This window comes from Macrotis lagotis, chromosome 8 (genome assembly GCF_037893015.1).
Source record: "Macrotis lagotis isolate mMagLag1 chromosome 8, bilby.v1.9.chrom.fasta, whole genome shotgun sequence".
Taxonomy (NCBI): Eukaryota; Metazoa; Chordata; class Mammalia; order Peramelemorphia; family Peramelidae; genus Macrotis; species Macrotis lagotis.
Window position 1 is genome coordinate 193,597,633 of NC_133665.1, and position 516,159 is coordinate 194,113,791.

A 516,159-nucleotide genomic window follows, 5' to 3' on the forward strand; every position below is an offset into this window, starting at 1 on the left:
CATCTCTCGAGATGACCTCACCTTCTTTGGGACAGTTCTCTTGGTCAGGAAGCTTTTCTTGACATTGAGTCCAAATGTGGAAACTGGGTCACCAACAACCAAATCCAGGAGGCTAGATAGGGTTTGATCAGGGCAAATCCTGCTGGGGTCCCTTTGTTGACTTAAAAGAAGGGACAGGGGTGGCTAGGTGGCACAGTGGATAGAGCACCGGCCCTGGAGTCAGGAGGACCTGAGTTCAAATCCAGCCTCAGACACTTAATAATTACCTAGCTGTGTGGCCTTGGGCAAGTCACTTAACCCCATTGCCTTGCAAAAACAAAACAAAAAAAAAGAAGGGACAAAGGAAGTAGCTGCAGGCAAGGGAACAGTAGCCCTTGTACAACTAGAACTTTTATTTAGTTTTTAGTTAAAGATTTTATTTATTTTGAGTTTTACAATTTCCCCCCAATCTTACCTCCTCCCCCCCACAGGAAGCAATCTGTCAATCTTTCCATTGTTTCCATGGTATACATTGATCGGAATTGACTGTGATGAGAGAGAAATCATATCCTGAGGGAAGAAACAGAAAGTATAAGAGATAACAAGATCAGACAATAAGATATCAGGTTTTTTTCCTAAATTAAAGGTAATAATCCTTGGTCTTTGCTCAAACTCCCCAGTTCTTTCTCTGGATACAGATGGTATTCTCCACTGCAGACAGCCCCAAATTGTCCCTGATTGTTGCACTGAAGGAATGAGCAAGTCCATCAGGGTTGATCATCGCCCCCATGTTGCTGTTAGGGTAAATAGTGTTCTGGTTCTGCTCATCTCACTGAGCCTCAGTTCATGCAAATCCCTCCAGGCTTCCCTGAATTCCTGTCCCTCCTATAACCCTAAACAAATTGCGACCCCTCTTCTGGTCCAGAAGAAATGAGCTTAAAGCGGGGAGGGCCTGAGAGTTTGCCTCCTCACCTGGACCAAATAGTTTTGTGGTCCAGGATCACATAACTTAATCCTTCCCACACACACCCCCAGAATGAGAGGGAGAAAGAGGAAGAGAAAGAAAGGAAGCAAAAAGGGGAGAGGGGGGAGGGAGAAGGGGGATGGAAGGAAAGGAAGGGCAAGGGGGGGGGGAGATAGAAAAGAGGAGGGAAGGAAGAGGCCAGCGAGAAAGAAGGGAAAAGGAGGGGAAGGAAAAGGAAAAGAAAGGGGAAGAGAATAGGAAAGGAGAGGAGAAGTAAAAGGGAGGGGTAAAGGGAGAAGGGGAGAAAGGAAGAGGGAGAAGGTAAAGGGAGAAGGAGAGAAGAGGAGGAGAATAGGGAGGGGAGAGTAAAAGGGAGAAGGGGAGAAAGGAAAGGGGAAGGAAGATTGTTGTGACCCTTCTTGATTCTTGAAGAGAATCAATGACATCATGAGGGTGAAATCTTGATTTGTGAGTGAAATGAATTTACGTGAGGCAGAGATGTGCAAAGTCATCAACCTCAAAGACTCTCTCCTCCAGGGTCATCAGGGTCCAGTGTCCAGTGACCCACAAATGTCAAGATAAATGGTCATGGCTCAGGAGCCAGTGGGAGACTTGGCATTTTTAGACTAAAGTCTTTCCCAGGTTACAGTCTGTGGCAACACCCATTCAATGATTAAGGGCTAGGTAAGAACAGAGACAAAAGATGACCCAGTTTGCCATCACAAAAGAATTAGTCTGGGAGAGGAAGACCCTCCGAATTTCTGCTTAAACACACTCTTAGCCATCAAAACCCAGACAGTGAATAAGACAGGCTTGGACTAGGGCCTGTTGTGGACCATTTAATGATAACAGGAGGGATCTGGGTTTAGGAGCTCCATTTGAATCACAATGGACTTTTTCAAAGCCTGTTTTCTCAGAGCTATATTTCAAGGAATCACACATGAAAACTGCAACAGAGTTAATTGACTGTTTGAAAAAATGATAAAATAAATATAGAGAACATGGGAAGGGGTAGCAAATCTAGCCCCCAAGCCCCAAGATATCTTACAAACTATAAGCAATCAAAAATATAAGAAACTAAAATTTACATTCCTTTAAACAGAGCACCCACATATAAGGGTATGCCTCCCCATGTGGACCCAGGTGAGGTGAAGGAAAGAGGAGGGGGAGGAGAAGGAAATCTTGACTTTCAAGTGAATTGGATTTAAGTGAGGCAGAATTGAACAGAGTTGTTGGCCTCACTCTCTCCTCCAGGGTCATCCGAGTCCCATGACAGGACAAAAGTCAAGACAACTGGAGATGATCCAAAAAGTGGAGGGGAGCAGGAGAGAGAGGACAGGGAGGAAGGGGATCCTCATCTAGAGACCAGGTGGCCAGGCTAGGAGTGACTTGAACATCATTAGTGCCATCCTGGCCTGCCATGAACAATGATGGGACCAGGAAAAGGCCCTTCTGAGTGGTCACAGACCAAGAGGGTTATCTCTCTTTCTGCAGACCTAGAGCAAATCCTTGGCTCCAAAGGAAAAGCCAATTTCCCTGTAGGAAGCCTTCATTCTGTACGTGCTTTCCCACCAAGACAAGGTATGCAATGGGGAGTGTGCAGAAGACCTGGGCTTGTTGGCTGATGACCCCAAAGCAGCCATTTAATCTCAGGATCCTCGCCCATGAATGGGGAGGTAGGACTTATTATTATTATCCTCATTTTGACAAGGGGAGGAAACTGAGGCAAGTAGCACTTAAGTGACTTGCCCAGGGTCACCCAGCTGGTAAGTATCTGAGGCTGAATTTGAAGTCAGGCCTTCTGGACTCTAGGTCCAGCTGTCACTGGTCTAGTGCTTTCTGGCAGTTCCTTGTATTCCCCACCCCCCACCACCCTGTGTTGTTCTACTAGGAGGGTCTTAACTAGGTCAGGGATTCTCTGTCTCAGGGCCCCAGTCTTGGGCAGTCACATTCCAAGGGGTAGGTAGGACTAGAGAAGAGAACAGAGTGGGTTTCAAATCTCTTGTCAGGTAGAAGCTGGCATCCTGTGAAGCACCAGGCCCACCCAGATTTCCTCAGAGCTGATGGAATGTGGATCTCTCTATGCTTTAGGACTGGGAAAAGAAGGAAGAAGAGGAAAATTCCATTCACTCAATATCAGTGGAAGCTCTTACCCTGTACCAGGCTCTATGGTAGGGGCTGGAGCTGGGGGGAGGAAACAAAAAGCAGCTGTTTCTGTCCTTCCTCCCCAAGCTGGCATCATCCTGCCCAATGAGCTGGAGAACCAGAAAGAAGGAAGGGGTGGGGGAGCAGGCAAGTGGAACTGGGGAAACAAAAGGTTTGAAAATAGGAAAGATAGGTCTGGGAGGGGGCTACCTGGCAGAGCAAAGGAGGCTGGGACTCAGGCCAGGAGAGCTGCCCCCCTCTGCCCCTGGGCTAGGAGGGTCCCAGGCCTCACCAGCCTCCAGGCTGAGAAGATCATAGGTTCCAAAGAACCCATTCAAATGCCAACCTTGCTTAACCAAAGTAAATTAATAAATCATTTAGACTCTTTAAGCTAGTTTGATTTATGAAAGCCACACCAATGAAATATTTTACCTATAAACTTTGATCCTGTAAACTTCTAGAAAGACATGGGATTTTAATGGCAGATCACTGCCGTGATTCCCAAAAGGACTTTAGAGAGAGTTTTTCTCTAATGCCATCTTCTGACCTGGGCTGCCTCCGGACCTCAGGCTCTGCCAGGCCTGAAGCCTTAGCCTTGGCTCAGTCTGTAGCTGCTGCCCATGACCCAGGTTGCTGAGCCCAGAGAGGCTGCCTGCCAACTCAAGCTACCCATGAAGCCTTTGGCCAGGATGCCTAAAGAGCTGTGAATTCAAAAGCGTAGACTTGCTGCCGCCTGGTCCTGTCCCTCTGCCCTGCTTTTTTCCTACAGTGATGGTGGCAGGGAATGAGGAGAGGACCTGCAGTGATGTCACTTTGATGTCCCCAGAGTCCTAAAGACAAGGTGATGTAATGGATCCATGGAGCCAGGAAAACCAGTTGGAGTCCTGCCTCAGAGCCCCCCGCAAGGGGCTTCCTGAGGCCTCAAGCTCAGAACTGGCTTCAGCTTTAGTGGCTTCCTTCTTCCCTGACCCAGAGGGGAAAGAACAGCTCCCATTTCTGTAGAACCTGAAAGGCTTCCTCTCCATAACTCTGAATGGTGCAGGGGAAAAGTATTGTTAGCCTTGTTTTACAGTTGAGGGAACTGAGGCCCAGAGAGGGATGTCCATGCCCTCAGTGTCAGAGAAAGGATTGGAACCCAAGGCTTCCTCCTCCAGCTTTCAATTCATGTGCTACCCTTCTATGAACATTCATTTGTTATTGATATTCTCTGTTTGAGGTCCATATCCAGGGACCCTTCATGAGAAGCTGCCCATGGGGAAAGGACTCCCCACAGAGGAGGAGAGCTTCCTGAGGTTCCTCCCTACAGGGGCATTGCCAGGTTGCTGACATCAAGTCTTAGAGCAGCCCAGGCCCTCCTCAGAGGGATCTAGGATCTTAACAGGAAATTGAATTAGAGGTTCATGGAGGAGGCTGGGCAATGGGTCAGCAGCCACTGGGCCAGCATTGGAAGTGCTATCAAGATCTATATCTAGCCAATGAGCCAGCCCAGTGATCAAAGACATGTGTAAGACTCAGTGTATCAGTGGCTAACATATATAGCACAAGTATGTATAAATAGTATGCACATAGAGTTTCCAGGCATACATGTGTGTATGCATGTAAGTATGTTGACCCCATGGCCAGGCACTGTATGGTGCCGTGTTTGGCTGAGAGTTCATCTCAGCCCCCTAGTCTGGGATGACCTCATGGAGTTCCAGTTTCCTTCCTATTCAATGAGGGATTCGTATCTGGAGGAGGAGAGCAGGTTCCTTAGGAGGTCTCCATGGAGGGAATTTCTGGGAGGACAGACAACAATGACAAGGGTTAGACAGGCTTTAATTTGCACCCAGGAAGGTGCAAATTACCCCCTAGAATCTTATCAGGGGTCTATTTGTAAGAGGGAGGGGCTGATCCCCAATTCATGGAATGAATCCCCGCACCTTGTGAGGCAAAGAGCAGGGACCTTTTGGGGAGACTCTTGATTGAAAACTGTCCTTAGACTATGGGCACTTCCCTTTCTAACACAACACCAAAATAACTGACTTAAGGTTTACAAAGGTTTATAAAGCAGTGGTCTTACCACTGGATACAGGGGATCCTGGAGGAGAGAATGAGGCTGATGACTTGTGCAGCTCTGACTCCCTTAAATCCAATGTCTTCTTTGAGAAGGAAAGACCAACTCCACCACCAAGAGCAATTATGAGATCATATCTGTTCCCTTTCCCATTCTCCTCTTCTTTCCCCATCTTTCCCCCTTTCCTTTGCTCTCCCATTCTTCCCCATCTTCTCTCCTCCCTCCCTCTCCTCACTATTCTCCCTCTCTCTCCCCCCCCCCAGGGTCAGTTCTTAGGGTTGAACTTAGTCTATAAGAGCCCAGAGTCTTGAGAGCCCCCAGTCCACCAGTTAGTTACACAGCTTACCTAATAATTAATACATTCTAAGTTTAGAATTGGCCTGTTCTCCCAGCATATTGTCATTAAAATATCCAAAGAGGGATGTTAATTCCAATGGAAGATTAACTGGGTCACAATTTCCTTGCATTGGGCAGCCAGATGGAGTTGCCAAAAGACAGAGCTTCCGTTCCAACCTCTTTCCATGGAGACACCATCGTCATCCTGCCCCCTCATCCTTTCTCCCCCACCCACACAGCTTGCCCAATCTTTCAGTCTCTGCTGACTCTAAGTGAGATTTCTTTTTTGAATCATGGCATTTTAGAGTTGGAAGGGAGCATGAAAGTCCAAAGAATTGGCTAAACCCTTCATCGAACAAGTGAAGAAACCAGGAGGCCATGGACATGAAGCTGGAATTAGGAATGCCTTGGAGGACTGTCTAGGGAGGAGGGCAGGAGCCCCATTGTCTGTGGGCAGCTACCAAGGGAAGCAGGCAAAATCTGAGAAGTGGACTGAGAGGGAGTCCCATCTTGGTGACCCTGTGAAGATCATTCACCTCTTTGGCCTCCTGTGGTCATTCACAATATTCAGGGCTATGCCAAGAGTTGTCTAGGGTTTCCTCTGGTGACTGGAGGGTCCTTGGATCTGATGACTCTTTGGGATGAATTCTGTCCACTTTTAGGCAGTGCTAGTTCTGTGTTGCACCTCTTCACATCCAATGGGCTTACTAGGTAGACTCTAAGACTCATACCCCTTCCTTTACATCTTTCACTCTGGACACAAATCTATAGCACCATTGCAAGGGCTGTCCTACAGCCATCTAACTATCACCATCCCTCTAACCCCCCAGAATAAAGCTCCCTTTCCTCTACCACCTCTCCTTCTTAGTTCTCTGAGTGCAGTGACTGGCTCTTTTTTTTTTTATTTCTCTCATCCCCAGGCCTTGGCCCAAAGAGTAATCTATAGAAGATGCTTTATAAATATTAGCTTTTAATATCATTATTATTTAGCTATCCCAGGGGAGGGCAGGTAGGATTCAAAGACATCCTATAAGAATAAATTCATGAGGAACAAATTTGTATTCAAGAAATAAGTTTCATAAGAATAAGAGGAAGGAGGTATGTGACTCAGACAGATAGAAGGGAGGGGTCAGTAGGAGTTGGGAGGGTGGTTGGGCATTCCCCAAAGTTCCCACTTCATCTCTACCTGCATGAAGAGAGACAGAATTTCTAGAGGAAGGAGGTGACATCACACTCCGGGGTGACCCTCTCCTACCTGGAGGGTGGTGTTCATTTTGGGGAAGGCCCCATGAATTGGAGAGAATCCATGGGAGGGCAATGAGAAGGATAGACTGCTTCACATTGATGTCATAAGATGATGGGTTGAAAGAATTAGGAACTTGTATCCTAAGGAAGAAAAGATTCATGAAAAGTTTCCAAACTATTTAAAAGTCTGTCATGGGGCAGAGAGATTTCCCTTGCTGAGCTTGGCTTCAGAGGGCAGAACCAGGTACCATGGAGGGGAATCTTAAAGAAGCTGATGTAAGCTTGAAATCAGGACCAAGTCCAAACCCTGAGAGCTGGCCCCTAGTGTAATGGGTGGTTCTGGGAGGTTCAGGAGATCTCCTCCCTAGACAACTTCAGTCAGTCCTTAGTCAATTAGTCAAGTATTGTGGAGTGGGGAGGGAGAAATCTAATACAAGCAAAAAGAACGGGGACCCTGACTTCTAGGACCTTCCATTCTACATGGCAGACCACAAGACATAAAAGAGCACTGAATGAGGGATAGGGAGGATCCTGGGACCACAGAGGCCCCATTGGACTGAAATTCTGCTTCTACTTTTGAATTCTCCTAGAAAGTCTCCAGAGATATCTTCTGAATACCTCCAGGACAGACTTTTGAAGCACTAAGGTTTCCTTATGCGAAGACCTTCCTGGGAGCATCTCCCTTCCAGCTCAGCTCCATAGGTGGCTATATGAGAAGCCCAGAAAACGGTTTGTCCTGCCTCCATAGTCTGAGGACCCTGACTCTCCTATTCTGCCCTTAGGAGCTTTGAGCTTTTCCATTTCTCCTGTAAAATGGAACTATTTCCCCAAAGCAACCTGAGAGCAAAAAAAAAAAAAAATGGAAGCTTTTTTTATCCACTCTTTCCCCATATGGGAATTTCTTCCAGATTTAAGTCTAAAGTCAGCAAGTCTGGGGGGGAGAGGGGGATGGGTAGAGTAGAACTCTAGGTGACAAGGAGCCCTGTCAGAGTTCATCTTCTCAAATCCAGCTGCTGCCCAGAATTATTGTCAAGAGACATCACTGATAGAGTGGACTAGTAGGCCAGATCCAAGGTTCGGAGGAGCTGTGACGCCACCAAGAAATACAAAGACTGCCTTCAGAGAGGTTCTGAGGACTGATAGGACTGGCAGTGAGCTAGAGAGGACCCTGGGAGTGGAGATCACATTCCCCAAATGCCAGGAATGATTAGTTAAAGAATTTGAGGAAGTAGTTGAGAAGAACAAAAGAATCCTAGTTTGAGAGATAGAGACCTTGAAAGATGGCCTGTTTGGTCACTGATTCCTTCCACACAGCCACTGGCTAGAGACCTGGTCCTTCTTTAGACACCTTGGGGGAGACAAAGATGAGTGAGTGGCCTCTGGGTCTGCAGTGAGGACTAACACTCTCACATTACCAGAGACTTGGACTTGTCTGGGTTTCCCAAATCTTTTGTATTTGCCTCCCAAAGCCTAGGAGATCAACCAAATGACACATTGAGAATTCCTTTTGGAAGAGGCAGAAGCTCACAGCTTTGGGGCTCATTTCCAGGAAATTTCTGTTTTCTTAGCAAGAGGAGAGATAGACAGAAACTTTGCTTCTTCTCTCCCCAGCAGACTTGTCATCTCTAGCACCCCCAGAACTCAAATAAGTGACTTAATGGAAATTCAACATTATCTCCCACACACACTTCTCCTTTACCTAAGACACAAATCACCCATTTCCAAAAGTACCAGCTCCCTTTCAGAGCCCCTAAGACTTCATTACTGGCACTGTTGAGCTTTCTGAATTTAGGCTGGCCCAGACCTCTAAAGGAATGCCCTTCAAGGGACTCTCCCAGGCAGCCCAGAGAGGGAGAGGCCTGCTCCATGGGCAGCCCAGCCCCAGCACAGAGAGAGGCTCAGGGCCAGGGCAGGCCAAATCCCATCCCCTCTGACCTTCTGTCTCTTCATGCTCAGGGCTGCCCCTGGTCAACTTTCTTCAGACCTACACCTTTCAAATCACAGGACCCTCCAGAAACCTTCTAAGCTTTTAGAGTTGGTTAAAGATAAATATAGACATTCTTTCTCTCCTTCTAAGAGGCCTGGCTCCTCAGCCAAGAAGCAGCGACATATGTCTTACATTAGAAAACCTTATCAGTCTCTGAGCACGGCTTCCCATTTCCTGTTCATACCCTTCTTCTGACATACTGTGATGCTGAATTACAGTCAGAGAGAGTGTTCTATTTTTAAAAATAACTTGCGTTCCCACCAATTCTCTCTGCAGAACTTTTTTTTACATAAGACCGGAAGAGAATTTGGAGAGATCAAGCTGGGGTTTGAAGTGAAGGTACAGGAATTGAGTTTTTCTTTAAGGTCCCTTCCATCCATGACAGTTTTTAAAGTTAATTTACAGCATAGGTGTCTGATAGATGGGTCACTCTGCTCTGTGGTCAGACTGCTAAGTTTGTCCATGGGGGCAGGGAGAGGAGGAGGAGGAGGAAACTCCTTGGGAGTATTTCTGCTGCCCAGAGAAACAGGTCAGAGAAATTACTAGAGATGCCACTTTTCTAGGCCTCAAAATCATAGCCTTGGAGCTACCAAGGGCCTCAGAGATCAGTGAGTCCAGCTTCCTCCTTTTACAGAAAAGGAAACTGAGGCCAGGGAAAGGATTGGTCCAAGGTTAGGATTGGAACCTGGATCCTCTTGACTTCAAAGCTGGGGACTCCATGGTCCCTCATTGGTTGACCAAGACTTTACTTACCCTGCACCTTTCTCATTTCATCTTCACATCAACCCTTTCATGGGGTGGTTTTTGTTCCTGTTTTAGAGATGAGGAATCATTGTAGGCTTAGAGCTGCAGAGCAAGCTCCCAAGGGGGTGGGGGTGGGTGTAGAAAGGCAGGTCTTCCGGATCCCCACCTAGCACCCTCTCCCTGTCCCTGTTCTCCTGGACTGAATTGGAAGGTGACCTTCACCATCTTGTCAGGGGAAGGGGCCCACCCAAAGGATTTCTTTGGGAGGAGGGGTAAACCTGTTTTGGAATGAGCTCATTTCTATTTTTCAAAGGAAGATCAGACAGCTTACAGAAAAGCCTCGTTTTCCCCACTAGAGGCTCTCACCCAGCACAGAGAGCCAGCCTGGGCCAGGGAGCCTTTCCTGCTTGGGGCATAGAGGACCTGGACTTTTGCAGATGGCAAAACCCAAGATGATTTTTCTGCTTTACTTTGGGCCACTCCTTTGCTACCAGTCTCTGGGTGTGACTGTTTGAGAAAAGATAATATGCATGGGGATGCATACTTTCTTTAACATTTATTGAGCATCTACAGTATACCAGATGCTGGAGGTTCAAAGATAAATACCAAGCAGCCCCCCCCCACCCCGCCATAAATTATATTGGGTGGCAATGCGAGATGTCCAGGGATCCAGATAAGAAAACACCAGTAACCTGAGGAGGAGAACAGAAGTCATGAGGACCCAGGAGCCTGGGTCCACAGAGAAGCTTCCATTGAACTGAGGGGTTCTTAAGGTGGCCTCTAATGAAGTCATTTGTAGACTTCAGCATGAAAAATCTCTGCCTTTGTCCTGTCCTTTCCCCTCACTAATCCTGGGAAGAGCCCCTGCAGATGCCATCACTAACTGTTCCCCCCCCCCCCCTTTCTCCATCCTTTCTCAAGGCTTAGTCCTTCTGGGGCCATCTCTAAGGGGATCCCTCAGGTTGCAAAATCTCCTGTTGGAAGTTCAGCTCTCAAAACCCCCACCTTCTAAAGGACCCCTCCTACTGCCTGGTGGGTCCTTTTATTGCCCAGAGGCTGCTTCTCCAGGCCTTCAGATTGAGATCCAAACAGTTTTCCTGGCTGGAGACCCCAGGGCCCCTCCAGGAAGGGTTTTTTTCCATCTTTCTGAGTTGACTCCAAGGGTGTTTGTGAGGCCCTAGGAGGGGGGTGCCCCCTTGCCTCATCTGGCTGCTTCCCAACTTCACTCTATAGCTGCCTGCTTCATGCCAGTCTCTGTTGGTGATTTCTGTGGCTGGCCATGGACAAACTTTGAGGAAGAACAAGGACACAGATACCTTCCATTGTGCAAACCTGAGAGAGCAAAGGTCAGATCTGAAGTTCCTGGAAGCTCTCTAGGTTTCCGGGCTGCTTACCCCAGGTCACTGTGTGAAGGAGAGCCCTGGCCTTGGCCAGATTCAAGAACAAGATATGCACTAGGTGCTCGGTAGCCCTCATCACCAACTTGCTTCTAAGAGAGCCTTCCATTGGGTGTGAACCCAGCAAGCATCAGAAGGAAGAGTTTGGCCAAGAGAGACATCCCTGACTTGGGTTTGAATTAAAGCTTGCCTCAGATAATGGACCTTGGACCCTTACCTCCAGACCCCCTCAGATAATGGACCTTGGAGCCCTGCCTCCAGACCCCCATGAAGGATCTGACCCAGGAGATGGTGTTTTCATGTCCCAGCTCTCACAGTCTCCTAAGGAAGTTTAACCCATCACCTGATTCACAGAAAGGAAAGGGAGGGTAGGGGAAAGAAGGCAGCCTGGCTCAGAGACCTCTCCCCCCACCAAAGCAAAGCTTCTCTTATCTACTGACTCCCTGGGATCCTTTACTGGCTGTAATCTCCACACTTTTGAAGAGAGGAATTTCAGTCAGTCTCCCATGGAGAATTCACTGGAATCTCTCTTCTCCTCCTTCCCCATCCCCCACAGGGGTTTGCTTTATTTCTCAGGTCTTCCTGCCTCCCCCTCTCTTTGCCTTGGATCTGGCCCTTCACAAAAATCCTTGCAAGGGCTGGAAAGCCAGGCTTTCAGAGGAGCTACTATTATTTCTATCTTGAGGCTCATTTCCCTAATTAACAAGGGACCTAAAGGGAAGGGGAATCTAGAGGGTGAGGGGCTAGGGATCAAGAAAGATGGTAGTTTGGTCAGCCTGGCAGAGCACTTAGATTCATATCTCTGATTCACCATCTAGGTGGACCCTGGGTCTCAATTTCCTCATCTGTAAAATAAAGGGTTCATTAATGTCCTGGCTTTCCCACATCCTCTCTAATACTGATCATTTTCCTTTAATGTTGGAACTCATTCAACAATTCCAGAGAGAAATTTGAAACTCTGCCCAAATAGCTATAAAACTGTACATACCCTTGGACTCAGAAATACCACTAGCAGGTCTGTATCCCAAAGAGATCACAAAAAATGGGGAAAGTCTCACATGTTCAAAAACATTTATAGCAGCTCTTCTCTCAGTGGCAAAGAATCAGAAGTTGAGGGGATGTGCCCATTATTTTGGGGGATGGCTATGGTATATGAATATTGTGGAGTATCCCAGTTCTAGAAGAAATCATGAGTAGCTGGACTTCAGAGAAGCTTGGAAAGCTTTACACACACTGATGCAGAGTGAAGTGAGCAGAACCCCTATCAATGTCAACAGTGTGCAGTGATCCACCATGGTGGACACAGTTCCTGTTGCCGGTTCAGAGATCAAGACCAATCCTGAGAGACCCCCATGGACAATGCCATCCAATCCCCATGGAGTCTGAATGCAGAGCAAAGCCGACTATGTTCACTTTTTAGTTTTTGCAAGGCAATGGGGTTAAGTGGCTTTCCCAAGGCCACACAGCTAGGTAATTATTAAGTGTCTGAGGCCAGATTTGAACTCAGGTACTTCTGACTCCACCTAGCCACCCCTATGTTAAACCTTTTGTGTTGTTTTCTTTTGCTGCTTTCCCCCCTTTGTTCTGGTTCTTCTTTCACAAGATGACTAATATGGAAATATGTTAAACCCAATTTTACATGCACAATCCATATCACATTGTTTGATGCCCTGGGAGAGGAGAGGGAAGAGAAGGAAGGGAGGGAGGAAAATGTGGAACCCCAAAGTTTGCAAAAGGTTGAATGCTGAAAACTATCTTTACATGGAATTGGTAAATAAAATAAAATAAAGGATTCAGATTCAGTGATCCCTAATATCCCTATTAGGCCTGGGGACTATGATCCAAAGCTGACCATTGGGCTGACTCTGCTATGAAGTTTCTCCTGGGGAGAAACTTCACACCTGGGGAGGATACTTAATAATAGCTTGGATTTCCATTGTGTTTCAGGGTTTGAGGAGCTCTTTACAAATATAATCTCATCTGATTCTCCCAACAGCTCTAAGGAGGTAGGTGTGATTATAATTCCTGTTTTATAGTTAAGGAAACTGAGGCAAGCAGAGGTGAAATGACTAGCTCAGGGTCTCATAGCTATTAAGTCTGTGTGAGGTTGGATTTGAACTCAGGTCTTCCTGATTCCAGGCTTGCATTCTGTGTTGTGTGGCACCCCCCAGCTGCTGACCAGGAGCTCTGGGACACTCCATATCTGGAGTTGGATCCATAAAGCCATTGGACCCATACATCTGTCCCATTAATAATCCCTTAAAAAGGCTTAACAAGGGCATCCCTCATACTGTCCCCATTTTCACGGCAATTTAATTTTCACATAGCAATGCTATGAGGGACATGTACAGGGAAGGTCACACCCATCCTACAGATGAGGAGCCAGGTCGTAAGCAGTATTGTGCCAGGTCAGGACAACAGAGCAAATAAGCGTCTAGAGTCCATATCTCCTGGCAAGCTAGACCACCTTAGGCCTCCTGGTAAATTCTTTGTTTATGATTTAGATTCCTAGGATCCTTGAGACTGTAGGAATGATTGGTGAAGAGATCCAGAGCCCTTTGCTCTGGAAAGGTGTGTGAGGAGCCTACTATCCCTCTGCCTGCTGTAGGGGTAGTTTGACCCAAGGAACACAGTCCCTGACCCAGAGTCAGGAGGACTAATACATAGCCATGTATAAAATGGTACAGCAATAGCAGTCATCTGATGCACCGGATCGAATATGAATGTCAGCTCAGGAGGTGGCCTGGATCATGAGGTGATCAGCTCCTTTTGTCTTCTCTGGATGCTCAGCTATCAGCATTCCTTCCTAATGAAAGGTCTCTGGGTAATGGACTCCAGGTTTGGTGGTTTCAAAGTGCTGCTTGCTTCCTGCAGCCTATCTCCAGCCTATCTTGAAAAGCAAGCACAGTTTAGATCTCTGCTCCTTCCCCCCTTGAGGTGGCTGGGGTCTCAAGGTTATCTGCATGGCCTGAATTGACCACCTGGAGGGATGACAAAAGGCTTGTAAATCTGAAAGCATTACCCAAAGCCAGACTGGTGCAGGGCTGCTTCCTCCAGTCCCACTCTGGTACTTCTTAAACATGAAATCTTGGCCAAGTCATTTCCCCCTCACTGGCTGTCTGGAGTCTCCTCTGGATCATAAGAGAGTTGGGTTGGCTGACCTCAGAAGGCCCTCATCTCATGAATCTCACAGTTCATGGACACTTCCTGAGCTTCTGTTTCTTCATATCCATTCTTCATTATCCTTCATAAACAAGGACAGGGGGGCAGCTAGGTGGTGCAGTGGATAGAGCACCAGCCCTGGAGTCAGGAGGACCTGAGTTCAAATCCGACCTCAGACACTTCATAATGACTGTGTGGCCTTGGGCAAGTCGCTTAACCCCATTTGCCTTGCAAAAACCTAAAAAAAACAACAAACAAACAAGGACAGGGATACTCTGGGGACCAACCTTGAAATGTTCACATCAGTCCCATACACAGTAGGTGCTTAATAAATGTTGATTGCTTGATAGATTCCAGGGTTGCCCAGAGGCCTAGCAAGCTTAAGGGCATTCAGGAGCTTGGCAAACCTTTAAGCAGCAGTGACATACCAGTGCTGGGGTGTAGCAGATCCCTCTTGGAGGAGAAGGGTCTTCCCAAAAAGGGCCTTAGGGAGAAGACTTAGAATGATCTATCCTAAGAGGAGGAAATTGGGAAATGCATCATCAAGACTGAGTTGGGAGGACTTTGTCCTAATCTCTGGCCCAGCCTCAACCTCCTTCTCTGACTTTGCCACCCCAGGCTGCCTGAGCCACATTGAGTCCTCTCTTGAGCTCTGGTTCCTCCATCTGTAGAATGGGCTCATGAGAGTGTGAGCTGGGGGATGGGGGATGGGGAGGGGGCCCCAGCAGGAAGCGGCTTCCCCTTCACAGTGAAGAGCAGCTGGAGGAGGTGGTTCTCTACTTGTGGTTAGGTAGCTCAGCCTGGCTCCCAGAAGGCCCTGCTGCCTGTGCCCTGGGGACCATGCCCCTTGACTTTTTTGGTCATGGCCCCACCCCACGCCCCAGTCTTCTTTCCTCCTGACTTTTATCTGAGACTAAAAACAACGAAAACAGAGAATCCTGGGCATGTGGGGTGGGGCAGAACCCTGGGCATGTTGAGGGACACCTCATCCAATCCTTAGCAGAACAGACTCCCTCTATTTGTCTCTAAGAGGCCTTCCCTTACAGACCTCCAAGGAGGGAGCTCCATTCCAGGAAGTTCTGGTATCAAGCCAGAAGGTGCTTCTTGGGGACTCTCTCCATGGCTCCCAACTCTGCCCCAAGGGGTCAAACAGAGTGAATGTCCTCTCTCCAAGGACAGCCACATGACCTCCTTGAGAGAGATCTTACAGGACTTTGGGGACTTTCAAATGGGACTTTGAAAAGGAACCAGTTGGGCTGGCTACTGTTGGGAGGAGTAGGCAGACTTCTTAGGTGCACCTAATGGTAGATTGCTTGTCTTCACTGGGGACACCCAAGAGTGCCCAGAGCAAGAGTCAGAGACAAGGGGACCTGAACAGCAGGTTCTTTCCCTCAAACCTAGAGCAGTTTTTGACTCCCCAAAACCTGGTTAGCCCCACTATCATCCCCCAAGGAGCCTGAGATTGGCACTTCTAATGGGGTCCAAGAAGGGAAGGGGAGGGTATGAGTTGATGTAGCCAGGAGGACTCTGACCAGGGAAGCAAGAAGAATTCCTGCAGGAGGTTGCTCCCAGGATTGGACCCCAAGTTCTCACTAAGACTTCAGGGTCTGAGTGCCTGCAGGGTCTGAGGTGTCACATTGAAGGGTCCTCCTGCCCAGTCTTCCTGGCTTCTTCTCCCAGGTCAGGAGCAGAAGACCACCATAAGCCAGGACCCTGATTATTGGGGGAGACTCTTTTAGTAGAAAAGCCTAGGAAGAAAGAGGGGGCCAAGCAAAGCCAGGCCTACTCCATAGCAATGGCCATCATTTTAACTATACTTCCACCAAACCTAGAGATTAGTATCCACATCCCCTTTTTACTGATGAGGTTGCCCACAGTCATAAGAAAACCACTGAGTTGGCTGGGAGCCCAGGTGGCCCTGGCTTTATGCCCAACACCTGCTCTACGCCTCTAATGTCACATGCATACCACACTCTCTCCATGGGAGACAGCTCAGCCTCCACCTCTACCCTCCTCACCAGCTATGCCTTTCACAATTGTCTCTTTCTTGTCATCCCATCTCTTCTTCCCAGGCCTCTAGAAGATAGAAATGCAAGGAGATGCCATCATGATGGCACTGAAGCTCATTTTGAGCTCTGAGATATCAATCAAGACCTACCAGGAGCTGGGGCCCACATCCACAATCATATACTCAGGAAATCTGATCATGTCCAAGGCCAAGTGGCACTGCCTACTCTAATCTCCCACCAGTCAGGATCTCAGAGACTGGAAGATGAACCAACATGGGGCCTTTCTCAGGGCACCTTAACTCACCTCACCTCAGATCCTGCCCATGTGGCCATGAAAGGTCCAGGACTATGCAATCTTCTAATAATCAGCCCTGGGACTAGGAAATGACCAAAAAAGCTAGAGATGCCCACCAGGTGATGGATGTTGCTGTGGGAGACCACAAGGCAGAGCACGAATCTCCCTTCAGAGCCCTCCTTGATGAAGGGGTGAGGTCCAAGTTGTCCAAGTGGCTCTCTACCTTCTATCAAGCATCTCTGTTTTTGGAGGCCTTTGATGGTCTTTGGAGGGTTCTAGAGCTGAAACTGGCTCACTTCCCCATTTGGTGTTCCAGACATAGTGAATACTCTGCCCCCATATGACCTGGAGTCCCAGAGAGGCCATCTTTGTGCAGGGATTCTCAGGTCAACAGAGACCTTGGCTGGTCAGCAAAGCACTGAAGGATAGGTTCCTGAGGCCAGAAAACCCTTGCACCAAAGAGTCTTGCTCTCTTTCAGGTGGTAATGTGAGGAGTATCTGAATTTGTGTGTGTGTGTGTGTGTGTGTGTGTGTGTGTGTTTGTGTATGTGTGTGTGTGTGTGGTGTGAGTATATGAGCATATGTATGGGAACATGTATGTATGTGGATATGTGTTGTATGAGTTTGTGTGGGTGTTTTATGGGAGTGTTTGTTGTATGGTGTGTGTGTGAACAGTATGGGAATGTGTGTGATGTGTGAGTGTGTGACTGGTATTGGGAATGTGTGCAGTGTGCATGGTGAATGTCGGAGTACGTGTGTATGTGTGTGTGTGTGTATGTGTGTGAATGTGTGCCCAAGGGGAGGTGGGTGCTGAGCACCCATCACAGCCAATCTAGTGGGGCCAGCTAGCCCTCTGCCTCGTTCTCTTGTTGGCCTCTAGAGTTTTCCTGTCCCAGGCAGCCAACCATGAAGGTGGCCTCTGCCCCCAGGACCTTCCCAGAAATCCCTATCTCTTATCGACCAGTGTCCCATCGACTGCCTGCAGCAGCTGCCCTGTCCCGGGCAATAGGGACCCAGCCCAAAGGACTCAATGGATTTTAGTTTCTTGGCCCTGGCAGCTCAGAGGTTAGAGAAAGGGAATTCCTCTTGTGTGCAAACTGACTTTTTTTCCTTGTGTGATCTGCTTTCTAAATAGGCAGGAGAGGGGGTTTTAGTACCAACATTAGGAGAATGCTCTTTGCCTGGTCTTGGGAGTGCAGCACCCATCACCCATTCCTGTAGAATGGAGAGGAAGGGGAGGAGTGGACTCCATGCTAGGACAATTCTTAGCCTGTTGGATGGATGGTGCTTTGTGTGCCTAGAAAGAGGTTTCCATTGAGGGTTCCAGGGATCTTCCTCCTCAGGCAAGGTTGCTGCTTTCCTTTCTCAGGGGTGGGCTCTGAAGATGTGCAGATGAAACCAAGTTGGAAGAGAGAGCAATAGTCTAGAAGCCTGATCATTGGCATAAATCCAATAAGATGATATTGGCTGATAATAATAATATTTGTCCTTCATTCTCAAAGAGGACCATGATGTCAGGGAGGTGATGCCATGACAAGCACATGAGTTGGATTTGATGGGAGGGGGGAGAATTACTGAGCTAAGTCACCAGCCTCATTTCCCCCCCTCTGGAGCCATCAGGGTCCAAAGACTGGATATGAATCAGAATGACTAGAGATGGCAGTCAGGATAAAGTGTCTTGCCCAAGGTCACACAGCTATAGTAAATGTCAAATGTTTGAGACTGGATTTGAACTTGGGTCCTTACTCCAAGGCCAGTGCTTTACCTACTGTGCAACCTAATTGATTTTGATAGATGATTTGAACAGGGGCTAAATGGAAAGGCTTGCATTTGAGTTGAAAAAAAATTACCTTCACCTGTACAAGAAGGAAGAGGTGTTTTATCTGAAAAAGATCCGGAGGTCTCTTAGTGAGTAGACAGCAAACAATCTGAGATAGCAACTGTGTGACCTTGGGTGTGATTTCTTGGAGCAAGAAGGTACCCCTGGGCCTCCATGGCTGGAGGAGGGTATTTCTCTCTGGGTGCTACATTTTGGAAAGGACATTGATAAGCTGATTTATAGAGAAAGGCACCAGGATGATGAAGGGCCAAAAGTTCATGTCTTGTGAGAATCAGATAATGGAGCTAGGAGAAGGGTGGAGGCCTAAATGGCTCCTCTTCAAGTATGAGGAAGGTTGTCACATGAAAGAGATTGTCCTGATTGGCTTGTGCCCAGAAGGCAGAAGAAGGACACCAACAGGTCAGTGAAGGCTTTGTGGAAAGAAGGACTCCTAACCCTGGGAGCCTTTCCCAGGTGCTGGAGAACCAGCCCCCCACCCCATCTTGGAGGTCTTCAAGCCAAAGCTAGAGGACCACTTGCCTGCTCTGCAGTAAAGGAGACAGGTTAGAGTAAGCAGCCCCCAAGACCCCCTTTGGCTCCTGAAACTGGGATTCTGGGACCCTCTGAACAGGGATCCATTTCTGAGGGTACTCAACACACTGTGAATTGTGACAGTCCATTAAGAACTGGTCACCTCTCGGGAGTTTGGCAAGCAAATTTAACTTTGAGAAGGAAAGGGGCTTGGGAAATGGTCCCATGACTTAAAATCATAGGGTGTCATTAAAGCTCCTGAGGCCCAGTTCCCCTGTTTTGCAAGAGGTCTGGGCACCAGCCCAAAGATCCTGGAGCTAGTTAGGGAAGATAGAGGCGCCACTGTCAGGGAATCATGCTTCAAGTCCTCCCTAGAAGCTCCCAACCTCTGTGACTGACCATGCAGTCCCAAGCATTTGTAAAAGGAGAGACCTCTTCTAGGTCCCCTTAGCTCTGGATTTACCCACTGGCCAAGGACCACCCATCTGAGCGCCACACAGCCTGGTAGTGCCTAGAACAGCTTAGGTTCCAGGATGCCCTTGGATGTCCTCCTGGTGAGGCCCAGGAGAGCTAGCACACTGCCTCTTTCCTGAGGCTGCTCCAGGTTCATGAATGCCTGGAGCCTGGCCGGGGCGGGGGGGTCCTCCAGGGTCTCTCCCAGAGTGCCCAGGCAGGGCTTGCCTCAGTGGGCTGAGAGCTGGGTAAGCTCTTCTATCTCTTCCTTTTTCCCTGGCTCCGCAAAGGGCAGAGGCCTCTTCATTCTGGTGGCCACTCACCATAGTGATGACTTCCTGCTGTGGCCCGAGCAGCTTCCCCCACTACAACCGAGAGAAGGGAGCCTGAGAGTCAGGCCCTGAGCCCAGGGGGAACTCTGAAACCTCATGGGTCAGTCCTGGCCTGGAGGCCCCCTGGAGACCAGCTCAGTGGCCCAGCTGAGGACCCATACACTAAGTCTTCCAGTTTTCAGCTCCGGATCTGCCAGGTTGGGGGGGGGGAGCACATACCCAGCCCCCCCCCCCCATCTCTCCACACCTCAGGATCCTTTTAAGCTCTCCCTCAGAGGCCCTTCTCCAGACCTCATCCTCTGGTCCTACCCACTCTGCCATCCACCCGGTAGGTGAAGTCTCCAGCTGTCCTGAAGTCCTCAGGGCCACAGCTGTGAGGCTTCTGGGGAGTCTTGGGGAAGCACCCTGGCTGCTTTCATCATTTTAAGTGGGCACAGCCTGGGCCTTTCCTGAATTCACTGGCAAGAGTACCACTGGCAGGGCCCCCCCACATCTGCCTTAGGAAAAGGGGATATTTCCTGTAATGTTTCCCCAGGTGGAGTTTTCTTGGCAAGGATCCCAGAGTGGTTTGCCATTTCTTTTACAGATGAGGAAACTGAGGCAACCAGGGTTAAGTGGCTTACCCAGCTAGTAAAGGTCTGAGGTTAAATTTGAACTCGGCTTCCACATTCCAGGCCTGTAGCTCTATGCAGTGTGGCGCCACCCAGTGCTCTCTGTAACCTTAACAAGAGCTATGGGCAAGGGCAGGGGCAGGGGCAGAGCGACCCAGGAGCTGAGGGGCTTCTGTGCCTTGCTCCTGACAGACAAGCTGAGTTGGGCATCTCATGGGTCCTGACCCATGTCCAGCTGACTGCCCACCCCCTAACGTTGCTCTTCCACCACTGAGATTCCTGTGTACCCCGAGTTCACCCATTTCTGTGACAGCCTCCTCCCTGTCCACCTTACTGTCCTGTGGTTCTCCCATCCTCCTCCTCCTCATCATCACCATCAGGTCTCCCTCACTCCAGACTAGGGCACTGAGCCCCGACGTGAGTGGCCTGTCATTTGTCTCCCAAGCCCCCTCACCAGATCGAAGCCAGGCATGCCTTAAGGTCCAGGGTCCCTGACTTCAGCTTTGTCAAAGCTCTCTACCCCGTCAAAGCTTGGACCCATTTCAGGACCTTGTCCAAAGGTTTGGTAAGAAGCCTGGAGAATGCACCCTCTGACCACCCTTGCCCATCTGATGTTCCCTAGGCTGGTCCTTGGCAAGTTGGTTGATGTTCAGCCCTGCCTGCTGAACCCAAACTCACCTGGAAGCAGGGGCCTTCCAGGGTCTGTACTGTGCTGGCAAAGTCTCTGAGAGCCAGACCACCTCCTTCCCAGTGACCCCAGAGGAGACTCTAAAATGCCACCTTCCTGAGCCAACCTTTGGTGACTCCCCCATTGCTCATGGGATAGAGTCCAGACTCCTCTACCCACCTGGCATTCCCTCCTGCCCCAATCTCCCTGCTCTCTCTTCCCAGGATGATCTGTAAATCCTTGCCCCTCTGATCCTTCTCCAATGGCCAGACTGAGCTGGCATGGGAGTTTCCCATTCCCATGACTTTGCTCTCATCCTTCTCCTTAGTTTTATGCAGAACTCACTTTACTTTACTTGGATCTTATCTCGACTGATGAATACTGTTCCCCAAAGATTCTGCCCTGGGTGCTCCTCATGGTCAACTCTGCAGGCCTTTACTCAGGCCTCTCTGACCGGGCAGAGCACCTCTCCTCTAGGATTCTCTGCCCTCTCCTGGGTTTGATGACACTGCTCTCTCCAGGATCCTTCCTCATATACCTTTCCCTGACTGTGAGTGTCTCCCAGGGCTCCCTGCTGGCAGGCAACATGAATTAGGCACTTACTGTGAACCAAGAGGCAGTGAGGTGGTGCCACGGTGTACAGAGCACTAACCTTGAGTCATCACTTAACCTGGTTTGCCTCAGTTTCCTCATCTGTAAGATGAGCTGGAGAAGGAAATGACAAACCACTCCAGTGTCCACCAAGAATACCCCTAAATGGAGTCCCGAAGAGTCGGACACAGCTAAAAATGACTAAATGTACCTTGGGCTGGGGAAAACCCCATGAAACAAGGCTGATTGGGCATGGGGAGGCTTCACCCTCAGGAAGAGTTCATTCTAAAGGGAAAAAGAACATGGAAATAGCTAGGTCTGTGCAAACACGGTCTCTGAAGGCAATCCCAAACAGGAAGACACTGGCAGCTTGGAGGCCAAGGGACAGGCCTCCTTGATCTGAAAGTAGTGGAGGGGGGCCTAGAGGGCAGTCAGGGCAAAGGTGCCAAGATCAGGATGGGAATCACAAGAGGTCACATTGTGAAAGGCTCCTGATACCCAACATTGACTTTCTGGCTGAACCCAGAGGTTGCCTCCCAAGATGGCAGGGACATGGATCCAAGCCTCAGGAAATGGTGTGAGGTGGTTGCTCTAGCCAGACTTGGTCCCCTGGCCCTAAGAACGGGTCTTTTGTTTTCCATGGCTCTCTAGGGCTCTCCCTGTTCCCATGCCTACCTCCTTCTGGGATGGCTGGTTCAGATTCCCATCTGCAGATCTTATTACCTCTCCATCAATGTTGGCACTTGTTGCTTGTCTGGTCTATCCGGTACCCCCAGACTATCCGATAAGGCACAAGGGTAGAGGGCCTGCTGCTTATTTTAGCAAACCACCCTCTGCTGGAGGAACCAGAGAAGTCCCCTATTTCTCTCTTCCCCTACCCCTACATTTGCAAGTGGGAATGATCTCAGCTGAGAACCTTGCCTCTTCTTTCCCTGGAAGACTTGAGGCCCTTCACATGGAGCTCTCTAGCTTCTTTCCTCCTTATCTCCCATCTCCAGAATGCTTGCTGTCCTTTCCTCCTCCTTCATCCCCTGGTTCACAACTCTGCACCTTGCTGACTGAGCAAGCCAGCATCCCATTCTATCCCATCTCCTCTGAGATATTGTCCCCTCTGTCATCTCTGCCTCTCCTTGTTTCCTGCCTATATGTCTCCTATTCCTCCCAAACTGCCAGGACACCACAGGGCTTGTGGATGCTTTTGTACCTGTGAGCACTCTGTGAGAATGGTAGGTCTGCTAACGCTAAGCCCATTTTACAGGGAAGGCAACTTGAGCTCAGAGAAAAGAATCAAGTGGGCCCTGGTTAAAGAGCTAGGAAGTAGTTGTTGTGGTCGTTTGTCCTTCTTGAAGAAGACCATCTTCTCCAGGGTCATCTGGATCCACTGACCAGATAGGGATCAGGACACCCAGAAATGGTAAATGGAAAAACCAGGATTGGAATCCAAGTCTTTCCCAGTCCAGGGCCCAATCAATCCCCTGTGAGGGGTGGTTTCCTGCAGACATTACTTGGGGTTTAGGTTTACATCTTCTGTGAGTCCTGCTGGAGGTCCCTGGGGAGCTTTATTCAATGAGCAATTTAGTTGGCTTCCTTGACCCTTGGCTCTCCCACAGACATTCCAGGCTCATCTATAGATCTGGTCTCTGGGAGATATAAATGAGAGAGACTTTGACATGAGCTCCTTGTGTCTTCAGATCTGGTGCTTTGTACACTGAGCACTTATTAAGCACCTTGTAAGAACCGCATGTTATACATTCTACTAGACAAATCCAATTTACACTTGAATCAAAAGACATCACCTGGACCATCTTACCATTCCAATTTCCAAGTCCTGTGGCAACAGGCAGGGGACAAAGCAGCAGGTGTGGATACACCTAGAACTGTAGTCACAACCCTGCATAAAGGCGGCCTAGGCCATAGGGTCATCTCCTCACTGGAAGCAGCACTGGGATTCGGCAGCTCCGTGGATGTCTGGGCAACCTTTTAAGGACTGTACTGCTCACCTCCTGATGTGAGGAAGGGGCTAGAAAAGGGCTTATCCAACCCTGGCCCCATTATCTTGGCAGGTCCAAATCACACCCTGTGGTCAAAACACACGCAAATCTACCAAAACTTCTTCAAAGAAGATTCCATTTACCATCCATGAATGGAACATGCTCACACTCATAGTCAAGACAAGATCCAATGGACCTAAAAGATGAACAGTTTTTGTTGTGAGAGAACTCAGCAGGTATCCTATCCAAAAAGTAGCCCTGAGTGAACAAGGCTGGTAAATGAAGGCCAGCTTCCTGAAGTCAGAGTGGCTACAGTGAAGGGGAGTGCCACCAAGCTGGCTGTATTTTGCAATCAAAACTAATCTAGTCAACAAACTTGAATGCCTACGGAAAGGGGAGCACAACAGGGTCAGGACAATGAGATTGCCACTTGCAAGAAAACACCACTCTAACATCTTCAGTGCTTATACTCCCACCATGACAAACCCTATGAAATCAAAGAAAAATTTTATGAAGACCTGGAGAACAAGCTTATAATTCTGAATGATTTTTTTTTTAGGTTTTTTGCAAGGCAAATGGGGTTAAGTGGCTTGCCCAAGGCTACACAGATAGGTAATTATTAAGTGTCTGAGACCAGATTTGAACCCAGCTACTCCTGACTCCAGGACCGGTGCTTTATCCACTGCGCCACCTAGCCACCCCCTGAATGACAGCAATGTTAGAGTTGGCTCAGATTACCAGACCTGGCAGAGAGTCCTTGGGAGGAATGCAGTTGGAAATAGCAGCAGCAACGGTCACTTTCTACTGAAGATGTGTGCATCTCATGACCTCCTCATCACTAACTCTGCCTTCCATTTACCTAAAGGCAATAAAATCTCCAGATGCACCCTCATAACAAACACTGGCATCTAATAGACATTGTGATTGTAAGGAGAAGAGACAGACAGGATATGAGGGTGATAAAGGCAATGTGTGGTGCAGAGTGCTGGACTGATCACAAACTTATCCTCTCTAAGCTAAATATTCACATTCAACCAAAGCAGCAGCCCTAAGGGATAGTGACTACCAGAAGAATTAATATCTCTCTCTGAGCAGGAACAGCTGGAGGGAAGGTTGAGCCAACACACAATTGTCAACAGTGCAGCAACGGAGTGGGCAGCTTTCAGAGATCTGTTGTAGAGAACTACATTTGCTCATTTGCACCAGAACACTCACAAACATCAAAACTGATTTGATGTAAATAATGGGGAAATACAAAAGCTGCTAAATGAAAAAATGAGAACTCCACAGGGTTTACCAGCAGGAGAGTCCATTCATTTCTAAGAAAGCAGAATTTAATTCCATTAAAAGGAAAGTCACATGACACTTAGAGAGATTCCAGATTCTTGGTAGATGAAATTCAGTTTCATGTGGATAGTAATGCTCCAAAGGATCTGCCCTGAGGATATTTATGGGCCAAAGACATATTTATGGTGCATCTCAAGTATTCAGTGCTGATGAAGCCTCATTGATTAGTGATAGGGACAAGATATATATAGCACATACAAGCAGATTACTTGTTAACACTGCATTAGGACCTAGAGATCTGAGGACAAAAATGAGACAGGTCCTGATCTCAAGCCAAGTCTTTGCTAGAGATTCTTTCCACATATGCCCGGAACCCCAGGATTACCCCCCCCAACCAAGTAATTTGCACTGGAGTCCATCATTTCCTCAATAAACATATGTTAGTTGTCTGCTGTGCTCAGTGTGGACTGAACTCTCTTACGGTCATACTGGGGGCTCCTTGGAGGAGGGGCTATCTCATTTGTTCTGTTTGAATTCTCAGCTTGGAGCCCAGCACTTGATTCACAGTCCTAAACAAATATTCATTCATTTATTCACAGGACTAGGTAAGGAGCTTCCTTAGAAAATGCCATGGTACCTGGAAAGTTGGTAGCAAGCTAGAACTTAGAGTCAATGGTATATTCAGAGAGGCCTGCCAGCATGATGGCAGAAGAGCTACTGGGGACAGCACCCCAGAGTTAAAATCTCTTCACAGTGTTTGGAAAGTGAGAAAAGATAATTATACTTTTTTTCTTCTTATAAGATGCCATTCTGCCCTGCTAATACCATCCATTCTATTGCATCAAGCTTAAGTCATTAGGACCCATTGAAATACAATAAGGAGGGAGGGTCAGGGTAGGCTAGAGAGGGGGCTCTGGACACAAGAATATATGACCAACTCTTCATAGACCTTCCCCTTAGATCAACAAAAAAAGGCACTGCCCACCACAAATGGGTAGAGAAGTGGAAACAGCTTTCTGAGAATCACAAAGAGTATAGCCAGATGTCCACCCAATGATTGATGGAATATATCATCTGGCCAGCCTGGGGTTTATAGTTGAATAGCATCAGGTTAGTGGCCAAGAGTGACCCCTTGTGGATTAAATTAGCATTATCATCTCCATTTTGCCAAAATGGAAATGTTGAGCAGTAAAATGACATAGCTCTTAAGAGGAGGCAGGTCTGACTCCGCTTGTTGTGCTTCATCTTACCCTTCACCATCCTTCCCCCATCTGACTCAGAAATAGTAGGGCTATGGTGACCTTGGAAGTAATAGAAGATTAGAGTTTAAGTTTGGGCTAAACTGAGAGATATGTCTTGAACACGACAGACACTGGTTTCCTGGGATGGGGGGGAGGTCACTGGAAATCTGAAAGGAGCAGGAGATGGAACAGGTATTCACTGGGGCCATGGATTTCAATACTGAAGCCAAAATTAGAGCCTGGGTTTGAACCCCAATTGGCTAAAGTTTTATTTAGTTTTGTCACTTGGGCATGTATAGTCATAGAAAAGAGCTCCCCTCCAAGGTCAGGTCTTCCATCCCCCATCTCCCAATACACACCTTCGCCAGATTGCGTGGGCTATACCTGACATCCCACTCTTCTCTCACCCTCCAGTGCTCTGGGTTGAGTTCTCTGGCGACCTGGAGCCTTTGTTTGACCTCTGATGTTTAGTGCATATTTTACTTCCTTCCTTGGAATGGTGACACTGATGCTCAGATGCATTGAGCAAGCAAAGGGGAAGGCTGTTTCAGAGGCTAGTTTGGTGCCAGGGAGAGTCTTCTGCTCAGGCATTATCACTGTTAGGGTGCTGGGCAAGAGGAAGACCCACATTTCTGATCTTATTCTTTGTTCAAGAGAGAAGTCCTTTCACTTCCAGATGATTTGGGATCCCTGAGAATGGAGGTCTGGGAATAATTGAGTACTGAGAAAGAAGGAAGGACTGCACACACTGATGCTGTGTTGTAGTGAGGTTTATTCAAGATCAGGTCAGCCTCTCAAAAAATCCATAAAGCAGTAGGACCAAGCGGAGAACCACACACACACACACACACACACACAGAGTATGTGTATAGATAAAAAAGTGCTGTTCTATGTGCATGTTATTATATACATATAATCATAAAGTCATGAATAGGTCATATATGTTATAGTTATACTTTTTGTGGCAGCAAAAACCTATAAAGTCAGTCCTTGGCACTTGCAAAATGATTGAATCAACTGTGGTGTTGAATGTGGCATAATGTTGGACCCCGAGTCAGGGAGAACAGAACTCAAATCTGGCTAGCTGTGCAGCCCTGGGCAAGTCACTTAACCTTCGTCTACCTCAGCTTCCTCATCTACAAAATGAAATATTCATTGTATCTGCCTCTCAGAGTTGTTATGAGGACCAAAGTAAATAAGACAAAATGCTATAGGAATGCTAGGTAGCTTTTGTAGTAACAGTAGCAGCAACAATAGTAGTAGTAGTAGTTGTAGCAATAGCAGTGCTGGTGGTGGTGGTGGTAGTAGTAGTGATAGCATTAGTGCTAGTAGTAGTAATAATAGTAATAGTAGTAGTAGCAGTAGTGGTAGTGGTAGTAGTAGTTGTTGTCATTATAGTTTCATCCCACTATAGGAAACAATATGAAAAATTCAGAGAGGGGGGCTGGAGCCAATATGGTGGCATGAAGGCAGCATTTTCCAGGAACTCCTTCCCCCCAAACTCCAAAAAAACAAAAGGATGACTCTAGCCAAAATTTAGATGGGCAGAACCCAGACTGATACATTTTCCCAGTCCAAAATAACTTAGAAGTTCTGGGGGAAAGGTGTGTTTCACCAGGGCAAGGGTTGGGAAAAAGCCACAGACACAGCCCAGCCCAGAGATCACCAGCAACAGCTTGAAGGGGCAGGAGGAGAACTTTGCTCCACCAGAATGAGTGTGGAGTGAGGAGCATTGGCAGCAGAAACTGCAGCAAGAATCTGGAGAAAGCAGCCTGCACCCCCAGAAAAGGTTAAGGGAAGTCTGCAAAGATTTCTTTGCTCTCCTTGGGGTAGGACTCTGCTGTTTGCCTACACTCAGATAGATACAGGTTGCAGTTTGGGCTTCCATACTAAGATAGCAGGATCCTCCTTATAACCCCAGGGCAGAGAGAAGTAGGGGGGGGGGGCATCTACATATCAAAGCACAGGCAAGAGAGCATAAGACCTTGGAGGAATAGAGGTCCCAGTGGGCCCCCCCCAACAAAAATCCCAAAGTCTTGGAAGTGCTGTCTTGGGCAGAAGAAATTAGTAAACAACAGAAAAGAAGAATCTGACCATAGAGAATTACTTTAGTTCCATGGAAGATCAAAACACATACTCAGATGATGACAAAATTGAAGCTTCCATGTCCAAAACCTCCAAGAGAAATAGAAAATGGGTTCCGACTATGGATGAGCTCAAAAAAGACTTTGAAAAGCAATTAAGGGAGGTGGAGGAAAAATTGGGAGGAGAAATGGGAGCAATGCAGAAAAATCATGAAAACCAAATCAACAGCTTGGTGAAAGAAATACAAAAAATACTGAAGAAAATAATGTATTAAAAACCAGTTTAGGCCTAATGGGAAAAAAAGCAAAACAAAAGGCAAATGAGGAGAAGAGTGCCTTAAAAAGTAGAATTGGCCAGCTGGAAAAAGGAGATAAAAAAGCTCTCTTTCAAATGCAGAATGGAACTAAAGGAAGCTGATGACTTTGCAAGAAATCAGGAAGAAATAAAACTCTTCCCAAAAAAAAGCCAAAAATTAGAAAAAAAATGTGAAATATCTCATTGGAAAAACAACTGCTCTTGAAAACAGATCCAAAAGAAATAATTTAAAAATTATTGGGCTATCTGAAGGCCACGACCAGGAGAAGAGCTTAGACTTCGTTTTTCAACAAATAATACAACAAAACTTGCCCTGAGATCCTAGAAGCAGAGGGTAAAGTAGAAATTGAGAGAATTCACTGGTCACCTCCTGAAAGAGATTCCAAAAGAAAAACTTCCAGGAATATTATAGCCAAATCCCCAAACTCTCAAAGAGAAAATTCTAAAAGCTTCCAGAAACAAACAATTCAACTACTGAAGCTCCATAGTCAGGATTACACAGGATCTGGCAGCATCTACATTAAGGGCACATAGGGATTAGAATATGATATTCTGGAAGGCAAAAGATCTTGGTTTACAGCTGAGAATCAACTACCCAGCAAAAGTGAACATCCTCTTTCAGGGGAAAAGATGGACTTTCAATGAAACAGGGACTTTCAAGCTTTCCTATTGAAACAACCAGAGCTGAACAGAAAGTTTGATCTCCAAGTTCAGGACTCTGGTGAAGCATAGAGGGGGTGGAAGAGAAGGAATAACTATGAGGAACTTGATGATATTGAATTGTTTGTATTCCTACATGGGAAAAAGGTATTGATAACTCATATGAACTTTGTCATTTATAAGATCTGTTAGAAGGAACATATATAGACAGGACATAGGAAGGAGCAGAATATAATGTATTAAATATAGTGAAAAGATGAAGTCAGTGGATAATAAAGGAAAGTACTGGGAGGAAGGGAAAGGACATGAAGAAGAAGAAGCTAAGAAATTTCACATAAGAGTTAAGAAAAAGCTTTTTCAATGGAGTGGAAAGGGAGAAGGCAAGGGGGAATGAGTGAGCCTTCATTCTCATCGGAAATCGCTCAGAGAGGAAATAACATACACACTTTATAGGGTGAGGAAATCTATCCTACCCTAGAGAAAAATAAGAAGAAAGGGATGGAATAAGGAGGAATGGGGGTAGGGAAGAGGGGAATAGGTGATAGAAGAGAGGGAAGATCAAGGGAGAGGGTACTCAGATTCAACACAATTTTGGACAGGGCCAGGATGAAAGGAGAGAGAGAATAGAATAAATGAGAGTGGGGAGGAATAGAGTGGAGGTACAGCTAGTAATAGCAACTGAGGGAAAAATATTGAAGTAACTTCTCTGGTGGACTTATGTAAAGAAAACAACTCACCCCAGAGACAGAACCATTGGAATCTGAACACAGACTGAAGTACAATTTTTTTTCTCTCTCTCTATTCTTGAGGTTTCCCATCTTTGTGGAGGGGAGGGGGTTTATTTTTATTGTTATGTTTACTCTTATGACACATTCAATTTACATCAGTGTATGGCATGGAAACAATGTAGAGACTGTCAGACAACCTTGGGCGGGGGGAAGGGAAAATTGTAGAATTCAGAGCCTTGCAAAAAATGATGGGTAGGGGCGGCTAGGTGGCGCAGTGGATAAGGCACCGGCCCTGGAGTCAGGAGTACCTGAGTTCAAATCCGACCTCAGACACTTAATAATTACTTAGCTGTGTGGCCTTGGGCAAGCCACTTAACCCCCATTGTCTAGCAAAAAAAAAAAATGATTACTATTGTATATATTTGTATTGTATATATATATATATATAGTCTATATATATATATTGTATATATAAAAATATTACTATTGTATATATTTGGAAAACAAATAAAATGTTAAAATGAGAAATTCAGATAAATGGGAAAAAGTTTGTCCGTGAACTGATTCAAGGGTCCAATCAAAGTTGGAGTGACTGAAGGGGAAAATAGGCAAATATCCCTCGGGAGAGCTGTAAAATGGGCCAGCCAGTCTGGATTTCAATGGAGAATGCTAGGAGAGGAGTCACTGAGCTAAGCTTCCCCTTTACAGCTGGGATACAACAACTGGGCAGATGCCTCCAGCAAGGATCCAGTATGCCCCAAAGCTCTTATGGCAGGACTCTTTGGGGGAGGAGAGAACAAGAAACAAAGTGGACATCTATGGATTAGGAAATGACTGAAAAAAAATCATAGTATCTGAATGTGAATATGTCACAGTAAGAAATAATGAACCAGAGGATTCAGAGAAACATGGGAAGATTTATATCAACTGATGCAGTGTTAAAAGAAGTAGAACCAGAAAAAAGAGTAAGTATGGTCATTGCTATCAGTCCTTTGGACAGGGATCTCTAAGTTTCTGACTTTCTTTCAGTAATGAAAAGAAGACTTACGCTGCTGCAACTACTACAACTACAGGGGCAGAGTGCCATTTACATTTGTTGTGCTTTGTCCCCATGGAGGCAAGGTTGAAATGGCTGTGATGTACCTAAAATGTATCAATAAAGCAAAAATATTTGGGAGAATGATTAGGGCACATGTGATTTCCCTGAGAAAAACATCAGCTGAATTTCACAGACAACTGGCTTCATCAGACCACATTTTACAGCCAAACACTATAGAGAAGTTTCGTTAAGATCAGATTTCCCAGTCTTTTGACCAAGTGCCAAAGGAACACCACCTTGAAGGCTCCAACCCTACATACCAGTGACATCTATACAAGGCTCTAAGGATGGAGATGACTTTGTTCAGTATGTCTTTAATAATCCTCTGTTTAGTTAGAACAAGGTTTTCATTAAACACCTACTATGTACTAGCTATGATAAGGAGAGACAGTATGGTGGAACCTCTTCCAGGCCAGGCAGTCCTAGGCAGGTCATTTAACATCTGTGAGCCTCAAGTCATTCTGTAAGACTTCTCTCTGTGGTCATAGCTGGTTTGAGAGGGAGGAGGAACCTTCCTGCTGATGAAATTACTGGCCTTTGGCCTAGTTACCTACTGGCAGGACTAATAAGACAATATATAACACGGGTCTTGTCTCTCAGAATGTCTGAAGCCTCGAGGAAACAAGAGAAGGACTGCAGACCAGGTTCTCTAAATGGTTGGATTTGGAGATCAAAACACACTGTGAAATGGTTTCCCCTACTGGTAGAAGGGATAAGTAGATAAAAATTCAGAGGAGACAAGTCCTCTAGGAGCTTTCCAGAAAAGTCAGCACCCCAGATCCCTCACTGGCAGCAGAAGGGATAGAGAAAGCTGCCCAGATGTACAGAGGTACAGGGAGATACTTTAAAGGAGACAAAGATAGAGCATCAGCCCTGGAGTCAGGAGGATCTGAGTTCAAATCCGGCCTCAGATACTTAATAATTACCTGACTGTGTGACCTTGGGCAAGTCATTTGACCCCATTGCCATGCAAAAACCCCAAATCAAAAAACAAAAGAAGACAGATGCTGAAAAGGAGGGTATCTAAAATGTGAAGGGCTTCTACTTCACTGAGACCTGAGGTTCTTCAGCTTAACAGAGTGAAGAGAGCACTGGATCTTCAGTAATGTTGATGCTACATGGTGTTGGACAAGTCACTCATCCTCCCTGGGCCTCAGTTTCCTCATCTATAAAATGAGGGATTGGAATCAATGGTCTCTGGGGTCCCTTCAGCTCTAAATCTGTGATCTGATAATTCTGAAAATTTTATGGGTTAGAAGGGACATTTCTTCCTGAATCCAAATTTCCATAGACTCCCTAGGGAGCAAAGACAGAAAGTAAAGTAAAGGCCTTTAAGAATCAGTGAAGATAATTCTGATGCCTGGATCTGGGAATGAGAAAGGGACTTGGTTCTATTAGAGAACTTTAAATTTCATCTTGTTTCTCTGAGAAGTCTGAGAACCAGTGGTTTGCAGGTTCTAGATTACCCTTCACCAAATGTGTCCCAGATGACGGGGACAGGAGTACCCCAAGGGCTTTGAAAATAGAAGCAAGATTCTGATGACTCTATTACAAAGAGATGCTTTCCTTTATAGACTGGGAAACTCAACAGGAAAAGTCAAAGGGGTCCACCTGGCAATGAATTTTTCAAACTTGCCATTCCAAACCCTTCCCCTTAAAAACTGGATTCATGTGAGGAAAAAGAATTCCCACCCCCCAAAGGAAGTCATTCTAAGACTCTGGGGAAAGACAGAACAGGAAATGTTTGCAGAGATAAAGGAAGCCTGCATAAGCAAAGAAAACAAGGAATGTCATCTTAAGAATGCCAAGGGGCTGGAGAAATAGCAATGGAAGGGCAAAGGAAAAAGGGGGCCCAAGCTCTGGGCTGGCCCCTGAGAAGTCCCTCAAGCTGTCAGAGGCATCTAGGGCCTAAACCTGAAAGAAGGGGCCCTGAGTGTGCTTCAAAGGCAAGCAGGAAATCTCTATGCAGTGACTGCAGCCAGACTGGACACTGCCCCATAGGCCAGGGAAGCAGTTTTCCCAGCTCAGGTCATTGGCCTGAAAGAAAAAAAAATCAATTGTTTAGTTAGTCCAAGAAATATTAGAAAATGTGTATTTTGGTGTTTCCATTATGTCCATTTAAGGAAGCAGAGAAAGAGGAAATAGCCAAGAAAAGGAGAGGAGTATATGGGAGGGAGAGAAGAAGAGACAAAGAGAGAGAGAGATACAGGGTTCTCGAGATAGCCTTAAGAGGGAGAGAGAACTCTTTCTAATGTGCCCCCATCACTGTGCTCCATATTACCAGTGGGTATCAGTTATACCTCCTTCCTCCAAGCATCTATCTCTTCCAACAGTACATAAGAACTCAGGGAAAATGGGTTTAAGTTCAGAGAGCTGATGTGGCACAAGGAAAGTCATAGTTCCTGATTGTTGAAGTCTTTTCTTCCCTTTCAGAAAATGCTCAAGGAGCCCCCTCAGGCTGGTGCAGCAGCATCTTTACAAGTCCAGGATGGGGGTAATTGCAGCAAAACCTCAATTCTTGATTGTGACCACATGAGGGTCTAAGTGGATCCCCAGGACATCCACAATAACTCAGTCTTGGGTTGCCCTCAAAAAGATGTGATGTCTAGAAGGAGGGGGGTGTCAATTGTAGATAGCTGAAGGGACCATCATGCTCAACCCCCTCATTTTACAGGCAAGGAAATCAAGTGCAGAGAGTTAAAGGAACTTGTCCAGGATCATATGGCTAGGAGAATCTGAAAGGGATTTGAACTCAGATCTTCCTGAAGCCTAATTCAATATTCAATGCATTCCTAATGCCCTCTCACATACAACCAAGTTAATCAGGGGGGTTTGCATTTGGTAGAACCAGACCCAAAGCCCCCCCAGGGTGGGTTGTCAGTGTGCTGGGGGGCAGCTCAGCTGAAGGGAGGAAAGCCTGGTCCTCTGGAAGATGGAGGAGACAGCATATGGAGCCTCAGGAATGGGGAGATGAGAGTTCTAAGAGGGACGTGAGATCTGACTGGAGGAAAACCCCTCAATATTTAAGCGGGAAAGGTTTGTAAGGTTTTCTAATAACAGAAACCTTCAAACAGGAGGCAGTTGGGTGGTGCCGTAGAGCATAGAGTGCTGGGTCTGGAGTCAGGAAGACCTGAGTTCAAATCTATGCTCACACATTAGCAATGTGACCCTAAGCAAGTCATTTCATATTCATTTGCATTAATCCATGGGAGAAGAAAATGGCAAACCACTCCAGTATCTCTATCAAGTACACCTCATGGTCCACGGGATCACAGAGAGTCGGACATGACTGAATTAACTGTTCTGAGTGTCACAATCACCTGGGATTTTCCTAAAACCAGCCAAGAGAAAAATGTGCTCTTCTCCTGCGTCATGCCCAGAAGGTGCCTCGTCGAGGCAGATAGCCAATTAGAAGCTTCTCCAGTCCAGGGCTCATTGCTTTCTTTATGCTACACATAGGCCTGGGGCCTGGCAAAGAGAAGATGTTTCATCATCGTGTGAGGATAGCTCGCTTCCCTTTGGGTGCTCCTCAGCCTCCTGGGAGCGATACCACGTGTCTGCTCTGTGTCAGGCCTGCCCCACACTCTTCACTGGGCCACCAGGGTGCCAGGAATGCCTCTGAATCTGTCCTGCAGGCTTGTGATGATTGAGTGTCCTTAACACTGTTTTTCTCAATGACAGTAGCTTGGGGAAGTAGAATGAATTTCTTGACCTGTGAATCACAACATTCTCCATGGCAACTGACTCAGTTCTTTGCTCCAAATCTTTCATTTCTCAATTTAGAAGAGAGAAAAGATGGCCAAAAATAACAAAAATAACTGTTAAAATTTCATTTTAGCAGGGTTAAGTAAAATGACTCCTTACCTGCTTGAGGACACCTGAAGGCCCTTTCTCAGAACTAAGTTCTTAAACACAAAAAACAAACTAGGTGGGATTCCAAAGAAAATGAATTCTATTGTCAGAGAATTATCAGAATATTTTTTTAAAAAGTCATACATAGACTCCAAGTAAAAACTCCTGGCTTAAGAAATTGGGTTAGAATAGGAGTCCCCCCTTTCCAGAGACCTCAGAAAGACTTGGCCAGGGTTCTTGGGGGGATTTTAGTGAAGTAGGAGAGAAGAGTCAATTTTATGTGCATCCCCTCAGCTCCTCCTGTGAGTCAGACACCAAGCAGGTCCTGAGGTTACCAAGACAAAACCCATAACGGTTCCGGTTCCTCGGGGGGAGGAACAACAAGTCCTGTTCAGAGGAAGTCGAAGGTCATGAAGGTGAGGGGGGCAGGGTGTGCTCTAAAGGGCTGGGAGGGGCATTTGGGGCTGCCCACTTCCTGTGGGAAAAGGAGAGAGTCCAGGCTGCAGAGGTGTAGAAGGAGAAGTCCGAGACTCAGCTCCAATTTAATGCCCGAGAGGGAGAGCCAGATGGACAGAGACTTCGTATCTGCCCAGGCCTGAACGATGAGAGTCTAAAGCACAATGGGCCACCAGGCTGGCAGAGCTGCAAGCAGGGGTCTGCCTTTGGGGTGTATGTGTGCCCCCATTTACCCTTTCATGTTGAACTCATGGAATTGTAAATTTGGAGCTGGAGGAGACTTCAGAGGGCATCAAATGGAGCTCTATTTTTTTTACAGCAGAGGAAACTGAGGCCCAGTTTAGGTGAGGGGAATTGTTCAGACAACGAGAGAGGCTTGACCAATTCCTCCACCTCTTTCTTGCTGGACCTGCTGAAGCTCTTCTACCTTCATCACTAGCATGACTTTGGGAGCTTTGGAGTCCTGATATCTGATGTCCTTGGGGGCCACCTCCTCCACTCCCCACCTCCATCAGCCAAGACTCCATTCTGGGTGATGGGCTGCCACTGCACTGCCCATCTGGGCCATCCCTGCTGGCCGGCATGGTCTAGCCCAGGGCCATCCATAATGCAGGCCGTGCAGTGAAATTTGATGTGGTCTGCCTATGGGCTTACTGAATGCTTCAGTAAATGAAGCTGAGCTAATGCAGAGCTCTCACTAAAATAGCAAATCAGAATACATTGTCTATGTTTCAACAAAAACTTGGCTAGGTGGTGCAGTGGATAGAGCACAGGCCCTGGAGTCAGGAGGATCTGAGTTCAAATCCGGTCTCAGTCACTTAATAATTACCTAGCTGTGTGGCCTTGGGCAAGCCACTTTAACCCCACTGCCTTAAAAAAAAATTTTAAAAGATTAAGGTTGGATGGTCCTGGTCTAGCTAACTTCCATTCCTAAATGGTTGTCTCTGGTAAAAGTGCCTGGTTAGTGACTGAATTACTGGCTCATGTAGCTGCTTTTTAACATCAGATACCATTTCTACTCTGAAGAACAACAGACCAAGACATTATTCAGATTTGGGGATTTGGCAGACATATTCTCAAAAATGACCAAAGGGAGCCTATCACTTCGAGGAGAACAACTGATGGTGTTCATTGCCAAAAATCAAAACTGGACTTCTAAGCGAAATGTGGAATTCTGAAAAAACTTGTATCCACTAGAAGAGATTGATGTTGCCTTTAAAATACAAGACAGGAGGCCTTTGTGCTTGTCCCCTCCACTGCCTCCATGGCAGGGGGCGCCTATGCTCAACAGCCCCAGGATCCCAGCCAGCAGGCACTGGGGAGCAGCCTGAGAACTAGCAGCGCCAGGACCACACACTGCAGGCGCCGGAAGGCCATCTACAGCAGCAGCGGCCTGGACAGGTAAAAGAGCCCTTAGAAATCAATTTAGTTCTCCATCCCCAGGGTTTGATTGGTGATGAAGAAGTCTATGTCAAAGTGGTATAAGAAAGTTAAATGCCCACCAACCTATCCAGATGTTGTCCGGGAAATAGAACTAAAAAATGCCAAAGGTTTGTCAGATGAAAGTGTTAATTTGCTAAAGGTGAACCTGGAAAAATTAACCAAAGAACGTTGTGGAGAGGTGATGATATTTGAACTGGCAGACACCGTACAGTCATTTCTCAGTGCACATAAGAAACCACCCTTAAGTCTTTCTGAAGAAAAGCTAAAAAAATCATCAAGAGTTGCAGGAAAGATAGGCCCAAGAGGAGCAGCAACAGCTGGTAGAAGCAAAGCAAAAAAGAGGAGCAAGCACAACAGGAAATCCTTCATGACATTCAGAGGAGGAAAGAAGAGGAAAAAAAAGGGAAAAAATGGCAAAGCAGAAACACATGGAAACTGACAATTTATTCTTTTTTTAATTTTTAAAAGGTTTTTTGCAAGGCAAATGGGGTTTTAAGTGGCTTGCCCAAAGTCTCACAGCTAGGTAATTATTAATGTCTGAGGTTGGATTTGAACTCAGGTTCTCCTGACTCCAGGACTGGTGTTCTATCCACTGCACCACCTAGCTGCCCCCTCAGAAATTGGCAATTTAGCAAACCAAGATCATAACTTCAGGAAAGACCCAACTGGATACAGACCATCTGTCAATACAAATAAAGGTGCTTTAGACCACGTAGGCCAGGTTAAACAACGTGTAAATTCCATAGGGAGATCAAAGTATGCACCTAGTAATTCTGGTGTGGAGGATGTACATTGATTCATAGTGAACTTTTTTGAGAAACATTCAGGGGCTGATAGGTAGGTTATATAATTTATCATTTCGAGGGTTTCCTTATAATTTATTCTCCACTCTGTTCAGTGATGTGTAAAAGTAAATTACTGGTGTCATCAGTTTTTTTTTATGGTTTCTTTTTTTTTATAAGGCAATGAGGTTAAGTGACATGCCCAAGGTCACACAGCTAAGTAATTATTAAGTGTCTGAGACTAGATTTGGGCTCAGGTCCTCCTGACCCCAGGGCTGGTGCTCTATCCACTGTGCCACCTATGTGCCCCTGTCATCGGTTTTTAGTATTCAAATGTAACCTATAACATAGTATTATAATTAAGGAAAATTCTACCTTGTAAATAATATTTTTAAACCTACACTGACTCATTCCTATTAGAAAACTTTATTAAAGGCCACACTTTGAAGTGTCCTGATTGTTTCTAATTCCAGTTTAGCCTACCTTTTAAATACTGAAATAGTGTAGAAGAAATTTTTCTAAAGTTCTTTCTTGGTCTGAATGATCAGTATACATTTCACAAAATATACTTTTTCTTTTCTGACCTCCTGAACAACCAACCTATATTTAGGGAATTTTACAGGATATATACAAGTAGCTCTTCATTCACAAGGGCCCCTTTTATAAAAATGACTGTCCCAGAAAAAAAAAGATTGACTTTTTTGTTAAGACACCCAAAACTCTTCTTCCTACTTTCTTTCTGGATAGCTTCAATAGCCTGGTTCAAGGAAAAGGAACAAAAAGTCTGTGTTCCATCTGGAGCTGCATTTTGATGAGGATAGTTCCTGGCTTCCTAGAACACAGAAGGAGTTTTACTAAAGAAATGGAGTTATAAAAATCAAGTGTAGTTGTATGATTTGCTATCAGGGAAATGTGTGCTCCTCAAGGAGTTTCCTCCCTTGAGAATTCCCTGTACTGGAGCTGTCCAACTAGGAAGAGATGCTGCCCACAAAATGTAATTGGAAAATGTTTAACAAAGCAAAGAAAAATACAGCCCGACATAGGTAATGTTAATTTGAGGTTTTCTAAGTCACTTTGTAGCTCAGCGGAGCTCAGTTTCTAGTTATTTGTTCCCTAACCCTATCAGTGGACTTGTCAGAATCTTAAAGAGATGGAAGCCTCACTCCTTCATGTTAGAGATGGGGAAACTGAAGCTGGAGAGGTTGAATGACTTTCCCAAGATCACGTGACCTGAATTGTTTTCCTACCAGTGACACTGTAGGCAACTTCAGGAATGCTCAAGTACAATCTGCCTTGGAAGGGAGTACCGAAGAAATGCCCAGGAATGTTGTAGAATACTACAAAACTGGTTGATCAGACTTGCGGAGAAAGAGCATGCATGCAGTGATCCCTCACTGGTGCTTGTCTCATCCTATTTCCTTTGCGTATTTACAGTCTCCTCAACTAAATTGTAATTCACTTCTGAAAGAGAGGTATCCATCCAAGTGTTTACCCAACCAAGTGGTTACCCCAGTGTCTTAAATGTAGATGTTTAGTATTTGTTGAATAGAATTTTTGTTTTTGTTTTTGCAAGGCATGGGGTTAAGTGGCTTGCCCAAGGCCACACAGCTAGGTCATTATTAAGTGTCTGAGGTCAGATTTGAACTCAGGTACTCCTGACTCCAGGGCCGGTGCTCTATCCACTGCACCACCTTGCCACCCCTTGAATAGAATTTTTCAAAAGGGGAGGGAACTCTCTCTCTCTCTTTCTCATTGAAGACTCATGTATGACACAAGATAGCAATTAAAAATTATTTGCACTTTCTTGGTTAACTAGTAGGAAATACTAGGAAATATATTATATGTCTAGTCCTTTTCTTATTTTACTCTTTATCTTTTTCCTTGCATTCCTAGATTTCTCTGCTTTACACAAATGAAATGTCTTTTATTTCCCACTCTTTCACCCAAACAGGATGAGCTCATCTGTTTTTGTAAGCTCCTTGTATCTTGAGTCCAGGGGTGGGGAAGAAAATCTGTAGTCTTTTGGTCTTTTTGAATATTCATCTAAAAAAATCCAAACTACAAGAGAATTTAAATTCTTTAAAAATAGAAATTATGTCATTCTTTTTATTTGTGCCTCTAGTACCTGGCATATATGGACACTTGGGAAATCCTGGTGAATTAAAAAAATCAATATGATTTTTTAAAAATCAATGAAGTATTAATTAAGCAGACACTGTGTGGTAGGCATGATGTCAGCCTCTGGAGATACACATACAGAGAATGAGCAAAACAGTGCCTGAGTTTGGATTTTTGGTAAAATGGTTTGGATTTTTCTAGGATTTTATGGAACAACTTTATTTTCCTTTACTACTAAAGCAAGGATTGTAATAGTTGTATAAAATATATCTTGTGGGGCAGCTAGATGGCCCAGTAGATAGAGCACTGGCCTTGCAGTCAGGATGACCTGAATTCAGATTTGCTCCCCAGACACTTAATAATTACTTAACTGTGTGACCTTGGGTAAGTCACAGCCCTATTGTCTTGCAAAAATAAAATAAACAAATAAAGTGTATTTTGTGCAAAAAATGAAAAAAATAAAGTGCAAGACAGACCAAAGGATAAAAGTGGGATGAAGGAGGTAAAGTTCATTGAAATGGTTTAGGATCCCCCTATAATAACCATTAAGAAAAGACCATTTGGGTTTTGGTGTCCTAGCAAAGAGGTACATACATAATTACCAGGAAACAGCATGACAACACTCTGTAAGGGGTCAAGGAGCCTTGGCATCAGGTATTGCGCCAAGGCCTAGGAGAGGTAGTCCCTGTCCTCAGAGAATTTATAATCTTTCTTAACAATTCTTCACTACCACAAGAAGTATGACAATACATATTCTGAAGTATATGGGGAGTTCCTTGGTATATAAACCCTGTAATGGAATCTCTAGGTCAAAGGATAAGGACAATTTATGCTGACTATTGCCATTTTTGTCATTTTTTCTAATTTTCAGGATGTGAGGTGGGGCCTCTGGGTTATTTTGATTTCCATTTCTCTTTTAAATTGGAACATGCTTTCTTATGTGTAGCTAGTGAACAAAATGTCCATTATTTTATAGGCTTGGAGTTAGGAAGACCTGAGTTCAAATCTGACATCAGACTCTTAATAGCTGAGTGACCCTGGAAAGTCTCTTCATCTCCATCTGCTTCAGTTTTCTTATATGTAAAAAAGAGGTGGTAATAATAATAATAATAAATACCTCCTAAGGTTGTTATGAGAGATCAAATAGTATATAATTGTTATATATCACATATATGTCACAGCACTATTTAAATATTAGCTATTATTATTACTGTGTGGTTTTTTTGAGAACTCTTTGCTCATACCCTTTGATCATTTATCAGTTGGGAAATAGCTCTCAGTCATATCTGCTGTTGTTGCCGAATTGTTTCAGTAGTAGCTGACTCTCTGTGATCCTATTTGGGGTTTGCTTGGCAAAGATCCTGGCCTGGTTTGGCTATTTCCTTCTCCAGCTTGTTCTACAGGTGAGGAAACTGAGGCAGACAGGGTTAAGTGACTTGCTCAGGGTTAAACCATTAGTAAGTATTTGGGGCTACATTTGAACATAAGACTTCCTGACTTCAGGTCCAGAACCATCTTATTCACCATTAGTCATTAACATGGACCTGCTAGCACACACATAAGTATGTGCTAATTCTTTATCAGAGAAATCTGATACAAAGATTTTTTTTCTCTATTCAACTACTTCCTTTCTAATTCTGGGTACATTAATGTTGTATGTGCAGAACTTGTTCTGTTTCATATAATCAAAGTCTATTTTGTCTCTTGTTTGATTAAGAGTTCTTTTTTTTTTTTGCAAGGCAATGGGGCTAAATGGCTTGCCCAAGGCCACACAGCTAGGTAATTATTAAGTGTCTGAGACTGGATTTGAACTCAGGTCCTCCTGACTCCAGGGCCGGTGCTCTATCCACTGCACCACCTAGCCACCCCGATTAAGAGTTCATCTTATAAAAAAATAAGAACTCAAATAAGAATTCATCCACTCAAAGCTGTGAGAAGTATAGAATCTGTTTCTCTTCTATTTTTTTATAGTTTATAGTACAATCTTAAATATTAAAATTTCCTATAGAATATATTGCGAAGTGTGATGCGAGATGTTGACTTAAGTCTAATTTGTGGGGTTTCCATTCTAATGGGAGGAGACAACACAGAAAAGGAAGCAGAAAACGAAGGGAAGGGAAATGACAGACCCACAGCCTGGCAGCCTGGTTCAAAAAAGTCTGGAGTGCAGTGTAGAAAGGAAGAAGACTGTAATTAGTGCCCTCCTTAAATGGATATTCTTTTTTTTTTTTAGGTTTTTGCAAGGCAAATGGGGTTAAGTGGCTTGCCCAAGGCCACACAGCTAGGTAATTATTATGTGTCTGAGGTCGGATTTGAACTCAGGTCCTCCTGACTCCAGGGCCAGTGCTCTATCCACTGCGCCACCTAGCCAGCCCTTAAATGGATATTCTGAGGAAAAAATCCAATATCCCCTTTCTCACTACAGATAAGTGTGGGGATATCTTCATCCAGAGCAACAAATCTCAACAAGCTGAATTTAGAAGCAGATGTGAGGATCCAAATGTCTTCCTTTAAGTCAAGCATTAGAGAACTTTGCAAAACTGTAAAAACAATGCCATTTTTTTCACTATATTTTTTTGTTTTGGAAAATCTAATTATCATTCACAAAATATACTATTTTTATTATTATGTAATAGATATATTATTATTTAAAACAAATGAATAATTTTTCAAATGAGTTTTTTATAGCTTTCACTTTATTTTTAGAATTTTTTTTCACATTACTAACAAAAGTCATGTTGTAAAAGTAAACAACTCCTCTCCCCACAAAGAAAGAAAAACCTCAAGAAAAATGAAGTGAGGGAAAAAAAGAAGTGTGCTTCAGTCTGTATTCAGATACCATCAGCTCTGTCTTTGGGATGGATAGCATTCTTTATCGTAATTCCATCAGAGAAATTGCGTCATTATTTTTCCCCACAGCTGCTATTGCTAGCTGTAGTTCTCTCTTTCCTATTCTGCCCACTCCCATTTATTGTGTTCTCTCTCTCCCCTTTCACCCTGTCCCTCCTTAAAAGTGTATTGTGGGGGGTGATTAGGTGGCACATCGGATAGAACACCAGCCCTGGAGTCAGGAGTACCTGAGATCAAATCGGGCCTCAGACAATAATTACCTAGCAATGTGGCCTTGGGCAAGTCACTTAACCCCATTGCCTTGCAAAAAAAAACCCACTAAAAAAGTGTATTGTGTGTGACTACCTTCACCCATGATCTTTCCTCTCTTCTACCCCTTACACCCCCCCTTCCCTCCCTGTGTCCCTTTTCTCCCATCCCTTTCCTCTCCTATTTTCCTCTAGGGTAAGATAGATTTCTATATCCAATTGAGTGTGTGTGTGTGTGTGTGTGTGTGTGTGTGTGTGTGTGTGTGTGTATTATAAAATGATGAATTTTAAGTTTTAATAAGGTAAATATTGATGGTTATATTTCACATAAATAAATGTTCTTTAAAGTCCTCCACAATTTTTAACAGAGTACAGGGGTCCTGAAGTCAAAAAGCTTGAGAACCACTAAAAGCAAGGATCATCGAGTTGGCTGATAGCTTACACTATGCTATACATTTTCCAAAGCAGGAAATGAGAAAAAAAAAATAGGGGTGTGTGTTGTGGGCGGGGGGACTTCAAGAATTTCCTTGCTTCCAAACTTTAGGAAGTAATTAAAACAAGACTTTTGGTACCAAATTCAGGCCAGAATTGCCCATCATAGTATGTATTTTTCCTTTTCTATAGAATAATTTAGAATTATTCCCAAAGGGCTATAAAACCACATCTACTGTTTGACCTAGCAAGGCCACTGCTGTTTACCAAGAGGTGAAAAACAAAAGGGAAAAGGACCCATATGCACCAAGGATTTTGCTGAGAGTTCTTTTCTGTGGCAAGGAATTGGAAATTGAGGGGATGTTAATCAGTTGAGGAATGACTGAATGAATTATGATGGCCTGCTATTCTGCTATAATAAATGATGAGCAGGATGGTCTCAAAAAGACTTGGAAAAACTTACATGAGCTGATACAAAGTGAAATGTAGTGTGTACATTTTGTATTGCCTTTTTTTAACCCTCCCTTGGTCTTGTCCTTCAAATCCTAAGACTAATCCACCCCTTCCAATATATTGTCAAAAGACATTATGGTTCTAAAGGGCTTCTTAAAAGTTTCTTCCCCAACCCCCATTAAACTATTTCCATTATGTCATGCAGCACCTTTGAGTTGTACCCGTAAATTTACCTTTCTAGATTTCTCTGACCTCTTGTATTTCTATTCCAAACTTCCTACTCAGGTCTGGTCTTTTCTTCAAAAATTCTTCAAACTAGGGGGCAGCTAGGAGTCGCAATGAATAGAGTGCCGGCCCTGGAGTCAGGAGGACCTGAGTTCAAATGTGAACCCAGATAACATAATAATTACGTAGCTGTGAGAGCTTGGGGAAAGTCATTTAACCCATTGCCTTGTAAAAAAAAGAATTCTTCAAAGTCTTCTACTGTGTCAAATATCTATTTTTCCCCATATAGGATTATACCATAGTATTTTATTCTTGGCTTTAAGCCCATATGACCTAGCTTTTCTCAGTAACGCGATCACCCAAGACAACTGAAAAATTTATAATGAAGAATACAATCCATCCCCAGCAAAAGAGCTCAGAGTTGTCAGCAAGTGGGCAGAGTTCAAGAGTAGGATGAAGGCTACCTACAATAAACAGTAATCCGGGAGAGCTGGGAGAGATGGAGATTACTGATCACTGCAAAATCACATCAATGGGTCAGAAGTATGAAAATCATGTTTTATGGTCTCTGAAATTCTACTGCTAGAGGTTCCCCTACCAATTCAGATCGGCATCTTCTCTGAAATCTGGAGCTTCAACGCATGCCCCAGGACACCAAGATGTTAAATGACTTGCCTAAGGTTACTCAACCAGGCTGTGTCAGTGTCAGGACTAGCTCTTCTAGACTCCAGACCTGGTTCTCAGGTAGATTTTTTCAAAATCTAATTGGATTTCTTTTTTACTCGGGATGCAGGCAGGTTTTGGACCTTTGATTTTTATTAGAGAGAGAACTCTTGAGGTGAAAACACTCTCCTAGGATCGAGATCAGCATCCTGTTGGGCACTGAGAACTTGTCTGCATTCTCACTTATGCATGAACTATATTATGTATCAGACAGATGGAAAAATTTGAACCCATGTCGGTCGGAATCAAAGGACTGTTTTCTAAACTCAAAACCAACCACATTACTCACTTGGATCCTAGGGAGATTTTTTTAAAAAGTGAGAAATCCATGATTTCTACTTAGTATCAACATTTCAAACAATTTATGATTTAATTCATGTTCCACCTTTTCCCTCCCCACCTCACCTCCATCTTCCAGGATTGTCCATGATACTTGTAGCCAATTGCTGCCATGGAGACTAAAGCAGAAAACGAAGACAGATTTAGAACTAGAAGATGTGGTAGAGATAATTTACTCTATTCTCAATTTGCAGATGTTAAAACTGAGGCAACTGGGTGTTCCTGGAAGATCCTGGAAGTCCAGGAAGACCTGAGTTCAAGTCTGGTTTCAGATATTTATTAATTAGCTGTGTCACCTGGACAGATAACTGAACCACTGCCTCCGTTTCCTTGTCTATGAAATGGGGATATAATGGAATAATCCTCCTAGGGTTTTTGTAAGGATGAAATGAGTAATATTTGCAAAGCACTTAGCAAATCTTTAAGCGCTATATAATGCTGGTTATTATTAGAATTATGATTGAAATTAGCAAGATAGAATAGGTAGAAAGGAAGTTTCTTTTTTCTTTTCTTTTTTTCTTTTTTGGAAAGGAAGTTTCTTGAAGCCATCAATTCCTAATTCAGTGCCATTATGTCATGCTGCCCCCTTGAGTCCAAGAGATCAAAAATGGTTGGGCAGAAAAATGACAGATTATTGGGCAAGGTTCTTGATGAACTAATGATCACAAACTCTCAGAATGTGACAGGTCCTCATGGTCATCTGAATAAGACTGCCCCCGACATCATACCTCATTTCTCCTCTCCCTCTCCTCCTCTTCCTCCTCCTCTTCTACCTTCTTTTCCTTCTCTCAATTAACATTTCAATAAAGCTGATAAACTGTAGGGAGTGCAGTCATATAGCAGTTATAGCATATTCAGAAGCAAACTTGGCGGGAGATGTGTTAGACAGCAACTGCTTTAGATGTGAGTTGATTCTGCAGAGAGAGAAAAAGTGATTTGGGGGGACATATGACCCCAGTACAGGAGGCTTCTGAGGAAATAGCCCTAATGTCAAAGGTATTTTATGTCAAATGATACTGGGACTTTAATTACTGGGCCAATCAAGAATATAAGGGAAATACTAACTGTGGACTAAGTGTGGAGAAAACACACTAGAACAGAGGTTGGAGCTGCTTGAATTAGAGAAAGATCCCACTACCCCTAAGAGGATCCCTTAGAGCCAGGAGGAAGATGGAGCTAGCCAGGCCCTGAGGGATCCAACTATCAGCACAAATGAGATTTGGCATAAAGACTTCCAGAGTTTATAAAAGAGAACTCAGTACTAGGGGTCATTAGATGAAAAGAAATGCTGGGTTTTATGATACCCCAGATCTACTACTGCAGTGCTTGGCTGGTTACTCTTAGGATCCTGGTACCCAAAGGGTAATCATCTCTCTCAATCCACAGCTTGAAGAGTCCAAGTCCAAGTGACAATGAACCATGAGATTGTAATAAAACAAAGGCCATTCACTTGAAAGGAAAACAAGGGAAAGAACAAAGAACAAAAGTGAGCAATAAGTCCTCCATCACCATTTCTCCCCTACCTCTTAGCCTCCAGTTCTCAGAAGATGCTAGTTTGGGATCCTTCCCTGAATGACTCTGTGATATGGACAGTAGTCAAGGGTGTTAGCAGCTTGCCCATTCCATGAAGGATGAAGCCTCAGCCCCATCTTGTTCCATAAATATTGAAGAGAAATGATTGCTTCCTCTGGGGAGGAAGAAATGTGGTTTCTTCTAACAGGAAATCTAGAACTGACTGAAAGGAAATGACTCAGGCTTGACCCTTTCATTGACTTCTTTCCTCTCCCCAGCTCTGCCATCTGATCTCCTCCCTGCCATTTAGTCCACCCAAATTTGGGTTAAAATGGGCACTGGGAAAGTGCTAACCTAATGCAAAGGCTTCTGGGAGATGTGGTCCCACAACCACTAAGAGTCCATTGCATAACTCTTATTATATCATTCCAGGTCTTTCCCCCAAAGAAGACCCCAGCTCCCAATTCCACTAGCCATCTAATAGAGTCCCCACTAACAGTGAGATCTGTTGCTTAAATTTTTGCCCATATGATGAGAACAAGGTGGGACCTCAAAAGTTTTTTTAACTTTACATTTTATTTTATCATTTAAGAGGTTCAACAGCTTTTTATGTTTATTTGTAACCACGGTTCTTTTGTAAGCTGATTCATTCATCCACTGGGAAACAAATGGCACTCCTATAAATCTGGGTGAGTTGTTGGTGATCTCTTGGTCTTCATTCTGACCTTGCTTTAGCTACAGGCACCTTTTTTGTCACTGACTCTGACCCTCTAACAAAAAGTGACCTTGCTAAATCAGAGGGTGGGCATGATTTTATAGACCTTTCAGCATAGTTCCAAATTTTTCTACAGAATGGTTGAATCAGTTTACAACTCCACCAATGGTGCACTGATATCACATTCTCCCTATTTCCCCTGGTCACCATATCTGCTGAGCAGAAAACATATCTGTCTCTTTTTGTACATCATCCTGTTGGGCATGACCTTCCGACTCCATGAGGGGAAATCAACCAATGCCAAGGAATTTCCCCCTCCACAGAGTATTACAGGGCATATCCCATTCATTCTCCATGATCAAGAATTACTGATTAGCCTTATGAAGATTTTAGTCATTTTATTAATAGGCTCAGTACATTATTAATAAAAGGATGGGCATTTGAATGTTTCTCTCAGACCAAAAAGAGTCATGGTAGAAGACTCACAGTTTACATATTCTTCAAAGAGCAGGTATTTCATGAGGGGCTGCGAGTGACATCATGTCACTCTTGGGACTTGAGAAACCATCTCTTTCCTCAGACCACCCCCAAACTGGGGCTATCTAAAGAAAAAGATCTATTTCTATTCAAGCTTGAGGAGAACACAATAAATTACTTGTAAGGCCAGGTAGGCTCTCCAAGAGTGAAGAGAATTAATTCAGTCTCATTATCAGTAATATCCCTCAAGAGACTGAATTTAAATCAGGACTTTGAAAGGGGGGAAACTCTGAATTTCATGGAAGACAACAGTGACTTAAACTTAAACTAACTTAAAAGAATATAATAAATCCAACCCATTATTTTCCAAACTATTCTTATCTTTAATCTTTTATCTTTATTTATCAATCAATCAATCTATCTATATATGAAACTGGAATTCAGACATTATTTTAAAGTTGCTGGAGGGGAATATCGGGAAAGTTCTGCTTTATACTGCCATCTTAGCTCTGAATCTGACTAGATGTCTGTGTGTGTGTGTGTGTGTGTGTGTGTGTGTGTGTGTGTGTGTGTGTGTGTTTTAATGTCTTTATTTGGTATTTTATTTTTTCCCCAATTACAATAAAAACAATTTTTAACATTTGATTTTAAAACTTTGAGATCAAAATTCTCTCCCTCCCTTCCTCCCAACCCACCCCCCTCCATTGAGAAAGCAAGCAATTTGATGTAGGTTATAAATGTGTAGTCATGCAAAGCATTTCCATAATATTCATATTATGAATGAAAACAAGAATACCTCTCCCCTCAAAAAAAAACTTCAAGAAAAATAAAGTAAAAGAAATGCTCCAATATGCATTCTGAATACTATCAGCTCTTTCTCTAAGGATGTCCTTCAGAGTTGTCTTGGGTGATTGTACTACTGAGAAAAGCTAAATCATTCACAGCTGATTATTTTATAATACTGCTGTTAGTATGCATTAGCTCATGTAAGTCCTTCCAAGTCTTTCTGAGACCATCCTGCTCATCATTTCTTATAGCATAACAGCATTCCATCATGATCACATAATTTGTTCAGCCATTCCCCAGCTGATTGGCATCCCCTCAATTTCTAATTCCTTGACATCAGAAAAGAGCTGTCAGAAATATCCTTGTACATATAGGTGCTTTTTCCTTTTGTTTTCCTTCTCTTTTGGGATACAGACCTAGTTGTGGCTTAGCTAGGTCAAAGGATAGGCATGGTTTTATAGCCCTTTGGGCATAATTCCAAATTATTCTACAGAATGGTTGAATCAGTTCACAACTCTACCAACAGTGCATTAATGACTCATTTTCCCTACTTCTCCAACATTTGTCATTTTCCTTTTCTGTTCTATTTATCAATCTGCAAGATATAATGTAATACCTCAGAAGTATTTTAATTTTCATTATTCCAATATATATTTAGTTAGAACAATTTTTTAAATATGGTCATAGATAGCATTGATAACCTCATCTTAAAACTGCTCATTTATCAATTGAGGAATGGCTCTTGTTTTTTTTTATAAATTTGACTCAATTCTCTATGTTTGAGAAATGAGACCTTTATTAGAGAAGCTTGCTTCAAATTTTCTTCATAATTGCTATTGTACAATACTATAATATTTTCCTTCATTCTATTACCCTTCTCCCTCATTTATTCTATTCTCTCTCCTCTTTCATTCTGTCCTTCCTCAAAAGTGTTTTACTTTGACTACTCCCTCCTCCAATCTGCCCTCCCTTCTGTCACTATCACTTCCTATCCCCTTCCCCTCCTACTTTCCTTTAGGTTAAGACAGATTTATATACTCAATTGAGTGCATATATGAATGGCCTCTTTAAGCCAAATCTGAAGAGAGTAAAGTTCATTCACTTCCCCTCACTCCCCCCACCACTCTACTATAAAAGCTTTATCTTTCCTTTTATATGAGATAATTACTCCATTTTACCTTTCCCTTTCCCTTTCTCCCAGTATATTCCTCTCTCACGCCTTAATTTTTTTAACCCTTCATGCTGAACTCACACCTGTGCCCTCTCTTTCTACATATATGTTCCCTCTAATTATTCTGATGAGAAACTTCATATGAGTTATCAGTGACATCTTCTAAGATAGGAATATATATATATATATAGTTCAGCATCATCAAGTCCTTTATGATATTCCTTTCCTTTTTACCTTTTTCTATTCCACTCAATTTTCATATTTTTTTTTAGATTTTGGCAAGGCAAATGGGGTTAAGTGGCTTGCCCAAGGCCACACAGCTAGATAATTATTAAGTGTCTGAGACCGGATTTGAACCCAGGTACTCCTGACTCCAGGGCTGGTGCTTTATCCACTGCACCACCTAGCTGCCCCCAATTTTCATATTTAAAGATCAAATTTTCTTTTCAGCTCTAGTCTTTTCATCATGAAAGTTTGAAAGTCATCTATTCCTCTAAAAAAGTATACTCAGTTTTGCTGGATGATTGATTCTTGGTTGTAATCCAAATTCTTTCGCCTTCTGGAATATCAGATTCCAAATCCTTTAATATATAAGCTGTTAAATTTTGTGTTATCCTAACTGTGGCTCCACAATACTTGGATTGTTTCTTTCTGGCTGCTTGCAATATTTTCTCCTTGACCTAGGAGTTCTAGAATTTGGTTTTAGTAATTCTGTGAGTTTTCATTTTAGAATCTTTTCCAGGATATAATTGGTGGATTCTCTCAATTTTTTTTTCTTTTCTTTTCTTTTTGTTTTTTTGCAAGGCAATTGGGTTAAGTGACTTGTCCAAAGCCACAAAACTAAGAAATTATGAAGTATAAGAGGATAAATTTGAACTCAGGTCTTCCTCACTCCAGGGCCCGTGCTCTATCCACAGATCCACCAAGGTGCCCCAATAATTTCTTGAAAGATAATGTCTAGGCTCTCTTTTTGATCATGGTTTTTAGGTAGTTCAGAGTTTTATCTCTCCTGGATCAATTTTCCAGGGCAGTAGTTTTTCCATTGTCTTGTATTTTCTCATTCTTTTGGTTTTGTTCTATGTTTCTTGATTTCTCATAAAGTCATTAGCTTCCATTTTCTCAATTCAGATTTTTAAGGAATTATTTTCTTTAGTGAGCTTTTTTTTTTTTAGGTTTTTACAAGGCAATAGGGTTAGGTGGCTTACCCAAGGCCACACAACTAGGCAATTATTAAGTGTCTGAGACTGGATTTGAACTCAGGTACACCTGACTCCAGGGTTGGTGCTCTATCCACTGCGCCACCTAGCCACCCCAGTGAGCTTTGTTACCTCCTTTCCCCTTTTGTCTAATTCTTTTAAATGCATTCTCCTCAATTGGCTTTTTGGACCTCTTTTCATATTTAGTGTAATTTGGTTTTTAAAGTTTTATTTTCCTCAGTATTGGGGTGTGTGTGTGTGTGTGTGTGTGTGTGTGTGTGTGTGTGTGTGTGTGTGTCCTTTATCAAGCTATAGATATTTTTCATGATTTTCTTGCATCACTCTCATTTCTTTTCCCATTTTTTCTCTCTACCTCTCTTACTTGATTTTCAAAATCCTTTTTGTCCTCTTGAATGGCCTGAGATCAAGTCATATTTTCTTTGGATGCAGGTCCTTTGACATTGCTATCTTCTTTTGAATGTGTATTTTGAATTTCCTTTTCACCATAGTAACTTTCTATGGTCAGATTTTCTTTTTCTATTTGTTCATTTTCCCAGTCTAAATTTTGATTTTAATTCCTTCTCAAAGTAGGGATCTGCTTTCAGATTGGAAGGTACACTGTCCCAAGCTTCTGGGAATTTTGCACAGAGATACTTCTGGGGATCTATAAGTTTTCAATTCTTTCAAGGTAATATTAGCTAAGGAGAGGTATTTACTACTCCCCTGGTCTATGCTCTGCTCTATGAACAATTACCTTTCTTCTGCCCTGAAACTAAGAGGAGAATCCCCTCTCCACTGTGACCCAAGCTCTGATGTGCTTCTGCTTCTTCTTGCCCTGAAAATGCTAACCAGGGTTATGGCCAGGTTCTGCATATGGGCAAAACAACAAAGTTCTGCCTCAGTGCTAGCAAAGAAACTCCTGTGATCTTCTGTTGACTTATTGTTGGACCCCCTTACTGTCAGTGGGCTGAGTGCTATGAAAGACAATGCAGCTGCTGCCCACTGTTTATTCAATGGCTCCCAAGACTGGTTCACCTGGTTTGCTGGGGCTGAGATCATGCTGGCTTGGCATGGGCTGGACTGTTGGCTATTCTCAGCTCAATGCAACAGATCTTTCCTGCTGACCTTCTAAGTTGTCTTGGGTGTCTGTGGCTCAGAGGTCTGCTGCCACTGATTCAGTCACTCCCAGGTCTGGGGCCAGGGTTGGCTGGCACTACCTACTGTAGAATGCTCCTCTTTCACCTTGGTAACAACCAATCTTTCCTGCTCACTTTCCAAATCATCTTGGACTGGAAAATTGTTTCACTCTGTTGTTTTGTGGGTTCTGCTGTTCTGCAGTTTGCCTAGCATCATTATTTACAGTTTTTTTGGAGGGGTTTGGGGGAAAGCTCAGGGGGAGTCCTTTCCTTACTTTGCCATGTGGCTCTACCCCAGATGTGTCTTAGAAAAAAATCTAGATGTGTGCACTCATCCACTTTTGAAAGTGGAGAACAAGGAATATTAACATCTATTCACTGAAATAAATAGTAAATTATACTCTTTGAATGGTCAAAGAATGTAAAGGAGGAAGGATTTGACTCCTCTTCAGCCTCCTCACTTGTTGATGAAGCCTGAGAAAGTAAAGAGTTAATAACAAAGGTAGTGAGTGGCTAGGGTGTTAAGAGGTGCTAAGGCTGGGTGATCACTTTTCAAAGTGTGCACACTTTCCCTTGGATAAGCAGACAGGCCTTTGAAAGGGATAGAAAGAGCTGAACTCTGAGAGCATCTGGAGTTTGACAAGAGTCCAGGATTCCTCAGGATTCCTTTTGTGCCTCATCTCCTTTTTTCTTTTTCTTCTATTTTTTATGACAAAAAGTTTTATCTGCAGACAGATCAAACAGCTTGTGCAAGGGCAGAGTGGTTCTTTCTCCTTCTTTTCCGGTGGGAAGTAGCCTTGTAGCCTTGAAAGGGACCTATTAACCCAAGATGACTAACTGCCCGGGAAAGGATGCTCATAGTATCCAGGGCAGTAGCACACAGGACTTGATGGAAAAGATCATTCGGACTCAAATTTATGAGTCTAAGAACTGGAAGGAGGACTGTTCTGGGCTCACAGTTGACCTTGTCATGGACAAAGCCCTAAAACTGAGGGGTGTGGGGGGTGTCCATGCAGATCCAACCAGAGGAAGACATCATAGCTGAATTCATTAAAGATGAAGATCTCAGGTGTGTCGGTCCATTGGGAGCCACCGCCATGGACTGTTACGAGCGTCTGGAACCTCTAGGCCATGATTACTGGACAGTTCAGAGCCAAAATCTGGATGGAGACTTGGAACTGATGCACGTGGATGGGTTTGTCTATGAACCACTACAGATACAGCATCCTGCTGGGCTTCCAGAAGCCACTGGGGCTGGGAGGAGCTGGAGGATGGGAAATCCAAGGAGGAGAAGGGGACCACAACCTGCTGGGGAGGAGTCCCTCCCTGGATCCCTGCAGGGCAGGCTTCAGGGACCTGGAGGAGCCCAGACGCCAGCTAAAGCCTTCTACAGGCTACAACAAGGAGATCACCATCCTGCAACAGAGGGAGACACTGTGGCAAGATCCCAAGGCACCACCCGGGGGATCCCCAGCACCAAGAGGATTCCCCAGCAAGAAGCAGGTCCCCAGCTTGGAGCCACAATCTGATCAAAGCCGCCCAGCCATCCCTGGAGCCAAAGACACATAAGCTATTCAAAGACCCCTGAAACATCAAAGAAAAGCCATATGAGTCTTGCCATTAAAAGGAGTAATGGAATCAAATAGAAGTCAGGCTTGCAAAGGTGCCTTCAAGCATCTTTGGCAGTTCTTTCCTGCCTTGATTTCTTTTTTCGTTCTTTTTTCTTTCTTTTTTTTTTGCAAGGCAATGGGGTTAAGTGACTTATTCAAGATCACACAGCTAGGTAATTGTGTGAACTGGATTTGAACTCAGGTCCTCCTGAGGTGCTCTATCCATTGCCCAGCCTAGCTTACCCCACCCCTACCCCAGTTTTCAATGCTTTTTCTCAAACTGAAAAACAGAATAGCTTTACTTAAGATTTTTGTGATTGTGGAGACTGACTTTGAATTCTTCCCCATTTGTCTAGTGGGAAGAATGGAATGTTTCAACTTAAAGTCCTCTGTTACTCCTTTTGTGCCTCATTTCATTTTAAAAAATTATTTAAGATTTGCAGGCTTTAAACCATGATCCAAGGAGCAGCTAGGTGGTGCAGTGGATAGAGCAGTGGCCCTGGAATCAGGAGGACCTGAGTGCAAATGGGACCTCAAACACTTCATAATTACCTAGCTGTGTGGCCTTGGGCAAGTCACTTAACCCCATTGTCTTGCAAAAACCTAAATAAAATAAAATAAAATGAACCATGATCCACTGTAGGTTTCAGTGTCACAACCCCTTGGTTCAGCAACTTTGTTGTTATCGTACTGCTTGACTCTTTTGAGACAACAGGTCAACCTCTTCTTGCTGGGCACAAATTGAGTTTGAATTCTGGCTGGGAAACTGATTTTTTGGCAGAAATTTGGTAGAAAAATTTGCCTCTATTTCCTCAACTCCATAAGATTGGGGAGGTTGTACTTGATATAGCATCTCTAGGGTCCTTTCTATTTTAACTTCCTCTGTATGATACAAAGTCTTGTCGTTCAGCAATCCAAATTTTGACTTTTGATTCCTCCAGGCTAGCATTTCACATGATGTGTTCTGCACATAAATTAAATAAAGTGACACTATACAATCTTATATTCCTTTCTCAATCTTAAACCAAGAAGTTGTTCCATATTGGGTTCCTATTTGCTTCTTGACCATTAAAATACAGGTTCCTTGGGAGACAAAGAAGATGATCTGGTCCTTCCATCTCTTTGAGGACTTAACTATATTTTGTTGTGATCCACACAGGATTTTGGTGAGGTCAATGAAGCCCAAGTGGATTATTTTTCTGGAATTTCCTTGCTTTTTCCATAATCCAGGCAATGTTAGCAATTTGGTCTTTTATTCCACTGATGCTTCAAAAATCAGTCTGCCCTTCTGGTAATTCTTGGGTGACATATTGCTGGTCTAGTTTGTGGAATCTTAAACACAACCTTGCTAGTGTGGGAAATGAATACCATGTCAAGAAATGAGCATGCCTTGCTATTGCCCTTCTCTAGGCCTGGGACACAAACTGAGCTTTTCCGATGCAATGACCACTGTTGAGCTTTCTAAATTTTCTGGTAACTGAGTGCAGCACTTTAACAGTAGCTTCTCTTAGGTTTTATAGTTTTCAGTAATCCAATCTTACCATTTCAGCAGCAGGATGAGGGCTTTGGGCAGAGATGACAAGATCACCAAAGACTTCAAGGCTTGCCAGAATAGTAAAAGAATGGCATGCAACTGTAGTGCTAAAGTTCATTCTTTCAATTCTGTTTCATAGAGTGCATTAGCACCTGTCCTATGCAGGGTTCCACACAGGAAGGAGTCATTTTTCCATCCTCAGGGTGCTCAACCCTCTAGTTGGACACACTCCTGTGTCCAAGAATTACAAAGTACTTGGTCTAGTCCCAGGGTGGGAGCAAGTCAGTTGTTCTGGGTACACAGGATGAACCTCCAGAGTGGACCACTTGTGTTACACATGTACAACCAGTGATGTTTCTACAGCCAAGGCAAGAGCAGAAATTTCATTTGGTGTCCTCTGGGTGGGGGAGGGGGAAAGGAAAGGAATGATTATTCCGATAGGAAGACATTGCACTCTGTATCTCCTCTTCCCATTGAGTCTATGTGTATATCTTGGAAAGAGATGCCCAAGTTTATATGCTATTCTTTTTTTTTTTAGATTTTTTTTCAAGGCAATAGGCTTAAGTGGCTTGCCCAAGGCCACATGGCTAGGTAATTATTAACTATCTGAGGTCGAATTTGAACCCAGGTACTCCTGACTCCAAGGCTGGTGCTCTATTCACTGCACCACCTAGCCACCCCTTATATGCTATTCTTACTATGCTTTTTTGAAAAATATTTTTTCCCAAACTACATGCAACAGAAGTTTTCAACAATCATTTTTTGAATTTTACATCTTTTCTCCCTGCTCCCCTGACAGAAAGCAATCTAATATCTACTTGATTATCTGTGCTACATAGATCCATATTAATCATATTGTGAAAGAAGAATCAAAATAGAAGAAAAATTAGAAAAAATGACATAATATATAAGGTGACTTTTAAAAATTGAAGTTGCTTTACTGGGTTTTAATAAAGGTCTTTGCTAAGAGCCAATTGTATATAAGTAACCTGAAAGGTTCTGTATCTGGAGAGCAGACAGTTATTTTTTTAAGGTTTTTTTTAAATAAAGTAATGGAGTTAAGTGATTTGCCCAAGGTCACACAGCTAGGTAATTATGAAATGTCTGAGGTCGGCTCTGAACTCAGGTTCTCCTGACTCCAGGGCCGGTGCTCTAGCCACTGGGCCACCTAGCTGCCCTGAGAGGACAACTTTAAGAAAGCCCCTGGCTAATCATAGATCCATAGCATGTTTCTTGAGAAGCTACCAAGTATAGGTTTGACAAGTAAACTTAACATGTTCAAATCTTCCTCTCTTCCTAACTTCCCTATTACTCTCCATGGCCTAACCTCCCAGGAACCCAGGTCCATAGCCCAGATGTCATCCCTAATTCCTTAATTGTTCCATTCCCACTCCTTCTCCAGGCCCAAATTTAATCAGTGGACAAGTCCTTTGGTTTCTTTTGTCATCAAATCCATTGTATTCAAACCCCTTCTCTCCTTTGACATCATTACCCTGTGATGCAGACCCTCTTGGACTACAGGAGGAGTTGGTCTCCCTGGCTTAAATCTTTCCACATTCCAATCCATTATCCAGGAAGTTGCAAACTAATCATCTTAAAATGCAAATCGGACCCACACCACTCCTATTCAATAAACTCAGGGGGGGTCAAATCTTGCACCAGAGCTTGGGGTTTCCTTTGCCAGTAATGAAAAACAATGATCAGAAGTATGCTTGACTAGGATTCTCTCTTTCTCAGGAAAGCAGAGTGACCTCCAGGCCCAATTTTCTGCTTCCTTTCCTGGTGGTAGGAATGAAAGTCTCCTTGGAAAAGGGAGAAGGGAGGAGGGAGCAAGAAGTTCCTTTTAAGCCAGACAGCAATTCCCCCATTCTGTAGCCAGGGTGGTGAGTATGGCATCGTGGCACACTTGAGTCCTCCATACAACTATTACCGAAACAGTGACCAACCATGTGTCCACAGCACCTATGATGAACTGACTCCTAACAGATAGACTCCCTTTGATTTGGAGTGTGGAAAGACAAACATTTTTGGACATGGGATTTACTTTTTCCTTAACTATGATCACTGTTACAAAGATTTGTTGCTGGGGTTTATTTTTAATTGGGTGACTATCAAGTTGAAACAAAAAAGAAAAAGAAAAAAGAAGGGAGATCTTTAGACCATTTAAAAGTTATATAATTTTTTTCAGTTAATGAAATTTTTATCTTCTCTTCTTCCCACTTCCTCCCTCCCACACTAAAACATTTTTTAAATATACACAGATGGGGAGGGCAGCTAGGTGGTACAGTGAACCCTGTAGTCAGGAGGACCTGAGTTCAAATATGACCTCAGACAATGCCTTAGCTGTGTGACCTTGTACAAGTCACTTAACCCCATTACTTTGCCAAAAACAAACAAAAAATACATAGATGGATTGTTGTTATTCATTCTTCAATCTCAAGGCCAAGACAGCAGGGAAGTGATACCTTGATAAGCAAATGAATTGGATTGGGGGGGGGGGGGTATGCTAACAATCTCACTTTCTCCTCTTCAGTCGTCTGGGCTCAGTGGCCAGATAGGAATCGGAATGATTGGATGTGAGGGTTAAATGGCTTGCCCAAGGTCATACAACTGGTGTTAAGTGTCTGAGGCTGAATTTTAAAACTGGTACTCCTGACTCCAGGGTACAGAATGGGTACAGGGTCCAGATGGGTTCAGAGGGAGACTCAGAAGGAAGCAGAGACAGGAAGGATAGTTTGGAAAGTAACAGCTTGAATTATATTACTTATAAGTGATAGGGAATAGAAATCTATGGCTTCACATACAATTTTTTTTCTATTATATATTTATGTGGAAAAAATTCAGAATTTAAAAACATTTAACAGAGAAGAGAGGCCTGATCAGTCACCCCAAGCCCAAGGTCAATGCTTCCTTGGGGACCTAGACTGCAAACCTGTGTTTGAGGAGTGACCCAGAGCCACAGGAAGATTAGGCTTCCAAAGACTTCTCATTCAGTCTGTGTACCTGCTCTGGAGCTCAAAGAAGAGGAAGACAGGGCATTGGTCCACCAAAGTCAGAGAACGCCAGCACAAGTAACAGAGAGGAGGAGAAAAAGAAAATGGGAAATTGAGGTAGACATATAGCAACCCACAAAAACCATTTGCAGAGGCCCAGAGTGAGGCAAACATTTCCACCCACAAGAGAGTGAACAGGGGTGATGGGGGGTGATGGGGTGGTTGAAAGGCCTGGCCCTAGAATCATCTATGACTTAGTGGAATTTTCACCTTCTAAAACAGTTTCATCAGGAAACCAACTGGTTGCTTTTCTTCTGGAACTTTATTTTTTAAAACATAACTTCTTCCATGGAATTATAAAGTGTCTGTGTGTGTGTAACAGAGACAAAGAGACAGAGGCAAAGTTGGTGGGGGGAGGGGAGTGGAAGGGAGGGAGAAGAGGGGGAATTTGACAAATTCTCTTCAACATATGTGAGAAAGAAAGAAAATACTGTCCACAGAAGAAAAACTATTTCAAGGTCAAGGGTGCGGAATGTGATTGCCCCAGGAGAGGCTGTGTCCAAGTCCCAAACCCGCCTTCCCTAGGATGGGGAATGATGTCAGTGCTGGAAGTCAAGTCCTGGAAGCTCCAGGGGTGGCCAAGGCTGCTGGCAGCTGGTCAAAATCAACTCAGCCCCCCCCACCTCCCACTGGGTTTCCCATCCTCTAGCCCATGGTGGCTTGTCCCCCCCAGAGACTGTGGTAGGTCCCTGGATGAGGACCAGTCTTTAGCATCCATGTCAAAGACCCTATGCATAGGTCTTCTGGTTCCTAAAAGAACTAGATGGACTAGATGCCTCCCATGTTTTAATTCAAAGAGGGAAAATGAAGGAGAAAAAGCCACAGGGAAGGAGACTCAGATTGAGTGGGTGAGAACTTCAGTGGGTCTGTGTCTTAGAGTGGGGAGGGGGCTCCCTTCTGGAAAAGCCCTTTCGGTCACAGACCACTTGGGAGCTTTGGGAACACCACTTTCTCCGGATGAGTTTGCTAAAGGTCATTGGTGCCAAAGTTGATGAAATATTTGAAATCTTGGCGGGCTTGTGCCACCAGGGTCAACAGCTTGTCCTTTCTTCCCATCTTTCTGGGCAGCATCTGAACTCAGCCCCGGCTCTTCACTCCTGAAGGCACCTCCCAGCTCAAGGCCTTGGCTCGGTGCCTCTTCCTCTTCTGCCCAGAAATCCCCAGAGCTGGGTCTGTCTTGATAAAAGTCCTCAGCATCTGTCAGGTAGTGCGCATGGTGAATGCTTATGGTTTGGAGACTGAATCAAAAGCATCGAGAGTCAGGAAGCACTTAGGGTTTACCTGCTGATTGAGAAAGAATGGCATGCTTTTCTCGGAGGGACCCCCTCACAGCTCTCAGACTGGTCAATATGACCAGAAAGGAGAATGATCCGTGTTGGAAGGGATGTGGCAAATCTGGGACACTATGAACTACCTTTCTGGAGAGCCATTTGCAATTTCGCCTAAAGGGCAACAAAAATGTACCTCCCCTTTGATCCAGCAATACCACTGCTGGGTCTGTACCCTGAAGGGATGGGGGAAAGGGTAAAAACATCCCTTGTACAAGCATAGTCTAGCAGCCCTGTTTGTGCTGGCAAAGAATTGGAAATCGAGTGAATGTCCTTCAATTGGGGAATGGCTGAGCAAACTGGCACGTGCATGTGATGGAACACTGTTCCACTAGACACCGGGAGGGCACGGCGCGGGCACCGCCTGGAGGGGCTGGCTCATCCCCTCGGGGCAGCAAGAGGCACAGCCTGGCACGGGCTGCAGCGGGGGCCCCGGGTGTCCGGGAGGGCCGTGGGGCCGGGCAGGCCGGGCACTGCCGCCTTCGGCGCTTCCCAGCCTCGTGTGCAGGGACACCGCCCGCTCTCCGGGGGCCGGGCACCTGTGCCACACGCGGGCGGGGGCACGCGGCATGGACGCGGCGCTCCGGCCCGTCCGCGGTCTACGCCGCCCGCGGCCCAGATCATAAAGCCCTTCTGCAGGAGGTCGCGGTCCTCAGTGTCCCAATGAACGGCCTGGGGGCTGCTCGGACGGGGGGCTGGGGGGCGGCCCCTGCCCCCGGGCAGCCCCCGCCTGGCCGCCCGGGCCACTCGGCGCCCCGCGGCGCCCACAGCCTTCCCGGGCGGCCGCCCCGCGGGGACACACGCCCGCTCCCCGGAGGTCCGCAGCGGCGCGGCCCGGGCACGCCGGCGCGGGAGCGCGCGCGTGGCAGCAGGCCCCGCCTCCCCGGGCCGCGCAGGCGCAGCCCCCGCCCCGCCCCCCCCGGAGCGCAGGCGCAGGCGCAGCCCCTGCCCCTTCGGAGCGCAGGCGCAGGGCAGCCCCCGCCCCGCCCCCCCCCCCCGGAGCGCAGGCGCAGGCGGAGCCCCCGCCCCGCCCCCCCGGAGCGCAGCCCCCGCCCCGCCCCCCCGGAGCGCAGGCGCAGCCCCCGCCCCGCCCCCCCCCCGAGCGCAGGCGCACGCGCAGCCCCCCGCCCCGCCCCGCCCGGAGCGCAGGCGCAGGCGCAGCCCCCGCCCCGCCCCCCCCGAGCGCAGGCGCACGCGCAGCCCCCCGCCCCCCCCGGAGCGCAGGCGCACGCGCAGCCCTCGCCCCGCCCCCCCCCCGGAGCGCAGGCGCAGGCGCAGCCCCCGCCCCGCCCCCCCGGAGCGCAGGCGCACGCGCAGCCCCCGCCCCCCCCGAGCGCAGGCGCACGCGCAGCCCTCGCCCCGCCCCCCCAGCGCAGGCGCACGCGCAGCCCTCGCCCCGCCCCCCCCAGCGCAGGGCGGGGCCGGGCCGCAGCGCCGGGGCGGAGCCGCGCAGAGGCCTGGTCCGGGCCCGGGCGCGTCGCCGGCGCCGCCAGCCTCCTGCGGCCCCTCGGGGGCGGCGCCTGCGGGCCGTGACCCGGGCCGCGCGGCACTGCCCGCCGCCAGCCTGCGGCCCGGCCGGGCTCCCGTCCGCGCGGACCCGGCCTCCCCCTGACGTGGCCGCGGCCCGGCCTCGGAGCGCCCGCCGGAGCCGGGAGGCAGGCCGGGCCGCCGCGCCCCGCGCCCCGCCCCGCGGCCCGCCCCGGCCCCGCCGCGCCCGGCCCGGCCCCCGCGTCGTCGGCGGCCGCCTTGTTGCGTGGCCGCGGGGCCCTGGGCCGGGCCGGGCGCGGGGGCCCCCTCCGCCGCCCTCCCCGCCGCCCCGGCCGCCGCGCGCCCCGGAGCCGCGCCCCGAGGCCGGGCCCCGCCCGCCCATGGCCCGCCGCCGCGGCGCCTCGCCGGCCCATGGAGCCGTGACCGAGCCGGCCTCGGCCTAGTGCCCGCGGCCCGGCCGCCGCCGCCATGGAGGCCCCGAGCGGGGCCGAGGCGCCGCCCGTGACCCTCGTCATCAAGACGCCCAACCAGCGCTACGGGGACCAGACGGTGCGCTGCCCGGCGCGCTGGAGCGTGGGCCGCCTCAAGGCGCACCTGGCCCAGGCCTACCCGGGCCAGCCGGTGAGCGGCGGGGCGGGCCGGGGCGGGGCGGGCCGGGGCCCCGGGGCCCCGGGGGCCGGGCCGGGGCCGGGAGAGCGCCCCCCGAGGCTGCGCCCCCGGCTTCTGCGCTTGGACTTGCCCCTTTTCTGCGCGCCTGACCTCTGACCTCACAGTTGCCCCCCAAAGCTGCTGCCCCTGAGTCAGCGCCCCGCCCCCCGCGGCCGGCCCTGCCTCCCCGCCCCGCTCCAGCCCCGTCCCGCCTCCCCCGTGGAGGCCGGTGCCCGGGCCTCCCTCCGGGGCCCTTCCAGACCCGGCCTGGCAGAGGGGGACGCTCAGGTGCGGATCTCGGCCCCCCACCCTCCCGGCGGGAGGAGGGGGCCTTGAACTTGCTCAGTGTGGGGCTGGGAGGCGAGTCCTGTAACCCGGAGGTGGCCCCGGTCTCCTGCCAGGAGCTGTGCCCTCCGGGGCTGCACGGGCAGGTTGGGGGACCCGAGGGCCTTCTGGGGAGCTTGGCCGTTTCTGGTTTGGACGGTGGATGGAATTCTGAGGGCCTTGCCGACACCGAGGGGTCACTCCGCCACTCCTGGGTGACCCGTGTGGGGTTTTCTGGAGTGTTTGGTCATTTCCTTCTCCAGCTGGCTTTACAGAGGAGAATACTGAGGCAAACCATTTAGGTGACTTGGCCAGGTCACAGTCCCAGAGGGCAGACTTGAACTCAGGTCTTCCTGACCCCAGGCCTGCTAACTGCCCACTGAATGACTGAACTAGCTGTGGAACACCTTGGGAGGATTTGGGGACTCTGCTGCTCCCTATATTTTGGACCCCCCCCAGCCTGAGCTCTTCCTGAGTTTTATTTTAGAGATCTCCCAGCAGCTTCCCTCCTGTGGCACCCTACATATTGCTGTCTGTCCCGAGCATTCGTGACTGGAACACACAGATGTGGCTTTCTTCTATTTGCCCTTCCGGTTTCAGCAGGGATCTCATCCCTTTTGGGCTCACACCCAGCTTGTGGTGACCCGTTCTTCCTCTTCCAATCATCTCGAGTTCAGTTCCCCCAGCATTTCCTGAACCCTCCAGTAAGGAATGTGGGAGCACAAAGACCCAAGTGAAGTAGCCTTGGCTCTGGAGGAGCTTCAGATCTGCCAGAAGCCCGAGAGAGCGCCATATCTGTAGACGAGGCTGTGCCCTTGGGTGCCACTCAGTTATTGCAGGGTGGGGGATCTGGATCTCCAGAAGATCATGACCTTGAACTGGGACTGAAGAAAGGGAGGAATGGGCAGAGGTGGAGGTGAGAAGGGAGGAGGTGCTAAGGTCAAGGCAGCAGGAGGGAACAGGAAGGTAGCCAGGTTGGATGAAACAGCTCTTTGTGAGTGGAATTCTGACTGGACCATTCTGGAAAGCCAGGGGATCCAGACAACGGGAGACCTTTGTCAAAAAGCCAGACCCCAAAGGCAACAAGGAGCCACCAGAGCCTCTTGAGCAGAGGAGCGGCATGGCCAGACCCATGGAACGTTGGTCTGGCCTCCGTGTGCAGGCTGCACAGAGGAGAATGTAGAAACTCTGGCAGAGCTCCAGGCTACTGGGGACGAGGGTTTGAAGGCGGCTAAGGGGCTCTGAATGGGGAGAAGGGGAAGGATGTCAGAGAGGTGGAGGAGGTAGGCTTGGCTATTGAGGGGAGGAATCTCAGATGTTTTGGGATTTGTGAACAAGGAGAGATGGCAATGCCCTCAATAAGAATAACATTGCTTGAGGAAGCAAAGTAAGAATTCCAGTTTGGAAATATGAATTTGAGATGTCCAGTAGGCCTATGGAAGGAGGGGCAGGAATGAGGCCAGGCTTGGAGAAGTGGAGGAAAAATTGGTGTTGAATCAAAAAGACCTTTTCTGTTGGAGCCAAGTCCTAACTCGGACAAAGGAGATAGAAAGTGTAGTGAGAGAATGGGCCAGATTGAGCTGGGACAAAGAACAGAAGGGAGAGCTGATGAGACAGAAGAATAGAAGACAGTGCTCATTGACCCCTCAGAGAGGGACACTGACACCCAGATAGCAGGGCAAGATCAGGGCCAGCTTAGTGGGGAGACTGGAGTAAGCCCCCCAGAACGTGACTGAGCTTGGGCTGGGGGATAGCCTGGGTCAAGGGAAAGTGGGTTTTATCTTTAAAAGGATAGTGGAGACATGGGGCATGTTTGTAGGGAGGCTGGAAGGCACCAATAGACAAGGGAAGACAAGATGGCAAGGAAAGGGGCAGGGGAAGACAGGAGAGAATGAGATCGAGGGTCTAAATAGAGGGTAATGAGCATCTGAATAACACTTTAAGATTCACAAAATACTTAAAAATAGCTTCCTGACCTCCCCATTGAACAGATGAGGAAACTGAGGCAGGCCAAGTGGCTTGCCTCACTCAGGAGTCAGGGTCACTCCTTGAGGAAGTATCTGAGGTGGAGTTCACCATGGCGAGAAGGGTCGCCTCTCTTCCTCAGAGATGGGAGCCCATTAAAGAAGGGGGTCCAGGGTCGGGGCTTGGGTACCCTCTGGAGGCACGCCCTGCAGATCTCCAGGGGATCGCTCACAGCAGCCTTGGGACCTGCTTGCTCTCATTTCCTGCCTGTCTGCCTACACACTAGGCTCCCAGGTAATGGGCGGGTATCCCCTCCCTGCTCCTCAGCTGGCTCCTGTGTGTCCTGTGTCTCCGCTGGACAGGAAGCCCCCTGAGGGCAGGGGCCATCTTTCTGATTTGTATTCCCAGTGCTTAGCCCAGGCCCGGTTCCTAGGAGGTGCTCAGTAACTTTTGTCTGGCTGTGACTAAACTACGGAGCAGTGGAAGGACAGCAGAGGTTGCTGAGGGATGGTGGCAAGGGGACGTTGGGGAGTGGAAGGGAGGTGCAAACCCTGAGCCTCTCCTCCTGACTTAAGCTGAGTATCTTGAGCTTTCAGAAGAGATCCAGGAGGAAGGGGCAGAATTTGCTAATGGGTGGTGAGTTGGAGTCTCCAGAGGGAGGGGATGATAGGGCGGACCCAAGTGTGCATAGGAATGATAAGAGAAGGTTGTTTCAGCGTGCCAGGGTAGCATGGGTCCAAGGAATCTAGTTGGCAAACCCCAGATGAAGGGTGGCATTCTGAGCAGGTTGCCATCTTGGGATGAGTCCACCATTGAATTTGAGACGATAGAGTCGAGAGTCCTCCTGCTTGCTGCCCGCTTCTGGAGGACATAGGCAAAGCCGTGGCCCCCACCAGCTGAAGGAGCTGGAAGGATGTGCCAGCTGTCACCGCTTGGGAAGTTTTCCCATTCCAAGAGTAGGTTGGAAGTTGTGAAGGGACAAATTGGGGCTGTGCCAGCGGGCTGCAGAGTTCCTCCCTCAACGGGGGGTGGGGTTCAGAGGAAGAAAACAGCCCTTCCGAATCTGGTGCACAATTTATAAAAATTATTTCTTATGAGTCTCTTTCCCTTAATCCTAATTCCTCCTACCAAAATGACTGATGTGTAAATATATTTAGCAGAATATGTAAAATACTAACTTGGTGGGAAATTTTGTAACGGGGAGATATGCATGGACTAAAGGGTGAAAATAAATGCATAAATGTAAAAAAGCAGAGGGTGAGAGGGGCCCAGAGGCCTCCTCACTAGAGGAGGACCTTCCCAACCAAGATAAATTAGTAGCAGCAAACTGAAATGGGAACCAAATTTGGGCATTTTAAGACTCAGAAAAAAAAATCTAAATCAATGGAATTTTAAAAGATGAAATAGGAACTTTCCCTCCCTAGTGCTTGTGATTCAGCATTGCAATGAGAAATGTCATTCTTATCTCCAGGAGAGAGGGTGGTTGTCTGCCTGTGGTTCATCTGAGATCTCTCTTGAGCCTCTGCACATCTGGGAAGCCAGATAATCTCTGACCAACTAGGGAACAACCTGCTAATCTTATGTGCTCTGCCTGCTCAGCCCTGGGCCTCACTCCACCAGCCCTGGGCCAACCAAAGCAGGTCTCTAGTTCCTAACCCCAAAGGGGTCTGTTTGCCTCTGGCTCATGCCTTCCCCCTTGAGTTTTACTTTGAGAAAATAGCAGCATTTTATAAAATCAAGGTTTGACCTGGCTTGTGTTTCCTCAGGTCTGACCATTGAATATTACGGGACAGCCTTTACTTCCAAATCACATAAAAATGCTTAAGCCTGAAGGAATTTCTAGGAACCCAGTATAGGATGGAAAACCCTCCGAGCATCTTGCCTGGGGAAGTGAAGACGCTTTGGAGAGGGAACCTTCATCCTGGACCTCCAGGGGCCAGAGCCTGGACCTTCCTGAGCTGGCCCTGGGGACATGGGCAATCTCCTTACACATACTCTTCTGTTCTGGGCTTCTGGCTTTCAGTATACTGTTCCTCCAACTCAAGGATTGGGAGCTCTGACGGGTCTATGAATCGTCTCCTTCCCCTCCTCTCGCCTCCTCCCACAGTCCCTTCTGCTGTGGGGTGTAGATCTGCTGGCTCTCCAAGACAGGGTCTGCTTGCAGGCCATTGCCTCATCTGGGTCTGGGTATTCCCAGGCCTAGGGCACAGTAGACATTTGTTGAGACTTTTCCCCTTCCTCTCTTTTGTAGAAGAGGACAACAACAGCCTCTTTAAGTTCTGATGTGTGTGGTGAGGAGGTCCAGGAACTCCCATGAAGAAATCCCTTCCCCAGCTGCAGACCAGCTATTTGTAATTAAAAGTCGTGTTGCCTGGACCAGTCACCAGGCCATGCCAGTGTCAGGGGCAGAACCTGAACCCAGACCCTCCCGACCCTGACCGACGCTCTCTCCCAATCCCCTCTGCTTTTTGTTGCTTTCAAGGTTAGACTGGCCCAGTCCGGATCCGGTGTTAGAAGGAACCTCCAGTGCAGGCTTGACTCTAGGTTACCTCAGTGTCTTGTGTGTGAGGGTCTCTAGGGCTTGTTTTTAGGAACCGTCACCTAGCCTCATTTGGCGAAGTGGACAACTTTTTTTGAGTCCTTATCCGTGTTGTCAAACCCTCCTAGCTGTTGGTCACCTTCTGAGCATCTCTCTTTATGGCTTCCTTCCAGTGGATGGCCCAGGGCAAGCAGAGATCCATCACCAGAAAACTCCAGAAGCCCTTCCTGAAGCTCTCCAGATTATCCACAAAATGATAGCAGGAGAGATTTTATTCAAAGCTTAGTGAATCTCATGATTCTTTGTCTGCAGCATCTGACATAACCTGTTCTACTCATAAACCTTTCTGCTGCTGAAATTCCCATTTTATTATGTTAATTTTTTAATGTTTGAAGGAGAGAACTGAGATGAGTAAGCAAATAGAAGTGAACCTCTGGAACATTAATATGTTTACAATTGGTTTTGGTACTATTACCTCTGAAATGTCATTACCATTTGCTCCTTGGTGATTTTTTCCAGCTCATTTCAAATTTATTTATTTTTTTTGCAAGGCATTTGGGGTTAAGAGACTTGCCCAAGGCCACACAGCTAGGTAATTATTAAGTGTCTGAGGCTCTATTCACTGCACCACCTAGCCACCCTTCATTTCAAATTTATATACCCCCTTTTGTCAAGAATGTATGAGGGGGCGGCTGGGGTCAGGAGGACCTGAGTTCAAATGTGGCCTCAGACACTTAATTATTAAGTGTCTGTGTGGCCTTGGCCAAGCCACTTAACCCCATTTGCCTTGCAAAAACCTAAAAAAAAAAAAAGAATGTATGAGACCTTAGTCTCATGGCTGAGAGAGAGTGTTGGTGAAAGGTAGACTGTGGCAATGCCATTTCCAATATCTTATTGGCGTCATTAACTGATGATCAAATGAAAACTATCAAAGTTGTGCTTCGGGCATCACAGAGATTTGCTTTCTGATATTAATGAAGAAAAGAACCTGGGCATGTCCACCGAGGGATTTGACAAGGGGGCACTGCTTCAGGTGCCTTCACATTTTCGCATTTAGGTTAGAGCATTCTTTTGATAATGATGGTCGGAATTCAGTATTTCAGCTGGCACGTGTGGGACTGAAATCATCTGCGGCTCAGATCCATTTGTCCAGGCAACTTGGTGGCCTCAAATCCAGCCTCAGATGTGGTAGATGGGTGACCCTGTACAAATGGGGATCATAATAGTACCCCCCCTCACCTGGTACCAGGAGGCCCTATGGAAATGCTGGCTCCTTTTGTCGTTGTTCTGATTGTCCTTAGTGACTGTTAGACTTGAAATGGCAAAAGAATGAAATTGGATAAGCAGGCCCCTCACACCGTGGCCTTGGATACTGTCTCTTTCCCTGTCCCCCATCTCAATATTTTACCCTGATCTGGGGCACTTCCTGCCCTGGTGGGCATGTGGGGGGGAGGGGGCAGGCTTAGGCCCACATCTGCCAATTTTCTAATACTGCCAGAGCAAGGAAATTTTTGTTGCTCGTGAACCTAGGAATGTGATTGCCAGCTGTCTAGTTAGAAAAGGCTGAACTCTTCTCTTTTTCCCCTCTCACAGGCTCCAAAGGATCAAAGACTGGTGTACTCGGGCAGACTGCTTCCTGACCATCTGCAGCTGAAAGATATTCTCAGAAAAGTGAGTATGACCTTCTACCTCAGTTTGATCAAAGGGCCTTGATCTAAATGGGAATATTCAATTTCTAACTTGTAGTTCCTCATTTTTGAAGAACCTGCAGTTTCTCCTTTAGAATAATGTGATAGGGAAAAAGAGCCTCCTTAAAGACAGAAGAAGGAGCCCCTCCCCGATCAGGTCTGCCTTTGACAATTGTAAAATGGGATGTGTGTGTGTGTGTGTGTGTGTGTGTGTTTGAGAGGGTAAGAAAGGATCCTCTTTTCCCTAGAGTGGTCCTTCTGACTGGCATGAGGCTGTGGGCATGATTTTTCTACTGGGAGCATATTTGCATTTTCCTGTCCAAACTACCTCATCTGATTTCGCCATGACCACTGAAAGATGCTGAGGCTGCTTGTGAGGCTGAAGCGAGGCAGAACTTGAAGTCAGAGCTCATTAGTCATTACCTCAATCAGACCACGGAGGAACCCTGTGTTCCTCTGTGCTTTGAGGGAATACTTTGTCCTATATGTAACTCTAGATTTGAGACTCCTAAGTATTTTTGGTTTGGAGGGCCTCTGTGTGACCCCTGGGATCTTTGATCTAAAAGCATCCTTCCCAGTGGAAGGCCAGTGACCTTGTCCCCATCCATTCCTGTATCCCAGGACGAGGGCCCAGTCAGGAGCTCCCGTGGCTGCTCACAGCCTGTGGTAGGGATTCTGAGGAAGGAGTCCAGCCTCTCAGCTGTCTGCTGCTTCCACGTGCACCAGAGACAGGCTCCAGGGCCAGCATGCTTCCCTGCCCCTGGTTTGGGACAGGCTTGGATTCCCGAAAATGACTGTCCCCGGAGAGGCTTGGGCCTTGGCAAGACCTCCTGTCCTTGTGGTGGTCAGATGCCCTGCCCTCTTCCTGCCATTCTTTGTGACTTTTGGCAGTCACTGTTTCTCCACTGCCTCTTTTCCTTCCCATTTTTCCTCCCATTTGCTTTTCTCTCCTTTGTTTTTGTGGTTTCTCTTGTTTTATTGCTTCCTCTGTTAGTCTGAGTAGCTATACTGGTAGTGTCTGTGGAGTTAGACATTAGAGGGTTGGCAGGGCCTTGGAACCCCCTCCCTCCTTACCCCAGTTATTGAGGAGGAAGATGAGGTCCACTCAGTCAGGCCTGTGATGTGACTGACCCCCAACCTCAGACTCCAAGGGTAGTGAGTATTTTTTCCCACCTCACCCAGATTCTTCTGCCATCCAGACTGATCGTTTTGTAGATTTTTTTTCCCCTGTCCAAGTGAGGGGAATATGGGGGACTTGGAATAAATAAAGCCCTGTGTTCAAGTCATAGTTTTATACCAATCCTCATGGCTTTCTTGTTAAGGTTCATGGCAGCCTGTCTCTAGTGACCTCCTAACAAATAAAGTTCAGGCAAGTTCATTTCAGACTGAAATCATTTGAACCACTTTCCTTGTTGCAGTGTCCATGTATAGCTTGTGTAATGGAATGGGCCCATCCTCCAGAGTGACAGTCGGGACATCAGCTTTGATGTGGGGGGCCTGGGAGGTTTCTAGTGGTGGGTCTTGTGGTGGACTGGTGAAGCCCCGGGCCTGTTGTGGGGGCCTCCAGGTTCAGAGGGGCTGGGCCTGAGAAGGCAGTGAGCACAGCTTGACTCCCCCCACTGCTCTTTGGATGACAGGCTTCTGAGGATTGCTTGGTGATCTCCACTTTTATTTCATTTTAGCAAGATGAATATCACATGGTCCATCTAGTCTGTGCTTCTCGATCTCCTCCCGGTACTCCACAGCCCAGCAGCCGGAGAGGCAGTGAGGAAGCATTGACCTCCATCAGCAGTTATGTGAGTGTTTGAGCTGCCGGGGGGCAGGGGACATGGCGGTGGGCAACCCTTCCCAGCACAGCCACTCCTGCAGGAAGCCTTCCCCTCCCTGGTTGGGCAGGCGTGTTCATCCCCCTGAAATTCCTTTGTATTTACTGCCTGCTTGTCTCTGGACTTTCTCTTTTCCTTCAGGAGAGCAATAGCACCTTGAGGACAGGGCCCTCCCTGATCCAGGGATCCCCCACAGTGGTGGGGGAGGGGGGCTGACTGATGTGGACGCCACAAGGTGAAAGAGCAGAGAAGTGATGCTTTTGAAGTGTCCTCATTGGAATGGGAGAATGTGCCTGTTTCATGACAGGTTTTGAATTTGAGGCACTTATTTATTAATATTTCATTTATATGCTGATTGGGGGGACTTTGTAATGGTCACCTGCCTTGTCCTCAGAAGGGCACTGTGTTGGCCTGATGTTGGGTGGCCTTGGCCCTGATGCCTTGGGCTGCTGAGCTTTGCCAGGAAGCAACACGATGTGTCCTCATTGGGACATGGGCTGTAGTGGTTCCAGTCTCTGGTTTTGTGATACCAATGGGGTTTCAGATCAGCTCAGAATGTGGAATGAAATTCCTAAACTAAAATCGATTTTAATTTGCTTTTATTAAAACCAAATTTACACATGGACATTTTTGGAGTGGGATTGGGGTCACAAAATCTGGCAGAACAGAAGTAGGACATTGATTGTTCCCTCAGAGCTTCTCTCTTGGGACCCTGGGCCGCTGTTTGCCTTAGTCCCAGAGGCAGTCCTCCTGTACCTCTGAACAGGCCAACCTCTTTCAATGAAGTTCCATCTCCTTGGCTCCTCCAGAACATGGAGGGGCTTTAAAGGGGCTGACCTGGAGTGAATTCCGTGCCTAGGTCCCAATAGCTTGAGGCAGCCTCTGTGCAGAGCTCTCCAGGGAGAGACTCCTTATGGTGGCTTCGCTTGCCTGGCACTCATTCCTTCCCTCATCAGGTCCACCACTCTCCACTGCCAGGATCAGTCTGCCCTCCGGGGCAGGTCTGCCTTGCCCTGGCTTCTTCCTGAAGGATGAGGACGAGGGGTTCCTTGAACGCATTGGCTAACTCATTTGGGGCCCACTCTGTGTGGCTGGCATCTTCTCCTGAGTTCTTAGCTTTGCCTCAGGGTCTTCCCAGGCGTTCTCTGTCTTTTTTTTCTTGGCCAGACTTCCTTCTGTCCCTTGAATACCTTTAGGGCTTTGCTGATTCTCCTAACCCTGGGAAGAGACTTGTCCATCTCAGCTTTTTGTAAGCCAGGCCCTTGGATTGCTGTCCTCAAGAGCCAGGAGGATGCAGCTGGGGGGCTGGGGGTGGCCTGGATTCCTGGCTTGATAATGTCCAACCAGTCCCTTCACCCCAGGGCTTTAGCTCCTGCTCTGAAAAGTGTAATTGTTGAATTAGGTCATCTCTTGAGCACCCCAGAGTTCTGTTGAGCCCCTGCAGTCCCCCTGGCAACTGGCCTGAAGGGAGGAGGCCGTGCCTGGAGAAACCAGAGCTTGGTGAGCCAGCAGCTGATGAGATTGCCGGAGAGGCTGCAGTCCCCCACCCTTTCCCCTGCATCTTGTTTTCTCTTTTTGGTTGGTGACTCTCTTCATTCACGAAGCAGGTTGCCTTCCTTCCCTTCCCCTGCCCTGAAACCCTGGTCCTGACCCAGGAGGAGTGTATTCCAAGAGCCGGCAGTCTCATGGACCATCTGATCTAGGAAACTGAGGCCTGAGGATGGGAAGTGACTTGTCCAGGATCACGCAGGTAGTTAGGATCCAAGGGTTTCTGCTGTGCTTGGCTGCCTTAAGCTTCCCTTCTCTCTGGTCCTGGTGCTGGGCTGCCCCCTGACACTGGACTGGGACGATCAGGACGGGCATGCTCGTGGGGACTCTGCCTCCTGCTGCTCCCCAAGGAAAGTCTTCCTAGACTCTGAGGAGTCATGGAGTTCTCCTGATAACCTTTTTTTTTTTTTTGTTTTTGTTTTTGCAAGGCAATGGGTTTAAATGACTTGCCCAAGGTCACACAACTTATTAAGTGTCTGAGCCAGATTTGAACTCAGGTTCTCCTGATTCCAAGGCTGGTGCTCTGCCCACTGCACCACCTAGCTGTCCCCTCTTGATGCCCTTCGATACGATTTCTGTCCGTATTTTTCCTAGCTTAGAATGGCTTTCTGTTGGTGACGTGAGTGCTGAAAACTGGTCAAAGACCAGCTCCTTCCATTTCCCTGCAATGGAGGTGCCCCCTAAGCAGCTCTGATGGGTGTGGTTCTCATCCAAGAGCTTTCTTCCACAGACTGAGGAACTGTCCTATTTGGGCACCTCGTCCTCCTCCTCTCTGAACAGCAGGCTTCATCGTGACTAGAAAAGGCTGAGACTGGGCCTTCAAAGAGACAGAGCTGCCCATCACCCCCTAGGCTCCCAGCGCACAGGACATCTGGACATTGAGAGAACAGGGAAGCAGGGGGACGTGATGGTATCCAAGACCTAACTTTGCCATGGTCCCAGGCATGCCCTCCGTTTTCAGTAGATGCCCATCCATCGGGCAGTGGCCGAGTGTACATCATGACCTTTCCCTGTGCTTTAATGATAAGACTTAGAGGAACTGAGGCACAATGGAGTCGGCAGCAGTTGGCAGGGAGGGCCTTATTCCCTGGAGAAACACTCCCCATAGGGAAGTGCCATAGATGTCCTGCCCAGGGGCTCTGCTCACCCCCCACCATCATCCTGTGCCACCACAGTTTGTCCTGCCTTATGTTGTTCGCTCAGTGGGCAAAATGAAAAGTGGCTGGCACAGTTATCAGCTCTTCAGTTATCCCTGAGGCTAGTTAGGCAGACAGCCACTTGTGCCAGGAGCTGTGCCAAACCCCTGCCCCTGCCCAGTTTGACCCCATTTTCCTGCCTGGGCCCAGGCCCAGGGACAGACCTTACTGAACTGATTACAGATTGTTCTGAGGGAGACCCTCACATGGGAGGTGAGTTACATGCATGTGCGCACACACACGTCCCATTCTAGGGGAGGCAGGGACAGCTCGCACCTGCCGTGGCTATCTGCTATTCTGCTTCTGCTCACTTGCCTCTGCCTCAGTTCATCCCAGTCTTCCCGGGTTTCTCTGAAACAACCCCCTTCCTCATCTAGCCTTTCATCTAGCGTGCTGATGGACCCCTGGTATTGGGAATCTACAGATGTAACCCTTCGCATTGCTGGGAAACAAACTGACTTGAAAACATTCAATTGTCTTTTAAGAGTTCAGATGATTCGGGAACATCCACACCATCTTCAAGTCAGGAGTCTCTGACTCCCACAGCCAGTTCTAGCTCTGAAGGCCTGAGGTACCGGAACCCTCCCCAAGCACCAGCCAACCCTGCGCAAAGCCTTCAGGTCCCATACGTGATGCAAGGGTGAGTAATTGGGGAGCTGCTCGTGGACAAGCTGGCCAGGCTTGGGGTGGTGGGGGAGGGTACACTCTTGAGGTTTGGTCTGAGTGTCTTGGGGGCCTCCCATTGCTCACTTTTGACAGATGAGGTTGCCAGAGTTGGGCTGGAGTCAGTTCATCCTGAGCTCAAATCAGACCTTAGATCCTGGGCAAGTTGTCACCCTGATGAGGGCAAAGTGAGATGATGCTTGTAAAGCACTTTGAAACCTCCTGTGGGCTGTCTGGTCGGGCCCTTCAGCTTCAGAGGGCACAGAGCTCGAGAGGCCGTGCCCCAGGTCCCCGAGCTTGTGACTCTCTGCCATTCTGCTTCTGCTCACTTCCCTCTGCATCATTCATCCACATGGCCCAAGGCTCTTCCGTCACGTTCATATACTTTCTTGTGTTCCGCCACTCCCAAATTTACAGGCATCCTCATAGTTTCCAGTTCTTTGCTGAAACAAATAGAAGCTCAAAATCGTTTTGTATGGAACAGGATTTCCCTCTGTTTGCTATCTAGTGGCAGGATTTTGAGTTCCCAGGGTTTGTACAATCAATGACGTTTTGGGCAGCTTGCTCTCTGGAACGTAGGAGCCACTTCCCAGCTCCACCAGCTCCGTCTCGGTGGGCCTGTTTTCCCACAGCCCCCTCCAGCATTTGTCATTTTCTTTGGGTCCTCTTAGCCAGTTTGAGGGATATGCGGTAGTAGTACCTTGAGAGTTGCTTTAATTTGCATTTCTGTAATTATTGGTGATTTGAGGCTTTTTTTTAATGTCGCTTAGAGAGTTTGGAAGCTATCTCTTTTGACCATTTTTTGGAGGAATCTTGGCTGCGCCTGGTTGACCTGCTACTAAAACATCCGCCTCTGTTTCCTGGGGCCTGTGTCTCCTACCTGGGCACAGAAGGAACCCAGGAAGCATTGTAAGGGTGCTGCTACCAGAAATGGAACGTGTTAGGGCCCTAGCTGAGGCTTTGCTTGCCTCTCTCCACTGAGGCAGAAGCCGATCTGGGAAGGAAATAGCTTTGAAAAAGTCATCCAAGAACATAATTTGTCCTCATTCTGGAAAGCAGCCCCTGAGGAGGAGGGAAACAAGCCAGCCATCCCTGCCAAGACAAGAAAGAGAGAGAGGAGGTGGGTAGAATATGGCAGGGGGAGGCAGGGGCCCTCCATCACCTCAACTCCTACATCTCCTTGACTTGCTATAGAGAAGGTCCAGAAATGGGACCTCTAAAGCCTTGGAAATCCTAGAGTCTTCTGAGCACTGCTTCCAGCCTGTACCCTGTACCCATTGTCTGGGGGGTTGGGGGTGGGGGTGGAGAAACCATCCTGGAGAAGGGGCCAACCCTCACTAACATCTGCTCCAGGGAAGGGCACCATACCCCTAATCACTGGACCTCTTACCTGCCTAGCCCTACTAGCCATCATTCTCCAAGATACCATCTGGAATCACAACTCCTGAAGACCTAGAAAAAAAACTTTCTGAACCAAAGTCAAATGGCTGAGCATCTGAAATGGACACCTAGCCTCTGCTTTACTGCTCCCTGCTGAGCACCAGGGGCTTTTTCACTTTCTTTTATTTTCAGTTCCATCCTTACAAAGGTAGTTTTCAATGTTCATTCTTTTGCAAATTTAGGCGTGCTTTTCTAGCCCTCTCCTTTCCCTCCGCCCTCCCCATGGCAGTGAATAATCTGGGATAAGTTGTATGTATACAATTGTGTTTAGCATGTTTTCATATTAGTCATATCGTGAAAGAGAAATTAGAACTAAGGCGGGGGGGGTACCATGAGAGACAACATGAAAGAAGTTTTTAAAAGTCACTGTAGTCTGCCTGTCTCTGCATTCAGACTCCACAGGGTTTTTTCTGAGGTTTTGGCAGCATTTTCCATCAGTAGGCCCAGCGGAGCAGGGGCTCTGGAGAAGGCAACCAACCTGCACTACACTTGTGTCCTGAAGGCTTAGCACAGTGCTTTCTTCCATGGCTTGAATGGTTCCTGAAGGCTTTTTGACACCAGAATCTCATCTGGGCCTCACAACCACAATAGGAAGCAACTATGTGTTGTTTATGTTCCTTAAAGGGTATTCGATCAACACAATCCCTGAGAAACACATTGAGACTTGAATGGTTTCCTCATGGCTGATACTTGGTTGAAACACTGCTGCCGTCAATGTAATATGATGGGGAACCACAAGGGCCTAGTACCTGAGGCCTTGGGGTGGGGGTGGGGCAGATGGCTTGGGTCTGCAGTCATGGTGAGGCTTGAAACCAGCACTGGCCCACAAGGTCATCCCAACCCTTTGGCACTGCCTTCAACTTCCATGTTTTTATTGCTGTCTTTGTGGGGGATTTTAAAGCACCAAAATTTCCCCCAGTATCTCTCCCCTTGTGTTGCCAGAGAGTCATCCCTATAGTAAAGGAAAAAGAGAAAATAAAGGGTAATACTGAAGAGTAAAAGTCTGAAAATGTGCAACTTGCCCCTCCCTTGGGCCCTTACCTCACTGCAAATGGGTGAAGAAGGCTTTGCTCTCATGTCCCTTTTTTGGAGCCTCAGTATTTTGGTGACGTTGGCTGGCAGTGGTTTGTGGTGGGCCTTCCTGTTTCCATTCACTGTAGTCTTTATGTAGATTGTTTCCTCAGCTCTGCATCAGACCACCGACATCTTTGTTGGCTTTTTTGTAGAACTCCTTAGGTTTTGTTTTTTAGGTTTTTGCAAGGCAAATGGGGTTAAGTGGCTTGCCCAAGGCCACACAGCTAGGAAATTATTAAGTGTCTGAGACCGGATTTGAACCCAGGTCCTCCTGACTCCAGGGCTGGTGCTTTATCCACTGCACCACCTAGCCGCCCCTCTTTAGTTTTTGTTACCCTATTTATTTGCATTTACATGCATAGTTTTCAACATTCATCCTTTGGCGTGCTCCTGAGTTTCACATGATTCTGCCTCCCTCTCCTCCTTCCCCCTTCCCCTGGCAGTGAGCAGTCTGATATAGGTGGGATGTGTACAGTCATGTCAAATATGGTTTCATGTTAGACAAGGCACTGTCATTTCTGACAGCATCGTCCCATCCCCCACCATTCATAGCCTGCCGTTTGTTTAACCATCACCCAGTCAGGAACATTTCTGAGCCTTTCCTGCTGGTCCTCCTTCATTCTAGTGCCTTTGTTCTGATGTGTATCACATATTGCTGTATGGCTTGGAGTCTTCTCCATTGGACTGAGCTTCTGGAGAACAGGAACTGGAGTGGTTTTTGTTGTTGCTATTGTTGGCCTCTCTTTGTGTCCCTAGCACCTAAGCATTGGCCCTCGTTTGGTTGACAGAGCTGCCCATGTGGACATGTTAGTCTCTTTAGTTGTATTATTCTAGATTTCTTTGCAGAGTCATTTTTTTTCTTTTTTTAGGTTTTTTTACAAGGCAAATGGGGTTAAGTGGTTTTCCCAAGGCCACACAGCTAAGGTTATTATTAAGTGTCTGAGACCGGATTTGAGCCCAGCACCTAAAAAAACCAAACAGTGAAGACACCAACACCAGAAGGGGAGACTGTTAGGAATGGAGGCCAAAGAGGCCTTCTCAGGGGCGGCTAGATGGCGAAGTGGATAAAGCACCGGCCTGGAGTCAGGAGTACCTGAGTTCGAATCCAGCCTCAGACACTTAATAATTACCTAGCTGTGTGGCCTTGGACAAGCCACTTAACCCCGTTTGCCTTACAAAAAAAAAAACCCTAAAAACAAAGAGGCCTCCTCAGGCCAAGAGAGCACAGTATATGTCTGCAGTAATGGCAATGGCAAAAGAGCAAGGACAGGCACCACTTCAAGGACCAAAATGAGCAGGAAAAGCAGCTCCTTAAAGAGGGCATCTCCCTATGCCTTCCAGCAGATGGGGGTCGACTTTATTGGGTTTGGTGAATGTATTGGCAGGTTTGGCCATGTACAGACAAAAGATGTCAATGTGGCTTTACTTCTTAAAAAAAGACAACTGAAGGGGCAGCTAGGTTGCACAGTGGATAGACCACCGGCCCTGGAGTCAGGAGGATCTGAGTTCAAATCCAGTCTTGCACGATTAATACTTACCTAGCTGTGTGGCCTTGGGCAAGCCACTTAACCCCATTTGCCTTGCAAAAACCTAAAAAAAAATTATGCATACTGTGCAGTTTTGAGTGCCTGAGATTGTTCCCAGGGTCTCTATCCTCCCCTTTTGTGGAGGTGGGGGGCTGTGGAGAGGGAATTTTAGCACAGATAACTTCATGTCTTCTTAAGTCTTTGTTAGCATATTGAGTAGGGTGATGGGAGAGCAGGGAAGATGTAGGAACAAAGGGCCCTACTAGCATCCAGGTGACAAGCATTCTAGATTTAGAGTAGCATTCTACTTATTTTTGAGAAAGATTGGAAGAGAAAAGCCATCTTCCTGCCTTGATGGACTACAATGACAGTGATGGACATTAATCCTCAAGCTTCATAACTCTATTTTTAAGAAACTGGATTACTGAACTCAAATGATGGTGGTGACTCAGACACAGACACAGCTGCTTTTTGGGCTGCGTTGTGTCAGTGTAGCTCAAATGTTATGGGGCTCACTCACTATATTTGGAGATATTGAGGAAAATGATTTGAGAACACTTTTTAAGATAATAGCATCTCTGTGCTCAAAAACTGAGATTATTTTCTCTCTTCTTTATTTTAGAAACGTTGGGAATCAGGTTCCTGGGCAAGCTCTTGCAGCTGGATTCCCCTTCTACCCTGCTTTCAGCCCCCTGCAGATGCTCTGGTGGCAGCAGATGTATGCTCGGCAGTATTACATGCAGTAGTAAGTTCTTGTCACTTAATCAATGTTCCTTGTCTTTGCCTGATTTGCTTTGAGCTCTGTGCAAAAATGTAGTTAGACATTCTGATTATCTTGCCCAGTCAGAAGCTCAATGTCAGTCCTCTCGATTATAATCAGCGGGCTCTGGCCCGATACTTTGAGTTGGGTTTTGTGACTTGAGTAACCCCAAGTGTAATAAGCCCTTGGCTGATCCTTACTTTAAAGCAGAAGTGGGGAACCTTTTTTCTGTCAGGGGCCATTTGGATATTTATAATATCATTTGTGGGCTCTCTTTGGTCAGACATTTAATTCACTCCTAAAAAGCCACTTAGATGTTTTGGATTTCAAGTCCTTCCTGTGTTTGCCTTGGCAGTGCCAGACCAGTACAGCCCATGGACTGGAGATTCCCTAGCCTTGCTCTCAAGTATGAGGTCCGAGATTGACCTCTCCTAGTTACTGTATCCAAGGAATGTGTGAAGAAATGGGAGGTTGTAAGCCTAGGACAATCAAGAAACTCTCCCAAACATGTGTAAACTGATGGAAGAAAGTGTGGGAAAGAGTTCCATGGATAAATGCCCTAGACTTAAGGAAAGGTAGCTCAAGGAACCCAAACCCCTTTGTTGTTGTTTCAGTCTTGTCTGACTCTCCATGACCCCAATTCTAGACTTTTCTTGGCAAAGGTACTGGAATGATTTGCCATTTCCTTCTTCAACTCATTTTACAGATGAGGAAACTGAGTCAAACAGGGTTACATGACTTGCCCAGGGTTACACAGCTAGTGAGTGTCTTGAGGCTAGATTTGAGCTTATGAAGATTCCAAGTCTAGTGCTCTATCCACTGCCACCTGGCTACCCTGAAGGAACCCCTAGGACCTGGGATAGGTTAGCCTTCAGTTATCTCTAGAAGATTGTTTGTGGCCTGGACTAGGCCCTTCTGGCCACACTGGGGGATGGTTAAGGAGAGGCTGTGTATGTCTTCCCACCCTCCCTCGCCCTTGTTTCAGTAGGAGGTAAGTGTCTTGAGGGCTGGGACACTTGGGGGTTTTTTGTGTGTTTGTCCCTGGTGACCTGCACTTTTTTTGGTTTGTCCAATGATTTGATTGATGTTTGGGAGCTTAGTGAGAGGATCTCCCTCTAGCAGTGCCTTTCACCCCATGGTCTATTGCCTGGGGCCTGACAGGTTAAGTAATTTGCCAGATTTGACTGATGGGATGAAGCTGAGACCAGATCTGCCCAAACCCAGACCTGGCTTTCCCTCTGGGTTGTCCCAGCTTCCTCTTATGTATAACGTAGATGCTTAATAAATGCTTTCTTGAATTGGATTGGGTGGGGAGGGGGGTATTTGTAGTTTTTGGTTTTTAACTTTTAGAAAGGAATAGTTACTTAAGAGGTATCATGAACAAACATCCAAGACCACCTAGTGTGGCATAATTCCCCCCCCCCTTCTGTTCCCCAAAGCCTCAGTTCTGTCGAATTTCAGGTCCAGTTCCTTCTCTCTCCCTTTGGGACCAGAGAGTCCACTTTGAGCATGGGCCTGTCCTGAGGTCTGGTGGAAACACCTGGCCCAGGGCATCATGGCTCAGACTCTGGGCTGAGTTCCTCACCTCTCCACCTAGAACTGAGGATTAATGAAACAGAACCAAACCCCATGGCCTGGGCCTTGGAACCACAAGGCCTAAAGAGAATGGAAAGGTCTTTTCTGTCCACTGTGAGCTCACTGCAAAGAGGGAGCTGGTGCCTTCTTGAGGTAGAATTAAGAAGTGCCCATGATGCAGAGGCCAACCCAGAATGCCTCCTTCCAGAAGTAGGTCTGTGGTGCCTCCATCTTAAATGATCTGCACATGGGCTAAAGTTTGTTACGTCTTTATGCCCCACTAGAAAAATGCTGTGTTGAACATGACCCTTGGCCTAATAAGCAGTGTTCTTTAACTTTTCCAAGACCACACGGTACCGGATCTCAAAGCAGTCATCCTAGTATGGTTACAGACAGAAATCAGTTACTCCCAAATATAGAGTTATGCATATTCCACAAACAGAAATATCACAAAGTTTACCAAAGATTTTTGCTGGCTTAGTACTCAACAGGTGTCTGATTTGGAGCTCAAATGGCCCTTCTCAACCCCAAATGCAAAGCAAAGGCAGAGAAAGTTGGCTTCCTCTCTTGGACAACAACTGGTCTTCTTAGAGCCTTCCAGATCACATGATGCTCTTCCTGTAGGGATGTAGGACTTGGGACTAACTGGGCCCACTGGCATCCCCTCTCTCAGAGGGGTTCTAAGGTGAAGAATCCTTCCTGATTACTTCCATGTATAAGGCCATCCAACTGGGGTTTGGGCAATATCATCAAGTCTATAAGGAAAACACATTGGGGGGAAAAAAATCCCAAGCAGAGAATCCAAGATTCCCTCTTAATATGAAGGGCAAAATTTTATTATAGCTATAGCTGGTATGATCAATCTGCGCCCCAATGCCAGACAAGCAAACCAGCTGCATTTTTAACCCTTCCCCAGGTTCTTTGGGACTCTTGTTTCAGTCTCCTGCCATTTGATTTCTTCATTGTTAAGGGTTCTGGGTACTTAAGTTTCATTTAACTTCTTAGAGTCGAATTAGCTTTTATAATAGAATGTTTACTTCAAAAGTTAAACAGGAACAAATATGCAACATCTCTAACAAGGTAGAAAGGAAGATAACCAGCCCTACTCATTTATACTACCTTGGTCTCCGAGGGCCAAGAAGGGAGGCCTGGGAGTAGATTGATAGTTCAGTTCTCATATAGCTTCAGTTTGATCCCATATAGTCTTAGGTTTCAAGTCCATAGCTTCCTCCTGGGCTTGCATCCAAAGACCCTGACTTTCCCACTGGACTGATTGCCCTCTCCTTCCTAGAATCTTAAACTCTAAGGTCCCCATGGGCTCAAGCGCTTGGGCTGCTGGATGGTTAGCAGAAGAAATTCTTTTGAGGGCACACATTTTATTGCTTTTAATAAGTAGAGAGGTTATGAGATCATAGGATTGATAGCTAGAATCATCTGGGCCAGTCCCCTGTTGACCAACTTCTCAAACATGAACTGCTTTCCTTTCTTGGCCTACCACCTTGATTTTCCTAACAAAGGGCTTTCATTCTGGTATCCATGGTGGCTGTTGAGTCTCCTATTCCCTGATAGGCAAGTATTTTCCAAGGTTATATCCTTGCCATTTGTCCTCTCTACACACTCTCAAAGGGAGATGGAAGAGTGTCTATCAAGAGCTCATTGAGGAGGGGAGGGTACAAACAGAAAAGGAAAAATCATCCCTGCTTTCATGGTGCTCTTGTCAGTGCTGCCCTCCTTTCGTGACCCATTTCCTTCTCCCTGGCGCCCCCTGTAACTGCTTCGCTGCCAAATCCTGTAATTCCTGTCTACATCATGTCTGGCCCTTGCCACCCTCTTCCTGAATTCCCACTTTCCCCACCACCAGGATCTGGGAAGTGGGGTTTGGACCCTGCTCTGGCTGAATCATAGGCTGACTCTCCACCGCAGCAGGGATGTCAAACCCAATTAAAAATGGGTGCCACTAGGCCTTACATAAAGATTGCAGCCACAATGGAGTCATTTTCTTTTTTTTCTTTTATTAAAGATTTTATTTGAGTTTTACAGTTTCCCACCCCCAATCTTATTCCCCCCCCCCCACGGAAAGCAATCTGTCAGTCTTTACTTTGTTTCCATGTTGTATACATTGATCCAAATTGAGTGTGATGAGAGAGAGAAATCATATCCTTAAGGCAGAAACAAAGTCTAAGAGATAGCAAGATCAGACAATAAGATAGCAGTTTTTTGCTAAATTAAAGGGAATAGTCCTTGAACTTTGTTCAAATTCCACGGCTCTTTATCTGGATACAGATGGTATTCTCGCAATGGAGTCGTTTTCAGTCCTGTCTCACACTTGGTGACCCCATCGGGATTTTCTTGGCAGATACTGAAGCAGTTTGCCCTTTCCTTCTCCACCTCATTTTACAGAGGAGGAAACTGAGGACAACAGGAGTGAAGTGACTTGCCCAGGGTCACGCAGCTAGTAAGTGTCTAAGGCTATTTGAACTCAGGTCTTCCTGTCACCATCCACTGCCCGGTACATGTTTATAGACTTCTGTTTGTTTTGTTAAGTGTTTCCCAATTACATTTTAGTCTGGTTTGGGCCCCTCCCTAGGCCACAGATTGGTCAGCTCATTGAATTGCTTCCAAGCCTTCATCAGCTCTCTCTGAGAGAGCCCAAGGAAGTTCAGCATGATGTTTCCCTTGTCCACCTTGTGCCAGGCCAGGTTTTCTACTGGGCAGTTCTACCCTATGTCCCCATGGGTGTTTGATCCTCAGGAGAACCCTGATGGAACAGGGCAGAGAAGGGGCCACAGTCTTGAGCTCAGTGCACATACCTTCTTCCTCCTTGCATCTGAGCAGGGACCTCCTTCAGCTATGTCCCTGAGGAGCTGCCCAGCAATGGCAGAAGAAAACTGCTGCCACCTGGGCAAGGGCTCCTTATGAGGACAAGATCTGTAACTTTCAGGTGTTCCCGTTTCTTCTTTCGGGAGTCAAGTAGAACAAGTCTAGGCCATCGGAGGCAGCCATCCTTTCCCACAAGTCTTGATTGGTTTTTAAATTTACGTTCATTTATTTATGATTCCAACTATGTGCAAAGACTGTTTCAACATTCATTTTTTGTAATATTTTGAGTTTCACATCTTTCTCCCTTTTCCTTTTCTTCCCCTACCCTTGACAGTATCAAATATAACCTCATATATTCTCTCTCTATATATATAGACACATATAATATGTAAAACTATATTAAATATATTTCCATATTCATCATGTTGCGAAAGACAAGTGAGAACAAAAAGGAACCAAAAACCACGAGAGGGGAAAAAATATAAAATAAATTTAAAAATGTAAAATCTTCTGTTTTGGTCTGTATTCAGACCCCATAGTGGTTTCATTCTCTGAAGTGGATGTTTTCCATCACCAGTCTTTGATGATTTTGCTGCTGAGGAGAACAGTTGATCATCACACCATGTTGTGTGTACAGTATTCTCTTGGTTCTGCTCATCTTGCTCAGTCTCACTCAAGTCTTAAATTCCAAATTATTTGACCAGCCAGATGGAGAAATCCTTTCCTTATTTTACAACCTTCTCCAACCCCAGTACCTCAAAAGAAAGAAACTCTGAACCAGCTATAGTTAGAGAGCTAAACTGAAAAGATAAGAAGGCAGGACTACCACCCCTCCACTCACAAGGTAAAACTTTCCTCCTCCCCTCAGACCCCCAAGAACTTCACTGATAGAAACTTTCAACTCTGTCCTGACCCTTCACTCAGTGTATGGACCCACTGCAGGAAGGAAGGCTTGGGACCTAGAGCCGGCCCTAGGAATCCTTCATGGTAGCAACTCTGCTCAAACCCCCAGACTCTGTAAGAATCAAAACTATGACTATGCCCAGCTCCACAATGGAAAGGAGGCTTGGGAGGATGGATGGAACTTGGGCAGAGTTGCACAGAGATGTCAGAGCTGTCAAAACTGGAACCCTAGCTGTGACTACAGTTACTCAGAAGAGTGACCCAGTTCAGCTGCACTCCACACCACCCAGTGGGGAAAGGCTGGGACAGCCAGCAGCCTGGCCTTCCTGGCTTGTGTGTGTGTAGCAATGCAAGGTTGGGGGTTGCATGAGGGAAAGGCCCTTCAGGCCGTAAACGTTTATTAAGTGATGACTGGGTGCCAGCTACTGTGCCAGGGGTTATGGAGAATGGCAACAACATGGTCCCTGATTTGCAAGGAAGGAGTTGCCAGTCTAATAGGGGAGACAATATTCTGTCACTTTAAGTGGTTAAGAATTCAACCACTAAAGACCAAAGATGATTATCTTCAATTTTTAAAAAGTCGTCTTATGTATCACATAACTTTGCTAACTCTGATATCTTCTTTCTTCCTTAAGAATATGTTTTTTCCAACACATTCAGTTTTGATCTATGCATCTCATGGAAACAAATATGAAGACTATCAGATTGCCTTCTTTTGGGGAGAGGAGGGGGGGAAATTGTAAAATTCAAAACCTTGCAAAAAATGATTGGTAGAAACTACTGTTGTATATAATGGGAAAACAAAATATTTATGTAAAAATGTAAAAAAATTGAAAACATTAAAAAAATTCACCTGCTAATATAGCTGTGAAAGCTATGATCCACTTACTTTTCTCATCCGTTATGTGATTTTTTAATAATCAGATCATGCACCCATTTTGGATTCTTGGAGGTATGTGGAATAAACCTAGATTCTGCTAGGGGGCTTTCCACTTTTCTCAGCATTTTTTATCAAATTTAGAATTCTTTACTTAGGTAATTTGTTTTCAGATTTATCAAATTGAGTTACTGTGATCAGTTATTGTTGATTCTTCTTTGTTTAATCTTTTCTACTTTTAAACTCCTACCAAATAGTATTGATGATTTATAATTTAGTTTGTGGTCTAGCCTTCACTCTTACCCAATTTGTCATTTTGTTTCTTCAATTTTCTCATTAATATGTTTAGCTTGAGTTTGATAACCCTAAATATGTAAATTTGTTTTTGAAGCCTTGTCATTGTAATTATATGGCATGGCTCAGCTCTGAGCACTGAACATTCTTCCATTTAAGTTGTTCATTTCTTTTAAGGAGCATTTAGTCATTGTGTCTGGATGCCCTAATATCATTTATGCTTGGTAGATGGTAGATATTTTATGGGTTTTGTAAACAGATATTCTCTTAGTGACCAGATCAGTTGGCCTTTTCTCTACTCTCCTCTCTACTCTCCTCCTTGACCATCTTCTGGATGCTCTCTCCCTTCTTGGGTACTCTGTGTGACATGGCAGCTCTGATTATCCTCTGCTTTTTCTTAGTTTCTTTAATGAACTCACACATCCAACTTCCATAACTTGGATGCCCAGTTCATCTTTTATAATACATTATTACTCTGCTATGCCAGTCCTCATTGAGAATAGATCTGGTCAGGTCACTCCTCTGCTTGGGAATCCTTGAGTAATCTTAAGGATGTCACTAATTGTCTTGGATCTTGATCCTGTCTTTCAGAGCCCTCTTTCATCTGGGAGTGTGTGTCTCCTCTGCCAGGAAGTCTTTCCTTAAAACCCAATTTACTTGTCCTTTCTTCTGGGGAAACCTTCACTGATGGCCTCCCACTCACACTGTAGATTGTGGTCATCTTCCTCTTGGAAGAACACCTTTTTGCTGTTCTCTTATGTTGATAATGTAAATTTAGAACTAGGCTTCATCTCAATTGTAGAACCCCATCAGGGTCTGGCACAGTTCTCTGTGAAAATGAGAGTGACTCAATGTAGAATCTCATTGAATTTCTTGGTCTTACTGGTATTACCAGTGGAATTTTCCTGCCTGATCAGTTTGAGCTTGAGAGTGGGGGGGGGGGAGGACGACAACATTTTATTCATGTTATTATTATTACTTCTCACAATTCACATTAATTAGCATTATTATTCATAGGTTTCTTCCCTGTGAAATGTATATAGACTCCTTAGGTGAAGGAATCAAACAAATTATAACTTTTCTTTTTAATTATCTTTTTAAAATTTATTTTAGTCAAGCTGCTGTTTCAGCCCAGGCAACATCCAATACTGATCCATCCCGACCTGCTGGTGCCCAGGCTCCCAATCCGGCCAATGTCCCTGCACATGAAGCCCCGCCTGCTCCAAATGCAGGGGTCCAGGAAAACCGAGCCTTGAATCCGAACATGCAGATGAATGCACAGGGAGGCCCTGTGGTCAATGAAGAGGACTTGAATCGAGACTGGCTAGACTGGATGTACACATTTTCTAGAGCTGCTATCCTCCTTAGTATTGTGTACTTCTATTCTTCCTTCAGCCGGTTTGTCATGGTGATGGGAGCCATGCTGCTGGTCTATCTGTGAGTAGAATTCATTTCCGTGTCTGTGTGTGTGTGTGTGTGTGTGTGTGTGTGTGTGTGTGTGTGTGTGTGTTGTGAGTGAGCTCTGCCTGGGGCTTCCTTGACTGGCAGGAGCAGGCTGTCTCCTGTCCTCCAGAGTGCTTTTAGGAGATGCTCTATTCTTCTCAACTGCTGGGTGCCCAAGGCCCGGAGATTCTTGAGTGAGCTCCAGGAGAAGTTTACCTTTTGTACATGGTGTGTTCAGTAAGAAGTCTTCCAGGTAGATCTGAGTCTTTCTGGGCAAACTGACCTTTCAGTGGTTTCTGAAGTTTCACTGATATCAAGAAGATTCCTGGGCCGTTGGGCAAAACTTGTGTGCTTTCACAAAAAAACTAGTTAGTAGTTCCAAATATGAACGAATGTTAGTTTCTCCACTGGAAGAATCCCTGGGGCGGGATGTTGCCCTGATTTCTAGATAACTCCAGGAGATTGTTTGGCTTTCTTGTTTCACTTGGGAATAGACAATATTATCCACTGTTAGATAGTCCAGCCATTTTTGATTTTTAATCCTTTTTCTCCTCATTGCTTGAATAGACACCAAGCTGGATGGCTTCCCTTTAGACCAGAAGGAGGGCAGCTTCAGGCCCCCAATAACGCTGAAGTGAACCACGATGGCCAGAATGGGAATAATCCAGACCTTGAAGAAATGGTATGTTGGCCCACAAGCTCGTTAGGTGCCTTATAGTTATTTCTTTCTCCATTCTATCTTGCATTTGGAGTAACCTCAGGATAGAAGATAATTTGATTTCTTCCTCCTAATTTCATGACCTAAAGTTAGACAGCAGGTTGAGCACGTAGTGATGAAACTGGATGTACTTCGTGGATGGGTCCCTTTGAGGTCCCAGCCTTCCCCATTTGAGTCCTGAGCATAGACTCTTCTTTGCTTCGGGATGTGCAGTCACCTGGGGTCATGGTTGTAGCCTTTACTTCCCAGGGAACAGAGGTTCAGCTCACACTCTTCCATCTTCCCTCCTGGGTCACAGGGAAAACTGAGCAGGGCATAGAGTCCTTCACCAATATGGTTTCTTTTGGTTTGAAAGGAGCATCTGATGGATGATGGGCTTGACGATGAGAGTGAAGAGGATACTGGGGAGGATGCTAGTGCTGGGCCCCAGCCTGGCCTTATGGCTTCAGCCTGGTCTTTTATCACCACCTTCTTTACTTCACTCATCCCGGAAGGGCCTCCCCAGGTTGCCAATTAGACCTGACCACCTGTGCCAGCTGAGAAAAGGACTCTACTGAGAAGTGGGATTGACTGGAGGGAAGTGTTTTAAATAACAGTGCAATTTCAAAAAAATTTATAACTTTCTTTTGATCATGTTGTAAAAAGGTGGTTTTTTTTTTCAGCTTCTCATGCACATGAATATTTTCAGCACAAATGAGTTACAAAATGTGCTTTTTTAAACATCCTTTGAGGAGGAGCACAGTGTGACAATGTTGGTCTTCCATGTTTTATTCATTTCAATTATGGATATTATAGCAAGAAAAAAATTGTCGTTAGTGCATATTATTCCTTTAAAGAGCTGTTTAAAGTATAAATGTCTCCAGCAAGAAGCCATGGGCCCTTGAGCAATGCGAAATTTGTGGAAACAAGCCCATTTTCTGTGAATGACCCTAAAAGTTAAAAAAAAAGATTTTTCTATTTAGAATTTTTCCAAAGAATGCCCATGACACACAGTGTGCTAGCAGTCTCTTTTCTTCTGTCATATAGCAATAAGCCTTCCAAATGCTTGTTGAAAGTTACCATTTTTTAAACACATTTTCTGATGCCAGAATCAATTATGGAGATTTTCTTTTGTAGAATATACCCTTATTAATTGGAACTAATCCTTTTAAAAGAAATAACAAGCAGCTCTTCAAGGGAATTAACAGTGACGTTTGATTCAGTACGAATGTTTGTTATATACAGTACTTTTTATAAAATGAGATGTACTGGAAATCAATCCCTGTAATTAGTTTTTTTAATAAAAGGTCAATTCTAGTAAACTGTTTGTGGAATATTTATTTAATCGTTTTCAGTAGCTTGCTGCTATTCTTCAACCCTTATGTTATTCAGCATAATGGTCTAAGTGATGAGTGGGATAACTGATGGCTCAGATTCAGGGAGTGATGGTGAGGGGACCAATTGAATGCCGTACTGGAGAAAGCCATTTCTTCTCTATGGAGAAGCATTTTTGCCATACTCAAAAGTCCTGCTTAGTGGAGATAAGGATTTGGAGTTGAAGGTGCCATAGGTGAGTCAGTCTCCCATTCTTCGTGGTAGTGCTGGTTATAAGCTGTTCTTGTGTTGTCCTAATTTCCTCTTTTCAGGTCTTTGAGTTAACCTTTCATTCTTATGATAATCCACATTTACAATCATAAAATCTGATTGTTTCAGAGGGAGGGCCTCCTGATAACTGCAATTTGCTGATTTTAGTTTGTAGTTTAATTCCCTAATAACTTCCACATACGTGCTTCTATAAGGTCATGGTCTGATGCTTCATTGAGGTGGTCCGGGGTACTCAGAGGTTACCCAAGCATATGGCATGCTCCGGCAGGTCTGCCAGCTTGGGAAGGGTTCCTGAACAGATGCAGCAACAGGCAAGTCTGTTGGGATAGGGCTTACCTAGCGAACTGCGGAAAGGTTCATCCCCAGGAGAGCATCACTTATGGCAACCTACCAAACAAGTGCCACTAGTGTTCTGTAGTGACAATGGTGAAGTGGTAGAAACACGTGCAGGAGAAGGAAGGAAACAAGTATTTCTTAAGGGCTTATTGTGCCAGATACTCAGCTGGGCCTTGTGGGTAGAATTAAAAGCAAAAAAGAAAGAGTCTCTGCCCTCAAGGAAGCTGCAGTCTGAGGAGGGGGAAGACAGTTGTAAAAAAGGGCAGAAGTTTGAAGGTGCCCAGAAGGTCCGGAATGCAGCCTAGAGGAGAATGAAGGCCGACTGACCTGGACCCCTCCACAAAGTGGAAGCGCCAGAAGGACCTCGTCGGTGAGGAAGGTGTGCCAGCTTAACTGAGAGACGTTTCAAGGTGAGGTTGTTTCCAGGGTATAGAGGCCCCAGGAACTGAGGCAGAAGTTCTAGGGTCATGTCCTCTATGGGTGAACTTGGGTTCATTCCGCCTCCTCTTAACTTCAGTTGTCCTTGGATGACTGATAACGAGAGCAGCTCAGAGATGAAGTCCTACCATTCAAGAAGCAAGAAAAATCCTTAAGGTTTGTCTCTGGAGATGATTTTACTGTTAGGACTGTGGTTGAAGTTGAAGAACTGTGTGATGGAGTGCCATATTGGACTGCAATGAATTATGAATGATGCCATGAAAAGGATACTGGCATCCCAGACCTTTGGTTCTTCCTGTCATGATTCCTTGATTTGGACATGGAGGTCATGAGAGGAGGCAACCTAGTAAGGAAGAGATTTGACTGACTCAATTTTGTTAGCAAATGTCTATTAAAAACAGGAGACTTGGGCCTGATGCTTTGGCAGGAAAGCACAAGGATCCCTGGCAGCCTTGTGGCGGACCAAATATTGACTCTTTCTGGAAGAGAAGAATCTGAACGATATCCTGGTTGTAACAGACCATCTACACAGGCAGAATCCCTTCATCCTACTGAAAGGCTGAGGTAGTCTGATCACATGGGTTGTTGCTGATTTTGTTTAGTTGTTTTTCAGTTATGTTTGATTCTTTGTGACCTTTTTGGGGTTTTCTTGTTAAAGGTACTGGAGTGGTATTTTCCATCTTGTTTTACAAATAAGGAAACTGAGGCACACAGGGTTAATTGATTTGCCCAGGGTCACACAGTGAGACCAGATCTGAAATCAGGTCTTCTTGATTCCAGGGCCAGCACTGCCTATATCCATTGTGCTGCCTAGCTGCCCTACCAAATGGGATTTTTCCTGGATATTGAGCTGTAGAGACCTTGAGAACAGACTACTGCAGAGGACAGGGTGTCTTGAGCCTTTCAACTTCACACTGCCAAGAATCCTGAAAAACCCATGGCCTGGATCAGCATGTAGCACTTGTAGTCATTGAATCTGTGAAAACACAGGCTCAGTTCCACGCCTGCTAATGTTTGGGTCCCTTTGATGAAGACAGAGAAAGCTCAAATCAGCATGTCTTCTCAGTGGAGAGAGCGTCCAATGAAGGCCTGGCCACAGCTTTTGCTCCTGTCAGAAACAAGGGGTGCTGTACTGATCATTTTTATGTTCACACCTTCAGTAAGGTGACAGTTCTGCTAAGGAATCATGGAGTACCTGGAAGACATGAGAGTGGGCTGATGGAAAGCCATGGCTCAACCAATACACAAACATCTCCCTTCTCTCCTTCCTACCCCAACTCGGAAAGAAAAACATAGGCAAATAACACTGAAGTCCAGCTGTCTTCTGCCCTCTGAGACCCTCCCCTCTCTGGCAGGAAGTGGGTAGCAGATTTCATCATGAGTCCTCTGGAATCAGCTGGTGATCAAACCAGTTTTAAGTCTTGATTCCCTTAGAATCATCTTTTTACCATATTGTTGCTTTGTAAAAATTGTTTTCCTACTTCTGCTCGCTTAACTGCATCAGTTAATAAAATTCCAGATTTTTCTGAAACAATCTCCATCATTTCTTACAGTACAATAGTATTCTACTATATTCCGATACCATTAACTTGTCCAGCTATTCCCCAATTATAGGGCACCCCCTCAGATTGCCACTTCAAAAAGAGCAATAATATTTCCATACATCTTTTTTTTGGGGGGGGGGTTTGTTTTACATGGAGCTAATACTGCCATAAGTTGCCCTTCTCTTCTTCCCCTCTTATTTTCCTGTTGAGTGAAATGCATTTCTCCATCAACTCGATCTTCCCTCCTTTGACCATGTCAGATGAGAGTGGGGTTCAAGTGTCAGCTGCTTCTCCTGTCCCCTCCTCACTGTATAAATATCTAATCGAATAGCCACGGGTGATAGTGACAGGTGGACACACCAAAGATGGATCAGCCATGTAAAGCACTTGGCAAACCCTCATACTGACCATCAACACCAAGGAAACAGGGTTTTGATTGGCCAGTAGAGCAGCATCCATAGTGGAACTGTGGATTCCAGCAAATGGAGAAATTCTAAAGCTGAGGATAAGTTCACTTGACCTGACCTAAAAAGTCTATTTTCCAGGAACGTACTCATAAATGATGAGGTTGATGCACATGCTGCCAGAACTATCTCAGTTTTTTGGAGAGACAACTGAAGGTCTATGATATTGGTGAAGCCTAGAGCAGCGCCGTGCCAGGAAACAATCATTTCCAAATGAATTGTCTTAGGAAGATTGTGAGAATCACCTGGTCAGACAAGGCTCTGGACCCTGAGGTCATTCCAACATTCCTGTGGGGAGCACAAGTCTGATGTCTGATTCCGTTGTGTGAATACCCAGTGGATTTGGGTCTAAAAATGATTTTATGGAGAATTTGTCCGAGGCAGGTGTTCCTGTGGAGGTCAGAAGCACTACCAATGCACTCTGAAAGTCGGGTGGAAACCCTGACCCGGGACCACCCAGCATCCACTCCAAATGTTCATTTGTGCCTGATGTGGGGGAGACCCCCAAATCCTCCAGGACAAAGGGCAAACAACAACAGGGGAACACTGATGATGATAGGAGATGATTTCCCTAAACCTTCCTTTCCCTTCCCCTTACAGTATATTCCTATTTTCTTGTAAGATCATTAATACATGATGCTGATGAGCTAACTTTTTTTAGTTGTGCAGTAGGCACTGTCTGAAGCATGTTTGTGGTTTAGCTGCAAATCATATTGAACTCTTCATGACTCCATTCTGGCTTTTCTTGGCAAAGATACTGGAGTGTTTTGTTTTCATTTTACAGAAAAGGAAACCGAGGCTAAGCACATTATATTATCTAAATTAATCCTTACAGAATTCATGAAGGCAGGTGCTGCTGTTATCCCCCAGAGGTGAAGTGGCTTGCCCAGGGTCATATAGCTAGAAAGTGACTGAGACCAGATATGAACTTCCCAACTCCAAGCCCACCACTCTCTGCTCAGCGGTGCTTTCTGACTTCACCTAGAATGTGAATGTTCCCAGAAAACAGTTTTCCTTGGTCCTAAACCTCCTGATTCCCCCCCAGAGGACATCCTTTTTTTTTTTTTTTTTTGCAAGGCAACGGGGTTCAGTGGCTTGCCCAAGGCCACACAGCTAGGTAATTATTAAGTGTTTGAGGTCAGATTTGAACTCAGGTATTCCTGATTCCAGGGCTGGTGCTCTTATCCACTGCACCACCTAGCCGGCCCTGAGGACACCCTTCTTCCCAGCACTGATGGCAGCGGCTGTGCCCAGGACACTGTTCCCCATGGCCACCCTTCCAAGTTCTCTCCCTTTATCAGCAGTGACCTCTGCTTGGAGCTTAATGCTCTTCATGTCCAAACCTGGGAGCTATTTACCAGACCCCTCCCCTCATCAGGTTGCTCCCCTTTTTTCCTTAATTAGTTTAATAGATTTACAGGTTTTCTTTCCTCCTGACCTTTGCCCTTGGCCTAGAGTACGTGGACATAAGGAATGATACTCATCCATGAGCTACTCCTTCACCTACCCTCAGACACAAGTCCACAACCTCCATGGTCAGGAATTCTTAATTCCCCTAACAAATTGAACATTTTTTTTTGACTTTTTCTCCTTTTCTGCCTTCCCTTACATAAGCCTGTTCATCCACAGCATGACTGCTAATCTCTTCACCCCTCACTTCTCTTCTCATTTTGTTTCTTTGGTGAACCATTATTTAACTTTACACTCTCCCCTTATCTTGAATCCCTGGCCCCTTAAATTGTTGATTATATCCACCCAGGTCCCAGCTTTATTCACTCCCACTATTGATCGTCTTTGAGCCAATAGATTCATGTGCTTTGAAGGAAGGTGGAGACCATCACCCAGCTGTTTTGATAGAGTCCACAATGAATTCATGTTACCCGGCTGCTAGGCAATACTACTGCACCCCTTTATCAACTTGCTCCCATTCTTCCCAGCAGCTCCTCCAAGCCTTCTCCCTCCTCAAACCTCTCATAGTTTACCCTCCCCCAACCCTCTCCGCTGAGCATCTGGCTCCTATTTTACAGAGCAAGTTGAGGCCATTTGCTGTGGGTTCCCCCCCTTCCCCTCTTACCTCTTATTACTCAGACCCTTCTGTTTTACTTCACCCTGTCTCACCCGATGAGGTGGTCTTACTTCTGACCAATGCCAACCCCTCCACCTACTTGATCCCATTCCTTCATTCTTTTCCCGATTGCCCCCTCAAGTCCTCACTCACATTTTCAATCTGACACTTCCCTACTGTCTCCCCAACCTAGAACAACCCTCACCTGACCCTTCCATCCCCACAAACATCCTATATCTCTTTTGTTCTTTATACTTAACCTTTCCCAAACGAGTGGTTACCATAAAGGCCTCCATATTCTCTCTTGTCTTTCTCTTCTCAACCCCTTACAGTCTGGCTTCTGACCTTATCCTCCATCCATCAGAACTGCCCTCTCCCAGCTTACTGATGACCTTCTCACTGCCACATCCAAAGGACTCCATCCTCCTCCTTCACCTCTCTGTAACCTTTGGTCCTGTGATCCCTTCCCCGACTTTGTTCTGTTCCCCCCCAAACACCCCTCTCTAGCTCACACCCACCAATTATGGTTTTCCTAGAAGGTTCTGTCCTGAGTCGTCTCGACCTCCCCTTTTCTCCTCTTGGCAATCTCCCTCAGCTCCCCTGTAATTGGTGACCCATGTCTGTGCTTTTCCTGCCTTGAGCTCTTTTTGTTGCAGAGATGCCTCTTCAATGGCTTTTTAATTTTTTTTATTTATTTAAGGCAATGGAGTTAAGTGACTTGTCCAAGGTCACTCATTTAGGCAATCCTGTATCTGAAGTCAGATTGCTATCTTGAACTGGTTGTCCAGTAAACAATTCAAACTGACCGAAGCAGAGCTCATTCTCTTTCCCTCTTCCTTCTTTAAGACCAAACTGTTGTCAAGGGCAGTGATCTCCCCTTTGAGTATTTGTCCACCCTGCAGGCCCTCAGCCTCACAGTTGAATAGCTGCTACCCAAGTCTCCTCCCCACTCTAAGGTTACATCCTCCTTTTAGCCACTAAAGTGATTTTTTCAAAACACAGATCTGACTGTCTCCCTCTACTCAAGCAACTCCAGTGGGTGCCCCTGTCAGCCCTGCACACCCTGCTGGGCCTCATTCCCTCCTCCTTCCCCAGGGACACTGGCCTGTTCCACAAACAAGACTGGAGCTCTTGGATCCACTCATGCAGACCATACCTGGACCACTCTCTGCGCCCCCCACACTCCTGGTTTTAAGTGACAGCCAACATTTTAGTTTGTATAGGAACACTTTCTCTGAATTCACACTTGCCCTCTGTTTAGGACTCTCTGTAGTTAGCTAGCTTTGTACATATTTGTTTGTATATGATCTCCCCCTTTAGATTGTAAGCTCTGGGAGGGCAGAGGTAATGGTGCATCTCTGACACAGTACAGAGCTTGGCAGATAGTAGGTGTCTAATAAATGTTTATTGATAGATTGAATCACTGGCAGGCCTTATTAGTCTCAGTCTCCCTTAGAAACCCCTGAAGACTGATCCTAGGTAGCATTTCCCCATATTTTAAATATAAAGTTTATCCTTATTGAATCTCTTATGATTTTAATTTGTATTTACTTTTTCATGATAGTTTTACCCCTTGTGGTTGAACTTCAGAGTTCCTACATAGCTCTGGTCTTTCATCAGGAAAGCTGGGAAGGCCTGTGTTATACTCCATTTTGTTGGGCAAGTTATTATGGGTCATAATCCCTATGTTTCCCCTTCTGCAATAGAAATCCAAGTTCTCTGCTCCTTTACAGTAGTGCCTACTAAATGGCTCCTGAAGACTTGAATCTTTTCTTTCTGGTTGCCGGCAGCAACCTTTAACCTGAAAGTTCTAGATTTTGACTGTGTTGTTTCTGGAGTTTTCATTTTCTAGTTCTTTTGGGAGATGGCTGTCAGATTCTATTTCCTTTTTGCCCTCTGGTTCTAAGAAATCTGGGCAGGTTTTTTTTTTTTTTTTTTAAGATTACTTGCAATAGGTTGTCTAGTCTCTTTTTATGGACATGGAATTCAGGTAGTCCCATGAGTCTTAAATAGATGTTCTTCAGGTTAGTTATTTTTCCAACTTTACTATAGATAGTGCAACTACTGTAGGCTGGGCACATTGTTAGAATGCCAAAAATACACTTGCCAAAAAAAAGTCTTTTATGGAAAAATCTATTTTTTAGATTATTTTTACTACGAAATATCTTTTTATTTTTTTCAGTCTTGACTTTATTTTAGTATTATTTGTTGCCTCATATAATCGTTTTCTGCTGGGCTCATTCTAACTTACTGTTTTTTGTTGCTTGGGCAACAAGCTGTTCATTCTCTTTCCAGTTCTTTCTTCTATAGCTCTATTCCTTTTCCAGTTTTTTCCTTGCATTCCTGTTTTAACTTGTTTAACTTAAAAAAAATTAAAACTCTTTTATCTTCATCTTTTCTCGGACTCCAATAGAATTTTTGCCCAAGCTGTGTTTTTCTCTGAGGCTTTGCTTGTGGATCTTCTGGGTTTGTGCCCCGACTGGTGTCCCTGCCACTGTAATCTCTCTTCATGGTATGTTTTTTTCCTTGTTTGTCAGCCTACACCCTGATTTTGGACTCAGTATCAGCACTTGTGGAGGTTAGGTCTGGGGCTAGGAGTCTGCTGCTTTCTCACGGTGTTGTGTATTGGGTTATTCAGGCTGGGGACCCATCAGCTTTCAGTGCTCCCAAAGTGGTTTTATCCAGGGTGGTGTCTGATTGCCAGCCCACAGTCTGAGGACCAGTGTTTTGGTCAGAGCACCAATAAACTGGTGTTGGACTCAAGTCAGCTGGGGGTCTCTGTTGGTTTGGAGCTCCCCTTTGGTCTGAGATAGAAGTTGTCCCTGAGGTCTGAGCCAGATGGCTGCTCCTGGCTTCTGAGCTTCCTCCTTTAGGGGTGCAGGGCCTCTCCGCTCAGAGTGCCACTCCCCTTTAATGGTCCCCTTCTCAGTCCTCCCTGGATCTCTCACCTGCCTGCTGGTTGTCACACTTCTCTATCACAGTGTCCCACTGTGGACTCCTGGGCCACTGGAGTGTTTCTGACCTAAACCTGTCCCCAGTGTCCACAGACATCCCCACCCATCTCCCTATGCTGACCTGGGCTAGACCAATGACTCCCTGTGGCCTTTTCTGGATTTCCCCATCAGGCTCCGGTCTGGTGCATTTTCTAGATCTGTTTGGAGAAGTTTGTGGAGTGGAGCTCACTGCCTTCTTTCCTACCACTCTGCCATACTTCTCTGCCCCCCCCCCCCAATTATGATTAACTTAACCAGAAAAACGGAGTATAATTCTATGGGGGGGGGGGGGGATGGATCTTAAATGAAATCAAGGACTTCCAGGCTTTCCTGATGAAAAGACCAGAGCAGCCTAGAAACTCTGCAGTGCAAAGACAGGAGTGAAGAAAAACATGAAAAGATGAACATGAGTCAGAAATCACAAGCATCTGAACAGGGAGTCTAATATGGACAGATGATCCATGTGTCCCCTTGGAACCCTCTCATCATCTGGAGAGCATCATGAGACAGGGTCTGGGAGGGGTTCTGTTAGGGGTTCTCTTATGACTTAAGAGAAGATGGAGAGAGAAGGAAAGAAATACACTGGGGGATGGGGAACACAAGAGGCTCACTATACATGGGGGGAGGTGGCTAACCCTTGAACTTCATTCATCTAAAACCAGGATGGAAAAATCAAATCCAAACACAGAATCAGTCCGGAAAGGCATTCCCTTCCCCAATAAGAAGGGAAAAGAGGGAAATAGAGGGAGAGTAGACCATGGGAGGGATTGGTCCTAAGTCAAACTAATGATGTACAAAAATATTTTCAACTCTTTTTGAGGTGGCAAAGAATAGGGAGAGGATGCACTTCAATTAGGGAATGGATAGACAAGCAATGGTATCTGACTGTGATGGAATACTATGGTGCAGTAAGAAATGAGGAGCATCATAGTTTGAGAAAAACTGGGGAAGACTTTGGTAAGCAGAATCCTGAGAACATTTGGGGGAAGGGAATAAGCATTCATGAAGCTCCCACTGTGCTGGGATGTGCCAAGTGCTTTACAAATACCTCATTTGATCCTTTAAAAACAACTTTGAAAGAATTAGCCAATCTGATCAATACTAAATCCCCAGAGTTCCAGAGGACTCCTGATGGGTTCTGCTGTCCACCTGATAGAGGGCAGATGGAAGCATGGAGTTTTTGGACATGACCAGTGTAGAAAGTGGTTTTGTTTGATGATGACCTTGTTTTTCTTTCATTCTTAATGAAAAGGTGGGGGAGGAGGGTGGTTGGGGTGGGTGGGAGAGAAAGCAGATTTGTGAGTGACTGAAAAAATAAAATCATTTTTTAAGAGTTCCTCTTGTGTAAACTATTGGTTGGTTCTTGTCCTTCATTATTGAAGAAGACCAAAATGACATCACTGTTAGAGATGACTTAACAATGTGTCTGACTGATCAGACCAATATGAGCTCGGGATGCTTTGGCACAGGTGGGGTGCACACAGTCCTTGTGAACACCTGGTGTGGGCTGCACTCTAAACTGAGGGATGTCACGTTTCCTTTGAGCTGTTTCCATTCTGCCTTCCTTATAGAGTACAGGCCCCTCACTGATGAGGGTACACCATGCTGGGTGGTCCTGTGCTAGCATCTCCCATGTTGTACAATCAATTCTAAAGTTCTTAAGAGACCTTCAGTATGTCTCAGTATTGGGGTGGCTAGGTGGTACAGTGGTACAGCACCAGCCCTGGAGTCAGGAGGACCTGATTTCAAATCTGACCTCAGACACTTAATAATGACCTAGCTGTGTGGCCTTGGGCAAGCCACTTAACCCCATTTGCCTTGCAAAAATCTAAAAAAAAATGGAATCTCAGTATTGCTTCTTCTGACCCCTTTGTGAGTTCTTACTTTGTGTGAGTTCTCCATAAATTAGGCTTTTTTTGGCAAGTGTATGTCTGGCATTCTAACAATGTGCCCATTCCATTATAGTTGCATTCTCTGTGGTAATATTGGGATGCTCGGTAGTTTAGCCGAGAAAAGACCTCAGTGCCTGGGATGATTTGCCAGGTGAGCTTCAGAACAAGTTTCAGTCTAATACCTCTTCTCTCCCATACTTTCTTTTGGAGCCTCCCATATATTGAGCTAGCTCTGCCAAGGTAAGTGAACATTTCCACAGTACTCTAATGGTTCCCCATATGGATGGTGTGGTGCTGGCTGATGGATCATCTGGGTTTTCTTGGTGTTAATTGTTAGAACTAAAAGAACACAAGTTGCAAAAAATCAATTCAGACTTGTATCTCAGCTTCAGAGGCTGCACTGAGCACATCATCTTCTGCAAACAGATCCTGCATTAATACTGCCTCCACTTTGGTCTTGGTTGGTGGCCTTTTCAAGATGAAGAATTTGCCATCAGTGTGGCAGGTGATCTTGAGACCATGTTTATCCTCAGTGAAGGCATTTGATGACATGGCTGAAAATATCATGCTAAAAAGTATGGGAGCAAGGACACATCCTTGTTTTGCTTCATGGGTGATCAGGAAATCTTGAGAGCATTGTCCACTATCCGGAACCCAAGCAAGCATACCATCATATGACATGTATGAACTGCAGATAATGAAATGTTGACCTAATTTTTCATAGACCCTCCCAAGTGATGATATCAGAGGCCTTGGACAGACCTCTGTTCAGTTCCTGGCATTTTTCCTGGAGTTTTCTGACAGCAAACAACATATTAACTGTTCACTGTTCCCCGAACCTTCTGAAGATACCCTGGCTCTCAGGGAGGTGACCATCTTCGAGGTGAAAGATCAGCCTATTTATTGAGGACTCTGGCAAGAATTTTACTAGCAATGACTAAAAGAGAAATGCCCCTGTGATTACGCAGGACATTCTACTTCCTTTTTAGAGATAAATGATGGAGGCATCCTTGAATTCTTGGGGGAGTAACCTCTTTTTGCTGTATAACCTGGAAAATTTCAATCAGGGTTCAACTAGGGACTGATTGACTTCAACTTGAGGTAAATGATCAATGGCTTCTGCATTGATTGATGATGGGCTGTTAAGAACACTGGAAGTGTTCAGCCAGTCTCTCTAGGATCACGTCCCTGTTGCTCATTGGTGTGGCCCTATCAGTACTGAGTAGTTGAGAGGCACCATATGTCTTTGGCATTTGGTTTAGCTGGATTTCATCTGCCTTCTTACTGAGCTGAGCGTCCTGCGTCTCTCGAAGCTTTGCTTTACTTTTGATGGAATGAAAGGCTGCCTTCTTAGAAATGAGTCAACTGTCCTGCTGGTCAACCCTGGGAGTTCTCTTTTCACTAAGCACTTCTGTATTTCCCCACGTTTTGCCAAACCCGTCCCGGTGTTTGTGAGTGCTCGCCCGGATGAGCCACTGTAGGCTGCCCACCAGATCTCTGAAAGGCGCCCACTCCTGAGCTCCACCATGGCCCACTGTGCGTTGGCTCAGCTTCCCCTCCGAGCTAGCAGCAGACTGGACCTGCCCCGAGAGCCGCTCCTCGGCCGATTCGGTCGGAGGTGAGCCTTTAGCTTGGAGAGGGAGAGTGGCCTTCGCCCCTCCTATCCTGGCCGTCCCCTCTGCAGTCGGCCCCATCGGCGGCGTGCCGTCCCAGAAGCTTTACAGCGCAGGTAACGGGGGGCGATGGGGGCAGAGGCCTCGGCGGCCCTCGGGCAGTGGCCCGGCCCCTGGGGGGCGAGGGCGAGGGGGCTGGGCCCGGGGCTCTGCCGCACTCCGGCGGACTCACGTAAGTGCGGGAGGGCCGAGGGCCTGCAGCAGGGCGGGCGGGCCGAGGGCAAGGCGGCCGGGCCGGGGCCTGACAGTGGCCAAGGTCAAGGCGCCGGCCGAGTTGGAATCCGGCCCCAGGCACCTCGGGATGGCGCCAGACCTAAGGGGAACGTTGGGGGGCGGGCGGCGCCGAGGGCGGAGCGTGGGGGCGGCTCAGTGTCCCCCCAGCCCCGCGCGTGAGGGGCGCCCCGGCTGGGGGGGCGGGGGCGGGGCCTTTGCTGAACCCGAAACTGGGAGAAGCCGGAGAAGCTGGGGGGCGGCCAGGAGGCGGGGCTGAGGCCCTCTTCTAGAGGCTTCGCTCGGCCCGAGGCCACGTCACGCGGAGGGCGGGGCCGGGCGGAAGTGTGGCGGAGGGGCGGCCCCCCGGGCGGAAGTGTGGCGGGGGGGCGGCCCCTCGGGCGGAAGTGTGGCGGAGGGGCGGGCCCCCGGGCGGAAGTGTGGCGGAGGGGCGGGCCCCCGGGCGGAAGTGTGGCGGGGGGGGAAGTGTCCGCAGGGGGCGGGTCCATCCGGGGGCGGGTCCATCCGGGGCGGGCCCCCGGGCGGAAGTGCCTCGGCGGGCGGGCGGGCGGCCGCAGTCGGGCGGCGATGCGGCGGCTGCAGCTGGTGCTGGGCCACCTGTCCGGCCGGCCCGAGGCGGCGGGGCCCCGGGGGGCGGCCTGGGCCCCCGAGGCCGCCCCGTGCGCGGGCCCCGCGGCCGCGGCCGACGACGACGTGGTGGTGGTGCACGGGCGGCGCACGGCCATCGGCAGGGCGGGCCGCGGCGGCTTCAAGGTAGGCCGGGCCGGGTCTCCCCCGGGCCGCCCCGGGCGCCCCCCGCCCCGGCCGGGCCTGACCCCCTCCTCGCCCCGCAGGACACGACTCCGGACGAGCTGCTGGCCGCCGTGCTGGCCGCCGTGCTGCGGGACGTGGGGCTGCCCCCCGGCGCGCTGGGCGACATCTGCGTGGGTGAGTGGGGGGCCGCGGGCGGGGCCGGGGCGGGGGGCGCCCCGCAGCGCCTGAGCCGCCCCTCCGCCCGCAGGGAACGTGCTGCAGCCCGGGGCCGGCGCCGTCATGGCCAGGATCGCCCAGTTCCTCAGGTAAGGGGGCGCCCGCCCCGCGCCCGGCCTCCGCCCGGCCGCTGCCCTTTGCCCCCGGCCTCCGCCCGGCTCAGAGCCGCGGCCAGCTGCCTTCTGCCCGGGTCCGGGGCTTCTTGGCCAACAGCTCCGGCCTCCGCCAGCCTTTGTGCCCCCGGCCCGGGCCGAGAGCTGGGGGGCATCCCGGGGGCCCCCTGTACTGATGGAGAAGGCAGCCCGGAGAAGCTAGGAGCCGGGACTTGAACCCGGCACCCCGCCTTCTGCGCACGCGCAGCCCTCCCTGGGGGCCCCGGACCGGCTGTGCAGGCCGGCCAGGGCTCGGGCCGGCTGCCCAGGGCTCGGGCCGGCTGCCCAGGGCTCGGGCCGGCTGCCCAGGGCTCGGGCGGCCCGAGGACTCCACCGATAAGGGGGTCCTGACGGACTAAAGGAAAACGGGGAGGTCTGCAGACAGGGATGAGGAGTGCTGCCAGGGAGAGTGACCAGGGCAGGGACGTGAAGGGCCATCTTAGAGGGCCTGTGAGCAGGCCAGAATCACTGGCTGTGGAACTACAAGAGGGATGTGATGAAGCTTGGAGAACCACACGGGATCTGGTATCCGGCCTGGAGTTTGCCCAGTCAAGGGGTGATGCGCTCAGACCTGTGTTTTAGGAAAACCACTTGGGTGGCTGAGAGGAGAACGGACTGTAGCAGGAGGGGAACCCCAAGGCAGACGGACCACCCCCAGCTATTGCCCTGGGCCGGGGCAAGGCCATGAAGGTCTGGACTGGGTGGGGGCAGGTCGGAGGTGTGATGGAGAGGGATAGGTTAGCAGGTGGAGTCAGCAGGATCACAGCTTGGCTACTGGAAAGTGAGAGGTAATGGGAGCCCCAGGGGTCCAGGAGCATGGCCTTACCCTTTACTAATGGGAGGAAGGGGACAGGGCAGCGGTTTGGGAAAAAGAAAATAGGTTTCATACTAGTCACGCTGAATTTAAGATGTCTACTGGACTTTGAGACAGTTCAAAGGAAGTTGGAGATAAAAGACTTGAGGTCAACAGAGCATTTAGGAACATAGGTAGATTTGAAGCTCATCAGCTTAGAAAAGTTAATTAAATCTGGGACTTGAATGAGATCAAGGATCACCAATAGAGAAGAGGACCCTGGGTGGAGGAGATTGTCCTTCCTCCTGTGCTATAGGAGATACCAGAATCTACCACCCACCAAGCAAGAATCTTTCCCCTGGTTTCTAATTTACTTATCAAAGGAAAAAGCTTCGAACATGATGAATGGGATCATTTCTATGTGAGGGATATAGTTCAGGCTTTTCATCTGTCTTAGGAGCCTCATTTTGCTTTTTTTTTTCTGTAACCTCCTAAATCCTGTGATAGAAGGGGCTTGGAGTATAGACAGAAGGGAAAAGAAAAACTGCTGCTCTTAGGATCAGGGAATTCTTTTGGGAATTGACTTAACATTAATTGCAGAACATTTCATGGGGTGTAGGCATAGCAAATTTTGAAGCAGATTTGGAATGGATTTAAGGAGATATGACCTAGTCTAAGTAAGAGTTGATAATGAAGGCAAATAAATTGGTTTGCTTAGTTAAGGCAGAGGAGGAAAGAATCAGCAGCATAGAAACTTTTGGCTTTTGTATAGAAATGGGTTTTCATCTTTATTATCAATCAACATATGTGTTTAAGAAATTAAAAAGGGGGCAGCTAGATGGTACAGTGGATAAAGCACCGGCCTTGGAGTCACCTAGCTGTGTGGACTTGGGCAAGCCACTTAACCCCATTTGCCTTGCAAAAAAAAAACTTGAAAAAAATTAAAAAGAATTTTTTCCTAATTGATAATTTTCAACATTCATTTTTGTAAAGATTTCTCCATTTTTCCCTCTCTGTAAGATAGCATGTAACCTGGTAAAGGTAATACATATAACAATTATTTTACATCTATCTCCAGGTTAGTCATGCTTTGAAAGAAGAGTCGGAATGGGAAAAAAATTGCTAGAAAGAAAAGACAAATTTAAAAAAGCGAAAATAATCTGCTTTGATCTTCATTTAGACTCCACTGTTCTTTCTCAGAATGTGGATGACATTTTCCATTACAAGTCTTTTGGAATTGTCTTTGATCTCTATTGTTAAGGAGAGCTAAGTCTATCAGAGTTAATAATAATTGGACATTGTTGCAGTTTTTTAATTACATGTAAAAATGGTTTTTAGTATTCATTTTTTTATAGATTTTTGAGTTTCACATTTTTCTCCTTCCTTTTGTTTCCTTTCCCTCCCCTTGAAGTCAAGGAATCTGATACAGATTATACATGTATTATCATGCTAAACATATGTCCATATTACTCATGCTATGAAAGAAGAATCAGACCAAAAGGACCCCAAAACCCCCCAAATCATGAGAAGAATAAAAACATAAAATGAAGTGAACATAGTCTACTTTGGTCTGCATTCAGACTCCAGCTCTGCAGAGGTTTCCACTTTGATGGAAGAAATTGAAGAAGCTTTCTGACGAGGTTTATGAAGATGAATGCTAAGAGTGCAAAAACTGGATTGAAGCTTAACCTTTAAAAAAAGCTAAGATGATCTTGGCAAATGGAGAAGAAATGGAAGTGGTGTTAGATTTTATATTCTTGGGCTCAAAGTTCAGTGTCACCAGTGACTGCAACCATGAAATTAGAAGACGCATGCCCCTTGGGAGGAAAACTGGCAAATCTGGACAGCAGACTAAAGAAGCAGAGACGTCACCTTCCAGCAAAGGTCCATATAATGAAAGCTGTGATTTTTCTAGGAATAATGTATGACTGAGAATTGGACTCTGAGAAAAGTTGAGCATCCCAGAATCGACCCATTTAAATTGGTCTGAGAAGACTTTTGAGTGTCCCTTGGGCCAAGGAGATCAAATCAGTCAATACTTAAAGAAATTCATTCAGGTTATCTATCCAGTGTAAGATCAAATACTGAAGCTGAAGCTGAAATACTTTGACCATTTAATGAGAAAAGACTCAGTGGAAAAGATTCTATATCTGGGGAAAATTGAAGACAACAGAATTAAGATGGGTAGAGGATGTCATGGAAACAGTGAATGTGAGTTTGGATAGATTTTGAGAGATGGGGGCAGATCGAAGGGCCTGGGTGCTGTCATCCTTGCGTTCACAAAGCCTGAGAAGTGACTGCATAACAAATTACTTTGGCAAGAGAAAGTTTGGGTGGCAACGTGAGGTTGGAAGCCAGAGGGAGAGGAGAGAACAGTCCTGTTGGCGGACTTTTCTAGGCAGACAGCAGAAGAGAAATAGGATGATAGTGGGGAAGAAAGATGCAAGTGAGGGTTTTCTGAGGGTGGGGGGTACAGGTGTGTGTTGGAAGGCCGTAGAGAAGGAGAGAGTGGAAATGAGTGAGTGGGGGGCAGTGTTGCAGTAAGCTGGATGGAGGGAGAGAGTTAAGGCCTCCTGGTTCCATAAGATTCGGGGTGCAGGAAGAGGGAGCTCTTGGGGAATGGCCTCAGTTGTCTTCATGAATAGGAGACTGGGTCTCATGTGAGAGAGTGATTAGAAGGGAGTCATGGGAGGTCAGAGGAGGGTGGGAGTAAGCCAAGCTGGGCCCAGCGGGGCATAATCCAAGATGTCAGAAGGTGACCAGTGATTCCAGAGGACAGTTTAGGGTTGAACTGGCTCCCCAGGGGATCAGAGAATCTGATGGTCCAGGGATTAGAGGTAATGGTCAGAACAAAGACTTGGGGTACGTAAGGGAAGGCAGAGGGTGAGGCAGAAGGCCACTGGATTGTGGTCAGATCAGGGGATCTCAGAATTATTGACCATGGAGGTGGGCCCTCTGTGGGTGATGGCAAGATGGAGGGCTCCTGTTCCACCCCATCCTCAGAAAAGCCTGGCTTATGTCTTTCTTCCCCACTGTCATCTTATTTTCTTTTGCTGTCTGCCTTCTTTGTGACTGAGGTTGAGTGGAGGGGGACTCATGGAAGGATCTGTGATGGGGGAACTGAGGGAGAATCAATGTTGAAGGCCCCGTGTATGTGCGCAGGAGCCAGGGAGGTGAGAGGGAGGGTTGGGCTAAACCCAAGCCGCAAAGCCCTTTTGTAGAGTTAGTGATTAATAAGCATCCGCTTAGCACCTCTTCCCCCCCCCCCCCCACAAGACCACCTCGGGGGTTGCCCGAGGACCAGTAAAGTGACTCGCAGCCCATATGAGATCCTCTGGCCTGCCGCTGTCTTTCCTGTGGCAGCTGCGCAGACTCGCCACATTTTCTATTTCAGTGACATCCCAGAGACGGTGCCTTTGTCTGCTGTCAACAGGCAGTGCTCTTCAGGGCTGCAGGCTGTGATAAACATCGCAGGTAAGTCGAGGCATGGCCTGCACTGAGACCTGGGTTCAAGGCTGTGCTCCTCTACTCTGGCAGCCTGCTCTGTGGCCCCTGATGCCTCTGCTTGTGCCTCTGTGTTTGGGTCTCCTTGTCTCCTGGGAACCCAAGGAATAGTTCATGGAAAGCTGTCATAGTGCTGAAACTCCAGCACCGCTCCCCCAGCCCAGCCCCGGGGGCCCCTGGGGACCCCTCTGTGAGGATGTTCAGGAGCCACTTGCCTTGTAGGTGGGATCCGCCAGGGTGCTTACGACATCGGCATGGCTTGTGGGTAAGCATCTGTCTCTTGTTTCTGGGGATGTTCCCTGGTGTGTGAACTCACGCACCTCCGGGCCGAGCCCCCGTGAAAGGGTCTCTTGGGACGAGGGACCCTGCCCTCCCTGAGTGGGCACCCAGGCTGCCCACTTGCATCCCCTGCCCAGAGGCTGCTCTAGGGCTTTCTGCACCTCCCTCCTTGTTCTTGCTAGAACAATCTGTGGGCCCTTGAATGCTAGCTGGCTTGGGGAGTGCCAGCAGGAGCTCTGGGAAGGGGGTGCCACTTGTGCCCATTCTCTGGCCCCGACACAGGGATGATTGACAGGGTGGCCAGGTGGAGATTACCACCCCCCAAGGGAAATGGTCAGAGTGTCCAAAGGGAGATGACTCTGGGGCCTGCAGGAGACCAGAGGTGGGCCGGGGCGGGGGGTGCCGTACTCTGCCTGGCTTTTGTCTCCTCAACCAACTCATCGTGCGAGGCAGCAGCTTCTCTTTCTCCCCAGCTCTTGCTGTGCTGCTGGAGGATTGTGGCCTGGCCAGCTGCCTCTGGGCCCTGGCACCCCTTCCTCACCTCAGCTACTGGGGGACAACTGGGTGACCCCAAGACCTCAGCTGGGCCGGGAGGCAGAAACATCAGGGTGTGACCAGGGGCAGCCCCTCCAAGGGAGCCCGGACTTGAGGCGCCTCTTTCCTGTTCAGGGTAGAGTCCATGTCACTGGCTGACCGGGGGAACCCTGGCAACATCACCTCCCGCCTGGTTGACAACAGTAAGGCCAGAGACTGCCTGATCCCCATGGGGTGAGTGTTGTCCCCTGCCCTGCTGAGGGTCGGAGGTGGGGGGGGCTGGACCAGCATTGGGGTGCACCGCAGTCTCCATGTGGGCATGGGGGAGCTGCCAGAGGAGAACTAGCATCATTCCTGTCACCCAGAGGGGCCGCCTAAGGGCTGAAAAGGGCACGGGCCCTGTCCGGGGTCCCACCTGCCTACAGAGTGCCCTTGCAGCTGACGTTCAGGGGGGCTGCATCTCTGCTGGGCCCGATCTTGGGGCTATCTCCAGCCCCGCGTCCCTCAGTCTCCTGGTGTCCTCTGTGTCCAGGTGGCCTTTGGGGGTGGGGTGGCAGGACTTCCCTGGGGAAGCAGGATGGGGAGGGTGCTGAGCCTCCCGAGCCCCTCTGCCTTCCCTGTCTTGACCCTTTGCTTTTGTTGGCATCTCAGGATTACATCAGAAAACGTGGCTGAGCAATTTGGCATTTCCCGGGAGAAGCAGGACGCGTTTGCTTTGGCTTCACAGAAGAAGTGAGTGTGCGACCGGCTCTATGGGTTAGGGGTGGACACTCTGGCCGGACAGGCTGAAGCGGCTCGCAGGGTGGGGGACAGGCAGACCATCATCTCCTCTGGGAAGGGGCCCGTTGTAGGCAAACCCTGCCAGCCTCCACAGCCCCAGGCAGGGTGGCACCCTGGTTTTGGGGCCAAGATCCCAAACCCATGGGGAGCCTGACCCTGAGGGGCTTGTGAAGCCTAGGCGGGGGAACATGAACATGTCTCAGATGTCCCTGGCCCTCCCTGCTCACAGCTAATGTGCTGGAAACCACGAGGACAGTCGTGCTTTCACATTAGTCTCTTGGGCCGAGGTCACCCAGCAGGCCCCTCCATGTCCTGCTCTCATCCACATCACTCAGGAATGTGCCATGATGGCTCCCCTTGCCAGCCCACCCCCATCCCTTTGCTCAGGCTGGACCTCTGCCCAGAAAGACCCCATTCCTTCTTCAAAACTGGCTCTCTCCCTGCAGAAGACCCCTGGAGCTCATTGGTGGCCAGCTGTCTTGGGCTTGGGCTGTCCTCTGGACCCCTGCTGGTGCCCCAGCGGCAGGGGTATGGCCTCTGGACTGGCCGGGCAGGAGTGCCTTCTCAGTGGCCACCCAGCCCAGGCCTGGGGACGGAGTCAGGCTCCCAGGCAGAAAGGCATGCACACAGAGGGCCTTTGTCCTCATGGCCGTCCTCTAGGCGCCTCCTCGGCCGTCCCCTCTCCTCAGTCGCTGACCGGCCTTCCCACCTCCTCTGGTTTCTCCCTGTGGCCCCCAGGCTCCACCCCAAATCCTTCCTTCTCACACTTTGCTCCTGTCCTCCTCCCTTCCTTCACATGCAGAGGCTCCGACCCTACTGGGGTTGTACCCTTCCTCTGTGGCTTCATCCATAGTCTTGGAGTCTTGAGCCCCTGAGAAGTGGGGGGACAGAGGGTGATGCTGGGGAAGGTCTGCCAGAGAGCATAGCATCCCAGTTCCACAGGCCTGGCCCTGGCTGACTGGCATCTTTTTTTTCAATGTATTTTTTTTTTAAAGGCAATGGGGTTAAGTGGCTTGCTCAAGGCCACACAGCTAGGGAATTATTAACTGTCTGAGACTGGATTTGAACTTGGGTTCTCCTGACTGCAGGGCCGGTGCTTTATCCACTGCGCCACCTAGCTGCCCCTGACACCTGTTTTTGAGGACGGGGATTGTGTCCTCAACCTTTGTGGCCCCTCAGGCCTGGAATAAGTCTGGATGTCGATGGCTGTGTGGCTGCTCCTGAAGGGCCAAGAGCAGGGCTGGCACTGAGGGCCCCCCACCAGGCTCCCTGAGAACAACTGGTTTCCAGTCAGGGCCGGGTGTCATGGGGCTGACCCAAGCTAACCATAAAGTGTTTGTTCCTTCGGTGGCACCAGGGCAGCCAGGGCCCAGAGCCGGGGCTGCTTCCAAGCCGAGATTGTGCCCGTGACGACTACCATCCAAGATACCAAGGGCAACGAGAAGCACATCACCGTGACCCAGGACGAAGGGATCCGTGCCAATACCACTCTGGAGGGCCTGGCCAAGTTGAAGCCAGCCTTCAAAAAAGGCGGCTCCACCACCGCTGGTGAGGACATAGGGTGGCTGGCGGATGAGGTGGCCTCATGGCCTGCGGGTGCTGGAGTGACCTCTCATTCCATCCCCATCTTCCTCAGGAAACTCCAGCCAAGTGAGTGATGGAGCCGCTGCCGTCCTGCTGGCTCGCAGGGCCCGAGCTGAGCAGCTAGGCCTCCCCATCCTGGGCATCCTCAGGGCCTATGCCGTGGTGGGGGTGCCCCCTGACGTCATGGGCATCGGGCCGGCCTATGCCATTCCTGTGGCCTTGCAGAAATCTGGTGAGAGGCCGCCATCATCCCCCCAATCCCCGGGTGAGGGGTGTCAAGGGGTTCGAGGGGGAAAGGTTGAGATGACATAGATTGGCTGGAGGCTGCTGGACTGACCCCCTCCTTGCCCAGGCCCAATGCCCTCCCCGAGGGTCGGGATGACGTCCGTGTCCCGGTGTCCTTGGCAGGATGCTCGCAGGTTGGGTTGGGGGGGTGTGGGGAGGGGGCCAGGGCGTCCTCTGCAGACTCTGGTGCTGATGCTTTCCCCATCCCCCAAAGGGCTCACTGTGAAGGACGTGGACATCTTTGAGATCAATGAGGCCTTCGCCAGCCAGGTGAGGTGCCCTCCCACCCCACTCCTCAGGGTCCGCAGACACAGGGGCTCCAGTCGTTTGTGGGAAATTCCATGTTTTTAAGATGATGATGTGGGGAGCTAACTATGGTCTGGGGGTTGGAGAGCTGGCCAGAAATCAGAAAGACTTGGGTTCGAGTCCTCCCCCGATATATCTACACCTGCCACTTGTGACTTGGGAAGTGACAGAGCAGTGCCAGCCTGCACTGGTGGAGGGAGCCTTCTCACCTGGGAGTCCCTCTCATGTGACTAAAGAGCGCTGGGGCCTGCCCATCCCTCGCACTCTGGCCAGGAGGCTGCTGGAAGCATTTATTGAGCACCAGCTGTGTGAGAGTCAGACTCCTTGAAACTGCCCCCAAGCACAGAAGCTGATTTGGTTTTGGGGGGGGAGATGTTTCTTCTATTTATTGTCGTGTCCCTGCCATGTCCCCCACCGGGGCAGGGTCCATGACCAAGATTCTCCCCCTCCCCTGACCTTCCAGGCTACTTATTGTGTGGAGAAGCTGGGGATTCCCCCGGAGAAGGTGAACCCCCTTGGGGGAGCCATCGCCTTGGGCCACCCGCTGGGCTGCACCGGTGCCCGTCAGGTGGTCACGCTCCTCAATGAGCTGAAACGCAGGGGGAAGAGGTGAGAGACCCAGCCTGCCTGGAGGAGGGAGGGGAGGGGGCTGGGGCCCATAGGGCTGGGCTGGGAAAGGGTGAACGAAGGAGGGGATGCTGACTGCTGTCACCACCCCCCTCCCTCTCCTCCCATAGGGCTTATGGCGTGGTGTCCATGTGTATTGGGACTGGCATGGGAGCTGCTGCTGTCTTTGAGTACCCGGGGCCCTGAGGCCTCTGCTCTGGGTGAGGGGGATCCCGGGCCAAGACCCTGGCCTTTGGCCTCCTGTTTTGGGGGGCGCTCGGCTGCCCTTGCCCCATCCGTCTCCTTCCTTTCTTCCTTCCTCGCTGGGAGCAGACTGCAGAGCAGCTGCTTCATCTGGGGGTGCACCAGCAGCCCCCCAGCTCTTGTGCCTTTTTTAAAGTATTCTTTGCATAAATAACTGAAATTACAGCCAGTAGCATGATCTGTTCACTGGCCTGCGACTTGTTCCCGGTTTTTACCTCAGCACCCCCTCCCCATCTCTCCACCAGCTGAGGGCTCCTGGCCAGGACCCATCTTCATGTTCTAGACTAGACTGGGCCTAGCAGAGAAGGGGGGCATCTCAGGCATTTGGGGCTCCGTGTTTTTTCTTTGAAATCTCTAATCAGAACAATAAACCTTAATGACTAGTCTCAGTCTCTTCTCTTGGGATCTGGCCTGAGGGTGACCCATTAAGCCCTGGACAAGGAGCAGCTTCCCAGTGGAAGATCTGAGTTCAAATTTGGCTTCATTCCTCCCTGCTGTCTGCCTTAGTTTCCTCATCTGTAAAATAGGGATCATTATGGCACTGACCTTATAGGTTGTGAGGACTACATGAGCTTGTCCCCTCCCCCCCAAGAGAAGGCGAAGGGCAGGTGAAGTTATCTGCATTTATTATCAGCGTGCTCAGGGCCACAGGTGGCTCCGGCCACAGCCACGGCTAGTACTTCTCATCATAGGAACCCTGCCCGCGCACGTGGACAAGGCAGGTTTCTCCCAGGACTCCGTGCACCGTCATGATGGCTTCAAACTCACCGCTGTCACTGTCAGGAAAGGGGACGGCCCATCAGCAGGCAGCAGGGGGAGTGGGAGGGAGGGAGAGACCCTGGGGGGGCACGTGGCATCAAGGCCCAGGCCGCAGCCTTCCCTTCCCGTCAGCCAGGCATACCTGGCGGTAAAATGGATACACAGGCTCATGGAGGTCGGAGGTGAGTTGACTTGGCGACCCTCCAACACTCCGCTGGTCGGGTAGATGTGGAAGATGGCCTTCTGCCTCTCCTGCTGGTCTGTGTTCCAAGGAAACAGTGGGGCTCACCCTCCCGGGCGCAGCCCCCCGACAGAGGAAAAGGCTTCTGCCAGTCCCACCCCATGGCTGCCGAACAGCCTGGGCACCCAAGGGCAGCCTTCTGTCATCTTTACCCAAAGAAAGGCTCTAGAAAAAAGCCTTCCCTTGCAAGCGCAGGTCCCGAGGGAGGTCGTTCCCAGGCCAGCGCCTGGTCTTACCCAGCAAAGCCATCCAGTGGCTCCTGCAGCGACTCATGTTCAGGAGAGTGACCTCTCGGGTATACGTCTCACCCACGAAGCAGGTACCAAAGTCCACCCAGCTGCTGGAGAGCTGCAGGGCTGGAATGGCCACAATGGCCAAGAGGGGCACCACCTGTGGGCAAGGTGGACACATCAGCTTGGGAAAAGGGTGGGGTCCCTGGAGGCCTCAGCCCCTCGCGTGACTCGTCCAACCCACCATAACCACCCTGACCTAACCTCTGCCAACCTCCTCCCTAGGCCCCTGGCCTCCCTGCCTCTCCCCTCTCCAATCATGTGATCAGGGCATTTTTTTTTGCAAGGCAATGGGGTGAAGTGGCTTGCCCAAGGCCACACAGCTAGGTCATTATTAAGTGTCTGAGGCTGGATTTGAACCCAGGTCCTCCTGACTCCAGGGCTGGTGCTTTATGCACTACGCCACCTAGCCGCCCCAATCGGCATTTTTTACTGAACAAACTTGAGTGGCCTATTTGCCTCAAGAACAAAAACTAGACTCTTCTCTGGGACATGCAGAGTTCCCCTCTCCCCAGGTTTGGCTGAACCCCCCGTTTGGGGATGGGTTTCTTCATGCTTCCAGGCTCTCCCTCTGAGCCCATCACACGATTACCTTTCCTCTGAGGGTCACCTCATCCAAAGCCGTCACCCAATCAAGGATCTGGTAGAGTTGTCTAGCCTCTCCCTCTGGGAGGTCTGTGCCTGGCCCCTGGGCTTTCCTCATACTAGGGACTGCAACACACGTGTTCCATGTTCACAAGCACCTGATGGTGACGCTAGGTCGTGATCCTACAACTCCCAGCCCTGTCTGCTTTCCCAGGTGGTAAACCAGCTCAACTCTAACTTCTTCCCTCCTGTCCCTTGCCCCCCAGTCTCTCACCAAACTCCCACCAAAAACCGTGACACTTAACACGCTACTGGCAGTCATGAACTGATGCAACCCTTCTAGAGCCACGAGAGCTCCTGGGTCCGTATCCTAAAGAAATCAGTCAAAAACGGGTATGACAGCTCTTTTTGTGGTGGTCGCGAGTTGGACACTGAGGGGGTGCCTATCCTTTGGGAATGGCTGAACGCGTTATGGAGAGTGAAGACTGTTCTGTCAGAAATTGCCAATGGCCAGAGTTCAGAAACGCTGGGAAAAGACTTGGACAAACTGAAGGGAACAGAACCAGGAGAACACTGTTCACGTCATCAGCAACACTGGTTGATGATCCACTAGGATGGCCTTTGCTCCCCTCAAGGCCAGATCTAAAAGACTTGTGATGGAAAATGCCATTCATGCCTAGAGAAAAAGCCACGGAATCTGAATGCAGTTCAAAGTTGACTATTTTCATTACCTTGAACTTTTTTTTTGTTTTTCCACTTTCAATCTGTTTCTTCTTTCACAACATGTCTAACATGGGCATATGTTTTACAGGATTGCACATTTATAACCTACTGATTATCAAGCCATTTTAGGGATGGGGTTGGGGAGGGCAGGAGGGAGAACATTTGGAATTCAAAATTTTAAAAAATATCAAAGTGGGGCAGAATGGGTCCAAGATGGTGGAGTGGAAGCAGAAAATCCCAGAAGCTCTCTTCTAGGTCACTCTGAATGTCTTATGACTCTTAACTAAATTCTAGCGTGGTAGAACCCACAGAAAGACCAAGTATAGTAGCTCCCCGGCCCAAGACAATTTGTAAGATCCATGGGAAAAGTTTGTTCCACCAGAGTTGGAAGGGGCCACAGCATAGCCCGCCACACTGCACTGCAGCAAATGAGCTCCAGCCTTCCTGGAACAGCCCTTGGGGTTCCTGGATCCCTGGGGCACCTGAGTCCATGGCAGTGGGTGCAGTTTCCAGACCCAGGACAACTTGGAAGGTCAGCTGAAAAATTCTGCCAGAGAGAGTGCAGAGCCTCAGTGCAACTCTGCCCTGGCAAGCAGGAACAGGCTGGCAGACCACCCAGCGGGGAGCCACGGCAGCTGCTTCCCGTAGATGGTAAGGGGATGAAGGGGAACTGTCGCAGTCTCTGCTATTCCAGGGACAGGACGCTGTTGCTTTGTCCATACTCACATCTAGGTTCAGCCTGGGACCCCACACTGCCAAAGAGGAGCAGGGACCCCCCCCACACACACACACCCAACACATACATAAGACACAACACGCACACCCACATAGAGAGGAGCAGTGACCCTCCTCACAGCTCCAGGTAGAGGGGAGGGCTTGTGGTCTCCACACAGTAGAGCACAGGCCAGAACAGTCTGAGCCTCTCATAAGACCTTGGAGGAACTGAGATCGATCCCTGGGTAGGTGTGCCAAAAACACCCCAAAAGGTTGGCAAGTGCGTTAAAACCAGGGTCATAAGGCTGGGAAATGAGTAAACAACAGAAAAAAAAAGAACCTGACCATAGACAATTATTTTGGTTCCGTGGAGGATCAAAACACACTCAGAAGATGACAAAGTCCAAGCTTCGGCATCCAGTCTCAATGAAAAATAGGAGTTGGGCTGTCTATGGCAGTCAGTGCTTTCTTCACTATGGTTCCACCAGCTGCCTTGGCCAAAAAGCCACCAGGGAAAGTGTGAATGGACTTGTTCACCCCCACACACACTCATACCCACATAACCAGACACAATCATACCCACCCCCCACACTATTCATACAAAGACACAACATGCACATACTGGACGTGGCAAGTTGGGGATCTGCTGAACTATACAGGGCTCTAACAGGTTTTTCTTACTTTCTCAGGGTTTGGGGTGGGGTGAGGGATGAGTTGGGAGAGAAGACAGCCTGAAAATTTAAATCTCCTTTGCCAGCTGTCCTTTCAGAGTGGCCACCAGCCAGGCACAAGCATCCTTCTTACCCTGCCCCCCCCACCCCAGGGGCTACAGGGAGCCATGGGGGGAGGGGATCAGGACCCACTCCTCAGCTGCTCTAGTGCCAGGGTCCTGCCCCAGTCCTGCCCTGGGGTCTCGGGGACCCCTGTCCTTGTGTTCATACACTGTTCTTCCCATCAGACTTCCAGCCCCAGACCCCTTGGAATGTAAGCACACTGAGGCCAGAGAAGGGTCAGCTGTCCACTGTCTCCAGCCCCAGCCCAGGGCCTTGCCCGTGCTCTCAGAACAGCTTTTGGGATGCTGTGACATGGAACAGGTCTCCGAAGTCTTGTGGCTGCTCTTCCCAGAAAAACACCACCACTGTCCAGCTGACTTCCCCTCTACTTGCCTGGGTGGTCCCATTCATGAACTCCAACACCAGCTCTTGACTGAACTCCATCCTCTTGGCCCCATCCTCCTCTTGAATGATCTTCACTCCTGGGAGCATCTGGTCCGACGGCAGCTTCTGATACGTCAGGAGCTCCAGAGAAAGGGAGAAGGACACCTCGAGCTGGAAGGACACAGTTGCCCCTCATCACCAATGGAGCCGTCACATTCCTGGCCTCTACCCTCCTGCCAAGGTTTTGCTGATTCTTGGGGCAGGGTCTTCAGCTGTGGGCTCAGGGATTCCCCCATGGCCCATGAGAAGCCACACGGGTGGGACCACCTCCCTGTGGAGGCCAGGCCAGGCCCAGCTGGGCCAGAAGGGGCCCTTAGTGATGCCCTGCTGCTGCCTGAGCCTTCTGGGGCTGCCATCTGCTGTGTTCTAGGCCCATGGAGCCATCACTGGAGCTATACCCATACACTGCTGCAAGTCAGCAATGGCCCTGGGCTAAGAGCCCTGCCCCCCCCAAGGACTCAGCTGAGCCTTGAAGGAGCCTGGGAGGGCTGGCTTGCTCAAGGAAGGACCACCTTGTCCTGGGAGACCAGAGGGAGGATGGAAAAGATGGGGGCAGGGATGACATCCCTTGCCTGGCACCAGCACGGAGCAGGGCGGGTGAGAGATTTGGAGTGGACCCAGTCAGCTTAGGCCAACTGGGCCAGTTCCTGCTTCCCCCACCAGCTGGTGACAGGGGAGCCACCCCCGCCCCGATAAGGCATACCTCCTCAGCTGGGCCTTCCACCCCGTCTGGCCCCCAGGAGGTGTCTCAACTCTAAGCTCTGCAGAGATGTAACTCAGACAGGTGGAGAAGACAAATGTGGGGAGTTTCTGAGGGAATCCCCCTCCCCCAGGGGTCCCCCCCCGGGGAACCCTCCTGGCCTGGCCTGCCTACCAGCATGTTCTGCTGTGGGCCAAGTACAAACTGGTCTCCTGTGGGCTCCAGATAGCACTCTTCCCTGTCCAAAGACCTGCGGTTGGCCTTGGGGTTGATCCCAGTCACAGAGAAGGGCTGAGCCACCAAGAGCCCGAAGTGATGGGCCACCTCCATGTGGTTGCTGAGCTTCAGGCGTTGAGTGGTGACTATCTCGGTGAGCACCTGGAAGTGAGGCCAGAGCAGGTGGGGGTGGTCCCTCCATCCTTCAGGCCCCTGCCCGGGTTTTGGGCAACCTTGTGGAAATGGGGGGTGTAAGTGTGGGGGCTGTGGGGAAGAAAGGGAAGGGCGGGGAGCCCCACAGAACTGCAGAAGGTGACTCAGCCCCCTCCCTCCCCAGGACCCGGCTGGGACACCCACCCAGGTGCTGCCCACTCACCTCAGTGAGGGGATCGGTCGGAATGAGGTCACTGGCCTGCAGGTGGAACACCATTCCGCCATCGTGGTCATGTTCAATGCTCAAGCTGGCCCCAGGCAAATAGAGCAGGGTCATGAGAACCTTGGAAGGCCTGGGTGGGATGGAGTCTGGGGTCCTCCCCGCTCCCAGCACAGGACAGATGAAGCCTGGCAGTGCCCCTCCCCCTCACCGAGTAGGCCTCACGAGGGCGTGCAGGTCCAGCCGGAAGATGTCAGCCTCATAGTTCTGTGGCCGCTTCACCTTTCCTGGGATCTCTCGAGCGATCTGCCCCAGCCCAGAGAGGCCAAGCTACCTCAGGAGGTGCCACCATCTGGGGCCGTTCTCTGCTCCCCTCAGCCTCCCCTGCCCTGGCTGCCCACCCTGCTGCAGGACCCTGCAGGCTGGCCTCGCAGCCACTGGGAGCCAAGGCTCACCTTGCTGTCCAGGCTCATGAAGCCCAGGGCGTAGCTGTGACACACCATCTTGTTGACGGGCCCTGGCAGGACCACAGGCGTGAAGGAGACGTTAATGAAATTGCTTCCTCGAGCTGGAATAACCTGCCAGAGACAGACTAAATGGAGACCCCCGGCGTGGTCCCCAAGGCAGCAGGGGGCTCCCGGGAGGGTGAGCCTTGGCCTGGAGCCTTTCCGTCCTATCTCCTCTTCTGAGGAGTCTGGGAGTAAAGCCTGACCATGGGTCTCGTGTCCCCGAAACATCCCTGGGAGGTGAGGATGAAGGATCTCAAATAGGGGAATGGGAAGGTGAGCCAAGAGCCCACCAGAGGGAGGGAGACCAAAGTGGGGTTTGGGGTGGGGGCCCCAGGGCAGGGAGGGGGGCCCACTCACCAGCTGTTTGGGCATGATGGAGTAAGGCTCCTCGGCACGGTACCCTTCGCAGGGCTGCAGGATCACTGAGATGAGCTTGGGCTTCCCTTGGGCTGTAAACTGGGAAGTCTCTTCTTCGCTCGCCGTCGTTCTGGTCCCATGTTGCTTACAAAAGAAAGCAACTGGTCACCTCCAGCCAGGTCGGGGGGGGGGTTGGCAGAATGGATGGCGAGCCTCCCAGGGCCAGAGCTGGAGCAACCTGGTCCCTACCAGGTAGCACTCTCCGCTCCCTCCTGCCCACAGGTGACCTGGCTCCTGTGTGCCTGGCCAGGCAAGCTCTGATCTCAGGCAGGACCGTGGTCAAGGCTTGGCACTGGCTCTCGGGGCTTCCTCAGCTCCCAAAGGCTCAGTGCCCCCCCACCTACCCTGGGCCTAAGCCGCATCACTCCCTGTTGACTGGACATTTTGGAGCAGATGACCTGCAGGGATCTCCAGATCCACACACGCCAGACAGAACTTGCCCTTAAGGCCGCTGTTCCATCTTCTGCATCAGGGCACTGCCCCTTCTCCTCCCACTTCTCCCTCTTCCCTCCTAATCTCCCTATTCCTTAGCCTGTCTCGGAGCCCCTTAAATTCTCCACCGTGCAGCCTCCTCATAGAGGCCTGACAGATGTCCCACGGTCTGACCGTGTTGCTCCTCCACTCAAGAGGCTCCTGTGGCTCCCTATTGCCTCTGGGGTCTGGCTTATTTGCCAAGGCCACTCTTCCAGAATGATCCACTCAAAATTCCCCTCACAGAGTTGTTTCAGCCACCCTGGCTACCTTCCTATTCCCTCCTGCTGCCTTGACCTCTCCCTTCTCACCTCCACCCTTGCCCAGTCCTTCAGTCCCAGCTCAGGGACCCCTCCTGATCCACCGTCCCTTCTTCTCTTCACTCCTCACAGTGTGGCCTCCCCCAGCTCAGACCCCACTCACTCCCCCCTGAATGATGGCAGCAGCTTCCTTCCTGGCCTCCCTGCCTCAGTCCCCCGCCCCCCACTGCCAAAGCTCTCTTCCTTGGTAGAGCTCTGAGCATCCTAGATCCCTATTCAAGAAGTGCCCGTGGCCTCCGGCATCTCTGATGCACCATCAGCCTCCAGACCAGCTTTCTGAGCCCAGCAACTTGGGCCCCTGCTTTTTGGTTGGCTTGGCCCAAGGACACCTCCTGGCAGGTCTTTGCAGTCTCCCTTTGTTCTCACTTCGGGGTCCAGGGAGATAAGCTCTCCTATACTCTGGCCTTGGGGCTCTGGCCTGCCATCAGACCTGCACCCTGCTCCCTCCTGGGGGGTTTGCAGAGACACTTACCGCTTCCAGTGTGTTCCCACTGCCCAGGGAGAGGGAGGACTGGCTGAAGCTGGGCACCAGGGACGTGTCACTCATGGGTTCTGACTTGGAATCGATCTCCACCCCTGCAGCGTCCCTCTGGGGGAAGGGTGTCCCATACACCATCAACAAGTTCACAAGTCTGTCCTCGCTCTCTTTGGGGTTATAGGTCTCCCAGTCTATCCTGATGTCTGCATTGTCAAACGGTTTGGATGAAGGTGAGCAGGGCAGAGAGGAAAGGGGCAAAGTGCGAGTCAGGGCCACAAGGAGAAACAGGCCTGGGGCAGGGGGGACCCCAAGGAAACACCTGAGGTCCCAGGGCTGGAAGCTGTACAGACCCAGTGAGGAAGACTATTGTGGGGGAGCTGCCTACATCCCTGAATCTTGCACAGACTGCACAGGAACCACACCGACCCTCTCACAGAGGCACCCCCAGAGGCTTTGCCCAGAGACCAGATTCCCAGGAGAGATGGCAGGGAGGGAGAAGGCAAAGCCTCATTTCTCCCCTTCCTTTCCCAAGCAGGAGTGACAAGGCCAACAGGGTCAGTCCTGAAAAGGGGGTCCCTTGTGTTCTGGGCTGCAGACCCCTCCCTGGCCCAGGGCTCCTGACATGGACTGAGAAGGACTCTGATTACAGGCAGAAGCCTGGAGAGATGCCTTCCCATGGAAGGCCTGTTGGGCACTACCCAGCAGAGAAGCCAGGCTCTGGAGGGACCCAGATGCAGAGGGAGGTCTGCCAAAGACAGGCAGAGGACGCTGGCTTGGGGCCCTTCAGAAAAGGTCTCTGAGGAGCAGTGGGCACTTCTGGCCTCGGTACCCTAGAGCACTGGAGAAGGCAGATGCCGGGGCATCCCTGGCCTCTTCCTGACCCCGCTGTACCTCGAGGGCAACCAGACAAGGTGGTCAGAAGATGCCCTGCCCTTTGACAGGTCTGAGCACATACACATGTGTCCACACACATGTTCACATGTCCATGCCTGTGCCCCCCCCAACAGAAACCAAGTGCGTGGGCCAGCTGTGCCCAGCCCCTGGGATGACTGCCCTGTCCCCGCGTCCCCTCTGGGCCCAGCCCAACACCTTGTATTAGCTGATCACAGTTTAGATCTTTTCTCTCCACCTGATCTACAAACGCCCCCAAGGCGGCTGCACCTCAGTAAATGGTGCTGATGGACTGAATGAGCATCTTACCGTAAGGACTGGTGTTATTCAGGCGGAGAGTGCGGCAGATGGTGTCCCCTCCAGAGATCTGAGTGCCAAACCTGGGAAGGGAGGAGACAGTCCCTGGGTCAGCCGCAGGCCCGGGGAGGAGTGCCCCCAGGAATCTCGAGGGGCTCCCTAGAGTCAACAGGCCAAGTCTGAGCTCTGGATGGAGAGGAAGCCCTGATGCCACCTCTGACTCTATCTTCCAAAGGGAAAAAACAACTAGAAACTAAATAACTCAAAAGACTAAGCTGGAAGACCCACACAGCGAGAGCAGGGTGGAGCCAGGCAATGGGAGACAGGCCAGGACTCTGCCAATAGACTCAGCACAAAGATCTCAGTGGGGGAGACTAGAGATGGGTCCACCTGGGGCCACTGGCATGCCCATTCTGAGCCCTGATCTCGGCACCCCCCCCACCAGAAGCAGTACCTGATAACGTGGTTCTGGGGAGGATCGCCAGCCAGGTGGCTCGTCCTAAACAGTGTGATGGGGCAACCCACTACGCCCATGTGAACCTGGATGATGGTGAGCGGCAGGTCTTCCACCTAGGGGCAGAGATCCTGTCAGCTTCCTCCCCTTCTACCCACCGTCTCCCAGACACTCTCCTAGACCAAACCCTTTGGCTGGTATGTCAACGATGAACTGAGTCTGAAACCCCTGCTAACCAGTCTGGACTCTCAAACCCTGCTAACTGCTACATGCTGGAAATCCTGCCCACCTTTCCAAGTCTAGCCCAACGGCCCTTTGGCAGCCAGGTAGCAGGTAGAGTTAGGATGACATGAGTTCAAATCCTTCCTTGGAGAATAACTACCTGTGTGACCCTGAGTCACAAACTGCTATCTTTTTGGACTTCAGTTTTCCCTCCTTCATCTTAACTTCAAATGAGATCATATCTGCAAACATTATAAACATTAAAATGCTACAAAAGGACGGCTCTTCGTCTGTCCCATGTCCAGGGTGGTCACCAATCTGGTCCAGCATTCAAGGGACCTTCTGGGCAGCAGCGTCACAAAAGCCACTGTGAATGTGCCAAACTCCGCCAGACCCAGAATATTTACTTTTTTGTGTCATTACTATTTTTAGTTTGACGTCACTTTGACTTCCAGAAAGAGCCCCCCCCCCCCAATCAAAGAGACCTACCCTGGTAACAGAATTAAAGGAGGGGACAAAATCCTTCAGAACTATGGGGTACATCAACAGAAGCAGCCACATGTCTTTGCCAGAGTGCCCCCCACCCGTCTGCAGGGCAGCAGGCAGGGAGGCCCCCCTTCTCCTCTCTGGATGGTCCTGGTCCTTCCAAAGCCTTCTCCTCTTCCTCTACACTATTTACTGTCCTTGGTGATCTCACCAGCTCCTCTGGATAAATCTCTCTCTGCAGATGACTTTCAGATTTCCTCATCACCCTCTGGTCTCCCATCTCCCACTGCCTCTCAGACCTCCTGGACTGGATGTCCAGGAGACATCTTACACTTTCTATAGCCCAAAAAGCTTGGCTTTACTGTTGAGGGGCTCACAACTCAGAGGTCATCCCCAACTCCTCACTCTCTCTCTCCCTGCTCCCCTTAACCCGGTCATTCCTCTGATGGGGACCTGGGCAGGCCCCCATCATGTCTCAGGTGAACTCTGGCCTGCTGGCTGGTCTGACTGCCACAAGTCTCTGCAGGTAGCCTTGCCTCTCCTCCCCTCCCAGCAGCTCCCTAGGAGCTCCAGGTTCAGACATGAAAGTTGTCACAACCTGGCCCCTTCCTGCCCCTTCCATCTGGGGCACAGACCCCCTCCAGGAATCTTCCCTGGTTGCCCCGCTGCTGACAACACTCTTCCTCCTCTAATCTGCCTCTTGGTTTCCCAAGCAAGAAAAAGCCATTCTTCAGCTCTGGTCTTCCTAGACTAATTTATCCTGAATATGCTGATTGGTGTCATCCTCTCTGAAGGCCAGTGTGTGGCAAACAGCAGCTTCTGCTTGGTTCCATCCTCGACTTTGCTGTTCTTTCCATTCACATTGTTCAAGGTCTCTTGGCTGGTCTCTTGGCCACTATGTCCTCCTCTCTGCTTCCCTATATGCATTCATTATTCCTTACGAATACAATTTTTGCCATTCTGCAGTGGATGGATGATTTTGTTTCTAATTCTTTGTTATCAGAAATGCTGCTTATGACAATGTTGATGACTGTATGGGGATTCAGGCCGAGGGTCTGAATACCTGCAGATACAACATGATGCCCCACACCTGGGAAGGAGTCCATGGTCTCAGAGGTGCAGGGAAGGGTGCAGCCAGGGCTAGCTTGGTCACTTTATCTTGTAATGCTCCAATGAATGGAGGCAGAATGAGCTCAGGGAGATAATTTCTGTTTTCACACCACCAGTATCTCTTTCAGATGATAAGGCAGGAAAAGAATTATCTGAAGACCTGGACAAGAGCCTCTGCTAAACCATATCAGGACACAATGAGAGCTGGAAATTGCCATGTTCCCATTTTTTCTCTCTCAAAATGGACAGCATTTTTCATCCTCAGTGTCCTGAACTCTCTTGAATCACTGTCTCAGTCAGAGTAGCCAAGTTTTTCACTGTTTAATATACCAGTTTCTTTAGATTTTGGTTTTTTTTTTCTGGCAAGGCAATGGGGTTAAGTGACTTGCCCAAGGCCACACAGCTAGGTCATTAAGTGTCTGAGATCGAATTTGAACTCAGGTCCTCCTGACTACAGGGCCGGTGCTTTATCCACTGCGCCACCTAGTCGCCCCACCAGTTTCTTTAGAATTGTTTCTTTAAAAGGAGGATGTTGAGTGAAGCTGGGTAAGGAACAGGAAGTAGCAGTGTACTGTTTCATCACTTTTTACACCATATGAGAGACCTATGAGTAGTTTCTCTCCAAACTGCTTTCTAGTTTTCCCAGCAACTTCTGTTGTGAGTTCTTTATCAAACACTGGTTTAGTCTGGTCATTTACTTCCGTAGACTGTATGCCTCATCTATGCAGGTACTCTCTTTTGTAAACTTAGCACCACTCTGTTTAGAAAATTACCACTTAGTCGAGATGTGGTACTGTTAGGGGTTTTCCTTTCTTTTTTTCCCATTGATTCTCTCGTGATGTTCTTGATCTTGTGTTCTTCCAAATGAGTATTTATTACTCTTTTTAGTTCCATAAAATAATTCTTTGGTATTTTGATTGGTATGACAACAAATAAGTAAATAAAGTTAGGTAACTTTTTTTTATATTGATCTGCCCTACCCATGAGCAATTCATATTTCTCCAGTTATTTAGATCTGTTTTTAATTGTGCTTCTATGGTTTTGCTATGTGTCTCAGTGGATAAATTCTGAGGTGTTTTATACAGTCGGAAGTTACTTTTTCTTTTTTTTTAGTTTTTACAAGGCAGCAGGATTAAGTGACTTGCCCAAGGTCATGCAGCTAGGTAATCACTATCTATCTGAGACCAAATTTGAACTCAGGTCCTCCTGCCTTCAGGGCCAGTGCTGTATCCACTGTGCCACCTAGCTGCCTCTGAAAGTTACTTTAAATGGAATTTCTCGAACTCTGTTAGGTTTTGTTGGCAATATTTAAAAATTCTGGTGATTTGTATGGGTTTGTTTTACATCCTGCAACTTTATTAAAGTTGTCAATTGTTAAACAAATGAGTATTCTGTTGAATTAATGGAAGACCCTGACCAAGCACAATTTGAGAAGAATCATGTTGGAGCATGCTGCCCACCTCAAGGTGATGGGCTCAAGTGCAGGCTAAGGCAGATCTAGGTCTAAGTCTATGTCTCTCATTGAACTTCCTTTGCTTGACTATGTGGCAGTCACTGGTTTGTATTTCTCACCTCAGTGCAGTGGGGGAGGGAGATGAGAGGGAGAGAATTCAGATGTGAAAAAAAATCATTTTTTGAAAAAAGGGATTTGGTATCTGCTGGTCATCAATGGTACAAATCTCCCCCAGTCCCTGCCTTCTCCTCCTGGGGCACACTTATCCATGTCTCTGACAAATTTTCCAGGTTTCACTCCATGTGAATTCTCTCACTTTCCCTTGTGTTTCAAGGGTACCAGTGGAAGACTGCCCATGGGTTGTACCTCAATCTTGCCCAGTCCCTGGCTCATCTCTTGCAATTCCTTGAAGAAGTCTTTTCTTCTCCTTTCTCTTTGATTCCTCCCTAGAGGACCCAGGTGTTCCCTGCTCCCTCCCACCATGGGCCAGTGCATCCCCCCCTACCTTGCAGATGAGCTGATCCTGATAGTCTCCCCACATGTTGCTACAGGCTGAGATGTCAATAGTCAACTTCTGGAAGGCATCCAATGTCCCTTGGGAAATGTGAGGAAAGAAAGCAGCTCCTTTCCCTTTAGATAAGAGTGTTTCTAGAGTATCTAGGAACAGAACAGTGAGAAGGGAAGACTCAGAATCCTCCCCAGACCAAAACAACAAAAAAAGCCAGGAGTTCCCAGGATGGATCTTAGATCCTAGAGCTCAAAGGAATCAGAGTCAGCAATCCCTTCATTCAGTCTCCTTTTACAGAGAAATTGCCTCTGAAGGAGTCAGAAAATGAAGACTTTTCTTAGGGAAGGTTGTCATCTCAACCAGCAGCACATCACTGATCTTGTTCAAACTAGACTCTAAAGACCTTAGGAGAAGAATTGTATTTTTTTTCAACAGAAGCCATCATGAGCCCTGATTCCGGCTGCTCTTTGAACTGGCTGCCAATACATTGCCTCCCCTAGCAGCCAGAGAGAACTCTAGTTGCAAGCAGCCCGGTTCCTGTTTTCTTGGTGGGATCATCTTTAGCTTAGCCTTCTACTCTCTGTCAAATTCTCTTGGCCGCAACCTGGTGATGTCTTCCTAAGTGTTCAGTGGAATCTGCACTTAGACCAATTTCTTGGGTGTTCGTCCGCCTCCTGGGTTGGTTGGGCCCATGGGGAATTCAAGTAATGCTGGCTCCAAAACCAGGGATGGATGTGGAGTCCATGCCTAGAGGAAAGCGGTCCTAACTGCAGGTACCAGCTTCATGCTCAAGGGAGCAAGGGAACCTGTGTGCTAAGCTAAGCACTTTACTAAGTCTCATTTGATCCTCACCACAGCCTTGGGAGGGAAGTCTTATTATTATCCCTGCTTTACAGTTGAGGAAAGGGAGGCAAACAAGGTTGAGTGACTTGTCTGAGGCTACACTTGAACTTGGGTCTTCCTGACTCCAAACCCAGAGTTCTCCCCACTGCATCCTTCAGTGGCCCCTCACAGTTTTATCAGACATCAATGGAAAGGTGATCGTCTCTTGTCTCTTCATCTCTTACATTGTGATTCTTCAGACCAGAACAGAAGAGATTCTTCTTTCATAACATGACTAATACGGAAACATGTCAAACATGATTGTGCAGGTCCCACCTATAGCAGTCTGTTCACTGTCTTGGGGGTGGGGGAGGAAAAAGAGAGAGGGAGAAAAAGGAGGAACTCCAAAGTTTGCAAAAGGATGAATGATGAAAACTATCTTTGCATGTCACTGGAAAAATAAAATGACAGAAGCAGAAGAAAGAAGAAGGCAGAAGAAGGCAGAAGAATGAGATGAAGATGAAAAAGACAAGGAAGAAGATGATGAAGACAGAAGAGGAAGAAGAGAAGAAAAGGAGGAGGAGGAAGAAGAAGAAGAAGAAAGAAGAAAAAGGATGAGAATGGACAAAACAAAAAGAATTCTTAGCAGACAATTGGTAGAGCAGTGGTGAGAACCCTGAGTCTGGACTTAGAAAGATCAGAGTTCAAATCCAGCCTCAGACAACTCACTGTGATTCTGGCTAAGTTGATGATGTTTATTCTTCATTCTCAAAGAAGACCATGATATCAGGGAGGTGCTGTCATGACAAGCACATGAATTGGATTTCAGCGAAGCTGGGGGGAAGGCTGTGCTAGGTCACCAGCCTCACTTTTTCCTTTAGAACCATCTAGTCTAATGGCCAGATAACGAATCAGGATGACTGGAGGTGGTCCTAGATGTGAGGCAATCAGGGTGAAGTGACTTGCCCCAGGTCACGCAGCTAGTAAGTATCAAGTGTCAGGTCAGATATGAACTCCTGTCCTCCTTACTTCAAGACCACTTTATCCACTCTGCCACCTAGCTGCCCTTTGGCCTTGATAGTGTTGTTGAGTGGCCTAAGGCAACTGGATTAAGGCTCCAGTCTCTTTAGGGGCATGAGTTTGAATCCTGTGGCCAGCTGGGCAAGTCACTCAACCTTTTTCTGCCTCAATTCCCTCATTTGTAAAATGAGTATAAGAGCACCTCACTCCTGGCTGTTGTGAGGATCACATGGGAGAATGTTTGTAAAGTGTTCTGTCTATTATACTGAAGTGCACTTCTTCCTATATATATATTAACAACAATACCAACTCACAAGTGCCTTCAGCTTTCTTTCCAGACAACAACCTTGGGAGGCAGGGAATGCAAATCCCATTAGCCCTATGTCATAGGTTAGAAGAGCAGTTTGGGACATCAATCTCTCCTTTCTGGGTCCCAGGTAACCCCTTTGCTGCCTCCAGTGGGCATCTTCCTGCCCCAAGCAGCCACAAAGATGTTGGAATCTTGATGTCACAAGATATCTGGCAAAGTGTCACAGACCACCCTACACCCTCCAAGACAAGAGACAAACGGCTGGGGGGCTTGATTCCCACTCCTCAGTGTGCCCTCCAGAACACACTGCCCTCTCCAGAGATAGACTGAAATGAAGTAGGCTGGCCCAGTCTGGAGAGACCAAGGCAACGATGGGCTTACTCCTCCTACCTAGAAGGTCCTTCCTGGAAATGTGCTTCATAGTCCTCACTGAGTGGCTCATGGCAGGTGGTATATCAGGGCTTAAAAAAAAGAAAAGGAAGTGTGGTCAAGTCAGTCAAACATGTTCATTGTCCCTTCTGCAACTTGGGGGGTCACCGATCTTCCTCCAGAAGGTTCTGCCCAAGTAAGGCAGTCCAAGATCATCAGGAGCTGGTCCTTCCTCCCCCTATATGTCCATGCTCCCAGTGCAGACCTCTCTGCTCCTCCCACTAATCTCTGTCACCACAGAAAGCCTAGACAAGCTCCTAGAATGGGGAAAGGACCTTTCTGTGGCCCAGCTTCCTTGCTTGGCTCTGACAGCCTTGGTAGGCTGGTCTCATTTCCTGTTTAGTCTCCTTGGCCTACTTTGCAAGCCCATTCCATTGAGGCCCTTTCCAATGGGGTCCTAACATTTGTGTACTCGGCTCCCAGTTCCTGACCCTGGACACACACAACACCCAATTGTACCGAGACCATTAAGACCGTGTATGGAATGAGGAGCCAACACTGACAAGTGCCCATCCTGGTCAGCAGCTGAAGCCCGTGTGGGGGTCTCCTCCCCACCCTCAGGGCATTCTCAACCCAAAGACGGCTTCTGCTTTAAAGCCATTAAGAGGATGAGAACTTTGTAGAGGCTAAGTTGAGAATGCGTGACCTAACATGGGAAAGTGGAGGAAGACTTACAGCTTCGGTTTTTTGTTCCAGACTTCATCAGTGACCCCATAATAATCAAATTCCAGGGAAAAGGATGCTTTTAGTGCTGAATTGTTGGTCAGAATTAGCTGCTGCCTCAGAAGAGATCTCAATGGAATGTTCGAGCCGAAGTCCAGGTAGAGATCCTCAGAACTGCCCCGCTCCTGGTCCTCACTGAAAATAGCAAGACAATTCCATGGGTCAATGGACAATCCCAGCTCCCAGGCCTGGAGATTCATTCCTTTGAATGGAGCCACTCCAGGACCCCAAACCCAAGAGCCCCCAAAACAGCAGCAACAACCCCTGAGACCCCAGTGTTGATCTGATTGGCTCCCAGTTCTAGAAATAGTTTGAACATATAGGTTCTTTTCCTTTTCCCTGAGAAACAGACCTAGTCTCATCCCAGGCATCATGCAGGGGAAGGACCTCTATAGAGATGCAGACTTGCTACTGTCTCTTCAGGTATGGCAGCCCCTACTCCCTCAGAGCCACAGCTGCTGAAGATCCAGGAAAAAAAAAAAGAGGTTTCAACATGGGTCCTTAGCCATGTCGAATAGTTTAACATTAGAAATGGAATGTATGTTTTATATGTCTTCACATGTATATTTGATATCATATTGCTTGCCTCCTCAAAAGATGGGGGGAGAGGAAGGAGAGAAGGAGAGAAGGAGAGAGAGAGAGAGAGAGAGAGAGAGAGAGAGAGAGAGAGAGAGAGAGAATTATGGAACTCAAAATTTTAAAAGCAATTTTAAATATAATTGGCGGGATGAGATGGATTTTAAAAAATATATTTTATTTATTTTTCCAACCATATGCAATGATAATTTTTCACAATCTTTTTTGACAAGGTTTTCAGTTTTCCATTTTTCACCCTCCTCCCCCCGCCCAAAGAAAGCCACCTAAACTATACTTGTATAACTATGCTGAACAGAGATCTGTATTAATCATGGTGTGAAAGAAGAATCAAATCCAAATGGAGAAAAAAATTTCGATAAAAAAGACATAATACATAAGGCAACTTTTAAAAATAGAAGAAAGCAAGCTTAAATAGATGGATTTTCAAGTGAATTCTACAAAACATTTAAAAATCAACCAATTCCAATATTAAATGAATTGTTTGTAATAATAGACAAAGAAGCAGCCCTATAAAAAACCTTTAATGAAACCTAAACCCAGAAGAGCAAAAACAAAGAAAATTATAGACCACTTTTGCTAATGAATATTTATGAGCCTCTACCCAAAGCCATCAGCAGACATTATCTGTGGGTGGGCTAAGCTAGAAGCCTTCCCAATAAGATCAGGAGTAGAACAAAGATGTCCATTGTCACTACTATTCTTTATAGAAGTTCTAGAAATGCTAGCAATAGCAGCAAGAGAAGAAAAAGAAATGGAAAGGTCTGTGAGGTAATAAAACTATCTCTTTTGCAAATGATACGGCAATATAATTGGAAAGCCCTAGAGAATCAACTGAAAAAAATCAGTTGAAACAACCAATAATTTAGTAAAGTAGCAGGATATAATATAAACTCATTTAAAACATCAGCATTTCCAGAATCATCAACAAATCCTGCAAGAAGAAAGAGTGAGAGAAGAAAGAGTGGGAGTATATACCTTCTAAGACAAACCCAAGACAATCATAATTATAAAACTTTTTATACAAATAAAAATCAGATTTAATAACTGGAAAAATATTGTTCATGGTGGGAAAAGCCAATATGATAAAAATGACCATTTTATCTAAACTAGTTCAATCCCAATTATAAAAAAAATTATCTTATTGAACTTGAAAAAAATAATAAATTCATTTGGAATAATAATAACAATAAAATAAAATAATAATAAAGAATAATAAAATTCATTTGGAAGAACAAAAGGTCAAGCATCCCAAAGGAATTAATGAAAAAAAAGTAAAAGGAGATCTTGCAGTGCCTTCAATCTTAAACTTTATTATTATAAGGTGGTAATTATTAAAACTATCTGATACTGGCTAAGAAATAGAAAGGAGGATCAATGGAACAGAGCAGGTATACGTTACATAGTAGAAAACGATAGCAATCAGCTCATCTTTCATAAATGTAAAGATCTAAGCTCTTTGTTTCTTTTCTTTTTTTTTTTAGGTTTTTGCAAGGCAATGGGGTTAAATGACTTGCCCAAGGCCACACAACTAGGTAATTATTGTGTCTGAGACCAGATTTGAACTCAGGTACTCCTGATTCCAGGGCCAGTGCTCTATCCACTGTGCCACCTAGCTGCCCCTATCTAAGTTCTTTGGATAAGAACTGTGTATTTGGTTAAAAAATTGCTGGGGACACTGGAAAGTAGTCTCACTGAAACTAGGTATAGTCTAATATTTTGTATCATTTACCAAGTTAAAGTCAAAATGGATACATAGCTGAGACATAAAGAGAGATATCATGAGTAAATCTGAAGACCATGAAGCACATTTTCTACCAGACTTAAGGATAGGAGAAAAATTTATGAATAAGAGAAAAATATTGTGGGGTATGAAATGGATAGCCTTGATTACTTTAAGTTTAAAAGGGTCTGTACAAATAAAATCAATGAAGCCAATATTAGAAGGAAAGCAGAAAATTGGGGAGAATATTTGATAGGCAGTTTCTTGGATAAAGGCCTTATATCTCAAATATATGGAGAACTGAGTCAAGTTTATAAGGACATGAGTCATTCCCCATTTGATAAATGGTCAAAGGATATGAGCAGACAGTTTTCAGATGAAGAAATTAAAGCTGTCTATAGTCATATGAAAAAATGTAAATGCCTGGGAGTATATACCTTCTAAGGCAAACCCAAGCCAAACAATTATAAAACTCTTATCATACAAATAAAAATCAGATTTAAATAACTGGAAAATCATTATTCATTAGAGAAATGCAAATTAAACCAAAAATGAGGAACCACCTCAAACTTCACAGATTGGCCAGTATGACAGAAAGGGAAATGATCAATGTTGGAGGGGATGTGGGAAAACTGGGACACCAAATGCATTGTTGATGGGGTTGTGAGGTGATCCAACAATTCTGGAGAACAATCGGGAACTCTGCCCAAAGGGATATGAAACTGTGCATACTCTTTTGATCCAACAATAATACTGCTAGGTCTGTTTCTCAGGGAAAAGGAAAAGAACCTATATGTTCTAAACTGTTTCTAGAAGCTCTTCTTGTAGTGGCAAAGAATTTGAATTTGAAGGGATGCCCATCAGTTAGGGAATGGCTGAACAAACTGTGGTATGCTATTATGAAGAAAAGTTACTGTGTTGTAAAAAATGATGCGCATGGAAAGATTTGTATGTATGAAATAATCCATCCTCAGACACTAGCCTCTTACTAGCTGTGTGACCTTGGGCAAGTCCCTTACCCCTGACTGCCTTGCATCCAGGGCCATGTGCCCCGACTCATATCTGGTCACTGGACTTAGATGGTTCTGGAGGAGAAATTGAGACTAGTGCCTTAGCACAGGCCCCCTCACTCAAAGCCACTTCATGTGCTTGTCATTTCCCTGTTGTCATGCTTTTCTTTGAGAATGAAGGACAAATATCATCATCATCATCATCATCATCATCATCATCATCATCATCATCATCATCATGCGAGGCTGGGAAGGAGACAACTTGGAATTCAAAATATTACCAAAAATACGTATAAAAATTAAAATAAAGTCCTCAGAAGAGGGGAAGAAATAAAAACTTGTGGCATGGGAATAAATGTAATATTAACTTGTGAATGAAGATCAAATTCAAACTTTTAATTTTAACTTTTCTTCAAATTCTTTTTTAAGAAATGTAATTGGTTGGGGCGGCTAGGTGGCACAGTGGATAAAACACCGGCCCTGGAGTCAGGAGTACCCGGGTTCAAATCCGGTCTCAGACACTTAATAATTACCTAGCTGTGTGGATTTGGGCAAGCCACTTAACTCCATTTGCCTTGCAAAAATCTAAAAAGAAAGTAAAAGAAATGTATTTGGGAAATAAACAAATATATATATATATATATATATATATATATATATATATATAGTTTTTGCAAGGCAATGGGGTTAAGTGACCTGTCCAAGGTCATACAGCTAGGTAATTAGTAAGTGTCTGACGCTGGATTTGAACCCGGGTCCTCCTGACTCCAAGGCTGTTGCTCTATCCACTGAGCTGCCTAGCTTCCCCTGATTTTTTTTTAAAGAAACAGATCTGCTTTGCTGCTAAGGATGATGGGGTCCTTTCCATCTGCTCTACAGCTGAGCCGTCCTCTACATGGTGTTTCCCCCAACAGAAGAGCAGCTTTTTGAGATAAGGAGCTTTCTTTTCAGTCTGAATGCCTAGACCATGGTAAGGTGATTCTAAGGAGAGTATGATCAATAAATGCTGTTGATTGAATTGAATTGATGTGTTTTTTAGTCACATGACCATTCATTTTAGTTTGCCTAGAAGCTACCATTCTGGCTCCAGGAAAGCCCAGGGAGGACCCAGTACTTTTTGGTGCAGCCACTCCTTTCTGATCTCTGGCCTCCCGACTCCCTCTCTTCTTGTGGGAGTCACACCACCCTGAACCCTCTTCTGCATTCATCAATAGTCATGGTTCAGGGATCATCTCCATGTAGATGATATCCAAATCTATTGCTTCAACCCTTGCCTCTTCCTGACACCATCTCACCTTGTTAACCATGTGCTGGAATCCCCCAGTGTCCACTGGTGTCTCGAGATCCATTGTCATCCTTATCCCCTGTAAGCCACCCAGTTTCTGTGGAGGGCACTGCCATCTTCCTGCTCATCCAAGGCTTGCCAAGCTTCTTTAGCTATTAAGCCTCAGGGTGTGGTCTTGACCCAACCCCAGCACAAGGCTGGTCTCTTTCAAAAGCCTGGCTTACCTGCTTTTGCTGTCAGCCTGGGGTATTGAGAAGGTGACATCCAGGCCTTTGGGCTTCCCTGAAATGCCCAGAACAAGAGATTTCTTCATCCCTTCTATTTGACACGGGAGGGCCAGGTCTGTCAATTCATCCTAAAAGCAAAACCAAAGTCCTACCTCCTTGTTAACCAAGCTATGCCCCCAAACCAGCTTGAGAAATGTGGAAGAAGCCTTTAGAAAAAGAGAATTCCCCTGTTCCTTGGGCCAATACTTGTTGTAGTTCCTTGGACAGATCATGTCTAAGGGTATGGAACACAGCAAGTATAAATGACCTCATTTCTAGGTTTTGAATTTCAAGGTGTCCCCTCTCCCTTAAAGACTGCCTACTTAAGCTGCCACCATCCCTGGAGGAATAGCTCAGGATCTCTCTCTTATGCTGAGTCCTTCTGGTGCTAACTACAAGCAGGTCTAATGACAAAATGCATAACCAGACTATTCACAATATACATTCATGCCCCCAGCAAGGGGAGAGGGTAGGGAAACCCCTGGGACAGAGAGGCAGGATGGGGGAAGGCTACCAGCATCACCCTGGATGGTGGAGAGGGGCCAGGGTCTTCAGTTCTCAGATGTTCAAAATACTTGGGAATGTAAAAACAGAAACTACTGTGTTAAGTCCTATTTCCATTAAATTTAAGTCCGAGAACCCTTTGGTACAGAAGATTTAGACTTCTTGCCCTCTGGCAGCAAAAGATGGTTTTTGATTTTGGAAAAAAAAACCCAAAACTCTTCTCCCTAATTTCAAAAGCTGTCCTGACCTGGGGTAAGGTGATGGGGGCAGGTCTCAGGCCACCCACTCTGGTTCAGTCCAAAAAAGGAGGGCAGGGCATTTGGCAGCACTCTATGGTGGACCACTGAGGGCAAAGGGCCCATGCTTGAAGCCCCTGCTCCTTGAGACCCTGGCCAAGTCAGAGGCCCCCCACCCAGGTCAGAGCCCCCTCCCTACCTCAGACATCCCGGGCTATACTTACCATTGTGAATGAGGTAAAGTGCAGGTGGAGCTGCTTCTCCTCATTGGGGCCCAAGAGGCCATGATGAGGACTGATTTTCACTACGCAGAGGTCAGAATAAGTCCCTAAAAGCTGCCAATACAAGGGAAGTTCCTTTCTGAGCAACTGAGGCATTTCAAAATGCTCAGAACTTTGTACCTGCAGACCCAGCTATTGCATTCTGACCAAAGAAATACACAAGGCTATGCCATGATGCCCAGTAGCTTGATGGATCTGGTTGTGCTCACCAGTGGCCTTGACTTCACCTCTCTCTAAGAAAACTTCACAAGGCAGGGTACTCTATTATTAACTCTCAGATACAAACACCCCAGTAGAAGTGGGGATCTTGGGAAGAAGTTATCTGGGTGAACTGCATTAGCAATGCCTCAGGGCCCCACAAGGTCAAGTCTATCAGAGAGCCCCAGGATTGGACTCAAGAAGATCTGAGTTCTAATCCATCCTCAGATATTCACTGGCTGTGTGATCCTGGGCAAGTCACTTGATCGCTTTTCCCCTCAGTTTCCTCATCTGTAAATGGGGGGGAAGAATTATAGGACCTACTTCCTAGAGTGGTTGTGATGATCTGATGAAATATTTGTAAAGCAATACATACATCTCTCTTTCTCTTTACAAATGTGTGTGTGTGTGTGTGTGTGTGTGTGTGTGTGTGTGTGTGTAAAAGCACCATTATTAGAAGCCGAGGCAGAGGAGAAGAGGGGGGCATGGAGAGTCAACAGATGATGCAGAGGTGAAATTGATGGCCATGGCATCATATTGGATCTGGGGCTGAGAGATGGAGGCATGCAGGATGACTCCTAGGGTGGCAGCCTTAAGGATGAGAAGGATGGTGGTGCCCTCTACAAGATAAGGCAAGGTGTGGGGGAAGGTTTGGGGAAGGAATATGAATTCCACTTTGAACATATTGGGTTGAAGTTGTGACCTGCTGTGGGCACTTCACAGTGGTTAAGTACAAGGCTGCTAGTTCTGGACTCTGAGAACGAGACTTACAAACCAGCTCTGACACTTCCTGCCTGACATCCCCTCCTGGGCCTCAGTTTCCTCATCTGTAAAATGAGAGGCTGATCTCCCTGATGATCTCTGAGGATCTTACATTCCAGGGCCTTCATGACCTGCTCACTCAAGTAGGATCTTATTTTATGTCAACCACATTGCAAAACCTTCAGAAGTGTGGGCTCTTCTTTTTCCCTCCACCTTGCACAGAAGAGTCACTTGGAGGATGAGTCTCTTACCTTTCCCCATACAAACTTGGTGGGCAGCAGTGTCCCGTTAAAGAGTGTGATGGTTGCATCAATGGGGATGCCAAAGTACATGTTGCTGAGCACAAGCTGACTGGACATCAAATAGACATAAGGCCTCTGCACTTCACCATATACGGGCAGGTAGCTGTGGGGCAGTAATCTGGGTCAGGACTCCTAGGCCCTTGGTTTTGGGGCGTCTCCCACACCCAGGGCCGGTTCACCTCCTCCCCTCTCCTAAGCTCCAACTGGTCTGAGTCAAATTCCAAGGGCAGGGGCCTGAAGTGGGTTCAACACCACCCTCAATGCTGGTGGGGCATGAAGTGCTCTGGGCTTCACAATCCCTTGTGACAAGCCTCGCCCAAGTATTTGGGACCATTCTCCCAAAGGGGCCATGAGCCACCTCAGGAGCTTCCTCCTCCAATAATAAGGAACACGTAGAGGAAGACATGCAAAGAGCAGCTGGAAGTCTGCAGCTAAAGCTTGTGGGGGGAGGGCTGCATGTCCACTTCTAGAAGTCACAGGCATAAAGATGGTCTAAGAATCCAGGAGAGCTGATGGGAGGATGGCTACTGGAATCACCTGATGGCCACTGCTGTCTTGAGCTTCCAAGAAGCTGCCCAGTTTCTGGGGAGGGCATCACCACTTTCCTGGACACCCAGGAATTGCCCAAGCTTCTTTAGCTATTAAGCTTCAGGATGAGGTCTTCAGCCCCCTCTCCCATACAAGACTAGCTATCCTCTTAGAGGCTTGGTTCTCTTCCTTTTTTCCCTAATTAACTTGGGAAATCTACTGAATAGTGGCATTGATGGGTCAAAGGGAGGGAGAGAGAGAGAGAAGAGGAGAAAGCAAGAGAGACAGAGTGACAGAAAGAGAGAGAGAGAGAGAGTAGGAAGAGTAGAGAGGAATAGGGAAAAGGCAGGAAAAAGATAGACAAAGATGAGGGGAAAGAAGAGAAGGAGAGTGAGGGATAGCAGAAGAGGGAGAGAAGGTAAAAGAAAGGAAGACAGGAAGAGAGAGAGACAGGTAGAGGTAATGGAGAGAGAGGGGAGAGAGAGAGAGAGAGAGAGAGAGAGAGAGAGAGAGAGAGAGACAGAGACAGAGACAGAGACAGAGACAGAGACAGACAAAGAGAGACAGACAGAGAGATCAGGATATTGTCCTGGGTTCACTTCCACTTAGGGAGGATGGTTACATAGTGAGAAAAAGAATATGACCAAAACTATGTCCAGAAAACCCAGGGAGGAGAAAATCTCAAAGGAAGGGTGATCAGCAGTGTCAGCAATAGTAGAGAGACTAAGAAGAATGAGGAAGGGGAAATTCCATTTGTCCACTTTACAAAGAAGAGATCAATAAACTCAATCAGAGGAAGAGATCTGGAACTCACCCTACAGAATAGCAGTACTCATGACTGGGCAAAAACTGGGAAAAATAGAAAGCAGTCTGGCAGCAATAAATTAGATTTACATCAGCAACTCCTACCATCTCTCTAGAGAAGCTCCAAATGGAATCATGACTTAGATATAATAATTACATCTTAACCAAACTAGAGGAACAATAAAGAAATGTCCATTTGGATCAGTGGATACTTTATGACCAAACAGGGAATACAGAGGATGTCGGGAAAAAAAGAGAAATTTCAATCATATAGAATTTCAAAGTTTTTGCACAAACAAAATCAATGCAACTAATATTAGAAAGGAGATAGTTAACTGGGGAAAAAATTTGAAGCAAGTTTCTATGATAAAGGATGATTCATTTTCTAAGATACATAGTCTAAATTGATAAGAATAAGCACCGTTCCCTAACTGATAAATGGTCAAAGGACATGAACAATAAGTTTTCGAAGGAAGAAATGTAAGCTATCATTAGTCATAAGAAGAGATGCTCCAAATCACTAGTAATTAGAAAAATGTAATTTAAAATAGGTCTGATATTATACCTCAGGCCCATAAAGATTACAAAGGAGGACAAAAAAGGAAAATAACAATGTTGGAGGGGCTGCAGGGAAAGAGGTATACTAATCCACTCTTGGTAGAGCATTGAGTGACTCTTTCCTTCAGGAAAGTGATTTGGAATTATGCTTCCAAGTCATTAAATTATGCATATGTTAATCTGGTGATACTACTACTAGGCCTATATACTTCAAGAGATCAAAGAAAAAGGAAAAGAATCCATATGTACAAAAACATTTACAAGCTATTTTTATAGTAGTAAACGAACTGGGTGGTAAATTCATTGGGGAAAGGCTGAAGAAATTATGGTGTGTGAATGTAATGAAATATTTAATAAATTTAATAAAATTTAACAAGCTTAATAAAATTTGAATAATTATTTAATAAATAGTTCATTATATTTGCATATAATCTGTTCAGCTGTGAAAAATACTGACAGGGATGGTTTCAATAAATCTAAGGCTTACAACAACTTATAACTGATGTAGAATGAAGCAAACAGAACTGGAAAAATGAATAATTTGTATAGTGACTATACTACTGTAAAGAAATTCAACTTTGAAGACTTAAGATTGCTGATCAAATCAGTGACCAACCATAACTCCAGAGGACCTGTGATGAAGCATGCTGGTCCCTCCAGAGACAGGCAGCCTCTATTTGAGAGAGAAAGACATTCATTTTGGAAATGGCTCATGAGGAAACTTATTTTTCTTGACTATGTATAACTGTTATATAAATTTTGTTCTTCTTTTCTTTTTTTTTTCTAATGGGGATTAGGAGTTGGAAGGGAGAGAGATAAGTTAGGAATTGGTAGATACCAAAAAAGAAAAGACAAAGAAAAGGAGGTGGGGTCATTTGAAGCAGTTTAGTGCCCAGAAAGAGTCCAGAAGAAAACTCAGGACAGCTGTGAAAGCTCCTTGGTGACCTCTAGAAGCCAGAAGAAAGCCATAATCTAGTAGATGCTTAATCAATGTGTACTGGCTGATTGATTGAGGAGCAGTTGGGCCTTCTGGGTCAGCTGCTCTAGGACCTACCTTGGCTCTCCATTTTCCACCAGCAGCTCTAAAACAGTCTGGAGACTTTGGCAACATTTAGCTTCAAATAAAACAGTCACTTGGACCTCCCCCAAAGGAGGAATGTGGCCCTCAGGGGGCTCAATTTTGAAGGGAGAAACCTAGGGAAGGAGAGAGAAATGGATCTGCTCAGAAAGCTCTTAGTTGTGTTTTCTTATTTTTTTAAATTTATTTTTTTATTTTATTTTCCCCCAGTTACATATAAAAGTGTTTTAACATTCATTTTTTACACTTTTGAGTTTCAAATTCTCTCCCTTCTTCCCACTCCTCTCCCCCTCACTGAGAAAGCAAATTATTTGATATAGGTTAAAGATGTACAGTCATTCAAAACATTACCATTATAGTCATATTGTGAAAGTAAACATAACCCCCTTCCCCTCAAAAAAGAGAAACCTCAAGAAAAATAAAGTTAAAAAAAGTATGCTTCTATCTGTATTCAGACCCCATCAGCTCTGTCTTTGGGATAAATAATATTCTTTAGCACAAGTCCTTCAGAGTTGTCTTAGTTCACAGCTGATCATCCCAATATTGCTGTTATTTTGTTCACAGGCCATGTCACTTTCCATCTAAGTCCAGGTTTTTCTGAAAGCATTCTGTCTTTATTATTATTATTATTATTATTATTATTATTATTATTATTATTATGTTTTTGCAAGGCAAATGGGGTTAAGTGACTTGCCCAAGGCCACACAGCTAGGTAATTATTAAGTGTCTGAGACCAAATTTGAACCCAGGTACTCCTGACTCCAGGGTCAGTGCTTTATCCACTACGCCACCTAGCGGCCCCTCAACATTTGTATTCTTTAACAATTTTGCAGGGGTAGCAAACTCAAATGACAAAGGAGGCAAGCACTATATTGACATAGGGAATAGGAAATCAACATTATCTGTGTTGCACTATATTTCCAATTACATCTGAATCTGGTTCAGGTGATGTACTGGCCACTGGCCTTGGTCTGATACCTTTGCTCAAGATGGGGCTAGGAGGAAATAAACCAGGACTGGAGGAGGAGGAAGAGGAAGGGAAGGAGAAGAAATGAGGAGGAGGAGGAGGAGGCAGCAAAGCATAGGGGCATCAGCTGAAGGAGAAGAACCTTGAGCTGTTCTTGGGGAGGAAGCAGAGGTGTCTCAGAGGAAGGGGCCTGGATGGTGAAGGGTCTTAGGTAAGCTGGAGAGGGTCCAAAGAAGGCAATCAGATAAGGGTGGTGCCTTGAGTCCATGGCATATGAGGATCAGTTGAAAGATTTGGGAGTGTTGAACCTGGAGAAGTCCCTTCCAATTCTGGGACTTCAGGCTTCAGTGACATAAACTGACTTTGAGGTTTGGAGTTCTAGGAACTGGGAGAATGGGAGTGTGAATATGTAAATTCCATATATATTTTAAACTTTTATTTCTTGTGAAAGTCTGCTCGGCCCTGATGACAATTATCAATCCGAATGTAGAGGTATCAACTTTCTCCTGAGAAAACAGACTTTTCTCTGGTAGCAATTCTAAATCCCTCATTTCCTCAGCAGTCCCAGGATGGTCCAGACATCCTAAAGAGGAGGAAGAATCCCTGTGTTATGGGAGATTGTTATGTGTCCGATAAGACACATTGATCTCGAGTCAAGGGGAGGCCTCTTCCTCTTGCTAATGGAATCTGTTAGTCATGATGATAGGGTTAACTGTGAAATTATAGGGAAGAACTTGGATTTGAGGTAGAAAGGGGCCCCAGATAGAAAACTAATGACATGGGAATATTTTGCAAACTGGTCCCAGGATAGGAAAACTGCCTCATTTGGATAAAGCATCCTGGCTCCTTCTCTGAAACACCTGGAATCCCTTCTCTCCATCCTGGGAACTCTCCAAATGGAAATTTCCCTAACATAGGACTATGTGGTTGCAATTCAAAATTTTAGCATAAAGATCTCTCCCCTCCTCCCCTGGTTAATCAATCAGCTTGGCTCTTGCTGGCTCCTGTCAATAAACACTAAGAAGTTCCTATGGGTGACTACATGAGTTCTTTCCCAAACTGCCTCCAAACCAGGGTTTGGAGAACCTTTCTGGGTCTCTCTTAATAGTGATATGAAGCTGATTCAGGGAAGGAAACTATAATATAATTGTGACATATTTATGAAAGAAAATATCTAACTATCCATCTATAATATGAATTTGTAATTTCATTGACTGCCACCAGAAAATTTATAATTCCTATAAAAATGCTCTCTTAATTTCTCTCTTTGGAATCAGTTTCTAACTAACTTCCCAGCCATGGGTGTTTCATAAACTTTGGAGATAATAAACACCATGTTTAGCCTAATTTGGTCTTTGTCCTATTTAAGACAAAACTCTGAAAGGTTTACAGGGGCCCAAAATAGAAACACAAGAATTAGAAAGAAGGCCTAACTGGAGGTGGGAGAAGGGAAAGGTTGAGTTTGAGGCACCAAGGGGGTATTGAGTCCATATTTTCTCAGCAAGTACCAAGTCAAGAACAGGGGAAATGGGATAAATTCCTAGTGTCTCCCATGGAGAGGAGAATCCCAAGGAGATCTTAGAACCAGTGACCATGTCACCAAGCTGGGAAGCATCCAGACCCACAAAACCGAAGTTTCCTAGGGCATAGGGGCCACAGAGCACTTACTTTTTCTTTCCTTTCCTCCAGACAAGCTTGGCTCTCCTGCATCTTCCACTTTGCTAGGAGCTGACTTGTGTTATGAATGTTTATAATGCAGACTGCTTTCTTCCCCAATCGAACCAGACCAAACTGCAGGGCTGAGACATCAATGCTAAGTGTTGGTCCCTAAGGCACCAAAAGACACCCTTAGGTTGTCATTCCTGACTCTCTCTCCATGTACATCCTCAACAGTATTTGCTATCTGCTGGGCATGGTGCCCTTCTCCTTCTCTTCCTCTCAGCCTGACCCTGACCCCTGGCACAGCCAGACCCCACCCAGGGCAAAGGAGGGAAAGGGGAAGCCAGATGCTAATGCCACACGGATCAGATGGGAGTCTCCACCCTGGAGTGCCTTGGCATCGACCACATCCGAGGACCTCTGGGCTGGTTCTTTGACCCCGACTGTGCCCCTAGGGTGCCTGGCTTCCCCCTGGTCCTGCATCTCCACTGCATTCTCTATGTTGTCTCTCTTAAGTAGCATGGAAGCTCCTTGGGAGCAAAGCTGTAAGCAGCACAGGAAGCAGTGAAGAAAATGCTTTTCTGTCCACCTGTCCTGTGTTGTCTCTGTCCTTTGGTCTCTCCATTCATAGAAGCTCCTCTAGAAGCACCAACAGGATTCCTTCCCTGGCGGGGGTCCCACAGCCTTACCTTGAAGGCAGCCTCAATGTGCAGCACCACAGGGATAGGGGAGTGATCAATTTTACACAGAAGCTCCTGGCTTGTCATCCCAGGAACACCTCCAGTGAAACTCAGTTCAAATTCACATTTTTCATTAGCTTCTAAGAAAGGAAAAAAACCTGGGGTCACTAGGGACAGAAACTCTGGAGTGTCCCAGTTCAGGTCAAAGGTAAGCCCCAGGAGACATAAAGACTAATTGGAGGCCACTGTGAGTGGGTTCTGACAGCTCCCTTTGAGGACTGCTTCAGGCTTTGCCATTGACTCTTATGATGTCCTTCATATTGGGGTAACCTGTGCCCACCTCAAACCTTAAGAGCCTCTAAGGTGGCTACACTTCTTGCTTGTGCTTTTGATCCCATTTCCCTCCCCTATACTTCTAGCATCTAGTTTCTCCCACTGATCATATAGGGAGGCCCCCTCATCCTTCCCAAGACCTGACTTGATCATCCTTTTAAACTCTGTCAATGCTTCCCCCATAACTCCCTTCTCTCCATGTGCATCTCTCCCCTCTATCCCCCCCCTCCCACCTTTCTCCTGCCTCTCCTCCCCTTTCTACCACTCACTCTTTACTACTCTTCTTGTTTTTAGAGTCAAACTCATTCCACATCCTTCTCTTTCACAACAATTCAGCTTCCATCAATCCTCTGCTGAATGTTCTCACCCAGTTTAATATGGGTCTTATTTCACTGAGAAGCACCATGGAACTTGCCCTTCAGTCACCCTTATTAAGAGACCTCCCTGGACCTTGGCTTTTGAGATCTGACTGTGTCTCAATCCTCCTGCTTCTCTGAATGCTCCTGGCCCCCTGGCTCACTGTTCGGCCCTCTAGCCAACATCTTGCCTAGTCCTCTAGGTGGAGGCCTCCTCTCTCTCTGGACTGGCTCATCAGCCACCTGGGGATGCCTCTCCTTTGTTGCCCACTGGTCTGCTCACCGTCTGCCCAGTCCCAATGCTAACAATCCTCCCCATGCCCCCTGTTGTGTCAGGCTTGCTAGCTGGGTGCCCAGCCCTATGAACAACTCTGCATCTGCCTCTTTCTCCCTGGGGGGACTTGACTTAGAAGAGTCTCCTTTCCTATGTTCTGCTTGGAGGATGGGGCTCAGCCCCCCCCCCCCCTTGCTCCATATGTCTTCTCCTACTCTACCAGGAACCTCTCCAGGAAAGATGTGGTCTTCGGCTTTTTCTTTTTCCTCAACACTTAGCACAGTGACTTCATAAATGGTGAAGCTCAACAGGCCTCATTGTTGTCCCCTTCAGTTGACGTTCTCTCTCTCTCTCTCTGGTGCTTTCTTTCTTCGCCTCTGTTTCTGGCATTCTTAGCTTCCTCTAAGGCTCAGCTCAAGAGTCAGTTGCTTCAAAGGACCTCTCTCCCATAATTCTATTTATATTGTGGAGAATGAGAGACGGATTTCTATCTTCAGGACAATGGACAATCTTTGACGTCAGGGACTATCCCTCGGTCATATCCCTAGAGTCCAGTGCCTGTCTTGGATGAATCATGGGCTTGATATTGTTGACTGAATAACGTACTTTTTCTCCTCAAATTTCCACGTCTTCCCTTCTCTATGGACCTGCTGCATCCCCCAAGAGAAGATCAGCTCTTTGAGAGCAGGGAGGCTTTCCACTGTGTTTCTCTCTCCAGTGCCCAGCATTCACTGCCTTTCTCATAAATGGGGATGTGCCTGCTGTTCTATTGCCATCATATCTTAGGCACAGCTAAGCTGCCAAAAAAACATATTACCTATGACTCCAGTGCAGGGCTCCACTTCAATGATGTGACAGTCACTGATTTTCCCCCATCTGTATTGGATGGCAGATCTGCTATTGTTCCACATCTAAAAGAAAGTAAACCTGAAGCTTGGCTTGAGAAAGTACATTCTGGTCTAAGTCAGGGGTGAGGAAAGGATCCCATTTGGACAGGTTCCAGGCCCTGGGGAACCATTCTGGACATCCTCCATAAGGAGCTCTCTCAGGATGGCCCCCAAGATCAGCTCCATTGTGAAACCAATGCTAAAAAGGGTGTCCAGTTTGAGCTAGTGCTTCCATGCCATCTGAAGCTGAGGCTGGAAAGGCAGCAAGAGCTGGGGGTCTGGAACCCTAGGGCCCCATCAGGCCCACAGTGGGCCTGAGACTCAAGGTGGAGCTGGTGGAGGAGGTACCATCCCATCCCCCATGAATTCCTAAAGTTCAACGGTCCCAGAGACAGCCAACCCTCAAGAACACACTGGACCCAGAGCCACAAGACAAGAATGAAAGTCCCACCTTGAAGCCTTTCCTCACGTTGACTTTGATGTAGTTTTCTCCAGGAATGATAATGGCATATGGTTCCAGGAGAATCTGGAAGGGTTCAACAGAGCCTTTCACCTCAATTTCCAGGGCAATGACGTCATCCATATTATGAGGTGATTCACGAGTGTTCTCCATTGCCAGACTATGCAAAAATACATCAAGTCTGTGAACCAACTTGACTCAGAGATGCTTAGTGTTCAGACTCCATTTCTAGCCTAAAGTTTTCTAAAAGTTTCTCTATTTTGATTCTACTGCTAAATGAGTAGGCAAGATAAAGGAAGTTCCATTAGATGCTAAGATGGCCAGAGAAGTGCTTTTTGTGACAGCAAAGAACTGGCAACAAAGGCAACCTGGAAGAGGAGTACAGTGAATTTATCACTGCACCATGAAAAAACAATGGCTATGAAGACATCTGAGAAGTTTGGGAAGACTTATGGGAATTGAGCAGAGAAAATATACTTCCTGGAGACTACAGACACAATTAAATGGAAAGACCAACAAGGAAACTCAACACTGTATAATTGGAGAACCAAACCTCAAGAGTCCTTTCTTCCCTTTGTAAATGTGGGTGGCTCAGAGGCCTGAGGAGATGCTGGGGGAGTGGGAGGATCCAGGCAGGATTACATATTGAACCAGGGGACCTGGCTGATGGAGCTGTCAACTGGTCCACTGACCAAAAAGTCATTACACCCTCTGACTCAGAGATATTGCTACTAGGTCTACAGACCAAAGTGATCAAAGAAAGAAGAAAAGGCCCTAGATATACACAAACAGCTACAGTAATTCTTTTGTGGTGTCCATCAATTGGGGAATGACTGTGCTTTAAGAAATGAGGATGGGGACAAATGGTGATTAAGTATCTGCCTGGATGAAGTATGTCATCAAAATCATTTCATTTGATCCTCACAACTACTTTAAGAAGTAGGTTCTATTAGGATTTCCCTTTTACAGTTGAGGATATTGGGCAGACAGAGGGAAAATGACTTGCCTAAGTACAAAGAGCTAGATCCAGCCTCTGTCCACTGTGCCACCAGCTTAATTAAGGGCAAGGTTTCAAAGGGACCTGGGAAGACTTGTATGAGCTGATGCAAAATGAAGTGAACAGAAACAGGAGAAAAGCTTATATAACAACCTCAAAATTATAAAGCCAATTTCGAAGGATTTAAGAACTCTGATGACCAACCACAAAACCAGAGGACCTTCTAAGGAAACATGTTGCTCACCTTCAGAAAGAAAGGTTAGGAAAGAATGAGGGCTGAGGCTGATGTTTTCAGGATTGAGGTTTGTTTTTGCTTGACTATATGAATGGAAAAGGAGATACAAAAATCCACTGAAGAAAAGGAAGTACAAAAAAATTTTAACTGAGAAAAGCAACTCTTTAAAAGTTAGAATTGGATAAGTGGAAGCTAATGACTCTATGAGACATCAAAAATTAATCAAATTCCAAGGCTTGGAAAAATATAACTCATTGGGGAAAAAACTGGAAAATAGATCCAGGATTCTGTTAGAATCACTGGTCTAACTATAAAAACCATAATCATAAGGAGCAACTGGACATCCTTCAATGAATTATCAAGGAAAACTGCCCTGATATCCTAGAACAGAAGGTAAAACAGGCATTGAAAGAATCTACCAATCACTCAGTAAAGAGAGCCCCAAAGAAGTGATGGACTTGAAATGTAGATCAAAATATGCATGGGTTTTTCTTTATTCTGTGGGGTTTTTTTCTTTTGATGTTTCTTCTTTCACAACTCTGATTAATATGGAAATGTGTTGAATAAGATAGAACAGGTATAATCTATATCAAATTGCCTACCATTTTAGGGAGAGGGGGAGGAAGAAAAAAATATGGAACCCCAAATCTTGAAAAACTGAAGGCTAAAAATTGTCTCAACACCTAATTTGGAAACAATAAAAACACTTAAAATATTAAAAAACAGTAATAGGGAAGGTAGAAGAGACGGAGGATTTAGGGGAGAAGATAATAAGTTCTGTTTTAGACAACTGAATAGACTTTGAACTTTTTTTCTCAGTTTACCTTAATCATAATTTCAACACAGCTCACTGGTGGAATTTGCCGCCTTGGGTTTTTTCCATGAAGGGCTACAACCAGGGATCCTCCTGGTTCCAAACTCTCCCAAGCCAAGTAAGCCCCTACATTATTGGGGAAGCTAAATCTGTGTTTGTCTTCCCTATCTGTGTGTTATTAAGTGATAACAGAAGATTCAGGAAATTCTCCTAAGGTATCAATGATTCTTCAGCCAATACTGGTCCCTTGGAGAATTTTTTTCTTCAAGGGGGACTCCTAATTCTCCTAAGAAGGCTGACAGAGTTCCTAAATCTTTGAAGGAATATTTTCTCCCTCACCAAGAGAAAATATTCCTTCAAAGGGAAATAATCCTATTTAGACCAAGTTCCGGGATATATATCTATACATATATCTATACAGATATATAAATATATATATATATATAATATGCATATATCTAGATATGCTCATGTATGTGTATGTGGCTAATTTGGCATTAATTTTTAGTCCCCCTTTTTAAGACTGAGAATTTTAAAATTTCCTTTGTATGCAATTAAATTTAGTATCTTTGAGTTTCCATTGTCATATTTTCTATTTTTTAGTCAAATTAGCTTTTTTATGGGGCTAAGGTTCAAATGAAAGAACAAAGAAAGGGGAAATCTGAAGCAATATCTCCTCCCCACTCTGCTCCTTAGGACAGTGAGTTACTTGACATCACATGTCCATAAGTTAAAGAAAGGGAAGTCCATTTTGGTTATATTTCAAAGCAAATTTAGAATCTGAACTTTAAGAACTGTCTTCTTGCTCACAAAAAGAGAAAAGTTTGTTCGAATCAGGGAACAACTTGCAAATAAGGAGAGAGAGAGAGAGAGAGAGAGAGAGAGAGAGAGAGAGAGAGAGAGGAGACTAGGAATTAGGATTGTCTTTTGAGAACTCAGAGGTATAATTTCCAAACCTCATATAAGAGAAATGTTAAGGTAAATTAGAAGTCACCAAAAGATAATGGACTAAATTATGTGTTTTTAAGTTTTTAAGAACCAAAAGTCAAAAGGATTACAATTAACTGGCTTACATAGAAAAAAAAAAGAACTATAGAAATATTAATTCTTGTATTTCTTGAAATGTAATAGCTCCCTACTGGATAATTCTCTACTGGATTTTACATATGATTCGTGTAAAATGTGAAAGGTAATAAGAATGATTGATTTTCTACAATTAAAAATGCAATCTAATAAATCTACAATTTAAAAATTGACTGATTCAATGCCATCTAGTTAGATTTAAGCTTTGTTTCCTGTTTTAAATTTGTGATACTGTGAATGTTATTGAGTTTCTGAATTTTCTTGTATTTGTAAATTCTGGGAAACCACTGTACAAGAAATGTGGCCTAAGAGCTAATAAAATTATATCCTTTTAATGCCTTTTGATTTGGATGCTGTGAAATCATTATAAGCCATTGTCTTAATGTTAAGAGTATCAAGTTACATAATTTTAAATTATTTTAAAATTTTAGAATAAAAACTGCTTACTTTATGGAAAAGAATGAGAAAGAAGGAGACTATAAAAATTTCTTTAATTGTAAGCCCACCAGGTTTCTTGAGACCATTTGCTTGGGTAAGGTCACAAAATCTTTTCAATCCTATGGATAAACTTGTGAATTGGTTTATTGAGAAAAAGGGATGCCTTTTCCAATGCAGTCACTCTTTGTCAAAGGGGTGGGGACTGACAAGTTTGTTTATAATATAGAAGTGATTTATGTGATGATATATCATTATGAAAATTATTAAATTATATGTGGAATAGCCTATTTTCTTTTAGGTTTTTCGAGGCAATGGGGCTAAGTGACTTGCCCAAGGCCACACAGCTAGGTAATTATTGTCTGAGGTTCAGGTCCTCCTGACTCCAGGGCTGGTGCTCTATCCACTGCGCCGCCTAGCCACCCCTGGAACAGCCTATATTGATGTGACATTTTTAACTAACTTAATCTTGACAAACTCCCATTTTATGAATTTAACTTTAGAGATTAGTATTCAGTACCTTAAGAGAGAAATATCTACAGATTTGCAGTAATTAGTGTCTTCTGGGCTTTTTTTTGAGTGAATGATCATATATTCATTATCTATGTGGAATTCCAGATTGTTAAGTTAATTTCTAATGTTAGATTTTTAGTTTAGACTGTAGAAGAAAAAGGCTGCTGAGTGATTTCCGCATGCCTGTGAAGCCTTGTAAACTTTTATTGCTAAATAGCTTTTTACACCATGAGAGAAATAATCACTGAATCTAGCCCTAAGCCATGACTGGTGAGACTCTTCTGTTTTTGAGCTTCGTTTTCAGGTATGTTTGTATCATTAAGCCAGAGAAATGCCAGCTGCTTCATGGGAGTGATAACTGCATACTACTACCGGTGGAGAGAATAGTTGAAGGAGTGACCTTGGGAAGATCAAGTTAGGACCCTCTTGATTCAGTTTCCCATAAAAGAAATTTTCTCACCTGGCTAATTCTGAGCCCGACTGGGTTGTCTATTTGACTCACCTGAAATCAAAAGGAGAGCTAAAGGGGTTTTACTCTGTGTCTTCCGACTCAGGCCAGGAGGACCAGGCTTTTTTTTTTTGCAAGGCAATGGGATTAAGTGACTTACCCAAGGCCACACAGCTAGGTAATTATTAAGTGTCTGAGGCTGGATTTGAACTGAGGTCCTCCTGAGTCCAGGGCCAGTGCTCTATCCACTGCGCCACCTAGTCAACCAACCCTCCTGGAATCCCAGTCTTGGTGCTGTTCTTAGGTCTTCCTGCCCAGGGCTGATGCTCTATCCACTATTCCACTCAATAGCCCTATATAGTATATATTTTTTAAAACTCAGTATCTTCATTTATTTTTCCAGCTTCATGCAAAGGGAGTTTTGAACAGCTCCTAAGAGCTCAAGTTCTGGCCCCACAACTCCCTCTGACCTCAAACTCCTCTTTCTCCAAAGAGAGCTCACATCCAGCTAAGCCACTCCATCAGCCAGGGCTGCTCCTGCCTCCTGCCTAACTGAAGTGAGGGAAGTCATGCTGCGGGCCCTTGTCTATGACCAGAGAGGGTCTGTGCTGTCCCAGGAATGCATAGAAGGGCAGAGGTCTGGGCAGGCTCCAAGGGCAGGCACAGCCCGGATCACCCCATCTGGGGACGGCATCTCACAGAAGCTGGCAGGGCCCAGAGTGGTGCAGGCAGGTGTTGGCTCCCTGGCCCCTACACTCCCAAGCCCTCCTACAGGGTCCTTCTCCACTCACCAAATGGGGTCTGGGACCTCCTCCAGCACAATCTGGATCACACTGTGGTAATCTTTCAGCTACAAGACAAAATGTGACTGGTGAGCCCCTTTCCTCTCCGGGTGGGTCTCAGGACACAATTTTCTTCTTGCCACCTTTGCTCTAGGCTTCCAGGAACAAAGATAACAAGTACCCTGAGGGGCCATGGGTCCAAGTCTCTCTTTTGGCAGAGGAGGAAATGGAAAGCCCAAAGAGGGGGAAAATCCTCAAACTGCCTTTTCCATAAGTTTCTTGTGAGGATCAAACAAATTAATAAATATGCAAGTCTTGAACCCTAAAATGCTTTATCAGTAGAAACTATTTGTAGTGATGTTATTAGAAGAAAGTCCTTAAATCAATGCCCAAATCCACTAAAATGCTTTCCCCTTTTCTCCTTCTAAAATTAAAAGTTGGATTCATAATCTCAGCCATTTTTCATATACCCCAAGAGAGAGGCAGAGGTCTCCTGGGGTTGCAAGAAGTCATCAGGGGAACAGGAAGAGTCCCTGCCCTTCCCCACCAGGCTGGGCTCTGGCTGCTGAGCCTTCCTTTCTTCCATGGGGTTGCCTGGCTTTTCTTTTCTCCAACCACACATCCCTCCATTTTACTAAACCACATATCGTGGCCCTCCCTGAAGGGTGGACAGGCCATGGTCTTTTACCTGCTCAGGAGAAAAGCTCAGGATGAACTCGTGGTCAGAGTGTGGCTGAAGGATGCCCTTCCTGGGAGTGACATAGAAGGCGGTCTCGGAGTCAGGGTAGTACTTGATGTCCTTATAGCTCCAGATCTCTCCTGGCATCAGGGGCAGTAAATTGGGCTTCATGATCTGCCAGTGAAAGGGCAGTTCCACGTGCCTGTGGCAGGGGAAAAATCTTGGGACCAGGATTCTCCTCGCCAGAGTCAAATTGAGAATGCCAAGGGTTGGTCAAGTCTACACTGAGCCCCTAATGGGGCTGGGAAGAGGAATACACAGTTCCCCAATTCTCTCCCTCATGGGGGTCTCATCCAGAAATGTGGAGCCTGGATCTCCCATTTTTACAGTGAAGAAGGCGAAAGAGTAGGTGGTCCACCTAAAGCAAGGTCACTGCTCTAAGACCGTTTTTTCCAACACTTCCTGGAGGTCTTACTCCCCCTGCCCCCAATCTGGGGCTGAAAAACCTGAAGACTACCAAGGAGGGAAGGGAGAGGAGAAAATGCCCCCCCCCCCAAACCTTCCAAAAAACCTAAGGAGTGAATTCTAAGTCATGACTTCTTTAGACTCTCTTCGAATCAGAATACACGTGTCTTTCTTTCTCCAACTCCGGCTCCTTTTGTCCTTTCCTCCCTTCTCTGAAGTTGACCTTCTCACTTCTTTAAAAAACTCACTTGGCAAGACCTATCCATGGACCACTCTCTGCACTCCCCTATCTACTCTAAATGCTCCCAAAGCCAAGACAGGTGAGGGACACTCACGTGATGTTTCTTACGATGAAGTGTTTTGAGCTTGTGGTCTTGATATTTTGGGGCTCAAAGCGAATGAAGTGCTGAGCAGTCAAATCTGTGAGCTCCCCTGGCTCGGGGTAGCTCACTTCACCAGACACCCAGAGAAGTCCCAGGGCAGCCAGCTGACCGGTTCCTGGGAAAATAGATTCCTGGGGTCAAAGACAAATGCTCCATGGTGCTCCTCTGCCTACAGCAGGGATGCTACTCCATTGCCAGTCTGTTCTAACACCCTGGCTCAGTCACCTGGCTGTCTGACTTGGGCCACTGACTCCCTTTTTTTTTTGTCTTTTAAAATATTATTTGTGTTTAACAGTTAAATATGCATAACCTATATTCAATTACTGTCAAGGTGAGGGGGAGGAAAGGAAAAAAATGGGACCTTAAAACCTTCAAAAATGATTATTCAAAACTCCCTTTGCATGTAGTTGGAAAAATAAATGAATATACTGATATAGGGCAATGAAGTAGCACAGTGGATAGAGCACAGGCCCCGGAGTCAAGAAGAACTGAGTTCAACTCTAGTCTCAGACACTTGATACTTAATGGGTGACCTTGGGCAAGTCACTTAACCCCATTGCCTCCCCCAAAGATTATTTGTTATTTGGGATGGGTCTCTGGGAGGGGGAGGAGCATTGGGGATGATGAAGTCAACAACAAGAGACACCAATAAAAACTTTTTTTAAGACACTGCAAACAAAACTATTGATGACTGAAAAGAAACCCCCTAGTCAACCAATTCTTTTTCAGGTCTAAAAGAGTCCCGCAGATATGAAATAGCAAAGTGGGAATTCAAAGCCAGGCTCTGGGTCAATGTCCCTACATATCCTCAGGAGTACACAGGACTAATGGTCTGAGGACAGTTGGTCTCCTGGGGTGGCTTAGTGTGGAATTATACAGAAAGGGTTCCCTAATAAGGACAGTCTGGAAGTGGGTACAAGGCAGCCCAGTGTCGAGCCTCCTAGCCTCAAGGGCCTTCCCCAGCTCCCTAGCACCTTGAGAATACAAAATAAAGTCTTCAGTTTGGCATTTATAGCCATCCAGCCTCATTTTCTAGCTAACTGCCCATTAGCCATTCCCCAGTCAACACCGCCTCTCCTGTCTGTTCCCCAAGGCTCTCTTGGGAGGGTGAGGCACTCTCTCCTCTTCACCTCTGGCTAAGGGAACCTCTACATTCCTTCATTCTAGCCTATGGGCCCTCTTCCATGAGAAAGAAACCTTTCCCAACCCATTTAGGAGGTAGCACTCTTTCCTATCCTCCTCAGTGATCACCCATATACTGATCAGTTCAGAAGTAATATCTCCCTCTTAGCCTCCTCCACAAAAGAAAAAGTTAATTTTTTTTTGCAAGGCAATGGGGTTAAGTGGCTTGCCCAAGGTCACACAGCTAGGTAATTATTAAGTGTCTGAGACCGGATTTGAACCCAGGTCCACCTTACTCCAGGGCTGGTGCTTTATCCACTGTGCCACCTAGCCGCCCCTGAAAAAGTTAATTCTTAAAGGACAGGAAATGTTCAGCTGTCTCTGAAGAGAGTTAACCCTTGAGAAATGCTTGTGGACTGGGAATGGAACAGGCCTCTTTCCCCTTCCCCAGTCCTCCTTAGAAAACTAAGTCAGCAAATACCACCCAAACAGAGGCTGTCTCCAAACTCTGGAAAGTGGTGACCCCCGCTTCAGAGTATTCCTTAGAAAAACATTACCCCCCAAACCAATTGTCTCCAAGCCTTTGGAGCCTGACTTCCTCAGATGATGGAACTCAAAGACACCTCTAGGTCATATAGTGCAACCCCATCATTTCACAAGTGAGATAAATGAGGTCCACAAAGAAAAGTCTAAGTACTCAAATCTCCCAGTGATTCAGCAGTGGCAGCTGAGCCTCCCCCCAACCCTCATTTCTGGAGTCCAAGGCCTTGGTTTTCTCCCCTACCTAGGGAGGGTATGGCCATGGTCATTGGCCAAGTGGTCCCCCATTTCAGGCAGCTTCTCCAAAGAGTGAGCACTAATCTAACATGGGGAGGAGTAAACCTTTGAGGATCTGGGGCCACAAATGATCCAAAGAGAATGGTACTTTGGGGCAGGCCAGAAACATCAAGATGATGGAGAGGGGAGAGTTCCAAGTGCAAGCCAGAAGGCTTTCAGGTCAACTGCCAAGAGGGTCTGGGCCTCTTAATCTCTTGTCAGATTCCCCCTAGCATGTGCTCAGTACCCTAAGCCATATGGAAATCACAGAAGACCCCATCAGATTCAGAGAGGTCACAGGGTAGGGGCAGCTGGGAAAAGGTCTGCATTTGAGGGTGGCAGATTCAATCTACAATAGTCATATTAGTTTAATGGTGGCATATGCAGGTGAGGAGATCGAGCTCAGGAAGTGGGCCAGGGCAGAGATGTGGATCTAGCAGATGGTGAATGAGCTCTGCAAGAGGATGGACGTTGAGTCCGTTAGCAAGCATTCTTTGGGAACCTACTATGTGCGGGGGGGGGTGGAGAAAGAGAAGAGTGAGATGGCTTATGGGAGAGACAACCCAGCAACATCTACAAAGGCCATAATCCATACAGATGAATACAAGGGGATCATGGGAAGTCAGAGGGATCAGGAAGACTGAACAGAAACAGTGGGATTTTTAATTGACTCTTGGAGGAGCCGAGAGATCCTGAGGCAAAGAAATACAGGAGAGGGGAGGGGAGGGGAGGGGAGGGGAGGGGAGGGGAGGGGAGGGGAGGGGAGGGAAGGGAAGGGGAGGGAAGGGAAGGGAAGGGAAGGGAAGGGAAGGGAAGGGGAGAGAAGAGGAGAGAGAGAGAGAGAGAGAGAGAGAGAGAGAGAGAGAGAGAGAGAGAGAGAGGAAGTGAGAATATGTGTGTGAGTAATGAGGCTGAGCTGGGTAAATGGAAAGGGACTAGGCTGTGGCTGACGTTTTACACTCAAGAGAAAAGTGGATAGGTGATCCTGAAGGAATAGGGAGACACAGGAGGTTGTGAAGCAGGGTAGCAACCTGTGCTTTAGTAGAACATGAAGAGAAAGGAGGGGCTGGAGGCAGGGAGTCCAGTTTGGAGGCTGCAGGAGGAAGAAAAGATGGTCCTAAGCCTGTCCCCCCCAAACAAGACCTCTTAGTGGGGACAGAACTGAACCTACTTGGAGCTCATGCCTGGGTGGGACGTGGGGAGAGGGGACAAGCCTTCACACTCCAAACCTGAAACAGTGACTTCTTTGATCTGACAATTGTCACACACGATGATGAAAGGTTTCTCCACTGTTTCCAGGGAAACTGGAGAGAACACCACCTGAAAGACAAACAGTCTGTGTGACTAATGGTGATATTGTCCCAACTTCCAGCCAAGAGAAGACCCTACAGACTCCCTCTCCCCTCCACTGTCCTCTGAACCAGGCCCAAGGTAGGTGCTGACTAGCCTGGTGGTCAGAGTGGCCCAGGGGCACAGCTGAGACTGGCCAACAAAACCAAGAAGGGAGAACATTCTCCTCCTCCTGCCCTAGGTTACAATCCTAGGAAGAGGCTTCCCTGGAAGGGAAGTCAAAAGGAGGTTCATGGATTGCAAAGAAGGCCTTCGAGCAAGGCTCAGGGCATCTCAGATGCCCACAGGCTGCCTTCCTGAGAGCTGGCCTCCCTCATAGCAGACCAGTCTCTAGTCCTCTTTCCTCCATGGGATGTCTCTTTGTATAGTCATCCCTAAGAGAACACCGACCAAAGTTCAAATTGAGTAGAGGGAGACTTGCCCAACCACAGCTGCTCACTTCCTCAGGCCGGCTTCCTAACCTGGGGTAATAAGCAGGGAGATTCCTCCTTCAGTAAACAGGTTCTAGAGGAGCCTTCCTCTACTTTCTCCTCCTCTCTGGTTCCCTAAGGCAGGTAGAGCCAGAACCAGTCCAGAAAGGAGGCTTCTGCAACCAGAGGGCTTGCCAACTCTAGCTGTTCCAAGCTTCCAGGCTCTCTAGTCATCCCCCTCCATAGCCCAATTGTTGGGTCCCTGGGCTGCCCTGGCTTATTCCTTCTTAGGTCTCCTTTCCAAATGACTTCATCCTTGAGGAACTTGGGGAGCCTGGGTCAAACCCTGACCAAACGTCAGGTAAAACACTGCCCCCCTGGCAACGCCATGTCCCAGGTATTTCCTAGGCTTGACCATCTAAGAATTCAGAGGTCCCTCTTATGCAGCCCTTTCCGGAGGTCCCTGAAGAACCAGCCTTCTACCAGTCTCCTCAGCTGGCTTCTGCTTCCTTCTTATAGCCCCTCTGCACCCCAAAGGCTTGACCTAACGGCCTCTTTATTTTTATTTTTTTTTGCAAGACAATGGGGTTAAGCGGCTTGCCCAAGGCCACACAGCTAGGTAATTATTAAGTGTCTGAGGTCAGATTTGAACTCCAAGGCCAGTGCTCTATCCACTGCACCACCTAGCTGCTCCTCTAACAGCCTCTTGATCTTGGTGCTAGGTGGGTATACTCATCCTCTTCTCCTGATAAAGGGACTAAGAAGACCCTTGGTTTTCCCCAAGAAATAAGACTCCCTCTTCCCTCCAGATTTCATGGTTCTTCCTGAGGTGCTCAGGAAAGAAATCATGAAAATATCATAATGGCCCTGAGTTGTTTATGGGAATGGGTCAGTGGAGAGTCTGGACCATTGGGAGGGAGTAGAGCTACTTCTGCTCACACATGGGTGCCCAGGTTTCTGACTGGTGACCCTCTTGGAGAATGCCATGGCATGGGTATATCCAGATATGATTCCGGGGTCAAGAATGGGGTTTGGAGAAACTCTCCCAAACAAAATGATGTGGTTCCAACGGTGATCTCCAGACCTGAGCTGGTCACAATAGAAGCCACAGCTGCCCCATGGGAGTCTCTCTTCCCCATCCCTCCCTGGAACCCTTCTTTCTCACTGTCCTTCAGTCTCTCTCCTCTGTCTCTTTCCTCTTCCAATCATCCAATAAGCATTTCTTAAGTGCTGTTTGCTGCCAGGTGTTGGAGAACAGATCAAAATGAGGGATCTTCCCCCTCCTGGCACCAGGGATACAACATCACAGATAAGGAAATATATACAATAGCATAGATAATAAAGTAAATATACAAAAGAATTTGGAGCAGGGGGGACACCACAGTGCTGAGGAGGAGGGCGGGTCTTGGCTAGGATGGACATGGCATTAGCAATTCCCAAACAAACCAGTAGAATGAAGAAAAAGGTAGAAGGGGGAAGAGAACGGTTCCAGTTGTGCAAAGATGAGGGCAATGTTGAGGGTGCAAGTGAGGGGACAGCAGCACAGTCAGGGGAGCCCTGCCTGGATCACAGCTCAGGCTGCCGGGCCAGTTCCTGCCACTGTCTTGGTCTCACACAAGCAGCCACTGAATTAAGCAAACATCAACCCTGGTTCCTGCCCCTGTAAGTGCCAAGTATCTGAAAGGAGGGCAGCAGCCGCCTCCCTGAAGAAGGAATGAGTCCTTCCAAACTGGTGAAGAAGCGATGACCCCAAGCTGAAGTGGTGAAGGGATGACTCCCCTCCCTCTCCCCAAACTGGTGAAGTATGGATGACCCAATTCTGTGAGGAAGTGGTGGGCATCTCTTTAGGACTTGGAAGCCCTTTCTCAGGGGAGGGTCTTTTCCTCCAAGCTGGAGAAGCAATCCTCATTTTTATAACACTCTCCCTGCCAGAAGCCCAGGATATAACTTGTAAAGCTGGTGTGATTCCCAATTCACCGGTAAGGAAATAAATGAAGGCTCTCCGAGGTTACAGGTCTTCCCAAGTTCACTCATCCAAGAAGCGTCTGAGGCTGGCTCGAGCATCACTTCCTCAGCTCTGGTGTGTACCAGACACCAAAGGAGGGGACAGTCATATGGACCTCTCCCTGTGTGGCTCTTCCACAGGGGAAGACCTCATCAATGGCTTTGGAATGGAACCAAGGCTTCAGGTTTCGAGTACAAACTGAACTCAGAAAATGAGTTAAGGAGACCATCTGAACTCTTAAGACTGAAAAGAGCCAGCACACATGCTCCCTGAACCCCAGGACATAAGTGGGGACCTCCTAGAATCTAGAAGAAGAAACACTATGACCACAGAATGAAATTTTCTGGGAGAAGAATGGAAGACCTGGCCTGGCTGAGGCAGAAGTGTGACACCAAGGATGAATTCAATTTCTGAAGGGTGGATCCCTAATGAATGGGAAGGAAAGCTGACCACAGAATGACCCCCAAACTGAGTCCTTGGCTGAGAGAACCACTCTTTGTCAGTCAGGAAGCTCAAGCTGGGGAAAATACAAATGGGGGAGTTGAGGCAGTTCCTTTACCTTTGCACCTTTCCCGTTGATGAACAGGACACTCATTTGATTCAAATCACTAACAGCTCTCTGGAAAAGGAAAACTCAAGGAGGAGAGGTGTGGGACAAGAGGTATGTGTGAGAAAGACAATGTCTGTCCCTGGGTGGAGGGAGATTGACAGGACGCCTGGAGCCAACTCTCCAAATGCCTTGGTGACAGCCTGGCTTTCGACTGGGGAGCAGGCCAAGAATTGGAATGGGAGGGACCTGAGGAGTCATTCCATTCAGCTTCCTCGGGTTAGAGACAAAACAAAATCCCCAGGAGTTAGGCGACCTGCTCAAAACCAGCCAAGTAACCAGTAGCAGAGCTGAGATTTGAACCCCATTCCTTTGACTGCAAATTCAACCCTTTCTTCTTCTGTCCCATGTCATTTCCTCAGCTGGGGTGTGGCAGGAGGGAGATTCCAAGCTCTGCTTCACAGTCTTATTCAAGAGGGATGGAGGGATAACCAAGGCAAGAGACATTGGATGGAGAGGATGGAGAAGTCAAGGCTAGAGGCAGAAATAGGAATTCTGTAGCCATTCAGATAGAGGAGATAACAAAATGGTGGTCAAGGAGAAGCCCCAAGGGGATGAGGCCAGTCAATGAATAAACAAGTATTCAGAACCTACTCTGGGTTGGGCTGGGGGTACAGAGAGAGGCAAAGCCCAGACCTGCCCTCGGGGAGCTTCCTGACCATAGGCAGGACAGACAGAGTAGGTGGAAGGCATTCAGAAATGGGGAAGTTGAAGCCGTTTAGGAAGGAGGGCACCCACAGCTGGAGTGATCAGCAAAGACTTCATGAAATGACTCCAGGCCAGAATGAAGAATTTCTCAAAAGTAATCTAGAAAAGAATAAAATCTGGCATGAATAATAATAACGAACCAGATTCCATTTCCTCTGTGGGAATCCTTGAAATGCTCCATTTCTTTCTTTCTTTTTTTTTTTTGCAAGGCAATGGGGTTAAGTGGCTTTCCCAAGGCCACACAGCTAGGTGATTATTAAGTGTCTGAGGCTGGATTTGAACTCAGGTACTCCTGACTCCAGGATTGGTGTTCTATCCACTGCACCATCTAGCTGCCCCAAAATGCTCCATTTCTTAATGGGGTTTCTTTGGGCACCGAATGGTGGTGAACCTCCACAATAGCAGATTTTTAAAATAACATCTCTGACATGAAAGAGTGGCAAAGAAGGAATGGCAGAGTCAAAGAACAGTCAGATGCCAGTCAGAGGCCCTGAATGGCCCCAGCCTCAATTCCCTACCTCCAGTAATAGTGACTGTCCTGGGATGAGCTCAAACACAGGAGGCAGAATGTTAAATGGTGCCTGATCCACAAAGCCGACGGTAGCAACAGCCTGCAGGAAACAGAGATGGTACAATGATGGGGGCCAAGGAGATGGATAGACTTTAGGCAAGGCCTCCCTTCCCTCTTCTCTCCCCAAACCCATTTGGTTCCTTCTAATGCCCCCATGGAACACGCCCTAAGCATAGGCAGAGCTGCCCAAGGACAACATGGGGGTGCAACTCACCCTGAAGCTGGGAGGCGGCCAGGAAGACTTGGGCATGATGCAGAATCTGCCCTTGCTCAGTCCCACATTCTTGCAGATGAATCCAGTTATCTTTACTCCCCCAATGAGGCAGTAACCGCAGTTTAAGACTGGAGCCACTGCAATGGTCACAGGAACAAGATAGAGTCAAGACCTGAACAATCCCAGTCACTACCACTTACACGCAGCCTGGGAAGAGACCCCAAGAAAGGAGGGGGGCCTCAGGAGTATGGTTGACTGGCTAGGTGAAGGAGCTGCCTGGCAAGACTATGTGGTTAAGAAGTGATGTTTGGCCTTCATTCTCAAAGACCGTGACACCAGGGAGGTGAGGCCATGCCAAGCACATGAATTGGATTGGAGTGATGCGGAGTTGTACTAAGTCCCCGACCTCACTTTCTTCTCTGGAGCCATCTGGGTCCAGTGGTCAGAAATGAAATCAGGATGACTGGAGATGCCCGGGATGTGAGGCAATCAGGGCTAAGTGACCTGCCCAGGGTCACACAGCTAGAATCAAGTGTCTGAGCTGGATTTAAACTCCTATCCTCCTGACTCCAAAGTCAATGGTCTCTCCACTGTGCCACACAGCTGCCCTATATGTGCCTAGAACTAATCTCAACTCCTCTGGGTAATCACCAGTGTTGGAGGTGGTGAAATAGCAGCTACCCTCAAGGCCAAGGAAGGGGCTGCTTCCTAATGGAAGAGAAAGGAGGACTGCAAAATTCTGACTAACATAATGTGAGCTAAAGAATGCCAAAGGGGCTGGTGCCTGAGGGTCCCCAAAAGGGACACCATGTTCAGATGAGGAGTCTCCTCCAGAGCCTGGGTGGGGTAATTCCATGGGGGGAAGCACCTCTTTTCCTCAGGAAAAGTGCCCCCCCATACTCCATATAATAAAAACAGGATTGTAACCGATGCAAATCTTCAGATAGTGACCAACGTTTTCTCATTTTACTTAAGATCCTGTCAGTTCTGGGCTAGTGACCTGGTAGGCCTGGGACTGACCACTTTTCTGGGACAGACTGATTAAAATTACAAAGATAAGCAAGAAAAATCAAACAACATTAAACATCTACAATGCAAGGTACCAACTGATCTGAAAAACAATTGGCTAATCTAGTGCCCCCCAAATTCACAAGAAATGGAGTTATTTGTTTCATGTGGGTGAAAACCTTAGTTGATTCTTAATCATCAACGATGAGCACCTTTCTCTCATAGGTTACTTGTAATTCTGAATCCTGAGTCACCTTCTGGGTGAGAGAAGAGTGGCAATCATTTTAAATTGCCTCAAGTGAAACAATTAGGAAGGGTTAAACCTGTTGCCAACCCAAGAGTTCGATGGAGCGAAAAACTGAACATAAATTTTGGGTGGCCTCTGCTCCTCCAGTACTAGATAGAACTGAGTTTATTTTGAACAAGAAAAACAGCAGAAAAAACCCAAAGGAGGTCTGAATAGCGTTAGCATTAAGGACAGACCAGGTAACAGTCTTCCACAGGACTTGGAAAAGAAGACTGCTATCTTTGAGAGGAATCCGCAGTCTTAATCTAGGTTTTCTCATTAAACGCATTCCATTTCTTGGAGTCCTTTACACTCCCCATTTCTTACTTCACAGACATATTTTCTGACATCCCTGACCCTGCATTTGTTAAGCCATTCCTCAATCACAGGGCACCCCCTTGTTTCCAGTTCTCCATTGATCAGCACCCACCCTCCCCGCAGAGGCAGTCTGGCAGAAGAGATCAAGAAGAATTGGGTTCACCCCTCTCAGTGACATTAGCTGAGGGATTCTGGCATGTGGGATGATGTTAGGTCAGCACCACTGACTGAGAGCCAGAAGGACCTCAGAGGCTCTTGATTCAAACCCCTGATTTTTCAGATGTGCAAACCAGACCTAGGGCACAGCAGGATCAGAATTCAGAACCCATCTGTCCAGGACCTGCTCTCATCCTGGGCACATCTCTAATTCACCTCCCCAGCATCCCACCCCTGCTCAAACCCATACTAACATGTCAATATTGGAGGTGGTCTCCTGGCTTGTAAGGGGATCAGAAGGGTGTGGACTGACTGAGTCTCCACTAAGATAAAATCATCAAAATCTCCAAGGCTATCAGGAGCAAAACGGATGGTGTATTGGCAGACCATCCCAGGGGCCACCGATCCTCCTTTGCTCGGGAACTTTCCTGGCAGACAAAGACAAGCATTTGGATTTCCAGTCCCCACACCAGGAGCTCCCTAGGATTGGGGTTGCATGTATCCTAGGCTCGGGGAGGGGGGAGATATCCAGATAATCCTGAGGACCAGCTGTCTCCAAAGAAGGGACTTCTGTCCCCAGGATATCTCAAGGGACTGCTGGTCCAGGCAGCCCTTATGGGGGGGGGGGGGGAGAAGGGGCAGCAGAGGAGCCAATACTGCCCACGGGGAAGGGAAAAGAACAAATCTTGATTAAGCATCTACTCCTGAGGCAGACTGCCATTACTGCTCTGTTGCCACTCACCAAGGGCAAGGCCTCTGTTTCCCCTCAAAGCAAGACATGTGTCTGGCTAGCTGACTGCTAACAAGTGGGGAGGCAGGATTGTTAAACCCCCAAATTGCTGCACCAATATTCCCACCGGTCTGGGAAATACTCCAGGGCTGATGGGGGCTGGGCATTCCTGGGCACAGTGGCTGAGGCCAATATGAGAAAGATGCCTGGGCATCATGATCACATCCTGGAACCTTTGGGGTCTGAAGTGAGAGATTCAGCTGCCTTGGGAAGCCCCCAGCCCCAGGTGTAGCTGTCTTGATTACTGGGGAGCCTCTAGTTACTGGGGGGCAAAATTCTCCAAGCAGAGAGGGCTTTTCCCACTAACAAGGATGGAGCCACCACGAGACAGATTCCCACTCACCTAAGCTGAGGGAGAAGAACTGGGTGGAAGGTGGGAGGATTCTCAAGTGGCGGCTGGCAGATGTGATATTCTGCAGCTCGAGCACAACCTGGGTTTATCATTTTAAGAACAAGAGGGGAAGCAGAGGTTAGGCTGAATCGGGATCGGGTCTGGCTCAGAAGCTGAACTCTCTGGGCCAAGCCCAGTAACCCCACACTTTCTGCCATCCCCCACAGTCCCTGGTTGACCTCATGGATCAGAGGCCTGGGACAGACATGGAGGAGTTATGGAAAGCCCCAGGACGTGGTCACATGGGGCCACAAACCCTTTCCCATCTCCTACCCCGACTCCTCTCTTTTTCAGGTCCTGTCCCCCAGCATTGCGTCCAGATGCTCTCCTGCACAGAAGCCTAACCTGGCCACTCTTTCATCTGGGTAACAACCTCCATGTCCACCCACACTCCCAGGGAGGTCTGCTGCCCATCTCTGTCTCACAAAAAGAAATGGAATCTGCCCAAGAGGTCACAGGTAACAGTGGCCCACCACATCGTCATGACTGCCATACCCCAATCCCCTCACTGTCCTCACATGTTATTGCCCCGCACAAGTCTTGGATCCATTGTGGCCTAGCTCCACTTCTGGGGCCAGTCACACAGACTCACCTTCTGGTCACTCCCAACTTCAGCTCTCCAAATGTTTGTTAATTTGTCTGTTCTCTATCAACTCAGGCCTGGTGCCAAGACAAGCGCCTTCCATGATGCCCTCCTAGCATTACACACTCAAAACCCTTTCTAAACACTTAGTACCCCCTTGCTGGATGTTGCTCTTGGAGGACATGGCCTCTCTCTCACATATCTGTGACCCACTTTATCTTGGAGCTACCCAAACAACATGCAGTGAAGAGAGAGCGAATGAAACCCTAACTGCCCTCAACGACATGCTGCCAGGGCTGTCATCCCTTCCAGAACCTCAGATGTTTGGTTTGCCCTCAAGTCCTTTTTTGGGTAATAAATTAAAACTGTTACTTTGAGCTGTACAACATGGAGCTTCTTACAGGTTTCCAAAGGAATCTCAATTCTAGTCTTCTGGGATCAAGGAACAAGTCTACACTCCTTCCATCCCCGTGCCCTCTTGCTCTGATGGCCATCAAGTGGATATCCAAAACTGAAGAGACCACCAAGAGACCCTTTCCCAGCCCCAACTCCCATCCCCAGCCCTTCCTGGGCCTCCTCCAGCCTCTCCAGAAAGGACACCAGGTGTGGCTGCACCATGGATCACTGCCATTGGAGGTATTTTTCGATGTCTGGGTGGGTCTGGCTTCGCCCTATCTATAACTCCCCATCAGAATAGTATGGCTTTTGTCTGGCCCTTGAGTGACCATGGTTCAGAAGGAGTCACAAGGAAGCAAGATTTCTACCTCGTAAACTGGTCCAACTACATAATCAGTAAAAAAAACCACTGATGGCTTAGCTAGAAAAACTGGAGCGTCATCAAAATTTCTGGAAGGAAACAGGAAAAACAAAGGTCTGTTAGACCCAGACAAACACCCATGCATACATGTAATGACACACACATGTCTGTGCCAGCCAACATCTCCCCCCAAGAGTTGCCCATGCCTCAAACGGCAGCCAAGGCTTGCCTGGCTCAGTTCCTGCCAGAGCCACTGCTCTCCTCCCCCAGGGTGGCAGTCTATTCTCTGGCTGTGGACTGACATCCATAAGGTGGCATCTTTGTCCAATTTAGGGGGCACCCAGTAGGGGTCCAACAAATGCCTGCTGGATGCCTGGGAGAAATGAGCCACTGGCAGAAGGGCCAGGACTTCTGTTTATTTCCTGGTCCTGTCAGATCGGGAGAGGACTCAGACTGGTGGAAGCAGGGACACAGGCTCCGGAGACTGGCTCCCAAGGGCCCCCTCCCCTTCTCATAGGGTGCATCTCCCAGACTGCCCGCCCAATATCCTCTCTGCAGCCCTCCTTCAACCCAGCCAAAGCAGAGCAAAGACACCCTGGAACAAAGAGACGCCAACAGGCCTTTATTGATCTTGGGCTTCACATGCTTCCCAGACAAACCTCTCACTGAACTCAACACTCTGTTCATCTTCCACGGGTCTTGTCTTCTTTAGAGGAAAGAGGAGGGACTTGCCTCCATCCACAGTGTTAGGTGGGTAAAAGCGAGGGTTCTTGAGATATTTGTGCTGGTCCTCAAATCTGGCAAGAAGCTGGCGCTCCTTGACTCTCTGGGCTGTGTTTAAATGATTCATCCACATCTTATTTTTTGGCCCCTGGGATTTCTGGGAAACAAGCAGAAGTAACCTATTCAAAACCTCTCCAAATAAGCTTCTGGGGAGACGCTGCTCTGGGCTACTGGCCCAGACTCAGAGCCCCCATGTGTAGCTCCACTCCTCCCCACAAAGATGTGTGGGATTATGGGTTCCTCTGTCTCTCCCCTCACCACCACCCCCAGACGACCTTGGGAGCCATCACCGAGAGGTATTCGGGTGCCTACCTTGACAACACTGATAGTTTTCTTTTGGAGGGTTGAGCACTTTGACAGGGAGGACAGGGATACTTTTGAAGGGATGGCTGGAAGCTTCTTGCAGACCTTCGCTAACATTTTGTGAGCTTTCTCTATGGCTATACTGTGCTGTCTGCTGCTAAAGGTCATCTTGGTGCACTGTGAGATGATCTCTCCTGTGGCTCAAAGGAAACCAAGGTCATCACTGAGGGAAAGGACAGAGGGAATTCCCCGGCCTGCTGACAGAGAGGCTGGTGGCTCCTTGCTCTCCCCGAAATGCTCTGTCCATCCCACAGGAGTGTGACGTCCAGGGTTTAGGGAGCCTTAGGGGATCAGAGATGTTAAAGCAAAGAAATCCAGAATTCCAGGCTCGTTCTCAGCCTCCCTGTGAGGAGAACACACTGCCTTCCTTTGGAACACAAGCAAAGGGGGCCGTTGCTGTGGCATGCGTCACAGAACAAACAGGGGTTTCCTTTAGGGACACACCACAGGAATTCTGTCAAAACATGACTTTAGAGCAACTGAGTCAAATTCATTTGCAATTTTTTGTAGCAAATACAGCTTAAGGAAAGACTGAATGACATGTGTGACCTCTCTCTGCTCCTTTAGAGAAGTGGGAGAAAACTGCAAGAGAACAGTACATACAGGTCAGCCTTTTTTGACACAGTAGTTTGCTGGAAGTTCCCCCATTTTTATTCTTTATTATAAGGGACAGTCCTTGAGGAGGCAGTTAGTGGTGAAGGGTAAGGACAGAATGAGAAATGGAGATGATACAAGAGCAAAAGAGAAAGAAGGCTTTATTTTCTTAAAAACACATAAGTATGGAGCAGCTAGGGGGCGCAGTGGATAGAAAACCAGCCCTGGAATCAAGAGTGCCTGAGTTCAAACTTGACCTCACACACTTAATAATGACCTAGCCGTGTGGCCTTGGGCAAGTCACTTAACCCCATTCATTGCCTTGCAAAAAAAACCCCTAAAAAAATAGATATTGCCTAGCTGTATGACCTTGGGCAAATCACCCCATTGCTTTGCAAAAAAAGAACACAAAAAATAAATCATGCTAAAAAAAAAACCCAGCATCTAGGCAGCAAATGGCTGGTCTCTAGAGAAGCATGGAATAAATTACAGGAACTGATGCTGAGCAGAGGGAACAGAACTGAGAGAACATTGGTCACATTAACAACAACATTGTGAGTTGATCAACTAAGAGAGATGCAGCTCCTCCCAGCAGTCCAGAGACCTAAGACAACTGCTATGGACAATGCTATCCCCATCCAGAGGAAGAAAAACCTACAGAATTTGAATGAACACGACATTTGCTTCTTAAAAATTTCTCTCATGTTTTTCCTTCTTGTTTCAGGGTTTTCTTTCTTTTCCCTTAGTCCTATTCTGTAAACATTTTAAACACAAATGTCTATGTAGACCAGACTGTTCATCATTGAGGGAAGAGGAATGGAAGGAAATTGTGTAACTTATAAATATGCATGATCCTGGATGAAGGTTAAAAACTTTCATGACAAGTAACTGAAAATATAAAATAAATATCAATTATGAAAAAACCACATAGGCAAGTGAGCAAAGAAGAAAAGGCCCAGCAGATAAATGCAGAAGCTATTTCCTTTCAGAGTTTAGCGTGACTATGATTTCTCTAAGTAGGGGAGGTTGGAGGGGAGCTCATTCACTGCCTGCAGGGGTCATGCCAAGATGGCAGTACCCTGGGAGAGCTTTTACTTCTACTACCCACCCAAACAAATCATGTCACTAGCAAAGGCCTTATAAGTGGGGCTCAAGAATCTCAAGAGGGGAGAGAAATACCAAGCCTCTGGCTGGAGAGTCCCTGATACGTACAGCTGTGTCTAGCCATCCATTTAGATGAGACTGAAATTCAGGGACATATCAGGGTACAAGGGGACCCTGCTCAAGGACTAAGGCCCCTCTCGCTGAGCCCTGGGGAATGAATGTGTCTCAGATGGGCTCAGAAAAGCCCCAGGGGCTCTCTAAGTGGGCCCTCTTCAGGTGAAGCCCTTAGGAAGCAGCCTCAAACCCTGACCTGGAAGATCCCCCAACTCTGTCAGAATGGTGCTAACCAGCAGGTTCCCACCTTGGCTATGCTTTCCACTCTAGGATAGGCAGGGCCTCAGCCTCAACGCCTCATTGGGGTAAGTGAATGTGTGGCTAGCCGCATCCTACCCAAACATCTCCTGCTTAATAAAACAGCACAAGTGGACAAATACAAAAACTTCGCACAAACCAAAAAGTAGAAATTTCTGGAGGTAAAGTCCACATTTGGGATGACAGACCATCCCACAATTCTTTGCCCATCCTGGCTGCTCAAAAGATACTCAGTCTTCCACGGAGATGAAGCGGCCAGAGGACTTGGGCTGGTGGTCCGTGGGAGAGCAGCTGAAGCAAAAAGGGTGGGGAGGGGATGACCCCAGGGAAGCAGAAGGATGAAACTGAGCACTCCCAAAAGAGAACAACCAAGAAAGAGAGGAGGGATGTGGGTGAGGAAGAATGGAGCGGGGGTGGGGAGGGAGGAAAAGGGGGAAGGGGGAGACACAGAGAAGGGAAATCGATGAAGTGGACCCTTTGACCCCCCTCAGGGTTAAAGGTTCCTTAGCGAGACCCCAATTTTCAAGCCTTCCAGGGAAGTGACCTTAATGACCCCAAGAAGAGCAGCATTGATGGCAGCTGACATCAGCAGACAACCTCCTTCCACACCTACACCAAAGACTTGGCTCTTCCCCAAGTCTGTGTTGGCCCATGGCTCTAGAGCGCCTCTTCTGTCGAGGAGACCCCCTGCCTGTACTGTGCAGCCCATGCTCTAGGACCCACATCCTTGTCCACACACTCCCTGCAGGTCAGTGCTCCCATTGTCCTGAGGACAATGTCCTCACCTGAGGACAAAGCACCCAACGACCAGCAGAGAAGGTCAAAGCACAGCGGACTGAGGCAAGGAAACGTGCTTTCTGAAAAGAGTCAAGAAGTGTTTGGGTAGAGAGATCCAAGGTGGAGACCCCATCAGCATCCTGAAGAGCTGACTCACCCCATCCAGACTGAAGGGCACTCCACCGTGCTTTGTCCCCGGGGTGACCAGCCTGCCTAGAACACCTCCTCCTCCTCTTCTAGAGGAGCCTGCCTGAAAGGGATGACTGGGGACAAACGTCACAAGGAAGGAGGTGCCGAGACAGGATTGCTCCCCAGGTCCTCTGCCCCATGGGCACAGGCTCATAGCAAGCAGCGTCCTAGAGATGAGAGAAATCATACCTTTAGGGGCTAGGGAAAAAGGCAAAGGGTCATGGACATAATCCTCAGGACAAATCAAATTGTTCTTCTTTAGCAGCTCATTATCCACACACCATCTGAAGGTAGAATTCACTGGAATAAAGAAATAAAGAAACAGTTAGGAAACAGTGAACAAAATGAGCCGATGCCTCAAAACTGGGCTGAGGGTTTCCCTCGCTGGGCTGATGCTGAACTGATGGCCAGGGGACTCTTCTCAGAAGGCCTTCTACTGAGGGCCTGGCCCTATTCTTCCTCCCTGGTGACCTTCCATCCAGACTGGGTCCCATGCCTGAACCTCACTCCCTTCTGAGCCTCCATCACCTTGGGGTCTTCCAAGACCACTCCCAATGGGATCTGCCCATCCTGCCTCTAGCTTGTGGTCCCAATGCCAACTGATCATTAGGTCAGTCCTTTGAGAGAGGAGGAGACAATCACCTCTTTCCTCTAGAAGCCTCCAATTTAACTGGGGGGACAAATCTCAACATGAAAAATGAATTACAGTCAAGCCAGCTCTATGCTGTGTAATCCTGCTGGGACTCCCAAGAGATGAGGGCAAGAAGGATCACTGTTGGCTGGGGGTTGGGAGGGGGGCAAGAAAACCTTCAGGGAAACACTCAGGCTCTGGGTAAGAAGGGATACCAGACACGTTGAGGCCCACAGGCACAGACCTGGATGCAAGAAACAGGCAGAGCCACTTGCAATGCCAGGCCAAGGAATTTGGCCTGGAGAAAGAATACTAATAACTGAGCAAAGAAAAGTAAGTTGCTCCCGCTGTGGGCTCCGCCAGGCCCCATCCTGTGGCCATCAGTGGTGTCGTAGGTTGGTCACTCAGTGTCACATCCTGGAATCCCAAGCTTTGCCCCCATCTAATCCCTAATAGGGTCCTGAACCCCCAGTCCTTTACTTCTCAGAAAGCTCCCATGATTCTGCAGAGGAAGGAGCAGGCAGGGCCAGGGAAGCATCCTCTTGCTAACTACCCTGATCTCTTGGGGAATGGGGGGGTGCTAAATGAGGAGACTCAAAGAGTGGGCCGCCCCACCAGGGTTGGAGCTCTTTCTGTTTGTGCACAACATTCAGGTCCAGTCATTGTCAGTGTTGTTATTGGGTATTAGAGGGCATCCTTGGCAGCAGACCTCAGGTGGGCTCTTCCCATCCCTAGCTAAAATGCCTACAGCACCTGGGGAGCCCTTCAGAATCACTCTGTCATTGGAGCTTCACAAATGGAAAGCAGGGACTATGATATGGAAACTGAGGCAAATAAGGGAGAAGTAATTTGCCCAGGGTCACACAGCTAGCAAGTGTCTGAGGTTGTATCTGAACTGAGGTCTTCCAGACTACAAGTCCAGGGCTCTAGTCCCTTTGCCACCTTGCTGTTCCAAGCACTAAAAAAAAAAAAAAAAAAAAATCAATGTCCAGGTGTGCTCTGGGGGATGAGCCCAGAAGCATCAGGCCCAGAGATGGCCAGGTCTTGCTGTCCTCTGCCCTGCCTTGGACAGATCAGATCTAGGCGGCTTCAGCCCCACACTTTAGGGGCTGGGTCCAGAGGAGGCTGGTTGAGATGTCAGGGCCCTCAAAGCCAGGACTCAGGAAGTCCAATGGCAAGAGTTGGGGAAGGCACAACATGGATGGGGATGGGTGGTAGCTGCCTTCAAAAGCCTCCCTGAGCAGACTAGACGGTTCTGCCGGCCTCTCTGGAGTCTGAGCAGCTTTGGCAACTCCCAGGAGGCTCCAGGAAAGATTGCATTTGGTCTTTGGTCCCAACATGGGTCCAGCTCGACAGTCTGGACAAGAGCAGGCACAGAAGCCATACCTGGAGGCAGGTGGACATGATCAAATCCCTTGGCTTTGATGTCGTTCAGGAGCCTTTCTTCTTCTGCCAGGGCCCGAGCCCGGGCCTGAATGATATGCCTCTCTACCATATCTGCGTCTGCCAACTTCTGTGTATAATCATCTCGAAGCTGGCACAAGAACAGGGAATGGGACAGAGACACAGTCATGCCTCCCTCATGTGGTCTGCCCCAACTTAGCCCCATGACTTTATGTAAAGGGCAGAACCATCTGCCTGCTGCAGTTCAGGGCTAGGAGAGATCATTGGGCACCTTGTCTCCCATCCTGCACATGGGGCCCATAGCCCAGTCTTTCCAAGCCAGTGTGTTGACGGACATACAGCCCTGGGGGAGAAAGCCTGCCTCTGACAATCTGTGTTTGGGGTATCCCACTGTTCTTCTAGGTCTAAATTGGCAGTATGGTGCCCCCCTCAAATTCCTAGCTCCATCCTCTGGGGCATCATCCTCAAGGAAATGGGACCAGGCTCTTGTATCTTCATTTTGCCAAGTCTGGCAGTACTTGGGTGTGCTGTGGGACAAGAGGGTCATGTGTCTGACACTGCCCATCCCTTGGGCAGAAAGGGCAAGACTTGAGGCTTCAACCCCCCAGCTGTCTTTTACCTGAGAAGTTGACCTTTGCACTCAATTACCTCATCTCGATTACATCATCTCTTTTTTTATTTTATTTTATTATTTATTTATTTTTTTTCAAGGCAATGGGGTTAAGTGGCTTGCCCAAGGCCACACAGCTAGGTAATTATTAAGTGTCTGAGGCCGGATTTGAACTCAGGTACTCCTGACTTCAAGGCCAGTGCTCTATCCACTGGGCCACCTAGCCGCCCCAATTACATCATCTCTTTAGGCCTGGCACAGCATTCTAGCTGAGCCTGCCAATATCTTGGCAGAGTCTCCCAACTTAACAAAGGACAAAGCGAATACTTGTAGCTGATACAAAAGGAGAACTCCAGAGGCTGAGGCTCAAAAGAGAAAATCTATTTATAAGAGTAAATAGAAAACCATGCCATGGAGTTCAAACCTCAAGTTTGCAGTATAGGATGTGGGAGATAACGGAGTTCAAACCTCAAGTTCCCATATAGGATGTGGGAGATACGGTGAGAGAGCAATTAGTGTGAAAAAGTCCTTGGGGTCCCGGTGGATCACAAGCTCTGGATGATATGCACCCATAAAAAAGGCCAAGATGATCTCTGATTGCCTTAAGTAGAGACTGCAGAGGATAATCAGGACAGATCCCTTCATGGAGAAATTAATAAAATAATAAAAAATTAAATCCAAAAGCCTAAAGGATGCCTCCAAGTGAGATACTACCAAGTGGCAGTACACGGATGGCTCTAGATGCAAATCTAAATGAAAGAAACAAAGGCTGGGCCATTACGGCTACAGGGAAGAGAAAGAAACAAAAAGAAACAGAAATATGAAGAATAAAAGGAGAAAAGGAACTACCGGTTTGTGGGATACCAGGCCCAAGTTAATGCAGTGCTGGGGGGGAGGGGAACACAAATCATCCTCCTTTCTGGAAGCTTTCTCTGATAAAAGACGTTCCCAGAAAACAATTTACATTTGAGCAGCTGCCCAGTTGAGGGATGGGGAAGTGGGTGGGGAGCCAAAAGCCCTGAATGCGAGCCCTGCCTCCCACAAGGAGCAGCTTGGCGGGCACAGGAGAAGCCTGCGAACCAGCCTCTGCCCCCTGGCACGGGCTGCTCCGGGGTATGGGGGAGGCCCAGAGGAGCCAGTGGGGTAGACGCCGCGCCCTCCGCCGGGAAGCCCGCTCCCCAACGCTCCCTAGGATCGGGGCCGCGGCTCCCGAGTACCAGATGCGAAGGTCCGGCCGCGGGGCCGGGCCGGGCCGCGGCCGGGGGGCCCCCGCTCTGGCCCTCCCGGCCGGCCTCCCCCCGGGCCCCCGGCCGCGGCTCACCTTCTGCAGCTCGCCCACGAACTTGCAGTGCCGGGGGCTCTCTGCGCCCCGGGCCCGGATGAGCTGCGCGCCGACGTGGCCCCCGATCACGTCCAGGGTGTACAGGTTCCTGAAGAGGCCCGTCAGGAGCGGGGAGATGTCCTGGGGGGAGCGGCGCTGAGTGCGGGGCCCCCCGCCAGCCTGTCCCGCCCAGGGGGCGCCCCGGGGGCCAGGGGAGGGCGGGGGCGCCCCGGGGAAGGGGGCGGGGAGGCCCGGGCACCTGCGTCTGCTCGGAGGCCGGCCGCAGCCTCAGCATCCCGGGCTCGCGCTCGGGCTCGGGCTCCGGGACCTCCTCGTAGTCGCCCGCGCCGGGGCCGGGCTCGGCGTCTGGCTCCGGGCCCGACGCCGACCCCCGGGCCGCCTCCAGGCCCGGCCAGGCCGGGCGGCCCGGCGGCGGCGGCGGCGGCGAGGAGCCGCGGGCCTCCATGCAGGCCGCCGAGGGATCTCCGTGGAGACCGACGCCGCGCCGCGCCGCTTCCGGGCCCGCCGCTTCCGGGCCCGCCCCTTCCGCCGGCCGCCTCCAACGCGAGGCTCCGCCCCGCCGGCCCGCCGCTTCCGGCCCCGCCCCGCCCCGCCCTCGGGCCGGCCCGGGCCCCGCTGCGGGGCGAGGCCGCGAGGGGGCGCCGCAGGGAGCCGGGGCTCGGGCCCGCGGGGGGGGGCGGCGTGGGCGTGCGCATGCGTGCCCCTCGGGGGGCGGGGGAGGGGAGGCCGCGGCTTCCGGGAGAAGGCCCGGCCCCGCCCTCCTGCTTCTCCCCGCGTGAGGGGAGGGCGGCGGAACGCGCGTGTCCGCGGCTCGCCGGCCCCGGCCCCGCTGCCTCGGGGCGCCGCCGCGCCCCTCCCCGCGTGGGCAGCCGCGGAGCCGCTCCCGGGGCCACGCTGGGCCCGCAGCCCCGATCCGGCGCCGGGGAGGCGCCCCGCAGCCTCGCCGTGCCCCGCACGCGGGCAGGGGGCGCGGAGGCGCCGTCCCGGGGGCACCACCCGCGGAGCTGGGCACCCCCCGGGGACTGGCCCTGGCGCGTCGGGTGGTGACTGACGGACTGCATCGCTGCCCTCCTCCACCCCGGCGCCCCCCATAGCCCCCCGCAGGCTGGCACAGCCCCCCGCCACTGGGTCACCGCCCGGGACCCGCGCCTCTCTCCGGCTCCCAGGCCTCCCTCTGATGGCCCCACTTGGGACATTCTTTTTCATTGGCTTTTCTCAAAGAAGTATTTTTTCCTCTTCTTTTGACCCGTAACTGGAAGAGAAAAAGAAAACCCTCGTAAGAGATGGAGCTTGTCAAGTCCCACAAATGTTCCCTCCCGTCACCCCGGGATCTCGTGTCCATCTGTGCCCTGGCCAGAGACGGGCATCAGCTTGGTCTGAGGGTCCCTTTCTGCCGCTCTACAATTTCCAGGCAGGAAATTTCTGGGGAGGAGGAGGAGGAGGAAGAAGAGGAGGAAGAGGAGTCCAACTTGGGTGGCAAGGGGAGAAGGGCAGGTTCTCCAAGGTGGCCGGGCAGAGGAGTCTAGCGACACTGCGCAGAGGAACCATGACAAGCCCAGCTCTCTGTAGAAGGGACCCCGGAATGCCAGACACAAGAGGGGAGCTGGCAGGGTCGGAGCACCCAGCCAGGCCAGGGGCCAGGGCCCCCTCGTGTCCTAGGCCCCCTCTGCTGTCTGGGGAGACCTGCGGACACCGAGCTTTCGAGCTGCCAAGCATTCAGTCTGCTGCAGGCTTCCAGTGGACTGACCATGGTGTTCAAAGGCCTAGAAGTCTCTTTTATAGAGAACGCACCCAAGGCAAGCGCTTGCCCAGAGAACAGAAGCAGGACAAGAACACTCAAGGTCTCTCTGAAGAACTGTGGAGCCCATTGGGAGACATGGGAGTCGCTGGCCCAGGACTGCCCAGTATGGCATGCCCTCGCCAGAAGAGGCACCGTGTCCTAGGAGAGAAACTCAAAAGAAACATGAAATGTCTAATTTGGGACCAGCTTCCCCTGAATGTTCTCATGACCTGTTTGTGCCTGATCTGACCCCATGGGTTGGAGGAGCCTGGCACTCGAGGCTGGGCAGGCTTCCCAGCAGAGCCTGGCCCAGCGTTGGTCCCACTGGACCCCCTAAGACAGATGGATGCCGATGCAGTAGCCGAGCAGAGCATCCTTTAGTCTGGGGTCACCGTGATCTCCTATGCATCCCCTTGTTTCACCCACCTCACCCCTGAGTGGGAGCACCAACATCCTCACTGGTCTCTCTCCCAGTCTCTCCCCTCTCTGATCCGACCTTCAGACAGCTGCCGACACGATTATTCTTATACAGTCTTTGATGATGCCAACCCCCCTTCCTAAAGAGAACCTGCAGGTGCTGCCCCAGACCCTTCAGAAAGAGACAGACGGGAGATTTTCTCAGCATTCAAAGATCCACAGTCCATCTCTATCCTACTCTTGTCTCATTCTGTTCTCGCTTCTGCACACCACGATCCGTACGAACTGGTCTACAGGATGCACTGACCCTCCGACTCATTCTTTTCTCTCCTCCAGTCCCCTCCTTCCAGACTTCCCCCACCCTCATCCCTGCCGATGGAGCTTGTCCTGATTCCTTAGCTGGCACCATCTCTCCCTCTGGGGGTCCTAGCATTTGGAGCTGAAGGAGCCTTGGAGCCCTAGAGAGCCCAACCCCCTCTCTTCGCAGATGGGGAAACCAAGGCTGGTGACGATTGTTGGACATTTCTCCCTTGGACATAATCCTGTTCTGATTTTTTTTCTTCCATGTGTGTGTGTGTGTGTGTGTGTGTACACACACACATGTGCATGCTCCAGTGAGAGCCTGGCACATAATAGGCTTAATGTTCATTGATGGACCAGCTGCTCAATGCGAAGCTCCCTGAGGGCAGGTATGGCGTCTGCTTCTTCTAGGAAGGAGCTGGCTTTCAGTCAGAGGCGGCTCCACACTGACCACCTGGGTGACCTTGGACCAGTCCTCAGTCTCCTCATCTATAAAATGGAGGGGCTAGATGAGAGGACCTCAAGGTCTCTTCCAACTCCAACTCTGACAAAGGGTTGAGTGGGCTTGGTTCAGCACCCCTTGGAGTGAGCCTACAGTCGTGGGAAGACTCTCTCGAGTGCAGGCTGAGGATGGACTTGGACCCAGGGGCGGCATCACAACCAGACCCAGCGCTCATCTCCATCATTTCCCCAGGATGAGGAAGGAGGCCTGTTCCTGGCCGGGAACTTCTGGAAAAAGAACATCAGCCTGTGAGTCTGTAGGGGACATCTGCAGGGCCAGAAGCTGGGGCTCCCTGCCTGCCCAGAGAGGAGCATGCACAAGCCCATGGATCTACATGTGTAAATGCAGACACAGACACACTCAAGCACACAGATACACATACATACACACACATACTCAACACAGACACATATATAAACAGACACAATCACATACACACGCACACACTGCCAGACACTCAGACACACGCTTCTAACAGACCCAGGCTCCATTTCTTGCCTCAGAGAAGCCCATTGGCTTGAGCTGTCTGGGTCAAAGATGTAGAAAGAAAGGTTGGGCTCTGCGCTTGGGCTGAGGGGTGTCGGGTGTCACGTGTCGCAGCCCTGGCAACGGGGCCAGAGTAATGACTCACAGACACATCCATTCCTGGGCAAAATATTTTCTCTTTTGGAGCAGCTCTGAGTCATGCTGCGAGTCCTCCGCAGCTCCCCCTTCCCAGAGCCCCTGACCCAGGCCTGCCCAAGGACACTGGTGGGAGGGGGCAGGAGCCAGATCCCTCCTTGCTCCCCACAAGTTGGCAGAAAGATGAAGTTTCTTAGGAAATCAGCATTCCCAGAGGCGCTACAAGGCTGGAGCAGGAGCTGTGTTCAAGGCTGCCATCCAGATTCGAGAGGCTTTCTTTCCTTCTCTCCTGCCTGGCCCGGCTCCCCTGCCCACAATGGGCCGACCCCAGGCAAGACTGAGCCAGCCGATCTCTGTAGTCAGGGGCTATGGCTGAGCAGGGACAGGACCTAGGCCACAGGTCCAGGGGATGGCTCTCCTCCGCCAAGCACCCTCCCCCATTTCTCTACCCAGCCTGGGCCTCCTCTTTCTCCAGGATCTCACACCCTCCCGGTTGGACAAATCAGGTGGCCCCAGTCTGGTAGTCCCATGCCCTAGGCTGTTTTCTGGTTCATCCTTTCAGAGGATCCTCCCAGCTCCTTCCCACCCAGGCTCAGCTGCTGAAAGGCTCCTCAGCACCACCCCTCCCCACAATCTCCACCCAGCCACCCCCTGGAATCCAAATAGAAGCTACTCTCTTACAGGTCACTTCTCACTCCACCGAGTCAAGTCCCGTACCCCCTTTAGAAGCCTTCCCTCTGCACGGAATCCTCTCCTGCCCCCGCCAATCCCTGCCTGCCTCCTCCTTCTGCCCTCTGTCTTGCTCTGTCTGCTCCATATTTCTGTCTCTGACTTTCCCCTCTCCATTCCATTCCCTTCCTTGCCAATGCCACCCATTGATGATGCCTTCTCTGTAGAAGGCTCCAGAACCTGGACCAGACTACTATGTTTCACATCCCAGCCAGTCAGCTCTGAACCTCCATGACCAATCACTTGTTTAGGTCCCTTCACCACCCTCCAAACTCACTCACTTGAACCTCAAAAATCAAGTCCAAGTTCCCATTTGACAGGGATGTCAAATTTCAAAGGTTGGGTAACAAGGTAATATCTTCATGCCCCACCACATGGGGGGGGTAGGGCATGCTTGGGTCTTTAAGCCAGCAACCAGGTTGGGCTGCATTCTTTTCTAAAACCCATTTTCTGCTTTCTGCTGTGCCTAATGTGGAGGAAGTGAACTGAACCCATGAGAAGGGAAGGATGCCCCTTCTCTTTTCCCAGCCCTCCCCAAGAGATGAGGCCTGGAGGTATTGTTCTGTCCTGTGTTTTGTCTATATTTCTGGTGTTAATCCCACAGGTCAGAGAGTGGAAGCCATGGTGATCTTGGAACCAGGATTGGAGGTAGGGTTGTGGGTGCAACCAGCTAGTCAGCCTGGAGAAGCCAGATGCCCATGACTTGAGCCCCAGCAGAGCTTGGAACCAGGACTGTGTATCCCTTGTCCCCTCCCCAGTCAGTAGCTCTGTGGGAAAAGACCAGGTGTGTCACTGGATCATCCCAGAGTCAGCATCCCAGAGACCCCTGGGCTGGCCATTGCTCCCATGCAAGTATTGTCTCTCCCAGTAGACTCTAAGATCCCTGAGGGCAGGGACTCTCATGTTTTGTACTTGTATCTCTAGAACTAAGCATATAGAAGGCACCCAATGAATGCTTTTTAATTCATCTGTCCATCCATCCATCCATCCATCCATCCATCATCCATCCATCATCCATCGATCCATCCATCCCTCCATCCATCCATGTATCCAACTCTTCATACTCAAAACTGAATTCAACATCTTCCCCCTCCTTCCACCCTGCCCCTACTTCCTCCTGATTTTCCTTGGAAATCAATAAACTTCCTACCTGAGACCTTAGGAACAGCACTTCACCACCTACAAGACAGGAGAGATGGATTCCATGATCTCCAAGATCTTTGGAACCATCCCAAGACAGCAATCTGATATATTATGCATGTACATTTATATCAAACATATCTCCATATTAGGAAGTAAAAGAATCAGAACAAAAGAGAAAAACCATGAGAAAGAAGAGTAAAAGAATTTTGAGTGAAAATAATCTACTTTGGTCTGCATTCACACTTCTCTGAATGTGAAGAGCATTTCCCATCACAAGTCTTTTAGAATTGTCTTTGATCACTATTTGAGAAGAGCCAAGTCAATCATAGTGGATCATCACCCAATGTTGCTGTTCATGTGTAATGAATTGGTTCTTCCCACTTCAGTCAACATCATTCATACGTGACTTTCCAGGCTTTTCTCAAAGCCACCATCATGATTTTTTAAACGGTGTTCCATTCATAGACCACAATTCATTCAGCCATTCCCCAATGGATGGGTATCCCCTCAATTTCCAATTCTTTGCCACCACAAAAAGAGCTGCTGTATTTTTGGGATACAGACCTAGCAGGAGTATTGCCGGATCAATAGTATGAAGTTTGATTGCCCTTTGGGCACAGTCTCAAATTGTTCTCCAGAAGGGTTGGATCAGTTCACAACTCTACCAATAGTAGTGCTAATTATTATTGCTAATATATTTGTAAAATACTTAACACCATGGCTAGTACACAGTAGGAGCTCTATAAATGCTATTATTGTTATAGTTGTAAAGCACTTAGCAGGGTACTTAGCAAATGGTGCTTAAATAAATGCCTCCTTGTTTCCTCATGAAGCTTCTCTGCATATGGAGCTAAGTCTGCTTCTTGGCAGCTTCCTCTGATGGGTCCTAGTTCTGTTCACTGGAGCCCTTTCCCACATGGCAATCTTTCACATCCTTGATAGAAGCAGTATGGGAAAGGAAAGGGTGATGACTCTGAACTTGGAACATCCGGGTTTGAATCCAGCACTATCATTTACTAACTCCCTGCAGGACCTTGGACAAACCCCTTTCCCTCACTGGGTCTCTGTTTCCTTCATCTGTGAAATGGGTTAGGAGGTGGTCTTGAGGATCCCTTATAGCCCTATGTGTCCTCCCAACCAGAAGCAGACCTCCTTGTCTCTTTTGCATAGGTGTAGATGAACACACATGCTTTCTGGTGGGGAGCCCAACCTTCTTGGAGCTCACTAAGAACCCACAGGCTGAGAATGGACTTAACCCAGATCACTGGGTCTCTGTTGCCCCAGACTCTTGCTGCCAGTTTCTTGCCTGTCTGGCTTCCCCACCTGACTGTAAGTGGCTTAGGGCAGGGATGAGTCTCATCTTGCCTTCCTCATAGTGATGGGCGCATGTACCCATGTATGCAGTAGGTGTTCAGCCAATGTTTGGTGCCTCATCATTTGATAGTGAGAAGGGAGAGATGAGAGGGAGCCAAAGAAACAAACTTTGGCTACTGTCAGTCCTACAAAGCAGCCTTGGCACTTGGGAGGCGGTCTCAGTCTTTGGGGCCATAGGGTCAGGAAATCCTACTTCAGTCTGCCTCAAGTCCTCAAGCAAATGGCAAGGCTCCCTCTATCTTCAGTGAGTCAGTGAACCTGGCAGGGCTAGCCCTTGTTTGCAGCCCTTGTCATAATTCAATCTGCTCTGCTCCAAAGGGAGCAGTTTTACAGTTTTACAGTCTGTTCTCCCCTCTGGGGTGGTGCCACAGTAAAAGGGGGGGGCAGCTTCATCATCTCACCCAATCCCTGCTGGTTCCTGAATCTTGGGAGAATTCACACTCATGTGCTTGGGGTCTGTGTGTGTGTGTGTGTGTGTGAGAGAGAGAGAGAGAGAGACAGAGAGACAGAGACAGAGAGACAGAAAGAGATAAAGAGAAAGGTAGAGAAGAGACAGAGACAGAGAGTTAGTTTCCCAGAGCAGGAGACATTTGTGCTGACAAGGATTCTGAGGGACATGAGTTGGGAGTGAGTGCATTCCAGTCCTGGGGACCAGCCTGCATAAATATATTATCTATCCTTCCCTCCCTCTTCCTTCCTTTCCTACTTCCTTCCTTCCTCCCTTCCTTCCTTCATCCATCTATCTGTAGATTCCCCCCAGTTTTCTAGTCTTCCTCTGATAGGAAGAGGAAGAAAATCCTGAGAAATAGAGACCAAGCTGAGGCTGATATTTTTCTGGCCCTTTCTGGGTCCAAGCTAGGAAGAGCTTAGCCTGGTGGCCTCTGGGAATTTCAGTGAGTCACCTTGGCTAGCCTGCCCACAACTTCCTTTGAGGAGGAGGCTCAGGGGCTCCCCATCCTCTGACAATGGTACTGTGGTTGGTGGCCCTGAAAGGGGTCACGGGGCCTCTTCCTTGAGCGACTTCATGTAGTCGCAGAACTCCAGGCTCCGGCATGCCCCTGTGTGGTCCCAAGCTGGGCCCTGGAGGTTGGGACTGGGAGTGAGAGGTAGTTTGTTGGTGAAGGGAGCAGCCCTTTCCTGCCACCTGCCTTTCCCAGGCAGCCCCCAGGTTCATTTCTATGGGATGCCACTGAGAAAATGATGCCCATTTGACAGACAGGTGAAGAGCCTGAGAGGGGCCGGGTGACCTGCCTGGTCTTGGCCAGGGCTTCTGAGCCCCACGTTAGATTTTTCCTGTGGCCCTGTCTCTCCACCATCCCAGCCAGCAGCCTCAGAGCCCAACATAAGAGCCTGGGTCCTGGACAAGGCCCCTGAGAGCATGGGAGGAGGCCTCTGGCTAGAGGTGGAGGGGCCTGAGAGCAAGGACCAGGCAGGAGCTCCTGAAGCTCCTTCCAGGCCGGGAGCCGGGCAGAGGGAGAGGAGGGCAGGGCTGAGGCCATGCCAGGCACTGGCTGGGCACGGGGGCCGGCTCCCCACAGGGCGTTCGGTGTCTCGCCTGGCCCCTCAGCTAATGAAAGAGTCGGGGCTTGTGGTCGGGGTGGAGAGGGCAGGGGCGGCTGCCAGCCCGCCCGGGACAAGGCTATTCTCGGCTCTGCTTTGGGCGTGCCCCCCTCGGACAAGGGCTCGGATGAGCCAGGGATGAGCCAGGGACAGGAGGGGCCCAAGCCGAGACCCCCCCCCCCAGTCTGGGAGTCTCCCCTGGAAGAGGACCCAGTGTCCACGCGTGCGTCTGAGAGAGAGGGGTGGGGCAGTCCGGGGGGCTGCTGGGCAGGAGGCCCCTGGGCCCCCCTTCCCCTCCCAGGCCGCCCCAGGGCGGGGTGGCCTCCCTCCGCCTCCTCCCTCCGCCCCCCGGTCTCCCCGCCTCCTCTCGCTGCCGGCCTCAGGGCCGCCTGCACCCCCGGCCCGAGCCGCTACCATGGACTCCAACGGCGCCTGCCCGGCCCTGCGCGGTGAGCCCCCGGCCCCTCCGGCCCGGCCCCCTCCTGCCCAGCCCTGCACCCCCTCCGGCCCGGCCCCCCTCCGGCCCGGCCCTGCACCCCCTCCGGCCCGGCCCCCTCCGGCCCGGCCCTGCACCCCCTCCGGCCCGGCCCCCCTCCGGCCCGGCCCTGCACCCCCTCCGGCCCGGCCCTGCACCCCCTCCGGCCCGGCCCCCCTCCGGCCCGGCACCCCTCCGGCCCGGCCCTGCACCCCCTCCGGCCCGGCCCCCCTCCGGCCCGGCCCTGCACCCCCTCCTGCCCGGCCCCCCTCCGGCCCGGCCCTGCACCCCCTCCGGCCCGGCCCCCCTCCGGCCCGGCCCTGCACCCCCTCCGGCCCGGCCCCCCTCCGGCCCGGCCCCCTCCGGCCCGGCCCTGCACCCCCTCCGGCCCGGCCCCCCTCCGGCCCGGCCCCCCTCCGGCCCGGCACCCCTCCGGCCCGGCACCCCTCCGGCCCTGCACCCCTCCTGCCCGGCCCCCCTCCGGCCCGGCCCTGCACCCCCTCCTGCCCGGCCCCCCTCCGGCCCGGCCCTGCACCCCCTCCGGCCCGGCCCCCCTCCGGCCCGGCCCTGCACCCCCTCCGGCCCGGCACCCCTCCGGCCCTGCACCCCCTCCTGCCCGGCCCCCCTCCGGCCCGGCACCCCCTCCGGCCCGGCCCCCTCCGGCCCTGCACCCCCTCCAGCCCTGCACCCCCTCCGGCCCGGCCCCCCTCCGGCCCAACTCCCCGCATCAGGGTGGGCGCCCCGGGGAGGGGCCGGGGTCCTGCGCCTGTGACTCCGCGTCTGCGGGGCTGGGGGTCCTGCGCGCGCCTCTGCTTTCGGGGGGCAGCCCCCCGCCCCCCGATAGAGGCCATGGCCACGTGAGTGGGGGCCTCCCCGGGTGTGCCTGGGGAGCTCCCCGGACAGGGGCAGGGGGTCAGGGGGACCTCTGCCCGCCCAGCTGGGAGGGGGCAGGCGGGGCTGGGGGAGGGCCCTGTTGGGGGCCAGGAATGCTGGGGAGGGGCCCGGGGAGAGATCCCGCCCCTTCCCCTGCCTCCCGGGGGAGCGGCGGAGACTCAGCGGTCCACCTGGGCCGGAGGATCGGGCTCTGCAGCCACTTTGAGGGGCACCCGTCGGCCCCCGGTCTGCGGCTGGCTGAGACGGGGTTCGCAGCTCAGCCGCCCCAGGCCGGCGGGAGGGGGCTCACGCCCGGCCTGGCTGTGGCCCCGCTGGGAAAGGGTTTGGCTTCTTTTGGGGGGGGGGTTGCCCTGCTACCCTCTTGTTTGAAGGAGGGCCATCCCTTAAGTGGGCAGGAGAGGGGAGGGAAGGTGGGCAGTGGGAGAGCCCCTGCTGATTGTGGGATCACTGTGGAGGTCTCCCTGGAAGGGGAGAAGGCCAGGCTTTGTAAGGGACCTTGGGGGATAGCTCCCCTTTTCCAGAAGGGAAGTGACTTCACCAGGACCCCACTCACTGCCTAGAAGGAGTCCCCCCCCCCCCAGCTCAGCCCCACAGGCTCCACTAAGGTTCTGTGACCCACCCTGGGGACAAGGAGGGATCTAAGGACAGTTCTTGCAGACAAGGGAATGTAGGGAACGTTGGTAGGGTGCCAGGGGCTGAGGTAGGCACATAACTTTGCCCCTTTCCTTGCCCAGGGCCTGGCAAGCAGAGGCCTGAGGCTTTGGGGGGTGCAGCCGAGTGAATCCAGGGACAAGGAATGGGGGTTTTCTCAGCCCTGGCTAATGCCGCCACAGAAATTTGGGCTCTGCCCTGCCAGCCTGAATGGCCTCTCTATGTGGCTTTCCAAGTCAAGCTTTCCCTGGGGACGTTTGAGGCCAAGGCCCAGCTGGGATGTCTCTTCAGGGCTTCTCTCCCTGCCTTCCCCCCTCCTGGCCTCTTTCTGGAGCAGGGTCTTCATCTGCTCCTATAGCAGTCATCTTTTGGGGGGCAGTTAGTGGGGAGACATTGCTCAGATGGCCAAGATGGGAAATCCAGATAAACCCCATGTAATCACAGCAGAGTGGCGGAGGGTTCGTTCCTCTGATTTATGGAAATGAACCAATGAGCAGCATTTGGCAATATCCGTAAGCAGAGAGGTGGGGGACAGGAGGAGGGGGAAGGAAGCCTCCTTTGGCTGTTGCTCCGTTCAGTCCCGTCCCACTGCCACCATGGGCTTTTCTCGGCAGCCACTAGAATAGCTGGCCATTTGCTTCTCCAGTGTGTCCCCATTTTACAAACTGGGTGAAGTGACTTGCCCAGGTCACACAGGAGGAAGTGTCTGAGGCGGGAACTGAACTCTTCTAACTGCGGCCAGGGCCAAGGCTCCCCTTGGCTGCTGTTATGATTCATGTCAGGTTATCCTGGTTATCCTGGACATTGGCTAGAGCAGTGGAAGAGGCCCCTGAGGCCCACCCCCTCATCGTACAGATGAGGAAACTGAGGCACAGGGAAGTGAAGTGAGTCCCCCAGGGTTAGAGACAGTCAGGATCCCAACCCATGTCTTCTGCCTCCAAATCTAGGGCTCGTTCCCTAGTTCCACGATAGAATTTTGGGTTGATGTCATACTCCTCATGTTCCAGAGAAAGAAGTATCTGCCCCAAGGTCACATAATGACTGGTCAGGTGGACCTGGGTGCAAATCCAGTATCAGATCTTTACTGATGCTGAGCATGATCCTGGACTGGGGACTGTCTCTATGAACCTTCACTTCCTCATCTACGAAATGGGGCTAATAAAAACTATGTTTACGTGTATAGCACTAGCGGCTGACGTATCTAGAGACCATTAAGATCGATATTGTCTCAGTGATCCCCCCCCCAAAGACTCAATACCAAGGGCTGAAGGCCCCCACCTGGAAGATGCTGGTAGAAGTCTAATGAGTGTCTGAAGCAGGATTCACATTCAGGTTGCGGTCCAAATTCTAGCCACTGCACTGCACGGCCTCTCCGAGGGGCCAGGTTTTCTATTGGGAGGCAAGATCTTTGGTAAAACCACCTTTGCGGATGTATCTGCTGCTGTCACTCAGCATGGAATATGTCACCAAAGTGGATGAACTATCAGGAATGTGCCCCAATCTGGCCCTTTAGGTCTGAAGGACGTGGGGAGGCTGGCAGCCCTGGTGTAGAGATAGTCAAAAGCCGAGAGGCATCGGCCTGGGTCACAAGCGATGCCAAGCCCCAAGGGTCCCCCAGGAGGTCGGTGTAGCCTCAGTCTGGCCATGGCCTTGGAGAGCCCTAATCCCCAAAGAACTGAGACTCAAGAAACTGAGGGTTCCCCTGAGCAGATTTCCTGGGTCCATGGCATCCCACGCTTCTCTAGTCTCCACTCAGGGATGGAGCTCTCCCAGCCTACTGGCCGTCCCACTCCAGGCTGGCTGTGCCAGCCCATCCTCTCTCCCCTCTCCCAATGCATTGACCCTGGGAGGCTTCCCAGGTAATGCAAGCATTTCCCTCCCTGAGACGGAGCATCCCCAGATTCTCTCCCAAACCCTCTCATGACCCGGTTTCCAAGGATTTTTCAGAGTGGGAGATGCTCCGCTGTTTGGTGAGTTGCCCTGAGGCTTCTCCTCTGGCCTCATGGACCTGTTCCTTCTTGCTCTGAGGTGTGTACCACTCACAAATGGAACCACTCACTTCCCCTCTTTATCCTGTTCTGCCCAGGCCTCCTATGCTATTGCTGCCATATAGTCTTTCTCCTTTTCCAAGAGCCTCAGTTTTCCTGTTGCGTCTGACTCTTTGCGACCCCATTTGAAGTGGTTAGCCTTTTCCTTCTCCAGCTCATTTTACAGATGAGGAAACTGAGACAAACAGGGTGAAATGACTTGGCCAGGTTCCACATTTAGTATCTGAGGCCAGATTTGATCTCAGGTGTGGCTCCAAGGACCTGTGGCCTATCTACTGCTCCACCTAGTTGCCCAAGCTTCACAAAATGTTTAGCTACATAATAGTTATTTTATGGGGTGATCAGAGGAACTGGCACCTTTGATATGAAGGCCGCTGAGACTTTTCAGGGTTATTCATCCACCCTTGATGTCCACCTGCCACTAGACGCTCACCTGTGACCCCGCCCAGGAGCTGCTCCCTAGTTAAACCATCTTGGGAAACAGGTTAAACCGGGCAATGGGTGACTGACAGGCCTTAAACCCCTCAGTGAGTTAGGGGGGTGTCTTCCCCAACAAGTGCAATCCTTGTTCCGCAGAATGGGTGGATGAGAACACTGTGTTCTAAGGGCTCGGAAGGTGACTTGAATGGGTGCTCATGATCTCAAAGCTTGGGCAGACATGGAAGATGCCACGGTTGTCCACTTCCTTCCTGACTATAGCAAATCATCCTGGCGCTGGACTGTGAGGATTAAGGGAGAGAGAGATAGGCTGACAAAGGACCACCCCACACTCTGCCCAAGAACTCCGGAAAAGCCTTATGGGACTCAGGATCCTCCCAGAGTGAAAACATCCGTCCCCAGGTCCATCCTACTGCTCTCTCTCCTCCCCTTTCAGCAGGGCTGAATTCCAATTCAGAGCACCGGAACTGGTCTCAAGAAGAAGCTGCCTCACTGCCTTCCTACTTGGGTGACCCTGGGCAAATGACCACTTCCCTCAGCCTCAGTTTTCCTCTCTGCATAATGGGGATAATCACAGCTTCTCCCCCATTGATTCACTGTGAGGATTAGATGAGTGAGCACACATCTAGCCAGTCTTGATGAGTCACAGAAATGGCAGCAAGATTTATTCTTTTTGCTTTTTTTTTTTTTAATGTTTGAACATTCTGAACTTAAACATTGAATAAAGTGAATGTTTCTTTGTGGCTAATAGAAGAGAAGCAGACCGGTGCCTGTGGAACAATGAGTCCCTTCTTGAGCACAGCTAGCTTTTCCTTTAAAGGACCTTCAAAGTGTAACTTTGCCACTGCGCCACCTAGCCGCCCCTCTTCTACAATTTTTTAAAGAAGACTCATGACCTACTTGCTCTTCTTTTTCTTTCCTTCTTTATGGCATGCCCCAGCCTAGCTCCCACTTTCCAGCCTTCCCCTCAAATAATCTGGTTGCACTGACCACGTCCACAAAGTCCATCCCCTGGTGGTGGCAGCTGCTTCATCATCGGTCCTCTGGGGTTGACATTGATCATTATCCTAATCAGTTCCTACGTCTTTCAAAGCTGCTGGCCCTGGCGCACATGTTGTTATGGTATACAGTGTTCTCCTGGTTCTGCTCACTTCACCATCAGTTCATCGCGGTCTTCTGAGGTTTCTCTGCCTCCTCCCTTTCATTATTTCTCATGATACAATAAGATTTCACAGCATTCACATAGCATCCCATGATGCAATAAGATTTCATGGCATTCATATACCATCATCTATCCTCCCACCTCTAAGTGAAAGGAATCTTCTTAAAAGGCCTGTTCTCTTCCCCCAAATCAGCTGTTACTCATAAATAATTAGGGTCCTAACAGAAAGTCTGATAAAGGTAGGAGGCACAGACCAAGCTTCCAGAGGAGGCAAACAGCATTTCCAGTTGGACTTGGGGGGGTTGGGAAAAGCTCTGTCCTAGGCTTGGCATTTGAACTGGCCTTTAAGAAGGAGGAGACTTTCAACAGGAGAAGGTGTGGGATGAGGGTACCACGGCGGTGGGAACACAGTGAGCATTGGGGCAGGGAGAGCCCCTGAGGTCCAGTGTTGTGGTGTCATTGCCATGGCACAAGTCAATGAGGGCCTGACCTGATATGTGGGCACTGCCTGTGGAAAAGAGGAGATGAATGCCAGAGATCCAGTGAGAGAACGATGGGGGTCGGCACTGACTTGTGTAGACTTGTGAGAGGACAGGGGATCCCCTGAGATGAGAGGTCCCACAGACAGCAGGGCATCTCTTCTCTCTTGGCTCTCCAGATTTGACATGAAGATCAGTTGAAAGAACTAGGGATGAGGAGCAGAGGGAACTTTGGATAGGGCAGGGATCCAGTCTGGGAAGGGCTGTCCTGGGGAAGAGAGATGACCCTGAGCTTTGTTCAGCTTGGTCCCAGTGGACACCACAAGCAATGGGGAATTGGGGAGAGAGGTTGATTTCACCGGAGTGCACAGAGCTATCGTAGGAGGCAGTGAGCTTGTCATCTTTAGAGGGTTTCCTGCAAAGGCTGTATTTGGCAAGACTCCTAGAGAAATGGCTTCCAAGCTGGCCTTGATGATCTCTTTGAAGACTCTTTGGTTTTTTGTTTGTTTGTTTGTTTGTTTGTTTTGCAAGGAAATGGGGATAAATAACTAACCCAAGTTTATACAGCTAAGTAATTATTAAGTGTCTGAGGCTAGATTTGAACTCAGGTCTGCCTGACTCCAGGACTGGTGCTCTATCCACTGTCCCCTCTTTGAAGACGCTTGATACTAGAACTGTGGGATCCTGGCTCCTAAATCTTCAGGGTTAGAGGGGGAAATGTGCCATTAGTCCTTGCTATGTCCACTAAAGCCTAGTCTCTTGTGATACAGATGGGGCGGCCCAGTGCCACAGATGCATGTTGGGGGCAGAGGCAGAAATTTCTTATATTCTCGGTTGGACCTTCCAATATGCTCCCAGGAGAAGCCTGGCTTTGGGGCTTTCTTGTCCCCCCCTTGTCCCCGCTCTCTCAGTAGAAGCCTAGCTGCAGATCTGCCCCATCCTTGGCTCTCCCTCCACTATCTCACCTCCTCTTGAGGCCTGAGTTATTCTCCATTCTTGTATGAGATTCAAACCAACCTCTCCAGCACCCCCGCTCCCCTTGACTCTACCTCCATATGGGAGTCCCAGTGAGCCTTCTCTTGTCACAAATTAAATCAAACAAAGATAAGGAAAGGAGGTGCCAAATCTGATAGTGTCTCCGCTGTTCGGTCCCCACAGCACTCTACCTCTCCAGCTGAAGGATATTTCCCCATCTCTCCTCTGGGGCCAAAGTTAATAATGATCATCCTGCAGCATTCTTTTGTTTTTTCTTTCCTTGATATTCTAGGATTCATTTCTTCCTGTGTGTGTCTAAGCTCCCCATAGTCAGAGAATCCCAAATCTAGAGCTGGGACTTTAGAAATTATCTGGACCGCTACCACCCATTTTGCAGATGAAGAAAATGAGCCTCTGAGATTATGTGACTGTGGCAGGCAGGATCTGAACTGCTAACGTAGCTCGATGTGGATAGTTTGGCCTTCACTCTCATAGAAGACGGCGACCTCAGACAGATGATGCCAGGACAAGCCCAGGAACTGGATTGGAGTGGGAGGTGGAGCTGTTGTTAGTGCTCCATTGCACAATTATTTTTTTTGTGATTTCCCGATGGAAGGACACACGCTTTGTTTCTAGGTCCTTTTTTTTCCCACAAAAAAGTCCTGGCAGATGGCTTGGTATAGATGAGCTGGTTCTTCTCCTTGGGCTCGCTGGCCACAGGTTGCCTTCTCATTTCCCTGCCTCTCCTAGTCAGCCAGGTCATCCAGGCCATCCGGGCTGGGAAGCTGTGAGAAGCTGTGAGTCATCTCGTGTGCCTCCCTAGCTGTGCTCTCCGCACCAAGTCAGTCAACAGTTTTTCTTGCAAAATTTTCCTCCCACGACTGACTGCTCTTTACTACCTCTGTGACCCCACCCTTGTCAAGGGCCGGGGCTGTTGCCTGACCATGGCAGTAACCGCCTAACTTTGTTTCCTTCTCCCTGTTCATCCTGCACAACACTGCCAGATTGATCTTCTTAAAATGCCGCCCTCAATGGGTCCCTTTCTCTCTCCATGATCGTCTGTGACTCCCTATTGTCCATAGCAGTGGTCCCCAAACTCTCCCATCAGTAAAAAAGAAAAGAAAATGCCCAGACTCCTTGATATATGTATATTTATTTCTAAATTACACACCCATCTATTTACTATTATATATGCAGGCTAATGTATTCTTTGAGAGCCTTGGGGGCAGGGGCTGAGGTGGTTTTGACTTGGTTTCTTCACTGTGCCCAGTCTAGATAGTAGTTGATTAATTGATAAACTAATTTAAAAAAATTTTTTTAAAGAGAAAAAATCCTATTTTAAAATAGTTTCTGTTTTATAATAGCACAAAGCTTTTCTTTCTTTTGCTAAAATGTTATTCGTTTTAATAATTTATTTCTATTTTGTACATCTGTAACTTAAAGACTCTCAAGGCATCCCAGGAATATCAAACATAACTCCAGAACTTCACAAATATGATCTCATCTGATTCTCACAACCACCCTTGGAAGGGAGGTGCTATCATTATCCTCATCCTACAGATGCAGAAACAGAAGCAGACAGAAATTAAATGACTTGCCCAAGGTCTCACTGGGAGGAAGTGTCCAAGGCTTGATTTGAACTCAGGTCTTCCTGACTCCAGGAAGTTTGAGTCCTGCCTCTGACACATGCTGGGTGTAAGATTTGGGACAAGTCACTTAGCATCTGAACTGACTTCTCTTAGTAGAGGAGAGTGCCCTAAAGCAGTGAAATCCCAGGCCCAGTAGTGAAGTCAATGTAATTGAATAAACTTCCTTGTTTTCTAAAAAGCCCAGAGCACGTCCTGGGAAGAATTATTATGTCATTGTGGAACCCAGGCAGGACTTGGAGGTACTCTTTCAACCCCCCACTTCACCATCAAATGAATTCTCAAAGTGTCCTCTCAAAGTCTGGGGGTAACTCTGAGGACTTGGGGGGGGATTTCTAATGCTGTCTATTACTCACAAGACTCCAACAGTGTCCAACTCCCCCCATCCCATGCTCACCATGATTATAAGTTGACATCAGCCAGATGTAATTAGTTTTTAGAAACAGATCTTGACTAAGTTGGTCCAAAACATCCCCGTAAACTAAAACATATAGAGCTGTATAGAGTTCAGAGGAAAGTGGGTGCAAGCTTAGGGAACAACCAATAGGCAAAGAGGTATCCAGGTGGCTGGAAGCCTTTTTTTCCCTTTTGTGGGTATTAAATATGTTGTGGATTTCCTGCTGGGGTCCTTGAGTCCGCCTGTTCTCACCATATTCCCTCTGCTTTTGGCTCCTGGGTAGCCACTGCCAACAGCTGCTATTGTCACAGGGAATATCCTCCAATCTTTGGAAGTTCACAAGGTCCTCTTCTGGCCAAGGGATAGGAGAGGGGAACAAGATGCCAGTGCCAGGCCTCTTCTTCTTCTCCCTTCCAAATGATTCTTTTGTAGACACTTGTGCTTTGCCAGAGCAATGCTCTCCCCTACGTAGCCAGAAGCTCGGCTCCTCGTGTTCCGACTGGCTCCCTGTTTTTATAGATCACCCCTCAAAGGTTGTCCCTGGGCCCTCAACCAAGCTGAACATACTCTGACTCATCTGATGACTTTCTTAGATATCTAAATTAATTTAGCATTTTGGATTTATCCTCCATGTTACAAACTTGTATAGACAAGCAAAAAAAAATTCCAATTTCCCACTGGCCATGCCCAAAAGACATGTCTCAATCTGTACTCTGAGTTAAGACGTGGATAGTAGGGTTCATTGAGCAATTGGGTAGTTCAGTGGATAGAGTGCTGAGCCTGGAACCAGGAAAATCTTCTATCCGAGTTCAAATTTGACTTCTGACTCTTACTAGCTGTGTGACCTTGGGCAAGTCACTGCACCCTGTTTCCACATCTGTAAAAAAGGAAATGGGAAAGCACTTGTCAAAGAAACCTCGGCATGGGGTCGTGAAAAGTTGGACACAACTGAACAGCAGAAGCAACAAGTAGGCTTTGTTATTTGTTCAATTTTCTCATTGAAATGGGCCGTTACATGGATCAGAGTTAAGTCTTTAAAATTGGCTTTTTAAATGTTGTTATTGAATACATTTTTCTCCTAGTTCTGTTTATGGGATCCGACTTGTGCTTTAGGAAAATCACTGTGGCAGTGGTAGGGAGAAGGGGCCTTGAGGTAGGGAGAACGGTGAAAAGATCATTGCAATAATCCAGGTTGGAGGGGACCCAGCCTCATGGTCTCAGTTGGGAGAGGAGAGGAAAGGGTGTATTCAATAGATGGTTGTAGTAAAATCTACAAGTCTTGGCAGGAGACTGAATCTGGGAGTAGAGGAGAGAGAATAGTCCATGATGATCCCAAGGCTGTAAACCTGGGAAAAGAGGACACTTTGGTGGGGAGGGAGATTTCTTTCTTTGCTTGTCCTTTGTGACTAAGACTCTACTCAAAAGGAAGAGGAGACTCTTACAGGCCACTGCCCCTCTTCTAACAGAGTCTATTGTCCAGGGTCCCCTTTCAAAGTCACAAGGTGTTCTGAAGGCCAAAAGAGCATTGCTGGTGGAATTTCCCCAAGGACACCAGCAGGACAGATGCCCTGGGTTCCTGGGTCTCATTTAGATCAAAACTGGTCCAAGTTGGGGGTAGCACTGGAAGCTTGCAGAGAAGTAAATGAGTCTCAGCTGATAATAGATGAAGGGAGAGCACATTGGACACCCCTGGTTGACAGAATAGAATCCGAATTCATCAGCTTAATATTCAAGGGCCTCCACATTTAACTCCAAAGTGCCTTTCATTTAATACACTCTTCCAGTATCCTTACCATGGGCAAAGCAGAGTGCTAGGCACCCGTGGTTGATTAATCAAGAGCCATTTTTAAGCATCTATTATATTCCAGACTGCCGTTGAAGTAGACTCAGCTCTTAAGAAGTTTAGATGCTCTTAAGGAGACAATATAGACAAGGGTAGATCTGCACAAGAAATTCAAGGGTGTGTGGTAGTGGCGGTGTGGTCGGGGAAGTCACCAGGAGCCCCATGGAGGAGGGACCAGAAAACACCTCATGGTATGTAGAAGCCAGCCAGTTCTACTTCCTCATTTTATCGAGTAGAAAACTGGACCAGATGGGTAGTAAGTGGCAACACCGAAATCCAGACCCAGGATTTGTGCTTCCACATCCTGCATCCTCCTGGATACAAATGTCCCAGCATTTGAGGTTTGAGTTATTATGTTTAGTCGGAGTCAACCCCTCCCTCTCAGGTGGCCCTCACCCTTGTGAGCTCAGAGCTATGCTTCAGGGTCCCAGCGACTTGAGTTTTCTGTAGTTTTAGCTCCTGGGGAAGCTCCTTGACCAAGCCTTATGCAGGAAGCCCTGGGCAGGACAGGTGCCAGTTGCTTCAATGGGGCTTAGGAAGACTCTCCTTAGCCAGCCTCTGACAACATTGCTTAGCTCATTCTTTGTCCATGGAAGCTCCATGAGGGTCCACATCCATGGAACATAATTTAATTTTTTTCCATTTTGAGATTGCTAAAGTATTACTAGCCAACAAAATCTCTGTGGTTCTTAGATGTCCATTGGGCAAGGGCAGGGCTTGGGGGAGAAATCGCAGTTATTTGGAAAGAGAATTCCTTCCTCTATCTGAGTCCTCGGGATAACCACAACCCTCCCTCTCTCTGTGTGTCTCTCTCCCCGCTCTCTGTCTCTCTGTCTCTGTCTGTCTGTCTCTCTGTCTCCGTCTTTCTCTCTCTCTCTCTCTCTCTCTCTCTCTCTCTCTCTCTCTCTCTCTCACACACACACACACACACACACACACACACACACACATACGCACACACACTTCTCTCATCTGTCTCCCTCTCTTTTCTCTCTGTCTCTCACTCTCTCTCCTCTCTCTCTGTCTCTGTGTCTGTCTCTCTGTCCTGTCTCTGTCTGCTCTCTTTATCCTTGGTCCTTTTAATTGCTCCCAATACACTCATTTAACCACCACACATACTGACATTTTAGAGAAAACAGTATTAGTCACATTTTTCAACAAACAAGCATTAATCTTCTTTTCCTTCTCACTCCTCCCTCTGCACTGAAAAAACAAAATCAAAATCCTCTCACAAATATGTGTGCCAAGTAAGACAAACTGCCAATGATCCTACAGAAAAAGCTGTGTGTCATTGTGCATATTGGGTTCTTTGCTTGTCTTGTCAGGTGGTGAGCAGTATTCTTTGTCATTGGTTTTGGGGACCAGTCAGCACACCTTTCAAAGTTGTTTATCTCAATCACATTATTACTATATACTTTGCTTTCCTGGATCTTCTCATTTCATGCTGTAAGAGTTCATTCAAGTGAAACCATCTGTTTATCATTTCTTTTCTCTTCTTATCTTTTTTTTTTTTGCAAGGCAATGGGGGTAAGTGACTTGCCCAAGGCCACACAGCTAGGTAATTAGTAAGCTTCTGAGACCGGTTTTGAACTCAGGCTCTCCTGACTCCACGGCTGGTGCACTATCCACTGTGCAACCTAGAGGCCCCTGTTTATCATTTCCTATGGTACAGTCGATTTCCTTGGCATTCTTACATAAAAAATGTGTTTGACCTTCCTCCAGTTGATGGGCACACCCTTGGTCCTTTACTGCTCCAAAAAGAATTACTATAAAACACTTTATGACATCATATCCTTTTCTGGCTTCCTTTGATCTCTGCTGTATTGACCTAACACGGATAATTATTGACCAAAGGTTGTATATGTTTTAGGAGCTTAGGAACTTTGGGGGTCATAGTTCCAAAGTACTTTCCAGGATGGCTGGACCCATTCAGCCACTAGATACAAATGTACCTGTTATCCTACAGCCCCTCCAGCATCTGTGAGAGTCAACTGCTTAAATTATTGTTGCCAACCTGCCAGGGATGGGGTACGATCTTAGAATTGTTTTAATTTTCATTTCTCATCAGTAATTCAGAGCATTTTTTAAAAATTTGACTCTAGGGGTGGTTAGGTGGATAGAGCACCGGCCCTGGAATCAGGAGTACCTGAGTTCAAATCCAGCCTCAGATGCTTTATAATTACCTAGTTGTGTGGCCTTGGCCAAGCCACTTAACCCCATTGCCTTGCAAAAAAAAAAAAAAGACCCCAAAATTTGACTCTTGCTCGTTTGGCTGTCTTTTCTTGAGAACTGCCTAGCCACAGCCTTTGGCCATCTAGCAATATGCAAATGATATTTACTCACAAATTGGAATCAGTTCCTTATATATACCTTGGAAATAAACCCTTGAGTCTGGCTTCTGTTTAATTGATTGATATAAAATTGAATAATCTTTTAAAAAGCATTATGATGGGGCAGCTAGGTGGCACAGTGAATAGAGCACTGGTTTTGGAGTCAGGAGTACCTGAGTTCAAATCTGACCTCAGACACTTAATAATTCCCTAGCTGTGTGGCCTTGGGCAAGTCACTTAAGCCCATTGCCTTGCAAAAAAAAAAAAAAAAAAGAAACCTAAAGAAAAAGCATTATGGACTGGTTTGAAAGGGGAAAAAAGACATAATAGCTGGTTGGTGCAGTGACCAACCAGGATTCCTCAGGACTGATGATAAAGAGAGGCTCAGGAAGAGAGCCAGCCGGAGGAGGAGGAAGGAATTTACTGTTCTCAAAGATCTGGGAGTTGCTTCAGACTCTCCCCTTTTTGCCTCTTCGTTCTGTCTCCTGGGGTCAATGGTTTTAGCACCAGGAACAGGTACTGGGAAGCAGCCAATCCCTTCCCTCCTCCTTCCTTCCTTCCCTCCTCCTATGGTGCATCCCTCCTGGATACAGATCACCTTTAGTCTTTTAGCAAGTCTGTTTCCCTTTCCAACCGTCCTCTGTGTCAGGACGGCCCGGGAGAGGCCTCATTCCTGGGGTGGGGCTGCCAACTGTGCTGCCCTTCAGGCCCTCTTTCCCAAGTCTCTAACCAGGCGGCAGCCCTAGCCAACTTTTCCCTGTGACTGGGCTTCCTTCCAGATGGGAGAGTCTTGCCACCATAGTAAGGCTTCATCAGTGTGTGCTCCACAAGGCCAAAGTCCCAAGTTCCACTATTAAAACCAGCCCTTGGGGTCCAGGAAGCCTCCGGTGCCCAGGAAGCCCCTGGTGGACTCGAAGCAGAGAAGGGTCCTGGGGTCATCCCTCTGCTCCCAGCACCTTGTCTCCGTGCCTGGGTGGAGGCCAAAGCTCCTGCCAGTATTGAGGCAGAATGTGGGGCCCAGAGCAGGTAGGGACTCTGAGGAGAGGGACCCAACCAGGGATGGAGAGAGAAGTGCCAAGAGTCAGCCCCAGATTGGCTCTGGGGGTGAGGGGGTGAGGAGGGGGAGACAGCTCTTCTGTGGTGAATCTGGGAGTCTGAAGGGATGGGGACTTTTTTCTTAACAGAAGTGAGAAGTTGGGAGAAGGGGCAGGTTGAGGGGGAATGTTCTGTAATGGTGGGTGGACTAAGACCTCATGGAACTCCCAGAAGTGATGAAGTGACTAGGAGGGAGGGGAGGACCCAGCACAGAAGGTGGGGGGAGAGGGGATGCTATGTCCTTGGATCCAACTGATTTACTTGAACTGAGACTCGGGAGCCTCTCTATTTCCTGTGGCAGAAAGAGAAAGCTGGGCCTGCAGTCAGGAAGGCCTGAGTTCCAATCCCACCTGTGTTTCTTCATCAGTAGAATGAGGATAATAATAGAACCCCCTCCCAGCATCATTGTGAGGGAAAAAAGAGAGATGTTAATGGGGAAACTCTTAGCCCTGAAAGCACCTGAGCACGCCCCCCGCCCCAGCGGCCCCCAGCTCTGGCCAGGTCTGAGCTCCTAGTGGCATGGGCACTGGAGGGGCGCCTCACCCTCTGGGCTGTCTTCACCCACTGGCCCTGCCCAGCCCCGGAGAAGGGGCCCACAGAGAGGAGAGCCTTCCTTGGGGAGGCCCTCGGACCAGGCTGCCGTTCTGCCACGAGGGGCAGGGGGAGAAGGGGCTGGGCTGTTGGGGGCGTCGCTGCCCCCCTCGGGTCGGTTCTCTGAGGTGTCAGTGACAGAGGGGGACGGGGACCTTTGGAAGGGGGTGGGGGCTTTCTGAAGTCTGGAGCAGAGAGGCTCTGTGTGTGCCCATGTGTCCGTGCCCGCGTGTCCGTGTGCCCGCGTGTCCGTGCCCGTGTGCCCGCGTGTCCGTGCCCGCGTACCCGTGTGCCCGCGTGTCCGTGCCCGTGTGCCCGCGTGTCCGTGCCCGCGTGTCCGGTTGGGGCCCGGGGCGGGGCCCCCCGGGGGCGGGCACCGCCTGCTCGGGCAGGACCCTGGACAGCCCCGCCCCGCCGGGCCGGCCCAGCCTGGGGGCCGCATCTCGGGCCGCAGCAGCATGCAGTGCCTGGGCCGCCGCCCCCCGCGGGGTCGCCCCCCGGAGCACAACCCCGGGGTGGTCGCGCTCAACTGCCGGAGACTGGGTGAGTGGGCCGGGGGCTCGCGGGGCCCCGTGGGGTGGGGGCCCGGGCGCCCCGGGGAGACCCTGGCTTGCTAAGGCGCTCGCGCCCTCCCCTGCCCGGGACAGGTGAGCTGCCTGAGGGCGAGGGGCTGGGCCGGGCTCGGGGGGCGGGGGTCCCCCTCCTCGCCGGGCCCCCGGCTCAGGGCTGCCCCCCAGCCAGTCGGGCACCAGAAGGGCACGTCCCGCGCTGCCCGCGTGCTCGTGCTGGGGGGCGCAGGCCCGGGCGGCCGCGCCGGTCCCCGCGGCGCCCCCACTAGCGTGCGGAGGGGCGTGCAGGAGGCCGGCCCCCGTCCCGGCTCCCCCAAACTGCTGGTCCAGCGTGGGGGGCCCAGGCCCGGGGTGCCTGGCCCGGCCCTTATTAGCAAGGTCACCAAGGGGAGAGGTAGAGGCAGCCTCCCCTCAGCGCCCTGCCCGGCTGCCCCCCAGAAGGGAGCTCCCCCGGACCTGTGCCGCCAGAGGCCCCACTGGAAGCCGCCCCGGGGCTCTCAGCGGCGCAGCCACTTATTAAGTCTGGCTTGGCACAATGATAAAAGTAACATAATAACAGTGATCATCACTTTGGGGCTTATTGTAAGCTAAGCGTTTCAAGGGGTGCCTCGGCCCGAGAGGCAGGGACCATCGTTACTCCCCAGCTTACAGATGAGGAAACTGAGGCAGAAGTGAAGTGACTTGTTCAGGTTCACACAACTCCTAAGAGTCAGAGACTGGATTTGAACTCAGGACTTTCTGGTTCTAGGACCGGCTCTCATCCACTTTGCCCCTTCGCTGTCCCAGCCATATTGTACATGCCAGCTATGATGATTGTCTCGAGGGATCCACTGATTTTACAGTTTGAGGCCACTGAGGCCCAGAGAGGCTATGGTGACCCATGGAGTCCATGGGAGAGCTGACTGCGAATCCAGAGCTCTTCCCACTGAGCCCTACTGCCTCCACTGCCCAGTCGGTCAGTCCGTCACCACTGATGCTCCTTTTCCTCTCCCATGGCTCTGCTCCTCTGCAGAGGAGGATGAAGAGAGGGGAAAGGAAGAGGAGGGAAGGAGGAGAAGGGTCGTCTAGGGGCCGGAGCAGGTGGACCAGAACGGTTAGGGAACTATGGCAGGACCGGCTGACCTCGGGAGCTCAGCTCAGGGGCTCCAGCTCTTAGTGAAGTTTCCTAGGGTCCCTAGGAAGAATGGGGAAACTGAGTCTCAGAGAGGTCCCACAAGGACTCAGCAGGCTGGAATCCAGGGTTTAGCATTCCCTTTTCCCAACCCCCTCCTCTCATTTGGGTCTCTTCTTAGTCTGAGGGCCCCACAGGTGGGGGAGGTGGAGGAGCTGGGAGGGTCCCTTCTCCCTCTCCAGCATGGGAGCAATGGCAGTGCTCTTTGGGGGCTCCTTGTGACTTGGTCTGGGGGGGGGAGGATGGACTGCTTTGTGCTCGGTGCTCTCACTCCCATTTCTGCTGTCTGGGGGGAGGAGTTATCTCTCTGTAGTTAGTTTCTGGATTGGGTGGGGAGGGTCCCCAGCTGTAGGGGGCTTGTCCCAGTCCATCTGAATGATTTCCCTCATGCTGGGGCACCCATATGAAGTACCTGGGTGGGGCTCCAGCTAAGTCAATTGTGGCCCATGGTCCTCTGCCTTTGGACTTCCTCATGTGAAGACTGGTGTGGGTGTGGGAAGTGGGCATGTTTAATGAAGAGAAGACTGAGGGCAGGTGGTGGTGGAGGCAGCCCAGGCTGGCCCATGCAATGTTCCAGAGTCAGGATTTGTTCTAGGCCACATAAAGGGAAACATCGCTAATGTGGGCTAAAGCGAAGGGGGTCCTCTATCCATTTGGGAGAGGGTTACTGAATACTTCCAAGCCTGGAGTCAGGGGGCCCTGCCCAGCCTGGCAAGCAGGAGCTGGTCTGTGGCAGAGATGCCCCAGAAGGAGGGCCAGAGAGGCAGGCAGCTTCAGGGGCCTGAGGAAGGGAGGATGGACTTTGGGACTGGCTAGGATCTAAGCCAGGATTTGGATGGGGGTTTCCAGCCAGGCTGTTTTTTTCCTTCTGTCCAGTGATGCTGTCCCACCTCAAAGCAGTGGTGCCCCCCCCCCAAAAACTTTGAAAGGAGAAGCTGCAGGACAATGTTTCTGGAATGATCCTTTGAGAATTCTTTTTTGAAGAAGGTTTGAACAAGAAGCCTGGACGTCCCTTCCAGCTCTCCAAATTTGGGGCGTGGGAGGGCAAATCTGGACTTCCCTGGCGGCCTGAGCCACAGTCATTCAGATCCCCTCTAAATAGAGGAGGTCAGGAGACTTGAACACTGGCAGCCCCATCACTTCTGACCATGGGGAAACCGAGGCACCAGGAGGTGGAGGGAGTTGGTCCTACGGTGGGGGGGCATGAGAATGGGGCAGACCCTCTGACTCCTGTCTGGCCATGGTTCCTCCACATCCCTTATCTGTCCCTGAAGGCTCCAACCCTTCCCTGGAGGAAGGAAAGGCTCCAGAGATAACACCACCTGCTCAGCAGAGATTGGAGCTGTTTCCTCCTGGAATGGCCCCTCCCTGCCCAGGGGAGGGATGCCAAAGGGAACCCACCTACCCCCTTCCCCAGCCCCTCTCCTCAGCCTCTTGGAACTGTGCTCTCCCTCCCAGCTCTCCCTTCACGTTGGTCATTCTCTCCTCCTCTGGCATTTTCTTGTGCGTTCTTGGGAGCGGTCCTAGTTTGAGGCCAGGAAGGAACCTCAGGGACCATGCATCTCACCCATTTCATTTGACAGATGAGGAAACTGAGGTCCAAGAGGTGAGGTCATTCAACTGGTTAGTATTTGTCTGACTCCAGACCTCCCCCCTTGGACCTCCCTGCCTCTCTCGCCCTCGCTGAGGAAAGGAAATGCAGTTTTGTTCATTTTCTTTTTTAAAGGAACATATCCATTTCCTCTCAAAATAGGAGTAGCAGAGGCTTGCGTTTTGGTTAGCTTATCTGAGGCCCTTGGCAACATCTGTGGTTGGCCTTCAGCCATTTTACTCATTTTACTCTTCAAGAGCCCTTTCTGAGGGTTTTCTAGGAGTGTTTTGCCTTTTCCTTCTCTAGTTTTTTTGACAGATGAGGAAACTGAGGCAAATGGAGTAAAGTGACTTACCTAGGATCATTCAACCAGCGTGTGTCTGAGGCCAGATTTGAACTCAGGGAGATGAGCCTTCCTGATCCCAAGCTCAGAGCTCTGTCCACTTCCACACCTTACTGTGTAAGAAAGGGAGACAATGCTTTGGGGTCCATCTCCCTTAGGAGCTTATCTGCCCACATGATCCTGGTTCTGTTGAGAAGTCGACTCCTTTTAGCATCTCGGTCCCCGAGGGAAGACAAGCTCTTCCGCCAGCAGCCCAAGTCACTGAGAACTCATCCCTGTCATGGGACCCAAAGTCACCGGCGCTTTCTCATGGGCATCTGATGAGAACCACATTGAACGTTGACAGCGACTCTTGGGTAGTGCGACCATCTCCTACGTGTGCTTGGCTTTCCTACTCACTTGTATGAGGAAGTGGGCAAGGGTGCCAACGTCAGGGAGCCTGGTTGGATGGAGCAGGGGTGGCTAGCGTGATTGGGAACTGAGAACGGCAGTTGCTGTTTTGTTCTTCTTAAGGGAAATGCCTCTTCCTCCTCCCACCATGGGAGGATGTCAGGCTATAGCAGGAGGACAATAACTCCTCCAGATGGGAAAAACTCAATGGAAAACTCCAAGAAGCCAGTCCTTACCTGATGAAAGGGGCAAGGCTTGGCCTCCTGGTGCTACCCCCATTCCCTGCTTCTCTCTTCTCCCCAACCTGCCCCTTCCCTTGGCATGGCCTCGGTCAACTCATTCACTCTGATAGATTGGGTTTAGTGTGTGACATGATAGATAAAGCATTGGACCAGGAGACAGAAAGACCTGCATTCTTGCCCTCGGGCAGGTCACTTCCACTCTCTGCCTCAGTTTCCTCATCTGGAAAATGTGGAGGTTGGACTTGATGGCCTGAAAGGCCCTGTCTGGCTCCTTGTCTGGAACCCTATAATCTTCCTTTGAAGGTTTAGAGGTTAAACAAACTATTCACTCAGGAGCACAGCCTCCGTGGAATGGAATCCCTTTGAGGCAGGGACTGAGTCAGATTTACATTTTTGTATCATTGGGTAAATCTTTGTTGAATGAGGCCTGTAGATGGGGACAATACTCTGAGAGTGGGGGTCTGCTCCTCTCCTAGAAGAGAGAGATGGAGCCAGCCCCTCTTCCCCCACCTCCACTTCCCCCCAATGGGTCCCTGATGTTTGGAAAAAGCTTTGTAAGCCTTAGGTAGGTAAAGAAGAGTTCAGATCCTTCTGGAGTCCCATGAAATAGCCCCCTCCCCCATCCCTGGGTCATCCTCCTTTCCACTTCTAAAATCTACACAATACAAACATTAGCTTATTACGGTCTTATCATAGTCCTGGGGGTTGATTATCCCCACAGATGAGAACACTGGGCTCCGTGACTTATCCAAGGTCAAACAGTGAGGAAAATCTCTGAGGCAGGATGAAAGGGGGCAGCTGTGGAATGCTAGTTTAAGGGGAAGGGATGGCAGGGTCCAGTAAATCTCTCTTTAGGATGATTGTAGACAATGGGAAGGGGGGATAGGAGAGGAGAGAGGGGATGGACTCGAGGGGAGAAGTTTTCCTCTGCAGGAAGGGCTCCCTCCACCTGGCCATATGAAGGAGCTCACTGGAGTCAGGAGGACCTGAGTTCAAATCCAGCCTGAGACACTTAATAAGCATCTAGCTGTTGACCTTGGGCAAGTCACTTAACCCCACTGCCTTGCAGAAACAAACAAACAAAAACCATATGAAGGAGCTTGCTGCAAATGGCCTAGACCTGTCAGAAAAGGAAGAGGCGAGAAAATGGCAGAGAAAGACGCAGGCAGAGTTCTGAGCCTAGTCCTAGCAGGACTAGCGTTACATCCTGCCCCCTCCTCCTGCGCTATCCCCTGGACCCTTTCCAGCCTTCGCAGGCCTCAGTGCCTCATGTGCAGTGTCGGCTCTGGAGGCCCACGAAGGAGGCCTCCATCTCCGGTCTCTGAGCACCTTCTCTGGCCTACTGCCCACCCCAGGACCCTGACCGCCCGTGCTTCCTGGATGTACCATCTTCTACCCGTGGGAAGCTCCCCCCTCAGTTCTGGCACCCCTCCTGTCTCTAGTTTGTTGGGATTGCTTTTCTTCGCTTATTCCGTCCCCTGTTAGGATGTGAGTTCCTTGTGGGCAGGGAGTCCGGAGTGTCAGGTCTGGAATGCGATATGAATGCTAAGTCCTTAATAGATGCTGATTGACAGAATGCCCCTGAACTAGACCATCTAGTCTTAGAGGAGGAGTGGTGGACTAGGGGTCCAGACTAAGGCAGACATTTTCAAGGATGGCCAATGCATGGATTTGTTTTGTTGAACTATATTGGTACAAGGGAGGGCTCTTATGGGGGGTGGGTCATGGTAGTAATCCAAAGAACAGACCATCCAAGAACGCCTTCAAAACTCTCCCTGGGGCCTGCTGTGTGGACTGCATCCTGAGTTTTATGATTCTTTTAATGTACAATATGATATATTCAGACAGAATTTAAATTCAATATGAAATTTAAAAGTGAATTTGCCTGTAATAGTCAGCGTTACAAGCACAATCCTCTTTTTTGATTCTTTGGGTATCAAGATGTTTATGTATGTTGGTGTAAACATCATTAAAAAGATTAATCAGTCATCTGCTTGGAGGGAGGGGGGTGGGAATGTGTTGGGGCGGGGCCCAGAGCCGGGCTGACCCGTCAGTCACAGAGAAATTAGAGATTGCCCCATGGTGGCGAAGACACAGCTGATTTTCCTATGACCACGGCGGTCTCTTCGGCCTCCGGCGCCCTTGGCAACCCAGGAGTCACCGTAGAGAAGGCCCATGGCAAGGGACCTTGGCAGGCAGGAACGTGGGAGGACTTGGGTGGTGGACCCTTTGGTGCTGCAACGGTCAGCTGTTAGACCCAGGCTTTAAAAAGGCGGACGTGAAGTCAGAGTAGGGGCAAAATATTCTGGGGGAACAGTGAAGGCTGGAGAGGCTCTCAGTCATGATGAAAGGAGGGGAGAGCAGGAGTGGAGGAGGGACAGAAGAGACCACCACAGAGGGCCAGAGATCAGACTTGGGGGAGCCCACTTGAGGGCTCAGAGCAGCAGAAGAGACTGGATTGGGAAAGTGTGCAGCCTCTTGAACCATGTGGCCATCCTTGGAACCTGGGGACCCAGGAGGTGTTTGGGATGAGAGGACGTTGAATAAGATAAGGGCTGGGGTGGGAGCTGGAAAGGGTGTTCTTCAGTCCCATCTGACTCTTGGGGACCCCCCCTGGGGTTTTCTTGGCAAAGATATTGGAATTGGAATGGTTTTGCTATTTTCTTCTCCAGTTCTTTTTATAACTGAGGAAACTGAGGCAAATAGGATTAAATGACTTGTCCAGGGTCATACAGCTATCTAGTGAAGACAGGTCTCCAGACTTAGCCCTCTACCCACTGTGCCACTCCACTGCCCCGGGAAAGTCTGTGCTCAGTTGCTGCGCTCTCAGTGACCTGGAGGAGAGCCCAAGCCGGGGATGAGAAACCAAGCATCAGACAAGAGGGAGCGAGGCCTCTTCCTGACCCTGAGAGTGGAGGGGGTTGGGGAGAGGAGGGAAGGGGCGAAGGACAAGGTGGCTTCATGGGAGAGTGGGCCGGGAGAAACCCAGAGATGGAATAGACCCTCCCACAGGCTCCCCCACACTCTCCGACCCAGGTCCCGGTGCCGGACGTGGGCTCCTTCCGCCAGCCCTCAGAGGGTTCTCTCTCCCCCCTTTGCTCTTCTCCTTACCCAGGCAGAAGAAACCTAGTTTAACCCTCGCTCTAACGTCTCCTGGGCTCCCCGGGGCTCCTGAGGCTGATTCAGTCCACGTCGAGCCCCTTCTTGTCCCATGACAGCCGACTCACCAACTTTCTTTAGCATCATTCCTTCCATTCTTGGGACACACTCTGTCATTCCCTGCCTCCACACCTTTGCTCATGCTGTGTCTGGAATGTCTTTCTCCTCCTTTACCCGTTGCCTCCCAACCCATCCTCTAAAGGTCAGCGCAGACGGCAGACGGCCTCTTCCAGCACCTCTCCCTAGTGGGTGACCGATCTGTGTGTGCATGTGTGAAGACCACAAGCCTCTTGAGGCCGGGCCTCAGTGTGTTGTCTGTTGTTTGTCAAATTAAATAGAATGGAAAGAGATAGAAACGTCCAAAGGGGGAGAAGTGTGGTGGAGAATGGTGCCCAAACCAGCTTTGGGCATGCTCCATGGAGGCTCTGAGGAGGCCTCCCCTCTGGCCAGGCAGAAGTCCAGGACTGGGCCTGGAGGGGAGGCTCGGACCGATGAGAGCCGGCTGTCCTGTCCGTGTGGCAGCTGGCAGCAGTCTCCGCAGGACCCAGGCCTCGCTTTACCACTGGGGCTCTGGGGGCTCTCCAAACGCTTCTGCTGCAGAATGGTTTTTTGCTGCATAGTGGTGGCTGCAGGGCCCTGGATTTGGGTGCAGACCCTTCCTGGAAAGTCCATAGCTGAAGCCAAGAGTAGCAAGGGAGAAGAGTGGGATCACCACGGAGGGCCAGAGATTAGATTTGGGGGAGCCCACTTGAGGACTCAGAGCAGCAGCTTTGGCCTAGGAACCTGATCCAGCTTTTGACTGGGAGGGTGGAGAGTACAGGCCCTAGGGGGTGAGGAGCAGAGGGCTGGTGTGAAGGTAGGACAGGGACCCCCCAGAGGGTGGTGGAAGGGCTGGGCAGAGGAGACCTACCCTGGGTTTCCCTCCCTCTTATCCCCCTCCCCTTTCCCCCAGGCCTGCAGGATGATGGGGACTTGAAGTTCCTGCTGAAAGGCTCCCAGCTCCAGAAAGTCAAATCCAGTTCATGGCGGAAAGACAGATTCTATAAGCTCCAGGAAGATTGCAAGACCGTGTGGCAGGAGTCCAAAAAAATAATGCGTTCTCCAGAGTCGCAATTCTGTGAGTTGAGATTGGCTCAGCAGGGCTGGGCAGGGCTAGGCTGGGCTGGGCATGGTTGGGCAGGACTGGGCTAGGCTAGGTGGGGCTAGGCTGGGCAGAGCATGGTTGAACTGGGCAGAGATAGGTTGGGTCAGATTGGGCAGGGCCAGGTGTAGTTGGGCTGGGCAGAGCAGGGCTTGGGCTGTGTTGGGTAGGGTTGGGCAGGGCAGGGTTGGGCAGGGCAGGGCTGGGTTGGGCAGAGTTGGGCAGGGCTAGATTGGTCTAGGTATGGTTGGACTGGGCAGGGTTGGGCAGGGCAGGTTTGGGTTGGACTGGGGTGGGTTGGGTAGGGTTGGGCATGGCAGAGCTGGGTATGGTTAGACTGGGCAAGGCTGGGTTGGGCAGAGTTGGGCGGGGCTAGACTGGGCAGGACTGTGCTGGGCAGGGCAGAGCCAGACTAACCCAGGTCTGAGAGCAGACTTCCTCTTGGGGGGTTGGCTTATCTTGGGGACTCTGTTAGGCTCCCTGTGGCATCTTTGCCATGGGAGGGGCCTAGCCTGAACATTAGGGTGGAGAGAAAGGAGAGGGCAGAGAGAGGCCCGAGGAAATTGGAGAAAGTAGGTAGAGTCTCCAAGCCCTAGGTCAGGGGGTAGCATTCAACTTTCTGGCACATTTCCAGAACTGGCTGTGCCCCCCACCCCCGTTTGTCTCTGACATTCTGAGTTTTGGATGCCGAGTCTCCAGTTAGGCCAGAGGCTACTGGGGGCAGAGCCTTCTCCTTTGCATCCTTGGGTTGGCCCACGGCAAGCCCTCTTTGATCTAGAAAAGCTTCTGCCGGACTCCTTACAGTCAGGGCCTGGATGGGGCTGGGGGGGCAGGTTCAGCAGAGCCTTTGATGGAGCCTCACGCTCCCTGGAAAGTGGTGGCCTCGATCACAGTCTAGTTAAGGGTTCTCCGAGATGACCGAAGGAACTCTCCAGAGCATCAGCCCGGAGAGAATGAGCACCTCAGGTTCATGGGTTCTAGGTCATGAACTGGAAGAGACTCAGGGAGACCATCAGGTTCACCCCCCTTATCTAGAAAAGGAAACTGAGACTGAAAGAGCATGGAGACGGAGCTGGGCTGGTCCTGGGGATGGGGGTGACCATCCACTGGGTCTTTTACAGAGAAGGAAACAAGGCTCTGAAAGGTCATAGCGTCAGAGCTGAAGGCGGCTGGGGAGGCCACCTGGGCACTCCCTTCATTCCACACTGAGGCAGTCGAGGTCCATAGCTTGCCCAGGGCAGTGGCAGTGCTGGGATTCAAACCCCCAGCCCCTGGACTCCTGCTTCTCCCAGCAGCTGCCAGCGGGGCCCCAATCCCCGGGGACCTTTGCCTTCCTGCAGGGCTTGGCTCTGAGGGTGGAGGACACAGCAGCACTGCCCAGCCAGGGCCCACCCTGTGGGCCAGGCTAATGGACAGCGGCCACAGAGCAAGGAAGACCAGGTGCCGAATGGGGAGCGATGAGTCCCGGAACCCTGGGCCGCAGAGCGTGGGGCTTCGGGGCCAGGGCAGTTGGCTAAAGGGCAAGAATGAAGCCCGGCAGCTAGGGACGCTGGGTGTGAGGTGAGGGTGGAGCCTGCCAGCTCTGGGAGAAGGGTGGGAGGAGATGCAGAGGGCCGTCTGTCCTCCCCTGCCAGGGCCTCCCCCCCATAGAAGGATATGGACCCTCACTGAGGTCGGGCAGGAAATACAGGTGCTCTGGTGGAGAGGAGCCCCCCCCCCGTGACAGGCCCTGCCTCAGGCCCCCCTCACCCCCCAATTGGCTAATATCTGGGGCAGCTTCAGAGACGCTATCACTTAGAAAGCTGTCCTGGGCTCCCCTGCCTTCCCTTCCCCTCCTCCAGCCAGATCGGATGCCCCCTGCCAGCTCCCACAGAGAGGGTACACGAAGAGGACAGAACAGGGAGGGCCTTTCCATCCCTGGCCCAGCCCTGGTCGGCCCTCGGCCTGGCCAAAACTGGGAACTCTGAAAGAGAAGGAGTCGGGGGTCAGGATATAGGCAAAGGGAGGCAGGAGCGGGCTGGGCTGGACCGGGCAGGGCTGCCCCTCCCTGAGTGCCAAGTCATGGGGTGGGGATGGAGGGGAGTCCTCCGGCCTGAGAGTCCCTTGTTGGAGCCTCTTTTGAAGCATCTCTCCCAGGAGGAGCCAGTGTTTGACAACGGATGGCATCTGTTGGGGTGGGGGAGGGGTCCACTCCTGGGACACCCACATCCCGCACGCCCATCTGCAGGTTTTGTGGTGGGTTTGCCGGGGGGGGGGCTCAAAGGTAGAGACCAAAGCAGCCTGTCTAGAACTGGAGAGACTTCAATGATGACACCCTCAACTCAGAACTGGGAGAGACCTCAGAGACCATGGCATCCTACCCCTCATTTCACAGCTGAAGAAACTGAGGCAAGCAGGATGAAGTGACTTGCCCAGGGTCACACAGCTAGGAAGTGTCTGAGGCCAGATTTGAACTCAGAAAGATAAGTCTTCCTGACTCCAGACCTGACGCTCTCTCCACCGGACCACTTCGCCACCATAGATAGGTTTGCAATACCTTTATGTGTATGAGTGTGTGCCAAGCTCACTGAGAGTTGTGTCTGCTTTGCCCTTGTCATGCCACCTTGGGAGCTGGGCACTCCCTCCTGGGCATTGTATCCGAGGGAGGACAGTGATGGATAGAAGGGCCACCAGTGAGGAGCTACTGGAATGGGGAAGGAACCTGAAGAATGTATCACGTGAGACCAAGAAGATGATGATGATGATGATGGTGATGATGATGTCAGGAGAACAGGACCAACGCAACTTTGAGCCTTGCTGGGTGGTTGACCTTTACAAACATTTATTTAGTGCCTGCTGTGTGCCAGGTCATGGCTAAACCTTGGGGATATGAAGACAAAAGGGAAAAACGAGTGATGAAGATGACCCCGAGTCCCTTCCTTGGGTAGATATTAGGAGAGGAGTGTGGTGGAAAGGTGAACAGCTGACTTTAGCTCCAGAGAAGATTGGACTGGGAAGCATGGCCCCCATTTCAGACAAAAGGCTGTTTCTCATGCGAGGCCTGGCAGGGAATGGTCCTCTAAGCTGACCCAATGGGAACATCCTCTAGTCCAGTTTTGCAAATGAGGAAACTGAGGAAGCTAGTGACTTGAAGGATTCCAGAGCTCTACACTGTGAGAGGCAGGGGACAAGAGGGGTCCTGTGCCTGACCTTCCTTACCCACCCATATTCATGCTTCACTCTTTCTGGGCCCCCTTGGCGTGGAGCTGGGTGCCCTCAAGGACATTGTTCACCCTGGCTGAGCTTCAGAACATCCACGTGTGGTGGAACCAGAATCCCTCTGGGGCAGACAGAGCTGGGAGGACTGTTGCTCTTTGAGATCTCGGGTCAGTGATAGGGAAAGGGGGAGATTAGAGGGAGAGAATGCCTCCCTGTCCCCTGTGTTTATCTCCCTCCCCGCTTCCCCTCCAGACTCATGGTCTTATAGTTTCCAGAGACAAAGGAAGGCCTTATCATTTTGCCTGGGAAAACAGGGGCATCTGGATTTTCTCGGTGCTGGTGGGAGTGGGGAAGGGCCCCAGAAAGGGGGCTGCCAGCAGGATAAAGCCAGTTTCACAGGGAGGGAGGCTCCTACTTCTCCCTCTTGGAAAGTCCAAGTGCTAAGCCTTGGGCAGGCATTGGGGCAAGTGTTCATGGACTTTATCACCTCTCAGCTGACCTTAGTTTCCTGGGCTGTACTGAAGTCCCCCAGGAGACCCCTCAGCTGGGGTCCTCCAACTAACACCCCTTTAGGATGGGGTCTGATCCATGGGAAGTTGTTAGAGTTGCAGCTGGAAGACCTATTAGTGACATCTGAAAGACCGAGGGGCATGCGACCGGATGTCCCAATTCTCAACCAAAAAAGGACAGAGGATCCGGACATTAAAGGGATGGTTTGTGACCATTTTGAAAAGGAAGCTGCAATCACTCTGAGCCAGCCCAGTTTCCTCAAGAGCAGGTGGTCCCCCAGACCCCTTCCTTGCCCCCTAGGTAAGGGGGCACTAGACTGACAGATGAGGAAGTGCAGCAAAGCCTTGCCCAGAGCCTGCCAGGCTATTCTTGTGGGTGACCCTCAGGATGGGACAATCAAGGCTGGCTCATTGGTTGCCCTCAGAGCCTGGTCAGCATCCCCTGGGAGCGTGGAGTGACCCATGGCCCCTGGACTTGGCCTGGCGCTGATCACATTGAACTCAGTGAGCTGGATCCGTGCCAGGGCAACTTGCTTCCACACTTGGCAGTGTGTGACCTCAAGCCGGATGGCCTGGCCACCACCCTGAATTCAAAGTGACCCTGAGAGGTGAGAGCTCTGGAGAAGGCCCAGTGAGATGGATTTGAGAAGGGATGAATATCTTAGGTTTAACCACCTTCCCAGGTGCAGGTGGTCTGAAAAGGATCCTGGGGCTCGAGGGGTCTGCGAGTTTGGTACTCTGGCAGGGAAGCTGAGGCCGATAGAGTCTGAGGCTGCCTGAAGAGAGGCAGGAGGTAGGGGCTAGGGAGCTGAGAGGGCTGCCGTCCTCTGCCTTCCGAGCTCCCCTTGGAGGGGCATCCTGTGTTAGGAGGGACGCGAGAGCCAGCTGGAGCTAAACGAGCCTTTCTATGTGGAACAGAGTAGTGACAGGTTAAAAGAGCTGGGTTCAAATCCCACCTTGGATGCTGAGATGTCAGTTTTCTCCACTGTAAAGAGAGGGGTTTAGGAGCAGGATGGGACCTCCTGGAAGGGGAGGGACTGTTCTTGACACAGGGGCTGCGGAGGGCAGGACTGGTCCTGCTGGGCCAGCAGCGGTCACTTGGCTTCTCCTGCTCTGGGGAGACAGGTGGGCAGCATGAGAGGAGCCCCCTCTGACCCTTCCCCCTTCCCATAGGCGAGCCTTAATCCCAGGGCAGGGCCGCCACACTGGCAGATGTTGGGGGGATGGGGCAGCCCCTCCCCTCTGTTGTGGCCCCCATCTCAGGCTGTACAGCCAGGACATCTGTTTCCCCTCATCCGGGCTCCCGGGCAGGCTGGCCCTGGGCGTCTCCCAAGCAGAATTCAGATTCCTGGGCTGGACTTTGGTCTCCCCCACTCTGAGTCATGGGGCAGCGACCGTCAGGGCCAGGACGGAAGGGAAAGGGCCAGATGGGCTCTGGCTGTGCTGTGGCTCCAGTGGCCCGTGTTGACCGTCTGTGCCATCCCTGTGTCTCGCATCTCTCTGGTTTCTGTCATTGGCCCCCTCCCCCTCCCCCCTCCCAAGGACGGTAAAATAAGGATCGTTCCAGTCCTGGCCTCGCCTCTGGTCCGTCGGCCAGATTGCTTGACCTTTCCTCCATCCCTGCCCTGGACTCTGTTACTCAGGTTCAAGCTAAAGGACTTTCCCTAGGGGGCCCCTAAGGTCCCCTCGAAGTCTGGGTTGCTATCCTACCAACTGACCTCCTGGGGTCCAGGTCCAAACAAGGCCTGAGGCCCTTCAAGGCAGCTCAATGTCCCCAGAGGATGGTGCTGGACATGAAGTCAAGAAGACCTCAGTTCCAATTCAGCCTCAGACACTAGCAGTGTGACCCTGCTCAAGTCACTTCACTTCTTTTTGCCTCCGTTTCCTCAAACATAAAATGAATATTATGAGCGCAGCTACTTCCCGGTGTTGCTGTGAACATCCAGTAAAGCACTTAGTGGAGGGGGAGATGAAGGGCGAGCAAGGGAGCTGAGGACCAGGGCAGAGGTCCTGGGGGTGTTCCAATTTCTCCCTCTGCCTTTCTCTCTCCTCGGTCTCCCAGTTTCCGTTGAGGACATCCAGGAGGTGCGGTGGGGCCACCTGACTGAGGGTATGGAGAAGTTTGCTCGGGACACTCCCAGACTCCGCTGTTTCTCCATCGTCTTCAAGGATCAGCGAAACAACCTGGACCTCATCGCAGAGTCGGAGGCCGAGGCCCGGCACTGGGTGGAGGGGCTTCGCAAGATCATTGTGCATGTGGGCTCCATGAGCCAGAAGCAGAAGCTACAGCAGTATCCTCTTGGCTGGGGTCCTCCACCTGGGAGGAGGGGGAGAGGCCGAGGGAAGGCCTGGGGGCAGCCCTGCCGCAGGGGGAAGGGCCCTGCTCAGGGCTGGAGAGATGGGACCTGCTGGCCAGGAATGTCACCCAGTTAGAAAGAGCAAGGGAATACTCAGGGTTCAGGCAGATCCATTAAAATGGAATGGAAACCCTGGAAAGCCCTGATCATCCCCTATGGACATTCCCTTGAGCCTTTGCAGCTTCCTTCCGGTCACCTCCTGGGAAAGCTGACTGAAAGAGCCGGTGGGAAGAGAGAGAGGAGCAAGAAGGGAGACCCTGGAAGAAGGATGGCCCGTGGCCAGATCAGCCGGATAATGGGTTAGGTAGAAGCAGGGAGCCTGGCAGGCCAGAGAGCTGTCCCCCTTGCCAGCCACAGAGGGCAGCTGCTGAAGGCAGAACCCAAGTTCGCCCATTGGCCCCCTCAGGTCAAGCTGTGCCAAAGGGGCCTCACATAGCTGGGCTTTATTAACAGATAGGGGCCCGAAGGTCCAGAAAGCCATCTCTGCAGCTGGGCAGGTGGGCCGGAGAGCCGACTTCTGACCAGTTGCACAAATCCAGTTGGAGGATGGGAGAAAAGCTCGTTTAGGGACTTTAGTGGCTCCCTTGTCCTGAGGGCCATCAGCCGCGTAGCCCAGTGTGGCCACAGGTCTCACAGTCATGGAACCGTGCAGCCTCATTCTCTGTGAGACTTCTGGGGAGAGGGTCTCGCTTCCTTAGGGTGGCCAGCGCCACTCAGGAGAATTCTCTTTATTGGGAAATCTTTCCAGAGGTTAATCCTAAATTTATGTGTCTTTCCCTCCATTCACATGCTTCTCCTGGTTCTGACCTTGGGGGACAAATGGGAAGAGTCTTGGCTCTACCAAGTGACACCTAGGCACAGCTTATCCTATCTCCCCTTTTCCCTCACCCCTCCTTCCATGATACAAACTCATGCCCTCCCTTCTCTGGTCCCCTTCTCTTGACACTCACCTCCTTCACCCCAAACATCATACTCTGGAGATGATGAGCAGAGTGCCCTGGGGATATCTCCTGCTGCCTCCCAGAAGCCCCCTCCCCAGCAAGATCCCATTGAGCCTCCCCATTCTGCTGCCAACTCATGCTTGGCCCGTAGCCCACTAAGACCGCTACATCTTTTTTCAGACCGATTGCTTTTTCAGACCGATTGCTCTCTTACCAGGTTTCCTTCTTTCTTGTATAGTTAACTATAGAACTAGTACAAGACTTTGGAATTCCATCTCCTTCCTTTCCAGCCACGCTGTAGGCTGGCAAGTCCTCTTTGGATCCTCATTCAGTCATAGGGAGCCATCTGGCTCAGATTTGAATCGTGTGCATTTGATGAGAAGAAATCTGGGCCACTGATAAAAATGTGGAAGTGCACAGTCGATCCTTGGGGCCTTCTGGCGGGGACCTCCTTCCAGGGTAACAGCCAGGCCACGATGACTTGTGGAGTCAACCGGTGGTGTCTCATTGTATCACGGTGACTCGAGAGCTGGCCTAGCATGAGGAAGACTTGAGTTCAGTCAACCTGGGATGTTGGCCAGCTGGGTGACCTTGGCAAGTCACGAATGTCGGTCTGCCTCAGTTTCCCCAACTATAAAATGTGACTAATAATAGCAACGACTTTCCAGAGTTGTGGAGAGAGTTTGATGAGGTCATTGTAAAGTGCTTGTTAGTGCCAGTCGACTAGTAGGTCCTGGATAAAGACTCGCCATTATGAGCTATTTATTGACTTTAGGAAATCTTTTGCTGGAACCGCGGTGAGGCAGCCATGCTGGCTCAGTGGAGTTATTGCTTCCCTTCTCACTACTGGCTAGCAGCTCTTCCATGAGTTCTTCCAGGATCTTGGAAGAAATATTCCCAGGAATCCCGGGTAGCCTCACTGGCTCCTGGTTGGCAGACTCTCTTCCCTTTTGGAAAATGACTATCTCTGGGAGCGGTTGAGTGGTGATGACAGGTTCAGAGGTGTCAATCTAGGAGGGTCCTTGGGGGTCAGATGAGAGGTCTAGGCCCCAGGAAGCTGTGGGGCTTCCTCAGGATCCCCCAGACTTTCTGTCACTAACCCCAGTGCCCTCTCAGCTGTGTTCCTTACATCTGGCCACAGCTGGATCCACTCGTGTCTTCGGAAGGCAGATAAGAACAAAGACAACAAAATGAGCTTCAAAGAACTGAAAAACTTCCTGAAGGAAGTTAATGTTTATACAGATGACAGTTATGCCTGGAGGATCTTTCAGGTGAGCCGACTGGCCTGGGGGCTTTCCCATTGTATGACCTCCCAGTTGTGGGAATGACCCCAGGGGGACCCTCCTCAAACCTGAGCCAATCAGAAAAGCAAATCATCTCCAGAAGTTTATGAAGGACCTACCATGTGCTGCACACTGAAGATAGAGAGATCGATAAATAGTGATAATTCAAGTTAAGAAGCTTATATGATCAAGGGAGAGCCTTGTGCAAGGCCATCAGTACTAAGGTTATACAAAATAATACCAAAATATTCCCAGGCACTATGACACCAACTCTCAGGCAAATGCTCACCAACTTAGGTTGTACCTCCAAACGATTCCCTGTCCTCATTTTCAGTCCTAGATAATATTTGGGATGAGGGGGTTAGGCCGGTGGCTTAGGGGCCAGTCCATGAAACATGGGATGGTGGTCCTGATGGTCTGGACTCACATCCTCACTGTTCCCACAAACCACATGTTGGAGGTGGGGGGCAGGGGCAGATAAGGCTGCCTCGGCTGGGTGGGGAAGAGTTGGGGCTACTGAGTCAGCTGGTCCATGGATCAGCCTCCCCCGCTCCCCACTTGGGGGACTCTGAGCCAGGCCTACCCTTTATAGGAATGTGACAAATCTCGGACAGAGTCCTTAGAGGATGATGAGATCGAGGCATTTTATCGGATGCTAACCCAGCGGGGAGAGATCGATCAACTCTTTGCGGTCGTCTCTGACTCTCGGGAGACGCTGTCTGTGGACCAGCTGGTGGCCTTCTTACAAAAGGAGCAGAGGGAAGAGGAGGCCAGTCCCCAGCTGGCCCTGTCCCTCATTCAGAGATATGAGCCCAATGAGACTGGTGAGTATGGCAAGGACTAGGGGAGCAGGGCACAATCCATCTGCTGGCTCCCTGTTTGTTACCAGGGTCTGTGTGTTCTTTTTACTTGGGGCTCTGGAACCCACGATGACTTTATAGAGACCCTTTAGCCTCACCTCATTTTCCAGAGATGGAATGTGAATCCCAGAGGGAAATGATTGCTCATGGTCAGACAATGATCCAAAGAACTCAAGGCCCTGTGTCCTATGGACATAGAAGGGAAATGGCTTCTTCAAGACCATGCGGGGAGCAAGGCCGAGTTGGGCTTCTGAACTGGATTCTGGAAGGAAGCTTGGGCAGGCCCTGGCTTGATCTGTTCTCTGGGGCTGGGGGTGGGGGATGTGTCCTCCTACAGCCAAGGAGCAGAAGCAGATGACCAAGGATGGCTTCCTCATTTACTTGTTATCACCTGATGAGAGTGCCTTCAGCGTGGCCCATCGGAAAGTCTACCAGGACATGACCCAACCACTCAGCCACTACCTCATCTCCTCCTCCCATAACACATACCTAATGGAGGACCAGATTGCCGGGCCAAGCAGCACAGAGGCCTACATCCGGTATGAGCCTGAGGGGGAGAGGAGGGATGGGACCCACTGAACACTGTTCTTGGAGTCCATGGCCCTGGAGGGAGCAGGTCAACAACCTCACCTAGGTCTCTCCCCTGCGGGGTGACTCCCTGAAAACACCCTTGGACTCCTGGGGGCCAGAGCCCAGGAAGCCAACATCCCCAATCCTCTCCTTAATGTCCCAGGGCATTGTCCAAAGGCTGTCGGTGTGTGGAGCTAGACTGTTGGGACGGCCCCAACATGGAGCCAGTGATCTACCATGGCCACACCTTCACCTCCAAGGTTCTCTTTTCTGATGTCATTAAGGCCATCAAGAATTATGCTTTTAAGGTGAGGGGGATAGGGATGAGAGGGAGGGAGGGAAGGGCAGTGGCTTCTTGAGGCTCTACTGAGGGGAGCTCCTAGCTGCCTGAGGACATCACGCTTGGTTGGGCTGGCTTCTTGGAGGTGGTGGCCATGTGCTGCTCTCTCTCCCAGGCCTCACCCTACCCAGTGATCATCTCCTTGGAGAACCACTGCACTTTGGAACAGCAGAAAGTAATGGCTCACCACCTGCGCACCATCCTGGGGGACTTACTGCTCGATAGACCCTTTGATAACATGGTGAAGCACTTCCCTTCCCCTGAGGTGAGTCTGGGGGGGGGGCAGGGCAAGGAGGCCTCTTCACCTTGGCCAAGGGCTTTCTAGAGGAGGAGGGGGAGGAGGAGGAGGAGGAGGAGGAAAAGAGGGAGGAGGAAGAGAGGGAGGAGGAAGAAGAGGAGGAAGCGGATGACACTCCTTAATTGCCCTTCTTTCACACTGTTATCATGACAACCTGCTGTAGCAGCAAGGGCTCTTATTTATCCCCATTTTACACATGATGAAGCTGAGGCTTGAGAACCATTACATGGCCATCCAAGCCAATAAGTGGTAGGTCAGGACTCAAATTCAGCACTTTCTCCATTATCCCTCTCATTGCCTGACTCTGGTCCTGCCCCTGCCCTGGATAGCCCTGCCAGCAGAGAGGGAAGAGAGCCCTTGGGGGAAGCTCCAGGCCCCCTGGGCTGGGAGGGAGCCAGGCCTCTCCACTCCGCTGGGCTCCCCACCATCAGAGCCCCTGTTTCTGTTTGGCTTCGTGATTTGCAAAGCCCTTTAACCACCTAACGGTCAGGTGTTCTTCACAATACCTGTGAGGCATTGTGAGCCCTGTTGTACAGAATAAGAAACTGAGGTTCAGAGAGGAGTGACTTCACAAAGCTAGAAAGGGTTGGAAGTGAGATTTGAACCCAGGTCTTGTTGACCCCTGGATCAGGATATGTACTCTGTCTTTGTACTGGGAACATAGTGTAGACAGTAGAGAGAATAGACAGTGGAAAGACCCCCCCCCCCCATAGTGTGGCTGCTCACTTAGGGATTCTTCAGGCTGGGAGTGGGGAAAGTCCCCAACCCCAGACTGACTAGAGCAGCAGGAAGGGGTGGTAGGTGCGACCCCCTGTGTTTTCTCCCCAGCAACTAAAGAAGAAGATCTTGGTGAAGGGGAAGAAGATGGGGGGCCTACTGGCCAGCCTGGGGGGCCCCGAGGCTGCCGATGTCACAGATGAGGATGAAGCTGCCGAGATGGAGGATGAGGCTGTGAAGAAAGAAGTCCAGCAGAAGCAGTCGGTAGGGAGCTCCAAGAGGTGTGGGGTGGGGGGAGGACAGTGGGTTCCTGGGCTCTGGGCTCCCTCCCTGGCCTCCCAGAGTCCCTAGCTCAAGAGTCGTGACTGGTGTAGGGAAGGAGAAGCAGGCATGATTGCTCATGTATGTGTGGGCATGTATGGAAGGGATCAGGTCAGGTCATTGCAAGGGGCAATGACCCCTTGCTTTCTGGGGGCCATGGCCTTCTCAGCAGCTTCTACTCTGTCTCTCCTTATCTCTAGTGACTTAGTTTCTATCTGTTCCCTTCTCCTTGGGAGTCTCGTGACCTGTCTCCCTCCATCTCTTGATCCAGGTGGGTGGGCTTTGGAGCCTCTATCACTTTTGTTCTCAATGTCTTTGCTTTCCCTCCCATGTTTGAGTCTCTCCCCAGTTCCTGCATCTCTCTCCCTCTCTGTGAGTCTCACAGAGGAGACTCTTTCTCTCTGCCTTGGGCTGTCTGTGTGTCTTTGGGTCCATCGGTCCCTGTTCTCGGCCTCTGTCTCTCCTCCCAGCTCCATGTTTCCCCAGTCTCTGTCTGTCTCAGTGTCTGGCCATTTCCTGGGTCTCCTCATTCTTTCTGAGTCTCCCTCACTCTTCCCTGCACCCAGAATGACAAGCTCAAGTTGGCCAAGGAGCTATCCGACCTGGTCATTTATTGCAAGAGTGTCCACTTCCAAGGCTTCCAGGACTCTGCCTTCTACGAGATGTCCTCTTTCGGGGAGAACCGAGCTCTCAAACTGATCCAGGAGTCAGGTATCTTCCCCCCAACCAGGAAACATCCTTGAGCCCCTCTCAAACCTTCCTGCTTGTTAGGGACTCTGGGCCAACCTTGCTCCAGGACCCACTGCTTTGTGCTCTTTGGGATGCAGGCTGTCGTGTTCTGGGGAATGGGGTAAGGAAGATGGTGGAAAAGGTTCTAGGCCATCCTGTCAGGGCATTGCTCTGGTTTTCCAAGAGGCTCGTAGCCCAGCCATTATTCCCTGTGTCCTTGGAGGTGACCCTTTTCTTCTCTAGAGGGGTCCATGGCAGGATGCCAAGATCCCCTCCTCCCCATGTAGTCTGGGGACCCCTGACTCCTCTTCTTCCATTTATTGGCTAGATGACTACAAGTGAGTCAGATGATGCAATGAGTTTTTTAATTAAATATTTCATTTATTTATTTTTCCAATTATATGCAATAATCACTTTTTTGCAAGGTTTTGAGTTGAACATTTTTCCTCCCTCCCTTTCCCCCTCCCCTGACAGAAATCAATTTATTCTAAGCTATATGTGTGTAACTATGCTAAACACAGAGCCATATGAATCCTGTTGTGAAAGAAGCAGCAAATCCAAACAAAGAAAAAACATTAGAGAGGAAAAAGGAACAAAAGACAACTTTAAAAATTGAAAGTAGTAAGCTTTGGTTTACCTTCAAACTCCCCAGTTCCTTCTCCATATGAGGAGTTTAGAATTGTCTGTATTATTCTGCAGAGGCGAGCGTGTCCATCCTGGTGGACTCCTGCCACAATGTAGTGTAGTGTATACAGTGTTCTTCTGGTTCTGCTCCCTTCACTCTGCGCCAGTTGATGCAAGTCTTCCGAAACCCCTTTTGCTCTCTAATTGCTAGCTAGCGTCATCAGTCTTCCACCATGCCACTTCTCTGGCCTCTTATCTGTGGAAGGGGTCTCTTAATTCTCGGGTTCCCTTTTGCAGAATGACACAAGGCTCGATGAGCTGGGCTGTATAGAATGCTTTGTAAACCTTTGGGGGGCTTTCTAGAGGCATCAGCCTGATTGGAAGATGCCTGTCCTTCGTTCTCAAAGAAGACCAATATTGCCGTGGTGATATTGGATTTGAGTGAAGGGGGTTGAGCTAAGTCACCAGCTTCACTTTCTCCTCTGAAAGATTAGAACAGACCCCCTGCGCAATACCCATTTGTCATCAAGGGGTGGTCAGACTTACAGAATGTGGTCCATTTGGGGAATGTGCTTTTGCAGACTTGTAGACTCATTGCACAGAGAAGGACCCCAGGGCCTGGGAGAGGAAGGGTCTTTCTCAGGGTCACACAGAGATCACCAGATGATTGGATCTCAAGTGGGAAGGGCCTCTGAGCTCCTTTCCCTTCTGAATTCAGTTATGGTATCTGAGTAGCTCTTGCCATGTGAGGGAGGGCAAGGGAGGAAGGGGAGTGGGAGAAGCCAGGGATGGCAGCCTAGAGTTCAGTGATCACCAGAGACAAATCACAATTCCCATGGTTGAAAGGTGACCATCAGTCAGGCCCAAGGTCTAGACAGAAAGCAAGGGGGTTGGAAAGCAAGAGATGTGTGTGTATCTGGTGGGCTTGGGATCACTCTTGGACTGTAGTCTCTTTCTCCGTTTTGGAGGGGTATGGTGGAGCGAGGGCCTGACCTATTGGTGTGGAAGCTGCAAGGCCCTAGCTACCTGGTCAGGCCAAAGGTGGCAGTGGGATGGGTGTGAGGAAGGGTCTTTGCTCCAACCAGGAAACAACTTCATCCGTCACAACATCAACCACCTGAGTCGAATCTACCCAGCTGGCTGGAGAACGGACTCGTCCAATTACAGCCCTGTGGACATGTGGAACACCGGTTGCCAGATAGGTGAGGAGAAGGGGCTGGCCTGAAGTTGAAGGCATCTCATTTCCAGATAGAGAATTGGGGCTCCGGCTGTGAGGGGAGGATAGAGGGCCCCTGGAAGCTGGCATCTCAACTTGGGGCCAGAGAATTGATTCCAAGGAGCCCCAGGGAATCGCATGGTTTACTGGTGGAAAGAGAAAACGAATTGGGTTGGGAGGTTCTACAAGCAGCCCAGGCCTAAGGTGAAGAATGGAAACCTGGAAAGCTAGCCAAGCTGTGGCCAGGTTCTGGAGGCCTGAGGTCTGCCCTCAAGGAGTTCACCTCCACCTAGAGGTGTGACCCACCCAGAGCAATGGGGCAGTCTTTCCTGCCCTCCGCCGCCAGGGACAAGAGGATTGGTGCTGAGCAGTAAGGATGGGGAGGGGGGGCACTTGAGATGCTCTTGTCAGGCCTCCCACTTTACAGAGGAGCCAGTAAGATCCCTCAATAATAGCCAGTCATTTGAGTCTTAGCTCATTTGATTCTCACAAAGTCCCAAGAGGCAAATGAGGAAACAGAGTAAGTGGCTTGAGCAGGTGGGCTCTGGGGACAAGCCCTCTGAACCTCCTGCTGAACCCAGAGCCAATGGCCAGTTGAGAGGGGGTTGAATTGGTGATCTCAAGCCAGGTCACTGTGTTCTAGAGCTTGTGGCCCAGTCCCAACTCTGATATCCTATTGGTCTGTGACCTTGGGCAGCCCCTTTCCTTCACTGGACCAGAGCTTCCTCTGGAAATGATAGGGTCAGACCATGTGAAATCGAAGGTCCTTGGGCTCTGTGAGTGCCCAGGCATCTGGGCACCTTCCTTATGGATGTCTTTGCCCCTCCCTCTTCTAGTGGCCTTGAACTTCCAGACACCTGGGACGGAGATGGACCTGTACCGAGGGCGTTTCCAGGACAATGGCTTTTCTGGCTACATCCTGAAGCCCGCTTTCCTTCGGGACCCCAGTTCCAAGTTCAACCCCCGGGCTGTGGCTGAGGGGCCGTGGTGGAACCGAAAGAGGCTGCATGTCCGGGTAGGGGGCCGTGTGTGGAGGGCGGCCTCGGGTCTGAGGATGGCAGAGGGGGCCCGCCCCAGGCCTGCCTTGCCCCGGCATCTCTGGAGTGGTTGTGACCAAGCTGCCTGGCCTTCTCCCCTTTCCCCCATCCTCCCTGACCCTCTGTGCCTTGGCCCTTTCCCATGCAGGTCATCTCCGGGCAGCAGTTGCCCAAAGTGAGTAAGAGCAAAAATTCGATCGTGGACGCCAAGGTGATTGTGGAGATTCACGGGGTTGCGCGGGATAATAGCAGCAAGCAGACTGCGGTGATCAGCAACAATGGTGAGCCCGGGCTCTGGGGGTAGGAGCGAGGGCAGGGGTGGGGCAGGCTAGCTGAGGCGAGGTGAGGCGGCAGCAGCCCTAAGGTCTATGCCAGGGCATCCTTGGGACCCAGTACTGGGGGGGCTGAATCCCTAGGACCTGGGGCTAGGTGGGCTGGGTCCCATGCTGGGTACCCAGCACCTTAGGACTTTGCTGACAAAATGCCAATAGAGGCCAGGAGAAAGGAGGGGGCAAGTTCCCTGGGGCTCCTCTGGGTCAGTGGGCTCAGCTTGGGGTCCCATGGGCTTAGAAGCCCCCAGGCAAACTGGAGAGCACGGAGGGGGGAGGGCAGAGTGATAAAGGGGGCAAAGGAACTGACAGTCATGCTATGGGCTCCTGGGGGGAGAAGCTGTGGCGCTTGGGCAGGAGAGGGGGCGACTCCAGGGGTCCATTGCTCAGCTGGCACCAGTGCTGGGAGGCGCCTTTGGGGCCATTGATTGGCCATGGGTCTGTCCATCTGAGGTCAGGGGTAGGCTCCAGGGGGAGGCCCCAGGGGGCAGCTGCTTGGGGAATAAAGTGGAGAAACTGTAAAGTGTTTGGAGTGGGGGCATAGTGGTCACCCCAAGGCTATGAGCGTGTGTTTAGATTGTACAGACCATAGGGATGGGCAGGCAGGGGGACCTCACATTCTCCTGAGCCTCTGGGTTCCCATTCACAGAATGAGACCACAAGGTCTCCTGGGTCTGTGTCAGAGCTGCTGGAAGGCTGGGAGGGGTACCAGCTGTCAGTATTCACACAAGGGCCCTGCCCGTGAGCAGGTCCCTATGACTGCTGCAATAATCTTGGGGTGAGGGATGGGTGCTCTGTACCCAAAGCCCAAGGCTCCCATTTTGGTGACCTTGCGATGAGAAGTACCACAGCCGGTGAAGGGGAAGAGCGAGGACATCCCTTGGGGGAAGGGCAGGAGGAGGTTTGGGTCAGGAAGCTTTAGGTGACCAGGGAAGGCCCGAGAAGGCCAGCGTAGAGAGGCTTGGAGCCATCTCATCTGGCCTGGGTCAACACAAGAATCCCCTCCCCAGCCTTTGCCTGAAGCCCCGCAGGGATGAGACCTCACTTCCTCTGAGAGATTTTAGGCAGAGACCGGATCCAGGGCCCAGAAAGAGGGGGTGGTTGGAGACCCACAGTGCTGCCGGGCCCTGGGCGGAGTGGGAAGGACAAAGGCCCAGTGTTGGGGTGGTAGATGGCCTGGCCTGGGTCTGAGGCTTGCCTGGGACCCTGATCACTGGCCTGACAGTAGAGTTTGGTGCCACTGCCAGGGAAGACCCTTGAAGGCTCCACAGGAATGAGGCCCATTCGGGAGCCTGGGAGGAGCAGGTTGTTCCCCACCCCCCAAAGGGCAGCGTAGGCAACCTCCTCGGTCCCAAGAGCTGGAGGCCCCAGCCAGCCCTGCCTGAGGCGGGAGGTGGAAGGAGGCCAGAATGAGCCCTTGCCTCTCCCCTCCCCTCCCTCCCCACCCTGGGACCCTGGCTCCTGCGTAGGCTTCAACCCTCGGTGGGACAAAGAGCTACAGTTTGAGGTGGACGTCCCTGAGCTGGCCCTGGTCAGGTTCCTGGTGGAAGACTACGATGCATCTTCCAAGAATGACTTTGTGGGCCAATGTACCATCCCCTTCTTCAGCCTCAAGCAAGGTGAGGTCTGGAGGACCAACGGGTGCCCCCCTCATATTCTAGGTCCTCACCCCCCCCAGGTCTTCCCCCACCCCAGGCTGACCCTCACGTTCCCCTCCCTCCAATCTCCCCTCTTCAAATTCTCCCCTCAGTTTCTCCTCAACCCCCCATCCCTCTCCCAGTTTGTTCTCCCAGGTCCCTCCTGCTCCTCTCTGGGGATCCTGCCCTTCTCTTAGACACATGCAGACCTCCTTGGGGATTCAGGTTCTTTTTACTTCTCCCATCATGTACCTGGACAATCACCCAGGCCAGAGCGGAGAGGTCCCTCAGGTGCCCCCTCTACCTTGTCATGGTTGAGCAGGCCGGGGAGGGGAAGGGGCCTGCCAAGGTCACGGAGGCAGTCGGTGGGGAGATTTGAACCTGTGGGCCTGACTCTCAGAGCAGTCCATGAAGCTCCTATTAAGTTCTGGGACTTGTTCCCAATTTAACTGGGGAGACACAACAAATATGTTCAGCCAGGCTGCCACTGCCGGGAATGGGAAAGAGGCAGCCCAGGCCCAGCCTGGGGAATCCACTGCTCACCTGGCAGGGGGGCACCTCTAGCTTCCTGCCTTCTCTCCCTCCTGCCTCCCTCCTTCCTCCTTCCTTCCTTCCTTCCTTCCTTCCTTCCTTCCTTCCTTCCTTCCTTCCTTCCTTCCTTCCTTCCTTCCTCCCTCCCTCCCTCCCTCCCTCCCTCCCTTCCTTCCTTCCTTCCTGCCTCCTTCCTTCCTTCCTTCCTTCCTTCCTTCCTTCCTTCCTTCCTCCCTCCCTCCCTCCCTCCCTACCTCCCTCCCTCCTTCCCTCCTTCCTTCCTTCCTTCCTTCCTTCCTTCCTTCCTTCCTTCCTTCCTTCCTTCCTCCCTTCCTTCCTCCTTTCCCATTGTCATTCATGTCTGTCTTTCTGTCTGTGTGCGGACTCTGTCCAGGTTACCGCCACATCCACCTGCTGTCCAAGAATGGGGACCTGTATCCGTCAGCCACGCTGTTTGTGAAGATTAACATTGACTAGTTTTGAGGCGGGGTCCTGGGGTCCCCGGACCTCCCTGCTGGGGAGGCTGACTTGTGAAGACCTCGCAGCCCTTTGGCCAACTGGCACCTGCCAGATCTTCCAGAAATGGGCCCTTGGGCCACTCTGGGACCAGAGAGAAGGGAAAGTTGGAGGCTGGAAGAAGAAAGGGAATGGGCCTGGCTAGGCCCCAGCAATGATGGGAAGGACCCCGGACTGCAGTGGTTGAGTCTGGGGGACGTCCTCTCCTCCCCAGGATCCTGACAGCCTCCAGGCCCGGGGAGTGACAGCCCCTTGGGCGCTGGCTCAGAGGGAGCACCTCAGCCCCCCCAGGGCTTCAGAGCCATCCCCAGCTCCTGCTTGGGTGGGGCCTCCAGGAGCTGTGGGCACCTGCCCTGAGGGTGGTGGGAGGCAGGAAGAGACCTGAGTGGGGTGGTGGGGGCAGGTGTCCCTTGGGCCCTTGGCTCTCGAGTTTCCATGGAAACAAGTTACACTACAACCGTCCCTGGGCTTGGACACAGCTTTGGGTTTTAATAAAGTCTGAATGACCTCACTCTCCGCTGAGTGGCCCCTTGGCCCCCACTTCCTGCACCTGGTCAGAACTGACCGTCTGGTCAGACCTGGGCTCTGGGAAGCTCTTCACTGGACCCCAGCAGGCCTCCCTGTGAAGCCCTCCTGTCCGGGAATTCGGGGTTTAGGACCTTGGGGTTCCAATCCCATCACTCCCATCGATTCTATTGGACAAGGGGAGATCCAGGATAAGGGAGCTCCACAGATAATGCAAGCTTGCTCCTTGGTCTCTCCTGGCCCCTCCAGCTCATCCTGGGGGCTTAGAGAGCTGGGGATGACATTCCACAGGGACCCTCCCTCCCTATTCCTTGGCCTCCTCGACAGAACCCTGGCAGCCTCTCCCCCCTGTCCTGGCACTTCCAGGGTCTCTCCAAAGCCAAGCAATCATCAAACATTGTGGGGGGCGGGATGAGCCCCGGGTCTCTGCCCTGGTGTTCATGACCAGGCCCAGCTCCCAGCCTAGCTTCAGTCTCATCTGTACTATATGGCCCTTGGACCGGAGCTCTCTGGGGAATGCTGGACCCTGCATTTGGATCCTCAAGCCTGGGGGTCTCTGCCAGGATGCCCATTCACAGAGAAGGAAACTGAGGCCCTGGGGCTCCCACAGCTCAGGTGGGATTTGGACCCGGCTCACCCACCCAGGCTCTGTCACTGGCTTCCAGACCTTCCTACCTGGGACTGTGCGTGTGCCCGTGTATAAAACTCCTGTCCCCTGAGGGAGCCCAGGCTGTCCTCCGCCCCATCCAGACTCCTTGCTTCACCCACTCCCTGCGTTGCGAAGGACGGGGTCTTCAGGCCAGACTGCTCCCCTGCCTCCCAGAGGCCCACCCGATGCCCCTCGCCCACCCTCCCCATTCAGACCAACAGAGGGGGAGTGGGGTAAACCTTTATTGTCAGACCTTGGGGCAGAGGGAGTGGGTGGCACAGGCCACCGGGTCTGGTCTCTGCTGGGGCACCTCTTGGGCACGGCGGAACCCCCTCCTCAGCTCAGCCCTCAGAGCTCCAGGGAGGGCCAGCGTCCTCATGAACCCCCAATCTGCCGTAACAGGGAGTCCAGGTGTGGGGAATGCTGGGGATGGGCCAGAGAAGCAGGGAGGGCAGGCCTGCGGGGAGCAGCCTCCTGCCCCCGGGCCCGCCTCAGAACAAGCCGTGCTGCTTCTTCTCATTCTGCTGCTTCCACTTGGCCAGCATGTAGAAGTCCTCCTTGGACTTGCCAAAGATGGCTTGGAAGTCGGAATCTGAAAGATAGGACTGGGGGGGGGGGAAGGAGGGGTGGTGGGGGCAGCCCGGCCCTCCACGGTCTGCGCCAGATCTGCCACCGGCGCGCTGCCCGGGGTGGGGGGCTCAACCAGCTGACCCCAGCACACAGCACTCCCCTCATTTTATAATCGGGGAAACTGAGGCTCAGAGAAGTGAGGAGCAGAGTCTGGCCTCCAGCCCAGTCTTCTGAGTGCCAGGGCTTAGACAGCGCGGCCACAGAGATGGGCAACGGAGACCAAAAACAAGGCGTCCCTCCTGGACACCTTCCTGAGGTCACTGAGGAGAGGGCAAGAGACCTCCCCTGACCCCAGCCCCCTCCCCAGGGGCCCCAGCCCTCCCCTTGCCCTCACCTCCTTCCGGGATGGGTCCACCCCTTCGGGCAGATCCTCCACAGCTTTGTTGATGAGGTGCTCCCGGGGGATGGGCACAGGGGGCAGGACTTGGGGCATAGTGGTGGGGTTGCCGCCACGGGCCAGGCCCAGGGCCGTGTCGCCGCTGTTGTAGTTGCTGTTACTGCTGTAGTAGCTGCTGCTGGGGCTGCTGGAGCTGGAGCTGGGGTCACCGCCCAGCAGCTTTGGGGCCCCCAAGGGGTTCTGAGGGTCCCCCATGGGGATGCTGGGTCGTTCCTCTGACAGCCACTGGAGCAGGTCGATGTGGTTGAGCTCCTGTGCCCCAAGAAGAGACCATGTGAGGAAGGGTCCTGGGTCCGAGCAGTGCCAGACCCCGGGTCGGGCGGCTCTGCACTGGGAGGCCCATTCTTCCTGTCCTGCCCACCTGCTGTGAGAATCACCTGACACGGGGGATGGGGAAGGTCCAGAAATGGGTTAATCCCCAGGGTGGGGGGTGCTGAGCCGCCCCCCCCGAGACCCCCCAGTGGCTCACTCGGCCAAGAGGGCACCTGCGGACTCTGCCCCGAGCCCGGGTCAGCGAGTCCGTCCCACCTCTTTCTGGCCCTCTGATGGCTTGGCCGGACCTCCCCCGCCTCAGTTTGCCCAGCGAGGAGTTGGCCTGACCCGGCAAGGCTGATCGGAGGCCGGGGGGGTCCCCAAGTCTGTGCTCCGTCACAGGCCCCCCAGGCCGGCTCACTCACCATGGTCATCTCAGAGATGGCCGATGTGTCGCCGAGGCTGTTCTTCAGGTCCTCATAGGATTGGCCGTTCTGCGGGGTGGGGGGCTGTTAGGACTGAGGCGGGGATGGAGATGGGGAGCAGCAAGGAAGGTGAGACACACGCATGGAGCCAATGGGCTCGGGGCGGGGATAGGCCTAGAGAGAAGACAAGAGCTGGGGACAAGGTGGGCAGGGGCTGGGGCAGAGCTGGGCCTCACATTCCACTTGTAGGGGTCCCAAGCATCGAACCAGCCGGTGAAGGTGAGGGGCTCGTGGCTCTGCTTGACCACCACCACGGGGGTGGCGGGGTCCCTGCCGGCAGGGTGGCTCTTGAGGTACTCCCGGGCCATGGCCACCGACTCTTTCCTCTCATATGTGTTGGAGTCTTTGCCGATCCACAGGAAAACCTGAGAAGGAAGAAGACCCGTCTGCAGCTGCGCCTGGGGGGGGGGGGGCAGGTAGGCTCTAACAGCAGGGAGGGCCTGGAACCTTCCAAGAAGTGGGGAACCCCTGGGAGGGCCAGGCCTGGGGGTGGGGGCACCTCAGTCCTATTCCTGGCCCAGAAAACAGGCAGGCTTGGGTGGTGCCGGTCCACTTCTCTCCCCAATGTCTCCAAGACATGAAATCCCAGTCACTCCCAGAGGCAAGTCCGGGAGGCCAAGCCAAACAAGCTGCCCCCCAGCCCCAAGTCCTGTTATGGCTTTCCTGGCCCTGCCGCAGCTCCTGCCCAGGAGGGCGTGAGCACGGGTTCCTGCCCCCCACCCCACCCGAGCCAGCCCAGGCCACAGGGCACATCTCGCTCGGCCTCCGCCTGGGCCGGCCCGGCTTCCTGGCAACCTCCCCTGCATCTCTCTCTCTTGCCCTCAGACCCAGGCTCGAGGCCATACTCTCATGGCCCCTGGAAAGGCTGCCTCTGCCTGCTGCCCCACCCCGGTTCCCCTCACCAACCCAGTGACTTTCTTGGCTGCTGGGCAGCTCCCTGGCCACCACTGTCCCCTGGAGTGCCCCCTCCAGGACTGGCAGCTCCCAGACGGAGGTTATCTGGCTTTGGCTGTTGTATCCTCAGAGCCTAGAAGAGGGCTTGGTACACAGCAAGCACTAAATAAATGCTTCACGTCCACGGAGCGCCATTCACTTAGTGCTTCTGACACTGTTCTTACCCAACAGTGCCAGCTCTGCCCTCGCCCTCTGCAAGTGGCCCTTGCTCCATCTTCCCTAAATGGCTTTCAGATGTAGGTGGGGGAGCACAGGTGTAGTCACACGGTGCCCGATGCCTGGCTGTGCCAGGGAAGGTGCATGGCCCTCCAGGATGCCCCTACTTTTAGTGCCCCAGGGGAGATGTTTATTCCATGTTTTATGAGAGTGGGGCAGGAGGGGCAGGAGGGCAGGAGGGGCAGAGGGGCAGGAGGGCAGGAGGGCCAGAGAGCAGGAGGGGCAGGAGGGCAGGAGGGGAAGGAAGGCAGGAGGGCAGGAGGGGCAGAGGGGCAGGAGGGCAGGAGGGCAGGAGGGGCAGAGGGGCAGGAGGGCAGGAGGGGAAGGAGGGCAGGAGGGCAGGAGGGGCAGAGGGGCAGGAGGGCAGGAGGGCCGGAGGGCAGGAGGGGCAGGAGGGGCAGGAGGGTAGGAGGGCCGGAGGGGAAGGAGGGCAGGAGGGCAGGAGGGCCGGAGGGCAGGAGGGCAGGAGGGGCAGGAGGGGCAGGAGGGCAGGAGGGTAGGAGGGCAGGAGGGCCGGAGGGCAGGAGGGCAGGAGGGGCAGGAGGGGCAGGAGGGCCGGAGGGCCGGAGGGCAGGAGGGGCAGGAGGGCCGGAGGGCAGGAGGGCAGGAGGGTAGGAGGGCAGGAGGGGCAGAGGGGCAGGAGGGCAGGAGGGGCAGGAGGGCAGGAGAGGAAGGAAGGCAGGAGGGGCAGGAGGGCAGGAGGGGCAGAGGGGCAGGAGGGCAGGAGGGCCGGAGGGCCGGAGGGCAGGAGGGCCGGAGGGCAGGAGGGCAGGAGGGCAGGAGGGCCGGAGGGCAGGAGGGCAGGCCTTCGAGGCGTCACCTCCTCCCAGGTGTCCAAGAGCATGATGTCATCCTCATCCAGGTCGTCCTGGCTGAAGAACAGGATCTCGGTCATGACGAAGCGGCCGGTCTGACTGGAGCACTCCAGCAGGCGGGGCTGGTAGGAGGAGGTCTTCTCCTGGAGCCTGGGCGCATCGGGGCCAGGTGGTCAGCGGGGAAGGGAGGAAGGGAGCCGTGCCCCCGTCCTGTGGGGCTCAGCTGGCCCTTGGCCCTAGGCCTTCCCCCGCCTCGATGCCAGACCCTCCTCTTTCCACCAACTCTCCCTCCCTTTTGGCTCCCCCCTTCTTGGCTCATTTCCCCATTGGCCCCAGTGGAAGGTGGGCTAGGAGGCTGGGAGGCAGCCCTAGGTGAGCTTGGGGCCTCTGCTCTGGGGAGGAGGCCATTCTCTCCGGGACAGACCCGAGGCTTGCGAGGACTCGCCCTTCCCTCCAGCCTGAGCGAGGGGGCCAGTTGACCGCGGCCAGGGCCGCTGGCTCTGCTCCGGCATCTCCTCTCAGAACAGAGAGCTGGCAGATGCCGCCTCAGGCACCCCCACCCCCAGGCAGGAAGGGAGACCCCGAAACAGTGACTTCCTCCAGGCTCCACTGAGAGTTGGCCTCAAGCTTCTGGCGCCTCCCCCGTTCCACTCTCACTCTTGTAAACCACACACCGTGCCTGCTCCTCGGCTCGACTCTCTTTAATGCCCCCATCGATGCCCAGAGGTCAGGAGCCCTGGGCTCCTTCCCGGCTCCTGGGGTGAGCTCCCACGGGACACGGACTTTTCTGGACTGTTTGCTCATCTGTAGCATGGGTCCAGTGCCACTGATTTTGTGGCAAAGTGGGGGGCTGACCGAGGCAGGGCAGGACAGGAAAGCATTCTGGGGGAAGCAGCCCCTGGGCCCCCCTCCCTCTTCCCCACCCCAATCTCTTCTACCTGTTCTCACTGGCATAGGGGGCTTTGCCCCCCAGGGCCTCCCAGAAGCTGGGGGGCTCCTGCCCCTCCAACACCGTCTGCTTGTCCTTCAGAGAGATGATGTCTGCCACCATGCGAGCCATCTCCCTCTCGTCTCCGCTGCAGCCCTGGAGGGGTCAAGAGGGAGGGACTGGGCTGGGTGGCCACTCCTGGGCCTGGCCCTGGTCCCGGGGGGGCAGCCCTCCGGCCTGCTCAGCTCTGGCATCTCTTTCCAGAACCTCTCAGCCCCCAGCCCGGGGAGGGGGAGATAGAGCTGGGAAGCTATTCATTCCCAGGGGCTGGGGGAGGGCAAAGGAAGAGAGGAGGGGAGGAGGGAGAGGCAAAGCCACTTGCACAGGAGGCAGAGAGGAGGCAAGTCAGGTGAGAAAGATGCCACGGAGGGAAGAGAAGGCAGGGAATGAACAGTGTCCTGGGTTGGCCAGCTCAGGAACTCTTGGGCCCCACAAGTGGGGCACTCAGGGCCAGGCAGGAAAGGCTGGGACAATGAAGACGTAGCTCACCCTTCTGTTCCTTGAACCTGGGAAGCCCACCCGAGCAAGGCTCAGACAGGACTGGGAGTGGGGTCACCTGTGGCACTGACTGTCCAAATGCATGGTGAATGAATGGCTAGAACTCAGCCACCCGGGTCAGGCTGTGCCGCCTCATCTAGGCCCCCTGGCCAGGCCACTCCAAGGAGGCCGAGAGGATTCTCCTACCTTTCCACACCACAGGTAGCAGATTTGACTGGTGGCAAGCAAGAACACATCACTGGAATTGAGGGAAGAGGCTCGGGCGGGCACCTCAGCCGTCTTAGTGTTGTACTCATCTGTGCCCCTCACTTGGAACAGCCGGATGGCCGGTTCAGGGTCTGCGTGGCCATCCCGGCTAGTGCCGTTCTGGAAAACAATGGCCAGCGGCTTCATCAGCCCAGACTTCCGGAGACCTCCAGATTCTCAGAGGCCTCAGACGAGTCCGGGCCCTGGGGAGAAGAGGCAGCCACCCCAGGCAGCCACCCCCAGGCCCACTCTGTCTCTTGAGGAAGCTGTTTCTCCTCAGTGGAGAAGGAACTCGGCTCTCTGGCCTCCTCATGGCTCCGGGCGCTGCCTCTGCCCCCTCCCCCCCAGGCTGCCTCCACCCCAGCTCCTGCCACAGGTTCTTCTCTGGGGGGCAGCCCCCTCCCATTCTGGCTCTGGGGAACCTCTCGCCCCCAAGCCTCCCCATTTGGAGGAGGGGCCTGGGCCAGCCAGCCTTTGGATTTCTATGCTATGACCCTGGATCTTGCCCCTCTTCCCCCTTTAGCTCCTTTTCTTCCCTTATTAGACAGCAAGCCCCTTGAGGGTAGGAACTGCCTTTCCTTTTGCTAGGATTTCCATCTTCCGCTGCCCATCTATAAACATCTTTCCTAAATCGGTGTCCAGATCTGAACATGTGAACAAGACTTCCACTGGGGGCTGGGCAGAGCCTCTCCGTCCAGGACACTGCCTTTCCTCATGCAGTCTCCCATGCCACTGCGCTCATGATTGAACTGGTGGTCCCCTAAGATCCCCAGATCTTTGCCTTTGAACTGATGTTCCCCCTCCATCTTGTATGCATGAAGTTGGTGGGGTTTTTTTTTATCCAAATGAATTAATTTGACCAAATGTTCTAGCTTGTCAAAGTCTCTGAGTTGGAGACCGACTCTGTCATTCGGCGTTTGCTCTCTTCTCCAGTTCTGGGTCATTTGCAGTTCCAGGGGGACCATTTATGCCTTTCTCCAAGTCCTTGATAAAAGTGTGACTCAGCCTAGACCTCAGCACAGATCCTTGGGGCACTTCACCAGAGACCTTCCTCCAGATGCAAACTGGCCACATCTGAATTCACCTAGTGTGACTTATAGAGAGGCCACAACTCTCCACTGTGTCTACAAGAACAGTCTGAGAGAACGGGCCACATGCTTGGCTAAAATTCCTCAGAGCAGAAATGAGAATAGGGGGCTGTGAACAGGCCAGCTCTGCCCTTACTGCCTTGGGAAAGTCACTGGGCCTCTTGGGGCCTTGCGGGGCTAAATGACCTCTGGTGCAGTGTCCAGGGAAGGAAATCACTATGGTGAAGGACCTGAAATTCATGCCATCCAAAGGAGGGCCAAAGAGACTGGGAACGTTTAGCCTCTAGATGACACTTGAGATAGGGAGGATGGACATAACCCATCCCTTCAAGCTTTTGAAGGACTGTTCTGGAGAAGGATTTGTTTGAGCTCTGCTTGGACCCGGGGGGGGGGGCAGTACCAGGAGCACCAAGGAGAAGGATCACTGTCCCAGTGGCAGTGCAGGGCAATGGTGGTGAGCCCCCCATCCTTCAAGTACAGCCCCAACCAGTGACCATTCGATGTCAGAGAGGATTATAGCTTGCTGTAGTTTGGATCGCATGGTCTCTGTGATGCTGTGATGCGATCATCTGCCAGGCAGAGCAGGGCCCTCCCTTCATTTCCTGCTCAGACAGGGAGATCCTTGGGAAGGAAGATGGCATGGGACTCAGCAATCTTCTCTTCCCAGTCCCTTCAATTGGTCCTCCAGTGGCATGACTGCCCTTGCTGCCCTCTTGGACACACTCCAATGGTTTCCTCAAAGGTCCCCTCGTCCAACATGTCACCTGATGGATGGACAACCAAGAAGGGCAGGCACTCTCCCCTTACCTGGAACACAATGAGTCGCCCCTTGAAGATAGCCAGGAAGTGTCGAGGCTCCTTGCCCATGGTCACCCGGACCTGCACGGGCTCCTCCTGGTACATGTGGTCCAGTTCAATAGCATTGAGAGCTGAAGCCGTGACCTCTTCCACTGAGGCATGTCGTCCCTATAGAAAGAGAGGGGTGAGGATGGCCTGGTGCCTGGTCCCAAGAGGAGGAGCTGGGGCAGGAAAGGAGGGGCGAGAGTGGCTTGGTACCCAGACCTGAAGGCAGGGAGGAGGCAGGCCAGGAGGGGAGATGTTAGGATGACTGGTGCTCAGGCCCAGGGCAGGGAGGAGGCCACCGGCCTAGACTGGCGGGTTTAGGGATGCTTGCCTCATGGCCTGGGGCTAGAAGATTTGAGTAAAGCCTCCCATCCCATCTCTGGACAAGCCTCGCCTCCCCTCCCCTCGGAGTTCTCTCTTTCTGATCAAAACTCCCATTTCCCACCTCTTGTCCTCCATGTTTGTCTGCTCCTATGCTAAACACTGGAGCCCTCCCAGTCCAGCTCCTCTTACATCTTATGAGCGGCTTCCCCTCCCCTGCTGCTGCCTCGGTCTACATCTTCAGCCTCCTCTCACCCCTCTCCTACAGTGTTCAGCCCATCTGCTCCAGCCAGGCTGGTCTAGTACTCTCCCCATCAGTGCACCCCATTTAGCCCCGCTTCCACAGCCTTGCTTAGTCTGCTGGCCCTGACTGCAATGCCCTTTGCCCCCCTCCTTGGCTAGCTCCCCCTCCTCCTTTAGGGCCCAGCTCCTCCAGAAAAGCCTCTCTGGCCCTTCAGGATGTTCTCTTTCTCTGGCCTTCTCTCCCGCTCAGAACTAGTTTTCCTTGATCCATATGGTTGTCAGATTTTTTTTTTAGGTCTTTGCAAGGCAATGGGGTTCAGTGACTTGCCCAAGGCCACACAGCTAGGTCATTATGAAGTGTCTGAGACTGGATTTGAACCCAGGTCCTCCTGACTCCAGGGCCGGTGCTCTATCCACTGTGCCACCTAGCTGCTCCCATGGTTATCAGATTTTAATGGTATGGTATTAAGAACTCCCCTCTCCATCATCCTTTAACGTTGGCAGAGAACTTTCTCATAGCCCTGCAAAGGGTCTAGCAAAGGGATCCTGGGACTTGCCCAAGGCCACTCCTCTAAGTGCTGTCTGAGGTGGGGTGTGAACTCACATCTGATTCCAAGAGCAGCACAAGTTTCCCTGCCTCAGATGCAGTGGGATGAGCATTGGGCCTCTGTGTACAAGCTCTATGACCCTGGGTAAGTCACTTAACCTGTCTGAGCCTCAGTTTCCTCATCAGTAAAATGGGAATAGCAATAGTCTCTGCCTTATCTGATTATTGTGAGGATCCATGTGGAAAAGACTTCTGCAAACTTCAACCATATGGCTAGAGCTAGTGATCTACACACGCCTAGATGACTATATGGACACAGGTAGATGGGAGCTATGATGCTATTTTTGTTTCTCCAGTCAGACCAAGAGCTCCTTCTTCTCCTTCCCCTGCACCCAGGCCGACTCGGAGGGATCCAGGACACAGAACCCTGGGACACCTAAGCTCTCTCTGGCCCTTCCTCCTGATCTCACCTGCCAGATGTAGATGATGTAGTTGGCCCGTCCGGATTTCTGGTAGGTGTAGAGGACCAGGTAGCAGTCACCCCCATAGAACTGCCCGTACTTCTTGGGATCGACAGGTTTCTTGTGTAAGTCCTCGATCCGCCACACCTGGGGGACCCAGAGATCAGAGTGAGGGGGGCAATTGGCCTGATGGCTCTAAGAGCTCTGAGAGCCAGACCTCTCTGTTCTTCTTCATGCTCCCTGAGACTTCCAAACCAGCATCAGAGCTGGGGACAGGGAGACCTTCGCTCCCAGATATTCCTTCCAAACCAGCCAGGTCCCCGGCTTGCCCTCTCCCCCATTCTGCTCTTTGCCTGCTTCAAGTCTCTCCAATTTCCCTCTCTTCAGTGACTGGGCTTCCTAGTACAGCCAACAAGGTCTAAAAGGGGACAAGGAGAGCCAGAAGCCTCCCTAGGGGAAGCTAGACCTCTGACTAGGGGCCTAGGCAGCTCCTCCCCAGCCCTCCTTAGGGCCTTTCCTGCCCCTTTCACAGTCCAAGCCAGTCCTGGAGTCAGTTCTTTTGAGTCAGTGTTGAACCTGTCTTGGAACCAAACAATTCTCCCAGGAAAAAGGCTAAACTTTATTAAGTGATTACTAACTAACCAAGGCCCACTGGTGTTCTCCCTGTGCAGGGGAATTAGCACTGGACAGAGGAAAACCTTAGCACCTCCCACAGATCATAGGGCAAGCTGGTAGCCCCTTCATTGGGAAGCCTCTGAATGAATCATTATCTAATAGAGAACAACATAACTGGATTTTCCAAGGGCAGCAATAAGGGCTATTAATATTACGAAGACTAAAGAGAATCTAAAAGAAAATACGAAAAGTTCAACAGAAGCAAAGCAGTGGGAAACAACAGAAATGAAGCAAAAAAATCATTTCTGAAAATAATGGCACCACAGAGAAGTTTGGAAATGATGCAGATCTCAAGAGGTAGACCTGTATGGTGGGCCAAGATACAGCAGCCTCAAGCTTTCTAACAGCCTGGAAAATTCAGAGAAACTCCAGGGCTGCATTCCAAATAAGCCTCCAAGAAAAAATGTAAGTATGATCGAAAACAAGTGGCGGCATAGAAACGGGAAGAATCCGTGAAACTCAACCATGCAAAACTTTGGGCTGCCTCTCCAGATATACCAGTTACATTGGAACACTAGAGTAACTGGGGAAATAACTCGCCAGCTGGAAGAAGACAGAAAGAAATGCCATCTCAAGGGGCATCCTCCCAAGAGACAGCCAGCTAACTAACATGTATGACATGCCAGGCTAAGCAAAGGGATACACCAAAAGAAAAAGGCCCAAAGCCTCCCTCCCATCAGAGAGCTCAAAACCAAATGGTGGAATTGCAGAAGACCAAGTGGAGAAAAGTAGAGTGTTTGGACTAATGGGAACCTGATGCACCACATTAAGAAGCAAGAGTCTTGAATCCAAGCCTCCAGAAAGAGAGATGCTTTTCCAAAGGACTTTTGAGAAACAGCCTGGCCAAGCCGCAACAAGGACCTGAAACAGTTGGTACTTTTCTGATCAGATGAAGCAAATGCCAAAAGCGTCCAAGACTCTTTTTAGCAGAACTGACTAAATCACTTTAATGGGTCAGACTCAAAAAAAAAAAATGTGGAAAAGAGAGAGCGTGATGCCGAAGCCCTTGTCGCTGCTCAAGAAGTCATCCAGAAAGAAAGACTCGGCCCGTGCTTCCTTCATGAGGATCACGTGCAGGTAGTTTGGTGAAGTTTACATGGCTAACAGCACAGCACATCCTTTACATTTTAAGCTACATATGGTAGCTACTGGAATTTCTCAACAAGAGAGATGGTATTCCGGGACAGCAAATTAAACAATAATTTAAGAAAGCATGGTGGGGGAAAAGGACAATTCAAATAATTGTAATAAAACATATTAATAAACTAAATTCTTTGAGAAAAAATTATTTAGATAAGGGGTAAAAAAATTAGGATGCTTTACATTCTGTTTACAGGAAATATATTCAATCCAGAAAAATTGACAGACTCAGTTTGAAAATTTTGTTTCCATGTTTTGATGTTGTTGTTAACCATAGCAAGCTAAAATGCATTGACATGGGACAAAAGTCTAATTTAAATCGGAAAGAGAGAAATAAACAGATATGTTTCTTTGCTTAATTCAGAAATGAGTTTATCTATTAAAATCAATGAGTACCTCTGAGGTGTGCAGCAGAACAGGCAACTCCCAGAATCAGAAAAGGAACTGTTAGGGAGAAGAACGGTAGTAGGATACATCAATGTCTCACTAACAGACTGTGATCAAGTCAACCAAAAGACAAGGTAACCAGGATCTTTGAACAAGGCACAAACTCCTAACACTCTCCCAACAGCTCTTGAGTAAGGATCACTCTTCTATATTTTGTGTACAAATAGTATTGTTCTATTTTATGGATATGGTACAGACCCCAGACTGGAGAAGTCCCCTCCTGAGGGACTCATTCCTGGTAGCTGAGCACCTGAGGCTCACAGGAGAGATCTCCCAAGTCCCTCCTAACTGAACAGCTAGAACTCTCTTCCAATAGCAAGAGAGAGTGGCAGAGACAAAGAGAGACAGAGAGAGAAGGGAAGAGACAGAGAAAGAGGAGACTAGGATTGAATTCAATTTGTTCCATTTCAACAGACATCTAGTAGACAACAACTGCATACAAGAAGGAAAGATCCTAGCTCCAAACCTTGGCCCCACCATGTAGATGCCACATCTAGGTTCAGTTTTAGCCATATTTCTATTCACGGCCTTGGAGAACTGAGTCAATTGATGTTCCTTCAGTCCTTACTGGGAGCCAGGCACTGAGGACAAGAAAGCTTGGCCCCTAAGAAGAGTTAATATATGTTTTTTTTTCATTCATTCATTCATGCTGATCTAGAAAGATCCCAATGGGAAAAGGTCTTCCCCTCAAGCACACAAGAAACATCCATGGGAAGAAATATTGGTTGTTTGTTGGGTCACAAATTAGCCTGAGTTTCAGTATTCCAATCCAGGAGAATGAGTTTGTCTATGATTCTCTGGCAGTCAAAGGGGTAAAAGAGGAGGTTGATTTTTTTCAAAGCTCCCAGCAGATTAGAGCTAAGATAAGGGCAATACAACCACTCTTTATCAAAATCTCTGGACCTCGGCCAGGATGGGCCATGGGGCAATCACAGCTAATGAGAAAGGGAAGGAATTCAGTTGACTCCTGCATTTAAAAACTTTGCTAAGGAACCAAGTGCCCAATGGAAAAAAAAAAAGAAGAGGTAAATATCCAAATGAGACAAATTAATGTCTGAAAATGAAAAAGACTTCAAATATATAGATAAAATAATTTGCACCTGTGCAGTTTGCACCTCAAGGCTCACTCTCTGCTCCCTCCTCACCCCACCAGAGCCTTGGTCTCCACTGTGGGCTCTAGTAGGTTGGTCTTACCTTCACTTGCCTGGACATAGGGCTCCTCACCACCCCATGCTCATATCCTACCTCCCTGGATGGGCTGTCTTTCCCCATCTGAATGGAGGCTCCTGGAGCATAGATTTTGGTTTAATTTGTATTGTTCCAGATATACTAAATATTTACTAAATTATCAAAAAATACTAAATTATTATTAAACATCTAAATAAATACATACATAACTAGCAACTTGATCAAAGGAACAAAATTAGAAAAGAATCAAGCCAGATCACCTTCAGGGCAAAAGGAATGAAAAGAATGATTGCATCCCTGCACCCAACTCTCCCAATAACAAAGAGCTGAGAAGGGACGAGGACTTAACAAAATGAAGCCATGGACAGGTGAAGGCTAGAAGGAAAACCACCACTAAAGGAGGAATCTACAGCTCCTGCCCAGGAAAGGAAGAGCCCAGGACCAGATCCTAGGTGGCTTTCTGCTCCTGCTCCAAAAGCCCCAGTCAAACCGCACTATCCAGACTAGCTCTCTAAAGATGGGTACCAGGCCTCCCATTCCCCCCAGAAGGAGAAGATGGTTTTGACCCCACAAATGACAAGACTCAGACTGAACAAGAACAAAAAAGACTGAAGACAAATATCATGAAACCATTTTGTCTAGACCTGTGATTTCTTCTAAAGAAGGAAGTTCCCTCATTGGCAACCCCAGGCAGGCGGGCACCTGCTCCACAATGAGAGGGTCCCATGCCAGGGCTTGCCTTTTTTCTGGTTCTCCAGCCACCATGCTGCCTCTTTGAGGAATATTGTCAGAAATATTCGATAAAACAAGTGGTCGATCCAATGCATTAAACGATTCCCTAAGATGCCCAAGAAGTTGGCAAGCCCACAAGAGTTTATTAAGCACCTACTGTTTTCCAGGCATCGTGCTATGTAAATGCCGGGGATACAAAAAGGTCTAACAGGTTCCCTGCCCTCTTACAAGGTGTACCCCGTGGTAGCCTGGAGGCCCAATACATACAGGGATGCACTTGGAGTCAGATATGGGACCTTGGATGTGCCCCTTCCCCTCCCTCTGCCTCAGGCTCTTATAAAAAGAAGATACTATGAGCCCCCAGCTCATTGTTGTAGGAAAGGTCACACGAGACCTTCCAGCCCTGTGCAGGACAATCTCAGAGGGAAGTGGGAGAAGCTGCCGATACCAGGAGAGCAGACGACAGTCAGTCCTATAACCAGGAGAGAGATGAAGGGAATGGGAGCATGGGAAGAAAGATGGCCTCGGGTCCTGCCTCTGCCACTTAGTGCCCATGGAACCTTGGATCCCTGGCCACCGGGGCCCTGAGGTCAGGGCTGGCGGGCAACAACAGCATTAATTGATGCAACTCCCTCCTCCCCAATAATGAATTGAAGGAAGTTTCCTTAATGTGTCCACTAACAGTCTATGCTCGAAGTCACCTGCTAATGTTAGACACGAGGCCAAGACATTAGAAACACTCCTGGGCAAGCCACAGGGAGGAAGCCTGGCTCAACAAGAGCAAGCAGGCGGGAAAAACAAACAGCCAGCATGGCCACTCAGAGGGAGCTGACTGGGTGGCCGGTCACTGACTGGCTCCATCTCCAGCAGGCCCTGGGGCTGCCAGGCAATCCACCCTTCTGCACCTCCACAGCTGCCCTTCCAAGCCTTCTGCTCCCTCCTCTGGCTTCCCTCCAGCCCCCACCCCCACTGAGGACCTTGTCTCCTAGTCATTGAACAGACCGATGCTCCCTCTTCTCCCCCTTCCTCAGTTGCTGTCACTCGGGCATCTTCTGCCACTCTCCTCCTTCACTCCTGTCTCCCATGAAGTGGGGGGGGGTGGGCTTCTCCTGGTCAAGGCCCAGGCTCTACAAGCAAAAGTGGTTCCACTCTGGTTCATCTTCTCTAGCAGTCACCCCACTCTGGCGACCTGTCTAGGGGTTGCTCCCTGGCTGTTTCTGGTTGCCTGTCATCAGCCAGGTCTCCTCCGTCCTCAGAAAAACCTTCCCAGGACCCTGGCATCTCTTCTGACCTCATCCCAGCTCCTCCCTTTTGTGCTTAAACTCCTGAAGAAAACCACTTCCACTGGAGCCCCCCTTTCCTCTCACTCTTCCTAAGTCAGTATCCTGGATTCCACCCTCAGGATTCATCTGGAACTTCTTTCTCTTAAGTTAGTTGCCAGACCCCAGAGCCTTTGCCTCCTCTCCTTCTCCTCCACCCTCTCCCACTGGAGATCTTTTTTGCTCTAGATTTTTAGGATAGTTAGCATCCATTCTCTCTCTCTCTCTCTCTCTCTCTCTCTCTCTCTCTCTCTCTCTCTCTCTCTCTCTGTCTCTGTCTCTGTCTCTCTGACTCTCTGTTTCTCTGTGTCTCTCTGTCTCTCTGTCTCTGTCTCTTACTTTTTCTCTGTCTCTCTCTCTCTGTCTCTGTCTCTCTGTCTCTCTCTCTCTCTGTCTCTCTGTCTCTGTCTCTGTCTGTCTCTCACTTTCTCTGTCTCTCTCTGCCTCTCTCTCTGTCTCTCTGTCTCTGTCTCTCTCTCTCTCTGTCTCTGTCTGTCTGTCTGTCTGTCTCTGTCTCTGTCTCTGTCTCTCTCTCTCTCTCAGGCCTGGGAGCAACCTTGGTGTCCTTCCTCCAGGTCTAAGGCAGGGCTGGGTCCACAGTAGGTGCCTGGCCTCCAGTATTGCATGGAGGTGTGGTCCTTTGCGCAGGTAGGGCTGGGGGGTTGTGGGAAGGAACTTAACCCTGTTCTCAAAGAAGTGAGACAAGTCCCAGAGGTGAGAAGACACCAAAGGGGACAAACTGGTGACTGACCAGTCTGGGAAGAGGCAATGGGTCCTGGGAAGGGAGGTGTTGGGAGGAGAAGGCAGGAAGGGCCCGTGGGGGAGCACAACAGAGGGGCTGCCCCCCCCAGCTTCTGAGTCTGGGCTCTTGCCCTTGGACCTGACCTTGGCAGGCTTTGGACAGTTGAGCTAAGTCCCATCCTCTGTGCCCTCAGGTGTGAAGTGGAAGTAATCATGCCACCATAGGGCTGCCATGAGCCACTGCAGAAACCAGCAGCTGTTGAAGTGGGCAGGGCTCTGGGGACAAGGGGAAGCGGGGAGTCTGGGCCACTGCCGGATGGGGAGGAGCCGGCTTAAGTACAAAGATGTGGGGAGGTGATCTGTGAAGACCCGTGTTCAAATCCTGCCCCACATACTTACTAGTTGTGTGACCGTGGGGAAGTCAAGTCCCCCCGCTGAGACCCAGTTTCCTCATCTGTTAAATGGCCATAATAGTGCCTGTTTCCCAGGGTTGTTAGGAGGATCCCATGAGTGAATGGATGCAAACATGCCTGCCAGCTCTGATGAAGAAGACTGGCGGCCCACTGAGGGCTGACAAGTGAGCTGGAGAACCACCCAGTTGAGTTTTTAGGGGCCACCTATGGCCACCCTTACTGGGGCCCAAGAAGCAGCAGCTGGTCTGAATTCGGAGTCAACATCTTCGCTGTGAGTGGGCAGGGGGGTGCGACGGGGCCGATTCTGATTCTGCCGAGAATTCTGGGTGAGCTGGGGCATGGCACCCCTCCCGTGGTGGCCCCTGTCTGTGCCTCAGTAAGAGGATGTTACTGGCCCCGGGGGACTCTCTGTCTCCCCTCATCTCTCCTCTCCTCCCCTCTGTCTTGTCCCTATCACTGACCAAGTGCGAACCAGAAGGAGGACCCCTGCCCAGAACTGAAAACTGACCCCGACTCGCTGCCTTCGTCTCCCCCCCGCCCCCAGGTACACACAGACACACCTGAGCCCGAATGAACCAAAGAGTGGCCTCAAGTCATTTGGTTTTCTATCTCTGAGCCAGGGATGTGGGTTCAACCCCTCCTGCAGGAAGCCTTCCCTGCCCCCTGCAGCCCCTGACGCCTCAGTACCCTGGAGTATGAGGCATGGCCCCCAAGGCCCAGAGGCTCTCGCAGGTCTTGTTCCCCAGCCCCTCCCCAGAGACCCCAACTAGCCTCTCTCCCCTCCCCGGCAGGGCTGCTCCTCTCTTCCCTCTCACCTCCACCTCCCCTGAAGCGTCATCCACCATCCTCTGCTCCGCAGCCAGCTCTGGCCGGCCCTGCAGGTGGGCCACGTCCAACCTCATGGGCTGCGCTTTGGCTGGGGAATGGAGGCAGAGAGGTGAGATTCTCAGCCCTGGGACCCTCTGGGTCACCACGGGGCCCTCCCCTGCCCTCCCCAGCCGGGTCCCCCTCACCAGTCTTGGCCAGGTTGGAGGCCCAACCCGTCCCTCCCAGCTCCTCTTTCTCCATCCACTGCCGAAATAGCTGTTTGAACGCGGTGGGCTCGAAGCCGTCGTTTACCACCTCCACGTTGGTTGTGGCCGGGTAGCCCTTGGCCTGGATGAAACCCTGGGGGTTGGTGCATGAAGGTGGGCTCTCAGAGAGAGGGGACCTGCTTGTCCCCACACCGCCACATCCCCCACATCCCCTCGTGGACACGGCCTCCGATCGGCCCCTCCCCGGGCAGCACGCCTCCCAGTGCATCCTCTCCACTCCCCAGCAGCCCACTCTCCACCCACCCCACAAGCTGACCAACCCAGCTGGTCCTCTCCCTTCCAAACATGCGGTTGCACCCCTCCATCTATCTGACCGAGGCTGCCCTGGGAAGGACGTGGATGATGGCTCCCACACTGGACAGGGCTCCCCCAAGGGAGAGGCTGTTTCCCCCACATCTGTCTGGGGACTCATGCCCTCACCACTGCCCGGCCGAAGGCTGCCTTCTTCTCCTCCTTGTTGGAACCGCGGCCCCGCCACACATAGATCTTGAAGCCCCCTTGGTCCAAGATGTGACAGTCCTAGAGAAGAATGACCAGAAGGGACACAGTCGAGGGTCCTGAACAATGCCGGGAAGTCAGTCTGGTCACTTTCCAGGTGAGCAAACCGATGCCCAGGAGTTGGAAGGGACTGTCCACCTGGAGGATGAGCATCCAGTTGGCAGAATGGTGCCATGGGGACGATCCAGGTGGAGTGGGAGGAGATGTGACCTTGGGCAAGGGGCACACCTCTGTGCCTCGGTATCCTTGTGAAGGCCCTGAGGCCGGCCCTGAAGCTGTGACCCTCACCCTAAGCCAGGAACCCTCCCTTGGTCTGGAGCTCATGGGATCAGGTCTGCCTCCCACCACCCACCCAGAGGCTACTGGACTCAACTTACCTCATGCTGTAGGAGGTCCTGGGTCAAGGGCTGCGTGGCAATCTCCTGGACCACCAAGTCCTCGTCCTTTTCATAAAGACTGGAGGGGGCAGCTCCCTGTGAGTGCCCGCCTCCCTGACCTCCTCTTCCCTTCTCTCTCCCCAGGACTGGCTCCTAGGGCCTGGCTCCATCCCTGCTCTTGCTAAAAGTCTTTGTCCTCTGGAGGAAGTTTACCTTAAAGGATCTGGGCCTGGGAGTTGGGAGACCCAGGGTTCCCCAGAAACACCCCATTCTGCCCAGCCCCCTCCCTCCCTCTGGAATTCCATCTCCTCCCCCATCTCCATCATTCCTTTCTGCTCCAGGCCGGGCTTCTTGGTGCCTTCAGAGCCTCGATTTATTGCGAGGAGTCGGCTCGAGGTCAGCACCTGGGGCCTCTCCTCCTCCCCAAATCCACAGTGGGGGATCAAAGGGGCTTTGGGGAAGCTATGCCTTCCATCAGGGAACCTGGAGCCAGGCCGCCCCTGCTGGGGCCCTCAGCTTCCTCCTTGACCAGCTCGGGGTCAGGCTAGATGACCCCTCCCTCCACGAGGACGAGAGCCTCCCAGGACGCCACTCACTGGTACAGCCGGAGGTTGGCCTTCTGGAACTCGTCGACCTTCTCGTCGGGGATGGCGTCCTGCAGGGGGGCCACCCGGGGTCCCAGCACCATTTCCATGATCTGCAGCAGGTCGGAGGCGCTGTGCTCCTCATCCACTACCCCGATCTGGGCCCGGCCGCCCCGTTCTCTGTCTCGGATGCTCCGGGCCAAGGCCAGTCCCTGCCGGGCCAGATGCCCAGGTGGACTTGCAGAGCTGCCGCCAGCCTCGGAGAGCCCGCCAGCCCACCTTCCCTGCCATTTCCTATCTAGCCTAGGGTCCCGCTCCCAAAATCTCCCTGCTGTGGCTTTGGGCTTCTCCTCAGGACAGCCTCAGGCCCTGGGCTATCTCTGGTCAGCCAGGTGATGAGGTCAGCAGCAGGCAGACTTGAGGGCCAGGAAGGCCCCAAGGATCAGTCTGGAGAGGAAGGGCAGGGAAGGCCACTTCTTGGGGGCCTAGGCCAGGAGGGCCAAGCCAGCCATTGCTTTTCCTGTATGGTCTCAAAGCCCAGGCCCTAAGGAGCCCCCAGATTCCCTGAGAACCTCCTCCCCTCCCCCAGCTACCCTTGGGGTACTGAGCACAGGGATGGGCCCCCGTCCAGGCCACTGACCCGGGACTTCTTAGACAGGTTGGCTTCAGGACCATTCCACTGAATCAGCACCTTTCCCAGGTCCAGGAGAAAGACATCTCCTTTGTTGAAGCTGTCCCAGGACAGGTCCACCTGGGGAGGGGAGGGCAAGGTCAGGAGGAGGTGGAAGAACAAGACACCCGTGCCTCTCCCCACCTATCCAGCTCCCACCTCCTCTAAGAAGTCCACCGGCTCCTGACCTCTAAGCTTCTGAGGCTCCCCCTGGCTCCCAGAACCATGGGGGCTCTCTCCAAGGGAAGGGGGAGTGCGGGAGCTCAGATGTCTGTGCTTGGGGCAGAACTGTGTGTGGTTGTGGCTGACTCGGGGATGGTGAGGGCTGGGGGCTGTGTGTGGGATTGTCTTCCTGGGAGATGATGTTTGTGTGGAGAATTTTGGGGGATCATATAATGAATGATTGTGGTGGGAGCAGAGGTCTAGGGAACAGAGTCGGGGAATGCTGGGGGGGGGTACCCTTCTTCCAGCTCCTCCTCTCTATCTTTCTCTGGATGGTGTGTCTCAGGATCCACTGGGGGCTGGATCCAGACTTCCCTGGGGGGCTGGGTCCAGGGTCCGCTGGGGTTGGGTCCAGGGGAGCCCTGGCCTAAGGATAGGGGAGGGGGTCCCCAGCTCTCCCATGGATTGCCTAGGGCCCCTCACCTCCGTGGCTGACACAGGCTTCTTTCCCTTGACGTGTAGGAGTCTCTGGATATTGTACATGTTGGTCTCCATGTGCTTGAAGCCAGAGGCCAGACCCCCCTTCTTGTAACTGGGTTGGGGAGGGAGAGGCCGGTGTGAGGTCTCACCACAGGAGGCTCACTTGACTAGGATGCAGCAGCAGGTGGTGAGACGGGTCCCCCTCCACCTGCCTACCATTCAGTCCTGCACCATCTACTAAGGAACAGGGAGCGGGCACCCAGGCGGGCATCTTGCCCCTGCTTCCTCTTTGTGGGGCCCTTGGACAAGTCACTTCCAAACTCCCTGGGCCTTATTTTCCTAATCTGTAAAATGGGGATCACACGGAGATGATGGCGCCAGACAGGGGATTCCAGGCCTGGAAAAGCTGAGAGGCCAGCCGAGACACTGGACATTCGGGAGCCCGGCCCAGCCCGGGGCCCCACTCACACGATTCCATTCTTGAAGTAGCTCCTGAAGACGTCTGACTCGTAGCCCTGGACCTCGCGGTGCTGCACGGGGATGTCCCCCAGCAGACTGTCCAGCTGGGCTGTGTAGGCCGCTGCCACCCCCTGCTCGTCCACCAGGGCGTCCTTGCCTATCCAGTAATGGATGTGGATGGAGAGGCCGCGGCGGCTCTTCTTGTTCTGGGAACGTGGAGAGGAGCGGATTGGGAGCCAGGCCCACAGGGGGCATCTTTCCTTTGCCCCCTTCCTCATCCCCAGCTCAGCCAGGGCCCTGGGGGGGCTGACCCTAGGCTAGAGCCAGGAGGTTCAGGGGGCTGGGGGGGAGCGCTGAAGCTGTTTCCTAGCCTCTGCTCCTCTAGGCTCAACCAGGGCCTTGGAATTAGGGCTCCACTCCTGAACAGAATGAGGTACATAAATGCCCCTGCCAGACGCTCCCCAAAGGAACCACCTCCCACTCTCTGAACCTATCAGTGCCCTCCCGAAAACCTGCCCCTAGGCAGGGCAAGGACCATGGAAATCTCCTGGGGAGGGACACTGGGCAGAGCCAAGGTGGACAGGTAGCCCCATGTGGAGGAGGGGTGGGCGACCCTGGCAGGAGGCTGCCCCAGCATCCTGGGGGTGGGGGGAGCCAGCAGGGGCTCAGATTGAAGGAGAGGGATAGGATGAGAAGAGGAAAACGACCCCAGAGATCCGACCCCAGACAGAGAACTGAAAGGATGTTACAGGACATCATGGGATGGGTAAAGAGTCGGAGGTCCAGAGGGGGTAAATGATTTGTCCAAGGTCACCCAGGCACTAGGTTGCAGAGCAGGATTCAAACCCAGGTCCTCTGATTCCAAAGCCAGTCCAGATAGAAGCAGTGATGTCACCAGATTTGGGTGGGAGAATGGGAAACTGGGCTCTGGCCTGTGTTGTCCCAGGAGCCAGCATGCCCGCCATCGGGGAGTGCGGGGAGAGCCTGGACTCTGGCCGCTACTCCGGATCTGCCTCCTCCCCCAGTGCCCAGGCTCAGGGGGACCCAGCCAACTGGGAGCCAGGCCCCAGGACCACTCACATGCAGGATGATGTAGCAGTCACCTTCAAAGAAACTCCCATAGGCCTTCTGGGGGACGCAGACCATCTTCATGTTCTAGAGAGAGGAGTGGACGACTCAGGTGTGCTGCCCCTCGCCCTCCCCCAGCCCCAGCCTGGGCCTCTGGCCTTCCGCACCCCCTCCTCAGCTCTATTCCTGCTTCTGGCGGGCTGGTCTTGGCGTCCCTCACCTCAATGACCCAGATCTGCAGACCCTGCAGCTTGTCGATGGAGGGGAGGCCACTGTCTTTGTCCATCCTTCTGGGATTAGGCTGAAAATACAAGAAGGGAGGTGGGGGTCCTAGGGTGAAGGCCAGAAGAGATGGTGGGGCATGAAGAGGCCAGGAAGATGACAGGGCCAGCTCCCAAAGCCCTGCCCTCGAGTCCATCAGCGGTGCCCCCAGAGCCTGTCTGTGAGAGGGGTGCAGAAGAGCATGCCGTGCCAGTGGGAACTTCCTCTCCATCGCCAGGTTCTGAGTGGCCTGGGCCCTCCCCACCTAGTGGCATGAAGCGGCACCAGTGGAGAGACCGTAAGAAGCAGGAGAGGCTATGGATGGGACAGCCAGACTGGCCAACAGTCACCAGGCTTTGCCCAGGAGTCTGCGGGTGAGCCAGTCTGGGCACTGCGAATCCAGGCCAGGGTCAAGGTGGGAAAGGCCGGTGGGTCACACATGGACCTGTGGGAGTTCCTCAGGAGCCTTGGCTATGCCAAAGGGGGCAGAGGCATGGGGTGGGCGATGGGGGCTTCTACCTTCCACCGGGTGACTGGCCTCCCTTCCCACCCCCATCAGCTCAGACCCCTGGCTGAGTCCATCCCACAGCTGACCATGGGTGAGCCCCAAAGTGGCCCAGTCTTCTTGCTCCCCCATTGTCCCTATTCCTTCCATGGGATTCTGGCATGCCCTGAGGAAGTCAAGCCAGCCTCTGGTTGGGAGAACAGGTCTTGGTGAGTGAGAAGGTGGTGGAGAAGGCCCCCTGAGAATCTGTCCTGGGAGGGAGGCACTCTTATCCAGCATTGATGGGTCAGATCCTTCCTCCTGGCAACCCCACTTCCCATGCGCCACTACAGACTGATGGCAGGCTAATCAGTTGGCAGAATGGACCAGTGGATGGAGCCCTAGCCTCACCTCCTGCCCCTGCTTCCAGCTAGCTGGGCAACCTTATCAAAGTGGGGGTCATCTCCCTGAGTCTCAGTTTCCTCTTCTGTAAAATGAAGATAAACAATAACATCCCCCCTTCCCACATTGGGTGTGCCAAGCTTTCTAGGAATGCTGACCACGACTCCCGTTGCAGAGAGCTGTGCGCCCCTTCCTCAGCCTTCTCTGCTCCTCCTGGTGACTGTGAACCAGCCCACTTCCTGGGTCCCCAAACTTCATGGCAATGACTTTCCTTTAGCATCTTTGTCAAAGATCTCTTTGGAAAATGCCAACTGTGTCAGGAGGTGCTTGGAAAGAAGGGTGCTTGTCTGAGGGAGGGGAGGGGGGGCTGTGGCAGGGGGAGAGTCAGGGTCACCGGGCAGCCCTGGAGTCTCCCCCTCCTGTCCCGCCCCCCCCCAGACACTGAAGCTGGAACTCAGATTCTGAGGGAAATCTCGGAGGTTTTCAGGAAGAAAGGAAGGTAGGACTAAGGGCCAAGGGCCAGGGTCGGGGTGGGAGGCGATCTGATGGGATCAAGTCTGGACATTCCTGAGGACACGGGTGGGGGTAGGGAAGGGCACATATAGCCAGTCTTCCCTTGCCCGGGGCCCAGAATCTGAGGTGAAAGTTGAGGAGAGAGATATGATGAAGGTGAATGTGAGAGGCCCTGACCAGATTGGGGGGGCGAGGATGGGCTGAGGTGGGAGCCTGGGTGGGGCTACTAGGGAAAGGAGGGGCAGAGAGGGTTTGAAGGAAAAGATCCTGAGGTCAGTGTTGGACATGTCCACACTACATCCAGGGTCTGAGGGGCAGCTGGAGATGGGCAGAGAGCCTGGGGATCGACAGCCTGGGCATGAGCGGTGTGAGGCAGGGGAGAAGTGGAACAGAGCCCTGACTGGGGTTCAGAGTGGGGGCCACCATGGTCAGAGGGCACGCACCAGAACAAGAACCAGCCAGTGAGGCTGAGCAGTCTGAAGAGACCAGAGAGGAAGGAGGGCAAGAAGAGGAGGGAGCCAGGCCGTGGCGGGGGCCTTGGGAGTGAAGGGAGTGCCCATAACTGAGAGAGAAGCTTCAGTGGGGGCCCCGGTGTAGACGGAGGGAGGCCCCAGTATAGATAGAGGGAGGCCCCAGTGTAGATGGCTTTCTGGGGACCTCGGCCACAAGAAGGAGGTAAGATGGTGGTCAGGCCAGGAGGGACCGGTGAATCAAGTGGGGGGTGGAGGTCCTTTGTGCGCAAAGGGAGGGAGTTGGCAGACAGGAGGGAAAAGGGAAGGGGAAGGCAGAGGAGGCCATGAGACAGATCAGGATCCTTCTGAGAAGCCCTCTCAGCCCCCAGAGATCTTCCAGGCAACCCCAGTCCCTCCTTCCAAACCAAACATCCTCCAGGCCTCCTCATGGGCTGTTGGGACGGTCAGCTTACCTCCCTGCAGCCAAGCTTCTCCTCTGCCGCTCCCTGCGTCTCTCTCCCTGGAACCCTTGCGGTCAGGGCCTCTGCTGCCCCTCCCTGTCTCCCTTCCTCTCTCTCTTTCTGACCCTAACAGCTACGCTGTGGCCAAAAGCTGGTGACCCAGGGAGAGGGCAGCGGCAGGCAGCGGGGGAGAGCGCAGCTCCCAGAGCTCGCTGCAGCATCACCAGCTCATTGGAATTCTCCAGGAGGCTACTCAGGGACCAGGCAGCCCATTTTGCAGATGACCAGTTGGTTGCTAAACTGTGTCCATCTTCTGACTCCCAAGTCCAGCTCGGTGTGGCCCGGAGGGAGTGGAGCTGGGCTTGGGAGGCCGCAGAGAGCTAGCCACTTGACCAGCCCAGGAGCCTCGCGCAGGCCCCTGAGCCTCTCAGCCTTGCTCTCATCTCTAAAATGGAGATGGGAGCTGCCAGGTCTCGGCATGCTTCTCCACCAGAGAGGGGAGCAGGGGTGTGTGAGCGGGCTATCTCACAACACAGACAAGAAGCACAGAAAGGGGCAGCGTGAAAGAACCTCTGTGACCCGGGACAGGTCTCTTCCTCTCCCCGTGCCTCAGTTTCCTCCTGTGTATACTGAAGGAGTTGGACTAAAGGACCTTGAAGTTCTCTTTCTAGTCTTAGATCCATGAAAAGAGAAGGAGGGGGAGGAAGAAGATCAGGGAGAAGGGAGGAGGGAGAAAGGAGAAGAGAAGAAAAAAGACAAGGAAAAAGGGATGAGGAGAGGAGAAGGAGGAAAGGGGAGGAGGAGAGAAAGAGAAAGAAGAGGAGGGAAGGGGTGGGAAGGGGCAGGGGGAAAGAAGAGAGGAGAGAGGGAGAAGGAAGAGGAAGGCTGCAGCCAGCGAGGGCTAAGTGTGGGATTGCTTACTAGTCCCACTAGTGTCTGGCTTCACAGGGAAGCCGGGGCACAAGCCACATCCAGTAGTTTCCTCTTTGTGGGCAGCCCTGGACCAAGAAATGACTGAACAAATTGTGCAGCCGTTGCTGCCTCTGCCGGGGCCACCTGGAGGCTCGTGCTCGGTCATCAAGAGCCCAAGAGCCGCCACAGTCAGGAGGCCAGACTGTCCAGGTGGTAAGGTGGGGTGGTGGCCAGCCTGCCCTGGGGCTGGCTCCAGGTCAGCAGAGAGATGACTCCTCAAGCCCCCCAGTAGGTCAGGCCTCATTCCAAAAATGTTTTTTTCCTTCCATACAGCCTCCCTCTGCTCTCTAGCCCCCCACCCATTACTTCTGGTTTGGCCTTCTGGAGCCAATCGGAAGAAAGCTAATCTCCCACCAAACAACCGTCCCAGACCTGCTCTCTTGGCCCCTTATTCTTCTCCTCTCCAGGTTAAACAGTCCTAGAGAAAGGCTGCAGATCAGCACCCCCCATCCTCTGCTGCCCCCACAGCATCCAAGTCTTTGGTCTTGACCCAGTTGGAAACTGGGAATCCTGAAAGTCCAGACTGATCCGTATAATGATTACAATGGCTAAACCAAAGCAACTTCTGGATAACAAGTCTGGGTCATACATTAAGGGAGCCAGAGACCCTACTACCCCAAGGAAACCCAAGTGACTGTGTGCACATCTCTGAGCTTGGTGGGATAATGTTATGGGGTAGTGGCAGGATACAGTAAGCATTTAAGAAATTTCCCTCTTCTCCCACTGGCTCCCCCTTCCTCTCTCTGTCTCTGTCTCTGTCTCTGTGTGTCTCTCTCACACACAAAAGAGAGAAGAAGAGAAATGGAACAAACCCTCATTAAGCACCACTATGTACTTTACAAATGTTATCTTATTTGAGGATGACAAAGTGGAACCATGAATAACGCCTTGACTTGCCTTTAATGATCATTTCATTCTTTGAAAGTGAAATAAATATTCTCTTCTGGCCCCTATTCCTACTAACAAGGAAGAAGTGATTTCTGGGGGGAGGGGTCCCACATTGCAGAGGAGGAGACAAAAGCTAGGCACGACCTGGCAGGAATGTTCAGATCCCATCCCATAGTCATGAATGTCCCCAAAGCTCTAATCTGGCTCTTCCCCTTTCCTATTATATTATCTGGCCCGGGGACCTCCTCAACTCCTGAAGGTTCAATTATCACATCTTTGAAAATGTCTCCTAGAGCTAGCTATCCGACTTCTTCCCCAGATTCCATCCTTGGCTGATGGGAGAGACGGCCGAGCCATCCAGTCAATGCTCTGGGGAGGAGCCAGGCGAGCTGAAGGCCTACCCATGAGAGGAGAGCACAGGCTTTCCCAGCCATGGCTGAAGTTGCTTAGCTCTAGGTCAGGGAGATTGGACACCATTCCAAGATGTTCAATGAAAGGATTGATTATCAAACATTTAGAAAAGAAAGGCAAGACTTCCCAGAGCTCACAAGAGCAGCAAATGGGTTGGTGTTTTTGGTGCCAAAGTTACTCTGCCAGCAGGTCAGGGGAATATTGTGGCCATGGTTTAGCTCGATTTTAGCCAAGTATTTCCTAAAGCCTTCCCTGCGATGAATGGGTAAAAATGACAAAGAGCTGACAAGGTAGAGTCGGAAGTGGCTCGGAGAGTAGTCTTTAATGGCTCATTTTGGAAGAAGGTCTCTGGAGAGAGCCTCCGGAATCTATGCTAGGCCTGGGCATCCATGTTTTTATGGATGACTTGGATGACTGAAGTGATCACATGCTTTCAAATTGGCAAGTGATATGGAGCCTAGAAGGCTGGATAGTTCAGAAGATGGGTATTCAGGACCAAAGAGTTCTAAGTAGTATACTGGGCCAAACTGAGTTAGTTCAAGAGCAGCTAGATGATGCTATATAGAGTACAAAAGATCTGAGTTCAGATCCAGCCTCAGATACTTATTAGTGTGTGGTCCTGGGCAAGTCACTTAACCCTGGTTACCTCAGTTTTCTCATCTGTAAAATGAACTGGAGAAGGAAATAGCAAACCACTCTAGTACCTTTGCTAAGAAAACTCCCAATGGGGTCACAAAGAGTTGGACCCGACTGAAACGACAACAAGAAGCTTACAAGGGGAAGTGTCTTCTTGCCCATTCATTGGCTTTTGCACACCCTGGGTGACCTACCTGACTTTTTTTCTCTGACTAACCTGGTCCCTTATATCACTTCTTACTCTCAATTCCATTTTGTGACGTGGGACAGCCTGTGGCCATTCCCACATCCCCCAGTTTCTTGCTCTCACTCACCCATGTATCCATTCAGTTGCCAAGGTTTGTTTTCCTGTGCCTGGAGGACACCTTTCAGCCATGGTCCATCATTCGTCTGGGTAAATGACCTCCATGACTTTAATTCAAAGTGCTGGTCTTTAGAATCTGGTGCCCGCCAGCCCTCTGATTTTCTTCCATGTTCTCTGCAACTCCTTCCCATCTCCCCTCTACAGGCTTTTGCCCAGGCTGTCTGTTTCCAGTTCTGGGAATGCCCTTCCTATTTGCCTTAGCAGTCCAAAGTTTCCCAATACCTCTGAACCATTCAGATAACTTTCTCTAGGTACTGGTTTGTATTCACTGTCATTTGATTATTATTACCCTCGCCTTGAGGGTAGGGATTAGTTTTGTTTTTGCCTCTCTTTAAGGTCCATCCACCTTGGTAACCCAGCTTTCCAGAGTTGTGACTTGCTATTTTGATCTTGAATAGGGAATGTGCAGATAAAGGAGTGCAAACTATGACTGGGTGAGGACCAGATGGCCTTGAAGGTCAGGAAGAGAGGAAGAGGAAGGTATCCTCCATGTTTGAGACAAGGCAAAGCCAAAGTCCTTGAGCAGAGACTGGCATGGTCAGCCCTGGGTCTTAAGAAAATAGTTGGTGCCTGTGTGATTGGTGGTTTAGAGACATTGGAGGCAAGAAGCCAAGTTAGGAGGCAAGTATTCCCAACAAGACATGATAAGACCTTGAACCAGCGGTGTGGGGCTGTGGGGATGTGGGAGTGAACAGAGGGGTCTGTAGGGAGAGCCCACAGATAAAGGGAAAGGGAGGGGGAGAGGGGAAGAAAAGGCAAGATCCACCCTGGAAAGCCCTGGTGGGGAGGGCTGGGAGATTGTTGCTTCTTCTTCAAACTGAACTGGCTGGTGGGTAATGTAGAGGGGGCAGCTTAATGCACGCTGGGTTTGAGGTGTCCAAAGAACAACCGAGTGGATGCCTCAGAAATCTGAGGCACTCTCAGGGCGGGACCAGGAATGGAGTTTGATTTGGGAGAGATCTGTGAAAAGAGGCCCAGAAACGTCTTTATGGGTATCATCAAACTGCCGCTAGGCACCCCTTGTCCTCTGGTCTACTTGACATAGGAAAACGCTCCTTTTTCTGGAGGTCTAACTAGAAACGCCCAGGAATCCAGGCCGGGAAGAAGGAAGCTGTAGGCAGAGGGCAGCCACAGAGGAGGGCGGAGGAGTCCAGGGGCAGAGAAGATGGCGTTCCCAGCATGGACCTCCCTGCCCGCCCACCCGCCTGCTCCCCCATCTCCTCCTCAGCAGGGGTCCACACGCCTCTCTTTCCTGCCCTCGTCACCCTGACAACAATCTGGCTCTCCAGGCTCACTCACCATGCCTCCTCCCCCTCCCATTTTTCCTGTGTCAGTGCCACCGCTCAGACAGGCCCTTCCCCCATAAGGAAATACCCCTCCTTCCGGCTCTCCCCCACCGATGATGCCCTCTTCTCTGCCCTCCCCAACAAGGGCCTTTGCTCCTTTGCTGATGCGCCCCCTGTGCATTCATTTCTCCAGTTCCACTTGGCTGGGTGGGTGCCCGCCCCTTCACTGGGGGCTGGGACCCTTCTAACCTAATCTTTGGACTAGAGCTGCCACTCAGTTAATGTTTGTGGAATACAGCTTGTCGGTGAGCGAGACTGCATTGCATCCCCACAGTGGGGATAAACCGGAGGCCCAAAGGGCAGAGAAGTGGCCAGAGATGGAGCCCAGTGGGAGCTTAGAGACCATCCCCTCCCTGGGCCCCCTGAGGGCCTGGCCCAGACCACAAGGCAACAGGGCAGCCTCAGAAGGCTCCTCCTGCAGCCACGAGGTCGCCCGGCTTCCTTCTGGGAGCCTCACCTTCACAGCCAGAGAAAAGGGGCCGTATCTCTGCAGAACTGGGGCCTCTATGGCATGGGATGGCAGCCCCATTTCGGATCTGCCTCTGTCTCAGCAAGTGGAACCTTGCTTCCCCGGAGCTTCCTTGGAGAGCCAGGGAGCTTTAAGCATTGGGCAGAGCCTCAAAGGAGCTGGCCCTGCTCTGGCAGGCCTTGGGTGAGGGGAGAGATAGCTGCCCTGTCCTAGACCAGCTTTAGCAAAGCAACCAAGGGAAGGATCCTGTAAGGTCTTCCCATTAATCCCTTTCCCGGGGCAACTAGTTGGCCCTGGAGTCAGGAGCACCTGAGTTCAAATCCGGCCTCAGACACTTCATAATTACCTAGCTGTGGCCTTCGGCAAGCTACTTAACCCCATTGCCTTGCAAAAACAAAAACCACACACCTAAAAAAAATCCCTTTCTCAGCATCCTCACAGGACCAGGAGCTGTTGCCTATGGCATGGCTGGTAGCTGGTCTCAACACTGCCCATACCATACCTCCCTGTGGCTTCTCTCTGCATGACCCCCCAAAACCCATGCACCCCACCCTCTGTTCTCAGAGGCAGAATCCCCACTGTTCCAAAGAAGCTAAGGAGCAGGACTGGAGTGGAGAGAAAGAAAATTCCCTGAAGACCCACGCCAAATAAAGATGGAAATGGAGATGCCCTGGGGCAGGAGGCACAGCTTGGCTCAGAGGCAGAGCTGGATGGGTGGCAAGGCACAGGGAAGGTTCCCAGAGGTTGCTAGCCTCCCTTAAAACTGCTAAGCAATTGCTCAAAATGACAATCTGCACATGAGGGCAAATCCCGCCATGGCACCCTGACCAAGATCTACCCAGGATGGGCTCTGCCAACTGATGCCACCTGATCAGCACACTGAACAAGATGGGCTCTGCAAACTGATGCTATCCAGATTGACCCTGACTAAGAGCTACCCAGGGAATGGGCTCTGCAGACCAATGCCACCTGGTCAGCACAATGACCAAGATCTACCCAAGGTGGGTTCCGTAAACTGATGCCACCAGGCTCAGCACACTGACCAAGATCTACTCAGGAGGATGGGCTCTGCAAACTGATGCCATCCAGATTGACCCACTGACTAAGAACTACCCAGGGAATGGGCTCTGCAAGCTGATGCCACCAGGCTCAGCAAGTGGTACCTTGTTTGCACAGTGTCTCTTCCATTTGATAGGAAGGTCTTCAGGGCAGGCACTGACTTTTGGCTTCCTTTGTAGCCCAAAGCTTGGCTCAATGGCTGCTGACCAAACTATGAGGGACATTCCAGGATAGAATGGAGGCCAGGACCCTCAGGAGGAATCAAGAGAGGCATTCAAGAGAGGTTGGAGATGGAAGTGGGACAATGACATCAGTTTGGGGCAGATGGAGTCTGAATTGTGTCCAGGGCTCCAAGATGGCACCATCCACCAAGCAATGGGACACTCGGGACTGCAACTCCTTCCCCAACTTCCCTGTTTCTGAGAAGGTTCTATAGGTCCTCTCCACTCCAAGTTTGCCACCTCAGAGGAGTCTTTGATGCCCCTCCTCATCTCCTCAGCCTTCACAACCAAGATACACGTTTTGTCAATTCTACCTTCCCATCTGTCCCCTTCCATCTGTTCACACAGTCTTTAGGTCAATGCTCTGATTCCCTCTCAAGAAGGCTATGTGATAGCTTCTGCCTTGGTTTCCTCAGCTCTTGGCTGTCTCCTTGCTTCAGTCTATTCTCCAACAGCTGTCAAAGGGATTTTCCTAAAACACAGGTCTGACCAGGTCACTCCCCTGCTCAGTAGCTCTCATGATTCCAGTAAAATCAGTTTAAACTATTTGGAGAATTAGTTCAATTTGTAATCTGACAAAGGGTTTTTTGGGCATTTAAGAATGTGGTGCTGAGAAGGGGTCCAAGATATAAAAACAATCTTGGGGGCAGCTATGGCTAAGAAGAGAAACTGAGAAGAGCTAGCCAGACGAGGAGGAGCAAGACCAGAAGGGTGGCCAGGAGGCAGGACACTGTGTCCAAAGCTTCCCAGAGGCCTGAGAAGATACTAGAGGATTGAGCTGTTGAGGACCTAAAGGTAATTTTGGAGAGGGTGCTTAAAGTGGGTCTGAAGCCTGAGTGCACAGGACTGAGAAGGGTCTGGAAAGAAGCGGGGCCAGCTAGCAAAGGCAGCTGGGCAAAGGAAGAGAGGAATGGAAGGGTAGAATTAGAGAATCTCCAGAGTTATCCCCAGGCTGACTACCGATCCTCCAGGCTAGTGCCTTTGGCAAGGAGAACAAGAAGGTCCATTTCCTCCTCAGAGCCCCCAGAAAAAGAGGAAAGGACCAAGGAAGATCAGGAAGGCCCCGGGATCTCTGTCTTCCCAGAGGAGCAGGCAAAGTACTGGATGAGCCTGAGGAAGCTGGAGGAGAGAAGGGAGGCTTATGGGACAGAGCAGTCAGTGCCAAGCCACCCTGGCTTTGAAGACCTTGGGTTAAGACGAGCTGCACCCCCCAGGCTCCCCTTTCCTCTTCTTCAAGAGCTTTTCCTTCCATCAAGTCCAAATCTCTGCCTTTGCAACCAGAAGACAAAGAACCCGGGTGGTCTCAGCATCCATGCCCCCACCCCCAGCAGACGACCACCTTCCATAAATCATCAGTCGGGGTCTCTCAACAGAGGCAGGCTTGAGCCAGCAGGAGAAATGAGCCAACCTCTGCCAGCCCCCTGCCTGCCCCCTTCCCTGCCCGTCTACCTGCCTCTCTTCCCTCTCCTTCTCCGCCTCCTACCCTACTTGGTGGCCCCGCAGCTGGGGTCTGGCCCAATGATCCACCTCCCAAGGCCAGCTCTGTCTCCCATGCCTGGCTGCTCAGCCTGTGGGCCCGGGCCGGGCCAGCGTCAGGAGAGGACCGCCCAGCTAGGCTGGGGTGCACCCCCGGGCTCTCTAGGACCAGTGGGGTGAGGCAGAGTCCAGGGGCGATGAGGGGGATGTTGGGGACTCTAGGGGCACGGTGGATGTTGCTCAGGGCACAGTGGGGCTGGGGTGGGAGTAAGCCACACCCCTTTCCATCCATTTCTCCTTGAAGGAACCAGGGGGAGCCAGCTTGGCCTCCTCCAGCCCCACCTCCCCCTCGGCACCCCCTTCACATCCATAGCCAGGAGCCCCCTTCCCCCTCTGTTGCTTTCTCCCTGCCACCCCAGGAAGTTTTTTCAGCCTTTGTGGAGTAGGCTGGTGATTCCCCCCCAACCTGCCACCTCCCTTCCCCCCTTTCCTGCAGCCCTGAAAGCCCCTGGCAGTGGTAAGGGACGGGGGTCAGGAGGAGGGGGAGCTCCTGCTCCATGTCCCCCTCACTGCCCCTAGCCCCGATGGACCTGAACCTCAAACCCTGGCCCTTCCCTCCCAGGGGCGCCTGGGGGGCAGGGGGTGGGGTGCCTCTACTCTGGGGTCCTCAAGCTACGCAGATCAGAAGGCTGCCAAGGTTTCTGAGCCCCCGCCCTGCCCCCAGCCCCTTCTCACTCCTCCCCCAGGGTCCCCCACTTCCCGCTCCCTGAGTTTCCTGGAGGATCGGGCTGCCCATTGCTCCCGCCTCTGGCCCGGTTAATGTTTCACACCCCAGGGGCCCCTAGGGCCGGGGTGGGGAGAGGGGGGCAGCGAAGCAGGTCCCAGCCTGTCTGGGGCAGCCCGGATCAGCTGCGGCCTCCAGACCCCACGGCACCCCGCCCCATCCCTGCCCCCCAAGATCTCCAGGCTTCTCCAGTCCTTGGCCCGTGGGAACTAGCATTCACAACCACAGCCCACAAGGGTCCAACTGGGGAGGGAAGGGTGGGAGTCCTAGGGCTCCCATCCTCATCTCCTTCCTGGAGACACCTGGCATGGCAGCATCCCCACCGAGGACTCACCTGGACCCACCCTGGAGCGCCTCACCTGTTCTGACTGTGCCCAGTCAAAGCTGCGGTCTGGCTGGGCTGGGCTAGGCTGGCCATCTGGCCCCTCCTGGTGCCCCCCCCCCCCACGGCCAGCCCTCTCGACCCGCCTTCCCAGGCTCCTCATTTCCCACCTCTTCCTCCTCCTCCTCCTGCCGGCAGGAGAGTCCAGGGCACTGCCAATCCTCAGCACCGTCCCCCAGCTGGCTCTGCCTGGCGGCACACCCAGGAGGTGAGGGGAACACCCACAGAGTTTCTGAGCCAGGGCCCCCGGGGTGCCCAGCCCATGTGGCTTCTTTGGGACAACGCTGGCCCAGCAGGAATCTCGGCCTAGGCACTGCCCCCTCCAATCTGTAACTGGGGCTGAGAAGGTTGAGGCCATCCTCCAACTTGGCCCAAGACTCCGTCCTATCCCTGACCACAGGTTGCCCCCTCCCCATCCCTGACTGTCTGGTGAGTCCTACCCTCACTCACAGACTGACCTTGATTCTGCTCAGGGGAGTCTCCCTTAGCTCTCCGGCTCTGGCTGACTCCCCACTAGGCCACCTTGTTGGCCCCATCAGCGGCCTAAGCACCAAAGAGAGTCCCAACTGCGGGCAGCTATCACTGGGCTATGCAGCAGCGGCAAGAGGCTGGATGGGGGGCTGGCCTAAGACCATCTCTCCCTATACCTGGGCTGGTCTCAGCGAAGGGGAGGCTTTGGTTTGGAGGGAATCCCTTGGCCACATCCTTGGCTGGGTCTCCAGCTACGTGGAAGTGACTGTTCAGAGAAAAGGGCTGGGCTTGATGGTAGTGGGCTTCATGTGACCCCAGGCCTGCCACTTGGGCAAGTGCTGTCACCTCTCTGGGCTAAGTGAAGAATGCAGTCCCCTCTGGCACTAGAGGGGGTGGGCACCCCCAGGGGCCAGAGAGCCTCCAAATGCAATGTGCCAGTGCAGCCTCAGCCACTCACCAGCTGTGCCACCTGGCCGCTTCCTGCCTCAGTGTCCCCAACTACAAAATAGTGGCAATAACAACCCTCAGCACATCTCTGAGAGGGTTGTTTGTGTAAAGTGTATAGCTCTGCATCTGTAACATAATAAATGCTTATTCCCTCCTTCCCCCAGCTCTATGGCTTTGTGTGGAGGGGCATATAGTGTTTCTCACTTATGGGGGTACATGTTGGCACCTCCCCCCCCACCGGGTAGAAATGTAAGCTGCTTGAGGGCAGAAGCATTTCCTGCCTGTAGGCTGGCTGCCTAGCACAGTGCCAGGAAAACAGTAGGCACTTAATTGATGCTTCTAAAATTGAATTCAGTCTTTCCCTCTGGCCTCAGATAGGAAAGCTTGGCAAGGACAGACTGCCCGGTTTGCCCTGCTTCCCCTTCCTCCCTCTCATTCTCAGCTTGGCTCTGTTGGCACAGGGAAGATGAGTGACTCCAAGAGCAACCAGCAAGGCCCCTCACTAGCGGGCTGATTGCCACCCCCACAGCCACCCTCCCTGTCTGCACCCAAACACACTTAGAAGGGGACATGAGGCCAGCTCCAGGCTCTCGGAGTGACGAAGATGAAAACCGGGGAGAGTGACCAGAGGCCAGGAGAAAGAAGGGAAGCAGTGAGGGCTCCGAGCTGGCGCAGAAAGGGCAGACCACTTGGGGGGAGGCCCACTTGGGGTGCTTTCAGAGGGGACACTGAGGGGTGTTCAGATTGTTAAGGAGACTGAGAAAGTTTTTGGAGACCTTTTTCCCAGAGCAAGCAAGGAGTGCCCAGAGCTTGGCAGACAACAATCCTTTGCACTCTGATGACCTCAGCCTCTGCCAAAATGCATGGCTTTGAGCAGCACCAGGTGTCCCTGGGGGATGTCTGATCTGAGCTCCCCCTGTTCCCCAGGGGCCTGAGAGTCATCACCCATCACGCCTCTTGACAGGCTCACAAACTGGCACTCCTATTCCTGTCACAGAGCTCTGGTGCTGAATCCCAAAGAGTAATCATGATCCCCAAGGCTTGAGACAATCCCACAGGACTCAGGATTACCACACAGGAGCCTTCTCTAGGAACAGTAAGTAACTCAAGACCTCAAAATGATGATGTCCTGGTCCCCAGCAAGAAAAGTCCACTCTCCCTGGGGGGGGGGGGACTGGGGGCTTCCATTCGCAAGCATCGCACCCTGAGATTAAACTTCTGATTCTGTCCTGACTCTCCTGCCTCCCTTGTGAGGCTCTGGCTACCCACAAGGTAGAGGTCTCTCTGGTCCAGTTGACAGAAAATGAGTGTAGCAAGGAGTGGGCATGAGTGAGAGTGCGTGTGTCTGTGGTGAAAGCAGGGCCATATCATTGGGCCAAAGGTTTGAAGCTGATAGCCAGGTATCTTCTCCACAGTCTTAAGGTTTTCTCATTCATCTAGTCCAAGCCCTAGATTTTACAGAGGAGGAGACAGAGGTCCAGAGAGGTTAAGGACTCACAGCTAAGGATAGCGTCGGTGCCTTTCCCAGGTCATGAGGTGTCCCTGACAGGGATTAGGATTAGATGAAAGAGAATCATTGAATGAAACAGGGATAGTATGGTGGGTGGACAACATGGTGGGCCTGGGGCAGTTAGGTGGCGCAGTGGATACAGCACTGACCCTAGAGTCAGGAGGACCTGAGTTCACATCTGGCCTTAATAACTGCCTATCTGTGGGACCTTGGGCAAGTCACTTAACCTCATTGCCTTGCAAAAACAAAAACAAAAGCAACAAAATGGTGAGGCAATGAGAGTGGGAGCCAGAGCAAGAAAACTGCCTGAGGAAGGCAGCTGTGGTCCAGCTGTGCGGTGGAGGCAGAGCTATAGCACTGGTGAAGCTGGCAGCCCCTCCTCTGCTCCCAAGTTGAGACTGTGAGAAAGGGACCACCAAAGCCGCCCCCATTCTTAAACCTAGAACTTCTTCTCAAGGTTAGAGAAGAGAGAATGGCAATGTGAGCTTCATGGGGAGAGAAGGCCCCCCCCAAACCCACCGGAAGCACAGGGAAGTAGAGAATGAGCTTTCCAAGGAGAGGCCCATCCAGGCCAAATGAAGAAACCAGGGCCCCCAGAGCCAGGAGGAGCCTGCCTGAAGGCTGGTCAGAAGTAGGAATAGCTCCAGCCCAGGAGCCCAGGTTCTTTCCTGAGGAGTTGCAGGGAAGCCTGGCCTGGGAGCTGAGGGGATGTGGGCAGTGGAGACCTCGGCTCAGCTGACGTGGAGGAGGAACACGGGAAATGAGGCCTGTGAGGGGATGGTCCCGGTGAGATCCTGTGCTAGGGTCATGACTGAAGAGGGAGACCCGGGGGGCGGGCAATGGCAGAGATCCCAGTTAGGAGGTAGCCACCACCTAGGTCTCACCCTGATCAAGAAGCCACTTGAGTTGTTGTGCACCAAGACAAGGAGGAAGGGATGAATCTGAGGGAGCTTTTCCCACAGACCAAACAGAGACCTTGGCCTACAGCCGCCTAGTCCTCTCATCTCACAAGCAAGGTCAGGACAACTTGTCCAAGGCCACAAGGATAACCAGGCCAACTTGGGTTTTGGTGACTGATTGAGTCACACAGAGGACTAGAAGGAGGGTGGGGCTCAGGTCCAAGTGGGCATCTCAGCCAAGCCTTCCGGGCACAGACTTCTGCTTGCTTTAGCTCCCCCATCACCCCCGGAAGCAGGTGTGCCCTCTCCTCAGGCAGACCTGGGGGAGCCCTGGCCCAGCTGTTCCTGTCTAGGTCCCCAGGCAGTGCCAGAGTTGAAAGGAACTGTGTCCCTCAAAGGGACCTTGACGAAGCCTAACCCTTCCCACTATGGCCACCACGGCCTCTTCTGGAAAAAGAGGAGTTGGAGCATGGGTACCTGCCCTGCCTCCCTCCCCAACCCACCTCTCCTGGACAGTGCTTGGGGATTGGTGAGCCTAAGTCGGCTTCGGGTCTCCCATGGATTCAGCCCTGCCGAGTGAGACCCGGACCCCTGGGGGCCCCGAGGCATCTGGGCCAGGCCAGACCCACCACCCTTTCTGCACAACCTATAAGGGTGCCAGACACGGTGCTGGTACTTGATAAGCAAGAGCTCATTTGGTCCTCACAACCACCCTGGAAGTCCGTGTTGTTATCCCCATTTTACAGTTGAAGAAAATGAGGCAGAGATGTCACCCAGCTATTAAGTGTCTGAGGCCAGGTTTGAACTCGTCTCTCTGACTCTGGGCTCTAATCACTGCCCTTCCCTCCCCAGCTGCTGAGCCAGCTGCCAAGGTGCCCGAGGGATGGGGCCAGATTCTAGGACCCCTCCACGGTGGGGGAGGAGGTTCCTGGGTGATGGGGCCTATGAGAAGGACTAGGGGTGGCTGGGCCACTGGTGGAGCCGGGGCCTGGCCATTCTGTTCCGTTCCCTCCCCACTTATCTCTGAGTCACGGTCTCCCAGCTCCGGGTAAATATTAACAAAGGCCTCTGTGTGACCAGTGGGGGAAGGGACCTTAGCTTCAGAGCTATTAGAGCCCCCTGCCCACCTCCCTCCACCCCATCAAGCCTTCCAAGATCTCCCCCCTCCAACGCTGGTCTGGAATCCAGGCAGGGACAGAGGATCTGGTGCAGTTCCCACAAAGGGGAGGTTCAGTGGTGTAGTTGTGCCGTGGGAACCCAAGGAGCTGGCCCTGAGTTCCCCCCTTCCTCCTTTTCCTCCCCCTCCTTAGCTGCCCTCCCAACAATGGGCACCAGGCAGAGGGCAGCAGTGGGGAAAACCTGTTCTGCAACAGTTGCAGCTCAGAGGCCAGGGCCCCAGGACAGCCTGACCCCCTCTCCCCTGCCAGATCCAGGACAGCCTGCCCCCTTCTCCCCTGCCAGCTCTCGACCCGCCTCTGCTGAAGGGCCTGAGGCACCAACATTCCTCAAGAGGGGGCAGAACCCCATCCAGGAGGAGTCTCTGATTCTCATGGCCCTGTCCTGCCTCATCGCTACTCAGTCTGGGCATTCCTGCCCCCGTCAACACGATAGTAAGAGCTAATGTTTCTACAGTCATCACGGTGTGTCATTCTGCTGCATGGTTTACAATTATGCTCTCATTTGGGTATCCCCATTTTACAGATGAGGAAGCTGAAGGGAAGTGCCTTGCTCAGGGTCACCCAATTCATGTCCAAGGCTGCATTTGAACACAGGTCTGATTTCAGGCAGATGACTGTCCATTGGGCTTCCTGGCTGCCATCCCATAGCTTCATTCCCTTCATATTCACAATCCCTTTCCCCCCATTTCTTCAAGTTTCCTTCCTACATCCCCTTGACCCATCTTCCCACTACCCTAGGAAAATCACTGAATGAATGAATGGATGAATGAATGAATAAATGAATGAATGGAGTGAGTGATGCAAGGTCAGGGCTGGCAGATGGGTCCAGAAACACTGCCAAGGTTCAGCTGTGTGAAAATGTGGTCACTGCACCCTTCTCCTACCTGCAGACCCACCCTGGGCCCCCTGGACCCCTGTCTTTTGGACAGGTTGGTAAGAATCCCTTCTGTGCATCTGAAATTTTCAAGATTATTGTTCATCTCCAAACTGGAGATCATGGGCGGCTAGGTGGCTCAGTGGATAAAGCACCGGCCCTGGAGTCAGGAGTACCTGGGTTCAAATCCGGTCTCAGACACTTAATAATTACCTAGCTGTGTGGCCTTGGGCAAGCCACTTAACACCATTTGCCTTGCAAAAACCTAAAAAAAAACCCCCCCAAAAAAAAACAAAAACAAACGAGATCATGAAGTCCCAGGAAGACAATGTTTTTGTTCAGATTCATTCATTCATTACTAGTACTTCATTGAGCACTGGGGAGGGTGGAACCCCACTCTAATCCTCATCTCTGGCCCAAAATGACCCCAACTCTCAAGGGTGGAGCTGAGGGAACAAAAGCCCCATGTGGGAGAGGGTGAGCGGACTGGCCTCTTGACAGCAAATTGGCCTCCAAGAGATGTAGTTATTTAGCCACACACTCCCGAGCTTGATTCCTGAAATGCGGAAAGGCTGCAGAAGAGGAGGAAAGAGGGCAAGGAAGAATGAATTGGAAGTCTTTCTCCCAGGCAGTCACCCACACCCTCTCCATAGGCATGTCCATCCAGTAGGATGGACAGGAGGCTCTCCCATCTCTCTGCCTCTTTGCCTCCATCAAGCAGCAGGTCAGTTTGCAACTGAGGAAGCAATGAGCACTTGGGCTGACTCCCAATCCTGCTGAGGAGTTCCTGACTCAGCTTCCCATCCAATCAACCCATGAACATTTGATAAGAGCCTACTATATGTCATGTGTTAGATTCAAAAACAAAAAATGAAGCAGTTCCTGCTCTCAAAGAACTTACAGTCTCCTGGGGGGATGCGACAAAGTTGAGCCTAGAGAGCTAGAATTCCTTTAGAAGATAAGCTCCTTGCTAGTGGACATAGTTTCAATCATTGCAACTAGCACAGTGCCTAGCCCAGTCTGTCTCAAGCCACTGATTCACCAACATTCTGAGAAGCAAAGGTGAGGAAGGGGAGGATTCCAGACATGAGGGAACAGCTTGGGCAAAGGTGCAGAGGAAGGAGGTAGAAGAGCAGCCAGGATGTCACTTGGCCCAACCGTGAAGGATTCTCAATTGGGCTTCATCTAAGTCTGAGGCAAAGCTGCTTTCTGAGCATGGTTCCAACAAACTTCCCACTCTTGCATAATGCTGGGGTAAAGAGAAGTTTTTCAGTTATTAGGCATTTTCCACCAATCTGCTAACTTGTTTGCCCCTTGAACAGTGAGGTTTCTCAGCAAAAAAGTCTTACAAGGCTGTCTTCTCTGGAGCTGAAGTCTCGTTGGGGTTCCCTTTTTTGAGGAGAGCTACATTGGTGGTTGCCATTGTTTTGGATCTTGGGGTTTCTGACACGTTCAGTATGGGGTGACTGACGTGTTCAGGCTCGGGGTCAACTCTGGGAAGCCTGGGATGTTCTGGGAGCTTACATTAAGTTCTCCACTTTGGTCAGAATGGATCCCAGTAGGGACATCATACACAAGAGAAACACTTCTCTCAGAACTCAAAATCGACTAAGGCAGCTTTGTTTCCTGGTTGAGTCCTACTGTGCATGCCAGGTAAACCGCTCAATCAGGTGAATTATGTTTTTGTCTAATTCCAGAGAATAAAGCTTATCGAACTATGGAGATTTAGAGAGCTTACATTTTTGGAAATATGTAGCTCAAAGAGGTAGCAATTTTCTTTGAACCCATCTTGCAGACAGTGCATTCTTCTAAACAACCTCTTGTCATCCTGGGCCATCAAGATCTGTCTTACAATCTCTTCCAAGGCCTTTGCATTGGCTGTCTCCCATGCCAGGGATGCTCTGCCCCATCACCCTCATTCATCTCTGCTGTCCTTCCAAACTCAGGTCAAGCCCACCTGTGCCCTCCCCATGCTCCAGCACCTTCCCATTGAGACTCCCTCTCATTGATGCTGCAGATATCTTAGAAGGGCACACTTACTCGAAGAAGAGTTCCATGGGGCAGGGGCTGTTGGGGAGTACTCAGCACAAAGAGGAAACAGGGTCAATGCTTGTTTACCCATCTGACTGGTCTGAACTCTTGTTGAGGGTTTGACCCAAAGGGCTTTGCAGTCAAATATCTCAAGATTCCAAAGTTCTCCTGAGGTTTTCCTGACTTAGCCCCCGTTCTGAAGCAGGGCCTCATTGTCCCCTCCTCAAGAATCTGTTTGCTCCAGCCCTTCCACCATTCAGCTGGTCAAAGAGATGGAGTGCAGTTCTGACCACGAGGCCACCCCACCCTTACACTCACTCAGTAAGCTCCAGGGGCAAGAAGCTGTCTCGGCATTGAAGCTCCTGGTCTGTCATGTCCTCTGGATTGCACAGAAAGTCCTCTGGTTGGCATTTCAAGCTCTTCCCGGTACTGAGCTCAAGTGCCATCTGCTGGGGGAGACCATTCCTGGTCCCTCCCCAAAGGTGCCAGTGCCTTTGCTTTTGCCCATTCTGTTTCAATTTGTATAGACCCAGGGATTGATGTGTACCTTCCCCCATTAGGACTGAAGTTCCTTGGAAGCCCTTTTTGTGTCCTCCTGTGCTTGACTACAACTGGCACCATAGCCAGTGTTTCTTCAGGGCTCACCCCCAGACTGCCCACACTCACCTATCCTCCTGTGGGTTACCACACGGGTCACCTGGAAGGCTACTTGCAGAATCTTGTGAGTGCCTACCACAGACTGGAACTGGCAGCTTTGGGGCCCTTTCAGGTCTGCAAAATGCTTTACAAACTCCATCTCATTTGATCCTCACAGCAACCCTGGACTTTACTGCTGTCATTAAACCCATTGACCACTTGAGGAAATCGATTTGCCCCGGGTCACGGAACGTGCCTGCCAGAGGATCTGAATTCAGGCATTCCTGATTCCAAGTCCAGGGCTCCACCCACTGAGGCGTCCTGTTGCTTCTAGGTTTGTGGAGCTGAACTCAGCCGTTTCTTATTGCTGATGAAGCTTGTCCTTCATTTTCCAAGAAGACCGTGATGTAGGGAGGTGATGTGATGAGCGGCACATGAATTGGAGAGGAGTGGAGGATGGGGGGGGCTCGACTCAGGATGACTGGAGATGGGCCTGGATGGTTAAATGACTAGCCCAAGGTCACACAGTAATAAATGCCAGAGGCCAGATTTGAACTCGGGTTCTCCCGACTCCAGGGCTGCTGCTCTCTCCACTGCACATGGCAGAGCCCAGTGTTGACAACTTCATTGAGACACCAAGCCTACTCCAATGTAGCCCAGGCATAAATGGCCTTACCTCAGAAACGCCTGGAATAGGGTGAGCCCCTGAGGCCTTGTGCGCCGGCCGCAGGTGGCATCTCCATCCACCAGCATCATCACCGTGTTTCGTCCCAATCGGACGGTGGAGTCATTCCTACTGATTTCCTACTTGGGCTCCCTCTTAGATGCCATTCGAGGCACAGTTGCCGGAGCACCTTGCCATCTCTGTGCCCCTGGTGATGCTGGGGTAAGGGTCCGTCATCACCTCTATCCTCCTGGCCTGGAGCCTGCCCATGTTTCCGGGGCTTCCGCCCTGGAATCTCCACGGCCAGGGTGGCTGGGCCGGACGTCGTGGAGACTGCGACGGTCCTGTGGGCAGTCAGGAGCGCGGACCGGTGTCGCCGCCGCGGCTTGGCGACGCAGGCTGGGTGCCCCGCTGGGCACCGGTGCGCCCGCTGGGCAGCGTAGCCTCCACCTGGGGGCGGCTCTCCCTTCCCTCTGTGCCAGTGGGGGCCCACCTACGACACCCCTTGGCATGGGTGACGGTGCCGAACCCCATTCTCTGTGCGCGGTTCGAGGGACCCCGAGGTCCACGGCCCCCGCGTGCCCTGGCAGCGTGCCGAGCCGCGGGCGCGCGGAGCCGAGCCGCGGGCACGCGCAGCCGCGGGCACGCGCAGCCGAGCCGCGGGCGCGCAGCCGAGCCGTGTCCAGAAGCTTCCAGGGAGGCGCGCGGTGGCTGAGAGGCCAAGGCCGGGCTGGGCCGGGGGACGCCGGAGGGTGTCTGGGGGGCCGGGGCCGGCCGCAGGCTTTGGGGGCCTGTCACCCCGGAGGGAGGGGCGCGGCACCCCGAGGTGCCCGAGTCTGGGGGCTCGAGAAGGGGGGGGAGCTCCACGGGGGGGGGGGGGACGGGGCCGCCACCGGCACGGAGTCACGTGGGGGGAGGCGCCCGGGAGGGGCGGGGCCGCCTCCTTCTCGCCTTCGGGACACGCCCCTCCTGGCCCCGCCCCGCCCCCAGCGGCGCGTGCGCGTTGGCGTCCTCCTTCTCGCGGGAGTGCGCCGATCCGGGCCACGGCGAACCGGAAGTTGTTGAGGCGACCTTTGGCCGCCGCCCCTCGCGCCCGTTCTTCCGCTCCGGACTCGTTTTCTTTTTTTTTTTTTTGCAAATGGGTAAACTGAGGAAGGCCAAGGGCGGGAGGGCCCCGCCCGGCCACGGCCTGCCGAGGCCCATTGAGAGGAGCCCTGACAGCGCGGGGGAGGGGCGGCCCCAAGGCCGTCCGCGCCCTCCTCCCCGTCTGGAGAGAGGACGCGGGGACCCAGGGCCGAACCGGGGAAGATGGCGGCCGGGGAGGGCGGCGCCGCGCGCATGCGCGGGCCACTGGCGGCGGCGCCACCGGGGGGCGCCCGAACCCGCCGCCTGCAGCCGGTGCGGATGAGGGCGGCGGCCGCCGGGGGGCGCCCGGGCGCCGGGCCCTGCACTTCCGGGGGGGCGGGGAGGACCAAGATGACCAGGTGGGGGGGCGGGGGCCCCAAAAAGCGCCCCCTGGCGCCCAGTGTCGGGCCCCGGGGCCCCCCAGAGAAGCCCAACTGGGGCAGGCCGGGGCTCTGCGGCGGTGCCAGCCATCCCCGGCAGGTGCCAGGGCCTCCGGGCACAGCAGTAAGGAGCAGGCTAGAAGGGCCCCAACAAGACCCCCGTCACGCCGGGCTCTGGCCAGGTGGGGGCCCAGAGGACGGAGCCCCGGCTGCCGGACACTGGCTGTGACCCTGGACTTCATTTTGCCTCAGTTTCCTCATCTGTAAAGTGAACTGGAGAAGGAAATGGCGCCCCGCTGCAGTAGTTTTGCCAAGAAAACCCCAAAATTGAGGTTGTGAAGTCACACAAGAAACACAGCTAAGGTTTTCTTATATAATGAAAATTTGATTTTCTTTTCCTCTAATTTTTTAGGGGGTGTGTGCAGATGGGGAAGGCCTTTTGCAAGCACCAAGAGACACCTCCATGAGGATTTTGCACAGTAATGTCTGCATCACTCACAAATAGTTGGAAGCAGCAAAGGATGTTCTATTTCCGGGTGGTCCGGGCGTTAGGCCACGCGGACTTTTGAAACGCTTTAGCGTGAAGCACTTGGGAACGTGGAGCTATAAGAAACAAGGGTGAGACACAAACCGATGCCAAGCGAGGTGAGCGGAACCAGGAGAATAGTGTACGTGATGATATTTGTCCTTTGAGACATCGGGGAGCTGATGCCAAGATAAGCAAATGCACTGAGTTCGAGTGATGGGGAACTGTGCTAAATCACCAGCCTCACTTTCTTCTCCGGAGCTATCTGGGTCCAGTGGCCAGACATGAATCAGAACATCTAGATGCCAGGCAGTCAGGATTGAGAGACTTGCCCAAGGTCAAACAGATCATTAAATGTAAAATGTCTGAGGTCTGAATTTGAACTCAGGTCCTTCTGACTCCAGGACTACTGCTGCATCCACTGCACCACCTAGCTGCCCCTTTATATAGAAACCACTATGGCAATGGATGATTGACTGTGAATGACCACTATTTGCCTTTGAGAAGGAACTGAGGGAATAGGAATGCAGATTGAAGAATATGTTTTTTATTTTTTCTTCTTGTTGCTGTTTTGGTCTGTTTTCTTTCACAACATGACTAATATGAAAATGTTTTATGACTTCACTTTGATTCTTATATAAGGTGTAAACTCTCTTTGATTGGGCCAAGAAGTTAGCATGATTAACAACCAAACAAGCTAACCATCCCTCTAGTGGATTTTAAAAACTGGGAGAAATTTGACAGTCCAGTTCAGTGGTTGGTCAATTGAGTGGAGGACTCTACCTTGAAGAGGAGGAACTTCAGACCTGGACCAGAGGAGCACAAGGAGAGAGGGAGTATTATAATCCCCTTTCCCCATGTTATTGGAAGTCTTGGACCTCCAGTTGGATTCTAGGCCCAGGTGGGAGTAGAGAGAGAAACAGTGAGGACAAATATGGACACAGCAGAATAGCCAGCTAGTAGAGGAAGCAGCTTCAGGAAGTGTGACTAATCATCAAAAAGAAGGCTGGCTCTAGACTTAAGAGTCCTAGGACTTCAAAAAACAAGGTGTTGTGGATTTACCCTTTGGTTACACATCATCTCCCCTACAATGTAGCCTGGGCTCTGTGGGGAGAATTTTGTGGCAACCTTATTATACCATCACTGGAAATCCCTTTGCTAAAAGAGAAATCAAGACTTTGAACTAATGATCATCAGTGGAAAGGCCATAGATGGGGGCTCACAAGCAAAGGTAGTAGCAACTAAGAAAATTCCCCAAAACGCTGAGCAGCAGCCCTGCTTTGGGCAGCCGAACCTATGAGGAAAGTGCATGCTAGGGAAAAGCTGAGAGATGAGACAGAGAAATAGAGACAGATGAGAGAAGGAAATAGGCCTGTGTATACAATGTGCCAAGAATGAAGGATATAAATTCACAACTAAGATGTTCCCTGGCCTCCAGGAACTTACATTCTACAGGAAAGACTGACCCTGATCACAGATAAGTAAATGTAGGTCATACACATGTATATATGAGGGAATTGGTAAATGTCTTAATCCCCCAAAATGATGTTCTTCATGTGGAGGGTGCTGGGATTGGCTCCTGGGAGACTGATGTGTTGTGGATGTTCTGTGTTGGCTGATTGTGATGTTGGGAACAACCTGTTGTGTCTCTCAAACTGCTCCAGCCCAATTGGGGCTTTTCCCTGAATTTTCTTTGAAAGTGAAAAGCACCTTCATTCATGGTCCATGACATCATGTGGTACAGGGAGAGGTTCCTACTGCCTTCATCCCCTCCCATCAACTCTTAGATTGAGAAGCCATGGAAGGTCCCAGAGTTTTGGGCTTTCTCTTTTACCTTTTTCCATTCTAGATAGGAGAATGATATCTTCTCCCCAGCCCCCCAGAACTCACGTGGCAAGAATGTAGGAATCAGGCCAGGTATTGTCATTAGCCACCAGCCACCAGATTTCCATACCTTGGGGTACTAGTAAACCCTGGGGATGGGACCAGAGGCAGCTATGAATCACACATACAAGATAAATCCAATGATTTCATGAAATAAAGGGAAATCTGCAACTTGGAGAATCACCTCTTTTAACATGCATTTTTTTTATTTACAATTTAAAAACTTGATATCTTTTGTTGATTATTTCTGAATACATTCTTCTGTCTTTTTCAGCTCAGAAAAGGCCTTTGGTAGGAGGGGACAGCTGAGCCACAAGTTTAAGAGAGTTAGATGGATGGAAGGTATCTGAGGCATTGGGACAAATGGACAGAGGCATGGAGACTGGAGATGGAAGGTCATAGGCACAGCTCTGACCAGTTTGGACAGAGTAATATGATCAAAAGGATCATATATCAGCCAAATGGGAGTCTCTATTATCCCTAGATGTAAGAGTCAAACTAGCCTTTTTAAGCAGGGGAATGAATGGATATCCCTGAGAATGTCACTTGGTGTGTACAAAATCTTGGACACCTCTGTGGCCTTGGGGCAAGCCGATGGGAGCCCAGGTCAGGGAGCAAGCAGTGTCCCCAGGTACAGTCAACTCTTTGCCTTGGGAGATCTCTGCATGGATGCAGCTGGTTCACTCACTCAAGAATATGTTGGTGAGCCTTTACTGAACAAGGTGCTGATCCATTCTGAACAAGGGAAGCAACTGGCTTCAACATGGATACTTGGGAATTAAATCCTGGATTTACCCTTCAGTAGCTAAAACAATCTCTGTCATTGAAAGGATTGTCTCAATCTTAAATCTGCCTGTTCCTGGCATGGGGTTATCCCTAGAAAATGTTTAGTCGTATGCTCATGACTGCTTCTGGAGAATGCAAATTCAGTATTGCATTAGCTTCATAAGAGATGACTAGGAAGATGAAACCAAAGTCCCAGAGCCCCTCATTATGGGACTCTCTTTCTCACTGGTGGAGATCAGAAGGGTGAGGGAGTTAGGGAGAGAAGTGGGCTCTTCTGGCTTCCAGCTTTGAGAGCAAAGATGCACAGTGGTACCTACTGTACAACTGACCTCGCTGTTGGTGCCTCAAAGGAAAGACTTGGAGGAAACTAGCAGGAGAGGAGCCAGCAGTCTTCATCATGTCCCTATCTCCTGATTGCCATCCTAGAGACTTTGGGAAACTTTCCCCTTGGTGAGAGCTGGAAGACTCGATTGAGTTGAGTCACCCCCAAAATGGGTCATGAAGAATTAGAACCAAAATAACTCCACAACAAAACTCTGCTCCCAATGGGAGAGTGCCTTCCCTTCCCTGGATCCTGTGTAAACCTCTGGTTTCTATTGCTATGGAATTTGATGAGAAGGTTTCTTTGGGATTTCCTATGTGTATTCATTGTTAAACTGGTGTGGGATTAGGCCTTGGATAGAAAGCTGGGGGGGGATGCTTTTCCCCATTAATGAATAGCAAGAGTTTAGCTGGAACCCCAAAGCTACTTTCCTTCGACTGACAATATTTCAGGGACTAGATACAATTTTTTTTAGGTTTTTGCTAGGCAGTGGGGTTAAGTGGCTTGCCCAAGGCCAGTTTCTGAGGCCGGATTTGAACTCCGGTCCTCCTGACTCCAGGGCCGGTGCTCTATCCACTGCACCACCTAGCCACTGGACTAGATGCAATGCCAACCTGGCATTCCTTCTCTAGGGCAAGCCTTCGACCCCAACCTTTTCTTCTCCTGGTAGGAATTAACCACCCCCTTAGAAAAGGGGAAGGGAAGGAGAATGGCATTAGAGATGTCTATTCTGGCCTCTCAGTGAGCCACATAAGACCCCAATAGAAGGCTTGAGGCTAAGGGACTATCTGGAGATAGGAAGGACACCATGGGAGGCTGCCACAAACCAGGCAAGGATACTGGCAGAATGGCCACAGGACCCCAGCAATGATGGTCTCTGGATTAGGAGTTTAGGGATCCAGTAGCAGTGTCCAGGGGGGCTTCAGCTCTTTACGCCTCATCAGATGGCCAGAGCCATCTGTGCTCCCAAGGTAGCACAGTGGCTTCCCTTTCTCCCTTGGTTCAGGAGACTTTTCCAAACTGACATGAGGATCATCCCCCACCCACATTAGGAATGCTCAGGTAGTTAGGATGGAGAAGACTCAGGAGGTCCAGCAGAACTTCTGTGGACAGCAGCTGGGGCTTCTGGTTGTTTGACCCCCAAAGATTGAACCAGGAGCAATGGGGTTAGGGGAAGTTGCAAAGAGGCCGCTTGAACCTGAGAGCTGCCCCAGAGTGGAGGAGGCTGTGAGGGGAGGTGGCAGAGACAATCAGGGTTTGTTTGGTGCCAGGGTTGTTTGGATGGGAATAGCATTTCAGGTAGAGATTGGATAGGGGTTGGGCCTAGGAAAAGAGACTGCCTGCTGGGGCCTCAAAGGAGCAAACCAAGGCCGGGGGATATTGCTGAGATGCATCAGATTGGTTTCCTACCTACCTCTGATGTTACAGATGGGGGAGCCAGAGATTCTAGAAATGGACGGTCTTGGAAAAGGAGGGGGCCTCTGGAGCCCTACCCTCCATGTAATCTTAAAGGTTGAGCCAAATTGGCCTTCAGTCTTCCCCAGTGTGTTGCTCCATCCCCCATCATCTCTGCGTCTTTGTACTCACTGTTGGGGAAGCCTCTTTCCTTCAATCCAGACCTTGTGTCTGCCATCTTCTACATGAACCTTCCACTCCTGCGGGCTGTTCTCCCTCACCCTCCCCACTCAATCACCTGGCCCGTCTTCTTCCCACACCCTTCCAGGTAAGTGTCGACAGGTAGAAGGCAGGCTCCTTGAGGGCAGGGATGGGCTCCCCTTGTGTTCCCAGGGTTGCTAATTACAGAAGACCATCACTGGGGTCCACTGCAGGGTCCTGAGGCCAGATTGCCTTAGGCAGGGTGACAGGTGGCTCTGGGAACACTGGGGAGGGACAGAATGAGTGGAGCTGGGGGTGAGGAAGCAACGTTATTGCCAGGGCTGTTTTTATTCCACTGCCCACTTTGTGTGCAGCTCACCATGGTGTCAGAACCTGACCAAGGCCAGATGGGAAGATGTGCCCTGGGATTTGGGGCTGACCTTTCTCCCATTCCAGGGAGCCTCCTGCCTCTCCTGTCCCCCCCCCCCCAGTTGCAGGCACTGCTTAGCCTGGTACCCCTGGCCTCCCCACAGGATGCGCCCCTCTCCCTTGCCCCCCCCCCCAGCATGGTCCCGTCTACCATGCTTCCCTCCTCTTCTCTACCTCCTGACTTCCTTCAAGCCTCTCCTTGGCTCTGTCATCTTCCACAAGAGGCAGAGTGCCTTACCTGAGACCCTTCTCCTGTCTCCCCCATTAGACTGGGAACTCTGTGAAGGCAGGGACCATCTTTGACCTCTCTTTGTACCTCCAGCACTTACCCCAGAGCCTGGGACTCAGTAGATGCTTAATGTTTGTTGACCAACTGGCTGAAGGTGAGAGTCATGGCCTGTAGAATAAAGTCCTGGACAAAACCTCTATGGCCATCCAGCTCAGCTCTACTGTGAATTGAGGAAAATGAAATCCAGAGAGCCCCAAAGCAGAGCTGGGTGCGAGATGGAGCTCTGCAGCTCTGGCCGGCACCTTGACCACTATGCTTCATTGCCTCCCTTAGAGACCCTCTGCTCCAACCTCTCCATCTTCTAGATGGGCTGTGGGGTCATGGAGAAGAGACTTGTCTGGTTAGCGTTGGAGCTGGGCCTCAGTTCACTGGTCTCCCTTGGAGGGCCTGAACTGGGTGGATCAGGTTGGGGTAGGGTATTCAAGCAGGAGCACTCTGACTGTTCTTTAGGTGAGTTTCATCAGGGTCCTGAGGAGTATCTCATGCTTATACAACACCAGATTCAAAGCCCTCCTAGGTCAAGGGAGCCCTGAGGTCACTGTTCTCCTCCCTAGCCTAGAAGGGCCGGGGCCTGCACATTGGCCCCAAAGCTGCCCTTTCATTGGAGGGGCTTTGACTTTCTGACTCGGGGGGAGGGGGCTCCTGGCTCCTGAGCTGCTCCTGAGCAGAGGCTGTCCAGAATTCCTTTTCATGGGACAAGCCATCTACTTAATGAAGGGGCCCGTCTTTCTGTCACTTGGGGTTGTAGGCTGGTCCTTTCTGGGGCCTGTAAGCTGTGCCTACTTTTAAACAAAATGGGTCACTGCTTCAGGGAGCTCCCTAGAGGGGCTGCCACCCGTCACCAGGAAAGCCTGCAGTGAGTTCAACAAGAACCAGCATTCAGGAATGCACTCCTCCCTTCTTTGCAGAGGCAGGTGGTGGACTATGGGTGCAGGCTGCCGGAGATGCTATCTGCCTCCACTGAAGTGTTCCTTGTGGTTAGGGAAGGCTTGCTGGTTGGGCCCTAGGAAGCAAAGCAAATTTAAAGAAAGGAAAAACCACAATGAAATTCTAAAATATCAGGCTAAAAAGGGGAGGAAGGATGGGAACAGCCAGCAGAACTGCTGCCTCCAGCCAGGAGCAGAAGAAGGGGAGCTCAGCACCAGAGATGAATCACAGCCACTAGGTGTATCCATTGTTAAAAACTTTTATTTTGACAGTGAGGAACGCATGGCACCCCTGCTGAGCAACGGCCCTCCTCCCAGGCCCCTCACACCCCAGGCAGTGCCTCTCCAGGCCCGTTCAGCCTGTCCAAGCAACATGCCCACTCGCTGACCAGGTCTTAATCTGCAAAGGCGGCTCCCCAAAGAACGGACCAAAGGCAGACGGCACCAAGTTTACAGCAAATTGGAACAAAATCCATACAGCTTAGTTTGCATAGTTAACCAAGGCAGCTGCCGCTTCCTCCCATCCATCCCAGCACCTCGGAAATCAGTGGCCAGGAGCTCACTCCCCGGGGCAACCGGAGGCTGCTGCTTGGCATTGGATTAGAAAGTGACTGAAAACAGAAGTTTGTTTTTTCACACAACTTTGTCCCAAAGCTCTCTTCTCCACAGTCTAGGTCATCTGCCTCTCTTGGCACCCCTAGAATATGATCAAGAGGTCATCCCTTCCACTGGCCAAGAGGCACATGGGACCTTTCTTTTTAATAAACAAAAACACTGTTCTGAAAACCAGAGAGTGAAGCAATAGATACACTTTGAGAGATCTAAGAAACAGCAGCAGGGGACCCTGACGCCGTCCCGAGATGCTTGGGCAGCTTCTTGTTATCTCACTTTACTGATGATTTTTCCAAGGTCACCATGACTTGGATTTCCAGAACCCAAGGCATCCTGCCTGGTAACTTGGCATCCACAAAGGCGTGTCAGCTTGACACCTGGCAGCTCAACAGGCAAAGGACCGTAGACTGCCGGGTGAATGACCCTGTTCCTTGGGCTCAACTGAAAACTGATCTCAGGCTTGCTTTGGCGATGGGGGGAGACATATGGCACATGTAGAGAAAACATTTTTAACCTTTTGTTGTTTTGAATGCCTATAAATTAACAAATGGCAATAATTAAAAATACCCGTATCCATTTTTCCTTTTGAATGCAAACATTCTCCTCATTTTCTGGCCTCAGGGTTCCAATGCTATTGCTTCATTAACATGTAGGTGCTTTACCAACGTGTGTCTGGCCGAAGGCCCTGCGAGCCTTCTCACCTGATCCTCCACACCAGAAGGAGTTAAGTCTCCTCACCCCAGCTGGAGAGAGAGCAGACACCTTTGGGGCCCCAGCCTTCCCTGCTTTGTGAATTTAAAGGCTATCTGTCTTCTTTCAAGGCTGTCCCGGGACGCCAAGAAAGAACCGGATTCAGTTGTGTCTTGTTGAAATTCATCTGTCTGCTGGAGGGCAGAACAGAAGTTCAAATGTCTGTGTACATGGGGACTGGAGACATGAAAAGACACTTAGGATCCACATTCATTCACAGACATTTAAGGCAATGGGGTCAATCAATCACTGGTTTGATGAATGAGCACTGAACAATGGCTCCACCCCCAGTTGTCACAATTCTGGGGCCATCTGCGCCCACTTGGCTGTCTCCCTTCAGACTGCTTGGCGGTCCAAAGTCACCATGGCAGCCCTCCACAATGCAGAGGGCACATTTTTTGGCAGTTGGGTTTCATTACTCCACATTCCAATACAAATTAAAGCAAAAACAGTTTTGATTCAGATAGAATGCACATAATCTGGACATTCCTGTCCCTTCTTCGGTCAGACTCTCTGATGGAGAAGGACACAGGACGTGGGGATGGTGCTGACATCAAAGACAGGCTGGTTCTTTTTGAAGTGAGGCTATCCAGACAGTCTTAGTCTGCAAGTGCGGGGTGAGGAAGGGTGCTCTCTCAGCCTGGCAGCCTGGCTGCCCCACCCTGACTGAGTGAGATACCCAGCTTCCCATCTCAGAGCTTCTCGAGGTTGTGTTCTTTCTCCCTCATTGTTTGGCACAGAGATGGCTGACTGATGCCAGTGGCAATTACTCTCACTCTAATACAAAAATGAATGCCATAGAGAGGTGCTTTACTTTGTCATTTATGAGTTCCCCCAGATGGTGAAACAAGAGCTCCTGGATCCAGTGGGGGCCCCACTTGGGGTAAGATTTCCCATATTGGCAGATCAAAGCAAGTGGGTTTTTGGTGTAGGCACGGTGGCGAAGAACAGTATCATAGCCGCCGGGGCCAGCTCCATCATTTGACAGAACAGTAGCAGCGATGAAAAGAAAACTTCCAGAGCAGCTCGATAGGTCTATCCAGCTCACTCCAATGGACTATTGGAAAGGAAAGACTTTTTAAAGGGATTTTTTTTTGGCCTCCAAAGACAATGGGGTTTTGGTCATCTCATTGCAAATGGTGTCTGGATGGCAGCTGGGCAGGAGAAGAGATGAGATGATGTCACCTCTCTGGGGAGAAAAGGGATTAAAAGACCAATTTGTGACCACTTAAAAAAACACCAAACACAAACATGAACCATTCCCTCGAGTGCTCGGGCCACACAAAGGCAAATCTCAAAGCTGTCAGAATGGATGAAGACAATGAGGACAAACACGGAACCGTAGGAAATGCCCAAAGATTCCAAGATCTGAAGGCCAACGTGGAAACATGACAGGAGCCGTTGAAGCGAATCCCTACCTGGGTGTAGAAGGAGCCCCAGCACCTCGGCTGCCCTTTCCTTCCATTGGTTTAGTTATCATATATTACAGAGCTTTAGAAAACTCTCTCTTTTTTTTTAAAGCAGTTAGACAATAAAAGATTAAAAGATGTTTGGAAATATGCAGTATACAAAAATTAACTTTTATCTCAAAATAACATTCCAAAGGCACTTCATTCAGTAGGAAAGAAACTCAGAGTCAGTTCAACTGCTCTAAGCAGGAACAAGAGGGAGAAAGTCTGGATGTCAGCATCGGAGGAAAGACAGTCGGGAGCAGGGGTTCAACTGGTGAAACACATCAAGATTCATTCATTTTTTTTTGGTATGTTTTAAGAAAAAGCGATCCAGTAAAACGTGTTTCTGTTTATGAAATTCATGAAAAGGGTTCCGTTTAAAATAGTGATTTTCTTTTCCTTTTTAAAATGAGGCATGATCGACCGTACTCTAGGAGACTGACAGGAAGCTGGGGAGGGCTGCCACGATTCCCCCCCACTCCCTGTCCTTGGTGGACAGACCTAGGGCAGCAAGACCTGCCCCTGCTTGTCTTCCTTCCAGGTTTGGCAGAAGCTGCCTCCTCCCAGCGTCTGTCTCCAAGGCTGGACAGTGGAGATGGTTGCGCCAGGTTGGAAGGAGGTACGGACCAGGGCTACCTGTGGCAGAGTTTCTGAAGCATGTTGTAGACTTCCTCTTCTCGACTCAGTCCTTCAAAGAAGGGGATTAGGTCCAGCAGCTCAGTGTCGTTCATGTCATCAAACCAGGACTGCACGGGGACCTGGAACAGAGTGGCGAGAAGGGGATCACCATCTGCCCAGGCCAAAGGATGGCCCACTTGCCCCTCAGCACCAAGGCCAGGCCCGAGGCTGATTCCAGGCTCAGGTCCTAGGCTTGGGTGGCTGGAGGGTCACCTCCCCCCAGGCTTCACTTTTTTCCATCTTCCTAAGGAGTGGGCTGGACTCCTTTGGGCTGATCTGTGACTCTAAAGGGACTGCTGCAAAGCAGTCTTGGCCTCTTTTCTTTATTTCCTCTGTTGTGAAACTCTGATGTTTTCTGTTGCCATGGGCAGGGAGCCTCACATGGCTTCTGGAGGGCAGGAAACAGAATCAGGAAGCCCTGGGTCTTTAATTCCACCCTCAGACACTTTGGGCCCTCTCCCCCCATTCCTTCCTCTTGGGGGGGGACCCTCTTTGCCCCTGTCAGATATCTTCAAACACCAAGGACAAAGCTCCTCTTCTAGATTTCACATTTGATTCTTAAGTTTGGGAGGGGGGCTGATCTCAGGCTGTTCCTAAGCATCAGGAAGCTAGTGGCTAAAATGAGAAGCCCACCATTGCATCATTCAGGTGACCCTGCTGAGGTCCCCAGCTCAGTCTCAGGAGGCCTGGCCAAAGTGGTGGGGACAGAGCTGCCACTCAGAGGAAGTGGCTAAGCTGGGGTGGGACTCACACTCTACTGGCAGAGTGGTGCTACCCTCCAGCAGGCCCCCTCCCCGCCACAACCCTCATCCTCACAGGTGAACATGGACAGAGTCAGGAGGAAAAACCTTCCCTGCAGTGGGAAGTTGGGAAGGCACACTCCTAGACCCTAGAACCAGAAAGGGCCTTGATGGTCCCACTCCTGCCCATCAAGCATTGGTGGACTCAGAGGAAAGCCTGCCATGCTCAGCCCAGTGGCACCGGGGGGTGGAGGGGGTGTCCCTGCTCCCTAGACAGGCAGTGCTTGCCTCTGGACTAGGCCATACTGAGTGGAGCAGAAGGGACCAAGTTCTCAGTTACTGCCTCTTCCCTGCAGCCTCCTGCCCCAATCACCAGTCCATCCAAGAAAGGAGCAGAAAGGGTGCTGTCGGGTGAGGCAGGAAGGCCAAAACACCCTGAGCAAGGACCCCTGAGTCCGACACCCACTTTCAGCCCTTCCTCTGGAAGGAAGGGTGCTCAGGCCTTGGCCTTGGAGGCTGCCCAGGAGGTGGCAGAGGAGATTGAGGTCAGGAGGAGGCAAAAGCAGGGAAATGCTGCCCCTTTGGGGGCTCCCAAGTTCCATGGGACACCTTGTGCACTCTGAGCCTCTCTGGCCACAGCTGGGGCTCCCTTCTTTCACTGCCGAGTCTATAGTCAAGACGAGGCAGGGGCAATGTGGGGCGCGCCTTTGGCTCAGCATGGCCCTCACTAGTCTCGGAAAGCACTTACTGCATTCTCTGGGTGGAAGATGTAAGAGGCTGGAGAATTATCGATGATGACCACTTTGCTTAGCTCCCGCCCCAATTGGCTAAGGTCCTTCACATAGTTTCCTCGGTGGAACACACAGGACTCTCTAAAGAGCCTGGCCCGGAACACACCCCAGCGGTCCAGCAGGTCGGCTACAGGGTCTGCATACTGTGGAAACAAAAAGGGAATGAAGGAACAGGTCGATGGTTAGAGAGCCGATGAGGCCGAGCCTCACAGTGCCTGGAGCCCTGGAAGGTGGTCTAGAGGACGGGAGGCAGGGAAAGGGTGGGTCAATCCTCAGCCCAATTACGGTGGATGAGTTGTCCCCAAGCAATATATATGGAAGTGTATCAAATCGTGTTTCTACACCTGTCCATCCATCCCTCCCTCTATCTTGAGGGTCACCACTGGACTCTGGTACAGTTCCATGACCACCTGATTTCAGTGTGTTTATACGGAATGGTCCTGTGGTCAAGGAAGGAAGGACACAGGAATGGACTCAGAGCCCCAGGGAGTCTCCCTCCCATTTACCTCTAACCACCAGGCTGTAAATGGAGTCAGAGTAGCAGCAGTCACCCCCTTGGAGTGTGGGGGAGGTGGTGCTGGAAAGGGGGGGTGTTCTGCCAAGGCCGGGGACTCAGCTCATCCCTAGTGGGCCGACATTGGCTGCTGAGTCCTTAGTTGAAGGCTGAGCAAAAACTCTGAATTGGCCTGACCCTGAGCCTCCGAGGGCGGCTGGGCCTGAACAAGTGACCACACACATTTCCCAGAGAAAAGCCCCATAGCACAGTTCCAGACAAGATGCCCACTGACCAATATACAGTTTATCTTTATCCCATGTGTACAAAAATAGTTTACTGAAGGGATGCCATCCCTGATGCGGATGTGATGGAGGAGCGGTGCAGAGCCAGAACACAGTCCACATTGCCAGCAACATTGTGAGAGGATCACCACGATGGACACAGCTCCTCTCAGCCATTCGAGGATCCAGAGGAAGAACTGGGGGCTCTGAATGCAGACCAAAGGCAGCTATTTTCCCTTTTTAAAAATTGGTTTTGTTTTTTCCCCCCTCTTTTTGCTCTGATTCTTCTTTCACAATATGACTAATATGGAAATGTGTTCAACATGATTATATTAAGTTAGGGAATAGAAACTCAAAATCTTGTAGAATAGGGGCGGCTAGGTGGCGTAGTGGATAAAACACCGGCCCTGGAATCGGGAGTACCTGGGTTCAAATTCGGCCTCAGACATTTAATATTTACATATTTACCTAGCTGTGTGGCCTTGGGCAAGCCACTTAACCCCATTTGCCTTACAAAAAAAAAAACTAATAAAAAAATATTGTAGAATAAAAGATGTCTGATAAGGCTGCAACCCCTTCCTAGGAGGGAGGCTAAACTAGGCTCACATTAGCTCACTGGCCTGGCTGCTGAACCCAAGAGAATGCCTAGAATGGAAGCTCCCCGAGGGCAGGGCCTGGCGCAAAGGGGGTGCTCCCACCCCAGACAATGCCAAGCCACAGGCACAAGCAGAGAGGTCCTCTTTAACATTCAGCTTTGAGAGCTTGCTTCCCAAGGCTGTTTTCTACAGCAGGCCCAGGCCCTTGGGCCGGCTCACTGCTTCCCAGGCGTGGCAGGGCCTCCTGTTCCTAGGGGACGGGTCCCTGGCAGGTCTAGGACAGGCCCCCTCCCCCAGCCCTGTGGCTCTGACATGTCCAGTCCACGTGACGGTGCTTGGCAGGACGCCGCGACACACCCACATCAGCTGTGCGGGATAACGGAAGCAGCTGTGGGCGGCCGGCCTGGGAAGAGCTGCCTAAACAAGGGAAGGAATTTCAGGCTCTTTCCTCTTGGGCGGCAGGCCACCCGGGGCTGTCCACAGCCAGGGGGATGAGCTCAGCTGCCAGACGCTCCCAGGGAGGGCCCAGGTGACCCCTGCCCATCTGCTGGGTCCACATGGCTCACACTGTGCTCAGAGTTGGCTCCTCCACAACTCTTAGTCTCTTATAGTTCTGTTGGGTCCAGGGCTGAAGATGCCCCCCACCCCCCAGCGAGGGAGAGATCCTGGTTACCCAGAGAAGTGAGCGGTGCCTCCATGTGTTTACGTCCATATGGTGCCTCCCCCAGCCAAATGGAAGGTCTCCAGGGCAGGCATAGTTTCTATCTCTACCCCAGGGCCTAGCAGAGCCTGTGGTCTGGTGTGGCTTCTTCATAAATGCCGGCTGCCGGTAGATCTAGGCCTGGGGGAGGCAGGGCAAGAGCAGCTGGAAGGAACACTCCAGGAGGCTGCAGCAGCCCAAGAGGGGATAGAAGGTGGTGGCCATGCCTTGGAGGTAGAATCCCTTCACCTTTGCAAGCTTGGGACATGTCAGGGGAAATGTGGGCAAACAAACCTGAGGAACCCAGTCTGACTCCAAGTCTGAGGGGCCTGCTCCTGGCAGGGGCAAAGCCCATCTCTGGACTAGCCATGTGACTGCAGGGCACTCAAAGTCCCTCCCACAGAGCTCGGGAGGCTGGGAAGAGGGGAGAGATGGACGCTGAGTTGGACAGGTGACAGTGTCTGTTGGACATGCTGAACTGGTTGGCTCTTGTCCTTCATTATGGAATAAGTCCAAAACGACATCACTATATTGAAGACAAATGGCAATGTGTCCCACTGGGGCTGATCAGACCAATAGGAACTCGGAATGCTTTGCCACAGGTGGCAAAGTCCCGGTGAACACCTGGGGTGCTCACTCTAGACTTATAGATGTCATGTTTCCTTTGGGCTGCTTCCCTTCTGATGTCCTCATAGAGCGCAGCCCCTCCACTGATGAGGTCACGTTGCGCTGGGTGGTCCTGTGCCAGGGTCTCCTATGCTGGACCATCAATTCTAAAATTCAAAGAGCCCTTCAGAGTGTCTTGGTGTTGTTCTTCTGAGCCCCCTTGTGAGCACTTGCCCTATGTGAGTTCTCCATAGAACAGTCTTCTTGCATATGCCTGGCATTCTAGCCCATCGCAGTTGACCTCTCTGTAATCATGTTGGAATGCTCAGCAGTTTAGCTGAGAAAGGACCTCAGTGTCTGAAACCTTCTCCTGCCAGGTGATCTTCAAAACCTTCCTAAGACACTTTAAATGGAAGTGATTCAGTTTCCTGACATGGTGCTGGTAGACTGTCCAGGTTTCATATATATAGCCGTGAGGTCAATGGCTCTGTAGGCCTTCAGTCCAGTGGTCAGTCTACTCTTCTCTCCCACACTTTTTTTTGTGACACCTCCCAAACCCTGAGCTAGCTCTGGCAACATGAGGGTCAACCTCATAGTCAGTGTGGACCATCTTGGAAAGTACACTGCCAAGAGAAGTGAGCTTTCTCTATTTGCTGTAACTGATGTTTCCACATCTACATGACATGGCACTGGCTGATGGGGCTTTTCTTGGGTTTTCCTTGTTGTTTATTTCTAAGACCAAAATGGGCACAAACAGCAAAGAATCGATCCAGATTTTGTTGCATCTCAGCTTTAGAGGCTGCATGGATATACAGACATCTGCAAACACAAGATCCTGCACCAACCCTCCCTCCACTGTGGTCTTGGCTTGTAACCTTTACAAGTCAAAGAATTTGTTACTGGTTTGATAGCTGACCTTGATGCTGTGTTCATTCTCAGTGAAGACGTTTGATGACATGGCTGAAAACATCATGCTAAGAAGAATGGGAACAAGTATGTAGTTTTGTTTCACTCCATTGGTGATGGAAAATCTTGAGAGCATTGTCTTCTCTCCAGAACCTGAGCAAGCACGTCACCATGAGACTGATGTACAACGCTGATGAACTCCAGACAACCAACTCTGGATATAAACCCTTGTGACTGATGGTATCAAAGGCCTCAGTCAGACCTACAAATGTTGCTTACAGACTTCTGTTCTGTTCCTGACATTTCTCCTGGTGTTGTCACAGTGACTCTTCCTCAACCCTTTCTGAAGCCACACTGGATCTCAGGGAGGTGACCATCTTCCAGGTGAAGGATCAGCCTGTTTATTAAGGACTCTGGCAAGAATCTTACTAGCAATGACTAAGAGAGAAATACCCCTGTGATTATCATAGGATGGTCTATTCCCTCCTTCACCTTTCTAGAGATGGATGATGGAGGCTTCCATGAATTCTTGGGGAATAACCCCTTCGTGCCATATAACCTGGAAAATTTCAGTCAGTTTTTGGATGAGCAGTGGAGCCCCCATCTTGTGAATCTGAGCTGGGATAGAACCAGGCGCTTTGCAGTTTCTTTTTCAGTTGGAACTTCAGCTAGGGCCTGAAGATGTAGAACTAGAGTTGAGGTGAGAGGACTGGGGTCTCCCCAATATGACAGAGCCCAAGGGAGCTGAGAGGATCACCTGGCAGCAGACTGTACAGAGAAGGAAAGAGCTCGGCTGGAGGGAGATGATGATGATGATGAAGACAGGACTGCAGAGGGTGCATGAAGAAGGAAATGGAGAAGAGTGCCAGGCTAGCAAGAGTTGTGGGGACTGGTTTGTCAAACATCCCTGACAGGTCAAGGCTTGAGGAATGGTCACTGGTGGTGGTCTTGAGCCTAGTGGTCTCAGCAAAGTGGGAGGGGGATGCACTTTGTCCAAAAAGCAGGGGTCTTGGGGAGAAATGTAGACATGGGGAACAGGCTTTTGGAACTAAGGTGCTGCCCAGGACGCAGTGGACCCAGCAAAGCGGAAGCTATAAGCAGGAGGAATCAGTCCCCCATGGGGGGGGGGTCTGTGTGTGGTGATCAAAAGAGGCCTAGGCCAGAAGATGGATTTGAGAGGGCCGTGGGGTCCTGGGGGTGGTTGGAGGGATGGCACCCAGACAAGAAGAGCAAAAGGGGATCGGGTGAATCTGGACTGGGCTCAGCTGTCCTGGTGGCACAGGGAGGTAGCACAGGGGGCAGAGATAACATTGGGCCTGAGCTTGTCATGAGGCTGGAGACAGAGGCTGGGAGGCTGGGATGAGAGGATGTTAGGGCCACTAAGGGCCAGAGGTTACAGGGGACTGAACATGACTGCCTGCAGGACAGGCAGGAAGGAGGAGGGGTGGGGGAGCCAGGACATGACCAGGAATGTCACCATGGACAGGAAGGCCCAAGACATGGGAGCAGGGAGACTCTGAACCTGGTCTCAGCAGGTGACTGCAACAAAGGAGCTGAACAGAACTGAGGGAGCCCTAACTGCCAGCCTGGCATGTGCAGCCTGAGAAGAGCTGGCAGTGCTAGGGAGGGCGGCCACGGATAAAGCATCTCCTGAGAAGCCATGGAATCTTGAATCCTAGGAAGCAGGAAGGGGATGTTGTGGGCACAGGTAGAGTGAATGAATGGCAGTGGGGGCTAGGGTGTACCAGTCATTGCACAAAGAAGAGCTGATTGGCAGCACCCCCGCCCCGGCCTTTTGGGGTGTGAAGAGGGAATTGTGGGAGGGGCTGGAACTTCAGAGTCAGCATATCTCACCCAAGGGTCATTCCCAGATCTGATGGGTAGCCCTGAGCTGGGGGCTCTGATCTGGACTGGGCCTTGTCCTCTTCTCTCACCCTGTGTCCCTGAACCCCACCCAACAGAGAATGTATACTTCTGGGGGGGGGAGGGAGAATATTTTGTAATCCCCAATGAGTGGTTGGCCGAGCACCAAACAATCCTAGCTCCGATAGCTCTGGCTTCGGGCTTCCTGGGGAGGATAGCCTGTGTGTTCCTCCACTGCAGCCCAGCCCTGCTGCGCTCCCTGGGCTGGCCGTTCCCCTCCTCTATAGGCTGTTTGACTAGGTCAGCAGTGGAGCATCCCCACAGGGTCACCAATGAAAGAATCCTCAGTGGATTCATGGGTCAAACAGGGCTGCCTGTGGCAAGGGTGGACACAGGCTCAGTACCTTCCTGGGTGATCTTTAGGAAGCCAGAAATAAAAGTTCCTCCTCATTTCAAGGGCCCCTTCCTTAGCCCAGCATCCCCAGTGCCAAGCCAGTTGCCCCCACTAGCAACAGCAGCAGCAGCAGCAGTGTAGGAAGGACCCCTGGGGATGGAGGACTGGGGACCATGGTGGGGTCACTGCCACTTGGCTGCATATCATTAATCCTTTGGTGTCCCAGCTCTCCTCGATACCTCAGTACCTCAACTTTGGGCCTCTTTCGTCAGCTCTCTGCTATAACCATGGCAACCACAAACCCCCCACCCTGCACAAACAGAGGCTGTATTGTGAGCCAAGCCCAGATGGGCTGGATCCTGTCCCCATGGAAACCCCCTAGCCACGTGTTGAGAGAGCACCCTTGTCAGACAGGAGAGGGTAGGAAGGAAGAAGGGAAGGAAGGAAGGAGGGAGGAATTAAGGGAGCCCCCCCCCCCAGAGAGATACAGTGCCCTCCCTTTGGGATCCAGGCCTCCCAAATACTCTTCCCCCAGTCCCCCTCTTCCCTCCTGTACCCCCCAGGACAAACCTTAGCCAGGCTGGCTGTGAAAAGAACACACTCAAAGAGCTGCCCCATCCTTTGAAGAAATTCATCCACATGTGGTCGTTTCAAAACGTAGACCTGCAAAAAGAGGGGGCTATTTACTGCCAGTGACTGCTTGGGGAGGATAAGCAAAAGGCAAAAGGCTGGGGCGGAGGTAGAAGATGGTCCTGAGCTGGCCCTGGGCCTGTCCCTCAGCAATCGCTCCATGACCACCCTCCACCCCTGCCCCACCCCAGGACCCTAATCTGAAGCTCAGGAAAGGGAAAGGCAGGAAGGAAGCCCAGAAGGAATGATTCCAGGTAGGCTGAGACTCTCAGAGGTCTTCAGCTCAAGAGCTTTCATGGGGTAAGGGGGCAAGCCACCCCCTGCCCACAGCTGTAAAAAGATCTTGACTTATTTTCCTTGGGGGGGGGGGTTTACTGTCCTGGAGAAAGGAAAGGGCCCAGTTGCACAGGCTCTGGGCTCCAGATATCCCCGGAACCCCAGCAGCTGCTCCCTGTGCCTGCTGTGCCAGGCAGGCACTGGGGCTACAAAGACGGTGGTGTGTGGCATGATCCTGCTCATAAGAGCTTCCACTCTTAAGGGTCTTGCCAGTGGCAAGGGGCTCAGAGCTAACCGAGGACCACCAGGCCAGAGAACTGCTGTAAGCTGGAGCTTCCTTTAAAGCAAGCCGCCTCCTCACTTCCTGTCTCCACCCTGGAAGTTTTCTGGGACCAAGATGCTTTTTCCCAAAATACACAATTCAAACAATGGAACTGAAAGTTTGGAGAACGGAGTCCTGTCAGCACCACGAGTTTTCCATTTCACATTTTAGTGCCAGGGAACCTTGTGGAGGAAGTGGACTCTAGTCCTCTGGGACAAGTGGCCAAGGATGGGTCTAAGCCGGCACCTTTGGACGGGGTCTTCAATCAGTGAGCCCCCAAATCTAGTGGAGCATTTGAGCATTGAAGAATTCCTGGAAGGGAGCCGAGGACCTGAGTGGCAACTTGCCCAGGGTCACACAGGAATTCCCTAGAAGAGGCAGGATTGAAAGCTGGGTCCTTTGGTACATGGTGCCCTATACCACCCCTCCTCTGGCATGCCAAGGGAGGATCTGAAGCGGGTCCCCTTGGGGATGGAGGTCCTGTGTTTGCCGGGACCCTGTCCATCTCCCCAGGCACCACAAGCTCCAGAGGGGGGTTGTGCCTTGAGGACCTGTAAGAAGGCTCTGGAGTCACATCTGTATCCCTGGATAAGGACCACAGCATCTGTGGCTAAAGGGATTAGGGGTAGGAGAAGAGAATTCTTATTTAAAATAGGTGAAATCTTCACCAAAGCAAAAATTTCCTCCAATGCCAGAATAGACTGAAATTAGAAACTGAATTTCAGTCCTTTGCAAAGTGGAAAAAATGAAAACCAAGCAAAGGATGACCCAGAAATGTGACCAGGGGACTGCTTTGGGGCCTGCTCAGGTGGATGGGTGATCTCTGAGCCTGAGCAGACTAGATGGGGTCCATGGGGGCTTGGGGGCAGTGAGCTGGCGAGAGGTTCATCTTCAGCTAAGACTCTGTGCTTGAGGCCCAGCGACCCCCTTTCCCAGCTCCCACCAGGCTGGTCCCCCCCCAGCATGGTGCCATCCTGGGGTGGGGGAAGAGGCCCAATTGCCTCTCTTCCATGGCTTGGTTCCTTAGCTAGCAGCATTACACGCGCACCCTACACTTTGACTATATCCAGGTTCAAATCCTGGCTTCTGAACACGGCCGGCAGGCAACAAGGTGGACTGTTCCCCCACAGGTGGCTTCTGCTCTTCTGTGTCCGTCGTCAGGAGATGCTGGCGGTCCAGGCCTCCCGCTGCTGGCGCCGCTTCGTGTGGCTGTGCCCGAGTGCAAGTAACCAAGAATAGGCCAATGAGAATGGGTCCAGCCTATCCTGGATTACTTGAACCAGGTCACAGCCTTTTCCAGGACGGCTCCCGTGGCTTTAGCAACGACGTGGTTTGACTCCCAGAAGTCTGGGATTTCTTTCCGAGACCCTTGAGACACTCACAACCCTCTCAAGGCTTCTGCTTCTAAGTAAAAAGCCAGCCCTATGTGCCCCCCACCATCGACTCTGGTTGACGGTCAGTGCAGAGACATGCCAGAGCCCCACCGGGCAGCGAACACTGGCCTGCTGGCCTCCCTTCCTGAAGTAAACCTCACTGCTGGGCTCCCTCTTATAATCAACTCTGGACATTTGAAAGGACTAACTTGTGCAGTGGCATCCTTTGCTCACTGTGAGAGCTTTCTGGAAACTGGGTCTGGATTGACTTAGCAGAGTCCAGGTCATGCCGCCCCTCTCCTCCCCTGCCCTGCCCCAGCAGAACTGGTGAATTCTTAGGGGCTCCACATAAGGGAATTTTCCAGTTAGCTGAAGGCTGGATATTCTGCAAAACCCTCTCTTTCCTCAGAACCTAACTACAATCCAGCTTTTTCTTGGTGCCTCTGGAGATGATGAAGATGAAGAAGCACCCTGGGACCTCAACTTTGGCTGAGGAGCTCCCTTTTTGTTTCCCTTCTTGATGGGGCTAGCTGACCACCTCTCTTCTAGCTCCAATCTCCCTTACAGCAGGCCCTGTGGTCTACAAAACCCTTTGAGACACCTAGCTAGGACGATTCAACACAGGCAGCAGGGCCTTCATGGAACCTGCCAGCTCTGCTCTTTTAGTGTGGAGCCCCCTCCCCCTAACCTTTCCTAGGTTTGAGGTCATCAGAAGCCTGGCCCACTCATCTCCAAGTGGGGCAACTATTGCACATCCCCAAATGAAAATCTGGGACAATGGAGAAAGATGCATGAAGGGGGGCACTGCTCCCCGAGTTGTCACCAGCTCTTGCTGAAGTATGTGTAAGAAGTGTTGTCTTCAGTGAGAAAAACAAACAAGAAACCAGAAGCTTCCTGGGCACATCTCCCAACACCACATAATTTATCTTTTTGCACAAGAGGCTGAGACTACTCTAATCAAGTCAGCACAAAGGTCAGGCCTGAGTCCACACCTGCCCCCTCCCCCTTCTTCAGAGACTAGAGAAACCACCAGGGGTTGGAAGTGAAGCCGCCTGCTAGTCCTCTGGCTAGGAGCTGGACAAAAGCATCTCCCAGAGCAGGCCTACCCAGAGGCCATCCAGTCCCTCCAGGAGGACCTCTGTTCTCTAACAAGGAAGCCCAACCAACACTGCAACCATTCAACACGGCAGCCCAACCAACACGGCAACCCATCCAACAAGAAAGCCCAATCAACACCGCAACCATTCAACATGGCAGCCCAACCAACACGGCAACCCAACTTCCTCAGGAGGTTTCTCAGAAACCCTTTTCCAAGGTAGAAGGTGCCATCTCAGGGACTCCCTCCAGACATCAGCCCCACCATATCACGGATGCCTGATCCAGCAGGACTGGAAGTCCCCTTGGAGGCTGCCATGACTGACTGATGACTAACACTGTATCCACATGACCTTGGCTCTGAGGCGCACAATGGGCAGTCAGGCTGGCCAAGGGCTGACTGGTCCTGGGGTCACGAGAGCTGTAATCCTGACCACTCAGAGCGCAGGCCAAAAGATGGAAGGACATCAACTATCAGCTTTGGGGTCTAATACAGGTACCTTCTAGTACCTTCCCTAGGGGTTTTTTGGCTTACAAATATCTTTTTTTCAAAAGGTTAAATTTAAATTTTAAGATAAAAATCAATGACTTTTATTCCCTCAGAAATTGCTCACACTTCTCCAAGTTCTATTTATATGAAGCAGATTTCTGGTGTGTCTGGGGCCATGTTCTGCCAGATGATCAAGTGGGCTCCAAGGTACAGCTCTAGGATGAAATCAGGCCAATGGTTGGAAGGTGAAGGAGCCCTGGGTTTCCACCTTTAAAGTTCCAGCTTTCTCCTGAACTTTCAGCAGTCAGCCTCTTCCCTCTCCCCTCTGTCCCAAACCTAGTCATTCCATCTACTGACAGAGCTCCGGGAGGGGCAGGGCCTGCAATTCCAGCCCTCTCCTGTGCTCTACAGTCCTCATAGAGGCTTGCTGGCTAACCAAAGGGTCTAGGCCTGGGCACCAGTCCTCACTTCAAGGGCTCAGGTTCCCAGTCCCTCTTCCCCCTTAGTTCCTTCATCTGTAAAATGGAGCTGCCAGCTCCCCTCCAAGGGTTCTCTCTGACCAAGTCCAAGGGAGAGGCCGTGTCTACAAGCTTAGTAAAAGCAGAGGAGGAACAGAGATGCAAGTAGAAGGATGGGGGCCATGGCCAAGCCTGAGGCTGCCAGAGGTCTGAAAGCAAAGGAGGATGGAGACATTGGCATACACCCCCCCCCCTACATGTGCTACCCCCCCCCCCCAAGCCTCTGGGAAGTTTCCCACTGGAGGGTTTCAAAGACTTGACTGCATCGGTCTGAGGGCTCCAAGCCCACTTTGGTAGTGTGGGCGGCCAAGAGCTGGAAGGGCCCTGCCAAGCATCCTTGACCCCCTTTATGCCTGGTCCTTTCTTCCTTGGACTTCTCTCAGCCTCCAACCTCTAGCCCCCTCCCCATCAGCTCCTCCTCTGTGGATGGCGCACTTTCTTCGAGACTCAGAGGAGCCCTCTCCTGTAGGAAGATTCCTGTGACTCCCTGTGCTTCCCCTCTTCCCAACAAGTGGTGCCTCTGTCTGCCCCCTCCACTGAACGGGCATGGATTTATTCAGCATCAAGATGATGGAGGAGGCTGACAAAAGTTCCTTCAAAGCTGTTTTTTCAAGGGGAGTCCCAGAGGAGTGAGACCCTGGTCCCCTTGGCCCCTCAGACCATGCAGTAATGGAAGAGTCTGGAATGAGTCCGATGGCCTAGTGGGTCAGGGAGAGGAAGGGTCTCTGCTCAGCAGGCCTAGAAGGTGGCTTGGGCTCTCTCTCACAGTAACAACAGTGTACCCAGGACAGGGCAGGCTCCACATTCAGGGCTTCACCTCCATTTTACAGTTAGGATATGGAAGCCACAGAGGTTACCCAACTAGTTTTTGAGGCCAGACTGAACTCAGGCCTTCTGGACCCCAGGCCCAGCCCTGTCTCCACAGAACCTAAAAACTGTCTGCTCTCAGTCATCAGGATCTTCAAAAGGCCAAAGAAAGGTCTATTAAACCAGGCTTAAAAATGAATCACGGGGTTTTTTAAAAGGTAGAAGGAAGATCCTTCCTCAGCCCATTGAAGTTTGTGTAGTTTTCTGAAGTTCAGCTGCGTCACAGCGCTCATGCTGGAGGTGAGGGCATGGATGAGGCTGACATGGCCCTCAGAGCTGAGGAGGCCCTGCCTCCAAACCACAGGGCAGCAGGCCAGAGACCTCAGTGGGCAAGAGGGCAGGATGAAGGAAGGATGTTAGCTGACCTTTGACCAGACACTGGATCCTGTAAATAGGGAGCTGGGGAGAGGACAGTCAGGAGAGCTGAGGAAGGACCATAACTCAGCCTGGGGGATGGGGATCCCTCAAGGACTCCAGAGAGGAGGGTCTCATTGGGGGTAGGAATACTTCAGACAATTAAGCTAGACACCTAAGAGCAACCAGGACCAAGAGGCCCAGCCAAGGTGCTAACAAGAGAAGCCCCCAGGAGGGACTGAGTGGGCCTGGCAAGGGGACCCTCCACCAAGGGCTGGGAGGAAGCACTGACACCAAGTCAGGTTCACTGATGAGAGACTTGAAGGGGATGAGTGGGGAGGAGTTGGGGGGTCCTGAGGAAGGGGTGTGTATAGGGGGAAGGCATCTTGGGACTTCCTCCAAGATGGTTCTAACTCTTCCAAGGGTTGGCCTGATTTTTGGCAAGGATGGGTAGGATCTATCTTCTCCCAAAGAGATCAGGAAGAGTAAGCAGATGACACCCTGGGCCAGCAGGCCCAAGGAGGGGCCCCACCATGGGCCCCCATGGTGGGGTGAGGGCTGGGACAATAACACTCCACAGATAACAGATTCTGCAAGAACACTCACTTGGGCATTGGCCCGGCCCCGATACTTACTTGATGTACGGTTCCATCGATTTCAACCGGAACAATAAAATCAGCATTATTGATAGGCTGGAGAGAAGGAGAAAAAGATCAGTGTTTCCTAAGGGCCCAGGACAAGTGGATGGGCCATGCCCTGGACACAGCAACCCCCAGGAGCAAATGGCCAAAAGGCCAACTGCCACGAGAGGCAGAGAGAGGCTTTTTCTAACCTGGGGTTTTTCTGAGATTTTACTCTTACTTTGGGGGGGGTGCAGGGAGGTCACCCACTTGCTCCAGGAGAGATTTTATCAGCAAAACTCATGATTGTCATGGTGGAAAGCCTTTCCTCTAGTTTTCTGCTATTTCTGGATCTCAGGAGCTGCCCAGAAACTGGTCAAGCCTGCATCAAATGTGCCAGAGGCAGCACATGTCCCAGATGATCCCTGGAGCCGGGTCTCCCTGGCCTCCAATGATGTCTCTCCTTACCCTGGAGGGTGGAGATGGAAGTCTCCCCTGGGGCCTACCCCCTGCTCTAAGTTACTCTGCAGAAGGACTCAGCTCGCCTTCCAGACCTCCTCCAGCCCTGGGATCCCCGGGGAGTGCCTTCATTGCTTGCCATCCATTTAGCCCATGCCAAGCTCTTGGGACCTCTGGCCATGAAGAAACAATCTGGAAACATGGAGAGCTCCACAAAGCCGCCCCCTCCTCAAGACTTCAGTTCTGGGTGCTTGGGGGAGAGGAAGAGAAGCGAAAGACGAGGTCTCCACCCTCTGGAACCTGCGGGACCTCCCCTGGGAGAGGAGAGGAGAGGAACAACCCAGAGCCTATGGTGCAGTGAGAAGGGTCCTGGGAGAAAGGCTTCTGAGGCCACCAAGGGTCAAAGTTGGGGCTGAGTGTCATTGGCAATATGCAGGAAGCTTCCTGGGCTCCTCCTGTCTTCAGAGCTTTTCAGCACCCTGGGACCCCAAAGGGGGCAGGCCCAGCTTGGGGGCGGGAGTGATGACCGATCCCTGATCAGCTTTAGAAGGGGAATCCCCAGGGCAGGGCCTCCCCCCCACCAACCTTCCTTCTCCCTAGCTTCTTCCTCATTGATTGGGAAGCTTTCTGCCCATCTCTCCTCCATCAGGGGGAGGAGGTATCAAGGGGAGGGTGCCCTCAAGGGGACGGGCCAGGCTTCTGTGGACTTACCCAGGTTGGTAAGCCTTCTGAGCCTCAAGAAAAGAAGTTAGGAAAATAGAAATATTTTAAACTGAGAAAGACTGACTAGTTATGTGGAACCATTCTCAGAGCTGGACAACCTTGTGAGATCAGACTGGGAAATTCCCAGGGCCCGAGCTGCCTGAGTGACCCTCCCAGGTCAGTCAGACCAGTCACCCAGAGCCACCAGGAGAGTGGGAGGCTAAAACCTGACAACTCTAAAGAAAATCCAGTTTTATGGAGCAAGGAAGCAGTGAGGCCCTCACCATCCGCCCGCTTATCCAGAAAGTCACTGCTGGCCCGGTGGAGGCCCTGGGAGGCCACCCCCTGATGACACCTCCAGACACCCCCAGATGCCCAAGAGACAGACTTGGAGGCCTTCTGGCTCACCTTGAATGAACTGTGTACCAGGGTCTCATCGAGGTCAATGACCATACACTTCTTGCCGTAGTCTGGCACCTTCACTTCCGGGAGGAGGTATTTAGCTGATGGCTAAAGGGAGAGAAACATCCAACTGTGAAATAACCCCCACCGATGTGCCATCTGCAAGCAGCGACCCCCCAGCCAAGTCTGCTCTTGGGAGCCTGGTGGTGAGGGACGGCCACCGCCACTGGGTCATCCGGCTGGCAGAGCTAGTGTCTGTCAGAACAAACCCTGGCCCCTTTCTGCCTGGGGTCCCTGGAGATGGTGACCCACATGTGCACATGCATGCATGCACACGTATCGACACCCACGCATGAACACAGATACAGACAGATGCACCTGCACACACACAGGCTGATATAGGCACAGACACATGGACACATGCCCACACATACACATGTGCACACATCGACAGACACACTGACACAAATATAGACATCCGCACATCCACACACATCGACATAGCTACAGACACACACACATAGGCGCCCATCTACACAGTGAGTGTTCAAGGGCCCGGCTATCTCATGAAGGACACTCAAGGCCGGCCTCCACTGACAGCCAGGCTCTCTCCATTGCACTTGGACAGGCCAGTCCAGCCTCTTCCCAGTGGAGACCCTGCTCTGAGGATGGGCAGCTGGCTCCATGAGCTGGGCTGACTGACCCAAATGACTAAAGGGCCAGATGTGTCCTCCTCATCTCAGCTCTGACCTGTGACCAGCTCAAGCTGGACACTGGGGGGGAGGGCGGGGCACAGGAGACCCCAGGCCCAGAACCACCTAGTCTCCTTCAGGCCTGTGGCTGACTCCTGGGTATTAATTCTCCAGAGCTGTGTGACCCAGGGCAAGGCATTTCCTTCTGAGCCTCATCTTTATCTTAAAGTGTGTGTGTGTGTGTGTGGGGGAATACATGTTCATCTAGCTCCCAGGGTTGTGGCAAAGCAAAAGCTTTTGTTTCCCAAAAGAAAGGCCAGTATCATTCTAATTATGTTTGAGTGAAGAAAAAAGTGTCTTGGATTTGGGGCTAGAAGCTGGGGTTCGGGTGGAGACTCTGATAAGGACTTTTCTTGTGAAATCTGGGGCTGGTCGATTCCCTCTCTAGGTCTCAGTATCCCCATGTGAAATGAAGGGGTTTAATGAACCCTCCAGGGTTTGTTTCTTAAGACTTGATGATGGTAAATGTCCAGTGTTATCCTGGGTCAGCTCATGTCCAATCCCCCCTCAGCCTGAAGGCCTGTTGCCCCTCTTAGGGCAGGGTCTATCTCATTGACCAGCAAAGCTGTACAGGATGGAGATGAAAGGGAATTTGCTGGGCCTTCAGCTGAGACTGGACCTTGGCCACAGGGACCAGGAGGGACCAAGAGGGCTGAGACAGGAGTGGTGGGCAGATTTAGGCTCAACATCTAGAAATGCTTCCTAAGGATGATGTGGGCTGGCCCAGGGCAGGCAGGGCCTGCCCTGCAGGGCAGGAGCAATGACCCCGGGGAGCACTCCTTGGCTGACTGGGCTCCTGACTCACTCCCAGGGTTCCATAAGAGGCAAATGTGGGAGCTGGAGACACAGAAGAGCATGTGGAGAGAGAATCTTTGGGGAGGTCGTCCTCAGTGGAGGACTGGCAGTGGCAGTGGCATCTGTACCTTGCTTTAGGGCCTCCTTGGTGTTCTGACTGGTGACCACTGAGGAATTCTTGGCTTTTGCCAGAGGCCCCTCCACATCAAAGAACCATATTCGAAGGGGAGATGGACAGAGTGATCAACACTTGCTTGCTCTCTCACTCTTTTAGGACAACAAACCCTTCTTCAGAATTCTATCGACAGGCATCTAGGTGGCACAGTTGATGGTGCACTGGCCTTGGAATCTGGAGGAGCTGAGTTTAAATCTGGCCTCAGACACTTAAATGATCCAGCTGTGTGACCTTAGGCAAGTCACTTAACCCGACTGTCTTGCCAACAGTGACATTCCGGCCTTCCTCCCTAGGGCTTCAGGAATCCTCTGAAGGCCCCTCTGTCTCCTAAGGGCTCTGTTGGCCTGGGGAGTTTCTCTCTTTTAACTCAACTGACTTCCTTGTTTCAGTGAAGGATTGTTATCATCATCATGTGTTGTAAAGTCTCAGGGCACATGAGGACCTGGGAGGAAATCCCAGCTATGGGAGAGCCTGAGCTATTTGTTCTGAGGATTCCTGGATGTAAGGGAATGAATGAGGCGGCCCCACCCTCACAGAAGGACGGAGGGCAGCTGGCCCTCCCCTAGGGAAAGGTCAACGTTCAGCTCTCAGAGGTGACCCCGGAGGATCTTGAAGTTTGGGCTGAAAGGCCCTCATGGCTTTGTCCAGAGGGGAAGAGCTTCCTGTAGGGCCTATGGGGGAGATCTGGGAAGGGACCATCAGAGATTCAGGGCCAGAAGGAATTTTGAGAGGCCCTGAAGGCTGAGGAGGTGGGCAGACTCTCCCAAGGTCAGTCAGCCTGTCCTGCTCCAGATAAGGACCCCCAAGACCAGGAGGGAGAGGCAGAGGAGGGACTTTGAGGCAGTTCATCCTCCCAGCTCCAAGACCAGAGATGTGCCCGTTCTAGGAAGAGGGCAGTGAGAGCCTTGAGAGGGCAAGGAGGGTCACCACACACTAGGCTTTCCTCAAGTTGTCCTGAGCCTGTCCTGTCAGGACAGCAACAACAGAGGCCCCCTGGCCTAAGCCTTACAGAGCAGGAAGACCTGAGTTCAGCCCTAACTCCTGGCTGAGTGACCCCAACTCTCTGGGCTCTAAGAAACACCTACATGGCCGAAGAATCATGATCTGCCCTGGGGGAGGGAGCTCCTCACCTGGGACTGCTCCCAGTCCTTGTGACAAGGGGGAGAATGCTGAGAGCCTCTGTGTCTGTACAGGCGGCAGAGGGGAGCCCCTGGTCTCCACCTGGGGGGCCCACCCATGACCATGGCACAGCCCAGGATCTTCAGAGAGCTTGGGTGACTTGCCTCTGGCCACACAGCCTGGGTCCCGGGAGCCCTGCCCCCCCCCCAAGAAGGCCACTGGAACCTCAGGGTCACACCCTCTAGGGGAGCCCGGCATCACTGGCCTGTCTGGTGAGTGTGGCCTCCTTAATGTCCTCTTGAGGGCCGCCCTCAGAGATAAGGGGACAGGCCCTGGACTGCAGTGGAAGTGGAGACTGGAGCTGAGGCGGGGCGGGCGGCCCTTCAGGGCCGGAGTCGGGCTTTCTTTCCTGAACTGGCTGGACCTCCTGCCCCTGTTTAAAACAACAGCTCCATGTCACAGCTCCTTGGGGAGCCAGCTGACTCGGGTCAGAAGCTCGGCCGGACCCAGGGAAAGCAGACCCGAGGACGGGGGGAATACGTACACTCGGAATGGGGATGACTTGCCTCTGGTCACCCTGCGGAAAGAACAAACAAAAGCCATAACAAGTTGAGGAAAACCTCCACCTTCTCTGGGCTGAAGGGAGAGACTAATGAGGAACCTCTTAGGAGACATAAGGAGTCGCTGGGGCGAGGGAGACCCTTGGAAGGGTGCCTGGCTGACAAATAATGGCCATGGGCTGGGAGCTGCCTCCCAGTAGTGTCTTGGCCCAACACCCAGTCCCCCAAGGCTCTGGGGTTCTCTGAAACAGCCCCCCTGATCCCCAGGCTGGTTCCCTGCACATCCAGCTCCCTGTGCCAATGTGAAGTGGCCTTTCCCTGCCTGACCAGGCCAACAGGGAGTCCTCACCTGGTGGGTCAGCCTCCTGCCAAGGGGACAGAGCTTTCCTAATTCTACTTGGTTGGGGCCTCGGGGGCTGCTGGATTTGAGCAAAGTCAACCACCAGCACATCGCCTCCTTAATGTCCTCACCTCCAGGAACTGAATAGGCTTTGGACTGGCCTCTTGCACTACCCAAGGCCAGCTCTAGAAACTAACAGCAAATGACATTTTTCTATTCCTGAAAGAATTCTAGATGTATAAAAATTCAGAGTTGGGAGACCTCCCCCTTAGGAATACAACCCGCTCCTTTTACAGATAAGAAAACTGAGGCTCAGAGAGGGGTCAGCTGACTTGTCCAAGGTCACACAGCTAGAGCGTGGTGGGTCCCAGAATCACCCTCCACACACACACACACACCATATACAATTCCCTATCAGGGCTTGGACACCATCAGGAACTACCAGGAGTCTCTGGAGGCCCCCAAAGGCCAGGGGACTTCCCTTTGACAGAGAGAGGAAGCAGAGCTGCTTCGTTAGAGCCCTAAATGGCAATAGCCCCGTGATGGCCATGGTGTTAGGCAGGAGCCAGGACCCTGCTGGTCCTGCCTCTCCATTGAAAGATAAGAATCCCAGATGCTGACCCCAACTCATGGCATCTCAGAGCTGGGGGCCATTGAGTCCCGGGGAGCACCCACACAGTGCCTCTGTCTCCAGCAGAGGCCCAGCTGGCAGAGCTAGTGGGGAAGATGGAGCATCTCTGGCCAGGGAAGACTGCACGAGCTCCATGAGGTAGGGTCTTATGCCCTCAGCAACTTTGGGAGCTACAGCCTCACTTCTCCTTGCCAGTTGAACTCTCTTACTAACAGACCTGAGTCTAAACAGTCAGAGAGGCATTCACCAACTGACCTCCCTGTGCAGTTCTCTCACGGCCTCTCTAAAAAAGGACTTTTGTCTCCTTTTTCCTGACAAAAGGGCTCAGGGCAAGCTGGCTGGCAGTCTGGGGTGAAGCCGTATCTCTGTCCCATACTGATCTGGTGACCCAAGGCAAGTCACTGTACCTCCAGGTGCCAGGCTTGTTCAGACTGGCACTGAGGAAAGGAGTTTCCACGCCAGGAATAAAATTACAAGTTGGGACCAAAAGAAAAAAAGGGAGAACTCTCTGAGCCTCTCAAATTTACAATCAGATCAAGGCACAGTTTCCCAAGCCTCAGGCAGAACAGTGCCCTTCTAGGAGTTCAGGGACAAAGCTGTCTTTACTGCTGATTAAACCTCCAAGGTCTAGGTTGTCATGGTCACCAGTACCACTCCTCAGATCATTTAGGTCTCCTAGGGAGGCTGGGGCTGAGGCTGGAGGCCCAGAGTCAGGCTCTGGTCCTGCCCACTCACCTCGAGGGAATCACCATTTGGCCAAGTTACAGCTTTCAAGCTGATAAACCAGGATGCTCATTTGAGGAGCATCCTCTGAGCTCTTCTGCCTGGGGATGATAGAAGAGACCAGATGCTTGCCAACAATTCCCAGCTTCCATGGGGTTGGCCAAAAAAGAGTGGGATACTGTGGTGCTTTCCAGCTGATCCTGGTCCTCTTGGCTATCCTGACAGAGGCTGTCACTTGCTAGGGCCTAACTGGGGCTGGCAAGCACAGCCCCAGCAACATGGCCCCAGCAAGGGTATCACTCCATTCAACTCTAGTAAAGGCTTCTTTGCTGAGAGCCAGGCAGGACCTCGGGAATCCTTATGAATGGAAGCCTGTCTCCTGTTTTACAGAGGAGATCGAGATCCCAGAGACCAAGTTTCTCTGCCCCTCTCCGCAACCCCCATGATTAGTGGTGAATACATCTTGGGTGAGTGATGGGTTCAAGGAAGCTGTCTGAGGGCAGGCCAGGTGAGGGTCTAAGACCATGACCAAAGCTGCTGCTGATGCAAATGGATTATGGTCGATGCCCTACCCAAGGCCACCATTTAGAAGGAGTAGGGCAGCTCATTGTTCACGGGCGTGTCTGAGCCTAGAAGCTCAGTCAGGCTCTCATAGCCAGTCAGTGCTTGGGGAATGACTGTTGGACATCACCAGGTCCCATATGCTGGAGCTCCTGATGGCAGTGTGGCCATCCTCAGGTCTGAGCCGTTGCCATATCCTCAGAGTCTGATCACCACAAAGGTTACATCCAAAGCTGTGCCTCAAGTCCCCACTTCCAAACTTCTTTTATGTGAACTCCCCTTCACACTTTACCATATCCTGGTTCAAATGGCCTTTGGGCTCTTCTCCAGAATCAGCATCTAGCTCTCCTCCTGCAGGCCTGGAATGGACTGGGGCCTCTGGGCATCCTCAGCTTTGGGGCAGGCTCTGAGATGCCACTGCCACCAGGGAGCCTTCTCTGGCCCTCTTGCTTTTGGGGGTTTCATTGATATTTTTGATTTTGAAGAATAAAGTAGGGAGGCCCAAAGAGAACCTTCAGAAAACTAGAGAACTAAAATAGAAAAAAAAGCAAAGGAATCTGTTCCATCCATCCACATGACTGGTGTCTGCCTTGTCTGCCAAGAGCCAGGTCCCAGGCTTCCTCCTGGCTCCTCTGTAGCCAGTGGCAGCTCCCCACAGGAGGCACGCTTGGAGCTTTGGCCACTCTGGGCCTCTCTGGGACCACGGCACTGGATCACTCCCTAGCTCTCATCTGTCTTTCAAAGCTTGTGCTCTCTGTGATGTTGCACTGGTCATAAAAAATTAGTTCTGCTCTCTTCCCTTTGAGTTACCCGACTCTCTTGCTGATTCTGATGATGTACATACAGGGGCCTGAGGGACAGATTGACTTTTTTTTTCCTTCTCCTCCTTCTAACAACCTCCCAGGACCTGGGCATTTGTTTGGCTGGTGAGTAATCCTGGCCAGGTGCTTTCCCCCCTCTTAACATACCTTCCGACCCATCCCCAGTACCCTTGCCTTGGGACAGGGCCAACAGCTGCCCCCTCCCCTGCCCTTTGGACCTTCTCCTTCTCAAGCACCTCAATTAGAAGAAGCAATGAGCTTCCCCTTTGCCCTCTATTCTTTTTCTCCTCTCCTCACTTTGCCCTTTTAAAACCCATAGAAAAGAACCAATTCTCCCCCATCCCTTGTTTTTCTAATCCCATCATCCTCAATACCTTTTCATAGGTTTTAATGGAAATTTGTTTCTTCTCCCCAATTAGAATGTTAGCACTACATCATCAGACAGTGTGAAATGTTCAAATAGATTTGCATTTCTAGGTTTCTTTTGACTCTTCCTATTACTAAAATGTTTTTTAGCTGGTCTTTGCATCAGACTACTCGAAAGCTATCTATTCCATCAAAGGTTCAGGGCAAGACAACTCCTAGTGTAGCCCCCGGCTAATGCCTCCCCTGGCCTGGCCTAGGCCTGCCCCCAGGCCCTCAGAGACAGTCATCAAGAACCCATACTGGCCACATGGGTGGACTCATGACTCCTTCCACTGCTGGTCTGGGCACATCTTTCCCAGCCCCTGCTTGCTATCCCACTGACTTGTCCCCTTGGCCATCTGCAGCCTCTTCTTTTTGCTTCACGATGAGCCCAGCTTCTCTTTTGGCCACCTGCCCACCTGGTGAGGCACCTGGTGTGCCTCAAGTGAACTCTGGGGCTCTTATCATTTGGACTTTTCCCTAGCCTGTGATATTCCATGACTCACAGTCATGCAGTCTTTCGACCAGGAGGACACTAGTGTTAAGACCTGGGGAAGTCAACAGCTTGGAAGCAATGGAAGCCCCCATAATTGCACAGTGGAGCTTATCTTCCTGCTCATTCAAAGAGCCACAGCAATGGAAGCCTGAGGGCTCCCAGCACATAGACAGTATAGATTTCTCATCTATTTTGTTTTTCCATCATGGATGGTTTAGAATAAGCTAGTTAGTTCTAACTTCTGGAAATATCAGCAGTGGTTCATGGTATTTGGGGCTCTATGCAATCAATGAGTACATCTGTGAGATTCAGGGCATCTGAAGAACTCTGTGATCCTCAAGAAGGCAAAGCCAGAAAACCCTGGAAATAAATCCCTGGACATATGGAAAGCCAGCTTTGGCATATTCCCAAGATGCACCTGTGGTTGCCTCCCTCTGGAGCCTGAGTTGCCCACCTGGTCACAGGGCAGGCCACAGAAGCAGAAGCGTGGGCACCCATGGTGATGACTCTTCTGCATCCCACTCTGGCCCCAGGGCCCAGGGTCACATTCTCCTTCTGACCTGATGACAGATAACAGCTTCCTTCTGGACAACTTCCCTGATTAGGAGGAAGACAGTGCAGGAGCAGGTCCCCAACCAACAGCCCATGCCTACTCCCCTCAAAAAAAAGCACTGGAAACTAGAATTTCTTAGAAGAGACCACATTGCTCCAGTCCTCCCCTCTTTCAACCTGCCCAGGGAACTCCCAGAGCTCTTGGCTGAGCAGAGACCCATGAAGACAACGACAAATGAAGGCAATAAAGCAAAGGAGGGGATCAGTCTCCTATTTGACTGGGAAGGCAACGTCCTGTTGCCTCAGGAACAGACTCCTTTGGGCTGACACAGTTCCCCCACAGCAAGCTGGTCTTGTCTACTCTACAATGCAATGCTTTTCCAACTCCAAGAAACTGGAGGAATGGAAAATTACTGCAAATGATCCAATTCTAAGGTAAGAGTGAACAGCAGGAAAACAAGGCAATCCTGGTTGCATTCTCTCTAGTTGAGACCTGGGCTTAATTCAGAATTCAGGAATTTACTGAACCCCTGAGTGTGAGTCCAGGGGTCCAGAGCAAGGATTTTCCTGGGGCCCCCGAGAGGCATTTTGGCCACTTCTCCTTCCCACTTCGAACACTGAGCCAGCAGGAGACCTAAGAACTGACCTTTTGAAACCCCCCGTTCTCCTCCACCACCGGGGGCAGCACGGTTGTGCTGTGGATGGCTGTGGTGTCAACATTGTAGTTGCGGAAGCAGCAGAACAAAGAGCTGAAGATGCTCCGGCTTCTTTGCTTCTTCAGGTTGATGCTGCTCTGGGATGCTGTGAAGAGAGAGAGAGAGAGAGAGAGAGAGAGAGAGAGAGAGAGAGAGAGAGAATGAGAACGAGAACAAACACCTCAGGGATCTGAAGAATTCAGCCCAGCCCAGGGCCCCATGGGTCATCCAAGGAGAGCAGCAGGATCAAGGGGGAGATGGCCCTGGGACTTAGTGCTTTCACATCTGGGCCGTTCCAGGTTACTACCCCCCCAACCCCACCAGGCCCCAAACTGAAAGCTCCCTTGGAACCAAGAAAAACCAGTTAAACCCAGTCATCAATGAAGCAATATTCACAGCAGACGACCTAGGCATCCTTTTGCCTCCATCATCCACTGGAGCTTATCCCATTGTCTGTTCCCAGAGACCAGTCAACGGGCACCTTCAGCACTTTCTATAGCCAAGGTGCAGGACTGAGTTTTGGGAGAACAGTCCCTACCCTACAGAAGCTTCCATTCTACCAGAGTACAAAACCTCACATCGAATGGGTCCAAGGCTGGGGGCGGGTTAAGCATCTGGGGTGACTGGGAAAATGGGGTTGGGCTGACCCCTGAACAAGGCTAGGGATCCAGAGAAGCAGCCACTGCAGGCTTGGGAGATAGCCCAGCCCCCCCCCCCCAAAGTAGATCAGGAAGGCTGTGGAACCCTCAGGGTTCAGAGCAGTTTTAACCCATAAAATAAAACATAATGGTGAGCAAGGGAAACCTTGCTGATTGAGCCCCTGTTATATATCAGGTCCTGCTGTGCCAACCCAAAGATGCCCTGCCTCAGGGAACTCACCATCTACAGGGAGGAGACGACGGAGCCTGGCTGAGACACAAAAACATGAGGAAAAAGAAAAGCCTAAGTTTTGAGTCCTAAGTTTCAGAGGGGTAATGGAGGTTGGTCCTCATCCACACATAAACTCCTGTTTCCACATATCCTGAGATTCTAGCAGAGCATGGACTCTCCAGCTTGGGTCTGAGGTGCTGCACTATTGTGACCCATGGATGCAGCTGACTCCTCAAATGATATTATCCACCTGCATCTTTGCCATCATTTACCATTATGGCCAAGCATGGTGCTCTCCTGATCAGACCCCAGGTGTTCTATCCTGTCTTGGCTGCTGGTGGCCAGATTGGGTCCAGGCCCTTTCTGGGAACACATCTGTAGCAGGGATGTGTGGTAATCATGAGGAAAATAGGTGTGTGCATGTGTACAGGTGTGTTGGTGAGTGAGGGCATATGTTGTAGTGTGTATATGTGTAATAGTGTGTACTGTGCAGGTGTGAATGTGTTGCAGCACATGTGTGCACAGGTATGCATGTGTTGTATTGTGAGCATGTGCATGCATCTGCACACACATGCCTGGACAAGTGGGTAGGCATTCCATCCCTGAAAAGCCAGACTGGTTTAGTACTAGGTGGTGTCTGAGGGGCCCCCCCAAGAATCCAAAGGCTTCAAGAGCTCAGATCAATGAAAAGAGCCAGCGAGCAAAAGCAACCCAAGTGAACTGGGGCCGCCCCTTCTATTGCAGTGGCATGCTGGCATCCTGGACATGTCGATCCCTCCTGTCGCCAGGCAGGCGCAAACTGTCGGGGGGGGGTGTTGGGAGGAGGGAGCTTGTATTCAAAGAGCCACTTCTCTAAGGCCGGCTTGTGCAGGGTTTCTCAGGAGACTGTGTGTGTGGGCAGCAACCTCAGGTACATGGATGTTTTGTAGTGACCCCACCACAGATCCAAGGGCATTTGTGATCCATTCACCCAGACACACATGTACTAAAGACATATCTACACACTTAGAATAACACATGTTTGTGTACTGTATTGACACACCTATACACAATTCACATACATGTTGTTAGATTAAATCACATATGAACACACATGTGGGCCATAGAGATGGCATCTCTACACACCTCTCTCCCCTCCCATCCCCCCGATGTTTTTACCATCCTCACTGTCACCAACTTTGGGGCCAAAGGCACTGGTTGCCAACTGAACGCTGTTGCACTTTCTGGATGGGACTATGGGGGGACACGTCTCTATCCACAGGACTACTGTTGTGGGGTCTGGGCCAGGCCTCGATGTGTTTGTAGATGTGTTCTCACACTTCTGGAGGCTCAGCATAGGATGGGGTCAAGTATGACACAACCCACATCACTGATATAACTTCTCAACCCTAAAGTCACAAAAACTAGAAGCTGGAGTGAACGCCCTTTGTCTGCAGGGTCCCTGGACTCCCAGGATTCATGGCCACAAGTTTTCCTTCTCCATGCAAATGGGTCCCAAAATTAGTTTGAAGAAGCAATCTCCAGCCCCATCTTCCCAATCCCCATCTTCCAACAGGTGCCCTCTAGGAGGGCAGGTGCCCTCGCGAGACAGGGAGAGAAGGGCAGCCTGAAGGAGGAGCAGTAGCTAGACTACTTGCCTGGAAGCCAGGAAAACCTGGGTTCAAATCCTGCCTCTGAGTCTACCGATGATCACATGACCAGATAAGTCTTGGCGAGTCTCAATCTGCCTTCTTGTAAAACACGGTGACTTCCTGTTATGCCAAGACTGCCCAGGCTTCCTGGGAGCCCTTGGCCAACTTCCCCTTGTTGCTTTTCCACCTTTCCATCCTGATGAGCCGGCCAGGCTGGGCAGGGGCCGAGGTTTCCGGCGGGTTCTAGTTCTGAGGCAAATCTCGAGCATTTCCAGTTTCTGCTGATGCAGCTCCCCACATCATTCCTGCACTACCGGTGTAAACACTGTGACCAGAAATCCATGTTTCCTCCCAGGATAGATCTGAGTCCCCTCACCACCCCCACCCCCAGGGAGAGCTGGCCATCCTAGGGTGAGTGTGCCAGCCCAGAACTCCCCAGAACAGTGTGAACAGGAGCGCTGGCTGGACAGGAGACTGTTCTCAGATCCAGTGAGGTCCAGGCAGACCTCAGCTCCCATTCTGTCATGGTCCAGGTCACGGAGAGTTGGAAGACTTGTCCAGGGTCACACAGTCAGGTGGTTGGCAGCAGCATGGCTGGGGAGCTGCCCCAGGGAGAGGGTCCCCATCCCGGAGCCCCTTCTGGCATGGTGGGAAATAAATCCAGTTTGTTTCCTTCACAGGAGGGACGGGATGTCCCTTGAATTCCAAACTGGCCCACCACTCCTTCTGGGGTCTCTGTAGCCCTCAGGCTGGAGGGTCAGAGGAACCCTGGGGCTTGGTGCTGGGGAAGAGCTTCCCAAGAGAGTGAGCAGTCCCTCAAGGGACAGGCCGCCCCAGGCGCTGGTCAGACGCGAGAGGGGGGCTCCTTCCCATAGGCCAGGGGAGGGAGGCTGACAGACAGCCCTGGCTCTCAGACCCTTCTTGGACACCGTGATCCTGAAACCATTTCTTGGGCCAACCTAGTCATCATGGTATGGTGAGGCTTTGGACTTAGAAGAGCTGAGTTCAAATCCTGCCCCAGCAGTCTGGTGGGGTTTCCTGGGACACATCTATGAACTTCTCCACTTCATCAAACTAGGGCAGTGGATCAGTCAGCCCTTCCAGATCCAGGATCCTCGGGCCTGTCTCCCTGAAAATGAGAGAGCAGCTGCTCAGCTCCCCATGAACATGATGGGCCTGGGGATGGCCCAGCCACCTGACCAGCCCAAGGGGCTTTTTGGTGGGTTCTGGACATGCCCATGCTCCTTTCCTCTTGGCAATCGATGATGTAAGAAGGGGCACTACAAGGAGCATCTCACGTTCTTGGGGTCTGTGGTCAGGGGTGCGTCTGGCCTTGCAGAGCTGAGCTTCAACGAGCAGAGGCAACATGCCTGGGGGCAGCCCAGGAGAGAGCCCCTCGTTCCCAGATGTTTGGGAGATCAGAAGAAACCTGGGCACATTCTTGGCAGAGGCCCTGGGAGGTGGAGACAGCGAGGACCACCCCCTGGCCCAGGAGCTGAGCCCCAGGCTGACCCACATCACGATGGGCCAAAGGAAGACTGAGATGGTGTTTCTTTACTGAGGAAGAAGCCTCCAGTGCGCCACTCTGGAATTCCTGCCAGGGCCGCGGTCTGGAACGGGTCTGTAACAGGAAATTCTGTGCAGTCCCTGCATACATCACATTCTTTCCCCCTCCAAAGGAGTGGCCAAACAAATAAACCTTTCTTCTCTTTAGGGGGAAAAAAAAGGCAGACGGCACAAAGTTCAACAACCCCTGCAGACTCTAGAAATCCAAACATCCTTCCAGCGGAGGAAAATCAGCCTGAGGAGCGCCAGCCTCCTTCCCAGAAACCCCCGTTCTGAGGGTGCAAGGTGCCACCAACAGACTGGAAACAGCAGAGTAGCCCGACCCCTGCCCCAGAAGGGGCAGCAGCAGGGGGAAAGGGAACCTGAGGCTCAGCCCTCAGGGCTTCCTTTTGTCTCCAGAACTTGGGGTGATGGAGCCTAGAGGAGAAGCTGCCTTCTGGAGGTGTTGGCTCGAGAGACTTGGGGTGTGGCCCTACCTGAGAGGGGCCCCCTCCACCCCACCCTACTTAACAGCTCGACTTTCACCCTCCTTTACAGAGACTTCTAAGGCAGCTATTCTGGGTGCCCCCAAATCATTTTAGCTGCTGTTGGGGGAAGGTAGGTGGGGCTTCTGCACCATACCTCCGGCCCAGCTCTGACTTCTGAACGTCCAGGAGCTCTCTGCGGCTTCTGGTGTGAAGCCGACGAACGTACCGATCGTCAGGGTCCTCGGACACCGGGATGGTGTTGGCAGCATCCCTGATGGCCCAAATCAGGTCTTGGTCAGCTCCCAGCCATCACCCAGCTGGGAATGCGCCTGATCCCAGCCTGGCAGCTGTCCCTTTTCCCTCACCTGCCATCCCATAGCCCTCAGGGCATTGGAGCTACCTTGGGAGATATGGAGTACAAGCACTGCCGCCAAGGCCCAAGCCTCTGGCCCCCAGCTCTAAGAGTATCAGCTCCACTCCACATTTTCTTATTTAATATTTTAGATTCTTCTGGGATGATTTCTTGTCACAGAGCAAGATTCTGTGTGGGTCCTCATTAGGCTGGTTCTGCTTTCTTCCTTCTATTGAAATAATGAGCTTGAGGTCACTGGCCCTCTTACTGGCCACTGGCTTGGTTCCTGCTGCTGCTGTAACTAAGTTAAGAAGAAAATTTTTAGAAATAAAAAGGCAAATTAGCCTCTTCTTTTTTCTTTCAAAGGCAGGCTGCTGGGTGGAGGGTCCAGAGCGGCTGAACCGGCCTGCTGTGTCCTAGGAAAGGCAGAAGAGCCTTGTTCAGGAAGAGTGGTCCCTACCCACTCTGCTGTCCGAGTCTAGGGCACTGTGGCAGCCCCTCTGAGACTGCCCAGACACTGCTATCTATTCTTTGACTTAAGCAGGACTTCACTCCACTGGGGCAGGGGGAGCTCGGAGTTCTGGACCGCCCACATCTGGGAACGGCCTAGAGTCTGCTGGCTGAAGTTCAGCCCAGATGCCAACAAATGACCCCCGGGGAGGAGTTGACAAAGTCACTGGCCACAAACAAGGCCACCCCAACTCATTCACAAGTCTGGGAAGCACCAAATTATATTGAAGAGGGAACTAGCTCATGAAGACCAAGGAAAACCCTTTTAATGAAAGGCTGGGATCATGGAGCCTTAGCTTTCCAGTGTTTAAATGACATCTGTGACTGGAGATGCAGGGATGACCTGAAGAGGGGGACCCCTGGGGTGTTCTGGGCCACAGCTCCCAGGGACAGGAGGGAAATTGCCCTCCTCAATGCCCCACAGATGCCTTGGGCTCTGCAGAGACAAGGACACTTTCTGGAAGGTGCAGAAGAAAACTTTTGGAGATAAACTACCATGATTACCATCTCTTGGGCAAATGAAGCCAAAGTTTTAAGATGCTCAACGACTTCCTTTCTGTTCCTGTCTAAGAAGGTGGTCTGGCTGCCCATGTGCCTCCTCTCTCAGCATGGGCCTTTTCCCCAGATGGGTTCACTGCCCTGGGTTCTCCATCATCCTCACCTCACCCAGATTCTGCTCCTTCACCTGCCCCTTCAATCCCCTCATGTTCCCCCCATCCCCCAATGAGGCAGGAACTCCAGAATGACTCTGGCTTGGGCTCCTTGAAAGCATCCATCTGCAAAATGAACAAGAAGGGGGTGGGCTCCCAATCTCCCTGGATCACCCCCTCCTAACTCTAACCTACAATCCTGAGTAGGAACCAGACAAAGCCATCATTGCTCTGTCTAGGCTCTGCTGCCCCTCTGCTGTGGGCCTGGGTCTCTTCTCAGAATCTGGATGCCCATGCCTGAGGTCATAGTGGGCACTCAAGCCGGCGGTTCTGATTCCCCAGCAAAGGGAGATCGTTCCCATTTAACTGAACACATGTTCCCAAAGACATTGTCATGAAAATGGCATAAAGAGTAATTGGATGTGAGAACCAAGTGCCCCCAGAAGCTTAACAACACCCCAACTGTCCTCTTCTCAGTGCTGGAGGGATGACAACACTGGTGCTGCCCCAGTCTACTCCAGTTCACCATTTTAGTCATACCTGCCCTCATTTCAGAGACCTCTCAAGTCATTTAGAGACCCCAAGACTTGACTTTCCCCCAACATTCTGTGGATCCAAACAGTCTCTGCCTAGAAGACCCAAAGCACCTGGCACCTTACTCTGGAGGCCTGACATCTCCTGTGCCAAGGACAATAGCCAGCACTGTGGGCCCACTCGGGAAAGTGCCAGGGGAGGCCATGAGGGGAAGGAAAGGGGGCTTAGCAGATGCTCTGTAAATGTGAGTTGGGGGATGAGGATGCCCAAAAGAAGAGGCATCAAGTGGATCCAACCCATTGCTAAAGCAAGTCAGAGTGTGTTGGAAGATCCTGCCTCCTCCACACCTTACACACACACACACACACACACACACGCACGCACGCACGCACGCACACGCACACACACACACACGCACGCACACACGCACACACACACACACACGCACACACGTGCTCCTGGATGAAGGGAAGAAGGACTAAGATGGCAGCAGGGGGTGTGCTCCAGGTGGGAGGCTGCCAACTGTCCGACTGAGGTCACTGAATAAGCTCTCCCAAGAGGGAGGGTTTGAGGCTCTTTTGGGCTCTTTGGAGGGGTGCCCCAGAGAAACAGGAAGTGTAGGGGAGGCTTCTAAACATTAATCAGAGGAGGAGTGTGGCAGGGTAGCAATGCCAAGGATGGGAACTGCAGGGGCCATGGGGGAGCATGGGGGAGAGCGGATGACGCACAAGTAGGGAAGTTAAGTGGGTCTCCTGTGGGCCCTCCAGCAGGAGTGCCACTGGGTGGAGGGTTCCCTCATCTATGGTCCCTTGCCCTCCTCAGACCATGGTACAGTCCTCACAGGCCCCACTTTGCCATGGTGACTGGGCAGGGACAGCTGTCCAGTTCTTCCACAGGATCAATTCCTTCAGCTCTCTTGGTCTATCACATAAATGGAAACTTCAAGTCTGGGCTTTCCCCGAGTTTCCCTCTCCAGTCTCTGCTCAGGGCTGGTATGGCGAGACCATTATAACAACCTTGGGATGACTGTGCTAGTACTGTCCTGTTTTACAGATAGGGGAACCGAGACAGAAGGTGTGTGGGTATCCTGCCAAGGGTCACTTGGCTGCTAAGTATGTGAGGCTAGACTGGAACTCGGCTCCAGACCCAAGGCTTTGGGTAGCAGCCCAGTCTGTAGCAGGACCCAGGACAAGAGTCATTCTGGGTCACCAGGTGCCTCCAAGTCTCTGACTCTCCTGAGGGTGGGCCAGTCCCACTCCCCAGAGCCAGCTGACTGTTCCTTTCAGGCCAAGGAGGTTGGTGTGGTGGGGGTCTGAGGTAATGTGCTAGTTAACAAAGGTCAGCTGTCCCAAACCCCATGACTTCTGGAGGGCAGGGGGAATGATGGAAGAGCTCCTCTAGTTGAGTCTGTCCAGAATTCAGGATCATCTGTTTCGATTTTGGTTTGGGGAGGGGAAACAAGAAAGTCCTGGTATAAAAGGTCTGGGGAAGAGCGGGACCTGTTTGGTCTGGCCTAGACTCTGCAAGAACTTCCAGAGGGGAACACGGCCAAGAGGCTCCTGGGGCAGACCTTCCTGCCTCCTCCACTGACCCTCTCTGTCCAGGGCAGGCTGCCTCCTTTGAGAGTGCTCCCATACGAGGGAGTTTGATGTTGCCTTTGATTCCTCAGATGTTGGGGGGGGGCTCTTTTTTGTCTCTCCAGTCTTGTTTTCCCCAGTAAGGGGGTCCTCACTCCAAGTCTCCAGCCAGCAGGCTTGGGGCAGATGCTCCAGCCCCCCTCACTCTGGCTTCTTCCATCCCTGCTCTTCTCAGGTCCATGGTCCATCCGAGCATTTTCTCAAGTCTATTCTGCCCAGGGCAGTGTAGGAGAGGATGGGGAGAGTCACTCTCCAGTCCAACCTCCTTTTCCGGTCCCTTTTATAGGTGAAGTAGATTAAATTCAATCCAGAATAAATTTCATGGTAGCAATCATGTAGGTAAAAGAACCCGAGACCCTGGTCCCAACATTGATATTTTGTCCTTCATTCTCACAGAAGACCATGACATCAGGGATGCCATGACAAGCACATGGATTGGAGTGAGGCGGGGCTGGGCTAAGTCATCAGCCTTGGGGTCCAGTGGTCAGATAGTTATCAGGGCACGAGGTGATGACCCTGGATGGGAGGCAGTCAGGATGAAATGACTGGCCCAAAGTCATACAGCTAGGACATGCCAAGGTTCTAAGGCCGAATTTGAACTCAGGTCCTCTGACTCCAAGGCCTGGGCTCTATCCACTGCACCACCTAGCGACTAGTGAGCTCAAAAAGGACTTAAATGGATGACACTTCAATGGACTTTTGGTCTCTCCAACGTGGGCACTCCTTTCCATGGGCCAGATCTCAACTCCCTTTGGTGCTCTCATCCCAAGTGGCTCAGCCCCTGAACTCCTCCCACATACCTCCTCCACGCTGGGGGAGGCTCTCAGCAGAGCTTGGGAGCATCCATCAATAATCTAAAGAGCAATGCCCCTTGGGGAAGGGCCCTTGAGCATCCACTGAAGAGAGGCAGTCCCTTGCCCTGCATGCTTCCTAGCTGAGAGGCTGCCTCTTCCCTGACCTTTCCCACTTGTGTCGTCCACTCAAGGGTCCTTCAGGCTGCAGGGAGGGGACCCTGGGTCAGGAGCTGCTGTGGGGGCAGCTCTCACCTCAAGCCAAAGAGGGGTATTGGTTTTTCTGCCTCTCAGCAGCTTCTCCCCATGACTTTGGGTCTGCAGCAAGCAGCTCCCCATTTTCTTGGGATCCACAAAATTCATTTTTCTACTCTTGTCCTTAACCCATCTGGCCGTTTCCTGAGGGCCTGCCCCTCTTCCAGCTGGCGGTCTTCCCCTTGGCTTTCAGGTCTCCACTGCCAGGATCACCCTTTCTGTCCCTCTCCTCCTTTCTAGACAGGGAGATAACTGAAGGCTCCTACAGAACTACTTGTTTTAAAATCATCTTTTCTCCCCATAAAGGCCTTGCTACCACCTTGACTAATTCTTCCACTAGGCCTTAGGTCAGAAGTGAACTCCCTGTCTTTGACAGCACCCAACTTGCCAGTGGGTCGCCTGCTTCTTGAGGAGTCATGAAACGGACTGTTGAAAAGAGTCCTTGGGCTACTAGGTGAGATGTCGTCAGAACCCTCCACAGCACACTCCCATCCTTGGCCTCTGGTGGGCCCCGAGGTCCACTGCTCCAATGTGTCCCTTCCGCTCATTTCTCCCCAGGAGCCGGGCCAAGGTCAGGTCTGAGGCCAATGGGGGCGTCCACACATACATCTGTCATACATCTGTGGGTTAACACAGTCCATCCCAAGTTTCTCTTTGGGCAGAGGAGCCTGGGAACCAGCCAGAGCCCTGCTGAGGGGGTGCAGAGGAAGACACTAGGGACCCTGCCAAGCTCTGAGCAACAGCTGGTCCAACGATCCCCAAAAGGGCGTCCCAAGTCTGTGGGCCTGTGGAGAAGCTAAAGAGGAGACACCTATTCCTTTGCTCCCTCCATGACATTCATCGATGTGCCAAGAACTAGCCTGGGCACCAGGGTCACCAACAGTCACCCTTTGCCCCAGGCAGAGTGTCTGTGGGCCCCTGCCTGAAAGACAAGATGGAAGCAAGGGTGTATTATGAGTCAATGAATCAGGATAAAAGTCCAAATTGGGAGCATGTGAAACTGTCTGAGCTGGTCAGAGGGGAAGGGCGGGCATTGAGGTGGGGCCTGGAGCAGCCCCCTCCTCACTGAGGCAGGGTCCAAACAGCGCATTCCCAGGGCTGCAGTTGGGCTCAAACAAGTATTAGTGCCCACCAGACTGCCCACACTGCAAAGGCCTGCAGTGACCCCCCCAAAGGCCCCAGTGCCCACCAGGCCCCCAAAAGCTGACTCTTACACAAACTGAACTAAAATGAGTCTGGCCCCAAATGTTTACGCTTAAAAATGTTTCTTCCAGCCCTGAGGGCAGAAAAGTCAACAAAAGTCCCAGGGAGCTTGCTCCCTTTTGGGGCGCATTCTTGGAAGTCTTCCCATTGCTGAGAGCAGGAGTGGATGCTCAGCTCTGGCAGGCCAGGCCGGGCCCAGGCTCCAGCCTCAGTAGTGTCCAAATTCAGGGATTAGTGAGGCCCCCAACCCCCATCACAAAGCCTTGGACTTCACCAACAACTTTATTTCTTTTGTCCCGGTGGGTAAACAACCTCACTTAGCAGACTCTTCCTCTCTGGGACCGCAGAGAAAAGAAGGACAAAAGGTCACCCCTGGGTCCAGGACAAACAGTCCTGCCCTTGGGGGGAGGGGCATGGTGGGGCACCCCCCCATGGGGCATTTCAAGTCCTTTCTCTCTGTCCACCCTCTCCCCATGGCCTTGCCCCTGCTCTCCAGAGGTGGCCGAAACCTCTCCTTTCTGTCCTCCATCCCAGCTTCTCTGCCTTCGGCAGCCTGGAAGGAGATCACGGGGGAAGGCTGCAAACCCTTCTTGCTCAAGGCAGGGATTGAACTGAGCCTGAGAGGAGCTGATTGAGACTCAGACCCTGACCTGGGCCTCGCTGCTTCTCTAGACCCTCCTCATCCTGGCTCCAGGGTCCGGAGGTGCCATCAGAACTGGTCGCTTTCGCGTGTCCATGGATGGTGGGAACCAGCAAGGCAGGTTGGGCCAGAGAGCCCTCCACATGCACTGACTTTCTCCATCAGGGCCGAGGGACTGTTCTGGGCCACGTGGTGCTGCCTCCCCACCTAGCATGTTCTTCTTAAGCAGGTCCTTTGCTCCCAGGAAATATCAGAACAGGAAAAAAGGCCAGGCCCTTGCTCAGAAGGGGTCATCAGGAGTTGGGGCTCACGCCTTGGAGGCAGCGGCTGGGCTATGTCAGAGCTGCCACAGTTGGATTTTTCTGCATTCAAGCAGAATCTTTCAAGCCTTTCTTTGAAGAAAGGAGCTGAAGCCAAGGCCCGTGGGCCCATTGTCTCATGGGACCTGACCTCCCATTTCCTAAATCTGCATCCTGGACAACAGTGTCTGGGAGACCTGGCCCCCAGGGTCTGGCCATCATCCTCCCTTGCACCTGGCATCCAAAGGCGCTGCAGGGTGGGCATGAGATCTTTTCAAAGGCATCTCCAGCTCCATTGTGTCCCTCGGCCCTTTGTTCACATCCATCTCTGTTGCCACCTCAGTTGATGCTAGAGGACAGGCTAGCCTCTGGGGAGAAGGGGTCCAATGGCAATGGTGGAGCCGTGTGAAGGAGCTTCCTCTCCGACTACTATCCATTGGCATGGCAATGCCCTCCTCTCATTCCACTGTCTCAGATGCTCTTGGAAGCTCGAGATGAAGCATCAAATGTAAGGAACAGGAACAAGCAGAGAAGAGGGTGGGGATGGGCCCTGCCAGCATGACAACCTCTCCCCAGAAAGTAGGGAAGCAGCCCCCAAAGAGAGACACCGTGGTCTTCTAAAGGGGAACAGCAGGAAAGACCAGAGTACTCTGAATAGGGTCAGGAGTGGCAGAGGCAGGCACCAGGAGGGGTGGGCCCCAGCCTTTGAGGTACTAACCCTCAATGGTCTGGATGCTGTGGACCCCCTTCTTCCTCCCTGGACTCCAGGGCCCCTCTCTGTTCTCGCCCCAGCCACAGGGGGAGGCCTTTGGGAAGGCCCTTGGCCAGGTCCTTTCCCATAGCCAGCTTCCCCCATGCTCTTCAAGCAGATGCCCCCCAATCCTGATCCAAGTCCCAGGCCGGCTCTCCCAGCGGCTGGCCTCTTGGCACATCCCTGCTGCCTGGGCGAGCTCCACACTCAGAACTTGTCCTTAGGAAGAAGAGGAAGATGCAGTCCTTGTCCCAGCCCCCAGAAGCTAGAATGGGGGGAGAGAGGAAGTTGCCACAGGCCAAGCTCCCCTGCCTCCCAAGGTTGGTGTCAGAGAAAAGCCCCATCCACAGCCACTGGAGCAAGCAGTCTTGGCTGCCTTCATGGTCACCGACCCTGCTGTGATCATCTGGCCCAAGAGGTAAGGTGTCTTCCCTTGACTTCTATCGCGTGTTCAGCTGGCTGAGTGACCACCCAGATTGCCTCTCTTCCTTTGGCCTTACAGACAGACCCTTTACTGACATAGGAGTGGAGATAATTTGCCTGGGGAGATGGCACAGCTGGTCTCAGATTGCCCCCAGGCCCTCCAAAGGAAAATCCTACTTCTCCCCAGAGATGGCCCTCCTCCTCTGTCCACGTTCTCTTCCCTTCTCTCAAAGGACAGCCATCTGGTCTTTCATTCAAAGGGGACCTCAAGGGGTCCAGGAAAAAAAAAACAGAGAAAGAATTAACTAAGACATCTATCTATACCACCTGTTATGATGTCTTTGCTCTGTCATTTAAAGGTGCCCCCAAGAGGTAGAGTCAGGCTGCGGAAAACCTGGATATGTGTCCAGCCCCCCCCCCACCATGGGCACCTCTCTCAGTTGACCTCACTACCCTTCCTTCCCTGCCAGGCAAAGATGGCACCCATGCTAGACTTCTCCTTGGCCCCCTGTTTTTAGGCAAAATGTCCTAGATCCCTCTGGATTGTGGCCTGAGACCCCAGAGCTGAACACTAATATAAATGGTCCCAACTGGACAGGAATCACTCCCTCTCCTTCCCACGGCCTCCTCTCCTGGTCCTGGGGCAAGACAAATGGCTCAGTTCTATCTGGACAGGAATCCAGAACCTAGAGACTGAGGCCTGGGCTGGGCAAAACGGCTCCATCCAGATGGGGCCAATGCCAGGGGGCCTGCAGGACCATGGAGTTTTCAGGCACAGTAGTTCAAAAGCCAATATGATCTCCGCTTCTCAAATACAAACACCTGCCAGTCAAACTCAAGCTGATGGGCAGATGAGGATGGAGGCATCAGCAGGGGCCTGCCTTCCTGGACAGGGTGACACTGCAGCTGCACCTTGGAGGGCCAGGTGACCTGGAAAAAGACTTAGGGGTGGGAGATGGAAGGTGGTGGGCCAGAATCACTGAGGCAGGTTGGAGTCCTTCATCCTGGTATATCCTGGTACTAGAGAGTCCAAGGCTCCTGAGAGGGGCACCGGGGCCCCCACTTTAGGGGCAGCCAGGAAGCAGAGGATCAAAGGAGGAAGAGCTTGGGAACAACTAAAATCTAAACCACCCCGGTGGCCAACTCCCCTGCATCAGCTGGGCTGGGGCCCCTCCAGGTGAAGAGCTGCTCTGGGGAGCACAGTGCCAGTCCCAAGTGTCCCAGGCTGGCCATCCTGGCACCTGAGCAGCAACTCCTTTGGGAGAGGCATTCCTCAGCACAGCATCTCCCCTCCCTCTTCGGGGCAGAGGTGAGGGCTGACAGACAGGGAGGATGAAGGTGTTTGCTTGGGTGGCTCCCTGGGGAGCCGGTGGGGGGGGGACAGAGAGAGAGAGAGAGAGAGGGAGAAAGAGACTGACTCTGTTTAGGAGTGCCCAGAAGGAGCCAGCTGCTGCAGGTCTCTGTTCCTGGCCCACAGCCTCCAGGACCACCTCCCCCAGACTCCATCTGACCTTTCTGAGGCTGCCCGACCTGGGCTGGTCCTCCCTGAAGTCTCTCCTAGGTTTCCCTAATGCCAGTGTCTCTCCTCTACCGAATAGGTCCAATTGCTCTTGTTTGATTTGTTGGCATTCAGTTTCCCTGTGGACGGTGAGTTCCCGGGGGTCAGGGCACTCTGGTCCCGGAGCTCGATTCAGGGTCTGATACACAGGGTTGGGGTGGGGGTGGGGGGAGGGGGTGGCGGCAAGTCCTCCTGAACCAGAGCAACTCGCAGCCACAGCAGCCAAAGGTGCTGGGGCATCTGAGACCAGAGGTGGTCACTCGGCTTGCCCTGGGCACCGGGGAGGATGGCCCAGATCAGCTTCTTTCTCCTTCTACAGAGAAGGAAGTCCACAGAGACCACATCCAGGCCATCTGCATCCTGTCTGCGAAGGGGCCGGCAGCAAGGGCAGCCCGGCTGTGGGGGCCACGGGGGCCATGGAACCAATTTTCAAGAGTGGAAGGGAGCTCGGAAGCCTTCCAGCCAGCCAGTCAACCAAGAAGCATTTATGAAGTGTTTACTGTTTGCCCAGATTTGGGTCCAAAGGAAGGCCCCAAGAAGCAAAGATTCCAATGAGGGGAAGACTGGAGGGGTACCATAAAAGTACTCAGAGAGCCACACAAAAGAACCGAGAAGGACCCTCTCCCCAAAATGCCCAGAGGGCCTCGGACCCTTGTGGTCTGGGACTTGCCTTCCAGCACTTCCAGTGGCTCTCACTCCCCTCTCAGTCCAGTGCCTCAACTTCCTTGGCTGTCAAATGAAGATAACCAGGCCTCACTGGGGCTCCAGGCCGGGGTGCTGCGCCTACAACACTCTGGTGTGCCACCAGCACGACTTTCACCAGGGCAGAGAACAGGCCCTGGCAGAGGAGCCACTTCCCTGCCCAGAGCTTCAGCTTAACAAGACCTAGCAAGTCCTAGAAATTTAAGTATTCCTAAGAGCTGTGCAGACCCAGCTTCTCCTTCCCCAAAGGACTTTCTGCTGGTCTGTCATAATGGAAAAACAGGCTGCTTCCTTGGGTTGGGGCACTCCCAGTTAAGACAAGATGCAGTGAACCCAACAACTTCTCATTTAAATGACTTGGCATCCTCGGCCTCCCTTCCACCAGCACTCTGGTCAGAGAGCCAACAAGGTGGTTCATCCTAATGGCGCGATAGGACCAGGAGTTGCCTGTGAACTCCTCCCAGCTTAACCCACACAGCACCTTCCCCCCTGGAGCTCAGTACTTGACCAGGACCATCCACATGAAGAGGGACAGGGCCCAGACCTGGCCGGGCTGGCCTGGTGCACTGAGTGCCCAGGAGACTCATCTAGACACACAAGACAAGAAAGGGTCAGAAGCAGGACTCGCATACAAGGCATGCTGGCTCAGCATTCAGCTCTTTACCCACACCCTCATACACAGATATATAATCACATGGGCACACCATTATGAGGTCACTGGAAAGGGAAGGTAAGAAGGGGCTAAATGGTTGGAAAGTCAGTAAAGACTCCCTCTCCCCATCACAAGAACCTGCACGAATTCAATGAATTGGGATAAACCTTCTACTTAGCTCCTGTAGCCTGGAGTTGGCCAGTCTGGTAGAGGAGGGGAATGGGCCTGCCCAAGGTCCCACAGCTGAGGAGCAGGAACAGAGTCTAGGCCCCAGGCTGCTCAGGGACTCAAGAATTCTTTGTGGAAACTACAAGGTGAATACTTCAAACAAACAATTTATGCTGTTTACAAAATAAAATTTTACCCCCTCAGCTCTGGCCTTGGTGTTTGTCAACAAATGTCAAATGAAGCCATAAGCCCCTCTGTGGCCCTCAGTCAAATCTCGGGCCTCACAATGAATGAAGCCTTTATTAAGCCCTTACTGTCTACAATTTTTTTTTTTTTGCTAAGCCTGGGAGGCACAAATAAAAAAGCTTGGAGCTCCAGGAGCTGACAATAGTTTCATGACTTCAGCTGCAGGGCAGAGGGCATTGGCCAGGCTTCTTCTACTGTGCCGTTCCCAGCAATAAAATGCCACTCGTTTCTGCTTGGAATCATTGGCCGAGGCCTCAGGGACAAGAGCTTCCCAGGTCTCAGATGGCTGTGGTCGCCTCTCCCCAGGATGCTGGCTGAGGGCACTGGTAGCAGCCTGGCTGTCCTTGTCAGGGGCTGAGGGGAGCTGGGGGTCTCAACACAACAGCACACCCTCCCTTGGGCCTCCACTATGGATGCTGTGTGACCCCAGCTAATAGCTGCATCTCCCTGACTTCATTTCCTCACCTGCAGCAGGATGAGTGATAGAACACCTGCAAGAGACCTGGAGGCCACTGAATATAATCCCTTCATTGGACAGAGAGAAAAACTGAGGCCTGGGCTCCCCCAGGGAGTCATCCAAAGAGCAGAGCTCCTGCCCCCTGCAGCTCCTGCAGCCCACGGCTCTCCTCCTGCCCTGGTCCAAGATGCTGAGCTTGGGGGCTGGTCGTTTTTACCCCAAGAGTAGTCCCCCCCATTGCTTGTTGCTGCTTCAGCCCTGTAACTCTAAGAGCTGACTATGTAAACCAGCAAAAAGTCCCCCAGAAGCTACCAGCTGGGTGTCCAAACAACAGCTGGGGGCAGGCACCCAGTTCATGGGCAGCCTCCACCCAGGCCTGGCCTGGAGCAGGAAGTCAACCCAGCAGGAGAGGCTGCGCAATGCTCTCTTTGTCCCATTAACCTTTTGGCTTCTTCTGGAGGTTCGGAATGTACCAGAAGCCAAAGCCCGCTTCCTCCCCACGTTCCTAGCGCTCGGCCCTGCTGCCAGCCCCCATCACGGCTCAGAGACTTGGCGCTGGCCCAGCCAGAGAATTGCCCAGCTCAGCTGGCTGCCCTTGGGTTTGTGCTGCAGAGAAGGGGAAAGCTTGAAGCACTGGCTTCCAGGAGAGGGCCCCCCCAGTGCCCGAGAGCCCCGACATCCCCTGCTCTCTGGAGCTCCATGACACATGTGGACATCCATACACACTTGTTACCTATGGCTTCCATCTCCTGAATCTCAATCAATGAACCAATCAACAAATACTTGGTAAGTGTGTTGTTACAGCTGGGCTGGGAACTCGTCTGCATCCCCTCTCCCCCCACACCCTTTCCTCTCTCTGCCTCTCTGTCTCTCTCTCTCTTCTCCCATCTCGTTCTCTCTCTACCCTGTCTGCATGCTCCAGGTACTTAATAAATGCTTTGAAAATTAAACTGAAAACTCCTGTCCGCATATTGTGACCAGAGTTTGGAGAACCCCATTTTATTTAGGGTCCATCACTTTAGAAGTTATGTGGTAGGTGGTTGAAGCTTTTCTATTTTTTAAGGGTCAGAATGGGAAGCCAGGATCTGGCACTGGAGAGGCCCCTCAATCACAGTGGTCCTGCCTTCTAGGGTCCAAAAGAAGACATTGACTGGCCCCTAGGCCAGATCTTTCCAGGTTAACTGATCATCTGCACATGAGGGCCAGCTCCGGAATGCCCTTTCTCCTAGGGGACGCCTGTCATTCCAGGTATGGTCAGACGCAGGCAGGAACCGGAAGTATAGTCCAACACCTGCCCCCTGGCTCTCTGTCCCAGGAGCATTGGTTTTTGGAAAGTACCAAGAGGAGCTGGTCAAGCCCCACTCCAGATACACTCTGGACAAAGCACATTAAAACACTAAAGGGCAGAGAAGGTGCTGGGTTTCCTTGTGGAGGCCTGCCCCTGCCCCCTCCCGGTCCCCAGTCCACCTTCTGCCAGATCTGGCTGCTGCCACTCAAGGCTTCCTCAGCCCTTTCCAGCCGGGGGCTGTCAACAGCTTGGTAGCTAAGCTGGCTATGACGTCACCCAGCATCAAGAATAACGGGACATTTATAGAATGCTTTCAAGATGACAAAACACCTCATGATTCTTATCTCACTTAGGTCCCTCCATGACCCTGTGGGCAGGAACGATGTGCTAGGTCACCAGCCTCACATTCTCCTCTGGAGCCATCTGGTCCAGTGGCCAGGTAAGAATCAGGATGACCGGAGAGGGTCCTGGATGTAAGGCAGTCAGGATGAAGTGACTCGCTCAAGGTCACATGCTAATAAGTGTCTAAGGCCAGAACTCTGTCCACTGGGCCACTGAGCTGCCCTTTCTCCAGCAGTTGCTCCAAATACATCAGAAATGATCCTTTTTGTTAAGGCCCAAAGTGGACATTCTCATTAAAGAAGAAGCAAACAGATTCCGCGTCCCTTCCTGATGCAGCTGATTCATCTGGTTCCTGCTTTACTCAATGCTGGAGGCTGGCTCTTGGCCAAACTCCGTCCCAACGTGCTGCAAGTGTCCCTTCTGCAGAGAAGAGCTGACCTTTGGAAGACGCCATTCACCGTCAGTCCTGACCATCCCCAAGGTGTGGCCAAGTAGCGATGCTTTTGCTGTCTAGGCCAACAATGAAGAGGAACAATTCCTTGCCCTGCATCCCTGAACCTGAAGCCCAAACGGTAATTCTCAGCTTTGCTGGGGACCCTTCCCAAAGCATCTCCCTTTGGCTCTAGATCCATCCACATAAGTAACACCGGAGGCATGAAGCCACCTGGCTTGCTGGAATGGTACCCAGGCTCTTCCCTCCTGGATGTTTTTCACTTGGTCCTCCTGTTCCCAAGCACCTGTCTGAGTCCTGGGAAGTGCCCAGGTCTCATACCCCAGGGGTGGCTCTGACCTAGTCACTTGCCAGCGTGGAGTTGGAGGACATGGACATGGACACCGCCCCCCAAAGGGTTCTCACTCTACCCACCTCCCCAACTGCTTCCTAGGATGTTGGGTTGGCAAACCTCCAGGTGTGACTTCTCCCTTCCCTCCCAAACCCCTGTGGATAATCCCAGACATCCCACCTCCTAGCTCAGGGCACCTCTGTCACTCATAGAGCCTGAGGAAAAGGCAACCTGGTATGGGGCTCCCAGCAGTGTCAGAGGGCAGGACCGGGGCAGCAGGGCCACAAAGAAGCAGCTGTACAGTTGGGGAGGAGGCTAGTGAGCAGCTCACCGGGGGCCAAGATCAGTAAGTCCATGGCAATGAGAGAAGTGAAGAAGGGGGAAGGGAGCAGAAGAATGGCAAAAAGGGAGCAGGGAAGCTCTCAGGGAAGGGCTCAGGCCAGCTCCCTCCAGACCAAGCTCAGTACCTGGTGGGCCCACATGCAAGGATGGTGACATCACCTCTGGGGTCCCAGCCAACTCCTAAGCTTAAGAAGCGTCAGGTGAATGCCATCTGAAGGAACCAGGAGGGGTTCCTTACACTGATTAGATCATAAGTCATGGCCATATCTCCCCCAGCCAGACCCAAACCAAGGATCCCAAATCTTTTTACTCCATCTCGAGGGGTCTTCATGACGTCCTTCCTCCAACCAAAGAAGGGTTTCTCTTCCAAGGGATGACACTTTCCTCTACTGACCCCTGGCCAAGGAGACAGAGTTTTAAGCTTTCCCTTCAGCTCAGGTCTGCCTGATGAATGGGATGAGAAAACAAAGGACCAGGTGGTCCATGAGGCCTTTTTTAATAGGGAAGATGGGGGAAGATGGAAAGGGACCCAAAAGTCCAGCATCATTTTTCGGCCACTTTGTGAATGGAGCAAGAAGTGGCTGCCTCCTAGGCCTGTGTCATATTGATCAAAGGTGACAGCAGTGACCAGGAGATGTGGGCAGGGACCAGCTGTGGAGGCCAAAGAGACAGTACCACACTAATGACCTTGAGACAGCTAGGCCTGGTTGAGCAGTTCGGCCAAAGAACCTGATGGGCGATGTCATCAGGCTGGTAGAATGACTCTAAAGATGGTGTGACCTTCTCCAGCATGCGCCAACTGACAATGGGGATAAGATCTGTAGGATCCTGATCTGGGTGAGTACCTGAGGGCTGGGTCCCAGATCAAAGCAGGCGAGCCCCCCTGCATGCAGCTGCCATGGCCCAGCTGCCGGAGGAGCCTTACCAGACATTCAACTCACCCACCAACCCACATGGCCCTCCTTGGCCACCCTTGGGTCAGGCCTCCCAGAAAGATAGAGAGGCTATGTTCAAAAAGCAGAGTTCTTGCATCTGGAAGCCAACCCCAGAATGAGAGCGGATGGGCGCCAGAAAGGGGGCTGGAAAAGATCTCTGAGAATTGGATCCAGTCCAACTTGCTAAGGAAACTCCCTGAGAAGGGAGAGCACAGAGTAGGCCAGGAGCCAAGCTGATCCTCGAATCCAGGACTCCCAAGCCCCAGCTGTACTCTTTACCTCTCCTTAATCTGCTTTCTGGGATGGCTGCTTCCAGGGGCTGCCCTCTGCCCCTCCCTCCTACTGCCCTCACAGAGCCTTGTGTCCAGGTCCTGTGGCCCCAATAGGAGCCCAGGGAGCCCCCAGAGGGGCAGACATTCTGGGACTACTTGTTCACATGGCACTCCAAAGAACCAGCTGTCCTTCCCAAGCATGCCCACACAGCACTAATGAGCCTCTACCAAGGCTGGCCTCTCATCACCCCCTCTGGCTGTACCCCCCACCTGGAGCCTCCCCAGGCCCTTCCACTCAGAGCTGCTCCGAGTGATTGCTTAAATTAGGCAGGTCTTGGCTTCCCTGGTCTATTTGGGTTGCTGGGATCCAGGGGCTGTGATCAGCCATCTGCAGATGCCTATTCCTTGGGGTACTGAAAAGGTGGGAGTGAAGAAATGTTGGGGGGTGGCTCACCCAGATCACTCCTCCTGTATTTTCTAGGTCCTGCAGAAACAATGAAACCCTAAGCCATCCTCCTCTTGATTCCAAAGCCAGGCCTGAAGGCATCTTCTGGGGAGCAGCTCGTTAGCCAGAAGGACACGGTCTTGCTGGCCTTACCTGTAGTGGAAGGGGGTCCCTCCTGGACCTGCTGAGTTGAGAGAACTCACTCTGGGGGGAGACCATGAAGGGGCTTGTCAACCAGTCTGGGGGCCTCAGGGTGACTTGACTCCAAAACTTGTATCTCTTTGGGTCCTCAGTGACATGGACAACCCTTGCCCAATGCAGATTGCAGCCTGGGCCTGCAGAACCAGCATCCCTTTGCCACAGGAGCTTCAAGTTGAAGAGGCTGAGCATGGCTGGGGATGCTGTGGTGCTGGCCTCTTCTGAATGACTGATGAAGGGGTCTTCGGAAGCACCCATCCAGATCACACAACTTGTCTGGCCTTCAGGTTTTGCCCAGCTGGGCTCTTCCCACTCAGCACCACGTGGATACAAAAGGAACCAGGTCTACACTGGGGGTACCTGCAGTGGCACAAGGGGGCAGCTGAGGTTGAGGCATGAGCTTCAGTGGGACCCGTCCAGCTATGGCAGTGGCCGAGTGACAAAGACAAGTATAGTAGCCCACAGAATACAGATAGAGGAGGGAGCAGGAAGGCCAGGCACTCTGAACAGGGGAACTTGGGGAGAAGGTGGCCTGGATGAGTGGGAAGGGCATCCCAGGCATCGGGTACACTCTGGGCAAATGTGCAGGGGCAGGAGAGTTATATGTGGGGTCAGTCTGGCTGGAGGGGAGGAGTCAAGAGCATGGAGCCTGAAAGTCTGGATGTGATCCCCCAGGGGGCAAGGCCAAAGAAATGTCAGATGAATTTACCAGAAAACTGCCATTTTCCTTATTTGCTTACGATTTTTTAGAGCACTGAGACACAAAGGAGGAACAGACGGAGACTGGATGAAACCAAACAGACTGTACGCTAGAGCCAGAGCTGAGCATCACTACAGAACAGCCTTCCTGTAAGGCGGTCCCCCTGCCAACCATCCCCCGGCATCAGCAGCAGCCCAACTTTGTTAACAAGAATCTCTCCACCAGGCCTCAGAGTAGCCCAGAGAGCTTTTCACTAATTTCCCCAGGGTTCTGGGATTTGGGCCAACCCAGCCCCTAGCACCACCCTGAAATCCCAGGGGCTCCTCCCAGGGTCAGTGACTGATGGTCCCTGCAGTCCCCTGGTGACAGGCAGACAGTCGGCCCTCCCTTGGGGCTATTCACCAGCAACAGAAACAATGGCACCAGGCCTTGGGTGGCTGCATGAGCCTGTGTCAACAGAAGAGGGTGCTAGTGGAGGCCACGGCCACACACTGACATGAAGATGAGCTAAGTGACCGTGGCTCTGGAGTCCGCTGACCCGAGGGTTCAATCCTGTTCCAGCCGTTCACAAGCCACAAGACCCTGGCACATGCCTCAGGGCCTCTCTGAGTACCCTTGCAGATCTAAATGCATGACACGCTTTATGAGCATGTTTTATAAATATGGAATCATCTGATAGCATAGAGTCTCATAAAGCAATAACGGGCAAGGGCTATTTATCTTCATCTCCAAGGCAGCAGGTAGTTCAGGGGGTGGAGTGCTGAGCCTGGGTCAGAAGGGCAGAAGCTCAAATGCAGGTGCAGATGCTTCTTAGCTGTCCGTCCCTGGTCAGGTCACTTCACCTCTGCTAGCCTCAGTTTCTTCAATTGTAAAACGTGCGAAATAATGTCCTCCTTCTCAAGTTGTTGGGGGGAGGTGCAAAGGGGATCGCATTTGTAAAATGTTGAGCAAGAACTTTGCACATATAGAAAGGCCTTTTCCCTCCAAGGTTCCACAGGCACAGGCAGCCTGGACAAACCAGGATCCTAACGTCCAGTTCTCCCTGACACTAAGATGTCCTGCCTTCCTCTCGGCCTCCATCTTCCCCTCTACACACACACATGCGTCCACACCCGCTCCTACAAAAGTTACTTGATCTGGATTAAAAGCAAATATACACCAGCCCAGTCCAGCCCCAGTCAAAATGAAGCCAGAGGACCTAGGCTGGGGAGGAAGGAGGTGCTAGCAAGGAGAGGAGGGAGGCGTGGGGGGAGAGGACGGCCCTGCCCTTCCCATTAGCAGCTCACTTTGCAAAAATTCACTAAAACATGTGAGCTCCTCCTCAAGCCCAGCTTCTTTGCCTTCCTCCTAGCCCCCAACACTGGGATCCTCCCCAAGGACTCCTGCTCTCAAACACTGGGCTCTAGAGATCTCTGGCACTACTCACTCTGCCAGCTCCAGGCACCCCAATTCTTAGTCAAGGCACTGCTTCCAGCTGGTTCAGGGTTAACTCTGGCCTAGCAAGAACGGGATTCTGGAACATTCAAACTATTGAAATGACCCCCTTTCTCATTATCTGAACAAGGCAACTCAAGCGTCCCCACTTGTTACTGCCTACGTCAGACAAGAGGGGCCAGTCCCCCCAGATGTTACTGCGCACGTTAGCCGCTTCCCGTCAGCAAGGGTGGCACCTCCTCTCCCTGCCCAAGTTACAAAGGTTTCTCTCTTAGGCTGAAAGAAGGCCCTGAATACAACATTCCACCTGCATGGGCCCCCATGAGCCTGGGGGCTGGTCTTTCCATCCCAGTGCAGCCTCGAGGCAAACACTACCACCTCAGTCCTTGTGTTTTCAGTAAGAACAAAGTCTTTGATGGAAACCTGACTTTTGCACTCACACATTTCTTGGTGTTTCTTCTGTGCCTGCCAGAGAACAGAACTCACACATTCATTTCATTCAGAAGCAAGGCCCCAGCCAGTCAAGAGGAGAGTCAGAGAAGGGCAGCTCTAATCCTTAGGAAGTCTGGCCTTCTGACTTAATGATAGAGGGCTCTTTCAATGTGTGGAAATCTCTCTCTTCTCTCCTGGCACATTCTGGATACTCATCACATCTTGGTGGCCCTCCTCGGCCCTCTGACACTAGTCGGTGTCCTTCCCAAACAGTGGCCCCCAAAAAGGACCACAATGCTCCCGCTGGGTCTGAGTGGGAAGGGAGCAATGGGATGGGGCAGGCCTGGCTCTTCCCACCCCTGGCTCTGTCCCTCTCAGGGCTGCCCACTCCTGTTGAGCTTGCCTTAAGTTTCCAAGCTTTGCTCAAATGCCACCCATTCACGACAAACCCAAGCCAGCTATCATGATTAAAACAGTCACAATGTCTGCGGATATCCCATAGGCTGGCTCCTCTCAAGAACCAAGGGACAGGGCTGGGTTAGCAGCAAAGTCTCTTATGTTGCTTGGAAAACTCCTTTTCAAGTTTCCCTTGACAAACTGCTACAAAACCCCAACACAAAAGAGGCCCACAGCACCCGAGCACATTTACCAGGAAGGACCCATCTGGCCATCTCCTATAATGGAATGAACACATGGAGAAACATTTGCCTTAACTAATTTCCATGACATTGAAAAACATTCTGGAATTCTCCTGCAACAAGTGGAGATGAGTTCATTCCCACCAATCAGGACCCGAGCCAGAGGAGCAAAAAAGACTGCGCACCTTGTCCCTGAACAGGAGGAAAGACCCGGATGCAAACAGAGACGAGGGTCCTGGCAAGCCGAGGGGACAGCAAAAGGGACAGTCAATTCCCCTTCCAAGCCCAGTGTGACAACATCTACAAACCGTTTTTCTCTTCATAAAGTTGAGCTGCCAACATGTGCCAAACGAGGGATTGCAGGGCACCTCCAGTCCCAGGCGCAGCAGGGTTTATTTAATAGGCTCTGATTTCTTCTCCTCCCACCCCGGTGTGAGGGAGCAGAGAAGGTCTAGATCACAGACTAAGATTATCATCAGGACCAATTATCACCTCGATGCTGTGGGCTCCCCCTAACCATCCAGTCAGCCCCATCTCAAAAACAATGTGTTCAGAGGGTCCTTGGAGAGCTCCACTCGCTAACCTTCCAGTCGGCTCCATCCCAAGCCTTCCCTCTCCCTCCACCCAGTATCAGATCAGCACTAAGCCTCCTTGACTCCACTGGACCCATCTCACACCCACAGTGAGCGAGTGACCGCTCAGGGGCTGGGAGCCCATCGCCCACGTCTTCCCCAGGCCGTTGCCGCAGCCTCCTCCTGGATCCTGGCTCTCTGCCTCTGCCCTCAGCCATCCAGCCTCGGGTCGAACACCAAAGCGAGCTGACGAAATCTCAAGTCAGGCCGTGGAACTGGGGCCTCCCTGCCAGTCTCCCTCCTATGGCTCCTATGACAAGAAGCAAAGGCCTTTAGCCTCTGGCACCAACTTACTTTTCCCACTCTTGTATGTCATTCACCTTCACGCGCCTGGGGATCAGGGCAGACTGGTCTTCCCCCCCTCACTTCTGTCTCTCTCCCCTACAGGACTTGGCTCTGGCCACCTCCTCTGGAAGGCCTTCCTCCTTCCTCCTCCTCTGATGAGCACACACGTGCATCTGTTCACAGGGTGCATCATCTCAGCAGAATGGGAGCACCCTGTAAGGCAGGCCCCAATCAAGAGGGCAGGAAACCAAAGTTCCAGTCTGGAATCTGAACCCTGAGTTGGGAAACACGTCGCTATTCTGGCCTCCGCAGGACTCCGAGAGGCCAACAAAAACCAAAAAGCAGGCTCCCACAATCACAGAGATGGGAGAAAGTGCCGTGAGGTAAAAAGCACACTCTCCTTTGGTTGAATGGAAGGGCCTCAAGGACAAGGATGGCTTCCAGGGTACACCCAGGGCCTGCCGCACACTAGGGGTGTAATGAACTAACGAAAGCCTGCCTGCTGGGCCCACCCCACACCCCCTACCAATACTAACATGCTGGGCCAGGAGTGAAGGGAGGGTCGGTCTGTTCTTTTCCTTCAGTGCCCTGGAGCCTTTATCAAAGTCAATGGAAGGAGCCAAGTTACTTGGGAGAAATTTCTGGCATGCTAATTATGGAGCTTGAGCACTGATTAGATTGGGGAAGGCTGGTATTCAGCTGCAACCAAAAAGCCCAGTCTGGCTTTTTCTGGGCATTGCCTAGCCGTTGTGTCCATGGGCATTCTGAAGGAAGGGGAGAGCAGCCCGGTCAAGGAGCAAGCAGAGGGGCACCTCGAGGCTGGGAGAGAGGCCCGAGAGCTGCGAACAGCATCCATTCTGGGAGGCCCGCCCCGGAAGGCCGAGCCGAGGCAGGCTGCAGATACAAAGGGGCCATTCAGCAGGGAATGAGAGGCAGCCCCTCCCCTGGGAGCAGAAGGTTCTGATGGAAACCTTGGGTCTGGGGGAATTATGGGTCTGGGGGCCTCTGGCTGCAAGCCCATGCCTGACTACATAGACTTCATTTAAAAAGATAACCCCCCACAAGCACAGACAACATACATACCACATACATAAACACATACATACAACTACATCTACGTGTCTGGCCCAAATAGCTGTCCCAAGCAGGAGCAGCAAGGCTCTCCTGTCTCCGAAATGGTGGAGGATAAAGGAGGTTATAGGATAAATGACACAGTCATTGAGACTTAAATGGATGATGGAAGTCCTATTTATTGAGAAGCTACTCTGGGCCAGACCCTGAGCTAAGGGGTTGATAAATATTGCCTCATTTGATCTTCACAGCAATTACGTGGAGGAACGGTTTTTCTTCTTTTTCACTTGAAGAAACTGAGGCAGAAAGGTCTTAAGAGTGCATTGCCCAAGACCACCCAGCTAGTCAATGAATGTCTGCCACGACACTTCAATTCAGGGCCTAGGAGAGAGCCTCAGGGGACAAAGTCAAAAAGGCATCCAGCTGCTTGCAGTGTGTTCAAAGGCAGACCTGGTTCTTGATGCCACTTTTTGAAATCTCCACAAGACCGGCTGCCTTCCTGAGCAGGCCAATGTCCAGGGCCTGGATGGAATATCATCGAGCTTTACAGAACTCAAACCTCCATAGCATGAGTCATTCATGGTATTTACCCAAGACAATACTCTCAGTAGGAAAGGCAGCCAGGAAAAACCCCGGGGCCCCCCATGACCTTCCGTGAGCCTCAGTGGACTCATCTGTCCAATGGATCCTGGCTCAGAGTTGCCCTCCAAGGGCAGTATAGATGAGGTCTGGTGTCCTCTGAGCAATGCCCATATTTCCAGTCATTTGAAAATGAGGAAACGTCCACCAACCTGCTCACACATATCTAATCTAGACATTATTTGCACATTTCCCAGTGAGTGCTGGGTCTTGAAATGTTTTCAGCCTTAAATAAACCCAAACCAGATTGAGACTGGTACCACCTCCCAAAGCATATTCTTTCCCTGCTTCTATCTCCACATGTCCTCTCTGGGCCAGCCCCAACCAGAGACAGTTCCTTTTCAGCCCTGAACTTGACCCCTCCTGAGGGGCTGCCCCCAGCTCCCAGAAGCAGGTGGCCTTGATCCTAATCATCTCCCTCCTCACTACTCTGAAGAACCTGAGAAAGAGGCAGAGCAGCCCAGGGGGACTCAGGCCAGCTCCCCATGGGTATTCAAAGGAGCATGACCTTCTCTCCTATCGGTCCCATCCCCGGCAAGTGATGGTGAGCCATTCACTCGACTCACTGAACCTTAGTTTACTCATCTGTCAAATGAGGGGACGGTCCCAGGAACCAGCTGATCTCAACTTCCCTGGCCTTCCTCCAGCTGTCGGTCCCCACTGTGACCTAAAGGATGGAGTGGAGGAGCAGCAGCCCAAGGCTTCAGCCAAAGACAAGACCCTGCCTGTCAGAGTCTGGGCCCCACAGAGCTCCTTTGCAGAGGCCCCCAGCCCCTTCCCCCTGGCAGGGCCCCTCTTCTGCCCTGCTTCTCCTTTCCAGAAATTCTTGAATGAAACTGGAATCCAGGTGGTCAGTGACCATTTTCTTGACCCCTGTGATCTGGCAACGAAGCCAAGAGTTTCTGGCACTTTCAGCATTGGGGTTACAGCTATGACAGAGACACAGGTGCTGAAAGTCAGTCATTGCTGCCCAGCCCTCTTTCTCAATAATGTAGAAGAAAAGCAACATGTAGAACATGTTCCTTTGGTCCCAGCAGCTGTCTTAGTTATTGCTTTGGATACTTTAGAAGGCACTGATTTGGGGGGAGAGGGCCTGCCTTCAGATGCTGGCTCTGCTACTTTTTATTTGTGAGACCCTGAACAAGCCACCTGACCTCAGGGGGTCAGGGGGATCCACAAAGAAGTCCTCGAGCAATGCCTCCAAGCACTAACATTCTATGAAATGGGGTAGTCTTAAGGAAGCAATCAAGGGGAAGGTGGAAAGGTGAAAATCTGAAGCGCAGAATGTCACAACTGGAAGGGAACCCACCTAAAAGCAAGAAATGTCTCCAAATGTCCCCAACCAGTGACCACCCAAACCAAAACCAAATGGCCATCAGTCCTCAGGGATGGATAGCTCCATCTTTGGGCTACTTCTGATAGTGAAGATTCTCTTTTTCATCTGGTCACTTCCCACATGAATGGCTTCTCTTACTCCTGGTTCTCCAGAGTCGATCTGGATCCTTCTCAGCATACAGCCCACCCTTCAAACCCTTGAAGAAAGTCATCAGTTCAACCCATTTCATGCCAACTTTTTGCCAGGTGGCAGCCCCAGATGAACTGCTGCCATTGACAAAGCAGTCAGTCAATAAAGATCTATGAAAGGTGCCAGGGGCCACCAAAAAAGCTCCCAATAAGATCCCTGTCCTCAAGGAGCTCCCATTCACAGCTATGTCTGAACATGCTGCAAAGGGGATAAACTGGAGAGAGTCCAAGAGGGAGAAAGAGCACTTAATAGACACATAGGAACTGAATGCAATCCTGCTGGGATGAGAATCTAAGGCCCTGCTCAGGATAGTGGTTGCCCCCATTTGACATGGTCAGTCTGACCCATGGTTTTCCTAAACTGGGGTGGCAACACGCAAGAACAGGGCCCAGCAGGTCTTGGAGATGACTCTCCTCCACCATGGATGGGCTTGTTAAATTCTGTAAACAGCTCATCCTCTTGGCATATTTAGTCTGAAGTAGACAGACCAAAACCCCTTCCTTCTCTCATCATTTCTTACACATGTTCTCTCAGGCAATTGATTTTTTTTTAACCCAAAGTGAAAGACCTTCCATTTATTCTATTATAGTTCATCTAACTAGACTTACCCAGTGTTCAGGTCAATTGTCAGTTTTGGGGACTCTGATTTTTCAATCAAACATGTTAGCCTTCCCTCTCCTGATGGTCTTTAACCAAGTCATGGATAAAAATGTGAAATAACATGGGGCCAAGGGTAGAGCAAATGAGGAATTCTACTTCCAAGATAACACTGATCTATTCATCATCTCTTTGGTCTGGCTATCAACCAAAATCTGAAACCTCATCTATAATTATACCATGAAACAGCCCACAATTCTCTCTCTTGTCCACATCATGACATGCCAGTCTTTGTCATATTCCTTGGAGAAATAACTGTCCCTTCCATCTATGACATTCGCCTCACTGACAGCCAGCTGGGTGGCCCAGTGGGCAGATTTGGAATCCGGCCCCAGTCACTAGTCACTTAACCTCAGTTACCTCATTACAAAGACAGGGAAATAATAGCACCTCCCCTCCAGAGGATGGCATGAGATGATGAGGAGTAACTGTCAACAGCAGCAATGAGCTGGCTCCCAGGGATCACTGCTGTCTTCTGCAAGTCCCTACTAACATCTTGTTGACAGCATGGTCTACAGTTAAGGTGAAGTTCACTAGATAGAAACGGCCTCCAGTCCTCCAGCACCTCTCCCTTACTCCCACAACTCTTGGAAGAGCTGCTGTGGATACTCTCCTGGTTTGTGAAAGTTTGTTTTTTTAAGACCTGGGGGATCCCCAAGGGCTCCTTGCCCTATCTTCTCCTTCATTTTGGGTTCCTATTCCAAACAGTCACCTTTGATTTTTGTCAGAGTCCTGAGGTGCTGATATCAGCCCCCCCCCCCTTGAATCTTTTTCTTGTCTCCTGACAGCTTTGTTTTCCTTGGCAGTGACTCCTGGGTTTCCCCTTTCTTGGCCTTACTCTGATAAGACAAGAGCACCTTCCTGTCCTGAATCCTCAGTTTCCTTTATTCCTCCCACCTTCTACACAGTCTTCTTCAGACACTTGCTTGGTGAAAGCCTTTTTGGACAGCACCCTGTTCTCTTCCTCCTCAAATCATTGGTATTGTTTTAGGCAGGTCAATGTCCTGGAGAGCACCTCCTAGCCTTTGGCAGTCCTGGGCCATGGGCTCCTACTCACCTTCTCTCTCTACACAGAAAGGATTTGTCAACTACAACAGACTGGAGAGGCAGCTAGGTGCTGCAGTGGACAGAGTACTGGCCCTGGAGTCAGGAGGACCCGAGTTCAAATTTGACCGCAGACATTTGATGCTCATAGCCATATGATCACGGGCAAGTCGCTTAACTCCATTGCCCCACAAAATCAAAAAGAAATATAGGTAGATCACATTTCTTTCCTTCTCAATGAGAGGGAGAAAATTCAGAATTCAACATTTTAAAAATAAATGTTTAAGGATGATAATTTTAAAAACCAGAGATTGATTTCAGACTGCTTATGAATTCTAGAGTCAATCTTCTTGGTGCAAACCCCAAACTTTAATTCTAGTTCTCACCTCTGTCAGAAAAAAACAAAAGGCCCCCACTTTTCTAAGTTGAGAAGTTAGCCAGTCTGGAGTCCTGCCACTCCGTGCGGAACCCCTCCCTGCTATCTTCTCCCTCGGAAGGACAATCAGATTCAAACAGAGCCCACTGAGGACTTCTCCACTGACTAGGTCGGAGCAGCTCCTGAGTCAGACGGGAAGGCAAAACTGGGCGTCTCTGCCTTTGAATTGCTTGATCCATCCAAAGCGAGGTCACCTCTTCCCATCCAACTTCACAAGCTGACAGGCTAGGATGTATCAGAAGGAGTGGCAGCCAAAGTGTGTCAACCCTGGGTCTCTTTTGCCACCCATCCATCCTACAGAGGGAGCAGCCCACCCAACGACTTCTGTCCTGTGTTGGTGAAGAAGCCCGGAACCAAACCAGGAAGCTAAAACCTATTTGCAAACTAACTTCAGTTCTTCCTCAGTAAATAGTCCCTAGATTTCTTTTCTGCACTGTTTGATTTGTTTGGTTTCTAATTCCCAGAATAATACCACAACTGGTAGGACTGGGCCACGATTGATTCTGACAGACAAGGCAAAACTAAGAGCAACATCCTTCTCGAGGCCGTCTCAGAAAAGGCCCCGAGCCCACTTTCCAAAGTTCAGCGACCCGAGGAGGTGTCCCGGGGTCCACTTCCCCCCAGAAGCCCGGTGCACGTCCCAACCCAACACGGGCCGGGGCCTGCTCCTGGGCCATCTTGGCTTCCCAGCCAACCCGAGAAGAGTTTCTCTCCGCAGCCTGAAGCTAAAGTGTGGGTGACTCGAGTTGGCACACGGATGAGGAGGGCTTTAGGGGCATGGCTGGTGGGGAAGGGCCATCCCGCCGCTCTCCAGGAAGAGGGAAGGCCTAAGTTTGGAATTTCCCTCACCAGGCCTGGGGAGTCGCTAAAGAGAGAGAAATAATCAAAGGCTTCGGGAACCCACGCGGACGGCCCTGGCAGAGCATGCGGCGGCCCCCTGCCCCTTGGGTCCGGCCCCGGGCACGGCCCCGCCTGCGCCCCTCTGCCACCGGCGCTCGCCTGGCAGCCATCCGGCAGCAGGCGCCAGGCTGGCAAAGTTCGGCCACATCCTCTGCCTGGCCTGTGCTGTCGGGGGGCGGCGGGGGGCGGCGGGGGGCCGCGGGGGGCCCAGGCTGGGCCCGCCTTCCCCGCTCCTGGCGATGCCCCGCACCGGCCGCCCCTTCTTGCGGCCTCCACGTGCCTCCCTCCCGGCCTGGTTACCCCCCCCGAGCCCCGACCCCGCCGGCCGGGCCGGGGGCCGCAGCCCCCCAAGGCAGGGCCCGGGGAGGGGCGCCCCGCGGGTGCGCGCGCAGCGCCCCCGCCCCGCCCCGGCCCCCGCTCACCTTTGTCGGGCCCGCCGCCGGGCGCCGGGCAGCTCTCCTCCTCCTTGGGGCTGGTCACCTGGGTGATGATGGACGGCGCGTCCATGGGCCCCGCCGGCGGCCGCGGCGGCCCGGGCAGGGGGGGCCCCGGCAGGGCCGCGCTCCGGCCGCCCGCTCCGCCGCCCGCTCAGCCGCCGCCCGGCCTCCAGCGCCCGGCTCCGCGCCCGCCGCCGCCGCTCCGCCCCGGCCCCGGCCCCGGCCCCGGCCCCCGCCGCCGCCGCCGCCTCACCATCAAGCCCGGGCCCTCGAGCCCCCGCCCGAGCCCGCGCCCCCGCCCCGCCGCCGCCGCCGCCACAGGCCGGGCCCCGAGCCCAGGGGGAGGGGAGCCCGGGGGGAGGGGAGCCCAGGGGGAGGGGAGCCCAGGGCGCCGAGCCGAGCCCAGCGAGGGGGCGGGGCGGGCCGGGCCGGGCGGCGCGGGGGGCGGGGCGGGCCGGGCCGGGGCGGGGCGGGGCGGGGCGCGCCGGGCTCCAGAACCTGGTAAACAAGGGGCGGGCCGAGGGGGCGGGGCCGCCCCGCCCGTGTGCGCACGCGCGCCCGGCCGCGTCCCTGGCTCCGGGGGGGGCGGGCTCCGGGGAGGGGCGGGGCCAGTCGGGCCGGGCCGGGGCCGGCCTCGGCTCCTCCCTCCCCCTGGAGACCGGGCCCAGCTCGGCCCGGGGCGCCGCTGGGGCGGCCGCGGGCCTGGACCTGGGCCCGGCTCGGCCGGGGGGCGGGCCCGTGGGGGGCGGGAAGGAAGCGGAGGCGGCGGGCCGCGGCGGCTCCCCAGAGCGGGGCCCGCGCCCCGGCCGGCCCCGCAGCCCCCCGGCCTCGCAGTCCCGCAGCTCCCCGGCCCCGCAGCCCCCCGGCCCCGCAGCCCCCGGCCGGCCCCGGCCCCGCAGCCCCCGGCCCCGCAGCCCCCGGCCCCGCAGCTCCCCGGCCCCGCAGCCCCCCGGCCCCGCAGCTCCGCAGCCCCCCGGCCTCGCAGCCCCCGGCCGCGCAGCCCCGCAGCCCCCCGGCCTCGCCCCCCCGGCCCCGCAGCCCCGCAGCCCCCCGGCCTCGCAGTCCCGCAGCTCCCCGGCCCCGCAGCCCCCGGCCGCGCAGCCCCGCAGCCCCCCGGCCTCGCCCCCCCGGCCCCGCAGCCCCGCAGCCCCCCGGCCTCGCAGCCCCGCAGCCCCCCGGCCTCGCAGTCCCGCAGCTCCCCGGCCTCGCAGCCCCCCGGCCTCGCAGTCCCGCAGCCCCCCGGCCTCGCAGCCCCCGGCCCCGCAGCCCCCCGGCCCCGCAGCTCCCCGGCCCCGCAGCCCCCCGGCTTCGCAGCCCCCGGCCCCCGCAGCCCCCGGCCCCCGCAGCCCCGCAGCCCCCGGCCCCGCAGCCCCCGGCCGGCCCCGGCCCCGCAGCCCCCGGCCTCGCAGTCCCACAGCCCCCCGGCCCCGCAGCCCCCGGCCCCGCAGCCCCCGGCCGCGTAGCCCCCGGCCGGCCCCGGCCCCGCAGCCCCCGGCCCCGCAGCCCCCGGCCCCGCAGCCCCCGGCTCCGCAGCCCCCGGCCGGCCCCGGCCCCGCAGCCCCCGGCTCCGCAGCCCCCGGCCGGCCCCGGCCCCGCAGCCCCCGGCCGCGCAGCCCCCGGCCCCTGCAGCCTCGCAGCCCCCGGCCTCGCAGCCCCCGGCCCCTGCAGCCCCCGCAGCCCCCCGGCCTCGCAGCCCCCGGCCCCGCAGCCCCGCAGCCCCCCGGCCTCGCAGTCCCGCAGCCCCGCAGCCCCGCAGCCCCCTGGCCCCGCAGCCCCCCGGCCCCGCAGCCCCACAGCCCCCCGGCCCCGCAGCCCCCGGCCTCGCAGCCCCGCAGCCCCCCCGGTCCCACAGCCCGCGGCCTCGAAGCCCCGCAGCCCCCCGGCTCTGCTCCCCGGAGCTTCGGGCCTAAACACCCAGGAGGACTGTGTGCGGGCAGCCGCCCCTCCTCTGGATGGGGCCGGACCTGTTGCTCTCTGCCGCGCGAGCCCCCAGAGAGGCCTTGTCGCCGGGCCGACCCCACGAGCCTTCGGGGCAGCATGAGGCCCTGGTGCCGGGGGCAACCTGGAGGGGGCCGGAGGAAGCCGGGCTTCTCTGGGTGGCCCTGCGGGGACCAGATGGACTACGCCGCCTCACCTCTGGGCCCCACTCCTAGTGCCAGCAGCAGCCCCCCAGCTTCTCACGTTCTTCCAGACAGCCTAATGGAGGTGAGGTGTACGGCCCTCACCACCTTGGCCTGCCCGCCAGCCCTGGAGCCCCGGGCCCCTCAGGAGGGTGGCGGAAGGGGGTCACCTCTTGTCTCACCATCAACTCCAGTCCCTCCCGCGTTCCTCCCGATGTTAACTGACCCCTTAAGGGCCAGCTTCTCTCACCAGACACCTGCCCCCCCTGCCCCGACAACAACCACGGGCACAGTGCCCCTCCTTTATTCCTTTCTATAGCCCTTTCAGGTGTGGCCCACTCTTCAGAACCCCCTTTTCAGGCTTCTTGGCAAAGATACAAGGGGGGGGGTAGTCTGCCATTTCCTTCTCCAACTCACTTTACAACTCACAAAACCAAGGCAAATAAGCTTATGGGAATGCCCCATCACATCTGAGACTAGATTTGAACTCTGGAAGATGAGTGAGGCTGGAGCTCTACCCACTGCCCCACCTAACAAGGGCCTATTGCCAGCCTTGAGGTAGGGGAGCTCAGAATGGCCCCTCCCAGGAGCCTGAGGCATCTCCCACCTATGTGCCTCCATCTTAGGTGATCTGGCCACATGCCTAGGTCTGACTCTGTCTGCACACTGAGACACACATTTCTGAAAATGGGCACTGGGAGTTTGTTGTGCTTGGCAATGCTTATTTGTTTCAGGCTGTTGTTTTCCTTTTTTCCATTTGGGAGAGGAAGGAAAGAGGGAGAGGAGAAAGTGAAAATAAAAGCTTCTAAATCAAAATTGATCTTCAGAAAGCCAGTTCAAGTCCTAATCTTCTGAAGGCCTTTCTCCTGCCACCTCCACACTGTGAGTGCTGTGTGGCCTTGGTCAAGTGCAATGTCTCTGGACTTGAGTGTTTTCATTTGAAAAAAATCAATGAGTTCCACCAGACAAAGTCTAAGGATCTTTTAAATCTCTTCTTTGAGAGGTTTGGGATTTCTACTAGTGAACTTTGTTGACTTTGAAAGGAAATGGGGGCATTTTTAACCCCCCCCCCCCCAGATGGCCAAAACTGGTTGCAGTCTGCCTGAAGTCCTGGGCTTCTCCTTTCTGTCTTTGCTCTCCTCATGTAGCATGTCAGGGACTGAGCTGTTCATGTCCAGATGTGGTGGCTCTGTTGTCATTGAGGTAGAATGTCACCAATGTCAGAATACTAACCAATTTGAGCCTGTTTTCCCTTTGTTATTTTTCTCCTAGGTTTACCCTTAAGTGATCTTGAGGGATCAGGCCTTACTTGAGACTCATGGCCAACTTTCTAAAGAATACTCATTCTTTTTTTTTTTTTTCAGTTGCTTCTGATTAAGCTGTAGCTCCCTCCTATTTTGCCTCTTCCATCAGTTCCCTCTGCACCATCATGATTTTTCTGTCCTGTACTGGTGCCACTTCTTTGAAGGATGCTGAAGGGCTGGTTCACAAAGACAACTGTTTCTCCACCTTTGTGGTTTCCTTTGCTGTGACAACTGATTTGCATCAGCTAAACTTCCCTAGGAAATGGTGATCTTCCTTTATCCATTTATAATTTGTTGGCATCCGTAGTTAGAATAAATAATAGTGAAGCTGTCGTAATTGCGGGCAAAGTGTGGCCTCTTCTTATCTGTCCTCTGCTTCCAATTTGGTGGTAAATTTGATCTTTGGTCTAATACCCTAACAAGTCAGGACTTGATTTCAAGACTTCCACATCAGAAACAAGTCATTCCTTGTCTTTTGAGCAAGAGCCAATTTCAGCTGAGTGACTTAATGGATAGAGCACTTGACTTGAAGTCAAGAAAATTTGAGTTCAAATCCAGCCTCAAACACTTACTAGCTCTGTGATCCCATTGGCCTCAGTTTCCTCATCTATAAAATGAGCTGAAGAAGGAAAGGGCACATCACTCCAGTATCTTTGCCAAGAAAAGTTCATGGACATTACAGTCTCAAAAAGTCAGACACAAACAACCACAGCAACTTCATTTTTTCTTGTTATTTGGGATGCTCCATGTCCAGTACCTTCCAAATCTCTTCTGTGGACTCAATTACCCTTTGATCCTTTTCATTTCTCTCCCTTGAGTTCAGTTGCCCAGCACATTGTCACTATTCTTCCCCATGTCACCTTTCATTTTGAAGTAACAACGTCAGAGAGTTGTTGGTGGCTCTTACCCAGGTCACAAGCCTATGGCTCTGTCTTTTCTCCCTGTGGGACACATGGCCCCTGACCTGATGACATTTTCTGTTGAGTGCAGAGTTTGTGGGATCAGAACTGAATGCTTCCATTGAGTTGGAGCTCCTTGTGTCTTCTGGCATCATTCATAGTCAACATGAAGATGATTTAGTTTCTCCAGGAGCCTGCTGTGAGTCGTGGTCATTGGTCAGACATCCTCTCTTTGGACCATGAAGAGCCATGGAATGTTTACAGACTGTCTACAGACCATGCCTGGTCCCCTTCCAGCAGCCTCCCACTCTCATTCACACAGTCATTCCTCTCTAGGTTCCCTTCTTGTTGCTGGGGACTTGGGGGGCAGATCCCTGCCCCAGCCCCACTTTTCAACTTCCTGCTCAACTGGTATCTCCCATTAGAATGTGAGCTCATTGAGGGTTGGATCTGTCTTTCTTTGTCTCTTACTTGGATTCCCTGCACATAACACATTGTAAGTCTATCTCAGATACTGTTTTCCCCTTTATGGATTGCTGTGACCAAAGCAACCAGCAGTCCCAGGACCCACCAACTAGGAATCAACTGCCCCTCCACCTTTGGCTCAGCTGGGCTTCAGGTGGCAACAAGGCCACGGCTTGGATGCTCCTCAAAGCCTTCCTTTAACAGAGCCTTGTCAGGACCCTGGCCGAGTTACTATTGATCTAGAGTTGGAAAAAAGCATTTTTCTTCCCCTTTTTGAAACCAGGAAAAGCTGTCCATCTCCAGGCTTAGGACAGATCCGTGACAAGGGTTTCATGGATCTTGACCATTGGTCCAGTGATTGCATCTGCCAGTTTAGCCTCCTAGGATGTAGTCTGTCTGGACTGGAGGCTGCCAAGCGGAGGCAGTTTGGAGAAGTTTGAGGCTGATTCTTCCCTAGACCCTGCCTTCTGCTCTCCCCAAGGAGGCTTGCTCTTTAAAGAAGGCTGCCTTTTAAATAATGAAATGATCGTTACAGTGAGTGCAGGATTCACTGGAGACTATTTTTTCCAGCAAGAGTTGAGACAACTTCCCAGAGAGCTGAAGTCCCCCATCATGGCCAGTTTGGTTGGAGAGTCCCCAGTTAGTATCTCTACTCTCTTCTTCTCGAGAATGACAAGCCCCTGGGCTTTGCTAGGGCAGCTTTGGTCTCCCCTTTCTCATCCAGTCATCACCAACCTTGGATCTGTTTCCATCTTGTATGCCCCACCCCCACTTTCCAGCTCTCCATCTGCTTCATCTTCCCCATTAGAACATCAGCATCCAGAGACCAGCAGGGTCCAACTTGATTGCTCTGATTTCTCTCCTTAATCTTCAGTCCAGTACCTTAATAAGGGATCTCTGTGTCTCTCTTCTCCATGCCATCATTAGCAGCTCTCGGGGAGTCTGCCCCTCCTCCCCACCTCTGCTACAGTCCCAGGATCTCCTTAATAGCCAGACAACCACCACACCTTATAGCTGAGCACAGAGCCAGCCTACAGTTGGAGCTAGCCCCAAGCAGGGGACACTCGCATTACTCCTAAGCTAGGAAGGTCTCAGGTCTGGGTCAACTGGGCTTCTTGTTTATGCAGTGTGGAAACAGATCTGAAACAAAATGCCTCCTTTTTTTTTTAAAAAAAGAAAAAACTAATTGGATTGCTTCAGAGCAGGCTGCTGTGATCTTATATTGTGTCTTTCATTATTGTGAAGTTGTTCAGGCATCTGCAACTCTTCATGGATCATACTGTCTAATGGGTTTTCTTGGCAAATATGCTGCAGGGATTTGCCATTTTCTTCTCCAGCACTTTAAGGCAAATAGATTGAATGATTTACCTAGGGTCACATAGCAAGCCAGCAGGTGAGGCCATGTTTGAACTCAGGTATTCTTGACTCTAGGCCCACCACTTTTATTTTTTATTATATTTCTTTTTTTTTTATTTAAGGCAATGGGGTTAAGTGACTTGCCTAAGGTCACACAGGTAATTATTAAGTGTCTGAGGCAGGATTTGAACTTAGGTCCTCCTGACTCCAGGCCCAATGCTCTATCCACTGTACCACCTAGCTGCCCCGCTTTTATTATGTTTCAATGAACAAGTTGCTAGATCTGGGGGTTAACTGAACACTAGGCTGCTTGGCTAATTTGCTTCCATGAACTATGTTCCTGATCTTTTTAACTAGCACCTCATAGTTCTGTTGACAACTGCTTTGGGATCTGTACTGCTAGATACCCTTTGTTCCCACTGGCGGCTTTTCCCCCTATTCTTTCTCTGAAGATCTTTGACCTTTTGTTCCTCCAAATTATTTTTGTTCTTATTTTTTCTAAATTTACAAAATACTCCTTTGGTAGTTTGATTAATATGGCATCAAACAAGTCAGATGATTCTGTCAGGGTTTTGTCAGTTGTATGATTTTGTCTTGAACAGCCCGAGAGTGATGGCCACTTCTCTGATGGCTTCGGTCCTACTTTCTGTCTCAATGTCTCTGTCCTCTTCTAATTCCTATCAGTGTCTTAGTAGGTAGGCCTTGAAGTGGTTTATACATTTGATGGGTATTTTTAAGGAAATTTCTTTTTTCAGTCTTTTCCTGCTGTTTTGTGGCTAAATTATAGAAATGCTTGCTATTGAGGGTGGAGTGGCTCACAATGAAACCCCACATACTCTTTTGAAAATGGAGAGAAAAATCTTCAAACTGTTCCCTGGTGCAAATGAATCCAGAACAAGGCAGCCACATGGGTCCAGACCCTGAAGAAGAAATTAGGTCGGACCATGTCATAGTAAATGGACTGTTTCCTGGTCCTTCTGTGTGGGCTCCCTCTGGACCTCTGAGTCACTGCGAACCAGGGGAGATTTCCAGACCAACCCCTCCAGTTGGTCCTCACTTTTCTCTTGCTTCCCAGATCAGATTGAACTGGGGATCATGCCAAGGAATTGTGGGTAGTGGCTCCTTCACTAACCTGGGACTCAGAGCAGGGATCCTGGTGCATCTGGCTGCCCTCTCTCCCTGGATGGCATAGGGATCCTTCCCACTTCTGCCATTGCCCTCCATGTGATTCTGTTGGGCTGCCATATCTCTGACTCTAAATCCACTCTGAGCTAGCTCCTGTCTTCAGACTCTTTCCAGCATGAAGCTCAATTTTCTATCATTCTCTGACCTTCCTTAGTCCTGACCCCCCCACCCCCACTGCCATTCTCCTCTTTTCCCTTTACCCAATGAACATTTGTGGGCAGCAGTGATATGGGTGTTTGGAGGAGCTCTTCTCTCTTTTGCAATGTACATTTTTGAGTCCACTTGTGTCTTGGGCTATATGGAGCTGGAATCCCATTTGGACTCCTTCTGTTCCTGCAGTGATGGTGGCAGTTTGGGGGAAAGGCCCCAGAGCAGGGCAAGATCACACAATTCAAAGACCAGCAACACCCAGGACAATTGTGGGCACCCTGAATACATGATCTTCCTTCACTAGTGAATTGACTTAGCACTGAAAGAGGGGAATACCCTTCTCCCCTCCTCTACCTTTGTGTTTCCTCACAACTCCCAAACATTGGAAACCCTGGGTAAGGTTCAGTCTACCCAAAGGAATGCTCAGGAGCTCCCAGGTTCTTGGATTGTTTTCCTTTAGATGCCACTACATGGAGCTGATGGGAATGGATAATTTACTGAAAACAGAAAGCCAAGGAAAATTACAGCCAACATACTCCCTGGTAAAGCTGAGCTACCAAACTACCCCATCTCCAGCTTCAGGCTTGGTCAATCATAGCCCAAGAACTCCAGGGGAGTGAGCAGTGGTGGGAGAAGACTCTGCCATCTCCCACTGCCAGCTCCACCATTGCTGAAAAGAGATTTAGTCTCTGGCTTTTCCCCTGTTATGGGAAGGGATTAGACATCTTAAGGAGCAATGAGACCTCCCATAGCCACTAGGGAGAAAAGATCTCTATGCCTTCCTGGTGGAAGTAGTGTTTTCATAAATGAGACATCAGAGCAGGGTTAGCCCAGAGTGGATTTAGAGTCAGAGACATGGCAGCCCAACAGAATCACATGGAGGGCAATGGCAGAAGTGGAAAGGATCCCAATGCTATCCAGGGAGAGAGGACAGCCAGATGCACCAGGATCCCTGCTTTGAGTCCCGGGCTTTGTGAATGTGTTTGCCATGGAAGGACAAGGGCAGCATCAGTTGAAGCTGATTGGCAGATAGGAATCCTCTAAAGCACAGCAAGCAGAGAGCCACCCTGCCTCCACCCCCCCCCCATTCCAGGGCTAAGGAACAGAACCTATACCTTCCTCCTGGATGATCCCTGACCCACAGCAGGAATGTGAGGCACCAGGACTGTGCTCATTCCTTTGCTATGAGGGTCAGCCTAGCAGAAAGTTGGCAGCTTGGCACTCTAGACGATCCTGAAACTTTTTTTTTCAAGGCAAGTGGGGTTAAGTGGCTTGCCCAAGGCCACACAGCTAGGTAATTATTAAGTGTCTGTGACTGGATTTGAACCCAGGTACTCCTGACTCCAGGGCCGGTGCTTTATCCACTGCACCACCTAGCCGCCCCAATCCTGAATCTTTTGACCTTGAGGTGGTGCATCTGGCTGCACAGAATGTTGGACCTGGAGTCAGGAAGTCCTGGGTTCAAATTCAACCTCAGATGCTTATTGACTGGGTGATCCTGGACTCCTCTCTTCTCTCTGCCTTAGTTTCCTCAATTGGAAAATAATGAACATAATAACAGCTCACTCTAAGGGTTGTAAGGATCAAATGAGATGTGTCAAGTACTTAGCACAGTGCTTTTCATAGAGAAGGTGCCAAATAAATGCTTGCTCCCTTCCCTCTCCTTCCTTTCCCTTTGTGTGGGAATCTTCCCAAGGTCAACTGTAAGTTTTAGCACCTGTCCAGGTCCCCGGGGAGAGTAGAGGCCCACCACCTGATAGGGAAAGGAGTCTTCGATGAATAATGATTCTGCATCCTTTTCTGTGTAAATAAACAAGGCATTAGTTTTGTGGCATTTGTGAGGTACTCAGTGGAGTCCCATCTCTCTCATCACCACTGGGAATGCCATCTTCTGACTCCCAGGTTTCACCTGGATGGGGAGAAATGAACCAGAGAAGAGAGGTCATGGATGGGACATGCCAAAACCAGGGCTCATCATGTTCCTGGCTAAACTTCTCCAACCTTCCTGCTTTCTAAGCCAGAGAAACTTAGAGCCCCCCAAACCTCTTCAAGTCATTTGTGTCCAGAGGGAGACTGCGATGGGAGAGTCACCAAACCTGCATCCAGGAATGCACCACAAAAGAATATGGCTTGGTGGCTTGATCTTCCCTTATGAATCAGAAAGGCCATAGGATGAGCCTTCTTGCAGCATCCCTGGCTTTCTTTACTTTTCCATGAAAGGTCTTTGTCTGAGTTTAGGGGGCCCTTCAAGTAATACGTGTCAGACTGAGCCAACCAGAAGCTCCTTCATAACTACATGGAAGCTGGTCTAAGTCCTCAACTTGATCTTGCCCCATTTAGAGGGAGAAAAAGAATTTTAATCATTCATGATTGCTCTTTGTTTTTGTACGTTTCAGCCACTTTCTGACATCTCATTCCCACCCCCAACACTACATTTGTAAGAAGAAAAAGTAGGAGACTTTGTATTTGGCAGTATATGTTTCCTTCAGTTTCTGAAGTTGACCACCTCTCTGAAGAGAAGAGGAATGTGTGTTCTGCCATCTATTTTCTGGAATGAAGAATGATCCTTACAATTATATGCTTGGGCTTCCATTGAGGATTATTTTCATTTAGCAGATCCTGGTCACTATGTAGTTTTTGCTCTCCTGACTGCATCAGTTTGGATAAGTCTCATGCTTCTCTGAATTCTTCCAATCCTGTGTTTTGGCAGGCTCATTACTACCTTAGTCCATTGCATTGATGCCCTGTCATTTGTTCAGCCATCCCTCACTTGGTGAGCATTGACTTGGTGTACAGTTTTTTTGCTACTATAAAAATCCTCCTGTTTACATTTTGATCTGGAAGGCCGATGACTTTGGAAAACAATCTGAAACAAAGAGACGAACCATTTTGAGTCCCTCTTCAGATCACACCAGAGGACCAGTATGGTGAGGAAGGCCTCTCCTACCACAGGGATGCCCAACCGGGGGAGGCTCTGAGGACCATGATGTTCATCCCAACTTTGCCCTTCACTGCTTGTATGACCTTAATCAAGTCACTAACTCTCTAAGACTTCAGTTTCCTCATGAGGTGGAGCTAGATGGTCTGGAATGTTTCTTTTAGCTCTTAATTCAGGAACTTGAGTTTCACATCACCTTTCATCCCCCTCCCCCCCAACCCAGCCTTTTCCTTTACTTTTACTGGAAAGTTTTCCCAACTGATTCCCACCCCCCCAAACTGCCTTTTCAAATATTGGGAAGACTTTCTGGGAATATGTGTTCCGACCTGGCAATGTCTTTCTCAGTCTTCTCGGACAGTGGACCCCCTGAGGTTGCTTTTGCAGAGAAGGGAGCTAGGTGAGGGAGGTTGAGGGAGCACACTGTGGCTGAGGTGAAGGCTACCTTGGCCTCACTGGCTTCACCTCCAAACTCCTTAACTGAGCCTCAAACTCAGAGCTGGCAGGTTCCATCTAATCCAAGCCATTCATTACAGCTGAGAAAACAGCCCATGAGTACCCACCAGCACCCAGGGATTATGTGGGTGCATCCTTGGACCCAATACCTCAGACTTCAGATTCAGCCCTCTTTCTGTTGAATGAAAAGGAATAGTGATTTTAGGCAAACTAATGCTGCTATCAGCATTAGTTTAGATCCTGATAGTTATCCTCCATCTTAGTTCAGGACCTGAGCTCATGGAGCCTATGACTCTGGAGGCTTGGGAATCTCCAAGGTAGAAGGCTTTTCCAAGACCCCAGTTCAAATCATGCACAGTGTCCCAAATGAGATCTCCCAGCAAGAGCAGGTTGATGGTCAGAGACAGGGAGCTCCTACATGTGGTCCAGTCACTCATTCTATGGTTATGATCAAAAGCTGTTTCTGTCACCAAGATAAATTGTACCTTCTGCCCTCCAGTCTGGGAAGTTTCTGAAGACTGGTAGAATCGCAGTAGCGTTGCTCCTCCCAATTCTCCCCTCCCTACCCCAATCTTTTTTCTTCCTAGGTCCCCTGACTAGTCTGCACAGTCTTGAGATCCATCCTTGGCCTGGTGCCCTCCAGCTCATCAGAGGCAGTGCCTGCAATCTTCTAACTGGGATCTGACCAAGGCTAGTCTGAGTTTCTGACTCTATCTGGATCTACTTTGACTGGGCCACCCTCTAGGTCTCAGTTTTCCTTATCTGTCAAATGCCTTAACCCAATCTATTCCAAGTCTAACAAGTATTGCTGCTGTAAGGAACTGTGACTAGAAATGATCCATTGCCCTGCCTCCAGTCAGGGCTTCTCTCCTAAAGTGCCTCACCCTGCTTAATTACTGCCCTGAACAATAGGGTGAGGAGATACAGCTGCCATAGCCTGGAGGAGTAGGGAGGTTGCCCTGGCCTGCTCATAAGCCACTCTTCTGATCTGACCTAGACTGCCCCCAAGTCCCAGGCACAGGAATTTGGGCCTTGCTCGGATGTTAGTGGAAGAAGAACTAAGTTCTGCAAATGCGGAAGCATGGAGGATCTTGGAGAGGACACAGATCTAGGTCTAGAGTGAGCAGAACCTGGATAGTTTCTAGGAATTCTGGCTCCTTTTCAAAGGGATCCAGGCAACTGGGTACAGCCCTGCTCACCCTCCCCATGTTCCTTTCCAACATGATGGCAACGACTGGCTTCTGAAGAATGGCATGAAGAGCATCCTCGGGAGCCCTCCAGAGTCATGCAGGGCAGTCATCTTTTCCAACTTGAAACCTAGGAAGAGCCCTGGGGAAGAGCTTGTCTAGTGATTCATCTATGTTCCTACTTGCAAAAATGGCAAGTCCCCATGGGCCAACTTCTGCTCCCTTCTCTACCACTTTGGAAGGGAGTTGGGGGCCTCCCAAGCTCTTGGAAATTAGATAGTCCTTTTGAAACATGAATGATGGTGCAAAGGTGGGACCTAATCTTTGAATGGCAATCTCATGGAATTCTGGCAGGACTTGTCAGCAGCCTTCAAAGGGGTTATGCCCTTCTTGGTTTGGCCATGGGGAAGGCCTAGGTCCCATGGGCTTGGAAACTAAGTCTGTCTCTGCCTTTTACTCCTTGGACTTCAGGGACTCCTGGACTTCAGAGTCCCCTCTGTAGGCCTCAGTTTGCTCACCTGTAAAAGTGGGGCCATGGTCTCTAGCAGTATTGTTTCTCCTCTTTGGGATTTTATATGAAATGGGGAAAGTTGGGTTTAAATCAGACAGTTTCTAAGGCTGCTTTCAGTGGTAAGAGCAGTGGTCTGTTGGAAAGGAGGGAAAATGGGGCTGAGTGCCTTCCTCTTGCCTCCTGAGGTGCTCACATTGCACCAGGGGCTTCCAAGGAGTATAGCAGGCATGGCTTTTCCATGGGGGATGATCTGTGCTACTTGAAGTGATGAGCACTTGGTATTTCCCAAGAGATAATTACACATGATTCCTCTTCATGCACTTTACAGTTGGGCCAGATTGGTCTACCCCCTGCCCCCACACCCTTTCAAAAGATAACCCCATCTCTGGAATCAACCCATAGAACTCTCAGCCCTAGTAAAGCCTCTTCCAGTCTCCCCACTGCAGGGGCTAGTGGTTAGGAGCATCCCCACTAGAAGTTACACATTTCCTAGTGACTTCCTATGCAACTACTGGTACCTCCCTGATCTCTCCTCTGCCCTAGCACGCATAATCTCCATGAGGGTAGAGACTGATTTCGTCTTTCTACCTCCATCCCTTGGAGTGTGCTTGACCCATACTGGGAGCATAATCGGTGCTTGTTAATGGAGGCAACTCAGTCGGGATGTGGCCTCAGGTGGCTTTGGTGTCAAGGAGTCACCACTGAACAAGTATGTTGCCTATGCTGACTCCTCACATGAAGTAACTTGTTGGAAGTCTCCATTCGTATTTCCTTGCTTCCCTGGCATGACTCTGCCTGGTTGCCCTGCCAGGGCAACTTCTGAACTCTAATCACATCCTCCTCCTCCTGGTCCTGTGGGCCTGTTGTCTCAAGGAGTCTTGGCCTGAGTGCCAGGCCTAACTTTCCCTTTGATCACCTGGAAGCCTGGAGAGCTGAGTTCCACCACCATCTAAGCCAAATTGCCAAGGCCCTAGCCTGGGCCAGGAAGCTTCTAGGACTTTCATGGAATAGATGAGTGATGCCCCAACATCTCATCCCATAGGTTCCTCAGCCTCTCCAAGGTTCTGTTTTTGGGAACCTCCCATCTCTTTGGAGCCAACTGGACCCATGGTTTCCTTCCTGTCCTGGTCCTCAATGATTAAGTCCTGGATGCAGGAATTGGCATTCCCACCTTCTGAACCATTTATTCCTGCCAGGGGAGGACATGGCTTACCAAGGCTCTAGTTAGGCCCAATTCACCAACTTCCTTCTTGGTCAGAATCAGATCCTAGAGAACAATTCATAGAATGGCAAAAATATGGACCTAAAAAACTACTTGTAAAAGCTGATGAACCCAGTGACCAATGAGTGGACAATGATGAAGTATACTACTGTCCCCGTGACAGAAAGGCTAGGGCCTTAGGGTAGAATGAACTATATATATATATATATATATATATATGACCCTGGGCAAGTCACTTCATCCTGTTTACCTCAGTTTCCTCATCTATAAAATGAGCTGGAGAAGGAAATGGCAAACTACTCTAGTGTCTCCAAGAAAACCCCAAATGGAATCACAGAGAGTAGAACATGACTAAAATGACTGACTGATGACAAAATGTGAGGATTTGATGGGTTTAACTATGCTATTTGTTACTAAGGTTTTATTATTCTTTATTTTTTCCAGTGAAGGGGGGAACTACTGATGGGGTAGCCCTCCAAGAAGAAAGGAAAGGAAAGAAGAGAGAATCATTAAAGCATTTTTAAAAACTGTACAGAAGAGAAGGTAGCCTGGAAAAGACAGCAAACAAGCAGGACTGCTTGGTAAGTTACACATTGAATTAATTATATAGCTGAACAGAAAAGCAGACTTTACTGAGTAGAAATGGGGAAAGTTGGGTTTAAATCAGACAGTTTCTAAGGCTGCTTTCAGTGGTAAGAGCAGTGGTCTGTTGGAAAGGAGGGAAAATGGGGCTGAGTGCCTTCCTCTTGCCTCCTGAGGTGCTCACATTGCACCAGGGGCTTCCAAGGAGTATAGCAGGCATGGCTTTTTCCATGGGGGATAGTTTTGGTCACAGTCCTCTTGTTCTCTTCTCTTGAGGATGTGGACATGCTCATTTTATCTGGGATATAGTAAGTTCAAAATTTTAAAAAAGTACCAGTGGGAAGAAAGGATCGTGTCCAGAATTCATGGCTATTTGGCTTTCTGGGATTGCTATAAGCATTTTCCCTTCCCCCATCTCCTTGCTGCCTTTCCATCTGTTGATTCTCACTCATATGTTCTCTTCCTTTTGGCCACATTTCCCAGCTCAGGTTTGAATGTTTCTGTTCTGTTCAATGTCTCTTTGATGGACAATGTACTTCATGGCCCCGTCCTGTGTCACTGGACCTTTCCAACCAGATGTGAGCCTCAGGAGTGCCAATGAGGCTGCAGCGACTCTTTTTCAGGCTAAATGTCTTATTTTTTTTTCTTCCCTAGAACAAGAGATCTGAGCCTCCTACCTTTCTCAGCCAGTTGGGAGTCTTTAGTGCATGCCCCTCCCCCATTCATCCCTTTTTACTCATCATGCCATTTTCCTATCTTCCTTTCTCCCCCCCTCTCCATTCTCATCCAAATCCTAGCCTGCCTATCCTGGGGAGAATGGAGTGTCACAGAATCCAGACCACAGAATTCAGAGTTGGAATATAACTTGCCCCTCAAATCTCCTCATCTAATAACCATCCCCTTGAGGACCCTCAGGGAGGGAGGGTGGGCATGCTCCCACCCCACTTGGGGACTGCTCTCAGAGGTGGAAAGCTGCTTCTTTTCATTCCTCCCACTTGGAGCTTTGCCCTCTAGGGCCAAACCAAGTGAGAGTAATTCCTCTTCAGTCTCTGGATCAACATTAGGCTCCTTGCAGACGCCAGCTCTCCCAGGAATGCCCTTCAGAAGGGTGTCTGTCAGGTCCTCTCCAGGAGAAACTTCAGGTCCCTTTGATTCTATGAGTACTTGATGGTTTTCTTAGCATCCTGGACCTTTGCCTGCCCTCATCACTTTGCCCCATACCCTCTGCAGCAAGAGTGGCGCTGTCCTTCCTAAACGGTGCTGCCCAAGAGCCTCAGAGATGATGGCAGGCTCCCTCCAAGGAAGCGGGACTTCCTAGCTGCTGCCCAGATTACCTGGGCCACACCCTGCAGCCAGGATCACACACAGCTTCTCCCTTTCATCACTCTCCAGGCAGACAGAGAATGTTGCCTCTCCTCCTAGACTGGTTCTGCTGGGCCCCGGAGGGCAGAATAAGGAGCAGTGTGGGGAGGGGCAGGGCAGAGCAGCTTGGGTTAGGTTGCCTACTCCAGGGAAGCTGGGCTCCATCTTACTCTTTGCACAGCTGTTGGATGATGCTTTCAGGGATGTCAGAGAGGGGCTTTGGGCTTTGGGGGTGGCTTGGAGGACAGGCCTCTGGACTCCTTTCCAACACACACACACACGGGCCCATTTGGTCAGAGACCACTGGACACACTCACACCCGAGCAGCCCCTGGAGGTCCTTGGACATCTGGAGAGGTTGGTGGCCTGCTGTTTGTCTTGAGCTTCCTGGCCAAGGCTTCCATCTCTGGTCCTGTGATTGGGGTCAGGATGAAGCTGCTGGTACTCCTGCAGGATCATGAAATCAGCCTTGGGAAGCTCTCAGACCTGCCAACAATCTGGGAAATTCACGGGCAGGTGTGGCCATCCCCTCCCGGGAGCCTGACCAACTCCCTATTTGTCAAGACACTCTTCACATTGTTACAGAAAAAGGTCTGTTAAAATGATAAGAAAAGTAAACTGGACCTGGGAATGCACATACCCCTGTCCCAAGGCCATCCTGGGCAATGGAGAAGTGACAGTCCCTCCCTTTGCCAGCCAGCTCTGCCTCTCCTGCTTCCTGCTGGCTTCTTGGGGACAGCTTCCTTGAATATTGAAGACCAATATTGTCTTCCTCCACAGCCTCATCCAGCCTCCGTGGGAAGACCACCAATGACGGCAGGATGGGGATGGGGGTGGGGGTGGGTGGGAATCTCAGAAGCTCCTTCCTGCTTTAGACAGCTCTAGCTGTTATTGTGGTTTTCTTCTGTGGAACCAAAATCATGCCTCTGCCCATTAATCCTAGTTCATCTGTAGCAGACCAAATGATCACAACATGTTCCCCTCTGCTTAGTTTTCCTGTGGTCTCACCTATCATCTGGCCATCCCTTCAGCCCTCCCCTTCCCCCTCCCAATTCTGCAATCATGAGCCCAGTTCTGCAATTAATTCTGTTTTTGCCATTGTTCCCAGGATGGATTGTGTTAGAATCTTTTCCCTAGTGACCCACGTCCCTATCTTGGTGACTTTGCTGACCAGGTTGTCTTCCCTGACCATCCTTCCTCTATGGAAGACTCTCCAGTGTTTGCTTTTACATTTAGGAATCTGGACCTAATCTGGCACAGCGATACTCCCCTAACCCCACAACCTGCCAGTCTTTCATTATTTTCTGTTATGGTATTGTATTTTTCTGGTCTTACAGTGTATATATATATATATATATGTATGTATGTATGTATATAGCATTTTTAAGGGCTCCCCAACTGCCAGCCATTGGGTACAGATATTGGATACAAAGCTGTTGTTGGTTTTTTCCTCTCCAAAGACCAAGTTAGCTTCTCATTTTATCTACAGTGAAAACTTGTCTACATTTGCCCACTGACATGGGAAGTCTGGGTAGGAGTTGCTAGAGGAGGTCCCCCTACTTGTGGGGTTCCCACAGGTGGCTCATCTGATGGGGTGGAGGAACAGGCCCAGGGATGCCTATGAGGCCCATGCATGCTGGGCTTCGGGGGGTGATGGTGGGTGTTCCATGAGTCTGGACCAAGCCTGGGTGGGAGTTGGAGCTCTTCTTGATGCTAGTGCCGTTGGACAAATATTGCACTGAATGGGCCTGTATGTCCTGACTTCTGACAGCTGGTCTAACCATGTTTCATTTCCAGCCTACAACATGTTTAAAAGAACTTTTGGAGGCCAGGGGAGGTCCCAGGCTATTGGCCAGACAAAAGCACCCCTGAGGGGGCCATCTGAGCTAGGGGAACTTTTCTGAGCTATCCCCAAGCAAGTTTTGGGGGTGGAGGGACTTAGTAGTACCCTTCTTCAGTTCTTGGCAGCAACTGCTGCCTTGTCACTCCTCTGTCCCTCAATTGTCCTTGTTCCCTGTTTGTAGATGGGGAGTGCTCCTGGAGTGCTCAGAGAAGGCTCTCTGGAGAAGATGGAACCAAGCTGAGCCATGAAGGCTGAGCAGGATTTGGCTCAGAGGAGATGGGGTGCTGGTAGATGGGGATTCCAGGTAAGGGGATTGGTGAGAACAGAAGCAGTGTGGGAGGGAAAGCCTCCTGTTTCCTAAAATTGGAGCTCAGGGTAGGATGGGGGAAGGGGGCAGAAGGGAGAAAGGCCTTGTCAGGATACAAAGGAGAGGGCGGTTCCCCGCCCCTTTAATTCCTGGCTGCCTCTTTCCTGCTCCTGACTGAGCTGCACGCCTGCTCCGCACCTGTTTTGGGGGCGCAGATGGGGTGAAAAAGGGAATCGGAGCTGTTCGCCCCCTCCGAGCAAGTTTCTGCCTGTAGCTTCCTAGGCAGGGCCATTCTGAATTCCTGCCAAGGCTTCTCCTTTCCTTTATCCCAGTCCTTCCTCCAGGAAGCCTGCCAGACCTATGAGGAGAACCCAGAGGCGAGGGCCTTTGACTTTTGGCTAAATCCAGGTCCCCTTAGGGAATCCCTCCAGAAAAGTGTGAAGGGAAATGGACCTGCAGGAAGGTGGCAGGTGGAGGATCCCAGGACCGGCTGAGGTCAATTGGAGAACTAGGCTCTTGGGTCCCAACGCCAGGTTCCAGGCATCCCTTTGCTCCCGAGAGGAAGTGGGTTACTCTCAGGAGACTTGGGGGGGAAGGGGTCATGGCTCAGAGTCTTCCCAGAATCCCAAGACTGTGTTATTATATAGCTTTCTGTAACGGTCTGATGTAAGGGATGCTCTTGTTTTGTGGGGAGGCAGTGGGTATTGGAAGCCAAGTGAAGCATTCTCTAGGGATCATGAGAAGAGGTGGCAGGTCTTTGGGACCAGGTTGAATGATCAGATTGGTGTCAGGGGAGGTCTCTAGTGGAGGGACCCAATGTGCTGTCCTTGCCATTATGCTTTTCAAAACTCTTCTCAGGCTTTGGATGAAGCCATGAGATGGTCTGCAGATTTATGTGTGAGATACATGTCTGCCATCAGATATAGAGGCCGAAGACACAGCTTTCCAGTGGCTTGGGTAGATGTGATGTGCTTGGCTGTGCCAACACTACAGCCAATCTAGCTGGGTGGGGTGGGGGGGGGGGGCCTGGGCAGTGTCAGGGACCTCTGAGACTGGGCAATGCATCCTTCAGTCTCCAAGAGGTGGGGGATTTCTGGGTGCCATTCCACCAAATCATCTAGGGAGAGGAGTCTGCGTACCAAAGGAAAACCTTCTTCCTAATTGCTCTCAAGGCGGGTGGTAGCCCTTAGCTGACCCTCAGCAGTCCAGGTCCTTCCTGTCAAGTGCTAGTTATATTAAAGATGATGCCAGGTAGCCAGGCAACCCCAAAGAAAGAAGTAAACAGAAGGCCAGGAAGTTAGAGTGATTAGAATAGACCAAAGATATGGAGGAAATGCAAGAGCTCTTTGGCTATGAGTCAGAGAAAACTCTTCAGCTTTGCTGGGGAGGGAGGGAGGAAGCCTGCTCATCTGCTCACCTGTATCCCCAGGTATTCCAGAACCTGAATCCCTAGGCTGGGCCAGAGTGAAAGAGAAATCCTTTGAGATCCAAGCTTCCGTCAGGGAAGTCATTGGGCCTCTGCCATCTCAACCCCAAAGCACCAGAGACAGAAGAGGCATCACTCTTTGCCTCCCCCCCAAATCCAAACTACCATGGACACTCGCTTGCCCCCCCCTTGCGGTTTCTCTCTCCCTATTAGAATGGAAGCTCCTGGAGGACAGGATCTGCCTGCCTTGCTTACTCAGATTCCTAGCCTCAGTTCTCAGCAGTCCCTCAAAGAGTCAGCACTTGGTAGATGACTTCTCAATCACTGCTTCATAACAACTCAAGATTCATTTGTTTCAATGGGGGGGAAATGATAGTCTTTCTTTTCCCTCTCTCCCCAGAGGTCCACCTCCCCCATTTTCACTCCAACCAGCACCCAGAGACTTCTTAGAGGAAGATGCCAAGGGGTGGGGAAGACAGGCAGAGAGAGATGCTGATAGGATGTTAAAGGAGTACTGCTCTCCCCCAAATCTCCCCTCTGATGCTCAAGTTCTGAGTTTTAAGTTTTAGGTAAAAGAACCTGTAACTCCTTGAGTTTGAGGGTTTGGGGTTGTCACAACATGGTGGGGTGAGGACCAGAAAAAGAAGGGACAGGCACCCAAGCTGGCTTTGTGGTCAGGCGGTTGAGGCTTCAGTTGGGACTGAATCAAATGGGTCCCTGGTCTTCTAGGACCTGCCAAACTAAGGGAGGCCACTCTGGGAGTCCCCATCTGCCTGTCATCTCTTTTCCATCCCTGCTCTATCAAAACTAGCCCTTTGTGTTGTCTAAACCTCTGACTTGGAGGTAGATCTCTGAAGCTTGCAAAGTTGTTCTGGCGTTTCTGACAAGGGAGGCTGCCCCTCAAATCTTGAACAGGTCCACTTCCAGCTGCCATGCCAGCCTTGAATGTTGACCATATCTTGAAACGATGTAGGTTACTTTGGCAGAAACAAAAGCAAAACATGTGGCTGCACATGTTTAACCTATATCAAATTGCTTGGTATCTCAGGGAGAAGGGTGGGAGGGAGAGAATTTGGAAATCAAAATTTTAAAAGCAAATATTAAACTTTTATTTTACATCTAACTGGGAAAAATAAAATACTATTCAAAAAATAAAATAAAGCGATAGGTTAAAAAAAAGTGGATGCATGTCTTGGATTCTGATACTCCTCGGCATCTGTCAATACTTCCATTCCCCCCCCCACTCAGAAGTGCAGATTTTCTTTGTTTTGGGGGCTCAATTGCTTCAGCCCATCATAGATTTAGACATGGGCAGGGGCAGCTAAGTGGTACAGTGGATGGAGCATTTGCCTTGGATTCAGGAGGATCAGAGTCTGAATCCGACTTCTGACATTTACTAGCTGTGTGACTTTGGGCAAGTCACTTAATCCTGATTGCCTCACATCCAGAGCCATCTTCAGTCCTCCTGATTCCTGGCCACTGGACCCAGATGGCTCTGGAGGAGAAAGTGAGTCTGGTGACTTAGCACAACACCCCTCACTCAGATCCAATTTCCCTGCTTGTCATGGCATTACCTCCCTGATGTCATGGTCTTCTTCAAGATGGAAAAAATATCCTCTGACCCATTATTTATGAAAAGCCAGAGGCTCAGGGATAGGAAATGATTGACTCAAGGTTTCACTAGAAGTTAGGAGCAGCGGCAAGATTCACACCCATGGCCTTCTATCAGCAAATGGGGCATGTTTGTCCCACCTCAGTGCTCTAAGTCTTCTGTTGCCTCTTTAGTTCCACCCTCACAGACCTGCACAGAAAATGAAGTCAAAGTCAATGAAGACTAGGATCTCAAGGATGCTTCTTGCCAGTGGACTTGGCATTGGGGGGTTCTTCTCTTTGTTCCCAGGGGGAGATTCTCCCAATTGTGGGCTATCTGGACCATATGTGGAGAAATTTTTCCTTAATAATGGAAAGGGTTCTTCATGGTAAAATATAGACAGACATGACGATTGTCCTTAAAGGAGAAACCCAGTGTGACTCCATTTAGGGATGGCTAGATAGGTCTGTTTCATAATTCAGGAACCACTGGAGGTAACTCAGTTCTCCTCTTCTCTCCCTCCTGGGCTTTCTGACAGCTCCTTCCTACTGCAGAGGAAACAGTTGTGGTACCCCCCCCCTCCCGGCCCTGTCCCCCAGGGCAATGAACAGGTGGGTGGCAGAGGAGGAAGATAAATTTGGAAAAGTCAATGGTTTGTAGTTCAGAGGCCTCCTTCCTCCAGATGGTACTGGACAACACCAAGGGGGTGGGATCATCTCCTCCTGTGACACCTGCATCCTGGGAAGGGAAGGACACGTGTCATGGACAAATGTCTCAGATGGCTTAATTTTGGAAGGGCAAAAACTTGAATCTTCAATTCTTTGGATGGAAATATGTCTAGGATTCTTTATTTTCCTAGATCTTCCCCCCCAGCATATCCCCAAATTCATACCCCATTCTGTACCAGGATTCCCTCACCACTTTGTCAGGAGGTGGGTATGACATGCTTCATCCTGCTGGCTGGCCTCTCTGCTTGGGTTACTTTTCTTTGTTGACTCAAAGAATATTCAAACTGGAATAGACCTTGGAGGTCATAATCTAATCCCCTTATTTTACAGTTGAGGAAACTAAGGTCAGGTGATATAGTGGGTAGAGACCTGAGCCTGGAGTATGGCAGACTCATCTCCCTGAGTTCAAATACAGGCTCCAAGTAGCTGTGTGACCCTGGGTTAGTCACTATACCCCACTTGCCTCAGTTTCCTTGTCTGTAAAAAGAGTTGGACAGGAAATGATTATACTAATCTGCTGTTTGATAAACCCAAAGAGTCCAGCTATTGGGATAAAAACTCTCAGGAAAATTGGAAGTTAGTATGGAAGAAACTTGGATTAGACCAACACCTCACACCCTATACCAAGATTAAGATCAAAATGGATACAGGATTTAGACATAAAAACAATGTCATAAGAAAACTAGAAGGTGAAGGAGTAGCATAACTGTCAGATCTATGGAAAGGGAAGCAGTTTATGACCAAGGAAGAGATGGAGAACATCATTCAAAACAAACTAGATAATTTTTATTTCATTAAATTAAAAAGCTTTTGCACCAAAATCACTGCAACCAAGATCAGTAAATTGGGAAACAATTTTTACAATTAGTATTTCTGACAAAGGACTCATTTCTAAAATATACAGAGAACTGAGTCAAATTTTCAAAAAAACAAGCCATTCCCCAATTGATAAAAGGTCAAAGTTTACAGTTGAGTAAATCAAAATGATCCATAGTCATATGAAAAATTGCTCTAAATCATTACTTAATTAGAGAAATGCAAATTAAAGCATCCCTGAGGTACCACCTCACACTTTTCAGACTGGCCAATTTGACCAGAAAGGGCAATGATCAATGTTGGAAGGGTTGTGGGAAATCTGAGTCACTAATACATTGTTGGTGGAGCTGTGAACTTATCCAACCTTTCTGGAGAGAAATTTGGAATTATGCCCAAAGGGCAACAAAAATGTGCATACCCTTTGATCTAGCAATACCACTACTGGGTCTATACCCAGAAGAGATGATGAAAAAAGGGTAAAAACATTACTTGTACAAAAATATTCATAGCAGTCCTGTTTGTGGTGGCAAAGAATTGGAAATTAAGTAAATGTCCTTCAATTGGGGAATGGCTTAACTAACTGTGGTCTATGTATGTCATGGAACACTATTGTTCTATTAGAAACCAAGATGGATGGGAATTCAGGGAAGCCTGGAGGGATTTGCATGAACTGATGCTGAGTGAGATGAGCAGAACCAGAAGAACACTGTTCACCCCAACAGCAATATGGGAGTGATGATCAACCTTGAAGGACTTGCTCATTTCATCAGTGCAGCAATCAGGGACAATTTGGGGTTGTTTGTGATGGAGAATCCCATCTGTGTCCAGAGAAAGAATTGTGGAGTTTGAACAAAGACCAAAGACTATTACCTTTAATTAAAAAAAATAATTATCTTATTATGTAACTTTGCAATATCTTATACTTTATTTTTCTTCCTTAAAGATATTTCTCTCATCACATTCAACTTAGATCAATATATACCATGAAAACAATGTAAAAACTAACAGTCTGTGGGGGGTGGGGGGAGGGAAGTGAGATGGGGGGAAAACTATAAAGCTCAAAATAAATAAAATCTTTCTTAAAAAAAAGAGTTGGAGACAGAAATGGCAAACCGCTCCAATATCTCTGCCAAGAAAATCTTTATCCTCACTGAGTAGGGTCAGAAAGAGTCAGACACAGCTGAAAACAACTAAACAATAACTGCAACTACAACCAAAGTTGAGGAACTGTGTCCAAGGTGCCTCTGTAACTAAGCCACAGAGTCAGTACTTAAACTCAGATCTTGAGTGACTGCTTCCTTGTCTCCCAAAAGGCTCCAGGTTGTAGGGCTATGTGAGGGACCTAAAAGCTGGTAGAGACTTTGGATCATCTGGACCTTCCGTTGTTTATCACAAAAGCTGGGATGGGCCATGGGAAGGGATAACAAGGACTGACTCTGCTTCTGGGCCTTCATCCCTGCACTCGTCATTGGCTTAATTCTTTTCATCCCTTCTGCATAGGACTTCCAGCTTCCTTAAGGTGTCGACTTTCCTTGAAAGGAAGATGAACTGGGGCTTCCTCTGCAGGCACTGGCCCTCCACTGGTGTTGGAGTAAGTCTTGATATGTGAAGAGGAAATGAGCCATTTTGTTCAACTGGGTCTTGGCCCCTGGGCCCTTGGGCTTATCTGGTCTAGTGCCAGGCTTCCCCTTCCCACCTGCTCCATGTTGTTTTGGCTCTCCTCACCCCCCCCCCTTCTCCTTATTCGTGTTCTTCCTCCAGGTGAACGTAAGCTCCCTGAGGGCAGGGGCTATCTTTCTTGCTTATGTTTGTAATCTCAATGAACCAGTAACCATTATTGTTGTTCAGTTATGTCGGACTCTTTATAGACCCATTTGGGGTTTCTTAGCAAAGATACTGGAGCGGTTTGGAATTTTCTTCTCTAGTTCATTTTACATAAGAGGAGTTTGGGGCAAAGAAGATGAAGTAACTTGCTCAGGGTTACACATCTAGGAAATGTCTGAGGCTGCATTTGAATTTAGGTCTTCCTAACTCTAGGCATGGGCCTCTAGCCACCTAGCTAACCAATAACAGGAAATGCTTAATAAATACCTTGTTATTTACTTATTAACTCACTCACTCACTCACTCCTCACTCACACATTCATTCATTGTTTCTCCATGTTATGGTTTAATTCTTTGCTAGCTCCTGGACTACAGCCTTGACCCTCGTCTCCTTAAAAGGCTGATGGTGCCCACACATTCCCCCCTTTTCTCTTAAGGGTCAGGCTGAGGAACTCCTATGCCTGGGTCACTTGGAGCCCTTCTCCTGGATCATGTTGTCAAGGGCTGAGTCCAAGTGAAATTTAGAACTTTTGATACGTCACCACTGTGCAGTTCTACCACTGCCTATCCATGGTTTTCACCTTTGGGGCTGGTGGGGGATGCAGGAGGGATAGCTGCTTCTTGGGGGCTACATCAGGTTTTATCTCCCTTGACAGAAGTCTACTCTCAGTTGTCTCCTGGAGCTCTTTGATAGAATGTGAAAACTTGAGAGTCAATTCCCCCTTTTTTTTATCATCCCAGCACCAACGTTTCTCCATGTTGTTCTCCATGGCTAAAGGCCACAGGCTGAGCCATTCAAATCATCCCCATACATGGAGACTTAAGCACTGGACCTCAATGAGCAAATGTTGAGTTCCCAGAATCAGATGTCTTTAGTTCATTCTCAGAGGTTCTCTGGTCATGTCCACACCCTTCTTAGGTAATAGGTTCAAGTTCCCAAACAATGGCCCCATCTCCAGAACCTCAGTGAGATTTAGTTACTACCTAGTCTACCCTCTGTATTGGTGGTTTCCAGTCTTTCTATAGAGATTCCTTCTCATCCCACTCTTTAAAAAAAATTGACCAATCTCAGCTCCCAGGAAGCTGAGGGATGGCTCAGCTCCTTGACAAGATGAACCTATACCCTTGGATGGTGGCAGACTGCATCTTAGCTGAGATGTGATGAAAACTTGGGTCTGTTCTTTGTGCAAACCAGATGAAATATTTAATGTGCCTTTTGGAGTCTTGCTTTGGTTGACTTTGATTTGAACTTTGTTTTCATGGGAAGATATGGATGTAATTATGTAGGAAATCTCCAACAATTTGGGTCATGGTTTTGTGCCCCTTCATCCTTCCTTGTCCCGAAGAGGGACACTGCACCACCCTCCCCCAGAATACACAGAGACAGCAATGACAGGAATGGAAAGGGGTTGGGAAGCCATCCTCGATGAAGAAGTGGGAAGGGAATTAGGGACTTTGGGAAGGGAAAAGAGATGTAGTTAAGACTCAGCAGCCAGGGCAGAAAACATGCCTAAGACATCTTGTTCAGGACATTTCTTGTCCTGCAGGTAATCGGTTATTCAGTAATGAATTCCCATTTTATAGATGAGAAACGTGAGGTCCAGAGAAATAAACTAATTTAACCAAGGCCACACATCCATTTAGTACCAGATGTTTCACTTAAGGAGCTCAGAGCTCCAAAGAACAAGATTGAGATTGATGAGTATGAAGGAGGAGGGTGAAGGACCTGATCATTTTATAGAATATTCCTTCTATGCTAAGTGTTTTTTACCTAGATGATCTCATTTGGTCATCACAATGACCATTTGAGGTGGGCACAGTTCTGATTTCCATTTTACAATTAAGGAAACTGAGGCACATAGAAGTTCAGTGACTTGCCCAGAGACACCCAGTTAGTACCCGTCTAAGGTCCTATCCAGTCCAGACTCCAGATTCATGGCTCTACTGTGCCTCCTGCTGCTTTCCTGGAGGAAGAATGGATCAGAAGGAAAGACTCGTCCACCTGTCAGTCCAGTCACGCACTGCCTCCTTCTCAGTCCCTGGAGGTTCCACAGAGGTGTCAGAAATGAAGGAGAGGAGATGAAAGCACAGAGTGTAAGTGGCTGGACATCCTTCTAACTTGGAGACCCCAAAGACTCTGCCCAGCCTCAGGTGGATAGTCCTCCTTAATCCAACCACCCTTTATCAACAGAATGCCCCTAGAGGGTGAGGATGCTGTCTCCTTCACCTCCCAAACACCCCTATTGGCTCGGGAGTGCCTCCAGGAACACACCTGCTGTCCTACAGGCTCCCTTTGACCCAACTGCCCTGGACAGGGAAGACTCGGTGGATGGGAGAGACCCGGGCCAGAGAGCCGGAGCCCTGGGCTGGGGTCCCAGCTGGGCTCCACCTCGGAGGCCTTGGGAAGATGGTTTGATGCTGAAAGAGGCAGAGAAATCTCGGCATCTTCCCAGCCAAGGGGCAGACTCCCCTTGCCAGCCCTCCTGGGCTGCCTGTGGGCCCGAGGCCCTGCCAGGATGATCTCAGCCTCCAAGACCCACTCCTGCACTCTCCTCTTTGGCCACCAGGGGCTATGGGCAGTGCTGATCTGTGTGCTCATGCTGCCCCCTGCTGGCCGAGATGCATCCTGCGCCGCCCCTGCACCTGGCCTGGCCCAGCTGGGGGCCCAGGAGAGAGGGGTGGTGGGATCATGTGTTAGGAGAGAGGGCCTGGGTTCAAGTTCCAGCCCTGCTATAGATTAGCTGGGGGTCCCCAGGCTGGGCACTCCACCTCTTCTGGCCTCAGTGTCTTCCTCCATAAAGCCAGGGACCAGCCTTGGTCTCTCGGTGGCCTCTCTGCAGTGACTTGTTCAAGGGTCACATTCATAAAGGAGGGAATCTTGAAATCAGGACAAGACCCAGGGCTTCTTATTTCCAGGACTGTTCTCTAAGGGGGTGAGGGCAGAGCAAGACAGGGCTGGACTGGGCACAGATGGACAGGGAAGAGTATGACTGGGCAGCACCAGGCAGGACAGGGCTCGGCTGGATGAAGAACCAAGAACTGCTTCTGGAGAGATGTGTTTGAAGGCTCCTAAAGGAGCAGACCCATGGGTCACCTGTAGACACAGCATCTACAAGATTCAAAGAGTTTAGGGACGAGTAGAGCCAAGACCCCAGGGAGGCTTTTGGAATCTGGGGTGGTTGCGGAACTAGGGAGCTGGCCTCCAAGGGCCAGGAGCCCCAGCCAAGCCATTGTCCAGGGTGCCTAGGAAAGGAGCAGGAGCTGAGCCCTCTTGGGCAGCTCAAGGATACCCCACAAGGTTCATCCTGTAGGGCCAGTCCACCAAAGGATTTGGCCTTGAGAACCTCAGAGACAAGCTTGGAGGGCAGCCTGGAGTCAGGAACATAATGCCAATAGCATCTTGCTAGTCCTAAATGCTCTAGAGATTGATGTGTTAATACTGGGTTTAACCTTGATTCCATAGGTCAAAAGCAGGCAAATGATGGACAGATGATATGATCAAGACCCCCCCCCCTTCCCCAATGGAGCAGCAGACCCCGTCTGATAAAGGCTTATGAATTTATTGAACAACACTGATGATGCTTTTGATTCTTCTTCAGGGAGTTTGGGGGAAGTCTTGGAAATATCAGGGAAGAGACAAAGTGTGGTTCCAAGGGGAGAGGATGTTGGGCCAGAACTTGGGAAGGCCTGATCTCAAATGAGGAGTAAATGAAGCAAATGTCTTAACCACTCTCTGCCTATAAAATGGGGGTGCAAGAGGAATAAACTAAGTTCCTAATGCTCTGTAAATGCTGATATTCCAATAAAAAGAGAAGAGTGCCTCCCACTCTGGATCAGAGGAAGGTACAGGTGTCAAGGAAAGGACTTTCTGGAATGTCTCGGGCTTTCCAACAGAAAGAAGTTGGGATGGTGAAGGTGTGAAAAATTGTCATTCACTTGAGTACAAGGGGATTTTTTCCATGTTGGACTAAACTAACCCAGTCATTCAGATGGTGCATATTCTGGTCTGTGATGGGAAATGTTGAAACTAGTTCTCAACTCACATTTTGGAGTTGAATCTGAATTATAAATGTTTCCTCCTTTGCCTTCTGAAGTCTGACCAGCAAGACCAACAGGTCCAAGGTGGCTTCCAAACTGGGTGACCCCAGAGGGCAGCAGTCTACTGGCACCTATTCTAGACAATGAACAAAATAGTAAGCCAAATGTAAACAAAATAATAAACAAAATGTAAAAATGGACTCTTCTACCCCAGCTCGGTGCTCCTCATTGGCTGAAGGACAGAGGAAAGTGAGCAGTGTTATTCCTGCTCTTCTCACACTGGGGTTCCAGAACCCTTTGAGATGGAGCCCAACTGGTCTTTCCCCAGTCCCTCTTGCATGATACCTCGCTTCCCATCTCCAGGCCTTTGCCCTGGCTGTTCCATGATGGGCTTGTGTACCTTCCTAACTGCCATCAGAACCTCTCTTTTCTATTAAGACACAGCTAGTGCTCACCCTCCCGAACTATTTGGTATTTGTTTATATCATACTGTTAAAAGAATTCTTAATTCAGCCTCTCCCTAATCAATAAGGCCAACTGATGTCATGAGGAGAAGGGCCTCCTCCCTCCACTGGGAGATGGTTCTGGTGTCTGGACCTGAGGGATTTTCAGACCACCCTTTCCCACAGGTGGGCAGGGCACACTCAGATTTTAAAGCAAGATTTAAGTTTGGAGGACCTTCAGTTGACTTTTCATAATTTCTCTACCCCCTCCTTTGGTGCTGAACATCCTCATGATGAAGTGCCATAATTGGATCCACCCCTTTCTATCCTCATTGTTGGTCTCAGTCGCTGGTAATTTGAGTTTGACTTCAGGAGTAGCTCCTTACCCCAGGAGAGACATTGTAAACATATGCCACAAATAATCCCTATAAAAGGAAGGATGGAAAACCTCCCACTCCCATGGAGACTTAGGCTCCTTCCTATCTGCTTGGAACTGATTGCAGACCACCCTCTGAGCCCAGGTGGGTGGGAGGGAAGTTATCAGGAGCCAGGCGTAGCCCTCCTGACCAAGGGGTGGGGGTACCCCTCTTCCCCTTCCAGGAGGAGGTCTAAAGCCAGCCTATTCACGAGCCCACAGACCTGAGTGCTTGACCAAGTACCAAGTTCCCCCACAGTACATAGGTACCTTTCACTGATGAAGACCATTAAAACCTATTCATTCTGTTCAGGAAGGCCAGGCTGTGGACATCCCATCCTTGAGTAGAATGAGGCTGGACGTAAGGATAAGTAGTAGGTCCCTAGATGACTGCTCTATGGCCGTGCTCATGTGGGGATGGTGAGTATGCCCAGAAGCCAAGAACTCTGGCCATCCCAGAGTGCCCTTGCCAAGTTTTGAGAAACCAATACTATGCTTTGTACAAAGTTAGCACAGAGGGAGTTACCCTAAAAGCCCTTCAGGGTATGCCTGGTCCCCCCCAAAGAAAACATACCCTGTTCCCTGTGATTGGGGTCATGTTCTGGATCCATCCCATCTGTACACTTACTTGTTGTTTGTCCCATAACAAGGAGGCCTTGGGGGCCTCCAGAGTCAAAGGGGTATTGGGGCATCTTCAACAATTAGTCCAATTAAAGGTGTGGCTGGCACTTTGGCATCCTGGTCTCTTAGTGCCAAGTGTCCAAAAGAGGATAGCAATGGCAAAAAACAACCACATGGTGGTTACAAGGAAGGGAGAAGGTCTTAATGCATAGGGCCAAATAGGTGGCCATATAATGCAGTGGAAGGCTGAAGAGAATTGTGAGTGTAGAAATTGGGTGGAGAGATGCAAATTGACTAGAAGCAGAGAATTATGAATTTAACAGAAACAATCTGTAATCTGCTCAAAGTTGAGACCCCCATTCTTGATGTGCCACTGATTCAGTTTAATGTAAAATGTGTACCCTGACCTCCTTGGCCTTTGCCCTCTACCTAATTCTGGGTCCAGTAAGAGAAAGGGAGTCCACCTTTTGCCCTCTGGATGAGAGACAAGACATAAAAGCCTGAGCTGGACTCCAGCTCAGGGTTGTCGTCTTCTCTGACCATGGCCCAGTCAACACTGCTTGGCTGTTCTTCTCTCTCTCTCCCTCTATCCCTTCCATAACCTTTTTGTTAAAATTTATTTAAGGCAATGGGATTAAGTGATGCCCAATTATTAAGTGTCTGAGGTCAGATTTGAACTTAGGTCCTCCTGACTCGGGGGGTGCTCTAACCACTATGCCACCTAACTGCCCCTCTTGTAACCTTTTAAATAAATTTTTCTTTTATTTCCACCCTTGCTTTCCGGAGTTTGAATAATGATTCCTCATAGGCAGAACTGAAGTCAAGTAGCCAGTGGCTACACCTGGATCTCAGACCAGCAGAAGAGGCGAGGCCTACTCCGTCCTTGGACCTACTGAAGTCAAAAGGAAACTTCAATCCCAACCACCAAGGTGGTTCCAGGAGGCTTGGAGAGATTATCCAGGCAATGCAGCCAAAGCCCTGTGAGTGAAAAGTTAGGATCATGCAGTGAAAGGAGACAGAATTGAACCAGCATGGCTTCCAAAAATCGAAGGTATTGCTGTGGTTAGGAGAAGCTAAAGGAGGGAGATTAGTAGCAGCAGCCACGGGGACCATGGAGAAGCGGTAAGGAAAGGGACGGGAGCTGGAGATGGTACTTGGAGGATCACGCTTCCCAAAACCGGGCTGGCCTCCGAAAGGAAGACAAGCAACTCAGTGGAGGGGAGGGGAGGCTCACCCAGTTGTAACCATATCTACAAATACTTAGTCTCCCGAGTATGAGCAAAGAATAAACAGGAAAAAAGAAAAACAGAGGAGCCACATGCCCTGAGATCAGGCGCTGGCTGGGCCTCCCCGGCATTTTTCTCTCTGGAAAGCTTCTAGGAGAGAGGCTGAGAGAAGCAATTCAAACAGTTTTGTATAAAACTCCATTTTCCATTAAGAGGCTTAGGTCCCTGCAGTACACACAGCAAACCAGGGCCACCCAGTAAGCAGGAGGCAGTACTGGTCCTGCCTTGAAGTGGGGGAGGCAGGAGGGGCTCCTTCCCTTCACAGCGCCTGGAAGGGGCCTCACCAGCCCCCAGCGGGTGGGAGCCAGGCGCCCCTAAGGTGGGAGCTCCTTTGATGGGTCAGGTGGATTGGGGCTTCACCGCATCTCGTGCGGGGGGTTTGGGCCCTGGGGGCTGGGGCCCTCGTTGGCTTCTCCCATTTGCCTCCCCGCATGCCCCCACGGCGCCTTTCCCCCTCTTGCAGAAGCCACCCCGAGGTCAGGGCCTGGGGCGGGGGCTGAGCCCTTCCCGGGGCTCTCCGTCCTCAGCAGCCGATGTCGGGGTGAACCCTGGCCCGGGGTCCGCCAGGGGTGCTCACGGTGGAGCCCGCGCGCCCCAGGGCCGCGCGGTGCCGCGGGCCTTCTCGGGGGGACTCGGGGCGCCAGTGTGGGAGAGGCTCAGCTCCGGCCCGGGACCCCGCATCCAGGGCCCGCGGGGGGCTGCTGCGGCTCCGGGGCCCCGCCGTCAGTGCACAAGCGGAGGGGCGCCGGGGGCCGGGCCGGGCCGGGCTCCGCGGGTGCTGCCGGCCTGGCCCCGCCGCGGCCGCCCCCTCCCCGCGGAGGAGAAGGGACAAGCGGGCCTTGGCAGGGGGCGCGGGCGCTTCGGGGGGCGCGGGGCCCGCTGAGGCCCCAACTCTTCTGCTAGACTGGGCGCGCCGGTTACCGCAGGCGCCCCCCCAGCATGCCCGCGGGGGGCCGGCACGGGAGGACCCCCGCCCCCCCCAGGCCGGCCGGCCCCCCCCTTCTCGGACGCAGCCCCGCCCCTCGGCCCCGCCCCCTTTGCCCGGCCAGCCGACTCGCGCCTGCGCGCCGGGGCCGCCGGAGGTGGCGGGAATCCCGAAAGGCTCGGGGGCGGGGCTTCGCGGCGCGCACGCGCCGAGCCGGCCCCGCCGGCATCTCGAGGGCAGCCGCGGCGCAGGCGCGGGCGCGGGGGGCGGGGCGGGGGCGGGGCCGCGCCCCGATTTCATCAGCCGGGCCGGGCCGCGCATGCTCAGGCGCCCGCGCCCCCTCGGGTCCATGCGCTGGCGCCGCGCGCTGCTGCTGCTGCTGCCGCCGCCTCTGCCCCCGGCCGCGCGCCCGCGCCCCCGCGCCCCCGGCCCCGGCCCCGGCCCCGGCCGCCCGGCCTCCCCCGCCGCCCCCGCGGCGCGCGCCCGCAGCATGGACGGAGCTCAGGCCCAGGCCGAGGCCGCGCTCGGGCCCTTCCGCCTGGCCGTGCGGCAGCAGGTGAGCCGGGGGCGGGGGCTTCCCTCCCCCCGGGCCGCGGGGACCCCCGGCCGTGACCTGGGGGCCGACCCCGCCCCGGGCCCCGGGAACAGCGGGCCCCGCTGCTCGGGGCCCGGGCCGCGCGGGGGATGGGGCCGGGCCTGGCCCCGGGTCCTCCCAGGCCGGGCGTAGAAGGGCCTGGTCCGCGCCCGGGAGGCTCCGGGGAGGGGACGGAGGGCTTGGGGGCCGCGGGGCCCGGGCGCCCAGTCTGCAGCCCCGGCCGGGCCGCCCCCCGCCCCCCAGCAGCATTCTGCGCTTCTCTAGGAATGCTTGTTCGCAGCTCTCCGGAAGCAGTCGGGGTCCCGGGCCCGGCCCCCCTCGCCTCCGCTGTGAGCGCCCCAAGGCCGGCCCGGCCCCCGCAGGGGCGCCTGCCGCAGTCAGCAGGGAGGGCGGGCGCCCGGGTCCCCTGGGGCCGGTGGGGCCGGTGGGTCCCCTGGGGCCGGTGGGGCCGGCGGGGTCGGCGGGGCCGGCGGGGTCGGCGGGGCCGGCGGGGCCGGTGGGTCCCCTGGGGCCGGCGGGGTCGGTGGGGCCGGTGGGTCCCCTGGGGCCGGCGGGGCCGGTGGGTCCCCTGGGGCCGGCGGGGCCGGTGGGTCCCCTGGGGCCCCCTCCGGCGGGGCCGGGGGCCGGCGGGGCCGGTTCTGCCGCCTCCCGGCCTCCCCAGGCCCCGGGGCACGCCCTCCTCCCGCACGTGGCCCCGCACCCGCCGCTGCCCCTCACTTTTCCTTCTCCTCCCTTTGGAGCGAGGCATGTCTTTTCCCAATCTCTGTTCCATTTAAACCCCTCCTTCTGCCACGTTAGCCTGGGCCAGGACTGCAATGCAGACCAGCTGTTTGTGGCACACTTGGGTAAACCGGCTTACCTAAGAGGAACGGGAATAACAGCTCAAACGGAGAACTTTTAAAAACCGGGACAGTGGTTCCCTAATTTGGCCATCTAGTCCATATCCCCACCTCCTCGGAAAGACGCACTTTCTGAATGAGGATTTGACTTGGCGGCATCTGCTCTTCTCAATTATTCAGCGCTCTGAACGAAATGAAAACGAGAAAAAGCTCAAGTGCCCCTGGCGGGTTGATGACCAGCTAGAACCATGAAGTTGACCAGACATTGATTTTTTTCTTGTTTGCTTTTCTAAAAATTTGGAACCCTTAACTGTTATCTCTGCCATAGCCAGATGTGGCCGCTTCTCTCCATGGATGGCAGGCCCCGGGCAGAAGAGGTACTTTGGTAGAGTGGGGTAAACCCAGAACCTTGGTCCCAATGCCACGTTCCTACTGAGGACTGTTCACTAGTTCAGCTTATAAGGGGCCTGAAGAGAGTCCGGAAGAGCTCCAATCATTTCCTTCTTCAGACTTCCTCCAGCCTCAGTTTCCTCATCTGTAAATGGGATCACGAAAGCTCCTGCCTCTCCGGGGTCCTGGAAGGGGTCTTGAGCAAGCTGTGAAGTGGAAGGATCCAAAGAGGCATCAGGGATTCCAGTATCCCCCCCTTGGGGGGTCATGCTCCATCTTTGGAGGAGGTGCCCAGACATCCCAGGGTGTTATGATGCCTATAAAACAGCCTGCACATATAATTTAGTCCTTAATTGTAGGTCAGTGGAGGCAGACCCTGGAAGAGGACTCAGTGGAGCATGATCAGAGCCCAGGGAGATGGTCAGAAGCAGAAAGAAAAGCTTTGTGAACCTCGGGACCCTGTCGGCCAGGCTGAGAGTGGGGCTGAGAGACCCCTGGGGGGTTTGGCCAGGCGGTGGTGCCTCTTGGTTTTTTAGCTGATTGGGGTCTGGAGAGGGAAGGCCCAGATGCTCAGCAGGGATGGAGCCCCACCAGCTCAGAAGTCAGTGACCACTGCTCCCTCCTGGTCTAGCCCTTGTTTTTCACCTGTTCTGCCCGCCACTCAGCCTGCCAGGATGTGCAGAGGAGGGGGGATGGGGCTTTCTTGATTAGAGGAGAAATTCCACGCTGTCCTTCATGTTATCTTTTTCTGGGTTCAGCCACAAGGCTTTGGAAACGAGGGTTTGGAAGCCAGGACCCCAGGGGTCAGAGACAGGACCAAAGGAAGCCCTCCGCAGAAGGAGGAGCCAGGAGATGGGGAGGGACCGGTTCAAGGCCACCTTAAGGTTTGCAAAGCACCTCACATAGAGACCGCTAGGTGGTGCCATAATGCGCTGAGTGCGTGTCCTGGGTCAGGAAGACCCCAACTCTTCACCCCATTTGTCTCAGCTGTAGAAGGAAATGGCAAACCTTGGGGATCTGCCAAGAAACCCCAGATGGGCTCACAGACTGAAAAATGACTGAAATAGAGCAAAATGTGTGACCCCTGGGAGGGAAACAGTCTGCTGAAGGAGGCTGGGCTGGGCTGGGCGTGCTCTCCGGTCCTGGGGAGCCCGGCCGCACCAAAGACATGGGACTGGGCTTGGCTTTCATCAGCTGCACCGTGCCTTTGTTTGATCCCAGAAATGCTGGTGCAAGAAGCCCCACCCTGATGCTTCAGGAAAGCCTCTGACCTGGTGTGGAGGTGGCCAGGGGAGCTGAGCGGCATGAGTCGAGTCAGAGTGCTCTGATGAAGCGAAGGTTTGGGGGGGGAAGAACACGGTATCAAGTGTGACAGATCTCTGAAGGAGCCCAGCTTAGGCCAAGACCAGGTTCCTTGGGAACTGCCTCTGGGCAGAGATGGTCAATGAGCCTGAGGAAGCCCTCAGCAGGAGGGGGAGGCAGAGGGGCGCAGTGGCTGGACCATGGTCCCATCATCTGGAAATTATGCTGTTTTCCTGAGAATATTTGTCTTTTGTGTGTGATTACCAAAGTGGACAATGGCAGTTGTGGCCACAGGAGCTCACCCTCCCCAACCCCCTGGACTGAGGGAGGAGGGAGGCCCAAAATCCCCTGGACTTCCGGCTTGGGCGTTTCAGGGCCTTTCTCCTCTTCACTTTTCTTCCCTTCAGTCTCTTTGAAACTTGTGTTCCCTGATCCATGGGCCTTATCTTTCTCCTCCCAGTGTCTCTGTTGGAGATCTGGGCCCCAACGCCTCAGTTCTGGGGGTTTGGGTTGTGCCAGAGGGAGGCAGTGAGGGAAACAATGCCCTCCACCCTTGCGGTGATTGTCTCCCCTTCTGCGTCTCTTCTCACAGTCTGTGCCTTCCCCTTTCATGGTCATGAGGGGGTGTCCCCAAGGCGCTCAGCACACCTTTCTTCCCCATTCTTGTTATCCTTTCCCCTGTGGGTCTTGAGAAGCTCTGCCCCAGCCTCTAAGCTCCTTTGTGGGAGGGGGCCATCCCCTGCTTGGCTGGGGCCACTCAGTCTACGTCTGTGACCTGAAGTTGTCCATGTTGGTTGATGCAGACATGTCATTTGTACTGGGGGAAGGGGCGACTCTTCAGATTCGTGGAGGATTCCCTTTGGGCTCCTGCATGGGGCTATCCTACCACTGCCTGGCCCCAGCCTTTCCTGGCTAACTGGCTTCTGTGTGTCTTCTAGGGGGATCTGGTGAGAAAGTTGAAAGAAGACAAAGCCCCCCAGGTTGACATCGACAGAGCTGTTGCAGAGCTCAAAGCCCGCAAGAGGATTTTGGAAGCAAAGGTGAGGTCATCTTTCCCTTCATCTGAACTGGCTACTCTGGGCTCCAGGCCCCAGGAGGGTCCTTTGGGAGGAAGGGACTTTGAGATGAGAGTTTTTTCTGTTTGGTGACGGGGCAGGGATAGATTATCAATGTGAAGACATAAACAGTTAAACTGGGGTTAGACTCTAGGGGTCCTGGAAGTCGTATATAGAATGGGAGTGAGGGTGGAGGCAGGGAGGCCAGGAAGGTGACAGGGTAGGACAAGGGGTGTGGAGACCTGGCAGGCTTTAGCCTGGGGGGGGGGGTAGGGGCAGAATTAGGGAGATGTAAAAGAGGGCAAGGGTATACTCTCTGCTCTCCATCTACCTGGCTGGTGGTGGTTTGGGCCCAAAGCTCAGGGGATGGGCTCAGTCCAGCTACGTGGACGCGTTTGTGTGGAGTTGAGATTTGAAGAGGGTCCCAAGGGAACATGGAACAGGCCCCAGCCAGTGAAGGAGGGACATGGGTGGCAGCCCAGGGGCAAGAATGGTGGTGGTGGGGAGGATGACCCAGGAAAAATCCTTTGTGGAAACTTGGCTGAAGGGAGGGGGATGGACAGATGGACGGAAGGTGGTGGAGGAAGGAAGAAGCTCATCAGACTTGGCCATGAGACACGTTGGGGACTTGGAGGGAGCAGTTTCTAGAAGGAATGAGCAAGAAGAGAGTGTGGAGGCCAGTGTGGATAGACCCCTTTTAAAGAAGCTTGGCAGGGTTGGAGGGTCTGGCCAGGGCTCTTCAGGGAGAGGGACAGAGAAGAAGCAGGGGAGCTCAAGTCTGCCATATTGGCCTGCTGTGGGGAGGCGCTGCCATCAGTGGGAGTGGTAGGGAGGAGGAGAAGGTTAGGAACCAACTTTTGGGGGGCCAGCGAGGTGAGGGTGGGAGTCAAGTGGGGGAACAGAGGGAGGGTCTGCTTGGGGCTGGACAGCCCTGGTGAATGTGGGATTCTTCTGGCTTTGTTTACCACAAGTATGTGGGGTGGCGAGCCTGGGAGGGGACTCACCAGGGCTGAGGAGGCCAAAGAAGGGGTCCCCCAGATGTGGGGAAGAGGGAGAGGAGAGGGACCACAGGCCCAGAGTTATGACCAGAGAAGACAACGGCAGTCTGGGGGAGCCAGGGGAGGGGAGGGTGCAGTATCCTCTGCATTTATCCTCTCTTTTGCTCCAGGATTCTTGGTGTCCCCATTTTAGAGTTGAGGAAACTGAGGCAGCTGTGGTCTTTGGAGGGTTTGAGGCTGTGCACTCCCAGTCTGAGCTTCTTGGGACGGGTCACAGCCTGGTCCAGTCAGGGCCTCTGGTGGGAGCTTGTGGGTGTTTCTTTATAAAAGGCCAGAAAACCATTGGGGTTGCTGGGCCAGCTTCAGATCCAGCCTTGGGGAGACCCGGGCAGGGTGACCTATCTCCGGACAGAGGGCCTGACAGGACCGGGTGCACCTCTCCACGGAGGCTCCGGGCCAGGGAAAGGCCTGGGCCCGTTTATGGGGTCTGAGCGGACGCCTCTGTGTGCTTCCTTCCCCCAGGAGTTGGCGCTACAGCCCAAAGATGATATCATTGACCGAACTAAGATGGAGGACACCCTCAAGCGCAGGTTCTTCTATGACCAAGCCTTTGCGATTTACGGAGGTGCGCAGCAGTGGCCTAGAGTCAGGGCCACCTGATACCTCAGGTGGTTCCAGTCTCAATTCTTGGATGTGGGCTCCCTGTGGGCCTCCCATAGCACCCATGCTTCCATCCTGTCTCCCTCCACCCCCCACCCCCAACCCCCCAGATGGGGCAGGGCTGAGACTGGATGTTGGCTTAGCTTGGGAGGTAGTTGTGGCTGAGTCTTCTTGCAGCTCCTGTCTGGTGGGCTCTCCTTGGATCCCACTTCTGTTGCCAGCAGCCCTTTAAGGAAGCTTTTTTCTGGGGTGTCTGGGCCTAGTTTTCGGGGGTCTTGGCCTCTAGTCGTCCCAGGCCCTGCCTCATCCACATGACTGGGTTTCTTTTTGCTGGGTCAGTGGAAGAAGCTGGGGGGCCCTGGTTGAGGGCGGCCACATCTGCTGGCACCTTTGCTCCCTCCCAGGCCTCTGTCCCTGGACCTTTTGGGTGCTCTCCAGACCAGGGGTTGTATGACAGGCTCGTGGGGGCCATCTTTTCTCTTCCTTAATCTCTGTGGGTGTTGCTGTGGGCAGGGAGGGGAGCCAGGATCAGGAAGTGCAGTGAGGACAGTGCCTTTGTTACTGTCCCCAACCTTGACGGTGTGGTCATTCTGACCACACTGGTGACTCGAGGGTTGGAAGACGGCACCATGTCCAAGGTGATAGTTTCAGTTGACATTTGTTGACCGCTTCCTCAGATTCCTTATTGTCTTCTTTGGCAGAGTGAGGCACGGTGGTCCCCTGGGGCTGGAGTGGAGTGGGGTGAGGGTGGCATGCTGCCATTCCTGACTCGTATCTTGGTTTCCTTCCGCAGAGAATGGTGGGGTTCCAAGCCCTGCTCCCTTTGCCTAGTCTCATCTGATCATTGCCTGGGGGTTTGGGGATTGAGTCTAGCCCATAGTCAACCTGGCCTGGCAGGGCAGTGGGCATTCCTCCTGTCTCCTTTCTCCCCAGGGGTCAGTGGCCTCTATGACCTGGGACCTGTGGGCTGTGCCCTGAAGAACAACATCATCCAGCTCTGGCGGCAGCATTTCATCCAAGAGGAGCAGATCCTGGAGATCGACTGCACAATGCTCACCCCGGAGCCTGTTCTCAAGTATGTGGGAGGGGGCACCTGCTTCGCCTGGGCATCTCCCCCAGCCCTTTGGAGTGGATGCCAGCATCACCCGGGTCAATGTGGGGGCACAAGGGCATCTGAAGGGCTGCTGCCCGGGCTTGGTGCTGATTCACTCAAGAGGAGGCTCTTCTCAAGAGGACATAGATTGAGGGAGAGGGCCCTCAGCTCGTGGCAGCAGAAAGGATCAGAAGCACGATTGGCACCTGGGTCCCTGAGATGCCACGTCCTGCCCCTTCAGCCCCCAGCTGCCTGATATTCTAGAGAGCCGCCTGCCATGGCCAGCTGCCTGGGTGGAAATTAGCCCGCAGAATGTTTCATTGCCTTGCAGGGTCCCGCTGCCCCCAGGGTGCCTGGGCTTCAGCAGGGCTGTTGTTGTTGCAGGACATCCGGCCACGTGGACAAGTTTGCTGACTTCATGGTGAAAGACATGAAAAGTGGGGAGTGCTTTCGTGCCGACCACCTCTTGAAAGGTAGGGCTTTTGTTCCCGAAGGCCAACCCTTCTGACGCGGAGGGGCCATTGGGTCCAGGTGGATGGGAGGGAGGCAGCTCTTGTTTATTTTTGGTGATTGTGTCTGTCAGTATCTCCTGCGGCCTCCTATTGGAGAACTCTCTAAGGATGAGGAATAAGTGAAGGAATGAGAGTCAGGCAAAGCTATCAGACACTATTGAGTGACTGGCAATTGTCCTACTCCACACCCATGGGCTCCCACTTCTGCCTGGAAGTGGGGTGGGAAGTGAACCTGAGCTTGGTCATTCTGATAGCTCATGTTTAACTTTGTTTAATTGAATTTACCCCATCCTGCCCCTCCTCTCATCCTGGCGGTGCGAGGGCCTTCCCTCCTGGCCCGTACCTCAGGTGGACCAGGCTGCTCACCTCGAGGGTGGTGCAAGGGGTCTGACTGCATGCCTTCTCTCTTCATAGCACACCTGCAAAAGTTAATGTCTGACAAGAAATGTTCAGCTGAGAAAAAATCAGAGATGGAAAGCGTCTTGATCCAGGTGAACGCTCTGGCGAGCTTGTGGTGGGCCAAGCGTGGGGGTGGTTTGCTGGGAACGTGGCCCCTTCTTGGAGGTGTTACCTAGGCCAAGCACAGCTTCCTCTGCTCCAGAGCCACCCTCCTGTGGGCTGGGAGGGGGCTTTTCAGCTCCTGACCTGCGACCCTTGTAGAGAAAGGGAGTCTGTAAAACAGCCTCTCCTCCTCACAGAGCTCCCCTTTTCATGTGGGAGATGAGGGTCAACGATGGGCATCTGCCCACACCTTGTGGAGCAAAGAGCTGTGTGGCGGCTGCGGCCCCAGTCACCTCTCAGCTTCTTGAGGCCGTGTCTTTCCTGTGCTCAGGGATTTGTGGCTGAGGGAAGATGGTGGGAAGATTTGAGGAAGTACTTTTCGGGGACTGAGGGAGAGGTGATGGATGGCCTGGAGAGAGAAGCTGCAGGAAAGAGTGGCCCCATGTGACTTAGCTGTGATCGGCCCTTTTGGGGTGCCCGAGACAGAAGAAGGGGGGCTGGTGAGGGTGGGACTAGGAAGAGCTGGTCCCAAGTGGGGGTCCGCAGGATTGCCTGTGGGAGCTGAGAGAAGAGCCAAGGACAGCGGCTGGGTGGGAGAGAGAAGCCCCCCAGGATCTCAGAAGACAGTCTTTTGAGGGTCAAGGACCAGGAAAGGTTGTGTCTCTTGGTAAATGAGATCATGGGTCATCAAGGAGGTGGAGGAAAGGGCTTGGGGGGGGGGCGCTTCTCTAGGGGGGTGCCCTTTGTTGAGAGTGTCTCCAAAGTCTCTGGGCAGTTTGGGGCCCTCTGTCTCATTTGACCCAGTCCCCCTGCAGTTGTGACCCTCATTTTGCAGGCCAGCTGTGGCCCCTTTTCCCCTGTCCCTCAGGACTCAAAGCACCCAGTGGTAGGGGAGAGGCAGAGCAGCGATCTGTTTAGGGGAAGGTGCCGGGGGAACTTGTGCGTTGAGCCCAGGCTTCCCGTTCCTTGTGTTTGACGGGACAACGGCCCTGGGAGATGGAGAAGATGATATTCCATCGATGCCACTATTCATCCAACATCTGTTAGTAGCCTGCGCCCGGACCCCTCCTTTCCCTGAAAGGCTCCAGCTCTGGGCTCGTGGAATCATTAGGTGGCAAATGGAGCCTGTGGATGCGGATGTGGCGGCACGCAGCCCCTCCCTCTGATGGGCTCTGACATTGACCACAGGCCTCGCTGTGTCTTGGCAGTTGGACAACTATGGACAGGAGCAACTCGCAGACCTCTTTGTGAACTACAATGTCAAGTCGCCCTTGACTGGAAATGACCTGTCTCCTCCAGCAGCATTCAACTTAATGTTCAAGACCTTCATTGGGCCTGGAGGGAACATGCCCGGGTATGTGACCCTGCCCCACACTGCAGCCAGGATGCCACCGGTTGTGGACAGGGCACACTCAGGCCTCACCGATGCACAGTGACCGGTGTGGTTTGAACACTCTGAGTGGCTTAGGAGAGACTGTGTGTGTGTGTGTGTGTGTGTGTGTGTGTGTGTGTGTGTTCCTGTGCATGAATATGAGTCAGGCAGAGGGAGAGCAAGTGAGCATCTGAGTCTGGGCTGTGGGCATCAGGCACCTCCTCGTTCACTGTGGGGGCGCCCCAAAGTACCCACTGCCCATCCTGTAGAAGGCCCGCCCTCTGGAGCCCTCTGGCTTCATCCTTGTGCCTAAAGAAGGCTGGTCTGAAGCTGTGGTCCGAGGCTCCTCTGCCCTTTGGCCAGTGGCTGCCTCCCAGACTTGAGAAGTCTCCCATTAGTCGAGAGGAACAGGTCTGGCCGTTGTCTGTCTCCATTTCCAGGGTCCAAGTCCAGACCTTCTGACTTGTGGGGCAGGAGCCTACCGCTGGGTCATCGTCCTGGTGCTGATGGTGGCCTCCTTTTCCTCTCCAGGTACCTGCGGCCAGAGACTGCTCAGGGCATCTTTCTCAACTTCAAGCGCCTCCTGGAGTTCAACCAGGGAAAGCTGCCTTTTGCTGCTGCCCAGATTGGCAATTCCTTCCGGAATGAGATCTCCCCTCGATCAGGACTGATTCGAGTCAGGTATAGTCTTGTCCTTGACATCTCTGGAGGCCCTGTTGCTCTCATTTGCCAGGCCTTGGGGGGGCTGCCTGGCTGGCAGAGGGGCTGGCACCCTGTTGCGATGCCCCCACCAGCCCCCACTCCCTGCTGTTGTGCTTTAAGCCTGGCGCCTCCCCCCTCCGCCCGAGCACCAACCCTTAGAGCAGATACTGCTTTCAAAGAGAAAAGAGGAAGACCCAAAGACTCAGCTATGAAAGAAGCCCTGCTGTGACCTGCGCCGCCTCTGGGACCCCACATCTCCTCATCCACCAGAGTGGGGGGTTGCATCTCACTGACTCGTGTCTAGTCAGAGGGCCCTGTTGTCCCAGTACTGAAGGTGGCTAGGCAGAGGCCGAGGCAGGATGTGAACCCTGGTTTTAATCTGTGGCCCCTGGTCTCAGCCACCCTTTGGAGGGGGTCAGTCTTCCTAGTGGCTGGTTCACTGTGCCACCTCTCTCCTCAGATGGACCAGGCCAGCCTGGCACCTTGGTCAGCAGGCAGCGGTCATGTGCCAATCCCCCAGACATCTTTGCCAACCAGTCACTGTCCGATATATGGAGCATTCAGAAAGCAGAGCCCCTGGCCCTGAGCAAGGGGTAGGGGGTGGGGGTGAGGCACAGTGCCAACTTGGCTTTGGCTCATCACTCTGCCTTGCTGGCGTTCTCTCAGGCCTTCTCCCCAGCCTTTGTGGAGAAAACCAGAGGGGGGGATCCTGGAGGACACCAGACCCTGGGGTCTTCCCTGCTTCTGAACTCCCAGCGAGCTATCAGGCCTGAGCCTGGAGCTGGTGTTGGCTCGAGGCCGCCTGGGAATTTCTGGACTTCTCCTTACCAGGCTCTCTTCTTTTTTTATTGAAATTTATTTTTTAATTGCAAGCAGTGGTAGTTTTCAGCATCATCCATTTGCAAATTTATGAGTTTCATACTTTTCTGCAGTCTTCCCTCCCCCTTCCCCTGGCATTCAACAGTCGCTGAGTTGGTCTGTGTAAAGTCCTGTCTGACAAATCCCATAGTAATGTTGTGAAAGGAATTCCAACTGAGGGGAAGAAGAAGCCCTGAAAAAGAAAGGGGCACGAGCGCTGGGCTCTGGAAGGTTGGTCCATAGTGGGACCCTCAGGTCCTCCTTGACCTGTGAGGAGCCGTGTCCCTCACAATTGACTGCCTCACAGCATTGATGTCCTGATCCCACCGCCTTCATTCGTGTTGGCTCACGTGTACCTTTCATTGAGATTTCTCACAGAACGGTAGTGTTCTAGAACCTTCATCCACCCCAGCTCGTTCAGCCGTTCCCCAGTGGATGGCCACCCCTCAATTTCCAGTGCTTGACTTTCTTAAAAAGAGCTACTATCGCTATTTTGGGACATTTTTTATGATTTCTTTGGATCTAGGCCCAGCATTGGTGTTGCAGGGTCACAGGGTCTGAGAGTTTATGGGCGCAGCTCCTGATTGCTCTCCAGAAAGCTTGGGCCCAGCCCCAACTCCCCCAAAGTCCATTCATCTCCCAGGCCTCACCAACTTTGACCCTTTTTGGTCATCTTCACCAGTCTGAGAGGTGAGAGGTGGCACCTCCCAGTTTTTTCATTTGCATTTCTCTAACCAATAGTGATTTGGAGCATTTTTTCCCTGTGACTATAAATAGCTTTATTTTTTCTTCTGTTTATCTCCCTTTGTCAGTTGGGGAATGGCTTCTAATCTTATCAATATGATTTGGTTCTCGATCTGTTTAAGGCCTCCATCAGAAGCGCTTCCTGCCTGCCCTCTAATCTCAGCTGCGTTGGCTTTAGTAGTGCAAACCCTTTTCAATAGAGTCAAAATTGTCTGTTTTGCGCCTTGCCCTGCTCCGTCTTGACCATAAACTCCCCTCCACAGACCCTTCTCCCCACTGGCGGTGACTGTCTGGTAATGGGTGGGAGTGGCTCTTGCCTCTCCTCCTTCCTTTGGTTTGAAATGGTGAAACCCAACGAGGTGCCACCATGATGCACAGCAGCCTGCCCCTGGGGTCAGGACGACCCCAGACCCTTCCTATGACCCTGGGCAGGCCACTCCACCCTGCCTGCCTTGGTTTCCTCATCTGTCACAGGATCTGGGGAAGGAAAGTCCTCCAGGGTGGGTGCCAAGCAGGTTTCTGGGGGGCCAGGCACATCCCTCCCTTGATGCCTCCGACAGGGGCAAGCACTGCAGTGAGAGGGGTGGAAGTTCCAGGTCCACAAGACGGAGCCCCTTCCCTCTCCTAATTGATAACTTGGGTTTTGGAGTGAGTTCCAATTCAGCCCAGCCCCTCCCTTCGCCCCTCTCTCCCATCTGTAAAGTGGAGATGATCACAGTCCCACCCTCTTGGAGTCATTGTGAGGGCCACGTGATCCATGGGCTTTGGGTACTTCCTTAGGACAGAGTCTGTCATGCAGTGTTTGCTGCCGTGGGGATGCTGGGCTGAATTTTTGGCTTCTACAGCTTGAAGTACCGGGGGCTGCCCTGGTATTGGGGCTTTGTGGGAAGTGGGTATGGAGGGAAGGGAGTAAGTAGTGACTGTCCACTAAGATCCTTCTTTGCATCAGGTCTTTTCTGGCCCTTGCTAGAGGTCACTGGGGACCTGTGTGCCTTTTTCAAGGGAGGGGTGCCATGGGGTGATTTGTCTCAGGAATGAAGATTCGGGGGTCACTGATTACTGTCCTTGGCTTTAGAGAATTCACTATGGCAGAGATTGAGCACTTTGTGGACCCCAAGGAAAAGCACCACCCTAAGTTTGACCTGGTGGCAGACGTCACCATCTCCCTGTACTCAGCCAAAGCCCAGGTCAGCGGCCAGTCCGCTCACAAGATGCGGCTCGGGGATGCAGTGGAGCAGGTGAGGAGGTGCCCTGGCTGGGCCATGGGGGACGGCTGCTTCCTCTCCCGTCGGACCTCAGAGCCCTGTGGGCACTTGGGGCTTGGGGCAGGGGGTTGGTTAACAGAGGATGATGGGCGCTCATGAAGGGTCTGCAATTTGGGACTTTGTCCATGGCAAGTCTCTGAAGGGCCAACTTGAGAGCTCCATCTGGCGGACGGACAGGCTTTTGACCATCTCTGAGAAGTTGTCCTCAAGGACCGGAGTAGCTCTGTCTTCAAGCTTATTTTAAAACCGTTTAGAAGAAAAAGACTCTAGGAGCAGCTAGGTGACACAGTAGATAGAGCACTGACCCTGGAGTCAGGAGGACCTGAGTTCAAATGTGGCCTCAGACACTTCATAATTACCTAGCTGTGTGGCCTTGGGCAAGCCACTTAACCCCATTGCCTTGCAAAAAAAATAGAAAAAAAGGCTTGGGAGCAGGAAGCCCCACTGGTCCTTTCTGAACTGCCACGCCAAGTGGTCGGCCAAGGGTGGATTGAGCACTTGGGGACCTGGAGAGCAGGGAGGCGCTGCCATCCCCCAGGACTTGGAGGGAAAGGATGAGGGGCTCAGCCAGTTGGGCCCTAGGGGATCCCCAGGTGCTTAGTGGGGAGGGGTGCCTCAAGCATTAGTTTTCATAGATTCCCTGGCGTTCTGTTTACCCACCACTCATTTAAATGACTCCTGCCAGGGACATGGCAGTCTGACGGAAGACAGACTGTCGGTCTTTGTGCCATGAGTCCCCACCTGTGAAGCCGGTGTGGGGCATAGGTGCGACCCAGGCCTGACTTCCCTTCCCTGTCTGCTTCCAGGGTGTGATCAACAACTCAGTCTTGGGGTATTTCATCGGCCGAATCTACCTCTACCTCACCAAGGTCGGGGTGTCTCCAGAGAAACTACGGTTCCGGCAGCACATGGACAACGAAATGGCTCATTATGCTTGTGACTGCTGGGACGCTGAGGCTAAAACGTCCTATGTAAGTAGTCCCCAGCTCGAGGTGGATCTCTGGGCCCTCCCCTAGCAGCTCCTCATGGTCCTTGTTGAATTGATGCCTTGGGACCACGGGAGTGTGGCCACAGGGCTGCCCTGGCAGAGAGCCGTGAGGATGCAGGATTCACATCTGGACTGGTGTTAGTATCAGCTGCCCTAGAGCACACAGGTCTCAGATAGGCATCAGATAAGGAGCCGGGTGGATTGGGGTTGTGAATGGATCCTTTGTGAGTTCAAGAAAAAATGTAAATTATGAGAGCTGTAAAAAGGGCAACAAACCTCCTGTAGGGAATTCAGGAAGCTTCTAGAAAAGGCTTGGGTGGAGTGGTGGGATTGCAGCTAGTCCAAGGTGGTGCTGTGTTGGCCTGGGCCAGGCCTGCGCTGCCCCTTTCCCAAGGGTCTCTAGGGGGCCAGCTTCGCCCATGGGCCAGGGGCTTTGATGAAGCGCCTCCTCTGTGCTGAGCCCTGGCCATTCTCCCCTCATTCTTGGCCCCAGGTGACAGTGGTGGAGGGGGGGTGTTGGGCATGTGGTATCTGAGGAAGGGGGGGGTTCAACCGTCGAAGGGTGGAGTGTTGACAGTTGCAGCCAGTCCCTGAAAGGAGAGTCACGCTTCCATTCTGGGTGTGTGGCCGGGCTGGGAGGGAGCCCCCTGACCATGTGTCACCTAGTGGTGACAGAAGCTGGAGCCAGGAGAGATTCCTTTATGGTTTGGTTCTCAAAATCGCCTCTTCCTTTGTTCATTGGGTGTTTGGTATTTAAGATGTTGAGTGGCACATTCTTTAGCTCTCTGCTCGTCGAGAAGGCCAGTGGTGGGGCATTGGTGCAGCTGGGACTCCGGGCCAGACCTTTCCACGTTGGGCACGTGGCGACCTGTTGTGCTGGTTCTCTGGCAGGGAGGGTGTTTGTTGGCCAAGTGACCTCCCCTTCGGTCACTGTTGCGATCTTAGCTCTGCATCAGCTGACCAGTCCTCCTGGCTTCAGGGTCCCCTCTGCTGTTAAACACCTTGTACTTGGGGGATCCAGACCTAGGGGCTGTTGCCAGGTCAGAGGGCCAGCGCAGCCCTCCAGAACACTGACTGGCCTCACCTTGACGTGACTTGCCCATGCCCCCAGCTGTCGTTCCCTTTGTTTCTCTGGTCAGTGGGGATTAGGAGCCCGGTCCCCACAGCCATAGAGAGCTTTGGCCGGGGGGCGGGGCTCATTCTGGCACTTGTATGAGCCGGGATCTGGGGATGCTTCTTCCCCAGGGCTGGATCGAGATAGTCGGCTGTGCTGACCGCTCCTGCTTTGACCTCACCTGTCACTCCAAAGCCACCAAAGTCCCGCTGGTGGCGGAGAAGCTGCTCAAGGAGCCCATATCCTTTGTGCATTGGGGAGGGGTGGGGAATGACTGTGCTTCAGGGTCCCCCCATCGGGCTCTGTGGTCACTGGCACTTCTCTTGGTGGTCTGGGCTTCCCTCCTGTGACCTTGCAAAAAACTAAACACGGCCAGATGACTCGGGCCTCGGGCTCACCCTGCAACCCCCTGGGGAGTTCTTGAACTGGGGTATGTGGCAAGACCCCTGCTCAGGCCTGGGAAGCAGCTGGGGGCTGCGCCTCAGGTCACCGAGTGACCCTTGGCAAGTCGCTTCACCTCTGTCAGCTTCTGGTTGTCGTGAGGCTCCGATGAGACTTTTGTAAAGGCTGTAGGTACCTAGTGGATGCCTGCCGTCCTGGGGGCTGGAGGCGTCTGCACCTTGTGACCTCCCCAGGGATCTTGTCCCATGGTGGAGAAGGTCTGGTCATCCTTGTCTTGGGATCTGGGAAAAATAACAGTCTGCATGCAGTTATTAAGCACCTTGGCAGGAGACCTCCCTGCTGGGGGGTCCAGGGGGGGTGGCCCCCAGCAGGTCTGTGCGCACACTCCGGCTTCCTTGACCGCCATCTCTCACAGAACGGTGAACGTGGTTCAATTTGAGTCGAGTAAGGCCGCCATCGGCCGGGCCTATAAGAAGGAGGCACGGCTGGTCCTGGACTACTTGGCCACCTGCGAGGAGGGCTACGTCACCGAGATGGAGGCGCTGCTCAATGAGAAGGGGTGAGCCCGGCAGGGGGTGCCCACTCCCTCACACATGCGCTCATGCTCACATACGTACTCCGACTCACACTTGCTCACACTCACACACTTGCCTTCTCACACATACATAGACTTACACACATGTACACACACTCACGTACATACATACACAGACACACATATACACTTAAAGCCACAGAGCCACTTGTCTCTCCTCTGACTAACCAGAAGTGCTTTGGGGTCTTCATAGGGAATTCACAATTGAGACTGAAGGGAAAAGCTTCCAGGTGACCAAGGACATGGTCAGTGTGCAGAGATTCCAGAAGACACTCCACGGTCAGTAGCCCCACAAAGGGCCCCTGCCCCCCTTCTTTTCAGAGGGAGCTCCTTGGGCTTGGCGGCCAGGTGCGCTGGGTGCGGCTCCCGGCCTCTGCCCTAACTGAAGCCACCAGGGCTCGGCGCTCTCTTCCCCAGTAGGATGCGGGGGTGGGCAGCCCCCCTGCAGGATCATGGGCGGCAGGGTGGCAGAGCTCTGGTGGCACCATCCCCCCAGGGTCTTGAGCTGCCTCGTCTCCCCTTTCAGTTGAAGAGATTGTCCCAAATGTCATTGAGCCCTCCTTCGGCCTGGGCAGGATCATGTACACGGTGTTTGAGCACACATTCCGTATCCGGGAGGGGGACGAGCAGAGAACGGTAGGTTCTGGGCAACTAGTCTGCCGGGAAGGGGGGGTGCGTGGTCCCCTGCTGGTGTACAGCAGGCGACGAAGGACTCAGGGTGACGGGAGGGTGGTGGGGCCCTCTGGTCCTTCCCCGCTGGGACGCTGCCTGACTCGTGACCGTGCTTTCCAGTTCTTCAGCTTTCCCGCTGTCGTCGCACCATTCAAATGTTCCGTCCTCCCGCTGAGCCAGAACCAGGAGTTCATGCCCTTCGTCAAGGAGCTCTGTGAGTGGGGGCAGCCCAGGGTGGGAAGGGGGTGGCAAGGGGTCTGCAGGGCTCCTCAGCCCCTCTGCTGTGGGTCTCCCCGGCACGGCCCGGGGTGGGCTCCTCACTCCCCCTCGTGTCTCCCCAACAGCCGAGGCCCTGACCAGGAACGGGGTGTCCCACAAGGTAGACGATTCCTCGGGCTCCATTGGTAAGCGCTACGCCAGGACGGATGAGATCGGGATCGCCTTTGGGATTACCATTGACTTTGATACCGTGAATAAGACTCCACACACGGCAACACTGAGAGACCGGGACTCCATGCGCCAGATCCGTGCTGAGGTATCTATCTTCCTCTTTGGCCTTGGGGTCGGCGAGACTCTGGCTTCTCTCTGCAGGAAACAAGGGTGGGAGTGGGGTGGGGTCACCTGCAGTCTCCCAGTGGGTAGCCGTGTCCCTGGTGACGGGGGTCTTGTTCTTGGGGGCCCCACGGTGGGCTGCATTGTAAGAGCAGAGGGTATTGGAGGAAGAGAAGGAAAGGGGGAGGGTGGGGGGGTGGTCTCCGGGGGTCTCCTTCAAGGGTCTTAGAGCGTGGAGCACTGAAGTCAGGGCAGGGGAGCTCCGGCCGGTCTGAGCATCCCAGCTCCAGGTGGGACGCTGGTGATTGAACCTGGCCTCCATTTTGCTTCAGATCACGGAGCTCCCCAAGGTCGTGTGCAGCTTGGCCAATGGTGCCATCACCTGGGCCGATGTGGAGGCTAGGTACCCTCTGTTTGAGGGGCAGGAGACGGGCAAGAAAGACACTATCGAGGACTGAGGACTGGCAGTGCCTCCTTTTCATGCCCACACCCATCACCTGTAAAATTGTACTATGTGACCCTCTGCTTCGGATTGGGGTCTCAGTCCCCAATGCGGATGATGATTAAATTAAAGGTTGCGAACAGGTGTGGTGTTATTACTTGTTTCTGTGACCCGAGCCGCCACCTGCGTCCATGTGTACCTGAGGGGCGTCTTGTCTTTTGTTCACACCAGCCGCATCCCTGGGAAGCCTCCGCACAGGCTGCTTGTTCCTGTCCCCTCCCCTAAGAGCTTGGCTGTCCTCTGACTCCCGCTCAGGGAAACTCGCCATCCCATGGCTGCCCTGCCCCTTTTTTGGAGTAGGAAGGATGGTTGTGGGGAGGTGGGTGGAAGTGTGGCCCCCATGCCGTTGGGCCCCCTTACTTCTAGCCCCTTACCAGCGGCCCTGGGCTAGCTTGGCGGGGGGGATTTTGTTCTCCCTTCTCTTGCAACTCCTTGCCTTGGGTGCCCCCTCCAGGACAGTTGGAGACCCAATTCCTGTCAGCCGGACCATGGGGATCTTGGGGTTTTCCAACTTCCATGAAGCCCAGGACATCCCCTTGCGGCCCCCAGACCTCTGCTCTGATGCTCTGGGTTTGTAGGCAGTTGATTGTCTTGGGCGCGAGGCTGTAGAAGTCCCTCAGACAGGCTCGTGCTCCCAGGGACTCGGGAAGGAGGGGATGGCTCGGTGGTCTGAACTTTTGGGGCCCCCTTGCCCTGTGTCTCCTGGGAGACGGTGTTGGCACAAGTCCCTTTTGGGAAAACAGAAGCCTCGGGCCATCCCTGTGGGCCATCCGGGGCACATCCAGGGCACGTGGGGTCTTGTCTGGGGGTCTTGACTGGCCCTTGATCTAGGGGGTCAGCTGCCCAGGTGTCAGTGAGAATCCAGATGGCGCCTTTGTGCTCTGAGAGGGCAGGGCCAGGGGTCACTTTGAGATGACTTGTATGGACGGCCCCACAGATGGGACATCATCCCACCAAGCCTAGGAGATGTGCTTGGGACCAGCATCGTGGGAGCCTGTAGGGGAAGCTGCTGACCCCCATGCCTGCCATGAAAACCCAGTGGGGTCAGCAAGAGTTAGAAACCTAGAGACAGGTGAATGACACCGTGCGGGACCCTGCTAATGCAATTCTACCCCCCAGTCTCGTGGGGGCATCACCGTTTTTGTGCCAATGACCTTGGACAAAAGGAAAACACCAGTGAGTTGGAGGACATCAGCAGAGAGGCGTTGGTGGCTATGGGTTCATCCTTTGAACCTCAGGCGGCCACACCCTGGGCTTGGACAAGGGGTCCTGCCATGGGCTGCACAGACCTTGCTCTCATTGGGCAAAGGGTGGCCTTATTCCCAACAGACTGGAGTGCCAGGGCTCCAGGGGTGGGAGGCGCAGCCAGCCCCCTCAGCCCTGGCAGCAGCAAGCAGCAGCTCGCCCTAGCCCCAGTCCAGCTGAGGTCTCTGAGACCCCAGGCCCTGGGCTAGCTCTGCCTGGTGACCTGGGCTGGCCGGAGGGACATCAGAGTAGGATGTTGCTGTCCTTGGTCCAAGGAGTCAGCTGCTGACCTCATTCCCCAATAACTGGGTGGCTCACGCTTGTCCTAGGCAGGCTGATGGGTGACCTCACTAGTTTGTTAGACCCTTCATGGCCCCGATGGACACTGTCCCCATACTGGCTGGCCCCAGGTGGAGAGCAGCCCCCCACCCCCATTGCTTCTGAAAACAGCTGGTTCTTAGCAGAGTCCACCCCAGAGAAGCCTGTGGCCACTGGAGTACCACGGACCAGATTCACGGTTCAGACCAACCAGACCGGGTCCTCTCCTAGTCTGGGCACCAGACTCCCAAATGATCCCAATTTAGGCTCCAGTATCTGAGGCAAACTTGAGGACCGAATCACAGCAGCTTTGTCATTGATCTGGAGCAACAGATGCTGAGAGCACAAGGAGGTCCCCGGCCCCCCTTTCCCCAGGACAGCTGGGGTGCAGAGGACAGACTCTTCTTCCTGAGTTCCAATCCAGCCTCAGACACGTCCTCACTGGGTGACCCTGGACAAATCACTTCACCCTGGGTGCCTACATCTCCTCATCTGCACCATGAGCCGGAGGAGATGGCCAAATGCTCCAGGGTCTTCGCCAAGAAAACCCCAGGTGAGGGCTGAACAAGAAGCAGCCCCCCTCCCCCATCCTGATTCCTGAGGACCATTTGAAAACGGGGTCCTCTTCTAGTTTCATGACCTACCCTCGGGGGAGCCTGTTCCAGACCCCTTCTCCATCCTTGCTCGCTCTCCCACTCTCTAAGCTTGGCTTCAAACATGGGTTCTCTGACCCCAGAACCAGTCAACGCCACCGTATGCATACTGTGTTATGGGGTGCGGGACACCCTCAAGCCTGAAATGGTTCAGAGCCAAACCTGCCACTCATCTCCAGGTGAAAGGCATCTGTGGGCAGAGGCTGGAAAGTGGGGGAAAAGGAGGGGGAATAAGAAGGATGGTGAGCCAGCCTCCCTTCCTAGACCCCTTCTCTGGCCAATCCCTTCCTCTCGGAGCTGGAGAGGGGGTGACAGGAGGGAGAAGAACAAAGGAGATAATTGTCTGCCTTCCCCAGATCTCTCCAGACTGTGGGGGCTGGCCCGTGGGGCCTGTCGGGGTCAGCCATGCCAGGCGCCCCCGCTGCCTGGCAGAGCTCAATTAAGAAGCCCAATTAATTATTCTATTTTTAGCCAAAGAGAAGGCCAACATTGTTTTGGATAATTAAAAATACCATCTCTTCTCTCTCAGTAATTGATTCATTTGAGCATATGGGGAACGGACCAAGGAATAGACCCTTTGTCTCCCTGTGGACCAGAGGGTCAGGCCTTCAGTTCCTGGTGGGTCTGCGTCGGCAGGACCCTCTGCTGGCACTGATGACTAAGCCCTGAACCTGGAGTCAGGAAGACTCGAGTTCAAATCTGGCTTCAGACACTTAGTAGTGAGGGACCTGGGCACACTCAAGCTGTCTCAGTTTCCTCTTCTTTAAAATGGGCAGTTATAATGGTTATGGAAAGCTTCAAATGAGACAATCCATGGAAAGTGCTTTGCAAACCTGAAAGTCCCAGATCAGTGTTAGCCATTATCATGATTATTCCTGACCCGGCTCTGTGATGTGCTGCACTGTGAACATATGCATGGGGTGACCAAGGCAGAGAGCTAGTATGTGCTAGGAGGTTGGACGGCCTTGGCTGCCACCTTTGCCCTGGGGTGGGGCTGCTTCCATCTGGGCCTCCAGCAAAGCCCTGAGAAAAGCCTTTGGGCCAATGACCGAGCCCTTGGCTAGCCCACAAGAGCCCTTCCTCCTGTTTGATCCAGGAATCAATGGTGTGGGGCTCTTGTTCATCCAAATTCAGATCTGGAGGAATGATGCTTGCAAATGGCATGCCCGTGTTTGAAGACTGAAAGAGAACACTTGAGCATTCGATGATAAACCCACTTGCTTCACTCCTATCGTATTTCTCCCTGTTCATGATCGAATCACTCCATAGAAAACTCTACAGACTTGTGACTGGACATTGAAAGGTTTGTCTCCTGGTGCCAAAGGCTTCCTTCAGCCCAATATGAATGATGAGGCACATTGAGTGGCTGTGGCCAGGCAGAAAATGGAAATGTCCACCCTGAGCGATTGTCACCCAAAGGTAGCCTCTACATGTCCTCTCTCTTTTCAGGTCTTCCTAATATGGCTTGTATTCATCCCCACATATCTTCTGTGGGCCCACAGCAGACCTGTCTCATTGTTGCTTCCTCAGACTGTCCAGTGAGTGGAAGATGACTGGGAATTCAAAGTGTTGGTCAGAGCCACTATCTGGGCATGATGGGATGTGCCAAGAGGTGACCTGAGATATGTAGCCCACAGGTGCCTCTTTGTGAGAACAAAGTTCATTCATACAGAGCCACGAGTTTTTTTGGGATGCTTTCCTCCAGGGGTCTCAGTTTAATCCCCTCTTCATAGGGTTTAAGCTGCCTGATGACCCACCTCCCTCTGGTCATGGCCAGATCTCCAGCCAGCTGGAAAAACCTGCCTGTCCCTGGTCTCCAGCCAGCTGCCTCGGCCAGCAACAATTACATGCCTCAATGAGAAGATGGGAACTACGACCTGTTTCTAAGAGATTTCCAGCTCCAGATGAGTTTGGCACCTCTTGAAACGGCTTCCACACCTCAGTCTGTGGAGAAGAGACAGAAGATGCTCCTTTAGAAAGAAAAACAAATGCAGTGTTTTCCATCCTGCCTAGGGACCCCTCTGGTGAGTTGAAATGCCTAAGAGTTGCTTCCCTCTGAGGCACAAACAGCTCATTGCAGTTCGCTTCAGAGCATGGAGAGGAGGAAGGGAATGATCTCTGGGAGAACTACAGATACTGTTCCAAATTTCAGAAATGGGAAGTGGATGGATTCTCTTAGAAAGGAAAGCAGGTTGGTGCAGTGGATAGAGCTTCGGCCCTGGAGTCAGAAGGACCTGAATTCAAATCCAACCTCAGATACTCAATAGTTATTTGCTCTGTGACCTTAGGCAAGTCACTTAGCTCTGAGAGAGAGAGAGAGAGACTGGGATCTTGGTTTCTATGACGATGACTCTGACCTGCTCTGGGTCACAGCTCTGGGAGTTGGGGCTAATTCTTAACTGCTGAATGACTGTTTCCTCAACTGTAAAAAGGCCACCAAAATAGTCCAACGGGAGCAGAATGAGCTGCCTAGGGAGAGAGGGTGGGCTCCCTCCATTGAGAACCCAAGCAGAGGTTACATGTCCATTTGTCCAAAAAAGAGCCTTCTTGAGCAGGCAAAGGTCAGACTGAAATTCTGGTGGTTCCCTCATTCTTTGATGACTGCTGTTGGGACATCTAGGTTCACATCCTGTCTCTGCCACTTCCTGCCCATATGACCTTGGGAAAGTCATTTCAGATATGCCTCAGTTTTCTGATTGATTTAGGTGACTTCTGAGATCCCTTCCAGCTCTAAACCTGGGACTCTGATGCTCAGTAGTCAGAGGTGGCATGGTCTTTGTCCTTGTATCCTCCATGATGCCAAGCCCAAGGCTTGACCCCCAGTCGGTGCTTGTCTTTGGATGCTTTCAGAACCCAATCTGGGACCCCTCCTGTCAGCAGTGTTACGCCTGCCCTCCCTTTCCTCACCTGCCCTTCACTCCTTGGCCCTCAGTGGGCAGTGCCCAACCTTGCCATGTGCCAGAAAGAACTCCCTTCAAGTGCAAGAAGGGGCCAGTGCCCAACTGGACATCACTTAAGTCCTCATTCTGCTCCAGGCCATGGATGTGTATGGAGACATACACACAGGCAGAGAGGTTAAGACACACATTGATCTATGTGTATGTATGTTTGCTGCTCAGTCATTCAGTAGGATCTGACTCTCCATGACTCGTTGACTGTACTGTCCCTGCGGGTTTCTTGGTAAGGATATTGTCACTTCTTGGCCCAGGATCACAAGGACCTTTCCTGCTCAGATTTTTATCCCCCTTGAAGATGAAGATCCACCTTCTCCCTTCCCCCATGTCTTGAAGCACTGCTGTGCCCTCTTTCTACTCTCAGAGAATACCATAGGCAGCCAAGTAATCATCTCATCTCCCTCTTAGACAGCAAGTTCCACGAGGCCCCGAGAGGGAGCAAGACTCAGCTGCTCCTTGTCTCTTCCCCAGGGTTCAGAGAATGGAGTGGGGGCTGCTTGTTTGTCCTTTGTCCGAGGATGAAAGGTACCTCATGGAGGATGTCTTTGACTTGAGCTGTTTTTAAGTGAGGCAGAGCTGCACAACATCATCAGCCTCACTCTCCTCCAGAGTCATCGGAGTCCATGGCAGGATAAAGGCCAGGAGAGGACCGTTGATGACCCAGGTCACAGTGGAGGACTTTGGGGTCTTCGTTGTCAGACCTAGCCTTACACTGCACTGCTTCTGTCGCCTTCACGGCTGTAGAACCCATTGTCCTCATCTGCCCATTCTGCTGGGGCAGTCTTCCATGCTTGGGGTAGAACCTCTGAGTCATTCTCAGCCTGGGCTAGGTTCTTCATTGTTTGTTGTGTGGAGCCAGATCACCTCATCTGGATTATCAGCTCTCCCTTGCCTCCTGAGGCCTGGACTCACAGCCCCATCTGTCATGTAGGTCACCATTTGGATGGCAAGGGTTCCCTCTTCATTCTCTCATCTCCCCATCTCCACCCCCCCTTCCCACTGTGTCACCAACCCAAGACAGACTGACTAGATCATGCGTACCAGTCTGAGGGTGAGGGTTGACCTCACTTAAACCCCTGAAGAGTTTCGCCAAGGGTCTACCCAAGTCCTCCACTCTAAGCAGATGTCAGAATAAATGGGGGTTGAATTGAACAGAATAAAATGTGCTGCCATTGAAAATATTCTGAAAAGGGACCTTCACGGTACCCCAGTTCTCCCCACTCATGTTGCTCCTTCCCCAGAGCCCTTGGAACACCCCCCCCCCCAACTCCCTCCAATAGCCTTGGCTCCAGACATCATCTGAGGGAAGGTGAGAGGCCCTTCTGACTCTCCCATGGGTGAGGCAGGAGGCCTGGGCAGGCTTTCCAGGCTGGACTGAAGGCACCAGAGAGGAGCTCCTTGCTTCCGAGGCAGAACCTCTCCCAAATCAAGACTCAGTGTCTTAGGAACAGACTGGCTGTCTCCCAGTGACCCCTGCTGCAAGCCTTTTGAGCCCTCCTAAGAAACCAATGGAAAATAGAGCAGCTGTCAGAGGGCCCAGGCCCCATGGGTCCCAACCTGTTCTTCTCTTTGTAAAGTGATGACATTGGACAAGATGCTCCAGGGAGTCTCCAACCAGGGCCTCCTGTCCATTCTCTCTGCCACAAGACTGTGGTTTTAGTGGACTTGGGACTGAGTCCTGGCTCAGGGATACTGACTAGCTGTGTGACCCTGGGCAAGTCACTTCATCTCTGTGAGACTCCGTTTCCTCCTCTGTGAAGTGGGCTAAGGATAACTGCCTCACTTTAGCATAGGGTTATTGTGAAGATTTATGTCTCAAAGTGGATGGTGGATGTTCACTGGCATGATTAGGACTGGGCCTAGTGAGTGTTCCCAATCCCCCAAGTCCTCCATGTTCCTGGGTGGTTCCCCTCCTCAAATGTCCTTCCCTTTCTCTCCCTCTGTCCGTTGGCCCCCCTCCTCAGATCCAGCCTTCCCTGACTCTCCAGTATATACACTGACCCCTCCCTTCTCTGGCCTGCCCACCTCAGCCTCCAGTCTTCAGCCCTGGGGTACCCAATGTCTTGTGTTGCCCTCGTACCTTGGGAAGTCATGTCCCTCTAACCAGACTGGGGGAGGTGGGGCTGAAACTGGGTTTTCTTTTCCACCTCCCTGCTCAGGAAGTGAGCCCAAGACCCAGCAGCCACGGTGAGGGGGGTGGGGAGCTCAGTGACTTGGGGAAGGCTTGCAGGCTTGAACGGACACAGAAATCACTCAGGTGTGATTTATTAGACACAGAGACACTGGTTCTGAAGGGAAGGGTCCAGCAGAGGTCCCTAGGACCCTGGCTTTGAGGTTTCAAACACAGAAGAGACACTGGTTATGTGGCCAACACCCTTCCCTCCCAGCATGGCTTCTCTTCTCTCCCTGACCATTCTCTCACTATTCACAAGGCCTGGCCAGTGGCCTCAACAATGATGGGAAGGAGATGGGAACTGTGGACTGAGATTGGATTGGAAGGAAGCTATGAGTCCTACTCTCTAGTAACTTGGGGGAAACCAGTTGAGGAGGGGAGGGTATTCCATGAAAGGTGCAGTGGGAAAAAACTGGTTGTCAAGAGACCTGGGCTCTAGGCTGAGCTTCATCATTGAACATCTGGATAACCAAGATCATCATCTCCCCTCTGTTTCCCCATCTGTAAAATGACAGGCCTGAACTAGGGTCTTCTGCAGCTCCTTCTATCCCTTCCTCTCTGACTGACCCTCAGGGGCTTCATCTCCTCATCAGGCAAACGGAGATGCTAATGCATCTGCTATTTCTTTCCTGGGGCTGAGGACGAGAATGTTCCACAGTGGGACAAGGTTTTCCCATCTGCTGGTCCCAAGGGTGGGCCACTCATTCCCTGTCCTCTTGCAACCCCCACGGTGTGCTCCAACTTCCTGGAGTTCATCCTTCCAGGCCCCATTTATCCTCGGATCCCTCATGAATGACTGCCCAGGAAAGAGAGGGAGGAGGAGGAGGAGGAACAAGAGGAGTATCTCTGGAGGGGCAGGAGGAGGAGGAACTTAGGGGGAGATAGCATCAGACGGCTGCTGTCTGTTTGATGCTGTGGAAGCTGATCCTGGTGGGGGATGTGGGGATTGACATGGCTCGGGCGACTCGGACTCGCAGAGAGTGGTGATCCTGCCACCTGCGCCACTTCTTCCTCACAGCTGCTCGGACCTGCAGAGAGACAGACCCAGACCCAGACCGAGACCAAGACAGAAAGAAAGAGGGGAGAGACAGAGAGAGGGAGAGAGAGAGAGAGAGAGAGAGAGAGAGAGAGAGAGAGAGAGAGAGAGAGAGAGAGAGAGAATGAGAGAGGGAGGGAGGAGATAGAAACAGACACACAGAGAGAACAGAGTCAGAGAAAGCAAGAGAGAACAGGGCCCAACCTGACTTGCCTTTGGGGCTTTGGTGGTGGGCAAGGCTACTCCTTGACCCCATTCACTGGGCCAGTTTATTGGGGAAGGCTGAATTGAATTTCTTCCCCCTTGAGTAAATAGTGATCATAGCAGAGGTTTGTCAAGGGTTTGGCAGACATGGTTACACTTGAGCCTCACAGTAACCATAGGGAAAGGGGGATATGGGTGTTATTAGCCCATTTTGCAGATGAGGAAACCGAGGTGGAAAGTGCTGAGTTGTGTCTCTGGTATTCCATTGCAATTGAGTCTTCCTGCCCTGATGCATCTCTAAACGGGACATTTAATGAATGAAGTGAATACACAGAAGAGAATACACGGCTAGCCTGAGGAATGTCTCTAAATAAGATCATGAGAATGATCATAAAAGAACCATATTGGAAACAAAATGAAGTATATTTGGAGAGTCCCTGAACCTGGGCTCCTAGCCCTAAGCCAGCTGTCACAAGTCCATCACTCTTGGCCAAAAGACAAAGTAGATTGGGAGACTTTCTCAGTGCCCTTGGTAAACTGATCAAAAATCTATAGAAATGATGTTGAGAACAAGCCTGTGGTCTTTCTCCAGGCAGGGAGTGTCAAGGTTGAAATGATGAGTGCAGGGTCATTAGGTGTCTCTAATGTAACCCAAAGTGTTTTCTTCCATATGGAGGTAAACTACAAAAGTGGGAGCAAAAGGCTCCCCATGGGCAACTCTCCCAGGTACTTGGTTAATAATATGCTGATCAAGAATTGTTAGTCACATCCTTGGCCAGGTTATCTAGTTTTGTCTCATTTATAGGGTCAGGGCTGGAGGGAACAGGAAGGAGCTAGAGCTGGGGGAAATGGTAAGTGAGGTCAGGTCATCTCTCTTCTCAGCCCTTCTATTGTCAGAATGAATTGACCTGACCTACATCCCTTATCCTCCCCAGGCCTCAGTTTCCTCAAGTGTAAAATGAGGGATTCGGATGGGATCTGTGCAGTCACTGGTATCCTGAGTCTTTGAGTGTGTGCATGATTCATCATTTCATGGGAGCATTCTCCCACAAGGCCTCTCAGGATGGGAAGTTTCCCTGGGGCCATTCAACGTCAGAGCTTGGGCCTAGTTCTAACTCTGATTCAGTCACTGTAGGTGAGTCATCTTTTGGGGTTTAGAGGAAACCTTTAGGGGAGACTTCAACCCTTTCTCTGTGATCTTCTGATCACTAAAAGTCCTTCTAACTCAAAGGTTCTCATACTCTTCTGGAGTGTCCTTCAGCTCCTCTCTCCAAACCAGGGAAGAAAGACCTGTTTCAGAGTTCCCTTCTCCCATGACACCTCCAGTGAACCCTGTCCTGCTCTCCTCCCTTCTGTCTTGGCCATGGCCTCAGAGAGGGGGAAACATGAAGTGTCTCTGCTTCTGATTTTAATGCTTGGTCATCTGGTTTGCCAGGGTTGAGTGCCTTTCTCCTCATCAGCTCAGGGCTCTCTGCTAAAAGTTTTGGAGTCACCCCCAAAACTCAGGTCACTCACCTCTCCATTCAGGAAGCAGTAGAACACAGAAACAAAGAAGCCCTGGGGAAAAAAGTGGGAGCCCTTTATTGTCACATTCCTAGAGAACAGCAGACCCTCCCTGGAACCAAGGGTCAGAAAGGGATTATGGGAGAGAAATGGGAAGGAAAGAGGGAGATAGCTACCTTTCTAATGACTTGGCATGATTCCCTGTAGAGCAGGAGGACAATGCAAGCCCAACAGACCACAGATCAGGTTGAATAAGGGGAAAGGGGTGTTGGGGAAGGAAGAGAAGCATAGCCTTGGTGGAAGTGGGCATGGTGCTGCCATGGTGATGAGCATAACCTTTGGGGTGGTGACATTCACCCAAAGGATATTAATAATATATGACCCCAGGCTAAGCCCATCGTCTCCTTTGCTAGGGTTAACCAGGGAGTCATTCTGAGGCTGGGATCATCTTTACTGGGGTAAGGGGTCAGTTTGCGCCCATGTGCTAGGTATTTGTGGGCAGGTGTGCTTATCTGTGGGCATCTGTCATGAATATTTTTGGTGCTTCTACTGCTAAACTTGTTTATGTCTGTCTCTGCAGGTGGAGGTCCTGGGCATCTTTTCTTCGTGTACACCTGTACACAAGGTTTGGGGCTCCTCTAACTCCAAACCTCCCCTCCCCTTTTTTCTGGGACTTCCCTGGACCCCAGATGTCCCCTCTGTTCTGGGGCTCCTCTAATCCCCCCCACACATATGGGCTGGGTGAAGTTCACATTGGTCATCTCTGATAAATCATTTTTTCCAACAGTCACTTTCAGGCCAGCTTTCTCCTGGCCCCCCTCCTCACACAGTCTGCACCCCACCTCTCTCATTCCCTGCTTGTACAACATGGGTCTCAGGCCCCTTCCATGACTCCTGCCCCCCAGCTTCCAAGACTCTGACCTGAAAGGACTGCAGGAAGGAATTGAAGTAAATGAACACGATCTGGGACACGTCGTCATCACCGGGGTTGATGAAGAAGAGCATGTAGGTGATGCCCAGCAGAGGCAGGAGGACCAGGGTTGCCTTTACTGCCTTCCTGAGGGGGAGACGAGGAGGGAGGCCAAAGGTCATTGGGGCAGGGGGACTGTGGGCATTCTTCCTCCTTGATGATACTGGAGGGAGAGCCCCCAAGCTGAGGACAGTGTAGGCCCTCTAGGACCAAGCATCCATTCAACAACTTCATCCTCCAGATCCACAGGCAAGGACTGAGGCCACTGTGGGACAGGAAGCCCGGTGTGGGCATGGAGCACATCCATAAGCTTTGTGCCCTGGGTCCAGTGTCAAGCCCTGAGACTGATCCAAAGCTCTGCTAACTGCTGGTGTTTAATGATGGCTTGTGCACAGGTGTGATGATACATACATGCACACACATACATATAAAAGAGGGTCACATTCCTGGAGTCTGAGCTACCTTAGGAGGGAGGGCATCCCCTTGGCAACATCTTTTGGCTGCCAGGTCAGCTCTAAATTTTGCAAGCACTCAAGATTCAAGGAGAATTTTCAAAAACTGAGTGAAGGATGGGGGGTGGGGGATGGGAGGAGCTCAAGGAAAAAGAGCAGTGGCAAGAGAAGAGAATTTGGAGTTGGGGGAGGGTAGAAGGGACAGCCTGGGATCAGAAGACTCCCAGGACAGAGGGTAGATCTGGGGGCCAGGGAGCCCCAGGAGAGGGGTGAGATCTAGGGGCCAGAACAGAAGGTGAGATCTGGGTCAGAGAAGCACTGGGGAGAAAGAATGGTCCAGGGTTAGGGAAGCTCAAAGGTAAGGGGGGGACAAGGAGACATTGCTGGGACTAATTGGTTTTTAGACACAGATTCATAAAATATTGGGGATGACAGCCATAGGAACATGGTTTTCACTTTATAATAGAAGGAAGTAAAACAAGTGGGGTTCATTTCACAGAAAATCACATCAGCAATCATTGAGTTGATCACACCTGCCCCCTTGGAATCAGAGTTTCTTAAATATAAAAGAGAAGGAGGAAGTACGTGAGGATGGGCACCGGACAGCCCTTGGAGAGACCAGAGTGAAGGGTGACCCTAGAGCAGGTGACGCGCTGAGAAAAGGGAACTGAAAAACACAACAACACCCATGGGATCCTGCTTGGGCCAAAAGAACAGCTCTGTAGGCTTAGCAAGGCCTTTGGCTCTCATCTACTGGGGAGATAGCGTACGTTCCATCACTCACTGTTCACAATTGAAAGATGAGGAACAGTTCCTTCCCACAAATTGCATGAGGCCCCACATTCTCTGGACCAGAAGATACTTTACGGGCAGTCTAGCTCCTTCTGCCTATTTTGTTCGGTTTCCTTCAAGGACGGAGTGGGCGCAAGCCGGCAGGAGTTTGGGTGGGAGATTCCAGTTAGCCTGGAGGAGGGGGCTCCCCTTCCTGAACGCTGCTGGTTCTCCCTCTCCTAGGGACTGCGGAACAGCCGAGGGCTGGATGGGTGGAATCAAGAGCACCCGCTGCCCCCGGGGGGCACCTACCTGTACTGCATCGTCTCCGAAGTGGTGGATGCTCGAAGCTTCGTCATCAAAATTCTAACAATGTTGAACAGGAAAACAAAATTGATCTGGAGAGAGACAGACAAGAGACTAGCAGCAGAGACTAGACCTAGCTGGTCAGCTCCACGGCACTCCTCGTCTGTGCCTCCCTTGCTCTTCCCCCTCCTCCTCTCCCTCCCTCCTCTCTCTCTGTCTCTCTCTCTGTCTCTCTCTGTCTCTCTCTGTCTCTCTCTGTCTCTCTCTGTCTCTCTCTCTCTCTCTCTCTCTCCTTTTCCTCCTCCTCCTCCTCCTCCTTCTTCCCCTCCTCCTCCTCCTCTATCTCCTACTTCCCCCTCCCCCTAACATTTCTCTGTCTCCCTCCATCTTCTCTGCTTTTTTCCCTCTAACCTCTAGCTTTTGGCCTGACACTTTCATCCTTCTCTCCAAATCCCAGCCCAAATGTCACCTGTTCCATGAAATTCACCCCACTTTCCCCAACAGGCAGAGAAGGAGGTCTAGGCCTTTGACTTCCCCGTATTTTGTCCTCCCATGAGACCCCAGCTACCTCTCAAGAGTTCCCCAATTCAAAAGTGCTAAGTATCAGAGGTGAATGGGGCTTTTTGAGATCATTTAATCCAATGACATTCGACAGAGGAGGACGCTGACCCACAGATGTGGGAAGAGACTTGCCCAAGGGCTCTGCAGGGGCAAAGCCAGAGTAGGTCTTGGTCCTCGGGGTCAGTTTATGAGACTTGTATTGAGCATCTCCCTCTGAAGGCAAGGCCTGGTTCTTGAACAAACTGGTGGAGACCACCCACTAGGTAGGACCCGTTCCTCCTGGACACAACATCTGTGTAATGAGCAGTTGGGTCGGCACTGCCTCACTGGCCCCACTGAATAGCAGGGACATCCTCAAGGAAGAGGAACTCAGGGGGATTATAATTCCTCAGGATTAAAGGATGTCAGAGTTGAAAGGAGCCTTGGCAGCAGCTTGCCCAAGTCACATATGGATGTCCCCACCTTCAAGTCCCTGACAAATGATTGTCCAGCAGCAGCTTCCAGACTCCAATGAGGAGGACATTGGTGGACAAGAAGGAATTGATGGGGTTAAGGGGGATTTTCTAACCCTAAATCAAATGGAACTTGAGACTGAGACTTGAGATTCATTCTATTACCAGCAAGAAGGTTCAAAAATTGAGTAAACACCCAAGGAGTCTCATGGCTCTTCTGTGTTCCCAAAGAACTTGGTCTCTGGAGGCTGAGACCCTGGGGCTGCAGGACTTCCCTGTCCTTACGCTGCAAAAGGTGGATGTGCTGAAGTCTCTTGGAGGGGACACACTGGGGAGTTATGGAGAGACAGCTACTTGAACACTTTTTTCTAATTCAGTGACTTAAAGATTTGCTTTTTTAAATGAGAGTTGAAGCTTAGGTTCTATAGGATTCGTGATGCTAAAGAGGACAGAATCCCATTAGCTATTACCTAGACTAAGACTCTAACTCCGCTCTGAGGTGGGGGTAGGGGGTAGAGAGAGACAGAGACTGAGAGACAGAGAAACAGAGACAGAGAGGCAGAGAGACAGAGACAGATAAAGAGAGAGACAGATTGATGGACACAGAATAAAAGAGTTATTGGAGAATGTTTTATTGCCACTTTTCTTACTGATATTTTTGAAAATGTCTTTAGTTTGAATTAACTAGTTAAATACTGGTGGGCCGTCTGAACTGTGGTTTGAGTAGATGGAGACCCATGGAGTATCTTGAATTTGAAGTCTCTTTTCTGGGGGTATGCATGCAAAGGGAACACCTCTCAGGGTCTACACAAGGATGATTCACTACTGACTGGCCACCATTTTATCCAGTCCTCAAACAGTGCCTATTACCTAATAGTTGCTGAGGAAATGTTTGTTGAATATTGCTTCTAGCATCAATCTCGCCTCCACTCTTTGACCCCTCGCAGAACTTTCTTTAGCCCCTCAATAGAGGAACATTTCTTGGAATCACTCCTGCAGAAATAACTATCTCAGCCACTGGACTCAAGCCAGGTACCAGAGCATCCTATCTGGACACAAACACGGTCCAAGCCTAGGCTGATCTTTTAACAAAGGGACCTTACAGTCACCATGACCTTCTCAGATGGCATTTAGAGTTGAGTGTCTCTTTCTCTCTCTCTCTCTCTCCTTTCCTGGAGAATCAGCTTAACATTTAAGAAAGCAGCTCCTGGCCTTGTAGCCTGGGCCCAAATGAGAAGGTCAGCTCCTGACCCAGGATGATGTGGGCAGGAGTTTTTACTGTGAGTGGGGGAGCAGGAGGGGAAAAGACAGAAACTTTCTTATCTTAATGTTATTAACCCTTTCCCTCTATGGTCAACCATGATCTCCTTGGAGTGAACAAAGATATGGAGAGAAAGCCCATTAAAAGGTAACTTCCTTCACTTCCCATCTATGGATCCTGGAGTCACCCAGATAGATGAGATCCAGGGAACCTGCACTGATTACAGGCAGGTGCACTGTGTCAGAGTCTTTTTCATCATTTTGGGGAACCAAGATTCCTTGGTCTTCTTTGGTACTCTGACCCAGAATGTAAAATCCATTGCAGTTGGCTAGTTCTTTCCAAGTTTAATCAGCTGACCAATACCAATGTCCCTTTGCCTCCACTCCCCAAATCGGGCCCTCGTTGCTTCTCTCTCAGATTGCCAAACCTTCTAGTAGCTTGCTCTGCTTCTGGTTCTTCTTCTGCCAATTCATCCCCTGCCAACAGCTACTCGAATTGTCCTTCTAAAATACAAGCCTGGCCTTCCAGTGTCCCAGCTCCAGTCTTGGCTTGCTTCTAGCATAAAGCAAACTCCTTGGCTTGGCATTGAGAACCCCTCACACTTGGCTGAACCTTGCTTTCAGGTGTGTTCCACATGGTGCCTCTAATCATACTCTACTTCCCAACCAAATGGAACTTCTGGTCTCTTCCTGACCTGAGCATTCCCAAACATTCCTCTCTCCCCACTCCACACCTTTGCACAGGCTGCCACCATGCTCCTACCTGAAATGCCTTTCCTTGTCACCCCCTCCTTTGGGAATCCTTAGTTTTCTTCAAAGCTCCGTCGACCACTGGCCATCTCCCCCAGGAAGCCTGGCCTGAGTCTCCTAAGGATTTACCCTTCTGGGCGCTCTCCCTAAACAACCTTAGAGTTCCTTCTGTCGGGGTGGGAGAAACAACCACAGTGAGTATCACCCTGAGAGAACTGAACCACTGCCACTCAGCATCCAGGTATGCAAGTTAGCATGTATGTGGATCTCACTACATGGTGGATGTCCAGCTCATGGACAAGGAGGGGGCAATTTGAAGGTGCTACAGGGAGAACAGCAGTCCCTCTACTCTCTCTAATGTCTTCCACCCTCCTTCCGGGAAGCACTAACTAAATTTGACATCAATTACTGGGAAAATTCTAGAACATATCTTTTGCTAGATGGCCATTAAAAAGGAGGCAGGGATGACAAGAAGCAAGATGGCTTCAAGAAAAGTTCATGGAAGATTCACCTCATTGCCACTGTTAGTGAACTAGATGACCAGAAGAAATCTTGCACATAGTGTGACTAGATTTTTAGAACAAAAGAAAAAATCTCATACTATTCTTATGGAAAATCTATCCTGGTATTCAGCTCACAGTAGGTCTTCACAAAAACATATTGATTGGTTGAAAAAGATGGACAAATGTGAACTAGATAATAATACAATTGGATGAAATGGGAATTGACTGAGTGACTGTCCTCAAAAGGGAGCTTCAATAACTCAGTATCACTTTGGTAGAAGCCTCCAGTGGGGGAGCTCCAGGGATCTCTGCTTGTCCCTAGGCGGTTTTTGATCTTAATGAGTAATTTATCTAACCATAGATGGCATGTTCAATATATCTCCAGATGACTGCTAGGCTGGAAAGGAGAGAAAAGATATGGGATCTTAGAATCAGGATCTTTAAAAAAGCTCAGTAAACTGGAACCCTGGGTTGATTTCTATTAAAATGAGATTCATTAGTGATAATGTAATGGTTTATATTTAAGTTTGGAAAAACCAACCTTATGAATACAGGTTGGGGGAAGCCTGGGTGGCCAGTCTGTGTCCGAAAAAGATCTCAGTGAATTTCAAAGAGACAATGTGTAAACAGAGTGATATGGCAGCCTGTGGTCTAGTAGCATCTGGTAGGAAATGAGGAGAGAACGAGGGAAGCCTCCATCTTATGTTGCTCTTTGTTGGTCAGACTGAGGCTTGGACATGGATTCAATTCTGAGGGCCCCAGTTTATGGGAGAAAGCATCCAGAACACTATAACCAGGATGGGGAGGGATCCAAGGCCAAGTCATCTAAGGCATTTGCTAAAGAGGTCACTTTGGGCTGGAGTTAGGAAATGCAGTCAATGTGGGTCCTTTTTACACTTTTTCCTTTTTCTTCCTTATCAGCATCATTTGGTTTTATGCTGTACAGAAATCCATTATCTGATTTAAGTCAATTTTCCATTGCAAAAGCATAGGCCTGGGGATCTTCTCTGCCCTTTCTCTGAACTCTTTGATGTTCATTATTCCCAAATTTAGGATGTCTCTGTGTGTGTGTGTGTGTGTGTGTGTGTGTGTGTGTGTGTGTGTGTGTCCTAAGGAATGGAGGGTGCTATGGCTATTGGGATAGGATGTGTTAAAGTACAAACACCAAATAAAGCTTTTATAGAAAAGGGAAGTTACTAATTACTTTGCTTTGGGGAGAAAGACAGAGACCAAAAGAGACAGAAAAAGTGAGTGAGTGAGTGAGTGAGTGAGTGAGTGTGTGTGTGTGTGTGTGTGTGTGTGTGTGTGTGTGTGCATGCCCTCCCCTCCACTCCCGCCTTGAGATCTCTTGCCCGCCAGTCTTGCCTGTTTTCTTCTCTAGAACAAGGTGGGCTGTAGTCACCCACAACACTATCACATGGGTTTCTCCCTCCACTGACCATTTGGCCAGTCTCCCCCTCGCCTCGCCACTTTGGTGCCTGGCTTTCCCCACATGGATACTTCTTATTTAAACACTATGCTACTTGCTCCTCACCAAATGCCTTTTGCATTTCTTCAGAATAAAATCATGCCTTTTCACAATGATACCTGAGTCTGGCTTTCCTTTTTTGCCCTCAGATGTCCCATTCACTGTGCTGATTCCCTGTGCCCTTTGTATTGGGCAAACACAAATTCAAGGACTTTCTCTCTGGCTCTCTTGTGGGATTTGGTCTCCTGCCAATTCCTGGCCATCTAGGATGGTTTTGTCCCTTTGATTACACCGAAGTCTGGCAAGCGATACCGATATTTTCTTCCTCCTCCATTTTCAGTTAAAAACGCTCTTGATGGCATTCAGAGGACTCCAACAAAATGCCACCTTTGCCAGACCTCGTAAGTGCACTCCATCTCTGGCTCAAGGCCCATCGCTCCCATTTCTTAAGCGAGATTTCTGAAATACTTCTGCTTTCAGAAGCTCATTAGCATCATTTATTTCCCACCCCTGTCCTCAGCTCCCTGGCTCTCTATGGATCTCAATTCAAAGCAGCTAATTCCAAATTCCCAGAGTCTATGGTTGAAGGCCCTCCACCCCCACTCCAGTCTGTGGGCATATTGCTTTCCCATGGAATCGCTGAATCTGGCCCTTGTTCCAGTGGCTCAGGGTGCCTAGATGTTAGAGCATCCAGGCTCCCCCAGGGCTGAACTGGATGCTGGCATCTGGAGAAAGTGGAAAGGCAACTGGAGGCCCAAAGTCCAAAGACTCTGGCTCCTGGCTGCAGCCCTTGCTAGCTGGGCGACCTGGGCCAAAGTGGGGGTGGGGTTCTCCTCAGGGCTCAGAGGGAACTTGCACCCTATTAAACAAGGGTATTGATTCCTGCACTCCCCACTTCCTCAGGGTGCAGAGAGGAATGGGTTCTGGAGCTTCCAAGCTACAGAGGTCTGGGAGCTGGTAGTGTGAGGCAGCAGCATGATCCGGCAGCCAAGACAGGCTGCTTTCGAGGGGCACGGCTTCCAGGGCTAGGAGAAGACTTCCTGCTCAGGTCACTTCTGGGCCATTTGGAGGCCTCAGTGGAGTGAACTGCAAGTGAGCAGGATTGTATCGACAGGATGACCAGGAGGGGGAGGATTCTAAGACATGTCTGATGAGGACTGAAGGATGAGCAGAACGGGCTGGGGGAGTGGGGAGGGGGGATGTACAAACACCCGGGTCTCCAAGTATTGGAAAGATTGTTCTCTGGAAGAATTAGGCCGGTCTGGCTTGACCCCCACTTCTAGGGAGTACTGCAGACCTGGACTCAAGAATACAGACACTTTCTAGCTGGATGACCCTGGGCAAGTCACTTCACCTCTGTCTCTGTGCCTTCATCTGTAAAATGGAGAGAATTAGAGCATCTCCCTCTTGGGGTTGTGATGAGGGTCAAATGACAAATGGTACACAGTAGGGGCTTAATAAAGGCTTGTTCCCCTCTTTCCTCCCCCAGCCCCAGAGCTTAGAACTAGGAGTGTTGGATGCCAGCTGCCGGATGTCGTGAAGCTCCCTAAGGCTCGGTGCAGTCCCCAGGGGCCACATGACTGGGGCCCTAAGAGCCCTTTCCATGAGTGATGGCAGCATCTAGATGCAGACCATTCTCAAAGACCCTACAAAGAGATGTGGCTTTTAAAGAGAACAGGTACAGATGAGAGCCTGGAATGACAGAGCCAGAAATAAGGCTGACGTCAAAGTGGATTGCTTACAGGCCTGTTTTGGGTAATTTTTTTGGGGGGGGGAGATTCTATATAATGGATTCATTTTGAGAAATGTGGTTTTTACTTACACTCTACCTTGATTTAACAACACAGCGGTAATTATCTTTCTGATGTGAATGCGCTAGGCAAATCGTGGGAAGTGGTTCGGGAAGAATCTACTCATTATCGCCTCATTCTTGCATCAGCTCCTCCAGTGGGGAGGGAGAGGGCAGCTTGTGGGTGCTTGGGACCTGGTCCACTTTGGGGAAGGAAGCAATGGGGGGGCTCAGGGCTATCGCAGCAGCTCATGAATATTTGAATGCTGGAAGAGACTTTAGAGATCATTTCTCTAATTTCATTTTCAGAAGAGAAAACTGAGGCACACAAAGGGCCTGACCTTTGATAGTGACTAAGCTGGGATCAGAATTCAAGTCACTGGATTTCTAATGGCAAATATTTGCCTCCCCTGTGGAGAGTGGAAGCTGTGGTCAGGAGGAAGGGGTATCAGAAATCTTTTGACAAATTTTTGTGGTTTTAGCTCTCCATCAGCAGCCCTCCCTCCCTCCTTTGTGACCATTTCCCTGTTGCCCCAAACTGCCCCCAAATGGAACTAAAATGAACAATTTTCCTCTAGATTGTCTTCCCAGCCACTATCCCCACCCTATCCCAATAGCCACCATCCTCTGTCACTGCCAGCATCAACCCCACCCCTATCACCACCATCCCTTCCAGAAGCTAGGTGACAGTGGGTAGAGTATAGGGAGTCTAAATTTAAATCCAGCCTTTGATATATAGTTGGGTGACCCCAGGCAAGTCATGACTTCTGACTGCCTCAGTTTCCTCACCTGTAAAATGGGGATAATAACAATTACCTTGAAGGGTTGTGAGGATCTAATGAGATAATATTTGTAAATACTTTAGAGGGTCTGGCACATAGTAGGCACTTAAAATAGTTTCCTCCCTTCCCATCTCCATTCTTGTACACCCCTTTCTCATTTCCATACCCATTAGCATCATCATCATCATGACAGCCCCAACATCCCTTTTTTGTCCCTACTGCCACTCTGTCCATCTTCATCTCCATCTCCATTATCTCCTTTGTCACCTCACTTCCATGCATCCTCATCATCACAGCATATCCAAATGTCTGTCCCTCAACATTATGAGGTGGGTGATCTAAATCTCCCCTGTGGCCTTCTCCTTCCCCCTGATGTTCACCAACACATTCCTGTCACCAATCAACATTGCCACCCCTACAGAATCGCTTTGGTGTCGGTACCCTGCTAGTGGTCTGGTTCCATCTCATCTCCAAGACATCGAATCACCTCTAGTTAGCAGCTTGTCCAGCTCACCTTCTTACACACACAGCCACACTGCCCTGATCCCCTTCCCCCGATCCTATCATTTGGGTGAACAATCAGGGCTCATCATGGGCAAAGCTGGACATCCCTGATGGGCATAACATGGGCATCATAAAAACAGAAGGAAGAACCTTCAATGAGAAATCAAGGGTCAAGAATCTGAGGAGAGACAGAGAGACAGACTGAGATAGAGACAAAGGGAGATGCAGAAACAGAGACACGGAGACACAGAGAGAGGACTGTGATCTATGTCAGGAGGTTGGAGGTTAAAAACTGTGGTACAGAGAAGAAAGGCTGGTGGCTAAAGCCTGGGAGCTGATATCAGATTGGAGGTTTTTCCCATAGAGGGCCAGGGAGTGGAACCTGTAGGGGAAGCTGCCTCTGCTCCAAGGAACCATTTAATTCAAGGCCACTGCCATATATGAAGCACCTCCCCAATGCAAGGTTCTATTTTAGGCTCTGGAAAAACAAAGACAACCAAGAAATTCAATGTCTCCTGACCCCTGAGGTGGCTTCCCAGGTGCCCTGCCAAGGAGAGATCATCCAGGAAGGAAGAGGAGAAGGTGAGGCAGGTGCCGCTGGCTGGCACCTTGTCATTGAAAACACCAAGTTTACAATTTGTTGACCTTGCTTTAGGAAAAGAAGTCTGTTTCCCAGGGCCCCTCTCAGGCTGGTCCTGAGGCTCTCCTGAGATGGGACACTCCCCACTCAGGTGATTCACACAGATAATGATAGGACTAGCAGGAAACCAGAAAGTGCTGCTCCTGATGACAATGATTTTGTCAAACCATGGCAGGCACAATGCCATGCGTTCTGTTGTTATCCCTGCCCAAAACAAGGGCTTAGGAAAGAGACAGACTTGGGGAGTTGGTGAGAAGATGATGTGACAATGGGACTTTGATGTCTGGGTCATGATTCAAAATACAGGCACTTGGTTCAACCAAAGTTTTAAAAATACACTTCCATGGAGTCTGATGAATCTAAGCAGAATGGATTTAAAAGGAAAAGGAAGATGGAAGGGGAGGCTGTCAAGGTCACCCAGTACCTGTAGTACCATAATAGTAAATAATGTAGGAAGAAGGGCTATCATGAAAATGGACAAAATTTCATAGTAGTCTACATCCAAGAAAGGAGTCAGCCTGAATGAAGGCAAAAGTGGGTATTTATATGGCCCTTTGAAGTCTGTAAAACATTTTAAAAACAGTATCCCCTGGCTCTTTTCAACCACACTATAAGCTATGACTGGAGGATAGCATTTTTGCAAATGCTCAGTCTGGGTAACAAGTAAGCTAAACCAAAGAGCTTAATGTAAAGAGAAAAATTGGATCTCACAGGAGTCACTGAGGCTTTTGGGGCGTCACTCATAAACTCTTGTTTCAAAGGAAAAGAAAAGAAAAGTGGCAGGAGGCAGTAGCATTGTGGGCTTATGGATTTATGTGAGGAAATCCGTGAACCAGAATCCATGAACAGTAAAGAACATGGTTCATCCATCCCCTCAATCAATCATCCCAAAGATCTCCCTTTTCTGGTCAAATTCCTTGAGTTCCTTTGCTCCCGTTCCCTCCTTCTCTGTCAGCTCTGCAGTCTGGCTTCCGACCTCCCCATTCACCCCAAACTGCTCTTTCCAATGTTCCTAATGATCACTTAAATGGCCCAATGCAATTTAGTCCACATCCTGCTTGATCTCTCTGCATGTTCTGCCTCCCCCCTCTTCCTTCTAGATTCCTGTATCACAGTGCTCTCCGGATTCTCCACTGATCTGTTCTCAGACTCCTTTTCTAGGTCTTTGAACAGGTCTTACTAATGGCCCCTGGGGGGCTTCCTAGGCTTTGGCTTTCACCTTCTTCTCTTTTTCCCTTTATTGCTGTTTTACCTGGTGATTTCATCACTCCCAAGCTTCCAGCTGACATCTCTCCAGGGGTGATCATCAGACCGACTTATCAAGCTCTAACTCTCAGTCTAGACTCTGCAGCTGACCATCAGCTGTTCTGTGGAGGGGACACCACCCTCCCTGACCAAATGCACAGCCTAGGCAGAATCCACAGGACTTTCTATCAGAAGCTCTCCCTCCTTGTGGGGTTTTCTTTTTTCTTCTTTTTTTAAGATTTTTTTTGCAAGGCAATGGGGTTGAATGACTTGCCCAAGGCCACACAGCTAGGTCATTATTAAGTGTCTGAGACCGGATTTGAACTCAGGTCCTCCTGACCCCAGGGCTGGTGCTCTATCCACTTGGCCACCTAGCCGCCCCATGTTGGCATTTTCTTAATTGATACTGTACATATCTGTTCGTACCTAGTTTTTTACATATAGTCCTCTTCATCAGACTGTGAGCTCCTTTCTTCTGGTCAGCTCAACGTAAAAGGACTATGAGATGATTTCTCAAGTCCCTTCCAGTCCCACATCCAGTGATGGTGCAGAAAAAGGCACGAGAGCCATTAGAACCCAACTTTGTTCTAGTTTATCAGCCAAGAATAATGGCTTTTAAACTGGAAATCGTAGAACAAAATGGTGATGAAATTAAAAGAGAGGAAGAGAGGGAAAAGGCACAGAGGACATTTTAGGCTCGATGTGAGAGGAAAGCTTCCTAACAACGAGAGTTGTCCCAACCCAGAATGGTTCAGAAGAAAGTCAACTCCCTGGCATTGAAGGGATTCAAGCTGAGGCTGGATGATGATGGGTCAGGCATCTTGGGGCGGAGGTACAGATTGGACTAGACCTCCCCTCTGAGGGCCCTTTCCAAGACATCCTGTGATTCTGGGAAATGAGGCCAGGACCAGGGAGGAGAAGGTAAGAGAACACCTGCTGACCGGGATGAACTGTAACTGAGGGCATCAAGAGAGCTGGCAGAGAGGATGTGAGTCACTGTCAGGGAGGTAGGCCAGACCTGCATGTGGGCAAGGCCCTCCACTTTACAAAAGGAGATGATGCAATGAGCAAGCTCAAGGCCAGGGAGCTCTGCTTTAATTTCTGGAAAATAAATATTAGAACATGGAGTCAATGAATGAATTGTGAGCGCATGGGGTTCGCTGGGAACAATCAAGCTAGACAAACTTTTGTTTCTATTTTTAGCAGGGAGGACTAGACTGGCAGGTGAACTGGAGAGATGATTTCCCTAGATTTTAGCAAAGCATTTGATGAAGTCTCCCATGGCATCCTTGTGGACAAAATGGAGACGCTGGACAGTTCAGTGACTTAGAAACTGGTTGGATCACAGCACCTAGAGAGCATTGATTCATGGACCAATGTTAAGTAAGGTTAAGGTAATTCTAATGGAGAGTCATTGTGGGGATAGAGTTAGAGACAAAGAAGCAGAAACAAACACAGAAACAGAGAGCCAGACAGAGAGACAGAAACCCAGAGACACAGAGAGAGCCAGAGCCAGATACACACACACACACACACACACACACAACAATATACAGATAGAGAGACAGAGAGACAGACAGAGAGAGACAGAGAGACAGAGACACAGACAGAGACAGAGAGAGACAGAGAGACAGACAGAGAGAGAGAGAGAGAGAGAGAGAGACACAGACAGAGAGATTGGGAGCCAGAGACAGGGGGGCTGAATGGGGCATGGGAGAGACATCATCTCTTTCAAGGCCTAGCACACTCCTCTAGGGGCTCAATATATCTGTGTTGGACTGATGGATCAGCCTCTCACTCAGATCCCAATGTGGAGCCCAAGACTTCAGGCCCTAGGAAAGCCCCATTTGGGTGGGAAGCTCCCTCCACTGGGTGCTCACCCCTCTTTACTGAGATCTCAGACCCCCATGGGACATCACTCAGCCATCCATGGTTAATGTCTCCTCCTTATGGACCTACCAGCAGCACCAGAATCACTGGGCCTTGATAGATGTAGTCAACGTAGTTCCCTGGTTCTTTGCCAAACCAGCATCTGTAAAGAGAAGAGACCAGGGTGAATGTGCCTCCAGATGGAGGCTTCCATTAGCCCAGATCAGAGCCGCCCTCCTCAGCTGCTACTTGGGTGCTGGCCTCTGTGGAAGATGAGGTTGGACCCTGTGCCAACCACAAATCTCAAGGTTTGACTATGAGAAAATCAGATGTGATTTACTATTTATATTGGCTTCCATTCTGTAATTGAGTCTATTGTAACCTCTCAAGCCATGCTTCTTGGTCTCCGAGCTGTTCAGAAGTTCAGCTTTCCTCCCTTAGCTAGGTTGTTCCATAAATGACTTTAATCCAAAGAGATCTATTATCTCTTCACAGCTTATTGCCCATATCTAACTAGGGAAGACCCGTCATCTTCCCAACATGCCTCGTGAGATGCAGGTGGATGCTAGGGAGTCGCTTCTATTATCTCTGCAATTGTAGGAGTCTATCAAGAAACTCTGGTCTGGTATTGAGGTGACTCTACATGGCCTTGCAGGTGAACCCCACCAATGAACTTTCCATAGTAACAAGATGGGAGGAAGGGGTTGTTGCTGACCCTGCATTCCAGACTTACATTCAGTCACAGTTTCCATCTTCCATGATACATCAGGCTTTGTAACTAATCATATTGTTTTCCATGACTGTTCTTGGTTTGCTTGTACTTCCCCAAACTACAGAAAGACTAGTAAACCCCAGGGTAGCTAGGTGGCGTAGTGGATAGAGCACTGGCCTTGGAATCAGGAGTACCTGAGTTCAAATCTGGCCTCAGACACTTAATAATTACCTAGCTGTGTGGCTTGGGGAAGCCACTTAACTCCATTGCCTTGAAAAATCTAAAAAAAAAAAAACCTAGTCAACCCAATCTTGTGGTCTTTTGATTGGATGACATGCTGAATGACCCATTTTTTTGGCCATTGTTGGTTATTGTGGCCATTGGCCACAACAAATTGAGTGTGCTTGGAACTTTGTGTCTCAGTTTACCTTAATTTCAATTGTGATGCTACTTTGGAATGATTTCCTTGCCATTAGTGATAATGATCAGTTAGGCATAATAATTCATTGGGAAGAGAGTGGAGTGAAATTAGGGTGGCTGTGGAGTCAAAAGAACTAGGTTCGAATCTCAGCCCTGTTTGTGAGACATTGGGCAAGTCACTTAATTAAATTTCACTTCCCTCCTCTGTAAAATGAAGGAGTTAAACTGTATGACCTCTTAGGTCACTTCCAGTGACACACTGGCACCAATGAGGGGGTGACCAGGGTAGGAAAAGGCCCTCAAGTCTGTCCTCACAAGTAATCAGCTGAAGAAGCTGAGATGTTCAGCCTGGAGAAGAAAAGTCAAGGGGTAGGGGCAGGGGTGCCAGTTAGAGAAAGTATTTGAAGGGCTGCCCAGTGGCAAACAGATTAGACTTGCCCTCTTTGACCTCAGAATAAAGAATGAGAAGAGTTGGGGGGGGGAGTGGCAAAGAGGGAGATTTAGGCTTCCTTCCAGGAAAACCTCCTAGGACTGAAGGGGGAATGGGCTATCAAGATGGGGAAGTTTTCCCTCACTGGGGATTTCCCAAACAGATAAATGCCTATAAAGTTCATTGGAAACCAGGTGCTATGTAAATGAGGAGATATCAATAATATTATGAGTTTGTGATTATGGCTGTTGTTGAGGCAGAGACTGGATGACCATTTGCCAGATGTGTTATGGAGGGAGTCCTTGTGTTAAGTATGGTAGGAATGACCTGTTTGCTGAGATCTCTTTTGTTGATTAGGTCTGGAGTTCTTGCGTAATTCTGAAATATTCAGAGAGTCAAGGAAAGACTTCACCATAGTGGGAGGGTCCTCAAGTATGAGGAAACTGGAACAGGGACTGTGCAGAAAGCATGGGTGGGCTATGGTTGAGATCAATGGCATCAGTGCTTCCTACCTCAAGGCTCTATTAACATATAGATGTCCTAGGAGGTCAGGGATGGAAGGAACATGGGAGTCATCTAGTCTATCTTTGTCATTGTCCTGAGAAAGAACTCTGACCTAGAGAGTAGAACGAGCTGGCCAATGATCACATAGCTAGTTAGTGGGAGTGAGTCCCTGAACTAGGGACTCGAGCTCATCTCCCATCATATCTCCTCCATGTAGTTGACATAGAAATCACATACCCCAAGCACAGGACAAGGAAGATATGGTTGTACAAAAGATCATGTGAAAAAGAGCTGGAGGTGGTTTAAAGTTCTGAGTTTCGCAAGAGGCAGCAGTATGTGACAGGGTCATCACAAAAGCTGACGTCATTTGGGGTCACAGTTGAGGCATCCTCTTCAGGATGAAATCTATCTGCCGGGCAAGAGATCCAACTAATCCCAGGGCCTAGACAAAGGGTCAGCTTTCTGGCTGGCACAATGAATCCTCGTAACCATTGGGATGGTACTCCTGGGTGAAAGAGCATTGGTCAAAGACTGTACCACCTCTATGGCCTCAACTGGGTTACTTTTGCCTCCGTGTTCATCCTTATCTGTAAAATGAAGAAGTTGAAGTCTCTTCTGATTGTACAAGGCTGATTCTACAATCCCAATTAGAGTTGAAAAACCAGAAAGAAGTCCTGGGCCAAGGGCAGAGACTCTCCCTATTTAGATAGAGAAAAAGTAGGTAAATACTTGGCAACTAAGTTGAAAGCCTTGGGAAATGTCCTTTTTCTTGTCCTCCCAGGTTTCATAGTTACTTGTGGACAGAGGAAAACATTCGAGAGCCCCCAAGGGTCCTGATCCTGCAACTGATGGGTGACTGGGTGAACTTGGGCAGGTCACTTGACTTCGCCAAGTCTCAGTTTCCTTGCTTGTTAAGCCAGAATTGTGTTACTTCCTCTGCCTTTCTCACAAGTGATGTCCTGAAGATTTGATGAGATAAATAAATCTGAAATTATCTTGTGAACTCTAAAGCCCTGCACACAAGGGGAACCAAGACAAGCTGACCAGGAACAAGGATAGCTGGAGAATGCAACATCCAGGAGGGCAGGGGCTGCTTCCCCTTTTGTCTCCATACCCCCTGTAGCTGCGACTTAGTGGGTGCTTGATGAGTGCCTATGGATCTGCCATGGCACTGCATTCTCCAGCTGAGCCAATATGCTGGCTACCTCCTGCATAGGGGCAGGCTGGGGCCAGAATTAAACAAGAGGAGGTGAGCAGGCTTGGTGGCCTTGGGGAAATTACAAAGTTCTTGTAATGATCTCTCTCCCTGAAACAGAGGTCTATTTTCTTAATACCAGTATTCTTCCAGTGACGCTATTTGGCTGTGAGTCATGGAATACCAGAGGCTCAGAAGACTTTAGGTTGAGGATCTTTCAAAGGCCAATGGGGAGGAGACTGATGAGATAAGGGATTAGCCAAAAGGGATGGAGAGAAGGGGGGGAGAAAGGAAGGGAGGGAAGGAGAGGGAAGAAAAGAAGGAAGGAAGGAAAGAAGAAAGGGAGGGAGGGAGGTTGGCATCACAGAAATATCTCATCCCAAAACAAGAGGGACTGATCAAGGGACAAAAGCAAGGGCTACACCAAGGCCAGCAGGAGCAAAAGTCCTCCATCGGATCCTTCCTAATGTCACAAGAATACAAGGAAGCCTCCAGCATGTGGCCTGAATCCCTGGGTATGAATGCCAAGTAGGGCATGGTCAGGGGGGCACAGAGTGGGCAAACATGGGTGGGTCATGTTATAATAGAGACACAGTAGAGCTTAATGGAGCCTTGCTGATTGAGTTAGTGATAGATAAGGAGACTGGACCAGATGTATACTTCTCACTCTGCAGTTCAGGGACTTGGGGGTAAGAGGCCAGGACAGATCTGTTCTGGAGGATAGGAAATCAAAATGTAGGGGCAAGAGAGAAGCAAAGTAGCTTGGGGCTGATATGGAGGCAGGGATTCTCCCATTGGGAAAGCATGAGGCCATCAGGGCTTTTGGACATATTTTAGTGTTCCTGTCCTCTTCCCATTCACTTGCCAGCTGACTCTACCCCTAACTACCCTCTCCTCCCTTCTGTTTTCCAGATTCCCTTCCAGTCTTGTCTTTCTCTATTAGAATGGAAGCTTCTTGGTTGTAGGGACCCCCTTGTTTTGACCAGAGCTTAGCACAGGATTCAGTATATAATGTGTTTAAGGAACCCCCCCCTCTCCCTCTCCCCCCAAATATCTATTATCTCAGATTCAAGAGTGCAGACAAGGACTCTCTAGCTACAGCTTCTTGCTAGTGGCTCTTTGTGGAGACAGATGTCTTGGGGGGGGGGGAATCTCCACTGGTGCTTTTACAGCCTGAAGTCCCCTGGGAAGAGAATAGTCCTCATTAGGGCCCATGAGAGAGGACAAGTCAGCTAACTTCCATAAAAAAGAATTGTAGCCGGGCGACTGGGAATGGATCCCCATGAAGGCTGCCCTAGAGCCTGACTTTGACCCTCACCATCTGCAGCACCTAAACTGCCTATTATAGTATTAATGGGCTGAAAGAATTTAACTGAATTTAACTGACTTTAGATCTTTTTTTTTTTTTAGTTCTTGCAAGTCAATGGGGTTAAGTGACTTGCCCAAGGCCACATAGCTAGGTCATTATGAAGTGTCTGAGGCCAGATTTGACCTCAGGTCCTCCGGACTCCAGGGCCGGTGCTCTATCCACTGTACCACCTAGCCTAGCTGCCCCCCAAGAATTTAACTGACTTTAGAGAGATCCAGATATTATCAGGTTATTAGGCTCCAGGGAGGGTGCCGTGATCTTCACATTACCTTCCACCTTCATGTACATGAGCTGTGAACCTGGAATGATAAACTTTCCTGAATGCACTTTCAGCACATTTAGAGCCTGAGGATGGGGAGACATGGTCTCTCTTCAACCCTTGGGTTCAGGTACAAGTTGTAAAGAAGAGATATTCTTGCAACTGCAGGTCGTCCAGGAGAGTCCTAGGACCTCCTCGCTAGGGGAAGGAGGACTTACTGACCTGCCATGATGCTCTGGGCTCTGGACAACTCATGGAAGCAAAGATCCATGAACCTGTTGAACCTGTGAGTGGCTGTAACACACCTGGGCTCAAGTCCAAGACCAGGACTGATGAGAAGGCATGGAAAGCCCTGGAAGAGCTCCAAGGTCTTTCTTCCAATCCCTGCGGGGCATATCTCCCTGACCATCACATTAGGTTGACTCCCTTGAAAATGAAATTTGACTCCTCACAGAAACCCCATATTTCCAGAATATTACCACTGACATGGTTGTAGTGGTTACCATGGCGATAGTTCTTAAACAGTCTGCCAAGCATTTAACATGCGTTACTTTATTTGACCCTCACAACAATCCTACAAAGCAGGTACTACTGTTATCCTTTCTTTAAAGAGAAGGAAACTGAGGCTAAGATAAGTTAAGTGACTTAAGTGACTTGCCCAAGATCACACAACTAGTAAAGTATCTGAGTCAAATTTGAATCCAGATCCTTGTGATGCCCAGTCCCTCACTCTAGTCACTGTGGGGCCCCCATCTGTCTCAGTGGATCAGTTCTCATCAATGTGCCCTTTGATTTCATGTCCCAGGTAATGATCTCTCCCAGCCCCTCACAGTGTGGCATTTTTAAAGCAGAATACTCACAATCATAAGCTTGTGTTCAACAAAAAGCATTGAAAAAAGGTTAAAGGTTCAGCGACTGCTGACCGCAGTCTTAGAGCCATCTACCATCAGGAAAGCGTGTGGGAAAGCACACGTTAAGTGCATGCATATGGTTGTCTGTCTGTCTGTTGGTCTATTCCTTATCTCTGTCTCTCCAAGGTGTTGCTCTTGAGGAGAGAGCCAGGAGAACCTGAGTGCCTTTTTTTTGCCTCCCCCTGGGCATCTTGTATCCTGGTCTCTGCCTGGCATCTCCTGGCGACTTCCAGGAGCAGTGGGGAAGGGTGAGCTTTCTGAAACAACCTTTGCTACATTGCTAAGAAGATGTCAGGCCTGAAAGCCCCAGGCACAGCATTAGGTCTCTGACATGGGATATGTTGAAGGCCATGAAGTTTGGTGAAAAGAGACTTGAGCTACCATTCAAGGCTTCCAGATTCTGGTTCCAGCCAGATTATTAGGACACTATGTGGCTGTGGCAGAGAACTTCCATGATAGACCTCAGTTTCCCCATTCAGAAAAAAAGGCTAACTTATCCTAGCCCTCCATCGTTTCCAGGGCTTCTTGCATGCATATGGATGGATGGATTGATTATACATACATTCTTATACCCACATAGACACATAGTTTTGGTTGTATAAAAGAAGTTTCTCCAACTAGTTCCCAATTCGCTACAATATGGAGAACCTGTGGGCATTTCCCCTCAATCCCACAGTGGTGGGACCTTATTTTACATCTCAGCCCTGTCTCCTGCCAAGCTGGTGCAAACTCTGGGAAGAATGCCATCTTAGCATCTGTTTGAACAACGGAGTCAGGAAAGTTCCTCAGTCTGGCCTCCCTGGGCTCCAACCAAAGTAGAGCAATAAATGAAATCCTAGAGGTCAAGGATGCTTATTGCTGGAGAGACCTTCAGCAGCTCCTTTATCTTTTTTGTTGTTGTTTGTTTGCAAGGTGACGGGGTTACGTGACTTGCCCAAGGCCACACAGCTAAGAAATTATGAAGTGTCTGAGGCCGGATTTGAGCTCAGGTCCTCCTGACTCCAGGGCCGGTGCTCTATCCACTGCACCCCCTAGCTGTCCCTCCTTTATCTTTTTTTTGCCCCTCAGCCTCCTTGTCTGTAAAATGAAGGAAGTGAGCTATGTGGCCTCCAAAGTCCCTACTAATACGTTTCAGACCAAACTGATTGGGTCTGGATTAAGGACTGTTCCGTCTCGTCCTTCTACTTCTCCCCTCTGTTCTCTCGGGTAAGGAGGAGCTTACTCCAGGACACACATTCAGGGGTTTGAATCAGTTGTTTCACTCACTGCTCATCTTCATAGTAGAGCTTGCCGATGGCCCAGGCGATGATGATGGGGCAGGGGATGACTGAAAGAGAGATGGGCATTAGGGCCATGATAGGCAGCAGTGTGAGGAATGACTAAGGGAGGGACCAGAATAATGGGCAAAGACACCTTTACCTATCCACTTATCCACCCTACCCCAGGAATTGGGCACAGGATTATACCACTGAAGTTTCTCTTCCATTTGACCAGATTTCAGACCAACATAGATTTGAAGTAAAATGTGTGTGTGTGTGTGTGTGTGTGTGTGTGTGTACAGGGACCTCTAGTAGTATTCTCAAACAGGAAGTTTTTGGATTATTCATGTTATGGGGGCAGATCCCTTGTGTTTGGATTATCCATGCTTCCATTCCTCCAACTCAGCACAAATAATCAAGGGGAACTATCCAGAGCTAAGCTAAGGGTTCCTGGCCTGGATTAGAGGTAAATTGTTCAATATATAGAAGATAATGGAGAAGAAGCTTCCCTCAGCCTTGGGGGTAACCCAGGACAATCCCCCCACCCCTGACATTGCAACCTCTACCACTTACACCATCCGATGAACAGGAAGACCCACTTCCTCAGCTTGTCTGTAGAGTAGGTCATGACAATGGCCGTGTGTAGGTAGCAGCCTTCCACGAACATCCAGAAGAAGTTGGTTACCACAAAGTAGTTAAAGATGGTGGTGATGCATCTACACCAAGCCTGTGTCAGGGTGGGAAGAGAGGGTCGGTGGAGGAAGTGTGGAGAGCACTGAGAGCTGTCTCTCAATGGAATCCTCAAGCTGGAAGGAACCTTAGGCATCATCACTTTTATCAACAAAAGTTGTTGGATTTCAAGGGATCAAATTCCACCCAGTATCCTTTGCATCGTCTCCTGAAATTTAGTCCTATGCCTCAGCAAGTTGATTCCAGCTCTTAGTCATTGCTTCTCTGCCTGGGCCTCCCACCTCACCATTCCTCCAAGAAACTTAAAGGAGAACTTTGAGTGTCTGGCCAACCCTCCACATCCCGACAATTCTCAGTGCTTTCCCACATTCTGCTCCATTTCCTTCAGAGAGAAATGTTCCTTCTTTTTCCTTTAACTAATTAATTAATTAATTAAATGTTCTTTAATTTAATTTTTGCAGGGCAGTGGGGTTCAGTGACTTGCCTAAGTAAATATTAAGTGTCTGAAGTCAAATTTGAACTCAGGTCCTCTTGATTCCAGAGCCAGTGCTCTATCCACTGCTCCACCTAACCACCCCTGAGAAACATTTCTTCTGGCCGATGCTAACTCACTAGGTTTGGCCTCACACCCTTCCAGGACCGAGCTCAATCTTGACTGAACTGATGCAGAGCAAAGTGAGAACCAGAACCAATTTAACAATAACAATATTGTAAAGACAAATAGCTTCCAAAGACTCAAGAATCATGATCAATCAGGGTTCCAAAAGATCCACGCAGAAACGTGTCCCTCCTGGCAGAGAAGGATGGCTTTTGGTTGGGGATATGGCCCATGAGGGAATTGGGTTTGCTCCATTCTGCTTCCTTGGTCCAAGGAAGGCCTCTTATTTGAGGGGAGGAGAGAAGTGTAGTGTGCCTGTGTGTCTGTGGGGGTTGTGATAATGATACAAAAGAAGGAAAAAGAGAAAGGTGTCAATAAAACACCAAAATACACAGAAAAGAGTACAAAAGAAGCTCAGGAGGGGACAATCACACAGGAAAGTATTGGCGTGATTTTATCAAATTAAATCAACACTTTAAAAAACTTCAGTTTTACACAATAAGTTGCTTTTCTGTTCTTTGTATACTAAAACAGCAGAATAGCGGGGATGACCCAAGACTTCCAAATCTGAGAGGCCGGGCTTGCTCCCCATCTCTAGTGCTCACTGCTCAGAGGACTTTGGACAAAGCACCTTAACCTTGCATTTCATCTGGGAAATAAGGGGTCAAGCTAACTGCCCCCTGGTGTCCCTCTTAGCGCTAGATCTCTGTCACTGGGTCAGTCATGAGATAAACCATTTACTGGCATCTACCACATCTGTTTTCTGGGGACACTGGTCTTCTAGGGCAGAGAAGGGTTTTGTCTGGTTCAAGGTAGGGGTCCATCTATGTTGGGGTTAGTTTGAACTGAGTGAAGAGAGTATCTAGGCTCCTTCATGGACTGATATGGCCATGGACCTTCTAATGACCACAAGCCATACACTATGTTCTAGAGTTGTGCCAGGAATCAGAGTTGAGCTCCCTGGTCTCTAAAAGTCGCTAGCCTTAGTGCTGCACCCATTGCATGCCCACAAGAGTCCTGGAAGCTGACCGCTGTCCCCAGTACCTCATTGTTTTCATGGACTGTGTGGTCAATCAGCTGCAGGAGGAACCAGAGGATGTTCCGGAGGATGAAAGTCGTGATGAGGTTCCAGTGAATGATATTCCGGAGGCAGCGGATGCTCCTGTGTAGGGAGGTGAAGGCAGTGAGGGAGGGGCTTAAGCCCACATCAGGGGAGGTGGACAAAGCCCATCATGCTCATCCTCTGCTCAGCTGCCAAAGTAACCTTCCTAATGCTCAAAGCTGGTCATGGCACTCCCCTACAGCTAATTTCAGGGGTTCCCTCTCCCCTCCAGGATCAGAAGTCTGGGGGAAAGGGAATGAAGAGGGAATGGAAGAAGAAGAGGAGAATAAGGAGTGAAGGAGCCAGGAAAGAAGGGCCATGGAGGAGGAGGGACCCAGGGAAAAGGAAGATGGGAAAGAAACAGACAGAGACAGGCAAAGACAGAGAGAGCAGAAGCAGAGACAGACAGAGACAGGGAGAGAGCCCGGGAGCCAGTGTTGGTGTGAGCGGGAGAGGAGCCATGACTCACTGCAAGCCGAGGAAGAACAGGAAGGCGGCCAGGAGAGCCCCCATGGACACGCAGTGACCCAGGTAGTTGATGATGAGCGCTATCTTGTAGTGCACGTCATATTTCCTCTGTGGAGAGACATACAGACAGACACACAGACAGACAGATGCAGAGATGGGGGGGGTGGAGAGCTGATCTGGTCCTCAGGGGATGCCAGCTCCAGGGAGAAAGCCACCTTCCCTGCTTCCACTCAGACTCACTCAGGCCACAACACTGGGCTCCTTCCTGAGCAAGAAGCCTGGGCCATATAGACCTGGCTCCCAAATATAGTTTCCTTCTGGAGTCTTTCTGAGACCCCCTTGGGCCCAGGGGGGCCTGCTGGAGGGGGCTGTCAGAGGGTTTCCTTCTTTCTGTCACAAGGCTGGGGGATGGATGCCAAACCTTGAATCTGGGCCGTGCTGCCTTAGTGAAATCACTTGACCTCTCTGGGCCTCAACTTCCCTTCTCTGACAATGTCCCAAGGTATGGGGATGGGTTAGTGAGATCATGGAAGGTTTTCAAGTGATAGAAATCTCTCCCAAAGTCCTTGGCTCAGCTGCCATGTGATTGTTTACACTCCTCTCGCCCTTTTGGATGCTTTCTCCTGCCCTCTCTCTTTGCCTACCTAAACTTGAAGGCTGAGCTCCAGTGCTATCCTTTCAATGAAGCCTCCTCTGATCCCCCATTCATTGCCAGCCCCAAGTCATAGGGCCAGGGGGATAATAGAAAACTATAAATCAGGCCTTGATGGATTATTTTGTTCATTATCCAGACTTAAGGAAGTGAAGGAGAAAACAGTAATTATTCAGTTTCAGTGGAAAAGTCTGCCCTCAGTCCTTTTGGGGAGAGTCAGTTGTTAAATGTTCACTAGCATAAAACTTAATGGTCTCTCCTTAGCATGAAAGCTTTCTCCCAAGAGCCTTCAAGGCAGGGAATCATGACAATAAATGATTTACATTTCTCTAATGTTTTAGTGAGTCCTTTTAAATAGCTTCACATAAGTGATCTGATTGGGGAGTGTCAGAGTTATTATCTACTTTTAAGGAATGAGAAGGTTGAGTACAACCAAGTTAAGGGACTTACCCAGGATTCTGGGGGAGGAAGAAGTAAGAGGAGATTTGAACCCAGCTCTCTGGCTTCTAAGTCTACTCTTTTCCCTACCACACTATACTTCAGTGGTAACAGATTTCTGTCCTTGAAGGACCTTATTTGAGGGTGATCCTAATTAATTTTTCCAATTCATGTCTGGGGACTAAGATAGGGGTTTATTATTTATCTGAGGTCATAAATGGGTTGGGGTCTGTATAAAAAACGAAAACAGATTTCCTTGTGTTCTGGACATCCAGAAGAAGGCTTCTTAGCTGCCCTGGTCTGCTTGTCGCCCACCTCCCTTGGAGGTGAAGCAAGGAGGTGAAGGGGGATATGAAGGGGGCTGGGCTCTAGCTCTTCCCAGGTCTTCTTCCCAAGCAGTCTGTGAGCTCCTGGAGAGTCAGGTCTGGAACCCTCCCTCCTGTCTCCTTCATAGTTGGGCAGAGCCCAGGGCTGGGATCCTGATGAGCTAAGGAAAAGTGTCAGAATGCATGTCACCCTCTAGATTCTTCTAAGCATTGGCCAACAAGACTTCTGGGCTGGGTTTGCGTCATCCACTGGGGTGTGTGTGAGTGGAGCAAGTGTGGGGAGGAGACACTCACCTTGTCATCCAAGATGGGCTCACACTGGGAGTAGTTGATCCTCGAGGCCCAAGTCCCATTGCCTGTGCATTCTCGGTAGGCATTCCCTGCAAACGTGAACAGAGCCAGCTGTCAGAATGAGGAGGAGGCAGAACATGCCACCATCACAGTGCTTCTTGCAGCAAGGTTGGCATGTTGACTTGGCTTCATCATTGGCTTGCTCTAATTAGAATGTGAGGTCCTTAAGGGCAGAGACTGAGTGTCTTTCTCAGTATCTACAATCCTCCCTCCTCCCTCTGTCCCTCCTTCCCTCCCTTCCTTCTTTCCTTCCTTCCTCCCTCTCTCCTTCCCTCCCTCCTTCCTCCCTTCCTCCCTCCCTTGGAGATCATGGACACCTAGTGGGCCCTTAAGAAGTGAAGGTTGGCTGGCTGAAGGCTTTGGTCATTTTGCAGCAGGAGCTCCTCTGAGACACCTGGCAATGGAGCAGCTCTGGCAAGCTCCTCAGCCCTGCCCCACTCAGGAGGTCCCACCTGGACAGCCTGGGTGAAGGTGTGTCTCTTTGGCTCTGTGTGCTTGGGCTTTCCATAGGCCCTGATTGAAGGAGCAGAGATGTTGAACCTTTGGAGACCTTCTGGTCCAGCCCCTTTGTTTTACAGAATCCAGTGATGTGAAGCGGCTTGCCTAGAGTCACACTGGCAGTAAGAAGCAAAGCTGGCACCTGGCTCAGCTTAGTTCATGGACTCAAATGTTTTCTTCATTAATATTTACTCTTTCATATTTCCTTTCAACCCAGAAACCCCCTATTCTTCCTGCTGTTGCCCACACAGATTGAGACATCAGTTCGTTATTTAGGAGAAAATTAGATGAAGCGACTTAACCAGGGTCTACAAGTAGGGCGGGTCTGAGGCTAAATTTGAATTCAGGTCCTTCTGACTTGAGGGCCGGCACTGTATCATTGAGCCACCAAGTTGCCCATCATCAGCTACTTTTATGTGCACCATTGGGACCCCGGTGGATGGCCATACTAGTGTTTGTGGGTCATAATCAATTCTATCCCAATCAACCAAAGTCACTCGATCATTTTAGACTGATCCCTCTGGACTCTCAGCCCTTGTGGAACACCCCTGGCAGGAGAGAAGGGGGTGGTGCCCACTTGTCCGCTCTCAGACTGAGTGGGTATGGGGTGCAGGGAGGGGCTGGCTCCATCACACCCATGGCAGAGATCCAGTCAGACCCGACTGTGCCTTTGTTAACTCTAAAGAAGTAAGTAGCTGTTAAGTGGAAATGCTGCTAGAGAGGCTCAGACAGAGGAGAGCTGAGGTTGTGGCAGAAGCCAGGGAACCCTAAACCAGGGTAATTTAAGAAGTCACTTCTGCTTATTTGCCAAACAATAAATTAAAAAACATTAAGTTCACATTTGTGGGACTTCCAGAGCAGAGTATTTTAGGAAAGAAATCACTTTTTAATAACTGCTTTGGAACTCAATTGTTAAAAACTAATCATTTGGTAGCTCTGCCAAGGAGTACATCTGCCAAGCATGGCCCAGAGACTATGTGTCTGACTGTGCCCATGTCTGCCACCACATGGGTGGAGGTTGGGAAGAGTTGTCCCCCAGGTGTCTCAGACTCCACTAGGTTGCCAGGGGCTGCGATCTGCATTGCACATCTGTGAAATCACAGCCCTGGAAGGATGGAGCTTGAGTCTCATTATCTGACCATTGTCATGGCTCTCTCTGTGAGACCGGAGTCTGTGGAATCTCTACCAGAGGCCCACCCATCCCATCTGTGGTCTAACCCTGGTCTAGGGATGGTTCTTGGTGTTGGGCTCTTAATGCCTGATATAGAACCTTAGTTCATGGCAAGAAGGGGACTTTGACATAATTTGGTCCAACCAGATCATGTCATGGACAAAGAAACTGAGGCCCAGAGACAGTCCAAGGTTGCACTGGTGTTCACCCACACACACCCTTTCTTCTCAATGCTTTAAGAAGGAAGAGCCCTTCAAATATCTTCACAGGGTCCTTTCAGGCCAGGTGAGGGCAGTGTCACCAACTAGATTCAAGTCAGTAAGGATGGTGGTACACAGTGTGATAGAGCATGGGTGCGGCATCAGAAGACTGCAGTGAGACTTTGGACAAGTCACTTCTTCTCTGGGTCTCATTTTCCCTACCTGTAGAATAAGAGGGTCAGAACAAATGGCCTCTGAGGATAAGAATATCAGATTGACCACTGAGTGTAGGATGGCTTAGAGAAGGGAGCGACTGGAACCAGAGTAGATTTGTCAAACTGGATCCATTCAAAATATGAAGTCCTTGCATTCTGGGATTCTGTTGACAAGACCAACCCCAAGAAACACAAGCTAGTGGAATATGATTGTCCTCCATGATTCCAGCCTCAAACAGGGCTAGGTCAGCTTCTCTATCACCATTAGGAAGAATGCACGCCACTGGTGCTTGCTCAATGCTCTCCTGTGAGCTGGTGGACTTTAGACTGAAATTTAATTGATTTAACAGTTTTAAATTCCACAAACAAATGAAAATGTCTATTCTAAACTCTGGCTAGCAGGTCCAGGGCCCTCTGAAATGGATTTTCTGGGGTGTTTCTTCAGTAGCCTCAATGAGTTCATCTTTCTCAAATAAATAGAATTGAAAAGTAAGTTGGGTTGAAGGTCAGGGCTCAAAGTGTGTCTCCATGGGAGAATTTGGGCTTTTTAATGGATGTCAGAGATGCAGCATTTTGGCTTGGCTAAATAGCCCTGCAAAATCAGCATCTTCCTTTTGAACATTAAGGTTTAATGAAGTCCCTACTCATTGCCTCAGATTACCTCTACTCTCATCTGGTGGTGTGTCTTTGTGCCTTTCTGAAAATACATGGGCATGAAGGTTGGTAGGCCAGTACTCCTTAACTGGCCTAACCCAATGTCCTGGTATCAGATCACAGTTGGACCCTTGTCTGAATGTGGGGTGGAGGAGGGAATCCAGAATCAAGGGCCGGCCTATGAATCTTGGCTCTGAATCCATCACAAGGGTGACCCTGGCCTTCCATGGAGCCTTTCTTAGATTAGGTCTCTGTGTGGAGAAGAGAGGAGGGGGCTGTGTTCCATGACTGGCTAGTAAAACATATTGATGGGGGCTCATAGCTTGGGATTTAGAGAGGATTAGGACCCATAAAATACCCAGAACTTTGAGAAGCTACTTGGGACCCAGAAAGGAGAGAACCTCAATGGAGACAATTACTGTTGACATAATAGACTGGCTATTTGTTTTAATGTGTGATGCACAAATTTAGAAAACCCATCCGAGGTGCTCACATGGACTGTTTATGTCCATCCTGTGGTTGAGCATTCCGAGCTCATATTGGTCTGATCAGCCACAGTTGGACACGCTTGCTGTGTGACCTTGGGCACTTTACCTCTGTTTGCCTCGGTTTCCTCATCTATAAAATGGGAATAGTAATAATAACACTCTCCTCAGCAGGATAGCAGTGAGGAACAAATGAGACCATAAAACCCTTAGCTCCGAGTCTAGCACATAGTAGGTGCTCTAGAAATGTGAACTATTATTTTTACCTCTCTATTGGCTCCTTTCCTTTTGTCTGTGAAGAAACACCCCCCCCCATTTCCCTCTGACCCTGTCAAAATCCCTCTGACCCTGTCAAAATTCTTGTCCTTCATTGTCTCTTTGCCCTTAGCCTTTATTTATGACACTGGTCCCCCATCTCCACATTCTCCTCCTACTTCCCTGACTGTTCCTCCCCAGGCCCCTTTCTTCCATCTCTTGCTCTTTAACTTTGCTGTCCCTCTAGGCTTTATCTGGGCACTTTCTCCTTTCCTCTCCTCCCAACCTTTCTCCCCACCAAAAACCTTTCCCTGGGCTTCCTTACTGCAAAAGATATCACCACCATGCTAGTCTCTGAGGGCAGCCTTCAGAGTTCCCCCCACCTTCCCCTTTGCTTCCCCTTAACCAGTTCTAGGAGACTCCGTCCTTGGTCTGACCTTCCACCAGAACAATTGTGCCTCCAGGTTCTCCAACTCCGAAGTCGTTCTCCATCTGTGGCCTCCTGTTCTCCTGCCTCTCTTCTATTAACCCTAGCAGTCATTGTGATCTCTAGTCCCTCGAGCTGCCAGCCCTGCTCTGGCCTCAGCTCCCTCTCTTTATAGCTTAGCCCCCAGCTGATCCAGCCAGCTTCCCACGTTCACACACAACCACATCTACAAACACCCCTCCCCCCAGCACCACCTGTCCCCTGGCCTCACCCTCACCTGGCTTATGCTCACCACCTGCCTTCTCTGCTCCGTGCCAGGAGCTGCTGAATTGGATCCTCTGAGGAGACAAGCAGCACCTAAGTCTAGCCTCAGCAGTGAGACTTTTATTCACCATTGACTGACTCCCTAACATTCTCCAGGGGTCATCCCAAAGCCAAGGACTTCTTTTTCCTCAGAAAAAGGTTCTTTACCTACAAAACTCTTTACCTAAAAAATTAGAGCAACGACTGTCACCATCACCTCCTAGACTCAAAAGAGAAAGGTATATGAATGTCTTTGAAACCCATGTTCCTGAGGGAATGGAGACTTCATTGTAAGCTCCCTGCTCCTTTCTTTCTCCCATCCTGTCCTCTTTGCTCTAGCCCCTAATGAAGAGGTGGTTCTTCTCTTCCCAAGGACAGGTCATCCACACACATCCTTGGTCATGGCTTCATGGGGTCAGTCCTTCCCTCTCTTCTGAACTCCTGGCTTCTTCCCTGCTGCCTGCTAATATGCCCAAGTCTCCTCCCTCTGCTAAGGTCACCAAAGGACTGGGCACATTGGGCATGAGGTACAAAGAGGCAGTGGGTTGTCAGGGGCAGAAGTGACACAGCTCTTTCCTCCTTTTGGAGAGTCTTCAAGAAGGGGCTGGCCAGCCACTTACTAGGGATGTTAGGTATGTCACCCCAGATGGTCACAGAGCTCCATTATATCTTGAAGAGTCCGTGAGGCTGGGAGCACAAACAGGGGCTATTTCTGACTAGGGCTGCATTAGTTACCATGGAAATGCCCATGACCTTGTGAAAGATCCGGACGGCTTGTGTGCCACTCGAACAGCCATGGGTATTAGGGCAGGAGGAGCTGCAGGCTCTTGGGCTTTCCACATGTAGGCAGGGTGGGCAGCTACACCGCACCTCCTATTCCTCCCAGGGGGCTGGTCCTTTGTCTCCTGGAGACCAGAAGCACTTTTCTATCGAGCCCATCTTTTTCCAGTGATACTGCTCATGGCCACCCAATTCAACAAGTACCTATCATGTGCCAAAAACTGGCAATAGGGAAAGGAAAAAAGTAGCCCCTGTCCGAGTCCAGAGAGTTTCCATTCTCCTCGGAACTGGACAAGAACAGATAAGAGATGGGCATGAGCTGAAGCTGTGGGAACTCCTCTGTGAGGAAATGCCCTTTACATGCAGGTAAGCGCCCTCTCTGCAACTTAGAGGTCGAGGTTAAGAGACTTATCCAGGGAACATGGTCAATGTGCTTCAGAATGGACACTTCAACACGGAACATCTTGACTCGAGGCCAGTGCACTATAATAAAAATATATATAAAGATTTCTAGGGAAATCTGAAAGACTTCCTGCAAGAGCTGAAGCTTAACCTACACTTTGTAGGGAACTAAAGCAGGGGTGAGGAAGGAGGGACTTCCATGCCAAGGCCTAAGATGGAAGATAAAATGCCACAGAGAAGGAAAAGCAGGGAGCTACTCTGACCATTGCTCTCTACTTCTCTGAGGCTTCATGCAGTTCCTTTTTCTCAGCCCCTTGTGGACAAGGATGGCCTTCTGGCTTGTTCTCTCTCCTCTCCTGGTCCAGGGCTTTCTAATGGTTCACATCAACAGGAAATGGAAGGGGGAAGATGGGACAAAATGTTCCACATGAGAAAGCCACGACCCTTCTCAGCAAAGCTCAGCCCCTGGGTGCTGAGTGAGTGATATTCCTATCAATCGACACAGATCTCGGTTGAGTTCCTAAGGCATCTTCAGTGAGGTCCAGAGAGTTTTGTGATCTGCAGGATCAGGTGCAAAGGCCAAGCTTGACCTGGCAGTTGACCAAAAGCTATCATCTGGAGGGAAGATCAGCCTTGTCCTGCTTGGCTGAAGAGGGCAGGACTAGAAGCTTCGGGGTTAAGTTTCAAAGAGGCTGGTGTAGACTCAGGTCAGACAAAGTGCCCTCACCATGGGAGAAGCCTCAGTGGGAGGGGGAACAGGGCTGCCTTGAGACGTGAGGGTGTCCAGGCTTGGAGGTGCACAGTGTGGTGTAGTGTAATGTATGTGCTGTGTAGACAGACCTTGTGCTCCAGGGCGTCTTGGGCTAGATGGCCACCAAGGTTGGTTCTGTAATGAATGATCTAATGGAGGTGGGGGCAGACTTGCTCTGTGTGATCTCAAAGGCCCTAATCAGGACCCTGGCGAGAGCTGCAGGGACACAGGTTCAGTCCAGACAAAGACAGTCGCATAAATTACTGGAGCCCAGTGGGTTTGGTTGAGGGCCTACAGGCAGTAGGGATGTGCAGTGGTTAGAGGGGGGCCAGAGAGCAGCTTGGGGCCTGACCCCTCAAGCTCCTACAACAGCAAGTCAGGGATTCCAAGATCCAAGAGCTTTAAAGTCTCAGAATTTTCAGAATCCATCAAAATACACCACCACCACCACCAAGGAACCTCCAGTTTAGACACTGCAACTATCCACATTTCCTTGGAAGACTGACTGCAGGATGAAGCCTGCCTGGGATCCCCTGAACCTAAGCACTAGGTGTGGAGGGGGTGGTGTTGTAGCAGAGGTGTTCCAAGGGGTCACCGTCACCCTGGGCATGGCGAGGCTTGTTGGGGATGCCACCAAACAGAATTCAGAAGCCCTGGGGGAAGGGAGATCTCTAATTATTTAATGGAGATTGACTTGACCATCAACATTGGAAGACCAAGTGAATGAAGGAAGGCTATTCAGATGACAATACACTTGTGTATGGGTACTCTATGAAGTTGGTCCAGTGGCATAGGTTTGAACTCCATGGATTCCCATCAGGAAATTGGGAAGGTTCCTTGGGCAAGCCTACACTTCCCGAGAAAACAAAGGCTCATCTTTGGGATGTCAGTATTCTGAAAGTGTGGTCATGTGACATTGAGCCATGGAATAGGATTGCCTCCAAAACACTAAAAATGATGGTGCTCCACAGAGCACTACAGCACCAAGCCCTCATCTGGTTTATACCTACCACCTGTCTTCTCTGCTCCTTCCCAGGAGCTGCTGAATTGGGTCTAACCTCAATGGCAAGCCTTTTAGACATCCCTTGTCCTAGGATGTGGACTTCTTCAGCCTCTCCAGGCTCCATGTACATCACTGGTTCAGTGGAAAGGATACCTTGGCCCTCTTCCAGTCCCCATGGAGATACTGCATGGATAAATGAGGTCCTCTCCAGGGAAACACACTGGTGACAAGGAGGAAAGGCATGCTTCGAATCCAACATGGGTGCCAGGGCTTCATTCCCCAGCCATTGTGTGAAGCAAATAGTGCAGGTGGGAGAAGGTTCCACTGTATTCTCTCTTTTTTCTAGTCTGAAGGGTCTCTTTTGTCCAATGTCGCCCCTAGCAACCATCAAGGGCAGCTGTGCTCTCATCACCATGGCGCCAGGGAGAGAAGGGGAGGCAATCACAGGCAGACACCCAGGTCTTTCTCAATACTCAGATACACTCAGAGGGGCTTGGGAAAAGCCCTTCAGCAGGGACACCTGCTTTGCATTGTCAGATACAGGCCCTCAGGAAAATAAATCCCCTGGAATCATCTCTGAGGTCTCCCAGCCCTTCCCACTTGCTGGGAAAACCTTCCACAATTCAGTATCTGGCCCATGTCTCATGGGTACCCATGCCACTCTAGGTGGCTCCTCCTAGAGGCAAGGCAAAATGGTGGCTTGGATGCTGGGTCAGAAGATCTGGACAATAATCCCGACTGGGTCATTCACTAACTTGTGACCCTACATGGGTCGGGAAATCTCTAAGCGTTTCAGGTTCTTTACCTACAAAATTAGAGCAATGACCACCACCCTGTTACCTCCTAAACTCAAATGACAAATGTGTATGAAAGTCTTTGAAATCCTAGGGTAAGAGGCTATTTCTGGAGGGTGTGTGTGTGTGTGTGTGTGTGTGTGTGTGTGTGTGTGTGATATGCTTAGATCTCAAAGGAGGGACAAGGGTGAATTGGAAAGAAACCAGTGATGATGATGATGGCTCAGACCCTTGAACAGAGATGAGGGAGTGGGGGTTGGGGCTGCAGGTCTTCCTATGCCAGCATGTACATATCCCTCAGCTGTCAAACCCATACCCGACCTCTGGGCTTGCATTTCAGGGATCTGTCTCAGATGGACTCTCCCAGAGATATTCAAGCCAAGGTATAAATTCACCCCTCCTTCTGAAGCAAGAATGGGGTCCCATGCATGGGTCCTCATTTTAAATGGGACTCTATTAAGACCCCACCTACCTAACTTTGTCAGAAGGAAAACAGGTAGCAGAGAAATCAGGTAGCAATGTACAGGCAGAAAGGGAGAACAAAATGAGTGCTAGACCAAAGGGAGCTAAAAGGGACCTTGATGGCTATCCAAGATGATGCTCTCATCTTACAAATGAGGAAACTGAGATTCTGGGAGGAGGGACTTGTTCAAGACCAAACAGATCACAGGCACTAGGGACAGGATTTGAACCCACACCCTCTGATTTCAGAGAACTTTCTCTGATCCACACTGCTCCCTTGGGAAAGCATGGTTCAAATCTTAGCTCCTATAGTCAGTAAACACTGACTAAGGACATATTCCATGGAGATATGTAGGCTGATTCCTGCTCTCAAGGAGCTCACAGTCTATGGGGCAGACAATGCACAAACTCACACAAACACGTTGTGGATGGAACAAATGGAAGAATATCAGAGAGCAAGAGGCCTAGAATGAAGGGGATTGGGAAAGGCTTCCTGGAGAAGGTAGAATTTTAGCTGAGGCTTGGAAGAAGCTAGGAAGCTCTTCAGGAAGCAGAGATGAGAAGGGAGAAGGGTGTGGATACAATGGACAACCTAGGAGAATGCCCAAAGTGAGGGACATGGAGGACCTTTGAGGCACAGCCAGGGTTTTTGGAGGAGAGGTGGAAGGTGGAGGAAGACTGGGAAAGTCAGGAAGGGCTTTGACGGTCAAACACAAGAGTTTCTATTTGTTCCCGAAGGTGATAGGGAGTCACTGCATTTATTGAGCAGAAGAGTGATGTGATTGGATCTGTCCCTTATAGGAGCTGACTGGAGGATGGACTGGGGTGGGGAGATACTGAGGCAGGCAGACTCCCAACAGCTATGGAAATAATCCAGGGGTGAGATGATGAGGGTCTGCCTTGGGGTGAGGGCAACACCAGAGGAGAGAAAGGAACATATCAGAGGGATGTTTTGAAGGGGGACAGGTTTTGGTAGCAGATTGGATCTGGTAGAGGGAGAGACAATGAGTCGTGGAGGATGTGACCTAGGCTGCAAATCTGGAAGGATAGCGGTCCCCTTGCCATGAAGCTCGGAAGAAGGGAAAGGGTTGGAAGATGAGTTTGGAACATTTTGATTTAAGAGATCTAGGGACAATCTAGCTTGATGGAAACCAGATCCTGAGCCCAACTCCAGGCAGTTGGAGCCGCCTGCCTGTGGCTTAGGAGAGAGGGTGCCCAGAGAAAGAAAGCTGAGAATGATCGGCAGAGATGATGCTAACTCTAAGAGTGCTGATGAGGCCACAAAGCAAACTAGAAGCCAGGAAGAAGAGAGGCGAGGCCAGGCCAGAACCTTCTGGAATGCCAGGATCTAAAAGATGATCTAGTGAAGGAGCCAGAGCAGGAGCAGCCATGGTCAGAGAGGGAGGGGGAGAGCAGAGGGGATCCGGAGGAGGGATGGGCAGCCAGCCAGGCTGCAGGGAGGCTGAGGACAAGGAGACCAGAGGGATTGGAGGGGGCGCCTGGGAGGTCCCTGGGACCTTTGGGGGGCAGCTCCAATTGGTAACTGGTCTGCACAGGAGAGGAAGCCGAGTCTCCTGGTCTACACTACTGGGGTAGCCCTAGGCCGGGTGTTTGTAAACCCGTTTGCTCATCTGTAAAATGGTGCTTGTGGTGGAGAAGGGGTTTACACCTGCTCTCTCATTTAATCTCATAGCTTTCTGCAGTGGGTGCCCATTACTGACCCAATTTATAGAGAAGACAATTGAAATCGAAAGAATAAGGATGGAGTCCAGGGCCACGAAACCCCTGGGTCTGAGGCAGGCTCTGAACCTGGGTTTCCTGGCTCCCCTCAACTAGTGCTCCCTGGTTACTGCTCCAGATGAGAGGGCGCTAGTGACTACACCCAGTGGGTACACAGAGGCCAAGAGAATCGGCCACAGTCTCCTGGTAAGAGCAGCTGGAACTCAGACTTTCATGGCGGATTCTGGCAAGTACGACTGCAAGAGGCTGGCACAGGGCAGCCCAAAGGAGGCAGAGAGGACTCAGACCTGAGGAAGGGGGGGTGGAATAAGCAAGAGGAAGGGGCTACCCCTCCTCCTCTTCCTCCCCCACCCTGTCTGTGTCTCTCACCTCTCTTTGTCTCTGCTCTGCATCTCTCTGTGTCTCTGTGTCTGTCTGTCTCGTGGTCACTGTCACCATCTATCACTCTGTTTCTGTCTCTCTCACCTCTTTGTCTCTCTTCTCCTCTTCTCCCCTACCTATCTCTGCCTCTGTCTCTACTCAAGGGCATCTAGGTGGTGCAATGGTTAGTGTACTGGTCTTGGAATCAGGAGGATGGGAGTTTGGCTTCAAGAGGGATTCTTCCTAGTTGTGTGACCTTGGGCAAGTCACTTAACCCTGACTGCCCCCCATCCAGGGTCATCTCCAGGCATCCTGATCCAAATCTGGTCATTGGACGCAGGTGGCTCTGGAAGAGAATTTGAGGCTGGTGCCCTAGCCCCCCCGCCCAGTCCAAGGAGCAGCCCCGGCCCCCTTGGAGCAGGAGCAGGACCTGGCCATGGGCAGGTTGGCACTGGACTAGAAAGGGCTTTAAATGGGAAGCAGAAAAATCTACTGGAGCTGGAGGCAGGACCTGCAAGGTGCCTCAGTGGATAGCAGCTGCCCAGAGCATCTTTGCTCTCCCAGGGACTTGCCCTTGCCTCAGACTTGGGGAAACTGGAATTAGGAGAACTGGCCTTAAGTTCTAATTGTGGTTCTGTACAATTCACTGTATGTCCCTGGGCAAGTCATTTTCTCTCTTGAATCCTCAGTTTACCCATTTGGATACTTCTTTCCTGGCCAGCTTCACAGTGTGTTCTAAAACCCCATCAGTGAAATCATTTTGCAAGGAGGAAAGACCCCTCTTTAGTCTCTGGCAACACTGAAATGTTCCAGGAAGCCCTGGCTCAAAGGACCCCTATATGACCATGAGGAATGCTCTGTCTACCCTTTCCTCTGCCTTGTAGAGCTTCTGGGGGGTGGATGGAGGAAAGCACTGGGTGAAGGCTCAGAGACCTTTCCAGCCTCAGCTTGACCCCTGACTCACTGCAGCACTGACATATCTGTTGCTTCCCTGAGATATGCATCCTTCCCCAAACCAGGCCTCAGTCCCCTCGTTTGCAGTGCTCCATTCTGGCCTAGCATCAGTCACTTCTGGCTTAGATACTGAGAGGCAGGCCCAGGGAGGACCTGACGTCAGCTGTCAAGGTTCTTGTACAACTTTAATACTGTCTCAGATCTCAGTAACACCTTTTTGCTCTGAGTGTTCCCGAACTCTAACCCTCCATGACTCCATCCCCCAGTTTCTTGGTGGACGCTCTGAAAGGAGGGATCGATCCCTGCCTAGGAGCACAGGGAGCAGGGGCTGGGGCTGTTAGTACAAAGGGCCGCTTCTTGCCAAGGGAACAGAGCCACAGCCGCTTGGAAGGAAAATCAATGGCGAGGAAAGGGGAGGCAGACTGGGTGTGCCCACAATGTCCCCGATGTTCCTGAAGACAGGAAATTAGATTGGGCTCCAGAGCCTGACCTTGCCCCACCCCCAGTGCTGCCTCTTCTGATGCTTAGTTGCTGCTACCTTAGCAAACTCCCCTTGTGCCCACCCATCAACGTCTGCTTCCCCCAGGAAGCCCTCCCTGACTATTGCAGAATGGCGGGATCTCAGAGCTCGAAGGGACCTCAGAAGCTGGCTAGTCTGATTCTCTCTACAACATCCCTCAAAAGTGGGCATGCAGCAATTGCTTGAATACCTCCAGCGTTGGGGAACTCACTGTCCCTTGAAACTGAATTCACACTATCTAGGCCACTTTAATCATGCTCGTCTCCCTTCCTGGAGCCACAAGATGCTTCTGATTTTCATTCATTGCTACTAGTTTTGCCCCTGGACTCACCCCAGACAAATCTCTTTCATGTCATTGCTATGAACCTTCTCTTCTTTGGTCCGTTCTCAGCTATGACATGATCCCAAGGCCATTTGCCAGCATGGTTGTCTCCCTCTGAACACTTCCTAAAAATGTGGGGCCCCAAACTGGTCACAGTTTCCCTGATGAATTCAGGTGTAGTCCTTGAACCCCTTTTCCAAAGTTGGGCCATGAGACAGAGCCCTAGACCTAGGCCCTGGTCCCAAACTTAGAAGCCTGGGTTTCTGCCCTTTAATCACTGCCTCATAAGCCCGAGATGATATCTGGTCCCTGGGAGCAAGCCTCAGACCCCTCTCCCCCAACTTCTGCGTATCTGCAGCTACACAACCACCTCCCAATATCTCCCTCTTCCTCGGGGAGCCTTTGCCCAGGGCTCATTTGCTTTCGTTTGCTTTTAAACCTGTAGCTAGCCAAGTTGACCACACTGTGGTTCTGTAGAATTCCCCGTATGACCCTGGGCAAGTCATTTACTCTCTTGAATCCTCAGACAATGAAAGGCGACATCCAACCCCACAATAGCCCAGGCAGTGGTGACTTCAGACTGACGCCCATCTAGGCAAACCCAAATGGCCCTGCTGGGATGACCTATTTATTTCCTTCCCTGCCCCAGCTGCCCCAGCTGTTTCTCTGTGAGTTCTATCACTCCTTGGTGACCCTCACATCTCCTCCTGGGCCAGCACCTCTAAGTTAGGTCTTACTTTTAGACAAGCTGCCTATCACTTGCTAACACCAGTAAGGTTGCTAAGCGGCACGTGCCACAGACTCTTGGACAATACAGCCATTGTTCCATCTCCCATCACCAGGGTAACTGGATCACATGTACCCTTAGAAAGGCTTGCTGAGAAAGGCTCCCACTCTCAACATCCCATTCCAACAGATTATGGCTTCTATCCTCAATAGTCTCTAGAGGAGATAAGAGGAGGCAGCCAGCAAGACTTTGGTCCAGAAGACGAGGCCATGGCCAACACTGAACCTTGGGAGGCTGGGGATCAATGGTGACTCCACCCCTGAGGTCTCCACTGATCCCACTTCTGGAGACCGGAGGATAAGACCATGAAGATCTTCCCAATAAGCAAGGGGCTGGTTGGGCAGTCTCCTGCCTATAACCCCACCAAGAGTTCTTAGCTTTGGTCCCTTGGAACGGGCAGTTAGGTAAGGCCTATGAAGGCTTTTGTCAGAGGGATGTTTTTAAATTGAGAAATGAAGTACATTGGACTTCAAATGAAACCAATTATGTCAAAATACAGTTATCAATTTTTATAATGTTGTGTACATTCCACTTTAGGAGCCCTCACCTCAATCCTGTTCTATCTGGCCCTGGACTACACTCTGCATCACCTTCACTGGCATCTTGGGGCAAGCCAACATCTCCATGGCTGCTGCATCTGAGCCTCATCTGGACCAGACTCTGCCTCCTTCCCTGAAAGAGGGAAGCCGCTCAGTTTGAAAACCTTCCCTGGGGCATCTAATTGGCCTGGGGGTGAGCACTGGCCCCAAACCATGTTTCACATGTACCCACCTTTGACAGCTTTGGCCATCCTGACTGGCAGTATCTGTGCCTCCCTCTGCTTCAAGAGCTCTAAGCAATTAATCTACGATTGCCACTTCTTCTGGAAAGGCACGAGTCCATTCAAATGTCCTCTAGCTCCTCGTGGGGATGCTATCACTAACTGCTGCCTGTGGTCTCCCCCATTAGAATGGAAGTCCTTTGAGGATAGTCACTTCTGCTTTTCTATTTGATCCCTAGTGGCTAGCACAAAACCTGGCCCTCAGTAGGTATGGAACAAATATTCTAAAGAAATTCATTCACTTCCCCTAAAGCTGCCCAACCATTAATCATACCCTTGTCTTTTATTAAGTATTCCTATTAGGGAAACAGATTGTGTTCCCCAAACTAGGACCTGATTCCTCCTCCAGCCCCCCCCCCCCAAGAAGAGTCTCTGGAGGAAAAAGAAGCCTGAGAGCAGGGGAGGTTGGCTGATGAAAGCCAATACCTGGGCACAGTTATTTATTTCATTTCTTGAGGTCTCCATTTCTGCATTAAAATAGGTGGGTTGGGTTTTAGAGAATTCCTAAAATTCCACCCATTCTCACTGCCATCTGCTTGGTCTTTGCTGCCAACTCATTGTCTATGAGTCCTAATAAGACACCAGTCATGCCCTTCCTAAAAGGTGAGGCACACACCCCAACACAAGACTTGGGGGAATCATCATCTGAACAAGGCAGATCACAACAGAACCTTCTCCTCTTGTCTTCCTAATACCGAACTTGTCAGCCACTGATGACTCCAGAACTTTGTCCCACAAACATCGACCTCATCCTTGTCCTGAGTTTGTTGTAGTTGATTTTTCAGTCAACAAACATTTATGAAGCACTTGTATTCATGCCAACCATGCTGTGCACTGGGAATTGATATGAAAGAGGAAAAAGACAATTCCTGCCCTCAAAGAGCTCCCAGTCTAAAGGAAGAGACAATAAGCAAATTCATATGGGTGCTGGATAGAGGATGGATTAGAGCAGGGAGAGACTTGAAGCAGCAGAGAGCCACCAGCAGAGTTCAGTAATAGTCCAGGTGTGAGGTGATTCACCAGGATGGGGGCAGTGTCTAGGGAGGTATTGATAAAGTCATATCCATATACCTTGGCATTGGACATGAGACCCAGAGAAAGGGTGGTGTTTTGGTTGCCAGCCTGGAGGACGGGCAGGAGGATGTTTCTCTCTACAGTAATTGGAGTTTGGAGTTGGATAGAAGGTAGGGGAGGGATAAATTCAACTTTAGACATATTGCCAAGGGAACCAATGAGATCACCAAGTGAATTAGTAGAGGGAGAAGAGAAGGGACCTAGCACAGAATTCTGAAGGGGACACAGTTACAGGGTTCAATCTGGAGAAGGAGCCAGCAAAGGAGGCAGAAGAGCCATCAGAGAAGGGAGGAGGAGAACTAAGACCTAGAGAGATGAGTGTGGTCCACAATATCCAAGGATGCAGAGAGGTCAAAGAGAGTAAGAACTGAGAAATAGTCCCTGGATTTGGAAACTAAGGGATCACTGGGACTTAGAGAGTGAAACGATCAGGTCAGAAGCTAGATTGTGAGGGATTTAGAAGAGAGCAAGAAGAGAGAAAGGGGTATTGTATTTGATTTCAAGTTCAGACTGGAATTTTTTCCTAATAAAATGCTTATTATAGTCAACTCAGGGCCTGAAGTGGGGGGGGGGGACTCATCTTGCTGAAATCAAGTCTGACCTCAGGCACTTATTAGCTATGTGACCCTGGGCAAGTCACTTCACTCAGTTTGCCTCATTTTCCTCATCTGCAAAATGAGCTGGAGAAGGAAATGGCAAACTACTCTAGTATCTTTCCTAAGAAAACCTCAAATGGGATTATAAAGAGTAGGGCGCAACTGAAATGACAACTACAACTTCCATCTATTCAGATATGTTTGCATCCTTAGTCTTTCACTCAAGGTACTGAGATAGATTCCTTCCAGGATTCCTATCCATAAATTTGATAAACATACCACCAATGACTCCATTAAAGTCAGAGTCCTCCCCCAAAGCACCTTGGGGACTGACAATGATCTATGAAGTAATCCCCTGGACCAGGTCCCACCAGTTCTAAGTTCACCAAACTGTCTTGTCTCCTGCTTCCCATCTCTTCATCACTCCTCAGACATACCTTTGACTAGTTACCTTTCTTGTTTGTTCCACCAGTCTAGCTCTGCTGTCCGAGAAGGAACTGAGATTAGTTTGGTGTATTAGGAGCTGTGGCCAGAGTTAGACAGACACAACCTCTACTTGAGGAAGTGTCGCTGCTTCCCTTTCTGATGCTCACAAGCCATCCCTTTAATAATGCCTTCTAGCATTTTGCCAGGAATCAGTCAAGTTCTGTGTCCGAAATCTCTAGAGTCTACCTTCTTCTCCCGTATCTGGGGCATACTTGTCTTTAATCCTATAGTACATCTCCTGCTCTCCGTGATCCTCAAAGATCCCAGTTCCTTTCCCCCGCCCCATCGCATATTTAAGGGTGTAATTCATCTGGGCCAAGGGACTGCAGCTCAAAGAAGGCAGCTAGGTGATCTCTGTCTCTTTATTGATCTCGGGCTTTACTTCCCTTTGAATAATTTAAAAAGACCTTCAGTTCTGAAAATCATTCTCCTTAAAAGAAGGAAGAAAAGGAAACCACAGGCAGGGCAGCCGCCTCTCAGACTCCTTCCTCCTGTGTCACTGGTCCCAGGTAGAGTCCAATGCCTTTTTTGACCCCCCTGTCCCCTCCCCTCCCCTCCCCTCCAACAACCTGATACAAACAAAATGCGGAAGACTTTTGGTTCTCCTTAGTATTTGCTGCCAGCCTGGGATCCTCGAACCATCTCCAACTCTCTTGCCATCTCCCTCCTTTGGGTTTGTTTTCAGATATGTGCTGTCTTATAGTGACTGTTCTGAGACCCCTTCCCTGGAACCAAGGACACTCAACCCCAGCTCCTTAGTTCTAAGACAAAGATCACATAAACCCTGAGTGGAAGGGACTCTCAGCCCTTTGGTTACACCTTGACTTGAGAAAAATAAGTCTTTCTTCCAGCACTCTGGACAAGTGGTCAGACTGCTTGGAGATCTCCAGGGAGGGAAAATCCTCCAAGGCAACTCCTTCTATTTTGGGACAGCTAGGGAGGTTTTTCTTTTTATCTAGTCCAAATCTATCTCTCTGCAATCTTCTCTCTGCCCTCCTCCCACCTCAGCTTGATTTTGACTGGAATTCTTCAGCAATGTCCTTTGTTTCTCAGAACAGAGGATGAGCCTCTGGACCAGGGACTGACTGAGCAGAGAGAGCGGAGGCCATAGGAACTGTTTACCTGTCCTGGACATGCTGTCTCTATTAAAGATATCCTTTTAGTGACTCTTATTAGACTTTCAGGTGTAGATTGAGTGATGGACTCAAAGCCAAGAGCATCTTGGGTCAAATCCCACTCAATATTATTTGGAGGGGCGGCTAGGTGGCGTAGTGGATAAAGGACTGGCCCTGGAGTCAGGAGTACCTGAGTTCAAATCCAGTCTCAGACACTTAATGATGACCTAGCTGTATGGCTTTGGGCAAGCCACTTAACCCTATTGCCTTGCAAAAACTAAAAAAAAAATTATTTGGACGATCCTGGGTAAGTCATTTAACCTCTATCTGCCCCCAGGAAGCTCCCAAGACTTGCCCCAGTCACAACCAGCCTGCATTATGCTGGTCATAGAGGGAGCTGTCCACACTGACAAAAATCCTCCTGGTGTACTGATCTTGTAGCCTGTGGCCAGTGCCCACTCAGCTCGGTGTCTTTCTGGAGAGCTCTTAGCAGTTCTCTCAGCTCTCATCCCCTTCATCTTAGACAAGGCGTCCTTAAAGTCTTTGTGTATGGAAAGCTTTGATACTTTTAAAAGTTCAGACTCTACTACGACTTTTGGGACACTGCACTTGTATGGTTGAACTTTTGAACTTGAACGACATTGTGAAATGATCACCGAGTTGTTTTCAGAAGACCTAAGCCGTATTCTTAGCTGAGCTACCAACTCTGACCTGGGCAAACCACGGAAGCTTTCTGGCCTTTGGTTTCCTTTCATCTAAAATGAGCCTCTAAAGTCTTTCCTAGCTCTGGGGGCTCCAACTTTATTTGTGTTCAATTTCATTTTATTAGATCAGGTTAATTATTCTATCACACGGCTATCTTCTTGGATATTGATTTTTGACAGCAGCAGCTAGGTGTTGTGGTGGTTATGGCACCTGCCAGAGCCAGGAGGACCTGAGTTCAAATCTAGCCTCAAACACTTAATTCCTCCTAGTTGTGTGACCTTGAGCAAGTCACTTAACCCTGATTGCCTCCCAGCCAGGGCCATCTCCAGTCATCCTCATTCACATCTGGCTGATGGACCAAGATGGCTCTGGATGAGAAAGTGATGGAATCATCCACCCTGATATCATGGTCTTCTTCAAGAACAAAGGAGAAAAATCATCAGTCTATGACCAACGCATTCCACCTTTTTCTTACAAAATCCATATGCACAGTGTGTATCCCTCCTTTCAAGTTATTAATAAAAGGTTGGTGAGAACAAACTACCTCAAGCCCTGCGGCTCCCCCTGCAGACCCTCCCTGTTGGTTAATACCAAGCCATTCAGCCATGCTCTGGATGCTGCTGTTCAGCAAGTTGCCTCCTGGGCTTCAACATCTCCAGTGAACAAGAGTGGGCCTCTTGGCAATCCCATCTGCTAACAGGGTTGCCTTACTCTGGTTTCTGCTGAGCTGATGTCCCTGCCTTTGTAATGAGGTCAGTGGGATTAAGTGGATTCAAGGAGACACAGGGGCACCAATGCCATCTTCTCCACCTGCCCACTCTGTGACCATGATCAAGCCCCTTCCTTATCTGAGCTCTCATTTCCTCTTCTTTGTAAAATGCAAGTAAGAGTAGCATTTCCCTTCAAGGCTAGTTGGGAGAATGCAAGGAAATGCAGTGGACAAGGCCCTCCATGGATGTCGGTTCTGATTTATCCGTCCCCTCACTCTGGCAGTGGTTGTTGCCTTACATTGTGAAAGATCCTAACTGCAGAGCAGAATAGTAGGATTGATCTGCCATCCGATTGAGGAGCCTCCAAGGAAAGGCTTAGAGTTAGAAGGAACCTCAGCCACCGGAACAACTTACAAAGGAGCAATGGGACGGCTCCAAGGCCCGGGTCAAGAAGGCAGAAGAATCTACATGAAATCCTCTGGCCTTTTCTTAGTCAAACAAAGGGAAGTTTCCAGAGAAGTAATCAAGTCAGCAGACTTGGAAGCTTCCCCAGGGGAGGGGCATGCTTCCTTCATTAGTCCAGGGCCTCCTGGGGGTGGGAGATATGATTCTTTTGTCTGCCTAGGGGCTGATGACTAACCCCCTCCGGAGCATGGAAGCATCCAGAGTGCTTAAGAAATGCTCACTGGATTGAATTAAATTAAAGTTCACAAACATCCAGCAGGATTTCAAGGGAAGTCGGGCAAGAGGGGAGGGGTGACTCAGTGCTTCCCAGTTCTGGAGTTGATGCCCCACTGACTCAGGGTCTGCACCTCTGTCTTCACAGATGAACGATGAGATTGCAGACACATTTATTAGATTAAGATACTGAGCTGAGAGAGAGCTGTGTCTGCCTCAGCTTCCCAATTATCTAAAGAAATTTGACAAGCAGACAAGAGAGAGGACAGATGTGGAGGAAGGGGCATTGTCATGGGGGCATCCTATTCCTCCATCCTCATTACTAGCTTGTTGAATACCATTTGGGATTAATTAAGATTCTGAGATGTATCATACAGAGAGGCGACGTGGCGTGGTGAATACAGAGCTGCTCTCAAAGCCAGCAAGAGCCAGGGTCAACTTTGGCTTCTAATACATTTTGGGTGTCTTTGGGCTCTAGGCAGTCCCTTCAATCTGGAAGTCTCTGAGAAGGTGCTACCCTCTCCCTGTACATGAGGACAGCTCGGGGGCATCACAGAGTCCAGAGAAGTAGGCTTGGCCTCAGGGAAACTTGAGTTCCAATCCAGCCTCAGATCCTTCCTAATTGTATGAACCTGGGCAAGTCACTTCACCTCTGTCTTTACCTCAGTTTCCTCAACTATAAAGTGTGTATAATAGTAGCACCTGCCTCCCATGGTGCTTGTGAGGATCAAATGAGCTAATCATTGTAAAGTGCTCACATAGTACCTAGCACACAGTAGGTGCTGTAGAAATATTGCTTTTTATTAATATTATTAAGTGAGCTTTTCCAGGATGAATCAGATCATGGGAGGCATCCTTGGTTTCTGAGGAAAGGAAGCATGGAGTGGGGTGTGGGCTGGGCTCCAGAAAGGTCAATGTCACTCACTGACAAGCCTAGGAAGAGAGAGCAGGAGCTGTGGGGCTCAGATGTCTTCTGAACCCATGGGCTCTTTCTCTATTAATGAGAAGCAGCAGCAGCTCTGGACCCATGGTAAGGGGCACTGGGGAGGAGCTGATTCTGGGCACAGGGGGAACTCTTATGGACACATTGGTCCAGGAAATGAGAGTAAAGATGAAGATCCCCCCTTAAAAAGGAGAGAAGGGGAGAGGGTGGGGAAGAGAACTAGGTCTGGACTTAAGGACCAAAGTCCTTCCAGTCCCAGGTACAGGATGGCACAGTGGAAAAGATCTTTGGGATTGGAATCAGAAGTCCCAGGTCTGAATCCTGGCTGTGTCACTCTGGGGAATCCTGGGCAGGGCTCTTGAGCCTGGGTCCTTCTCTGTAACATGCTGGGATCAGCCTGGTGGTCTTTGAGGTCCCTCTCAGTTCACCCTGACAAATTCTCTGTTCTATCGTCTGTTAATTGTAACCATGGGCAAATCACAAGTTCTCAGAGGCAGCCTCAGCTTCCCCTTCTGTCAAATGGAGAACGAATATCTCATGTCTCACAGGCCCTGCACCCCCTAGACCGCCGGGGCAGGGGATTACCTACAAAGGCACCAGGTGGTCAGCTAAGCCATTGGGGAGGAGAGGAGACAGGGGAAAAGAAGTAGCTTTGAAGTCTGTGGGCCTAGAGTGTGCCCCCCCCCCCCACACACACCCCCCAGCTGTGGGACCTGAGGCAAATTATTTAATTGCTTCGGACTTGGCTGTAGAAACATCTCCTTGCCTGGAGACTTGCTCCAGGCAATTCTTAGACTGTTACAGACAAGCTGCTGATCTGCAAGGATGAGTGAGTTTCCATACCGGGAGTCCCTAAACAGGGAGAAACATGGCCCAGACCAAACAATTTGACTGCTCGCACAGGGGGCTCTTAACCATTTTTGTATCCCTTGGGCAGACAATCTGGAGCAACATATGGCCTCTCTTAGAATGATAATTTTCAATGTATAAATCAAAATACAAATAAGCAAAATATAAAGAAATCAATTATATTAACAGAGTATTAAATAGCAAACACAGCTTGATATCTCTGCTCCAGCATGAACCCAACTAGAGAGGAGCCTGAGCAGGGCCTCATCATCAAGGGTGCCGCTGCAGCCACCACTGCTGCCGCCACCATCACCATCACCATCACCATCACCATCACCATCACCATCACCATCACCATCACCACCACCACCACTACTATCATACTTCTCCTCTCCCCCTCCCTCTACTGCTATTTAGCTCCTTCAGAAGGGGATCCCCTCCCCTCGGCCACTGGGGAGCCCTGCCCTTCAGCCTCTTTCTGAGATGCCACCAGTTCCACCTTCCCTCTGCCCTGCATTCCTCCAACATCTGTACAAAGTCCTGTGGCCCTTCCTTCTGCTCCACAACAGGACATCCTTTTAGACATTGTCTCTGCCCAATTAGAGGATTAATCCCCTCAGAGAAGATGGAGTTTTTTTCTGTTTGTATCCAGCACAGTGCTGATGGCACACGGAAAACTCTAAACAAAGCTTTTCAATCGATTCATTCTCACCTACATCATCCTTCTCCTCCGCCTCAGCATCACTATCATCTCTCTGATTTCTGTGTCATTGCCATGATGCACAGAGGACTTTCCTTACAATGACCTTGTGAAACTGAAAGTGCACATTACATTTCCATTTTATAGACATGCAAACTGAGGCTCAGAACACTTGAGTGAATTTCCCATGAACCTATTCTCATATGATGCAATATAAATATATAGATTCATAGGTTGGAAGGGATCAAAGGGCCCTCTAGCCTAATGTGCTGCCTGGTCCATAAAGTCCTTCTACCACCCTGCTCACCGGAGATTCCGCCTTTATGGGGACATTTTCAGTGACAGGGAGCCTCTTCCCTTGCATGGTCAGGCAATGTCTTTTTTGACTGAATTGCTCTGATCCTTGATAATGGCTGTCCTGATCCCCTAAATTTTCTCTTCCCTGGTCCAATATAGCCAGGTCCTTTAGCTCCTTCACACGTGATCAGTCCTTTGACACCCCACCCCACCCCATTGCTAGCTCTCCTCTGAGTGCTCCCTACCTAGTTGAAGTCCTTCCTCCTGCATGGTGGCCATGCCAAACCCCAACATGGAGGGCAGCAACGTTGCTACCCTATCTTGGGATTAACACTGGTCTCCTCCTATTCATATGCTACCAAGGCCATAGAGCTTTTTCCTATTTAGTCTTGGGATGACCTAGTCTGCCAGAGAATAAGTATAGAATAAGACTAAAGCTCAACTGCACCAAGGTGTCTCTGGTACCCGTTGCCGTAGTGGCAGTTCCCATCTCACCCATTTTCCCTTTGTCATGCATTTGGAAATAGAAACTCCTTCTGTACGATGGAATAAGCTCGGTGGAGGCAGTTCCTCTTTTGTGCATAGACATCCTGAGTCACTGATGTGTTCAAATCCACAGCACTGGAAGGGCTGACCCAGGGCCAAGGGATTAGATTGGTTTTCTGACCTGTCTGTCACTTTAAAGGCTGGACACAGAAGCTTCCCTAGTCCTCTGAATCACCAGTGTGGACTTGTCATTCCCTGGGCAACCTGCCTCCCCTTACAGTGCAGGGGCCAGGGGGGAAAGATAGCACCTGGCTCAGAACCCCTGACTCAGAAGGAGAGAGGCAGTCCTGACCCTTCATCCTGCACTTCTCCCCAAGATCTGGACTTGGGGCCTGGAGAATACAACTGAATGAGGTGCTTTGAAGGGCGATATGATGTCCAGAGTCCTGGGTCTAGAGTCAGAGTTCAAATTCTAGCTAGTTCTCCCGGTTAGTTGTATGACGCCAGGTAAGTCTCCTATCTGACCTTCTGTTTTCTCCTCTGGCAATGAGGGGACTGAACAAAATGATCTCTGAGGTCTCGTGTTAGATCATACTCTCTTAGTCCAGAACTTGAGACTCTTATTTTCAAGCTCCCCAAGTCCTAGCTCTGGTGCCTTGATGCTCTGAAACTATCCTTATCTAAGTGCTCTAAAGATTCTGGGCAGAATGTTAGCTCCTTGGGGCAGCTGAAAGGGTTTCCCTTTTGCCTTTGGATCCTAGCACCTGGGACAGCACCTGGCAAACAGGTGGCACTTCATTCATGTTTGTTGATTGAAAGACTCAAACAGCAGGAGTCATCTGCTCGCACATGAGACCTTAGAGACCATGGAGTCCCCTCCCAGCATGGAAAGTCCTTCCTTCATAGCCTTCCCAACAAGCCTGGACACTCTAGGGAATACCTAGGGCTTCCCAGGCAGCTCAACCCTTTGGGAAATTCTCATTGCTTAGGGCTAGGAGCAGAGTGAGGAGGAAGCTCAGAAATCACAGTTTCCTCTTTGGAAAAATGAAGAAATGGAATAAGAAGAATTCTTTTCCAAGGAAAAATCCTCTTGGACTTAATGGTCACCTGAAACTTCATGCCAATTCTCTTTTTTCTCTTCTTCCACACTCATGGAAATGCTCATTTTAGTTGGTGGGGTTTTCAGTTAAAATAAAAATACATTTTTAAAAATGAGAAAATGGAGGCCCCCCAGAGGGAAAGCGATGTGTCCAGGTTACCAAAGCTCTTATGTAGCCAGACCAGGATCTAAACCCCACGCCTCCTGACTCCAGATCTAGAAATGCAGGCCCTTTGTGCTTCAGCCCAGCCACTCTTTCTTCTAACTACTTTCTAGCCATTAGTCCCCATTCGCCCTTGCTGTGCTGCTGACAACCAGTCCAGTTCCTCTTTCTCAGATCAGCCCTTCCGAGAGGTGAATAACGGCCAAAACAGCGAGGAATGAACAAGAGCTGGCCACGGGTTGTTAGCACACACAGCTGTGTCCCTCCCACTGGCGGCCTTGCTGCCCCAAGGTGCGGAGAAGCAGGCTGGGCCATGTCACCATCTCCCCAGAATTCAGAAAGGCAGGAACTAATGGTAGGGAAAAAAGCAGAAAGTGGGGAGTCAGGGAGAACGGGTATGAACATGTTGAGGTCCATGAAAGGTCTCTGCAGAAGGACTGATCGGCTCCCCCATCCGATCTCTGGATCCTGAGGTTGGAAGGGCCTGGAAGGCATTGGGATCTAGGAGCCCCTGACTCAGAGGGACACAACTTCGGTTCCTGACTCAGAGGGAAAGAGACAGCCCCTGGCCCAGAACCCTTGAATCTGAAGGAGAGGCAGTCCTGAGCCCTCATTAATGTCTGCTTCTGAACAGGAGTGAGTGCAGCCCTTGAACCCTGAGCTCCTAGTTTGGGAGTGCTCTGCTCTGTCATCCAGGCCCTCTCTCCCCATCTCTCCCCAGCTGCATGTGAATCATATGTGCCTGTAGAGCCGAGAGGGTCTCAGAGGTATGGAGTCCCCCCCTTCTGAGCTTGCTGAGGAGAAAGCTGAGCTTCTCTGACAGGGTGACCGAGGTAGCAAGAGTCTGAGGTGAGAATGCAGGTTGCCAGGGAGGGTGCCCCATTTCCCCAGCCTCTCTGTGTGGTCTTTCCTCTTTCCTTCCTCCTTTGCTGGCTGTCTGAGTGCCCTGGCTTCCAGTCTTTCCATTTGCCAGGATAAACATCTCTTCCCTCATCCAGGCAATGGGGTCTGAATGCGTAGTGGCCCTAGTAGTGATGGCAGGGGTGGGGGTGGGGGATTTAGGGGAAGATCCAGAAATCTCATTCCTTGAAAGAATGAAAATGCTTTAGGAGTGGGGCAGACTGTCAGAGAGGAGCCTTCTCTACCCTCACCATTCATTCACTCACTCATTCATTCCTTCTACTTTTGGGGGTCTTTTATGAGGTAATGGGGTTAAATGACTTGCCCAAAGTCACACAGCTAATAAATATCAAGTGACTCCAGTACTGTGCCACTTAGCTGTCCTTCATTCATTTATTCTGAAGAAATGATTCAGAAGCAATGGCTAAAGCTTCATTCCCAGGCAGCCAGCCATTGGGTGAGGTGGGATCCGCTAAAGTGATCTCCCCGAGGAAGGCTTGCCAGGCTCCTTACAGGGAGCACCTGGCTCCTTTATGTTCAGCCTTAGCCAGCCCATGCTTGGGCACTGCTTCTGCCCATCCCTCGCCTAGAGAGGGCAGCCAGGAGTCTGTCTCCTGCACTTTCCCTGTCCACCCCCCCCCAGATCCCCCCAAGCTTTGGGCAAGGAATCCGATGGGAGAGAAGGCTCACTTGGGGGACAAGGGGGAAGGGGCGGTGTCGATCAAAGGCTGGCCTCATTTAGAGGTGAAGCCATGTTGCCAGCCTTGCAGCTCCATCCCCATCACTGTCCAGCTGAAACGGAGTCAGAGGGTGGCAGTGACTGACCCAGGATCACAGGGCTGGTGGCGCCTGGAGGTCTTCTGCCTCCCTGAGGCGGCGTCCCTCTCCCTCCCTCCGGGCTGTTGGGCTCCTGGTCCCGAGCTCCAGGGTGCCGAGGGAAGGGAGGAGGGCGCACTACTCACGGGTGGTGTTGTACTTGATGCCGTTGAAGAACTCGGGGCAGGGTCTCTCCACGTAGGCCCCGGCGGCGCTGCGGGGCCAGCACGTCCCGATCTGGTCGGTGGTGGCATTGCAGTAGGCACCTGGCGCGGGACAGAGGACACTCGTTGAGGGGAACCCGGAGCCGGTCTGGGCCTGGGTCCCTCGGGCGGGCGGGCGGCGGCCGCGGCAGCACCTACCCTGCGGGGCCGAGCCTGGGGCTCCCTGCGGGGCCGAGTCTGGCATTGCCCAGCTGGTCAGCAGCGGGTCCCGCAGCAGCAGCAGCAGCCCGCTGCAGTTGGCATCCAGCTCCTCAGAGAAAAGCGGGAAGTCCATCGTGGGGGGCTCGGGGCTGGCCCCCTAAGGGGGTGTGTGTGCGTGTGTGTGTGTGAAAGGGAGACAGAGACAGAGACAGGGACAGAGAGAGACAGGAGGGAGAGAGACAGAGAGGAGAGGAGAGGAGAGAGAGACGAGAAGAGAAGAGAAGAGGAGAGGAGAACGGGGAGGGGGAGAGAGACAGAGACAGACAGACAGAGACAGACAGACAGAGACAGAGAGACAGAGACAGACAGAGAGAGAGTCAGAGAGAGAGAGACAGAGAAACAGAGACAGAGAGAGAGACAGAGACAGAGAGAGAGACAGAGACAGAGACAGAAAGAAAAGAGGAGAGGAGAAAGAGAGGGGGAAGGAGGAGGGGGAAAGACAGACAGAGAGCCCCAGAAAGAGGGCGCGGAGCGGTGCTTGCGCAGGTGACTTGGGGAGTATGAGGGTGCGCTTTGTGGCTCGGGGCTCCGGGGGGCTCGTCCTGCCCCTCCGACCTCCTGCTTTCCTTTCCGCTCCTGCCCGCTCAGCCGGTGGGGAAGTCGAGGCACCCCGAGCGCCTGGCGGGGAGGCTAGGGAGTCCTGGGCGCCCCGGCTGCCAATGGCAGGCAGGGCTGGGCTGAGTTGGAGCTTGGGGAGGAGAGAGGGCGGGGCCGGGAGGAGAGAAGGGGGGACCTGGAGAGGAGGAGAGGCTGGTTCCCAGGCTCGGGTGCCCAGGTCCGCAGCCTGCACTTCCTCCGCCTCTGCAGCCTCTCACTCCGCCCTCTCCTCTCCTTCCCCTCCCCTCTCTTCCCCGACTTTGTGTGTGTGTGTGTGTGTGTGTGTGTGTGTGTGTGTGTGTCCCACAGGGATGCAGGGGAAGATGAGAGAGAAAAAGGAGGGACATTCCCTGGCAGGGCATGGCATGAGCGCCAGACCAGAGCCAGCACCATGGGCAGGGCCAGGTAGCTGGGACTCCAAAGTGCCTGGAGGTCCCGGGGTCTCTCCTGACAGCTCCCTTTTCTTCCTCCCTGACCCCAGCTTTTGGAGATCCCGCAGTTTGGCCTGCCCCCAAAGATATTCTCTCCTAACCTGAGATGTGGGAAAGGTGGAAGGTCAGAGGAAGGCCTGGGCCAAGAGACCTTTGGCAGGCAGGGTAAAGCCAGCCAGCCTTGCCTCCCAGGTCTTTTCCTGTCTCTGGCCTGAATGCTGAGTGGAAGGGATCTGCAGCTGGCCAAAACTGCTCTTGAGGGATCAGAGGGAGGGAATGACCTGTGAGAAGAAGCAATTATAAAGCCTTGGTGTTCTATCACCCAACTGGAGAATGGCAAGAGAAAGAGATGCAGGACGTGTGTGGGGTCCAAAGTCAAGCGATATGAGGATGGTGGAAGGAAATGGGAGCATATCCTAGGGCTGAGGAGAGAGCAGAGGAGAATAAGATGAAGAGGACTCAGATAATTGCCTTTCCTGAGGATTTGGAAGGTGCTCATGGGGATACTGGATCGGACTCCATTGCCTGCTGTTGGCCCCAGAGGGCAGAATCCAGACCCAAAGGTGTAAGGGCCGGCAGTGGGCTTGGATTTCAGGTAAGGACAATCTTCCTGCTATTTAGAGCAGTCCAAAGATGGAATGGGGTGCCTGGGGTGACACTGGGAGCATTCCAGCAAAGCTTAAATGAGGGATCCATGAGGATTTTGGAAGGGGATCCAGGCTTCCGAGGTCCATTCTGGCTCCAAGATTCTCTGAGAGTAGTCTATCTGCCAACACTTCCAACGTAAGAATCTCCTAATTGCTAGTCTGGACGTGTGGTCTTAAGTTGCTCCGAGAGCAAACTTAGAAGAGTAGAGGCCAACGTTCAGAGGAACAGGAGCCTTGGACAATCCTGACGATAAGTGGTGAAGTGACCAGAGATCACTCGATGTCTCTGAAATCCTGCTTCTTTAACTGTAAAATGGGAGTAATAATAACCAAGAGTACCTACCTCCTCCACTAAAGCCCTTCTCTGGTACGACAACATGCCAGGGAGGTGGTCTTCAATGCTCAAAGGCCAAAGAAGTAGAAATCAAATTCTGACAGGTCTTGCCTAATAGGCAAGACTGGCATTCAGGCCCAGGGGTGGAAAGCCTGTCTGTTGGTTAAGGACCAGTCTGGTTCATTCTGAGCAGGGGAGCAGGGAACATTAGGGCCCCAGCTACCTCTGACATGTGATAAAGGGAACCCCACACCAGAAGCATACACAGCTCCTTTCACAGCATTGAGAGGAAGGTCAAATGAAGCCATGCATGGGAAAAAACCTGTTATTATGACTGTAAACTTCTGGTAACTGATAGCTCCTTGATACCAGGAACAGCCTCTTCCATTGTTGGTTCTCTCAGTGGTCCTTTCTTCATGAGTCAAAACCTGTCTCACCAGGGCTATTGTTCATTCTAACTTTGCCTTCCTGAGTTCCACTGGAGGAGGCTATTTTCCTTTCATCACAAGAGCTCTCCAATTCCTTGAAAATGGCTCTTAGGCCTGTTCTCTCTTCTCCAATCACGGACAAGATAGGGTCATGGAAAGAGCGCTGGGTCTACACAGGAGAGGCCTGGGTTTGAGTCTCATCTCCCACAATTAAGTGTATGACCACAGAGACAAATCATACAATTTAACCTTGCTAAGCCTCAGTTTCCTCATCTGTGAAATGAGAATAAGAAGATTTAATTATCTGACTCTGCCCTAAAATCCATCTCTGGTGCTCATGATACCAGCACACAAGTGCTAAAAGTTCTAAAGAGTTGGAAAGGGTTTGAGACAGGTACAAGACAGATACACAATTACCTGAGGCCTAGTTAAGTGAGTTTTCTTAGGGCTTAGCCCTAGAAGCTTCTCCTTTTCCCCATCTTGAGATTCGGGGGCTTTTCTTTTTGTTTCATTGCATTAGGTGTTGCCACAGCCATTCATGCTGACTCTCTCCCCAGGGGCAGCAAACTTCACCTAGTACAATATGATGCATCAGCCTTGTGGAATTCCTCCATGGCTTTAGTGAGACAAGCTTTGTGCACAAAGGACTCTAATAGAAATTGTCATGTGGCAGAATGTCCCAGATGAGGAAACCAAGGCCCAGGGAGATTAAAAAAACCAGAGTCAGAGATCAAAGGAGCCATAGCAGTTCTTGTACTGTGCCCTTTGACAGACTGCCAAAGCCTATGAACTTCTCAGAATAATGTTGCCTAAATTTATAATGGAACAAAGGTTACATTTCCCTCAGAGATCAGTGAAAATAAAGATAATTTTTCCCCTTCCAAGTTCATTGACTCTCTGAAATCCATCTAAGCACCCATTAGGAGTCTCCACCAAGGAATCTCCATATTTTACAGATAAGGAAACTGAAACCTAAGGGAATTAGTTATTCTAGATTTTGAATTCAAAGTGGGCACTAGTGACCATAAAACCCCATCTATTCCTAACACAGATTCCATAATGACATCCCTACTAGGGGTTCCTAGCTACTACTTAAATACCCTCAATGACAGAAAGCTTGTTAGCCTTGAAGAAACCCACCCTATTATTGGAGAGCTGCAAAGCTTAGGGAATTCTTTGGCATACTGAACTAGAATACGCCTTCCTGTGACTTCTAGCTGTTCGTCTTAGTTCCTCACTTTATGGCAAAGCAGGACCAATCCATCCCTTTCAAATGGCATTCCTTCACATATTTGGAGGCACGCATCCTGCCCCTCCTGAGCCTTTTCTTCTCCAGATCAAATTTCTTATTCTCATTTCTCATATGACATGGCTTCAAGTTCCCTCCATTTCATCTTTTCCCTTTTTCTGCAAATGTTCCTCAGATTCCTTTTGAGATGCAGTATGAAAAGTGATGGAGAGTGCTCCAGATGTGACCTGACCAGCAGAATTGCTGCTTTGTCATATACCTGCGCAAGCAGGCCCTTGTGGTGATGTTCTCAGAGCAAGTGCCAATTAGGACATGCACTCAAAGACATCCAGGGAAGGAATAACCAAGAAAGGGCCGCTCAGATACACTTACTCTTTGGCCTCAGGTATATTTCAACCCATTAGTACTCAAAGCACACAGACATCAGGAAAATTTTTCTTTGGGAAACCCAGTAAGCAGGGGTGTCCTTCCCTCAAACCTCAGTCAATGCCCACTCTTGTTCTGGAAGCAATTTAAGTCACCTAAAGGCACCAAAGTCAGTCAGCCTGATCAAATCTATGAAAATGTCTGTGGATCACCGTTTGTCATTCAACAGTGTAGACTCATAGCAGGGTCCTTACCCCTGGCCATGGTGCTGACCACTTCTTTAACTAAACTACCATGGTTCTTTTCCTGTCTTACTTAATTGGTAGGTGCTCAGCAGGGAGCTCTTTTCCATTGAAAGAACTATTCATTATAGACCATTACTCCCATGTTTTCCTAGAAAAATACCTCCTTAGGCTGATGTATTGCAAAGATTGGAGTTAGTCTTGTAAAAGTTATCTCACTCTGACACAGAAAGTCATGGTCTGATCCTGCTGTCTGCCCCTTAAAAACACTATGGGGATAGACTTGCCTGAAAAAGGGCCATTTTTAATGAGTGACAGTGATGGGCACTCAGGGGCAGCATAGTATAGTGGATAAGATATTGGACTTGGCTCAGGACTGACTTTGAATCTTGTCTCAGATCTCTTTTAGCTGGATGCCCATCCCATGGGTTTGTTGTGAGAATCACATGAGCTAATATGAAAATGATTTACAAATATTAAGACATCAGCTATTATTGTTATTAAGCAGCACTGACAAGACATCAGACTCCTGGGAAGGGTCACCTAGACACATGCACAAACCTCCCTGACTGCTTCACCATGTACCAGGTGATCTCAGAAACACGCTTCAAGACATTTCTTGGGATATTCAGGGCCCTTTCCTCACTCCAAGGTTCATTTAAATCTAACTCTGAATACTACAAACCACTTTGAGGCACCAAATCCGACCAGTTAGAGTCACCAATGTTGAGAACAGCTCTTCCTCCTCAATAATCTCACTGTGCATTTCACCCCTGGTGTCCCCCACCCCCCAACTACCCCACATCAAGATTGTCAGGGCAATGCACTTTCTCTGGGCAGCTACAGAGTGGGCTCAGCATCGCTCCTGCCCCTGACCATGGTGCTGACACAGTCAGGCTTCTCAGCTTCTTCCTACCTACCCCTGGCCATGGTGCTGACTGCTTTTCTTACAGGATTTTATTACTTAAGATCGTGTTCACTTGGGGTGGCAGGGAGGGAACAGTGCCATTCACATCTTCAAATTGTTGATTCCTATTGAACTCAAGGTCACTTAATTCTACCCCCCTCAGACTTTCTTCATATAATTATTGCTATGGCAAGTCACACTTCATTTCCCTGCCCCATCTTCTCAATTTGTGCAGTTGATTAAACACACACACACACACACACACAGACCCCTAAGTTCAAGTCTTCAGATTTAACCTATTAAATTTTAATTCCATGATTTTAGATTTGAATTATTGAGGTTTTTTGCTTATTGATTTTTTTGGGGGGGGGATTCTTTTGTTTTAATCCAACCTATTAATTATTCCTCCAAGATTCACAAATGAATCTATTAACAAGCATTAATTAAGCATCTCCTCTGTGCCAGTCACTGGGCTAGACACTGGGACTATAAATACAAGTATTCACACTCACTAGTGGGATGAATGTTCCCAGAGAAGCATATTCAGGAGATCTGCAAAACACAAACACAACGATTAAGAACACACTAAACCTGTGAGGATCAGTAACTGGATGGGATAGTAATTGAGCTAATTCTTAAAGGGCTGAAAGTTCTAAGAATCAGAGGAGAGAGGAAGAGTTCCCAAGCCAAGGGAAAAACATGTGCAAAAGTCTGCAGATGGGAGACAGAATGTCAATTCTGAGAAAAAGCAAGAAGGCTTGTTTGCTCAGAACATAGAGTTTATAAAAGAAAAGAAAATTAATAAGCCTAGAAAGTTATATTGGAGCCAAGTTGTGAAGGAATTTTAAATGCAAGCACAGCAATTTCTAGATGGTCCTAGAGATGACAGAGAAACAGAATGGAGGCTTCTAGTTCTAGTTAAACCACTAAGAGGGATCCACTCTTGTGAAGTTTCTTCTCTCTCATCCTCTTTCACTGACCAGACCCCTGAATAGAAGGGTCCAAAAGGAGACTATGCATCTCATACTGAGAAGAGGTTGACACAGAGGATAAATCCAGATATAGACACAGATAGACATAAGGAGACAGTCGCCCAAGGGACAGGGAGGTTGTTTCACAGAGTGCGTCACTACTACTCCCATGTCATCCCCAGGGGTGGAGAGAATGATGGCTATATAAACATCCTCAGAGTCCAGCAGAGAGCTATACCTTCAGGAAATTGGAGGAAGATTCCATCAAAAGAGATAAGTATTCTTAGTTTCAGAAATATCCCTTTATTACAGATATTTTCTCCCAAATGTGCCTTGCTACCTTTGTTGGTTCTTGTCCTTCATTATCAAAGAGGACTAAAATGACATCACTGTGTTAGAAAAAAGTTTAAATGTGTCTGACTATGGCTGATCAGACCAATATGAGCTCTGAATTCTCTACCACAGGGCACGAATAGTCCATGTACCCACCTGGGGTGGGCATTATAAACTTTCATATCTCATGTTTAACGAACCTTTGTTCATTAAGACTGAGCCTTCTACTATCCATAGGAACTTTGCTTGTTCAGGAAGAGAGCACAGCCCTATTTGGGGGGGAGATGATTAGGACCAAGTGTCTTTATAACACCTTTTCTAAAAGTTATTTGAAGCTACTGGCTAATAATCAATGAGAAGCACATTGGTGGTGGCTCATGAGTGACAATACTAATAAGTCCTAGCCTCTCAGGCTCACTCCCTAGACCACTGAGTGGAATGGTTATCATCCTTCTGAGGACTTAACCTAGAAATGCAAGTGAGAAATGGGACAGTAGCCCTGGAAGGGGCATTACACATAACATATAACTTAGAGGCACAGCATGTTGATTCTGAAAGAGACCCTTGAGATGATCAGAATAGTAAGTTGAGAAAAACACTGGATCCAGAGTCACAGAATTTGGGTTCCAATCCTGGTTTAGCAAATGACTATTTGTGTGACTTTGGACAACCTTTCTATAAAATGAGGGCAGTGGATTTGGTGGCCTCTGGGGTCTCTTCCAGCTATCAAATTGATGATATTTGGAATTGATTATCTTGCTCAGTCCCTCATTTTATAGAGGAAGTTACTCAGTGAGCTTGGGACAGAGATAGGGCTAGATCTAGGAGACTCATGGCCTCTTGGGCAGTGGTCTTTCCTCTATCCTATTCTAACTCGTTGGCACTAAGCAGCATCTTCCCTTTCTTTCTTCTCATCTGGATCTAGTCTGCATCATGAAACTCTGTTGCTGTAAAATTTTGGAAGGCAATGGGGTTAAGTGACTTGCCCAAGGCCACACAGCTAGGTAATTATTAAGTGTCTGAGTCTGGATTTGAACTCAGGTTCTCCTGACTCCAGGGTCAGGGCTCTATGCACTGCACCACCTAGCTGTTCCTTTGTCCTTCATTCTTTTTTTTTAGGTTTTTGCAAATGGGGTTAAGTGGCTTGTCCAAGGCCACACAGCTAGGTAATTATTAAGTGTCTGAGACCGGATTTGAACCCAGGTACTTCTGACTCCAAGGCCAGTGCTTTATCCACTGCACCACCTAGCCACCCCTTTTTTTTCTTGTCCTTCATTCTTGAAGAAGACCATGACATCAGGGAGGTGATGCCACGTCAAGCAAGTGAATTGAATTTGGGTGAGGGGCTGCTGTGCTAAGTCACCAGTTTCACTTTCTTCTCCAAAGTAATCTGGGTCCAGTGTCTAGATATGGATCAGAATGTTTGGTGATGACTGTGGATGTGAGACATTCAGGGCTAAGTGACTTGCCCAAGGTCACACAGTAGTAAGTGTCTAAGGATTTGAACTCAGGTCCTCCTGACTTCAGGACCAATGCTCTACCCATTGTGTCACCCAGCTGACCCTTTACATACCTACAAGGCTGCCATAGCACTCTGTTACTGGCTGTGGATTCTGAATGGCCAAGTGGGGCTAGGAAAATTGAGGCAGAGAGTTTGGAGTGACAGTAGGGGGTCCTGTCTTCTTACCTTGGAGATGACATTGAAGGGGCCAGAACCATCAGTTGAGATCATCCTAGCCTTCCCTTCATGAGAAGGATATGAGTGAACCTTCCTTAATAAGGGTTTCCTAAGCCCTAGAGACATCTCCAACCCTGAGCCAGCCTATGCTGGGACTGGGAATGAAGTGGGGCAGGGAGAAGAGATGAGGAGAACTAAGGACATTCACAATTCATGTTTAGAAAACTCCTTTATACAGTGTTTCTATCACCTGCCCTCAGGAAGCTTCCACTCTGGCAAAGTAGATGAGACTCCAACACTGAGAAAAAGCAGACTGTTGCAGGACAGTGCTTAATTAAGGATGAGCAAGTGTGGCTAAGGCTGTTAGAACTGAAATGCAAATGAGGGGAAAATTAGTAGAGCCTGAGCAGTTGGAAAGGTTTCCTAGAGGAAATAGGATTGGAGGTGGACTTCCAAGGAAGGAGGGAAGACAGAGAAGCATAGAAGAGAGCATGGAGCCTTTTAGGAATAGGGTAGCATGGCCACAGATCTGAAAGAGGGTGGTGGAGAGTGACAGAGTGCCAGACAGGTTGAGTCAGATGCAACTTACTGGGAAGAAAAAAAGATAAGGGTGAAAAGATAAGTTCATACCGAGCCAAGAAAGGCCTCGAAGAGCATTCTCAGGAATAGGGAGTCATGGAGGATATGTGAGAAAGATCCCTAGAAAAATCTCTATTTTACAAAGATTAACATAGCCAATGTTTGGAGGATGCAGAAAGGAGCAGCCTGTGGCATGGAGACCAGCTAAGAGACTGTTATCCTAGTACAGGTACCATTGGACTGGTATCTATGGTAATGAAAGGAAGAGATGAATGAAGAGGCATCAGAGACCGAACCATCTGATCTTTGTGATAGACTGATGAAGAGAACCAATGGGCGAAAAAGGATTAAGTAACCATTTACAGGTCAGGAACTGGACTAAGTCCAGGAGATACCAATGACAACAGCAGAGATAGGCCAGGCTGTCAAGGGAGAGACAACGTGACTCAGAGAACTGAGACCAGGAAGGGATACTTTGGTTTGGAAAGTTACAGGACTGCTGAACACAGCCAGAGAGAATCAGAGAGCCTCAAAAAGCCAAGCAAGGAGATCAGGGAGAGAGGGGTCAGCACAGACTTTGTCGAGGTGCATCCTTAGCCACACACTCTGGCTTTTCATTCCCCTCTTCCACATCCAAGGAAATTGGGATTTGGGATTATTTTTCTGCTACTTTGCTTTATTTGGAATGCAAGATCTCCCAAAAGGTTATTTCCAACAGAACCTAAATTGAGAACTGACTGTGAAACTACCCACCTCCACAGTTTACCACTGGCTTAACCCCATTCCCCCATAGTAAATATTACAAAGATCTTTTAAGACTGCTATGCTTATCTGCATTTTCTGAACTTCCTTCTATACCGTTCTATTTAAAAGTATTCCAACAGCCTCCAATTTTTTGGCCTCCCTATTATTAGGGCTTGGAACTTTAATTCAAGCTGCTGAACATGTTGCTGCCACCATTTCCAGTCAGCCACTACCATGGGAACAATTAGGATATGCCAATGGGGATAGAATCTCCTTCAGAGAGTGGCTATGAAGTTCAAAGGGGGGTAATGTAGTAGAAAACATCACAGTGACCAGAGCTAAGCATCATTATCAGAGGTATCATCATCATCATCATCATCATCATCAGCGTTGCTACCTACCTGGGTGGATGTGAGGATCTAATGAGATGATAGAGTCAAGACTCTTTCAGTACAAAAATCTGGGCAGCTAGAATTTTCCAAGGGATCATCAAGATTTGGAATTTTCTAGATGAGAAATTGAAGGAGAGAGAGATGGGGGGGGGAAGGAGAAAGAGAACAGAGAGAGAGAGAGAGAGAGAGAGAGAGAGAGATTGAAGAAGAGGGAAAGGAGGGGAAGGGAAAGGAAGGAATAGAAGGGAAGTAGAGAGAGAATTTTTCTCTTTGGGGCCTGAACAAGAAGCTGAAACAAAGGAGGAGCCTGTGAAAGGGGGGACACCTACACCATCAACTGTCAGATTGAGTTTTTCAAGCTGGTTTCCAAATGGTCAGAAAGTCTGGTGCTGCAGTCTAGCCCCCCCTGCCCCCCATCTCCCAACACGCTTGGGAACCCAAGTGTCTCCTTCCAGCCTTGTACCTGGAGGGGGGTGGGGGTAGGGTCCCAGCAGGGTCAGTTTCTTCCCCTGTGAAATGAGAGGATTGGTCTACATGGCTGCCCAGGTCTCTTTCAGCTTGGAAGGGGCTTCTTTTATAGTTTATAATTAAGAAACAAAATCATACAGAAAAACATTTTAAAATGTACATAAAAAATCAGAAAAGCAGAGCAGGATTCCTACTCTCTTATTTTGTTTGCAAGTTGTTCCTTTTAGGGTTTCAATTTACATTTTTAAACCAAACTATAAAAGTAAGGCAATCCTGCTGCATGACTCTCATTTTGAGACTTCCCCTGAACATGGAAAAGTGGCAACCCAGAGCTAAATTCGGAAGGTCTAATCATGTCAGTTTGCTATAACAGAATGATATTACACAAAAACACATTTTCAAAATAAATTTGAGAACAAAGACTAATCATCATTAAAATAAATAAGAATCTTCAAGACAATCAGGTCTTCAGAGTCCATTAGTAAATATTTATTAAGGGCTTCCTAAGTAGCAGGCAGGAGTTTGTTCTCTCATGGGGGTGAGCATTGGCCGAAGACTTTGTTCAGGGCTGATGGGAAAATGCAGACAAAAGTTCCCCAGGACTGAGCCCTCAGAGCACTGAACAAGCTGCCGCTGCAGGTGCCCACAAGCGCTTTCGCCAGGACAGCCGCCAAAATGAAGCTAAAGGACAGCCAGCTGATCTTGAGAGGCAAGTATGGCGGCCAAGACAAATTTTCTAGTGGCATCAGGGCAGTGAAGATGCTCTCCTTGTGCTCTTCCAGGACTCAGTAGCATCCATAAATAATAAAGGACTGAGGACCGTGTCTGCTCTCTAGGGGAACCAGAAGAAAGCACCTTTTCGTAGAATGGAAGGCCTGAGAGGCTAGTTTTCAGAAATGACAGTGATGATGAAAATCATAATCTAAGTTGACATTTACATGGCACTTAAAGCTTTGCCAAGTATTTTACTTATATTGCCTCATCTGGTTTGTTCCTCACCACAGCCTGCTTAGCTTGGTTCTGTTGTTATCCTCATTTTGCAGATGATGAAACAGAGGGTAAGAAGAGTTAAAAGTGATTTGTTCGTGGTCCCTCAGCTAGGAGCTGAGACAGGATTTGAATTCGTATCTCATTGACTCCAGGTGCAATAGTGAGTTCTCTCTCATTTGAGGCTGAATTGTCAGAAATGGGAGTCAGCTGTGGGTCAGCACAGGTGGCCTCTTTCTAGGCCCTTTGCAAGTGGAAGTCCCTGCACCTGTGAAATCATGAGCCACTGAAAACTGTAGTTGGAGGGAGTGGGGCAGCCTACACCAGTCCTGCTGGTCTGGGGTTAGTGATGAGCCTGGTTGGGGGCTGAGCAAGTAGCATCTCCCTGCCTCTGCTTGGAGAAGGCCAGCTCCCCAGTGGGTAAGGACTCTGAGCACTGGGGAGCTGCCCAGCCAGAAACCATCAGAGGAAGCAGGAAGGTGGACTTCATCTCCGGTGCCTTGGCAACAGATGGTGAGTGTGACTCTGCTAAACTTTGCCCAGCATTCTCCAATTTTGCTGAGACTAGCTCAGGGATCCTCCCTCACTTGTTCCCTGAATTCTGTTGTTTATGTGGGACTACCCAGATTTCTGGCCTGTACCCTGTCCTCCTGCCTCCAGCCTCTGGCCCTTCTCTAGGGCATCCTTTGTCTCTGACACCCATCCTTGACCCTTTGTGACTGCTAACCTCCTCAGAAACCTGGCTCTGGTTTCAGCCTTTCCCTGTTTTCCAGGACTTTAAGACTTAGCTGGCCTCATTTCCAGACTCAAAATTTAGAGACTGGAAAAATAGCAGGAATCTTGTTCAGAAGGGATAGAATTCAGGCAAAGCAGAGAGCTGCGTGCTGCTCAGCATCATTCCTGCCTGAAGCAGGTCTATTGCCAAGCTGGGACTTAGAGTCTGGAGCTGCTGGTGGGCAGAGGAGACTATCAACTGGTAAACAAACTCTACCTGGAGCTCATGCCCTGCCCTATGGAGAGATTTGGATTAAATTCCATTTGATTTCTGCTTGTCAAGTGTATCACTTAAAGCACTAGGCTCTAAGGACCTAGGCCAGTGTGTCTCTGGGAAATCTGGAAAAGACGCAGAGTGAAATAGAGCAAGGCAGAGGAATTAGGAAGAGAAGAGAGATACAGGAGCTCTGAAGACCTCATTCCATTCTATTTTTTCTCAGGGTCTTGCTTTGGGATGTAGGGAGTATGTTCAGAGAAGCCATGGATCCTGCCAAGCCAGGTTAGATGCTGAGGGTCACAGGGCTGGTAACCAGCTGAGCCAGGTTAATTCTGACAAGGAAATCCAATGGGCTGACCATTAACCCTGGACCCTGAAAACCTGGCTATTTTGGAGTCTGGATACCTTGTGCCAGAAGACAGATTGAGGCTTGAGATCAAGAAAACTTTCTAACTTTCTAAGAGGTACCCAAATAGGATGGGCAGCCTGGGGAGGTAGCACCTCCTCCATGGAGATCTTCCAGAAAAGAAGTTCTGTGGGAGGTCCGTGGAGTGGAACTAGAAGCTGCCAAGCCCTTCCCTCTCTCCAACAGTGTGATTCTGAGGAGATGGGGAAATAAACATCTTTACATCAATGAAGGAATCCTTCTGACTTAATGGGCTCTGCATGCCCAACCGAGATGACCTGAGCAGGGAAGGTTTAGTCCACCAAGGTGGGACTGAGGCAAGAAAAAAGAAGTCTGAACCCCAGAAAGCATCCTGTAGGAGACAGGGTCAGGGGATACAGAGGGTAGAGGAAGGAAAGAAGATGATAGCTAGGAAGCCCAGGCCTGAAAGAAAAAATAAGAGAAGAAGCAGGAAGTGGCAGGGACGCTGGGAGAGGCAGCAATGCCATCTTTCATGCCACCTCCATCTAGGAGCCTCCTTGAATTTCTCCAGTCCACACTGGTCATTTTCTTCCCCTAACCCCCAGCACCATCCTTAAGGGGTCACTGAGGACTTCCTGTTCTGTGAGGGAGCTCATCAGACTCTCCATCCCATCCCCAGCCTGAATCCCCCACCCCTGGGGATGGAAAGCCCTTCTCGCTAGGGGCAGCCAGGTCCACAATCTTCCTTGTTTTGATCCATCCAGAAACCCATTGATTTCCCCCCAAGTTCTGGAGACTGTATAACATGCTTCCAGGGCAACGCTTGTCTTCATCCTCCCTCACATTTGGCACAGGTCATGTTTGTCACCCAACTTTCTCCCACATCTTGGGAATGCCACTGGAGTGCCTAGGCTATAGAGCCATCTTTTGTCCTGCCAGAAGATAATAATCAGGTCTCAAATTGAGAGAGATCTAGGAAGTCAAGGAGTGACCCCCTCTCAAGAAAATAGAGACTCAGAGAGAGTAAGAGTCTTCTCAGGTAGTAAGCATAGTGGGGGGAGGAGGGCTCAGACTTCATAGGACCATGTTGCCCCAGGCCGTCTTGCTTAGATTGAACTCACCTCATGTTGTGGTCATGCTCTAGCCATGGACTCTATGATGTCCTTCACTCTCTGACTATCTGGTGGGGGGGGCATGTTGACTGGGGCAAACCCTAGGACCTTCACCCCAAGGAGTGAAATTCCAATAGCGTCCATTTATGAATTGTGAGAGAACTAAGGAGGAAATTTAGGCTGTGTGTTTGTGAGTGTGTGTGTGTGTCTGTGTGTAATGGGGTCTTCCTGATGCTCCCCAGTCCCCTGGTGTAGGCACTTCTCTCATGCTAGAGCTGGCTCTACCCAGCAACTTCCCCTCCCCCCAAGAAGTCCTAATTCACCATCCATAAACCCCCTGGCTAGGACACAATGTGAAGCAGCTCAGTCCCCGGGGGGCTGACGGGAGGGGCATAGATGTCAGTGTAGGCTGGCGGGTTGTCTTTGGGGTGGCTTCCTACCACATGAGACATGGGAGAGGGGAGAAGGTGTCTGACAATCTGTAAGAAAAGGCCATGGCTCAGTAATGAAACAATTTCCCAGTGTGCCCTATTGTCCCCCAGAAGGAGATGGAAATGAAGAAGAGGTCAGCAAAAAGAACGGACATTTGTCCAATGGAAAGAAAAACCCTCGCTAACCACTGAGCCCAGGGACTGTGGTAATTGGCATTTGCAGATCCAGGCAGACCCCTGACTGAGGCCTCCTGATTGAGACAAGCTCCCCTCCCTTACCTAAAGGAGGCTCATGGGGGAGCACCTCCTTCCTCAGACAGCCCTGAAATGATGACTAGGAAGAAAGGATGGCCAAATCACAGGCCACAGGAGGGGGCAGAGGCAATGAATAGACGCAGTAAAGAGTCGGGGATGTGGAGGCAAGACCTTACAGCCTCTGAGTAGTGTGACAAGGCCACAAGCAGGCAGCTAAGGGAGAAAGCAAAGCTATTAATGGCCGTATATGCTGGCTCCAAGTAAAGAAAAAATCTAGAAAGAGAAATGAGAATTAGAGAAAAGTAAGCTGAAGGTCTTGAAGGATAGGCCTCCGCCCCATCACCCTTGTAGCCCAAGAGGAAAAGTGCTGATTTGGGAGCCAGGGGGTCCTTGACTGTCTGTGTAGACTTAGGTGAAGCCTTACGTTCCCTGGGCCTTGGTTTACTCATCTGTAAAATGAAGCATGAATATCCTCTTAGCTCCATGGGCACAGTGGTTCATGGGGGCTTCTCAGGCTTTTGGGGACAATGTTTGGGAATAGGGCCAAAGGATAGAAGAAGGTAGGAGAGTCCTGAGCACCTGTTTAGGGGCGGCATTGACAGGTTAAACTGAGGTAGCAAATGCACTGGCTAAAGATATCCTCATTGGCACCAGGAGCTAGACACCTGGAGAGCAGATTTACCTCTTCTTAGAAGCCATCTTAGCAGAAACACCGATGGAGAGCACCACGGGACTAGCTTCCACGGTGCTCTGTGTCCTCTCTCTCCCTGCCACCTGGCCTTCCTTCCCCTCCTTCTTTTGTTCTGCCATTTCCTTTTTGCCCATAGGAGCTCTCTCTCTCTCTCTCTCTCTCTCTCTCTCTCTCTCTCTCTCTCTCTCTCTCTCTCTCTCTCTCTCTCTCTCTCTCTCTCTCTCTCTCTCTCTCTCTCTCTCTCTCTCTCTCTCTCTCTCTCTCTCTCCCTCTCTCCCCTCTGCCCCATCTTTTCCTTGACCTCCTGCTCCTCACATCTGCCTTCTCTCTGAGTCTTGAGCACCCTGACCCTCAGCTGCTGGGACTGAAGCCACAAGTGCTGAGAACAAATGCTTGTCAAAGGCCCAGCAACACTGCTTGGAGAGGGAACCAGGAGCCTGAATGGGTAGAGATGACTGAGGGGTCATGGCAGGAGATCTTAAGCAGGATAGGCACCGGAGGGGCTGCCCTGGAGTGGCAGTGGTCAAGGAAGGGTGGAACAGCTGGCTCGTGGGAAGCCAGAATGTGGACCTGCCAGGCTTCTGGGGACTCCATTAGATTTCCCCTGATGGGCTGGACTTTTCTAGGATAGAACCCAAAGCATCCTGGAAGGGGTGGGTGTGAATGCCACTAACCAGGAGGAAAAGAGAGGAATAGCAGCTCCTTCCATTTTCTCTACTGTCCTGAATTCTCTGCTACAATGTGGTTTAGAAGCCTGGGTGGTTGGTTGCAGGGGGAGAGTTTCAAACCCCAAGGGGAGAAATAAATGGAGAGTCTCAGAAAGAGAGCCTTGATGGGGTTGGCCAAGTCAGAATTGGTGAAGTTCTAAAATTGATTCGGATCCATGTGTCCTCGATAGATGCTCAGCTGATATTAGGACAGTATGGACTGGAAGGTAATGGAAGAAATAAAATGGGATTGGGCCAAATCCTACAACTTCTGAGCTTGGGGCATCCTCAGGGCAGCCCAATGAGGTAAGATTTTATTAATCCTCCTTTATAGATTGAGAAACTGGGCCTCAGAAATCCCATCTTCTATCAAAGGCTCACCTAACTCACCTAATTCTAGAGACTTCCCTCTTTTAATTGTTGCCTATTTATTTTGGATAACACTTGTTGGCAAATATTGGTTTTCACTTCCCCCTAAACTGTAAGCCCCTTGAGGGCAAGGCCTGCTTTTTGCTTCTTTTTTTTTCTTTTGTAAGGTAAACAGGGTTAAGTGGCTTGCCCAAGGCCACACAGCTAGGTAATTATTAAGTGTCTGAGGCCGGATTTGAACCCAGGTACTCCTGACTCCAGGGCCGGTGCTTTATCCACTGCGCCACCTAGCCGCCCCATGCCTTTTGCTTCTTTTTGTATCCCTCACTCTTAGCACAGAGATGGGCATACAGTAGGTGTTTAATAAATGTTTACTGACTGACTAAGAGAAATTGTGCTTTCCGGTATGGACTCACGCAATGAGCAAGTAGAAGATCTAACACTTGAATCAGTGTCCCCTTGTTCCAAATCCGATGTAAGTTAGCCCCTGTTGCCCACCTGCTAATGGAGGAGGTTGTTCAGCTTCCACTGAGTCCTCAAACATTAAGACCTCTCCATGGCCATAAGGTGACCACATGCCCCCATGTCCTGGCCACCTTTCACCACCTGAGTACAACTGGGCCATATGGGGAAAGGCAGGCACAAGAAACCCACCTAGAGAACCACCACCACCAAGGACAAGGACAACAGCAATGATGGCAGCAACAGTAGAAATTCCTCTAGAGCTTTGAGGTTTGGGAAGCACCACGTCTCCCCAGAGCTTGCCGTCAGTCCTGTGACATAGGCATCATCACTCCTATTTTACAGACGAAGATGGGGCTCCATGCTTTATCCCTGGGCAGAAGCGGGATTTGAACCAGGCGGATGAGGTGCGCCTGTCATGGCAGATCCCAAGATGGTGCAACTCTTGGGCTACAGTAGGGTGGTAGCCCCTGGGAGTTTAGGAGTGAATGGGTCCAGGGCAGAACAGGAGAGGCCAAAGCTCTGTGCTGATCAGTGGGTGAGTTAGAGAGACCCAGGGGAGTGTGTTGCCTCCCACTGTGAGTGAGCTTCTGTCCAAGTCTGAGCAAGGGAACAGCCAGGGGGAACACTGGGGTCATTGTCCTGGGGAGCCCAGAGAGCCAGGGACAAGGCCTGGTGCGACTCTCCAGCAGTGGGCTCCTCTTTACCATTTAATTCTAATTAGGAGGAGTCTCAGCTTTGACTGAAAGCTTCAAGGCTGTGCTCACCTACCCCAGCCCCAGTTTTACCATCTGTTCAGGGATTTATCACCAACCTTCTTCCCCAAATCCAGGGCTCAGGGTTGGCGAGAAGCCAAGCAACAGGCCTCCAGGACACAAGTTCTTCAACTACTTCCAGCCCAGGTGCCCTCCACATATCACCTGTCACTCTCTTCCCCCCCACCCCAGCCCACGTACCTGAGACACTACTGAGCCTTACCTGTGAGATTGGAGAAGGTGGAGAGCAGGTAGCAGTAATGGCCCAACAGCTCCAAGAGGGGCAGGTCTGTGGAGGCTTCACCCAAGGGGGTGACCTGGTGGAAGGAGGGGGAGACTTGTCAACTATGCACAAAGAGCCACGGAGACCAACTGCTGTTGGGCCTGGCCACATCACTCCCCTTGGACCAGCTCCAGGCTCAGGTCTGTCCCTGCCCCTTATCTTCCCCTCCCACCCCAATCAACCACTGTCCCCCGGACCTCAGAAGAAGTCTTCTGGGGGCTTGCCCAAGTGGGCTCCCATCCAGGCTAACTGTTCCACCTGCCCCCCAGGTCCTGGCCCAAGTCTCCTCCAGCTTCGTAGTCTAGTTTCATGCTTTAGGACTCAGAGAATAGAGAGCAAGAAGGCAACTGGGGGAGCCATCTATCCAGTTTATGGAGGCAGAGATTTGGGTCCAGAGACAGGAATTCTTTGCTCAAGGTCACCCAAAGATGAATTGGCAGAGCCAGCCCTAGAAGCCAGGCTTGCCCGCTTCCTTGTCCTGGCCACATCACCAGTGGACACTTCTGGAATATCAACTGACCTGCAAGGCCAGGAACCAAAGGGAAGAGGAGTCTTGCAGGGTTCTACACAGGTGAAAAGAGGATTTGGTTGCTAGACCTGGCGTGAGTCTCTGTTTCTCAGGTTTGTGCTCATGGCAAATGGGGAGCATCAAGCTCTGTGGCCTGGGGACCATGTGGTCGAGCAGGAGAGCCCCAAGGTGGGACTTCTGTCCCTGACAAGCTGTGGCAGCCTGGTCTTCTCACTGACCCGGGGCCTCTGGTTCCTTTTCTCTAAGATGGGGCTGATACCTACATAATCGAGGCTCAAGATAATGTTTACGAAGCACTTGGCAAACCTTAACTTCTGAAGGAGGGAGGCAGCCTTACTGAGAGAGAGAGATAACCAAGGAAAGGATGGGAGCCGGGATGATGGGGGCACACAGATGTGACTTCCTCATGGAGTGTTGGACTTGTTCAAGTTCACTCACATGCTCCTCCTCAAATAGGAGTCAGTGTGTCCTGTCTGTGAAAGCAAACACCGATGGGGGCTCAAAAGCTGTGGCCTTGAAACCTGGTGGGGGGGCATTGTATGTGAGAGAGGAGGATGGCCCAGAGAGCGTGGCCTGCTGGGTGGACCCTTCTGGGCCACACTGGGGTACACTCACTCACACGTTCACATAGTATACACATACAGGTCATACTTGTACACACCTGTACCATATGTTTGCTCACATATAAAGACACAAACACAACCATGGGCACCCTGAAAGCCCTCTGGGGTCTTCTGGGGGCTGTGACAACCGATTCTTTCACTCCCCAAAGGAGGAGACAGAGAAAGGGTCTCCCTGGGAAGAGGGGGGGCAGATCCTGGCTCCCCCAGAGCTCTTCCCAGACCCCGCTGGCTGCAGGTTCTTCCCGGATGGCCTGGCTCAGGCCCACTTCTAAATTTAGCCCCTGCTCTAAGCTTCTGAGGTTTACCGGCCCCTGCCCTACAAGGCAGAGGGAGGGAGGGACAAGGACAGAGCGAGGCCCCCTTCCTCCCGGCCCTCCCTGCCTGATCAAGGTCAGCCAAGGTCCTCGGCTGTGGAGGAAGCCAGGCCTGGCCTGCTCACAGCCTCATTTTGTGCTGAGCCAGTTTTCCTTCATGGACCTGGCATTTCCTGAGCATCCCCTGCCCTCCACACACACACAAAGACATACATGTAGACACACAAACACACACACATGTACTCAGACACACACAGAAGCACACGAACACACAGATTCAAACAGTCACACACATGGACACACAGACATACTGACACAGACACAAGTCATCTACACACACACACACACACATGTGCCCAGGCTGCTCTGGGTTCAACTCTGTCACTAGAGGAGGAGGCACAGCTTGGCATCTGGTGGGAAGAACTTGGACAAGTTCTTGAACAAGTCACTTCCCTCCCATGTGCCTCAGTTTCCTCATCTGTAACATGCAGAGGTGGGCTACGATGGCCTCTGAGTTTGTGTCCAGCTCTAGATCTGAGATCTCATGAGCAGCCTGAGTAGGGAGACGGGAGGGGGTCCTGGAGGACACAGATAGGACCAGAGGCTGGGAGAGGGAGGATCCGGGTGGGAGGGTGGGGACTTTGGGGACCCAGAGAACAACACAAATCAAAGGCTGGGCAGGAAGGGCCCTGGGGAGACCGGGGGTGGAAGAAACCAGTGATCAATAACAATAAACACTTCCACGGTCCTGCGGGTGACAGCAGGATGACGTCACGTAATGGGCTGTCACAGGGAAGAAGAATGAGCCTGGCTCAGTTGGGCCCCATGGGCCAGAATTAGGAGCAGTGCGGGGAGAGGCAGGACTTCCTAGTGATCAGAGCTGTCTGGAAGGGGGTCATCTGCCTCTGGAAGTGGGGGGGCTCCCAAGCAGAGACTAGATGGCCATTTATCAGGGTGCAGAGCAGGGAACTTGTTCCGGCGGAGCTCTGGGGCCTCTGGACCTGGGACCCAGGTAAGCGAGGGTGGCTAAGGTGAGTCAGGGAGGACTTCCCAGAAGAGGTGAGGTGGAGAAGAAGCTTCCACAAACATGCAAAGACCACAGTGGGGGTGGGAGGGGGCACCTGAGACAGCACCCCCTCCTCAGAGGTGCCTCTTGGTCTCAGAACCATCGGAAAAAGCCCAGAAGTCCTGGAACCCAGCAAAGAGATGGTCAGCCCTTTAGCCCAAGTGCTGTGAGGATAGGAGCCCTGGAGTCAGCAGGACCTCTATTCAAATGTGACCTCAGACACTTCCGACGTGGATGACCCTGGGCAAGTCACTTCACCCATTGGCCTCAGTTTCCTTATCTGTAAATTGGGGAGAATGAAGCCTTCTCCCCAGGGTGGTCAAGAATATAAATGAGATGATGTTTGTAAATGGCTTAGGGCGGTGTCTTGAATGGGGTAGGCTAAGCGAATCACTCCAGTGCTTGGAGATCTGCCTACATAATATCTGATTGTTCTTTCCTCTCCTTCTGGGGTCAGAGGACAGAAATGAAGACCAGACCAAGACCCAGGACATCAACTGTTCTGGTGTGGTTTCCACTATCCTGGGGCCAAGGAAGAGCCCCTGGTGTCACTCCCAGTAGAGTGGGAGCTTCTGGAGGGCAGGACCCGAGTTCTTGCCTCACTCTGTATCCTCAGGACTTAGCACTTTTCTTGAGTGTGTAACCAAGGCTGGCAGACTGTGCCTCATCTCATCTCCCCTTCTGTGATGGGGCCCTTCTTCTCCTGGGACATTGGAGATGGACCTGGGGAGCAGCAGTAGTGAGGGACCAAGGAAGGCAGCCTTCCTACACCCTACTCTTTCTGCACCCATGCCCAATGGCTGAGGTGGGTACTAGGTTCCCCATTCGCTTTCTCCCTCCCTCTGAGAGAGCCTTTGGGAAGACCAAGCCAGCCATCTACAGAAATGCAAATTAGTTAGACAGGTGAGAGAAGAGAGATGGATCTATGCATCATCATCATCATCATCATCATCATCATCATCATCATCATCATCATCATCATCATCCTTTTCTATGAAGGTTGCCTTCAAGAAACGTCCAAACTCTTTGAATAATCTTCAACTTCTCCAATATGCAAAGGCTGCCCCAACATTCTATTGGAGCAGCTGCTAAGTCCTAGAGTAGAGGAGTACTAATGAAGCAGATGCCAGGGACGTAGTGGCACCTCAACAGAGAAGGAGCCAAGACAGAAAATGGAGAGAAAGGATGTCTGAAGGGAACAAAGGACTAGACAGGGGCAGCTAGGTGACACAGTGGATAAAGCACTGGCCCTGGAGTCAGGGGGACCTGAGTTCAAATGTGGCCTCAGACACTTCATAATTGCCTAGCTGCGGGACCTTGGGCAAGTCACTGAACCCCATTGTCTTAAACAAAATTTTTAAAAAATTTAAAAAAAGGACTGAACAGGAAGGGTGGCTTCCCACCAACAAACTGAGGCATGAACATACTGGGATGTAAGGGAGAACTGAGATGAACAGAGAGGAAAAAAGCAAACGCAGAGACTCCAGCAGGAGAGGAAAAGAACATCACAGATATTTAACTGAAGAAGAAAAGACTGTGCAGGAAGGATGCAAATCTCCAAGCATTCGAGTGATTCATTTATGGAAAAGAGAGACCAGATTTACTCTGCCCCAGAGAGGAAAAAAAAAAACTAGGATAAAGAGTAAAGCTGTCATTAAAAACTCTAGGCCTCAGTTTCCTTCTTTGTAAAATAAGGTTACTGGCCCAACACATCCCCAGCAGCACCCCTCCTGAGCTGATGGTTCAGTGACAAAGAGTCTGAGTGAATAAATGTACATTTTGATTGGATGTCAGAGAAGACTTCCTACTGATGGTGGTTTTCCAAAACCATGGATGGTCTAAATATGGAGGCCACTGGTCACGTGTCAGGGGCAGTGTGGGACAAGCTCCTTCTCAGGGTTGGGTTGATCTTGGGAAGACTGACACTCCATGGCTCTACCTGCGTCCGTGGGGGTCCTTTTTTGCCCAAAGCCCTCTGAGACCATGAGGAAGGGGGAGGAGGTTCTGGGCAAGTCTTACAAAGTTCTTGGGGTTTCAGTCAGTTATCAGCCAGGGAGGAGATGTGGGAGCTTAACCCATGAAAAGTGAGAGCTGCATGCTGGGCCACCCTGGGCCCCTGCAAAGAGAAAGAAGCTCCAAGTCCCTGGATCTATATTTACCTATGGATTTGGAGCAGGCAGGCTCTAAAATTCTGTCAAAGAAAAGCAGAATGCAGATTTTGAGAGGGGGGCTCAGAAGAAATGTCATCTGGGGGTTCCTAAGCTGCGGCCCAGGAACTTGATGCATGTATTTCACTAGAAACCCCACCCCCAGAGCAGGATGCCAGTCCTAGACCCATTCATACATGAAGTGAATCCCCTCCATGACCCACCCCTTTCTCAGCTCTTGCCCTGGAACCATTCAATCTCAGTGAAGACTGAGTCTGTGAGAAGCTTTTTGGGGGAAATATGGTTGCTTTCCTCACCCCACCAAGGTCCTGGCCTCCTCTTGGCCAGGTTGGTGCCATGGTCATAGGTTGGTGCCATGGTCATTTCACAGTCTGCCACTCAACAGAGTCCTCAGGACTCGTGTTAAATGAATAAACTGGCAAGGTTCTGGAGATCTGAGCCTGAGAGCCTGCCTTGGAGGGAGTGAGGCGTGGGGCTATGGGAGCAGTGAGTTCTCCTCCCGGGAGGTCTTCAAGACACTTGGTGACTTGGTTATCCTGGAGGCCCTTGCTCCAGGCTGAGTTCTGTCCCCCAGGCTCGGTGCCCCTCCCTTCTCTGTCTAGAGTTGATGATATGATTCTATATTTTCTTGACTCAAATTGCTTGATGAGTTATTTCCAGGCCTAGGGCTGGTACTTGACTCAGTAGGTATCTGATAAATATCTCTATACTGACCCAAAGCTTTGTGTCTCTCTTTCTATGGGTTTGTCTCCCTCTCCCCACTGTGTTGCCCAACATAAGACTGGACACCTTGGGAAGCTGAGAAGGAACTCAGAGGAGACCTAGTGATTGAGTGAGAGAAATAGCCTTCAGTTGACTGGGATGGAGAGACCTTTGCTCAAAGACAGGGGCTGGGTTCAAGGCCTCCCACAGCCCAAGAGTCAGAGGACTCTTCAAGGAGGCTGGATGGGGGGGGGGGCTGGAAAGGGGCTTTCTGTAGATTAGCTTCCTCAGGGGTCCTATCCAACCGGTTCTGATTCTTCCCTTCTCCATTCTGTGGCTGAGTAGTCTAGGACATTCTGTGGGAAGGAGCACGGCAACGTCTGTGCTAGGGTTAACGATGATGGGAGTTCATCGCCCCCAGTGTCCACCTGGAAGCAAAGAGAATTAATGGGCTCACAGACTCTGCTGGCATTTAATGAGCCAAGACGGGGGGCAGGGGCATGGGCATGGGGGAGGGTCACTGTGCTTATTTCTTCCTATACATGGCTTCTCTCTGCTGTGGGTCAGGATCAACCTTGCTTAAGTCAAAGATCAGAACGAGGATCAGGAAACCCAAAGACTCAGGATTCCGAGCAAGAAGGATGGGGAACTGACAGAGGAGCTTGGCACTCTCTCCTCTCTACCCACCTGGGAATGGGGTAAGAAGGAGTTCTTTCAATATGGCTCATCTGAGCTGCCCACATCCAGGGGGAAATGCCCTGCAGGCAATTGATGATGCCAGAAGGGAAAGCAGGGCTGATCTAAATAGGAAGGAATCATTGATACAGAGATGGGAATGGAGTCCATGGCAGCAGAGGAGCTCACCAAGGGAAAGAGTGGAGAGGTGGAAGAGAAGAAAACCCAGAAGAAGACATTTGAAGAAGGACACCTGCTTAGGCAAAGGAGACCGTGCTGATGAGATGTCCTAAACTCCTGCCCTCCTCAACATCATTGGAGGGTACTGACGATGTTTAACCCAGAGAAGAAAAGTCTCAAGGGCTCATGATGGCGGTTTGCAAGTATTTACAATGCGGACACATGGAGGAAGCATGAGGGCTAAGAGGAACAGAGTCTTAGGTTGTAAAGTCTTTATACTGAAGAAGGAAATAACAAATAACGGCCAACCCATTGGAGCTGGGACCCGGGGAAGAGGTGGTGGGCTGGGAAATCTTTGGAAATCTCAAAGCAGAGGCCAGCCAGCCAGCCAGCCAGCCAGCCAGCCAGCCAGCCAGCCACCTTTTGAGAAGGCTGTCAAGGTGTTTTGTTTTGCTTTGTTTTTTTTTTCTGTCAGGTACATACAGGGCCTGCTTTGGGTTACCTAACTCAGAAATTCTATGTTTGAACCTACTTAAGGTCAGAGTACCTTATCAAATTTTTATCACTTTCTTCCCTGCCTCAGTTTGTCACACTCTCACTTCAACTAACTCTGAGGATCCAATCTTTTCCATGAAATTTTCTTAAAATAATAGAGAAAAGGGAGAAACCTCGCCTCAGTCCTACAAAAAATACTTATTCTTTTGTCTACATACACATAACCCTTCTTGCATCAATTCATGTGCTTTCCATGACTTCCATCCATCCCTCCATCCCTCCATCTATCCCTTTCTCCTATAATACATCTATCTGCTTACGTATGAGTTCATCCCTCCCTCCCTGTATATATCCATCCACTTCTCCTGCCTTCCCTCCCCCACGCCTCCTTCCATCCATCCATCTGTCTATGTGCCCATCCATCCGTTCCTCCACCTACCCATGTGTTTCTTGTATGGGAACTGGATCTGGAAGAGACCCTCTGAGGTCAGAGGATGCACGATCCAGAGTCATCTGGGCAGAACTTCTCATTTTACAACGAAAGAAATAGAGACCCAGAGAGGTCAAGGATTTGCCCCCCCCCCAGAGGTGGGATTTGGCAATCCTAGAGGTAGAAACTGCCCCCAAGTCCTCCTCAGGCTGCTGGGAGGACTCTGGAGGAGGCAGTTCTCAGTCTCTTTCTGTTCGGAAGTTCTAATCCCAGCCAAGGATGCCGGATCTTTGTTCTTTGACTGAATGGGGCCAGGTTGAGAACCTGGGATGTCCTGGGAAGGACAGAACCTCCAAGCACCTTGGGAGCGCTCCTGGGGACACCCACCACTGCTGTCTTCCTGAGAAGAACCCAAACCTCTGCTCACAAGGACCCGTACGCGTTTCAAAGGAGAATGTCTGTGAGAAATCCCGAGGTTGTAAAGGGAATAGGCAGCATTGCCCCCCACCCCCCACCCCTACCCCAATGGGAACTCTCCCAGCAATCCCGGATGTCTTGGGAAGGACAGAACCTCCAAGCACCTTGGGAGCGCTCCTGGGGACACTGGAGCCTCTGCAAAGTGCTCCTGATCCTGCTGCTGATCCCTTGAGCCATGGGCTCAGCTCCAGGCGCCACATTTCTGGAAAGATGGGGATTGGGGAGTGTCTGGGAGTCAGCAGTCTGGGGAAGGGCCTGGGACCAGACCCTGAGGGGAGGGGAAGCATCTTAGTTGGGAGAAGGAAAGACTGAGAAGGGGCCTGAGAACCCAGTTCAGGCATTTTGAAGGGGATCATGTGGAGGACAGAGCCCGGAGTGATGGGGGGGTGAGGGGAGCTGGGAAGAGACCAATTCAGGCTCAACCTCAGGAAGAGCCCTGCAGTGGCCCAGACTTAGGGGCTGCTCTTCTCCAGGGCTTCTGAGCAGAGACCAGCCTAGCAGTCATCTGGAAGTCTTGCTCAGCCAAGAGTTGGATTGGAAGCCTGAGACTACACTCTCCACATAATTTCCATAACACCTCCCTTCCCCCATTGTGGGGTGCAAGCTCAGGTGAGGAAACTGAGGCAACCCCCACCTCACATCCTAGTCTCCTTTTCAATGTATCTGCTATGAGGTGCTTCCTTTATCTTTCTAGGCAATGACATGTCTCCTCTTTCCACTTAGAGGCCACATTGACCCTCAGACCTTTTTGGTGAGAGACAAGCTCAGAAGCGACCTCTCTCCATAGGTTTCCATTTCTGCCTCCATGGCACTTCTGGCATGAGCTCCAGATTTCCCCCTGTGCGCACACGCATGCACACGTGCGCTCACGCACACACACACACACACACACACACACACACACTGCTTGGAGGATGGGATATTTGGAAACATGTCAGGAAAACAAGGACCCATGAAATGCCAGTCTCTGAGTACAGAGAGGAAGAGACCTTAAAGGGGCCTGAGAAATCCCTTCGTGGCCCACTCCTCATTATTTTACATAGAAGGAAAATGATCCCTAGACACAGTGACTTGTCTAAGCTCACATGTCACCCACCCGGGCCGGGCGAGCACAGGGCTTCAAAGTCCTTCCCTATTTCCTTTAACTTGGCTTCAGCCTGAGAACCCCCCAAATCTGAAGTCAAATCTCATCTCTATGCTTCTTATCAACTCCATGAACTATGGGCAAGTGCTTTAACTTTTCTGAGACTCAGTTTTCCCATTTGTAAAAATGGGGACGATGACAGTTACGCTAGTCGTCTTATAGGACAGCTCTGCAAACCTTAAGAAACCCTTATTCTGGGATCCAAGTCCAGTCAAGTTTTTTCCAAGAGAAAAGGGAAATACTCATGAACTTGGTACGAGTCGTCCTTCTAGGTGTCTCACACAGAGAAGGAAACCTTAAAACTGCCTCTTCCAGGGGGACTGACACACCGTTCCCCAAAGCCCCAGTGCCCAGACAGCTCCTCTTCAGTGAAGAGAACTGGGATTGAATGGGGTTGAATGTGGCCTTGAGGGCTTCCCCCACCTTGTTCCCTGATCCCCTGATTCCTTTATCCAGGACCCCCTTCCTAGTCTATCTCCAGGCAATCTTTCCAGACTTAATTCTCCCTTTACATCCAGGCAAAGTGGCCTCCTCCCTGGTTTCTGAATTCCACATAGTTTTTCTCACCTTCCTGCTTTCAAATAGGCTGGAAAGTCCACTCTTCACCTCCAGCTCTCAAAATCCTTGTTTTTGTTCAGTTGTTTCAGTTGCATCTGGCTCTTGGGATCCTATTTGGGGGGTTCTTGGCAAGATACAAGAGTGGTTTGCCATTTTCTTCTCTGATTCATTTTTATAGATGAAGAAACTGAGGCACAGAGGGTTAAATGACTTATCCAGGGTGACACAACTAATAAGTGTCTGAGATCAAAGTTAGATCCTCCACTCTATCCGCTGTACCGCCACTGACCCTTCAACTGTTTAATTTCCTGTTGAGATAGCACCTCTTATGGGAAGCCTTCCATCATGGAATAGAGAATGCCAGAATCTCAGAACTGGAAGGGAGGGGGCAACAACTCCGTCAAATCTGGGCCTAAACAAGGGCCCTAGCTTCAATATGCTGGACTAGTAACCACTCCTGGAGGGGGGTTCTAGGTTTGCTGCAAGTCAACTGAAGGATGGAATCCTTTGGAGCAGAGGATTGAAGTGGGAGGAGATACCTTTAAGAGACTCCAAAAGGGAGTTTTGTTTGAATCATGGGTTTCCTAACTTTGAAACTGGGAGAGGTGTTCAAGGCCGTTGTGTCCATCCCCTCTTTGTAGGGTTGAGAAAACAGACCAATGAGTGAAGTCACTTGTTTTTCCCAGGTAAATAGGTATTGACTTGAGTGGTGGAGGCTGAATTTGAATCCAGTTCCTCACACTTCAAAAACTTTGGACTTTTGAAATTGTATTATGCTGTGTGGGAGACTGAGAAGAAAAAGAGAAAGAAAGGAAGGAAGGAAGGGAAAAGGGAGGGAGGGAGGGAGGAAGGAAGGAAGGAGAGAGAGAGAGAGAGAGAGAGAGAGAGAGAGAGAGAGAGAGAGAGAGAGAGAGAGAAAGAAAACCTCAAGTTTGAGAAACCCTGAGAAGCCTCAGACACAAGCAATCCCCTGAAGTGACTCAGTAGAGGGTTTAGTTTAACAGTTAAAGATGAAGGAGTTAAAAAAGATTTTCTAAACCTCAAGTGGAGGTTTAGGATGAAGACCATGTCTTTGAGAACAAGGAGTGGTCAAATCCCTTCCCAAGGATCAGGAAACCACCCCTTCAGTCAACCCATTCGTGTTATTTGGCAGCTCTACTTGTCAGGAAATCATTGCTGCTGGTTGGTTCATTCTGCCCTCAGAGCACAGAAACCACACAAGGGGGCCCTTCTGACGTTCCACAACCCTTCAGACATTTTTTTTAGGTTTTTTGCAAGGTAAACGGGGTTAAGTGGCTTGCCCAAGGCCACACAGCTAGGTCATTATTAAGTGTCTGAGACCAGATTTGAACCCAGGTACTCCTGACTCCAAGGCCGGTGCTTTATCCAGTATGCCACCTAGCTGCCCCCCACCTTCAGACATTTTGAAGGCTGCTACTATTCGCCCCACACACAACAAACCTTCCTCAAATATGCCCAGTTCTCTAGAGCAGTTTTGATAGGGCATGAACTCAAAGTCCTTCGCTGTCCTCATTTTCCTTGTCTGGTCACTCTTCATATTACCCATCTTCCTAGGCTGTGGCCTCCCCCAGAACTGAATGACATACTCCCCATGCCATGTGACAAGGACAGAGGTCAGTGGTGATCGGAAATTTGGCCCCTCCTTAACGTGGCCAAGGACCACCTTGGCTTCTTTGGCTGCCACATCCCACTGCGGATACTAATTGAGCTTGTAACCCAAAACCTCCAGATCTTTTTCAGGTCAAGTCTTTCCCAACTTGTATTTGGGAAGTTGATTTCTTGGGTCCGCATGTAAGACTTTACATTGATCAGTATTAAACATCATCTTATCAGATTTAACCTAATGCTCGATCACCCTATGAAGCTCTTTTGAGCCTCAAATGCTGCCATCCCTCCTGGCCAAATTCCATCTCTGCTTTTCTGCAAAAAATTATTAAGCAGAACAAAACCAAGCACAGAACAGAGCTGGAGGCTTCTCTGCAGGTGTCCCAATGGAGAACCTCCCACATATTCCTCCAGCCAGCCATGGCTGCTCGGGTGTTCCCCAAATTCTCCCACGTTTACTCATCCTGCTAAAGGGTGCTTCTTCCTTGAGGGTGGCCCCTCTTTTGTTGTTGGTTTGGGTTTGGGTTTTTGTTATGGGCTGGTTTTGGGTTTTCTGCCTTGATATCAGCTCTCTTCACCCCCAGCAGAACCGCCCGATGGGATTGAATCCAACACTGGCATTCCAGTTTCCTTGATTCTGTTAAAGGAGTCGTTTCTGCTCATCTACAGTGGTTTCCAGGTTCCCAGAAGAAGAGCCTTCTCCAGCCTGTCCAGCAGAGAGCCGCCCCAAAGCCAGAAAAGTCCACAGGCAGCTCCAGTCTTGGCGCTAACACTTCTGACTCTGGGACCCTCAACAGGTGCCTTCGGTTTGCAAAAATGGCCTGGGAGACTCAACATTGCCCATCAGATGCTGCCTGCACTAGTGAAGGGGGTTTCCTTACTTGGGAGTTCTCTATGGGCAAGAATCATAGGAACAGTCCCTCTCCTTTTGATATCACAGACCCTCCCCCATGGATCTTCTAAATAGAAGAGGGAGACAGTTTTCAGAAAAAGATACTTAACTCGTGTCCCTTTTGGTCTAAATCTGTGTGCCTGGGCCCTCGCCTGTCCTGAGTGGCAAGGAGGGGCCAGGCCCGGGCTCAGGCTTAGTCTAGAGCCTGGGGTCTGGGGCTGGGGAGTGGGGAGGGGTCTTGGCCCAGGAGGTTTGAAGGAGGCAATGCCATGGGAAGGATGGAGTGGGGCGACGTCTGTGGGGGAATGGGAGGAGTCCGGGGCCAGGAGATGGAGGGGGACAGAGCAGGGCACCCTCCAGGAACGGGAGAGACCCTTCGGAGGAGGGGGTCTGAAATTTCGAATGGAAGGCTGCTCAGGCCCCTCCTCCCAGTGCTCAGCCAGGGCCTCCCCGGGCTCCACTGTGCTTGGGGATCCCTGGGGGCCTCAGATACCCCTCCCCCGGCCGCACCCCACTTTTCCCACCGGCTCGGGGCCGACGCCCCTGCGTCCTCCCCAGCCTCCCCTCCCCCGGCCACCCTGGCGGACACTTACTTGGGGCAGCAGCAGGGGCAGCAGCAGGCTCCCCAGGGCAGAAGGGAGGCTCGGCCCGGGGGGCTCCAGTGGCCCGGCCGCAGCCATGGCACCTCACCCCTCTCCTCTAGCCCCGGCCTGCCCCGAGGTCCCCCATCTCCTCCAGTGACTGGCAGAGACCAGGGCAGCGGGCCCCACGCCCTGCTGCCCCATCCTGGAGCCAGCCGGTTATTTATAGCCCGAGCCTGGCCTGGCTCCGGCCCCGGCTCGGCTGCCCAGCCCGGCCTCCTGCCGCCAGCCCCTGCCTGGGGCACCCTGGGGCCCATTCTGCCCCCCTTTGTCCCTTTGGGGAGCCTGGCTCCAAAACCGGGAGGGCCCCCACCTTGGCACCAAGACAACAAATAGCTCCAGTCTGCAGGGAGACCACCCAGGTCAGTTAGATTGAAAAAATCTGAAGGCAGAGGGGCAGGAGGGAGACCGGGGAGGGCTTCCAGGGGGCGGACTAAAGGAATGGGTGGGATTTCACGGTCACAGATGATGGGGGATGGTGCAAGCAAAGGCAGGGAGGGGAGGGAGGACTGGGCTTTTTGCAGGGGTCCGGGCTGGAGTCTTCTCTGACTGGAGTGAAATGCCTGGGTGGGGCATGTTGGAAAGGGAAGGAGGACTGGGGAGCCACGGATGCTTGGGAGCTGAAGGAGTTCCCTCAGAGCCCTGCACGGGAGGCTCAGAGGGGCCCCTGGACACTGTGACCTGCAGGAGGCTGAGGAGGAGCGGGAGACCCACCAGAGGGAAGCTAGAAGGCTGAAGATGATAAGACTGGAGGCTGGCGCTCAGTGGGTGGCGCTCGGAGCGGAGCCAAGGAAGGGGGCAGCTGTGGAATAAGCTTGTGGCCGGGTCTAGGGGTCAGCCAGGGGTGCAGCAGGTCTAATACAGCCAGCAGCGGGGGGTCCGGATGGGCCTGGAGGATGTGGCCCCTGATACAGACTAAGGGGAGAAGAGGAAGTATGCGGAGAGGAAGAGGGGAAGGGAGAAGGAGGGAGAGGCAGGTGAGGGAGGATGGGAAGAGGGGAGAAGAGAGAGAATAGGAAAGAAAAGGACGGAGGGGGCAGAAAGAGAAAAGAAAGTAGGCGAGAAAGGGAAGTGAGGAGTGGTAGCTCTGTGGAGGGGAAGGGGGGCTCTGCCTGGGAGGAAGAGAATCGCATTTTGTTCACATTGACTTGGAGACTTGAGAAGTGGAAATCAGGGGAGGGAAGGAGACAGAGACTGACCCAGACACAGAGAAGGAAATCTTAGATTTCTGTCGGAGAAGAGAAGTAATTGTAGGGATGAAATGAGAGGTGAGAGAGAGACAGTGACAAAAACATACATAGAGAGAGAAGAGGAGACGGGAGGGGAGGGGAGGAGAAGGGAGGAGAAGAGAGGAGAAGACAAGAGAAGAGAACTGGCTGGGGGGAGAGTGTGCCTGGGCTCAGTGTGTAGGAGAGCTTGGGCCCAGTCAGCTGTTGTTAGGTCTCACATGGAAAACATTTGAAGAATGTAATTAATTCAACTTGGGTCTGTGCCCTGAGAGGCCCCATGGGAGAGCTTCATCCTGGGCACCCTTGGGAGTGAGGACCAACAAGGAATGGCTCCGGAGAAGGCTGGAGAGAGGTTTTCCTCAGTTTCCTTTTCACATCTGGAATCCCCCTTTCCCTACCTCCCTTCCTGCCTGGCCTGAAAAGTCCTGCTCAAGTCTCAGCCAATCAAGAATGCCTGCCTTGCTCAAGACATGGTAGAGTTGGGGGTGGGCAGACAGAAGGCCATCCACTTCTGAACAAGGAAGGCAGACAGATCACCAGACCATCCCTCCCACTTCTGAGGCCACATAGCTAGGTAATTATTAAGTGTTTGAGGTCAAATTTGAACTCAGGTCCTCCTGACTCCAGGACTGGTGCTCTATCCACTGCACTACCTAGCCACCCCTTAGGAAGAGGTTTCTGACCTCAAACTGACATCTGTCTCTTTACAACTTCCATCCTCCCAGTGGGTGAGCAGAGCTGAGGCTAATTACTCTACCACATGACAGCCCTTCAGATACTGGACCATACTGGCTCAGAAGCTTGCCCCCATCCTCTGATTTTCAGATGGTATGATCCCAAGGGTCTTCACCAACCTGGTTCTCCTTGCATGAATGCTGCCCATCTTTTCAACCTTCTTCCTAAAATGGGGCAGCCAGAACTCCAACATTTCTAGGTGTGAGATGATTAAGGCTGCACACAGAGGCACCATCACCTCCTTCTTCCTGGATAATACACTTTTCTTAATGTAGCATCACCTCAAATCCTGCTATCACACCACTATTGTCTCTTCCTGAGCTTGCAGTCCACTCAAAGCCTCACATCTTTTTCAGATAAACTTCATCCAGCCATGCCTCCTCTGTCCTGTACTTGTGAAAATGGCTCTTTGAACCCAAGTAAAAGATTTTACATTTATCCCCAAGAAGTTTCATATCATCAGATTCAGCCTAATCTTGTCAAGATCTTTAATTAATTTGACTTGGGATCAGGAGCCGACTGGCCTGCCTGGGTTAACTGTCTCTCTCGACTTTGTTTCGTCTGAAAATCTGGTAAACATGCCATAGAGATCTTTATCCAAGTCACAGACGGATAAAGATGATAACTAGTGTATGACAAACACAAGCCCTTAAGGGAATGGAGAACTCCCTTTGAAGCTGACATAGAACAGTGACTAATCTTGGGTCGAACCATTCAACCAGTTCCAAATCTACCTAATTGGATTTCAGAGCAGTTCTAAACTATAAAGCTTGAGGTCAGATATAATACCCCCACATACATAGTGTCCAGTATGGATGGTGTGTCTATGTGTGTGGGGCCCTCTGCTCTCCCCCCACACTTCATCTTGGGTTTTTTAAATCAAATTTTATTTTTATCAATGAACAAAAATCCATTTTCTCCCTCTCTTCCATCCAGCTCCACTGGAAAAAAGAAAAGCCAAACCTTTGGAACAAATCTGCATAATGAGGCAAAACATCTTGCCTTGGTCACATCTAAAAACTGTCTAACTTCTTTCTGTCAGAAGATAAGTCGCAGGCTTTCTGCTTGCCCTTCTGGAGTCATGGTTGATGGGATTGCTTCATTCTTTCAAAACTGATGCTTCTTTCAGGGCTACTGTCCAATTTACCCTCTTGCTCTCTTCACTTCACTCTCTACTTCTGTTCATAGGCATTTCCCCAAAACCATCTCTTTCATCATTTCTTACAGCACAAGAGATTTTGGTCACACTCATATACCATAATTTGTCTAGCCATTGGTTTCCATTTCTTTGCCATTACAGAGAGAGACATAAATGTCTGTTTACATACAAGTCCTCTCTCTCTCTCTCTCTCTCTCTCTCTCTCTCTCTCTCTCTCTCTCTCTCTCTCTCTTTGATTTCTTTGGGGTACGGTTCTAGTAGTGCAATAACCAGACCAAAGGACATGCATCCTTTGGTGTAAATGCTTTTCAGTATGACTGGACCAATTCAAAGTCTCCCCGAAGTGCATCCATGTGCCTGGTTCCCCACAGTCATCCCCTCCCATTCCCCACCCCACATTTGAAATTTTCTTTTTTGTCACTGTTTGCAAATCTAACACATAGGAGGTGAAACCTCAGAATTATTTGATTTTGAATTTATCTAATTATTAGCTACAAGGAGTTTATTTTCCTATACCTAGGAATATCCAGAGTTTCTTACTTTCAGAACCACCTTTTCTTATCCTTTGAACACTTAGCATTGAGGAATGAGTCTTGTTCTAACAAATTTGAATTCATTCTTTACAGTTCTTAAAATGACAAATTTATCAGAGAAACCTGGTATTTAGACTTGCTATAAAGATTCCCTCCCCCTTTCCTTCTCCTTTTGGATGCATTAGGTTTTTTTTTAGGCTTTTTTTTAGGTTTTTTTGCAAGGCAAATGGGGTTAAGTGACTTGCCCAAGGCCACACAGCTAGGTCATTATTAAGTGTCTGAGACCAGATTTGAACTCAGGTACTCCTGACTCCAAGGCCGGTGCTTTATCCACTACGCCACCTAGCCTCCCCGATGCATTAGTTTTGACTTGTGCAAAATCTTTTAAATTTTATGCCATCAAAATTGTCCATTTCATTTTCTTGTGATCTTTGCTGCCCCTAGTTTGGGTCCTGACTTCTTCCCTTTTCTGTAAACTGCCAATGGCATCTTTTCCTTGCTCCTCTACTCTTGATGTCTATGCTTGTCTTGGGATAGGGTCAGAGAGCTTGTCTAACCTAATCACAGCCAAATTTCTTTCCATCTAGCCTTTTCCCCCCTTGCTTTTTCTCCTTTCTTTTATTTATATAAGACCCAAAGAATCTTTTAAAGGAAATCTGAGGTACCTCGGTCCCACTTATCTCTTAGAGATTTCTTTGGTAGAACTTTCACCTAAGTCTACTTGAGGACCCCATCACAGAAATAAGCAGAAGGCACAAGGACTCTTGGGCAGCTAGGGTGCCATAGTGCACAGAGTGCCAGGCCTGGAGCCAGGAAGACTCATCTCCCTGAGTTCAAATCCAGCCTCGGACACTTTCTCACTGTGTGACCCTGGCCAAGTCACTGCATCCTTTTAGCCTCAGATTCCTCATCGGGAAAATGAACTGGAAAAGGAAATGGCCAAGCATTCCAGGACCTCTGCCAACAAATCCCAAATGGGGCCAAGAAGAGCTGACTACATCTAAAAGGACTAAATGACAGCACTGGTATCAAGGACCTTCTAATCCCATCAGATAGATTTGGGGCTAGAGTCCTTCCTTTGGTAAGGAAGAAGGGGAGATTCAAGGGTGTCCTAAGTACCCAGGACACTGAAGGTGATACTCTACCTGAAGAGCCTTGTGCTTGGTTCTGGGGAGCTCATTTTAGGAGGAGCCTTGAAAAGGTGCACAGTGGCCAGAGGAAGGCAGCCGGACCACTGAGCAGGCTGGGCAGTGGCCACAGCTCTTCAAGCCTCGGAAAGGGACAACGTTGAAGAAGAATGAGTCTGGCTCTGTTGGGCTCCAGAGGCAGGGCTGGGAGCAGTGGGCAGAGGTGGTGGAGCAACTGATTTCTACCACATGTGAGGGAAACCTTGCTAAGAATTCAAGCCTCCCCAATGTTCTGGGCTGTCTATTGGGAGGGAACTCTTCCACATTGGAGGTCCTTCAGCAGAGCCTAAAGGACCCTGATGTGTGTGTGTGTGTGTGTGTGTATGATGTGTGTGTGTGAGACCTCTTTTGGCCCTTCAGGCTTGAACAGTCCATGGTTCTAGGACTATCTTGCTCCTCCCCACCTTGCCCATTCAAATCCACCTGCACCTCAAGACATCAATTAAGGCTAGCTTCCTTCTGAAACTTTCCTTCATTCCTCAAGGCCCTAGGACCATGAGGGACCATAGAGTGCCAAGTCTCCCATTTTTACAAACTAGGAAACTGAGACTCAGAGGGGACCTAGGGGTGACTTTCTTTTTTTTTTTTATTATATAAGTATTTTATTTGTTTTCCAAATCTACACAATAGTAGTTTCTACCTATCATTTATTTTTTAGTTTTTTTGCAAGGCAAATGGGGTTAAGTGGCTTGCCCAAGGCCACATAGCTAAGTAATTATAATTGTCTAACCTAATCTGAGGCCGGATTTGAACTCATCTACCTATCATTTTGATAAGGTTTTGAATTTTACATTGTTTCCCCCCCCCACAGAAGGCAGTCTGATAATCTTTACATTCTTTCCATGCTATGCACTGATCAAAACCGAATGTGTTGAGGAAAAAAAACCATCTCCTGGAGGAAAAAATTAAAATATTAGAGATGGCAAAATTATGTGGTACATAAGACAACATTTTAAAAAAAATCATTTGAAGGCAATCGTCTTTGGTCTTTTTAAAAACTCCACAGTTCTTCCTCTGGCTGCAGATGGCATTCTCCATCACAGATACCCTACAATTGTCCCTGATTGTGGCACTAATGAAATGAGTGAGTCCAATAAGGCTGATCATCACTAGGGGTGACTTTCTAATGTTACCTAAGAGGTAGCCCATTCTGCCCTTGGAGTCTCCTCTTCTGTCCTTCCTTTCCTCAAGGAATGGGAGGGTTCCAGTTCAAATCCCAACATTTGCTCACTGTGTGATCCTGGACAACTCACTTCCCCTCTTCAAGGCTGTTTTGTTCAAACGATGAGGGTTATGAGAGTTTGTTGAGGACTATGTCCTCTTCTCTGGGCTATTGAGGCCGGAAAATGCTCACACAACAGCTCCTCCAATGCCCTTCTGCTTGAAGGGTAATTGGGGAGCTCTCCAGCCCTCAGAGAGGGGAGGGAGGACCCCGTGCAGACACAGCAGGCTAAGAGAATGCCTGGGATCTCCTTGGCCAGCTGGGGAAGCAGTCAGTCAACAGGCATTTATTAAGCCCTGGCCTTGTGCCAGGCATGCCCTGGTGCCCTTTTAGCTTCTGGGCTCATCAGCTTTCACTTGGCAGGAGCATCCAGGACTGTGTCCAGCCAGTGGGCACCAGTCTTCCTTGGGTAGGAGAGAGAAGGAAGGAAGTGCCTAGATAAGCAAGTCTGGTCGAGGAATCCATTTTCAGATAGCTTCATCTCATTGCTCAATGGGGATCTCCGCTTCCCCTGGGCAACTTCACTCACTCATTCATTTTTTCCCTTATTCATTCAATCATTCACTCACTACTCATGTATTCACTCACTCACTCCATCCATTCATTCATTCTTAGGATTGGTGCCTTAGGAGAGTCAGACTGGGCCCGAGTGATTATTTTGTACAAGACTTTCATTTTACAGAGGAGTAAATGAAAAGAGAGCGGCCATAACTCACTCAGATGACTTCAGATTTCTGATCATTCACTCTTTCCTCAGCAGCTCTCCATCTCTCATTATGCAGTCATCCAAGAGGCCCCAAGAGAGTATCTCCTGTGTCCTTGGGCCCATGTCTTCTCTCTGGAAACCATCTGATTCAGTGTAGATTTGGCAGAATGCTTCCAGCTCCTGAAGAGGTGGCTGGTCATTTGCCTTTCCTTTGCCCCTCTGCACCTGGCAGAGCTCCTGGACCATGGTAGGCAATAAGCATTGTAGATCAGGGTTGGAATAGTAAGAGGCAGGCTCTGAGAGGCCAAGGCAGGATGAGCTGGGGGGTAGGCCTTTGGACTGGGGGCCTGGCTCCTGGACCCCTCACTATGGAGTTGGGAAGACACCTTCTTACTATAAAATGGGCACCAGGATGCCCATCCTGCCCATTCCTGGCTTCTCCAGTCCTGCCTCCTGACCACAGTAGAACCCTTCCCAAGCCAGAAGGACATGAGGTCCCTGGGCAGCCCCTTTCTGATTTCAGAACCTTTAATGAGGCCATCGGTTCTTCCTCCTACTGGGTCTCTGTCCTCCCTAAGCATCTTCCTCCCTCTGCTCCTGCTCTGCCTCCTGAGGCCACAAAGACCAAAGTCAATCCCCCTTTGGCATGTGACAGTGAAGAATGACACAGCCCTGGAATCTTTTCTTCTCCTCCTCCCCCCGCTCCAGGGAATGCTGGGGTGGCTGGGGACAAGGTTGGGGAGGCTTCTGCCATCTGATAGCTGGCTGGAGCCCCAGGGGCAGAGTCTTTCCTGGATTTGGGCTGCATTTCACAGAGGAGGAAGTAGGCTTGCCCAGGGAATATAGCTTCCTCTTGGGGTCTGTCCATGAGAGTGGTGACATTTGGGGGGAAATTTCATTTCCAGTGCAGATTGGAGCAAGAAGGGCCACAAGCAGGGAGCATTCCAAGACATCTTTTCTTGACTTCATTTGCTAAATGTGTCCAGAGGATTAGGTTGGAGGAGAGGAGAGTCTCTGAACATCCCCCAGGATTGAGCTTGGAGAGGTCTTCTTGAAAGTGAAAGAAGGCAGGCAGGGGAAAGGGAGGCTGCCCACCAGAATAACCTGCCTCTGTCACTCCCTTGTTCTAGAGTCCTCAATGGCTCTTTGTTACATCTGGGAAAAAATATCACGTCCTCTGCTAGGCTTAAGAGCCTCCAATCTGCCTCCAAGCCTAACTTGTTAGGACATGGTTCCTCTTTATGCACTGTGTTCACACTCATAAACCCAGCACTCAGCTCCCATCTCTGTGTCTTTGCCCAGTCTGTGTCCCATGCCTGGAATGCCATCCTTCCACATCATTTTCAGCTCATGTGCCATCCCTTACAGGAAGCCTTTCCTGATTCCCTTGGTTTTCTCTCCTGCTTCAAATGATCATGGAGACATGTATCTGTTGTCATTTTGTACTCTCCTCAGTGGAAAGCACCTGACTGGAACAGTCCCTCTCCCTAGATCAAGCCAGAGGAAGCCTGGGCTCAGCCCAGACGTCTGAAGCTTGGCCGGTGGCTTTGAGACACAAAACTGCTCCAAGCTGAGTCATATGACCTTTGTCCACTTGGATGCATCAGCTCTGACTTGGATTCAAGTACAACAAGGGAGCCCATTGGAGGCTCTTGGGCTCCCATGTCTCTTCCAGGGGCTTATCTGATCTCCACCAACCAGGCTGTGACTTTTTTCTAAGGTCAGATTTATCCAGGTCCACTTCCAATGACCACACCCTTGGCTTCCCGGCTCCTTCCCCAAGCTTCACATGAGCACCTACTGGGTGCAGGTTCTCCCTCTGGCAGCCCCCAGGCCAATGGGGGGAGATGACAGTGACAAATACAGAATGTCCCCGGGAAGCAAGCTTCTGCATTCCCCCTCCTTATCCCATTTCTTTCTTTCTTCCATTGGAAGGTTGGGGACCTTCTTGGTTGTTTCTTTGCATTTGTCTTCCCAGCACTTAGCTGAGCATGTGTTTTCCTTTATGTATTCATTCCTACACAGGAGTGTCTTGGATAGCCTTCCTTTCCACATGACTCTCCCAGAAGAGCTGCCTCAGGTTCAAGGATGTACTGGTCTTCCCATGCTTCTCTGAATCTCTCACGCTCATTGTGTATCAATAATATTCCCCTTTCATTCATAGACCAAGATTTTTCCAGCCATTCCCTGATTGATAGATCCAACTTTTAGGTCAGTTTAAAAAAAAACTTTTATTTTATTTAAGGCAATGGGGTTAATGTGACTTGCCCAAGGTCACACAGCTAGGTAATTATTAAGTATCTGAAGTCAGGTCCTCCTGACTCCAGGGCTAGTGCTCTATCCACTGTGCTACCTAGCTGCCCCACGGTTTTGGTTTTTGTCGTTTTGCTGCCACAAAAAGTACTACCATGAATATCTTGGTGCTGGTAGGACCTTTGACTTCCTTGGAGTCTATGCCAATACTCCGTATGAACCTTCAGATGATTTTTCTAGCCAATTCACAATTATTTTAGGATTGACAACTCCACTAAGAATGCAAAATGTGCCATCTTTTCACAAGTTCTTAACAACCTTCCTTCCCATACACGGAATGCTGGTCCATCCCAAGGCCACAACATTCATTCTGGTCCTGCTGATTGTAAGGACTCCAAGTGACCATGAGTAAATGGGCACCATAGGATTACAGACTTCCCAATCCCAATCTGGAGGGTCTCCAGAGAATTTTTGAAGTAAGCCACCGTGATTCATCTCCTCATCACTTCTTGCTTGGACTACTACAAAGGCTTCAGAATTTCTTTCCTTTTCTCAAATTTCTCCCTGCTCTAATCCCTCCTTCATTCAGATGCCTGTCCTGCTCATCAGCCTCTTCTGACCTTCCATCACCCTGCTCAATCAGGAACCAGATCTCTAAGATCAAATACAAACTCCCTGGATTGGCAGGCAAGGCCCCTTGCTTGTGGACATCCACCTAGTTTATCAGTTCAGGTGGAGGGCAGGTAGTTCTGGTTTTATGATGATACCCAAGGTGGAGGGAGCCAAGATGGGGAAGGGACAATAAGAGAACAACATGGCAGAGCATGTAATCAAAGATCAGACTATTAAGAGAAGAGGTGGGTGAAGAGGGAGATAGAGCAGTGGGGGGTTGAGTGGTAGGTGGGAGTCCTGGAAGAGCAGACTAGCGATGTTGGGTTGTAGAGTCTGTCCTCAATCTTGGCTTCTTCGGTTTGGACTTTCATCATTTTGAGGAGCTCCCTCCACCAATGCTGATGTAGAACCAAGAGAATTTTCTTGATTGTGACCCATGAGCCCCTGACTCATTCTGAACTAGCGGGGTCAAGGCCAATCCCCCACCGATTTAGATTTCTTGCAGCATAGCTGACCACCCTTCCCCACATTCTCATAGCCAAGGCAGAAATGTGGATCACTGATGGATGCTCTGAAATGGGCTGCACAGTTGGACCCCAAGGGCACTTTATGAGGGACCTAGAGAGGAGAAGACTGAGTGGGGGTGGCATGCAATGGAAGGACTATTGCCCAGAAGAGAGCCTGGTCTTGTTCTTCTTGGGCCAAAGGGTAGACTAGGGAGCCACATACAGAAGGTCAATCCAGGCTGCCTTGGTAGGTAGTGAGCTGCTTGTCAGTGGAGACTAGAGCACCTTTCTGCAGGGTGGAGGCTTATTCAACTTCAGGATGGGCTAGGTGGCTTCCAGAGCCCCTCCATCTCTGAGATTCCTCATCTAAGCCTCCTCTGTCATAAATATGGTTTACTGATAAGATAGTGCAGGAGAGATGAGAAATGCTAGGTTTAGTCAGAGTCTTGGGCTGGAATCCTGACAACCAGTCAATAAGTATTGGTTGAACACCTACTATGTGCCAGCTAGATGGTCAGTTACTTGGGCATCACTTCCCTTCCCACAGCCTCAGTTTCCTTTTCTGTCATTTGGGGGGGTGGACTAGAGAACCCTTAAGATCCTATTGAGATCTAAATTTAAGGTGCTTCTCAATTACTTTCTCAGCCTGTTTCTAATTCTGTCTCTTCCTGCCCCACCCGGAGCAGCCAGCCCGCTCTCCCTGGCTCTGCTCCCTTCCTCTCATTGATTAATCCTGTGCTGAGATGAGCTTCTCAGTGTTCAGGACAGTCAAGGACAGAGTTCTGGGTCCCATGCCTGGGTCCCGGCTGTCTTTGGCCAGCTGTGGCTCCCAGCGGTGTTGCTCATGACCCTGGTTGGACAGCTCTGCCCTTGGTGGACGGCCACACTACTCCCCGCCCCCAGCTGCCCTGAAGAGCACTTTGCCAGGAGCTTGTGCCAGTTTTCTTGGGATCACGTGTAAGCTCACATGTGCTCGCACATCCTTGGGAAGCCGCCGTATCCTTGAGATGTCTCTGTTACACCGAGGACCATCAAAGAGCCTTAAAATAGCAGGGAATATGGGGATTCACAAAAGGAAAAACACAACCTTCAAGGAAGGGCTAGAGATGCCCCTGGCCTCAGTGGGCCTGCACAGGATGACCAGGACTCAGAGGCTTTGGGAGCCATGAATGTTAGCCCTAGGAGGGAGGTCCACTGGGGAGGACCAGGGAGAAAGAGCAGAATCATGGGTCATCCTGGTGTCCAGGAATCACTCAATGTTAGACCACTTAAGGGCATGATCAGAGTAGAGGATTTTAAAGTGCCACTGGTGGTCCTCTGGACTTTTTTATCAGAACAATTCCAGACTGGCGATTAGGAAAGGGGGCCCTGAAGGACTCTAGCAGAATTCTCCTCTCCCTTAGAGTAACTCCGTGAATCCCCACAACCCCAGGGAAGAAGATGATCTGGGGAGCTGCAGCACCTAGAAACCCTCTTTGCCACATGGGCTCTCCCTGGATATGGGCAAGCTTCTTGACTTCCCCCATGAACCTGAATGGGGCCCTAGCAGGAAGAATGAATTCAGGGATTGTTCCTTCCTATCAGGATATAGTTGCTCTTCCCAAAGCTCTCTACTCTTCTCCCTTTTGTATTCGGGGTTCACTTCCTCTCCTTTTGTTCTCCTGTTCTGCTAGGTCCTTCTTCCTGCTGGTTTGTCCTCCTCAGCACATGGTTTTGGCCAATGATGGAGAGACTTTTCTGGCATTCGGATGAGTCAAGTTACTGCAGCTTCCCCTGCCTGGGCTCTGAAGCCCCTGGGTTATTCCTAACTCCAGTTTCCTTAGATCCAAGATTTCCACAGTTCTGCCTTTCATCCTACCAGGCCAGTGGAGTGGCCTGACAAGAGCTACGCGACAAGGTTGGCGAGATAGTTAAGAGTGGAGGGAAGTGCTTCAGTGAGCCGTTCTTGGGCCAGGATAGAAAAGCAGCAAATGGGATCTAGAGAAGGAGGGGGACGAGGAGAGGAGGACAACAGGAGGACCTTAGGAGGAGGGGGGTACAGGAAAAGATGGAAGGAGACACTGTTGTCATCAAATGGGGAGGAAGGGGAAGGTTCTGGCTAGTGGAAATAGCACTGATGGCTGATGGGCAGGGGTCCATGAGAGCAAGCCTGTGGGGAGCTGAGCCGGGGTGAAAGGACAGCTCAGAGAGATGTGGATGTGCATGAGGTAGGAGACCAAGGTATGAGGGTGACTCTTCTAGTTGAAGAGAAGGGTTGAGGTAGTGAGGAAGACAACTGATCCCCTGAGAATGATCACTGAGACCTACCTCTCAGCTGTTTTTTGAGAATTATTTGAGAAAACCAAGGGAGACTTGTCTTCCCATCCCAAATAGTGTGGCCCCATGGCACTGGTGGATTAGTAAATAACTTCTTGAATAATTAAAAACAGATTACACTTGCTTCCAGCTTTATTTATCTACAAATAAATTAAAATCAAATCTAGTGTCTGAATGACTCCCACCTGAGGTCTGCCTAGGGATGGGGGCCAGGGAGTGTTGCTGTGATGAACAGCAGTTCCCCATCATCCCCCTGAACAGCCGGTTATTCTTCTGCAGGATGCTAGTGAGAACCTTCTGGAATGGGGAGGCCTCCTTGAAGCCTGAGGATGCAGCAGGTCCAGTCTCCCTCTATCTTTTTGGACAGCTCTTAAAGCCTCTCACAGTTTGCGCATGTGGGTGTGCGCACACGTGCGCACACACACACACACACAGCACATTTTATTTTTTGGTTTGATAGCGTCTGCCAATTTCTGTCCATCTCTGATATACCCAATCCCATCCTCATTCTCCAATCCCCCTTCCTCTTCTATATGGTGGATGAAGTCTGATTAGATTACAGTCTTTCCCCTCATGAGATGGAGCAGGGTCAGGAAGGATGGGGGGTCCATTAAGAATAGCAGTGGTGGTCATCAAAAGAAGGACTTTCTCCTTTTTCTTGATACCCAAATCATTATACAGCAGGGGATATTGGATATTTTTGCCCATTCCAGTCCAATTTCCTCATTTTACAGTTAGGGAAACTGAGACTGAGAAGGGTAAAGCAACTAGTAGAAGGACAACCAGGAAAGGACAGAGTCAGATTTGAACCCAGATAGATGATCTGACTGCCAATCCAGCTCTTTTTTCCACTTGTCTCTTTCCATGCTACCTTCCTAGGGACCAGCTTCTTTCCGTGACCCATATTCTTGCAGAAGTTGGGAGATACCTCTCTGCTCCAAGCTTTGGCTTTAGGGAGCAGAACTAGCCATGTGAGGAGGCTCTAGCTGTGAGGGAAAAGACAGCCCCTGATTTAGGCCTTGGACTAGAAAGACTCAAGTCCTTCTAAGCACCAGGGTTTTTGGCTCCATCTGCCTGTCTTTCTTTCCATCAGCCCATAGCCAAGCTCCCTCTGTCAGAAGTACAGCTGCCCAACGTCCAGAGAATCCCCTCTCCCCAGACACTGGGGCTTTATTCTCCAGAATTATAGAGCCAAGGAATTCCACAGCCAAAAGGAATCCCAGAGATCCAGCCTAATGATCAGAGAAATGAGATCTGGGGGCAGGAGGAAGGAAGGACTGGTTCATGGTCATACTCCGGCTGAGCCACTCAAGGCGTTGTGGACTAAAAAGAAAACCAGTGTCTGGAAAAGACTATCAGGGGTTCATGGAAGAGAGTTGTCTGAACATGATTAGTCTTCCAGGGCCTGTTCTCTTTTAGCTCTCTCGGTAAATCAATGATCTAATGAACAACTCTCCCAATTGATGGATGGTCAAGGGATTGGAACAGTAGACTTTCAAGGAAGAAATCTAAGCTATCTGGATTGTGTGAAAGTGCAGAGTGAAGTCAACAGAACCAGGAGACTCTCATACACAGTGACAGCAGCGTTGTAGGATGAGGGATTGTGGATGCCCTAGTTAGTCTCAGGCACACCATTCAAGACAATTCCAAAGGACTCAATGAAAAACTGCTATCAGCTTCCAGAGGATGAACTGATGCTGTTTGAATATAGACCAAAACATACTATTTTCTCTTTCTTTCTTTCTTTCTTTCTTTCTTTCTTTCTTTCTTTCTTTCTTTCTTTCTTTCTTTCTTTCTTTCTTTCTTTCTTTCTTTCTTTCCTTCCTTCCTTCCTTCCTTCCTTCCTTCTTTCTTTTTCTTTCTTTCTTTCTTTCTTTCTTTCTTTCTTTCTTTCTTTCTTTCTTTCTTTCTTTCTTTCTTTCTTTCTTCCTTCCCTCCCTCCCTCCCTCCCTCCCTCCTTCCTTCCTTCCTTCCTTCTTTTTTGAGTTTCCTTGAACAAAATGATTAATATGGAAACATTTTGCATGATTACACATGTATAACCTACATTACATTTCTTGATACCTCTGGGGGGGAGGGGGAGCATGGGATAGAATTTGGAATTCAAAACTTTAGAAAAAGTAAATGTTAAAAATTACTTTTATGTCAGTGGGAAAAATAAAATATTATTAATATATACAATGGGTCAGAAAGAGGGGAGCAATCAAGAACTGGGAGATTCCCAGAGGCCGAGCTGCCACAGCAGGTGGCAGGCAATCAGAGAGCGGCATGGGTCAGCATGGTGATTCTCTGTGGTCGGCACTCAGGCCGGCCCTGCAGGCATCCTGGGGAGTCAGAACCCTGCCAAGCAACTCTGAACCCCGGCAGAATGAGTGTGAGACCAGGAACAAGGCAACAGAGAGAAATTTGCATCTCTGGGGCTGGGTTGGCTACAGACTTTAGAAATCAGGAGCAATTGCCTCGACTCCAAGTACACATTGGGATACTCAGTGAAAATATGACCCCCCAGGAGCAATTTCTGTCCTTCTAAATTCAACAGTCATCCATAGACAGACATTCCCATCAGCAATCCCAAAACATGGCCGTGCCAACTCAGAGAGCTCCTGATTCTGTGTGACCTCTGTAGCCAATACTATCCATTTGCTCCCAGCCCTCTTCAGGGTCATTCTCAGGATCTTTGTGGCTATTGAGGTTACTAAGTTGTAGATGCATAGATTAGCTCTTCTTTCCTACCCAAGATAGGTCTTTCTGCTTCCTCCATATTCCTGCATTTGTTGCCCCTTCTGGTGCCATTATATCCCTTGGCATTGGCACAGGGGAGCTTATTGATTTGGGTTCGTGGGTTGGTGCCAGGGTCTAGAGGTTTGTTTAGTTTTGCTGTTGTAATTGAAAGTGCAGGGGAGGTTTTGGTGCTGAGAAGTCTCTTTCCCCTTCATCTTTAGGGTAGAGCCTTTGTGAGGGGACCCCGGGACTGACAGAGATGAGTGGCTCAGGGCTGCCTTTGAGGTTAGCATGCCTTTCTGCCATCTATACACTGGAACCTCATGAGCATGGACCTGAGGAGGGGGGTGCTGCAGGTTCCTTAGCTCCATTTTCCAGATGAAGAGAAGGAGGTTCAGAAAATTTAAACAAGTTGTCAATGTTGGACCAGGCTTGGCTCACTGACTCCCCTCTCTCATTGCTTTGCATTGTGCCCATTTTTGTATTCATTCTCTCTTACCTGTCTCTGTTTCTATTTTGACCCTGACTTTTAAAGGGACTAACTAGTCAACGAGCTCCCTGTGCACCCAGATTCCTCTCCATCTTTCCCCAACTCTTTTTTTAAAAAGTAGACAATGATGCAGGGTTGGTTCAATATAAGGAAAACTATTAGTATACTCAATTATATCAATAACAAACCTATCAGAAACCATATGATCATATCAATAGATGCTGAAAAAGCTTTTGACAAAATACAGCACCCATTCCTACTAACAACACTAGAGAGTGTAGGAATAAATGGATTGTTCCTTAAAATAATTAGCAGTATCTATCTGAAACCATCAACAAGCATTATACTCAATGGGGAGAGGCTAGAGGCATTCCCAATAAGATCAGGGGTGAAACAAGGGTGCCCATTATCACCACTACTATTCAATATTGTATTAGAAATGTTAGCATCAGCAATTAGAGAAGAAAAAGAAATTAAAGGAATTAGAATTGGGAAGGAAGAGACAAAACTCTCACTATTTGCAGATGACATGTTGGTCTACCTAGAGAATCCCAAGAAATCATCTAAAAAACTACTGGAAACAATTAGCAATTTTAGCAAAGTTGCAGGTTATAAAATAAACCCCCATAAATCCTCAACTTTCCTATATATGTCTAGCAAGAAACAGCAGGAAGAGCTAGAAAGAGAAATCCCATTCAAAGTAACCTCAGACAATATAAAATACCTGGGAGTCTATTTGCCAAGACAGACTCAGTATCTTTTTGAAAACAATTATAAAACACTTCTCACACAAATTAAATCAGATTTAAATAACTGGGCAAATATCAACTGCTCATGGATAGGTAGAGCTAATATAATAAAAATGACAATTCTACCAAAACTAAACTATCTGTTTAGTGCCCTACCAATCAAAATTCCAAAAAATTACTTTAACGAGTTCGAAAAAATTGTAAGTAAATTCATATGGAGAAATAAAAAGTCAAGAATTGCCAGGAGCTTAATGAAAAAAAAATGCAAACAAAGGTGATTTAGCACTACCAGATCTAAAATTGTATTATAAAGCATCAGTCATCAAAACTGTTTGGTATTGGCTAAGAAATAGAGTGGTGGACCAGTGGAATAGACTAGGTGTAAAAGCAGGAGAGGATTATAGTAATCTGCTGTTTGATAAACCCAAAGAGTCCAGCCACTGGGATAAAAACTCCCTCTTTGATAAAAACTGCTGGGATAATTGGAAGTTAGTATGGAAGAAACTTAGATTAGACCAACACCTCACACCCTTTACCAAGATAAGATCCAAATGGTTACAGGACATAGAGATAAAAAACAATACTATAAGCAAATTAGAAGATCAAGGACTAGTCTACCTGTCAGATCTATGCAAAGGGGAGCAGTTTATGACTAAGGAAGAGTTGGAGAACATCACCAAAAACCAATTAGATGATCTCAATTACATTAAATTAAAAAGCTTTTGCACAGATAAAACCAATGTAACCAAGATCAAAAGAAAAGTAGTAAATTGGGAAACAATCTTTACAACTAATGATTCTGACAAAGGACTCATTTCTAAAATACACAGAGAACTGAGTCATATTTTTAAAACAAAAAGCCATTCCCCAATTGACAAATGGTCAAAGGATATGCAAAGGCAATTTACAGATGAGGAGATCAAAGCAATCCATAGCCATATGAAAAAATACTCTAAATCATTAATTATTAGAGAAATGCAAATTAAAGCTTCCCTGAGGTACCACCTCACACCTCTCAGATTGGCCGGTATGACCAGGAAGGATAATGATCATTGTTGGAAGGGATGTGGGAAATCTGGGACACTATTACACTGTTGGTGGAGCTGTGAACTCATCCAACCCTTCTGGAGAGCTATTTGGAACTATGCCCCAAGGGCAACAAAAATGTACATACCCTTTGACCCAGCAATACCACTACTGGGTCTATACCCTGAAGAGATGAGGGAAAAGGGTAAAAACATTACTTGTACAAAAATATTTAAAGCAGCCCTGTTTGTGGTGGCAAAGAATTGGAAATCCAGTAAATGTCCTTCAATTGGGGAATGGTTTAGCAAACTGTGGTCTATGTATGTCATGGAACACTATTGTTCTATTAGAAACCAGGAGGGACGGGATTTTAGGGAAACTTGGAGGGATTTGCATGAACTGATGCTGAGTGAGATGAGCAGAACCAGAAAAACATTGTACACCCTAACAGCAACATGGGAGTGATGTTCAACCTTGAAGGACTTGCTCATTCCATCAGCGCAACAATCGGGAACAATTTGGGGCTGTCTGCAAAGGAGAGTGCCATCTGTATCCAGATAAGGAGCTGTGGAGTTTGAACAAAGTACAAGGATTATTCCCTTTAATTCGGGAAAAAAAAAACCCAGATGTCTTATTGTCTGATCTGGTTACCTCTGAGAATTCTGTTCTCTTTAAGGATATGATTTCTCTCTCATCACACCCAATTTGGATCAAGGTACAACATGGAATCAAAGTAAAGACTGACGGGAGTGCTATCTGTGGGGTGGGGGTGGGGGAGGGAAGCAAGATTGGGGGAAAAATGTAAAACTCAAATAATATCATAAAAAAATTTATTTACACATTAAAAAAATAAAAAAATAAAAAGTAGACAATGTAGTAATGACAAAATGAGAGCAATATAGAGACAAAAATGAAATGGGAAGAGAACGTGAGAACCCTCTAAAACTGAGACGTTGACTTGTGTGCTAGGATGAAGGTCAACAACCCTGGGATCATGCCTCCCCAATCCGATCCCGACAGCCAGTTTCCCCCAGGGCAGTTAGGCGGATCCGTAAATAGAGCCCTGGGTTTGGCATCGGGAAGACTCGTCTTCAGGAGCTCAAATCCAGCCTCAGATACTAGGTGTGTGCTCCTGGGAAAGTCATTTAACCTTGTTGCCCATAGTTTCCTCAGCTGTAAAATGACCTGGAGAAAGAAATGGCAATTTACTCCAATATCTCTGCCAAGAAAACTCCAAAATGGGGTCATGAGTCAAAAAATGACTAAATAACAACACATCCCCGCCCCCCAGGCTCCCATTATTTCTGGCCCAAGCAGCTCCACCTCTGCTGGTCAGGGTCAAGTTCAGAACAGTGCTGTTCATCATTCAAGATGAAGCAGCAAATCATCAAGAGGAGACACCGGGAGATTTCCAGGTAATGGAGAAACCCATAACCACTTTACCACCCCTCTGGGCTAAGACTGGGAGCTATTTCCCACACTTAACTATTCCTTCTTTCTGTCCAAGGGATCTGCAGTCTCTCCCTATTTCTGGCTCCTGTTTCTCCTTCCATTGATATTGATCCGAATGTTCTTTAGAGCCTGCGTGGTGATACCCTGGGCCGTCAGACAGAAGACTCGGGTTCAAATCTGGCTTCTAGCACTTGCTAACCCTGGTCCACTGTAAAATGGGGCTATTGATTTGAGGTAATATTAACAAAGTGGTTAGCATAATTCCTCCTATTTTTTCCACCTGTCCTTCTGTTTCATTTCCTCACATGGATTCATCTTCTGAATACACAATGTTCCAGTCCTCCCTCTGATCCCCTCTTTTTCTTTCCTATGTGGCATTTAGTGGATGGATATAGTTTTCGAAGATGGAGACAAGACCTGAGCCATAGGAGGATCAGCTGAGTTGGTTTCCAGACGAGCTCTTGCCCTAATGAAGTCATTCTTGGGAATGACTGAAGAGACCCAAGAATTGGGCAGAGACCCAAGATTCAGCCTTGTTTAGCCTCAGGGAGAAGAAGCAGCCCCAGGGGAGAGAAAAGGAAGGAACACTTAGAGCTGCACAGTCCTGGATAGCTGACTTAGGAGATAATGAATTTCCTCCGCATTGGAGGTCCTAAGCCTTAGCCCCTCTTTCCAGGAAAGGATTGGGGGTTGAATATCAGGGAGCCTCCTTTCCCTTTCCTCCCAGTAACTCAGGGTCTTGAGGAAATAGAAAACAGGATGCTTGTTTGGTTAAAGCCCAATAAAATCAGATAATTTGCTAGAGACAAGTGGACTTTGGAGGCAAATTTCTATCTCAGTACACACAAATCCATCATAAGTAAATTCTCTAAACTGAGAATATCATTCTTAAGAGTAACCTTCCGTCCTACTGGAGTTATTTTAAGAGGGCCATGAAGACTTCTCAAACTCAGCATGAAGAGAAGACAGAATTGGAAACCCTAAGGGGAGGGGCATTCTCCATTCCCAAGGTCTAGAGGATAGCAAGACTTTTAACAAAGACTGGCAAGATTGCCAAAACGTAAGGGCTCTTAAGATGCTTAAGGTCTGGAAACCACTTGGGGATACTTTAGAGAAGATTCTAGATTTTGGGAAAAGTTTGAAGCTAAATTGTAGGAAACAAACAGCTTACCAAGAACTCAGAACAGTCATTAGTGAAGCAAAGAGGGTTTTTTTAAATTGAAATATCCTTAAGAAAGATGTCCCAAAAAGAAATGGCTTCACCTGGGGTACAAAATCATGGCCTTTTATATCCTGTCTAGAAACACAAGTCCCTCACATGGCCCTAATTGATTGGGCATTGCAGAGGTTAAAGTCCTATCTGAAGGACCCAATTCTCTTCCTGCTGGCTCTCAATTCCTTATCCTCCCTTTCTCCACAATTTGGAAACCAGGCCCTTAAAAGTATAACACAGATGTGTGAATCTGATACCTAGACTGTTGTCAGTTTATCCACTAATTCACCAACATTTGAATTCTATGGTCTCTTGCTCCCATGGTCTCTTGCTTTCCTGTTGTAAGTTGATCCATTTTTCCTCTATAGAGAGGGATTCCTTTTGTTCAGTTAGATGAAAATTAGCTTGATTTCTATCCTATAACCCAACATTCCTCACTTCATGGACATCAGTCCATCTTAAAGTTTTTTCCTTTCTCCTCCCTGTTTCTCTGTAAGCCATAAACATCTTTCCTTGGTTTCTCAAAACTAATCTAGAAAGGAAAAACCAATCACATATTCCACAAAGTCTGTGGTCTGTACATCAGCCAGTGGCTAACATGGATACTATAGTGTTCAAAGCTAAACCGGCACCATAGGAAGATCGGCTGGGCGGGTTTCCAGAAGAGCTCTTGCCCTAATGAACTCATGATTCTTGGGAATGATGAAAGAAAGGGAGTTGTGGGACCGAGACCCAAGATTCAGCCCCATGGAGCAGAGGAGGGGAAATGATACTTCAGTTGAATAGGAAAAAACCTCTGGACTCTAGCCCAGCCAGCACTGATTCTGAGCAGTGCATTGGAGAATTGGAGACTAAGGACAAGGTCAGGCCCACCTGGAGGCTTCCTCAACTCTTCCTTGTCATCTCTCTTGCATGATGCCTGGTCCATCTCTCTTCTGAACTTTCTTCATCTACAACAGCCCTGACCCTCCATCCTATCTCTCTGCCCTCCCCCCACCCAGGGTGGAGCCCTCCTTCTGTCCCTAGCTGTCACCTCCCTGGGGCCAGCCTTGCACACAGTATGGACTCAGGTAATCCTGTTGAAGGATGGTTGAATGTTGGGGTACAGCTCATTGGGGCCTGGTTGGAGTGGGGATGTGGTGCGTAGGAGGGAAGAATGAAGGGCTGGCTGTGCTCTTTTTGGACCCTCTTATCTTGCCCTCAATACAGCCCTTCAAACCACCCACCTACTCCAACTGTGACACCCAGCCGCTGCAACCCACCCCCAGCTCTAGAGAAATCATCACTTCAATAGACAAAGCCATGGCTGAGTGGGAACAAGAGTATCCATCCCTATGAAAAAGAAATGGTTCGTTCAGTGTTATGTCCTAAATGCGGGCTGAGCTGCCCCCCACCTTCATCAGGGGTGTTTACAGACACAGAGCCCACATGGCTGCTCCTGGGGTGGGGGATGGGGCATGGTATCTCAGCCCAGAGAGGAGCAGACCAGTGAAGGGAAGGAAGGTCAGCCCCTGCTCCCCTGCCGGACAGCTGAGCAAGCCTCCCCAGGGATGCCTTGGATTGCCCTTTCTCTGGGACTTGGCCATCCCCTTGTGCTTCTAATCCCAGATTTTTCCATGAGTAGGAGCAGAGTGAGAAGGGGATGATCTTGGGGTGGGCACTGAGAGGCCCCTCTTCTTTTTATTTGTTTTTTTTATATTTTTTCAAGGCAATGGGGTTAAGGGCTTGCCCAAGGCCACATGGCTAGGCAATTACTAAGTGTCTGAGGCTGGATTTGACCTCAGGTCATCCCGACTCCAGGGCCGGTGCTCTATCCACTGCACCACCTGCCCTCTCAGGGCCCTCTTCTTACTCAATTGCTTATCCAAAGTCATGGAACTGGGGCCGCTCCTGGGGCAGGTTGGGTTCCTGTTCCTCAGGGTAGGGCACGGTAGAGACACTATTTCTTGGAAACCTCAATAAATGCTTTCTGGGCTGGAAATCTGAAACCCTGGATTCCAGTCCCTGAATTCTTCATTGAACTCCAGCCTTAGTTCCTCATCTAGAAAGTGGAAATAATAGTAGCATTTCCCTCTCAGGGCTGTTGTGAGGATCTGGTGGTGAGACCATGGATGGAAAGCACTCAACAAACACTACAGAAACAGTGGCCCTGATCATCACTTTACCCCAAGGGGCTTGTCCAGGGGAGCCCCATGGCTCCCTCTAGTCCTCAATCTGGGGGGGAGGAGACTGGGGCTCTCCTGGGCCCCACCTCAGTTTAAATGTTTAAAAGTTTGGGCAAGTCACTTGTCAAAAGTCTCAGTTTCTTCCTTTGTAAAAATCAAGATTGGATTATTTAATCTCTAATTTATTGTTAGAGTAATCCTCATGAAATCAAATCGATAACTTCATTAAATCTAATTATTAAATCTCTAACTGAAGAAGAGTTATTTATTAAGAGCGTGCTGGGTGCCAGCCAATTGTGCTGACTACAAAGACACAAGTGAAGCAGTTCCAGCCCTCAGGGAGCTCCCGCTCCTTCCAAGGCCAGAGCTGGGACACAAGGGATCCCAGTTGGATCTCTGCTTCCTCTTTTGACAATGAATGGTTCCTGGAAGTAAACAGTGATCCACACCTTGTGAGGCTCATTTAGCAGCCCGGGGTGGGGGTGGGGGTGGGAAGAGGGGGCTGAACCTGGAGAGAAGCCCAGGGGGAGGGGGAAATACCTGGCAGCAGTTGTGAGGCATTTGAAGAAGAGAGAGAAAAAGAGAATCAGAGAAAAAGACAGAGACAGAGACAGAAACAGGGGAGAGAGAGAGACAAAGACAGAGACAGACAGACAGAGAAAGAGATAGACAGACAGAGACAGACAGAGACAGAGACAGAGGTAGAAAGGCAGAAAGTGACAGAGAGTGGGTCGGAGATGGATAATGTTCAATAAAAGAGACTGACAAAGAGGGCCCTGCAGAGCAGGGGCAGAGAGGGGAGGGGATGAGGGTCACCAGCTGCAGAGCTGAGGGTGCCTCAGGAGGAAGAGGGGTGGGGAGGGGTGCTGCAGGGGGCTGTTTTAAAGCCCCATTTCCCAGTTTGCTGGCCCAGTCCTCCCCCCAGGACCAGTGGGGCCCGAGGTGGGGTGGGACTCTCCTGTAGCTGCACCCCTTGCTCTTCAGCTAGTCCCTCTGTCTCTGTCTCGGTTTGGCCACCTGACTAAGGAAAGTCCTCTGGCCTCTATGGCCACTGGCCTGCTCCTTTGCTGATTCCATCAGCCCCTTCTATGCTGACTGCTCTTCCCCCGGGCCCCCAACCCTGGGCTGTGCTGTTGCTGCACCGTTTTCCAAGCACCAGCTCTGTACTTGGTCAACCCCAAGGGAGGTCTCCAGGGGAGTGCCCCAGGGATCTGCATTCACCTGTCTGTCTCTGTTTTTCTGTCTCTGTCTCTTGTTTCTCTTTGTTTTGTTCTGTCTCTGTTTCTGTCTCTCTCTTCTTGATCATTCTACTAACATGACATTCCCAATAGAGGTGAGCACATTATCAACTGCAAAATGAATGATTTTGACTGTATTAAATTAAAAAGATTTTGCACTAATAAAATCACTGCTGCCAAAAGTATAAGGAAAGCAGAAAGCTGGAAAACAATCTTCCCAACTAGGAGTTCTGATAAAGGTCTCATTTCTAATATAAATAGAGAATTGCATCATATTTATTAGGTCATAAGTCATTCCCCAACTGATAAATGGTCAAAGGATATGAAGAGTTTTCAAATGGAGAAATTAAAGCTATATATAATCATATAAAATGCTCCAAATCATAAAACAACGACATATCTTCTCATACCTGTCAGATTGACCAAGATGAGAAAAAGGGAAGATGATCAGTGTTGGAGAGGCTGTGGGAGGAGTGGGACATTGATGCATTGCTGGTGGAGTTGTGAATGGATCCAACCTTTCTGGAGAGCAATATGGAACTATGCCCAAAGAGCAGTAAAACTGGTCATACCCTTTAATCCAGCAATACCAAATCATAAAAGTGGGAAAAATTCCATATGTTCCAAAATATCCATAGCAGATCATTTTGTAAGTGGCACAGAATTGGAAACTGAGGGGATGCCCATCCATTGGAGAATGGTTAAACAAATTATGGTACATGAATACTGTGGAATATTATTATTCTATAAGAAATCATAAAGGGTCAGACTCTATAGAAGCATGAAATGAGTTACAGGATATGATGCTGCCCAAAGGGAGCAGAACCAAGAGAACAATGTACATATTAACAATAGCACTGTGAGATGATCAACCTTGATGGAAGCAGCTGCTCTCAGCAGTTCAGAGAGCTGGGACAACCATACTAGACCAGCTATGGACAATGTTATCCCCATCCAGAGGAAGAAAAACAAAACAAAACAAAACAAAATCCCTTCAAAATCTGATGAGCACTTATAAAAATTATCTCCTATGTATCTCTTTTCCTTAATCCTAATTCCTCATGCCAAAAATGACTAATCTGTAAACATGTTTATCCAAAATATGTATGTACAATGCTAACCTGTTTGGCACTGAGGGGAGGGAGGTGGCAAGGGAGGGTGGAAGGAAATTTTGTAACTTAAAATATGCATATGCATATGGATGAATGTTGAAATAACATGTATTTGGAAAAAATAAAATGTCAATAATAAAAAAAAATCCCTCAATTCCTTCAAGGCTCAGTCCAAGCTCCAGCACCGTCACTATGTGTTCTAAACTCCCCTAGTTGCTAGGGTCCCTGGACCTAGTTACCTTGGACTGTTCTTGTCTTTGGGGTATTCCTGCTCTTTACTTATTGGAGGATGCTGTTTCTGTGCCATCAAATGTGAACTCTTTGGGAACAGGAATGATTCACTTGGCTTTTGTCTTTGTATCTGACACGTAATAATACTAGGAACGACAGCAACTAGATGATGAGGAGGATGACGATAGCTAGTATTTCTATGTCATCTGCATGAGTCAGCCCCTGTTCTTAACACTTTACAATTATTATCTTATCTGGTCCTCACAGCAACTCTGTGACATAGGAGCTATGAGGATCCTCACTTCACAGATGAGGAAACTGAGGTAAACTGAGGCTAGGTGACTTGCTCAGAGTCACTCAGCAAGTAAGTCTGAGACTGAATTTAAACTCAGGTCTTCCCAACTCCACCACTCATTGCAGTGCTCCCCAGCTGCTTCTATAACCTAACACAGTGGTTGGCGCCTAGTAGGCACATGAAAATGATTTTTGGATTGACTTGACTCTGCTAAGTTATTGACAGGTTGTGAAATCAGAAAGTGTGTGTTGGGTTTTTAGGCAAACATAAAAACGAACCCATTAATGTGGGTTAAACTACACCCAGAGTCCCATGGCAACAGCACCTGACCGAGTGTCCTAGCTGGCAGTCCTCTGGCAGAGCCTGCTGGGAGCCTTGTACTCAGCTCTGGACAGAAAGCTGCTCATCAATGGGTATGTGCAGAGTCTGGGTGCAGAATAGGAAGCAGACAGGATATTGATAATTAAAGGTCCTGGTGGAATAGAAGGCTCTGGAGAAGCCAGAGAAGCCAACAAACTGCCAACTGCCAAGTTCATTTGCACTTGGGAAGGTAATTTTTTTTAACTCGATTTTTTCTCTCTTTTCAAATTTCATCTGACTGCATTCAACCCAATCATTAAAGTCTATGACAATCTTGTTGGCCATCAGTCTGACTTTTCCCCCCAGCTGGTAGGCCCTTCCTGGTTGGGGTCACAGTGTAACTTCTCTGATCTTCTGAATGGCCCATCCGACCAGAAGAATTTTAGCGTCAGGAAGGACTTGACCACCCATCAAACCTTGCCCTCTCCGGAATCTCAGCTTGGCGCTTCTCCCAACTTGCCTGGAACACTTCCAAAGAGAGTGATTCCACTTTGCCTCCCTCAAAAGCCCATTCCTCTGTAGACATAGCTTGCTGCTAAGGAGCTCTTCTCCAAAAACAGCATTTTCTCTGACTATAACAGTATTCATGAGAAAAGCAAGCCCCACAAAGCAATCCAAAGCAAATGTGGCTAAATCTTTGAAAAATTAACCTGGCCCCCAATATAAGAAAGGCCCTGTGGCCTTCCCTTTGATTACAGAGAATTTCTCAGAAACTCCATGCAAGTTGGGCACCCTATCTAGGTCTTCCATCTCTCAAAAATAATTGGATTTTATTTATATTAACATTCAATTTTTAAAATGTAGAGTTCCTAATTTACTCCCTCCCTCCAGCCCCACTGAGAGAACAAGCGATGATATCAATTATACATGTGAAATTACGTAAAATGTGTTTCTATCTCAGCCATGTCATAAAAAGTAAGAAAAATAAAATGAAAAAATTCTGCTTTCTTTCCCCCTCTTTCTGGGAGGGGAGAGCATGTCCACCATGAATCCTTCTTGCACCATAGTATTGGCCAAGTCATTCACAGTCGACCCTTGTTACCATGCTCGTGTTTCTGTGTATCGTGTTCTCCTGGTTCTGCTCACTGCACTTTGCATCAGCTCATACGTCTCCCCAAGTTTCTTCTGCTTCTGCCCTGGGCTTCTCCTCCCATCCTCTCCTCACTATCCCCTTTCTTCTTTCTTTTATGCATAGGCTTCTCTACTAGAATGTAAGCTCCTTGAAGAAGCAGCAGGGCTGGCCTTTGGGGCTTCTATTTGATTCTCAACGCACTTGGCACCATAGCAAGTTCATAATCAATGTTTGTTAATTGTCTATAAAGTAAATACAAAGTCATTTGTGGGAGGAGAGGAGTCAGTCTTTGTTTCCTGCTCCTCCTGGTCACACTGCGCTGGACCTGCTCCCCCTGGACAAGGAAGAGGACAAAGGGAAGGACACACGGGTACTTGCTTCTCCTTCCAAGGACACTTGGTGGTTAGGAGACTCCATTTTGCTCTTCTGGAGTTCCTCAGTCTCTGAACAAGGGATGCTGATCTCTGGGAAGATCCCCTAGACGCAGAAGTCAATCTTGCATATTTTAAATCCACCACTCAAAACCCCAGGGACCCTCATCTGGAGGAAGAAGCCTGGTGATGGAGCCTGCATGGTATGCTGCCCCCACCCCCAAGGAACCAAGTATTGTGGGAAACTCTGTGGGGCTCCAGAGAGCAGGGCTGGAGACCCAAGGGCAGGGAGGAGGCAAGGGCTTCCCAGGCAGCAGTGCCTTAGACAGAGGAAACTCCCCCCATGTTCCTGCTCCTGAGAAGGCAGCAGGGGAGCAGCCCCTGGGACTGGAGCCCAGTGTTCCCAGAAGATATTTTAAGAAGCTGCCCTGAGACTCTGTGGTCTAGCTCCCAGGGATAGCCTAGAAGATGTCCATGGGTGCCCTTGGACGATGAATGTGAAGTTGGGAGGGATCTGCCCCCAAGCACCCTGGGAAGGAACACTGAGGAGCAGGTAGAGGGGCGCAGCAGCTGCTAAGAGTGGCGTTAGCATGGTCAGAGCTGCTTCTGCAGGTGGCTGCTACCTGGACTCTGGTGCTAAAGCAGGGGAGCTACTGGGCCAGGATTCTTGTAGCCCTGCATGTCTTTTAACCTCTTGCCCAGTTCTGTTTCCCTGCACTCTCCCAGCAGGCCCGCACCCCCCACCCAGACACCTTGCACCCCCACCAACAGCTCTCAGCTGCCCTACACCCCCACCTAGCCACTCTGCACACCCCACCAACAACTCTCAGCTGCCCTGCCCCTCAGATGCCTTCAGCCGCCCTGCACCCCCACCCTGCCACCCTCAGCACCTCTGCACCCTCTACCTGGTAGAGTCCAACATCCCTGCATCCCTGATATCCCTTTGCATCAAGTCCCAGGCTGCTGAAGGGGCAGTTCCCAAGGTGCCCATGTTCTTCATACTCTCAGCTCCTGCAGCCACCTGCCTCCCCAGAGAGATCTTGTGGGTGATTATCAATGGAAATGAGGAGAATATGGAAGGAAGAGAAGCCCAGCCCTCCTACAGGGAAAACAATGATATACAGGAAGAAATTTGCTCCCTCCCTCCCCTTTACATTGTCCTCCTGGCTCTGCCCCCCAAGCATCAGAGTGTAGAGAGAGGGGGCCCAGAATGACAGCCCCACAGGGAGGGCCTGGACCCAGAATTGAGGGTGGCTGCTCTCAATTTCACTGAAGGAAGAGACAGAACTGGTCTTCCAGGTTCCCCAGATGTTCTTGGACAACATCTCCCTCCAGGGGATTCAGGCCTCGAAGGGACCTCCAGGCCTGCTGGTCCAGCCCAGACCTGAACTGAATCCTGGCTGAAGCATCCTGGAAAGTGGCTGCTCAGCAGGGGCCTAAAGCCTTCCACTGAGAATGGGCCTGGAGGGCAGAGGGGGCACTTCTGAGGTCCTTTCTGATGTCCAGGCTGCACCAGCTTCTCGGCAGCTTCCTCCCAGAGCCCTGGGCTCTGTCTCTGGATGGACGAGAAGGACTGGTCTAGGTACTGACTCCCCCCCCCAACCTTGTTGGATTCCCAAGCTCAGAGGCATGTTCCGTCCCTCATGGCCCATCCCAAGCAAGGCCACATGGGCCTCTCTCCATCACTGACCATCTCCTTTCTCCAAGCTGATATGTTCATAGTGGTTTCCATGGTGTCTCCCTCATCAGACTGGGCACTCCTTGAAGAAACTGTTTTTAAATGTCCACAATAAAAGGAAGTACTCTGCATATAGTGGGTGCTTAATAAATGCTTGCGGACTGGCTGATGTTGCAGGAGGTAATAAATACATGTGGAATTAATTGATAATCTCTGAAGATCAGCCAACAATAACACCAGATTGTGAACATTATCTCATTTAATCCTTCCTATACTCCTGGACCCAGAGACTGGTTTCCCCTTAAGACCTCCACAGAAGAGGAAGGCTTGGAATAAAACTTGACAAGGCTTATCTTACAATTCTTTCTCTTGCAGATGCTCCCAACATCCCATTTTCAAAAAAATCCAAGCAGCTTTCCTTTTTGGTCATGTCACTTTTTTTTTGCAAGGCAATGGGGTTAAGTGGCTTGCCCAAAGGCCACACAGCTAGGTAATTATTAAGTGTCTGAGGTCAGATTTGAACTCAGGTACTCCTGATTCCAGGGCCGGTTCTCTATCCACTGCGCCACTTAGCCACCCCACCCCCACATGTCACTTTTTATTAGAATTTTTCCCAGAAGAAAATGAGGGTAAATTCGAATCTGCCAGTTATGACTTTTGGAGAAGTAACATTGAGGAAATGGTTTGGAGAAGGAAAAGAGAAATAAATTGGTTCAAATACTTTTTCCTGTATTTTTTTCCCTTGTGTTCTTATCTCCTACTTACTGCCAATCACCATGGACAATTCACGTAGATTTTACCTTCACATTTAAACGAAAAATCTTTGCACTAACCAACCCTGGATGGGAGGGTACGATGGAGGAGGAAGCAGGGAATGAGAAAACTCACTGGGGGCGGGCACAGAGGTAAGCTTTCAGTTTTCTCCTTTTTCATTAGTTGGGGAACAGATTTAAAAACAAATGCACACCAGGTTCCTAGCCATTGTCATTTTCTGTTGATTCCATTGTGGGTTATAATCCTATTTTGTGAAAAGAAATGCTGGAGAATTGGGGGTGGGGTGGCATGTTAGGACCTAGAAGAGCCCAGGTCCCCCACAACTCCCGTCCTCACTTTAGGAAGGTCCTAAATGTGTACCGGAAAGAACCTTGTACCAGAATGACCCAGAGAATCACAGAGAATTAGCTATAAATTCTCCATCATATTCAGGGCTGAGCAAAAAAGACTGCCAGAATCCCATGGAAGGAAGAAGTTGGTGCAAATCTGGCAGGTGAAATGAGAAACAATTTTCTTCCACAGCAGGAGATAGAACCAGATTAGTGCAGAGTGAGGGGACACCTGGGGTCCCCATCCCCATCCTCTGCAGGATGCAAAGTCAGATCACTTCCATCACCTGGAAGTGATGAATTAGGTGGTGATGAATTAGTGTGGTGAATTAGGAGCTTAATCCTTGGCAGGAGACAACCAAACAGCATCCAGCACTGGCCCCCCCATTGGCCCCACCCGTGACAGGACACCTGGCCAGGCCAGCATCCAGTTAGGATTATGAATTATTTCCCTCTATCCCATTTTTCCTTCTAACTACCCTAAGGAATGAGAAAGATTTTGGGAGCTACAAAGGAGCTACCTTTACCAATGTAGGAATTTATACAGTTTAACTTTATTGAATCCATTACCATTTTTCTTTCCTAGTTACCTTTTTTATTCTTCTCTCAAGTATTGCACTTGGAAGTCAACACTTCTACTCAGCCCTGGTCTTTTCATCAGGAATGTTTGAAAGTCCTCTAGTTCACTGAATGTCTATTTCACCCCCTGAAAGATTATACAAATTTTTTTTTCCTGGCTAAGTGATATTTGGTTATAACCCTAGTTTCTTTGCCTTTCAGGATATCATATTCTAGGCAGACTCAGAAACTTTTTGAAAACAATTACAAAACATTTCTCACACAAATAAAATCAGATTTAAATAACTGGGCAAACATCAACTGCTCATGGATAGGCTGAGCTAATATAATAAAAATGACATTCTACCTAAATTAAACTACTTGTTTAGTGCCCTATCAATAAAAATTCCAAAAAAATGACTTTAATGAATTAGAAAAAAACTTTAAGTAAATTCAGATAGAGAAATAAGAAGTTAGAATTTCCAGGGATTTAATTTTAAAAAGTACAAAAGAAGGTGGCTTAGTCTTACCAGATCTAAAATTATATTATAAAGCATTAGTCATCAAAACTATTTGGTATTGGCTAAAAAACAGAGTGGTGATCAGTGGAATAGACTAGATGCAAAAGAAATAACAGGAAATGATTATAGTAATCTGCTGTTTGATAAACTCAGAGTCCAGCTCTTGGGATAAAAACTCTCTCTTTGATAAAAACTGTTGGGAAAATTGGAAGTTAGCAAGGCAGAAACTTGGATTAGACCAACACCTCACACACTTTACCAAGATAAGATCCAAATGGATACAGGATCTAGACATAAAAGATAATATTATAAGCAAACTAGAAGATCAAGGAATAGTTTACCTGTCAGATCTATGGAAAGGGAAACAGTTTATGACCAAGGAAGAGATGGAGAACATCATTAAAAACAAACCAGATAATTTTGATTACATCAAATTAAAAAGCTTTTGCACAGACAAAATCACTGTAACCAAGATAAAAAAAAATGTAGTAAGTTGGGAAACAATTTTTACAACTAGTATTTCTGACAAAGGACTCATTTATAAAATATATAAAAGTCTTTTATAAATATATAAAAGTCAAATTTTCAAAAAAACAAACCATTCCCCAATTGACAAAGGGTCAAAGGATAGGCAAAGACAATTTATAGCTGAGGAAATCGAAGCTATCCATAGTCATATGAAAAATTTCTCTAAATCGTTTCTTATTAAAGAAATGCAAACTAAAGCATCTCTGAGATACCACTTCACATCTCTCAGACTGGCCAATATGACCAGAAAGGACAATGATCAATGTTGGAAGGGATGTGGGAAATCTGGGACACTAATACATTATTGGTGGAGCTGTGAACTCATCTAACCTTTCTGGAGAACAATTTGCAATTATGCCCAAAGGGCAATAAAAGTGTGCATCCCCTTTGACCCAGCAATACCACTACTGGATCTATATCCTGAAGAGATCATGAAAAAGGGCAAAAACATCACTTGTACAAAAATATTCATAGTAGCCCTGTTTGTAGTGGCAAAGAATTAGAAATTAAATGAATGTCCATCAATTGGGGAATGGCTTAATAAACTGTGGTATATGTATGTCATAGAACACTATTATTCTATTAGAAACCAAGAGGGATGGGAATTCAGGGAAGCCTGGAAGGATTTGCATGAACTGATGCTGAGCGAGATGAACAGAACCAGAAAAACATTATATGCCATAATAGCAACATGGAGTTCGTGATTAATCTTAATGGACTTGCACATTCCATCCGGGCAACAATCAGGCACAATTTGGGGCTGTCTGCGATGGAGAATCCTTCTGTATCCAGAGAAAGAACTGTGGAGTTTGAACAAACCAAAGACCATTACCTTTAAATTTAAAAAAAAAACATACCATTATCTCATTATGTAATTTTGCTATCTCTTATATTTTATTTTTTCCCTTAAGGACATGATTTCTCTCATTCAACTGAGATCAATATATACCATGGAAACAATGTGAAGACTAATAGATTGCCTTCTGTGGGGGTGGGGGGGAGGGAAGTGAGATTAGGGGAATAATTGTAAAATTCAAAATAAACAAATGAAAAAATGAATATCATATTCTAAGTCCCATGCTCCTTTAATGTAGAAACTACTACATCTTGTAGTAGTGTATCCTGACTGTGGCTCCACAATATTTGAAGTGTTTCCTTCTGGGTGCTTGCAATATGACTCCTTAACCTTAGAGCTCTGAAATTTTACTATAATATTCTTGAGAGTTTTCATTTGAGTATCTTTTTCAGAAGATGATCAGTGAATTTTTTCCATTTCTGTTTACCCTCTGCTGCTAGAATATCAAGGTAGTTGTCCTTAATAATTTCTTGAAAGATGATATCTAGGCTCTTTTTTTTTTATCATGGCTTTTAGGTAGCTCAATAATTTTTAAATTATCTCTCCTGGATCTAGTTCCCAGGCAAGTTCTTTTTCTCGTTTTCTTTTATTTTTTCATTCTTTTGATTTTGTTTTATTGTTTCTTGATGTCTCAGATCATCAACTTCCTCTTGCCAAATTCTAATTTTTAAGGAAAAACATTATTTTCAGTGAGCTTCTGTATCTCTTTTTTCCATTTGGCCAGTTCTATTTTTAAGGAGTTATTCTCTTCATTGGATTTTTGTGCTTTTACCATTTGGTCTACACTATTTTTCACCAAAGTGTCGACTCATTTTTGATGATTTTCTTAGATCACTCTCATTTCTCTTCCTGATTTTTTTCCTCTACCACTTTTACTTGATTTTTAAAATCCTTTTTGAGCTTTTCCATGACCTGAGACCAATTTACATTTTCCTTTGAAGTTTTAGATGTAGCAGTTTTGACTTTTTTTGTCTTTTTCTGAGTTTGTGTTTTGATCTTCCCTGTCATCTAACTTTCATTATCAGGATCTTCTGCTGTTTGCTCATTTTTTCCAGTATATTTCTCAACTTTTAGCTCTATATTAAAGTGAAGCTCAGGATTTTTATGCAGCTGTTTTTAGAAGTAATTTTGGGAACCTGTAAGTTTTTGGTTGTTCCAAAGTGGTATGATCCAGTCTATGAATGAACACAAGAACTCTTTTCTGCTCTGGAACTATGACCAGGTTTTCTTCTTTCCCTGGGCCTGAGATCTAGGACTATGAATCTAGGATCCGTATATGGGCAATGCAACAGAGTCCTGTCCTCTCCCACCCCTAGGCCAGCAAAGGGATCTCTATAATCTCTTTCTGACCAGTTGTCTGACCCCTCTATAGTCTGTGGTCTGAGAGATCTGGAAGCTGGCTTTCCTGCTGTTGATTCAATCACTCCCAAGGCCTACTCCTGGTTTGCTGGGACCTGATCTTCCCTGGTACAGGCTGCACTGGAATACACTTCACTCTTACCCTAATGCCACAGACCTTTTCTGCAAACCTTCTAGGTTCTCTTGGGCCAGAAAAGTACTTCACCCTATCCTTTTGTGAGTTCTGCTGCACCCAAATGTGATTTGAAGTTTAGAGGTATTTGGAAGGAAATTTGGGAGAGTATAGAGGAGTCCTTGTTTTATGTCTGACATTTTCAGAGCACTGTTTTTCTGAGAAGCCTCCTGTGACCACCATGGAAAGTCATGGCAAATCAAGTCCGGCTGGAGCACCAGCTGCTGCCATGTCTTCCTATCAAGCAGTTTTGTCCAGAGCAGACTTTACACAGAAGGGCTCAAGTGCCAAAAGACCTTTGGTCTTCCTCCCACTGCAGAGACTGCTCCTGGGACATACGGAGCAGCTGCTCACCGTGAACTGGCACTCCCTGATTCCTCCTCACCTCCAGAGCCATTGGCCTTTCCCCAGGGTGATCAATATTTGTGCTAGGAACCACTGCATACATCAGCACCATCAGGTGTGGAGACTCTTGGGTGAAAGAGATGATGAATTATAAAATCAGGGAAAGGGGGTGCTGCTAGATGTAATGGTGGCATTCAAGGCCTTTCATCATCACTTGGGGAAGTGATCCAGATTGATCACAAAAATCCTGACCCCCCCCCCCCCCCAGTGACCAGCTGCAGGTCAGAGGAGCAGCTGTTGTTCCCCTAGACAGCATATAAGTATGAAGGCAGACAAGTATGACTACTGGCTGCTCATCAGTGGAGCAGCGTGGCCAGGTACTGTGCTTGAGGCTGAAGATGCCGAGGCCACAGTGCACCTCCCACAACAGTTTGCTTATTTGTCTTAAAGATTCTGCCCACACTGTATCCACACAAATGCACAGGGTCACTATTTAATGGTGTTTAATGATGAGCTGCTTACTAGGGATGGGGGTGGGAAGGTGCAGATGGGAGGAAGGCAAAGGGGATTAAGGGAATCGGGACAGTTAGGAGGCAAAGATCTGTCCCCTTGCCCCTGGAGTAGGAAGGCATAGCTCAGCCACAGGGAAAAGAACCAGTCCAGTTGATGGGGCTTCAAGCTGGCTAGCCCAAGACCTTGTTTCCAGGAGGTGTTTAATTGATAATGGTTGATCTGTTGATTGGGTAGGTGGCCCAGGTTTTAAGGGTAGTCGAAGTTCAGAGAAGCTGACATCAGGGTAGTGTGGCAGACTTTGTGGAGGAAGGGTCCTGAGGCCATATCTTAAAGGATGAATAGTTAGAAGGAAGGGAGGAGGAAATACTGTGAACAGAATCATGGAGACAGGATTGAAAAGAGACCGGTGTGCCTGGAGAGCAGCCTGTCAGCATGTAGTATATGATAGGGCAGGGGCAGAAGGTAGAGGGGTTTGAAAGCCATTCTAAGGAGATGGAGGCTCCCTGTACCTCAGGGTACACAGAACTGCCATAGCTGTAGCATTCTTCATTCTGTAGGGAACAGTGGGGAGCATCCCTTTCTTTTCCTATTTAGTTACTGAACTGAATAGAATACAGGATGCTGGTGATGAAGTGAGTGGGGTGTGTGAACAATATGTGGGTGAACCTTGGACAACGCCCTGCCCAGCAGCCAGTTCTTTTTAGCACCAGATGCAGCATGAAGGAGTGGGGAAAAGATAGAGGTTCAAATCCTATCTTATATGCTTATTAGCTCTGGGGCCATAGCTCAGCCTCTCTGAGACTCAGTTTCCTCATCTTTAAATCACATCAACCTTCAAACCTTGTAGAAATGCAAATGATGACTATCCCAAAGCAATTACTGAGCCCTGGTGGGGATGGGGGTGGTGGGTGGGCATTTATTTGTTCTTTGTCTGTGTTCTCATTACTGGGAGCCTGCCTGCACTTAGAATGTTTCCTGAGGAATAATAATGATTAGTGATTATAAGCTAAGCCAAGAAGATTGATAGGTTTCATTCACCTCACCTTGGGTGAATGCTATTGCAGCTCCCCATCTTCCCTGAGCTAATGGGTGCTTGAAAAACAATATGGGTTTTAATGTCCCCACTGAAAGCAGTTAAAATGATGAGTTTTTTCTTTAGATAAATTATAACTTTCCATGCTGGCCATAATAGCCAACATAGCAGCCAATGACAGGAGAGACTGCCATTCTCTTTAGAATGAAGACTGCCAAGGCAATGACAGCCCAGTATCCTCAGAGGTGCCACCGATTGAGTCTCCATCTCAGAGTGGTAGATGATGGGAGAACAATGCACTCTAAGCAGTCACAGGCTCTGAACTCTAACTGTGGCTAACAGGCCTGGGGGCCTCATGTAAACTGCTTCACCTTGCAGATGCCTAAACCTTAAGTCTCAAACATCAAGCTAAAGTACAATAAAAGTCTCCATTCCGTGTCTTCATAATCTCGGCCACAAGCCACTGACAGAGCCATGTTGCCTATAGACAATGGGAGGAAGTGATCTGGAAAAGTCCCCCAATCTGAATGTAGGAAACCAGAGTGATTTGTAACTATTTGGATTAATGTCCATCTCACTCTGGAGCACTGGGAATGATCAGGTCTAGATCCTGGTATTATAAATATCATCAATGACTCTTAGAATGACTTTTCTCTATCCCATAGATAAATATTCTATTCTGCCTGGTAACTTTCTAACAGAGACACAAGCTTGGAGAGAAGTCAGAATTACTCCTTGCCTTTGTCAGTCATGATTCTTGGCTGGGCCTGGCAATTCTATGATGATCAAGAATGCACCTTACAATTGCTCAAAAGACAGATAAATATGTGAATCTAATGGTTGGACTTTTTTCTTCAACTCTTCTCATCTGTAAAATGGGTAGATGGTGGGTGGGTAGAGTCCTGGTTGAAATGGACGGCTATAACAGCCCCAAGGTGTCCAGCACATTAGTGTCAACAACCCCCTACCCCTGCCACAGGAGTCGGTATTAAAGGGACTATCATCATGATTTTACAGTCAAAGAAAATGAGAATTTGAGAAGTGAGACTTAGCCAAGGTCACACCGATAGTGCCCATCTGAGCAGGGTTTGAGCCTCTGGTCTTTACTGAATTTGTGTTAAAGGCATTTCCCCCACACTGTCTCTGTGGTCCAATTCCACTTTAGCCCATTGGGGTTTTGATGATTTTTCAAACAATTCTTAACCTCAGAGAACTTAAAATCTAACTGGGAAGGAAGAGAACGATCCCACAAAATTTCTGAAAAATAGAGTTTGAGTTCCCTAGTGATCCTCACAACAGCTGTGGGGAGGTAGGGGCTGTTATGCTTCTCATCTCACAGGTGAGGAGAGTGAGGCAAACACAGGATTTGTCTTAGTAAGTATCTTAGGTTGCATTTGAATTCAGAGCTTCCTGACTCCAAACCAAAGACTTTGTCCACTGAGCTACTTAGCTTCCAAGAACTCTTCCTCATTTAGTCCACTATGCTCCCTAGCTGTTTGTGAGATAGCTCATAATTCTAGACAGAGACAGCAGGGGGATAATTAGTAGCAGTACCTGAATGACTGGATGAAGCAAGATCATCTTTATAAAACCCTTTGCAGAGTCCTTAGTTTACTATAGAAATGTTTATTCTCCTCTCTCCCCTTCCTGTGAAGGATTGTCCAAAGTCTATGGTCACTCCCCACTAGATGAGACACCCCATCAACCAGAAGCTAACAAACATTTGGGGTGATTTGCTTGTAGAGAGACAAGAGGAAAATATGGAATGAACCGAGAGCCCGGGATGGGCCCAGTCAGAACACCTGGAACCTAAGCAGCCAAGTCTTCCTCCAAAGATATAGCAAGAAAATATGAACTCTCTTCCAACACCTAGAACATAATGCCTCCTACATCACCTGGCTCTCTCAGGAAAGTGAGGGAGATTAGGCTCCTACAGAGACACCCATGATCAAGTCCAGAGACCTTGAATCAGAATCCCAGAACTCTTGTCTGTCAGGGTTACAATATCTAACCTGAAATCTTGGCCTCCAGGATCTCCATGGCTCAAGCTCCAAGTCCAAGAGCCATTTCCTTCCAACTAAAAGGTACAAATAAAACAAAACCAGAAATCCAGCACCATTTCTTGGCGTACCAGGCTGGGGCAAGGAGAGGAGGGTGGCTTCCTGCTCATTCATTGTTTCAGCACAGTGTCATGTACAGTGAGTGACAGTCCCTCATCTTCAAGTCAGGCAGAAAAGAGAAACTGTCCACATTGGACAGTGTTAAGATCAATCAGTTTAGTCAGTATAGGCAAAGGAAAAATGCTGCTCCCAACCCCAAGGTAGGCCACCCCAGAAGATTCATGCCTGTATCAGTCCTTCCATCTCCCAGAAACAGTTCCCTGGTGTCTCCCACATGGATACTTCCTTCCATATTAGATGACTTGGACTTGTGCCAAATTTCATTTCACTCTATGGCATCTTGCCACACGAGCTATAGCCTTCTGTGGTCTAAGATCAAAAGATCAAAGATCAAAAACCTCACACTGTTCAAAAAAGAGGCAATGACTTTTGCCACCTCTGTCTTTGGAAACTGCACTACCATCGCCTTCTGGTCATGGAGGTCACATGACTGGTGCAAGCCCTAAGGAACCAATCCCTAGGAGAGAATTGGTTCAACCCCCGGCTTGACTCGATGCCATCCCGACATCGCCTGAAGGATGTAGGAAGAAAAACGACCATTGGGGCGGCTAGGTGGCGCAGTGGGTGGAGCAACTGCCCTGGAGTCAGGAGGACCTGAGTTCAAATCTGACCTCAGACACTTAACTATGACCTAGCTGTGTGGCCTTGGGCAAGCCGCTTAACCCCATTGCCTTGCAAAAAAAAACCTGAAAAAATAAGAAAAGAGAAACGATCATGTTTACTAATATTTCCCTGCAACCACAAACAGGAGTCAATTCTTCAGGCTGTACCTATTGTCTAAAACTGTCAGTCATTTGCTGTTCTACTAGGCCTCCTCCATCCTGTATTTGTGAGATTGTGTACACTGCTCCTATTGAATTTCATTTTCTTAGATTCAGCCCAATTCTTGAGCCTGTCAAAATTCTTTCATCATCCTCTGTTTCCTTTTGTGTCTTCAGAATTTCATTCTTGAAAGCTTTCCATTCCTTCTGGACAAGCTTTCTTTCAACCCTTTGAAATCAGCTCTCCCCAAATCTGGGTGCATGTCAGACTATGTCTGCCTTTCCTCCCCTACATTCCCACACCCAACATTCCCATCCAAGTAGCCAGCTCTTCTTTGTTAGGGAACCACATTTAGAATAGAAGTTCCCTTTGTTGCTTCCTCTTCTTCTTCTTCTTCTTCTTCTTCTTCTTCTCTTCTTCTTCCTCTTCCTCTTTCTTCTTCTTCTTCCTCCTCTTCCTCCCTCCTCCTCCTCCTCCTCCTTCTTCTTCAAAGCACAGGGGTTGTCTTGCCCAAAGTCACACAGTTAAGTAATTATTAATATCTGAGGCCAGATTTGAATTTAGGTGGCCCTGAATCAGGGCCAGTGCTCTATCCACTGCAATGCCTAGCTGCCCTCTACCTCTACCTTTTGAATTAAAAAGGGAGCTTTTACTTTTTGAGGGCAGCTAGGTGGTGCAATGGATAGAGTGCCAGGCCTGAAATCAGGAGGACACATGAATTCAAATTCAACTTCAGACATTGAGTAGCTATGTGATACTGGGCAAGTCACCTCTCTCTTTTTGCCTCAGTTTCCTCAACTGTATAATGAACTGGAGATGGTAATGGAAAATCATTCTAATACCCTTGTCAAGAAAATGACCGATGGAGTCATGGAGGGTCAGACAAGACCCAATCACCATCTCCACCCTTACCACCATAACCATTAAGACAAGTCAAGAGGAGAATTCTAGATGATATCTACACGATTAGTCTCCCCATTACTTTCTTCTCTCTTATGAACTGATACCCCAACTTCTCATTATTTCTTCTTCTCTTTAGTTGGTCTATAATATATTCTGATGGCAAAATTGTTTTTTGCCTCCAATGATCTTCACCTAAATGGTGACCAGCATGCTCCCACCAGCCCCCAATCTGGTGCTCAGACTGACCCACATATGTAAGGTTTGCACATTCTATCCTATTCCACACCCCCTGAACCCCCTCAGAACCAAAGTCCCATTCAGTCTCAGGATACTTGGGAGATCAAACCTTTAATTTCTCTTATTTGTTGTCCAAACAAAGGGGACATAGAGGGTCAATCTGGAGTCAGAAAGATCTGAGTTCAAATTCAGCCTCAGACATAGGAGAAAACAGGATTAAGTTGCGAACTGAACAGCTAAGAAGGAACATCTGTGAGCTCACAGACCCATTGAAGTGTTGAGGTCTGAAAGCCAGGATATGCTCTGCAGTACCACTCCCTAACCTAGCCCCCCACCCTTACCTCTCCTCCTCAATCTCTTGCTTCTTCTCTGAATCAGGAACAATCAGAAGCCCCATCCTCTTGCCCCCAAACTCTTGATTTCCTCCTGATCCTCAGTCTCGACAGACTCTTAAGCTTCCTCTTGGCAGCTTCATGTTCACTGTGAATCATCCACAGTGGGTAGGGCTGTCAAGTTTGCCAAGTCAGGGGATGCCCACTCCAGGAGGTGAGCATGAGACTTGGGCTACTTAGGGAGCCTCCAGGAGCCCCGTCTCATCTCTTTTGGACTGCTATCGGATGCCATTCTTCCTTGAGTCCTCCTTAGTGGAACAGGTCTAAGATTGAAGTTCTCCCATGGAGGGCCGAACCTGCACCTTGACCACTTCTAGGGAGACAACTCCACAGTGAAGACCTGGTCCACAAGGCAAAGCGTTTCGTGGCTGCTGAGAGGAGTCCAGAGGGGATGGCCTGGCCTCAATGAGCTTCTTATACCCACTGTCAGATACATCACTTAGATCTAGCAGTCTTCCTCTCCCTGAGGGGGAAGGATGGGTCTAGAACCCATCCTTTTTCCCACTCCCCAGCAGCAAGACTAACTCCTTATTCACTACACCATACTTATCCTCATGATCCTTATTATTTGGACCAGAATTATGTTTTTTTTCTTTTCTTTTCTTTTGTTTTTTTCTTTCTTTCTTTCTTTCCTTTTGTTTATGCAAGGCAGTGGGGTTAAATGACTTGCCCAAGCTCACACAGGTAATTAAGTGTCTGAGGCTGGGTTTGAACTCAGGTCCTCCTGACTCCAGGCCTAGGTGGTGCTCTATCCATTGCACTACCTAACTGCCCCCCAGAACTGTTTTCTCACGGGACCCAACATGAAGCACTCTCTGCAGGAAAACTCCTTCCCCCCCAACTCCTATAGGTACCTGCTCTTCAATTTGATGGTCATGAGGCTCAGTGACTAAAGAACTATCTTGAGACCCAGGAAGGTTAGGGTTCAAGTCTTGCCTCTGGTTCATTCAGCTTATGTGATCCTGGACAAGTCACTGCCCAGGTAATGCGACGTCATCATTATTATTGTTATCATATGTGACATAAATCAACGACTGGGATAGTGCCACCAACGGAGCCCCGTTTTGCACTGCTCCGTAAGTGCCAAACTAGGGATTGTTTAGGGAAGTTACAGGGAGGCAGGCTTGACTTTAGTACAAGGGGAACTTCCTAAAATTAGAAGGAAGATAGCGAATTCTCTGTTATGGAAGGCTAAATGACCAGCTGTCAGATACGTTGGTGGAAGGATTATGGGTGCTGGTGAAACTTGATTTCGAGCCCTTTCCCCCAATCACCTCACTCTCTCACCCCCCAGCTAATATGGTACTGTGGTCTGCCCATTGCACCTCGCAGCATCTCTCTTCTGACTTTAGTGCCCCTCTGGTGCAGACCCTCATCAGCTCATCTCTGAATTATTGCACCAGCCTGCAGGTGGTTCTGCCTGTCTCAGGGCTCCTCCCATCTAGGCCATCCTCCAGTCATCCACTAAAGTACAGGCTGCCAAGTCCTACTGGCCCTTCCTGCCCCACCCCCATGGACTCTTCTCACCTCTAGGATCAAATACATAATCCTCTTTGACATTTAGAGCCCTTCTTCTTTCCCAGATACCTCACTCCCCTTTCTCCCCACTCCCCATGGAGTCCTGGAGCCATCGGCCTCCTAGCTGTTCCTTGAACCTGCTCCATCTCTCAGCTTGGAGATTGTTCTGGGGCCCTCCCTCGTGCCTGGGACCCTCTGCCCTCCTTGCCCCCCTCCCTTCTTCCTCCTAGCTACCCTGGCTTGCTTCAAGGCTCAACATGAAGCCTTGTCTGATCCCCCTCATTCTAGGGCCTTCTCTCAGTTGATTATTCATCCCATTTAGAGCTTGTTCATAGGGATTTGCTTGCTGTTCCCCCATCAGACAGGGACTGACCTTTGCCCCCTTTGTATGTCCATCAGGACAGTGTTTAGTGACTGACATCTCCTCAGGAGATGGGGTGCTGTGGGTGAGGCAACCTGCCCTCTAAGGCATGCCCTCACGCTCTCCGTCTGTCTCCATCTAGGCCAGGATGTGAGAAAACCTGGGCCCTTGGAAGGATGCGCGGAATTGACAGAGGCCTAGTTCCATCCTTTAGCCTGTGCTGCCCCTTTGTGGTCACCAGCCAGCAATACAGCCCCAGAGCCTACTTGCCCCTCATCCTTCTCTCATATCCCCACATGGAAGGTGGGGTTCCCCTCCCAGCAGGCAGCCTAAGGCAAGGGTCAGAAAGGAGTTCAATAAGTTTCTAGTCTAACTGCTGAGTGAACCAGGTTCTGGGGGTGTCACTGCGAGCACTTAAGGGAGCTGAGTGTAAAGACTAAAGTATGAGTGTAAGTTTGGGGAAAAGGAGTCATGGACCGGAAGCCAAAGGGGAGGCTCCCAGTTCTTCCTGCCAGAAAGATGCTGTGTGACCTTGACCCAATTACCTCCCTCTTTGAACTTCAGTTTTCTTATCTTTGTAATAAGAAAGATGGAATTACACAGGTTTTAGTCTATGACTTGAGGCTGGGAGTTATATGATGCAGCGATCTGATGGGGAAAATTATATTTCTCTTACAATTGCCATTTTCAGCTTCATGGCAGGGAGCTGGGGCAGTTCTAGGGTCCAGGATGTGGTGAGCAGATGCCTTTCAGTTGGTATGGCAGAATGAAAAAGAAGTGTAAGAAGGCTTCTATTCTGTTTTTTTTGTTTGTTTGTTTTTTAGGGGTTTTTTTTGCAAGGCAAACGGGGCTAAGTGGCTTGCCCAAGGCCACACAGCTAGGTAATTATTGTCTGAGACTGGATTTGAACCCAGGTACTCCTGACTCCAGGGCCGGTGCTCTATCCACTGTGGCACATAGCCACCCCAGAAGGCTTCTATTCTGGTCTGATGATGATGGTGTCTGCTCATCTCTGCTCATTAGTGAGTGGTACAAAGACTGCAGGAGGAGAAAGAACTAGAATCTCTACTTGATAGGGATCTCTGCAGCCATTCAATCCAACCTTGACCTGAACTGGGCTAGATTTGGAATCAGAAACCCTGAGTCTCTATGCTGGCCATGCTGCCTTCTCCCAGCACCACCCAGGCTTTTTTGGTGCAGCTGTAAATGTAATGAAATGATTCTGCCTCTTAGTTGCTCCATTTGGGCAGAGGTTTGCTTGGGACCCACAGATAAATTCTTTTTCTTTTTCCTTAGACCCTGGAGGGGAGCTACACAAAATTTCCTTTTTTTAAAAACTTAAATTTATTTTTTTCCAATTACATGCAAGGGTAGTGTTCCACATTCATCCTTTTGCAAACTTTGGAGTTTCACATTTTTCTCCTTCCCTTCCTCCCTTCTCTTCCCCCTCCCCATGATAGCAAGCATTCTGGTAAAAGTTGGACATGTATGATTATGTTGAAGATATTTCCATATTGGCCATGTTGTGAAAGAGAAATTAGAGCTAAGGGGGGAAATGCAGGAGGAAGAAAGAAAAAACAAGGAGAGAAATTTGAAACTTGAAAAAAAATTGCTCTGCATTCAGAGTAGTTGTTTTTTTTTCCAGATGGCTGCACAATAATCTGGATGAGAATATGAACTGGTATTCCCAGGATGTTAGCTAGACACAGAAAAAGTTCATGGAGGATCTCTCAGAAGGGGGTACAATCCTTCAAGACGTTGGACACAATTAGGAGAAACTGTGTCATCATCATACCACCTATACATCAATGGGGTGGTTGGAGTGGTCAGGAGAACCAGCCCCCTGGGATGAGGGCTGCTGAGTCCTTTTCAGGACAGCTCATCCACATCTGCTCCCTCAACTTTCACTGTTGGCTCCAAGAAACTGGAGCATGCACAGCCTTCCATACCCTGGTAAAAACTGTCTCAGCGTGCAGGCTAAACCAGGTTGTGAGGGTTACCAACAGCCCCCGATCCATCAGCGAATGAGAGGGGGGTCCAAGTATGGGCGGATGAGAACAATGTGTTCCAATGGCCATGGAGGTGACAGAAGAAGGTGCTGTGGGTCAATTAGAGCTTGGTAAGACATGGAAGAGACCCACTGCATCTGGGGCCATCACCAGTCCTTTGACTTTGGTTTTGCCATTGGATTTTGGTGACTCTGGAAGAGAAGATGAGGCTGATGACTTTGCACAGCTCTGCCTCAATCCAATTCATGTGCAGGTCATCAACCCACAATGTCACTGGTCTTCTTTGAAGATGAAGAATGAACGTCAACAACATACATGCATGTTTGTCTCTAAAGAGAAGGAAGTCACCAAATCCAAGTCTGACTCCAAAGACAGTGGACTGAGTAGAAGGGCTAGCTTGGAATGATGCCTGCAGCAGCCAGAGAACCCATGCTACAGAGCCCAGAGAAACAGCTAAAAAACTGGCAGGTCCTTACCTTAAAAGAGGGCTAATGACAGAAGTCTTAGAGGGTCTAACATAGTGGGACTCTGATAAGGGCCATGAACTTCACAGTGCCTCCTTCCAGGTGAGTCTGTCTCTTTTG

At 50.3% G+C, this 516,159-nt stretch overlaps 8 protein-coding genes and 1 long non-coding RNA gene across 22 annotated transcripts; 4 read left to right on the top strand and 5 right to left on the bottom strand.

The window, feature by feature from the left end:
- The first annotated feature begins 61,067 nt into the window (after positions 1–61,067).
- HERPUD2 (HERPUD family member 2) lies at positions 61,068–87,756 on the top strand. Its single transcript, XM_074199255.1, has 8 exons — positions 61,068–61,274; positions 67,723–67,800; positions 69,500–69,613; positions 72,873–73,027; positions 77,713–77,835; positions 85,433–85,756; positions 86,330–86,444; positions 86,836–87,756. Exons 1-8 carry the CDS (start codon positions 61,122–61,124, stop codon positions 86,995–86,997), a joined length of 1,224 nt encoding a protein of 407 aa, XP_074055356.1. The 5' UTR covers positions 61,068–61,121; the 3' UTR covers positions 86,998–87,756.
- A 12,492-nt stretch (positions 87,757–100,248) lies between these two features.
- On the top strand, positions 100,249–110,139 carry ACAA1 (acetyl-CoA acyltransferase 1). Its single transcript, XM_074199257.1, has 12 exons — positions 100,249–100,453; positions 100,534–100,627; positions 100,701–100,758; positions 105,009–105,088; positions 105,341–105,383; positions 106,067–106,165; positions 106,583–106,663; positions 108,069–108,259; positions 108,348–108,527; positions 108,795–108,850; positions 109,350–109,495; positions 109,624–110,139. Exons 1-12 carry the CDS (start codon positions 100,268–100,270, stop codon positions 109,697–109,699), a joined length of 1,290 nt encoding a protein of 429 aa, XP_074055358.1. The 5' UTR covers positions 100,249–100,267; the 3' UTR covers positions 109,700–110,139.
- A 226-nt stretch (positions 110,140–110,365) lies between these two features.
- DLEC1 (DLEC1 cilia and flagella associated protein) lies at positions 110,366–169,695 on the bottom strand. Its single transcript, XM_074199256.1, has 38 exons — positions 169,573–169,695; positions 169,314–169,454; positions 167,365–167,512; positions 165,537–165,647; positions 162,261–162,445; positions 161,825–162,045; positions 161,173–161,254; positions 159,778–159,865; positions 158,899–159,072; positions 156,877–157,013; positions 156,610–156,702; positions 152,241–152,331; positions 149,026–149,188; positions 148,235–148,427; positions 147,556–147,614; positions 142,231–142,399; positions 141,710–141,803; positions 139,939–140,069; positions 139,259–139,417; positions 136,600–136,739; positions 133,605–133,758; positions 132,337–132,447; positions 131,331–131,461; positions 126,447–126,629; positions 125,733–125,803; positions 123,188–123,339; positions 119,412–119,527; positions 118,970–119,040; positions 117,764–117,972; positions 116,441–116,584; positions 116,030–116,152; positions 115,786–115,880; positions 115,578–115,662; positions 115,160–115,363; positions 114,235–114,396; positions 110,993–111,146; positions 110,658–110,775; positions 110,366–110,532 (listed from the first exon to the last, which is right to left on the bottom strand). The coding sequence occupies exons 1-38, from the start codon at positions 169,606–169,608 to the stop codon at positions 110,430–110,432; spliced, it is 5,001 nt and encodes a 1,666-aa protein (XP_074055357.1). The 5' UTR covers positions 169,609–169,695; the 3' UTR covers positions 110,366–110,429.
- Positions 169,696–170,446: 751 nt separating this feature from the next.
- On the bottom strand, positions 170,447–173,512 carry LOC141496672 (uncharacterized). Its single transcript, XR_012471078.1, has 3 exons — positions 172,832–173,512; positions 171,126–172,560; positions 170,447–170,586 (listed from the first exon to the last, which is right to left on the bottom strand). It is a non-coding gene; the product is annotated as an uncharacterized LOC141496672 (long non-coding RNA).
- Positions 173,513–191,532: 18,020 nt separating this feature from the next.
- On the top strand, positions 191,533–219,936 carry PLCD1 (phospholipase C delta 1). Of its 2 annotated transcripts, none has more exons than XM_074199267.1 (15): positions 191,533–192,124; positions 201,202–201,366; positions 207,160–207,388; positions 209,537–209,666; positions 210,271–210,502; positions 210,876–211,077; positions 211,272–211,416; positions 211,564–211,713; positions 212,575–212,727; positions 213,351–213,495; positions 215,223–215,339; positions 216,190–216,368; positions 216,539–216,671; positions 218,189–218,338; positions 219,282–219,934. In XM_074199267.1, the coding sequence occupies exons 2-15, from the start codon at positions 201,342–201,344 to the stop codon at positions 219,362–219,364; spliced, it is 2,073 nt and encodes a 690-aa protein (XP_074055368.1). In that variant the 5' UTR covers positions 191,533–192,124; positions 201,202–201,341; the 3' UTR covers positions 219,365–219,934. The 2 variants fall into 2 exon arrangements, with proteins under 2 accessions (XP_074055368.1, XP_074055367.1); XM_074199266.1 differs by lacking the exon at positions 191,533–192,124 and adding an exon at positions 193,148–193,327 and having other exon boundaries at positions 219,282–219,936.
- An 867-nt stretch (positions 219,937–220,803) lies between these two features.
- Positions 220,804–262,434, bottom strand: VILL (villin like). Of its 7 annotated transcripts, none has more exons than XM_074199265.1 (20): positions 260,918–262,434; positions 241,829–241,909; positions 241,621–241,695; positions 240,550–240,746; positions 240,085–240,193; positions 239,410–239,520; positions 238,782–238,981; positions 238,186–238,264; positions 237,731–237,829; positions 237,230–237,383; positions 237,032–237,132; positions 229,571–229,708; positions 227,954–228,112; positions 225,999–226,178; positions 225,265–225,410; positions 224,332–224,476; positions 222,518–222,706; positions 222,282–222,350; positions 221,542–221,856; positions 220,804–221,182 (listed from the first exon to the last, which is right to left on the bottom strand). In XM_074199265.1, exons 2-20 carry the CDS (start codon positions 241,892–241,894, stop codon positions 221,069–221,071), a joined length of 2,646 nt encoding a protein of 881 aa, XP_074055366.1. In that variant the 5' UTR covers positions 241,895–241,909; positions 260,918–262,434; the 3' UTR covers positions 220,804–221,068. The 7 variants fall into 7 exon arrangements, with proteins under 7 accessions (XP_074055366.1, XP_074055365.1, XP_074055362.1 ...); XM_074199264.1 differs by having other exon boundaries at positions 260,609–262,434; XM_074199261.1 differs by having other exon boundaries at positions 259,470–262,434.
- A 7,972-nt stretch (positions 262,435–270,406) lies between these two features.
- Positions 270,407–329,690, bottom strand: CTDSPL (CTD small phosphatase like). Of its 4 annotated transcripts, XM_074199268.1 has the most exons (9): positions 329,541–329,687; positions 297,711–297,865; positions 292,520–292,552; positions 292,241–292,408; positions 289,141–289,242; positions 287,587–287,643; positions 281,597–281,689; positions 275,142–275,327; positions 270,407–273,733 (listed from the first exon to the last, which is right to left on the bottom strand). In XM_074199268.1, the coding sequence occupies exons 1-9, from the start codon at positions 329,623–329,625 to the stop codon at positions 273,608–273,610; spliced, it is 1,005 nt and encodes a 334-aa protein (XP_074055369.1). In that variant the 5' UTR covers positions 329,626–329,687; the 3' UTR covers positions 270,407–273,607. The 4 variants fall into 4 exon arrangements, with proteins under 4 accessions (XP_074055369.1, XP_074055370.1, XP_074055371.1 ...); XM_074199269.1 differs by lacking the exon at positions 292,241–292,408 and having other exon boundaries at positions 329,541–329,684; XM_074199270.1 differs by lacking the exons at positions 292,241–292,408; positions 292,520–292,552 and having other exon boundaries at positions 329,541–329,683.
- Positions 329,691–361,998: 32,308 nt separating this feature from the next.
- On the top strand, positions 361,999–379,346 carry GARS1 (glycyl-tRNA synthetase 1). The gene is made up of 17 exons (XM_074199273.1): positions 361,999–362,106; positions 365,615–365,716; positions 367,252–367,354; positions 368,323–368,464; positions 368,867–368,955; positions 369,409–369,485; positions 370,704–370,849; positions 371,399–371,548; positions 374,247–374,409; positions 375,243–375,407; positions 376,670–376,777; positions 377,354–377,499; positions 377,729–377,814; positions 378,062–378,171; positions 378,328–378,421; positions 378,552–378,742; positions 379,092–379,346. The coding sequence occupies exons 1-17, from the start codon at positions 362,041–362,043 to the stop codon at positions 379,215–379,217; spliced, it is 2,064 nt and encodes a 687-aa protein (XP_074055374.1). The 5' UTR covers positions 361,999–362,040; the 3' UTR covers positions 379,218–379,346.
- A 7,324-nt stretch (positions 379,347–386,670) lies between these two features.
- On the bottom strand, positions 386,671–471,648 carry CRHR2 (corticotropin releasing hormone receptor 2). 4 transcript variants are annotated; one of them, XM_074199274.1, is made up of 13 exons: positions 471,547–471,648; positions 459,015–459,108; positions 441,020–441,139; positions 415,297–415,382; positions 413,588–413,694; positions 413,061–413,178; positions 411,302–411,455; positions 410,736–410,796; positions 403,760–403,832; positions 391,853–391,938; positions 390,269–390,404; positions 389,360–389,401; positions 386,671–387,632 (listed from the first exon to the last, which is right to left on the bottom strand). In XM_074199274.1, exons 1-13 carry the CDS (start codon positions 471,631–471,633, stop codon positions 387,492–387,494), a joined length of 1,305 nt encoding a protein of 434 aa, XP_074055375.1. In that variant the 5' UTR covers positions 471,634–471,648; the 3' UTR covers positions 386,671–387,491. The 4 variants fall into 4 exon arrangements, with proteins under 4 accessions (XP_074055375.1, XP_074055376.1, XP_074055377.1 ...); XM_074199275.1 differs by lacking the exon at positions 441,020–441,139; XM_074199276.1 differs by lacking the exons at positions 413,588–413,694; positions 471,547–471,648 and having other exon boundaries at positions 459,015–459,095.
- Between the last annotated feature and the right edge of the window lie 44,511 nt (positions 471,649–516,159).

Bases quoted from the DNA above. Each gene is read 5' to 3' on its own strand.
- CTDSPL (XM_074199268.1), bottom strand. From the start codon at position 329,625: ATGGACGCGCCGTCCATCATCACCCAGGTGACCAGCCCCAAGGAGGAG. The intron at 292,553-297,710 runs GTCAGTTCTTAG...TTCTTTCCGCAG, and splicing joins AGAACGGGGGGTTTCAAAAG to GGTGACCAGAGGCAAGTCAT. The intron at 287,644-289,140 runs GTGAGCCAGAAG...CCTTCTCTCCAG, and splicing joins TGGTACACAGTTCATTCAAG to CCTATCAATAATGCTGATTT.
- CRHR2 (XM_074199274.1), bottom strand. From the start codon at position 471,633: ATGGCTGCGGCCGGGCCACTGGAGCCCCCCGGGCCGAGCCTCCCTTCT. The intron at 403,833-410,735 runs GTGAGTGAAACA...TTCTCTTTACAG, and splicing joins CTCTACTATGAAGATGAGCA to ATGCTGGTTTGGCAAAGAAC. The intron at 389,402-390,268 runs GTCAGAGTCTTG...TTTTTTCCCCAG, and splicing joins CCTTCCTGCAGTCCTTTCAG to GGCTTCTTTGTTTCTGTGTT.
- ACAA1 (XM_074199257.1), top strand. From the start codon at position 100,268: ATGCGGCGGCTGCAGCTGGTGCTGGGCCACCTGTCCGGCCGGCCCGAG. The intron at 100,454-100,533 runs GTAGGCCGGGCC...CTCGCCCCGCAG, and splicing joins CGGGCCGCGGCGGCTTCAAG to GACACGACTCCGGACGAGCT. The intron at 106,166-106,582 runs GTGAGTGTTGTC...TTGGCATCTCAG, and splicing joins GACTGCCTGATCCCCATGGG to GATTACATCAGAAAACGTGG.
- VILL (XM_074199258.1), bottom strand. From the start codon at position 253,605: ATGGGGAGGGGGCAACCTGTGGTCAGGGATAGGACGGAGTCTTGGGCC. The intron at 237,133-237,229 runs GTGAGGGGGACC...TCCATTCCCCAG, and splicing joins CTCCAACCTGGCCAAGACTG to CCAAAGCGCAGCCCATGAGG. The intron at 221,857-222,281 runs GTGAGTGAGCCG...CTTGGGGCACAG, and splicing joins CCATCTCTGAGATGACCATG to GAGCTCAACCACATCGACCT.
- HERPUD2 (XM_074199255.1), top strand. From the start codon at position 61,122: ATGGAGGCCCCGAGCGGGGCCGAGGCGCCGCCCGTGACCCTCGTCATC. The intron at 69,614-72,872 runs GTGAGTGTTTGA...TTGTCTTTTAAG, and splicing joins TGACCTCCATCAGCAGTTAT to AGTTCAGATGATTCGGGAAC. The intron at 73,028-77,712 runs GTGAGTAATTGG...TCTTTATTTTAG, and splicing joins GTCCCATACGTGATGCAAGG to AAACGTTGGGAATCAGGTTC.
- GARS1 (XM_074199273.1), top strand. From the start codon at position 362,041: ATGGACGGAGCTCAGGCCCAGGCCGAGGCCGCGCTCGGGCCCTTCCGC. The intron at 369,486-370,703 runs GTGAACGCTCTG...GTGTCTTGGCAG, and splicing joins TGGAAAGCGTCTTGATCCAG to TTGGACAACTATGGACAGGA. The intron at 378,422-378,551 runs GTGAGTGGGGGC...TCTCCCCAACAG, and splicing joins GCCCTTCGTCAAGGAGCTCT to CCGAGGCCCTGACCAGGAAC.
- PLCD1 (XM_074199266.1), top strand. From the start codon at position 193,243: ATGCAGTGCCTGGGCCGCCGCCCCCCGCGGGGTCGCCCCCCGGAGCAC. The intron at 210,503-210,875 runs GTGAGTATGGCA...GTCCTCCTACAG, and splicing joins ATATGAGCCCAATGAGACTG to CCAAGGAGCAGAAGCAGATG. The intron at 216,672-218,188 runs GTGAGCCCGGGC...GCTCCTGCGTAG, and splicing joins TGCGGTGATCAGCAACAATG to GCTTCAACCCTCGGTGGGAC.
- DLEC1 (XM_074199256.1), bottom strand. From the start codon at position 169,608: ATGCTGAGGCTGCGGCCGGCCTCCGAGCAGACGCAG. The intron at 126,630-131,330 runs GTAAGCCAGGCT...TGCTATTTTCAG, and splicing joins CAGGCTGACAGCAAAAGCAG to TGAGGACCAGGAGCGGGGCA. The intron at 111,147-114,234 runs GCAAGTAGAGGG...CCTTGCCCACAG, and splicing joins TCATGAATGGGACCACCCAG to GTGGTGCCCCTCTTGGCCAT.